Source organism: Triturus cristatus, chromosome 1_1 (assembly GCF_964204655.1).
Source record: "Triturus cristatus chromosome 1_1, aTriCri1.1, whole genome shotgun sequence".
In the NCBI taxonomy this organism is placed as follows: domain Eukaryota; kingdom Metazoa; phylum Chordata; class Amphibia; order Caudata; family Salamandridae; genus Triturus; species Triturus cristatus.
In genome coordinates, this window is record NC_140579.1 from 592762635 (window position 1) to 593339350 (window position 576716).

Sequence of the window (576716 nt, forward strand, 5' to 3'; positions counted from 1 at the left end):
GACTTAACACTTAACAAAGAGACTGATTTTGTTACAGGCTGATTAACTCTGTAACACCAACTAAACCTATTAGCAAAACAAACGCTTGGTTTGAAGCAGCAGAGATACACACCTTCACCTCCACACAAATAAAGTCCAAAGCTCAGCTGCAGAAAAAACTCACACAGAGCCCATACCATATTCGCTTCATTACCGCAGGTGGTGATGCGCGGTTCAGATCCTCAAGACTCGATATATTTATTTATTTAATGCGTTTTTATATAGCATGGACTTTACCCGAAGGTGTCAGAGCGCTTCACAATAGGAACAGTGATGATACATGAGGAGAAAAATTACAAGTGAGCATGTTACAAAAGCAAACGTTACGTTACATGAGGCAATAGTGACAATTGTGCAAGTATCAAGAGCAAACAAAATACAAGAGGTAGCTGACGATACGTTACAAAAGGAAAAAGTGACATGTGTGCAAGTTACAAAAGCATACAAAGTACACTTAAAGGTAAAAAACTGCAATAAATGGCAGACACTCAAAACACTAAAACAAACGTTACGTTACATGAGGCAATGGTGGCAATTGTGCATGTATCAAAAGCAAACAAAATACAAGAGGTAGCAAATGATACGTTACAAAAGGAAAGGTGACGTGTGCATGTTACAAAAGAGTACAAAGTACAAGTAGAAGGTATAATACTGCACTAAATGGCAGACACTCAAAACAGAAGAACACACTGGGAAGGCACTTCTATAGGGATGGAGAACAGAATTTCCTATAATGGAAGGACTCCTTCAGATAATAGAGGGCGTGAATTAAATTTGGAAGTGTCGTTGAAGGAGGAGAGCTTTGAGGTCAGTTTTGAAGGCCTGGGAAGAGGTGGTGGTCCGGAGCTGAGGCGGAAGTGAGTTCCAGATTCTCACCGCGTTGCCTGAAAAGGATTGGGCCATCGATCTTTCCTTCTTGAAAGTGGGAGGTTCAGGCAATACATTTTCTGCATTACGTGATGGTCTAGAGCCTCCAGAGAGTTTCAGTTTATTCGCCAGGTAGCGAGGGCAGGAGTGCAAGGCTTTGTGGGTGATACAGGCAGTCTTGTAGATAGATCTTGCCTCGATGGGAAGCCAACGGAGGGTGGATAAAATGGGTGTGATGTGGTCACTTCTTTTGGCCCCATATATGAAACGAGCTGCTGAACGGAGAACAGACTTCAGGGGGGACAGGTGGGATTTGGGGAGGCCAGTAAGAAGAGAATTACAATAGTCCAATCTGGAGAGAACCAGCAATTGGACCAGGGTTTTAAGATCGTGCTCCGAGAAGAAGCGACGAATCCCCCACAGAAGGCGCAGTTGGTATTGAGCAGACTTTGCAATGGAATCAATGTGGGAGAGTAGATTGAGTTTTTTGTCGAGTATGACACCAAGGGATTTTGCGCTGTCGACAATGATGGGGTTATTGTTAAGTAGATGGGGCTGGAAGTGGCTGGGCTGGGCTACCCCCCTTTCATTGCACCCACTATATCTGTGAGTCATCCACACTATTAGTGTTTGCAATCGCTTTGGTTAATTTGTGTTAGATGCATGGTTTCGGTGGTTAATGTTTATCTACCCCAGTGCCACTTATCCATCTAAGATTCTTTCATCATGGAGTTGCACCTTAGAAATGGGAGGAAGATTGCACCTAGCAGTTTGGGGGGGGGTCTGTTTCTGGAACCTTAGATCGGTTCATTACTAGAGCAGCCAATGTTCTTGAAAAAGAAATTCTATCAACAGAAAAAAGGTTGTCCTTAGAGTTGCTGTCTAAACGCTCCTCCCTGGGTACCATCATGACTGCAGTCACCCCAGAACAATCTCGGTCACTTGACGTTATCTGCTCAGGATCTTGTGTGGAGCGAGTAGGAGCGGTTGGGTCCATCATCACACAAATTAGCAACTCCTTCGTCTCAATCTTAGATACCATGTCTACACTTCCCAATAGTCCCATTGACTCCAACACTTTTGCTGACCTTACCCCGTCCCATTTAAATGCACCAAATCCTGCCCAACCAGGGAAAATCAAACAACCGCTAAATACTGCCGGCAAAAGAAAACGAGTGGGGGGACACAAAAAGGTAGAAGTGCTAAGCTAACTAAAACCACTACCGTAAACGCATCCCCCATCTCTAAAGCGCACCATAGATCTGTCACTATTGCCCCCGGCATAACATCACCTAAGCCAATACCTTGTTGTTCTGCTGATAATCAACCCCCTAATGTTATTCTAGAAATTTTAGAGCAACTTCTAAGATCAATGTTGCTTCCCCTATTTGAGAGGGTAAAACTCATAAACGATTCTATGGTAAAATTGGAAAGTGCTGCAGCGTCAAACTCTGCAACCCTTAATAAAACAGTGGAGCTCTTACAAGTTCCCGGGCTAAAACCAACCCGGAGTGTGACCACTGACTCCCAGTGTGCCAAATTAGGTACTTCTGTGGAGGCATTAACTAGCCCAAACACCCAATTACATCTCAAACCTTCCATAAACGCTACAACCCAAACCCCTTTCATCGGTTATAGCAGGGAGGGTGCATCTAGAGTAGTTGGAGAAGGTGGGAAAAAGTCAGCGCTCATAGCATGTGACGGTCGACCACTATCTAGAGAGAACCGTGAATCAGGGGTGGAGGTACAGCGAGCTAAGCATCCTTGTATCAACCTCCCCCCTGAATCTGCACCTTACACAGTTATTTTGGCTAATGTCCCTGAGATTCAACACGATAAAATTGAGACTCATGGGCAATTGAAGAACAAGGTGATTCATTGGCTAAATAAAAACCGTCCACTCCCACAAGGAATAAATGCGGAGATTTTGCACGTGAGAAGGGTGAGCTGGTTGGGTAGGAGATACAAGGACCTAAATGGCGATTGTATAATTGTCAACTTTAGGGATCCTAGAGTGGCTAGGCATATCTGTCAGGAATGGGAGACGCGGGGTAAAGTGGGAATTCTATATTTAAGCTTGAGCTATTTTTTCCAAAGCTTACAATATAGACACCTCCCCGCCATGCATATTGATGGGGATACAGCACCCAGATACCAACACACTGTTCCAATCCAGGATTTCTTCACCCCCTTGGCAAACCGTTTTGAGTCCCTCAGTGGCTTGGAGGGGGTTGATTGACTGGGCCTTAGAAATGAGAATGGTAGTGCAGGCTGGCAAAAGGTCAATGAGACTGTTACCCATGCAGCGTCATCAATTGATATTAGTAATAGTACTAATTGGGCAATCTTTGAGGATAGCAGCGTGGCTCCCCCCATAGCTCCTGCTCTGCACCCATGTCCCGATATAAGTAAGAACATCATACTTACCGTTGTCCCTAATGTGGGTCCCAATGTTTTAACTCCTCTTGATTTATCTTCATTATCCCCCGTGATAGGGGCATCTGCTCAGGCTGTGGAAAAACCCCGTGGAGTTTGTATGACTGAGGACATTAGTTATCCCAATTTAGGTTGTTGTAATTTGAATCCACCTGGTACTAATGTTTTTCAACCGACATTGCCACTCTCTTCTACCACCTTTGATGGCGACACCCACCTGCATTCCCTGGTATCCTGGAACATTGCTGGTCTTAAGAGTAAAATCCCCACCGTAGAGTGGACTGACCTTGTGGATAAATATGACATCTTGGCATTCCAGGAGACCTGGGCTACAGAACCAGTACATCACACGGGGTACCTTAATTTTTGCAAAGTCGCAGTCTGTGGGACAAGAGGCAGACCGTCAGGGGGTTTAACTATTTGGATTAAACAGTCTATGAACCACCAAATCAAAGAACTACAGGTTGACAGTTCAGACATTCTTGCTTTAATGCTACACCAGATAGATGGTCCAGAGCTCTATATTACCAATGTGTACAATAGAGTTAAACCAGGTGGGCGTGGCTCTGACACTTTTCCAGTATTGGACTCCTTTTTGGACTCCCTTAGGTCTGACAGCATTATAATAATCGTAGGTGATTTAAATTGCTCGTTCGAGCCTTTAAACTCGGATGGGGAATTGCTTACGACCGAGGAGGATGCCGTGTGGAGCATCCCCCAGTTAAACCTTGTACCCATTAAGAGATGGACAGAATCAGCTTTGCAGTGGATGGGTCTCTGCCTTGAGCGCGGCTTTAGGGCTGCTAATGGGCGGTCTGCATCTGACAAAATGGGTAGGACCACTTTTGACAATGGCCGCTATCAAAGCAGAATTGATTATGCCCTTATAAAAATTGAACATTGGTCCATATTAATTGACATGGAGATCTTGGACCGTCCAGAGAGTGACCATAATCCCCTCATAGTGGGCCTCCTGTTAAAAAATGGTGGCAAAACCAATTCTACAGCTAAGGTTGCCACCGCTGATGCACAGCTTACTAACAACCTACGCAGGGTGCGGTGGGACAAGATTGCCATTGATCCTGAGGTCTTGGATGAGATTTCTAATAGGCTAACTAAGACTCTGGGGGTCTTGCATTTACTTCCAACACAGGAAGACATAAACAGGGAGATAACCAACCTCCACGAAGATCTTTTTAGTGACCTTAGATTGTATTTTTTTTAAAGTGACATACTCAAGAAGACTCATGGTAACCCACCGTGTAAATCATGGTATAACAAGTTGTGTAAGGATTCCTATAGTAGATTGGCTCTTGCCATCAAAACTAAAATAATCCCCAATATTAGGATGGCAAGGCTTAACTACCATAAAGTCAAAAAGAAGGCTAAACGTGACTGGGATACCCAACACTGGCAGGACCTTTTAGAAGCCAGTAAACTAAGAAATCTAACAAAGTTCTAACACATAGTCAAATGGGGTAATGGCATTGTCTCACAGGTCCCTGCCAATCATGTACCGCGAGAAGTTTGGGTTGAGAATTTTGGGTCCCAGTTTTCTGGGGACAATTTGACTGATAACAGTCTGAATCCTATTTCTATCTCCAAGGATATTGTCCATGATCTGACATTTGTTAGCAGCGAAGTTGAGGCAGCACTTAAAAAGATCCCTAGCGGTATGGCACCAGGTATCGACTGTGTCCCTGCCGATCTCTTCAAGCATGACAGACAACTGGGTCCCCTAAATAGTCTTTCTGGGTAATGCAATAGTAAAGGGGGCCACAATTCCCGACTCTTGGCGTGGAGCTGAGATTCTCCCGATTTATAAGAAGGGGGACCGCTCCAGCCCGGGAAACTATCGTCCGATCAGCCTGATTGATGCCGTACAAAAAATCATCGCTAGGATGGTTTTGTTACGAATCCAGAGCTGGATCGAGCTGGAGGCTATATTATCACCCCTCCAGGCAGGGTACAGGTCCTGTATCAGTACAATTGAGCAGGTCTTTAGGTTTCAACTGCTCTACTGGAAAGTTGTTAGTTTAGGAGGAGGATCTATCTATGCAGCTTTCGTTGACCTAAAATCAGCGTTCGACTTAGTCCCCAGGGGCAAATTGTGGGGGGTGTTAAAGGCTCAGGGGATGCCCCCGGAGCTTTTGAACATGGTAATAAAGCTGCACGAAGCTAACTTTGCCCAAGTTCGTTGGGGTAAACAAGGGCAGGTCACTAGAAGATTTGCAGTGTCCAGGGGTGTTAGGCAGGGCTGCGTATTAGCCCCAACCCTGTTTTTGTTATTCATCAACGGGGTGGTGCAGTACTACTCAGCCTCTCTGACTGATGCCCCCTCCTTGGGCGGTATTAAGTTTCCGCTACTTATGTTTGCGGATGATACCCTCCTGCTATCGCAGACCCAGGTAGGCCTTCAAGCGGCACTGTCTATATTTGAGAAATTTTGCCATGACCATGACCTGCAGGTCAACATCTCGAAAACTAAATTTATGGTGTTTACCAAGGGCAGACCTGTGGTTGGCCATATCTCAATGAATAACATTATGTTAGAACAGACAAATAATATGACCTATCTCGGGATTGTTTTGGAGAGTAAAATGAGTTGGAAGCCCCAGATTGATGCCTCGTCACTCAAGTTTGCCCAGCTTACGGGGTGTTTGATAAAAGAACAGAGAAAATCTGAGACCAAGAGGATAGGCCCAGCTATGAAGATTTACAACGCTAAGATAGGTTCCGCGATTTTGTATGGTGCGGACCTCTGGGGTTTTGCCGACCTGTCTGCTTTGGTAAAAGCACAGAACAAATTTTTAAGAAAACTGACAGGTCTCCCCTGTTCTAGCCCCATGATTCCTCTATTAATGGATCTAGGCTGCCACGCATTCGATGATTTAGCGCACTTTAAACTATGGACCACCCCCGAATTAGCGGCTTATGCTAAAGCCACCATGGATGTAAGATCCATCCTGGGTTCGGGTAATATCCCCTGGTTCAAAAAACTCAAATTATTACTCGAGTCAATGGGATTGGGTAACCTGTGGTCAGATCCTGTTAATAACTTGTTTCCCCCAAAAAAAGTTTATAAAAACATCTACTGGGCAACAGTTTACCAGAAACATGTCAGCCAAATTCCATCCACATCTTTGTCAGGAATGTTTCTGGATCTTAAATCTACTCCCGCCCTAGAAGAATATTGGGATACAGTAACAAAGCACAGTGATAGAAAACTCTACCATGAGTTAAGGGTCGGCTGCCTTCCAACGAGACTGTTTACAAAAAAATGGAAAGGTCAGGAGTCTGATCGTTGCCGCAGTTGCCCAGACCGCAAGGAATCGATTGCTCATATATTCTTTGAATGCCCGGTCTATGCAGCTCCTCGGGCCAAATGGCTCAAACAAATTTGTCGCAACATGTCAATACGGGTTGGTTCCGTAGCCCTCACGGTACAGGGGGCCCCCAAGCTCCGAGGGGCCCCCTCTGGTTGGAGATCTCCTGATCGAGTCCGGAGGGGGCCCCTCCACATGCCTTGCAGAGGGGCCCCCTCAAGTTTCGTTACCCCAGTGCATGAAGGCTCAGCTTGTTTTTGGCTCGAAGTTCAAAGGGGACATTCAGCTGTGCCAGAGTCAGGCATCTGGACTGACGCAGACTTATGCCCTCAGGAAACCCAAATGGTTGTGTGTGATTTCATAGAAAAACAATTTCATGGAATCCCATTACTGAGAAACCATGCCATCTAAACTGTTTAATGGAAATTTTCAGAATGAATGCCATTTACCTTTTTGTAGAAACTAATTCATTGAATGTCTTTTTGATTGAAATTGGCTTTTGAATGCTTGTTTTTTTAGTGTAAATGTAACGGTTGCAGGTCTTACTTTCAGAAACAGTTTTGTCGGAAATATTTATCTGAGTGCTTTACTTCAGGGGACATTATTTCATATTGATATCTTTTACATTGTCAAACAATTTCATCTGATGCTTTTAATTCACTGATCCATCACCAGCCATATATACCATCCATTGCTGACCCATCACATCAAAACCCCTAAAAACCATCAATCTTTGCTCCCTAACAACCCTCACCACACCTAAGCAACACTCATCCCTGAAGCCTAAAAGCCCTTTCTACCCCCAAAAATCCACCATCCCTGAACCATAAAATCATCAATCAATACAACTAATTCCATCCCTTCCTGAATCTAAAAATCCCTTTCGATGCCTAAACCCCACCCATTCCATAGCCCTTAAAACCCATCAGCACACCCAAACACCACCCAGCCCTGAACCCTAAAAAACCCTCACCGTCCTTAAACATCAACCATCCATGATCCTCAAGAACTTCTCATCACTCTAAACTACCCAGCTGTGAACCCTAAAAGCTTTCTATATCTAAAGTCTACCCATCCCTGAATCATTAAAACCTTTCACCCCCCTAAACTCCACCCCACCCTGAACTATAAAACTCTTCACCACTGAGCCGCTACCCATAATTGAGCCATAACAAGCCTCACCAGCCCTAAACTCGACCCATCCTTGAAACCTAAAAGCACCTCACACACCTAAACACCACTCATCCGTGAGCCCTAAATTCCATCACCAATGTCACAGTCCACCCATTTCTGAACCCAGAGCTCCAATTATTCCTGACCCCTAAAAAACCTCTCATCTCCCTAAAATTTACCAATCCAGAACCCGAAAACGCTACAGTACTCATAAACTCCACCCAAGTTTAATGTAATTTTGGATATTTCTTTAAAATGATGTTTACTTTAATTTTCGATTTTTTGTATTTTCTTTAAATTGTTTTTCCTTAAAATTGGTTTACCATGATTTGGTTTCCTCCAATGTGGTTTCTCTGTTTTTGTTTTCAATTAATTCGCACACATCAACCCCAAACACCTTAATTTCCATCACCCCCCTATTTAGTAACCTCAAACATGAACCTGGCCATTAAGCTAAAGAAGATTCCTTCAGAATTCTGCAGCTTTCGCAAATGCAGGTGTGGATAAAGTTACAGGAGGAGAAAAGTAGAAGTTTTGTTCAGCAAGGTAAGCTAATAATTCAGTGTTATCTACCAGGGATGCACATAATGCATACCAACGAATGGTGTGGTCTCTTAGCGCTTGTGGGCTGACTTGGTGCACTAGTTCTAACTTCTGGGTTGTCTGGCGTGTGCAGAGGGAGTACACATGCAGCATGAGAGGGTTTACAGTAATTACTTCAGGCTGTGCCCGTTTCACAATAGTTGGTGAAGTTTAGGCAGGGTGATGTTTTAATGCAGAAGCTAAAAAGAAAAGCAGAGCACCCATCCGTGGTCAGAGCATTGAGACTGTTTCCTCCACATAGGTTAATGTCTTTATTCATTGTCATCCGTTCTTGAATTAATTAATTCACCTACTCCTTATCGATCCAGCTATTCATTCATTTATGCATTCATTGAGGCATGCAGCCATGTCTATTATCTCCACCCATTCATTCATTAATAGATTGGACAAGATTCTATTATGAAAAAAGTGTTGTCCAACTCACTATTTTTGCATTTTTCCCCAAACTTTCTTGGGTAGGGAACCTCCTAAATCCTCAATTACAGTTGTCAGGTTCACTTGCTGCGCTCACTTGCTACATATGCTGGTATAGGGGCTGGTCTAACAATATTTGCCATGGCTGCTTTTGGTTCCTGCTCCAGCCAGCCAGGTTTATCATGCCATCAAACAGTTAGAGTCCAGGCATGGTCGCAAAATCAATACAATCATGGAACACTTTTAGTTGTACTCTAGGAAACAGGAAATGGGAGAACGCATTGAGTACTATGGTGCAGCTCTTAGAGCTCGAGCTGTGAATTGTGAGCTTGAGAATATCAATTATTACCAGGTCCTAAGAGACCTGATATTGAGTAGGCCAGTAGGAAAATTGCAGGAGATATTGAGGGCCACTCCAAAATTTGCTCTCAGACCGAATCCTTGGCTAATTCCCACCAAGAGGGGGTGGCAATTAGATTAGATCACCGAGCTGACCCACTGCTCTATGCAACTGATTCTGGGAATGAAGAAACTGAAGTACAGGGAGAGAGTAACGAATATTTACTGTTTTTGCCGGGAAAATGTTAAAATGTCTTTACTGATGAGTTAGGAAGCTCCTCTAAATTAGGTGGGCAGACATACAGCCTAAATTCCATTGGCCATTACTCCGTTGGACATCGGAGGACTTTGACAATGGCAAAGACAGAGTACTCTCTGCCGTCTTCAAACTATGGTCCGCTCAAATCAAAATCGGGTTGTTGGATCATAGTGTTGGTGAGGAGGGCACACCATCGCTGTTGCAATGAATGTCCCTCTCCACCAGCATTTAAATCGGGACCTTTGTCAGTAGTCAGCATTCAAGAGGAATTGGCTTGGGTGAAGGGGATCCTCAGGAGAGGTGCAAAGGTGGTTCCACCATTTGATTTGAAGGGGAAGATAATAAACCATGGTCCTGAAGGACATGTTGGGATGCCTTCCACTAACAGGAGAGCTGAGAGTATTTTGGGTAGCCAGTCCTGGATGAGATGGCCAATAGGGCTGTAAGGCAGTGCGAGTTCGGTAGTATGAGTGAAAGTCATCTAATCTTATGTAACACAACCTGTTGCTGTAGAGCTTCCTGAAGGATCTTTGATGAAACTATGCGTAGTTATTTTAGGATGCATTCAAGTGTGCAGATATTTAAGTCCATTTACCAGGAGAGAAACATATGCCTTGGTGCTGATAAACTACTGCGCTAACTGGCCAGGATAAAGGAAGTTGAAAATGTCACAGCAGATTCAGTAAGAAATTTCTTTAAGGATATTTTCGATAGGGAGGTGCTTCCAGAGTGCCTGATCTCAAACAATTATCCTCAGTTCACTAGTTCTAAATTTTCAACTCATCTTAATATGTGTGGTGTTCCCTATTGCTGCATGTTAACCGTAGGCTATTGAGCAGGTGGAAAGATTTTAATTGTGTCATCAAGTAATTGTATCATCAAGTGCAACTAGCAGTCAGTGGGGGAATCCACTGGAGAAAAGCTTGGCAGCCCACCTTGTCTCCTCATAGAACCACACCTAATCCTGAGACAGATTATTCTCTGTCTCATTTGCTTAAGGGGCGGAAGCTGGCGTCAAGTGTAGTCCCTTGGTGGTTAAAGGAGAAACTTGGGGTTTCTGGTGACTTACGGAAACTGAGAAATTCTATGAAACAGGAAATACAACAAAGTGTTGTTAAGTATAAGCAGAAGATTGAGGTGGTTATGGCAAGTAAGTGTGTGGAGCTCTGAATGGGACAGTTTGATCAAAAGAACCCATTAGGCTGTGAGAAATTAGATTCACAGTGGTGAGATCCTACCAGAGTTGCTGAGACGTTGAATGGTGCCATGAGAGTGCAAAGTGACCCTGGATGGAATATGAACAGAAAATCAATTTGCAGTGATTTACATGAGCAGGGCCAGCATTCACTGCCAGAGAGCATATTTTTTTTATATGGAAACTCTTGACCAAATGGGAGATTTGAATTAGGGGTCTGTGGATGAAACAAGGAATTACAAAGATGAGAGTGCTACAGCTGAGTATGATAAGCTAGTAATATGTGTGCTACTACTGAGGAAGAGATGAGGTACGAGATGTAATAAGCGGAGTGCGAAATATGAGGAGTATATTTTATCATAATTGCGTTGTTTTCTACCTCTTAGTGTTTGTACTGTTGAGGAGTATTTTATGTTTTTTTTAATATTAAGTTGTTATTTGTTGGCTCTTTTGGGATTGTAACAGGGAAGGTGTGTGATGTAAATCTTAACGCAGGTGAATGGAATGTGGAATATGTAAAAAGAATTAAAATGTCGTGTATACAGAAAGGAACGGAATGTGAGGATTTTTTTAAGGGTTGGCATTTTTTGAGAGCTGGAGGAAGATGTATTGTTGTTGCCATGGTACTGTTTCTTGTTGCTCCTTTCTTCTTGAAAGGGTTTATGTTATATCTTGAATTAGGCATGATGCATTCTCTCCTGAGTTCTCTGCAGCCCGTCGCACAGCCAGAGTGTGTATGTGCGTGACGTAATAGTGTTAAAACTACCTGATACTGCACACCCATATTATTAACGCCCTATCTAATCTGCTCTGTCTGATAACATGTTCTCCTGTCTATAGAGTGCCTGAAAATAATTAGGTTAAGTAGTGTGTACTTTACAATCAAGATAAACATAAACATGTCAGGCCCATTCAATTGTCTACCTACTATGCATTTTGGTTTTAGGCTGTACAGAGTCTGTTCTGTCTGTTATGGTTGATCTCAGGGTTGATTTTGATGCAGGACATCTTTACCAGCCGTGGCCGCTACAGGTAAGAGCGGTGGGGCCAGGTGAGGGGGAATTTTGAGAGACGACCACAAGGGAAAACTAATTATTTATTTAATTTTCCCTTGTGGTTGTCTCTCGGAATCCCTCCTCACCTGGCCCCTCGGCTCCACCGCTCTTACCTGCAGCGGCCGCGGCTGATCTTTACGCTTTAGTTTTTCTGGAACTTTCCTCAGCTTTTGACATGGTTGACCATACCATCCTACTCGACTGTGTCTCTGCAACTGGTGTAGGTGGCCTCCCCTTAAGTGGTTTCCTTCCTTCTTATCCAACCGATCACAGGCTCCTTCCTCTGCCCAAAGTGTGCAGCCTCCTGTGGAGTGCCTCACTTATTTAACATCTATATAGATCCTTGAGCAAATGCCGTAAAGGAAAAAGATATTAGAGTGTATATATGCAAGATGACGTACAATTGTTGCTACGATTGGAGATTAAATATTTACTACGTGCCAAATTTCAGCACTCCACTTTGCCTAATTTTCATAAATGTATGGCTTTTTGGCTTCACTCATGGGTTTCACACCTGTTTCCACAATCAACTGCAAATAGGTTGAAACCACAAAAAATAGGAAAAATACAAAAGCTGGGATAAAAAAAAAAATCTTTCCAACTCTGCTTGTCCATTAAGGTAGGGAACATGGGGGTCTTAGCATGGTGAATCTTTTGTTGATTGAAATTTAAACAAAAAAAATATATCTTTCCCAGAAGTTTTTTCCATTTTTCCAACAAAGAATAAAATGTTGCCATTTTTTGCCTATATTATTGGTTTCCACAAACTCTGCATACCCATTGAGGCCAGTATTATCCTAATGAGGGAAGTGATTTATGGGGCCTCTCTTTTTTATGACCCAGTTTTCTATGTGTTTTTATAAGTTTTTACTTTACGTGATTTACCTGATTTAATGGGCTGTAATTGAATTGGAACTTCGCCACTAGCACTATCCAATTGGCAGAGGGTGTGAGCTGCCTTCTTGCACTTTTGGGTGGGAGAGCTTTACAGGACAGGAGCATTTTTGGGGCACATCTTTTCCATTCTTTTAGTGCAGCATCAGCACTTCCTGTGGGCCATTTTGGCTGGGCAGATGGTTGGAGAAGGCAGTGTTCTAGCTGTTGTGTCATTCTGCCTTCTTCCCGTCAATACTAGCATTAAAGGAAGTATCCTTCGATGAGCAACATGGTATCCTACTCTTCATCTGTAATGCTAATGTTGAGGCAAGTCATACACTTAGACTGTTTGCATTTTTGGTTCCCTGGGGAGAGAGTGTTTAAGTGAAGACAGTATGATTTCACGTCTGCCATATGTCTCCCTCCTGCACATGTGCCCTCTGTCCAGGATAAACATTGGTCACTGGTCAAATTGTGTGCTATCAACTGACACTCTCTGGTTAACCACCATGCTGAGGTATACGATCTTATTCAAGTTAATTCACCTGAAGTAGTATTTCTCTCTGAAACCTGCCTCAGCCTTAATATATCTGCTGAACCCCTTCTGGCACTGCCGTCGAGCTACAGCATCATCTTATGTGCTAGACCCGGGGGCAGAGGTGGTAAAGCAATTTTTCATAAATCCACAGGAAGCTGTAATCTGCTTCCTTGCTCTAGCCAAGGCTGTGAAAGCGCCTTATTCCAGGTAATTCTGAATAAAAAGTGCACCCTGTCAGGTCTTTTAATTTACAGACCCCATGGCCCTTCCAAAGCCTTTAGAATCACTCTGGTCAACCAGGTTGCACCTTTAGCTCTCAAACTTTTTAATGTTATTATCATTGGAGACCCAAAGCTTCACGTTGACGAACCTAATGATACTGGAACCCACAATCTGCTTGATGATGAGGCATCATTGCAGCTGGGTCAGCTAGTGGGAGGCTCTACACATATAGCAGATCATTTTTCAGATCTGGTCTTCTCAAATCTTCAAAATTCACTGGAGGCAGCGCGAGGCCTATGACCTGGACAGATAATTTTTTGATTCCTATGTCTCTACAAGTGAGCAGTCACAGACTCACGACAACTATCAATTCTACTGCTAAAAGGTCCTGGCATAAATTGAATTTGCCCCAATTCGGCAGTTACATCTCCACGAATATCCCCCATCTTCATTCCAGTGTGGACTGCACCGATTCTGAGATAAAGGTTTGGTGTACCTCAGCTCTTGACAATTTCATACCCTTTCGCCAGGTTCAGGTCTGAAGTAGGTCCTACACTCCCTGGTTCAATGAAATGCTGGTTGCAGATAAAAAGCGCTGCAAGGTGCTAGTGCAAACCTGCAGAAAGTTCTACGATATAGGGGAAAAGGCATACTATATGAACGCAGTTAGAGTGTATCATAAATTGATAATGAAAACTAGAGTGAAGTTCCTCTTTAATAACATTTTAAATAGAATCCTGCTAAATAAATCTTTGCTATCATTAACAGCTTAATGGAACAAGCTACTACAGAGGCTGTTTAGGTTTCTAATGACCACTGCAATAACATTGCTGAATTTTTTGTTGAAATTATTAATGTCATCTATGTCCAATTTCAGCACAAGACCATAGCTGATGCTGAGGTCTGCCCTGGATGGTCAGAGGAACCTCTACCAATGCCAGAACTCTATGAATTGGCTCTCCTTGATGTGCCCTCTTTATTGACCCTATGCTCTTTAGTGAAATGTGGTTCTCCTGACGACCCCCTCAACCTGACATGGTCATACAACTTCACAAGGTTATTCTTTCTTCTTTTTTAGAGGTCAACAGTCTTTCTTTATCCTCTGCCATTGTTCCTCGGGCCTGGAAGCAGGCAAAAGTGATTCTTCACCTGAAAAAAACTTTCTCTTGATCAAACCAGACCTGAAAACTATTGCCCCATTTCCCTGCTCCCTTTTTCTTAGCTAAGGTTGTGGAAAAACATGTCAATAATCTCCCAACAGAGCTTTTAGAGGCCAACCAGTTTCTGGACAAATCCCAAAATGGTTTTAGATCCTATCACAGGTCAGAGTTGGCTCTCCTGGCTGTGACGGAGACACTCCAAAGAGTGGTGGCTGAAGGCGGTTCCTCTACCCATATTCTTTTGGACCTGAGCACTGCCTTTGATACTATCTCACATAAGGTACTTTTACAGCGCCTTTGCAATATTGGCATCCGCGGTAAGGCTCTGTCTTAGTTCGTCTCCTTCCTCAGCCACTGATCATTTCAGGCTATTTCTACCCCGTTCTCATCCTCGCACAGAACCTTGGAAGATGGGTTCCCTCAGGGTTTCTCATTGAGCCCTACTCATTTTAACATATAGGCCAGACCTCGGCTGAGATTGAAAAGCCCTTTCGGGTCTCCATAATTTCATATGAGATGATATCCAACTTATAGTCTCCTTCTCTGCCAATGCTTCCAAAGACATTGTTAACTTTCAGAGCTGCATGTTGACAGGCCAGCTGGATGGAAGATAATTGTTTGAAACTCAACTCCAGTAAGACTGGGATCTAGTTTTTTGAAAAGCTCACCCAATCTTGAGGAGATCATTGGTGGCCAGAAAGCCTGGGGCCCTATCCCTCTCCTAAACCATAGTTAAAAAACCTGGGTATTTGGTTGGACGATTCCCTTAGCTTTGCGACCCAAGTGAGTACTCTTGCTGGCACCTGCTTTGGCCTTCTGAGAGGACTTAAACCCATTATCGATTTCGTTCAACTTTACATTTAACAGTTGATCAGTCAATCACTTATACTGTCGTGATTGACTATTGTAAAATCTTGTATCTATGCGGCAAGAAATTGATCTTAAAGAGGCTGCAGTTGGCCCACTATGCTGGGGCGAGAATATTGTTCTCCCTCCCTAAGTTCTGTCCCGCCTATGGGTTCCTTCAGAAGCTTCACTGGCTGCCTATTCTTTCAGGTCTTATGCAACCCTATCTTCCCAAGAGAGCGCTCTGCTCAGCCAAGTTAAACCTTGTGTTGATCCCTCGGTTTAAAAGGAAAAGATCAGGAGGTCGTTTTTTCCCTGTTTTAGTCCCAGCCCTTTGGAACACTTTGCCCCCTGAACTAAGAAACACGCAGAGGCATCTCTGCTTAGGAAAAAACTTAAGACCTGGTACTTTGCCACTTAGGTTTTCTAGTGCCCCTTCTGTCTCTCTTTGGTGTATGATGCTTTGCCTGCTGTGGGAAGCGCTGGGAAGCCCCGTTGCTGGGGCAACCAAGCGCTCTGCAAATTTTATTAACATGACATACCTTCAGAATCCCCCAGATGTAAGAAAAAAGGCTACACATTTGACTTTAATACATTTTGTGGAAAAATGGTTATGATGACCTAAGCTGAAGTGCCCTAAACATTAACAGATATTGACAAAGCCAATAGGTTTTGCTATGTGAGATCTATTGACTTTGTCAATTCTTGTTTTACTAGCGTTTTGGAGTATTTAGGGAATATTGACTTTCGGATTATGCGCTTAAGCGCTGTTCTATTATTTATGTGTGATTTTTCTGTTTGGAGATGAGGAGTGGGTATATAAACAGAGAGCAGGAGGAGGAGATGTTCTTAAAGCAGGGAGGGGCTTGTTAAAAGCAATGGCGGCGGGCGGGGGCTGGTCGGTTAAGACACCTAATGCATGTCAGTGCTGTTGACCTTGAACTGGGGAACCGGGTTCAAGTCTTGGCATCAGCTCAACATCCTTTGATCCTGGACAAATCACTTAATCCCCCGTGTGTAGTATAAAAATAAAAATAAAATGAAAGTGTCAAATGGTGCTCGTGTGAAGTACTCCAGTACCTTGGGGGACAAAGAGTGGGTGTGCGGGAGGCGGCTGAAGCTGGGGGGTGAAAGAGCAGGAAGGAGGACGTGGTGGGTTAAGAGCAGTAGGGGGAAGCGTTTACAGTGGTGACCGGCATGGATCCGGGGTGGCAGGAAAAGGGAACAGGGTGGGGTAAAGAAGGGGTGTACAAAATAAACGTACTTTATCACCACGTCTCTGCTCCATGTCTCCTCCGTGTCGGGCAGGAACAGGAAGCACCCAGGCTCCCTTAAGCCAATGAAGCGTTGTGATTAATCTGAGCGTCCTAGTTCGATGCTCAGACGGGCGAGCGTAGGACGGTTCTCCACTCAGGCTGTAATACAGCCTGGGTGGAGAACATGCAAAGTGCGCATGACTGTTTGGCCGAAGAATAAAATGATAATAACTTATTATTTTATTTTTCCTTTATTTACACTGCTGAAAATCAGTTGGGTGACGCTCCTCTGCCTTAGCGGAGGAGCTGTCACTAAGTGTCTATGTGTAATGTAAATGGTGCTCATCTAAAGCACTCCAATACCTTTGGATACACAGGTGAGAACGCGGGAGGCGTCTGAAGCAGGGAGATGGGTAAAACAATAGAGAGCAGGGAGAAGGACGTGGTGGGTTAAAAGCAGCTGGAGGGGGTTCGTTAAAAACAACAGCGGCGGTCAGGGGTGGTGGGTTAACATGCCGGGGAGGAGAGAAGACAACCTGCAAATCCATTCGCGCAGAGTGCTTGATAGCAAATATTGTAAAAAATATTTTCAAAGTGTGTAGCCACTGGAAGGACAATGGCCAGTGACCAGCGACGTTGAATTCAATGAATACTAAGTAAAGGTAAGTATTGGGCAGATTGTAAGCCCCTTTTAAGTTTATTTTTTATTTTTATTACAATAGATTTCCCAATCACAGCACAAGCACTGTGCAGGCAAAACCTTAAAAAGGGTTCTTGGCAATGGGTGGAAAAACCTCATTAGATAAGGGGTTAAACTAAAACAAAACACAAATATCAGCCAAATAAAAATCTTTGAATTTCTCCAGCTGCCAAATCTTTCGGTCGGTCGACTTTTTTGCATCAAACAACTCAGAATCTCCAGTCTTATACTCCTATTCCTTGCACACCCTGATACTCCTCATTCCATTGATTTTTTTTTTCTTTGATAGTTTCATCTGTGCAATATATATCACAGAAATGGTAAGACTATGTAACCTGACAACTCCATTGTAAAAGGTTTGGGAAATGGTTGACTAGCCTTTCGTAGGGAAAACAAGTTTCTCCGCTCTGCACTTTGATATCCTTCTTTTACAACACGACATACTCCGTATCATACCAGCTCTTCCCTTGGCCTACTGACGAGCAACATTCTTCATGGCTTGAAAATACAAATCAGGCCGCAAAGCATCCTTGTGATTTTTGGCCCCAAGGACTTCAGTCCGACACTGGTTGGCGTTTGTTAGGCAACTGTAGTGGAGAAAAAGCGGGATATATTTAGAAGACAAAATACTTTCTCTAAACTGTTGCCAAACGTCTGAATCTGAGGCTAAAGCCAATGCATACATCCACAATAACCATATTAAGCTTTCTACTAAGCCGTTCTTGTGCATATAAAGCTGTTCGGTTATGTTTAAGTTCGCCAATAAATGCTTGGTAAAGGAAGTAAATTGTACCCCATTATTGATCGTGAATGAAGTTGGAAACTCTTCCCTAAAAGCACAACTCTCACAAAAATATCTCTTGCAGCATCCGTAGTGGGAATAGCAGCACATTTTTAACTCAGCCCAATCCGTGACTTATCATTCAATCAAAGCTTCCCTCCCTTCTACCTTCTCTCTTCTTTCCCCTTTCACCTCAGAAGGGCCAAGAAAACCCAGAGCAAGATCTCCCATGGTCCCTGCCTGTGTTCCTTTCGATACAACTGACATTTAGGATTTTTTAAGGATTTATGCAAATGTATATATGGCATAGTTTTTTTTTAACATAAACCACAGTGCAATTGTCCAGATTCGGGCACCAACATGGCCCAGCGTTCTTCCCTCGTGTGAGCAGCAGGAGCCCCATTAATGACACCTTCTCTCGCTGACATTATCCTCCACAATCTTACAGAAATTTGAAAAACAGTCAAAACTTTATCATTTCATAGGCCATCCTCCCGGGCAACTTTTCTGATCTGCAAAACCATATAAATGCCATCAGTGACTGTGGCAACCACACACTTTTTAATCTACTCTGGCTCTATCCTGAACTGGCAAAACTAAATTCATATAAAATGTGCACCACTATCCATGGAGCTATTGCAGTAACATTATAATTATCAACAACGGGTTTTGGTCCTTGTGACTACAGATAGCCTTGAGCTACAAATACGTTCTGCATTGCACTGCACTGCATTTGTAAAGCGCGCTACATACCCGAGAGGGTCTCAAGGCGCTGGGGAGGGGGGGGGTGCTACTGGTCGAAAAGCCAGGTCTTGAGGAGTCTTCTGAAGGCCAGCAGGTCCTGGGTCTGTCGTAGGATGGTGGGGAGAGTGTTCCAGGTCTTGGCGGCGAGGTAGGAGAAGGATCTGCCGCCGGCGGTGGTTTTTCGGATGCGAGGGACTGTGGCGAGGGCGAGGTTGGCTGAGCGGAGGCTTCGGGTGGGGGTGTGGAAGCTGAGTCGGTTGTTGAGGTAGGTGGGTCCGGTGTTGTGCAGTGCTTTGTGTGCGTGGATCAGGAGCTTGAAGGTGATCCTTTTGTTGACGGGGAACCAGTGAGTCGGGCCGAGGCGTTCTGGATGCGTTGGAGTCGTCTCAGGAGCTTGTTTGTAGTTCCTGAGTAGAGGGCGTTCCCGTAGTCGAGTCTGTTGGTGATGAGGGCCGGGGTAACGGTTTTTCTCGTGTTGAGGGGGATCCATTTGAAGATCCTGCGGAGCATATGGAGGGTGTTGAAGCAGGACGCGGAGATGGCGTTGACTTGCCTGGTCATGGAGAGAGTGGAGTCGAGGATGACCCCCAGGTTGCGTGCGTGGTCCGTAGGTTGCGGGGCTGTGCCTAGTGACGTGGGCCACCAAGAGTCGTCCCAGGCTGATGGGGTGGGTCCGAGAATGAGGACCTCTGTCTTGTCTGAGTTCAGCTTCAGTCTGCTGTCCTTCATCCAGTCGGCTACGGCCTTCATTCCTCTGTGGAGGTTAGCTTTGGCGGTGTGGGGATCTTCGGTGAGGGATATGATCAGCTGGGTGTCGTTGGCGTAGGAGATGATGTTGAGGTGGTGTTGTCGTGCGACGTGGGCGAGGGGGGCCATGTAGATATTGAACAGCGTCGGGCTGAGGGAGGATCCCTGTGGGACGCCGCAGATGATCTCGGTGGTTTTGGAGCGGAAGGGTGGGAGGCGGACGCTCTGGGTTCAGCCGGAGAGGAAGGATGTGGTCCAGGCCAGGGCCTTCTCTTGGATACCGGCGTCATGGGGGTGTGCTGATAGGGTGCGGTGGCAGACCGTGTCAAAGGCTGCTGATAGGTCCAGGAGGATGAGGGCGGCTGTTTCTCCTTTGTCCATCAGGGTCCGGATGTCGTCAGTGGCGGCGATGAGGGTGGTCTCGGTGCTGTGGTTGCTGCGAAAACCGGATTGGGAAGGGTCCAGGATGTTGTTAACTTCGAGGTAGCGGGTCAGCTGTTTGTTGACAATCTTCTCGGTCACTTTTGCCGGGAAAGGGAGCAGGGAGATGGGCCGGAAGTTCTTGAGGTCCGCCTTGGGCTTCTTCAGAAGGGCGTTGATCTCGGCGTGCTTCCAGATTTCTGGGAAGGTTGCTGTCTCGAAGGAACAGTTGATTGTTTTCCGGAGGTGGGTCGCGATGGTTGCGCTGGCTTTGTTGAAGACGTGGTGAGGGCAGGGGTCCGATGGGGAGCCGGAGTGGATGGAGTTCATGGTTTTGATGGTGTCTTCGTCGCTGACGCTGGACCAGACGGTCAGGCGACTGGTGCGAGTGGTAGTCAAGGGGTGGTGGACTCGGTGGTGGGTGCGGGGGGGTCGGAGTTAAAGCTGTCGTGGATGTCGGTGATCTTGTGGTGGAAGAAGGTGGCCAGGGAGTCGCACAGGTCTTGAGATGGCGGGATGTCGTTGGTGTTGGAGCTGGGGTTGGAGAGTTCTTTCACGATGCTGAAGAGCTCTTTGGTGTTGTGTGCGTTGTTGTCTAGGCGGTCCTTGAAGGCGGTCTTGATGAGTTGGTGGTGTCTGCGGGTGGCGCTTTTGAGGGCTGTGTGGTTGTCTGCTGTTCGGTCGTGGAGCCATTTCTTCTCCAGCTTCCGACAGGTGTGCTTGGAGATCCGGAGGTCCTCGGTGAACCAGGCGGCTTTCTTGTTGGTGTGGTTGGTTGTAGAGGTCTTGAGAGGGGCGAGGGTGTTGGCGCAGTCGTTGATCTACTGTGTGAGGTTGGTCGCGGCGGTGTCTGGGTCGATGGGGTTGGTGGGTGGTCTCAGGGCGAGGGCGGTAGTCAGTTGGTCCTCGGTGACCTTGCCCCAGCAGCGGCGTGGTAGCTGTTGGGTGCGGTGGTGTGTGGTGGGTTTTCTGAAGGTGAAGTGGACGCATCTGTGGTCGGTCCAGTGTGGTTCGGTGGTGTGGTTGAAGGAGACGTGGGGGCTTGCGGAGAAGATGGGGTCGAGCGTGTGTCCAGCGGCGTGAGTAGGTGTCGTTACGAGCTGTTTGAGTCCGAGGTTGGCGAGGTTGTCGATCAGGGCGGTGGAGTTGGCGTCGTTGTTGTTCTCGAGGTGGAAGTTCAGGTCCCCAAGGAGGATGTAGTCCGTGGAAGCGAGGGCATGGGTGCTGATGAGGTCAGCGATGGTGTCACTGAACTGTGGGCGGGGTCCGGGAGGTCTGTAGATGAGAGTTCCTCTGAGGGTGGTGTTGGGGTCAGTGTGGATCTGGAAGTGCATGTGCTCGGCGGTGGTGAGGGTGTCATCGGTGTTCATTGAGATTTAGATGGAGTCTTTGTGGATGATGGCGATTCCTCCTCCCACTACGTTGGTGCGGTCTCTGCGGGAGATCTTGTAGCCCTGTGGGATGGATATGGCGATGTCTGGTGCTGAGGTGGCGTTCAGCCAGGTCTCCGTCAGTAAGGCGACGTTGGGGGCGGTGGAGTCTAGGAGGTCCCAGAGTTCGATGGCGTGCTTGCGAGCGGAGCCGGTGTTGAGGAGGATGCAGCGGAGGTGGTTGGGTTCTCTGGCTGGTGGTGTGGAGGGTTGGATGCTGGTGAATCTGCAGTTCCGGCAGTTGAAAGGCCCCTGGGTGCGTTTCGGGGTGGCCTGGTAGCAGAGGTGGTCTCGTCTGGTGTTGAGTGCATGGAGGGCGCTTGCGTCGTAGTGCAGTCTGGCGTTGCGGGGGGTGCGGGGTCCAGGGGTTCTGGTGCTGGGTGCGGTCCAGGCGCGGACGGGTGCAGACGGGCGCCTCCATTTGAGGGCAGAGGGAGGGAGGAGCAGCTGGGAGGTGGGAGTGGGGCGGCCAATGGGAGTGAAGGGGGCGGGGCCGCAGGGGCTCAGCGGCGGGGGAAAACCCGGGGAAAAAACGGCTGGAAAAGACGGCGGGAGAGGGACAACAGAGCACAGGGGTACAGAAAGCAAAACACAGGGGCACAGAATGAAAAAACAAAGTGGCACAGAAAGCCAAGCGCAGGGGTACAGAATAAAGAAGGGAGCGAGCAGTCAGGCGGCAAAAGCGGCAACGGAGGTTCAAGCCACAGGGGGCTGTGTGGCGGATGGGGGGAGCGACCTGCCTGGTGACAGGGTCAAAGGTCGCTCTGGCATACTCAAAACCCCTGGCCCATGCAACCCCTTCGTGTTCAATCGTAGAATACGTCATTTCAGCATCTGATGAAGTGTGGGCTGCAAAGATCACACTTCTGTCCTGACCTTCTCTCACCTAGGTAAAGACAGCACCCAGACTGTCACACTGGTATCCACCGTGAGTACGCTTTAGGCTTTCTGCAAAAACAGACTTAGCACAGAGGCCTTAACAACAGCTTTTCTCGGATACAAAATGTATTTAGACCATTGGAGAGCAGTGAGTGAAGTCTAGCTGGCTGAGCTAGGACCTGAGCCACTTCGAGGTGCTGTCGGTTGCGGACTGCGGTCTTGCATTAAACTGGACAGTATGTATCAGCGAGCTTCGGTGGGTGATCCTCATCCTCAGGATAAGGAACGAAGAGGCTATCGAAGGTTTTTTAAGATGCCCACTGTGCATCTCCATCGCATGTCTCTGAGCAGGCGGTGACTAATCATCAGGAACTGCAAGATGGTGAAGCTACATGGAATTAAGAATCTAGTAGTACTAAGAACTTCAAAGTGATCATGAAGCAAGACTATAAGGTGAAAGTGTAGGTTGACTGCAATGCAAAAAGACAAATACAGAGCATTAAATACATAGTTGTAAACTCCTCCTTTTTTGTTCAGCTCAGTTTCTGTTATTTTATCAGATCTGCTGTCGACTGCCAATCACATCCTTGTGTGTGTTTTATATTGTACTGGATGCAGCTGACGCCACTTCAGAGCACACATTCCATGATGCCTATTTCAGGCAGGAACATTGGTCCTTGAAAAAATGATGCACTCCTACAGTTATCGGTTTTTAAAAAATATTAATTTACAAAACCGTTGTTTGCTACTGCAAGCTTCACTCTTATCCCTTGCACACTACTTATCTAGGAGTGGATTGCCAAACTTTCTGCCTACAAATATTACACTCCTGTAGCTGTGGTTCCCTACTGTTGGTATCTTTCATAGATTCACATGCTTTGAATTGTTCCTCATTGAAAGGGTGGTAACACTAAATACATTTATCACAGGAACCTTTCCAATGAGGAGGATACCATCTTCAGCTTCCACAGCGCAGCTGTGTCCGTTAGTGCATTACCTCATAGATACACATGCTTGCAATACATCAACAACAAGCCTGTGCCCATGGGAGGCGGGTAGTAAGGCTCGCCTTACTGAAACAGGCGCTGCAGTACCATCTATACCACACTTGTCTCTACTCTGGATTAGATATCCAGACAGAAATAAATGGCATATAGTCACATTCAAGTTTCAAAAGCTTTATTCGACAGCATGTCATAAAAGCAATTAACATCCTAACAATATCATAAATACTATACTAAAATACAATATTAAAAATACATTAAATCATGATGCTGGCGAATAACTTTAAGAAAAAAAAACAACATCAATAATTAAAATCTATTTAAGAAATAAAATAATGATTTTTAAAATTGATTAAACATCATTTGGTATCAAGCATTCAATGACCAGCTTCAAGGGATTTTAGGGTACGAAGGCGTAATAGCTAAACAAGGAGTGCAATCAGATTCGAGTATTCTTAGTGCTTCCTTGTAACTACGTGTTCCCAAGTTTGAACATACTGGTTTTAACCACCTATGGCATGGAGCAATATACAGAGGACACACAAACAGCAAGTGTCCTGAGTCTTCAATCAGATCTAGACAATAGGGACATTTATCATCCTGGGTAGATGACCATCTATGGGTAAAAGCTTTTACAGGGAGAGACCCAATTCTAAACTGGAAATACAGTTTCCTGTCAATGGGCCTCTCTATAATATCCCAGAATGCCTCGCAAGATGGTATAGATTTAATGTCAAAAAAGCGACCAGTCAAGTTGGAATTTTGGCCAGAGCTAGAGGCTGATGTTAGGGTCATATCCCAGTACAATTTCTTGAGAATTGACTTTGATGGGAAACTTGAACCATTTAAGTCATTCCATAAATGCCCTAGTTCCAATGTTATAAGCAGATCTCTAATTTCTTTGAGCCATAGGATGGAATGGAAACGGTCAGCCCTAATAATGTCCTTCAGGGCTGTGGCATAATGTGCTAGTTCTGGAGTTGCCATGATCCGTCGCCAATAGAGGAGTGGGCGTAATCGTTCCAAATCCTCTACTTTTTTCCTGCCTAGGTCATATTTAAGCGGAATCATTGGGGTACTTTGGGGAACACCTGTTAGGCAGCGTAAAAACGTATTTTCAGCCAATCTTAATTGGTTCAGATTGGCAAAACCCCATAGTTCCGAACCATACAAGGAGGCACTAATAACTTTCATATTATAAATTTCCAGGGCGGGAGTAATGGGTTTAGTCAAAGAAGATTTATGTTTAGAAACAATTGCACCTGCTAATTGATGAAATTTTAAAACAGCCATATCAATATGGTTTGTCCATTTCATGTTATTCTGGAGGGATATTCCTAGGTATGTAAAAGCCTCGACCTGTTCCAGCGGGATGCCATTGAGTTTAATAACTCCTCTAAAATGTTGCAGCTGATTTAAACACATAAACTTAGTTTTGGAGGTATTTATCTCGAGGCCACGTTCTTGACAAAAATCGGCAAATACATTTAATGCTTTCTGTAGCCCACTTGGTGTTCGCGAAACTATCAGCGTATCGTCCGCGAACATGAGAACAGGCACTCGGGACCCTGCCAATACAGGGGCATCCGTAGGGGAACATCCAAGATGGTCAACTATGCCATTAATATACAGGGAGAACAACGTGGGCGCCAAGACACATCCCTGTCGAACACCACGCTCAACAGGAAATGGGTCAGTCACCTCCCCCTGGCTTCCCCATCTAATTCGTGCATAATTATTCTCATGCAAGCGGACAAGTAGCGTTAGTAGTTCTGGGGCCATTCCTGCATCATCGAGAACCCTCCAGAGTTTAGAGCGAGGCACTAGGTCAAAAGCTGACTTCAGATCTATAAAGACCGCATAAAGGGTCCCATTAGTCAGCTTCACATTCCTCCAGTAAAGAGCTAAAAAATAGAAAACCTGGTCAACAGAGCTGGTGCATGGTCTAAACCCAGCTTGGTACGGGGATAAAATGTGATTTTCTTCAACCCAAGATTGTAACTTATTTTGCACTAAACGACCTATCAGTTTTTGAGCTGAATCTATAAGACTAATAGGTCTATAGTTACTTGGTAGTGATTTATCCCCTTTTTTAAAAAACGGAATTATTTCCGCCCCTTTCCATGAAGGAGGAATAGGTGCACCCATGGCTACTGAATTAGCTAGCCATTGAAAATATTGACACCAAGTTGGTCTGTCGGTTAAAAACACATCCGCAGGTATCCCGTCCATTCCAGGAGTTCGGCCCCCAGTTACACTGTCTAAAGCTAGATTAACATCTTTGATCGAGAACACCTGCGTTTGAAAATAGATAGTAGAGGGGAGTGAGTGCTCTCCTTCAGATAAGACAGAAGCATACTGTGGTCTAATAAAATCTACCCATTGATTTTTTGCCACATTATTTTGGGGTGATGGTGCAATCCCACCTCTATCCCACTTTACTACGGCCCAAAATTGTTTTTGGTCTTTAGCCAGGCAGGCATGTTTCAAATCTTGCCACTGCTCCTCATCCCACTCTTTCTTGGCCACTAACTGCACTTGTCTATATAACTTCCTAGCTAATCTCACATCTTCCATATTTCTTGATCTAAGGGCTACACTCAAATTCTGGCGAGCTATTTTACAAGTTTTATTAAACTATCCCACCTCAGGTGGATAGCTCTTGTTAGCTTTACCAGCCTTAGAGGACTTCATAAAAAACCCTTGGAGTTTTGAGAAGAAGATGATGTGGGCCTCAAGCATGATTAGAGAGAAATTTTTATTAGTCAATTAGGAACTTAGATTGGCCACTTCGTCAATGGTCACTTTTTTAAGGTCCTCTAAATTTTCCGACTTCTCTATAAATCTATCCCATTTGACATGTCGCATATTGTTTGATACGACAATGTCCAGGGTAGTTTTCTCCCCTCCGATTTTGGGTTCTCTAGACCAATTAGGAGTTTGTAGTTCCAAACGTAGGGGATTATGATCACTTTCATCCCGTAGAATTATAATCGTGTCGTTCAGTCTGTACCAAACTCTAATATCCACCAGGAAGTAATCTATACGACTAGAGGACCTACCATTGTCGAATGTACTTGCACCCTGGCGATCTGACCGAGTGCGCCCATTAGCGGCTCTAAGCCCTCTCTCCAAACAGAGTGCTTTAAGTTGAATGGCTGCAGCTGACCATCTCTTGACTGGGGGAAGATCCAGCTGGGGAATACCCCACCTATTATCTTCTTCAGCAGCAAGGAACTGGTCCTCAGGGCCTAGGGGCTCAAATGTCGTGTTGAAATCTCCTCCTACGATCATTAACATCTCCGATGGAAGTGCTGAGAGGTGGTAATCCAGAGCAGTTGTCACATCAGACAGAGTTCCTCCAACCATCCCTCTTGCATAAATGTTGAAAATGGCCATTCCCTGGCCATTGGGCCAAATAAGATTTAATGACAAAATATCATTAGATGGGAGGCTCTGTTGGTTGATTTTACAACATAATGATTGGCGTATCCAAATTATTAAACCACCTGATGGACGACCTTTGGATTTTTTAGTAGCAGGTATATAGAAGTTAAGAAATCCAGGGCGGAAAACCGGGACCAGAGACCACGATTCCTGGAATAAGATAATGTCGAATTGGTCAACAAAGCTGCAACAAGCAATAGAATGCAGCTTGTTGGCTATTCCTGCAAGATTCCAGGATAGAAAAGTCAATCCTGATTCAGTTACAGGAAGACAAAGGAGTTCTTTGGTCGATGGGCCTTGTATCTCGCCAACTGTCCTATTCACGTGATCAACATTAATACATGGAAGGCCCAGTGAAACATTTACTAATACATTGGATCCTAAACTTACACTTTCAGGGATACTGGGGAATGTTAGTCCATGTGATTCGATTACATCAGTCTGAATATCTCTGAGGTTACCTACTACCCCGTTTTCTCGACTGCTAACGGAAGTTGTAAGGTCTGTCAAACTATCAGACAGTACTATATTCTTATTCACTGGACTAGTTTCCCCATCAAGCCAGTCACAGTCATTTAAGTCTGACAAAACCCCAAACCTATTTTCTAGGCTAATATTCCACTTACTAATGGAGTCACTCCTACCCCCTATGCTTGGGACCGGAGTCCTCCCTGGCCTCAATATCGCTCGATAGGCATCTCTGCTTCTCTTATAGTAAAAATATTTTAGAGTTAATGGGATGATAGCACCTTGCCTTCGTTGGGGGGGAAATATGTTATCCAGAACATTGGGAAGAACATCTGGATTAGAAAAGTTAAGAACCACACAGTCTCCTTCAAAAAATTTTGGGTTTTGCCCTAACCATGAGACTCTTCTTGCCATGATTATTTCCCCTGCTAGTTTTTGCTCGCCCCAAGGGGACATCCTCATATTATTTACCATCCAGTGCAAAGATTTGCTAATCAAAGAAGATGTAGACTCTGCTTTGTCAGCCGACAGGGTAGGAACATTAGCAAGAACCAATGTAAGGGGATGGGCCTCAATAATACATTGAAATTGATCGCTTACTGGAAGTGGGGCATTATGGCTAGCTTTAGTCACCTTCTGAAAATTTTTATTAAATGTAGGTTGCTGAAGTGGGACATTATCTATCTCTTTTGCTGTAGCACTTACTCCGCCGCTAGAGGGCATCATATTTGAAATAGATGTGCTTGGTGCCAAAGGTATTACTTCTTCCACTGGCCTATTTATTAGAGCACTCAATCTAACTACCTCTGCCATAAGGTGATCGATTTTAGCTACCAAAGGTGTAATAATACTTTCTATTTTGGTATCGATCATGTTTACAATTTTTGCAGACAGCTCATTCTCAGGGTCTTTGTTAACATGTGAGCCAGGTGCCTCTTCCTTATTCGTGCTTTTATTTACGGTAGTTGCCCTTTTCCTTCCTAAATGAGTCCCATTATTTTTGGTCTGGGATTTCCTGCATGCTCTAACTACCCTGGTTCTCAGAGGAAGGGCAGGAGACTGGGGATCTGCCACTTCAACATCCTCAACTAGATCTAAAACAGGATTGGATGACAAATTAAGGGCTGGGGGCACACTTGGTTCACAGTTATCACTATCTAAGATCACTAGGTCGGTGGGAGTACTACTAATAGCCTGTGAGGAAGAATTCATCAGTGAATCAGACAGGGGAATCGACAATGGGGAATTGGACAAACAATTTAACCCCAGTGACACCCTCCTATCATTATTAATTTTACTGACAATCTGTACCAAGTAATTGTCCATGGTGTTCGACATCAAAGAGTTTTTTTGTTTGGACATAATAACACAACCTGGCTTTGAGTCAAGTGTTAGTGGCGCAAATCGTCAATAATCTCAAACAACAGCAATACCTGTAAGGTCTCAGTCCCGATGGTAGTGACACAGAAATGCAGATGACAATAATGTGGCCCGTCCCGTCCTCGTGCGCCCTCGGACGGCCTCAGACGGCCCGCCCTTTGCCCGGGCTTAGCCCGGCGCGGTCCGCGCGGTCCCGCGACGCGGGGGGCGTTATTATTTTTAAAGCGCCTTCTGGCGCGAAACGCAGGGTGTCCGTCTCCGCCTCCGGAAGTTGCAGCACAGGAGCCTGGGTGCTGTAGTCCTGCAAGATCCGCACACAGCGGTCGCCGCAGAACACACAGCGACAGCGGGAGAAAAAGCACAGCAGGCAGGAGTTTACCAGCCCCCCAGAAAGCGCCACAGGTAGGGAGCACACCACCAGCAAATTCGTCATAGCAAACTAGCAGAGAAACCCGCTCTGCCGGGGGCGTTATTATTTTTAAAGCGCCTTCTGGCGCGAAACGCAGGGTGTCCGTCTCCGCTTCCGGAAGTTGCAGCACAGGAGCCTGGGTGCTGTAGTCCTGCAAGATCCCCACACAGCGGTCGCCGCAGAACACACAGCGACAGCGGGAGAAAAAGCACAGCAGGCAGGAGTTTAGCAGCCCCCCAGAAAGCGCCACAGGTAGGGAGCACACCACCAGCAAATTCGTCGTAGCAAACGAGCAGAGAAACCCGCTCTGCCGGGGGCATTATTATTTTTAAAGCGCCTTCTGGCGCGAAACGCAGGGTGTCCGTCTCCGCCTCCGGAAGTTGCAGCACAGGAGCCTGGGTGCTGTAGTCCTGCAAGATCCCCACACAGCGGTCGCCGCAGAACACACAGCGACAGCGGGAGAAAAAGCACAGCAGGCAGGAGTTTACCAGCCCCCCAGAAAGCGCCACAGGTAGGGAGCACACCACTAGCAAATTCTTCGTAGCAAACGAGCAGAGAAAGTCACATTCACAATCCTTTGAGAGAAATTGGATGTTGTTCATGTATTCTCGTGGTTTTGTTTTTTGCTAGTTCAATTGATACAAACCACAAAATTGAATCTTCCATCAAATAAACAACAAAATGATATTTGAGAATTATTCATGTTGCATTGTTATACAATTTATGAGTATGTGGTGAATACATTCACAGCTGTGCGGCCAGGCATCAAGTGAAGTGTCACTGGTCTAGGTTTCATATGCCACATTGTGCCTTACCGATGTCTTGCAACAACCATCCCGTATGAAAAGCCATAGTAGCTGTTGCTGCTGCACCGCTTGTTCTTCCATGTGCAGCTATTTTGGCCTTTCAATGCCAAAGTACAATATTGTCGGAAATCCACCTCGTTGGTCATTCCTTCAACCTCCTTGGCATGTGCTGCAGCCTTCAAAGGCCACAGCACAGTAGATCTATTTTGCAGATTCCGTAAGACGCCGAAAAGGACTTGCTTAGTGTCCAGCTTGTCGTGAGCTCTCGCTGCTAAAGGTACTTGATCTTCGAAGAAGATGGAGGAGAAAGTTTAATGTGCAACTCTAAAGGTACTTTCAAAATTAATGGTGGGTTTTACCGCAGCAGTACTGTGGCCTAGAAAAATTTAGTGAAAGTTACTTTGTTGTGATAACCGAAGCTGTTTTGCCTCTAATCGATGTAATGGGCAGGACAAAGGCTCTTTTCTAGGGAACAAACTTGATGTCTGCTTTGAAACGTTGCCCCATTAATTTTGATAGCCCTATTTTAATGTTATCTGGATTTTAGTTTTAACTCAGTGTGACCCATCGAAATAAAATCCGTCTCTACAGTTTGTTGTTAGGCTAGAACGCCACAAATAATAGCAAAAGCATAAAAAATAAGAAAGAATAATAAAACTTAGAGAACCTAGATGGTCAAGTATTAAAATTAAAGTTTGAACCTTTGTCATTTTTACAAAGTAACTATGGGAAGCCGTTAATGTCAAAATTACAGATACCCATATAAGCCACCTCCTGAAATGCATAGCATGCTACAAAATGAATAGGACACACACCAGAATAAATGTAATATGTGTCAAAATAATTATGATACCTAGCAGAGTGAATCTGACTTGAATCAAAACAAATATAAAACCTGGCAGAGTGAATATGCTACTTTGTGATTAATATGAATAACACACACTCCACATTAAATAAGAGATATACCTAAATATATATATCAATCATACTGAAATGAATATGACCCTCACAATAAACAATATAGCAATCACTGACACGAATACAATATGCTTCAAACAGAATGGGACATTTCTTGAAATGACTCACATATGCCAAGAGGTATATGACATACATTGAAATGAATATAACAGATTTAAATAAATATATTATATTCTGAAAAGAATGCAATGCACATTGAAAATATTATAACTTGCACTAAAATGAACATTAGACATGTTGCAATGAACATGAATTGCGTTGAAATTATTGTTACCCAGATTGCAATGAATATGAGAATTTCAGAAATGAATAGAAGTTGATTTAAAATGAATATGGCTTATGTTGACATTAATATAAGCTTCATTGAACTGAATTTGACATGTCTTAAAATAGGTATGACCAAAGCTGAAATTCTCACGACATTTGTCAAAATTAATATAGCATGCATTGAAATGAATATGATACATATTCAAATGAATATGATACATGTTAAAATAGATACGTTGCATCTTAAAATTAATAAGACTAGTATTAATATGAATATGACATCCATTGAAATAAATATAACATTGATTGAAAGGAATATATAATATGTAAAACGGAATATGACATGCATTGAAATGAATATGACATTTATCAAAGTGAATACGGGTTGCATTTAAAGTAATATGGTACACATTGACATGATTATGATAAGTGTTGAAATGGTTATGATTCATGTTAAAATGAATATAAGATGTGTTAATGTGAATGAGACATCTATTGAAAGGAATATGGCATGTACTAAGATGAATACGACATGCTTTGAAATGAATATGATACATATTCAAATGAATATGATACATGTTAAAATAGATACGTTGCATCTTAAAATCAATAAGACTAGTATTAATATGAATGACATCCATTGAAATAAATATAACATTGATTGAAAGGAATATATAATATGTAAAAAGGAATATGACATGCATTGAAATGAATATGACATTTATCAAAGTGAATACGGGTTGCATTTAAAGTAATATGATACACATTGACATGATTATGATACGTGTTGAAATGGTTATGATTCATGTTAAAATGAATATAAGATGTGTTAAGGTGAATGAGACATCTATTGAAATGAATATGGCATGTGCTAAGATGAATACGACATGCTTTGAAATGAATATGAACCACATTGTAATAATGCAACATGCCTTAAAATTAATATGACCAATGCTGAAATTAAAATGAAACTTGTCAAAATGAATGTTATGTTTTGAAATTAATTTGATACACATCAAAATGAATATTGCATGTATGGAAATGAATATAACCTATATTGAAACGAATATGACCCATGTCAAAATTATGACAGTTGTTAAGGTGAATAAGACATTATTGAAATGAATATGAAATTCATTGAAAGGAATATGACAAATAAGTGATGGAGAGTGAGTAAAAAAAGAGTGGGAGATAAAGAGATGGAATAAGGGATGAGGGATGTGGAGGGACAACTCAGGGGTGAGGGATGAAACATAAAAAGTCTATTGAGTGAGTGATGTGAAGTGATTATTGGAATTCAGAAGTTAGAGATGACTTGTATATGTGAAATAGAGGATGGCTGATGGATGGTGAGAAATGAGGAGTGAGGGTAGAGGAGGAAGTAGGACATTTAGGTCCTCCTTTATATTTTGTCGGTCGGCCCGTCCTCGACCAGAGTGACTGAGTAAATTACCACATCACCCTGATGGAGGTGCAGACCGCCACATTTTGAAATATCCATTGGCCTGATGGACATTTCAAGCATTGGCAGGTACCATAGTTCCATCTCCACCAAAAATTTAAAGTAGGCCCTAAGCGTGACAGAAGAGAAGGATAAATAATGGATCAGGACTGATCAATCAATCAATCAAGGCATTTGTATAGCGCGCTACTCTCCCGGGAGGGTCTCAAGGCGCTGGGGGAAGGGGTCCGTCACTGCTCGAACAGCCAGGTCTTGAGCTGCTTCCTGAAGGAGAGGTGGTCCTGGGTCAGCCGAAGGTGGATGGGGAGGGAGTTCCAAGTCTTGGCTGCCAGGTAGGAGAAGGATCTCCCTCCGGCGGTGGCTCGGCGGATGCGTGGTACGGAGGCGAGGGCGTGGCTGGTCGATCGTAGTTGGCGGGTGGGCGTGTAGAAGGTCAGGCGGTCGTTGAGGTACTTTGGGCCCAGGTCGTGGAGAGCCTTGTGTGCGTGGGTGAGGAGCCTGAATGTGATTCTCTTGCTGACGGGAAGCCAGTGCAGGTCTTTCAGGTGGCCGGAGATGTGGTTGTGTCGTGGGATGTCCAGAATGAGTCGTGCGGAGGCGTTCTGGATGCGTTGGAGTCTTTTTTGAAGTTTGGCTGTGGTTCCGGCGTAGAGGGTGTTCCCGTAGTCCAGTCGGCTGGTGACGAGTGCCTGGGTGACGGTCTTCCTGGTTTCGGTGGGGATCCATCGGAAGATCTTGCGGAGCATGCGCAGGGTGTTGAAGCATGAAGAGGAGACGGCGTTGACTTGTATGGTCATCGAGAGGGAGGAGTCCAGGATGAAGCAGAGGTTGCGTGCGTGGTCCGTTGGTTTGGGAGTGGTGCCCAGGGCAGGGGGCCACCAGGAATCATCCCAGGCGGAGGGCGATGATCCCAAGATGAGGACTTCCGTCTTGTCTGAGTTCAGTTTCAGGTGGCTGTTCTTCATCCACTCGGCGACGTCTTTCATCCCCTCGTGTAGACTGGCTCTGGTGGTGTCAGGGTCGTTGGTGAGGGAGAGGATCAGCTGGGTATCGTCGGTGTAGGAGATGATGTTGAGGTTGTGTTGGCGTGCGATGGCAGCGAGGGGGCTCATGTAGACGTTGAAGAGAGTAGGGCTGAGTGATGATCCTTGTGGTACGCCGCAGATGACTTCGGTGGCTTCGGATCTGAACAGGGGGAGGCGGACTCTCTGGATTCTTCCGTCGAGGAACGAGATGATCCACTCCAGTGCCTTCCCTTGGATTCCGATGTTGCTGAGGCGCTGCACTAGGGTGCGGTGGCAGACGGTGTTGAATGCTGCGGAGAGGTCCAGGAGGATGACGGCCGCTGTTTCCCCGTTGTCGAGCAGGGATCTGATGTCATCGGTGGCTGCGATCAGGGCGGTCTCGGTGCTGTGGTTGGCTCGGAAGCCGGACTGTGAGGGGTCGAGGGATCCGTTCGTCTCGAGGAAGGCGGCGAGCTGTCTGTTGACAGTCTTCTCGATTGAAATGAATATGGCATGTGCTAAGATGAATACGACATGCTTTGAAATGAATATGAGCCACATTGTAATAATGCAACATGCCTTAAAATTAATATGACCAATGCTGAAATTAAAATGAAACTTGTCAAAATGAATGTTATGTTTTGAAATTAATTTGATACACATCAAAATGAATATTGCATGTATGGAAATGAATATAACCTATATTGAAACGAATATGACCCATGTCAAAATTATGACAGTTGTTAAGGTGAAAAAGACATTATTGAAATGAATATGAAATTCATTGAAAGGAATATGACAAATAAGTGATGGAGAGTGAGTAAAAAAAGAGTGGGAGATAAAGAGATGGAATAAGGGATGAGGGATGTGGAGGGACAACTCAGGGGTGAGGGATGAAACATAAAAAGTCTATTGAGTGAGTGATGTGAAGTGATTATTGGAATTCAGAAGTTAGAGATGACTTGTATATGTGAAATAGAGGATGGCTGATGGATGGTGAGAAATGAGGAGTGAGGGTAGAGGAGGAAGTAGGACATTTAGGTCCTCCTTTATATTTTGTCGGTCGGCCCGTCCTCGACCAGAGTGACGGAGTAAATTACCACATCACCCTGATGGAGGTGCAGACCGCCACATTTTGAAATATCCATTGGCCTGATGGACATTTCAAGCATTGGCAGGTACCATAGTTCCATCTCCACCAAAAATTTAAAGTAGGCCCTAAGCGTGACAGAAGAGAAGGATAAATAATGGATCAGGACTGATCAATCAATCAAGGCATTTGTATAGCGCGCTACTCTCCCGGGAGGGTCTCAAGGCGCTGGGTGAAGGGGTCCGTCACTGCTCGAACAGCCAGGTCTTGAGCTGCTTCCTGAAGGAGAGGTGGTCCTGGGTCAGCCGAAGGTGGATGGGGAGGGAGTTCCAAGTCTTGGCTGCCAGGTAGGAGAAGGATCTCCCTCCGGCGGTGGCTCGGCGGATGCGTGGTACGGAGGCGAGGGCGTGGCTGGTCGATCGTAGTTGGCGGGTGGGCGTGTAGAAGGTCAGGCGGTCGTTGAGGTACTTTGGGCCCAGGTCGTGGAGAGCCTTGTGTGCGTGGGTGAGGAGCCTGAACGTGATTCTCTTGCTGACGGGAAGCCAGTGCAGGTCTTTCAGGTGGCCGGGGATGTGGTTGTGTCGTGGGATGTCCAGGATGAGTCGTGCGGAGGCGTTCTGGATGCGTTGGAGTATTTTTTGAAGTTTGGCTGTGGTTCCGGCGTAGAGGGTGTTCCCGTAGTCCAGTCGGCTGGTGACGAGTGCCTGGGTGACGGTCTTCCTGGTTTCGGTGGGGATCCATCGGAAGATCTTGCGGAGCATGCGCAGGGTGTTGAAGCATGAAGAGGAGACAGCGTTGACTTGTATGGTCATCGAGAGGGAGGAGTCCAGGATGAAGCAGAGGTTGCGTGCGTGGTCCGTTGGTTTGGGAGTGGTGCCCAGGGCAGGGGGCCACCAGGAATCATCCCAGGCGGAGGGCGATGATCCCAGGATGAGGACTTCCGTCTTGTCTGAGTTCAGTTTCAGGTGGCTGTTCTTCATCCACTCGGCGACGTCTTTCATCCCCTCGTGTAGACTGGCTCTGGTGGTGTCAGGGTCGTTGGTGAGGGAGAGGATCAGCTGGGTATCGTCGGTGTAGGAGATGATGTTGAGGTTGTGTTGGCGTGCGATGGCAGCGAGGGGGCTCATGTAGACGAAGAGAGTAGGGCTGAGTGATAATCCTTGTGGTACGCCGCAGATGACTTCGGTGGCTTCGGATCTGAACGGGGGGGAGGTGGACTCTCTGGATTCTTCCGTCGAGGAACGAGATGATCCACTCCAGTGCCTTCCCTTGGATTCCGATGTTGCTGAGGCGCTGCACTAGGGTGTGGTGGCAGACTGTGTTGAATGCTGCGGAGAGGTCCAGGAGGATGAGGGCCGCTGTTTCCCCGTTGTCGAGCAGGGATCTGATGTCATCGGTGGCTGCGATCAGGGCGGTCTCGGTGCTGTGGTTGGCTCGGAAGCCGGACTGTGAGGGGTCGAGGGATCCGTTCGTCTCGAGGAAGGCGGCGAGCTGTCTGTTGACGGTCTTCTCGATGACTTTGGCAGGAAAAGGGAGGAGCGAGATCGGGCGGAAGTTCTTGAGGTCGGTGGGGTCCGCTGTTGGTTTCTTCAGGAGGGCGCTAAGCTCGGCGTGCTTCCAGCTCTCCGGGAAGGTGGCGGTGTGGAAGGAGGCGTTGATGATGTCCAGGAGATGGGGTGCGATGATGGCGTCGGCCTTGTTGAAGACGTGGTGGGGGCAGGGGTCGGTAGGGGATCCGGAGTGGATGGTGTTCATCGTGCGGGTGGTGTCTTCGGTGCTGACCGGGGTCCAGTTGCAGAGGGTGGTGGTGGCGGGCGTTGGTTCGGTGGTTGTGTGCGTGGTCTGTGCACCGAAGCTGTTGTGAATGTCGGCGATCTTGCGGTGGAAGAAGGAGGCGAGTGAGTCGCAGAGGTCCATCCCAATTTTGCTCTATGCGGATGACGCGGTTCTGCTCTCCCAAACCCCTTTAGGGCTGCAAAAATTAATGAATAAATTTGCAGATTTTATCAAGGGGAGAAAATTAAAAATTAATAATTCAAAAACTTTTATAATGCCCTGTGGGAAGAAAATTAAGAACCTAAGGCCCTTTACAGTTATGGATCAAACTATAACAGTGGTGGACAAATTTTGTTATTTGGGTATCACTTTTAATAGTGGAGGGATGTGGACCTCTGAAATGATAAATGTTAGAGCCAAGATGGCTAAGTGCTCTTTTGGCCTATTTAGGTTTGCATCCAAACTAGGCTCTAGACGGATACTAGACATGTTATATTTATATCGTCATAAATGTGTTGCTCTGGCCCTATATGGTTCAGGAGTGTGGGGCCATTGTAACAATAACATGCTCCAGGTAGAGGAGAACAAATTTATCAAAAAACTTCTTTGTTTGCCATCTTCTTCCTCAACAAAGCTGATCCATCAAGAGTCTGGTCTGGAACATCTATCTGACCTGATTAGATTAAGACCCCTGTTAGTATGGAGATCCATTTGGTCGAAGGAACAGACTGGCTTTACAAGAAAGATAATCTCCGATTGTCTACACTTGGATAAATGTTCCCGTATCCCGTGGCTTAACTATATTATTCGAATATTTGATGATCTTTTTAATCTTAGGGTTTGTGATAACCCTTCTCGTGTTTTAGATATCACGAAGACTGAGATTAAACAAGAATTTTTGAGGGTTAGCAAGATGAAGCGTAATGCAGCTACTGTCCAGTTCTCCTCACATGTTTTTTATGACAAATATAATAAGGAAGAAATGGGGCCCCCAGGATACCTTAAATTGGTTAATATTCGTTCCCACCAATTTGTGTTGACAAGACTTCGGATGGGAACTGCTCATTTGCTGGTTGCGTATCCTGTAATGAAGACATATACTACTGCCCCTTGCCCGTGTGATGGGACTACTAAACAAAGTACGGAGCATTTTTTATTGTTATGCCCTCTCTATCTCCATCTTCGAAAAGTATACCTGAAACCACTCTTTAAAAAATATAAAGTTTTTAACATTGTTTCAGCCATGGGGCTTTTATTTGGACTTAATTCACAGGACATTTGTCATTTTACTGCTGTATATATTTTAAAATCGATATGTATGAGGAAAAGCTCTACTTTTATGATATGTGATTAATTTAAAATTTGCTGAATCCTCATGTTTTTATACTACTGTATGTATGTACTTTTATGATCATTATATATGATCGAATAAAGTTTTTGAAAATTGAGTCGCAGAGGTCTTGCGAGGGGGTGATGTCGAGTAGTAAGTTCCATTCCAGATGTGAGGAGAGTTGTTGGTTGATTTTTTTTTTTATACCTTGGCCACGAGCAGGGACATCAGTCAGTAGTTGTTGAGTTCGCTGGGGTCTGCCGATGGTTTCTTTAGTAGGACATTGACTTCTGCATGTTTTCAGTCCCCGGGCAAGGTGGCCATGGCAATTGAGGAGTTGATGAAGGTGGTGAGTATGTGGTGATGGCATGGGTCGGTTGTGGTCCTTAAGTGGACCGAGCTCATGATGGAGGTGATGTCCTGTGGGGCAAGCTGTCTCCATTCAGTTAGTCAGATGTCTGTGGTGGTAGCGGGGTCGTTGTGCTGCTTGAAGAAGTCTGTGTCCTTGGGCTCGGGTTTGAAGTTTCTGTAGCTGTTGGGGATCTTGTTGTGGAAGAAGCCTGCACTGTTGTCTCAGAGTTCCTGTGAGGGGGTAATGTTGTTTGTTGTGGCTGAGAGGTTGGAAATTCTTTGATAATGTTGAAGAGTTCTTTGCTGTTATTGGAGCTTGATTTGATGCTTGAGGCTAAGGACTTTTTCTTTGATTCTCTCAACTTTCTGTGGTAGAGGTTCAGGGCTGTCTTGAAGTTGGTTGTGTCCTAACTATTGCGCCATCTCCTTTCCAGATATTTACAGTGTCGTATAGTGGTTCTTAGGTTTTCAGTGTGCCAAGTAGCCTTCTTGCTGGACCTTCTGTGGGTATTGTTGCCGATGGGAGTGACACTGTCAGCGCAGTCGGTGATCTAATCGTTGAAGTTTCTGGCGTTCTGGTATAGGTTGTTGGAGGAGATGGGGTGGGTGGTGTTGATGGAGTTGATTAATTCGTCCAATGAGACTTAGATCCAGCTGCGGTGGGGGGCGTTGGGCAGACTGGGGGCAGAGGTTTGTGAGTTGGTGATGTTGAAGTGAATAATGGAGTTGTCATCCAGGTGAGTTCTGTGGTGAGGCTGTACCTGATGCAGTCGCTGGAGATATATGTGGGTTCTAGTGTGGGGTCTGTGGTGTTTGTGGGGCCATGGTCAAGTTGGGTGAGTTCGATGTTGTTCATGCTGTCGAGGAGGTTGGTAGTGATTGTCATTGTGGTCGTCGAGATGGAAGTTGAGGTCACCGAAGAAAATGTAGTTATTGGAGTCCATGGCGAGGGGGGCGATGAAGTTGCAGAAGGCTGGACGTGGTCCTGGAGGACGGTAACCTGGGAATGGATAACAAAATAATGCAATAATAATATGTGCTGCATTATGCTGCATAATTTGCCTTTCTTGACGCATAATTTAGTCAACCCTGCCATACAATTTGGCCTTCCTCTCTCTGCTGCATAATTCCATTGGCCCTGTGTATTATACATAAACAGTCCAGCAGTGTCGCCCTTGTCACAGAAATCTTTTCTGCACTTCAAGATGGCACCTATATAGTACAGTGGCATTAATCACAGCTAAAGTGGGGCTGCAAGAGTGCTTCAGGTGCCATGGCATTTGAAGCTGTTGTTAAGGAACTAGTCAGTATACACATTCCCATCATTCTCCCATCCCTCCCCCATTCTGCATGTTTAGCACAAGCTTTAAACGGTTGATGCAGTTTATATCATGAATCAACAGATATTCTTTCAAGGGACCCCAGATGTTCTTTGGCCACAGAACCTGGGAAATGGTGGAATAGTAGAGTTCCAGTTGGTCGTTGCAGTATATCATACAGCCAGGTCTTCACTGTAGGTATACAATCCGTGTTCCACACACAACACACGCCTCTCCACATCCTTTACTCCTCATGTATCCCTTCTCACTCATAAGCGCTCGCTCATCAGTCGACATCACCCCCTCGACTGATGTCCCTGCTCCTGGCCAAGGTATAAAAAAAAAAAGAAAATCAACCAACAACTCTCCTCACATCTGGAATGGAACTTACTACTCGACTCCTCTCAAACGGAATCTGCAGATACCACAGCACCAACACAACCCTTATCGCAGCTACCAAGCCCTACTTGACTGAGGAGGGACTGCAGCTCTGATCCTCCTAGACCTCTCAGCAGCCTTTGATATGCTCTCCCACACACATTCATAACAAGGCTGCACAACACAGGCATCCAAGGTGCCGCTCTCAGCGTGCCATGGCAAGCCTGTCTGTCCCTGGACTGTGCCCAGTGCAAGGAACCCTGGTCCTCCCCTTACCGACCATGTTCCTCAGCATGCTCAACCCCTATCCCCACTGACCGCACTGCTCCACACTCCACAAAGGGAGTCTTCACTTGCACCTCCCTCAAGCACCCATCCACTTTCACCGCTCCCGTACCCAGAACCCCACATGCAAACTAACCAACCACCAACCACACAGTAACCCACCCTCTCATGAATGGTCACTCAACCAAAACACGCCAGAGCCTTCTTTTCTCTTCCTGGATCCAGCAAGAATCTGAAAACCTTGCTTTTCTACTCACCATCCTGCCCTGTCTTGGCATGGCAAAGCACACTCATCAACTCAGTGCCAGGATGCCCTCCTGATAGTTTGCTTTACAAATACACATAACATAACAGGTGTACCCAAATGTTTGTGGTGTAGATTTGTATTGAAGACGGAGCAACATTACAGTCTATTAAACAAAAAACAAGTGCTTACTGGATAGCGTACATCCTGATTGCTCCGATTTGAAGGCTCTCTCAAATGCGATAATGAAGAAAAAGGAGTTTTGCATGGGATTACACAATTTTGTCAAGCAGGGAAGCCATGATTTCTTGTTTTGCACTATACAATTCAGCCACTAGCTATGTATCTTCTGTTCTCGTCTGTTTTACATCAAACGTTTTTCATCAAATGTTTGTCTTCATTTCTTGGTGCATGAGGTGGCAGCCTGAGTGGCTTGCAGCAAGTACCCACATGAAAGCTTGGTTAGATTTGGGCTCCAGGGACCAAAAGGACGTCGAGCTGAGCTAGAGCCATCATCTGCTTGAGCCTGGCTTGAGTTTTCAGTGGCTCACCTACCTCTAGTACAAAAAACTCATGTCTTATTTCGTAACCTAAAATGTTGCTCAAGCCATAATTAGAATCTAGTCCACATTACTCTATACTATATAGTCAGGACCACTGGAATTGTTTTAGAATAGCACCAAGTCAAGCAGCAGGGATGACTAAATTATGCAGCAAAAAAAGGCAAATAATGCTGCTTAATATGGCAAATTTTTTGATATTGTTACTTCACTGTTTTGTAACTTTTACACATGGTAATAATGTCTGGGCAAATATTTCACCTCAGTAGTAGCAGTTACACAACCAAATACATAAAGAAAATATCCAAAAGATGACCAGTTAAACTTTGCAAAGGGCCTTGCACTGCACATAAACCCACGTCGCCATATTTGTCATAACTTTTCATCCTTTTGAGCTAAAAACTATTTTGTTTGTTCAAATCTGCAGATTATACAGCAGGTGTTGGATTATGTGGCAAATCCATTAATATTTTTTTTAAAGCTGCAGCTGTTGAATCACATTATTCCAGTGGCCCTGTATATAGGGTATCCATAACTGACTTACCTTTAAGTTCACTGATAGTGTTGTCATGAGGTTTTTCAGTGTATGTTTAAAAACCCTTATTTTAAATACTTCTGTGATTTACTAAGGTATGAAGCTTCAGAGTATTAACGAAATCCACTTTTTCTTATTTTGAACATCTTATATTATAAAATATTTGTGGCATAATTTACGTGGCAGTTATTCTGAAGCCGCGGCTCGTGCATGGAATCTTTGAGCCAGACTCCACTCTTGACTGTGCACTACATGATAATTTGTTGTACATCGCATATGCTGAGCTTAAGTATTTCAAGGTGCTTCGTATGTACTAGTGAGATCACTAACACATGAGTGTCTTGAAATACGCTTGTTCAGGATGTGCGCTGTACAAATAGGGATTCCCTAACAAAATAGCCCACATGGGTCAATGACATTTGAGTACTAGCCTGTCAAATTAATTTCTGATTAAATCAATCGAGATTGCTTTGCATGTGCCATACACTATTCTAACCAGTCCTGTGAGAAAATGTTTCAGGAGCTCTTAGCCAGTCCCAGTCCTAACTACAACAGGGGGACTGCACCTCAGCAGCTAACATCAGTTGCCCCTCAGGATACAGGCATAAAGGCAGGGTTTGGTAAAGTGTGCTGTGGTCAGGTAGTTGCACGAAGGCTCACTCGTGGTTGCTCACAGTAATAAACGACCAAACTGCAGACATGAGGGAGAAACAGAGTACACACTTCTGCAGCCAGATAATATATTTAACACTGGTTGACTGGAGGGAGGGAGGCCTCGTGGTTACTGGAGGATTGAGACTGCCGCCTCCTTTCATTCGCTAACCTTATTATGGGTCAGCCAAGAAGAGGAAACTGCAGTCCCTTACTCGTCACAAAGTGGGATGTGGTCAGTAGGACTGCTAACTCCAACCCACCCACTCAGGGACGAGGCTTCACTGATGAACAGTCAGCCCTGGGCACTTCAGGGCATAAAACTGAAGCGCCTGTGTCTATATGCGAGGCAACCGCTCGTCATGAGGGGGAAGGGCCTCCAGTGCTTTGACGGGCTGAAGAGCTTACACCCACAAGGCTCTGAAACCTTTATCATGGCAAATTTAATCTCAGACAGCCAGGCACCTGTGCATTTAGCACATGTACAGCGCCTAGCTGCCTGACCTGAACATGAAGTGTGTCAGGCTGAATTTTGCTCAGCCTGACACACTTCATATGATGGAAAAAGTTGGTGGGGGGGTGGCGCCCTTAAGAACGGACCACACCAGTGCCAGAGATAGCCATGACAAGACTAAGACAGCACAGCATCTTAGTATCACTCACAGTTTGGCTGAAAAGGACATAATACAGTAATACACCTTCAAACTGTATTCAGCACCACGCATGACACTACAATGCATCTAGAATTACAACGTGGTAAGTTACAATATGCAAAACTGTGCCCAGGGCGGAATTTGCCACATCAGAGACTGCACACAAGGTAGACTGTGTTGCGGTCTACGCCCCAATCCCCATGTCTCATTCAACTCCAGAAACAGGTTCAGAGGCCAGCGTCTTCACTGGAATCCGTACACCTCTAAGCACTGCGGTGGAGGCCTCAGCTGCTACCTTCTGTGTCCTCTGCACAAATGTGGGAAAAAACTCCTGTCAGCATGTCACCTCTTGGAAGAGGAAGCAGCATGTAATGGCAAGTAACATGTGGCAGGGCTTTCTTTTTTGATGACGCATGCATGTTACTCGGTCATGTTTGTACGTGCTAGGCTTAGGGTCTAGAAAACAAATGGTTTGAATTGTGATAATACTTAACGGAGCGTGCAAGATGGTCATATCATTTTTTAAGCAGTTTGGCATTATTCACACCAACAAAAATAACAGCAATGCAGCAGAGGAAACGTCCATTCAGCTGTTCAGAGAGCTATGTGTAGGGTGCAGCATTACAAGGTCATCCAACCCAGGACAGTGCAAATGTGATAGCATATTTCGATACACTTGCTTACCATTCAGATATGCCTCTAACTGAGGCATTGCTTGTTCTGTGGTACAGATACTTGAGACTGAACTACAACTTTCCCACCCTTTTCTATAGAGAATTATTGAGGAGAAAGATATAAAGAGACTTATGAATTTGGGAGGGGAAGACAAGAGGACTGGTTGGTAGGGGGGAAATGCTAGTGACCAACTGCAAGCTTTTAAAGGTATTCAGTGGTACGATATGAATTGGAGTAAAATAGTTATGCACAATACTAATCATACACCAAAATAAAGATGCTAATATTATCCATATTGGCGCTAGGTATGACTTAAGCCAATTCATTATTAATAGTAGGGATGCGAAATATGAGATGATTTTTCCTAACTTTCTTTTTATTTTATAGTATGACTGCTGAAATTATTATAATATATATTCCCTTATTCTGATACACAAGGTTTGTGTGCCGATTGTACATATGACATAACTTAGGATCAGAAAACACCAATAATTGTGTATGTTGACTTCTTTCAGGGGCAGGTTGAGAGTTCACACACCTACACATAATCCTTGCAAATAAAAGCTTATCTGGTAGGACTGTTTGACTCTTAAAACTCTGGATCTAGACGGGACTAACTCATTGCAGAGAAGTATGAGAGACTCCTGCCTTTTTTACTGTTCTCTGAAGGTAGTGTAATAACTAAGACCCATGGAGCCAGATGAATATTTGTGGGTGTGCCCTGCAATTTGGAGGTTCACGACACGGTGCAGTAGGTCCCTGCTGACCACTCGTGGTGGGCTGAGCCAATTCCACTGTGATGGGCACGGTCACACAGGTCTGCTTGAGATAACTTCGTGCATTACCTATTTAAAAAGGTGATCAGCACCGGACTGGTTACTGGGCCTTTAGAGCTCAAATCCAGAAGAATGGAAACACCTAGAAGAGAAGGACTAGGACGCAAGGCACAGTAGCTCAGTAAAATAATTGTACCTATAGCTTGTTCTGTGAAACATTAAGTTTTAAATTTTTGTATAAAATTATTTTTCCTAAGCAAAGTAAAGCAATGTGTTGGACGATCAGTTACTGTGCTGCAGGCCAGTTGAGTTTGGAGTTTTCACACCTTCACACTTCCTCCCTGAGAAGCCTGTGACTGTTTGCTGTTGTTACAACTGAAGTCAAGTGTTAAAGAGATTGTACTTAGCCCAGTTTGCAGAGCCGTAGGCAACTGTACCCCTGTACACCAGAGGTAAATGACTGCAGGCCCAGTAGCCCTTGCTTGCCTTGTGGCCACCAAAACAGGGTCTGACACCGACACAAGAAACACAAAAAAGATGAAAACGAGAACTGTCAATCTGAAGAACATCTATTTATTGACAACCGATGTAGAATGTATTGGTATAGGTAGTTTAGGAAAAAACTTTATTGATTATACCAGCAACAAATATTGACAAAGTATCAGGAAAAATAAGTTTGTTCAGTAGTCTTTTCTAATATGCCATGATAAACGAGCGAGGAAGGGAAAGGAATGTGCTATTCTAAAGGCACAGAGCACTGCACCATGCTACTAGATGATTTTCCGGAAGCCTAAGGCCCTTGAATTTCACGAGCTTCCACAAGACTCCCACACCTTCCAAGACAGCAGCATGGTCAATCCTCTGTATCTATAACTACTTCATAATATATGCATGCATTCTACCCATCATCTAAATATGATGACTAGGCCTGTCCATATCCAGGTGAATCCAGTATCCCAAAGTAGTTTGTTTTAAATGCTTCATAGGATATTGAAAAGGGAGGGGCGGAACACATTTCCACAGGTGTTTGCCTCTGAAAACAGACATTTGGACGTGGCTATCGTATGCATGCAGAAACTCTTTTGATGGTTGATGATTAAAGCCAAATGGTGGAACTGTGCTCGTACCAGTCACAAAACACAATGTCTTTACCTTGCTTCACATGCAAGCTCTAAAAGAAGAAGAAAAAAATATTTGAGTCAAACGATTACTGCAACAATTGTGAATGTTTTTATTCCATCTGCTAAATGAATACAGTAATGACTGATCCATGAATAATGAAAACCCCTGATGATTTGCTATGCATCATTTCACAAAAAAAACACATCAAACTTAGATTATCTGCTGTTAATAACAGTGAACACTTCTAGACCTGGTGTGAAAGTATGTTACCATCACCGTTACCATCACCACTATACTGCTCGCCTTCCCACTGTTGAACATGGAGTAAGCATGACAGGTGTTGAAGAAAGCATGTCAGACGTTCGGGCATCATAGGTATACTCCAGAACCAGCCCAACGAGCAGAACGTGCTGTTGGGTGAGTGTTTAGGATAGAGTGTATATAAACTCCACCAGCTAGCACACCGGTCTACCTGAAGTATTGAAATATGCGTTATGGTAGAGAAACTGACCATAAAGTAGAAGTGCAATTGCAGGGAGCACGTGAGCAGAATGACAACATAGACAAAAGCAAATTACTTAACTAGAAATGCAGTGAGACTGGGGGAGTACCAACACGGCTACTCTGGACTGCATTCGCACAATCCACATGCGGTGGCTGTTTGCTTTTCACATTAGTGTGTTTGTTACTTTGGTCTGGGAAAAGAGGAGATTTGTGCTGTTCCCAAGAAGTGTGGCAGCTGTGAAGGTTCCCGTTTGGCTGGGAAATCTTGATTGGCTGAGGATGCTGCAACTCACTCTCTTACGCTCCTCCTTTTTCTTCCCTAGGGCCTCACTAGAGGTGAGGAGGTGCTGTGATGGGCACATATAACAGAAGATTCTGAGTGTCCTCACCTGAGCCAACTGAAATAGATTTTCAAAAGCTCAGGTTGGCTGCTGACAATGGCATCAGCGAAGCACCAAGTTTTCCATCTGCCTGTATTTCAACATGCTAGACATTTCATTTCATCTCCGTTTGTGTGTCACTTATCGCCCATAAGTAACACTTTATAGGGAGGAGATTGCATCAGTTATGCCTAAGTAATAAAATACATTACTATGTTTTGTGCAATCTAATGGTCTTAAAGCATGCAGTGATTTGAAAGATCTTAAGAAAGCTGTCATACATGCGAAGTTAAAACCATATATAGGTGGGACGTTTCCATGTTCCGCATGCGGATTATTCACTCTGACTGGCTCTGGTTTAGTGGCTGCCAAGAAGCACAAATGACAGGACTCAGTGCTATGGAGAAGATGTTAGCAGATTACAAATGCCATGCAAATGATGCAGTAAAACTGAAATTAGGTAATCTATTGTGACTTTGTATTGTGCAGGAGACGTTAGTGTTTGCTTTGCCACACATTAGAGACTATAGTATTGTTACCACTTTACCACTGTCACACAATTTCAAGGAATTGAGCTTTGCTTTTGGAAAAATTCAAGTTGCTTGCATCTTAGGCCTGGTGAGAACGCTCCCACTTTCGTGTGCCGGGAGGGTAGCGCTGTTGAAGATGGTGGCGTTGCCACGCCTCCTCTACTTCTTTCGCACCCTGCCTATATGGATACCTGCATCGTATTTCGCACGGCTCCGAGCACTGTCTACGGGCTTTATTTGGGGCTCGGGGAGGAGGCGGGTGGCTTTGACCACACTGCGGCGGCCGAGAGCGGAGGGAGGCCTGGCAGTCCCGGATTTTGAATGGTACTATCTGAAAGCCCAACTCCAATGGCTTACGCAGGCGGTGGCCAGGGAGTATAGAGGCCCAGAGGGCCCACAGGGCAGGTTGATTCCACGGCATGTGCTCGCCTTCATAGTCTTGCAGCAGCGGTTGGATCTTGCCCAGCTTACTCTGGAGGAGCGTACCCTCCGGCTGTGCTGGAACAGGTGCCAGAGGAGGGCCGCGATAACTCGCCCCTATGCCCCGGAGATCCCTTTGGGAATGTGTACGGCGTTCCCGCATGGGGGCGATTGGTCTGGGTTGGCCGTTTGGGAGGAGCTGGGCGTGCAGATGGTGGGCGATTTATACAGAGAGGGGGTGCTGCTGCCCTTCCAGGACTTGCAGGACTCTTACGGGCTTCCACGGGGGGATTTTTTACTCCACGCGGCCCTTGTAGCGAGCCTCCAGAGACATTGGAATATGGGGCTCTCGGAGCCGCCGATCGCTGCAGGTTGCCAATATGTAGTGATGGCGGCGGGGACGACCAAGGCCATTACTTGTCTCTACCGCAGACTATCGACGGAAGGCCTGCAGCCCCTTGCCACCTTGAGGGGTAAGTGGGAATTGGACCTTGAGAAATCGATCCCCGAGACTACAGGGACCACGCTGGTGCGGCAGGCCTGGAAGGGAACGCGCAATGCCCGGTTTCAGCTGGTTCAGTTTTTTACGTTGCACAGGGCGTATCTGACGCCGGTTAAGATATTGCAATATTTTGGGGGTGTGCACTCTCAATGCCCGCGGTGCGGGGGAGAGGGGGCTGATTTTCGTCACATGTTTTGGTCCTGCGCCCAGTTGGGTAACTATTGGGCAGAGGTTATGGATTGCCTGAATCAGGTGATGGACCGCATTATTGCCCCGGAACTGGGGGCCTGCTTGTTACTTTGGTTTCCCCACACCCGCCGGACGAAGGTTACTAGCAAGTTTTACGATTTAGGGTTGATTATGGCCAAGAGGGAACTGACTATGCACTGGAAGTCCCGAGCGGGGCCTAGCTTCTTGCGGTGGAGGGCGGTGTTTGCGCGATGGGCGGGGGCAGAGGGTACGCTCCGGTTGCAATTAGCCCTTCGGAGGGATGACGACAAGGCGCTGGCGACGGCCCGAGCGTGGGAGGCGCTGGTGGTGGAACATCAGGGGCTGATGTCTGACACCGGGGGAGCAGGGGACACATCTGACAGGCAGGAGGAGGCGTTGAACGGGGAGTAGGAGGGGAGCAGTGACGAGCACTGGAAGCATGAACGTAGCTAGGCATGAGGGAAAGCCTTGGTTCCCTAGAAGAGGTTCGGCACCCGTGCATGATTTATTGTAGGGGAGGGGCACATCAGGAGAGGAGAAGGCAGAGGGGGGCACACCGACATGGGGTGAGGAGGGAGGGGGGGGGACCCGCATGTGATGGATGACTATTCTCCTGGATGGCAACGATGTATGTAAAGTATTCCTTTTGAAGGGGGAGGTAGCGGGGATTGTATTGAGTTGATGCAATGAAAACAATAAAAAAATGTTTCAAAAATCTTAGGCCTGGTGAGAAAAGGGATTTTTTCCTTTTCTTTTTTGATTAAAAAAAATCTACTTGACTATGGTCCGATTTCAAATCAAGTTGGATTGTGTACCACTTACACTCCGTTTCCTTGATTTCATACATTGAACTTTCTTGCATACTAAGTCAACTAAGTATTTGGCCTCAGTCTGACTCAACATACCAAAGAATTCCCCACATTTAACTAATAACGTTAAGGTAATGTAAGTCACCAATTTAGTTTCTATTTTTATTTCACATGTTTTACTTAATCTTGCATTTCCTAATGGGGGAGTTAGCTATATCCAAGATCAATCAATCAATCAGGGGTTTGTAAAACGATAGCTACTTACCGCGAGCGGGTATCAGGGTGCTAAAGGAAGGGGGGTCCGCAGTTCATGGAGGTTCATTGAGTTCCATCAAAGAGCTAGGTCTTGAGATCCTTTAGGTACTTGGGAAGCATTGCCGTCTGTCAGAGGTGTAGAGGGAGGGAGTTCCAAGCCTTGGGCACGAGGAGGGAGAAGGAGCGCCCTCCTGTTCTGCTTTTCTTGATCCTAGGTACTGCTGCGAGGGAGTGCTGTGCCGAGCGGAGAGAGCGCCGGGGAGCATGAAACACGAGGCGGTGGTTCAGGTTGGAGGGCCTCGTGTGCGTGAGTGAGAAGCTTGAAGGCGATTCTTTTCTCAACAGGGAGCCAGTGTAGGGTCGGTAGGTGCTGGCTGATGTGGCAATGGCACGGTCGGTTAAGGACTAGTCTGGCGGCAGCGTTCTTGAGTTTGTGGGTGAGGCTTTTGCTGACCCCGGAGTAGAGTGCGTTGCCGTAGTCAAGTCTGCTACTGATGAGAGCTTGTTTGACGGTTTTCCTGTTTTGGGGGGGGTCCACTTGAAGGTCTTGCGGAGGAGGCGTAGGGTGTCGTGGCAGGAGGAGGTGATGGCTTTGACCTGGCGGTCCATTTTGAGTTTGGAGTCCAGAATTATTCTGAGGTTGTGTGTGTGGTCCGTGGGTGGTCCCCGAGGGCAGGGGTCCACCAGGTGTCGTTCCAGGCATCGGGGTGTGGGCTCATGTTGAGTATCTGTTTTGTACATGTTGAGTTGGCGGCAGCTGTTCTTCATCCATCTGGCGACGGCTTCCATTCCTTCTTGAAAGTTGTGTTTGAGGAGGGTGGGTTTGTTGAATAGGGAGAGGATGAGCAGGGTGGTATCTGCGTACGATGTGATGTTGAGTCCATGTGCTCTGACGACGGATGCGAGCGAGCCACATAGATGTTTTTCCCCGTAGCATTACACTTATACAGTGGATAATTCGAATTGAGTACTGTTAGACCTGTCAGCCCTTTGGGTGGTCCCTCCTCATCATTATTTATTTTGTCCCACTTTTGCCTCAAACCCTGTTTGAATTTTTCCTTTTTGGGAACCACCAGACTTTTTCGTGTTGCTACAGATTCAGGGAGCCATTTTAGCTAACCCTGAAACTTCTGTCTGAGGGCCTGGAGCACAAAATGGTGGCCACCTGTGACATCACCAGCATCCATTGGAACCTACCAGCACCTTCCAGAACATTCCAGAACTCTGTGACAGTTGGAGGCGGTTTAGAATGTTGGGAGGTTAAGACAGAGTGTTGGCAGTTGGAGCTGGCAGTTGGCACCTGACTGGTGAAGAGAGAGCAGCACAAGAGTGAAGGAGGAAGGAGTGAAGCAGCAGGGGTGGAAACTTGTGCCTGGAGTGGGGTCCATAAACCCACCCTTGATACTTGTCCCTACTGATGGATCCCAGCCTGTAGCCCTGTGTGGGAAGAAGCCAGAAAAACTCATCCTAAGGACCTGGACAGCAGGAACAGGCCTTAGAAACAGAAAGCAGCAAGATCCTGACCTGGAAACTGGTTTCCCTGGAGTCCGGCGTCGAGTAGCCTGAGACCTGGAGCCCGAGGTGGAGAAGCGGCGCTGACTGAGGTAGCAGACGTCGTACCCGGAGCTGCCTGAGGTCGTGAGAGGGCGCCGACGGAGGTCGTGAGGAATACCAGAGGTCGAGGAGGAAGTGAACCGAGGTCGAGCGAGCGGCGTCATCGGAGGAGTGAAGTCCGCCCTCCGGAGTCGTCGGAGACCGAGGTAGAGGAGCACCGGAGGTCGGGAGTGAGGATCGCACTCCGGAGTCGCCCGGAACCTGAGAGGAGGAGCACCGGAGGTCGGGGGTGAGGATCGCACCCCGGAGTCGCCGGAAGTTGACATCGAGGCCAGGCCGGCCGACGTCATCGGAGCCGAGAGCGCCATCGGACCGGAGCCGCTCGAAGTCGACATCGAGTAAGAGACTGCCGACGCCGTCGAATCGGAGGTCGAGATCGAACCGAGGCCACCGACATCGGACCGGAACCGCCTACCGGCGTCGTCAAAGAACGGACATTGTGCCGAGGCCGCCGAGACCGAACCGGAACCGCCTCACGGCGTCGACACGACTCCAGCGGCGTCGGAACATCAGAAAAAGGGCAGTAAGTGGAGTAGAGGGCGCCTAAGGCCCTGTGGAGACCTGAGAGACTGCTCTAAGGGGCTAGGGAGGTGCTGAAACCAACCTGACTGTGCCTGGGGTGAACTGGGACTAACCTAGAGAGGTTGTGTGGAGAGAGAAAGCCAGGGCACTGGTATTCCCCCCTTTGATCTACCTCAGTTTAGGCCTCAGCCTTGTCCCAGCCAGGGAGTAGCCCCCCCTCAAGCCTTCCACAACCCTACAAGCTGTGCCTGGGCCAAATCAGCCCTTAGAAATTGAAGTCATCTGATTACATGAGTGTTGCTGTATACTTTTAATAATTTATTGGGGGCACTGTATTTATTGAGTTTTTACCTATTTATTGCTTCACTATATTTATAGGTCCACAGGACTTGATGGTGTACAATATTTATTGGTACAGTATTTATTGCCTCAAAATATTTAATTGCCTGTATTACCTGCACTGATATTTATGTCCCTTGTATTTATGATCATCCCTATTTATTGAATTTTCAGATAATATTTATTTGACCTGCTCCATTTAAAATTTGTATATTGTGATTGACCTATTTATTTTCCCAATCAGCAACTAAGAGAAAAAGATAAAGAAACATATTTTCATAATTTTTACGGTGTAGAGTCGTTTTTGGAACGGATGCACGCATGATTATTGTAGGGGTATATTGTACGCTTAGCACGGTGCCTGATTCCTGACCACTCGAGCCAAGCTACCACAGTGTGTTCGGGGAGTCCACCACCACCCTGCGGAGTGGGAGTGGGCTGTTTCCAACATAAATTGGTGTTCAGTGGTGGGATCGAGCTGTGCCTACATATACTCAACAATAACTGTGGGTAGTCCATAGGCCTACACCGGGAGTTTTCTCAAAGCGGCCTTCCTAATTGTGGGATTTTGTTTTTTCCAAATTTACTCTGGTGGTGGGAGGAGGTATTATTAAAGGTACCCCCCTGCATTGTTACTGCACAAAACCTGTCCTCTAACCTGAGTGGGCGAGATGGAGTTTGTACTAGAAAATCTAGAAACGTACACTGTGGCCCAACTCAGGGAGTTTTGCCAGCGGGAGGGGGTGTACTGTCCCCCAGGAGCAAAGAAGGGTGCACTCCAAACCAGCTTAAGGGCTTGGGGGGAGGCACGCAGGGAAAGCAAGGCTGAGGAGGAAGACAGGGATGGAGAGCCTGACCCCGAGGGGGCTGAGATGTACCAACCTGAGGTGGGGAACCTGTCAGCAGGGCCCAGGACACTTTCTAGGAAGGGCAGCACTGTCTCTAGTGGGGGCTTATCCGAAGTGGAGTTAGCAGATCGGAGGGAGAAAAGACAGCTCACATGGGACTTAGCAAAGCTGGAGAAGGAGAAGGAGGAACAGAGGATGGCTCATGAGACGGAGAAACAGAAGATGGCTCATGAGATAAGACTGAAAGAGATAGAGCTTCAGATCCTAAGAATTGGGGCACCAACTGTTCCTAATGGTGGCAGCAAAGACCAAGAGATCACCAGGGAATCCAAACCCTACCTGCCAAAGGACATAGTAGCTAGCTACGGGTTGGGTGATGATATCGCCAAGTGGCTAGCAGCCTATGAGGTCTCGTTGAGGGCCCATGGGGTTCCAGTGAAGTATTGGGGAGGAGGATTGTATAAGTACATGCCTCCCGCTGGTAGGGATGCTTTATTGGCCCTCGAAGAGGATGAGCAGACCCACTACCCCACCATGAAACTGGCGCTCATCAGAAAGTTTGGACTAACACCTGAAAAGTACAGACAGAAGTTCAGGGGTAGTCACAAACTGGGCACACAGAATTGGGTGGACTTCCTGGACTATGCAAAGAAGGCACTGGAAGGTTGGATTCAGGGCAGTGAAGTAAGGAACTACGAGGAGTTGTTTGACCTAGTACTGAAGGAACACCTACTCGAGAAATGTTTCCCTGAACTGCGGCAACACCTGGTGGATAGCAAGCTGACCAGTCCCCGGAAGCTTGCTGAGGAGGCGGACATTTGGGCTAGTACCCGGGTGTCCACAAGGGGGACTGGAGGGGATACTCAAAAGGCCGGACAGGGCGCCCCCCAGAAGAAAGAGGGAGGGGAAAAGAAAAAGGAGTTCTCCAAAGGCCCCCAAAATAACTTCCAAGGGAAGGGAACAGGATTCACCTCTAAGGCTAACCCACCCAGAAACCCTAATCCTGGCCAGAGTCAGCAGCCAAGGGTTGTCCATTGCTACGAGTGCGGTGGCGTTGGACACTATAAAGGAGACCCGAAGTGTCAGAAACGATCACCCCCTCCCACTGGAGGAAAGACCCCCGGAGTAGCTAGTGTAGTTCTCGGGGAGGAGATGCCCTTAACTAAGGGAAGGGAGTGGGCGGGTGTCACTTTAGTGTCCCTGGGAGAACGGGAGATGGTTCCCAAGATCCAGGTGCCCGCAAATACCGCAAAGTATGGGCAGTGGATCACCATCAACGGCCAAAGAGGGGAGGCTCTGAGAGACACAGGAGCCAGTATGACTATGGTGCGTAGCCAGCTGGTGTCTCCAGAGCAGGTAATTCCCGATGTACTCCACCCAGCCGCGATGGCTGACGGCAGAACAGGCCACTATCCCGTGGCCGAGGTTCCCTTTGAATGGGGGGGGGTTGCAGGTTCACTTCGAGTTGCCGTAAGCCCTGCCGTGCCAGTCGATTGTCTGCTGGGGAATGACATGGAGCACAACGCTTGGAAGGAGGTGGAATACCGGACTCACACCGAGATGCTGGGTACACCTGACTGGGCCTGTGTTAGCACAAGGTCCGCGACTACCCGAAGAGGGAGTTCATTCCGGCTGGAGCCTGGAACAAAGGCCCAGCCAGCTGCCAGTCAAGGGAAGAACCGAGGACAGGAGGAGCCTGCCTCGGCGTCTCCACCCCGTAGGACGGATAGGCCACCGGAGGTGGTGGACCAGGAGTCTGCGGAGGGGGACGTTACCAACCTGGAGGACCTACCCATCCCGGCCGAGTGGCACGTGGAGGGAGGCCCGTCCAGGGAGGAATTCTGCCAGGGCCAGAGGGAGTGCCCTACCCTTGAGGGGCTGAGGCGACAGGCCGAAGCCCAGGCAGCAGGGAACGTTGAAGGGAACTACAGTGTTTACTGGGAGGATGGCCTCCTCTACAGTGAACCCAAGGCACCCCTACATGGATCGTCACGAGCCTTGGTAGTTCCTCAACGTTATCGAGCCTTCCTTCTGGAGTTGGCTCACGAGATACCATTGGCAGGACACCTGGGGCAAGACAAGACCTTCGCCCGTCTTGTCCCACACTTTTATTGGCCTCAGATGAAAGTGTCGTCCGATACCTACTGCCGGACATGTGTGTCTTGCCAAGCCAGTGGGAAAACAGGGGTGAAGCTGAAAGCTCCCCTGGAACCCCTTCCTGTCGTTAGCACCCCCTTTGAAAGGGTGGGCATCGACATTGTGGGTCCATTAGATCCACCAACTACAGCTGGTCACAGGTTCATCCTGGTTCTGGTGGATCATGCCACACGGTACCCAGAGGCAATACCTCTGAGGACCATAACAGCACCTGTTGTGGCTAGGGCCCTGATGGGAATCTTTACCCGAGTGGGTTTTCCCAAGGAAGTTGTGTCCGACAGGGGGACCACTTCATGTCAGCATATATGCGGGCAATGTGGAAGGAGTGTGGAGTGACCTACCGGTTCACAACTCCTTACCACCCCCAGACCAATGGTCTGGTGGAGAGGTTTAACAAAACCTTAAAAGGCATGATCAGAAGTCTGCCTGAAAGCCTGCGGAGGAAATGGGACGTCCTCCTACCCTGTTTACTCTTTTCTTACAGGGAAGTGCCACAGAAGGGAGTGGGCTTCAGCCCCTTCGAGCTTCTGTATGGGCACCCTGTACGTGGACCTCTTAACCTGGTGAGAGACGGATGGGAAAGAACTCCCAGAAAGCTCCCCCAGGATGTGGTGAGCTACATGCTGGCCTTCCGGAGCCAAATGGCTAAGTTGTGGAAGCAAGCTTCTGACAACTTGGAAGCCAGCCAAGCAGTGATGAAGGCGTGGTATGACCACAACGCTCACCCGGTGGAGTTGGAGCCTGGCCAGAAGGTGTGGGTGATCGAACCAGGAGAGCTTAGTGCCCTTCAGGATCGCTGGTCAGGACCCTTTGAGGTGTTGGAGAAGAAGGGTAAGGCTACCTACTTGGTGGACCTGAAGACCCCTCGTCAGCCCCTGCGGGTGCTGCATGCCAACCGCCTCAAACCCCACCACGAGAGGCCCGAAGTCATCTTGATGATGGTGACTGACGGAGGAGAGGACGTGGAAAGCGAGCCTCTCCCTGATCTGTTTGCGTCTCAAGAAAAGGATGGGTCGGTGGAGGGAGTGATTCTCTCCCCATCTCTAACTCCTGAACAGCAGGAGGACTGTCGCCAGGTCCTGGGGCAGTACTCTTCGTTGTTCTCCCTTGTCCCGGGTAGGACTCACCTGTGCGTCCATGACGTGGACACAGGAGACAGCCCACCTGTGAAGTCCAAGATCTACCGGATGTCAGACAAGGTGAAGGCCAGCATTCATAGTGAGGTCACTAAGATGCTGGAGCTAGGAGTGATTGAACCTTCTAGCAGCCCCTGGTCCAGTCCGGTGGTGTTAGTACCAAAAGCTGCACCACCGGGTGCCCAACCAGAACTGAGGTTCTGTGTGGACTACCGGGGACTGAATTCAGTGACAAAAACTGATGCTCATCCGATCCCTAGGGCGGATGAATTAATTGACCGGCTGGGAGCTGCCCAATATCTAAGTACCTTTGACCTTACTTCGGGGTACTGGCAGATCTCTTTGACTGATGGAGCAAGGGAAAGGTCAGCCTTCTCCACGCCCAATGGCCACTACCAGTTCTGTGTGATGCCCTTTGGGCTCAAGAACGCACCTGCCACGTTTCAGCGCCTGGTAAACCAGATCCTCACCGGGATGGAGAGTTTCTCTGCTGCTTATCTGGATGACATAGCCGTCTTCAGTAACAGCTGGGAGGATCACTTGCGTCACCTGCAAGCTGTTCTCCAGGCCCTGAGACAAGCTGGATTGACGATCAAGGCCAGCAAGTGCCAGATCGGGCAGGGGTCGGTAGTGTACCTTGGACACTTGGTGGGTAGGGGAACGGTGCAACCCCTCCAGGCGAAGATCGAGGCCATCATGGCCTGGGAACCCCCCAAGACACAGACTGAGGTCCGAGCATTTTTGGGCCTCACGGGATATTACCGCCGCTTCGTGAAGGGGTACGGTACCATCGTAGCCCCCCTCACGGAGCTCACGTCCAAGAAACAACCTCGACGGGTAGTCTGGACGGAGGCTTGTCAGCAAGCCTTTGAGAGATTGAAGAAAGCCATGTGCGAGGCCCCGGTCTTAAGGGCCCCAGACTTTTCCAAGAAGTTCATTGTCCAGACAGATGCATCAGAACATGGCATTGGGGCAGTGTTATCGCAACTCAACGAAGAGGGTCTGGATCAACCCGTGGTCTTCCTATCCCGGAGACTACTTCCCAGGGAACAGAAGTGGAGTGCAATAGAGCGTGAAGCCTTTGCAGTGGTATGGGCTCTGAAGAAGTTGCGGCCATACCTGTTTGGCTCGCACTTCCTGGTTCAGACCGACCACAGACCCCTTCGTTGGCTGATGCAGATGAAGGGGGAGAATCCCAAGTTGTTGAGGTGGTCTATTTCCCTACAGGGGATGGACTTTCAGGTGGAACATCGGCCTGGAGTGGACCACGCCAATGCAGACGGTCTCTCAAGGTATTTCCGCCTTAGTGATGAGAACTCCCAAGGGGTTGGGTAGCTCTCCCCACTTTCAGCTGGGGGGGACGCGTGTTAGACCTGTCAGCCCTTTGGGTGGTCCCTCCTCATCATTATTTATTTTGTCCCACTTTTGCTTCAAACCCTGTTTGAATTTTTCCTTTTTGGGAACCACCAGACTTTTTCGTGTTGCTACAGATTCAGGGAGCCATTTTAGCTAACCCTGAAACTTCTGTCTGAGGGCCTGGAGCACAAAATGGTGGCCACCTGTGACATCACCAGCATCCATTGGAACCTACCAGCACCTTCCAGAACATTCCAGAACTCTGTGACAGTTGGAGGCGGTTTAGAATGTTGGGAGGTTAAGACAGAGTGTTGGCAGTTGGAGCTGGCAGTTGGCACCTGACTGGTGAAGAGAGAGCAGCACAAGAGTGAAGGAGGAAGGAGTGAAGCAGCAGGGGTGGAAACTTGTGCCTGGAGTGGGGTCCATAAACCCACCCTTGATACTTGTCCCTACTGATGGATCCCAGCCTGTAGCCCTGTGTGGGAAGAAGCCAGAAAAACTCATCCTAAGGACCTGGACAGCAGGAACAGGCCTTAGAAACAGAAAGCAGCAAGATCCTGACCTGGAAACTGGTTTCCCTGGAGTCCGGCGTCGAGTAGCCTGAGACCTGGAGCCCGAGGTGGAGAAGCGGCGCTGACTGAGGTAGCAGACGTCGTACCCGGAGCTGCCTGAGGTCGTGAGAGGGCGCCGACGGAGGTCGTGAGGAATACCAGAGGTCGAGGAGGAAGTGAACCGAGGTCGAGCGAGCGGCGTCATCGGAGGAGTGAAGTCCGCCCTCCGGAGTCGTCGGAGACCGAGGTAGAGGAGCACCGGAGGTCGGGAGTGAGGATCGCACTCCGGAGTCGCCCGGAACCTGAGAGGAGGAGCACCGGAGGTCGGGGGTGAGGATCGCACCCCGGAGTCGCCGGAAGTTGACATCGAGGCCAGGCCGGCCGACGTCATCGGAGCCGAGAGCGCCATCGGACCGGAGCCGCTCGAAGTCGACATCGAGTAAGAGACTGCCGACGCCGTCGAATCGGAGGTCGAGATCGAACCGAGGCCACCGACATCGGACCGGAACCGCCTACCGGCGTCGTCAAAGAACGGACATTGTGCCGAGGCCGCCGAGACCGAACCGGAACCGCCTCACGGCGTCGACACGACTCCAGCGGCGTCGGAACATCAGAAAAAGGGCAGTAAGTGGAGTAGAGGGCGCCTAAGGCCCTGTGGAGACCTGAGAGACTGCTCTAAGGGGCTAGGGAGGTGCTGAAACCAACCTGACTGTGCCTGGGGTGAACTGGGACTAACCTAGAGAGGTTGTGTGGAGAGAGAAAGCCAGGGCACTGGTATTCCCCCCTTTGATCTACCTCAGTTTAGGCCTCAGCCTTGTCCCAGCCAGGGAGTAGCCCCCCCTCAAGCCTTCCACAACCCTACAAGCTGTGCCTGGGCCAAATCAGCCCTTAGAAATTGAAGTCATCTGATTACATGAGTGTTGCTGTATACTTTTAATAATTTATTGGGGGCACTGTATTTATTGAGTTTTTACCTATTTATTGCTTCACTATATTTATAGGTCCACAGGACTTGATGGTGTACAATATTTATTGGTACAGTATTTATTGCCTCAAAATATTTAATTGCCTGTATTACCTGCACTGATATTTATGTCCCTTGTATTTATGATCATCCCTATTTATTGAATTTTCAGATAATATTTATTTGACCTGCTCCATTTAAAATTTGTATATTGTGATTGACCTATTTATTTTCCCAATCAGCAACTAAGAGAAAAAGATAAAGAAACATATTTTCATAATTTTTACGGTGTAGAGTCGTTTTTGGAACGGATGCACGCATGATTATTGTAGGGGTATATTGTACGCTTAGCACGGTGCCTGATTCCTGACCACTCGAGCCAAGCTACCACAGTGTGTTCGGGGAGTCCACCACCACCCTGCGGAGTGGGAGTGGGCTGTTTCCAACAAGTACCCTCCGGATTTTTATTACTGGTCATGATTTAGAGCTCAGAAGTGCAAGTTTCTCACAGTGCCTGCCAGGGAGTCAAAACGGTGTTAAAGTACATGGTCATTTAAACCTATGTAGAGCGCACAGAGCAATGGGCATGTATTTCAGTTCCAATTGTGTTTCTGTGCAACTGTGTGAAGTGGGTATACAGTTGTCAAAATATTGACAAGATGAAAGTAAAGGAAAATGCAGTGTTACAGGTGAGTAGGTGTGTTGTGTTGGGAATGAAGTGAAGGAGATGCAAGTGCATTTCAGGAAACAATGAAAAGAGGATGCTGAAGAGGAAAGAGGAGGTGTGTGATATGCAGATGAAAAAAGATGTGTTGTAATTGTACCTAGATAGCGCTTACTACCCCTGCCAAGACAAAGTGCTTTTCAGCGAGTAGCACGCTGCTCCGGAACCCAAAGATGATTAGTGGTGGGTTAGTGTAGGAAAATATGTATTAATTTGAGTGGTGGACATGTCAGTCTGTTAGTTGGATTGAATAGGATAATGAAGAGATAGAAGAGGGGTGAGTCTAGAAAGTGTTATTTAGGATGTCATAGTTGTAAGAGGAGCCTTGGGATGAGTAAAAGGAGAGCTGGAGGAAGGAAGAGTCTCTAGAAAGGGATTAGAGAAATCATAGTAGTAAAATAAGGTTTTGGGTGAACCAAGCAGGGATAGAGGGGGGAAGAGTCTAGAAAGGTTTATTTTGGTGATCAAAGTAGTAGAATGAGGTTTGGGATGAGTCAGAGTGTGGAGGTAGAGGATATATTGAGAGAGGTATAGGGTGAGACAGTAGTGCATACGAAAGAGTCAAGGGTTGAATTTATTATTTTTATTTATATTTTAGTACTTTGTGCCTGGAAGCCGGGTTTTCAATCGGGAGCACTCTCAGCAACACCCTGGTGGGACCAAAGTCCTAGGGAGTACCGCCTGCCGCTGCCCGCACTCCGGATCACCAGGTCCACACCCTGGGGGACCACAAGTCCCAGGGTGCAACGGACTCCTTCTCCCGCCGCCGCTAACGAGGGGGAGGAGCTACCATTGCACTCAAAGCGCTGCTTCTCTACCCAGGGCGTGGGACGTGTACTTTGTGCCTGGAAGCCGGGTTTTCAATCGGGGGACTCTCAGCAACACCCTGGTGGGACCAAAGTCCCAGGGAGTACCGCCTGCCGCTGCCTGCCCTCCGGATCACCAGCTCCACACCCTGGGGGACCACAAGTCCCAGGGTGCAGTGGACTCCTTCTCCCGCTGCTGCTAACGAGGGAGAGGAGCTACCATCGCGCTCAAAGCGCTGCTTCTCTCCCCCCAGTGCGGGATGCACGCGGGCCTTGCCCGGGCCCGTCTTTGCCCGTCAGTGGCCGGAAGAGGCTGGGCTGGGCCACCCCTCTAAGCTTTCGAAGGGGAGATCGACCGATCCCTGGAGAGTGGACTCCACACAAGCCACTAACAAGGTCAGTGACTCTAGGCCCCAGGTGCAGAATATTATTGGGTATTATTCTGCCCCTCTTACAATCCTGGGGAGAAGAGCAGGGGTGGGGAAACCTAATGCGGCATCTGTGCAACCGGCCTCTTCTGTCCAACAAACTTCAATAGACCGGATGTTACAAAGAGCCATTGGTGTAGTGACAACCGAGAATGAACTTACTGAAAGACAATTGTCCATTACACCAGACCTAGCTGCTCCCCCTAGCCCCCTCAACTCAACAGGATCGCCTCCGTCCATGGATCAGGAACAAACAACCAGCAGCACAAGAAGCCATGCAGCGAGTAGGGTGGAAGAACCATACCCAGGGGATGCCCGACCAAAAAAAGGGATACCCAAATCCACTGCATCTATGGAGCTCAAACATAAAGCTTCATCCCTTGAGACACCGGGCACCGCAAGGGCGGATGGCCAAAGACTATCACCTAAAGAAGGCCCAGAACAGCCAGCCTGGGTCATGGATGTGGTGGTGGACATGCAGGTCCAAGTAAGGACAAATGTGAGGGACGAGCTAAAAAAATCTATGGGATCGGGTTGATAGCCTCGCCAAATTGGTAGAATGCTGGGTGGACAAGACTGAGGTGATTCTGAAGGAAAAGGAATCGGTCAACACAATGATCCACACAAGACCCAACCCCCGGCCCTTAAAAGATAATCTGCACCCCCCCCACCCCAGCAAGGTATTACAACCCGATCAGGAGAAAGAGGCAAAGCGGCTCAGCAGCCCCGAGGGGTTGGGTAAAGGAAATAGTATACATGGTCTGGAGCACAAGCAGGGGTAAGAGATGGGAAAAGGCAATGACCCAGTAAGGCCCACTGCGAGAACCCTACTGGGGGGTGGGCTAGGCAGAAGAGCGTGCCAAAGGAGGGACCCCACTAGGCAGGGACAGCCCTCCCATTTGCCAATCTCCCCCCGGCCTCAACCCCCTATGTAGTCATCCTAGCAGGAGTCCCGGAACTAAAAAAAAGGGACCAGGGAATCCTATTTTGATCTAAGGAATAAATGCCTACATTGGCTAGTTAATCACAATCACTTTTCCCATAGAGATATAAACAAAATTCTCATGATTCGCAGGGTGGGCTGGATAGGATGGAGACCGAAAGATATTACTGGCGACTGTGTGGTGATTAATGTTAGGAATATGGCGATTGTAGACTCCCTCCTAGATCACTGTTACTACAGGATAGGGGGGTCCATTAGCTCACTGCCTTTAGCCTATTTTTACCCACCTGGCCAGACTCTGCAAGAGCCCAGAGGTTATAACCATGTGAGGTGGGAAAGGCAACAGAATAACCAATTCTCCCCACTTTTGCAAGCACAACTGCCCCCATTACATTTTAATATCCCTGTAAACAATAGGTTTAGCCCTCTTGAGGCTGTGGATTGACTCTGGAAGGCAGAGCCCCTAATAGAAGATCGAATTCATTACAGAGTGCCTATCGTTCAGCCAAGGGGGACTGACCAATGGAGATACCCCCTGACACAGTCTGAGGCTATAATTCAGGTAAACAATGTAGGAAAAAGCAGTTTATCCGAGGGAAAACTGAAACCAGACATCACAGGCACACTAAAACCTGATACATCGTATAAGGATACGCAAATAACAAAATCAGCATTTGGGGTTGTAGTCCCTCCATCAGTAGCTAAAAGCACACATACCTTGAAACCCAGCTCCAGTTCTCCTGTTCTAAAGGAGTGCACTTATGCCAGTGATATCGCCGAACTCCCCTTGCACGTAAGCCTAGCGCACCCCTTAAGTGTAAAAATACTTTCCTGGAACATAGCAGGATTAGCGTCTTAATTGGATAGGCCGGACTGGGGACTCTTCATCGAACATCATGAGATCTGTATGTTCCAGGAAACATGGGCTAGGGACGAACCAAATAGATCGGGGTACGTGGCCTTCAGTATCCCAGCTATCCATGCGGGGAGAGGTAGACCCTCAGGGGGGTGTCCACTTGGGTAGGAGTCCATCTGGGTTGTGAGACAAAACAAACTGAGAGCTCCTCATGTGACATCCTTTGTGTCCTTCTAACTTTTCAATTAGGATTGAGTATCCTCCTAATACACCTATATTCACAACCAACACCTCGCGGGCAAGAGTCTACCACTGTTGACCAACTTAACATCCTTCTCCCGACTTTCCCTCCAAACTTGGGGGTAATTATTGGCTGCGATTTCAACTGCCAATTTGAGCTCCTGAACGGTTTGGTCGCAGGAATAACGGATGAGGAAGACCAACATTGTCAATCCCAGAGCCTAACATTCCCCCGATGAGGGCCTGGACACCGCTAGTACTACAGTTATGCACTTTAACACTAAACTTTTGAGAGCATGCAATGGACGCACCACACCTGATAGCCCGGGGAAACACTTCTGTGACGCAGCGGCGGCGTTAACCATGCGCCACGTTGTGCCCTATTTACAACGTGGCGCATCTAGGGAGATGTGTCACGTTGTAATGCCCTGCGCCACATGAAACCAGCGTCAGGTTTCATGTGGGTGTTCCGGCGTAGGGGGGGGGGGCGTTCCGTCGCAGGAACGCCTCGGAAAAGTGCCTGAGTGAAATCTACAAGATTTCACTCAGTCACTTTTCCGACGCCGCTGCATCAAAACCTTGCGCCTGCTTGAAGAAGGCGTAAGGCGTGACGCACCACGTTATGTATGGGCAGCCCACGAGCATTGCTGGAGTTGCGTCGCGCTTGCGACACGACTCCAGCAATGCACCAACCTTCCGACGGGAGATGCGTCACGCATTTGTTTATCCTTGCGTCACAATGCACGCATAGTAAATGCGGTGCATCTGTGGTGGCGCAAGGGTAAACTTGCATGACGCATCTTACCTGGCGCATCCCTGCTGATTTGCAGGGATGCGCCAGTCGTCATAAATCTGCTCCTAAGTCTTGGCATTGGGTGATAGATTTTAAAATCAGTCCCCGCCACGATAGCGACCATGATGCTCTCATCCTAGAAATAGCACTGCCATGTACCAGGAAGGTGTCGGATAAACTGCCCGCACAAGCCCAAAGTCTGATCAAGACTAATGGAGGAAGGAGAGTCCGCTGGGGTGAAATCTCCCAATCGCAAGATAAACTAGCCAAGCTCTACCACCAAGTAATTCGATACCTCTTTACCACAATTCAAGCAGTAGAGAGCAAGGGAGCACCCAAACCCCTCTTAAGGATTTCTAAAAATCACCCAGATTTGATTGCCTCTCTGGCCACCTTCTTCTATCAAAATAAAAAGCTTAGGGCGCCTAACAAGCCCAGGCACCAATGGTTTAATGCTAGCTGCCGAGCTGCCAAATCCGACCTTATCGCTGCCATTAAAAGTAGTGACAAGGCAACGATTAAAGAAGCAAGAGCTTCTTATAAGGGCGCCACGGCCTAAGCCAAAAAATGTTGGGTAGCCCAAAAATGGGAGGACGTCAGAAATGCACTAATGTCACACGACCTGAGGTCCTTCTGGAACACCATAAATTCCGGTTCCCAGGCTGGTAGACCGGCCATTGAACCCAATATAGACAAAGGAGTATGGAAGGCACATTATGAAACCCTCTATACAAAGGCCAAGTATGGGGAAGCAAGCGTAGTAGGAGAGCCACTGCACCCGGGTTTAACTCCTGACACGGTGCCACCAATCTCGGTGAGAGAAGTCACCGATGCCCTAGGAAAGATAACGCCTGCCAAAGCGGCAGGATTGGACAAGATCCCTCGCGACCTCTTCTGCTCGGAACCCACTATCTGGCCCCCCTACCTGGCCATTCTGTTTAATGCCATTTTACAAGGCATGTCAATCCCCACCACTTAGGCTGGGGCCGAAATAATACCAATCTATAAAAAGGGTTCTCCGTTCTTGCCTGTCAACTATATCCCGATTAGCCTCATAGATGTTGGCCAGAAAATATTTGCCCGAGTTCTATTGTGGCGGCTGGCCGGAAAATATTTGCCTGAGTTCTATTGGGGCGGCTTCAAGCCTGGTTGGAGGAACATAATATTCTTACCCCCCTACAAGCCGGGTTTAGAGCCAGACCATCAACGATTGATCGAATATTTAGGCCCCAGCTGATATACTGGAAATCTGTCTTCATTGAGGGTGGCAGCCTCTATCTTATCTTTGTAGATTTAAAATTAAGCCTGGGCAAAGCACTACGGTCCTCAACGTCAAGTTGGCGACCGCGAGCAAGCAAAATGACATCCCGGCGAGACTTTTTCCTCGTTCGCGATCAGCAACATCAAGTTGGCGATCGCGAGCGTGGAAAATAAATCTCCCGGCGAGATTCTCAACACGGGGAGGTCAGGGTTCTCATTGCGAGTGGTTGCGTATGCTTGCGACCGCTTGCGATGAGTAACTACCAGTCCGCGTTGAGAAAGCTGCCGCTCGAGTAAATATCTACTCAAGCGGCAGAAAACTACAGCTCGCACTGTGCAAGATGCCGTTTTCAATGATTGCACAGTGCCGGATGCTTGTCCGCACTGTGCAATCATTGAAAACGGCATCTTGCACAGTGCAAACAGGGTATTACACAGTTCGCGAAGTGCTACGCGTAGCTCGCATAGTGCGAAGTGCACTTTGCGTAGCTACGCGTAGCGCTACTTCGCGAACTACGCCCAGGGTTATTTAAAATCTGCCTTCGACCTGATACCGAGGGACAAATTATGGGATATTTTAACAGACATGGGAATACCAGAATACCTGTGCCAGCAGCTAAAACGTCTACATGAGGGTAATTTTGCCTGAATTAGATATGGCAAAAACGGCGAACTCGCTGCCCCTTTGCCCGTAGAGAGAGGGGTTCGCCAGGGTTGCGTGCTCGCACCAACACTCTTCTTCCTTTTTATGAATGGCCTAATAGACTCATTGATTGCAGGGAAGAACATTGATGCCCCTAGGCTGGTGCAGCGCAAAATCCCAGCTCTGATGTTTGCAGATAATACGCTCCTCCTCGCAAGATCCCCCATGGGAATCCAGAGGACCCTCGACAACTTCAGTGCCTTCTGCAAGCACCGGGGACTGGAGATTAACCTGCAAAAACAAAGTATATGGCCTTTAATGTAGGCAATTCCACCCGCCCCAATCCTTGCTTGGATGGTAGACCCCTGGAGAGGGTAACCACCTTTGAGTATTTAGGACTGAAGCTGGCAGAAAGAATGGATTGGGGTGCCCAAATTAACAAAGCAGGGCTGAGATTAACCCAAACAACAGGGGGCATTTTAAAACTATATAGGAGCTGCACTGAAAAATTGGTCTCCCCAGTAGTGGAAATCTATAAAGTCCAGGCTAGGAGCGCTGCTCTTTATGGAGCAGAACTTTGGGGACACTGTGCATCGGGCTCGCTAGACCGTACTGAGAATTATTCAGAAACCTCATGGGCCTTCCTAGTAGTACCCCCCTAACACCACTCTGCCTGGATCTTGGGGTTAGACCCATGGCAGATGAGGTTGCTCTCAGACCTCTTCTCTATTGGCGCCGTCTTTGGAGCACCCCAGAACTAGCAGCATATAGTAATGAATTGACTGATGTTATGGGCCTGCGAGGTTCAGGGCAGATTCCATGGCTGGTTTACATTAAGAGTATTTGGGTAGGGGTAATCTATGGAGAAATGAAGGAGAAACCTCCCAAACAACCTCTAGAAGGACCCTGGTAGAGAGCTATAGAGAGCATAAGCTCAGGGAGCTCAAAAGGAGGTCCACCATTGGCCGCCTGACGGTGGAATTCCTGACAGTAAAAAACAGATACAGCTTAGAACTGGTGCTGGACGATATCCAGCCACTCCTCGCCAAAAAACTTTACGTACAATTTAGAAATGGAGTACTCCCGTTGCGCTCTTTTACTAATAAATGGGAGGGTGCCACTAATGTGTCCGGCATGTAACATCACTGAGGAAACGGAACTCCACGTGCTATTTTTCTGTAAGGGTTACAGGAGGGCTAGGTCGCGCTGGTTACTCCAACTTTGTAGGAACCTGGGGTCTAGACACTGTAGCGAAGTATACAGGCTACTGAAATCTGACACACAAATGCATATTGTCTTCTCCATTTCACGGTTCCTATTCACCATTTTGTGCACCCATAGGGCCATCCTAAAAAAGATGGCCCATTAGAATGGCATTGTAGAAATTCTCCGATTGATCTCCACAATGTACCTCCTTGGACACAATTTGGGCTAATGAGCGAGTGGCTACACAATAAATTGGATACTGATTCTTTTTATGTCAAATTTTAACTGTGAAAATTTTATGAACCTAATGTATTATATTGGGTGATTTTAATGATGCTTTTATGGCCTTGTGTGCCGAAATAAAGTTTTTATGAAGTGAAGTATCTTTTTTCTTTGTCTAAAGTAGGAGTAAAGTAATACATCTATAGAGATACATAACTATATAGACAGGATATACATTTTTTTACTGTAGGAATTAAGTAATTAACATATAGACACATATACTAAATAGAAGGGGTATACAGTAAGGTAATTTCCACTCTTATCAAAGCCAACCAAGTTTGAAAATATAAGCAGACGGTCACCAAGCTTACAGTTTGTAGACTTTTTCTATTTGCGATGGCAAAAATGCACTGAATTGTGTTTGTAAGTTTACCTTTTGTGACAAACTGTTGCAAAAAGTCACATTCTTTACACAAATGTGTGGAAAGGATGCCTCTTAACTATAATGTGAAGTTGCAAAGTTTTAGATAGTCCTATCAACCATGACTTGCCTATTTTTGATAATACCTACATCATAATCTTTCTGCATGTTGTTTCATTCAGATACAATGATATGCTGAAGACAGGTCTGATAGCTCAATGCATTCGCTCCAAGAATTTGTGTTTGACTTCATGGTCACAGGTTTAAACTCCGCTGGACTGACTGCCATTCAGTTGCGTGATCATGTCTGCAATGTGTTGACCTGGATTTGTTTCTCTTTCGATTGCTTTGTTGGCCTGTTGCATTGTAATCTGTTTTTATAGAAAAATAAAGTACCCCAAGTACCAGTTCCTACATTTCCTGGCATTGCTTAGTCCCCATCGTCCTACTCAACCTAAGTGCCGCCTTCGACACTGTAATTCACGACATTCTACTCCACCGCCTTGGCATGATAGGAATCTCAGGAACAGCACTCACCTGGATGAGATCCTATCTCACAGACAGATCCTTCCAAGTATTTGAGAAGGATTTCACCTCCTCCAGTAAACCTCTTAATTGCGGAGTGCCTCAGGGCTCCTCCCTGAGTCCCACCCTTTTTAATGTTTATCTTAGCCCTCTAGCTGATGTCGTACGACCCTTCGTTGTGAAAATTGTCACCTATGCGGACGACACACAGCTAGTGGTTGCGCTGGACCCACCTCTCAACTCCCACCACAGCCTACACAATTGCTTGGAAGCAGTTGCCGCCTGGATGTCAGGCTCCTGTTTAAAACTAAACGGGGATAAAACAGAGGTAATTCTCCTTTGAAATAACATCATGAAATCCATTGATTCCATCTGGCCCCTCTGTTTAGGCAGCTCCCCACAACCCAAGGAACAAATCAAGAGTCTAGGCATCTGGCTGGACCAAACTCTTATTTTCAACCACCAAGCATCCAAGCTTGCCGCCACCTGCTTCAGGCTAATGAGACTACTTCGAAAAATCCTCCCTCTCCTTCCGTTTCACTCAAGACGGATCATGGTCCAAGGACTAATTCTATCCCGTCTCGACTGCGGTAACGCCCTATACCTTGGGGCCCCACAGTCCACACTCAACAAACTTCAAATCATTCAAAACTGCGCGGCAAGAATCCTTCTCGACATCCCTCGCCGAGTCTCAGTCAAAGCCAGATTGAAGGATCTCCACTGGCTCCCTGTGAGAGCTAGAATCGAATTCAAGCGCATGTGCATTGCACATCGCTCCTACTGGGGAACAGGCCCTTCCATCAATCACCCCTTGGTAAAAGCCTATCATCCCAATCGCCCCCTCAGATCCGCGACCTCCCACCACACCTCAGTACCACGCATCAGAAGAGCCAGATGTGGAGGCCGGTCGCTCCCCTACAATCTGGCCAAGATCTGGAACTCTCTCCCCCTCCCAATCAGATCAGAATCCAATCTACTCACTTTCCGAAAACTTCTTAAGACCTGGCTCTTTAATAAAACTACTACCTAAATCTTCCCTCAGCTCCACTAAATCCAGCATTTCCGGCTCAACCTACTCTCCTCTGCAGTTTTGGGACGCCCCTGGGTAGCCATCGCGCTATATAAATTCTCTTTCCATTCCATTCCATTCCCACACAACCACCAGTACCCCCTTTTTGCAGCTCAACTGTGCATTTTTCTTGCAATTACTGCTAGTGCCAGCTTCCTGCTCTGCCCATGTACTGCCAACAAATACCAGTTTGTCACGCACTCTTTACCCGTTCCAGCTTCTCACAAGGTTAACCAGTGCCAGCTTCCTCAATAACCATCAATGCCAGTTTCTTATACTGCCTACTAATGTCATTTTCACATACTGACCTTTAAGTGCTGAATCCTCATACTGCCCACTGGTGCTTACATCTTACAATGTTAAACAGTGTCAACTTTCCACACTGCCCATCAGTGTTGGCAACCTCCTACTGAATTCCAGTGCCAGCTTCTTACACTGGTTGCTAGGGTCTTCTGCTCATAGTGGCTATAAGCGCGCTGGGTGCTTGTACTGCCCACCGGTGCCAGCATCTAACACTTCTACTGCCCACTGCTCATGCTGATCCCACTGATAATTTGCTTCTGTGCTTCACATACAAATGTGCGAGGAACAGTCGAATCTATGTGAAATAAATGCAAAATTGGTCATTGACACCTGCGTGAAATCAGCACAGGTGGAAAGAGTTGCTTGGGGCACGCTTCCCGTTTTAATCTTGGACAGATCCTTAGATTGGGGCCAGACGTGACTTTCACAGAGATGCGATCAGGGAGAGCGAAAGCATCGATTTCACTAAAGTTTATGAAGTGCAGCTTTGCAACCAGCAGTTAACATAGAAACACCTCTGGACGGCGGGGTATGGGATAGGTGGTGAAGCAAGTTGTAGCCGTGATGGAACAACTGGTTCTCGTTTCTGCTGCTCACCACCCCCTTCACAACTCCTCAGTGGACAGAACAAAGAATTGCAGTCTGTGAATATGGCCTGCCTGCTCCTGTTGTGCTACCTGCCACACACATACAAACATTAAGCTTAGCACAGCAAGAGGTGGAAGAAAGAGGGGGTGCATGAGGAGAGGGTGGCTGCAAGAGTCTGTCATGCCGCTGACCTAGGGAGGGAGGGAGATGCAAGGCAGTGTAGAGTCACTGGTAATCTCAGGTTTGGACTAGGTAAGCACGAGGGCAGCACAACTGAATTCACCAGCAATGGAAACCGTATTACCTTGTCAGAGCCAAACCCATAATGTGCAAATCACACCAAAGATTAAGGATGTTTAACTCACTGAGACATCATTCCGGCATCTGAGACCACGCAGATGTGAGGCAACTGGTTACTGTAGCCGGAAGGAAGACAAAGTAGAGCATCATGTCCAGTACGACAGGTAACACTTGCAGTTCTGCGGCCACACCCGAGTACTGTGTGCTGTTCTGCTGGCCATAGCCAAGTTCAGAGTACTTGTCTAGTTCTGCAGGCTGTTGCAGTAGTATTGCGGCCTAAAGGCCACGCCGGAGCAGAGTCTGACTGGCCTATAGGTAAATCTTGCAGTGTTTAAAGAGCTGCTCTGAGAGGCCGGTCTGTGGGCCTGTTTTGCAGTCTTGTGGGCCAGGTTTAATGTTAACTCTCCTAATATCACAAATATTGCCTCCAGCAAGGACAAATGCATGCAGACCCCCATACTTTGCAAAACAGTTATACAATGTTTTTTATATGTTCAAAACGACCTAATTTGAAAATCTGGGTTACATTTTTAACTACCTGCTAAAGGGGCCACTTTTATTTTGGTGCCCGGGCCTCTTTTCTGTCCTAGTCGAACACTTTGCCTAAGATTTGAGTACTGTGTCCAGTTCAGCAAGATGCGCATTGTATTTAGCGCTGCAGGCCACTCCGGAGAATACTTGGGGCCAGTCTGGAGTATTGCATCCAGTCCTGAGGGCCAAAGCTGTGCCCAGTTGCTTGAGCATGCGTCTCCTCCCAAGTATTATGTCTAGTTCTGCAACTCGCACCCAAGTATAACGTCCATTTCTGTTGGCCACACCGGAGTACTGAGCCAGATCTGTAGGCCACGCCCACATAATTGTGTACAGTTCGGCAGGGCACCTTGTGAGTATTGTATCCTGTTCTAACATTCTACAGAATGTCGCCTAACTGTAAATGAACATCTACAATATGGCGACGATCATTGTGTCCAGTACTGCAGGCAGCATTGGGAGTAGGGCAGGGCTTTAAGTGGGCTGAACACATTTGGGGTCTCTTATAGGGGCGTCACTGATGTAATTAAGGGAGTGGCTTAAAACACTTAAGCTAAAAATCTGCACTTAGCATAGTGTGCTGCCAGACTGGTATTTTAATGCTTCTGTCCATTCATCCAGATATACAACACAAGAAGCAACATTACACCTAAAACAAGCCAGGACTATTGGCTTTGTCAATGGTTGTAAATTGCATAAAATAAATGAGCAACAATTATGACTTCGTTGTATATCATTTTGAAAATGTTTCAGTTCTTGTGCGCAAGGTTGTGGCGTAAGGCTAGAGCCGTCGACTTTCAAGCTGAGAAAGTAGTTTCGAGCTTGCGGTTGGCTCAACATCCTGTTATTCAACAAATTAATATGTTTTTATGTAATGTAACTGGTGCTCATGTAAAGCGTTGCATGTTTGTGCAGTATAAAACTAAAACACGAGTTTCTTTGAAGTTACATCAAAGGCAGTGACGGATGGTACTATTGCAACGTTTTTTCTCACCCCAAGTGTAACAAGCATTTGCAATGCAATAGGTCTCGCATTTGCTTGAGTTTGAGCTATTGGCATTGTAAATGCCAATGCCTTTTATTTATGTGCTAAGCAAACCCTAAAAGTACAGAGTGCGTGTTTACGCAGTGCTGCGTGCAGGTTTTTAAAACACATAAACAAAAGGCATTGTCATTTACAATGCCAATAGCTTTTTTTATGTATTATTGTTGGAGCTGCTTTATGAATGTTCATCTATTTACAGTTCATTAAGTGAAAAGTTATAGCATGTTTAGACACCAACTTCAGTCACACAAATATTGAAATTACAAAATTTGCTCAAGGCAAAGGTCGATTAACATCAGCAACAGCCATGAAATATTCCAACAATGTCAAAGTCTGCACTCGGCAGTCAGAAAAGCACAATTTTACCTTGTCACTGACTTTGCTCCTTCCCCTTTTCTCATTGAAAGATTCCTATGATTCCAAAGTGGTCCTGGCAGTACATGCGTTCTATGGGAGGGGGGGGGGGGGGGCTGTGCTAATTCTTCCAGCAATAAGAAGAGTGATGGTGCGGGGCCTCTAAGAAGGGGTGAAACAACAACAAAGCCCCGTTCACAAGTAAATGGTCTTTTAAAGACCTGTGAAGTACTTGGGGGCAGTTGCGATAAGACGGATGACAGGCCACACACAACAGCTCAAAAAGTATTTTGTAATGTTCAATGTGAGAGACAGGTCAGTAGTGTTTTTTTCCCCAAAATATACGTCAAACCTTTTTATTTTTACTAAGAAGATACTGGATCTTTGAGAACATGTCCCTCCTTTGACACCAGAAAAGATCTTTAGAGACCGTTCATTGCCAGACCACATATATATTCAACCACTTGTGACTCATTGCATGCACTGCTGCCCCAGTTAGTGTGGGCAGCGACAGGGGACCGCCCCATGTGGATGGACTAATGCCTACTAATTTGCTAAGTCACAGAACAATAGAACAAGAAGATCTTGTGTACTGCTCTAATTTTGCAGGAGTCTCTGAAGGTGAGGTAGCAGTCACATGTGCATTCAGGATTATCTGAATGGGTGGCGGCAGTAGGAATGGGAGGCGGCAGTTGGAATGGGTGGCGGCAGTAGGAATGGGTGGCGGCAGTAGGAATGGGTGGCGGCAGTTGGAATGGGTGGCGGCAGTTGGAATGGGCGGCGGCAGTTGGAATGGGTGGCGGCAGTTGGAATGGGTGGCGGCAGTTGGAATGGGAGATGGCATAAGTGGTGTTTAGAATGGGAGGCAGGACTAGAACAGGAGGCAGGACAGGACTGGGAGGCGGCGATGGGAACGAAAGGCGGCGGTTGGAACAGAAAGGAGAAGGTGGTTGGGATGGGAGGTGGCTATTGGGATGGAAGGGGGCAGATGGGGCGGGAGGCGGCAGTTGGGGTGGGAGGCGGCAGTTGGGGCGGGAGGCGGCAGTTGGGGCGGGAGGCGGCAGTTGGGGCGGGCGGCGGCAGTTGGGGCGGGAGGCGGCAGTTGGGGCGGGCGGCGGAGCGGTGGGCGGCAGTTGGGGCAGGAGGTGGCAGTTGTCATGGGAGGTAACCATTAAGTGCACATCCTGATGCGGACTTTAAATGCATTTAAAATTGACAAGCTGTGCTTGAGGGGTGTCTGAAGAACATTTCTGTCCCCCTGGACCATCCCGTGATGTTCCCTTATCTGGAAGACTTTGCTGGGGGTCTCGAGCAGTGAACGGCTCTTCTGTTATCCTCCCGTCATCAGACACCAGACAGAGGGATGGCCAAGCTCTGTGTGTCATGGACGCTGCAAAGAAACCAATGAGGATTCTTGTTCTTCTTGGGACCCAGAACAATATTCATTACAATGCATTGCATTGGCTATGTGTGACCTTTGACACCGCAGTGATGTGCTTCCAGGGGCCTCACAGCTAGAAAATGTTGAGCGGTAAATAAAGGACGGAAATAGACTATTCCAACAGCAGGTGAATCACAGGCCGTGGTTGAATATATTTGTAATATAAATATGTGCATGTCTCTGCAGAGATTGCTTGGAGCGGTGCAATGCAGCACAATTACATCACTGTAATGATCTGTTCCATAAACACTTGTATTGTAAGAGGTCCGTGGGGGGATATGCGTCTGCATTACAGATGCCCTACAAACAGATTGAGATGTGCCTACTTGCAGCTCTGGTGTAGCTGTGTTCTCGAGCCTCAAAGTTAAACGAATATTCATGCAAAGTAAAACAAACACAAAACACATTCTCCAAAGCCAGTGGCTCTGGCTGATATAAGGAAACGTGTCTTTACGGACGCTGTGTGTATGGTGTTGTACGTGTGAATAGGTGAATGCAAGAATGAGTCGACAGGTAGATGAATGAATGAATGGATGGATGGATGCATGAGTACCTGGAGGAGTATTCGAGTTTATAGGTGTTGAGTGACTGAGTGTGTGGATGGATGATGAATAACTGGACGGAGTCATATCAATTTACACGTTATCACTACCCCCCCCCAACTTGTCCCCGCCCCCACCACAGACTCGCGAATCAGTGAAAAGACGATTTCCACTGCTGTCTCGCCTCTCCTCCATGACCTTTGTACACATGTAAGTTGACTGTGTCTATACTAACAGGTTCCCTTTATTAACATTCCCTAAAACAATCATTGGCACAGCTAATACGTTTGGCTTTGATGCACGAACGTGTTCTGCATTCTGTAACCCAGAAGTTATTTTATTTATAAAACAGCGAGAACCACTGGCCATCTTTGAACTCTTTTTAAATACTTTGTTAGCATTTGGAAGCCTTTCTAACAGCAACATTGCAAAGACCTGTTGGAATTGCCAATGCTTGTTATATAGTGTTTCTGGAAGTGAAGGTGACTGTCGTATGTCGGAGTCACTCCCCCCCCCCCCCCGTGTCGAGGCAGTCCCACCCCGCCCCTCCCCCCCGCACCCTCCGTGGCAAGGCAGTCTGTAATAAGTCCATGTAGTCGAGGTGTTGTATAAAGATAAAGCATTCATCATTATACTAGTCACTAGTCATTCCCCCCCTCCCTGTTGAGGCTGGCCCGCTCATTGCTGCTGAGCTACGAATAGCGCTGTATCACAGACTCGCAGACCTTCAAAGCACTTCATCACTCAGGAGCACATTCCTGTGCGTGCGTGAGCCTCATTATGCACGAGACAAAGGTGCCGTGAGAAGGCCGAGTGACGCGTTTGGTAAAGGATACATGTTTTAATTATTTTAAATTATCGAACGCCTGTTGAGACGTCTACAGGATGCATTTATAAAAAAAAATGCATCCTGCACGCAAGTGACTGGGTGAGCCGCGAGTGACTGTGTGCGGGCGACTGAACGAGTGTCCGAAGGCATGTGCTTTTGGGCACTTAGCTGGAAAGGTGAGTAAGTGTCCGATTGTGAGTGAGTGAGCAAATGAATGTGATGCGTTTGGGTCAGTGAGTAGCACTGCGAATGAGTGAGTGTGAAAGGTTCCACTTGATGCAGAGCGGAAAAAAAAAGTTAAGTCGGATAATGACTCCTCCTTTTATCCTCTGAGGTCCAAAACATGAATAGCATTTGGAGGTCAGTACATTAGTAACATCTGTGAAATGCAGGGCTATACAATGCTGAAATCCGCTATAAGAAGCGCCATATGAAAACACACGATTTCTCATTTAAATTAAAAGGTTACATGCCCTCCAAGATACTACTGTATACCCGAACACATCTGGGAACAACTAAGAGGGACAGGCGTAGAAAACGAGCATTGGCAAAGCCAGCAGGTCTGGGTTTATTGTGCTAAAGCATGTAGCATAGACGCACGAAAGCCAGACACATGTAAGAAATGAAAGGTCGTCTATGTCCAAGGCTCCCTTGACTTCCGTACAGTCCTGCCATCACTGCTATGCTGAACAAGCATCGATCTCTTATCTTTATGGGGCCATGTGTTTGGCCCCATAAAGATAAGAAAGTGCTGCACGTCAGCCATGAAGCAGGCCAGCCAATCCGGCTCGGAGAGAAAGGGTGTTGACAGAAAACCCTCATTTCCAATGGCTGGCCACCGTTTAGCATAAACGGTGACGCCGGCCAATGGAAATGAGGGAAGGGGCTTAAAGTCCGCTTCTGAAATTCGCTCTTACAAAATCTCTCACGCGAGACCTAAACAGCATTGTCACGTGGGACTCTACACCAAAGGGCTTTCGAACATACAGAAACCAAGAGAGAAATCATTAAACATGCTTCTTGGGCTACATAGCAACAAAATTTAAAAGCTATATCAGTGAATAATGAAACTAATTTTCGAGGTCAATTAATCGCAAACTCGCCAATCTATGAGCAAATAACGTAGGTACTTGACCCAACATAGGGAGTGAACACATAAAAACATCCATGAACAAAGAAGGTTAAAGTAAAGAAACATTGTAGGTCAGTTGGGTAACGCCACTGCTGCCGAAGCTGCAGTGCAATATGGAGGCCACAACCGTGTCTAGACATCATTTTATCCCTAAGTTACTAAAACAAGGTCAGTGAAATTTGCCATGGACGCGTGTGATATAAGAACCAATTCAGAGTGCCATTAAGCGCTATACAACTGGTTAATACTAAAATAAAAGTACTATAAAAGGCATGGAGTCATTATTCAATATTAGGTGGCATTCCCTGAAAGTGGCAGCGTTCAAACAAGGGGGCAGGCCAGCGATATATCCACACTGACACTGCAAACCTGGCTGAGTTTATCCGAGCTTGCATGCTGAATGCCACCCTTCACGGGTAAGCTTCACTTGTTTCTTTCAAAGGTTTCCGATGTAATTATTGACAGAACACAGTGGAATGCCAGAACACTGCCATGTGTTGCTTTTATATTGGTGAGGGTATCGTCTGGGAATAACTATGCGAAAACCTTTTTTTTTCCCTTTAGCAAAAAGCTAGCAGGGCTAAATATTCTCTTAACGCAAAGCATGTATATAATTTCCCACAAAAATTCTCTGGCATTTCTCCAGGTGTAAATACAGTGGGATCATTAGATACAGCAATGTGTGTTTTTTTTTATTGGAAGCAAAATCAAATTATATTAATTGAGAACGAAAAATGTACGTGGAGTTCCTAACAAGTAACGAGGCAAACAAGCGCGCACTAAAGTTGACGAGGAGGGAGTGGGAGGGGGGAGTGGGGGCGGGCACAGTGCAAATGGTGTGCCCTTTGATGTCCTCAGTGGCCGCGCGGCTCACTGACGGACATCAAAGGGGCCGCGAAGTGATCAGGCAGTGCTTTTCAGGCTGCCAAATGGTGCGCACGCCCGGACGGGTCACATGCACTGTAGTTGGAGGCCTGCAAAGCCACTGTTTGCACTTCCAAAACGCGCTTACTATAAGTCTCGCCAGAGCAGCGCTAAAGCGCTGGTCAGGCGAGACCTAAAAATGGCCAGATAGGGACCTGTCTAGGTACCTGCTTTTAACAACTGCAGCTGCTGAGCACCGATAGGACCCAGCCACTTAAAGCCCTGGAGTAGGGAGTCCTGCAGTAATATCCTGAAGTATGGCATTCATCTAGCATATGGCGGTCAGTTATGGGCGACACATTAAAGCGCTGTGTGCAGTTCTGCAGACCCTATTGGGAGTATGGTGTCCTGCTCTAACATTCTATAGAGTATGGCTCCCAATTGCAAGTAAACATCTTGATTAGAATATTGGGCCAGTCATGGGTTCCACAGCTGGAAATCTGTACATTGTTCCGCAGGGCAGTATTTTGTCATTTTTTAACATTCTGGAGTATGGTGTCCTAACTTTAAGTGCTCATCTGGCATATGACGGTCAGTCGCGGCTGCCAGATTTAGATCATTGTGTCCTGCAGGCTGCATCAGGAGTATGATGGCCTGTTCTAATTCTGAAGCACGGAGACCAGCTTTAATTACACATTTGAAATATGGTGGCCATTTGTAGGGAGCAGAGACAGTATTTCGTGCACTTATGGAACAATGTTTGGACTTGTGTGGTCATGCCTTGAGCTCACATCTGGAGCACTTTGCTCCGTTCTGCAGACCATGTCTTTGGGAGCAGCAAAGCAGATTAGACTCAGTCTGTAACGGAGCTGTTGAGACGGGCATTTTGTTTAAGCAGCACACCAGGGAAACAATGAGGTTGGGACATGATAAAAGAGGGACATTTATATGTCTCGAGGGCATGCATGCATTCAGATGCGAGCATGTTCCAGGATCCTTTGGCGCACGTGGCTAACACATACACCTTGCCGACATGCACGTGAGGGGTGTTCAGAGCAGAAAATAAAACACAAAACAGGCTGGTACAAATATATTAAATGCAGGTACGTCAGTTCCCGTTCCGCTGAAAACAGTGCTAGAAAAAAATAAAACTGAATAGAGAGAGGTGGACAAACATAATTCGCCAGGGATGTAAGCATCAAAGAAAAGTTCACGTCAACCCGGTAGCAGCACAGGGGGTTAGATTAATTAAAGGCTGTCCAACTCTCACCTTCCGCCTGGGCTGAAAGGATTTCATTTCTTTCTACATTGACAGTAGAAGCATAACTGACAGAGGAAGGAAACGGTATGCAAAAATGTCTTCATTCTTAGGTTAAACGGGAAACTAAATTCCCTTCAGTTCCCCTCCCCTGCTGCGGGCGTATAGGAATCATGCGGCCTACCCTGCAGCCTCTTCCCCGTCCTTTCCCAGCCTCCCCAACCCGCATCCTGTCTGGCTTACCTCGCTAGTACTTGCGGAGCATGCCGCGCTCAGGGTGGGCGAGTGCTGCGGCATCACCAGTGCCATGGTGAGCTGAGCGCTGGCCATGGAATTACCTTTCAGAGGCCGGGGCCAGAAAGGGCCGCTTGGGGGCCTCCATCTGCAGAAGCTCACACCGGCGCGTGCTGCGGCTTCCTCACTCCCCTGTCCTGAGGGTTTGTGAGTTAATTCTCTACTTTCTGCCATCCCCCCCTCCTGCTTGGAGGTTGCCCACTGACCTAACAACTCACCTTTCACGATACTTTAGATGTGCGCCTTGGGACAGGACACAATACACAATGTTGTCAGAGGGAGGTGCGGGGCTTAGGAGTCAGGCTGGGTGTTCGGCTTGCTGACTTGAGTAGCTTTTCGGCACTGGCAGGCACCGACGTCCACCAAAAGCCTCTCAGGCACCCTTAGCGAGGACATATGGCTGGAAGTGCTTCACCAGGAGAGTGCTGACCGAGAAGGTATGGGCGGGGCCAGACCAACATACATGGCCGTCATTGGTAGGCTTTCAGCTCTATGAGATTGACGGCCTTGTGATCCAAACAGCACAGCAGGGAAGGGTGTGGCTGGACTCTGTGCTGCCTGTTTCTGCACGTGTTTTTCAATGTGTTCCTGTCCACAATCCCTCCTCTTCCTGAGCAGCCCCGTTCAGTGTCCGAGTGAGCTCTGCAACTTGCATTGAACTCCACTGTGATTGGCTGTCAGTGTCATGTGCTTTTCAGTATGTGTTATACACACAATTCACCATATCCAATTCATTCATATCCTTATCCAGTGCATTCAATATTCTATACAACACAATGTGATTTATATCCAATTTCAGTGGTGTCCCTATTCATTTCGAACAGTGTTATTTGCCTCACTGTTAGTTATATCAACTTCAAAATGTGTCTTATTGAAACCATCCTATTGGCTAGTCGTTCAAATGTATGTGTTCGTAGAAGCTTGCTTTTGTTTGGTTTATGATCTTTATTTGTCCCACATTTTACCTCTGTTTGCGCACTATTTTTTTTTTTTGCAGAGTACAGGATTTTGTAAAGAATATTCAATTTTGGTCTCTTTAGTTACATAACCCTGTGCGTCATGTATTGTATGCTAATACCACTGTTTTGACTTACATATACATAGTCTAGTATAGTGCGCACTTTTTGTAGATAAAATCCTTTTTATCCATGTTATTTAAAACAACTTTCACGCGGTAATTCAAAGCCTATTAGCCGATGACAAGCATTATTTGTTAACTTCACATTTTGTGAACGGGGCCACTGTTGCAGACTCCATTTTTGTTCTCGCAATGTTCCTTTATTTTTGGATTTGATTAAAATGTATGCAATACCCTTATTCCAGATGCAACATTTTACTTAGTTTAATTAGGTGAATTTATATTTTTTGCTTTCTGGTTGTGCCTCTTTTATTTATGTGCAGGCTTGACACATTTTTTACGGATGTTCCTTTAGGATGTGTAGTGATGTCACTGGGTTACTGTACGTGTTCACAAATGCTTTACACACTGCCTCTGAGATAAGCCTGTCTGCTCGTGCCTATCTACTAAGGGGGTGAGCAGGGGTTATTTTAGGAGTGTACCCCCTTACCCTGACTAGACACAAGGATCTCTATTTGGTCAAAGGTACCTACCTCTGCCAACTAGAGACCCCCAAATCTAACACTGCCCATATGGTTCAATCAGCTTTCATCAGGGCTTCTCTACTTTCCTGACTATGGGTAAGTATACAGGGTATACCAATAACATTGTTAACTGAATCCCTGTAACTGTCCAGAAAAAGGTCATCTACAAACTCTCACTTGGTTGACTGAGCATTAGGGTTAGGAAGGGAGGAAAAGAAAGAGCTGCAGTCTTCAAAGTTCCCAGGAGCGGGTTGTCATGAGAAGCATGCGGCATGGCCTAGAGTGGCGCTCCCCATCCCTCAACCCTCGGATCAGGCTGGGGAGCTTCTGTCTCAATATCAGTAGTCCTGGGACAAACATGGATGGAGGACATCAGGTGCAATTCTTAAGTGTCTGCCTCAATCAGAAGTTTCACAGTTTTTAGTGTACAGAAAGTATTTTAAACTTGTTAGCTCGTAGGGAAAATATTGGTTAGCTCAGTCTACGTTGCTTGAACCCTCCTCTGGGACAGGAGGCTCATGCGGTGACACAAACAGTCTTTTAGTTTTTGATGCATTTCTGCACAAAAGGTGCAGTGCTTTGGGAAGTAAGGAAAAGGTAGGGCCTGTTGCAATGCATGATCTTAAGTAGCACTGGATACAGCATTGCACAGTGTATTCCAGCTTGGCACAGTTTTCAGTTAATGTCAAACACCCACACCGGGCCACTTGGACTGTTAGTGTGAAATCCAGAAAGATGGAAAGAGTGATGTTCTCGTGTGTCAGAACGTCACTGTCTGCTTTTCTCAGGCCAGGCGGTGAACATTCTAGAGATAATTGAGCCCCATGTGAGAGGCTAGGACCCAGGGATCTGTAAGCCCTTTCCACAGCGAACAATGCGAAAAGCGGTCAGCTCCACAAAGGTATTTGAGAAGCCATATTGCCTGTGTTTGTTGCCTCAGGCATAACTATGACTCATAGGTTGTTGCATTATGATCTGGCTCCAAGTGCTCGCTCTTCACATTTATGACATTTAGTACTTAAATGATGTTTACTATTTATTTCATTGTAGTCAGCTGTGTTGCGCTACTTTCAGCTATAGTAATCCATTTTTCTTGCTTGCTGAGAGCAGTGGTTAGCGTGTCCACTCTGGAGTAAAGCATTTAAATCTTGTTATCTATAGATGTCAAGCTTTACTGGATATGTACTAGGTGCAAATTCATTTTGTCGTCATCCGTTTCCATGATGGGTCCCTGAGAGGATAATGCTTGTTCCGATGAGTGAGCTATGTCTGTCCTCTTGGTTTCAAAGTCCAATTTAGCTTGCATGGTGTCATCCTTCCCCATCATGCATACAAGGGTATAGGCAATTGGGCACTGCATGAAGCTCCCAGATGCACAGTAGAGGTAGGATATATGATCATTGGTGGATGCTGTGGCTGCTGGGGGAGCTCAGCTGTGAATAGAGGGCACACGCCCTACAGTACATATGCTGCAGATCTCAACATTCTCAATGCAGTCCACTTCTCTCCAGATCACCCCAACGTCGCTAGGGCGAGGGACTGGACACCCAACAGAATTTTACACAATGAAGGCATTGAAGTCTATGTCCACTTTTGCTCCTGGCACTGGAAATACAGCAGGGTACCCTCAAGGTTAGTCCCAGTAATGATACACAGCAGCCAATCAATTTGCTTTAGGGTTTCAAGGGGGCCAAATGCAATGCAAGAGCCCATCCCAGGCCAAGCAATTGCAGTGGGGCCAAGCTGTGCTGTGTAGCACCTGTACATACCACAGGGGTACTTTGAAAGGATATATGGGCCTCAGTGGTGGGCATCAGTAACATGCCGAGATGAGGGCGGTCCTGTCCTGACCCAAGACACCCCAAGGCCAAGCAGGCCCCTCTCGAACTCACAGGGTGCTCACCTGTCCCCATGGACCGGCTTCTATATACTCCTCAGTGCCTGCTGTCCGGACCACTGTCTGCCATCACTACAGAGGTGGCAAAGTGAGGCCACTGTAGGAGAGTAGGATCTGCTTACTATGGTTACCCCCACTTTTTGCTGGTGTTTCACTGTTTTTCGAATTTAGTCTGTCTGGGGTCCTGCTATCCAGGACCCCAGCCTAGCTGCTTCCTCTCTAAATTGATTTCATGTACTATAGGTACACTCCAGTTTGGTTACTGGGGTACCCTTGTGAGTCGCTAGTATATGGTACACTAGGTACTAAGGGCATAGGTACCCCAGAGGTCTACCAGGGGCTGCAGCACGTATTATGCCACCCCTGAGAAGCCTTCCAAAATGACGCCACAGGACTGCTACTGCAGCCTGGGTAAGGTGGTGCATGCACCCCTTACTAAGATATAGGTTACCTATATCTACCTTTAATCACTGCAAATATAAACCTATCAGTCACTTCTATGGTAGGCCTTATCAATCCTGAAGGCAGAGTGCTTGGTGTTGTGTGAGAGGGTGCCCATGCATGAGCTTGGTCCCCATTGCAGCTTTTGGAGCCTATTCTCTGAGGCTGTTTAGTGATGCAGCCAGACCATATACTCTTAAGTGTATTATAACCTCGCGGTTAATGCTAACTTTGGAATGGCTGCATGGAAACATGTAGTGTTTGGTGTCAAACACTTTGGAATCCTCCCCCCCCCCCCCACCAGTCCTGACAGCGGGGGTAGAATTCCACCCTTCTAGGGGGAGAGACATGTACACACTGGTCTCACCGGTAATAGTTTAAAAGAGCCCTGGCATCACAAAATTGATGCTGCAGCCACAGACACGAGTCTGGCCTCCTGCTGCTGACCAAACCTCTGGCAGGGGAGGCCTGGACAATAGGTTTCCTGTCACAGGGAGGTGTAACCACCTCCCGGACAGGCTTTAGTGTATTGGGGCTGGGTGGGTGCACTCTGAGAGTGCTTTGAAGCCAGCACTGGGGGCACATTTGGTGTCCCTGTGCATAGCCCAGTTTAAACCGGTTGCAGGGGCTACCAACCCCTGCTCTGGCTCAAAACTGGACAAAGGAAATGGGTGTAGCCACCCCTCTTTCTAGACCCTCCCATAGGTGGGTCCCCAGAGTATGTCCAACCCCTTTCTTAGTATAAGTAAGGAACCCCTGGCAACAGGACTTTAGATTACACCTGGACGAAACTGTGAAACTGAATTCTGGAACTTCGACGCTCTACTAAAGACTAGAGGATGGAAGAATCTCCCTTGGGGTCAAGGAGTGACTCCCCTGCTTGGCAGGCACCAATGAAGCATCATGCTGGTCTGCATTTCTGAAGCTCCCGCCGGACTCCGAAGTATTTGAAACACAGGAAGAGGATTTCCAGACTTCTCAGAGGCCAACACCGAGTTCCCAGCAAAGCTGAGACCCGCAGCTCTCGTGAGTGACGTGGAACCGGAACTACTGGACACCGTGCACATTTGCAAGTGCATTAACTTCTCGACGTTTCTTGAAGTTGTGCTTTAGGTTACTTGTAGCTTAAGCCCGAGCATTATCTGCACTGAAGACTGTGGGCCTACACTCCACGAGTGCTCCGTGAGCACGCTTCTTGCATTTCCGCTCAAGGCTCCTTCGCGATCCCTGGTCGGTCGACTGGTGGGTCCCTATGAAGGCAACTCTGATTTTCCTTGGACTTCCCTGGTTGCTCCAGACGTGCCCTAACTCCTCACTGAGTGGTGAGTCCCTCGAACCTTGCTGGTCCACACCGAAGCATTTCTTAGATTCCTGTGTGGGTTGCTGTTGCCAAGGCTTGTTGGGTCCAATCTGGACACCGACACTGCAGTACTCGACATCCTTTGTGTGGCAGCTCGATTCCAGATCCTGGTCATCGTTGACACTTCCTGGTCCTCGTGGCTGAAGAGTCAAGCTTCACCTCTTTCACCTGAAAGCACCCGACATCGGTGGGCATTCGACTATCTCGCCCCTGGTCACTGGCAAGTGACCCAGACTCTGTCCCCTCTGCTTTCAAGTTCTTCTCATCTTCGATCCAGGCTTGGATCACACCAGACACTTTCCACTTGGACGGCAGCGGCGCTTTGAAGCAGATCGCCATTGAAAACGACGACGATTCCCGACACCAAAAGACGCCTGTGCTCCCGTGGGTGTTGGCCCTAGAACCCCTTAAGTCTAAAGGGGTTTGCTCAAAGTCCTCTCCTAAGTGTCCTTTATCTTTAAATTTCCAACCGCGACTTTCCCCATAGAAGCTAATGGTGATTCGTGGCTGTGTTCTCACACTGCACGCATCCTCCGTGGGTCCCCTGTGTCACTACTTTGGGTGGTTCCTTGTGGCCCCAGCGATTCTACAGGCTCTAGGCCTTTTGTCTAGTCAAGTCGTGGTTCTTATACCACTTTCTTAATATATGGTTTGGTACGCCCCTAGGGCTCAGCGTATATTGTGCTAATTTACTGTGTGCTATTAAGTTTACCGTATGTACTTTTTCCTCTAGCCTCATAAAGAGACTAGTGGGATGTGTTTAGAATAAATACATATATTTTATATATACACCTGGTGTGGTTCTCCTTTCATTTGGTCATTCATGAGATTATAGACTGGTAAAACAAGCTGCTTTACATTCCTCCAAGACTACCACTAGGATAGCTTTCTATAAAGGTTGTCTTTAACCTACCATCAATAAGGGTCGTTTGGACTGGTGCAAGGTGCCCACTAGAATAGTAGACAGCATATGCCAGGCCAACTTCTCACAGCCACCCAGCCTTTTTACACTGAACCCCATGGAGAGGATGGGCCAGGGCAGGCCTCACCAACTGACATTGCAGTCACCGCACCACCGTCACCAGCGCTCCTCATTCAGGTTAGGGCGCTGATTTCAGAGCGTTTCAGGGTCCACCATCGTGGACCTAGTTAGGCTGGATGTCTATTCTATTATTTCTTACTCTTCAACCTAATGTTCTCATTCATCATCTTTTAATCCTCATCCTTTACTCCTCATTTCCCATGTCTCACTCCAGCTGTTATTCCTAATGCCTTACTAACCAGTCCTTGTCCCTCACTCCTCCTTCCTCCCTTATCATCCATCACCCCAATCACATACTCATCATCCCTCGCTTCTAATGTCTTCATTTATCATCCTTAAATTACTTCTCCATGACACAGTTTTCATACCTCATGTCCTTTCCCTCATTTTGCATCTCCCATTTCTTATTCCGCACTCCACAGCACACACTCCTCATTTTGAATTTCTCGCTACTCATCCTTTACTCCTCATTTTACTCCTTATCCTTCTTACTTCATTCCTTATCCCACACTCATCAGCTCTGGCTCCTGAGTATTCACCGCTCAATTCTCATCCTTCCCCCTCATTTATTACTTTCATGATTAACTCATGTCTCACCTTAGTTCTTATCCATCAGTCTTCATCCCTCATCTCTCCACATATTCTGCTCCTCATGTATCCCCTCTCACCCATCACTCCTTAACACTTGCCAGAGCACTGAGCTGATCTTACCATTTATCCTGCCATCAATCTTTTTGGTTGCCTGAGAGGTAAAGGAAAGTTAACATCAATCAAAAAAGTCAATTGCAGTGTAGGCCATTTGGCCACACAATGAGAACCGAGTATCAGTATGTATGGTTAAGTATGTTTTATTACAAATTAAGGGCCAAATTGATGTATATAAATCTCAAGAACCTGTTGTAAAGATACAGAATAACCACTGATAAACCAAAGTGTTGAATGAAACTAAGTCTTAATAGCATAAGACACAGAACAAATCCAGTTGCAGGAATACAGAAGATAAGGAATAGAATCTGATGATCAGTGTACAGGTTTCGATCCTACTATCGATTTATGAATAAATCTAAAGTCACCTACATTAATCCTAGACTAAAATTGAAAAAACAGGGAAACCCTAGTGAAATCAGGGAAAGCAGGAAGGTGTCAGTATTGTGGAGATTTCAATAAAAGTTCTCAAAATCAGGACAATGCATAGCATAAAGCCACACAACGCTAATATGAGCAGAGAGGTCTATACCCCTCAGAGTCTAAAGATAATCTGAATCTCCCAACCTACAGTGCAAGCCCTAATCAATCCACAGAACTTTTGAGACATCCACGTCATCAACGTCTGTAACTTTCTACCTTCTAACAGTAGGAATTGTCCATTACTTGATCCTCCTGTCCCACCATTTGAACATCGGGACTGTCTTGATTGTCTCTCGGCTTCTGATATGACATGACTAGGAGATTTCCCTTAGTTCGTTGTGCCACATATTCTTGCCAAAAATTCTCCTCCTGGACCTCATTGTCTCTAATACATAGTAGGCCTTTCACTAACTATGAGATCATATGAAAACCCCTGCAAAAGAAGAAACATTGCAGCACAAGCAAAACTTTCACATTGAAGGGTTAAACATTGAAGGCCAAATGCTTAAGGTCATTGAATTGGGCTAACTTTGTAAGACAGTCAATGTGCACTTCAAATGCATAATTATATGTACACATAAGATTACAAAATAAATGCAAACATTAATAAATGAAGACATGAGTACACAAGAAATGCAATTTCAGTAAAGCAGTATAATATGAAATAGACAAATATGTGTGAATGAGAACTACAATATGTGACATTACAATAAACATGAAAGCACACACTTATATAAATTCCTAATCTCCATAGTGAATACACTCCAGTAGTATGTTTGGTGCTTCACTTTACATTAATAAGGTTAAAGCACATAGCAAATATATTGTGCTAATACATGTAAATATAGCACTTCTGTGACATATAGGGGTAGAGCTTAAATTGTGCCTCTCAATTCTCCCTCACCAGTCCTTATCCATTACACATCCTACCTCACTCCTGACTTCTAATTCATCAGCCCTTCCCTTCTTCTTCACTCCTCATTCTCTGCTTCTTTTCTATTATGCTTAGGGTACAATTTAAATGTTGGCAGAGAGGGAACGGTGGTTCTTGTCAATGCTTGAAATGTCCATTGGCCGGTAGACATTTTAAAATTTGGCAGTCAGCGCCTCTGTCAGGGCAATGGAGTAATTTACTCCAAATATAAATAAGGCCAAAATGTCCTACGTAAGGTTATCACTTTTTATCCCCACTCCTCCCTCCTCTACCCTCACTGCTAATCTCTCATTAATCAGCCATCCTCCATTCCCCATACACAAGTCATCTCTCACCTTTCAACTCTTTCACATCCCTCACTCTGCATCACTCCAAATATTTTTAAATGTTTCATCCCTCACCCCTCATCCCGCAGTTGTCCCTCCACATCCCTCATCCCTTATTCCATCTCTTTATTTCCCACTCTTCCACTCACTCCTCATCACTTGTCACACCTTATTCCTCATCTCTGCTTAATTTTCCTCCCTCATTTCTCCTAGCTCATACCCCCACCTTAGAAATTAGTGAAATGGCCGAATGGTGATACCCTAAAATATATATCACACTGCCAGTTTTAGGACACGCTGATCACTTACATCTCATTCCTCACTTCTCTTTCCTCATTCCATACCCACTTGCCCTCACTCCTCATTCTTTGCTTCTCATAACTTTTTAATCACTATCATTCCTCATTAATATCCAGCAGTCCTCAATGCTCAACCCTGATATCTAACTCCTCATCCTTCATTTCTCATTTGTTAACTCTCATCCCTCACTTTTAATTACTCCTTCTTTCAGTCTAACTACTCATCTTTTATCTCATCCATCACTCGACTTGTCCTTCACCCTCACTCCTCATGACTCAGTCCTCATCTCTCACTCCTCTCACCTATTTTCTCACTAACTCACCAACTACCCTCACTCTTCATCCCTCATTAAACAATCTTGACCCTTGATTTCCTACTCTACAGCCCTCATCCATCAATGCTCACTCCTCCTCTCTTCAACAGTGACACAGGAACTGGACAAAAGATGTTTTCCCTAAAATGTCTACTACCCTGACTATTTTAGGATATCCTTATTCCTCCCTCCTCATGACACAGATCTCAATATTCACCCCATGTTTCACTGTTTTTGACAGAGTTAGGCCTACGTAGCAACGCAGCACATTCTCTTACATTGCCCTTTTTCTGCACAATAACAGTTCACTGTAACCTTTTGCACATATTTGCGTGCGTTACAATGTTGGATTTGTTTCGCTGAAACTGCTTTCCTTATACAATCTGCTTTGCGCAACATTATCATGATGTCTCAAACACCATGTACAAGGCCTTTCACACTGTCCAAATGTCATCCTATCTTCATACATGGGGCGACAGGGCTATCTGCAAACCCATTACTTCTAATCTGTATACACATCGCAAGGATGCTTTTTATCATAAATAAATAAACATTTCTGGGGGTTAGGCAGTGGAGACACTTCTGCTGACATCGGGAGGTCCCTGCATGCGGAGGCTTCACAAAGCAGCTACCTAAAATCTCCATGAGTGGTTTCCAGTTCTTGACCAAGACGTGATCCTACATTCTGTTCCGCCAGGTAAATGGGTTGGATCATCCCTCGGGAGGATTCTTGGCTATACACTTACATACACACTCCAGATGCTCATAGAGTAGGGATTGCATAGTAGAAGTACGCCTGATTACTATCTTGTTTTATATGTTTGAATACATTTAGCACCAATGATGGAACAGTACCTGCTATTTACTCTTTTGGTGCTCGTAATCACTTTCATATGCTTCTACTGATTATCGCAGCACATGTATTCTATACAAGAACAACGTTGGTTCAATAAATATATTGAAAAAAGTCCCATTGTATATTCTTTGTTTATTTCTCTGAGAACAAGAGTGCATGAGTGCTTGAGCGAGAGGGTTTTCTAGATCCGTTACCACGATCCCTGAGGGGTCAGGGTTGTGATGTTTAGTGGTTGCCAGAAAACATTTGCTCTCTGTTTGGGTTAGGGGGGCTTAGGGAGGCACTGTGACCTATCTGGTCTCTACGCCGACATATACTAAGGGGTGCATGGAATCTGTGTAGGCATCTTACCCAAAGTTTATGTTGCCCACAAACGCACAGATCCTATGGAATAGTCGGAACTGCATGACATCACACTCATCATGCCTCTCTGTTCCCTCATTCTTCATCTCTCACTGAAGCCTCACCAATCAGCCTTCAATCCTCAGCCCTCACACTTCATCTCTCATTCTTTACTTAGCATCTCTCAATCCTCATCCATCATTCCTCACTTGTCACTCTTCAAACGTGCCTTACCAAATCCCTCATTACTCACTCATGATCCCTCAGTCATCATCCCTCACGCTTCAGCTCTCATCCCAAAAACCTTATCTGTTATACATCACTCCTTACTCCTTGAGTCTCTTCTTCCACTCCCATTCCTTAAATTCCTTACCTCCAGTCCCTCACCCTTAGTAGTTACTCCTTATCGCTTCTGCCTCATCCTTCTTTCCTCACACTCCCTTTATTCTTCCTTACCTCTTACCCCTAATTGCTCATTCTGTGTCTCTTGGATTTCACCTTTTCTTGTTGCTTTACATGATAAATGAAATTGACAAACAATGTCCTAAAATGGTCAACAGCCTGTCTATTTTAGGACAATCTACTATCTCACACATCTGTTTTTATTCCTCATTCCTTATCACTCATCCCTATCTCCAATTTTCTTTGTCCTCAAGACTCAGTGATCACCCCTCATTCATCAAACCTCCCCCCTCATTCTCCACTTATGACCCCTCATTTCTTATTTATCAATTCTAATTCCTTACCCCTAATTATTTATCCCACACTCTTCTACTCTTACACTTATTACCTCACTCTTCATCTCTCATTCCTCATCTCTCACTCCACATTCTTTTAATTTTCAGCTCTTTATTGTTTATCCCTTACTTCAGATTTCCATCCCTCAATATTCATCTCCTATTCCTCAATTCTCATTCTGTCCTCATTGTTCTTAATTCCTTGCTTCCTGTTCCTAACCCCTCATTTCTAATTTTTCACTTCTCATTCTTCATCCCCATCTTTCCTTCCTTATACCTCATCGCTCACACCTCACTCCCTACTTTTCGTGCCAGATTCTTTATCCCTCACTCTTCAAATTTTTCACTGCTTGGGCCTCAACCCTTGGTCATCACCCCTCTCTTACCAACCCTCACACCTCATTATTTACCTCTCTTCTCTTGCTGCTTGTCCTTTAATTCTCCTCTCTTACTCTTCATCCTTTAATCCTCACTCATTATCCCTTGTCCCTCGATCACCTTTCACACATCTGTCTTACTCTCTCACTCACCATTTCTCACTCTGTAACTCTCATCCCTTACTCCTTATTCCTCATTCCTTTTCCCTCACCCTTCAACTTTGGTTTTGTATTTTTACTCTTAATAATAATAAATAATAACCTTGAATTTGTAAAGCGCACAGCTACCTCTGAAGTGGTTTACCGGCGCTGGGGGCCCTGGGGAAGATTAAGCAAGCTATTGTCCAGAGTCACATGGGGCTGGGCTGACCTGCTGCCGGCGCCGGCGATTGAACCGTGAACCCCATGGTCCGGAGTCAGGGACCCTGGCCCCTGCGCCACACCTCTTCCACTCTTCAGTCTTCATTTCTCAACCTTCACTCACTTCCCATCTTTAACTACTCATCTCTTGCTCCATATACCTCATGCAGCACTCCTCATCTCAGACTACTTACTCTTCATGCCTTAGTCTCAGTCCTTATTCACACCCATCACCTCTTCATTTCTGATTTCTGTCTATTATCCCTCATTTATCTTTCACTACTCTTCCCTAGCATTTCATGACCACAATGTGCATATAGGTTCCGTGATGAATTATTGAGTGTTGTATTCCTTTAAACATTTTTTATATGGTTGGATATTGTAATGCATGCAAATACAACACATGCCATTATCATCACACGTATAATACAACACACTGACCTTTAAACACAGTGTGTGGCATACATTATGGACCTCAGCCACACATTGTTGCAGCTTTTATATATGTGTGTGTGTGTATGTATATATAATAACTGTTTCACTGCTCACTGACTCTTGCACTTCAATTTTAATTAAAACCACTTGTACCATACCCGTGCAGTGTCATACCCATTCTTATGGGGAGTGGATTATTGGATTTGATGTTTTGGGCCAGTCTTGCTGGCATTAGCTACCGAAACGCCTTCTCGATTAGGAACAATGCATCAGCCGGCAAAAGTGGACGTTGTAGGAAAATACAAATGGGTTGCCCCCCGGCGGACAGAGTACTTTGGCAGAAACATCACCGCATTGGGGAGAGAGATGTTACTACTGAAAAGGGACTATATACGTGGATTGAACAACAAGAAAACCCATGAGCCAGCTGCAGAGGAGGTTGTGCAGTCCGCGGGCCAACAATGATAGGGGCACCATTGAGTGCACGGATGCCACATTACTTAATGGGCTTTCTCAGCGGACCACAGCAGACCGACGTAAATTGGCTGGGTGAGAGGCGGACGGTGTATCCTTTGGATGGGACACTGCATCTTTAAACATAAAGTAAGCTAGGACTGTGATCCATTTGCAGTAAGGACTGCCGTATTTAACTAATCCTCTGGTGTAATGACCCCCATTGTGAAACCGGCACTGAAGAAAGCTAATCACTGAAGCGCATCTGCGATGACGTTTCACAGCTCACTGACTCTTGCGCTTCAAATTTTATTAAAACCCCTTGTACCATACCCTTGAAGTGTCATACCCATTCTTATAGGGAGTAGAGTATTGGATTCGATGTTTTGGGCTAGTCTTGCTGGCACTGGTTACCGACACGCCCTCTCAATTAGGAGCAACGCGTCATCCAGCAAAAATGGACGTTGTAGGAAAATACAAATGCGTTGCCCCCTCGTCGGACAGAGTAGTTTGGCAGAAAAATCACCGCATTGGGGAGAGGAGTAGTATTTTACTACTGAAAGGGGACTATACTCGTGGATTGAACAACAAGAAAACCCGTGAGCCAGCTGCAGAGGAGGTTGTGCAGTCCGCGGGCCAACAATGATTGGGGCACCATTGTGTGCACGGATGCTGCATTACTTAATGGGCTTTCGCAGCGGACCACAGCAAACCAAAGTAATTTGGCTGGGTGAGAGGTGGACGATGTAGCCTGTGGATGGGACACTGCATCTTTAAACATAAAGGTGGGGCTAGGACTGTGCTCCAATGGGAGTAAGGACTGCCGTATTTAACTAATCCCCAGGTGTAATTACCCCCATTGTGAAACCGGCACTGAAAACTGAGGTACTGCTTTTTGGGACTGAAACCACCTTCTGGAACGCATCTTGGTGGCCCAAGGAGTTGGGGGATCTACCTAAGCCAGTTCTGAAAGCTAAAAATCTGGGAGTCATCTTCGACACCAAGCTATGCTTCAGTGCTCAGATTAATGCAGTGACCTCCGGGAGCTATTTTCTGTTACGGATTAAAAAAAAAATACTCCCGTTTATTCCAACAGAACTTCAGAAGACAGTAATGTTGGCCCTCGTTGGGTCGAAGCTAGACTACTGCAATGCACTTTATCTAGGTATCCCGAAATACTTGATTAAAAAATTACAGTCTCTTCAAAATGCGGTGGCCAGAACACTCTTGAACATCCCCAAGTTTAAACCGGTGTCGCATTTACTGCATGGCCTTCATTGGCTACCAGTGGAGAGGAGAAATTCTTTCAAAACATTGTGCCTAATTCACACAAAGTATTTCATGGTACCGGACCCCTCTATTTTCAAGAGCTATTCACATGGTATACACCCAGTAGAACGCTTAGATCCAGCACGGAGCATAAGGTTCAGATTCCTAGAATTAATCGAGTAAAATGGAGTGGGAGGACTTTGACATTCCACGGGGGAAAGTAATGGAATTCCCTCCCTCTGGCCCTCCGCTCCCAACACTGCCTGCAGCTGTTTAGAAAGCAGCTAAACTGTCTGTTTCCACCGACTGAGCGCTAGTGTTTGTTTCCTTGGTCTCTGCCCCTTTTTCGTCTTAGATCCACTCAGCACTAAGACACCTTCGGGTATTGCGCGCTTTACAAAATCAACTCATTCAATCATTCAACTCAAGAAAGCTAATCGCTGAAACGCATCTGCCATGGTGTTTCACAGCTCACTGACTCTTGCGCTTCAAATTTTATTAAAATCACTTGAACCATACCCGTGCAGTGTCATGCCCATGCTTATGGGGAGTGGAGTATTGGATTTGAGATATATATATATATATATATATATATATATATATATATATATCACAAAGTCCAAATATGAATAAGCACGCGCTCTCAGAAGTCCATAGAAGGATATTTATTTAGAGGTTCAGGTTACGCATTTCGGAAGCAATACTTCCTGTGATCAAGGAAGTATTGCTTTCGAAACGCGTAACCTGAACCTCTAAATAAATATCCTTCTATGGACTTCTGAGAGCGCGTGCTTATTCATATTTGGACTTTGCGATTTATGCCAGCTCTACGGGTAGAGTTCTCAGGAAGGACGCCTACACTACACATATATATATATATATATATATATGTATATATATATATATATATATATGTATATATATTATCTACTGGCGGTCGCCAGTAGATAGTTATAGTTAGGACCGAGTTCCCATAGGAAATTCTATTTTGAATAACTTTGGCGCCGGTTGACTTATCTTCATGACATTTTCAAAACTAATGGGGTGCTCCGCTCAGCTCCTATCCTGAAAGTCTCGGGGTGATTCGTCAAGCGGGGGCTGAGAAAAAAGGGGGGTCCCAAAACACGTTTTCCCCATGCATTTTCCCATAGGACCTTTAGTCGAAGGTACAGCCCGAACGGCTGAACAGAATTACTTGAAATTTGGGTAGTCCTCAGGTCAGGCATGTGCCTTTTGCTTAAATGGTGTAAATCTGTTCAGTAGTTCCTGAGAAAATCAAAAGTAAAATCACATATATATCTGGGCGGAGCCTAACCACACATCTCATTGTGAGATCTGATTGGCTGTCAGCACTTCATCCAAGAAGTTTTGGCAGCCATCTTGGGACCAATATACATGATAGCACCTCATTAAAAAGCATTGCAGTTAATAGAAGGTTTTAAGACTTTAGTTACATTATAAATCATTTGTTGATGGTACCATACTCATTTTAGGAATTGTGGTGTGTTCTAAGGTGATTTTACCATGTGAAAAAGCCTTCTGCTGTGATATCATGAATCATGTTTGAGAGAAAACTATTTTCTCATGCTTTTCCCACAGAGGTTTGGAAGGTGATCTATAAGCTAACTGAGAGCATATTTTCTGTAAATTCACATTATCTTTCTCAGTCATGTGAGAATGAAGTCTGACATTCTCAGTAAAACATGTACATCCAACAAGGGCAGAGACTGTCAGTTGATTCCTTTGTGTTCTACTGCAGCTTCCCAGAGTGTTCTAAAGAACAACTAGAGCGCTAACAGTCCTACTTATGACAAACGTATGGCACACCTGAAGCCATCTTGGTTGGAATAAAGTGGTAATTCTTAAAACATTTAATTTAAAAAGGAACAAAATGAGGGGGTTCATTTTGCCATAGAAAGTATGATTAGTGCTGCAGAAAGAAAAATTAGGGCACATTTTGAGTGACTTCTCAAATTCTCTTCTATTTCATTAAAAAATTCTGACATTCAGACTGAAACATGCACTTTCAATACCAGCAGCAGACTTCCCTGGTGAGCAGTAGCTTTACTACAGTGATCTAATGAGCAACTAGAGTGCTAACATTCAGAATTGATGGCAAATGTGTGACACATCTGAATGCCTTCTTGATGGAACCAAGTAAAAAACTGAAAGTATTTCCTACTGAGGAGACTGCAGTAAATGAGGAAATTAGGAAACTTCATAACAAATAAATCTCCCAAGATGGCCACCAGAGACAAAAGAGCCCAAATGTAGCCCAAATATCACCCAGATGTAGTCCAAGTATAGCCCAATGACAGAATGTCCCAGAGTGTTCTAACGAACAACTAGAGCGCTAACAGTCTTACTTATGACAAAAGTATGGCACACCTGTAGCCATCTTGATTGGAATAAAGTGGTAACACTTAAAACATTTAATTTACAAAGGAACAAAATGAAGGGGTTCATTTTGCCATAGAAATTATGATTAGTTCTGCAGAAAGAAAAATTAGGGCACATTTTGACTTCTCAAATCCTCTTCTATTTCATAAACAAATTCTGACATGCAGACTGAAACATGCACTTTGAATACCAGCAGCAGACTTCCCTTTTGAGCAGTAGTTTTACTACAGTGATCTAATGAGCAACTAGAGTGCTAACATTCAGAATTTATGGCAAATGTGTGACACATCTGAATGCCTTCTTGATGGAACCAAAATAAAAAACTGAAAGTATTCCCACTGAGGAGACTGCAGTAAATGAGGAAATTCGGAAACGTCATAACAAATAAATCTCCCAAGATGGCCACCAGAGACAAAAGAGCCCAAATGTAGCCCAAATATCACCCAGATGTAGCCCAAGTATAGCCTAATGACAGAATGTCCCAGAGTGTTCTTAAGAACAACTAGAGCGCTTACTGTCTTACTTATGACAAAAGTATGGCACACCTGAAGCCATCTTGATTGGAATAAACTGGTAACACTTAAAACATTTAATTTAAAAAGGAACACAATGAGGGGGTTCATTTTGCCATAGAAATTATGATTAGTGCTGAAGAAAGAAAAATGAGGGCACATTTCGAGTGACTTCTCAAATCGTCTTCTATTTCATTAAAAAATTCTGATATGCAGACTGAAACATGCACTTTTAATACCAGCAGCAGACTTCCGTGGTGAGCAGTAGCTTTACTACAGTGATCTAATGAGCAACTAGAGTGCTAACATTCAGAATTTATGCCAAATGTGTCACATATCTGAATACCTTCTTGATGGAATCAAAGTAAAAAACTGAAAGCATTTCCTACTGAGGAGCCTGCAGTAAATGAGGAAATTAGGAAACTTCATAACAAATAAATCTCCCAAGATGGCCACCAGACACAAAAGAGCCTAAATGCAGCACAAATATCACCCAGATGTAGCCCACATGTAGCCCAATGACAGAAGTGTGCAAAACACTTATTTTTTGTGTATTTGCAGTTTTATATAGTGCAGACTTGTCAGGTATTGGAATGCTTTACATGAGCATTGGTTACATCACACAAGATCAAATTCATTTTGGTTGTAGACATGGGGAGATTAAGTGATTTGACCACAATCACAGAATGTTGAGCTGAAGCAGAAACTCCAACCTGGTTCCCCAGTTGCAAAGTCTGCAGCTCTGGAAGTAACACCACATCCTCTCGCCAAGGTGCAACATTTAATCAAGTGGTCAACTAGATAAAAAAACATAAAGATTACAAATAATTTAAAAGTTCTTTGTCGCTATTTGAAAACTCAGAAAATATGTCCTCATTTTAGTTTTTTAGAGCACTAACCATCATTTTGATGCAAATAAGACCCTCTCATATATGTAATTTCTAAAGGAAATACTCTAGGTATTACAGTTTTGATTACATCAAGATGACGTCAGGCGTTCCACACTTTTGTAATAAATATAGAATGTTAGCAATCTAGTTGTTCATTGGGATACTGTTGAGAGGCAGAGGCTAGGGGCACGGCTCTGAAAATTGAAGGCAGGTAGGAGAGTGCAGAGGCAACAATTTGACCACACTGGGCAGGCAGGAAGGGCAGTGGCAGCACAACAGACTATGGAGGGCAGTGGAAAGGGGGGCAGGGGCAACAAACCAACAATACAGGACTGGCAAGAGAGGCTGTGGCAATATAATAGACCATTGTGGGCAGAAGGAAGAGGCAGTGGTAGTACAACCATACATGCCAACAGACCCGTTTCAGCCAGGAAACGTCCAATGTTTTTAAGCTCAAATGGGCTTTATTTGATCTGTCTCCTGTCTACAATCTCCTCTTTTTCAATGTAACTCAAAGGGGAAAATCAATACCACAGTTTTTTTTCAAAATCTCCCTCTTACCAAGTTCAAAATGTTCGCAAGTATGGTACATTGAATCATGGTAGGCAGGAGGAATTGGGGTAGGGACATGGACTCGGATAACAGAGGACAGGAGGGACATGGAGAGGTGCACCAAACTGACCCTACAGGGCAGGCATCAGGGTTTGCAGCAGCACAATACACCACACAGCGCATGCGGGACGGGAGTGCAGCACAACAATCCATAGAAAGCAATAGGGAGGGGACAGGACCATGCACATGGACAACAGAGAACAGATGGGAAAGAGGCAATGGTAGCTAGCTGACCATAATGGACAGACAGGAGAGAAAGCTGCAGCATAACAGACCATAAAGGGCAGGAGGGACGGATCAGGGGCATTACAATGGAACAGACAAGCCAGGAGGGAGGGAATAGGGGGTCTGCACATGGAAACAGAGGGCTGGGGGCAAGGTGGCAGGGCAGGAACAGCAAGATGACCATGGAGGTCAGGCAGGATGGGCACTAGAAACAAGACACACCATGGAGAGCAACAATGAGACTATGGTGGCATACACACAGACCATGGAGGGAAGGTGGGAGGGGGTCAGGGGCAGCTAGCTGACCACACAGGGAAGGTGGTAGGGGCCATGGCAGCACAGAAGACCATGCATGGCAAGCGGGAGGGTTAGTGGCAGCACAATGGCTATGATGGGCACGAAGGAGGGTGCAGGGGCATGCACAAAGGACCATGGAGGATAGAACGGAGGGTCAGGACCTGGGCACAGACAAGAGAGTTCAGGGGAAGGGGCCTCACAACAGACCGCGCGGGGCAGGCAGGAGGAGCAGTTGCAGCACAACAGATCAGGGAGGGCAGAAGGGTGTGGCAGTAAAATGGACCATGGAGGACAGGAGGAAGGGGATAGGGGCATGGGATGTGGACAGGCAGGGTGGAGGTGGCAGGGACAGGTTACAGTCATCTGACAATGCTAGGCAGGTGGGAGGGGAGTGGCAGCTCAACAGAACACTCAGAGTAGATAGGAGTGGCAGGTCTATGGAACATAGTGGGCAAAAAGGATGGAGCAGGGGCATGCACAAAGACATCGGAGGGCAGGGGGAAGGAGAATAGGGGCAGCAAGCTAAGCACAGAGGCTAAGCAGGATGTCAATGATGGGCCATAGAATTGGGCAATGGAGGGCAGGAGGAGTGGACTGGTACATCATGCTAAATGGAGGGCAGTGGCAGCACATCAGACCATGCATGGCAGGAGGGAGGAGGCTAGTCCATGGATTCAGACAACAGAGGATAGGGAGGAGGTGGATGGGGCAGCAAGCTAACTGTTCAGAGAAGTTGGGTATTAGGAACTTTATTGTTTTTAAAATGTGTGTCTGTGCGAACTACTTAAAATATGAACAAGTATGCAGCATAATCTCACTTTTATTCAGGAAGAAGAGGACGTTTGTGACTGTGAATCCGGGCTCACTTGGCAGAAACACCCCCTGACCCTCCACCCCCATCGCAAAATGTAATGCCTGTGAAAAGGGTAGGTGGACGCAGTGTTATATAGAACATAGTCCTGAGAGCACAATTGAAAATTAAAACTAGATGTAGTATATGGTATAAACTATACACCAAAAAGTGTGATATAAGATGAACCGGGGCGTGAAATATAATATGCAATACATTGTGCGCAATGACAGATTCATTGGAGAGCGCGAGATAGCACAGGCACTAGCGCGTGCTATGCGATATGCGCCTTGGAGTGTAATATGCACAGGGCAGTGTTGTGTAACATAACTAGTCTCTAAAGTTGTAATATAAAATATGTGCTGGGGAGTGTAACGTTGCATATGCACTGTGACAAAGGTATGGATCCCAAATTGTAATATTTATGGCATAGCGCTGTGCGTTATAACATACACATCGAGGAAGGCACGTTAGATGGGGCAATATAACCCGTGCAAAGGCAAGTGTGGCATGACATATTCACGGGGTGGTGTTACAGTGCACATGGGCTAGAGAGTGTCATAGCATACGCACTAGCTGGTGGAATACAACACAGAGGTGTGAGGCAATCGGCGGGCACTGGTGGGTGTAACACAGCCTTGGGCTCAGCCAGGGGCACGCTGTGACTCTCAAGTGAGGTTCGTCTCCTTTCCAGAGAGAAAATAAAAAGTATTACACATCCGGCGGTGGATGTGTTTTTTATTAACCGTGAGGGGGGTTTCTTGCATAGTTTGGTCGAATTTTTGTCGAATCCCCTTTGAATGGCTTGGTTTGCGTGTATATTAAATGTGCCCGTCAATAGCTACCCATGTTTGTACATTGTAGTTTCTATTTTTGAATGTGTGTATCAAAGGTTATATTAGGGGAAGAGGAGGTCTGCCACTCTATCACAAGGATGATGTCATCAGTGATGTCATTAGTGATGTCATTTGAGATGTCATCAGTGATGTCATGAGTGATGTCACTTACCATGTCATGAGTGATGTAATATGTGACGTCATCAGCAGTGCATTGCGGGCGCGCGAGTTATAGTTAGCTGAACTAACTATAACGGGGGAATTTCAATGGTTTTGTACGAGTGAAAAGTCCAGCTAACTATAACGCCCCTGAAACCTATGGTTTTTTCAGCGAATATATATATATATATATATATATATATATATATATATATATATATATACACATAGATATATATATCCAAGAAAGAAGTGACTCAAACAGATAGATTCACCAAAGAACAAAAATATATTTCCACTACAACGTTTCAGCTTCCGCCTTCCTCAGGTAGTACAAGATGGTTTGCTCTGTGGCTGCACGGATGACAGCTGAATTTTCAAAAAGCATCATGAGTGAAGATTCCATTTGGAATGTGGAATCAATGCAGTCCAGAGAGCTCTTGAGATATGCAGTAATCAGGTTGTGTTGTCAGTAATGTTCAGTCCATCTGGATGCAGTGATTTTAAACGGTACATCCAGAAGTTTTCCCTGGAGTCCAGTAGTTCTTCCTTTGAAACATGTTCCACGGGGAAAATCTTCAAATCTGACAGTGAATGATCCACAAGGTTAAAATGATTGGCTACAGGCTGGTCAATTTTCTTATTAATTATTGCAGATTTGTGGTTCCTGAATCCTGTACAGAGGTCATTCACTGTTTGGCCTACATATTGCTTTTTACAGCTTTGCCGTTGGCACTGAATCACATAAATAATGAATGTTGAGCGACATGTAAGATGCTGCTTTATTGCATAGGTCCTTCTCGTAACAGAACTAGTTGCAGATGATGTTTGTAAAAGATATTCACACGTGATGCACCTTTTAGAGTCACAGCAATGAACCCCTGCATTTGTTACAGCTTGCTTGAGTTCAGCTCTCACAATAAGAGATCGTAAATTTGGAGCTCTGCGGTAAGCAATGACTGGTGGTTTTGGAAAAACCTTTTGCAATTTTTCACAAGTGGACAGTAAGGGAAATGTTTTTTGCATTATATTTCTTTAGTTAGGAGCTGATGGATGATAGTCAACTACAAATGGAGTTCTGTACATAGATATATATATGTATGTACACATAGATATATATATATTACCTACTGGCGACCGCCAGTAGGTAGTTATAGTTAGGACCACGTTTCCATAGGAAAACCTCAACATTCTATTTTGAATAACTTTGGCGCCGGTCGACGAATCCTCGCGAATTTCTCAAAATAGGTGGGGCGCTACGCTCCGCTCCTACCCTGAAAGTCTCGGGGGGATCCGTCAAGCGGGGGCTGAGATAAAAGGGGGGTCCCAAAACGCGTTTTTCCCATGCATTTTTCCATAGGACCTTTAGAACGAGCTACAGCCCGAACGGCTGAACAGAATTACTCAAAATTTGGCAGAGAGGTAGTCCCTAGGTCAAGGAAGTGCCTTTTGTAGGTTTGGTGTAAATCTGTTCAGTAGATTCTGAGAAAATAGCCTTTAAATCAATATATATATCTGAGCCCGCTTACGGTACGCTTACCGTACGCTTACGGTAAGCGTACGGTGGCGTGCGCGAGCGCGATTCTGATTGGCTCTTAGATCTTAGTAAACATTCGAATCGGCCGAAACCAGGAAGCGGCGGCCGCCATTTTGTGTATTTCACTCTGAAAAAAAAGAGTGAAAACAAGGAAAGGGGGCAATGAGGAGAGTTACAGACCCCCTAACAATTGTAAGGGGGTCAAAGAAGGACAGAAAAGTACAAAAACAACATTTATTGATTTTAAAAAAAATCACGGGGTACGCGTACGGTAAGCTTACGGTAAGCGTACGGTAAAAAAATAAATAAATAAATAAATGAAAAGCAGATTTAAGAGTTTAGAAATTAGGGAGCTCTAAAAAGAGCTGTTGTGTTTATGGAGTCATTTTTTTAGTGGTACCTACAAGTAAGTACCGATGCAGAGTCTAAGGTTCAAGAGGAAGACTCTGTTCCCTTCATCATTGAAGTGCACACCATCTCCTCTATAAATGTCTTGCATGTCGTAACGCAAGTTGTTGTGGTAAATGGCACCCATACCATAGTCACGGAGGAAAGCAGAAACAGATTTGTTGACGTGCTTTCTTGCTTTGTCAATCTGAGGACAGAAATGATTGGACCAGTTCCATTTTTGCCTTTGGCATATGTTGGAAAACACAAAGGCAGTTTTAGGGAAAAGTGTAAACAGTTGTGCAAAGGTGTCCTTCATAAGCATTTCCAGACCTACCCCAGTCAAAGTGCCTAGGTCATTGCCACCACAGTGCACTATTATGAGGTCAGGGTGTTGGATTTGAATGAAGGATTTCACCAATGGCATCAATTGGTGCCACTTTAACCCTCTCTGACCAATCCATTTAATGTCTACATTTGGCAAAGCAAGGTCTCTCACCATATCTGTTTTCTCTGCAAACTTTTCACTCCAGAAGACATAGCTGTGCCCTACAATCCACACTGTGAACATCTTCAAAGGAGAACTGGATGCACTCAGGAGGTGTCTTTCAGTAGAATGGCAATATGAAAAGAAAGACAGTTTGGAAATGGAGGCATACATATTTTTTACAAAACAAAAAGAACTGATTGGCTGTTTCATACCATTCTAGAAAAAAAACTAGGCTGTATGTGAAAATTAAAAGAAGCATGTTTTGTATTGGTACAAAAAAATGTGTAACCAAAGAACAGTACTATGGATTTGCTGTTAGGTTTGAAAAGTCAAGCACTCTTGCTCTGTGGAATTGAAACATTGTGTGTCGAACTTCTGACCTAACTGCACACAGCAGTGTTCCATGAGCTGTTGCTATGGTAGCAGGCAGAAGTCAAGTTGGGGGAAGGGTACTAGGCAGAAGTCAAGTTGGGGGCAGGGTACTTTTGGAAAAGGGTTGGTTTTCAACCAATAGAAATGTGTCATTACATTTGAAAAAAAGGGGGAAGCACTGAGATTTGAAACTTACATGTATATGTGTGGAAAAATAGAGGGAAAGTTTGCCATTATCTGGTTCTGCTGAGAGGAGAGAGGTGTAGAGAACAGAGATCCTGGCTCTGATAATCTGCTGTTTGAGTGTCACATTTCTTTCACAACTAACTAATTTTAAAGGTGAGTTTACAGTTTGAGAGGGGATGTATGTGGTAACTTAAGAAATGAATAATAGAAATGGGAATTGTTTTTGTTGTAGTTACACATGGTGGTTTCATAATGTGTCAGTCTGTAAAAGTGATTTTCACTGGGCCCGAAAAAAAAAGAGCAGTAAGTGTGCTTTCAAATTGGCAAAGAAATTTCGTTTTGGCACTAATGTGAAAACATGACTCTGTGTGCATAGAAGAATTATAGGCAGAGATTTATTGCGTCTTGCTCTGGTGATTTCACAGTTGCAGTAGATGGAAAGGGGGAGCGAATTTTTGGGGGAAGAAGCAGAGGCTTAGCACACACCCATGTGCTTGCCATGTATAGTCATGCACAGTAATTAGAAGCGAGTGGGGTTTTCAGGTTTAAGTCTGTAATGCAAATACATTCAGCATCACTAAGGCTGGTTGCCCCTGCTGGAGTGTAGGCAGTCACAGAGAATACACACGGTGGTGGTCTGAAAAAAAAACAGCTTGGACATGTGCATTTAAATAAATTTAAAAAAAAGGTTTCAGAATGTGTCAGTCTGTAAAAGTGATTTCAAATTGTAAAAAGAGATTTTCACTTGGCCCGAAAAAAAAAGAGCAGTAAGTGTGCTTTCAAATTGGCAAAAAAATTTCGTTTTGGCACTAATGTGAAAACATGACTGTGTGCATAGAAGAATTATAGGCAGAGATTTATTGCGTCTTGCTCTGGTGATTTCACAGTTGCAGTAGATGGAAAAGAGGAGCGAATTTTTGGGGGAAGAAGCAGAGGCTTAGCACACACCCATGTGCTTGCCATGTATAGTCATGCACAGTAATTAGAAGCGAGTGGGGTTTTCAGGTTTAAGTCTGTAATGCAAATACATTCAGCATCACTAAGGCTGGTTGCCCCTGCTGGAGTGTAGGCAGTCACAGAGAATACACACGGTGGTGGTCTGAAAAAAAAACAGCTTGGACATGTGCATTTAAATAAATTTAAAAAAAAGGTTTCAGAATGTGTCAGTCTGTAAAAGTGATTTCAAATTGTAAAAAGAGATTTTCACTTGGCCCGAAAAAAAAAGAGCAGTAAGTGTGCTTTCAAATTGGCAAAGAAATTTCGTTTTGGCACTAATGTGAAAACATGACTCTGTGTGCATAGAAGAATTATAGGCAGAGATTTATTGCGTCTTGCTCTGGTGATTTCACATTTGCAGTAGATGGAAAGGGGGAGCGAATTTTTGGGGGAAGAAGCAGAGGCTTAGCACACACCCATGTGCTTGCCATGTATAGTCATGCACAGTAATTAGAAGCGAGTGGGGTTTTCAGGTTTAAGTCTGTAATGCAAATACATTCAGCATCACTAAGGCTGGTTGCCCCTGCTGGAGTGTAGGCAGTCACAGAGAATACACACGGTGGTGGTCTGAAAAAAAAACAGCTTGGACATGTGCATTTAAATAAATTTAAAAAAAAGGTTTCAGAATGTGTCAGTCTGTAAAAGTGATTTCAAATTGTAAAAAGAGATTTTCACTTGGCCCGAAAAAAAAAGAGCAGTAAGTGTGCTTTCAAATTGGCAAAGAAATTTCGTTTTGGCACTAATGTGAAAACATGACTCTGTGTGCATAGAAGAATTATAGGCAGAGATTTATTGCGTCTTGCTCTGGTGATTTCACAGTTGCAGTAGATGGAAAGGGGGAGCGAATTTTTGGGGGAAGAAGCAGAGGCTTAGCACACACCCATGTGCTTGCCATGTATAGTCATGCACAGTAATTAGAAGCGAGTGGGGTTTTCAGGTTTAAGTCTGTAATGCAAATACATTCAGCATCACTAAGGCTGGTTGCCCCTGCTGGAGTGTAGGCAGTCACAGAGAATACACACGGTGGTGGTCTGAAAAAAAAACAGCTTGGACATGTGCATTTAAATAAATTTTTAAAAAAAGGATTCAGAATGTGTCAGTCTGTAAAAGTGATTTCAAATTGTAAAAAGAGATTTTCACTTGGCCCGAAAAAAAAAGAGCAGTAAGTGTGCTTTCAAATTGGCAAAGAAATTTCGTTTTGGCACTAATGTGAAAACATGACTCTGTGTGCATAGAAGAATTATAGGCAGAGATTTATTGCGTCTTGCTCTGGTGATTTCACAGTTGCAGTAGATGGAAAAGAGGAGCGAATTTTTGGGGGAAGAAGCAGAGGCTTAGCACACACCCATGTGCTTGCCATGTATAGTCATGCACAGTAATTAGAAGCGAGTGGGGTTTTCAGGTTTAAGTCTGTAATGCAAATACATTCAGCATCACTAAGGCTGGTTGCCCCTGCTGGAGTGTAGGCAGTCACAGAGAATACACACGGTGGTGGTCTGAAAAAAAAACAGCTTGGACATGTGCATTTAAATAAATTTAAAAAAAAGGTTTCAGAATGTGTCAGTCTGTAAAAGTGATTTCAAATTGTAAAAAGAGATTTTCACTTGGCCCGAAAAAAAAAGAGCAGTAAGTGTGCTTTCAAATTGGCAAAGAAATTTCGTTTTGGCACTAATGTGAAAACATGACTCTGTGTGCATAGAAGAATTATAGGCAGAGATTTATTGCGTCTTGCTCTGGTGATTTCACATTTGCAGTAGATGGAAAGGGGGAGCGAATTTTTGGGGGAAGAAGCAGAGGCTTAGCACACACCCATGTGCTTGCCATGTATAGTCATGCACAGTAATTAGAAGCGAGTGGGGTTTTCAGGTTTAAGTCTGTAATGCAAATACATTCAGCATCACTAAGGCTGGTTGCCCCTGCTGGAGTGTAGGCAGTCACAGAGAATACACACGGTGGTGGTCTGAAAAAAAAACAGCTTGGACATGTGCATTTAAATAAATTTAAAAAAAAGGTTTCAGAATGTGTCAGTCTGTAAAAGTGATTTCAAATTGTAAAAAGAGATTTTCACTTGGCCCGAAAAAAAAAGAGCAGTAAGTGTGCTTTCAAATTGGCAAAGAAATTTCGTTTTGGCACTAATGTGAAAACATGACTCTGTGTGCATAGAAGAATTATAGGCAGAGATTTATTGCGTCTTGCTCTGGTGATTTCACAGTTGCAGTAGATGGAAAGGGGGAGCGAATTTTTGGGGGAAGAAGCAGAGGCTTAGCACACACCCATGTGCTTGCCATGTATAGTCATGCACAGTAATTAGAAGCGAGTGGGGTTTTCAGGTTTAAGTCTGTAATGCAAATACATTCAGCATCACTAAGGCTGGTTGCCCCTGCTGGAGTGTAGGCAGTCACAGAGAATACACACGGTGGTGGTCTGAAAAAAAAACAGCTTGGACATGTGCATTTAAATAAATTTTAAAAAAAAGGATTCAGAATGTGTCAGTCTGTAAAAGTGATTTCAAATTGTAAAACGAGATTTTCACTTGGCCCGAAAAAAAAAGAGCAGTAAGTGTGCTTTCAAATTGGCAAAGAAATTTCGTTTTGGCACTAATGTGAAAACATGACTCTGTGTGCATAGAAGAATTATAGGCAGAGATTTATTGCGTCTTGCTCTGGTGATTTCACAGTTGCAGTAGATGGAAAGGGGGAGCGAATTTTTGGGGGAAGAAGCAGAGGCTTAGCACACACCCATGTGCTTGCCATGTATAGTCATGCACAGTAATTAGAAGCGAGTGGGGTTTTCAGGTTTAAGTCTGTAATGCAAATACATTCAGCATCACTAAGGCTGGTTGCCCCTGCTGGAGTGTAGGCAGTCACAGAGAATACACACGGTGGTGGTCTGAAAAAAAAACAGCTTGGACATGTGCATTTAAATAAATTTAAAAAAAAGGTTTCAGAATGTGTCAGTCTGTAAAAGTGATTTCAAATTGTAAAAAGAGATTTTCACTTGGCCCGAAAAAAAAAGAGCAGTAAGTGTGCTTTCAAATTGGCAAAGAAATTTCGTTTTGGCACTAATGTGAAAACATGACTCTGTGTGCATAGAAGAATTATAGGCAGAGATTTATTGCTTCTTGCTCTGGTGATTTCACATTTGCAGTAGATGGAAAGGGGGAGCGAATTTTTGGGGGAAGAAGCAGAGGCTTAGCACACACCCATGTGCTTGCCATGTAAGTCATGCACAGTAATTAGAAGCGAGTGGGGTTTTCAGGTTTAAGTCTGTAATGCAAATACATTCAGCATCACTAAGGCTGGTTGCCCCTGCTGGAGTGTAGGCAGTCACAGAGAATACACACGGTGGTGGTCTGAAAAAAAAACAGCTTGGACATGTGCATTTAAATAAATTTAAAAAAAAGGTTTCAGAATGTGTCAGTCTGTAAAAGTGATTTCAAATTGTAAAAAGAGATTTTCACTTGGCCCGAAAAAAAAAGAGCAGTAAGTGTGCTTTCAAATTGGCAAAGAAATTTCGTTTTGGCACTAATGTGAAAACATGACTCTGTGTGCATAGAAGAATTATAGGCAGAGATTTATTGCGTCTTGCTCTGGTGATTTCACAGTTGCAGTAGATGGAAAAGAGGAGCGAATTTTTGAGGGAAGAAGCACAGGCTTAGCACACACCCATGTGCTTGCCATGTATAGTCATGCACAGTAATTAGAAGCGAGTGGGGTTTTCAGGTTTAAGTCTGTAATGCAAATACATTCAGCATCACTAAGGCTGGTTGCCCCTGCTGGAGTGTAGGCAGTCACAGAGAATACACACGGTGGTGGTCTGAAAAAAAAACAGCTTGGACATGTGCATTTAAATAAATTTAAAAAAAAGGTTTCAGAATGTGTCAGTCTGTAAAAGTGATTTCAAATTGTAAAAAGAGATTTTCACTTGGCCCGAAAAAAAAAGAGCAGTAAGTGTGCTTTCAAATTGGCAAAGAAATTTCGTTTTGGCACTAATGTGAAAACATGACTCTGTGTGCATAGAAGAATTATAGGCAGAGATTTATTGCGTCTTGCTCTGGTGATTTCACAGTTGCAGTAGATGGAAAAGAGGAGCGAATTTTTGGGGGAAGAAGCAGAGGCTTAGCACACACCCATGTGCTTGCCATGTATAGTCATGCACAGTAATTAGAAGCGAGTGGGGTTTTCAGGTTTAAGTCTGTAATGCAAATACATTCAGCATCACTAAGGCTGGTTGCCCCTGCTGGAGTGTAGGCAGTCACAGAGAATACACACGGTGGTGGTCTGAAAAAAAAACAGCTTGGACATGTGCATTTAAATAAATTTAAAAAAAAGGTTTCAGAATGTGTCAGTCTGTAAAAGTGATTTCAAATTGTAAAAAGAGATTTTCACTTGGCCCGAAAAAAAAAGAGCAGTAAGTGTGCTTTCAAATTGGCAAAGAAATTTCGTTTTGGCACTAATGTGAAAACATGACTCTGTGTGCATAGAAGAATTATAGGCAGAGATTTATTGCGTCTTGCTCTGGTGATTTCACAGTTGCAGTAGATGGAAAGGGGGAGCGATTTTTTGGGGGAAGAAGCAGAGGCTTAGCACACACCCATGTGCTTGCCATGTATAGTCATGCACAGTAATTAGAAGCGAGTGGGGTTTTCAGGTTTAAGTCTGTAATGCAAATACATTCAGCATCACTAAGGCTGGTTGCCCCTGCTGGAGTGTAGGCAGTCACAGAGAATACACACGGTGGTGGTCTGAAAAAAAAACAGCTTGGACATGTGCATTTAAATAAATTTAAAAAAAAGGTTTCAGAATGTGTCAGTCTGTAAAAGTGATTTCAAATTGTAAAAAGAGATTTTCACTTGGCCCGAAAAAAAAAGAGCAGTAAGTGTGCTTTCAAATTGGCAAAGAAATTTCGTTTTGGCACTAATGTGAAAACATGACTCTGTGTGCATAGAAGAATTATAGGCAGAGATTTATTGCGTCTTGCTCTGGTGATTTCACAGTTGCAGTAGATGGAAAGGGGGAGCGATTTTTTGGGGGAAGAAGCAGAGGCTTAGCACACACCCATGTGCTTGCCATGTATAGTCATGCACAGTAATTAGAAGCGAGTGGGGTTTTCAGGTTTAAGTCTGTAATGCAAATACATTCAGCATCACTAAGGCTGGTTGCCCCTGCTGGAGTGTAGGCAGTCACAGAGAATACACATGGTGGTGGTCTGAAAAAACAGCTTGGTTTCATAATGTGACAGTTTGTAAAAGAGATTTTCACTTGCCCAAAAAAAAGAGCAGTTTGTGTGCATTCAAATTGGCAAAGAAATTTCGTTTTGTGACTATTGTGAAAAGAAATGTAGTAATATATTTAAATACAATAAAGGATTTTTTTTTTAGTTTTTTTCAGGTATTACTGAAGAACAGTGAACAAAATTTAAGATGCCTACAAAATCTCGAGTTCAAAAAACGCTAAAAAAAAAACTATATTTGAAGACAACTGGAGGACCAAAGTTAGTAGAAGATGCTGATGTTGGGAAAAAGAAAAAATCTTCTGGTAAGCAAAAAAAACAATTTCTAAACAAAATATTCAAAACAAAGAAAAATGTACAAAATGTCTGTTCTCGGAAAAATGTAATAAAAAATAGAGAACAGCAAAAAATTGAGAATTTAGTTAATGCAAATATACCTTCTGCAATTGAAAAGTTTAACATAAACAGAAAAACAGCATTTAAAGAGATACGTAGAAAAATGTTTCAGAGAAGAGTTATGTCCAATTTGATAAAGGATATAAAGAAATATAAGCAAAAGGCTAAATATTACAAGAGAAAAAAAGAAATTGAAGCCATTGCAGCAAAAGCATTAGAATTAAAAAGGAAACTATTCATATTAATTTTGAATAGGATGCGTACATTAGATAAAATGGTTAATGTACTGAAATCACAAAGCAAAAGCAAAAGAGTAGTGAACAGAACAAACTTTTGTAAAGTGTTTTTAGGAAAGTGGATGCATAGTTCAAGTAGTGAACCTTTTTTTAATGAAGAGAGCTATTTTCAAAGTAATAGTTTGCTGCATGCAGTTGACACCAGAGGTCGTTCATACGAAGTAAAAAATGGTTGCATAATGGAGAAGGAGATAATGGTTCCAAGAGATGAGGTACAAGTGATGGCAGATGAGGCAATGGGGAGACGTCCTAAAGCCCCAGTGTACACTTGGAATTGTAGTAGTATTTGCACTGTGCGTCAGGAATCTATTGACAGATTTCGAGAGTTTCTAAGAGAATATAGTAAAAAAAGTGTAAAACAAAAGATTAAGGTGCTTCAAAGTCTGGATCCATGCAGAGTGAGAGAGAATACTGGTTTGCAGGGTCATTCTCTTGCTTGTCTATCTAGAAAAGTGTGCAATAGTGTTTTCCATCATTTTAGGATGCTGGCTGTTCATCATACTGAAATGAGAAAGTTTGTGAGACGGTTGTATTTTGCCAAAAGTCCAGCAATAAAGTTAAATGAATTGAATAGGGCTCTGTTCCGAGGAACGGTATCAGATGTAGAGAAGGTTGTTGATGAAATTCAGTTTTGTTACTTTGGTCCTGAACAAAACAGTGCAGAGAAGGACACAGTAAATGAGGCAGAAGTGGAAGAGAATGTAGAACCTTGTGTAAGTAAGACATTTAATGATCACATAACAAAATTTGCAATAATCTCTAATGAAAGACCAAATGTTACTTGTATTTGTTGCCGCAGAACTCATTATAGAAAACAAACTAGGAATGTTGATCTCTACAGAAAGAGTGAAAATGAAGATAATTATAAGTGGATGGATTTTGCCACATATATATTTCTTGAAAATTGTTTTGAATTGGGTGAAGATCAGCGTATTTGTAAGTACTGCTACAACAAGTTAGAGGAAAATAGAATGCCGACCAGAGCTGTACATAATAATTTAGAATTGGATGCTATTCCTGCTGAACTTTCTGAATTAAATACATATGAGTCTATACTCATTCAATGTGTTCATCCGTTCCAGACCATAGTACGTATGGAGCCCAAAACTGGTAAATTACCTCCTTCAGATTTACTGAGAGGTTTAAAAGGTAGAGTGGTGTATTTGCCCTTGGATTTGAAAAAAAATATGGAAACTATTGATGCGGATACTTTGGAAACTGAACCATTAATTATTCTGGTTAATGGTGTACCTACAAAGAATAAGAAGATTTGGCAGGAGCTGGTAGATGTGCGGAAAGTACAAAGAGCAAATTTGTATTTGAAAAAAAATAACAAATGGTATGAATCAATTTATATAGAAGAAGAAGAAGAAGAAGAAGAAGATTTACAAGGAGACACAGAAACACCAACTGGACAAATTGAAAAAGTGGACAAGTCAAAGGAAGAAGAAATTTATGAACATTTTAGCATACATCCTCTCCATTCGAAAGAAGTTATGGGAGACAATATTGATCTCTTTCAGATGAAGAAAGCAAAAGGAAATCCCGTGAGTGTATGGGAGGAGAGCTTGGAAGCTCGATGTTTTCCCCAGCTGTTTCCTAAAGGAAAAGGAGGACGATACGATGAACGTCCAGAACAGATTCCAGCTTCAGAGTATCGAACTACAAGACTATATGCTGAAGATCCCAGATTTCGACAAAGTATTCCTTATTTGTTCCATCTTTTATTTGAAAGCGACTTGTCTGCACTGTCTTATGCAGTAAATCACATTTTAAAAAGTGGAGTACATTTACAAAATGTGTCTGCTAAGGATTTTATGGAGAAAGTGCAGCACCGAGATGATCATTTGGAAACACAACTGATCAATCTGATGGCTTGTCAGCGTGGGACAAATGAATATTGGTACCGACGCCATGGTGAACTAAAATGCATGTTACGCAATTTAGGAACACCAACATGGTTCCTTACCCTAAGCTGTGCCGAGTACGCTTGGGATGATTTACTGGATTTTCTACGAGAGGCCAATTCAAACATTAAAAACATCGAATACAAGACAGCAGGAGAACTGTGCTCATTGGATCCGGTTAATGTTTGCAGATATTTCAATCATAGATTTGAGGCTATGATGTCCTTCATCTGCAATAAAAAAAATCCACCCCTTGGAGAAGTAGTGGATTTCTTTTGGAGAAAAGAGTACCAGGCAAGAGGTGCTCCTCATATTCATATGCTGCTGTGGATCAAGGATGCCCCAAAGTTTGGAACAGATACTGATGAAGCAGTGTTATCTTACATTGAAGAATATGCAACATGTGCTATACCTAAAAGCACAGAAGAGAACAAGTTAAAGGAGCAAGTTCTACGTTTCCAAAGTCATCGGTGTGGAAAATACTGTCGACGGAAATACAAGAGCAAAGAAAAATACTACACTAAATGTCGATTTGGATTTCCTAGACCTGTTCTTACAAATGGAAGAGTCAACAGTTTTATGTCAGCTGTGAGACATACTATCACAAGAAAATCACCTAAGAATCCCTACAACCTTAAAAGAAAAGAAGAATCAAAAAATATAAATGACTACAACCCAGTCATTTTATCCATGTGGAACGCTAACATGGATATACAGTATGTTGCTGACAATTCCATTGCTGTTGCTCGATATGTAACGTCTTACATTACGAAATCAGAAAAAACAGAATTGAAGGAAATGTGGGAAGAGATTTCTCACGAGAAGACTGTCAGTAAGAAGCTGTACAGTTTCAGTTTGAAGATGTTATCGCATCGAGAAATTGGATCCTACGAATGTTCAGATAGGTTATCTTCTGCAAGTCTCTACTCGAAGTCAAGAAGAATAATTTGGGCAAGTTTAGGCCTTGCAGCAATGAGAAATCGGGTACTGAAATCTGTTGGAGAAATTGAATATTTGGCTGAGAATGACCCAGAAAGTACAGACATATTGAAAACAAACATGTTGGACACATATTATCCCAAGAGAAGTCATCATCTGGAGAACATGTGTCTCTATGAAGTGTTACAGAACTACATTTATTCACGGAAAGCTGCAGAAGACATCAACAGTGGAAAATATAAAGTTGTTGGTGAAGAAGGATGTTTGGTGAAGCAAACCAAAGGAAGTTTGATAAATCACCGGAAGCTGAGTTGCGACACTACCGACAAGAAAGAATTTTACTACTTGGCTCTTTTACAGTTGTTTAAACCATGGCGTACAGAGGATGAACTACTGGGAGAATTCCAGAGCTATGAAGATTCTTTTAATGCTTGCAAAGACAGCATACAATGCAGTACATTCTCAACTTATCTGCAAATGTTAAATGAAGAAATTGAACAGGAAACTACAATTGCAGCAGAAATAGCTAGAGACAGTTCTCAGGACAGCCAAAGTTCAGGAACACACAGTCAAGATCCCCTAGGACAACCAATCGTTGAAAATGAAGCATCAATAGCCATGAATGAAGTGGAAACGGCTATGAATCAAGCTCAAGAAGAATTTATAGACTTAGAAAATTTGGAAAGACAACTGAATCAAGAGCAGCAACAAATTTATGAAGAGATCAAAAACAAAATTGATCACGGATTTCTACATATCAAAAAAGAGTGCTCATGCACATCATTTCATCCAATCAGGATGTATGTAAGCGGACAAGCTGGCACTGGAAAAAGTTTCCTAATTAAAGTCATCAGAAGCTACCTAAAGCAAAAAACGGATTCTACTTTGTCTTGTGTGGTTACTGCTCCAACTGGGTTAGCAGCATATAACATAAAAGGAATCACCTTACATCGTTTGCTAATGTTACCAGTGGAGCATGAGAACAAAATACAATTCAACAAGCTAACTGGAGAAGCATCCTTGGAAGTTTCACGAGTATTGAAGAAGATGCAAGTTCTCATTATTGATGAGGTGAGCATGGTATCAAACTTAATGCTTGCCTTTGTGCATTTAAGAATGCAGCAAATTTTGAAGACAGACTATGACGTGTTATTTGGTGGAAAACACGTCATAGTTTTTGGGGATCTTTTGCAACTTACTCCAGTTAAAGGACAACCAGTGTTTGATACTGTGACACATGAAGACACAAAGAAGTCATTGGGAAGCATTGGAAATACAAATATTTGGTCCTTCTTTGAGTACAAGGAACTTACAACTAATATGAGGCAAGCAAACGATGAAGAATATGGAAGTATTCTGAAAGATATCAGGATTGGACTACTCACAGATGTTGGGAAAAAAGCATTACAGAGTCGGCTGCTACATAATTTATTTCCAAAGGAAGAAATAGTTGCAGAGAAAATATACAAGAATATTGCAGAAAACAAAAGTGTCATCTGCTTAATGCCAACTCTACGTGAATGCTCAATATTTAATGAGGAGCTTTTGAAATTGGAAAAGGAAGACATCAGGAAATTGGAAGCAGTGGACAAAATTGAGGATGGAAGAATTACAGTCACAGTAACAGGCAAACTGAAAAATAAATTGGACTCACTAGAGAAGAACATCTCCAAAACAGCAGGATTAGAAAAAAATCTTTATGTTTGCATGAACTGTAGAGTGTTTTTAAGGAGAAATTTGGATGTTGAGAAAGGCTTAGTGAATGGAGCGATGGGAAGAGTTGTGGGTTTTATTAATTATCAGAAAAAAGAAGGAATTGAATGTTTACAGATAAAATTTGATCAGATAGAGGAAGTTAAAGACATTTGTCGTTGTTCAGTTCGTTTCATGCTTGTGAAAGACTTATATGTACGTAGGAAGCAGTTTCCGTTTTCACTAGCATATGCTGTAACTATCCACAAGTCTCAAGGATTGACTGTAGATTGTGCATTTGTGAACATTGGTTCAACTGTGTTCAAAGAAGGTATGGCATATGTAGCTTTGTCACGAGTCAAAACATTATCAGGTTTATTCATGATAGACTTTGATGACTCAAAAGTTAGTGCTGATACAAACTGTGTAAAGGAGTATAATAGATTAAGAAGAAGCTATGCTCCTCATTTAGGTCAGTATCCTGTGTTGGAGAAACGTGTAGTTTCTCGTAAAAGGAGAAATGAGAATATCTGTAATGAAGATGTAGAGAAGAGGAAAAAAAAGAGGAGTGATGTAATTGCAAGCAAAAAGAATAAGGAAAATGAAGAACAGGTTGTAGGATGTCATTTTGAAAATAGCTCTGGTGTCAACTGCTACGCTAATGTAGTGCTGAATGTTGCATTTTATCTGGAAAGTTTGCAAGAGCAGATAATAGTAAATCAGGGAAAAAGATTCTGTTCAGAGCTCAGTCTCCTTTTTCAAAAGCTGAGTAAAGATAAAACTCAAATAGAAAGTGCTACTGAAATTAGAAAACTTTTAGATGTATGTTCAGGACGAACACAGTTTTCTCAAAATGAACAGCAAGATGCACACGAATTTTTGATGTATTTTCTTCAGGTAGTGGAAGAAGAAGGAGTTCCCATTGACATTTTTTTTGGTCTCTCTTATAAATGGGAACATAGTTGTGATAATTGTTATAATATATGTGGCTCTATTGTTGATAATGAAAGGTTTATTTATTTGACATTGCCAGAGAGTAAAACAGTCACTTTTGCAAAATTAGTTAAAGATGCTAATCATAGCATGAAATGTGGTGAGTGTAATTCTGACATGTTTTCAACATTAATTTTAAGGGAATACGGACAGTATGTAATTTTAATGATGCAACGATGTAGAGCTGATGGATCAAAATTGGATACTTTAATAAAGAAGTTTACAGGACAGCAATTATCAATTTCAGGAAAAACTTTTGTAACTGTTGCAATAATTTTCCATGATGGACCTACTGTTACTTCTGGACATTACACAGTTTATCTAAAATGTGAAAAAGGCTGGACACTGTGTAATGATTCCCAATTGATTTTCAAACAACGTTTGCCTTTTGATTTAGCAAATTCCTATCTAATCTTCCTGAAACCTAAATTTTAGAGAGATTTGGCAAGATCTGGACAAAATAATTTTACCATTTTACTGGATTACCATTGCAATTTTGTAGAAAAAAGATTTTTAAAATTATCATTTGGCCTAAAGGAAAGATAACCAATTGTAATGTGGACTTTTTTAAATTTTAATGCAATTTTCAAAAACCAATAATTTAGAGATAATCGGTAACTTCTGCACATTTTAAATTATGGAATGCTATTGGACTGCCATTGGAAATTTTTTCAAAAATGATTTAAAAAATTACTATTTGGCCATGTGGAAAAGTAAGCAATTCTATTGTGGACTAAATAAATTATTCAAAAAATTTTCGTGAACCAAAATGTTACAGAGAATTGGTGAGATCTGGACAGATTAAACTTTAGAATTTTAATGGTTTTCCCTTGGAAATTTATTCCAGGAAAAAAAAAAAAAATACTATTTGGCCTAAAGGAAATAAAATCAGATGTATTTTGGAGTTATTTGAGATATAATATTGTGATTATACTTCTGAAACAAACATATCAGACGGTATTTTAAAGAAAAAAGTATTGTTTTTAGATGATATTTTTTTAGAATAATATGCATTTCTGTAATGATAAGTTTAAGTGAGAAGACATTCTGGGCTTTTTTAATACAATCTTTGTGATTGTTAATTTTTTTTGCCCGCTGTAAAATGATGAATGCAATTGCTTTCACAATTAATAGTGAAATGCAATATATTCTGAAAACAGCAAAAATAAGGCAAAAATATTTTTTTGTAAAAAATGTAAATATGTGTATTGTATTATAAAATGGATAAAAAATATTAATACTTTTTTCTTTATTTTCAGATCGATATAGAAAATTTTCGGAAACTACAACCATTTTAAAAACTATTTTTTAAAAAAACAAATGAATAAATATTTTTTTGAGTGAGTATGGTAAGTTAAAAATAAAAATTGTAGTCTCTCAAGGACTTTGTAATGAGATAAATGATTTTTAGTGTTTTTTTTTAAAAAATAAAAAAAAGGTACGCTTACCGTACGCGTACGGTAAAAAAAAAAAAAAAGTTTTTAAAAAAAAAGAAAAAAAAAGATGAAAGATAAGGTTGGCTCTTAAAAGAACCGTTGTGTTCATGCAGGGACAGAGGAAAGAAAGATTGGGAATATTAGACGGTACGACAAGTGTGCTGATCTATTTTACTGTTCACCAGGGAAACACTGGTCTCCCTATAAGTAATTAGATCGTGACAAGTGGCGCACCGTACTTCAACCCTCGCAAACCGAGGGTTAATTTCCAGAGGGCCAGCAAAAGGAGATTCTCCCCCCACAGATGAAGGGCTCACCTGACCTGCAGAAGAAGGAGTCTGCCCTGCAGATGATGGTCCAGGCTGAGCTGCTGTGGATGTACTGGCTCGTCTTTCTGAAGAGTTACCTCCAAAAAGATGACCATGTGTCCTTCTGTGTACTTCCTGGAGGTGTCTCTTCATGGTGTGATTCCCAAAGGAATACTTCCTGTTAGGATTACCTCTAGAAAGTACACGCTTACACAGCTTGCAAGTAACTAAGGGTGCATTCACCTTTTGCTGGCCTTCTGGAAAAGTAAAATAATCCCAAACATAAGAAGGCTTTACTTTCCTCGCTCTCTGCCTCAAGACAGTGCTGCTGGTGCTAGCCTCACTCTCAGAAGAGCTCTGCTGTTCTGCCATCGTATCCCAAAGACAAACCAGCTCCTTCTCCCAAGGGATCACAAGCAGAAATGAGGGGAATGGGTGTGGTGTAGGAGAGTTCTAGAACTGAAAGTAGTTTCAACCAATCAAAAGTTGTGTTTCAAGATCACATGACCTACCGTACGCTTACGGTACGCTTACGGTACGCTTACGGCAAAAAGTACGCGTGCGCGTAAAAAAGACACGCGCTTGCGCGCATGCGCATAACAGTCACTCCCCGGCACTTCCGCGTAACGTACGCGTGTTGCGTAAGCGCGCACGCGTCCCACGCGCAGTACGCGCGGCTACGCAAAGTACGTAACTATACGCAAGCAGCGTAGATAGATTACGGGCGTTGCGTAAACCGTACGCTTACCGTGAGCTTACGGTACGCGTACTATAAAAAAAAAAAAAAAAAAAAACTGGAAATAAATTTTACATGTTTATTTTAAAAAATATATATAAAAAAAATATTTAAGGATTTTAAAAATTTAAGCATAGTCTTTATAAAAGATAAGAAAATTAAATTAAAAATATGTTTGAAAAAAATGAAGAATAAAAAAAAAAATAGCATTTAAAAAACCTTGCAAATTCACTGAAAAAACCATGGGTTTCACACACGTTATAGTTAGGAATTAGCATTTAAAAAACCTTGCAAATTCACTGAAAAAACCATGGGTTTCACACACGTTATAGTTAGGAATTAGCATTTAAAAAACCTTAGAAATTCACTGAAAAAACCATAGGTTTCACACACGTTATAGTTAGGAATTAGCATTTAAAAAACCTTAGAAATTCAGTGAAAAAACCATAGGTTTCACACATGTTATAGTTAGCTGGACATTTTACTCGTAAAAAACCAATGAAATTGCCCCGTTATAGTTAGTTCAGCTAACTATAACTCGCGCGCCCGCAATGCACTGCTGATGACGTCACATATTACATCACTCATGACATGGTCAGTGACATCACTCATGACATCACTCATGACATCTCAAATGACATCACTGATGACATCACTGATGACATCATCCTTGTGATAGAGTGGCAGACCTCCTCTCACCTTAATATAAGCTTTGATACACACATTCAAAAATAGAGACTAAAAATTTCAAAACAATGGACATACCAATACCAGTTACAACAACCTCTTCAGTAATTCTAAGATCCACATACACATCCACTCATTCACCAACAGTCCTATACAGTCACTCATACATGTACTCACTCATCATATGTACTCATACATCTATACATCCTGTTACACAATGCCACTCATCCATAGAGTTACTCACACACATAGTCACTCATGCTAATAAAGAATAAAACATACATTTACTTGCATATACAGTAATACACACACCACCATACTTACTTCTACGGAAACTTACACATACTTAGTCTTTTAAACAATCACTTATAGAAACACATACTTATTCATACAGGAACTCTTTCAATCTCTCCCTCTCACATATACTCACATATATACACCAATAGTCACATATACTAGTTAAAAACATATGTAGTTACTCCTGAAGACACTATTGAGACAGTCATTCACTCACTAACACACCCATACACACACACTCATCCACCCATACAGTCCTGCACACATGCTGTCTTCAACACATACAAACAGTGAGTCACTCATTCATGCATCTATGCACTACGTAATACCCCCCACCGTACCATACAGACACTCAGACTGATACTCAAAAAAACAACTAATAACCTATATAGACACCCATGTAGCTACTCACCAACCCATGCAGCCACTTATACACAAAGTGAGAGATACACTTAATCAGTCAGTAACACAATCAATTTTTCAAAAACAAATCATCCATTTAGACACTTATATACCCATTTATTCTTCCATCGACCTTGAGATACACATATATAAAACATATTTAATTTTCAGAAAAACACACATTCACTGGATGATGTCATCAGTGATGTCATCAGTGATGTCATTTGAGATGTCATCAGTGATGTCATGAGTGATGTCACTGACCATGTCATGAGTGATGTAATATGTGACGTCATCAGCAGTGCATTGCGGGCGCGCGAGTTATAGTTAGCTGAACTAACTATAACGGGGCAATTTCATTGGTTTTTTACGAGTAAAATGTCCAGCTAACTATAACATGTGTGAAACCTATGGTTTTTTCACTGAATTTCTAAGGTTTTTTAAATGCTAATTCCTAACTATAACGTGTGTGAAACCTATGGTTTTTTCAGTGAATTTCTAAGGTTTTTTAAATGCTAATTCCTAACTATAACGTGTGTGAAACCCATGGTTTTTTCAGTGAATATATATATATATATATATATATATATATATATATATATATATATTACCTACTGGCGGTCGCCAGTAGGTAGTTATAGTTAGGACCCTGTTTCCATAGGAAATCCGCAACATTCTATTTTGAATAACTTTGGCGCCGGTCGACAAATCCTCGCGAATTTCTCAAAATAGGTGGGGCGCTACGCTCCGCTCCTACCCTGAAAGTCTCGGGGGGATTCGCCAAGCGGGGGCTGAGATAAAAGGGGGGTCCCAAAACGCGTTTTTCCCATGCATTTTTCCATAGGACCTTTAGACAGGGCTACAGCCCGAACGGCTGAACAGAATTACTAGAAATTTGGCAGAGAGGTAGTCCTCAGGTCAAGAAAGTGCCTTTTGTAGGTTTGGTGTAAATCTGTTCAGTAGATTCTGAGAAAATAGCCTTTAAATCAATATATATATCTGAGCCAGCTTACGGTACGCTTACCGTAAGCTTACCGTACGCGTACGGTGGCGTGCGCGAGCGCGATTCTGATTGGCTGTTAGATCTTAGTAAACATTCGAATCGGCCGAAACCAGGAAGCGGCGGCCGCCATTTTCTCTCTCGCACTCTGAGGGGGGGGCTGTAAACAAAGGCAAAAAACATATAAAGGGGCTGTTTAGACAGCGCCCATGCACATAGCCATGTTAGTTGAGTCCTCAAAGATCCCCCAAGGCCAAAAACGGTAAATTTTGATTTTTTGAAAATTTCGCCGATTACGCTTACCGTACGCGTACGGTGCGCTTACGCTAAAAATTTTAATAAAAAAAAAAAAACACTCTCTGTGCATGGCATATTATTGTCATCACTTACAAATTAAATTTAACAGATTACCTATCACAAGGAAGCGCATAATATGTCCTCCATGTGCGCACGGTGCGTAACGTGGGCACGCGGTGCGCGTAGCGCACTGCGTGCCCACCTTGCGTGTACGGCACTAACTGCGTAAAGTGGGCGCGCGGTGCGCAAAGCGCACCGCGTGCTCACTGTGCGTGCACGGTGCACGAAGCGCACCGTGCGCGCACGGAACGAACTGCGTTAAGTGGGCGTGCACGCCACGAATGGCGTAAAGTAACTTAGCATTTAAAAAACCGTACAAATTCACTGAAAAAACCATAGGTTTCACACACGTTATAGTTAGGAATTAGCATTTAAAAAACCTTGTTAATTCAATGAAAAAACCATAGGTTTCACACATGTTATAGTTAGCTGGAAATTTTACTGATAAAAAACCAATGAAATTCCCCTGTTATAGTTACTGTAGGCAACTATAACTCACGCGACCGTAATCCTCTGGTGATGACATATGTGTCTTTATGGAAAAAAAAAATTTGTAAAATATGTATAGCTAAAATTTAATGGAAGAAGACATGGGCAAATAAGTGTCTAAATACAGTATTAGCATCAGCAGAGGATTACGGTCGCGTGAGTTATAGTTGCCTACAGTAACTATAACGGGGGAATTTCATTGGTTTTTTATCAGTAAAATTTCCAGCTAACTATAACATGTGTGAAACCTATGGTTTTTTCATTGAATATATATATATGTACACATAGATATATATATGTATATACACATAGATATATATATATAGATATATAAATATGTGTGCATGTATATATATTTATTTATGTATGCATATATATATATGTGTTTGTGTGTGTGTGTGAGACATATACTGTGTGCTCCCTTTTGTCTGGACAAAGCTATACATCTCTGGAGTGCTATAATAAGATAGAAACATGTGCCAGGGGTTGCTTTTATTGATTCCAGGTTGCCTTGGATGATATGTTCCTAATTCAAAGCTGTGATACATTGCCTGGAGTGGTAAAAGGCTTTTGTTATTTTTTAGCTCAGCAAGGATGGCAGTAGCTAATACTATGTTTAAAGACTTTACTTTAAAAATGGGAAAACACTTAGGGCCCCCTTACGATGTCGGGCAGAAGGCCTTCCGACAGCACGTCGGTAGCGTTCCACTCAACATCTGAGGCATCAGTCCGACCGCCATATTAGGATACAGGCAGTCCAACTGATGCCTGCGGCAGGAATCCGCTCCACCTCCGACAGGCTCAAGGAGCCCGTTGGGGATGATGGCAGATCGTAATCTCCAAAATGGAGGAGGTGGGGATTACGATGCACATTTCTGACAGTCTTCCTATGGGGGTCCGACTGCCATAGAAAGGCTGTCGGAAATGGACTCTGGGGGCCCCTAGCAGGGCCCCCGTCCTTCCGCAGCCTTCGCAATGAGGGCTGGGGGGCACCTGTGGTGCCCCCTCAAACATAAATGCATCATGTGGCAGGCACCGCAGGGTGTGGATGTTTAAAAAGTGTAATTCTCCTATTGCGGCTTGTGCTGCAGCCCGCAGGACAAGCCGTAATAGGAAATATGCAATTTCCGTGAAGGCAGTCACCCGCTAATTAGGGAAGTGGGACCGCGACTCCTTCTCAGGCGGGCCCGTTTCCGACATGATGCCGGTCAGACACTCGTCCAACTGGCATCGTAAAGAGGCCCTTGTCACTTTCTAGCTTGGTGTGGATGGAACTGTACAAATCCTATGCTTAAAAACGTTGCTATTGGACAGAAGCCCTAGCCTCTCCACATGGGCGGCCATTGCAATGAGCCTTCGCCTCATCCAGTTTAAATATCTCCACAGGGTGTATTTTACTAGAGTCAGGCTGTGCAGGGCGGGTTTGGTGGCTTCCCCGGTGTGTCTTCGCTGCATTCATGAAGAGGGCACCCTGCTTCACACCATATGGGACTGTTCCGTGCTGGTGCAGTTCTGGCGGGGAGTAATGACCTGCCTGTCGGAGGTTCTGTGTTGGGATCTCCCCCGTTCACCTAAGCTGGTTCTCCTGCACATCATGGACGATATCGGGGGCAATGTTTACAAACGTCATCTTATGCTCTTGGGTTTTACCTTGGCCAAACGTGACATTGCTAGGGCCTGGAAGACTACAGTGGCGCCCTCTGTTTCTGTTTGGAAGAAAGGCCTAGACTTTTGTATGGGCTTAGAGGCTCCCATCTTTGTTACGAAGGGGTGCCCTCGTAAACACTACAAAATATAGAAACGCTGGGCGGACTATCAGGCCTGGAATTGGAGCCTGTTCCAGCCCAGTGCCCAGACCGGCTCTGGTTTCTCCCCTTTCCCCTGAGGTGTCCTGTGTATACACTTGGTGGGATAGACGCTTCTTGGTAGTGAACCGTAGTGAGCGTAGGATTGTGGCTTAGACTGTACATATTATTCTTGCATGGTCGACAATGCAATGGGGAAGGGGGGTAGGGGGATGTTGTATGTTTTTCCTTTTTGTTTTGATTTAACTGCAATTCCTTTTAACATTCTCTTATGTATACAAGAAAAGTGTCAAAGTCATAATAATGTATATTGATACTACAGAAGTCTCTGGGTCACAGAGCTCCGCTCTCTACGTGCTTTTGACAAATAAAATATGTTTTAAAAAAAAATAAACTTTGCTAGAAAAATGGACATTTGAGGTGAGCAGATTCGGTGGTCGGTGGTGTTGTAGAGTGTTCCATAGAAAGAGCTGCTCTCCACCTAAACTTGGGAACTACCCAGAGTTCCCTGCTTCCTTTTATGCATAATTTATGCAGCACTCTAATCCTGAAACGATAAAGATATATACATATTTGTGTGCACACACGGATGTATATGAATATATATATATATATATATACACACACACACACATATTATATATACATATATATATCCAAGGAAAATTCTCCAACCAAAGGGAGCCCCCATCCTGCAGGGCGGCTTCACAGAAAGGGGCATGGAGCATTCCATGATTTGGCACACCAAAGAAAAAGAGAAGTGAAGCCCAACTCGGTAAATCACTGGCTTTATTGTGTCTCAAGGGTGGCAGAGCATCAACCCTTACGCGTTTCGGTTGTTGGTCATGGCCTTGCTCACAGGTGAGGAAATTCTCATTGAATAAACTCGCACCATTTAAATCACAATGATCACGTGACCCGGTGCAATCCTACATTTCCCAAAATGCACGGGGTGTTATTGCAAACTGTGGTAGATGTACAATAATGCTGAATAGCATCTTGATGACACAGTCTGATTAAAATCATTGCCCAGTGCTTGGACTGTGATGTAATGTAGATCTTGCTGGATAGCGTCCCAAATCGCAGTTTAAAAGTCTGCGTGCAATGTAATGTTCAAAAAATGAAATGTCACATATAAATTGTGTAGCGTTTACCTTCCATGTTTAAAGTCCTCATGATGTACTGCCCATGGTATCACCATATCTTTGAACATAATGCCAGAGAGTCCAAGTTGGTAAGAGGAGACATAACTCCTCTAGTACTCCCTTTTGCACTGCCGTGCAAAAATACCTGGGAAATCCTTTTTGTCTGCATGTAGGCATACGGGACATATATTTATATATCTATGCATATATATATGTGTGTGTGTGTCTATTTTTTAATAGAGAACCCCCTTTTTTCATTCTTTACCTGCCTTTACCTCTACTCACTTCCTACAACCAAAAATTATCCTCACCTCCCTTTACTTCTAACCACCTTTAAACCCTAAAATCATCCTTACCTCCCTTTATCTCTGTGTGCACATAAAAAATTATCTCATTTACAAAAATACTTACCTGCCTGATAAATTGCTGTGTGACAAATGTAGAAATACTTAATTGTGTGGCAAATCGATGCATGTAATTGATGCGTGGTAAAGGCTGGTTCCTGTGGGTAATATTCATTTTAGTTACTTCATTTTTAGTCCTTATCATATCCTTTCAGAATATGTAATATTAATTTTAATATGTAATATTAATTTTACAGCTGCTCAACATAAGTTCAATGCAAGCCATATTCATTTAAACAGGGGTCATACTCATTTAAACATGGCTTGTGTTCATTTCGATATGTGGTTTATTCATTTCAAAGCATGCTACATTTATCTCACATAGTTTCATATTTATTTCAAAAGGTGTCATATTAATTTTAATAAATGTTCTGTTAATTTTGATGTGGGCCTTATTAATTTCACCAGGCGTCATATTCATTTCAAAGTGGTTCATATTCATTTTAGCATGTGTCCTATTCCTTTCAATGAATGTCATATTTATTTCAATGGATGTCATATTCTCCTTAACACCTGCCATAATAATTTCAACATGGGTCATATCCATTTCAACATGGTTGCTCCCCCTCCACTGCTGCTGCCTGACGCCTGCCTGCCTGCTACTACCGCTGACGCCACTTACCTCCTCCTCTCCACCGCTGACCTCTGCCCTGCCGCTTGCAAGTACCGCCCTCCGCTCGCTGCCTGCTCGCTCGCTGCCTGCTTTTGCTGCCCATTTCCTCGCCAGTTCACCGCCGCCGCTGCCCCGGTCACTCTCTTTCCTTTTTCCCGCTTCCCTGTTCCGGTTTCCCACCGCTGACCCCGCAGTCCCGCCTCCCCTTCCTGCCCATTGGCCACCCAGCCTCCCGCCTCCCAGCTGACCCTCCCTCCTGGCTCCCTACTTATGACGCCCCCAGAGAGACCGCGCAGCGGACGCGCGCAGCGGGAGCGCCGAAGGTGCGCCAAAGGTAAGCCCGTCTGCGCCCGTCCGCGCCTGGACCGCGCCCAGCGCCAGACCCCCGGCCCCCCGCATCCGCCACCCCCCGGCAAGACCTACGATGCCGCCACACTCAACGCACTCAACACCGACCGAGCCCCCGGATGCTACCGAGCATCCCCGCGACGCACCCATGGACCCTTCGTCTGCCGATCCTGCAACTTCTCCTGCCTCCGAACCGGCACCGCACCCATCAAGACGGACAACAGCAACCACCTCAAGTGCATCCTGATCAACACCCGCTCCGTCCACAGACACGCCGTGGAACTCTGGAACCTCCTCGACTCAACATCTCCAGACGTCGCCTTCCTCACGGAAACCTGGATGAACGCCTCCTCAGCACCCGACATCGCCATAGCCATCCCGGACGGCTACAAGATCATCAGGAAGGATCGCGTCAACCAGACCGGAGGGGGCATTGCCATCGTTCACAAAAGCACCATTCGCATCTCGACTGACTCCATCGACGCATTAAACGCCGCCGAATACCTGCACTTCCAGATCCACACCGACCCCAAGACTACCCTCAGAGGCACCCTCATCTACAGACCCCCGGGACCACGCGCACAGTTCTACGAAGACATCACGGACTTCATCAGCCCTCCCGCCCTCCCCTCCACTGACTACATCCTGCCCTTGGGGACCTCAACTTCCACCTGGAGAACAACAATGACCGCAACACCACCGCCCTGCTGGACAACCTCGCCAACCTCGGACTCAAGCAACTGGTCAACACCGCCACCCACTACGCCGGCCACACGCTCGACCCCCTCTTCTCATCCAGCAAGCACGTCACCTTCAGCCACTCCACCGGACTTCACTGGACTGACCACAGCTGCGTCCACTTCAGCTACAAAAAGAACACGGTCCACCACCACCCGAAGCAGGTTCCCCACAGAAACTGGAGCAAGATCACCGTCGACCAGCTCGCCACCTCCCTCAGCCAGAACCCACCTGTCAGGACAACGGACCCTGACACAGCAGCCCTCGACCTCACGCAGTGGCTGACCTCCTCTGCCGACGACCTCGCCCCACTGAGGAACCCACTCACCAGGCCCAGAAGCAAGAAGGCCCCCTGGTTCACCGACGAACTCAAGGACTCCAAGAAGGCCTGCCGCACCCTCGAGAAGGCCTGGCTCCTCGACAAAACCGCCGACAACATGACCACCGTCAAACTCGCCACCCGCAGACATCACCAGCTCATCCGCACCACCAAGAAGAAATCTCTGAAGGAACGACTGGACAAGAACGCCCATGACAGCAAGGAGCTCTTCAACATCGTCAAGGAGTTCTCCAACCCCAGCACCGGCAACAACGACATCACTCCCTCGCAGGACCTCTGCGAATCCCTCGCCTCGTACTTCCACCGAAAGATCGCCGACATCCACAACAGTTTCGGCGCTCCACCCCCGCACCCATCGGTCAAACCTACGCACCCCACCGCCATCCTCCAAACATGGACCGAGGTGACCCCCGAAGAAACGACACGCATGATGAACACCATCCACTCCGGATCCCCGACCGACCCGTGCCCCCACCATGTCTTCAACAAGGCCGCCTCTACCATCGCACCCCACCTCCGAGACATCATCAACACCTCCTTCGACACAGCAACCTTCCCGGAGAGCTGGAAGCATGCCGAGCTCAGCGCCCTGCTGAAGAAACCAACAGCGGACCCGACCGACCTCAAAAACTTCCGCCCCATCTCGCTCCTGCCTTACCCCGCCAAAGTCATCGAGAAGGTCATCAACAAGCAGCTGGCTGCCTTCCTCGAGACGAACGGATCCCTCGACCCATCGCAGTCCGGATTCAGAGCCAACCACAGCACCGAGACCGCCCTCATCGCAGCCACCGACGACATCCGAGCCCTGCTCGACAACGGTGAAACAGCGGCACTCATCCTCCTAGACCTCTCCGCAGCATTTGACACTGTCTGCCACCGCACCCTAGTCCAACGCCTCAACGACACCGGCATCCAAGGGAAGGCTCTGGACTGGATCATCTCATACCTCTCCGGCAGAACTCAGAGAGTACGCCTCCCTCCGTTCCGCTCTGAGGCAACCGAAGTCATCTGCGGAGTCCCGCAAGGATCGTCGCTCAGCCCCACTCTCTTCAACATCTACATGAAACCCCTCGCTGCCATCGCACGCCAACACAACCTCAACATCATTTCCTACGCCGATGACACCCAGCTGATTCTCTCACTCACCAAAGACCCCGACACCGCCAAAGCCAGCCTACACGGAGGGATGAGAGACGTCGCCGAATGGATGAACATCAGCCGCCTGAAATTGAACACGGACAAGACGGAAGTCCTCATCCTGGGACCGCCACCCTCCGCATGGGACGACTCCTGGTGGCCCCCGGCCCTAGGCACCGCACCCAAGCCAACGGACCACGCACGCATCTTGGGCGTCATCCTGGACTCCTCCCTATCGATGACCAGACAAGTCAAAGCCGTCTCCTCATCTTGCTTCCACACCCTCCGCATGCTCCGCAAGATCTTCCGATGGATCCCGACCGAGACCAGGAAGACGGTCACCCAGGCCCTCGTCACCAGCAGACTAGACTACGGAAACACCCTCTACGCCGATACAACAGCCAAGCTTCAGAAGAGACTTCAGCGTATCCAGAACGCCTCCGCCCGACTCATCCCGGACGTCCCACGACGCAGCCACATCTCAAGCCACCTGAGAGGCCTGCACTGGCTCCCAGTCAACAAGAGGATCACGTTCAGACTCCTCACCCACGCACACAAATCCCTCCACGACCTGGGCCCAAGGTACCTCAACGACCGCCTGACCTTCTACACGCCCACCCACCAGCTACGATCCGCGAATCTCGCCCTCGCCCCTCGCGTCCAGAGAGCCACCGCCAGAGGAAGATCCTTCTCCTACCTGGCGGCCAAGACATGGAACTCCCTGCCCGTCCACCTGCGGCTGACCCAGGACCACCTCGCCTTCAGGAAACAGCTCAAGACCTGGCTGTTCGAGCAGTAGCAGACCCCCTCCCCCAAGCGCCTTGAGACCCTTCCGGGTGAGTAGTGCGCGATATAAATTCCACAATTGATCGATTGATTGAGATTAATTTCAAAGCATTATATATTCATTTTGACAAGTTTTATTTTAATTTCAGCATTGGTCATACTCTTTTTAAGACATGTTGAATATATTTCAATGGGGCTCATATTAATTTCATTGCATGTCATAGTCATCTTAGCATGTATCATACTCCTTTCAATGGATGTCTCATTCATATTAACACATCTTATATTCATTCTAATATGAAACATATTCATTTCAACAGGTATCATAATCATGTTAATGTGCATCATATTACTTTCAATGTAACCCGTCTTCATTTTGATAAATACCATGTTCATTTTAACGTTATTTGTATTAATTTTAAAACATGTCAAATTAATTACAATGAAGCTCATATTCATTTCAACACATTTCGTATTCATTTTAGCATGTGTTCTATTCCTTTCAATCAATGTTATATTTATTTCAATGGATACCATATGCATATTAACGCTTGTCATATTAATTTTAGGATGCAACTTTTCCATTTTAGCCCATATCATATTCACTTCAATATGTGTCATATTCATTTCAGTGCAAGCCATATTCATTGTGACAAATGCCATGAGAATTTCAGCTTTGGTCATACTCTTTTTAAGGCATGTCAACTTCAATTCAACGGGGCTTATAATCATTTCAACACAAGCCAGATTCATTTCAAATCATCTTCTATTTATTTCTGTATAACTCATATTCATTGGAATCTGGGTAACATTCATTTCACCACAATTCATATTCATTGCAACATGTGTAATGCTTATTTCAGTTTATGTTATATTATTTTCAATGTGCATTATATTCTTTTCAGGATACAATATATTCATTTCAGTAACTTACATTCATTTCAATCTGTCATATTCATTTCAATGCATGTCGTATACCTCTTGGCATATGTCAGTCATTTCAAGAAATGTCCCATTCTGTCTGATGCATATTGTATACATTTCAGTGATAGCTATATTATTTACGGTGAGGGCCATATTTATTTTAGCATGATTGATATGTATTTCAGTACTGCTCTTATTCAGTTTGGACTGCGTTTTATTCATATCAATCACTAAGTAGCATATTCAATCTGCCAGGTTTCATATTTGTTTTGATTCAAGTCAGATTCACTCTGCCAGGTATCATAATTATTTTGACACATATTACATTCATTCTGGTGTGTGTCATATTCATTTTGCAACAGGCTATGGATTTCAGAAGGTGTCCTATATGGGGATCTGTAATTTTGACATGAACGGCTTCCCATAAGTAACAATACCACTTTCAGTCCCTGTGAAGTTTTTACGTAGAGGCCACTTACTAGGATGCCTTCCTTGTAGGTAGCCATTCTGGCCAAATATATGTTGATAGTAGAATAAATATATATATAGTTAGAGAATCCAACCTGTACAAATAGTTTCTGTTGCCACAGTCCTTGAACAAAGAGACCAAAGAGACAAACTATCTCCCGAGGAAGTTGGTCATTTTTGTACAAAAGGGCTTAAACTGCAATATAGTTTCAATTCTGTCCATCTCGCATGCACAGGCGCCATTACTGCTTTCCTTGTTGTGTCATCTAGCAGTATGCACTCACTGGAAGCGTTCAATAATGTATGACAATGTATGTGTAATCTCTAGGGAAATCCTGTTCAGGAAGGGTTCAAAACCAGCCTTTTACTTTATCAATAGACACTCGTTTATCAAGGGTCCACATTTGTTTCTTTGAAGTAATGTTCCTAGCTTTGCTTGCATGACGCATTCCTTCCATTTCAAAGTATTTTATTAATTTTATAAGCAAGTACATTGGCATTTCTGTTACGAGGTTTAGCCAAACTTAGTTGTGTTGCAGTAATTACAGGTACTTTGGTATACATGTTTAGCAAAACCCTTCTGCATTGACTTGATAGAAAGAGAGAGGATAGGAAAGGAAGGGTTAAGATAGGATCCAAGAAAGGTTCTATAGCGGTGAGCCTAATCTGAACCTATAGCCCTGTGTCAAAGCGATACTTGATGTTCCCCATGGTTGACATGTTTATACAGATTGAATCATCTCAGTATTCTCCAAAGAAGAATCCAGTTTTTACCAAAAAACTTAGATTTGTACTGCCTTTTTAGAGATTTGGTTCCCTCTGGAGCAAGCAAATATGATCTGCTATTCACAAGAAATCACTCCAGGTATCTCAAGATCTTTTACATTTAACTACTTTGGAAAGACATCTGTGGGTCCAATAGAAGGCTTGGTGCAAGAACATTAAAGGTAGAGTACAAAGATGTTAGCAGCTCATCTCATAGACCATCTGTGAAGGAATGAGGACTCTGGAAGTGCCTGTGGGTGAGGAACAGCAGTGATTGTGACTGGGCGTATGCCGCTTCGGTTCCCAGTCCGCATAGAGGTTGACGATGCATGGCCTCTCTCACAGCAACATTACGAAACTGAATGGGGATGTGAGAGCCCACCCTCCTCTGCTCATTCTAACATTGATGGGCTGCCGAGCAGTGGTTCCAGAGTGGAAGACCTGGGGTCCAGAGCTCTGACCTGAAACAAGGGGAGGAGGAGCTGAGGTCGAGAGAGTGTCTCAGGCACATGTGTGCTGGGGTATTAGGTAGTGCACATATGGACAGCACTCATTGATGGGGGTTCCTCAGTCACAGTCCCGCCTCCCTCTTCTGATCTTTGCTTTGCCAGGCCGTCTACCTGCACAGTTTGGAGGGTAGACTGAAAAGAATGCCATGGGGCCTGGTGCAAGCAAGGAAAAGGGCCCATATGACTGCTATTGGGGTAGTAAAAAACAGCAATCATCAAGGTTCAATGGGCCCTTCGTGGTGCCAGGCCCCGGTGCACTGCCCATGGTGCACCAATAGTAGCTACGCCCCTGAGTTTAGAGCGTGATCTCAAGGGCAACAACTGTCAGAAAGCATGAGGGGATGCAAGACCGCACTCCATGACACCTCTAAGAGGTCTGGTGAAAACCTACTGGGAAGAGAGGCTGAGGCTGTTTGTGCGTCGCAGGCTCTTGGCATCGAACCCTCAGGGAGGCTCGGAGTACACACAACCAGATGACACCAAGGCCTTTCATGTTGGTAGGAATGAGAGTAACTGAGTAAGTCTCAGGTAATGTTATTAAACAGGTTGTAAGCACTGTTGCGGTGCATGATGGAGGTCTAGATGAGTTCCTGCACTGAGACTGTCCTCTGCCAGGAGCAAGAACTACGACGAGGCATGGCAGCAGAATTGCACCTATGTCAAACAATTCCAAAATCAGTGGAGATATTTTACGCTGATGGCGCTAATACCATAGTAGCGACTATGGAACTTTTGACAGCCTTCTCTGCCTCATAGGACTTTTTGGTAAATTGATGGGACCTGCCTAGAGATCTACAGCAAAGTGACAAGTTCAACAACATTGCTGATTTTTATGATAAGGTCAGCAGTACTCTAAAATAATATCAGGATGACATCATTGCACACAGGCAATGCCACTTTGAAAAGTATCTTCATGACTAAGCACATGATACAGTATACACTTCTCATAAGAAATATTATCACCTTTGTAGAGATGAAAGATTGGTGGAACAGTCATTGGCTGCCAACCCTGATACTTAGCGCTCTTCTGGTGTAGATTCATCAGATAACAAAGAACAACCATCTATCTAAAACAAGACAACAGATTTTTTATTTTTTACATGAAATGTGTTTTAGGCTTGTAGTGGGGGTTAGATCGACAAGAAAAGAGTAAATCAAAAAGAAAAAAGAAAAAGGTAAGAGAAAAACAATACAGAAAGGTAGTAAATTCAAAAAGCATTCAGGAAACAAAGGTTTCAGATCAAAAGATATCCCAAGCGCAACATTCAATCTGATTGGCTTTTAGTGACCTTGGATGTATGCGCTCTGTCTACTTCCATTAACCATATGGATGGTATTAAGGCACTCAAATACATTCTAATAGATTGGATTCGTATTTGTGACATTCGAAGGTGCTGATTGAGTTGATCGGCTTCATTGTAGAAAATGTTTCTGTTCTGTTTCAAGGTGAGTATTACTTGCAAAGAAGGAGCACTACTGTGGTCACCACATTCACCTCTTCATATGATTATCTTCTTGAAGCAAACTTTTGCCTGGAGTACAGAAATGGAAGCATACCACAAAAACATCTGAATCAGATGCATAGGTGGCCTATTGATGGTCTGCAATGACTCATGGGATACATTAACGGATGATATCAATATTCTTAGCCATTGGAGGGCGCTAGAGTGCCGGGCCACAAGATAGTTGTGACTTTGTGAGGCTCTGCCAGCTGGAGGATTTTATCTGTAATTCATCCTATTTAATCAGAGGCTCAGCACTGCTTGCATGTCTGGACCATTGCTGTGATGAACTATCCACAAATTCTGTCTCGGCAGTGAGCAGAAGATGATCTTGTGATTGGGGCTGATTGCGGCCTGGGTCAGGCCCCAATTATAAGCGGTGGGCCCACATCCAGCTGCTGGTGCTGCTGTGTGGGCACGCGGCCAAACAAATTTCTTGCGGAAAACTGTGGCCCGGTGCCCAAGGAGAAAGAAGTACAGGAGTCTGACCACTGCCCTGCCGGGTCAATGAAACTGAGACAGCAAGCGTCCCGGCACCTAAAAGACCAACGCGTGGGAGGCTGTGGCTGCCTCACTTACTTTAATTGAGGCTGGATGGGCTGGCCTAGTGTGGCTGCATAACAGTGGTCTTGGAGGGCTACCCAATATTGCATCCAGTGGTGGTGGTAATGTGGGGGACCCCGGAGGTCACATGGCACATCGAGGAAAAGGGAATCCTAGAGACGGTGCCCTAAGGGAATGTATGAGGGGGGCTTGGATTGATCCTGTGAACCAGTGAATGCATATGCAGATTTGGATGAAGCATCTCCACACTTTGGGCTGACTGTAATGCAGCTACTCGATTATCAGACTCTCCTCCTGAGGCGAGGTGCTCATTTGGTATTATCTGGCCTGCTGGTGCCCCCCCCCCCCACACACACAGGAGAACTGGGTGTGGTGGGGCCTGGACTAGGGAAAGTGTGAGCTCCCTCCCTACAAGATGCAGAGGTGCACAGTGATCAGGTTGGCGGGGACTGACAATTGTACTCATGGTGGATAACTGAACTACATACTTGGCCCTTTGCAGGAAATGTGGTCTGTTTGTGCCCCACCTCCCCACTGCACTCCCTCAGAGGTGATGGGGGACCCTGATGGTTGTGGTGCCTGACTAAGATGCTAACAATTACTTCTTCCCATTTCCTGTCACTGCGGTCTACTTCACTACACCTGGTGCATGATGGGGAAAACCAAAGATAGGAAGACCAAGCTCTCCTTTGAAAATCACAGGAAGACTCATATAAACCTTCTGAAGTCAAGATGATGAAGCGGGCACGACTCTGGAAACAGACATCCACACTATGTTTCTAGACCTCAAGCAGAGCTTGACCGTTATTGATACTGAAATAGATCTCTTGACGGACAGGTTTGACCGCCGCAAAGAAAAAGTTGACAAGCACGATAACAGACTAGTCCAACTCGAATTTTGTACATCGGACATGGAGAATGGGCACCCCAAGGCTGGAGAGAAGCTGTTCCGGAAGGAAAAAGTGCTAGAGGTTCTATGCAACAAGAACGATCACGGAAAAGTAAAGTACGCATCGTCGGTGTGCTGGAATCGACTGTGATTGGTCCCATGGAAGACTTTCTCGAGGCGATGCTCCTAGCACTGTTTGAAGACCCACTGTGCAGCATGCTCATTGTTGAAAGGGCCCATCACTCGCTTGACCAATGTCCCCCTACGGATGTGTTGGCTTGCCTGATAATAGCCCGGATGTTAAACTATACAAATAGGGATATAACATTGTGCCTGGCAAGAGACCTGCGGCCACTCCATTACCAAGGGAATGAGATCGCCACCTTTCCAAATTTCACGGTTGCTGTGAGAGCTGCTAGAAGGGATGTTACCAGTCAAGTGCTTGCTATAACAAACGGATGTCAAGTACTCTTTGATTTACCCGGCCAAGCTGCGTGTCTACCACTCAGGAAAGTCTAACTACTTTACAGATTAAAAGGCGGTTGCAAAATCTGTCAAAAACATTCCTGTGACTGTAGGGGGATTCACTGTCGGTTTCATAGGATGCTGAACCAGGACATCTGACTGTCAATGACTGAGGAGCTGCATCCTCGGCGAGCACTGCATATGATTGTGCTGCCTGGTGGTTGATGGTGGGCCCTCCGCGGATGCTTTATCGCATCACAGACCAAGTTGTTGTCCTCAATATGTACTGTAAGTGCACAGGGCTTGGCTGGGCATCATGATACCTAGTGGTGCTAACTGGTGGAACGTTATGTAGCTGGCAGAAGACGCTGCCCATTTGCTGACCACCAAGGGCCCAACAGTCATGGCATAGTGATAATGCAGCATGACTCATGGTATTGATGGAAATTATATCTGCGTCCGATGGTGTGCCCGGGTGGGCCTTGAGTGCCCAACGTTGTACTGCTCTGCCACCCAGGTAACCGCAGGCTGGGAGAGAGTTGGAGCTCTGGTTCAACCCTGTGAGATGAGTCCCTGGTTGTTCCCTCTGATTGTTCATTGGGCGTCACATTAAGGATGGTTTGGGGTTATTTAGTCCCATTAGAGGGCCAAAGAGGAAAGCGGGTGTGATGTTGAAGCCATGTTGATTTTGACAATCTTTTGGCTGGAAAATGTAATGTCGATCTTTGCCACTCAGCGCAACGTTGTTGGCTCACACGCATGGTGACTAATACATGCGCGCCAGGAGCTCTCACACCTTATTATTACTTTTAATGCAGTTGATTAAATGCATGACCTGGGATGTACGGGGCATAATATTAGGCGCAATGCGCAACATATTCTTGCATACTTGAAGAGACTCAATGTGGACATCTGTATGCTGCAAGAGCTACATCTTATGGAGGTCAGTCAGGCATGCCTGTGGGCGTGGTGGATTGGAGACGACATATGGCATATTATTCCATCTGTGTCCAGGGAGTGAGGATTCTCCTTTGCGAACAGCAGGGTCGGTTTGTCCTGATCTCTTGTATACTGCAGGGCCACCCAGTCAGACTCCTTTACGTATATGGTCCCAATGTAGATGACCCCAGTTCTTCACAGAGGTTTGGAGACTGGGGTGCTTCCTTGGAGAGGGGACTTTAAAGTGGCCTGAGATCCTGAGGCTGACAGATTGAGTGAGTACTGCTGCTCACATCTGAAGGCAGCTGCGCAGTTACGCCTGCTAACGGATGACAATGAGCGCGCTTATCTTTGGCACTCTTGACATGCAAACAGTGCTGGAGCCACATGCATCGCAGTCACACACACCACATGGTCACGCATTGATTACTGGCTGGCAACGCGCAATATTGACACATGGACTTCTAATGTCACACACGTGTCCGCGGGGACACTGTTTGACCATTCTCTGGTTTTGTTGAAGATAGTCCCACCGGATGGTGGTGCGAATGCACACACATGGCATCTTCGGGCTGGGGCACTGCGAGACCAGGTATGTAGTGAGGGGGTTAGGTCAGCTATAGTGGAATACTTCGAGTACAATGAGAGATCAGTGTCATCTCAGTCTTTTCTATGGGAGGCCTTCAAAGTGGTAATTCGGGGAGTATGTATAGCGAAACAGGCTGGGGTGATGCATGCCTTGTGTGGAGAGCTTGCACGCTAGGAGGAGGATATCTGCGAGATGGAGCTTCAGTATTTTACAGACTGCAGTGCATCCATGTTGGTGTGCATCCGTGGCAAGCTTACGGAATACAAAGAAGTGCCACATAGGGAAACTCATTTTTTGGCTAAAGATGCCTCGCTTGGCGATACAGTGATGGCGGATAGAACACTGGTCAACATGCTGCAAATACTATTGACTCTAGTCTCAGTGTGGTTGTGTTGTTTTAGAAGCCACTAAGGCGTTTGAATAATTTCAATGGCCTTATCTCTTTGACCTATTATCGCATCTTGGAGTTAGCCCCAAGTACATCAGATTAATCAGACTCCTGTAAGTCCAACCAGCTGCCCACCTAAGGATCAATGGGACAATTACTTCCCCCTTTTCAATGTCAAGCGGTAGCAGATAGGGTTCCCTCTATTGCTTATACTATTTGCCATAGCCATGGATCCGTTTGCAGCTTGACTGCAGCAGCATTACTCCTATCGGGGCTCGGCGTTTACATCTTGCAGAATCAATGTATGCAGATGATGTCAAACTGTACGTGCGAGATCCACTGAACAATTTAGACCCACTGATTAGAGACTTCACCAGGTTTGGTGGTCTATTGGGTATCACTATAAACTGGGCCAAGTCGACCCTATTTACATTAACAGCTGTGACAGCGGAGTTTGCCTCGGAGTTCCCGCTGCAATGGGCAAGAGAACGGGTGAGATACCTGGGGATTTGGCTCAGTAGAGACTTAGATGATCTGTGGAAATCTGAATATGGATGCTTAATGACACGGTTAGAAGAGCATGTGGAGAGCTGGCATAAGCTTCCTCTATCCTTAACTGGGAGGCTTGCCATTGCAAAGATGGTGATCCTTCCCAAATGTCTTTATCTGTTCATCAACCTGCCATTTCCCTTACCATTGCATTTCCGCCAACAACTTAGATCATGACTGGTATCTATCACATGGGCAGATGGACAGCACCAAATAGTATGGGAGATTATGATGCTACCTTCTGAGCAGGGAGAACAGGGGGCTCCAGATATAGATGTGTATTACTATAGTGCTCAGGCACAGTTTGTACACTATTGGCTTTACCCCACACAGTTCCTGGCCCACACCGTACCCAAGCATGACTGTGCTGCACCATGCCCCCTTCCGATGGCACTGTACTCGTCCCCAGTGCCCGTGGAGGTGTGAATAGACACTGTGGCTTGCAATGAATTCCGACGGTGAGTACAACTGGGCTAGCTATTTGCCACCTCAATACCACTTATTGGACACCCCTCCTTCCCAATTACCCTTGACATTGGAACCCGTACCCGGCTGCACAATCGGTGGCTGACTTCTATGGGCATGGTGTACCCAGATGGAACCTTCATCGAGCCACAACAGGCCCTGCAGGCTCATGATGTGACTCTCCTAGACATGTTAACATATTATCAAATACATGCTGTCATTTGGGTGATTCACAACTCTTTCCCTGCGACCCCACCTACATTTCAGGATCTGGAGGCGACTTTAACAGATCGCACCATGCGCAGGATGGCCGCATGACTTTATATCGGGAGGCAGGAGACTGTGGTGATTCTTGTCCCTAGAGACCTTCAGGTGCGGGAAGCAATCCTGGCCACCTCCCTCACTGACGACCAGTGGCAGTTCTGTAGAACTCAATCCTGGGTGCTCTTCCTCAATTACAGACTGCAGTTAGTAAATTTCAAATATTTACATAGATTTTACCGCACCCTGAAAAAGATGTACAGAATGGGCCTGATTGAGGATGCACGCTGTATGAGCTGCACTGTGCCTGCACTGACTTTTTACCCCTGACATGAGACTGCCCTATAAATTCAGCACTTCTGGCTCACTGCCTTTGACGCACTTGAGGAAACCACTGGTAACACATCTGAACTGTCACTGTGTATAGCGCTATTGGGGTACGTGAAGGATGTCACACCAGACATATGCAAATTGACAGCAATCCTATTTTTACTAGTGAAGCACCGAGTGGTGATGTGTTGGGGTCGCTTGACTATGGGATAGGGATGCTGTGGCTCCCTGGGGCTGCAGAATGACTGTTGAGGCTTTAGGGGAGAGGGTGAGATCTGATGTCAGGATAGAAAAATCCTCACCCCATTATTTTATCAAAAAAAGAATCCTGGCACCCAGTGGACTTTCTCCCCCACGTGGGCAAACATCTGGTGTCATGTCTTTTAGGATAGTCCCATCGATGTATACCACGTTTTTACATATGTTGTCCCATCCACATGACAATAACTATTCTGAACAGGTGACCTTTTACCTAGTAGCTTGCTCCTGTCTACTCGACGACAGGCTCTAAGTATTCTATCATAATCCTTGTACCTGCCGTACATAAACATGTCCCCAGGTACGGCAGATTTATTCTGTATAAGGGTCACCACTTTCTTCATCCTTGGCCAACAGCCAGCTTTGCATGATCACACTTGTTCAGTAAAGCATTGGTGATTGTTTTCAAAACATTTATGATTGTTTTCAAAACATCCATGGCTGTTTTAAAAAACATATTGATTCTAGAAAAAACCCTAGAGTGGCCACTTTAGTATAAAAGACCCTCACTCCCCCCTACAAATTAGAGGAGAATTCCTTACAAGCTGAGACGGGAGTCCTGCATGCTGAATCTTTGACACACAGCGGTCTGACATCTCTTGTGGGCTGTCATCCTCAAAGCAGAGATGGGGTTCTTCATTCCCAACCATCAGGTGAGGGGGCAGGTTCATCCCTAGGGGTTTCTTGGCTACCGATACATATAGCTATACACATATACAACTACACATCCAGGTTTAGCTAGGTACATTTTAGCAAATTACTTATGGCACGCATTTATCTGAACTGTTTCTGTTCATCTTATTAGCACTATGGTGTAAATGTATCTACTATTCAGTATATTGGTACTAGCAATCTCTTTTGTATGCTTCTGTTTCCTGATTGTTGCAGCACATATGTTTTACACAAGGTTGTCGCTGGACCAATAAATGCTTATTAAAACATCCTAATCGCCATCCTGTGTGTTTTCTGAGAGATAGCAAGCACGAGCGTCTGAGCGAAGCGTATGGTACTGTTTTCCATGATCCCTGAGGAATCAGGGTTGTCATGTTCAGTGGTTGCCAGAGACTACCTACACCACTGTAGAATACATGGGGGTGGTAGTGGCACTTTAGAACTAGCTGGTCTAATGGCTTACATATCCTTTGGGGGTGTCCAGAAACGGTTGGGAAACCAAGCCCTCAGTTTAGGTCATCCAAAACGTGCATGTCCTGGGGGGACTCCTAGGAACTACACAACACTGGGGAGGAGGGGGCAGAAAGACTGTTTTTTCCCTTTAGGTGTGGGGGTTAGGCTGAATGGCCAATACCATGGTAGCATGCCCACATCCATTTTTTACCCCAAATGTGAAATCCATAGGGGCATATTATCAAGAGAAGTTTCGCCGCTTTTCCGGCACATATCGCCGGAAAAGCTGCAATTTTCCTATTGCACTATCAACAAGGACTCGCTAACATGCGTTAGTGCTTGTTTCCGTGCGATAGCAGCTGTTTTTTTTGCCGCTTTGCATGTCAGCGATATTTATCGCTAATGATATGCAAAGTAGGCGTTCCTCACTAAAACAAAATGGAAACAGTCGCAAACACAACTTCCCTCTATTACCAAAGCGGCCCCGGACCCGCGAAGCGATAATAAAAGTCACGCTAGCCGCAATTATCACTGGTATTTAATGCCTGATTAAAACCTGACTTAGCCATCTTGTCAATGGGAGGTGGATTGTCAGGCTGAGTCCACAACTGCCTATTAGCAAGCTTTACATTAGCGCAGTCAAAATATTGCTGGATTTCTTGCGCTATTGCTGGTTTTCACCGCTATCGCTGGATTTTACTTCGCCTCTGAGCAAAGCATTGCCAATACGCCGCTAACACGGCGATGTAATCCAGCAATAGCCGGCGATAGTAAAAGACGCGCTAAGCGCGCTTTTTGATAATTATCGCATTCCGTTGATTATATGCCCCATGGTGTCTAGAGGTCTTTCTACCTCTCCTCGGTGGCAGATTAAGGTCACCTTCCCAATTGGGAAAAACCTCTTATCTTCCCCCATAGGGGCAGAACGACACTATTGCCCATTCTGGGGTGGGGGATGACTTGATGCCAGGGTAGGTCACCTTCACCATATTGCAGGTGTGGGTACCATTCTGAAACCCCTGATTTCTTGTGGAAATTGTGAGCAACCCCCCTCCACTCCACCCGTGCGGGCAGAAGGACTTGTTTGTCCATTTTAGGTTGGAGGTATGGTCCAATGGCAGGGCAGAATACTTGCACCCCTTTTTTGGGCCCACATGTAAAATCCCTGGTGACTAGGGTGCATCACCATTGGTCAGAGCGGGTTGCCCCCACTTCTTTGTTTAAAATAGAAATCCCTGGTGTCTAGCGGGCTTTCTACCCCCCACATCCCACTGGTGCAGATTGGGGGCACAGTCTCCAATCTACCCACAGGAGAGCAGAAACACTGTTGTGCTCTTTTGTGGGTAAAGGGCGTGGTCTTGCCAGTGGTGGGCGACCACCACAACTTTGTTTTTTCAATTATTTCCTAGTATACAGTGGGATCTCTGCCCCCCGTGTTGTGCCTGTTCCCTTTTGGGGTTAGGGCCATGGCTTTGCACATGGCAGTCCAACTCACCACTTTGGTTTTTTATTGTTTTCCCTGGTGTTTAGTGGGCTTTGGGTCAGCCCTCTAGAGGGGAACAGAAAGACCATAGTGCTCTTTTGTGAGGTGGGGGCATTGCACTGCCAATGGTGGGCTGTCCCTACCCCTTCATTTTATTTTTCTAAAATGCCATATTGTCTAGTGGCCTAAGAAAAAATTCAGTGAGAAATGAAATAACAGTGCCAGGGGTAGGTTGAAATGTCCACTTAATAGCAACCCATTTGGAAAAGTAGTCAATGAGAACAAAAGCATAAACCTTACCTTGAGAAACCTTACCATAGGGCCCAGCAAATCCAAAACCAGCTTCTCCCAAGCCCTTTCAGGAAACTCTGTATGAAAGATATTAACCTTATTCGTAATAAGGGATTTGTCAGAATTAATACATATGGAACATTGCTTAACAAATACAGAAATTTAAGCATTCATGTATGCCCACCAAAATACCTTGGTGACCCTTTTTTAGGTCTCGCAGGCAGTGCATGCACTGCCTCTCCGACGCATCAAGTAATCAATATTAGTGGTGAAACTCCACCCATTGCGTTTCTATTTGTTTTGTCGCTTGCCATTGGTTAAATCTGGCATTGCTCTTCTTATCTCGCTCATTGATTGGCTGGTGGTCCGATACCTCACTTCCGTTTTGCTTCCGTTTTGCAGGAAGCAGCACCCACCAACTACAGTTTAGTTCCGCTGCTGGGATGTTATCATTTTATTTAGGGACTACTTCCTTGTTTTGTACTGCTGCTCTTCCCTGCACTAAAAGCCTATCTCGTGTGTTCGGTGACCCTGCTCATCAGCACCTAATCTCTCCGTGCACCGTCGCTGCTCCTATCCACGTGGCTGCAGCTGCGCGTCTTCGTCCCCTGTTTGTTCTTACCCCTTCTCCGTGTGGTGCACTCCACCACCATTTCCCGCCGCTGCGCCTATCCCCATCAGCTGTGCGCTGCACTCACTGCTGGTTTATATGGCTCCTTGTTTATCAAATTGATTTTCTCATCAAGAAATGTCACAGATGCCGTTGGCAAGTGCCCCGTTGTGGAGCAGAGCTGGGGAAAGAGACTGGGACCTTCAAGGTGAGAAACAGTTGCAGGCATAGGCTTCAAGGAGTTGTTTATGTGACGTTAGTGCTATCAATTAAGCAAGCGCTGTGTATGACGTCACCTGCACTAGTTTATTGTGGGGAGCGGCAGTAGAGGGGGTAGGTTATGTCACTGCTCTTATTCCGGTAATGGTGTGAGGACCCGGTGCTAGTATTTTGGGTGACGTCACTGCCCTGTTATCTATATGTGACTATGTGTGTGATGGGATTCAGTGCACTGATTTACACTGCTCTAAGGTTGTACGCGGAGACGTCAGCGTGTGCGGGTTTACTTTGGGTCTATGGTGATGTATTCCTTCACAACACAGGTTTATAGTGGAGGACGAGCATAACTATTATATTGCTGCTTTGATTAACTTTAGCGAGTTAAGCATGAACTCACGTTGTACTGACGCCCGTCTCTCCTGTATGATAGTGTTTCCCAGAAAGAGCAGCATGGTACATAGGGAGGGAGTAAGTCAAACTTCGTTTTATAACTTTTATTGGAAAAGCTCAGTGACACGTAGGGAGCTCAACTTCATGAACATCTCCCAAGGAGAAACTCTGCATTCCCAGGAGTTTCCGCGTTCCCTGGAAAGCCTGCATCTCTTTTCTGGGGCCAGTGGGCATTTTTTATCCCATACGAGTATGAGACCCCATTACGGGAGGCTCCTGTTAACAATAATTGGTCTGCGCTTTAGGATACTGCCGCCCCAGCTGTGCCTCCGATGCCTTTCAGCTGATGGGATGGGTCACTGTAACGAAATATCTGCAGCCCCTATCAGAGGTCTTCAAACATTTTTGCTCTGAGCCCCCCGAAGCAAAATGTTTTAATGTCAGGTCCCCCCCTTTAAAACTTTACAGCAAGAGTTTTTTTTTTTTATATAGCGAAACTTGACCCGAATCCAATCAGGTATCGGAGCGCTTTACATAGCACCAGTTACGTTACATTAGGACACACATTCATTCTTTGTTAGGCACGGGGAGATTAAGTGATTTGCCCAGAATCACAGGATGTTCAGCGTCATTACCGAGACTCGAACCCAGTTCCCCAGGTCCAAGGTCATGCGGCCTAGCCGTTAGGGGTGAGCGGGAGGGAAATGGCTGCGCGCAGGAGGCATGGCTCATGAGATCATTCCAGGAGTACTATTTCTATAGCTCATAAACCTCACTAAATATGAGACTTACAAAAACAGCAAATGAATCAAACAAAAACTCTTATTGAGCCAAAAATACTGCCCCCTATAATTGAGGTGTTGTGAGCCCCTCGCATTCCTGGTCCTCAACGCAACTACACTTGCTGCACAAATGGGGAGAGGAGTTGGCCTAACGGCTAGGGCGGTAAACCTTGAATCTGGGGAACTGGGTACGAGTCTCGGCAAGGACGCTCAACATCCTGTGAATCTGGGCAAATTACTTAATCTCCCCGTGCCTAACCCCAAAAAAATGAATGTGTCCTCATGTAACGCAACTGGTGCTATGTAAAGCTCTCTGATACCCGATACCTTCGGGTCAAGTTTGCGCTATATAAAACTAGGTAAAAAAAAGATAAGTACAGTCCTGAGTAGCAGGCTATCTCCTCTGCCACTTATACCCCTTCGTCACCATGCCGGACCATCACTATAATCTTGAAACAGGCCCTGTCAGAAAAGAAAGGGCTCCCACATGTTGTCTTCCTTTATCTGCAATAGCACCCTTGGTCCTAATGTTAGCAAATAAGCTCCCTTGTAACTTTTTTTTAATGTGGGACAGTCATAATTGTGATGCAGTGGGCCCTCTGACCCCTGGGCCCCAGTGCGGCTGAACCTGCTTCACTTATGTTAGCTACTGCCTTGCAAAGAGGGCAGTCTTCTCTGCCCTTTGATAAAAACAGGGACTCTCATCCAGCCACACACCCTTCTCTGCCATCTCTCTGAGGCCAAACAAAGGTATCTCCACTGCATTAATTTTCCCCCTACCATGGGCTATTGCTCTGAGGCCCAAATCAACACCAGCAAGTGTACAGTGGGCCCTAATGCTAAGAAGGAGGGATAGTAAACAGCCATAATTCAGGGTTAGCTGGCTCCTCATACCTCTGGTTTCTGGTGCCACTGTACCAGCAGTACTGGTGATTCTTTCTGCCCCTTTATGTTAAAAAGCAGCAATGGTAACCTGGGCTCTGATACAAGCAAGGAAAATGGGAACCCACTCCACTTCATGGTAAGACGGCCATAATTGAACAGCAGTGGGCACTTACACACCCAACAGCATTACCTCCTGCACTAATGGATGGACCTTTTTTATATATGTATATATAAAAAAGGCTCCCTTATATTGTCCCCTTCCTTCAAGTGTCTCTCTGAGGAACCCTGCTGACTTCCTCCCTGCGACCCCCTGGACTCACCTTTTACAAAAACAACTGCACTTGAATGATTAGTGCTGACTCTGAGGGGCCTCTGCTTGAAAGCAAGGGTAGGGAGGTAGTGCAAACAGTTAAAGAAGAAACAATGTTTTTTTTCTTTTGCATTTTTATATAGTGTGTACTTGACCCAAAGGTATCAGAGCACTTTCCATGAGCACCAGCTGCATTACAGATGGACACGTTAACTTTTATTCAGGTGCAGGGAGATTACATGATTTGACCAGAATCACAGGATGCTTGAGCCTCCCGTCAAGACTCGAACCTTGTTCCCCAGCTTCAAGGTCGGCCACTACGGCTGTTACACTACATCCTCTTACCAGCTGTTAATTGATTAGACACTTAAAGCCAGAGCCACTGGAATTATGAGTCTGAGGCAGAAGACTTTTCCGCAGTGATGGATTTACCGCATTTGCTACTTAATCCATAATCTGTTGAATAGTCTGCAGATTTTACCCAAAAAATGTGATTCTAGTTCAAATGGATCAAAACTTACATAAAACGTGGCCGGTGACGTGTTCCAGAGCAGTAGAAGGCCATTCATAAAGGTTGATTGGTCATCTTGCAGTTGCTTATTGATGTATTTAGGCATTAAATGACTAATGAGGTATGATATTTCACCTGACAGTGTTACCATGACTAAAAATGAAAAAGAAAATGAAATAAAGCTAACCACAAAATGTGTCAGATTATGCTGCATAATTTACATTTTCTTCTTGCATAATTTAATTAACCCTGTTGCATAATTTGGTCCTCTCTTACCACATAATTTCAGTGGCCCTGCTTAATGTGTCAAAGTGACAAAGATTTTTTCTAGAGGTAATGTAGGGGTGTTATTTTACAGTGCTTTCTGTCATGCGCTGGGACCTCGCAGCGCTATTAGTACAAAGGTCACTATTCCCCAATGTGTAAATTAGGGTTCAATCATGCGTTGCTCCGGTTTCAGACTCACAGACATCTGCAGTGATGGTATGTGTCAACTGAAGTTTCATATCATAAAAGAGTACATGTACTAAGGGTTAGTTTAACTTGAGTTTATTTTTCAATCAGTCTGTTTGCTCATTATTATATATGCAGTTAGCTGACAGCGAAAAAACAAAAAACTATTTAGTTATTTTCTTTTTAGCCACCTTTCTGACACTTAGTGACCTCCCTTCAAGGCAATCCGAATCACTGTCCCCAATCTTTTTAAACAACATTTCAAGGAGTGCGTGGAAATGAAAACAGCCTGGAAATGTGGCAAATGAATAAGGCTGCAGTTCCAGGCCATCTTCATTTACATGTAATTGCAGAGGCATTCGCGCCCCCCTTGGAAACCATCCACGGACCCCCAGGGGGGCGCGCCCCACAGTTTGAAGAACTAACCTCTGCAGTCAGCAATGCTGTGGTCCTAGTGCTGCATGGCTTTAGGGTGGGGTTCGGCGCAGTGTGGCTTTCATTCCTCATGCCTGAAAGGAAACAACTGCATTTTAAATTGTCCACCTATAAGCATAACATCACGTCTTTGGGGTGTTGTAAATGGGGCAGATTATAGACGGAAGGGAAGGGGCACTCTCGTAATGGGAACGGTTTTATTTTTAATTATTTGGATTTACAGCTGACGTTTTTCTTCAGTGAAATTGTGCAGGCTTGTTTGACTGGTCATTACCCCGAAGTATCTTGTGTGTAGGCCAGGCTGAGTTTATACCGTGCAAGAGAGAAAGATGTGAACCTTTTACCACAACCCGCGGGCGATTTAGCACTTTGTATTATGTGTAATCTAAGCTTTCCGGTTGTGTCACCAGGCAGGCCTTCAAGTACCATAGCGCAAAATTATATCCTCAAACGCTGGACCTGGTTCTATGCGTCATTATATTCGATAATACTAACCGCTGGTTCAGAACAGACATATAAAAAGACAAAGCTGTAGTGCTGCTCCCAATGCAGAGAAGCACAACGACAGGCACGCAGTCTTCTAACCATTATCTGTATCTCTGCACTCAATAAAGAGAGCGTCAAGGGTTTGATGTAACTTCTTCCTGTTCGTCCATGCATACAATAAAGAACATCTACACCACACATACCTCGCTCTTGTTTGTGCCTTGATTCTGGAGCGATGCGCAGCTGCCGAGGGTTTTCTTGATAAGTGTGACGCCTTCACTCTGTGCTGGCATTTTAGCCAACAGCAGCTTGCATTCTGGGACTTTGAGTTTCTTTTTTCATATTTCAAGTAGAGACCCAAACATGTCAGCACGTGAAGTGTAGGTGAAGGTAAAAGCACAAGTCAAGATAGAAAGAAGCACTTTAGAAGTAAGTGAGGGAACATGGGAGAAGGGTGTAAGGGATGGAATGCTCCTGTCCCTTTTGTGTTCGGGTTGGAGATTTCTGTGTCGTGATCTGTTTGTAGGGAAGGAGCACGCTCTTAAAGAAATACAAGCATCTGCAATTCAATAGGTCTCGCATTTACGCGAGTTTAAACTATTGACATTGTAAATGACAGTGCCTTTTATTTATGTTATAAAAATGAAAACAAAAATAAAAGGCATTGCCATTTGCACTGTCAATAGCTCAAACTTGTGTAAATGCGAGACCTATTGCATTGCAAATGCTTGTTTTGTAAGTGTTTAGCCCACATGTCCTGAATGAGCCAACTTAATAATGACGTGGCAAATATTTTAAGGAGGAATGATATAGTCTTCCTCAATCCTGACACTAACAAAGATAACATTGCTGACCTTCCAAAAAACTTGCATGACAGGAGGAAGTAATGTTTTCCTGAGCCCAACTTTTCCTGGAGAACTCTATAACTCTGAGCAGATCATCATCAGATTTAATACTCTCCATCCAACTTTCCTTAGAAAAATCATCATCACACATAGTTAAGATTTCATCTATGGACGCAAACACACATTCCTCTATCAATTGTGACTAAACCTTCAACTAACATCAGGTAACCCTGACAAAGTCTGCTATAAAATTGAAAGATCCTGGAATATAGTTAACACAAAATTATATTCATTCATTTTAGATACAATTCTCACTAAACTAGAGAGGCCTTGCCTGTCCCATTGCTATTGAGTAAAGCCAACAACGACTTATGATCAGTTTTAATAGTGACCACCTTTCCCCATAAATAGGTCTTAAAGGGTTCAACTGCCCAAGCAAATGCCAATGCTTCTCTTTCAATAGTCGAATATTATAGTTCTCCATATGAAAAAGGTCTTGAACCAAAAGCTATGCTTTTTTCACAATCTTCACGTTTCTGATTCAACATTGCTCCGAGATTTTCAGCACTTGCATCCATAATATAAGACACAATGACATTTGTGCTTAGAAGGAAACAGTCGGCAACCATTGATGATGGCTGCTATACGTGTTTCAAAGTCTAATTGATGTTTCTGAAAGACAAATGTCGTCAATGGTAATCCGAACGGCATCATAAATAATATATCTAAAAACCCTTTCTGGCATAACAAACACCATCAAGTGTCTGTAACCTTCTTCCAGTTCTATTTGGTGATATGCAGATAGTTAAAGAGATGTCAAAAATAATTGCCCCTTCCAGTTGTGCTAACAACTCATGGATTTTAGGAAGGGGCTGACCGTATACAATGATTTGTTTGTTGAGAGACCTTAAATCTGCACATAATCTCAAAGAGGACAGATCTTTTCTTTACTGAAACCATAGGGGAAACTCCTTTTGAGGGATTGACCGCTTCTGTAACCTTTCCAGTAGTCATTTCAGTAACAAACTGAGATCTTTTCTGTCACTTAAAGGTACACCTATACGCCTTTGCATAACTGGGAATGTACCAGCTTTAAGCTCAATTTGATGGGAAAACCCCTTAACTATAGCCCAATTCATTGCTAAATACATTTTTGAACTGAGAAATGATACTGTCAATACCTTGTTGTATGGTCATACAATATACAGGTAAATCAGCAGATGGATACACAACCAGTTCTACCTTCCCTTGATGTCTCCAACCTAGGATATGCTGACCATTTTTTTGCAATGTTAACCTTTACTAAAATACTGCAAGAAGAAAATGAGACGGAAGCCACAAAATAGCCCCGCATATTAATAGCTGATTTCCCATAACCATAAGCCTTAATGTGCTTAACTTCTAAATTTCTATCCTTCCAATGTTTCTCGAAGAATACATTATAAATAAATAAAAATGGTGAACCAGAGTCAACCAGGATCACAGTCTTGATTCCATCAATCATGATATTGTAATTGGGTGGTTTACATGGATCCATGTTGATAACAGACACATGTTTCTTGTTGCTTTTGTTGCAGGAATTCTGCTCAGCAACAGAACTTTTCTTGGGACCATAGAACATCAGTATGTAGGGAATGAGTCACCATACTATGTCAATACATACGGGCCCAAATTCGAATAGCTTATAGCGCCTCACTTGCCCTCCTAACGTTTCCAGAGAGACAAGTGATTTGGCACCCCAGAACACAACACTCTCGATCCTCTCAGGGATCGCTGTAGCAGGTCATCTCCTTTCGTTCTCTCACTCGTACTTGTCCACAATAAATCAAAAAGAGACACCAAGGATGCTTGCAATATTTATTAAAACTATTGTGCTTTAATATTCAATAACTGCGCCACATCTAGAAAACATAGGTAGGTCGGTAACAGTGGCGGCTGGTGACATTTGAAAGGGGCGGGGCGTAAACGTTGGGCATGACTTTTATATAGCGATAAATGTGAACAAGTTCAGTGGACAAACCTGGGGTCCAGGGTGAGTGAGTCCCTGTCCTGAGAAAGAAATGAAAAAAAGATTGGCAAATGGCGCGTTTTAAAGCAAATGAGTGTAGCGAAATAAGCTAGGCTTATAAAGCAGTGGGAACGTATAGTCTTGAAATATTAAACACATTAAAAACTGCTCCATATCTTCCTGCATTAATATGTTCAACAGTTACTGTAATGTGTAAATTGTACAGCATGACAACTTTAGCCCTTTAAAATGTATGATTGCCCAGTGTCTTGCAATGCATGCAGCAATACATTTGGAAAGATATGCTCCAACCAGACTTCGAGAAGCACCCATAGCTGCTGGCTGCAACCAGTCATATAGAAATATGTGCAGACAGGTCTTTAAGTGGGATGATAAAAGTGGGGGCTCTCTATAAAGGAACATGTCAAATAAATGTATGTGATTCCCATAGTGTGCCACCTGACCGGAATTTTGGTTTCTCTCGGTGATGTAATTATATCTAGATAAATGACACAAGTGACATACACTTAAAGCCTATTAGTATGATTGGCTTTGTCAATGGGCGTTAACTGTTTAAGATAAATGAGTAACAATGATTTGATAGAAATAATTAACATTGGAAATGTTTAAATTCTGAAATAGTGAGTCTGTGAATTAAAAAGCATTAAGGCCTGTGAAAGGAGTTTTGTCCTTCAGTTATGTGTACTTTATATTAGCTATGTATCCTCTTTTTCTCTGCATATCTTGTCCATCTGCACATTTTCAACCACCTCTCTTTCCTCTTCAGCATCCTCTTTTCACTCTTCCCTGAATGCACTTCATCGCATCTCTGTCACTTCACTGCTCCCAAACATGGACTGCACTCCCTCAAATGTCAGCACTTTAATTTCTCTTACTTTTGCCTTGCAAATATTTTGACATCTGTGTACCCCTTCACACACACACATATCCACAGAATTTCAGTTGCAAATGGAATACATAAACATTGTTCTGTATGCTCTGCAGAGATGCCAACCCACTGACAGTCACTTTGTTTGGCTTCAGCCTTAGCGCCTGCGCGCTCAATCAATGCTCCCCATAAACACCTGGTATGGCTCAAGCATCAAAGTATGCACAGAAAGAAAATACAGATAAAATACAACATTATAAAATAGCTAACTCTTGGGGAATGCAAGACTAAGTAAAGCATGTGAAATAAGAGAGGTACTAAATCGCTGAAAACGTTTTTAACATTCATTGTTTGCAAATCAATCCATGTTTTAGGCATCAGTTTTAACTTAGGGGCATGCGCCAGTTTTAATATCGTACATTAGAGAACTGTCCACTGTAAGCACATATTCCACAGTAAGCACACATCTCTTGCTTTTGGCTTGACTCGGATATTTGGATCAACTTTGCAAGGTAACAAGAACCCTGCTTGTTATTTGGATCCATGTCGCATGGGAACAAATACAGCAGCTCCACTTTAAAGTAGCAAGCGATCTGCAGAGGGCCAGGGGTGGAATAGGACACGTTACAACGCAAAGTTTTACAACGCATGCCTTTACAAAGCAGTTTTTACATCTCATCATCCATTACAACGCATGATTTTATGCCAACGCATTTCTAGAAACTACACTTACAACGCATTCCATTACAACGCATACCATTACAACGCATACCATTACAACGCATAATACCTTTAGGGCAACAGTAGTGTAAGTGTTGAATAGTGTAGGGGTAAAAATTACTATTCCCACTCCAGTGAGTGCAACAGTAGGGTAAGTGTTGGATGGTGTAGGGGTAAAAAATACTATTCCCATTCCAGTGAGTGCAACAGTAGGGTAAGTGTTGGATAGTGTAGGGGTAAAAATTGCTATTTCCCATTACTTACCTTATAATGCGTTGTAATGGCATGTGTTGTAGTGGCATGCTTTGTAATGCCATGCGTTGTAGTGGCATGCGTTGTAATGGCTGCGTTCTAATGGCATGCGATGTAAAGGATGTCTCGTTGTAATGACTGCCTTGTAAAGGTAGTGCGTTGTAATGACTGCGTTGTAATGGTTGTTTCCCCCAGGGGTGTCACAGTGGGGTTAGTGTGATGAGGGGGTCTCAGCACAATATACATAACACAGCATTAGCATACAAACACTTATCATTACTAAGAACAAGCCACCAGATCAGACATGCGTGCATCCACTCTCACGTATGACGAAAGAGTGGGATCTATGCTTTTGAATGACGGACATCTGAAATCACGCAGGGATAATGTCGTCGACGCTTGAAACCGTGACGCTCATTGAGTCACTGGCCTACAGAGGCATACACCCATAGACCACAATGTCAATGAAGGGCTTTAAAACAGAAAGCACTGCTTCGTGCATCACAGGTCAGAAAGTTGATTTACTACCTGCCTTTCGCCTCCTGCTTCAGAGCGAGGTGGGGCAGGCAGCCTGAACCAGACAGCCCAGACGTAACTACATCAGTTTATTTAGAGATATGATCGTATCTCTGAGTAAATCGATCTATTTAATATGTATTTATCTAAATGTGTAGGAATTTCACAGGGGCGCAGCCCCTGGGCTCTAATGGAGAAACCGTCCCTGGTCAGTAATGTCATTAGCATGATTAACAGACCATATACAATGAAAAGCCCTGTCATGTTAGCTGACAGATTTACCTAAATGCACCCCCACGATTGTATTGTAGATCTCTGAGAGTAATGGTGAACCCCATACCTTGACATACATATATGGCTATTCTACATATTGGCTTATGCAGCCCTTTCATCTCAGGACCTTTGCTTTGCCTGCAAATCTCCGCTGTGTGTTTTCAAAACTACACAACCCGGGTTCTATGACAAAGCATGTGTGTTTAAAAACAGCAGCTGGGTTTCTCTAGTATGTCTAGGTGCTAGTGTCCGACCACAGAGAATAACAAGGAGCAATGTTGTTTGACCTTGCATGGACTGTTCTTACTAAATCCCAGGAAAAGAACAAAATACAAAAACATGTGCTATGTGGGAAAAATACAGTGTGACACCAAAACAAGAGTGACATTCATTAACGTATGCAAAGCAAATACGGCCTACAATGTGCATAATTAGGCTAACATAGGGAAAATGGCAAAGGGCTATATAGGGAACACACAACACCCTCCCTTTGGTCAAGGCAACAGCACAACAAATAACTAAATAAAATGAATGTGATTATAAGATAAGCAAATTGAACTTGTCTACTGAGCATATTATAAAAAATATATAATTTTATTAAAAAACTAACGTCAATTTAGAAAAAATAATAAAATTACAGTGTGTTGGAGGTATCCATGATGTCTATTGCCAATTCAAAGGCCTGGAACTCCAAAAAGGAGTCTGTCTCCGCAGAAGATGATTGTTCGGCAGCCCAGGTCACAATTTCCAGAGAACAGACATGGTCCTCGGCTTCAACCAATGCTGAAATAGTTACTGGGCAACCTGCATAAGGACTCATCATCAGTTCCATGTCCATGGGAGCAGACATCTGCAAAGTCAGACAAATATTTAGTGCACATTCGAAGGGGAACCAGAGGCCGTGAAACCAGACAGGTCGGAATGTTAGCGACCAATCATGGTCTAATTCTTGAAGTAACAAGATTTCAAAGTATCAAAGCATACACTCAAAACACTGCTGGAGCGTTGGTAGTTCCAGGGGGCTTGCAAATGGAACATCCATTGCTGAGAAGCAAAAATAGGACCACAATGCCGCAAATGAGGAATAACAGCAGCGGGAATCCTCCGAACACACTACAAAAAAGGGAACGAATAAAAGCCAGTATTACTCCGAAGATAGTATGGAATGAACTGACCAGGCCGGAACCTATAATCTTAAAGAAATGCGTAAGACTGGCAGTGTTAGATGCATTAAAATATGATAAACTCATTTGCGAAAATGTAGTGGGAGATTTGGGTTTAACAAGGACTGTTAGACCTGGCACCATTGGCGTGAGTCTCCCTTCCATTTTTCGCTGTGTCTCCTTTGTTTTTGCTGGTTATAGATGCTCTGGGCACTGTGCCACTGCCATTCAGTGCCACAGCGCGAATGCTCCCTTTGTAAAGATGACCTGTGAATTGGTACATCCATGATTGGCTTATTTGGTTTACCTGTCAGTCCCCAGTAGCGTGGCCTGTGTGTGCCCGGGGCTGGTGAACCAAATGATGCTGGTGGGCCTGCAGCACCGGTTTGTGCCACCCACAGAAGCAGCTTGTAAAGTGTGTCTCAGACCTGCCACTGCAGTGTCTGCGTGCAGTCCAGAACTGCCATCTTGGCTGTGAAGTGCACCCACTTCCCAGCCTCTGAACCTTCCCTTGGCAACCTGTAAGCCACCCTTATGATAGGGTGCATTGTATGTGTAAGGTAGGACATGCTCTGATGTGTGTATTACACCCAATTTCGTTTTTCACTACTGTAAGGCTACCTGTTCTCCATAGGCCAGAATGGGAGGTTTGGGCTATTACATCCTATAGTCCTAACTGACCCACAGAACATGGTAGAAAAACGAATTTAGTATGCCTGAGCTCAGAATATTAAAATACATCTTTTAGTGAAGGTTATTTTTATACTCTGTGTTTGAAACTACCACTTTTAGAGTATAGGTACCTTCTTGCCTAAGCCTTCCAGTGTGCTCTGCTATTATGTGTATTGGCTGTCTGGTTTTGGAGGGACAGGGCAGGCTGAGTCAGACCTGGGTTGAATAGAGAGATCTGCCTTGGAGTGAGGGGAGGGGTAGCTCCTGCACTTGAATAGGGCTGTGCCTGGCAAGGTGAATGCTGGCTCCACCTCCCACTGTGCGTCTGAAGGCAGACCCCCTCTTTCTGAAAGGAAGGATGCAGCCTGATCAACAAAGTGCTCCAGGGCTGGGCAGAACTGGTTCTGGCTGGGTTCAGAGACTTGTGACTCCTAAGAACAAAGACTTTGGGGGTATACATATTTGTGCCCAAACCCCTACAATTTGTATTGCTCCTGGACAACAAGAAGAACCTCTGTCCGTGTGACTACAGGAATCTGCAGGAGAAGGACTGTCCTTGTGCTTGTGTGCTGTTTCTTGGACTGGCCTGCAGAGGAAAAGGACTTGGAAGGAACTTTGATTTTGTGGCTACAGCAATCACCCAAGGGCTAGAAGAGAGCTAGCCTCCTGCAGGAGTCTCAGGCACACCAGACTCCACCACCAGCCTCCTGTGTCCTCCCAGCGAGGATTTCTATCTGCAGGTGAGGCTCCTGTGAGTTCCAGGGCCTCTAGTTCTACTGCTGAGAAAAGAGTGCTGAAAATCGTCGCTAACCCCCATTAGCGAGCCGCTGCAGCTGGTGAGCGTAAGAAAAATCGTCGCTCTGCTGCCGCCGAGCGCTCGCTACCGGAGATCGTCGCTTCATCTGTCTGCGTGCCTGAGAACGCCCGCTATCCCGAAGATTATCGCTTCATCTGTCAGCGGGCCTGAAAACGCCCGCTATCCCGAAGATCGCCGCAGAGCTTGTCAGCGGGTCTGAAAACGCTCGCTAACCCCAGTTATTGAATCGCCTTACGGCGGGCCTGAAAACGCTCACTAGACCCAAGGATTGTCGCATTGTTTGTTAGCGTGCCCCAAAGCGCTCGCTAACTCCGAATTATCGCACCAAGCTCATCGCAGCGCGGACGCCGATTGTTCGCCATTTTCCCTGCATCGCATCAGGATCGGCGCTCCCTCGCGGAACGCCATTTTCTTCTATCGCAGCAAAGATCGCACACGCAACAGGCTCGGTGCATCATCCCCCCTTAGCGGCACGGATTTTATCGCATCACCGGCTTAGTGTGAAGAAGTTTGTCGCTTTGTCCTGCCCGCAACCCAGCGCATCATCCTCCCTTGCGGTAAGGATTCAACGCATCATACTGGCGTCGCGCCTCTTGGGCCATATGGCCGCCTTAGTCCACCCGGATCAGGCGGGCTTTATTCCTCGACGCAGCACCGCCACTTCCGTGAGAAGGTTACTGCGAGTGATGGAGCGGGACCGGGAGGTCTTCCCGGAGGCCTGCACGCTGTCGGTCGACATAGAAAAGGCCTTCGATAGTGTGGAATGGCCGTATTTGTATCGGGTGTTGCGGGAGTTCGGCTTGGGGGAGGACTTTGTGCGCTGGACCGCGTTGCTTTATAGCGAGGCCACGGCCCGGGTGAAGACCGGGGTCACTATATCGGACTCCTACCAGGTCCGGAGGGGGACGAGACAGGGGTGTTCCCTCTCCCCCCTATTGTTCGCGCTGGCCATTGAACCATTGGCGGCTCATGCCCGACGGGGGGGTGCGTATGTAGGGGTCACCTTGCGGGAGGATACGCATTATATCTCCCTCTACGCGGACGATCTACTGATGTTCTTGGAGGACGCGGCGGGTGCACTGGAGGGAGCGGTGGCCCTTTTGGAGGTGTTTGGTCGGCTGTCTGGGCTTAAGGTCAACTGGCGTAAAACGTGTTTGTTCCCGCTGTCGCGAGGGGGACAGCCCCCGCAGGCGCTGGGCCCTATCCGCTGGGAAGGCAGCTGCCTCCGTTATCTGGGGGTTAACATCTACCATGCCCAGGCTGATTTGCTGGAAGGGAATGTGGGTAGAGCGCTTCGAGGCCTAAGGAGCAGTATGGGATTTTGGAAAACGCTACCGCTCTCGTGTGCTGGGAGGGTGGCGCTGCTGAAAATGGTGGCGCTGCCGCGGCTTCTTTATTATTTTCACACCCTTCCAATATGGATCCCGGCTTCATTTTTTGCGAGGCTGCGGGTACTCACCACGAGCTTCATTTGGGGTTCGGGAAGACGTCGAGTGGCGCTGACCACCTTGCGGCGGCCGCGGGCGGAGGGGGGCTTGGCGGCCCCGGATTTCGAATGGTACTATCTGGCGGCCCAGCTCCAGTGGCTCACGCAGGCGGTGGCCAGGGAGTACAGGGGCCCGGAAGGCCCTCAGGGCAGACTAATCCCGCGCCACGTGCTGGCCTTTATAGTCCTTCACCAGAGGCTGGACCTAGCCCAACTCACCATGGAATAACGTACCCTCCGGTTATGCTGGAACAGATGTCAGAGAAAGGCCGCCATAGTTCACCCCTATGCCCCGGAGATCCCCCTGGGGATGTGTACGGCGTTCCCACATGGAGGCGATTGGTCGGGATTAGCGGTCTGGGAGGAGTTGGGGGTGCAGATGGTGGGGGACTTATTTCGAGAGGGAGCACTGCTGCCTTTTCAAGACTTGCAGGACTCTTATGGGCTTCCGCGGGGAGACTTCCTGCTTCATGCGGCCTTGGTGGCGAGCCTCCAGAGGCATTGGAACGTGGGGTTGTCGGAGCCCCCGACTGCCGCGGGTTGCCAATACGTGGTGATGGCGGCGGGGACGGCTAAGGCCATCACATGTCTTTATCGCCGGCTGTCGACGGAGAGCCTCCTCCCCTTGGGCACCTTGAGGGAAAAATTGGAGGCGGACCTGGGGAAAGAGATCCCGGAGTCCACATGGTCCACGCTGGTGCGGAGGGCATGGAAGGGGACGAGGAATGCCAGGTTCCAGTTAGTCCAGTTTTTTACACTACACAGAGCGTACCTGACACCGGCCAAGATCCTACAATATTTCGGGGGAGCGCACTCTCAGTGCCCGCGGTGCGGACTTTCGACACATGTTTTGGGCCTGTCGGCAATTGGGCGACTATTGGGAAGCGGTGGTAGATTGCTTGAACCAGGTCACGGATCGCTCCATTGATCCGGAGATGGGGACCTGCTTGCTGCTGTGGTTCCCCCACACTCGTCGCACGAAGGTCACGAGCAAATTTTATGATTTAGGGCTGATACTGGCTAAGAGGGAATTGACTCTGCACAGGAAATCCCGGTGGGGACCCAGCTTCCTGCGTTGGAGGGCAGCCTTGGCGCGTTGGGCGGGGGCTGAGGGCACGCTCAGGGTGCAACTGGCTCTCCGGCGAGAGGACGAGAAAGCGCGAGCGACAGCCCGGGCATGGGAGGCGTTGGTGGTAGAACTCCAGGGGTTGATGTCTGAGTCGGGGGAGGGAGGGAATGGGTCTGATGAGGAGGTGGTAGTGGGGAGTGGGGAGTAGTTGAGGTGGGATGGCGGGCCCTGACCGCCTATACTTTGGACTGGGCTAGTGGGAAGGTCCTGTTGATTTAGGGAGAGGTGAGGCCCCTGTCTTGCCTTGACCAGGGGGAGGGAATGCATCGAGAGTGGGAAAGGGGTAGTAGATGGGGGCACACTGACAGAGGGTGGGGGGGGGAAGGGATTGGGTGGGACGGTTGAGTGGAAATGCTGGTAAATGTGGGTATTTCCTGAATGGGTGGGGGGTGAGAATTGATTGCTGTATTGATGTGTTGGAAAAATAATAAAAAAATGTTTCAACAAAAAAGGATTCAACGCATCGCTGGTTAGCGTGAGGAAACTTATCGCTACAACTCCTTAGCGACATTTTTGTTGCTTTGCTACAGAATCCAGATACCTTGTGAGTAAAAGGGTCGCAGAGACCACTGCATTGAACTGAACATCATTTTGTGCACCTTGAACTATTTTTGCAGCATTTTTAAAGTAACCATATTTTTCTAGTATTGTGGATTTTTACTGTTATTGGTCTTGTGATTAAGTCTATATAAATATACCTATTTTTTATAACTACTTGAGTGGTGTCCCTTTGTAGTGTTCCTCATTGTATTACTGTGTATGGTCATAAATGCTTCACACACTGCCTCTGAGATAGGCCTAACTGCTCGTGCTACGTTACCACAGGGTTGAACAGGGGTTATCAAAGGATGTAGGCTGCTTACTCTGACTTAGGAAGAAGGGTCCCTACGTGGATAGTGGCCAGCCATTGCCAACTAGAGACCTCCATTTCTAACAAGGACTGTATCTTACTGGATGTCCTTGTCACCTGTAATCCAAAGGCTTTTAGGACAGATGTGAGAGCTACTTCATTTCGAAACCATAGTGCTTTGAGTCTGCTTCCCTTGTTAAAATCTGCCTTCAAAGTTGGAATGAAAGGCCACAACGGGCTATCGACATCTCCTTACATGGGGGAGACAGAACGTTATTACAACATGCAACGGTTTGGGAAACCGATAAAATGTATGGGGTCCCAGCTCACATTCCACAGCAGTCTTGATCGCTGAGCATGAAATAACTTCCATTTGAAAGGACAGTAATAAGTGGAAATATTTCAGAAACTGGTATTCCTTTTAGAAAACTGGTCAAATTTGCCATGAAAGCATTACAGGTGCCGTGGACTGTTACGTGTTTTCAAGCACGGGAGTGCCCAACAGAAGAGTCACATTCCTTTCCAGTTGGAAAACCTCTTTGCCGGCACGTTCACACTAACGTAGTAACCATAATTCATGAATGAAGCTTCCAACTAGGAGTTCATATCTACTGATGGGAACATTTTAAATGCAGGCTGTTAATTGAAATGTTGAAATGGGTAATGATATTACCCAATGTATGAACAAGACAGCTGAAGGTGTTTCGGCTGTTGTGAATGGGAGCTGTTCTAACTTTTCAAAATGCAACATTGTATAGATGGCATCTTTCTTTGCCACCAGTTGTTTGCATGTTAAATTGAAAGGCAATATTAAGCTACTAAAAAATGCAGAGAACGGCGTGGTACTTGCCCATTCTTAAAGGTTTGAAGTGTCCAGCTAAACTACATAATAGATCTAAGCTGTCTTTGACCATAATACAATGTTGACATGCCACTTTGTATAATATCAGTAACATATGACACAATGTTATTCAAATTATAAATATGAGAAGATAGCATATTAATACTATGATCAACAACAGCAAGCTCTTTATCCAAATTATCTTGATCAATTTGTCTGAAGCGTGCAGCAGCTTCCATTTGGGACAATTTCCAAATTTCATTCTCTGTAGCATAAATAAATCTTTTAGAACGTGAAGATTTATGGCCTAATAAAGTCCATGTCTTCGGACAGGAGAGAAAGATGTTGTTTCACTGCAGACAGTGTGGAATGTCACACCCATTATCGACACAATTTTCCCACTGAATAGGTGGTAACAGTACCTGAATGTTGTGAGTGGGAATATCGTGGGATGTTGCCTTGATTTAAACCCAGGTGTGGAATTAAGAAAACAACCATGACAACCATTTGTGTGTAGTAGCCATAATAACCAACGTCAGGAACTAGAAGTGTGGAATTAAATGTACCATTCTGCACCACACTATTGAGTTGCTTGTCAGTATAATTTGTCAGATGTTGCCAATTGTCGATGCAGGCAATGGAGATAATATCCAGGGCCTACATTTCTTTAATTTTTGCAGGTCTCAGACATGTAGTCTGCTGGATGGTGATATCATTTTGGTTGGGATTCAACATGCTCGAAACAAGGCTTCTGTCCCCTGAACATGCCAAGGGTTGGTTCTTCAAATCGATTTCAGTTCAATGGTGTCTTTCCAATAATAATATGCTTCAAGGGCCAACTGGGTAACAAATGAAGCTGTATATATTAGCTTAGTTTGGGTAAGCATATATTTATTTGGTGGTGTGGGAACTAATTTAAAAAGTATGATGTTGGATCTGAAGTGTTATGTCAGTAAAAAACTGTACATTTATCTTCGTATGTTTAGGAACTCCCTTGTGGGGGAGTTGGACAATGTTCCCATTGTGTGCAATTGAAAAGGGTATGCTGAACAGTGGCCCTGTGTAGAAAATGATGGCCATAATGGTGATAGCAACATATCAGCATAATTTGCAGAATTAAGGCACAAATCCTCTGATTCGAAAATAGTATGATTTTCTTGCTCCAAGATCACAGAATTTACAGTTTCAACATCCCAATCATCTGAATGTAATCCAGGTACTATTACATCCCCCATAGAAACGTTAAACACATATGGTATCTGTAGAATCTCTGTAGGACTGAATATGTTGAAAGGAACTTTATCTCAAACAATTCCATTGGTTACTAGAATGGCTGAAATGTTCACTAAGTACAAGTCTCTTTTAAGTTTATGGGAAGAAGAATGGGGGCCAACACCCTGTCGACCAGTTCTGTAGCAGAACATTCTGGGAGGTAGTGCCATTAATCAACAGGAAAAAAACAGTCACAAACCCAATCCACAGGAAAAGAAAAACCAAGGAAGGTGTAATCCGAAAATATCCAAGGCGGGACTATAAAAGTGTGTTTTAACCATGAAAAGAAAACACAAATCCATGCTGGAGGAGTGTCTAAAATTCAATAACTGTCTGAGGAAAAAGCTTCTTAATCCATATAATACACAGAAGCACTTAGTTGCAAAACAGGAGGGTCCAGTTCTATAACAGGACTCGAAAAATCCAAAAGCGGTGTATCCACAGCTGGTGGATGAGTATAAACGATGTCAGCTGTAGAAGACGCAGTACTAAGAATAGTACTCACTTCGGTGATGTTACTGGTTGCGGACTCATTTTCTCCCCCCACCCCCAGCCGGGGAGCAACAGCTTTGGTGATGCTCACTAGCTCCAGAGGATTGTCCTGTGTAGTAGCACGGACACCCCATGGCCTACTACTTAGAATCGACCACATGGTGTAATTTGACATGTTCAATGGAGGCAAAGCGTTTGTCTTTCGAACCAGGAAGCAGTGGCAGGATAACAGTCCTTGTGCCCTGGATGCCAAGGTCAGACACTGATGTTTGGTATGATGGCATAAATTCCTTTTTAATCTCCACTTTTTCTAGAACAAGATCTCCAATTTTTCCAATCCAGCCGGAAAGTTCTTGTTTCATGTCGGCACTCGAAGAGGGAGACATCTTTAATTACTCGCTCGAATGGGCGTTACAGAACTTTTGTAGATCCTATAAGACAGGACAGCGAATACCTAAGTCAAAGGGTACGGCAGCCTCCACAATGTCTGGGCAATCAATGTCTGGAACATACATTTTGATGCCAAAACATACTTTGTATGGATTCCGTCCACCCAGAGATCTTTTAGGGAGGTTATTTAGAGCCCTCTGAACCCTATATATGTGATGGATCCAGTTACGCCCAGTGCCTAATACTCAAGGATGGGTTTAAGTCAGGGTTCATCCTTTCCACAACAGAATTGCCCTCTGGCAGGCATGGAGAAGAATAATGCACCTGTACACGCAGGGATGCCATAGAATCCCGGTGCTCTTTCAATGCGAAAGCCGGGCCCTGGTCCAAGTGGAATTCACTGCATGCATGTGTCCCGACAAAGACTTCCATGTCTTTAATAACAATTTGACATCAGCTGAACGCTGTGGCCAAACCCAGAGGAATCTAGAGCAAGTATTAACCGCAACCAAAATAAATTTAAATGCAGTGTCTGAAGTCAGTGGACCACAGTGACCCAAGTAAATGCAGCTGAAAGGCTTGTTGGAGATCAACAGGTGTGTCTGCAGTGGACGAGCTATGGTGGAAGCTTTTATTTGTTAAGGAATGTCACAACACAGGACATATTTTTTTGCCTGTTGGTATAAGCCATGTCACCAATAACGTTGCTGTAGCAGCGAAATAAGGATCAGTGACTTAATATCGAAAGAGAAAATATCGACTACACACAATATCGACGACAAAATATCGTAAACCACAATATCGACCACCAATACTTAATTAAAAATGCACTAAAATATCGAACCCACTATATCGACTAAACAAAATATCGTTTCTAACATTATCGAAACACAAAACATCGATTATACAAATATCGAAAGCCATACAATTAACTAATAAATAACCATAATATCGAAAATCAAAATATAGACAGCCTACAATATCGAACCTTCAATAATATCGACTAATTATAAAACACATTATAACATATAAATGCATATAAAACTGACTTTTTTCCAACATAAACATACACAATACAATTAACTAATATAAATACATTTTACAAACACATAAAAACCAAAAAAAATACCTTTTACTAAAACCACTCATAAAATTATAAATATATATACTAAACAAAAAAACCACCAACATATAAAACATTACATTACTTATAAATAAAATTAAAACAATGAAATATAATTAAAATACATTACTACTACTTAATTAGCATCTTCCATATATGGAAACACCAAGAAAAAAAAATTAAAACTGAACACAACAACAAATCAGAATCGAAGAGTAACTAAACCAACCAATGAGACAAAGTAACTAATTAAGACAACAGCATAAAAAAAATTATTTACTATTTTCCACTTCAACACTACAAGAAAACAGAAGAAAAAACGCTACCAGGTTATTTCCTAACAACAAGATATACTGTAGAAACAAAACCTTAAACTGAAACAAGTAAGTAAATAATCTTTGGTAAAACTTTAATTGTACTAAAAATTTGTAAGAAATGCATAGAAATGATATTTAACTAAAATACACTTTCATTTACTTATATCTCCACTACAGATACTTGCAAGCACAAGAAAATTCCTCTACAAATAAAGAAAGACAGCTAATCAAAAAGTAAGTAATTTATCTTTTATAAAACATTAATAATGCAAAAAAAGTTGTAAGAAATACAATGAAATTAAAATAAACTACAAAATGCTTTCATTTATTTATATCTCCACTACAGACTCTTCCAGCAATCTCAAAAATTATCTACAATAACAGAGAAAATAAAGCTAATCAAAAAGTAGGTATATAAAAGAATTACTTTAAAGAAAATAGATATTATAGCTAATTAAAACAAACCCTTTCCCAATTCCCCTATCACCTACAACAAATACTGGAAAATGTATTAACATTATTTTTTATATATCAACAGATATACCAACTCCATACGAAAAATAACAGCCAACAAACACCAAAAGAAAAATCTTTTCCACATCTACATCAAAATTGTAAGTATATATCAACAAATATATATCTTTCTAACACATTATTTCATCACATTATATTAACTTTATTATATCTACATTTTCTTTAGAACTAAACACATCACCATGACTGAAGGCGCAGAATTCATCCTATCACAAAAAGGAAAAATGCTCCTATGTTACATGGGTTATGTCTATACGCAAGAAAAACAGAAAGATTTAATAGTCTTCTGGAAATGTAGCAAGTACTATGCTAACAAATGCTACAGAAGAGCCACAACTCAAGAAACAACTGTATTATCTGTCAATGAGCACAACCACCCCCCACATATTACTGAAATTGAAATTAGAGGAGCTTTAAAAAATATCAAAGAAGCAAGCACTAGCACAGAAAAACCCACTAGTGAAATATTAAAAGAACAGCTACTACAAATACCCCAACATGCATCTGGACAATTACCATCCATTGATGCATTACATTTTTTTATAATTAGACAAAAAAAGAAAACAACAACTCCCATACCTATCCCTAAAACTTTCCAAGAAGTAAACATCCCACAAGAACTAAGCATTACCCATAATAAAGAGCCATTTATTTTCTTTGACAATAAAAACAGTGAAAAACGTATAATAATGTTTGCCACTGCAAATAACTTAACAAAACTCCAACAATGCAACACCTGGATGATAGATGGCACATTTAAAATATGTCCTAAGCCTTTTTATCAACTGTACACAGTACATGCTATATACCAAAACACTAACATTCCCTTCATCTACTGCTTACTCCCAAATAAAACTCAAAGTACCTATCTAGAAATTCTCAACAAAATAAAAGCAGAAAATCCAAATTACTTCCCACATAAAATAATAATGGATTTTGAAATAGCCATGATTCCTGCTATTTTAAAAACATACCCCCATACATCTTTACAAGGATGCTACTATCATTTTAATCAATGCCTCTGGAGATTTCTCCAAAAGTCAACACTGAGGTGCCGATTCCGATCCGGTAAAACCCGGGTACAAATGGTCGTACAGAGCGTTTTCTCCGTCCGACTCGTACCCGGGAAAAACACCTTACAAACTCGCAAATACGATTCGTCCAGAAACACCATTTCCGTACGAGTCGTAAAAAACACCGACCGGCAAAATGATACATACAAATCTGAGTCTGGACGGCGCAGACGCGACGTCCGGACGAAGTCAGGCAGCGTTTTACGGACCAGCAAGTACGATTCGTGCCTACGTCACTCCGCACGTAGCATTTTTTACGGGAGCCAAAAACTGCTGGGAAATTGAGGACGACGCAAACAAGGAGCACCGGTACGCGACAGACAGCGATGGACCCCAACCTACGCGTCATCCCGGCCCTCATAGCCTACCACCTCGTGTACAGAAACCGCCGCAGACACCGCAGAAGGTCAGAACAACCCCCAGGGGCAAAGGGGGGGGTGGGGTGCAAGGGGCAGGAAACATATCCCACACCCCACAAAATACAAATACAACCTGCACAATAATTACCTCCATGGTCTGGTCACTTCGGGGGGCGTGTCCACCAATCCCACGTCCCACCACAACGGAAGTGGACGTGGACGCGTACCCGTCACCACCATAATGGTGTTACGGGACGTACCCACGCCCCCAGAGTGTGGGTACGGTCTGTACACGCGTACCCCTAAATCACCACTACACTGGTGGTACGGCCCGTACCCACGCCACCAGAGCGTGGGTACGGTCCGTACCACCATAGTAGTGGTGATGTAGGGGTACGCGTGTATGGACCGTACCACCATAGTAGTGGTGATGTAGGGGTACGCGTGTACGGACCGTACCCACGCCCCCAGAGCGTGGGTACAGTCCGTACACGCGTACCCCTACATCACCACTACTATGGTGATACAGACCGTACCCACGCCCCCAGAGCGTGGGTACGGTCCGTACCACCATAGTAGTGGTGATGTAGGGGTACGCGTGTACGGACCGTACCCACACCCCCAGAACATGGGTACGGTCCGTACCACCATAGTATTGGTGATGTAGGGGTACGCATGTACGGACCGTACCCACGCCCCCAGAGCGTGGGTACGGTCCGTACACGCGTACCCCTACAGCCCCATTACATGATGGACACAAGGCGTACACACGCAACGGATGCAGGCGTACGGCTTGGTGCAGCACATAAGCTGTAAATTGTGGGTGGTGTATGGCCAGGACAGCAGTGTACCACAGCAAGGGCGCAAGTGGGTGGGTGGGTGCCTATCACTCCCAGCAGTGCCCAGACATATGAGGGGTGGGTGCCTATCACTCCCAGCAGTGCCCAGACATATGAGGGGTGGGTGCATATCACTCCCAGCAGTGCCCAGACATATGAGGGGTGGGTGCCTATCACTCCCAGCAGTGCCCAGACATATGAGGGGTGGGTGGCTATCACTCCCAGCAGTGCCCAGACATATGAGGGGTGGGTGGCTATCACTCCCAGCAGTGGACAGACATATGAGGGGTGGGTGCCTATCACTCCCAGCAGTGGACAGACATATGAGGGGTGGGTGCCTGTCACTCCCAGCAGTGCCCAGACATATGAGGGGTGGGTGCAGAGGACTCCCAGCAGTGCCCAGACATATGAAGGGTGGGTGCAGAGGACTCCCAGCAGTGCCCAGACATATGAGGGGTGGGTGCCTATCACTCCCAGCAGTGGACAGACTTATGAGGGGTGGGTGCCTATCACTCCCAGCAGTGCCCAGACATATGAGGGGTGGGTGCCTATCACTCCCAGCAGTGCCCAGACATATGAGGGGTGGGTGCAGAGGACTCCCAGCAGTGCCCAGACATATGAGGGGTGGGTGCATATCACTCCCAGCAGTGCCCATACATATGAGGGGTGGGTGCCCATCACTCCCAGCAGTGCCCAGACATATGAGGGGTGGGTGGCTATCACTCCCAGCAGTGCCGAGACATATGAGGGGTGGGTGCAGAGGACTCCCAGCAGTGGACAGACATATGAGGGGTGGGTGCCTATCACTCCCAGCAGTGCCCAGACATATGAGGGGTGGGTGCAGAGGACTCCCAGAAGTGGACAGACATATTAGGGGTGGGTGCCTATCACTCCCAGCAGTGCCCAGACATATGAGGGGTGGGTGCCTATCACTCCCAGCAGTGCCCAGACATATGAGGGGTGGGTGCCTATCACTCCCAGCAGTGGACAGACATATGAGGGGTGGGTGCCTATCACTCCCATCAGTGCCCAGACATATGAGGGGTGGGTGCAGAGGACTCCCAGCAGTGCCCAGACATATGAGGGGTGGGTGCATATCACTCCCAGCAGTGCCCAGACATATGAGGGGTGGGTGCCTATCACTCCCAGCAGTGCCCAGACATATGAGGGGTGGGTGGCTATCAGTCCCAGCAGTACCCAGACATATGAGGGGTGGGTGCAGAGGACTCCCAGCAGTGGAAAGACATATGAGGGGTGGGTGCCTATCACTCCCAGCAGTGGACAGACTTATGAGGGGTGGGTGCCTATCACTCCCAGCAGTGCCCAGACATATGAGGGGTGGGTGCAGAGGACTCCCAGCAGTGCCCAGACATATGAAGGGTGGGTGCAGAGGGCTCCCAGCAGTGCCCAGACATATGAGGGGTGGGTGCAGAGGACTCCCAGCAGTGGACAGACATATGAGGGGTGGGTGCCTATCACTCCCAGCAGTGGACAGACTTATGAGGGGTGGGTGCCTATCACTCCCAGCAGTGCCCAGACATATGAGGGGTGGGTGCAGAGGACTCCCAGCAGTGCCCAGACATATGAGGGGTGGGTGCATATCACTCCCAGCAGTGCCCAGACATATGAGGGGCGGGTGCCTATCACTCCCAGCAGTGCCCAGACATATGAGGGGTGGGTGGCTATCACTCCCAGCAGTGCTGAGACATATGAGGGGTGGGTGCAGAGGACTCCCAGCAGTGCCCAGACATATGAGGGGTGGGTGCCTATCACTCCCAGCAGTGCCCAGACATATGAGGGGTGGGTGCCTATCACTCCCAGCAGTGCCCAGACATATGAGGGGTGGGTGCAGAGGACTCCCAGCAGTGCCCAGACATATGAGGGGTGGGTGCATATCACTCCCAGCAGTGCCCAGACATATGAGGGGCGGGTGCCTATCACTCCCAGCAGTGCCCAGACATATGAGAGGTGGGTGGCTATCACTCCCAGCAGTGCCCAGACATATGAAGGGTGGGTGCAGAGGACTCCCAGCAGTGGACAGACATTTGAGGGGTGGGTGCCTATCACTCCCAGCAGTGCCCAGACATATGAGGGGTGGGTGCCTATCACTCCCAGCAGTGCCCAGACATATGAGGGGTGGGTGCCTATCACTCCCAGCAGTGGACAGACATATGAGGGGTGGGTGCCTATCACTCCCAGCAGTGCCCAGACATATGAGGGGTGGGTGCAGAGGACTCCCAGCAGTGCCCAGACATATGAGGGGTGGGTGCATATCACTCCCAGCAGTGCCCAGACATATGAGGGGCGGGTGCCTATCACTCCCAGCAGTGCCCAGACATATGAGGGGTGGGTGGCTATCACTCCCAGCAGTGCCCAGACATATGAGGGGTGGGTGCAGAGGACTCCCAGCAGTGCCCAGACATATGAGGGGTGGGTGCATATCACTCCCAGCAGTGCCCAGACATATGAGGGGTGGGTGCCTATCACTCCCAGCAGTGCCCAGACATATGAGGGGTGGGTGGCTATCAGTCCCAGCAGTACCCAGACATATGAGGGGTGGGTGCAGAGGACTCCCAGCAGTGGAAAGACATATGAGGGGTGGGTGCCTATCACTCCCAGCAGTGGACAGACTTATGAGGGGTGGGTGCCTATCACTCCCAGCAGTGCCCAGACATATGAGGGGTGGGTGCAGAGGACTCCCAGCAGTGCCCAGACATATGAAGGGTGGGTGCAGAGGACTCCCAGCAGTGCCCAGACATATGAGGGGTGGGTGCCTATCACTCCCAGCAGTGGACAGACTTATGAGGGGTGGGTGCCTATCACTCCCAGCAGTGCCCAGACATATGAGGGGTGGGTGCCTATCACTCCCAGCAGTGCCCAGACATATGAGGGGTGGGTGCAGAGGACTCCCAGCAGTGCCCAGACATATGAGGGGTGGGTGCATATCACTCCCAGCAGTGCCCAGACATATGAGGGGCGGGTGCCTATCACTCCCAGCAGTGCCCAGACATATGAGGGGTGGGTGGCTATCACTCCCAGCAATGCTGAGACATATGAGGGGTGGGTGCAGAGGACTCCCAGCAGTGCCCAGACATATGAGGGGTGGGTGCCTATCACTCCCAGCAGTGCCCAGACATATGAGGGGTGGGTGCCTATCACTCCCAGCAGTGGACAGACTTATGAGGGGTGGGTGCCTATCACTCCCAGCAGTGCCCAGACATATGAGGGGTGGGTGCAGAGGACTCCCAGCAGTGCCCAGACATATGAGGGGCGGGTGCATATCACTCCCAGCAGTGCCCAGACATATGAGGGGCGGGTGCCTATCACTCCCAGCAGTGCCCAGACATATGAGAGGTGGGTGGCTATCACTCCCAGCAGTGCCGAGACATATGAGGGGTGGGTGCAGAGGACTCCCAGCAGTGGACAGACATATGAGGGGTTGGTGCCTATCACTCCCAGCAGTACCCAGACATATGAGGGGTGGGTGCAGAGGACTCCCAGCAGTGGACAGACATATGAGGGGTGGGTGCCTATCACTCCCAGCAGTGCCCAGACATATCAGGGGTGGGTGCAGAGGACTCCCAGCAGTGCCCAGACATATGAGAGGTGGGTGCATATCACTCCCAGCAGTGCCCAGACATATGAGGGGCGGGTGCCTATCACTCCCAGCAGTGCCCAGACATATGAGGGGTGGGTGGCTATCACTCCCAGCAGTGCCCAGACATATGAGGGGTGGGTGCAGAGGACTCCCAGCAGTGGACAGACATATGAGGGGTGGGTGCCTATCACTCCCAGCAGTGCCCAGACATATGAGGGGTGGGTGCCTATCACTCCCAGCAGTGGACAGACATATGAGGGGTGGGTGCCTATCACTCCCAGCAGTGCCCAGACATATGAGGGGTGGGTGCAGAGGACTCCCAGCAGTGCCCAGACATATGAGGGGTGGGTGCATATCACTCCCAGCAGTGCCCAGACATATGAGGGGCGGGTGCCTATCACTCCCAGCAGTGCCCAGACATATGAGGGGTGGGTGGCTATCACTCCCAGCAGTGCCCAGACATATGAGGGGTGGGTGCAGAGGACTCCCAGCAGTGGACAGACATATGAGGGGTGGGTGCCTATCACTCCCAGCAGTGCCCAGACATATGAGGGGTGGGTGCAGAGGACTTCCAGCAGTGCCCAGACATATGAGAGGTGGGTGCATAGCACTCCCAGCAGTGCCCAGACATATGAGGGGTGGGTGCCTATCACTCCCAGCAATGCCCAGACATATGAGGGGTGGGTGGCTATCACTCCCAGCAGTGCCCAGACATATGAGGGGTGGGTGCAGAGGACTCCCAGCAGTGGACAGACATATGAGGGGGGTGGGTGCCTATCACTCCCAGCAGTGCCCAGACATATGAGGGGTGGGTGCAGAGGACTCACAGCAGTGGACAGAGATATGGGGGGGTGTACATCATTATCAGATGACCACAGCTCCATGGGTCAATGTACGTATCCATAACTTAGGACAATGATGATAGTGCCATAGCAACACATCACTGACAGCAGTGTCCCACTCCCAGGAGGATGGATGTCATTCCCCCACTGCATGACACACCACATGTGGGTGTGAGGACAAATAACACATGCATAACCACCCCTGGCAGATGCAGCACAATACACACACTGAGATCATGCCACAAGACTGTATAGTCATGCCACTGCCTAATAAACTAAGAGAGCCAAAGAGAACACACACTGACACGCACATCCCAGGACTGATAGGAATGTTCAGGTGCTGGCCTAGCCACCAAGATGTTGTCTGTCACGGAAGGAATCGGGTGGAGTTCACAGACATATGAGGGGTGGGTGCAATTGTGAGTCAGGTGTTCAAATACCCAGCAGGACAAGTACCATATGTGTACTAGGCTGGGATTACACACATGCATTGTGCGGAAAAGGGAGAATGTCTCCGTGAAGGCATGGCAAAACACTCCATACATGAGTACAGTGAGTACCAAGGATGGCACAGACTATGCAGCCGGACACATTGCTGAGCAGGCATGGCCAAAGTTGAAGGGATCCATCACCAGCCAAGGATATGTAGACACAGGGCAACACAACAATTGTGCAACTCTCTGCAGGGGAGATGCCAGGTGACACAGAGGAAGGAACACCCCTTGGGACAATGTCTCCAAACAAAAAGAGCATACACGACAAATAATCTTTGCAGAGATCGCGTGATGGCACGCAGATACCAGGTTCCACCCCATGAGCAGCAGAGTACAACATGTCCCTGAAACATAACACATGCCCACGACCCCAACTCCTGTAGCATCAGCATCAACATCAATACCTGAAATGCAAGACTTTCTAAACGAAAAAGAAAAGGCTTTATTCAGCAGCAAAATAATAATGTGTAAACGAGACTATTCACAAAGGCCAATGGCCAGTCCATTACATCAGTCCTGGGGGGGGGGGGGGGCACATGGCCATGCGTCTCACCTAGCTCGCCTGCACATCACAAGACTGTGTCGTCGACTGGGGGGGGGGGGGGGCATCATGTGGGGAAGGACCAGGCACCGCAGGGACAGGAGGGGGAAGGGTAGGTGTGGTGGGTGCAGGGACGGACGACTCCACCACAGGGGGTGGGGCAGCGCCAAAGGTGGAGGCGAGCTCGGCGCTGCACACTTCTGCCAGTTCTTCAAGCGTCTTCCCTGCACCCGGAGAAACAACAGGCCCCAAGGAGGGTGGGGGGGGGGGTCGGAGGGATGAGTTGCAGCGCTACTGGGGGAGGTGGTGGAAAGGCTGGGGGACTTAACTCCCCTACCCGTGGAGTGCCTTGACCGTTTCTGCCCAGGTGAACTAGTGGGGCTGAGGCCCAGCCCAGCAAAGTAGGCCTCCTTCTCTGAATCTGGGGCAGGGGAGCCAAGGGGAGTGACATCGGAGGGACTGGGGAGTGAGTCATGTGGACGAGGACTGTGGCTGCGTGCCTGCCTGTGTGCCCCAGACCCAGTGGGTGTGCCTGTTTCCCCCTGAGTGTGCATGTCAGGAGGTGTGCGCTTGCCCTTATGTGGTGGTGTGCTGCTACTGTCTGGTGGGGTGCGTGTGTGTGGATGTCTTGGTGTGACTGGGACAGGCATGGTTGTGGGACTTGTGGATGGGGCAGGGGTGGGGGGGGACGCAGCGCTGCAGGTGATTTGCTACTGCCGTCAGTGATGAGTCCATGGACCTCAGCAACCTCCGTTGGTCAGACATCGCTGATGACATGCCCTCCATGTACGACACCATCTGTGTCAGCAGTCTGGTGTGGCCATGGAGGACAGTCAGGATCGATGTCTGCCCAACTTACAACTGCCGCTGAATGTCCACAGGCTCGGCAGCGAGGGCAGTAGGGGGGACAGGGGTAGGGGGTGCGGTGCCTGGCATGAAGGAGACATGTGGGCGCCTAGCACGGACAGAAGGGACCCGAGCAAGTGGGAGGGTGGTGATGGGAATGGAGGGGGCGGCGAGAGATGTACTGCTGCTTTCAGCTGTGGGAGCAGCCTCCGCCCCCTCTGGGAGCTCAGCCTCGGACCCGTCTGCCTCGTAGTCTGTGTTGGTACTGGGCAGGTCCTCCGCCTCACTCCCCTCGCCCTCCGTGCCACTGGATTCCACGACTCCTCAGCAGTGGTGGCACCACTGCTCGATCCCTCCTCAACGTCCGTGCCGGTGTCTCCCTCGCTGTCCTCAGATGATGCTGTGGGCAAGGTGAAGAGACAGGAAAAAATCAGTCACCTGTATACATCTGACACATGAGTCCAAACAAAATAGGCAACACTGCATATCAGGAAAGGCATTATGAGTAACATCTAGGATACTCCCCACATATGTAAGCCCTGCACTTCCCAGTTGGTTGACCCACCATGCCACTTGGATAAAAATAAAATTTGGACACAACAGCAAACAACTTGAAATCACAAGATCATGAGAAGCTAGTGTCTGGGATCAGTTGAGCACAGCGAGACTATGAAGGCATGCCACCTCTTGTTCACTGTGAAACAAACAGTATTGTTGCAACGAAGGCCAAAGACCACATGCCAATGGAGGAGGTGTCCCCACACTCAGAGACCTGTGAGTACTTTTGACACCCCAAAGCAATACATTGTGACTCCTGTAGATTCATAACCCTTTACATAATGGACATGTCTAGCATGTGTGAATGTGGCACTCTGTGAACACAACACACATGTGTCTGTATAGCAGAAGTCACACAAGGAGGTGCACACCAAACTACATGTACACAGTCATTGTCTGAGCTGCCAGACTCATTCAAATCAGCCACTGTTAGGAAGAAATGGCGTAGCAGTAAGTACATATACATGGCACCAGGGTGGCTGGATGACTTGACACTCGTAAGTTGGTATCAGCAACAACCAAGGACGAACCCAATTGCTAGCACACTGTGGGAAGATGTATATGTATGAACTCCAAACAAGTTTTGTTCAAACTGTGCCTTACTGTAAAATGTGCCAGCGTGTCCCTGGAAAGTGTAAAGGTGGTGTCTTGTGCACTTCCTTGGGAGACATCTGGCATGCAGGCACATCATTGTCCTTCACAAAAAAACAACAAGGTCACGCATATGAAACATTGAGACATGTTGACAGGTGTAGTGAGTGCCAATGGACATTTTCTCTGTGTAACAACTTGAATCATGTCATTTGTCACATGGCTATCCGTCATCTGATCACACAGTTGGCTACACATATGACCTACTGACTGTCATCTGGAGTGGCACACATGTCCACACCCAGGACAATGCATAAGCTAATGGGCCTGCAATTGTGTAGCAAAAAAGCCTAGCTGTACTGTGTGTTCCCCCTCATGGCAATCCAGAATGTACCCACAGATGTCAGCACACAAAGTCACAACTGTGTAGCATCTGAACTACACACAGGTGGCAAAAATGTACAACCAGGATACATGATTGTCAAAAACTGACACTGGCAATGACGCACGAACATTAAGCACTGGCCAACATCACGGGGGCACTGCACGATGACTGTCTGTACTACGACTCATCACACACAAGTCAGAACTGGCAATGAAACATCAGGGTTGAACATGTACGCCCCTCCCGCACACACCCACCCATACCTGAGTCAATGTGACTGATACCGATCAAGAAGTGACACCTCTTATTCAGGGTTACAATAACTGTGCTTGAAAACTAGCTTCATTAACACGACATCACCTTGTAGGGCTGTCAAAACATATTGGTCTGAAACAAACATCAACAGATTGTTGTGAATAGCCACACAGGCACTGCCCAGTGTGAGTATGCACAAGCAAACTGGTGTATCCCTGTCCAGTGGACAAATGTATCACACATGTGAAAAATACAACCTAGGCCAGGGAACAATGCCACAGAGGCAGAGCCATGATGTACCCACAGTGAATGTGCACAGTGTTGGATGACACACATGAGTAGGAGGGCAGGCTGTGTCAGGGGACTGTAGTGTGCACACTGCTCCATGGTCCTGGAATGAGCTGACTGTCGCAGGAGCAACCGTCCCGGCACTAAGCATATGTCCCACTCATGCACATCATGTCTGAGGCCACAACATTGATAATGCATGCTGCAAGTCTGTTCATTTGAACCCTCACACTCCTATGTTGAGACTCAGCATCAGTGCCAACTATTAAGCACCCCAAAATGACCAAACAGGACAGGGCACAGGCAGACCACCCCCACACATGATGCAGAAAGCAGTGTGCACCTTGATAAACTGGCAGCCTAGATGACCATGTGCAATAGTGATGGCACACAGACCAGGTAACACATGTCAAGGAGGGGAAGGGAGGAAGAACAGCACAGGTTGATTTTGGGGAACTGGATATGCACTGCACATATATAGCCTGGCAGTGTATCCAGGCGACTGAGCAGATCAAAAAGCTGGCGACACACAACAAACACACATGTACCTACCCCCTTCCTGCTGCTGTAACTCCCGTATCCGCCTATCCAGGTCAGGGAAGACCACCGCCAGGACACGCCGCATCTGGTGGGTCAGGTGCCGGCACCCGCCATGTTTGCGAGGAGGTGAGTCCTTCAGCATGACCCGGGCGATCCTCCGGGTCCAGCACCAGATGTCCTGCCATCTCTTCCTCACTTGTGGCAGGCGCCGCCTGCGACCCTCCACCGATTGCACGGCCTTGACGGCATCCTTCCAGATCTTCCCCTTGTGGTAGGTGGACACCTGTGTGGATGACAAAGTGGGACAACATCACTACACCTGCACCATGTCACAGAGACACACATTTGAACATCTTTGATCTGTTGAACAGGCATAGTATGCTGGCAAGTAATAGCACCTTAGTCATAGGGACTTTTTCCACTGTGGGCGCACCAATGCACAACATGGCATAGTAAGTGCACAGGTGGCATGAGGGGTGCGAAACAATCCCTGATCATGGCACACACTGTGCATCCCAAGCAACAGAAGGCTGATGGACAGCACTGAAAATCAGTCACATGCCCCAGGCCACTGACAAAACCTCAGCAGAGTACACAGACACACACAGGCACACATCAATCACCTGCCATTGCCAACTGCGGATGCACACCTCACTCTGCACATGTGCCACTTGCCAGGGGGGGGTCACAGGTGTGGGGCTACCTCAGCAAGTCAGACACACAGCACGGCTTACTTCACACATCATATGGATTGAGCAGTTGCCTCCTCCATGCAGCTGTGGTGCAACACTCCACATGGACACTCACCCACATGACAAGGAACATTCACACACATCAATGTCCAGGGGGCGTACACATCATTTGGACACTCTCACCACTCTCACCACAGCTCCACTCAACTCTCACACACATCTGTGGGTGCAGTCACCTGTCACACCGGGGTGACCACTGAATCACCGCAGGACAATAGAACAAGAATGCCCAAGAGGATTAGGCTGGCGGAATGTGCCATGCACTATGCAGTGAATGTCACAGTAAGCACAATGCAAGTGAGAAGTGCACACATGAACTACATCAAGCCCTGCATGAGAGACATAAGCCCCCCCCTCCCTGGGACCCACTCCAACCAACATTGCATGTCTGTCACACCTGGCCACAATGCCAGAAGTGACAGACACAAGAAAGGTGCACAGGCAAAGGTAGTGGAGTCAGCACTCACCTGCTCCCCTGGTCGACCATACAGCATGGGGTACTGTGGGAGGATCACATCCAGCAGGGCCTCGTTCTCCTCCTGGGTGAAAGGCTGGGCCCTCTCCACAGTCCTTGACATGGTGCCAGAGGGAGACAATACAGCAGCAGTGGTATCGACTGACATGTCGTGCAGGCAAGTGCCCTCTCAAGGGTTCTGGCTGCCTTATATCTGCCTTGCTGGCCTATTTCATTTACAGGAGGACAGAGTGATTGGTCAGACTCATTTGCATCCTACGTTTCCTCCAATCCCTTTAAACAGACACCAGTGACAGCCTTTGCATCTTTCGACTTTGCAGCATGATGTCAAGTCAACAACCACTTTGCAACATTGTTAAATGTGGCCAACTGATTTTCCAGACCACATGATGTTCAATTTTGAACGTGAAACTCGGTATCCATGACAACCTGCATGCATTTAGGCCCTAATACTTGTCCCTCATGTGTCCCCATTGTAATTCTTAACTCCCCACACAGGTATGGCGCGTTTCGCACGTACCCCTAGGGCACCATCACTACAGTGATACGGGCTGTACTCACGCGTGTACGGGCCGTACACGCGTGAGTACGTGCCTATCACTAGGACCTACGGTACCCCCAACTATAGTGATACGGGCCGTACTCACGCGTGTACGGGCCGTACACGCGTGAGTACGGCCCGTATCACTATAGTTGGGGGTCCCGTAGGTCCTAGTGATAGGCACGTACTCACGCGTGTACGGCCCGTACATGCGTGAGTACGGCCCGTATCACTATAGTTGGGGGTACCGTAGGTCCTAGTGATAGGCACGTATTCACGCGTGTACGGCCCGTACACGCGTGAGTATGGCCCGTATCACTATAGTTGGGGGTACCGTAGGTCCTAGTGATAGGCACGTACTCACGCGTGTACGGGCCGTACATGCGTGAGTACGGCCCGTATCACTATAGTTGGGGGTACCGTAGGTCCTAGTGATAGGCACGTACTCACGCGTGTACGGCCCATACACGCGTGAGTACGGCCCGTATCACTATAGTTGGGGGTACCGTAGGTCCTAGTGATAGGCACGTACTCACGCGTGTACGGCCCGTACACGCGTGAGTACGGCCTGTATCACTATAGTTGGGGGTACCGTAGGTCCCAGTGATAGGCACGTACTCACGCGTGTACGGCCCGTACACGCGTGAGTACGGCCCGTATCACTATAGTTGGGGGTACCGTAGGTCCTAGTGATAGGCATGTACTCACGCATGTACTGCCCGTACACGAGTGAGTACGGGCCCTACACACGCCCTCAGAGCGTGTGTACTGCCTTTCACAGCTTACACTGGTGATAGGAGGCGCACACGAAAGGAATGGAGGCGTCAGATTCGCACAAGGCTGTACATCAAGTCATTGTCAGTGCAGTCCTTCATGTGCAGGGACTAGGTGTGTCAGGCAGTGATGTGGCACATGTCTCCTCATGTTGTGGCACAATAGATGGGTGATGAGCTGTTTACACATGTCATGTGTGATGGGGCACTACGTGGCACACTCCCCATTCACACTTTGCACATGTGTGCATGTAGGACACACGTGTCAAGCACTGCATCACTGGTAAGGCACAGTCAGCAACACCCGCAACTGTCCCCTGATGCCAGGTACACAGATAATTACACCTCACATGTGACTCCCAACGTGCCACGATGTGACTATGTCAAGTGTGCGTCATGTGTTCCCATGAGCTTTCGGTTGGTGTTCCGTCAAATCCATCTGCTGTTGCAGCATCCAACATGTGTCTGTGTGCATATGTGCATGACACACATATATACGCACACCATGCCACATGTGGACTCACACGTTACATGTGTCATGATGGTTCGAAGATGACTCCCTGACATGAGGCAATATCTGCATTCTCTCAATGTCTGTGTCATCAGTTTTTGACATGTACCCCTTCATGATAATGTGTGTTGTCTGTCCTTTTCAAGATTACATGTGACCTGTGCGTCTAGACTCCCGCCAGCTGTCTGTATGAGATGACATCCTTCAAATGCAGATATGTGGATGTCTGTCACTCCTGTAATGCATTTGGCTTTTCACTTACACTGGCCCACAGCTAGTTTCATGGCATGTCGTGTTGACCTTGAGCACCCACGTGTGTAGCTGACTCTTGGTAGGAGTATCACCTGGCTGCTATACGTGGCCTGGATGCATTGCACAGAACAGACTCTGTATGTAGCATATGTGTATTAGCTGTTGGACATGTGCTCTGTTCATTGACATTTGTGTAGTGATGTACTCCATCTTCGTTATTCCTTCCAAATTTCTGCAGGGCACCGCCTCTCCCCCGACCAATGCCAGACTTGGCTGCCATGAGGGAACGTGACTGTATACGCCGCTACCACTTCTCACAACCGTTGATTGACAACTTGACCGCATGGCTGGCACCACACCTCCAACCGCTACACAGGTATCCTACTGCGCTGACACCCAAGATGAAGGTGATGGCAGCCCTACATTTCTTTGCCACGGGTACGTTTCAATTGACCATAGCTGATGTAGGTGGCATGTCCCAGACCATGTTCAGCCGTGTCCTGCATGGTTTGTTAGAGGCCATGTTGTTGCAGCTGGATTAATTTATACATTTTCCAACTTGTGAGCAGTTGACAGGTGTCAAGGGTGAGTTCTATGCCCACGGAGGGATGCCCCATGTCATTGGGGCCATTGATGGGACACATGTGGCTTTCTTACCACCACAGGCACAGGAGGTAGCCTTTCGTAACCGCAAGCATAACCACTCCATCAATGCCCTTGTGGTATGTCTTGCTAACATGCTGATATCCCATATCTGGGCCCGTTTTCCAGGATCAGCACACGATGCCTACATCATGAGGCGTAGCAGGGTGCCTGAAATGATGCTGCAGCTGCGCAACGAACGTGCATGTCTTGTTGGTGGGTATACTCTGTTAGTCCAGTGTTTTGCGGTATCTCAATATCTTACTGCTTCTCCTGACCCACTTCTGCCCATGATGTTTCCATGTAGGGGACTCTGGCTATCCCAACATGCCATGGCTGATGACGCCTCTCCGCAACCCCAGAACTGCCGCAGAACACCGGTACAACGACACCCATGGGCAGACGAGGCGCGTTATTGAGAGGACGTTTAGCCTCCTGAAGAGCAGAATCCGGTGCCTCCACAAGACCGGCGGTGCCCTCCCATATGCCCCGGTGAAGGTCTGCAAAATATTCCTTGTGTGCTGCATGCTGCACAACATGGCAGTGGAGAAGGCCGTGCCACTCATCCTGGATCTGGATGAGCAGGATAATCCACCCGTGGAGGATGAAGGGCTTGGGCACGGGGCAAGTGAGGATGAGGAGGAGGATGAGGATGAGGACATCCGGAGTCAGCTTATCCGCAACTTCTTCTCATGATGGTGAGTCCCTGTGTCTGAGTGTGCACGCTTAGAGCCTTGTGTGGCATGTGTTGCAATGTGTGTGTCGAGCTGACTGTGTGCTGAGTGACTTGGAGGTGTGTTCTGATGTGTCATTCAAGTGATGATGTCAATCCACACATTTTTGCAGGAACACAAAAAGCATTAATAGCATGGTGACGGCATCATTCCTGTAGAGTACATGTACATGTCTGCGGATTACTAGCTCTTAGCTGACTTGTTGTGTGTCTGTCCTCCAGAGGTTCCTGCGGCTGTCGTCTGCTCATGTCATCATTGCCGTCCTGCTATTCCTCATGAGTATTGCAATGTGTGCTGGATCAGAGTGACATGCACAGACATGGTGAACATTCATTTGGGGTAAGGAGTGCAGCAAGGCGTTTTGTGGGTGGTACGTGTTTGTGATTTGTGGGGACTGCTCCTGTGCATGTTGTGTTACCATGCATACATGTCGACTCACCATGGGCCACATGACGTGTTGCATGGCTCCCATGAATTGATAGTCACCCTTCCTGACAGTCATCTGTCATGGATTGTGGATTCTGATGAAGGCATCAATGTGTGTATAACGTCCCTCAGGAACATACGGGATGCTAATGGTGGACATGGTGTGGGACATCCCCATGACAGCCTCAATGGGGAATTGCACACTCTCCGTGTGCAGCAAGGGGTGTTAGGCTCAACCCCTTCACTTGTGTGCCAGCTCTGTAGGATTTACCACATCTGTGTGTTGAAGGGGGTGTCCAGTGTAGGTCGCACATGTTCAGCCAAATGACCTGTGAGTCTGTTCCAATGGTTGCATTTCCATTAGTGTGAGGCTGAGTAATAAAGATGTTCGTAACACTCCAAGGTGCCTCATCTGTCAATGCAGGTCTCTTGCCACTTAGCATGCGGCATATCTGGCATACTTGTTGTAGATAATGCATAGGAGTCCATGTATAGTTTAGCGACATGCATGCAGTTGCTCATGGATTAGGCTCCCGATTGGGCATGTAGTACATGGTCGTGTATGTTTCTTTTGCTAGGTCGACCACACAATGGGCCATCAAGAGCTGCTGAGGGTGTGACTCCTGTGCGGAGGTCGGACTTCAGTTTCCTGATCCGGTGTAATGGCTCTTTGGTGATTGTGCATGCATTGTTGCTGGGTGTGCCATGTGACACTGGACACTCCTTACTTTACACCCGCGCCTGTTGCAGTTGTCCTTCTGACATCCTAGTCTTTGTGTGCAAAATGTGGCATATTGAAGGGAGATGGCACCTGCTGCTGCGGGCCCTGCACAAGCACCCAGTGGCCACACACACAAGATGGTGTGCATCATGTTTGGCTCACTCACATATGCCATGCTAGTCCACAGCATCTGTACCTCTTGCTGCAACGCCCTCTGCATTATGCACTTGATCCACAGATGGATCCACTCCAAGTAAAGACAGACCATCCCCCAGGTCCATGGCAACATCCGTGTCAAATACTGCCCTGCCCTCTACGGAGCAAGTACATCCAAACTCCCAGGAAACTGGTCCACTTCCAGGGGGCATCTGCACACCTCAGCTTCAACACCCTGCGCCCCAGCCACCTCACCGTCCAGCATAGATAGCTGCAATGGATCACTGTCTGCTGCAGGATGACCTCCACACTCTCCACCCACACTCAGGAGGCAGTCCACAAACCCGACCCCACACCAACCTTGTACGTCTGTCATCCTAGATCCCGTTAGGCCATCTCCGTGCATCCAACCTTGCCCTGGGCACCGTTCTTCACATCCACCGTACTCCAGCATACAGGACATTGTTCTCCCACCTGGCCACACATACCTGGGACTCCCTCCCCGGGTACCTCCACATGAGCCATGACCCCTACGCCTTGATGATAATCTCCCAAATAGGTCTCTCCGCACAGTTTAGCAAGCACCCCCTCAGCAGCCAGAGGCCATCACAGGTGAATGTTGTGCTCCATGCCTACATTGTATGATACCTTGTGACCCATGTGTGTCCTGTACCAGACTCTGATCTCAGGGTATGGATGGCTGGAGTTACTTCAACACTCAGGCATAGTTCGACATTTCCACACACATATGTCGTTGAATAATGCCAAATGACAGCAACATCTCATGTGCAGAAAAATAAGATTTTATTTTTGTTGGGGTGAGTCTTTTGGTAGATGTGCTAAGGTGCACTACCGGGGGAATAGAATCCAAAGTTCACAGGGGGAGATGGCATCCTTGTCAGTTGGAGTCATCAGAGTCCAAACCACAGTGTTGGTCATCATTGGTCAGACTGTGACCAGCAAGTCCATGTGGCAGAGAATGTCATTGGGTGAGGTGCTGCTGTTGCGCCAGAGGGCCAGGTGCCAGGCCAGGTGACCTGGGAGATGGTGACCTGGGAGATGGGGATGGTCCGCTGACTCTCACGGTCTTTTACGTGGACGACCCACCTTCCTCCGGGGACCCTCAGATGCAGGCCTTGACGATGTTAGGGATGCTCCGTCAGACGAATCCTCCTCCTCCTCGTCCCTCCCTGTGTCTGGTGCAGGTCTACGCCTGGTGGTACAGGGAGGGTTTGCCAGGCTTTGGTCGATCTGACGGAGTGATTGGCTCACGTCCCTGTGCATCGCCAGGAGCTCAGCCAGTCTTGCCTCCATCCGTCCTTGGTGTTGTTGATGACTGGCATGATGCTCGACCTGCAGGTTCTTAATCTCATCGAGGGTCCCCTGCATCCCGGAAAGTCTGGACACGACCTGGTCGATGCCTCTGGTGTCACGCCGGTATGAGTCCAGGATGTTGCGTATGTGTGACATACCGGGGTCCTGAGCTGGCTGGTCAGGTTCGCGCCTCCGCCTGCCTCCACTCCCACCACCCCTGCCCACTTGAGCCTGGCCTGCCCTTGTGGGCACATCGGGTCTACGGGACCCCTGAGGGATGGCATTTGCAGGGTTGCCTGCCTCCTCCTGGGTGCCCGCAGAACCTTGTCCCTCCTGGTCAGACTGGCTCTGTTGTTCAGTGCGAGCAGGGCTCCTGGGTGTGTCCTGGGATGTGGCAGGAATGGGGGTGGTGGTTGGCACAGATGTACCTGCCGCAGGTGCTGCAGGTGCTTGGGCACCAGAGGGGCCAGGTTGGTCGGGGTCATCCACGGAGTGGTGAGAGTCATCGCTGCCGGTGGGATCGTCTTCACGCGGAGCCTGGGACAGTGATTCTTCCCCCTCAGTGTTGGGGGAGATCGACGACGTTGCCCTGTGTGTGAGAGAGAGACAATGTCAATGGTGTTTCCTGCCACATCTATGTTTCATACATATTCAAGTTGACACAGTTCCTCCAGGTAGTTGGTAGTCCCTAGCATTCCTCTCAATGTCCACTTGGGTATGGGTATGTTGCGGGGGACATATTGGGATGTTCTCCTAAGTGTTTGACCTGTAGATTGGTGGCTCTGATGCTTATTTGGCTCTGGATTGGTGTAGTTGTGTCACATGTCCATTGTGGGAGTGTGTATATCCGTTGCCTGCCCCGGGGGTGTGTGCTTGTGTTGGGGGGGGTGTGACCGGGCGTGCTGTCGTGTGTAGTGTGAGTTGTCATTGGGTCTCCCAGGTGATGTGTCTGTCCCCTCATGGTGCATGCTGGCATGACAGTGAGTGTGAGTTCCTGTGCTAGATACCTGTGCTTGTGGAGTTGGAGTTTGAGTGTACAGTGGTCCCAGGAGGGCCTTGTGCTGCATACAGCAGGGCCCAGTGTCAGCTACCTTGTCAGTAGTTTGCCCGTCCCTGTGCATTGTGCATGGGTATGTACATATGCCATATGGGCTGAGGGCATTGTTGTCTGCGTCTCATTTCCACAATGTGTTGTGTGGGGCCCACCCTCTCAGCCTCCCGGACATCCAGTCTTGTGTTTGTGTTTGTTGTAGCCTTGGACATGGCCTTGCCTTGATTTGTGAAGGGTGCATGGAGACGTTAGTGGCATGAGCGTGGTTTGTGAGTGTGGTTGTGTGCGGTGAGTGCTTGGGGGAAGTTGCGTGCATTTGGTGTATATGTTGTGTGGACCCCATTGCCCCCATGTTACGTAAGTTGTTTGTGTACTCACCAGGCTCTGCGACTCCTTCCACTCCGTGTACTCCCACCGGCGGTAGCAGGGCCATCACCTTCTCCTCCCAGGGATGGTAGTGTACGGGTCTGCGGGGCGGCCCACCTCCAGTGATGTTAGTCTGGGCATATTCTTCATTCATTTTCCTCTTGACCGCCCGGCGCAGATCGTACCACCTGGCTTGGCATTCATGCCTGGTCCTTCGGACGGGCGCAACCGCATTCACCTTGTCGACAATCCTCTGCCACATGGCAGATTTTGCAGATATGCTGGTCTGTCTGACCAATGTTCCAAACAGCTGTGGCTCGACTCTGATGACTTCGTTGACAAGGAGCTCCAGCTCCGCCGTAGTGAACTTTGGATTCTTGTCTGTGGGCATGGTGTGGGGTATGGGTGTGGGTGTGGATGGTTGTGGGTGTGTGTGTGTGTATGTGAGTGTGTGTGTGTGAATGTGAAGAGGGGGATGTTTGTGGTGGAGGTTGTGTGAAGGTGTGTGAGTGAAGGTGTAGTGAAGGTATGAGTGATGTGGAGTTGTTTGTGTGTGGGGTCTGGCAGCAGTAGGTCTGTTGCAAAGGCTCATGGGTTGTGTGTGTGGGCCCTTTTTATTGGTCCATTTTTGGGTGTGGCTGTGTTTGAATTTTGGTGGGTGTGTTATAAGAGGTGGTTGTGATTTGGGGCCTCTGTTTGGCTGTTTGGATGTGCCAGGTCAGTCATTGAGATGTATTTTGTCGTGTGGATGTGTTTGGTGGTGTTGTGCGAGTCGAATTGACCCTCCTTGTTTTACACTGTCCTGGTACTGTATGAGTCTTTTTCACGTAGGTGCGATCCATACATACGCGATGCTGGGTGTGGGTGCTGGGGTACGGTGTTGGAGTGCAGCGCGTACATGCGGTGGGGGTACGGTGCGTGCATGCGGAGGTACTGCGCGTACAGGGGGGGGATGGTGCGTACATGGCGGGGTGCGGTGCGTACATGCGGTGGGGGTACGGTGCGTACATGCGGTGGGAGAGGCAGGGGGTAAGGTGCGTACAGGCGGTGCTGGGGTACAGTGCGTACATGCGGTGCTGGGGTACGGTGCATACATGCGGTGAGGGGCAGGGGGTACGATGCGTACATGCAGTGCTGGGGTACGGTGCATACATGCGGTGCTGGGGTACGGTGCGTACATGCGGTGAGGGGCAGGGGGTACGGTGCGTACATGCGGTGGGGGCAGGGGGTACGGTGCGTACATGCGGTGGGAGGGCGGGGGTTCGGTGCGTACATGCGGTGCTGGTGTACGGTCTGTACATGCGGTGCTGGGGTACGGTGCGTACATGCGGTGCTGGGGAACGGTGCGTACATGCGGTGAGGGGCAGGGGGTATGATGCGTACATGCGGTGGGGGGCAGGGGGTACGGTGCGTACATGCGGAGGTACGGGGGTGATGCGCGTACAGGGGGGACGGCGCGTACAGTTGCGGGGCTGGGGTACAGTGCGGACAGGGTGGTGTACGGTGCTGACAGAATTGGGGGTGGGGGGGCTGTATGGCTCGTACACGGGCATAGGTTTACCCGTGTACATGTGTGCTACTGCATTAGCTCCGTACGGGCCTTTTTACGTGCGATTGTGTATTCGGACGGACGGTCGGGATCGTACTTGTGCGTTCGGACTTGTGTTTTACGATTTGCACGTACAAATGTCCGGCTCACTCTCGTACACTTTTCCCGACGATATTCGTAGATATTTTTCGCGTACGGATCGTACTTGGCCGTTTGTACGGTACTTGTACGACTCGTACGTAAAAATATACAGATACGAGTCGTACGGTATTTTTTTTTACCGGATCGGAATTGCCACCTGAGTGTAGAATACATAACAGATAGCACCTTAGCAAACCATATAAAAAAACTGATAGCCCTAGCCTATGTCCCTGTGACTGACGTACCAGAACACTATAACCTATTAATAGAGAGTCCATTCTACAAAAGAAATGAAGAAAAGTTAAGTCCACTACTGGATTACTTTGAGGACACATGGGTAGGGAGACTACACCGATCAGGCCACAGAAGATTACCAAAGTTCCACATACCATGGTGGAACGTGTACCTCAGTACCCTAAACAAGGAAGCCAAAAGTAACAACGCTGTTGAAGGATGGCATAACGCCTTCCAGGCAACAACAGGGAGAGGTACACCCACACTTCAAAAACTACTGCAAAGTATTCAAAAGGAGCAAAGCTACCAAGAACTAAGGATACAACAATCCATTACACTAATTAAACCAAAAGTAACTAAGCAAACAAATAAAATGTATGAACTTCTACAAAGCCAAGTTACACTCTATCCTACAACTAGAGGCTTAGAATACTTATGCCTAATTGCAAAAACCATCCTTTAATTCCAATGTAAACATTAATGAAAACATTCTCATATAAAGCACAACATATGCATCAATAAAATACTTCCATTTTTTGATGAAACATTATTAATTTGTCAAATATATACAATTGATAAAATATTAAAAATATATTGACAAAAAAAATATTTTACAAAATAAAATACATAGCAAAACAGAAATAAATTACATTTCCCTCCCACATACCATTAAAACAATTACTTACAGTTGTTGTAGCACCAAATCCAATGAAAGAGAACCTCCAAGTCCATCCAGGTGTCGATGTATCCCAAAGAACGTTAAATAAGCCCAAAAAAAAATGCAAAAATGCAAACATGTCCAAAAACAATTCCTCTAATCGATAAATCCAACTTTAAATGGCATAAAAAATCCAAAAAAATATAAAATGTATAAAACGCTCCAGGAAAATGCCAAAAATAAAGAGTGTGTTAAATAAAGATTAGCTTACAAAACGAATACACACCTCGTACAAAAAAAGAGCAACTTATCCAAAAACAATTCCTTTTGCGATAAATCCAATTGGCAAACTCTTCAAAAACCCGAAAAAGCTTACAAAGTAAAAAACCCTCCATGAAAACGCGAAAAATTAAGAGTGTGTTAAATAAACATTAGTTCACAAAACTAATACACACCTCTTAAAAAAAAAAAAACGGCAACATTCTCCAAAAAGCGACGTTGTCAAAGGAAAACCTGTAAAACAAAAAAATACATTACCACCCACACAAACATACATAAACACAACTTCAAAAAACGTTTATTAACAATTAATAACAATACACATAAAAATATCTACAAATACTACTGCCGAAACACGAGGCCTAAAACACGGAACCTACTCGAAAATTCACACAACGTAACACACACCTAAATTACACCAAAAACTCAACTACCAAACTCTAAATACACTACAAACCACCTAACTACATCCAAATTAACTTTAAACCTAATTTAAACAAAAATAAATAACTCTTACCTGCCTCCAAGCGACACAGCTCCCAACCGCGATCTCATCCCGGCGAAATAACCCAAAACGACACTAAGGGGCCGATTCCGATCCTGGAAAAACCTGGTACGAATCGTCGGACGGAGCGTTTTCTCCGTCCGACTCGTACCCGGGAAAAATACCTTACAAACATTGAAGTACGATTCGTACGGAAACACCATTTCCGTACGAATCGCAAAAACCACTGACCGACAAAAAGTCCGATCCGGGACACCGCGGACGTGACGTCCGGACGGAGTCAGGCAGCGTTTCACGAACCAGCAAGTACGATCCGTGCCACGTCACTCCGCACGGATTATATTTTACGGCAGCCAAAAACTGCCAGGAAATCAGGACGACGCGCAGAAGGAGCACCTGTACACGATGGACAGCCATGGACCCCAACCTACGTGTCATCCCAGCCCTCATAGCAGTCCACCTGGTGTACAGGAACCGCCGCAGACGCCGCAGAAGGTCAGAACAACACCCAGGGGCAAAGGGGGGGCAGGGGCAGGAAACATAACCCCCACCCAAGTTAAAAATCATACATGCCCTGTACATACCTGACCCCCAGGGCATGGTCACTTTGGGGGGCGGGGGCGTCTCCACCAAGGCCTGCGTCCGCCACAACGGAAGTCGACATGGATGCGAACCGGCAACACAACAATTGTGGTACGCACCGTACCCACGCCTTAAGAGCGTGGGTACGAGTCGTACCACGCCCACCCCTACGTCACCCCAACAATGGCGGTACGGCCCGTACCCATGCCTTTGGGACGTGGGTACGGGCCGTACCGCCATTGTTGGGGTGCCGTAGGGGAAGGTTATGTTATGTTATTGAAATTTGTATAGCGCGGCAATTACCCGGAGGTGTCCTGGCGCTGTCTAGAAAATCCTGAGGGTCCTCAAACAAGGGGCAATAGTTGGAAGTATGACCGGGATTATTAATTACGGAACAGCCAGGTCTTAAGTTCCCTTCTGAATGACAGAAGATCCGTCTCGGTCCTAAGATAAGGAGGAAGGTCATTCCAAGCTTTGGCAGCCCCGTAGATAAAGCTCCTGCCTCCCCAGCGAGCTTTCCTAATGCGTGGGACCTGAGCCAGATTTGCTTCTTTTGATCGTAGGCTTCTACCAGGCACATACCAATGTATTCTGTCCTTTAGAAATTCTGGGCCTAAGCCGTGCAGTGCCTTGAAGGTCATGGTCAAAGCCTTGAACCGAATTCGCTCTTCTTCCCAAGGACGCCGAAGCAAATCTAGAAGTGCCCGTAAGAAGACGGACTGCAGCAGACTGCAGCATTCTGCAGAATCTGAAGTTTACTCAGTGCTCTGCAATGTGCGTTTAAAAACAGTCCATTGCAGTAATCCAATCTAGCAAGTACCAACCCCCTGACCACCATATGTCTGGTATCCTGGGGCAGCAGGGGTAGTACTTTCCTCAGCATCCTAATGGTGTACATGGTTTTGGATGTCAACTCCTTGATGTGATGATCTAAGGTCAATCTATCATCCAGGATTATGCCGAGGTTTTTGGCTTTTACAACCGGAACTGGAAGCGTGCCCATAGAATCAGGCCAGCAGGCCGGGGTCCAGAAATTAGTGGTATTTCCGAACAGACTGACCTCTGTTTTGTCTGAATTCAATTTAAGGCAGTTCTTAGCCATCCAGCTCCCTACTGCTAACATACACTCCCGCAGACGCTCTTCCGTGTCAATCTCCCCCCCTGGAGTCAGAGAGACCACGATTTGAGTATCGTCTGCATAAGAAGTGATACCAAATCCATATGCGCTGATAACAGGTGCCAGTGCGCTCACATAAATATTAAAAAGGGTGGGGCTAAGTGATGACCCCTGAGGGACACCACAAGGTGTGGAGAAAGATTTAGACTGGAATTCCCCCAGGGTCACCACTTGTTTTCTGTCTGTGAGAAAGGATCTAATGAGGTCCCAGGCTTTTCCGCCAATACCACACATTTTTAGGCGTTTCAGAAGTATAGAGTGGTGGACCGTATCAAATGCTGCAGACAGGTCGAGTAGGATCAGCGCCGCCTTCCCTCCCTGATCCACTGCCTCTCTGATTTCTTCCGTAGCTTTAAACAAGGCAGACTCAGTACTATGACCTGGCCTAAAACCATATTGCGTGGGGTCAAATGCTTGGGTATCTACTAAGAAGAGACTAAGTTGCCTATTCATGAATTTTTCGACCAGCTTAGCCGGAAGGGGAAGTCTAGCAATCGGGCGAAAGCTGTTAGGATCATTTGTTGGCAGGTTGGATTTTTTTAGAAGTGGTAAAATCGAAGCAAGTTTCCACTGCCTAGGAAAAAGGCCGGTTTCGAACATAAGATTAAATATGCTCGTAAGCCTTGTTCCTATCGGGCCCGAAGCCAGTTTAGCCACCCTGCTGGGACAGGGATCAAAAGGGGAGCCTGAGTTAATTTCCATCAAGCCTTTTTGTGTGTCTAAAATAGAGATTGTCCGGAATTTGTCAAAGGTTGGGCCAATGGCATCCTCTGGCCTTGGGCCTTCCTTCCAGACATCCAGAGAGCCAGTACATCCCTCACTAAAGACCTCAAAAATGCATTCAACCTTAGCCAAAAAGAATTTGGCCAGGTCTTCACAAAGTTGTTGACTTGGTTGAACCGGACTTGGCTTCGGCGAAGCCAACATCGCTACTGTCTTGAACAATTCTTTTGCCGTATTTTTGGATTCTGAAATCTGAGCTGCAAAATATGTTTGTTTTGCTGACGCAATTACGTGTTTATAAGTTTGTAAGCTGATTTTATACGCTTTTCGCTCAGCCTCATTGTAATTGCTCCTCCAATCGCGTTCAAGTTTCTTACAGTTGAGCTTCTGGGTTCTAAGTTCCTGCGAGTACCATGGGGCGGATGGCTGTGCTCTCTTAGGCCGTAGTACTTTGGTCGGAGCTAGACTGTCACAGGCCTGTTGCAGCCAGCCCGTATTGTGGTAAATAATTTAATTACCGGAACTTAATTTGATGCGGAAAATCTATAACAATAGCTCAGTAAAATAAGAGGCAGAATCCGTGGTATTAGAGGTTCGGAACGGGCTTTATTCCATAATCAATTTAAATCGATGAGCTCCAGATTCCATCACCACGAAGGTTCAGGAAGTGAAGACCCTACTTTATTGATAGGTAATCATTTTTATACAATAGGCATTACAGTGAAACAAATGGAGGAGGCGTAACAATTGATAGTAAAGATAAAACATACATGCGTAGCAAAAGTGGGTGTAACTGGGCGTAACTTAAAGAACGTCATCAGGTATGATGTCATAATAGGGTGGTTCCATGAAAGAATTTCGCAATGTCAGCAGAAATACTTGGCAGAAATGCGCGCGCAGCAGCATGACGTGTGATTGACGTGCAACTAGGGGGTGAAGGGGACTTGACATTTACCTCTACATGTGGCGACAGAAGTCTGGAGGGTCAAGTCAACCTAATCCCAAATCATATCTAACATCCTATGTTTAAAGAACTGTGTTATCCAAAAGAGAGGCCTTCTTGGAGTAGAATCTTATTCTATACTGACTATACTGACTGTGAGTGCGTGTACAAGCGTCTAAGTGTCTACACTAGATGCGAGGGCAGGAATCTTCCATAGTAACAGGGCTATGAATTACTTGCATAATGACAGAGAAGCCGGGCCTTTTGCTCGGTAGCTGGAAGAATGTTTACTTAAACTACTAGACAGGAATGCATTGGGTAGGGAGCGGAGCAGATAATTTCGAAGGTGAAATACAGTTTTTGGCAGGCAACAGGCTGATGTCAGGCACCGTTAGCTGCGCAGAGAATGAGGACAAAGTTCATGGATACAGATGCGAGCTCAGACTGAAGCTTTCAGAGGCAGAAGGCAGGAAAAGCTTGATGGCAGAATCAGGGCCTACTTGCCTGGACTGTAAAATGGCATAAGTGAACCATATAAAGGCGGTGGCCTTTCATACTTAGGAATGGAATATCCAGCCCATTCATGGCGGATCTGAAAGAGGACATGTTGGCGGTGGACACACATGTGTTTGCGTCTTCATAACTGGAACTGGAGGGATCATACATGTACTTGTGATTTATACATGAAACCGTTGGGGTCCAAGATAGGGGACATAACTGACCAGAAAAATCCATATTTCCACATTCCCTCCTTGTCCCCTACTTGCCCGTCAAGAGATATCAATCTTCATTAATCCATCGATCTGTTCATATAGCATCATTTGTTCTTCTTTCTTCTTCCGTGATGAATGAAATCTTGGTGGTGGAATACACGATGTGGCACACAGACCACAGATCGCTGGTCCACATTGTAGACATAGACAGCAACTGAATAATATGAGGAAGCCAATACCTAGGAAGGATAGGACCTTCCATCCAAAGGTAGATAATACACTCCAAAACCAACCGGACCAAGTCCAGGTGCCTGGACTCTGGTGTATCTGGCTTACAATCTTATGAAGGCGAGTTATGGCTTTATATACAGATGGCGAATTTTCTGGTATGAAAATGCAACAACTTGATCCGATGACCCTACAAGCTCCGCCCCTATCGGCCAGGATGACGTCAAGGACAAGACGATTTTGAAGCACAACAATCCGCATAGCAGACTGCTCTTCTGTTAAATTGCCTAAGGCGGAAATAGTTTCATTCACTACTGCTTCAAGTGTTCTGGTTAATCTACGTATCAGCTTACTATTGGTAACTGTACCTATATAGGGAAAGAGACCTTTATTGAAATCTGTGTATTTTTCCCATGCTGTCTCAGTGTAATCGACTATTGGGAGATCTCTCCTTTCTCTATTGTGTACTAAATGAGTATTTCTGTGATAATCAGGAGGAGCTAGGAAAACAGGTGGCAAAAGGAATCCGATGTAGCAGGTACCATCCCAATCTAGTGGCAAACGTATGTATGCTGTCTGACCACATATGAAGTAGGAATGGCGGGAAGCTCTAAATGTAGACTTGCCTTGATCACTAAATTCTATTACAGTGATGCATCTACTATGGCCCATATGTATGGAACCATTCTTTCTTACACATAATTCACCTTTAACTGGAAATACTGACATGGCGGGCAAAATTGGAGTAGCTTCGGATTCGACATTCAAGATCATGAGATTGAGCGTAAAATTACCTAATCCATATACTTCATTTTCTAGATCAGTTCCTGTTCTTTTGGGAAGTCCCTCCTTGTTGGGGTGGCAGACTTTGAGTAAAACTAAGTTCAGATTTCCCCATACCCAGTTGTCCTGGTAAACTGCAGAATTCGAATCTAGGGAATTAATTAAACTAAACCATGCTCCACAGGAGCCGTTGTGTGTGAACGGGTATGGAAAGAGAGGTAGAATTCCTTTATAGTTCTGATAGGGAGGGAGTCGACCACATATCCAACAATTTGTAGCATTGCTAACCTGATGGGAATGATGTAACATACTAATAAAAGTGTTATTGCGCAGCGCAAATCTATAGGACAATTCATGCGGAGGTAATTCACTAAAAGAATGTTCAGCAGTAACATTGTAAACATGTCTAGAAATAGGATAATATGTGTGCAACAATATACTTGCAGTAATTACTAAAAGACTTAAGAAAAACAGAATTAATAACGTCACTGTGCAATGACTACGCAGTGATTTACAGTACGCATGTCGTTTCAGCTTTATCCTTTTGTTTCTTTCTCTGTACAGGTCTAAGGGATACATGTCAGAGACAAATTCGACCGCTTCACCTTGGAGAGGACTTAAACAATCAAATTGCCTGACTGGTTAGACCTGAGTTTTAGTCTGTATAGTTCATGGCTATTCAATTCAACCAAAGGAAGTTTAGAGTCACTCGGGGAAGACACGCAAGGTGTGTCGTTTACGTCTGACGGGAGTCCATGAAATTTCTTGATATGACTTGAATGTATCCAGCCTTTCCGTCCTTCGATCTTTACGGCTGTCCTCGTTGTTAGCAGTACGAGCTGAGGCGACTTCCACCTAGGATCCAGCTGAGACTTCCGATCAAAGTTCCTCACTAGAACTAAATCCCCTGGGAGTACGTCATGGGGTTTCACCTCGGTGTTGTCGGGAAAGGCTGCAGCTACCTGTGAACGACAAGATTGTAGTGCAGACATCAAGGAAGCCAAGTAATCTGTCAGCATATTACAGTCAATATCAGTTATTTTGCGTGGTATAGGCGTCCCCCACATATTTGGTGGTCTACCGAAGATCACCTCATACGGGGATAGCCCTGTTCGAGAGTGTGCTACCATTCTCATGTAAAAGAGTGCAACGGGTAAGGCTACTACCCAGTCGACACCCTTCTCTCTGCATATTTTGGACAATCTAATTTTCAGGGTCTGGTTATGTCTTTCCACGAGACCTGCTGCCTCGGGGTGTCGGACACAGTGAAACTTCCACTGATAGCCTAACAAAAGTGAAACGTGTTTCATTAATTCGGATGAGAACGGCTGGCCGTTATCTGAGTAGACAACACGTGGTAAACCGTACCGTGGTAAGAATTCTCGAACTAACTGTTTGGCAGTAGTCGGGGCAGTGTAATCTGAAACCGGGTATGCCTCTGTCCAACGGGAAAGAGCACAGACAACTACGAGAACATATTTGAATCCTCGACATCGTTCCATCTGGATATAATCCATCTGGAGGACTTCAAAAGGGTGATCAGGAGGCTGAAATCCACCCTGTTCTACGGGAATGCTTTTACCTGGGTTAAACTGACAACAGATCATACAGGTACGGACTTTTTGTTTAGCTGCTGCTCGTAAATGTTTGTTGAACCAAATGTGTTTAATGCTGTCTAGCATAGCTTTTTCTCCTAGATGTGCTGGACTATGTACAGTGTTAATAACGACTTGGACCATTGAATCAGGAAGGAACCACACAGATTTTTCCTTCGTCATCCATCCTTGATCCGTTTGGATCCCTCCTAATTCAGTCCATTTCTTTATTTCGTCTGGTGTAGCATGTGTCTGTATGTCAATTACGTCAAGAGCGGGATCCTTAACCATCATGCAATGTGTTGGTGTCGGGACTATTGTCTTTGTCATGTCGGATGTTTGAGTTTGAGCAGTCTGTTTAGCTGTTCTGTCAGCTAGATCATTGCCTTGAGAAATGATATCAGTAACTTTCGTATGAGCTTTACATTTCATAATTGATATTGCAGTGGGTAGATGTATTGCATCTAATAAGGCATGAATAAGGGGTCCGTGCTGAATGTGGGCACCGTGAGAAGTTAAATAACCTCTCTCTCGCCACAGCACGCCGAAGTCATGTACAACTCCGAATGCATAACGTGAATCAGTGTATATGTTGACTTTTTTATTTGTGGCTTGAATACAGGCTTGTGTCAGAGCGATGAGCTCTGCTGCTTGAGCGGACAAGGTATTTATGCAATTTGTTTCAATGATTTCAGTGTCTGTTGTGACTGCGTAAGCGGCCACTAGCTCTCCTGTACCTGTTCTCATACATGAACCATCTACATACAACGTCAGGTCTGGGTCTGACAATGGGACGTCTGTCAAATCTTGTCTGGGTTTCGTCGTGATAGTGATAACTTCGATACAATCATGTGCAAGTGGGTCTGTTCCATTTATAGGTAACAGTGTGGCAGGATTCAATGTACTACAACGTCTGATTTCTATATGTGGCTGAAACAATGTTAATTCGTAACCAGTAAGTCGTGCTATAGTCAAGTGTTGTGTTTGTGTGCGGTTCAGGAGAACCTCGACTGCATGTGGTACTTGTACTGTCAATGGATGTCCTAATACTATAGCATCGCTTTGTCTGATTGCTAAAGCTGTTGCTGCCACTGATTTCAGGCACGCAGGCAAAGCCTGAGCTACGGGATCTAATGTACTAGAAAAATAAGCACATGGTTTGTGTGATCCTGCTTGTTCCTGTGTGAGTACTGACAAGGCAGTACCTTCGCGTTCTGTAACGAAGAGTGTAAACTGTTTATTGTAACATGGTGTTGCTAAAACAGGTGCTTGGCATAAGGCTTTCTTTAGGCTTTCAAAAGCTTGTGTATGTTCCTGAGTCCAAGGGAGAACAGTCGATGTGGCTGCCTCCTGTGTTGTCAATTGAATGAGGGGTTTTGCTAGAAATGCATACTGAGGGATCCACTGCCTACAATATGAAGTGAGGCCTATGAAAGCCCGCACCTCCTTTTGTGTCTTGGGTATCGGCATATTAGCAATTAGCTGGATGCGATCTGGTGTAAGCTGCCTTCCCTCCTTGGACAGCGAGTGACCAAGGTAAACAACTCGCTGGACACAGAATTGCAGCTTGGAAGGGGACACCTTGTGCCCCTTTTCGGCCAAAAATTGTAATACCGTCAGTGAGGCTTTCTCACATTCAGGTTCGCTTCTAGCGGTGATCAGCAGATCATCGACATATTGAAGCAGGGCAGTGTTGACTGGCATGTGGATACTGTCGAGTTCTCGTTTCAGTGCTTGGCTATAAATGCTGGGGCTTTCTGTAAATCCTTGAGGTGCGCGTGTGAATTTAAAGCTTCGTCCATTTAAACTAAATCCGAACAAGTATTGGCTTTCCGGATCTATTGGGACGCTGAAAAAGGCATTCTTGAGATCAATTACAGTAAAGAATGTTGCTTCGGAATCAATAGCTGTCAGTAATGAAGAAATGTCTGGGACTACGGGGTATTGTGGTACTATGCATTTATTTAATTCGCGCAGATCAATAACCAATCGATATACTGGCGGGGCTGTCGGATCTGTTCGTTTAAGAATCGGAATTATCGGTGAATTACATACATTGGAGTCAGTTTCCACAACCACTCCTTGGGTAATAAGCTCGTCAATGATTTGTAGTAAAGCCACTACAGCATCTGGGGGTAACTTGTATTGTCGCATTCGTGGAAGTACCACTCCTGCCTTTAGTGTGACTCGATATGGTGTAATGTTCATGCAACCAACATCTGTAGGGCCTTGCGCCCATAAATGTGTCGGTAAAGTCTGTAGTCGGTGATCCATGTCTCGGGACACGTAGTGCCCTTTGAAATCACGTAAAAATAATCTTACTCCTTCTGGAGAACAACATATAATAGCTCCTAGAGCTTTCAAAGTTTTTATGCCTAACAAGTTTTCTGGACATGATTTAGTAAGTAATAAATCTGTAGTTCGTGTCAAGGGACCAATCGTAAGTGGAAGAGGCTGTGTTACTTCGTTAATGATAGGTTTTCCTGAAAAACCAAGGGAAACATTCTGTGCGCCTGAGAGGGGTGCCCCTGGAACTTCACTACGTTTTATTGTTGTTCGACTTGCCCCTGTATCAAGTAAGAATTTTCTATCTTGACCTAACAGTTCACTGTGTACATAAGGTCCTTCTTGATCTACAGGGACCTCGATAAGGGGTAAGCCAACTTCCCTCTCTAGGCTGTTTCATGAGTACCGTTGATAATCAGGATAGTCATACTGTGCGGTCTGATACATCTGTCGGGTCGTTGTTTGTGTGGCAGCAATAGGCTGCGGTGGTGGAGCTGGCATAGACTGTTGCGGAGCTGGCATGGACTGTGCATGCTGCGGGGCTCCTTGTTGGTTCTGATCCTGTCTAATTGGTCGTGGTCTTTCTTTTGCGTTACCTATGGCAATATTATGTTTTAAAACGGGACAATCGTGTACATAATGACCTGGCTGTTTACAATAGTTGCACGTCCCTTTCACAGGACCTGTTGAAACACTGGACTGTGTTATACCCTTCTTATGACCGTCAGCTGGCACTGTCTGGGAAACTAGCATTTTCATTTTCGTGTCTTTCATGCGTCTATGTTCATGTTCTTGTTATTCTCTAATTCTATTGTGATGGTACTGTAGCATTTGTAACATTTGTGACGGAGTGTTACCTTGCCAGGTACTCTCGAATTTCAATACTCTATTCTTAACTTGGGGCAAGGCATTTTCAACTAACTTTGTCACAAACAGATGTGGATACGACTCGCTACTTGCTTTTATTCCACTATTTATACCAAAACATTTCTCAAATCGGGAATAGAAATCACTAGTGTCTTCCTCTGGTTTTTGTTTACAGGCTGAGATTGCACCCCAGTCTTCCTTTTTCGTAGTTAATAAACGTGGCAGTACCTGTACTAGTAGACCTGGTAGTGCTTTGATCTTGTCCCCGAGCCCTGAACCTGGACCTCGAGCTTTTTCTTCGTTTTCTAATGCTGTCCAATCTATCTTCTGGTCTCCCACCTCCCAATCCTTTTCCTTGAGTTTTTCGTAAATGCCCGCAGGCATTAATACCTTCAATATTGTCATAATGTCGGGGTAGGTATATTCTCCCATGAGTAACATATCTTTAATTTCACGATGGAAACCTGCTGGGTCTTTATCATGACTGGGTACCACTTTCTTCATTTCTAATAGTTCTATTTTAGATATGGGTGTGTATACAAACACACGTTTAAACTCATTGTCATCACCCTTTATCGGGTGCACTTCGCGTAAGGGATTCTGTCTATCCATGTAATACGTCGTTCTTTCCTTGATGGGCAGTGAGACATGTTCAGGACATACAAAAAGAATATACTGTCTTCTATATTCTAGTATTTCTCTAATTAACTTAGTACCGGAACCTCTCCATTTATTCGTGAGTAATTCAGTCAATATATCAGGTAAGGGACCAGGATCGGAGTGTTGGCTTTTATACAATATAAGGAGTTGTTGAATCATATAGATACCAGCTAAACGCTGTTCATCTGGGGCGAGGTTCAAAAACGTATGTACTAGTGTATCATCACCATATTTTCCAGGACTATCAACCCAGTGAACGGCTGACCTGGCTAATTCTTGTTCGTCCATAGAATCGAGTATATGATAACCCCTTCGTTCTCGGAGTAATTTGTCAGCGGCTTGGAATGAATGTTCGGGGGACCTTATATTTATTATAGGAGTTTGGAATTTTCTGTTATTATCTGGACGTATCGGACATATCGGATCAGTAAAGCATCTAGTATTATTGCAAGATCTTCCTCTACCTACATATGCCATTGTTTCTAACTGTCCTGTGGGCAGTTCTAATTCTTCCTCGTCCTCGATTTGTTCTGGTTCGTCTACTGCTAATCTTTCCTCGTGTATTCGTTCTATTTCTTTGCGGATCTTTCGGCTCATAGCTACTATGCATGATCGTTTATCGTGTCTCCCCTCTGATATATTCTTACCCCACGTGGTAAGAATTTGCATTTCTTCCGTATTTACCCCTGGTTGATCTTGATTTCTGATCACACAGTTTATGAGGAAACGTAACAGTTCCCCCTGTATTTCCACCTTTTGATACTCCATGGCTCTGTTAATACTCTCAGGGTCTCGCCCTGATTGAACAAAATGATATATATTTTCTAAATGTGCAGTCATTCCTGGTAGCTTCCCTAAATATATTGCAGCTCGTCGGATACGTAATGATGCCAGCATCATTTCGTCCCCTTTTCCGGGCACAGGGTCATATCTACAATCTATTAGAAGTTCCTTGAGCGTGCTGGGAGTTACTAGTTTGGGCGTACGTTGGTGGGCTAATTCTTGAAAGGAAAGTTTATTTGTTCTGGGTGGCGTAGAAAAAATGCTTGATGTACCTCCGGTAGCACCACCTGGGGTGCTGGATGTGAAAGGATTCGTTGAACGTGATATAGCAACCATAGGTGTGGATGCAGATGTAGAAACAGATGTGCTTGCCGGAACTTGTGTCGGAGTTTGCTGTTGCAGAGGTACAGACGAAGGAGGGTCTCGGCGTTGAACCCCCTCGGCAGGCGGTCTATGTGGCGCAGCATTAGCATACTCGGGAGCTGCGTCGTCTAAATAAGAGGAAAGAAAAACATCTTCTGCGGTTCTGGGATGCCCTTTGGGATGTGCTTTTATCGGAAACAATGGGGGTGGCAAGTCTCTTGGTATCTCCGGGGTAGCCTTAGGTAGTCCTTCGGCCAGAAGAGGATACATACCATTCACAAGGGCATTTCTTTGTCTGTCTGTTTGTTCTGATTTTACTCGAGTACCTTCTTCAATTAATACACTTTCTCGAACTTTATTTGAATTCTCCTTACTCTTCTCTTCCTGTCTACGTGCTTTTTCTGTACGTCTATACGATTCTTTACGCCATAATTCAATGGCGTCTTTCTGTGACTGTCTAGCTTTCTTTTTCCATAATTCTTCCTCTACTTTCACAATGCAATCTGCATCCCAGGTCCCAGCTGCGGGCCACCTCTGACTTTCTGGTAATTCCTTGGTGTAGTCTACCCATAAATCAAGAAATAATATGGCGTCTAGGCCATGTTTATGATACATGAAGTACCCTGGAGTGTCCCTAGGAGGAATGGGAACAGCTTCTTCGAGTACCCCTTTTCTAGTTGTGATCTGTCTTAATTTCGAAAAGAGCGGCATATTTGAGAACTGATCTGATACCTAATTTTGAACACGTTTAATACCATAAAACACAATAATGAACAGTCATTCACACCACAATATACAGAACGTATTTAAAACATTTTAACATTTAACATTTAAACAAAATAGACAATGATGGCCAATTAGGGAACTAGTCCCTAAGCATAATACTCGATACTAACTAGGTAATTCTGAATTATATACTAGACATACTTGATATACTGCTAAACAGTACAGATACACTGCTGAAACAGTGCAGACCGGATTTGTGTACCCAAACCCGTCTTGACCGGCACAACCTATGTGCACGTCAGAACGCCTCCCCGATAATGGTACTCACCGGGTAGCTCGGAACGGAAGGCCTCGGAACGGAATTGAACTTGAACCGGACTGGACTCGACTCGGAACTTCGGAAACTTCGGAAACTGGCGGGCCTCTGTATACCTCGGATCTTGCTCTCTCAGCTAGGCTCTGGTCGGGATACTTCGCACTTCTCACCGCCTCGTCTGGGTGTTGATCGCAGCCTAAGTTACCCCCGCTCGGCAGGAGGGAGATACAGGAAGTCCTGTGGGTACGCGTTGTTGTCCGTCCAGCTGTGACAGGAGACCGGGCCTGCAACGCACCGCCGGCGCGTGAGATGAGAAAGTGTCCCTGTTCGGGCGCCATTCATGTGGTAAATAATTTAATTACCGGAACTTAATTTGATGCGGAAAATCTATAACAATAGCTCAGTAAAATAAGAGGCAGAATCCGTGGTATTAGAGGTTCGGAACGGGCTTTATTCCATAATCAATTTAAATCGATGAGCTCCAGATTCCATCACCACGAAGGTTCAGGAAGTGAAGACCCTACTTTATTGATAGGTAATCATTTTTATACAATAGGCATTACAGTGAAACAAATGGAGGAGGCGTAACAATTGATAGTAAAGATAAAACATACATGCGTAGCAAAAGTGGGTGTAACTGGGCGTAACTTAAAGAATGTCATCAGGTATGATGTCATAATAGGGTGGTTCCATGAAAGAATTTCGCAATGTCAGCAGAAATACTTGGCAGAAATGCGCGCGCAGCAGCATGACGTGTGATTGACGTGCAACTAGGGGGTGAAGGGGACTTGACATTTAGCTCTACATGTGGCGACAGAAGTCTGGAGGGTCAAGTCAACCTAATCCCAAATCATATCTAACATCCTATGTTTAAAGAACTGTGTTATCCAAAAGAGAGGCCTTCTTGGAGTAGAATCTTATTCTATACTGACTATACTGACTGGGAGTGCGTGTACAAGCGTCTAAGTGTCTACACTAGATGCGAGGGCAGGAATCTTCCATAGTAACAGGGCTATGAATTACTTGCATAATGACAGAGAAGCCGGGCCTTTTGCTCGGTAGCTGGAAGAATGTTTACTTAAACTACTAGACAGGAATGCATTGGGTAGGGAGCGGAGCAGATAATTTCGAAGGTGAAATACAGTTTTTGGCAGGCAACAGGCTGATGTCAGGCACCGTTAGCTGCGCAGAGAATGAGGACAAAGTTCATGGATACAGATGCGAGCTCAGACTGAAGCTTTCAGAGGCAGAAGGCAGGAAAAGCTTGATGGCAGAATCAGGGCCTACTTGCCTGGACTGTAAAATGGCATAAGTGAACCATATAAAGGCGGTGGCCTTTCATACTTAGGAATGGAATATCCAGCCCATTCATGGCGGATCTGAAATAGGACATGTTGGCGGTGGACACACATGTGTTTGCGTCTTCATAACTGGAACTGGAGGGATCATACATGTACTTGTGATTTATACATGAAACCGTTGGGGTCCAAGATAGGGGACATAACTGACCAGAAAAATCCATATTTCCACATTATAATGTTGGCAAGCGCTTTCCACGTCATCCAGCATACAGTCTGCTGGAGAAGATAGCATCTTGTTAAGGGACACTTCCTCCACCTTATTCCAGGCTCGGATTTTTATATTATTTTTTCGACTAGCGATTTCCTTACCAAGAATGTCTAGCCGTATCTCAAACTGAACAGCAGCGTGATCGGACCAGGCCAGTGGGAGAAGGCCCTGGAAAAAAAGATTACTAAGGTTGGAAAAAATCCCATCCAGGGTATGCCCTCCCCTGTGCGTAGGTCCTTCAACCCGTTGCCTGAGATCTGCTGACATCATAAGGTCGTGCAAAGCAATGGTGTCCCCATCTTCTCTTGCTTCAAGGTGGAAATTAAAATCTCCCAGAACTGTGAAGGCTCGGGAGAGTAACCCCTCCTCCAGTAACGTTCCAATGGAGGCCAGGAAAGAGTTCCGGATCCCCGGTGGTCTGTACCATAGGAATGGGTTGGAAGGATGCTTTGATGGAATGGTGATATATCACCGCCAAACCTCCACCTCTCCTTAAAGGCCTATCCATATTGTAGGAGAGGAAGTCCGAAGGGGTGGCCTTCACCATGTCAGGGCCTGCAGATGGATCGGTCCATGATTTCGTTATGAAGGCTACTTTAATCTCCAGTTCCTCCAGAAGTCTAGCACACTCAATACTGTGCTTGACTAGTGACCTAGCATTTAACAAAATGCACGCTAAAGAGCAATCCTTCTTAGTCTTGGCTTCTCCCATCTCCCCATTTTTAATGTGGATGGGAGTGTTGAGAATCTTTGGAATACGAGTGGCACAACCTGAACAGTAATTAGGAGGAGATAAGGGCAGCTCCTTCGGTGCCAAACAATGACAGGTAGGGGTGGCGGTACGGCCCGTACCCACGTCCCAAAGGCATGGGTACGGGTCGTACCACGCCCACCCCTACGTCACCCCAACAATGGCGGTACGGCCCGTACCCATGTCCCAAAGGCATGGGTACGGGTCGTACCACGCCCACCCCTATGTCACCCCAACAATGGCGGTACGGCCCGTACCCATGCCTTTGGGACGTGGGTACGGGCCGTACCGCCATTGTTGGGGTGACGTAGGGGTACGGCCCATACCCATCCCTTAAGGACGTGGGTACGGGTCGTACCACGCCAGTGGACAGACACATAGGGGTGTGTGGCCATCAGCCCCAGCAGTGCCCAGACACAGGAGGGGTGGTTGCAGAGTCCTCCCAGCAGTGCCCAGACATAGGAGGGGTGCGGGCAGAGTCCTCCCAGCAGTGCCCAGACATAGGAGGGGTGGGTGCAGAGTCCTCCCAGCAGTGCCCAGACATAGGAGGGGTGGGTGCCTATCACTCCCAGCAGTCCCCAGACACAGGAGGGGTGGGTGCCTATCACTCCCAGCAGTGCCCAGACACAGGAGGGGTGGGTGCCTATCACTCCCAGCAGTGGCCAGACATAGGAGGGGTGGGTGCCTATCACTCCCAGCAGTGCCCAGACACAGGAGGGGTGGGTGCAGAGTCCTCCCAGCAGTGCCCAGACATAGGAGGGGTGGGTGCAGAGTCCTCCCAGCAGTGCCAAGACATAGGAGGGGTGGGTGCCTATCAGTCCCAGCAGTGGCCAGACATAGGAGGGGTGGGTGCCTATCACTCCCAGCAGTGCCCAGACACAGGAGGGGTGGGTGCCTATCACTCCCAGCAGTGCCCAGACACAGGAGGGGTGGGTGCAGAGTCCTCCCAGCAGTGCCCAGACATAGGAGGGGTGGGGGCAGAGTCCTCCCAGCAGTGCCCAGACATAGGAGGGGTGGGTGCCTATCACTCCCAGCAGTGGCCAGACATAGGAGGGGTGGGTGCAGAGTCCTCCCAGCAGTGCCCAGACATAGGAGGGGTGGGTGCAGAGTCCTCTCAGCAGTGCCCAGACATAGGAGGGGTGGGTGCCTATCACTCCCAGCAGTGCCCAGACACAGGAGGGGTGGGTGCAGAGTCCTCCCAGCAGTGCCCAGACATAGGAGGGGTGGGTGCAGAGTCCTCTCAGCAGTACCCAGACATAGGAGGGGTGGGTGCAGAGTCCTCCCAGCAGTGCCCAGACATAGGAGGGGTGGATGCCTATCACTCCCAGCAGTGCCCAGACATAGGAGGGGTGGATGCCTATCACTCCCAGCAGTGCCCAGACACAGGAGGGGTAGGTGCCTATCACTCCCAGCAGTGCCCAGACACAGGAGGGGTGGGTGCCTATCACTCCCAGCAGTGTCCAGACATAGGAGTGGTGGGTGCCTATCACTCCCAGCAGTGCCCATACACAGGAGGGGTGGGTGCAGAGTCCTCCCAGCAGTGCCCAGACATAGGAGGGGTGGGTGCAGAGTCCTCCCAGCAGTCCCCAGACATAGGAGGGGTGGGTGCCTATCACTCCCAGCAGTGTGCAGACACAGGAGGGGTGGGTGCCTATCACTCCCAGCAGTGCCCAGACACAGGAGGGGTGGGTGCCTATCACTCCCAGCAGTGCCCAGACACAGGAGGGGTGGGGGCAGAGTCCTCCCAGCAGTGCCCAGACATAAGAGGGGTGGGGGCAGAGTCCTCCCAGCAGTGCCCAGACATAGGAGGGGTGGGTGCCTATCACTCCCAGCAGTGCCCAGACATAGGAGGGGTGGGTGCAGAGTCCTCCCAGCAGTGCCCAGACATAGGAGGGGTGGGTGCAGAGTCCTCCCAGCAGTGCCCAGACATAGGAGGGGTGGGTGCAGAGTTCTCCCAGCAGTGCCCAGATATAGGAGGGGGGGGGTGCCTATCACTCCCAGCAGTGCCCAGACACAGGAGGGGTAGGTGCCTATCACTCCCAGCAGTGCCCAGACACAGGAGGGGTGGGTGCCTATCACTCCCAGCAGTGCCCAGACACAGGAGGGGTGGGTGCCTATCACTCCCAGCAGTGCCCAGACACAGGAGGGGTGGGTGCAGAGTCCTCCCAGCAGTGCCCAGACATAGGAGGGGTGGGTGCAGAGTCCTCCCAGCAGTGCCCAGACATAGGAGGGGTGGTTGCCTATCACTCCAAGCAGTGCCCAGACACAGGAGGGGTGGGTGCAGAGTCCTCCCAGCAGTGCCCAGACATAGGAGGGTTGGGGGCAGAGTCCTCCCAGCAGTGCCCGGACATAGGAGGGGTGGGTGCCTATCACTCCCAGACATAGGAGGGGTGGGTTCCTATCACTCCCAGCAGTGCCCAGACACAGGAGGGGTGGGTGCAGAGTCCTCCCAGCAGTGCCCAGACATAGGAGGGGTGGGTGCAGAGTCCTCCCAGCAGTGCCCAGACATAGGAGGGGTGGGTGCAGAGTCCTCTCAGCAGTGCCCAGACATAGGAGGGGTGGGTGCCTATCACTCCCAGCAGTGCCCAGACACAGGAGGGGTGGGTGCAGAGTCCTCCCAGCAGTGCCCAGACATAGGAGGGGTGGGTGCAGAGTCCTCCCAGCAGTGCCCAGACATAGGAGGGGTGGGTGCAGAGTCCTCTCAGCAGTGCCCAGACATAGGAGGGGTGGGTGCAGAGTCCTCCCAGCAGTGCCCAGACATAGGAGGGGTGGATGCCTATCACTCCCAGCAGTGCCCAGACACAGGAGGGGTAGGTGCCTATCACTCCCAGCAGTGCCCAGACACAGGAGGGGTGGGTGCCTATCACTCCCAGCAGTGTCCAGACATAGGAGTGGTGGGTGCCTATCACTCCCAGCAGTGCCCATACACAGGAGGGGTGGGTGCAGAGTCCTCCCAGCAGTGCCCAGACATAGGAGGGGTGGGTGCAGAGTCCTCCCAGCAGTCCCCAGACATAGGAGGGGTGGGTGCCTATCACTCCCAGCAGTGTGCAGACACAGGAGGGGTGGGTGCCTATCACTCCCAGCAGTGCCCAGACACAGGAGGGGTGGGTGCCTATCACTCCCAGCAGTGCCCAGACACAGGAGGGGTGGGGGCAGAGTCCTCCCAGCAGTGCCCAGACATAAGAGGGGTGGGGGCAGAGTCCTCCCAGCAGTGCCCAGACATAGGAGGGGTGGGTGCCTATCACTCCCAGCAGTGCCCAGACACTGGAGGGGTGGGTGCAGAGTCCTCTCAGCAGTGCCCAGACATAGGAGGGGTGGGTGCAGAGTCCTCCCAGCAGTGCCCAGACATAGGAGGGGTGGGTGCAGAGTCCTCCCAGCAGTGCCCAGACATAGGAGGGGTGGGTGCAGAGTTCTCCCAGCAGTGCCCAGACACAGGAGGGGTAGGTGCCTATCACTCCCAGCAGTGCCCAGACACAGGGGGGGTGGGTGCCTGTCACTCCCAGCAGTGCCCAGACATAGATGGGGTGGGTGCCTATCACTCCCAGCAGTGCCCAGACACAGGAGGGGTGGGTGCAGAGTCCTCCCAGCAGTGCCCAGACATAGGAGGGGTGGGTGCAGAGTCCTCCCAGCAGTGCCCAGACATAGGAGGGGGGGGTGCAGAGTCCTCCCAGCAGTGCCCAGACATAGGAGGGGTGGTTGCCTATCACTCCAAGCAGTGCCCAGACACAGGAGGGTTGGGGGCAGAGTCCTCCCAGCAGTGCCCGGACATAGGAGGGGTGGGTGCCTATCACTCCCAGACATGGGAGGGGTGGGTTCCTATCACTCCCAGCAGTGCCCAGACACAGGAGGGGTGGGTGCAGAGTCCTCCCAGCAGTGCCCAGACATAGGAGGGGTAGGTGCAGAGTCCTCCCAGCAGTGCCCAGACATAGGAGGGGTGGGGCAGAGTCCTCCCAGCAGTGGACAGAGACATGGTGGTGTGTACACCATCCTACAATTAGCAAAACTCCATGGGTGCATGAAGGCATACACAAAGTGCGACTATATTGAGAGTGGCATGCCAACACATCACTGACAGCAGTGTCCTAATCCCATGAGGGTGGCTGTCCATCCCCCACTGCATGACACACCACATGTGGGTGTGATGACAAATGACACATGCTTACCCACCCCTGGCAGCACAATACACACACTGAGAGCATGCAACAAGACTGTATATTCATGTGCCACCCTACTAAACTAAGAGACCCAAAGGGAACACACACTGTCACGCACATTCCAGGACTGATAGAAATGTACAGGTGCTGGGGCAGCCAACAAGTTGTTGCCTCCCATGGAAGGAAAAGGGTGGAGTACCCACAGATACAATGCCCACAATTGTCAGACAGGTGCCCAAAGACCCTGCAGAACACGTAACACATGTGTGCGAGGCTGGGAGTACACACATGCATAGTGCGTAAAAGGGAACATGTCCACATGAAGTCATGTCAATATACTGCATACACAAGTACAGTGACCACCAGGGATGCCACAAATGATGCAGGTGGAGACATTGCTGAGCATGCATGGCCAAAGTTGAAGGGATCCGTCACACACCCAGGAAATGTAGACAGAGCTCAGCACAACAATTGGGAAACACCCTGCAGGGAAGATGTCAGGGTCCACAGAGGAAGGAACACACCTTGGGACAATGTCACCATACAGTAAGAGCTTACATGACCAAAGATTATTTGCAGATACCTTGTGATGGCACACAGATACCAGGGTCCACCCCATGAGCAGCACACTACAACATTTCCCAGACACCTAACACATTATCACCACCCCAAATCATGGAGCAGCACCACCAACAGCAAGACCAGAAAAGCATTTGTGTGCAAATGAAAACCAAAATGCTTTATTCAGCATAAAAAATTATAGCAAAAGAAATGTCCACTATATACAGGGCCCATAGACCAGGCCATGTGCGAAGTCCTGGTGGGGGACACTTTGGGACACGTCTCCCCTAGCTTGCCTGCACAGTTCACTCTTCCATATCATCCACAGAAGGGGGGCATCATGTGGGGGGGGAAAGGACCAGGCACCACAGGGACAGGAGGGGCAAGGGTAGGTGTTGTGGGTGCAGGGACAGACGACTCCACCACAGGGGGTGGGGCAGCGCCAAAGGTGGTGGTTAGCAGGGCGCTGCACACGGTTGCAAGCTCTTCCAGCATCTCCCCTGCACCCGAATGAACCACAGGCCCCAAGGAGGGGGGGGGGGTCGGAGGGATGGGTTGCAGCGCTACTGGGGGAGGGTGTGGACAGGGGGAGGACTCAACTACCCTGGCCGGGCACTGCCTCCACCGCTTGCGGGGTGGTGCCACACTGGGGCTGAGGGACACACTGGCAGTGAATGACTCTTTGTCCGACTGTTGGGCAGGAGAGCTAAGGGGAGTGGTTTTGGAGGAAGTGGGTCGTGAGGACTGCGGACTCCCACTGTGGCTGCGTGTCTGCCGTTTGCCCCCCGACCCAGTGGGTGTGCCTACTTCCCCCTGTGTGTGCGTGACAGGAGGTGTGCGCTTGCCCTTCCCTGGTGGTGTGCTGCCTGTGTCTGGTGGGGTGCGTGCATGGGGACGTCTGGGTGTGCTTGGGACAGGCATGGGAGTGGGAAGTGTGGATGGTGCAGGGGTAGGGGGGGACGGAGTGCTGCAGGAGACCCACTGCTGCAGTCATTGACGAGTCTATGGACCTCAGCAACCTCCGTTGGTCAGACATCGCTGCTGACATGCCCTCCATGTACGACACCATCTGTGTCAGCAGACTGGTGTGGCCATGGAGGACATTAAGCTGCGATGTCTGACCAACCTGCAACTGCCGCAGAATGTCCACAGACTAGGCATTGACGGCAGCAGGGGAGACAGGGGCAGGGGGTGCGGTGCCTGGCAGGAAGGAGACATGTTGGCGCCTAGCACGAACGGAAGGGACCCGAGCAAGTGGGGGGCCGGTGATGGGAATGGAGGGAGCGGCGAGAGATGGAGTGCTGCTTTCAGCTCTGGGAGCAGCCTCCGCCCCCTCTGGGAGCTCAGCCTCGGACCCGTCAGCGTCATAGTCGGTGGTGGGACTGGACAGGTCCTCCGCCTCACTCCCCTCGGCCTCCGTGCCACTCGCTGCGCCAGACTCGCCAGCACTGGTGGCACCGGTGCTGGATCCCTCCTCAAGGTCCGTGCCAGTGTCTCCCTCGGTTTCCCCCAACGATGCTGTGGGCAAGGTGAAGAGACAGGAAAAATCAGACACCTGTATACATATGACCCATGATTCAAAACTACATAGGTCACAGTGCATAGCATGAAAAACAACATGAGTAACATCTACAATACTACACACATATGTAGGCCCTGCACCACACAGTTGGTTGACCCACCATGCCACTGGGAAACAATGGAGAGCATGACACAACAGCAAATAACTTGATATCAAATTAGACAGAGGAGCCAGTCTCTGGGGACAGTCTAGCACAGCATCTGGACCACACACCGTTGCCAAAAAAAGGATGATCAGGAACCATGCCCAACATGACTGGGTCACTGCATGTTGAGTGTATGTTCAGACAATCATCACACACAGGCCACACCTGGCAAGGAGACATAAGGTTTGGACATGTAGGCCTTTCCTGCACAACCCCCCCCTACCTGAGACAATGTGATTGAGACAGAGGAAGTACTTACACCTCCTACTCGGGGATTACAAACATGCCCTTCAATAAATCCTGAGTGTACACAAAGTACCCCTCGTGCGCCTGTCCACACATATAATTGACAAACAACCATCATCAGATAGTTGTACCAAGACACACAGGCACTGGCCACTGTGAGTATGCACAAGCCAAATTGGGTCACCCTGTACAGTGGACACATGTAGCACACTTTACGTAAATACAAATAAGGCCAGGGTACAATGCCACAGAGCCCAACCTATGTTGAAGACACAGAGAATGTCCACATTGTTGGATGACACCTATGATACCTAGGAAAAGGTGCCCCAGGCGACTGTAGTGGCCACACTCCTCCATGCTCCTGTATGGATATGACAGCAACAGAAGCGACCGTCCCTGCACTATGCACATCTCCCACTCATGCACATCATGTCTGAGGGCACAACATTGGTCATGCATGCTGTAAGGCAGTACACTTGTAAGACACACTCCTATGTCGGGACTCAGCATCAGTGGCAACTAACATGGACCCCACAATGACTGAACTGGCCAGGGCACAGGCAAGGTCCCAACACATGTCACACACCACCCCCACACATGATGCTGCAAGCATTGGGCACTTGGATTAACTGGCAGCCTAGATAACCTTGTGCAAGAGTGACTACACGCAGACCAGGGTACACATGTCAAGGAGGGGAAGGGAGGAAGAACAGCACGGGTTGACTTGGGGGAACAGGATTTGCACTGCACATATAAACCCTGGTAGTGTATCCATGCGACTGGGCACTTCCAAAAGCTGGTGACACACAACAAACACACATGTACCTACCCCCTTCCTGCTGCTGCTTCTCCAGTAAGCGCCTATCCATCTCTGGGAAGACCACCGCCAGGACACGCCTCATTATGTGGGTGAGGCGGCAGCGCCCACGGTTCTTATGACCTTCTGCTGAGTCCCCCAGCAGGACCCGGGCGATCCTCCTGGTCTAGCACCGGATATCCTGCCAGCGTTTCCTCACCTGGGCCAGGCGCCGCTTTCGTCCCTCCACCGACCTCACGGCCCTGACGGCCTCCTTCCAGATCTCCCCCTTGGCATAGGCGCCTACCTGTGAGGATGACAAAGTGAGACAACATCAATACACCTGCTACATGTCACAGAGACACACATTTGAACAATTTGGCTGGTGTGAACAGGGCGTAGTATGCAGCCAACTCATTGCACCTTTGTCATGGGGACATTATCCTCTGGGGAAGGCCAAATGCACTACGTGGCATTGAAAGTACACAGGTGGAATGAGGGGTGCCACACAATCAATGATCCTGGCTCACAATGTGCATCACAAGCTACACCAGGATTATGTGCAGCACCTCAAAGCAGTCACATGCCCCAGGCCACTGACGCAACCTCAGCAGAGTACACAGACACACACAGGCACAGGACAATCACCTGCCATTGGCAACTGCGGGTACAAACCTCACTCTGCACATGTGCCACTTGACTGGGGGGTGTCACAGGAGTTGGGCTAGCCCAGCACGTCAGACGCACAGCACTGCTCTCTGCTCACATCAGATGGGTAGGGTATATGCATCCCTCATGCATCTGGGCTGCAACACTCCACATAGACACTCACCCACATGACAGGGGACTTACACACACACCAATGTCCAGGGGACGAACACATCATTTGGACACTCTCACCACAGGTACACTCAACTCACACACATCTGTGGGTACAGTCACCTGTCACACTGGGGGGAACACAGAATCACATCAGGACTGTAGAAACAACATTTCCAAGAGGATTAGCCAGGCTGAATGTGGCATGCACCATGCAGTGATTGTCACAGTAAGCACTATGCAAGTGAGGAGTGCAGACATGCACTACAGCATGCTCTGCATGGGAGACATGAGCCATTCCCCCCCCGGGACCCACTCTAAAGAACATTGCATGTCTGTCACACCTGGACACAACGCCAGAAGTGACAGTCACAAAAAAGGGGCACAGTCTCAGCTAGTGGAGTCAGCACTCACCTGCTCCCCTGGTCTCCCATACAGGCTGGGGTACTGTGGGAGGATGACATCCAGCAATGCCACATTCTCCTCCAGGGTGAATGGCTGGGCCCTCTCCACAGACCTGGACATGGTGCCAGAGGAATCACGAGCAGCAGCAGTGGTGTGGAATGAAAGGTTGTGCAGGCAAGTGCTCTCTCATGGGTCCTGGCTGCCTTATATTTGCCTTGCTGGCCTGTTTCATTTACAGGAGTACAGAGTGATTGGTCAGTCTCATTTGCATCCTACGTTTCCTCCAATCCCTTTAAACCTTCCCCAGTGAGGGCCTTTGCATGATTCAAAAATTGAGCATGATGTCAAGTCAACAACCACTTGGCAACATTGTATATTGTCCCCAACCGACTTTTGCTGGCCACCTGATGAATTATTTGAACTGGAAACTCGGTCTCCATGACAACCAGCATGCATTTAGGCCCTTAAACTTGTCCCTCATGTGTCCCCTATGTAATTTCACTATACACACACAGGTACGGTGCGTTCCACGCCCCTAGGGCACCACTACTCCAGTGATACGGTCCGTACACGCGTGTGTAGGGTCCGTATCACTATGGTAATGTTGCCGTAGGCGTACGCCATAGGGATACGGGCCGTACACGCGTGTATAGGGTCCGTATCACTATGGTAGTGTTGCCGTATACGGACCCTACACACGCATGTACGGACCGTATCACCATGGCGTACGCGTACGGCTACACTACCATAGTGATACGGACCCTACACACGCGTGTACGGACCGTATCACTATGGCGTACGCGTACGGCTACACTACCATAGTGATACGGACCCTACACACGTGTGTACGGACCGTATCACCATGGCGTACGTGTACGGCTACATTACCAAAGTGATACAGACCCTACACATGCGTGTACGGACCGTATCCCTATGGCGTATGCTTACGGCAACACTACCATAGTAATACGGACCCTACACACGCGTGTACGGACCGTATTCCTATTGCGTACGCCTACGGCAACACTACCATAATGATACGGACCCTACACACGCGTGTACGGACCATATCCCTAATGGTGTACGCCTACGGCAATAATACCATAGTGATACGGACCCTACACACGCCCTCAGAGCGTGTGTACGGTGCGTTTCACAGCTTACACTGCGGCACACAGAAAGGAATTGAGCTGTCATACTTGGCCAAGGCTGGACATCAAGTCATTGTCAGTGCAGTCCTACATGTCTCGGGACTAGGTGTGTCAGGCTGTGATGTGGACATATCGCCTCATGTTTGAACCCAATAGATGTGTGATGAGATGTGTACACATGTCATGTGTGATGGTGCACTATGTGCCACACATCCCCTACACACCTTTGACATGTGTGCATGTAGCACAGACTTGTTGAGCAATGCATCACTGGCATGGCACAGTCACCAACACCCGCAACTGTCCTCTGATGCCAGGTACACGGATAATTACACCTGACATGTAACTACCGGCGTGGCACGATGTGACTATGTCATGTGTGTGTCATGTGTTCCCATAAGCTTGCTGTTGGTGTTCCGTCAAATGCATCTGCAGTTGCTGCATCCAAGATGTGTCTGTGTGTAGATGGGCATGGCACACCATTACGCACACCAGGACACATGTGGAATCAGACGTAACGTGTGTATGTATGCATCGAACATGGACTTGCGTGACAAGGACATATCTGTGTAGTATCAATGTATGTGTGATCGGTCTAGACATGTACCCCTTCATGGCAAGGTGTGTGGTCTGTCCTTTTTTCAGGGACATGTGACCTGTGCCTCTAGTGTTCCACAACCTGTCTGTATGATAAACATCCTTCTTCTGCACATATGTGGATGTCTGTCACTCCTGTAATGCGTCTGCCTGTTCACTTACACTGGCCCAAAGCTAGTCTCATGCCATGTCATGTTGAGCTTGAGAATCCACGTTTGTAGCTGGCTCTTGGTAGGAGTGTCACCTGCCTGGCATACGTGTCCAGGATATATTGCACAGAACAGACTCTGTATGTAGCATATGTGTATTGGCTGTTTAACATGTGCTCAGTACATTGACATTGTTGTTGTACTGTACTCACCCTTCGTTGTCCCTTCCAAATTACTGCAGGGCTCCGCCTCTCCCCCGATCAATGCCAGACTTGGCTGCCCTGAGGGAACGTGACTGTATACGCCGCTACCGCTTCACCCAACGGTTGATTGTGAACTTGACTGCAAGGCTGGCACCACACCCCCAACCGCTACACAGGTATCGTACAGCACTGACACCCATGATGAAGGTGATGGCAGCCCTACATTTCTTTGCCACGGGTACGTTTCATTATACCATAGCTCATGTTGGTGGCATGTCCCAGACCATGTTCAGCCGTCTACTGCATGATTTTTTAGAGGCCATGTTGGTTCACCTGGATGAGTTTATTCATTTCCCAACTCCTGAGCAGTTGACAGGTGTCAAGGGTGACTTCTATGCCCTGGGAGGGATGCCCCATGTCATTGGGTCTATTGATGGGACACATGTGGCTTTGAAACCACCACAGGCACAGGAGGTAGCCTATAGAAACAGAAAACATTACCACTCCATTAATGCCCTTGTGGTGTGTCTTGCTAACATGGTGATTTCCCATGTCTGTGCTCGTTTTCCAGGATCAGCACACGATGCCTACATCATGAGGCGTAGCAGGGTGCCTGAAATGATGCTGCAGCTGCGCAACGAACGAGCATGTCTTGTTGGTGGGTATACTCTGTTACTCCTGTATTTAGCGTCATCTTTCTGTCTTACTGCTTCTCCTGACCCACTTCTGTCCATGATGTTTCCATGTAGGGGACTCTGGCTATCCCAACATGCCATGGCTGATCACGCCTCTCCGCAACCCCAGAACGGCTGGCGATCACCGGTACAACAACGCCCATGGGCAGACCAGGCGAGTGATAGAGAGGACCTTTGGCCTCCTGAAGAGCCGATTCCGGTGCCTCCACAAGACCAGCGGCGCACTCCCATATGCACCGGTGAATTTCTGCAAAATCTTCCTCGTGTGCTGCATGCTGCACAACATGGCAGTGGAGAAAGCTGTGCCACTCATCCTGGATCCGGATGAGCAGGAACATCCACCCGTGGAGGATGAGGGGCTTGGTGACGAGGCAAGTGATGTTGAGGAGGAGGAGGAAGAGGACATCCGGAGTCGGCTCATACGCAACTTCTTTGCTTAGTGGTGAGTTGCAGTGTCTGAGTGTGCATGCATTGAGCCTTGTGTGGCATGTGTTGCAATGTGTGGGTCCATCTGCATGTATGGCAAGTGAGTCAGTGGTGTGTTTGGATGTGTCACTCGAGTGATGGTGTAATAAAAGAATGTCTTTCCTGAGACACTATTTTCACCTAGCATGTTGACAACCTTATACGTGTCGAGTACATGTCCTTGCATGCAGATGTGCTTCTTTTGGATCACTTCTTGTGTGTCTCTCATCCCCAGGTATTTGCGCATGCTGTCTGCTGGTGGCATTGTTGTGCTCCTGCTATTCCTCATGAATACAGCAACGTGTGCTGAATCAGCGTAACATGCACGGACATGTCGAAAATTCTCCTTAGGGTAAGGGATGCAGCACGGCTTTTTGGGTGTGCTATTTGTTTTGAATGTGTGTGCACTGCTCCTGTTCATATTTGGTTACTTTGCATACATGTAGAATCACCATGGGGCACATGACATGGAGCTGGATTCACCTGAATTGATAGTCACACTTGGTGACAGTCATCTGTAATGTGATTGTGGATTGTGATGAAGGCATCAATGTGTGTAACACTGCCCTCAGAAACATACGGGATGCACCGGGTTGACATAGTGTGGGACATCCCCATTAGAGGCTCAATGGTGAATAGCAGCCTCTCCGTGAGCAGCAAGGGGTGTATGCCTCAAACCCGTCACTTGTGTGCCAGTTCTATGGATTTCCTGCATCTGTGGTGCAAAGGGAGGTGCCAGTGTAGGTCCCACATGTTCATCCACATGACCTGTGCATCTGTTAATATAGATGCATTTGCCTTCCGGCAAACATGACTAATAAAGGTGTCCCTCAGCCTCCAAGGTGCCTCATCTCTGTCAATGCAGGTCTCTTGCCACTGTGCATGCGGCATGTCTGGCATAGTTATCACAGATTGTGCATATGAATCTATGTGTAGAGTAGCAAGATGCAAGCTGTTTGTCAGGGATTATGATATGTATTGTGCATGATGTACATGGCTGTGTAGGTATTTTGGCATCTCAGTCCCCACAACGGCCACTTTGCTGCATGTGCATCCATTGTCTGTGTGTGTGCCATGTTGTACCAGACACTCCTTCCTTATCATACACCTTTTGCAGTAGTCCTTTCTGACATGGCTTGTGTTTGTGTGCAACTTGTGGCATGGTTTTCAGGACATGGCGCCTGCTGCTGCAGGCCCTGCAGCAAGGGCACACAGAGTTTCTATATTTGCCCTCACACACACGCCTCTAAGACGCACCCCGCTTCCTCCCTCCACCCATTCATTTTGGTGTAATCTGCTTGCGTGTGACACAGTTGCGGTGGCAAAGGCTGGACCGTCTGCACATGCTACGGGCACATTGCACGTGCCTCATGTCCTTGCATGTGCCACATCACGCTCACCATGATGTTGAGGCCACCCACCAAGCAATGTCCATCCAATACATCTGTTGCATGCACTCAGGCATGCACTCATCGCCCACACAACACCTTTGCTTAATGAGTGTGCAACTCCAACTGCCTACACAGCGCTGGCACGCCTTCCAGGCCCTGTCACACCAACCAGGTCATGTCCCTCCTACTCCCCACCGGCTCTGTACCCCAACAAGGCCATGGGAGTGGTACTCCAGGCCTCTGCATGTAGTATGGTGTCGTTGTGGGACACATTGAACAGGTATCATGTCTCAGCGTGTCAGTCTACAATGTGTCCAGGATCACCCTCTACACCATGACATGCGCACTGCATCTCATCATCATCTGGTGTCCCATTGCCATCAGGTGCTCCTCACCCTCCCCAAAGACGCAGTCCTTGCCAGTTCTCATATTGAATAATGCATGGTATCCATTGGCAGATGGCTGAACATCGGCCACCTGATGCTGGACGTGTACACGACTGAGGTGTTCATCTGCAGATTGTCCCCTTACAGCTGGGTCAACTGCTTGTGTCCCACCCGCAAGGGCCCTGCACAGGCACACAGTGTCCACGCACATGAGCTGGTGTGCATCATGGATTGCTTGCACACATGTGCTATGCTGATCACCAGCATCTGTACCTCAGGCTTCAGCACACTCTGCATTATGCACAAGATCCACAGTTCGATCCACCTCAAGGCAAGACAGACCATCCCCCAGGTCAACTACAACATCCGTGTCTAATCCTACCCTGCACTCTATGGAGAAGTACGTTACAACTCCCATGATACTTGTCCACATCCAGGGTGCATCTGCACAGCTCTGCTTCAACATCCGGCAACCCTGCCACATCACCGTCCAACAGAGATAGCTGCAATGGATCACTGTCAGATGCAGGATGACCTTCACAATCCACGCCCACACTCAGGATGCAGCCCATGACCACGACCCCAACACAACCTTGTGGCACTGTCATCCAAGACCCCATTGTGCCATCTCCATGCATCCAACCTTGGCCTGGCCACCATTCTCCACATCCACCTGACTCCAGCATGCAGGACATAGTTCTCCCACCTGGCTACACATACCTGGGAATCCCACCCCAGGACACTCCACATGATCCCTGACCTCTGCGCATGACTGTTGCTCTTCGACATAGGTCTGTCCGCACAGTTGTGCAGGCACCCCCTCAGCTGGTTGGGCCCATCACGGGTGAGTATGGTGCTCCATGTCTGTATTGGATGATACATTGTGACCCATGTGTGTCCTGTGCCAGACTCAGACCCAGGGTATGCATGGTTGGAGTTCCTTCAAAACTCAGGCATGGTTTGACTTTCCAACACACACATGTTATGGAATAATGCACAATGACGGCATCATCTCGTTATTTTTATGACGTTTATTAGTGGTGGGGTACGTGTTTGGGGGGATGTAAAGAGGTGCTCACCGGGTGTCTGTAATCCAAAGTTCACAGGGGGAGTTGGGATCCTTGCCATTGGAAGTCATCAGAGTCCATGCCACAGTCTTTGTCAACATTGGTCAGACAGTCACCAGCAAGTCCATGTGGCAGAGAATGTCATTGGATGAGGTGCTGCTGTTGCGCCAGAGGGCCAGGTGCCAGGCCAGGTGACCTGGGAGATGGTGATGGTCCGCTGACTCTCACTGTCTTTTGCGTGGACGACCCACCTTCCTCCGGGGACCCTCAGAAGCAGGCCGTGACGATGTCTGTGATGCTCCATCGGACGAATCCTCCTCCTCCTGATCCCTCCCTGTGGCTGGTGGTGATCTTCGCCTGGTGGCACAGGGAGGGTTGCCCATGTTTTCGGCAATCCGACGGAGTGCACGGGTCATGTCCGTTTGCACCGCCACGAGCTCAGCCAGTCTTGCCTCCATCCGTCCTTGGTGTTGCTATTGACTGGCATATTGCTCGGCCTGCAGGTTCTTAATCTCATTGAGGGTCTCCACTACCTGGCTGATGCACCTGGTGTCACGCCGGTATGTGTCCAGGATGTTGCGGACGTGTGACATAACGGGTTCCTCAGCTGTCTGGTCAGGTTCGCGCATCCGCCGTCCTCCACTCCCACCACTTGAGCCTGGCCTGCCGTTGTGGGCACATCGGGTCTCCGGGACCCCTGAGGGATGGCATTTGCGGGGTCGCCTGCCTCCTCCTGGGTGCCCGGAGTACCTTGTCCCTCCTGGTCAGACTGGCTGCGTTGTTGTGTGCGAGCAGGGCTCCTGTGTGTATCCTGGGATGTGGCAGGAATGGGGGTGGTGGTTGGCACAGTTGTACCTGACACAGGTGCTGCAGGTGCTTGGGCACCAGAGGGGCCAGGTTGGTCGGGGTCATCCACGGAGTGGTGAGAGTCGTCGGTGCCGGGGGGGATCATTGTCACGCCGAGCCTGGTCCTGTTACTCTTCCCCCCCAGTGTTGGGGGGAGATCGACGATGTTGCCCTGAGTGTGAGAGGGAGACAATGTTAATGGTGTTTCATGCGACATCCATGTTTCATACATATTCAAGTTGGCACAGTTCCTCTGGGTAGTTGGATATGTCTAGCATTCCTCTCACAGTGCACTGTGGATGGGTGTGTTGCGGGGGACAGATTGATATGTACTCCTGGTTATTTGGCCTGTCTAATGAGTGTTGGGATGCTTATTTGGCTATGGATTGGTCTTGTTGTGTCACATATCCATTGTGGGAGTGCCAATTTGCGTTGGCTGCCCCGGGGGTGTGTGCTTGTGTAAGGGGGGGGGGGGTGTGACCGGGCATGCTGTTGGGTGTGGTGTGATTTGTCATTGGGTCTACCAGGTGATGTGTCTATCCCCTCATGGTGCATGCTGGCATGACAGTGAATGTGAGTTCCTGTGGTAGGTAGGTGGCATGTGGAGTTGGTGTTTGAGTGTACAGTGGTCACAGGATTGCCTTGTGCTGTCTACAGCAGGGCCAAGTGTCATCTACCTTGTCTGTACTTGGCAAGTCCCTGTGCATTGTGCATGGTGCATGGGTATGTTCCTTGGCCACAGCTTTCAACACTTTTCCTATGTGTGACATACTCTTTGTTGTTGCATCATGTTTGAACGCAGTGAGCAGTGTAGCGAGCGTGCATAGCGAGCGATGCAGAACCGGCTTACGTGTTGCACTGTACGTGGCCAAATGGTGCTTTTTCATATCTATTGGAGAATGCAGGTTGGTAACTTATGCATTTGTGACTGGGTTCTAACAAACACAGTGAGTAGGTATACTGGGTGTAAGGTTAGGTTTGTGCCTCCAGCAATGATCTACTCGTGCACAGTTTGACACATGGCCCAGTGATTTCCAAACGTAAAAGGGGTATTTCACGCACTGCCAGACCTTGTCAACATGCACACAGTCCACCTGCTGACGAGCGGACATGCCCACACCACCCAAGGGTGATTTTGTCTCCCTCTGTCTCCCTCTCTCCCTCCCTCTGTCACCCTCCTCCCTCTGTCTGTCTCCCTCTGTTGCCCTCTGTCGCCCTCTGTCTCCCTCCCTCTCTCTCCCTCTCCCTCCGTCTGTCTGTCACCCTCTGTCACCTCAGCCCAGCTTCCTGGGCACACACACTTTGCAGGTCTTTCAAAGGCCATTGGCTTGTTCATGTGGCTTTGTTTAGAATCTCCCGGCCCCCATTGGACAGAGTGTCTCTGAGTCTGCGCTGCTGCGGCGGTGTGTGCTGACACTCTTTCACAGTGATGCCTCTTCATTAGCTGCTATTATGTGCAAATTGGGCCTTCATACCCATGTCATCCTGCGACGCGGCCACCATTTGCAGGCGACACAGTACAGTGTCGGGACACACTGTTTGTATAGCTCTGCCCTAGGCCATATGGGCTGAGGGCATTGGTGTCTGCTTCTGAGTTGCACAATGTTTTTTTGGAGGCCCACCCTCCCGGCATCACGGACATCCTGTCTTGTGTTGGTGTTTTGTGTGGCCTGTGATTTGGCATGGCCTTGCTTGGTCCATGGGGCATGGAGCCGCTAGTGGCATGTGCGTGTTTTTGGAGTGTGGTTGTGTCCGGTGATGGCTTTGGGGTAGTTGCGTGCATTATTGGAAGTTGGGTTGTTGATGCGGTTCCCCCCATGTGAGGTGAGTTGTTTGTGTACTCACCAGGTTCGGCGACTCCTACTCCGTGTACTCCCACTGGCGGCAGCGTGCGCATCACCTTCTCCTCCCAGGGATGGTGGTGTACCGGTCTGCGGGGCGGGCCACCTCCAGTGATGTTCCCCTGGTTATATTCGGCAGTCATTTTGCGGCGGACCGTCCTCCGCAGATCGTACCACCTGGCTTGGCATTCATGCCTGGTCCTTCTGATGAGCGCAACAGCATTCACCCTCTCGACGATCCTCTGCCACATGGCTGATTTTGCTGCCACACTGGTCTGTCTGACCAATGTTCCAAAGAGCTGTGGCTCGACTCTGATGATTTTGTTGACAAGGATCTCCAGCTTCGCTGTTGTGAACTTTGGATTCTTCTCTGTGGGCATGGTGTGGGGTGTGGGTGTGGTTGTGAAGGTGTGTGTGTGAATGTGATGAGGGGGTGTTTGTGAAGGTGGTTGTGTGAAGGTGTGCAAGTATAACGTGTTGTCAAGGTTCAAGTATGGTGCTGTGGGTTGTCTGTGGGGTCTGGCAGCAGTGGGTCTGTTGCAAAGGCTCATGGTTTGTGTGTGTGGGCCCTTTTTATTGGTCCATTTGTGGGTGTGGCTGTGTTTGAACTTTGGGTGGGTTTGTTGGGTTTTGGGCCTCTGTTTACCTGTTTGGCTGTTGCAGGTCAGTGTATTGGATGTATTTGGGCTTGTTGGATGTGTTTTGTGGTGTTGTGCGATTCGAATTGACTCTCCTTGTGGTGTTTTGCAGTGTCCTGGATCAGTACGTGTGTTTTTCGTATCTGTAAGGTGCGTACATCGGCCATGTTGTTGTACAGTGCTCACATTTGCTATGGCTTGGTACGACTCGTACATGCGGAATGCTGGGTGAGGGTGCTGGTGTAGGGGCCTGGGGTAGGGTGCGTACAGGCACGGGCAGGGTGTAGGGGCCTGGGGGTACATGTCGTACATAGGGAATCGAGGGTACGGCGCGTACATACGGGGGGGCTGGGGGTACGGCGCGTACATACGGGGTGCTGGGGGTACGGTGTGTACCCCCACCCCCGTATGGACGGTGCGTACCCCCACCTCCGTATGGACGGTGCGTACCCCCAGCCCCCGTATATAAGCACCGTCCCCCAGCACATACCCCTAGCCCCCGTATGTACGCGCAGTACCCCCAGCCCCCCGTATGTACGCGCCGTACACCCAGCCCCCCGTATGTACGCGCCGTACCCCCAGCCCCCCGTATGGACGGTGCGTACCCCCACCCCCTCTATGGACGGTGCGTACCCCCCCATGGACGGTGCGTACCCCCACCCCGTAGGTATGGAGTGTACCCCCACCCCCGTAGGTATGGTGCGGACCCCCAGCGCTATGCGCTGGGGGTCCGCACTGTATATACGGGGGTGGGGGTACGCTCCGTACCTAGGGGGGCTACGCTCCGTACCTACGGGGGTGGGGGTACGCTCCATACCTACACGGGGTGGGGGTACGCTCCGCACCTACGGGGTGGGGGTACGCTCCGTGCCTACGGGGGTGGGGTGGGGGTACAGCGCGTACATGGGGGGGCTGGGGTTACGGGGCGTATGCGGGCACATGTTTGGACGTCTCCATGGTTTCTATGGGAGTTCGCTCCGTACGGTGTTTTTTCCATACGGTTGTGCATTCGGACGGATGGGACGGATCGTACTTGCGCGCTCGGACTTCAGTTTACTGTCCGGGGACGTGTCGGACACTTTTTCCGACCCGAGGACGTGTCGGGGAATTTTCCCAATGCGACTCGTATGGAGTTTTTAACATACGAATCATACTTGCCAGTTTGTACGGGACTTGTACGATTCGTACGGAAAAAAATCCGGATACGATTCGTACGGGGAATATTTTTAACGGATCGGAATCGGCACCTAAGCGGTTACAAAAATAGTCCCCTTCAACAAAAAGAATTGAATAAATAAAAATGTTAAACTTAAATATAATAAAACATACAGTAAACTTACCCAAACTTTTACCAATTTTTTTTCTAAAAGGATAAAAAACTTTATTAATTTCACAAAATTTAGTAAAACTAGTACAACATTAATAATAAATAATATAACACATATATTAATTATTATTGTAAAAAATAATTAGGATTATTAACTGAACATTTCAAACACATGAACCAAAAATATCAAAATATAAAATAAATACATTACTTTACACCAAAATACAAAAAACTTAAATAATGTAAATATTAATATTATTAAAAAATTTATATTAATAATATTAATAAAACATGTCTACTATATATAAAAAATATACTATTAAAGTTATATTATGTTTTGTTAAATGCAATTACATTAAAATGCAATAGTCCTTTTACAACAATAATGAAAATATAACCAATGTAGTTATTAATACTATTAATTATACACATATTAATAATATTAATACTCTATTAATTGTGTATATATTTAAAAATGTTATGTGAAAATATGATTGTTCTCTTAAGTACAATATTAAAATGCAATATTGTATTAACCAATACTAGTATGTTAAATGAAAAATGTGAATGATAGAAAAATTAACTGTTAATTAATATTTTTTTGTTGAAACGTTTTTTATTGTTTTCCAAATCAACAACTCAACAAACATCCCCCTGCCTCCACCCGTCCAGGAAGTACCACATATTTATCATCAAGACCAATTATCCAGGAGAAGGAACAACCTCCCACCCAGTCCCCTACCCCCCCCCTCCCCCACCCCATGTCAGTGTGCCCCCGTCCCCTACCCCTCTTCCGATGAACTGTTAATTAATATACCAATATTATTTTGCATTAAACGTATATTTCTCACAAACATAGAAAAAGCAAATGTATGTTAACAATTATCAACACATGTATTACTGAACATAACAATGTATTAATATATATTAATACAAATATATAGGTGCCGATCACGATCCTGTAAAAACCGGGTACGAACCGTCGGACGGAGCATATTCTCCGTCCGACGCGTACCCGGTCGTCAAAATATACAAACATGGAATTACAATTCGCACGGAAACACCATTTCCGTACGAATCGTACAAAACCCCGACCGACGAAAATAAACATACAAATGCGATCCGGGAAAGCGCCGACGTGACGTCGGGACGCACGCAGTCTGCCATTCACGAACCAGGAATCACGATTCGCACCGACGTCATCCCGCACGGTGAATATTTTCCGGCTGCCAAAAACTGCCGGGAAATCAGGACGACGCGAACAAGGAGTACCTGTACGCGACGGACAGACATGGACCCGAACCTACGTGTCATCCCGGCCCTCATAGCAGTCGACCTCCTCTACAGGTTCGGACGCAGACGCCGCAGAAGGTCAGAACAACAAAGGGAGGGAGGAAAGGGGGGGGGGCAGGACCAGGGGCAGGCCACAAAACCCCCACCAAAGTCACACAGCACACATGCCCTGGACATACCTGACCCCCAGGCCCTGGTCACTACGAGGGGGTGGGGGCGTGTCCAGCAAAGCCAGCGACCGCCACAACGGAAGTGCTTGACGACGCGAACCGGCAACACAACAATATAGGTACGTCCCGTACCCACGCCTTAAGAGCGTGGGTACGAGTCGTACCCCGCCCACACCTACGTCATCCCAACAATGGTGGGACGGCTGTACCCACGTGGAAAAGGCCTGGGTACGGCCCGCACAAGCATCACATAGCGTGGGGACGCATATGTACGGACCGTACCCCCACCCCCGTATGCATGGAGCGTACCCCCCACCCCAACAGTGTAAGTACGACCCGTACCCTCACCCGCGTACGTATGGAGCGTACCCCCACCCCAACAGTGTAAGTACGACCCGTACCCTCACCCGCGTACGTATGGAGCGTACCCCCACCCCAACAGTGTAAGTACGACCCGTACCCTCACCCGCGGACGTATGGAGCGTACCCCCACCCCAACAGTGTATGTACAACCCGTACCCTCACCCACGTACGTATGGAGCGTACCCCCACCCCAACAGTGTAAGTACGACCTGTACCCTCACCCGCGTACGTATGGAGCGTACCCCCACCCCAACAGTGTAAGTACGACCCGTACCCTCACCCGCGGACGTATGGAGCGTACCCCCACCCCAACAGTGTATGTACGACCTGTACCCTCACCCGCGGACGTATGGAGCGTACCCCCACCCCAACAGTGTAAGTACGACCCGTACCCTCACCCACGTACGTATGGAGCGTACCACCACCCCAACAGTGTAAGTACGACCGTACCCCCACCCCCGTATGCATGGAGCGTACCCCCCACCCCAACAGTGTAAGTACGACCCGTACCCTCACCCGCTTATGTATGGAGCGTACCCCCACCCCAACAGTGTAAGTACGACCTGTACCCTCACCCGCGTACGTATGGAGCGTACCCCCACCCCAACAGTGTAAGTACGACCCGTACCCTCACCCACGTATGTATGGAGCATACCCCCACCCCAACAGTGTAAGTACGACCTGTACCCTCACCCGCGGACGTATGGAGCGTACCCCCACCCCAACAGTGTATGTACGACCCGTACCCTCACCCACGTATGTATGGAGCGTACCCCCACCCCAACAGTGTAAGTATGACCCGTATCCTCATCCACGTACGTATGGAGCGTACCCCCACCCCAACAGTGTAAGTACGACCCGTACCCTCACCCGCGTACGTATGGAGCGTACCCCCACCCCAACAGTGTAAGTACGACCCGTACCCTCACCCGCGAACGTATGGAGCGTACCCCCACCCCAACAGTGTATGTACGACCCGTACCCTCACCCACGTACGTATGGAGCGTACCCCCACCCCAACAGTGTAAGTACGACCCGTACCCTCACCCGCTTACGTATGGAGCGTACCCCCACCCCAACAGTGTAAGTACGACCTGTACCCTCACCCGCGTACGTATGGAGCGTACCCCCACCCCAACAGTGTAAGTACGACCCGTACCCTCACCCACGTACGTATGGAGCGTACCCCCACCCAAACAGTGTAAGTACGACCTGTACCCTCACCCGCGGACGTATGGAGCGTACCCCCACCCCAACAGTGTATGTACGACCCGTACCCTCACCCACGTACGTATGGAGCGTACCCCCACCCCAACAGTGTAAGTACGACCCGTACCCTCACCCACGTACGTATGGAGCGTACCCCCACCCCAACAGTGTAAGTATGACCCGTACCCTCACCCGCGTACGTATGGAGCGTACCCCCACCCCAACAGTGTAAGTACGACCCGTACCCTCACCCGCGGACATATGGCTCGTACCCCCACCCCAACAGTGTATGTACGACCCGTACCCTCACCCACGTACGTATGGAGCGTACCCCCACCCCAACAGTGTAAGTACGACCCGTACCCTCACCCGCGTACGTATGGAGCGTACCCCCACCCCAACAGTGTAAGTATGACCCGTACCCTCACCCGCGTACGTATGGAGCGTACCCCCACCCCAACAGTGTAAGTATGACCCGTACCCTCACCCGCGGACGTATGGAGTGTACCCCCACCCCAACAGTGTATGTACGACCCGTACCCTCACCCACGTACGTATGGAGCGTACCCCCACCCCAACAGTGTAAGTACAACCTGTACCCTCACCCGCGTACGTATGGAGCGTACCCCCACCCCAACAGTGTAAGTACGACCCGTACCCTCACCCGCAGACGTATGGAGCGTACCCCCACCCCAACAGTGTATGTACGACCTGTACCCTCACCCGCGGATGTATGGAGCGTACCCCTACCCCAACAGTGTAAGTACGACCCGTACCCTCACCCACGTACGTATGGAGCGTACCCCCACCCCAACAGTGTAAGTACGACCGTACCCCCACCCCCGTATGCATTGAGCGTACCCCCCACCCCAACAGTGTAAGTACGACCCGTACCCTCACCCGCGTACGTATGGAGCGTACCCCCACCCCAACAGTGTAAGTACGACCTGTACCCTCACCAGCGTACGTATGGAGCGTACCCCCACCCCAACAGTGTAAGTACGACCCGTACCCTCACCCACGTACGTATGGAGCGTACCCCCACCCCAACAGTGTAAGTACGACCTGTACCCTCACCCGCGGACATATGGAGCGTACCCCCACCCCAACAGTGTATGTACGACCCTCACCCACGTACGTATGGAGCGTACCCCCACCCCAACAGTGTAAGTACGACCCGTACCCTCACCCACGTACGTATGGAGCGTACCCCCACCCCAACAGTGTAAGTACGACCCGTACCCTCACCCGCGTACGTATGGAGCGTACCCCCACCCCAACAGTGTAGGTACGACCCGTACCTCACCCGCGGACGTATGGAGCGTACCCCCACCCCAACAGTGTTTGTATGACCCGTACCCTCACCCACGTACGTATGGAGCGTACCCCCACCCCAACCGTGTATGTACGACATGTACCCCCACCTCGTATGCATGGAGCGAACCCACACACGTGTATGTTCTAAGCGTACATATCGTGAAATAGGAGGGGTGGGTGCAGAGTCCTCCCAGCAGTGCCCAGAGACAGGAGGGGTGGGTGCAGAGTCCTCCCAGCAGTGCCCAGAGACAGGAGGGGTGTGTGCCTATCACTCCCAGCAGTGCCCAGACACAGGAGGGGTGTGTGCAGAGTCCTCCCAGCAGTGCCCAGAGACAGGAGGGGTGGGTGCAGAGTCCTCCCAGCAGTGCCCAGAGACAGGAGGGGTGTGTGCAGAGTCCTCCCAGCAGTGCCCAGAGACAGGAGGGGTGGGTGCAGAGTCCTCCCAGCAGTGCCCAGAGACAGGAGGGGTGTGTGCCTATCACTCCCAGCAGTGCCCAGACACAGGAGGGGTGTGTGTAGAGTCCTCCCAGCAGTGCCCAGAGACAGGAGGGGTGTGTGCCTATCACTCCCAGCAGTGCCCAGACATGGGAGGGGTGTGTGCAGAGTCCTCCCAGCAGTGCCCAGACACAGGAGGGGTGTGTGCAGAGTCCTCCCAGCAGTGCCCAGAGACAGGAGGGGTGGGTGCAAAGTCCTCCCAGCAGTGCCCAGACACAGGAGGGGTGTGTGCCTATCATTCCCAGCAGTGCCCAGACATAGGAGGGGTGTGTGCAGAGTCCTCCCAGCAGTGCCCAGACATAGGAGGGGTGTGTGCAGAGTCCTCCCAGTAGTGCCCAGACACAGGAGGGGTGTGTGCAGAGTCCTCCCAGCAGTGCCCAGACACAGGAGGGGTGGGTGCAGAGTCCTCCCAGCAGTGCCCAGTCACAGGAGGGGTGTGTGCACAGTCCTCCCAGCAGTGCCCAGTCACAGGAGGGGTGTGTGCAGAGTCCTCCCAGCAGTGCCCAGACACAGGAGGGGTGTGTGCCTATCACTCCCAGCAGTGCCCAGACATAGGAGGGGTGTGTGCAGAGTCCTCCCAGCAGTGCACAGACACAGGAGGGGTGTGTGCAGAGTCCTCCCAGCAGTGCCCAGACACAGGAGGGGTGTGTGCCTATCACTCCCAGCAGTGCCCAGACATAGGAGGGGTGTGTGTAGAGTCCTCCCAGCAGTGCCCAGACACAGGAGGGGTGTGTGCAGAGTCCTCCCAGCAGTGCCCAGAAACAGGAGGGGTGGGTGCAGAATCCTCCCAGCAGTGCCCAGACACAGGAGGGGTGTGTGCCTATCATTCCCAGCAGTGCCCAGACATAGGAGGGGTGTGTGCAGAGTCCTCCCAGCAGTGCCCAGACACAGGAGGGGTGGGTGCAGAGTCCTCCCAGCAGTGCCCAGAGACAGGAGGGGTGGGTGCAGAGTCCTCCCAGCAGTGCCCAGAGACAGGAGGGGTGTGTGCCTATCACTCCCAGCAGTGCCCAGACACAGGAGGGGTGTGTGCAGAGTCCTCCCAGCAGTGCCCAGACACAGGAGGGGTGTGTGCCTATCACTCCCAGCAGTGCCCAGACACAGGAGGGGTGGGTGCAGAGGCCCCCAGCATTGCCCATGGAAAAAAATAAGGGTGGAGTACCCACAGATCCAATTGCCACAATTGTCAGTCAGGTGCACAAAGACCCTGCAGTACATGTAACACATGTGTGCGAGGCTGGGAGTACACACATGCATACAGCCTAAAAGGGAACATGTCCACATGAAGTCATGTCAACAGACTACATACACAAGTACAGTGATCACCAAGGATGCCACGAATGATGCAGGTGGAGACATCGCTCTGCATGCATGGCCAAAGTTGAAGGGGTCCGTCACACACCCAGCTAATGTACACACAGCTCACCGCTAAATATTGGGAACACCCTGCAGGGAAGATGTCAGGGTACACAGAGGTAGGAATACACCTTGGGACAATTTCACCATGCAGTAACTGCTTACATGAACAGAGAAACCTAGCTAACACCTTGTGATGGCACACAGATACCAGGGTCCCCCCTATGACCAGCACACTACTACATTTCCCACACACCCAACACATGATCACCACCCAAAATCACGTAGCAGCCCCACCAACAGCAACACCACAAAAGCAGTAGTGTTCTAAGGAAAAAAAAGGCTTTATTCAGCATTTCCAAATAATATGTGTGTGGATCAAGTTCAATATTTACAAAGCCCATAGGGCAGTCCATGAGTCACAGCTGGATGGGGGACACAGTGGGACGCGTGTCCCCTAGCTTGCCTGCACAGTCAGACTCCTTCGTCTTCCACAGCGGGGAGGGCATCATGTGGAGGGGAAGGACCAGGCACCGCAGGGACATGAGGGCGAAGGGTAGGCGTCGTGGGTGCAGGGATGGAGGACTCCACCACAGGGGGTGGGGCAGGGCCAAAGGCGGAGGCCAGGATGTCGCTGCACACCTTAGCAAGGTCCTCCAGCGTCTCCCCTGCACCCGAAGGAACCACAAGCCCCAAGGAGGGGGAGGGCGGAGGGATGGGTCGCAGCGCCACTGGGGGAGGGTGCGGACAGGGGGGGGGACTCAACCACCCTGACCGGGGACTCCCTTGACCGCTTGCGGGGTGGTGTCACAGTGGGGTTCAGGGACAGAGCGGCCATGAAGGAGTCCTTGCCGGATATGTGGCCAGGAGAGCTGAGGGGAGGGGATTTGGGGGGAGTGGATTGGGTGGAATGCGGACTCCCACTCTGGCTGCATGACTTACGTTTGCCCCCCGACCCAGTGGGTGTGCCTACTTCACCCTGTGTGTGCGTGCCAGGAGGTGTGCGTATGACCTTCCCTGCTGGTGTGGTGCCTGTGTTTGTTGTGGTGGGTGCATGCTGAAGTCTGGGTGTACGTGGGACAGGCATGGGAGTGGGAAGTGTGGATGGGGCAGGGGTAGGGGGTGGGACGTAGCGCTGCAGGAGACCCACTGCTGCAGTCAGTGTCGAGTCGATGGACCTCAGCAACTGGCGTTGGTCAGCCTGCGATGAAAAAATGCCCTCCAAGTATGCCTCCATGTTGTGCAGCACTTGGCTGTGGCAATGGAGGACATTAAGGATCGCAGCCTGACTAACCTGCAACTGCCGCTGGATGTCCACAGACTCGGCATTGGCGGCAGCAGTGGAGACAGGGGCAGGGGGTGCGGTGCCTGGCAGGAAGGAGACATGTGATGACCGGGCACGCTGGGAAGGGACACGAGCAAGTGGGAGGCGGCTGATGGCAATGGAGGGGGCGGGGTGTGATGTTGTGCCGCTGTCAGCTGGTGGTGCAGCCTCCGCCCACTCGGAGAGATCATCCTCGGACCCGTCAGCTTCATATTCTGTCGTGCCAGTGGACAGGTCCTCGGCCTCACTCTCCTCCGCCTCAGTTCCACTCAATGTGCCAGCCACGATGTCAATGCTGGCACTGGTGCTCGGTCCCTCCGCTCCGTCTGTGCTCATGTCTCCCTCCGTGTCCCCCGACGATGCTGTGGGCAAGGTGAAGAGACAGCAATTAATCACACACCTGTATACATATGTCACATGAGTCCAATCTACATAGGTTACAGTGCATAGCCTGCAAAGAAAGATCAGTAACATCTACAAAACAAGGTACAGATGTAGGGCATGCAACACACAGTTGGTTGACCCACCATGCCAAAGACAATCCATGGAGAACATGACACAATAGCAAATGACATGAAATGGAGTTTGACATAGGAGCCAGGCCCTGGGGACAATCCAGCACTGCATCTGCACCACACAGCGTTGCCGAAAATAGGGATGAGGAGGGACCATATCCATGAACTTGAGGCAGATGCTGCATAGGTAATACTGAAAACATGCCCACCATGACTGGCTCACTGCACCTTGAGTGTATGTCCAGACAAACATCACACACTGGCCAGACCTAGCAAGGAGAATTCTGGTTTTGACATGTAGGCTTGGCCCGCACCAACCACCCCCTACATGAGACAATTTGTTGAGACACAGGTGGCACTTACATCTCTGGGTGAAATACACAGGGGCTGCATAAATGCAAGATTGGACGCCAAATTCCCAAGGTGCGCCTGTCCAAATAATCATGTACAAATGGTCATCATCAGATGATTGTAACAAGACACACAGGCACTGGCCACTGTGACTATGAACAATGAAAATCAGGTCAGGCTGTACAGTGGACACTTGTACTACATTTCACGTCAATATACATGGTGCCAGGGGACAATGGCACAGAGCACAACCTATGCTGTAGACACATGACACCTATGAACATATGCCCCAGGGGACAGCAGTGGCCACACAACTCCATGGTCCTGAATGGGAAAGACTGCAACACACGCCACCATCCCTGCACTATGCGTATCGCACACTCATGCACATCATGTCACAGGCCACAACATAGGACATGCGCGCTGTAAGGCATGACACTTGAGAGACTAACTCCCATGTCTGGACTCAGCATCAGTGCCAACTGACATGGAACCCACATGTACTGAACTGGACAGGGCACAGGCAAGGTCCCCAAACCTGTTACACACCACCCCCACACATGATGCTACAGGCATAGTTCACGTGCAGAAAGCGCCAGCCTACATTACCTTGTGAAGGAGTGACTACACACAGACCAGGGAACACATTGCAAGGAGGGGAAGGGAGGCAGGAGAGCACAGCTATACTGTGGGTAACTGGATCTGCACAGCACCTTTAAACCCTGGCAGTGTATCCATGCAACTGTGCACTTACAAATGCTGGTGACACACAACAAACACACATGTACCTACCCCCTTCCTGCTGCTGCTTCTCCTGTAAGCGCCTCTCCAAGTCTGGAAATACCACCGCCAGCACACGCTTGTGGATGTGGGTCAGACGGCGGCGCCCCCGGTTCTTATGGGTCTCAGCTGAGTCCCCCAGCAGGACCCTTGCGATCCTCCGCGTCCAGCACCGGATATCCTGCCAGCGTTTCCTCACCTGGGCCAGGCGCCGCTTGCGACCATCCGCACTCCTCACGGCACTGACGGCGGTCAGCCATATCTGCTTCTTGGCAGACGCGCCTACCTGTGAGGAGGAACAAGTGACACTACATCAATACACCAGGCACATGTCACAGAGAGACATATTGGAACAAATGTGCTGTTTACAACAAGGCATAGTATGCATCCAACGCATTGCACCTTTGTCATAGGGACATGATCCTCTGGGGAAGGGCAAACGCAGTACGTGCCATTGAAAGTACACAGGTGGAATGAGGGCAACTACACAATCAATGATCCAGGCTCACACTGTGCATCACAAGCTACACCAGGATAATGTGCAGCACCTCTAAGCAGGCACATGCCACAGGCCACTGACGCTACCGCAGCAGAGTACACAGACACACACAGGCACAGGACATTCACCTGCCATTGCCAAATGCTGCGACAAAACTCACTCTGCACATGTGCCACTAGACGGGGGGGGGGGCTCACAGGTGTGGGGCTGGCTCTGCACGTCAGACACACAGCACTGCTCCCTGCTCACATCACATGGGCAGGGTATATCCATCCCTCATGCAGCCCGGGTGCTACACTCCACATATGCACCCACCCACATGACAGGGGACTTACACACACACCGATGTCCAGGGTATGAACACATCATGTGGACACTCTTAGCACAGGTACACAGAACTAACACACATCTGTGGGTACAGTCACCTGTCACACGGGGCTGACCACATAATCACATGAGGACTGTAGAGGCTACATTCCCAGGAGGACAAGACAGGCAGAATGTGGCATGCACCATGCAGTGATTGTCACAGTAAACACAATGCAAGTGAGGACGGCAGACATGCACCACAGCATGCACTGGCTGGGAGACATCAGGCATTCCCCCCCCTGGGACCCCCCCTACAGTACATAGTATGTGTGCCACACCTGGACACAATGCCAGAAGTCACAGTCACAAACAAGGGACACAGTCTGTGCTGGTGGACTCTGCACTCACCTGATACCCTGGTCGCCCATACAGCATGGGGTACTGTGGGAGGATCACATCCAGCAAAGCCAGGTTCTCCTCCAGGGTGAAAGGCTGTGACCTCTCCACAGACCTTGACATGGTTCCAGGGAATCAGTAGCAGCAGCTGGGTCGTGGAATACAAAGATGTGCAGGCAAGTGCTCCCTCATGGGACCTGGCTGCCTTATATCTGCCTTGCTGGCCTGTTTCATGCACAGGAGTACAGAGTGATTGGTCACTCACATTTGCATCCTATGTTTCCTCCAATCCCTTCAAACCTAGCACAGTCAGTGGGTTCTTATTGTGGTTTTTTTCTTCAGCATGATGTCAACTCCAGAAGCACATTGCAACAAAGTAGATTCATTCAAACTGACTACTGCTGTGCACCTGCTTCAAAATATTCAAACTTTAAACTTGGTCTCCATGACAACCAGCATGCATGTAGGCCTTTATACTTGTCCCTCATGTGTCCCCTATGTAATTTGGAGCTTCACACACAGGTACGGTGCGTTCCGGGGCCCTAGGGCACCCCAAATGCATAGCAACGGCCCGCACAGGCGTGTGTACGGTCCGTCTCACTATGGGTGTTCTCGCATATGCGTACTCATAGTGGTACGGACCGTACACACGCCTGTACGCTCACTATCACTATGACTACGCATACGCGAGAACACCCATAGTGATAGTGAGCGTACAGGCGTGTGTACGGTCCGTCTCACTATGGGTGTTCTCGCGTATGCGTACTCATAGTGATAGTGAGCGTACAGGCGTGTGTACGGTCCGTACCACTATGAGTACGCATACGCGAGAACACCCATAGTGATAGTGAGCGTACAGGCGTGTGTACGGTCCGTACCACTATGAGTACGCATACGCAAGAACACCCATAGTGATAGTGAGCGTACAGGCGTGTGTACGGTCCGTACCACTATGAGTACGCATACGCGAGAACCCCCATAGTGATAGTGAGCGTACAGGCGTGTGGGTCCATACCACTATGGGTGTTCTCGCGTATGCGTACTCATAGTCGTGCGGACCGTACACACGCCTGTACGCTCACTATCACCATGAGTACGCATACGCGAGAACACCCATAGTGAGACGGACCGTACACGCGTGCGTACGCTCACTATCACTATGGGTACACATACGGCAGCACTCCCATAGTGATAGGGAACGTACACAGGCCCTCTTAGCAAAAGTACGGTGCCTTTCACACATCACAGTGGTGACAGGCAGCACACAGGAAGGAATAGGGCTGACATACTTGTCCATGGATGGACATCAAGGCATTGTCTGGGCAGTACTACATGTGTGGGGCACAGGTGTGAAAGGCTGTGATGTGGCACATTACTCCTGAGTGGAGAAGGCACCAGATGTATGATGAGATGTGTACAGATGTTATGTGTGACGGTGCAATGTGTGCCAGGCATGCCCTTGACTCCTTTGACATGTGTGCATGTCGTACTGCACACTTGGGATGAGCGTCACTGGCATGGCACGGTCAACAACACACGCAAGTGTCCCCTGATGCCCGCTACAGGGGTTACCACACCAGACAGGTCACTACCCACGGTGCACCATGTGACTATGTCATGTATGTGTGGGGGGTTCCCATTAGGTTGATGTTGGAGCTCCCTCAAAAGCATCAGCTGTTGCAGCAACCAACATGTGTCTGTGTGTAGATTGACATGGCACACTGTTCCGCACACCAGGCCACATGTGGTATTGGATGTGAGGTGCGTATGTATGCATGGGACACAGAGTAGCGTAACAAGGATATGTCTGCATCCTCTCTATGAATGTGTGGTGAGTCATCACATGTACACCTTCATGGCAAGGTGTGTGCGCTGTCCTAGTGTAATGTCATGTGACCTGTGGCTCTAGTGTTCCGCTACCAGTCTCTGCAATCGACATCCTACTTCTGCTGATGTGTGGATGTATGTCACTCCTGTCTTGCGTCTGGCTGTTCACTTACACTGGGACACAGCTAATCCCATGCCATGGCATGTGGAGGTTCACAATCTCTGTGTGTAGCTGGGTCTTGGTAGGAGTGTCACCTGCCAGCCATACGTGTCCAGGGCATGTGGCACATACCTGACTCTGTATGTCGCATATGTGTATTGACAGATTAACATGTGCTCAGTACATATAAATTGTTGTTGTAGTGCACTCACTCTTCCTTGTCACTTCCAAATTACTGCAGAGCGCCGCCTCTTCCGGACTTGGCTGCCATGCGGGAGAATGACTGTATCCGGTGCTACCGCTTCCCCCAACTGTTGATTCTGGAGTTGACGGCGAGACTGGCACCACACCTGCAACCGCTGCACAGGTATCCTACGGCACTGACACCCAAGCTGAAGGTAATGGCAGCCCTACATTTTCTTGCCACGGGTACCTTTCAAAATACCATAGCTCATGTTGGTGGCATGTCCCAGAGCATGTTCTGCCGTGTGCTGCATGATTTCTTAGAGGCCATGTTGCTTCACCTGGATGAGTTCATCCATTTCCCAACCCCTGAAATGTTGACTGGGAGGGATGCCCCATGTCATTGGGTCCATAGATGGGACACATGTGGCTTTGGTACCACCACAGGCACAGGAGGTAGCGTACAGGAATCGCAAGCACTACCACTCCATCAATGCCCTTGTGGTGTGTCTGTCCAACATGGTGATTTCACATGTCTGTGCTCGTTTTCCAGGATCAGCACACGATGCCTACATCATGAGGCGTAGCAGGGTGCCTGAAATGATGACGCAGCTGCGCAACGAACGAGCATGTGTTGTTGGTGGGTACACTCTGTCTGTCCTGTATTTTGCGTAGACTTCCAGCACGACCGCTTCTCCTGTCCTACTTATGTCCATGTGCTTTCCATGTAGGGGACGCTGGCTATCCCAACATGCCATGGCTGATCACACCTCTCCGCAACCCCATCACGCCGGCCCAGCTCCGCTACAACACCGCCCATGGCCGGACAAGGCGAGTGATAGAGAGGACATTTGGCCTCCTGAAGAGCCGATTCCGATGCCTCCACAAGACCGGCGGCGCCCTCCCATATGCCCCGGCGAAGGTCTGCAAAATCTTCATGGTCTGCTGCATGCTGCACAACATGGCAGTTGAGAAAGCTGTGCCACTCATCCTGGATCAAGATGATCAGGACCATCCACCCGTGGAGGACGAAGGGCTTGGCAATGGGGCTAGTGATGTGGAGGATGTGGTTCCGCAAGAGGACATCCGGACTCAGCTCATACGCGACTTCTTTGCTTAGTGGTGAGTACCAGTGTCTGTGTGTGCACGCATTGGTCCCCGTGTGGCATGTGTTGCGATGTGTGTGTCCATCTGCATGTATGCCACGTGAGTCAGAGGTGTGTGTGGATGTGTCACTGGAGTGATGGTGGCAGTGATGTGTATTTCCCCAGTCATAATTGTGACCTGGCATGTTGTCATCCTTACATGTGCCAAGTACATGCACATGCAAGTGGCTGTGCTTTTTGTGGCTGACTTCTTGTGTGTCTCTCATCCCCAGGTACTTGCGCATGCCGTCTGCTGGTTGCATTGTTGTGGCACTGCTATTCCTCATGGACACGTCATCGTGTGCTGACTCAGCGTTACATGCACGGACAAGTTTGGAAGTCTCCTTAGGGTAAGGGATGCATCAGGGGTGTATTGGGTGTGGCAGTTGTTTACGATGTATGCACACTGCCCCTGTCGATGTTTGGTTCCTCTGCAGACATGTTGCATCACCATGGTACACATTACATGCAGCTGGGTACACCTGAATAGATGGTCAGACTTGTTGACAGTCATCAGTGATGGGATTGTGGAATGTGATGATGGCATCAATGTGTGTTACACTGCCCTCGGACACATACGGTTTGTATTGGCTTGACATGGTGTGGGACTTCCACATCAGCGGATCAATGGTGTATGGCAGTCTCTCCGTGAGCAGCAGGGGGTGTTTAGCTGTTAGCCGACACTTGTGTGCCAGTTCCATGGCTATCACGCATTTGTGCTGCAGAAGGGGGGTGCCAGTGTTGGACCCACATGTTACTCCACATGACCCGTTCATGTGTACTCCGAGTTGCCTCTGCAATCCCAAATACATGACTAATAAAGGTGTCCCTATGCCTCCAAGGTGCCTCTTCTCAGTCAATGCTGGTGTGTTGCCACGGTGCATCCGGCATGTCTGGCATGGTTTTCCGTGATAGTGGCTATGTGTCTATGTGTCGAGTAGCAAGATGCAAGCTGTTTGTGTGGGATTAGACTGTGTATTGTGCATGATGTCCATGACTGTGTGGGTATTGTGACATGTGCCATCCCCATGCATCCAACATTGGCCAGGCCACCATTCTCTGCATCCACCTGACTCAAGCTTGCAGGACATGGTTCTGCCACCTGTCTACACATACCTGGGTGCCCCCCAGGACACTCCACATGATCCCTGACCTCTGTGCATGGCTGTCGCTGTACTCAATATGTCTGTCGGCACGGTTGTGCAGCCACCCCCTCAGCTGGTTGGGCCCATCACGGGTGTGTATGGTGCTCCATGTCTGTCTTGCCTAATACAATGTGACCCATGTGTGTCCTGTGCCAGACTCAGGCCCCAGGGTGTGGATGGTTGAAGTCAAATGAGAACTCAGGCATAGTTAGACTTTACAAGACACATGTAAGGTAATAATGCAATCAGTAGGCATCTTCTCTTTATGGTGTGACTTTTTATTTTGGTTGGGGTGGGGGGGGGGGTTTGACACGAGGGGCTTTCCGGGTGTGTGGAATCCAAAGTTCACTAGGGGAGTTGGTGTCCTTGCCATTTGAAATCCTCAGAGTCCATGCCACAGTCTTTGTCAACATTGGTCAGACAGTGACCAGCAAGTCCATGTGGCAGAGAATGTCTTTTGCTGCTGTGCTGCTGTTGGTCCAGTGGGCCAGGTGCCAGGGCAGGTGTCCTGGGAGATGGTGCTGTTGCGCCGACCCTCACGGTCTTTTCCGTGGACGACCCGCCCTCCTGCGGGGACCCTCAGAAGCAGGCCGTGACGATGTTTGGGATGCTCCGTCGGATGTCTCCTCCTCCTCCTCCTGATCCCTCCCTGTGGGTGGTGATGTTCTACGCCTGATGGCACAGGGAGGGTTGCCCATGTTGTCGGCCATCCGACGGAGTGTACTGTGAATTCCTGTGAACACCGTCACGAGCTCAGCCTGTCTGTCCTCCATCCGCCGTTGGTGTCGCAGTAGACAGGCATGTTGCTCCGCATGTTGCTGGGCCTGCTGGGTCTTGATCTCATCGAGGGTCCCCTTCATCTCGTTGAGGGTGGACACAACCTGGGCCATGCCCGTGGTGTCCTGCCGGTATGTGTCCAGGATGTTTCGGACATGGGAATATACCGGTTCCCCAGCCAACCGGTCAGGCTCGCGCCTCCGCCGTCCTCCACTCCCACCACCCCTGCCCACTTGCACCTGGCCTGCCCTTGTGGGCACATCGGGTCTCCGGGACCCCTGAGGGGTGGCATTGGCGTTGTCGCCTGCCTCCTCCTGGGTGCCCGGGACACCGTGTCCCTCCTGGCCAGCCTGGCTGCATTGTGGTGGTGGGGCAGGGATCCTGGGTGTCTCCTGGGATGTGGCAGGAGTGGGGGTGGTGGTTGGCCCAGTTGTACCTGACGCAGGTGCTGCAGGTCGTTGGAAACCAGAGGGGCCAGGTTGGTCGGGGTCGGGTTCGTCCACAGAGTGGTGAGAGTCGTTGCTGCCGGTGGCTCCGTCATCCCGCCGAGCCGGGTCCTGTGAGTCATCCCCTCCAGTGTTGGGGGGTGATCCACGACGTTGACCTGTGTGTGAGAGAGACTATGTTAATTTTGTTCCATGCAACATCCATGTTTCATTGTTTTCAAAGTTGGCACATTTCCTCTGGGAATTTGGATATGTCTTGCATTCCACTCACAGTGCACTTGTGCATGGGTATGTCCCTTGGCCACAGCTTTTGCGACTTTACCTATGTGTGGCACAGTCTTACTTGCTGCGTCAATTGTGACTGCAGTCAGCAGTGGAGTGGACAGGTGTGGCGAGCCATGCATTGGCGCCTTCCGTGTAGCACTGTACGTGTGCACATGGAGTGGTTCCACACACTTAGATAATGCAGGTAGCTGGCGTTGTGCTCGTGCACAGGTTGTGACATGGCCCTGTGTTTTGCCATGGAGAAGAGGGGGGGTTCTGGCACTGGCCACCCTTGTCTAAATGCACGCAGTCCACCTGCTGACGAGCAGACATTCCCACACACCACAAGGCTGATTTGCTCTCCCTGTGTGTCCCTTTCTAGCTCCCTCTCTGTCCCCCTCTCCCTCCCTCTGTGTGTCAGCCTCCTCCCTCTGTCCGTCTCCCTGTGTCTCCCTCCCTCTCTGTCCCTCTCTCCCTCCCTCTGTGTGTCAGCCTCCTCCCTCTGTCCGTCTCCCTGTGTCTCCCTCCCTCTCTGTCCCCCTCTCCCTCCCTCTGTGTGTCAGCCTCCTCCCTCTGTCCGTCTCCCTGTGTCTCCCTCCCTCTCTGTCCCCCTCTCCCTCCCTCTGTGTGTCAGCCTCCTCCCTCTGTCTGTCTCCCTGTGTCTCCCTCCCTCTCTGTCCCCCTCCCTCTGTGTGTCACCCTCTGTCACCTCAGCCCAGCTTCCTGGGCACACACTGTTAGCAGATCTTTGAATGGCCCTTGGATTGTTGATGTGAGTTTGTTTCTGATCTCCAGGCACCCATTGGGTGTAGTGTCTGTGTCTGCACTGCTGCTGTGGTGGTGTGTGCTGCCACTCTTTCACAGTGTTGGCTGTTCATTAGCTGCTGTCATGTGCAAGAACGTGCCGTCACCCCCATGTGTTGATGCAAGGCGTCCGCCATTTGCTGGCGAGTCTTTCCTGTGTGGGGACACACTGTTTGTCTGGCTGTGACCTAGGCCATATGGGCAGGGGGCATTGTTGTCTGCTTCTGATTTGCACTATGTGATTTTTGGGGCCCACACTCCCGCCATCTGGCTTACTGTGTCATGTGTTGGTGTTTTCTGTGGCCTGTGACTTGACATTGTCCAGCTGGGTGCATGGGGCATGGTGGCGCCAGTGGCATGTGCGTGTTCATGGAGTGTGGTTGAGTCATGCAATAGCTTGGGGTGGTTGCGTGCCTGTTTGTGAGTTTGGTTGTGGATGACGTTCCCCCCATGTGAGGTGAGTTGTTTGTGTACTCACCTGGGTCTCGGAGTCCGTCTAATTTATTTATTTATTTATTTATTTAAGCAATTTATTGAGCGCGCAACTACCCGGAGGTGTCTCGGCGCTATAGGACAGCTTAAACAGACAGTCGGGAGAGACGGAGAGTATTATTGGAATAGCCATGTTTTTATATTCTTCCGAAAAGATAAAAGAGTAGGGGCATTCTTGATATGTAACGGGAGTTTGTTCCAGAGTTTGGCTGTTGCCACGATAAATCTCTTATCGCCCCAGGTGGCTTTCTTGGTTCTAGGAACCCTTAGCAGCTGATTAGAGCTAGAACGTAAGTTCCTGCTAGGTCTGTACAGGCAAAAGCTTTTCTTAAGGAATTCGGGGCCTGAGCCGTGGATTGATTTATAGGCTATACATAATGCCTTAAATTTAGTCCTGCTTTTGATAGGTAGCCAATGGAGCTGTCGTATGACTCCTGAGATAGGTTTGAATTTAGGAGTGCCTGAGAGAATCCTAGCCGCGGCATTCTGTACCATTTGTAATTTTTTCAGGACTTTTTCTTGTGCATTTATAAATAATCCATTGCAATAGTCTATTCTAGACATGACAAGGGTACTAACAAGAGTTTTTCCTGCGCTAGGAGGAAGAAAGGGTAGAAGCTTCTTTATCATTCTGATGGTGTAGAATGAGGATGAGGTGATATAATTAGCGTGTGGCATGAATGATAATTTATCACCAAATAAAACTCCAAGGTTTTTGACTCTAGTGACCGGGACCGGGGGGGAGCCTAGTTCCTCAGGCCACCAAGAGGTCGACCAGCTGGGGTGTGGCTTTCCAAAGATCATCACCTCCGTTTTGTCGGAGTTTAGCTTCAGACAATTTTTTGACATCCAAGTGCAGATGGTGGACATTCCTTTTTTAAAATTGTTTGCAATAGAGTTTCCATTTTCGTATATTTCTATGACAATCTGGGTGTCGTCAGCATAAGATGAAAGTCGCAGGTCGTGCGATTTTATGATTCTAGCAAGGTCTGCAACATAAAGATTAAACAACGTAGGGCTTAATGACGAGCCCTGGGGGATACCACATGGTTGGGAAAAGGGAGGAGAGAGAAAGCTGCCCAATTTTACTTGTTGTGATCGATTGGCTAGAAAGGATGCTAATAAGGCCTTGGCTCTGTCTTTGATCCCTATGGCTGAGATACGGTTAATGAGGATTGAGTGGTCCACCGTATCAAATGCTGCTGAAAGATCCAGCAGCACCAAGATTGCAGCTCCACCCTTATCCATAGTTGTTCGTATTTCATCAGCTGTTTTAATGAGCGCTGTCTCTGTTCCATGTCCTTTCCTGAATCCAAATTGGGTTTCATCTAAGCAGTTGTTAGTTTCGATGTATTCGGCCAGCTGAGTGTTCATCACCTTTTCTATAATTTTTGCTGGAAGAGGGAGACCTGCAATGGGTCTGTAGTTGCAACAGTCAGAAGGGTTGAGGTTGGGTTTTTTTAGGAGAGGTCTGATTATTGTTTCTTTCCAGATGGAGGGGTATATTCCTGTTTCAAACATAGAGTTGCAAATTTTAGTCAATTCTGGGGCTATAGTTTCTGGAATGATTTTTATTATGTTGGGTGGGCAAGGGTCATTGGGAGATCCAGATTTGGATTTAGAGATAAGGTCAGTTATGTGTTCGTTTGTAATTTTTTTAAATTCTGAGAAGGAGGGAGAGACGTCCTGGTTATTGTTTTGAGATGTTGGACTATTGGATAAGGAAAGGTCAGTATTGGACATAGTGGTTTGTGCAGAAAAACTGGAATAAATGTCCATTACTTTATTCTGAAAAAAACTAGCAAGATTATTGCAGAGGATTTGCGTTGGTACTACTGACGTGGGTGTGTCTAAACCTGATAATTTGGTAACAACTTTGTAAAGTTGTTTCGTGGAGTCTTGAGAGGATTCGATTTGATTAATGTAAAATTTACTTTTTTCCGTTATTAATAGTTTTTTGTAGTTGTACTGAGTTTTAGTTATGTTGTCGTAATTTCTGCGCCAATGGCGCTCTAGGTTACGGCATTTCTGTCTATCTAACCTTAGTTTCTCTGAAAACCAGGGGGCGGAAGGAGTTTTCCTATTTTTGGAAGTGTTTTTTGTTGGGACAAGTGTGTCAAAAGCTGAACGAAACCATTGTGTGTAGAGCATGGCTGCGTGTTCAGGATTGTCTGGGAGGTCTTGATGCGTAGCTTTCAGATGTGTTTTAATGTTATCTGAGGAGATGCTGTTCCAAGCTTTAAAGTTGGCAGGCGAGAAAGTGGAGGTCTGATTATGTGGTTTATGTACAGTATTAATATTGAAAAGAATTGCAAAATGGTCAGTCCATGTTAAAGGCAGGATGTTTCCTAGAGAAATGTGTTTATTGTTAGTGAAAAGTCCATCAAGAGTATGGCCAGCTGTGTGAGTCGGTTTATTTATCAGTTGGGAGAATTCAATAGAGTCGAATTCAGAGAGTAGGGCAGATGTATTTTCATCATTATTGGATTCAAGGTGAAAGTTAAAATCGCCTAAGATAGTGAAATTAGCTTCTCCTGCGGAAGGCTCTATTAGGGACGATAGAGACGAGAGGAAGTCTGTTCGAGATCCAGGAGGGCGGTATAATAATATACCTTTGAATGTGAATGCTTTGGTGAGTGATATGGCAAAGGAGAAAGCTTCATAGCCATTCATGCGTATTGGATCTATTTTGATATTATAAGTGTCACGATGTATCAGAGCTATACCTCCGCCTCTTTTGTTAACTCTGTCTAGTCTTTTGACAGAAAAATCGTTTGGAGTTACAACAGCAAAGTCAGGCCCTGATGATGGGTCGGCCCAGGTCTCGGTTAGAAATAGGAGATCCAGATTGTGGTTCTCGAGAAAAGCAAGTATTTCATATTTATGCTTAGGTAAAGAGCGGACATTAATGAGTGCAGCTGTGACCATATGATTATTTATAGGGATGGTAGAGGGATTTATAGAGGTGGATAGTGGTAAGCTAGAGCTGGGTGTGCAATTATTGCATGGCGTTAGCACTTGAGGTGGTATAATGGTGTTAAAAGGACACGTCTGTGAGTTCTTGGAGATGGTCCTGATGTTTAGCAGCTGTCTTCTGGTATAAAGTAAAGAAGTGGGTAGCTGAGCTGGCTTGGGTGGAACAGGGGGGGGGGGCGCTAGGCGCGGTCCAGGCGCGGACGGGCTTGCCTTTGGCGCGCCTTTGGCGCGCCGGCGGCGCGCCCGCTGCGCGCGTCCGCTGCGCGTTGCGCTTTGCATCTGGCTTTGTGTTATTTTTGCCAGCAGCTGATTGGATGGCTGACCGGAAGTGCCGGGCCCTTCCTGTTGCACGTGATCCCTCCACTCAATCCGAGTTATCGGTGGTGGACCGGGGATAATCCGTCCACTGCCACCACCGGCAGTATGGCCATCACCCTCTCCTCCCAGGGATGGTATTCTACGCGTCTGCGGGGCGGCCCTCCTCCAGTGACGTTGGCCTGGTTGTGTTCGTCCGTCATTTTGGCTCGGACCCTCCTCCGCAGATCGTACCACCTGGCTTGGCATTCATGCCTGGTCCTTCTGGTGTCCGCAACAGCATTCACAGCATCGACGATCGTCTGCCACATGGATGTTTTTTCTGAAATGCTGGTCTGTGTGACCAATGTTCCAAAGAGGTGTGGCTCAACTCTGAGGATTTCATCGACAAGGACCTCCAACTCTCGGCTAGTGAACTTTGGATTCTTGTTAGTGGGCATGGTGAGGGGTGTGGGTGTGGATGGTGGGGGGGTGGATGGTTGTGGGTGTGTGGGTGTGGTTGTGCAGGTGTGTGTGTGAATGTGATGAGGGGGTGTTTGTGAAGGTGTGTGTGTGAAGGTGTGCAAGTGTAAGGTGTGGTAAAGCTTCTAGTATGGTGCTGTAGGTTGTCTGTGGGGTCTGGCAGCAGTGAGTCTGTTGCAAAGGCTCATGGTTTGTGTGTGTGGGGCCTTTTTATTGGTCCATTGGTGGGTGTGGCTGTGTTTGAACTTTGGGTGGGTGTGTTATAAGGAGTGGTTGTGTTTTGGGCCTCTGTTTGGGATTTTGGCAGTTGCAGGTCAGTGAATGTGTTGTTTTTGTGGTTGTTGGACATGTTTTGTGGCTTTGTGCCATTCGAATGGTGTATTCTTGTGTTGTTTTGCCTTGTCCTGGTTGTGCACGTGCGTTTTTAGCGTGTGTACGGTGTGTACATGGGCCATTTTGTTGTACAGTGCTGTCCTTGTGTCTGGCTTGGTACGACTCGTACATGCGCGATGTTGTGTGAAGGTGGTGATGTTGGGGCCTGGGGTACGCTCCATACGTATGCGGGTGAGGGTACGGGTCGTACATACACGGGTGGGGGTACGACTCGAACGTACACGGGTGTACATACACGGGTGGGGGTACGACTCGAACGTACACGGGTGTACATACACCGGGGGGTACGACACGTACACGGGTGTACATGCACGGGTGGGGATACGACTCGAACGTACACGGGTGTACATGCACGGGGGGTATGACACGTACACGGGTGTACATACACGGGTGGGGGTACGACTCGAACGCACATGGGTGTACATCCACGGGGGTGCGACACATACACGGGTGTACATACACGTGTGGGGGTACGACTCGAACGTACACGGGTGTACATACATGGGGGGGTGCGACACGTACACGGGTGTACATACACGGGTGGGGGTACGACTCGAACGTACACGGTTGTACATGCACGAGGGGTACGACACGTACACGGGTGTACATACACGAGTGGGGGTACGACTCGAACGTACACGGGTGTACATACACGGGGGGTGCGACACGTACACGGGTGTACATACACGGGTGGGGGTACGACTTGAACGTACACGGGTGTACATGCACGGGGGGTACGACACGTACACGGGTGTACATGCACGGGTGGGGGTACGACTCGAACGTACACGGGTGTACATACCCCGGGGGGTGCGACACGTACACGGGTGTACATACACGGGTGGGGGTATGACTCGAACGTACATGGGTGTACATACACCGGGGGTGCGACACGTACACGGGTGTACATACACGGGTGGGGGTACGACTCGAACGTACATGGGTGTACATGCACGGGGGGGTACGACACGTACACGAGTGTACATACACGGGTGGGGGTACGACTCGAACGTACACGGGTGTACATGCACGGGGGTACGACTCGTACACGGGTGTACATACACGGGTGGGGGTACGACTCGAATGTACACGGGTGTACATACACGGGTGGGGGGTACGACTCGAACGTACACGGGTGTACATACACAGGGGGTGCGACTCGTACACGGGTGTACATACACGGGTGGGGTACGACTCGAACGTACATGGGTGTACATACACGGGGGGTACAACTCGAACATACGGGGGCTGGGGGGGTGTTCGGCGCGTATGCGGGCACATGTCTCCATGGTTGCTATGGGTGTTCGGTGCGGACGGTGTTTTTTGCATACGGTTGTAACATCGGACGCACGGGATGGATCGTGATTCCGTGGTCGGACTTCACTTTTCACATTTGTACGGTAAATCGTCCGGGGACGTGTCGGACACAATTTCCGACCCGAGGACGTGTGGGGAATTATTCCCAATGCGATTCGTATGGTCTTTTTCCCATGCGAATCGTAATTGGCAGTTTGTACGGCACTTGTACGATTCGTACGGTAAAAAGACCGGATACGAGTCGTACGGGCTATTTTTTTACCGGATCGTAATCGGCACCATAATGTAAATATTGTAATATATATCACAAAGTTAATGCAAAATAATAAATGCTATACAAATATTCAACATATGTATTCAAGATTATATGATGTACCCAATAAAAAATAACAAATCCAACTAACTATATTCTAATAAAAATAAAAACTTCATTCAACAAATGTCAGTCTGATTATTTCACAAAATTTCCATTTTAATAAACTTCATAAAAACACAACCATTTAAAAAAATACTATTACACAAGAATAAAAAATACCCCACAAAACTATCATTTATGCAAAAAAACATATAATATAAAAATAATTTACTACTCCCACTCCAATTACTATGAAATCAGTGAAGCTACTGGATAGTAAAAAAATGTAATTTACTATTCCAACTCCAATCAGTATTACATCAGGAAAGATGCTGGATAGTAAATAAATATAATTTACTATTCCAACTCCAGTCAGTAGTAAATCAAGGAAGGTGCTGGATAGTAAATATAATTTACTATTCCAACTCCAATCAATATTAAATCAGGGAAGGTGCTGGATAGTAAATAAATATAATTTACTATTCCAACTACAGTAAATATTAAACCAGGGAAGGTGCTGGATAGTGAATAAATATAATTTACTATTCCAACTCCAGTCAGTATTAATTTAGGGAAGGTGCTGGATAGTAAATAAATATAATTTACTATTCCAACTCCAGTCAGTATTAAATCAGGGAAGGTGCTGGATAGTAAATAAATATAATTTACTATTCCAACTCCAATCAATATTAAATCAGGGAAGGTGCTGGATAGTAAATAAATATAATTTACTATTCCAACTCCAATCAATATTAAATCAGGGAAGGTGCTGGATAGTAAATAAGTATAATTTACTATTCCAACTCCAGTCAGTATTAATTTAGGGAAGGTGCTGGGTAGTAAATAAATATAATTTACTATTCCAACTCCAGTCAGTATTAAATCAGGGAAGGTGCTGGATAGTAAATAAATATCATTTACTAATCCAACTCCAGTCAGTATTAAATAAGGGAAGGTGCTGGATAGTAAATAAATATAATTTACTATTCCAACTCCAGTCAATATTAAACCAGGGAAGGTGCTGGATAGTAAATAAATATAATTTACTATTCCAACTCCAGTCAGTATTAATTTAGGGAAGGTGCTGGATAGTAAATAAATATAATTTACTATTCCAACTCCACTCAGTATTAAATCTGGGAAGGTGCTGGATAGTAAATAAATATAATTTACTATTCCAACTCCAATCAATATTAAATCAGGGAAGGTGCTGGATAGTAAATAAGTATAATTTACTATTCCAACTCCAGTCAGTATTAATTTAGGGAAGGTGCTGGGTAGTAAATAAATATAATTTACTATTCCAACTCTAGTCAGTATTAAATCAGGGAAGGTGCTGGATAGTAAATAAATATAATTTACTATTCCAACTCCAGTCAGTATTAAAGCAGGAAAGATGCTGGATAGTAAATAAATATAATTTACTATTCCAACTCCAGTCACTTTTAAATTACAAAATATTCTGTATATTTTAAAAACATATGTCTGTATTATTTTAATTAAAATATTAGTAAATAATTTATATATCAATTCCCACTACATTCTAATATAACAAATTAGTATCAAATATTCTAACATATCAAATATCAAAATCTTTTATTAAATTAATTTACATATAGAAACTGAAAAGTTATAAATTTCCATTATTAGTTACTTTATCTAAATCGACATTTATTATATTTCTAAAACTTTTAATTAGTTCACCAGTCAGTTATTTAATTTTTAAATGTATCTTTTAATCTCAAAATATTTAATTATTATTAAATAAATTACAAATGTTTCTATAATTTAACCATGCCCACCTTTATACCTTTACAACACAACAAACCACTACAAAATTAGATATAACAATATTAATCATAGAACATTTATGTAAAACACCACAACACAAACAACCAATAAATATAAAAATAAAATACAAATTTAACAAATTGTATATAAATTGTGACATTTTTAAATATTCTAAAATATAAATATAGTAAAAAAAATTATTAACATTTAATTATCTTTTATAAACTCTCAACAAATATTACTTATTTCTAACATATTAGAAATTTCTACGTTTTGAAAACACTCCACACCCTTACCCACTAATAACACAACATCCCACTCCTAAAATTTCCATAACTCATAATATATTTATATTTTAAAAATATAATTTTCTCATAAATATATATTTACTCTCAACAAAAAATATTTTACATTAACATATTATTAAATTGTATATTTTTAAAAAACTCCCCACCCTTATCCCCTAATAACCCAACATCCCGCTCCTAACATTGATAAAACAATTAATTTACATATAAATTTGACTAATTATTTATATCTCATAAAAAATGTACTCTCATAATTTTTTTTAAAATTAACATATTATAAAATGTTTTCTTTTAAAAAACTCCCCACCCTTATTCCCTAATAACCCAACATCCCACTCCTATAATTTATATTAGAAATAACCTTTCTAAACAAATAATACATTATTATTATCTCCTAAAAATATAGTTACTCTCAACAATTACAAAATATTATTTACATATTATTTATATATATATTTTTAAAACACTCCCCACCCTTATCCCCTAATAACCCAACATCCCGCTCCTAAAATTTATACAACAAATAAATTTTTTAATAATTTTAAACAATTATTATATATACTATTTTTACATTATTATTATAACATTCATAAAATGTTAATATTTAAAAAATTAGATTCTTTTAATAATTCGACATTATCATTTTCGATATTACTTACCTTAACAAAATAACTATATTTTGTCCTTTCGATATTTTATACTCGATATTTTAACATTCGATATTTAAAATAAAAAAAAAAAAGATATTTTGGCATTCGATATACTGACAAACGATATTTTGGTACATTCGGGTGCCGATTCCGATCCGGTAAAAAAAATTACCGTACGACTCGTATCCGTATTTTTTTACGTACGAGTCGCACAAGTACCATACAAACTGCCAAGTACGATTGGTACGTGAAAAATAACTACGAATAGTGTTGGGAAAAGTCTACGAGAGTGCGTCGGAAAGTGTCCACGTCCGAATATCGGCGGGAAAAGTGTACGAAAGTGAGCCGGACAGTTTCACTTACAAATCGTAAAACACAAGTCCGAGCGCGCAAGTACGATCCCGACCGCCCGTCCGAATACCCAATCGCACGGAAAAAGGCCCGTACGGAGCCAACGCAGTAGCACACATGTACACGGGTAAACTCATGCCCGTGTACGAGCCGTACAGCCCCTCACACCCAAATATGTCACACCGTACAACACCCTGTCCGCACTGCACCCCAGGCCCGCAACTGTACGCGCCGTACCCCCCATGTACGCGCAGCACCCCCTCATGTACGCGCCGTACCACCGCATGTACGCACCGTACCCCTGCACCGCATGTACGCACGGTACCCCCAGCCCCCCACCGCATGTACGCAACGTACCCCTGCATTGCATGTACGCACTGTACCCCCAGCCCCCACAGCATGTACGCACCGTACCCCTGCACCGCATGTACGCACTGTACCCCCAGCCCCCCACCGCATGTACGCACCGTACCCCTGCACCGCATGTACGCACTGTACCCCCAGCCCCCACCGCATGTACGCACCGTACCCCTGCACCGCATGTACGCACTGAACCCCCAGCCCCCCACCGCATGTACGCACCGTACCCCTGCACCGCATGTATGCACTGAACCCCCAGCCCCCCCACCGCATGTACGCACTGTACCCCTGCACCGCATGTACGCGCCGCACACCAACACCGTACCCCAGCCCCCTCACCCAGCATCGCGTATGTACGGATCGTACCTACGCGAAAAATACTCTTACAGAACCAGGACACTGTCAAAACAGCACAAGGAGGGTCAATCCGACTCGCACAACACCACAAAACACGTCGACATGACAAAATACATCTCAAAGACTGACCTGGCACATCCAAACAGGCAAACAGAGGCCCCAAATCACAACCACCACTTATAACACACCCACCAAAATTCAAACACAGCCACACCCAAAAATGGACCAATGAAAAGGGCCCACACACACAACCCATGAGCCCTTGCAACAGACCCACTGATGCCAGACCCCACTGACAAACAACCCCATACAACTCATACCTTCGCTACACCTTCACTCACACACCTTCACACAACCACCTCCACAAACATCCCCCTCTTCACATTCACACCCACACACCCACAACCATCCACACCCACACCCACACCCCACACCATGCCCACAGACAAGAATCCAAAGTTCACCACGGCGGAGCTGGAGCTCCTTGTCAACGAAGCCATCAGAGTCGAGCCACAGCTGTTTGGAACATTGGTCAGACAGACCAGCATAGCTGCAAAATATGCCATGTGGCAGAGGATTGTCGACAAGGTGAATGCTGTTGCGCCCGTCCGAAGGACCAGGCATGAATGCCAAGCCAGGTGGTATGATCTGCGCAGGGCGGTCAAGAGGAAAATGAATGAAGAACATGCCCAGACCAACATCACTGGAGGTGGGCCGCCCCGCAGACCCGTACACTACCATCCCTGGGAGGAGAAGGTGATGGCCATGCTACCGCCGGTGGGACTACACGGAGTCGAAGGAGTCGCAGAGCCTGGTGAGTACACAAACAACTCACGTAACTTGGGGGGAATGGCATCCACACCCCAACCACAACAAATGCACGCACCTACCCCCAAGCACTCACCGCACACAACCACACCCAAAAACCAACCCCATGCCACTAACGTCACCATTCACCCTTCACAAATCAAGGCAAGGCCATGTCCAAGGCTACAACAACCACAAACACAAGACTGGATGTCCGGGAGGGTGGGCCCCGCACAACACATTGTGAAAATGAGACGCAGACAACAATGTCCTCAGCCCATATGGCATAGGTACATACCCATGCACAATGCACAGGGACTGGCAAAGTACTGACAAGGTAGCTGACACTGGGCCCTGCTGTATGCAGCACAATGCCCTCCTGGGACCACTGTACACTCAAACACCAACTCCACAAGCACAGGTATCTAGCACAGGAACTCACACACACTGTCATGCCAGCATGCACCATGAGGGGACACACACATCACCTGGGAGACCCAATGACAACTCACACTACACACAACAGCACGTCCAGTCACACCCCCCCCTAACACAAGCACACCCCCCCCCCCGGGGCAGGCAATGGATTCACACACTCCCACAATGGACATGTGACACAACAAGACCAATCCAGAGCCAAGTAAGCATCAGAGCCAACTATCTACAGGTCACACACTCAGGAGAACATCCCAATCTGTCCCCCGCAACATGCCCATCCCCAAGTGGACAGTGAGAGGAATGCTAGGGACATCCAACTACCTGGGTGAACTGTGTCAACTTGAATATGTATGAAACATGGATGTGGCATGAAACAGCATTAACATTGTCTCTCTCTCACACACAGGGCAACGTCGACGATCCCCCCAACACTGGGGGGGAAGAATCACAGTCCCAGGCACCGCGTGAAGACGATCCCACCGGCAGCGGCGACTCTCACCACTCCGTGGATGACCCCGACCAACCTGGCCCCTCTGGTGTACAAGCCCCTGCAGCACCTGCGTCAGGTACATCTGTGCCAACCCCCACCCCCATTCCTGCCACATCCCAGGAGACACCCAGGAGCCCTGCTCGCAGTGAACAACACAGCCAGTCTAACCAGGAGGGACAAGGTTCTCAGGGCACCGAGGAGGAGGCAGGCAACCCTGCAAATGCCATCCCACAGGGGTCCCGTAGAACCGATGTGCCCACAACGGCAGGCCAGGCTCGTGTGGGCAGGGGTGGTGGGAAGGGAGGCAGGCGGAGGCGCGAACCTGACCAGCCAGCTCAGGACCCCGGTATGTCACACATACGCAACATCCTGGACTCATACCGGCGTGACACCAGCGGCATGGACCAGGTCGTGTCCAGACTTTCCGGGATGCAGGGGACCCTCGATGAGATAAAGAACCTGCAGGTCGAGCATCATGCCAGTCATCAACAACACCAAGGACGGATGGAGGCAAGACTGGCTGAGCTCCTGGCGGTGCACAGGGACGTGAGCCAATCACTCCGTCAGATCGCCCAAAGTCTGGCAAACCCTCCCTGTGCCACCAGGCGTAGACCTGCACCAGACACAGGGAGGGTGGAGGAGGAGGAGGATTCATCTGACGGAGCATCCCTAGCATCGTCAAGGCCTGCATCTGAGGGTCCCCGGAGGAAGGTGGGTCGTCCACGGAAAAGACCGTGAGAGTCAGCGGACCATCCCCATCTCCCAGGTCACCTGGCCTGGCACCTGGCCCTCTGGCGCAACAGCAGCACCTCACCCAATGACATTCTCTGTCACATGGACTTGCTGGTCACAGTCTGACCAATGATGAACAACACTGTGGTCTGGACTCTGATGACTCCAACTGACAAGGATTTCCATCTCCCCTGTGAACTTTGGATTCTATTCCCCCGGTAGTGCACCTTAGCACATCTACTAAAAGACTCACCCCACCAAAAATAAATTCATATTGTTCTGCACATGAGATGTTGCTGTCATTTTGCATTATTCAACGACATATGTGTGTGGAAATGTCTAACTATGCCTGAGTGTTGAACTAACTCCAGCCATCCATACCCTGGGATCAGAGTCTGGTACAGGACACACATGGGTCACAAGGTATCATTCAATGTAGGCATGGAGCACAACACTCACCTGTGATGGCCTCTGGCTGCTGAGGGGGGGCTTGCTAAACTGTGCGGACAGACCTATTTGGGAGATCATCATCAAGGCGTAGAGGTCATGGCCCATGTGGAGGTACCCCGGGGAGGGAGTCCCAGGTATGTGTGGCCAGGTGGGAGAACAATGTCCAGTAAGGTGGAGTACGGTGGATGTGAAGAACGGTGGCCAGGGCAAGGTTGGATGCACGGAGATGGCCCAACGGGAGCTAGGATGACAGACGTACAAGGTTGGTTTGGGGTCGGGGTTGTGGACTGCCTCTTGAGTGTGGGTGGGGAGTGTGGAGGTCATCCTGCAGCAGACAGTGATCCATTGCAGCTATCTATGGTGGACGGTGAGGTGGCTGGGGCGCAGGGTGTAGAAGCTGAGGTGTGCAGATGCCCCCTGGAAGTGGACCAGTTTCCTGGGAGTTTGGATGTACCTGCTCCGTAGAGGGCAGGGCAGTATATGAGACGGATGTTGTCATGGACCTGGGGGATGGTCTGTCGTAACTTGGAGTGGATCTATCTGTGGATCATGTGCATAATGCAGAGGGCGTTGCAGCATGAGGTACATATGCTGTGGACTAGCATGGCATATGTGAGTGAGCCAAACATGATGCACACCATCTTGTGTGTGTGGCCACTGGGTGCTTGTGTAGGGCCCACAGCAGCAGGCGCCATCTCCCTGAAAAATGCCCCATTTTGCACACAAAGACTAGGATGTCAGAAGGACAACTGCAACAGGCGCGTGTGTAAAGTAAGGAGTGTCCAGTGTCACATAGCACACCCAGAGACAATGCATGCACAATCACCAAAGAGCCATTACACCGGATCAGGAAACTGAAGGGCGACCTGCGCACAGGAGACACACCCTCAGCAGCTGGTGATGGCCCATTGTGTGGTCGACCTTGCTAAAAAACATACACGACCATGTACTTCATGCCCACTAGAGAGCCTAATCCAGTGGTTCCCAAACTTTTTCGACCTGTGGCTCCCTTGACCTAATTGGCAGTTGGCCATGGCTCCCCTCCATTTTTTTATCGGTGGGGGAATGTAAACCCGACCTCGGGAGTACTTCCAGTTGTCTCCCTGAAATGTATTGAGATGCGATGAAAGTATTATAATCATATTTGTAACAAAATAAAAATATAGCAGTTGTTTAATAAAAGCTGTAATAATTACGGACCTGGATTCAGTGAAATATGCTTTATCAAGTGTACCATGATTAGACAGATTGAAGCATTCCTGCCATCACCTTCTGTGAGTATGACACCTCTGAGCAGTCCAGGCATTTTAGCTAAAAGCTCTCGCTTGCCATGAGTTGCGAGATAATACTCAGCATAATAATGTAAAAAAGGCAAACTACAAGCCCAAGAATGCACTACTAAAAGCTAAAAAAAGAGCAGCTATATGTGTGCCTGTTCGGTGCTTTAAGGAAGCTTGCATTGTTGCAGCCTCTGCTGTATCTGTTGTTGGTCAATTAATGACGCTTTGTGAAACTTTCAATTATGAAAAAGCCTGCTAAAGCGTCTTCTATTCCCTCATCCCTCTTGTTGCTGCCTTTGTTCTTCAACATTCTTTTTCTCCCCTCTCTCTGCCTTTATGTCCTGCTTTCCTTCTCTTCCCCTTTGGTTCTTTCACACTTTGTTTTACCCCCGTGTATTCCTTCTTCCACCTGCTGCTTGCCCTTGTTTTCTCAGACTGAAAGTTTTGGTGTCACTTTTAGTTACCTGTATTTCCCATCCCTCTGCCGCACTCCTCTTCACAGAAATAAAACATACATGCCCCAGTCTGGGTTGATTTAACAGCCTCTCCGATGCCCAGGTTGCTGCAGTCTGAGCTGAACTTGCATATCACTGCGATGTCTCGTCCAAGGTAAGCGCTAGGCTAGTAGTGTAAGAGAAATAGGGAGGGGCGGTACCAGTTCCAGAAAAGGCTTTATACTTATTTAATTTGGGAGGTCTCTTATGTTGTCACTAACATAGGGAAATATACAGAGGGAACAATGATGAACTGCTTTCACTGAGGCTGAAAGGGAAACAGGTTATTTCAGTTACATGCTTCCTGCCTGGCCTTAGCTGAGGGTCAGACTGGGGTCCGGAAATTAATCCTGGCTGCAATGCGGCCTATTTCCAAAGTGAACTTGCCCACTGGAATTCCTGGTTTATAAAGTCCGGCGCAGTGTTTCTTCAAGTTCACACAAACAAAGTGCGGGAACAGCAGCCAGCATCTAAATACACGGGCTGTGTGAAGTTGTAGAAATATTTGAATTCTTTATCTTGACTTGAGTGAAAATGTCACGAGTCTGTTTTTCCCCCCTACATAACTCTTGTTCCCCAGGAAGCTTTACTGCACCATAAATTTCATTCATATGCACCTGTTTGCTTAATTTGTTCTGCGAGGAGCCTACGTGTTCATTAAGATGCACTCCTGTTTTCCGACGAGACTGTGGGCCACTGCACATTTATTTAACTTGTCCCTTTCAAACTCGACTTGTCAAATTAAAATCGTCAATGAGCAAGCAGTGATTCAGCCCTCTTACCTACTTGTTACTTGTGAAGAGGGTCGTCCAAGGCACGGCAGAACACGGCGGGCAGTCATTGCTGCGTATGCGGTGGTTACGTCTGTGAAAGCACGTACGCACGTATGGCGGCATTGCGCTCTTGGGCCAAACCAAGTTCCCGGGTTATGCAGGTGGCATTTGTAATTCCCCCGTGAGTTGCGCTGCGGCTGGAATAAGCTTCACCTGCTGCATTTAGGTAGGCGTCAAAAGACTCATATTATTTTACTGCCCACATTCACACAACATGATTATAAGCTTGCTCAGCCCACAGCCACACGCTATCTTTCCCAAATCTGAGCGGCGCCCCTGGCTACTCCTAACGGCGCACCGGGGTGCCGCGGCGCACAGTTTGGGAACCACTGGCCTAATCCATGAGCAACTGCATGCATGTCGCTAAACTACACATGGACTCCTATGCATTATCGACAGCAAGTATGCCAGAGATGCCGCATGCCAAGTGGCAAGAGACCTGCATTGACAGAGACGAGGTACCTTGGAGTGTGACGAACACCTTTATTACTCAGCCTCACACTAATGGAATTGGATCCATTGGAACAGAATCACAGGTCATTCGGCTGACCATGTGTGACCTACACTGGACACCCCCTGCAACACACAGATGTGGTAAATCCTACTGAGCTGGCACACAAGTGAAGGGGTTGAGCCTCACACCCCTTACTGCACACAGAGAGTGTACAATTCCCCATTGAGCCTCATATGGGGATGTCCCACACCATGTCCACCATTAGCATCCCGTATGTTCCTGAGGGACGTTATACACACATTGATGCCTTCATCAGAATCCACAATCCATGACAGATGACTGTCAGGAAGGGTGACTATCAATTCATGGGAGCCATGCAACACGTCAGGTGGCCCATGGTGAGTCGACATGTATGCATGATAACACAACATGCACAGGAGCAGTCCCCACATATCACAAACACGTACCACCCACAAAACGCCTTGCTGCACTCCTTACCCAAAATGACTTTTCACCATGTCTGTGCATGTAACTCTGATCCAGCAAACGTTGCAATACTCATGAGGAATAGCAGGAGTGCAATGATGACATGAGCAGACGACAGCCGCAGGAACCTGGGGAGGACAGAGACACAACAAGTCAGCGAAGAGCTAGTAATCCGCAGACATGTACATGCACTCTACAGGATTTATGTTGTCACCATGCTAATAATGAATTTTGTGTACCCGCTAAAATTTGGGGAATGACATCATCACTTGAATGACACATCAGAACACACCTCCAAGTCACTTAGCACACAGTCAGCTCGACACACACATTGCAACACATGCCACACAAGGCTTTAAGCGTGCACACTCAGACACAGGGACTCACCATCATGAGAAGAAGTTGCGGATAAGCTGACTCCGGATGTCCTCATCCTCATCCTCATCCTCACTTGCCCCGTGGCCGAGCCCTTCATCCTCCACGGGTGGATTATCCTGCTCATCCAGATCCAGGATGAGTGGCACAGCCTTCTCCACTGCCATGTAGTGCAGCATGCAGCACACAAGGAAGATTTTGCAGACCTTCACCGGGGCATATGGGGGTGCGCCGCCGGTCTTGTGGAGGCACCGGAATCGGCTCTTCAGGAGGCCAAACGTCCTCTCAATCACGCGCCTCGTATGCCCATGGGTGTCGTTGTACCGGTGTTCTGCGGCTGTTCTGGGGTTGTGGAGAGGCGTCATCAGCCATGGCATGTTGGGATAGCCAGCGTCCCCTACATGGAAACAGCATGGACAGAAGTGGGTCAGGAGAAGCAGTAAGATATTAAGATACCGCTAAATACAGGACTAACAGAGTATACCCACCAACAAGACATGCACGTTCGTTGCGCAGCTGCAGCATCATTTCAGGCACCCTGCTACGCCTCATGATGTAGGCATCGTGTGCAGATCCTGGAAAACGGGCACAGACATGGGATATTATCATGTTAGCAAGACATACCACAAGGGCATTGATGGAGTGGTAATGTTTGCGGTTACGGAAGGCTACCTCCTGTGCTTGTGGTGGTACCAAAGCCACATGTGTCCCATCAATGGACCCAATGACATGGAGCATCCCTCCCAGGGCATAGAACTCACCCTTGACACCTGTCAACTGCTCACGAGTTGGAAAATGTATGAATTCATCCAGGTGTAACAACATGGCCTCTAACACATCATGCAGGACACGGCTGAACATGGTCTGGGACATGCCGCCCACATCAGCTATGGTCAATTGAAACGTACCCGTGGCAAAGAAATGTAGGGCTGCCATCACCTTCATCTTGGCTGTGAGTGCAGTAGGATACCTGTGTAGCAGTTGGAGGTGTGGCTCCAGCCTTGTGGTCAAGTTGTCAATCAACGGTTGGGAGAAGCGGTAGCGGCGTATACAGTCACGTTCCCTCATGGCAGCCAAGTCTGGCATTGGTCGGGGGAGAGGCGGTGCCCTGCAGAATTTTGGAAGGAATAACGAAGATTGAGTACAGCACTACATCACTGTCAATGAACTGAGCACATGTTCAACAGCTAATACACATATGCTACATACAGAGTCTGTACTGTGCAATGCATCCAGGACACGTTTGCCAGCCAGGTGACACCCCTACCAACAGTCAGCTACACACGTGGGTGCTCAAGGTCAACATGACATGCCATGGAACTAGCTGTGGGCCAGTGTAAGTGAACAGGCAGACGCATTGCAGGAGTGACAGACAACCACATATGTGCATAAGAAGGATGTTTCATCATACAAACCGGTTGCGGAACACTAGAGGCACAGGTCACATGTCCTTGATATAGGACAGTCCACACACCTTGCCATGAAGGGGTACATGTCAGGAATGATCACACATACATTGAGACTACGCAGATATGTCCTTGTCTCGCAAGTCCATGTGCGATGCATACATACACCCATTACGTCTGATTCCACATGTGGCCCGGTGTGCGTAATAGTGTGCCATGCCCATCGACATGCACACACATGTTGGATGCAGCAACTGAAGATGCATGTCACGGAACAACTACAGCAAGCTCATGGGAACACATGACACACACATGACATAGTCACATCGTGCAACGCCGGTAGTTACATGTCAGGTGTCATTATCCGTGTCCCTGGCATCAGGGGACAGTTGCGGGTGTAGGTGACTGTGCCATGCCAGTGATGCAGTGCTCGACTGTCCCCAGAGAGTAGCTCCTCTGTATCAATTGATATCAAGTAATTTTCTGTTGTGTCATGCTCCCCATTGTTTCCCAGTGGCATGGTGGGTAAACCAACTGTGTGGTGCAGGGCCTACATATGTTTGTAGTATTGTAGATGTCACTCATGTTGCTGTTCATGCTATGCGCTGTGTCCTATGTAGTTTGGACTCATGTGTCCTATGTATACAGGTGTCTGATCATTTCCTGTCTCTTCACCTTGCCCACAGCATCGTCAGGGGAAACCGAGGGAGACACTGGTACGGACGTGGGGGAGGGATCCAGCACCGGGGCCACCAGTGCTGGGGAGTCTGGCGCAGCAAGTGGCACGGAGGCCGAGGGGAGTCAGGCGGAGGACCTGTCCAGTCCCATCACCGCCCTCCCACTAGCTCGGGTCCCTTGTGTCCGTGCTAGGCGACAACAGGTGCGTGAGAGACGGCAAGGAGGTGTATTTAAAAGGTGAAGGGTGCACTTCCACTCCGGATCATTCTGTGGTGTGTAGGCACATTCAATTGCATGGTGCCGGTCATATGCACGCTCATGATTTAGCTTGTATTCTGAAAGGGATTCGTGTGCCAGTTATGACCCCGTCTTGTACGCTGCTTGCTAACGTTAATTATGTGCTGTTCAATGATGAAGCTTGCTGTGGGATGCTTCCGGGAATTCCTCACATCGTGACTGTATCACTACGAGTGGTTTTCTGTCATTACGTCCTTTTCCCACCCCCGTATGGCCGGCTGGATGTATCCATCTGGCCTTCCATTCCAACCTTGAAAGCAGAGTTCAACAAGATGAGCAGAATAAGGGCTCTATTGTCTCAAAAACAAGTCGTGTTGACTTAATCCCGAAAAACATTTGTCCTTCACGTAGCTCACACGCACACAGAGGTGCAAGCGCTTTTGGACACTGATCTCCCACTACATATTTGGGACTCGGATTCAGACTATCTTTCATGCCTCGTCAACAAGTGGCCTGGATGTTTTTTTCTAAATTGTGGGATCCGGCCTCGTGACCTCCTTCCATTCTCTGTTTGGTGTGATCCCCGCATTTCATCATTCGATTTTTTCTAGCGTCTTCGGAGGTCTCCCTTTGCTTCTCGCACTCGTGGCTGGGATGCTATTATTGATCTGCGTACTACGCTGTGGCTTCACAACTTGCGTTACAAGACAGCATGCACCGGCTGCTCCATCTTCGGAAACAGATGCTTGAATTCTACGGCACTCTGCCGCTGGCGACCTTAAGCAGTGCCTATGGATTGTCCTTCCGGTTTCCCTTCTTACCTGCGTGCAACCTGTCTTTCATTGCCTAGATTGTCCATTCGAATGGGCTCTGGATTTGTGCCTGTCTAACTCGGTGTCTCCTGACCCGGATTATGATCGACTGATGAGCCCCTTAGTGGCTCATGAGTTGGACTGTTCTGGCGTCAGGATTATGGCCTGTGCTGCAGCACATGGAGTCCTAGGGAATTGGGACATCGGAACGGCTGCAACTGAATTCTTATCCAGGAGTTATCTTGATGTCCCCACCTGTTGTCCACAAATGGTGCTGGATGCCACGATTGTTGAGCAACACGTGTGTTCTTTCCCCCTGCTGAACTGGATGGCAGATAATTTTGCGGAACGTTCTAATGATTTCCTCTTGGAAGCTGTTGCAACTTATTGTGCTTATACCTTGATGGATTGACTTTAGCCCTGCTCATTTCATGGTGCATCCATCGATGTTATGTTTTTTCCCCTTTTACATGGTTCATTTCCCTGCAACATCGTTCATAATTGACATTTCTTTTCTGACTTTTTCGCTTCCCTTCTATGGACTTCCAGTTCATGCCCTTGGTTCCGTTCTATCAAACTTGAACTCTGCGTTCTCGATTTTGCGCCCCTAGTGGTTAGTGGTACGAACAAGGGGGGGTGTAGTGATGATTCCTATCTCACTATGTACAATGCTAAGTTGGCAGCACCGCGTTAGTTGTTAGTGAGACATCTTGCCAATTTTGCTGCTTTTGCACGCGACACTGTAGTTGCGTGTTATTAATTTTAAAATGCCTACTCGAGTTTGCTTAACATGAGGACTGTCTGTTGTTTGACATCCTTCACAGTGAGCAGCGAGCTTGTACTGTACATTGTGTACACAAACAGTCTGGGTGACTAGACGGTGCATGTTGTTGTGTGCAGGTTGATCGGCCCACTATTTAGCCATTACATGCACGCAGCTGCAGATACCTGATAGACGAATGCTTGCCATATTGCAGTGCAGCACGTTTTAGTTTCATTGTGATGGGGAACTTTCGCAGGAGAAGAGACTAGATGATCCTGTGATGTGATACCACTGAGCTGATCTGTACAGTGGGGGGTCCCCCGTTCAAGCCTAGAGACCTTCTATTAGTCGAATGATACTACTATTGGTTTACTGGCGACAGGAAGGTTGCTGTTTCCACTGTAATTTTCTCATGATTGCTCCTTTCATTGTCTATGATATTGCAACAATGCTTATGCTTCTGAACTTAACCATTTGTCTGCTTATGTTAGCCACAGTAATGCATCTTAGGACGCGAGGTTCATTGAATGAACTCTTTCAACTTTACCGTGTCTGTGTCTATTCTGTTGTGGACTGATCTGAGAATAATGACGAACAGGTATGTCTGATTCCCACCATTCCTGAGAATATTGTCATGCGCTTGTTCTGGGTTGTCTATACATTGGGACCGCCGAGCTCAACCTCGGCTAACGAATGGGACACTAAGCTAGTCGGATAAGGGGTTCTGGGTTCTGAGGGGAGTTTGTGGTACACCAAACATGTCTCCTTCGTGCCAGGCACCGCACCCCCTGCCCCTGTCTCCCCTGCTGCCGTCAATGCAGAGTCTGTGGACATTCAGCGCCAGTTGCAGGTTGGTCAGACATCGCTGCTGCGTGTCCTCCATGGCCACACCAGACTGCTGACACGGATGGTGTCGTACATGGGGGGCATGTCATCAGCGATGTCTGACCAACGGATGTTGCTGAGGTCCATTGACTCGTCACTGATGGCAGCAGTGGGTCTCCTGCAGCGCTCCGTCCCCCCCCCTATCCCGGCACCATCTGCACTTCCCACTCCCATGCCTGTCCCATACACACCCAGACGTCCCCATGCACGCACCCCACCAGACACAGGCAGCACACCACCAGGGAAGGCCAAGCGCACACCTCCTGTCACGCACACACAGGGGGGAGAAGGCACAGGCACTGGGTCAGGGGGAAAACAGCAGCCACGCTGTCACAGTAGGAGTCCGCAGTCCTCACGACCCACTACCTCCAAAACCATTCCCCTTGGCTCTCCTGCCCAACAGTCGGACAGAGAGTCCTTCATGGCTAGTCCGTCCCTCAGCCCCAGTGTGACACCACCCCGCAAGCGTTTGAGTGATTCCCCGGGCAGGGTAGTTGATCCCCCCCCCTGCCAACACCCTCCCCCAGTTGCGCTGCGACCCATCCCTCTGAACCCCCCCCCCTCCTTGGGGCCTGTGGTTCCTTCGGGTGCAGGGGAGACACTGGAAGAGCTTGCTGCCGTGTGCAGCGCCATACAGACCTCCTCCTTTGGCGCTGCCCCACCCCCTGTGGTGGAGTCGTCCGTCCCTGCACCCCCGACACCTATCCGTGCCCCTCCTGTCCCTGCGGTGCCTGGTTCTCCCCCTCCACATGATGCCCCCCATTCTGTGGATGATATGGTACAGTGCACTGTGCAGGCAAGCTAGGGGAGACGCGTCCCAACGTGTCCCCCCCCCAGGACTTCGCATCTGGCGTGGCCCATGGGCTTGGTGAATAGTGTACTGTAGCTACTTTTCTTCGAAATGCTGAATGTGGTTTTTTGTTTTTCCTTTGCACACTATGGCTTTTCTGGTATTGCTGTTGGTGCTGCTGCTCCCTGAGTTGGGGTGGTGATGATGTGTTGTGTGTCTGGGAAATGTTGTTGTGCTGCTCATGGGGTGGACCCTGGTATCTGCATGCCGTCACAAGGTGTCTGCATGTATTCTTAGGTCATGTTAGCTCTTACTGCATGGTGACATTGTCCCAAGGTGTGTTCCTTCCTCTGTGGCACCTGCCATCTTCCCTGCAGGGTGTTTCCCAATTGTTGTGCTGAGCTGTGTCAACATTTCCTCGGTGTGTGACACATCCCTTCGACTTTGGCCATGCATGCTCTGCTATGTCTCCACCTGCATTGTTTGTGGCATCCTTGCTGGACACTGTACTTGTGTATGGAGTATATTGACATGACTTCATGTGGACATTTTCCCTTTTCCGCACTATGCATGTGTGTACTCCCTGCCTCACACACATGTGTTACGTGTTCTGCAGGGTATTTGGGCACCTGACTGACAATTGTGGGCATTGTATCTGTGTGTACTCCACCCTTTTCCTTCCATGGGAGGCTACAACTTGTTGGCTGCCCCGGCACCTGTACATTCCTATCATTCCTGGAATGTGGGTGACAGTGTGTGTTCCCTTAGGCTCTCTTAGTTTAGTGGTGTTTGACATGAGGTTACAGTCTTGTTGCATGATCTCAGTGTGTGTATTGTGCAGCCTCCGCCAGGGGTGGGTATGCATGTGTAATTTGTCATCACACCCACATGTGGTGTGTCATGCAGTGGGGGAAGGACATCCATCCTCATGGGAGTGGGACACTGCAGTCAGTGATGTGTTGTCATGGCACTCTCAACATTGTCGCACATTGTGTATGCCTTCATGCACCCATGGAGTTTTGCTCATCGGAGGGTGATGTACACACCCCCATGTCTCTGTCCACTGCTGGGGGTCCTCTACACCCACCCCTCATATGTCTGGGCACTGCTGGGAGTGATAGGCACCCACCCCTCATATGTCTGGCCACTGCTGGGAGTGATATGCACCCACCCCTCATATGTCTGGACACTGCTGGGAGTCATGGGCACCCACCCCTCATATGTCTGGGCACTGCTGGGAGTGATAGGCACCCACCCCTCATATGTCTGGGCACTGCTGAAAGTGAAAGGCACACACCCCTATGTATGTGTCCACTGTCGTGGTACGAGCCGTACCCACACGCTGATGGCCTGGGTACGGCCCGTACCCCTATGGCACCCCAACTTTGGGGGTGCGGCCCGTACCCATGCCTTTGGGACGTGGGTACAGGCCGTACCGCCATTGTTGGTGTGACGTAGGGGTAGGCGTGGTATGTGCCGTACCCACGCGCTGATGGCCTGGGTACGGCCCGTACCCCTACGGCACCCCAACTTTGGGGGTGCGGCCCGTACCCATGCCTTTGGGACGTGGGTACGGGCCGTACAGCCATTGTTGGTGTGACGTAGGGGTAGGCGTGGTATGTGCTGTACCCACGCGCTGATGGCCTGGGTACGGCCCGTACCCCTACGGCACCCCAACTTTGGGGGTGCGGGCCGTATCCATGCCTTTGGGACGTGGGTATGGGCCGTACAGCCATTGTTGGTGTGTCGTAGGGGTAGGCGTGGTACGGTCCGTACCCACGCTCTGGGGGGCGTGGGTATGTCCCGTACCACCATTGTGGTGGTGACGGGTACGCGTCCACGTCCACTTCCGTTGTGGCGGGACGTGGGATTGGTGGACACGCCCCCCGAAGTGACCAGACCATGGAGGTAATTAATGTGCATGATGTTTTAGTAATTTGTGGGGTGTGGGTTATGTTTCCTGCCCCTTGCACACACACACACACCCCTTTGCCCCTGGGGGTTGTTCTGACCTTCTGCGGCGTCTGCGGCGGTTTCTGTACACGAGGTGGTAGGCTATGAGGGCCGGGATGACGCGTAGGTTGGGGTCCATCGCTGTCCGTCGCGTACCGGGGCTCCTTGTTCGCGTCGTCCTCAATTTCCCAGCAGTTTTTGGCTCCCGTAAAAACTGCTGCGTGCGGAGTGACGTCGGCACGAATCGTACTTGCTGGTCCGTAGAACGCTGCCTGACTCCGTCCGGACGTCGCTTATGCGCTGTCCAGAATCAGATTTGTATGTATTTTTTTGCCGGTCGGTGTTTTTTACGACTCGTACGGAAATGGTATTTCTGTGCGAATCGTATTTGCGAGTTTGTAAGGTGTTTTTCCAGGGTACGAGTCGGACGGAAAAAACGCTCCGTACGACCATTCGTACCCGGGTTTTACAGGATCGGAATCGACACCTAGATATTACAAATTCGATATTATGTCTTCTCGATATTTTAAATTCGATATTATGTCCATTCACCGCGAAATAATGGCCACCACACCTACATGCACAGAAGCAACACCTTTAACTGTGGTGATAGATGCACACAGTCTGTGATCTTGGTAAGGAATCAAACTATCACCAACTCCCAGAATAGTTACAAAAGGAATGTGTTGTTCATTTGAGTGGTAGGAATATTTGGATGAAAATCCCTTAGGTTAATGGGTGCTGTCTTTATTTGCCTTAACCCCTTCGCTGCTAGGCCTTTTCCCCTCCTGTGCTAAGCCCTTTTTGGGCTATTTGAGGTAGTGCGCGCTTAGGCCCCTGTAACTTTTTGACCACATTAGGTATCCACGCCAAATTTGCGTCCTTTTCTTCCAACATCTTGGGGATTCTAAAGGTACCCAGGGTTTGTGGATTCTCCTAGAGGGGTCACAGAAATTAGTCAAAATACAGCAATTTTTTTTTTTTTTTTGTGAAAAATGTGAAAAACGGGCTGCAAATGAAAGCTTCTGGGTTTTTCTCTGCAAATGGTATCAAAAAAGGGTTTGTGGGGCTGAAATCACAATTTCTCCAGCTTTTAGGGAATGACAGACTTTTGTTAGAAAACCAACATTTTTTACACAGTTTTGGCATTTTTCTGGGACATACCCTATTTTTGCTATTTTTTGTGCTTTCAACCTCCTTCCAGTTAACGGTAGAAAAGGGTAACAAAACCATAATGGATCCTGGAAAGCTATACATTTTTGAAAAGTAGACAAAATTCTGAATTCAGCAAGGGGTCATTTGCGTAGATCCATCAAGGTTTCTTTATAGAAATTTACAGGCAAATATAGGAGAAATTAAAAATTTGTTGAAAAAAGCAGCCTCTTGAGTCAACGTTTTTACCTGTAACTTCTTCGAATTATGACATCTCTTTGAAAGCAATGTACCGTTACATCCGGTAGACCTTCCTGGTTGTGGGGACATATAGGACTTGTAGGTTCATCAAGAGCCCAACGAACCCAGAGTAGAAAAATGAGCAGCATTTTGTAATGTTTTTTTTTTTTGGTCCGGGTATATAGCAATTATTGTGGGAAAATGTATACTTGGAAAAATCGGTATGAAAGTCACCTATGTATTTCTGAAATGGGAACAAATTACAGAGTTCAGAAACAGTGCATATTTGCACATTTTCGAAATTGGGAATACTCATATTTGCATGACAATTATTGGTCATTTTTCAAAATGACTTTTTTTTTACACAATGTCTTTCATTTGGAAGGGAGAAATGCATCAAAAATCAACAGGTAATAACAGTTGCTTTACAAATTTGAACTACCCTAAGTCTCCCGAGAAAAATGGTACCTCACTTGTGTGGGTAGGCATAGTGCCCACGACAGGAAGTGGCTCAAAACCTAAGGTGAACACACCACATTTTCACACTGAAAATTTACACTTTTTTTGCAAAGAGTCTAGCTGTAGTTTTTGAACCCTAGCCCTGCCGGCACCTAGGGAAACCTAGCAAACCTATACATTTTTGAAAACTAGACACCCAGGGGAATCCAGGATGGGGTGACTTGACTGCCTCCCACCATGGTCTGTTACCCAGAATCCCTTGCAAACGTAAAAAATTGAAAAAAAAACCACATTTTCCCCACATTTCTGTGATGGAAAGTTCTGGAATCTGCGTGGATCCACAAATTTCCACCCACCCCGCGTTCCCCAAAGTCCTACGAGAAAAATGGTACCTCACTTGTGCGGGTCGGCCTAGTGCCCGCGACAGGAAACGGCGCAAAACGCAACGTGGTTTTGGAGTGAAAAATGACCCTTTTTTTGGCAAAGTGACTAGCTGTAGATTTTGTACCCTAGCCCTGCCGGCACCTAGGGAAACCTAGCAAACCTATACATTTCTGAAAACTAGACACCCAGGGGAATCCAGGATGGGGTGACTTGACTGCCTCCCACCATGGTCTGTTACCCAGAAACCCTAGCAAACGTAAAAAATTGACAAAAAAAACACATTTTCCCCACATTTCTGTGATGGAAAGTTCTGGAATCTGCGTGGATCCACAAATTTCCACCCACCCCGCGTTCCCCAAAGTCCTACGAGAAAAATGGTACCTCACTTGTGCGGGTCGGCCTAGTGCCCGCGACAGGAAACGGCGCAAAACGCAACGTGGTTTTGGAGTGAAAAATGACCCTTTTTTTGGCAAAGTGACTAGCTGTAGATTTTGTACCCTAGCCCTGCCGGCACCTAGGGAAACCTAGCAAACCTATACATTTTTGAAAACTAGACACCCAGGGGAATCCAGGATGGGGTGACTTGACTGCCTCCCACCATGGTCTGTTACCCAGAATCCCTTGCAAACGTAAAAAATTGAAAAAAAAACCACATTTTCCCCACATTTCTGTGATGGAAAGTTCTGGAATCTGCGTGGATCCACAAATTTCCACCCACCCCGCGTTCCCCAAAGTCCTACGAGAAAAATGGTACCTCACTTGTGCGGGTCGGCCTAGTGCCCGCGACAGGAAACGGCGCAAAACGCAACGTGGTTTTGGAGTGAAAAATGACCCTTTTTTTGGCAAAGTGACTAGCTGTAGATTTTGTACCCTAGGCCTGCCGGCACCTAGGGAAACCTAGCAAACCTATACATTTCTGAAAACTAGACACCCAGGGGAATCCAGGATGGGGTGACTTGACTGCCTCCCACCATGGTCTGTTACCCAGAATCCCTTGCAAACGTAAAAAATTGACAAAAAAAACACATTTTCCCCACATTTCTGTGATGGAAAGTTCTGGAATCTGCGTGGATCCACAAATTTCCACCCACCCCGCGTTCCCCAAAGTCCTACGAGAAAAATGGTACCTCACTTGTGCGGGTTGGCCTAGTGCCCGCGACAGGAAACGGCGCAAAACGCAACGTGGTTTTGGAGTGAAAAATGACCCTTTTTTTGGCAAAGTGACTAGCTGTAGATTTTGTACCCTAGCCCTGCCGGCACCTAGGGAAACCTAGCAAACCTATACATTTCTGAAAACTAGACACCCAGGGGAATCCAGGATGGGGTGACTTGACTGCCTCCCACCATGGTCTGTTACCCAGAATCCCTTGCAAACGTAAAAAATTGAAAAAAAAAACACATTTTCCCCACATTTCTGTGATGGAAAGTTCTGGAATCTGCGTGGATCCACAAATTTCCACCCACCCCGCGTTCCCCAAAGTCATACGAGAAAAATGGTACCTCACTTGTGCGGGTCGGCCTAGTGCCCGCGACAGGAAACGGCGCAAAACGCAACGTGGTTTTGGAGTGAAAAATGACCCTTTTTTTGGCAAAGTGACTAGCTGTAGATTTTGTACCCTAGCCCTGCCGGCACCTAGGGAAACCTAGCAAACCTATACATTTCTGAAAACTAGACACCCAGGGGAATCCAGGATGGGGTGACTTGACTGCCTCCCACCATGGTCTGTTACCCAGAATCCCTTGCAAACGTAAAAAATTGAAAAAAAAACCACATTTTCCCCACATTTCTGTGATGGAAAGTTCTGGAATCTGCGTGGATCCACAAATTTCCACCCACCCCGCGTTCCCCAAAGTCCTACGAGAAAAATGGTACCTCACTTGTGCGGGTCGGCCTAGTGCCCACGACAGGAAACGGCGCAAAACGCAGCGTGGTTTTGGAGTGAAAAATGACCCTTTTTTTGGCAAAGTGACTAGCTGTAGATTTTGTACCCTAGCCCTGCCGGCACCTAGGGAAACCTAGCAAACCTATACATTTTTGAAAACTAGACACCCAGGGGAATCCAGGATGGGGTGACTTGACTGCCTCCCACCATGGTCTGTTACCCAGAATCCCTTGCAAAAGTAAAAAATTGAAAAAAAAACCACATTTTCCCCACATTTCTGTGATGGAAAGTTCTGGAATCTGCGTGGATCCACAAATTTCCACCCACCCCGCGTTCCCCAAAGTCCTACGAGAAAAATGGTACCTCACTTGTGCGGGTCGGCCTAGTGCCCGCAACAGGAAACGGCGCAAAACGCAACATGGTTTTGGAGTGAAAAATGACCCTTTTTTTGGCAAAGTGACTAGCTGTAGATTTTGTACCCTAGCCCTGCCGGCACCTAGGGAAACCTAGCAAACCTATACATTTCTGAAAACTAGACACCCAGGGGAATCCAGGATGGGGTGACTTGACTGCCTCCCACCATGGTCTGTTACCCAGAATCCCTTGCAAACGTAAAAAATTGACAAAAAAAACACATTTTCCCCACATTTCTGTGATGGAAAGTTCTGGAATCTGCGTGGATCCACAAATTTCCACCCACCCCGCGTTCCCCAAAGTCCTACAAGAAAAATGGTACCTCACTTGTGCGGGTCGGCCTAGTGCCCGCGACAGGAAACGGCGCAAAACGCAACGTGGTTTTGGAGTGAAAAATGACCCTTTTTTTGGCAAAGTGACTAGCTGTAGATTTTGTACCCTAGCCCTGCCGGCACCTAGGGAAACCTAGCAAACCTATACATTTTTGAAAACTAGACACCCAGGGGAATCCAGGATGGGGTGACTTGACTGCCTCCCACCATGGTCTGTTACCCAGAATCCCTTGCAAACGTAAAAAATTGAAAAAAAAAAACACATTTTCCCCACATTTCTGTGATGGAAAGTTCTGGAATCTGCGTGGATCCACAAATTTCCACCCACCCCGCGTTCCCCAAAGTCCTACGAGAAAAATGGTACCTCACTTGTGCGGGTCGACCTAGTGCCCGCGACAGGAAACGGCGCAAAACGCAACGTGGTTTTGGAGTGAAAAATGACCCTTTTTTTGGCAAAGTGACTAGCTGTAGATTTTGTACCCTAGCCCTGCCGGCACCTAGGGAAACCTAGCAAACCTATACATTTCTGAAAACTAGACACCCAGGGGAATCCAGGATGGGGTGACTTGACTGCCTCCCACCATGGTCTGTTACCCAGAATCCCTAGCAAACGTAAAAAATTGACAAAAAAAACACATTTTCCCCACATTTCTGTGATGGAAAGTTCTGGAATCTGCGTGGATCCACAAATTTCCACCCACCCCGCGTCCCCCAAAGTCCTACGAGAAAAATGGTACCTCACTTGTGCGGGTTGGCCTAGTGCCCGCGACAGGAAACGGCGCAAAACGCAACGTGGTTTTGGAGTGAAAAATGACCCTTTTTTTGGCAAAGTGACTAGCTGTAGATTTTGTACCCTAGCCCTGCCGGCACCTAGGGAAACCTAGCAAACCTATACATTTCTGAAAACTAGACACCCAGGGGAATCCAGGATGGGGTGACTTGACTGCCTCCCACCATGGTCTGTTACCCAGAATCCCTTGCAAACGTAAAAAATTGACAAAAAAAACACATTTTCCCCACATTTCTGTGATGTAAAGTTCTGGAATCTGCGTGGATCCACAAATTTCCACCCACCCCGCGTTCCCCAAAGTCCTACGAGAAAAATGGTACCTCACTTGTGCGGGTCGGCCTAGTGCCCGCGACAGGAAACGGCGCAAAACGCAACGTGGTTTTGGAGTGAAAAATGACCCTTTTTTTGGCAAAGTGACTAGCTGTAGATTTTGTACCCTAGCCCTGCCGGCACCTAGGGAAACCTAGCAAACCTATACATTTCTGAAAACTAGACACCCAGGGGAATCCAGGATGGGGTGACTTGACTGCCTCCCACCATGGTCTGTTACCCAGAATCCCTTGCAAACGTAAAAAATTGACAAAAAAAACACATTTTCCCCACATTTCTGTGATGGAAAGTTCTGGAATCTGCGTGGATCCACAAATTTCCACCCACCCCGCGTTCCCCAAAGTCCTACGAGAAAAATGGTACCTCACTTGTGCGGGTCGGCCTAGTGCCCGCGACAGGAAACGGCGCAAAACGCAACGTGGTTTTGGAGTGAAAAATGACCCTTTTTTTGGCAAAGTGACTAGCTGTAGATTTTGTACCCTAGCCCTGCCGGCACCTAGGGAAACCTAGCAAACCTATACATTTTTGAAAACTAGACACCCAGGGGAATCCAGGATGGGGTGACTTGACTGCCTCCCACCATGGTCTGTTACCCAGAATCCCTAGCAAACGTAAAAAATTGACAAAAAAAACACATTTTCCCCACATTTCTGTGATGGAAAGTTCTGGAATCTGCGTGGATCCACAAATTTCCACCCACCCCGCGTTCCCCAAAGTCCTACAAGAAAAATGGTACCTCACTTGCACAGGTCGCCCTAGTGACCGCGACAGGAAACGGCGTAAAACGCAACGTGGTTTTGGAGTGAAAAATGACCCTTTTTTTGGCAAAGTGACTAGCTGTAGATTTTGTACCCTAGCCCTGCCGGCACCTAGGGAAACCTAGCAAACCTATACATTTTTGAAAACTAGACACCCAGGGGAATCCAGGATGGGGTGACTTGACTGCCTCCCACCATGGTCTGTTACCCAGAATCCCTTGCAAACGTAAAAAATTGAAAAAAAAACCACATTTTCCCCACATTTCTGTGATGGAAAGTTCTGGAATCTGCGTGGATCCACAAATTTCCACCCACCCCGCGTTCCCCAAAGTCCTACGAGAAAAATGGTACCTCACTTGTGCGGGTCGGCCTAGTGCCCGCGACAGGAAACGGCGCAAAACGCAACGTGGTTTTGGAGTGAAAAATGACCCTTTTTTTGGCAAAGTGACTAGCTGTAGATTTTGTACCCTAGCCCTGCCGGCACCTAGGGAAACCTAGCAAACCTATACATTTCTGAAAACTAGACACCCAGGGGAATCCAGGATGGGGTGACTTGACTGCCTCCCACCATGGTCTGTTACCCAGAATCCCTTGCAAACGTAAAAAATTGACAAAAAAAACACATTTTCCCCACATTTCTGTGATGGAAAGTTCTGTAATCTGCGTGGATCCACAAATTTCCACCCACCCCGCGTTCCCCAAAGTCCTACGAGAAAAATGGTACCTCACTTGTGCGGGTCGGCCTAGTGCCCGCGACAGGAAACGGCGCAAAACGCAACGTCGTTTTGGAGTGAAAAATGACCCTTTTTTTGGCAAAGTGACTAGCTGTAGATTTTGTACCCTAGCCCTGCCGGCACCTAGGGAAACCTAGCAAACCTATACATTTCTGAAAACTAGACACCCGGCGGTTTCCAGGGAGGTATGGCTTGCGTGGATCCCCCAACGTTTCCTTACCCAGAATCCCCTGCAAACCTCAATTTTTGCCCAAAAAATCACTTTTTTCACACATTTTGGGGTGGGAAAGTAGTGGCATCACCGGGCTCACACAAATTTACCACCACCCAGCGTTCCCCCAGGTCTCCCGGTAAAAATGGTGCCTCACTTGTGTGGGAGGCCCAAGTACCCGCGGCAGGCAAGGGCCCCAAAGGTAGTGAGGCCACCTCAAGATGGCCTATCGCCAAACCACCTGGTTTTGCAAGGGGGGTCACTTTGGTTTTTGGCCCGGTGCGCGGCGGCCATCTAGGGAAACCTACCAAACCCAGGCATTTTTGAAACCTAGACACCCGGCGGCTTCCAGGGAGGTATGGCTTGCGTGGATCCCCCAACGTTTCCTTACCCAGAATCCCCTGCAAACCTCAATTTTTGCCCAAAAAATCACTTTTTTCACACATTTTGGGGTGGGAAAGTAGTGGCATCACCGGGCTCACACAAATTTACCACCACCCAGCGTTCCCCCAGGTCTCCCGGTAAAAATGGTGCCTCACTTGTGTGGGAGGCCCAAGTACCCGCGGCAGGCAAGGGCCCCAAAGGTAGTGAGGCCACCTCAAGATGGCCTATCGCCAAACCACCTGGTTTTGCAAGGGGGGTCACTTTGGTTTTTGGCCCGGTGCACGGCGGCCATCTAGGGAAACCTACCAAACCCAGGCATTTTTGAAAACTAGACACCCGGCGGCTTCCAGGGAGGTATGGCTTGCGTGGATCCCCCAACGTTTCCTTACCCAGAATCCCCTGCAAACCTCAATTTTTGCTCAAAAAATCACTTTTTTCACACATTTTGGGGTGGGAAAGTAGTGGCATCACCGGGCTCACACAAATTTACCACCACCCAGCGTTCCCCCAGGTCTCCCGGTAAAAATGGTGCCTCACTTGTGTGGGAGGCCCAAGTACCCGCGGCAGGCAAGGGCCCCAAAGGTAGTGAGGCCACCTCAAGATGGCCTATCGCCAAACCACCTGGTTTTGCAAGGGGGGTCACTTTGGTTTTTGGCCCGGTGCGCGGCGGCCATCTAGGGAAACCTACCAAACCCAGGCATTTTTGAAACCTAGACACCCGGCGGCTTCCAGGGAGGTATGGCTTGCGTGGATCCCCCAACGTTTCCTTACCCAGAATCCCCTGCAAACCTCAATTTTTGCCCAAAAAATCACTTTTTTCACACATTTTGGGGTGGGAAAGTAGTGGCATCACCGGGCTCACACAAATTTACCACCACCCAGCGTTCCCCCAGGTCTCCCGGTAAAAATGGTGCCTCACTTGTGTGGGAGGCCCAAGTACCCGCGGCAGGCAAGGGCCCCAAAGGTAGTGAGGCCACCTCAAGATGGCCTATCGCCAAACCACCTGGTTTTGCAAGGGGGGTCACTTTGGTTTTTGGCCCGGTGCACGGCGGCCATCTAGGGAAACCTACCAAACCCAGGCATTTTTGAAAACTAGACACCCGGCGGCTTCCAGGGAGGTATGGCTTGCGTGGATCCCCCAACGTTTCCTTACCCAGAATCCCCTGCAAACCTCAATTTTTGCTCAAAAAATCACTTTTTTCACACATTTTGGGGTGGGAAAGTAGTGGCATCACCGGGCTCACACAAATTTACCACCACCCAGCGTTCCCCCAGGTCTCCCGGTAAAAATGGTGCCTCACTTGTGTGGGAGGCCCAAGTACCCACTACTTTCCCACCCCAAAATGTGTGAAAAAAGTGATTTTTTGAGCAAAAATTGAGGTTTGCAGGGGATTCTGGGTAAGGAAACGTTGGGGGATCCACGCAAGCCATACCTCCCTGGAAGCCGCCGGGTGTCTAGTTTTCAAAAATGCCTGGGTTTGGTAGGTTTCCCTAGATGGCCGCCGCGCACCGGGCCAAAAACCAAAGTGACCCCCCTTGCAAAACCAGGTGGTTTGGCGATAGGCCATCTTGAGGTGGCCTCACTACCTTTGGGGCCCTTGCCTGCCGCGGGTACTTGGGCCTCCCACACAAGTGAGGCACCATTTTTACCGGGAGACCTGGGGGAACGCTGGGTGGTGGTAAATTTGTGTGAGCCCGGTGATGCCACTACTTTCCCACCCCAAAATGTGTGAAAAAAGTGATTTTTTGGGCAAAAATTGAGGTTTGCAGGGGATTCTGGGTAAGGAAACGTTGGGGGATCCACGCAAGCCATACCTCCCTGGAAGCCGCCGGGTGTCTAGTTTTCAAAAATGCCTGGGTTTGGTAGGTTTCCCTAGATGGCCGCCGCGCACCGGGCCAAAAACCAAAGTGACCCCCCTTGCAAAACCAGGTGGTTTGGCGATAGGCCATCTTGAGGTGGCCTCACTACCTTTGGGGCCCTTGCCTGCCGCGGGTACTTGGGCCTCCCACACAAGTGAGGCACCATTTTTACCGGGAGACCTGGGGGAACGCTGGGTGGTGGTAAATTTGTGTGAGCCCGGTGATGCCACTACTTTCCCACCCCAAAATGTGTGAAAAAAGTGATTTTTTGAGCAAAAATTGAGGTTTGCAGGGGATTCTGGGTAAGGAAACGTTGGGGGATCCACGCAAGCCATACCTCCCTGGAAGCCGCCGGGTGTCTAGTTTTCAAAAATGCCTGGGTTTGGTAGGTTTCCCTAGATGGCCGCCGCGCACCGGGCCAAAAACCAAAGTGACCCCCCTTGCAAAACCAGGTGGTTTGGCGATAGGCCATCTTGAGGTGGCCTCACTACCTTTGGGGCCCTTGCCTGCCGCGGGTACTTGGGCCTCCCACACAAGTGAGGCACCATTTTTACCGGGAGACCTGGGGGAACGCTGGGTGGTGGTAAATTTGTGTGAGCCCGGTGATGCCACTACTTTCCCACCCCAAAATGTGTGAAAAAAGTGATTTTTTTGGGCAAAAATTGAGGTTTGCAGGGGATTCTGGGTAAGGAAACGTTGGGGGATCCACGCAAGCCATACCTCCCTGGAAGCCGCCGGGTGTCTAGTTTTCAAAAATGCCTGGGTTTGGTAGGTTTCCCTAGATGGCCGCCGCGCACCGGGCCAAAAACCAAAGTGACCCCCCTTGCAAAACCAGGTGGTTTGGCGATAGGCCATCTTGAGGTGGCCTCACTACCTTTGGGGCCCTTGCCTGCCGCGGGTACTTGGGCCTCCCACACAAGTGAGGCACCATTTTTACCGGGAGACCTGGGGGAACGCTGGGTGGTGGTAAATTTGTGTGAGCCCGGTGATGCCACTACTTTCCCACCCCAAAATGTGTGAAAAAAGTGATTTTTTGGGCAAAAATTGAGGTTTGCAGGGGATTCTGGGTAAGGAAACGTTGGGGGATCCACGCAAGCCATACCTCCCTGGAAGCCGCCGGGTGTCTACTTTTCAGAAATGCGTGGGTTGGAAAGGTTTCCCTAGATGGCCGCCGAGCCCTGGGCAAAAAACAAAAGTAACCCCCCTTGCATAACCAGATTACCTATTGTTACTACAGCGTGAGAATTTAGGAATAATACTGCAAAGAAAATGTGGCAGACAATTTGAGGTTTACAGGACAATGGGGATAAAAAATATTTTTCAAATCACTAGAGAGACATCACCATGAACTCCCAAAGGTTTTCGACAATATCTACAGTTGGTGGGTTATTCTTACATGGAAAGTGTACCTTGGCAGAGAAACAAAAAACAAAGTTTCCTGCACAACCATCTATTCCTCAAACACACACACATACTGGTTGGATTTGGCACGAGGGCAAGTCATGGTTCAGTGTATTAAATTTTATTAACAAGAGATTTCACAAATATGAAATGCACTGTCAATAATTAAATTCACAAAAAACCAAACCAATGACTTGCAGCTCGTGAGCTGTAAAGCCACGTCAAGGCACCAACCGCTTTACAGGCCATTCACACACCTTTCATACGTGATACAAACAAGACCATTCGCACCACCAGGTACAAAAGCAACACAGTACAAAAATCACCAAAAAGGGACAAGGTACACCCTGCTTCAAAAAAACAAATATTACTGCACAGTCATCTAACCCGCAAGCACACGCACATACTGGTTGGATTTGGCACGAGGGTGAGTGATGGTTCAGTAGATAAAATTGTATTACCAAGTGATTTCACAAAAAATGAAATGCACTGGTAATAATTGAAAGGGCAAGAAACTGAACCATTGACTCACAGCTCGTGAGCTGTAAAGCCACGACAAGGCACCAACCTCTTTACAGGCCATTCATACACCTTTCATACGTGTGAGACATACAAAACCATTCACACCGCCAGCCGCGGGCCCATCACATAACAAAACTCACACCGGCACACAGCGCCATTCAAGGGCCCATCACTTTCACACGCCCACAATCCAGACACAGCAACTACACAGGCAGAAGGATTGCGTGGAGTGGCACTCAGCTAGCAGTGTGTGTAGTGACCAGCAGAAAGTCACTACTCACACACAGCCAGCCAAGCACCGGTCGACACACACCGCTAGCCAAACGCCAGTCCACGCACACCGCTAGCCAAGCGCCAGTCCAGGCACACCGCCATCCAATCGCCAGTCCAGGCACACCGGCAGCCAATCGCCAATCCACCTACACCGCCAGCCAAGCTCCAGTCCACGGACACCACCAGACAAGCACCATTCCACGCACACCGCCAGCCAAGCTCCAGTCCACACACACCACCAGACAAGCTCCAGTCCACGGACACCACCAGCCAAGCTCCAGTCCACGGACACCACCAGCCAAACACCAGTCCGCACACACCACCAGTCCACACACACTGCCAGCCAAGTACCAGTCCACGCACAGCGCCAGCCAAGCACCATTCCACGCACACCACCAGCCAAGCACCATTCCACGCACACCGCCAGCCAAGCACCATTCCACGCACACCACCAGCCACGCACACCGCCAGCCAAGCACCATTCCACGCACACCACCAGCCACGCACCAGTCCACGCACACCGCCAGTCCATGCACACCGCCAGTCCACGCACACCGTCAGCCAAGCACCATTCCACGCACACCACCAACCAAGTGCCAGTCCACACACACCAACAGCCAAGCGCAAGCCTACACACACCGCCATCACATTTTGGATTTTTTTAGAAAAAAATAAAAACACAAACAAATTGCAAATAGATACAAATCTTCTAACAGAAAATCAGCAACTAAATACATTGCACTAACACCAACATTGAAACAGAATCAAATTATCCAAAGAATACAGACCAGCCAGTTCACTTTACCACTCAAGAATCCTCCCAAAAATTTTTTCGCGTGTGGTACGCTCTAAAACAAGCAGAGAGACACAGTGCAGGATGAGAGGGACAATCGGGGCAGTACATACGACACTCCTTCCGCAAACCTCTTCGCCAACAGACTCTACATCTCCTACTGGGAAAATCTTTTGCGGGTGTGGGAGGAATGTGATCTGGAAAGTGGCGTTCTTTCAATCTAGCAACATCCTCCACCAGTCCAACTCTAGGAACACTTGCCTGTTCCACTACAACAAGGCTGCCTATTACAGACTCCTGAAACTTAACAAAAGTCATCTTTGACTCAGGGCAAGAATCCTGGAACACAACAAAAGCATTAAACATTGCCAAGTGGAAAAGATGGATAGCCAACTTCTTGTACCAAATGTAAGCCTTACGAAGAGCAGTGTAAGGTTCCAACCTCTGATCTACTCTGTCAACACCACCCATGTACCTATTATAGTCTAAAACACATACAGGTTTGCGCGCTTCAGCGACCTGACCCCAAACAGTCACAGGTGCAGTGCTTTCATCATGGATGGAAGTCAGCATGTAGACATCTCTCCTGTCTGTAAACTTCACAGCAAGAAGCTCCTGGCAACGCAACGCACTGCACTGTCCCCGCACAAGCTTTTGACAAACAAGTTCTTTCGGAAAACCTTTACGGTTACAGCGGACTGTGCCACAAGCAAAAGTGTCAACTTTGGCCAATTCCCTGAACAACCGTACACCAGTGTAGAAGTTATCTACATATAAATGGTGGCCTTTGTTAAAAAATCCTCTTCCAAGTTCCCAAACAATTTTCTCAGTCACTCCAAAAGTGGACGGACAACCAGGGAGGTTAAACCTAGATTCCTTACCGGTGTACACCCTGAAATTAGAGACATATCCAGTCCTACTGTCACACAGCATATACAGCTTTATTCCATAGCGTGCCCTCTTACTAGGAATGTATTGCCTAAAAACCAAGCGGCCCTTGAACAACACCAAAGACTCATCCACTGCAATTTCTCTACCAGGGGCATAAATCTCAGAAAATCGATCAACAAAGTGATCAAGGACAGGCCTAATCTTAAAAAGACGGTCACAATCAGGGTGATCTCGTGGCAACGCTAAACCATTATCTACAAAGTGCATCATCCGAAGCAGAAGCAAATACCTGTCACGACTCATGACTGCCGGAAAAATAGACGTTGCCATCAAGGGACTGCTAGACCAATATGAAGCCAATGATGGCTTCCTTAGCAAGCCCATCAAAAAAGTTAAACCCAAGAACTTCTTCATCTCTTCAACATTTGTGGGAGTCCACCGGGTAGCTCTAGAGTGTGGCTTAAGACTGGCACTGTTGTCCCTCAAAAACTGTTCGGCATACAAATTAGTCTGCTCAACAATCTCTGCCAAAAACACATCGTCCATAAACAACTGAAAAAAATTTACAGGCAAAAAGTTCTCGGTATTCACTCTAGACCCTGGAACACCAGTAAACTCAGGAAATTCCGGCTGCACCATGCCAGGGGCAACCCAGAGGTCATCACTTTCAACGGGAAGACTTGCAGCCCCAGCCTGCAGCCCAGATGTCTCTTGCCGCACTACACCAACGGAAAGGCTTGCAGCCCCAGCCTGCAGCCCAGATGCCTCTTGCCGCACTACACCAACGGGAAGCCTTGCAGTCCCAGCCTGCAGCCCAGATGTCTCTTGCCGCACTACACCAACGGGAAGCCTTGCAGCCGCAGGCTGCAGCCCAGATGCCTCTTGCCGCACTATCGGCACATCAGTCTCCTCCTCTAACACAGGCACTTCATCCGCGCTAAGAGTATCTTCATCATCCGATGACCCCATACGGAGAGAAAACTCACTGCCAGAATCGTCCCCTGCCCCCTCTCCCTCAGAAGCAGAGTCAGTCTCTGACCCAATATCAGAGGAAGACTCAAACAGCAAACCAACAACCTGCTGAGCAGTCATCCTGCGGCTAGCCATTATACCTACTAAGATGGAAGACTGCACAAACAAGTCAACAACAACCAACAATGTGCAAACCAAGTAAGTAAAGAAATGTGTACCTTATATCAATAAGATCAATGTACTCAAAAACTATACAATCCAAAATCAAAAGAGACAGCTACACTCACCAGAAACAAACTCTGCAGTGACACAGCAAAGACCAACGATATCAAACTAGAAAGAAGAAAAAAAAAAAATTACTCACAAGACAACAAAATACACATCATGCACCAATGCAAAAAGTTTTTGAAACTCAAAAACCAAACATACTGCTATTATTACACCATTTGCAAAAAAAAACAGGCAGAGAAATCAAACACATTTGCATTGTACAAAAAAACAGTCTCTTACCAAACAACACAAACAGCAAAACCACCAGAACCAAAATGTCACCGTGAACAGAAGAAAAGCCTTCACCTAGAACAAAACAGTAAACAAAAAAAACATTACAATTGGAAATCACAAAACATATAACAATAAACATTATAACATGCCATGTCACTACCCAAATGGTCAATCGGTTTGTGTGCCAGGTCAGGCAGAAAACAGCAGGAAAAAAAAGGCTATTCAGTCCCGGGGCAGGTGAGCCAAATACATATAACAAATTGCACCCTGGAAGCGAGGGGTCACTTCTATTTCTAATTGAACTAATTCCCTGGTGTCTAGTGGACTTTTCTGCCTCCAATGGGAGCAGAAACGGCAAAAAAATAAAACCGATCTGCCCACAGAGGGGGCAGAAAATTCTTCAAAACTTTTAGGGGCCCAAGGAAGCGACCCTTGCCCAAGGGGTCGCTTCCTACAATAATATTTATATCCCTGGTGTCTAGTGGGCTTTTCTGCCCCCCCCCCAAAGAGCAGAAACGGACAGAAAGACGACCAATCTGCCCCCAGGGGGGGCAGAAAAGTATTCTAAAAAATTAGGCCGCAAAGGAAGCGACCCTTGCCCAAGGGGTCGCTTCCTACATAAAGAAAAAGACATCCCTGGTGTCTAGTGGGCTTTTCTGCCCCCCCTGGGGGCAGAAACGGGCAGAAAGACGACCGATCTGCCCCCAGGGGGGGCAGAAAAGTCTCCTAATCACTTTACCACCCTAGGAAGCGACCCTTGCCCAAGGGGTTGCTTCCTACATAACGAAATAGACATCCCTGGTGTCTAGTGGGCTTTTCTGCCCCCCCCTAGGGGGAGAAACGGGCAGAAAGAAGACCGATCTGCCCCCAGGGGGGGCAGAAAAGTCTTCAAATTATTTGGCCCCCCAAGGAAGCGACCCTTGCCTAAGGGGTCGCTTCCTACATAGCATAAACAATATCCCTGGTGTCTAGTGGGCTTTTCTGCCCCCCCCTGGGGGCAGAAACGCGCAGAAAGCGGACCGATCTGCCCCCAGGGGGGGCAGAAAAGACTTCCACAAAATTTGCCCCCAAGGAAGCGACCCTTGCCCAAGGGGTCGCTTCCTACATAGTAAAAACAGCATCCCTGGTGACTAGTGGGCTTTTCTGCCCCCCCTGGGGGCAGAAACGCGCATAAAGCGGGCCGATCTGCCCCCAGGGGGGGCAGAAAAGACTTTGCCAAAGAATCGTGCCCAAGGAAGCGACCCTTGCCTAAGGGGTCGCTTCCCAAACTCCAAATACAAAATCCCTGGTGTCTAGTGGGGCATCCCTACTCCACGATCGCGACGCTGTGCGCGATCGTGGAGCAGGAATGCCCTGTATTGAGAGATCGGGGGAGAGGAAATACTCTTTCCTCTCCCCCGATGCCTCAATACTAGAGATTTCACCGCCGCGGCCCCCACCAGACGCCAAACACCTACCTCTGCTCCCCTCGGACGCGCTGGAAGAAATGGATTCCAGCGCGTCCAACGCTTCCTGATGACGCCGGCGCGCGCTGTGCGCGCTGACGTCATCAGAAAGCGTGGGGGGGCTCGGGGGGGGTCGGGGGTGGCAGCGGAAGCTCTTCCGCTGCCACCCCCGTAAAGGGGGGCAAGATCGAGGCAAAAGGGGGGGGAGCGCCAGCGCTTCCCCCGGGGGCTGTCCTCATGACGGAACGGTTCCGTCATGAGCACAGCCCAACCGATGCTCATGACGGAACCGTTCCGTCATGAGCATCGAAGGGGTTAAAAGCAGCCAAGATATCACTATCTATCCTTGTTTTAGAACGAGTAATTGCAGCAACCGTAGCTGTGGCAATTGCAGATTTGGCTGCTTTATCAGCCAAGTAATTCCTTCAACGTGTGCTCCCATACGCTGATGACTCAACATATGCGTTACATGAGTCCATGGCAACCTGTCTTTGAAGTCTGCAACTTTAACCCAAAGCGTCTTATGCTTTATTGTGTGCCTTTAGAATCATTAAATCTGTTCTTCTGCCAATAATGTAAATGATTATTAAAGGACTGTACACAGTAATACAAACCACACACTAGGGTGTTGATTCCGATCCGTTAAGACCCAAGTACGAACCGTCGGACGGAGCGTTTTCTCCGTCCGACTCGTACCCTGGAAAAACACCATACAAACATGCAAGTACGATTCGTACGGAAACACCATTTCCATACGATTCGTAAAAACCACCGACCGACAAAAAAATACCCACAATTCTGATCTGGGACACCGCAGACGTAACGTCCGGACGGAGTCAGGCAGCGTTTCACGAACCAGCAAGTACGATTCGTGCCCACGTCACTCCGCACGGACAATATTTTACGGCAGCCAAAAACTGCCGGGAAATCAGGACGACGCGCAGAAGGAGCACCTGTACGCGACGGACAGCCATGGACCCCAACCTACGTGTCATCCCGGCCCTCATAGCAGTCCACCTGGTGTACAGGAACCGACGCAGATGCCGCAGAAGGTCAGAACAACACCCAGGGGCAAAGGGGGGGCAGGAAACATAACCCCCACCCAAGTTCAAAATCATACATGCCCTGTACATACCTGACCCCCAGGGCCTGGTCACTTCGGGGGTGGGGGCGTGTCCACCAAGGCCTGCGTCCGCCACAACGGAAGTTGACATGGATGCGAACCGTCAACACAACAATTGTGGTACGCACCGTACCCACGCCTTAAGAGCGTGGGTACGGCTCGTACCACACCCACCCCTACGTCACCCCAACAATGGCGTTACGGCCCGTACCCAGGCCTTTGGGACGTGGGTACGGGCTGTACCCCCATTGTTGTGGTGACGTAGGGGTACGTACCGTACCCATGCCATTAGGACGTGGGTACGGGTCGTACCACGCCTACCACTACGGCATCCCAACAATGGCGGTACAACCCGTACCCACGTCCCAAAGGCATTGTTATGGTATGTACCCCTACGGCACCCGTACCCATGTCCCAAAGGCATGGGTACGGGCCGTACCCCTACGGCACCCCAACAATGTGGGTATGGCCCGTACCCATGCCTATAGGACGTGGGTACGAGTCGTACCACGCCTACCCCTACGTCACCCCAACAATGGCGGTACGGCCCGTACCCATGTCTTTGGGATGTGGGTATGGGCCGTAGCCCCATTGTTGGGGTGCCGTAGGGGTACGTACCGTACCAATGCCTTTGGGACGTGGGTACGGGCCGTACATCGCCAGTGGAGTGTGTGGCCATCAGCCCCAGCAGTGCCCAGACATAGGAGGGGTGGGTGCCTAACACTCCCAGCAGTGCCCAGACATAGGAGGGGTGGGTGCCTATCACTCCCAGCAGTGCCCAGACATAGGAGGGGTGGGTGCCTATCACTCCCAGCAGTGCCCAGACATAGATGGGGTGGGTGCCTAACACTACCAGCAGTGCCCAGACATAGGAGGGGTGGGTGCCTATCACTCCCAGCAGTGCCCAGACATAGGAGGGGTGGGTGCAGAGTCCTCCCAGCAGTGCCCAGACATAGGAGAGGTGGGTGCAGAGTTCTCCCAGCAGTGCCCAGACATAGGAGGGGTGGGTGCCTAACACTCCCAGCAGTGCCCAGACATAGAAGGGGTGGGTGCCTAACACTCCCAGCAGTGCCTAGACATAGGAGGGGTGGGTGCCTATCACTCCCAGCAGTGCCCAGACATAGGAGGGGTGGGTGCAGAGTCCTCCCAGCAGTGCCCAGACATAGGAGGGGTGGGTGCAGAGTCCTCCCAGCAGTGCCCAGACATAGGAGGGGTGGGTGCCTAACACTCCCAGCAGTGCCCAGACATTGGAGGGGTGGGTGCAGAGTCCTCCCGGCAGTGGACAGAGACATGGTGGTGTGAACACCATCCTACAATTAGCAAAACTCCATGGGTGCATGAAGGCATACACAAAGTGCGACTATATTGAGAGTGGCATGCCAACACATCACTGACAGCAGTGTCCTACTCCCATGAGGGTGGATGTCCATCCCCCACTGCATGACACACCACATGTGGGTGTGATGACAAATGACACATGCATACCCACCCCTGGCGCTGGCAGCACAATACACACACTGAGAGCATGCAACAAGACTGTATATTCATGTGCCACCCTACTAAACTAAGAGACCCAAAGGGAACACACACTGTCACGCACCTTCCAGGACTGATAGGAATGTACAGGTGCTGGGGCAGCCAACAAGTTGTTGCCTCCCATGGAAGGAAAAGGGTGGAGTACGCACAGATACAATGCCCACAATTGTCAGTCAGGTGACCAAATACCCTGCAGAACACGTAACACATGTGTGCGAGGCTGGGAGTACACACATACATAGTGCGGAAAAGGGAACATGTCCACATGAAGTCAGGTCAATATACTCCATACACAAGTACAGTGACCACCAAGGATGCCACAAATGATGCAGGTGGAGACATTGCTGAGCATGCATGGCCAAAGTTGAAGGGATCCGTCACACACCCAGGAAATGTAAACACAGCTCAGCACAACAATTGGGAAACACCCTGCAGGCAAGATGTCAGGGTCCACAGAGGAAGGGACACACCTTGGGACAATGTCACCATACAGAAGGAGCTTACATGACCAAAGATTATTTGCAGAGACCTTGTGATGGCACGCAGATACCAGGGTCCACCCCATGAGCAGCACACTACAACATTTCCCAGACACCTAACACATTATCACCACCCCAAATCATGGAGCAGCACCACCAACAGCAAGACCAGAAAAGCATTAGTGTGCACATGGAATATAAAATGCTTTATTCAGCATAAAACATTATTGCAAAATAAATGTCCACTATATACAGGGCCCATAGGCCAGGCCATGTGCGAAGTCCTGGTGGGGGACACTTTGGGACGCGTATCCCCTAGCTTGCCTGCACAGTTCACTGTTCCATATCATCCACAGAAGGGGGGGCATTGTGTGGGGGGGAAGGACCAGGCACCGCAGGGACAGGAGGGGCAAGGGTAGGTGTTGTGGGTGCAGGGACGGACGACTCCACCACAGGGGGTGGGGCAGCGCTAAAGGTGGTGGTTAGGATGGCGCTGCACACGGTCGCAAGCTCTCCCAGCGTCTCCCCTGCACACGAAGGAACCACAGGCCCCAAGGAGGGGGGGGGTCAGAGGGATGGGTTGCAGCGCTACTGGGGGAGGGTGTGGACAGGGGGGGGACTCAACTACCCTGGCCGGGTGCTGCCTCCACCGCTTGCGGGGTGGTGTCACACTGGGGCTGAGGGACACACTGGCAGTGAATGACTCTTTGTCCGACTGTTGGGCAGGAGAGCTAAGGGGAGTGGTTTTGGAGGAAGTGGGTCGTGAGGACTGCGGACTCCCACTGTGGCTGCGTGTCTGCCGTTTGCCCCCCGGCCCAGTGGGTGTGCCTACTTCCCCCTGTGTGTGCGTGACAGGAGGTGTGCGCTTGCCCTTCCCTGGTGGTGTGCTGCCTGTGTCTGGTGGGGTGCGTGCATGGGGACGTCTGGGTGTGCTTGGGACAGGCATGGGAGTGGGAAGTGTGGATGGTGCAGGGGTAGTGGGGGGGACGGAGCGCTGCAGGAGACCCACTGCTGCAGTCAGTGACGAGTCTATGGACCTCAGCAACCTCCGTTGGTCAGACATCGCTGCTGACATGCCCTCCATGTACGACACCATCTGTGTCAGCAGTCTGGTGTGGCCATGGAGGACATTAAGCTGTGATGTCTGACCAACCTGCAACTGCAGCAGAATGTCCAAAGACTCCGCATTGACGGCAGCAGGGGAGACAGGGGCAGGGGGTGCGGTGCCTGGCACGAAGGAGACATGTTGGCGCCTAGCACGAACGGAAGGGACCCGAGCAAGTGGGAGGCCGGTGATGGTAATGGAGGGGGCGGCGAGAGATGGAGTGCTGCTTTCAGGTCTGGCAGCAGCCTCCGCCCCCTCTGGGAGCTCAGCCTCGGACCTCTCAGCGTCATAGTCGGTCGTGGGACTGGATAGGTCTTCCGCCTCACTCCCCTCGGCCTCCATGCCACTCGCTGCGCCAGACTCCCCAGCACTGGTGGCACCGGTGCTGGATCCCTCCTCAAGGTCCGTGCCAGTGTCTCCCTTGGTTTCCCCCGACGATGCTGTGGGCAAGGTGAAGAGACAGGAAAAATCAGACACCTGTATACATATGACACATGATTCAAAACTACATAGGTCACAGTGCATAGCATGAAAAACAACATGAGTAACATCTACAATACTAGGCACATATGTAGGCCCTGCACCACACAGTTGGTTGACCCACCATGCCACTGGGAAACAATGGAGAGCATGACACAACAGCAAATAACTTGATATCAAATTAGACAGAGGAGCCAGTCTCTGGGGACAGTCGAGCACAGCATCTGGACCACACACCGTTGCCAAAAAAGGGATGAGCAGGAACCATGTCTCCTAACTTTTGGCACATGCTGCTTAGCAAATACATTAAACCATGCCCAACATGACTGGGTCACTGCATGTTGAGTGTATGTTCAGACAATCATCACACACAGGCCAGACCTGGCAAGGAGACATAAGGTTTGGACATGAAGGCCTTTCCTGCACAACCCCCCCCCCTACCTGAGACAGTGTGATTGAGACAGAGGAAGTACTTACACCTCCTACTCGGGGATTACAAACATGCCCTTCAATAAACCCTGAGTGTACACAAAGTACCCCTTGTGAGCCTGTCCACACATATAATTGACAAACAACCATCATCAGATAGTTGTACCAAGACACACAGGCACTGGCCACTGTGAGTATGCACAAGCCAAATTGGGTCACCCTGTACAGTAGACACATGTAGCACACTTTTCGTAAATACAAATTAGGCCAGGGTACAATGCCACAGAGCCCAACCTATGCTGAAGACACAGAGAATGTCCACATTGTTGGATGACACACATGATACCTAGGAAAAGGTGCCCCAGGGGACTGTAGTGGCCACAGTCCTCTATGGTCCTGTATGGATATGACAGCAACAGAAGCGACCGTCCCTGCACTATGCACATCCCCCACTCATGCACATCATGTCTGAGGGCACAACATTGGTCATGCATGCTGTAAGGCAGTACACTTGTAAGACACACTCCTATGTCGGGACTCAGCATCAGTGGCAACTAACATGGACCCCACAATGACTGAACTGGCCAGGCCACAGGCAAGGTCCCAACACATGTCACACACCACCTCCACACATGATGCTGCAAGCATTGGGCACTTGGATTAACTGGCAGCCTAGATAACCTTGTGCAAGAGTGACTACACACAGACCAGGGTACAAATGTCAAGGAGGGGAAGGGAGGAAGAACAGCACGGGTTGACTTGGGGGAACAGGATATGCACTGCACATATAAACCCTGGCTGTGTATCCATGCGACTGGGCACTTCCAAAAGCTGGTGACACACAACAAACACACATGTACCTACCCCCTTCCTGCTACTGCTTCTCCCATAAGCGCCTATCCATCTCTGGGAAGACCACCGCCAGGACACGCTTCATTATGTGGGTGAGGCGGCGGCGCCCACGGTTCTTATGACCTTCTGGTGAGTCCCCCAGCAGGACCCGGGCGATCCTCCTGGTCCAGCACCGGATATCCTGCCAGCGTTTCCTCACCTGGGCCAGGCGCCGCTTTCGTCCCTCCACCGACCTCACGGCCCTGACGGCCTCCTTCCAGATCTTCCCCTTGGCATAGGCGCCTACCTGTGAGGATGACAAAGTGAGACAACATCAATACACCTGCTACATGTCACAGAGACACACATTTGAACAATTTGGCTGGTGTGAACAGGGCATAGTATGCAGCCAACTCATTGCACCTTTGTCATAGGGGCATTATCCTCTGGGGAAGGCCAAATGCACTACGTGGCATTGAAAGTACACAGGTGGAATGAGGGGTGCCACACAATCAATGATCCTGGCTCACACTGTGCATCACAAGCTACACCAGGATTATGGGCAGCACCTCAAAGCAGTCACATGCCCCAGGTCACTGACGCAACCTCAGCAGAGTACACAGACACACACAGGCACAGGACAATCACCTGCCATTGGCAACTGCGGGTACAAACCTTACTCTGCACATGTGCCACTTGACTAGGGGGTGTCACAGGTATTGGGCTAGCCCAGCACGTCAGACACACAGCACTGCTCCCTGCTCACATCAGATGGGTAGGGTATATGCATCCCTCATGCATCTGGGCTGCAACACTCCACATAGACACTCACCCACATGACAGGGGACTTACACACACACCAATGTCCAGGGAACGAACACATCATTTGGACACTCTCACCACAGGTACACTCAACTCACACACATCTGTGGGTACAGTCACCTGTCACACTGGGGGGAACACAGAATCACATCAGGAATGTAGAAACAACATTCACAAGAGGATTAGCCAGGCTAAATGTGGCATGCACCATGGAGTGATTGTCACAGTAAGCACTATGCAAGTGAGGAGTGCAGACATGCACTACAGCATGCTCTGCATGGGAGACATGAGCCATTCCCCCCCCCCTGGGACCCACTCTAAAGAACATTGCATGTCTGTCACCCCTGGACACAATGCCAGAAGTGACAGTCACAAAAAAGGGGCACAGTCTAAGCTAGTGGAGTCAGCACTCACCTGCTCCCCTGGTCTCCCATACAGGCTGGGGTACTGTGGGAGGATGACATCCAGTAATGCCACCTTCTCCTCCAGGGTGAATGGCTGGGCCCTCTCCACAGACCTGGACATGGTGCCAGAGGAATCACAAGTAGCAGCAGTGGTGTGGAATGAAAGGTTGTGCAGGCAAGTGCTCTCGCATGGGACCTGGCTGCCTTATATTGGCCTTGCTGGCCTCTTTCATTTACAGGAGTACAGAGTGATTGGTCAGTCTCATTTGCATCCTACGTTTCCTCCTATCCCTTTAAACCTTCCCCAGTGAGGGCCTTTGCATGATTCAAAAATTGAGCATGATGTCAAGTCAACAACCACTTGGCAACATTGTATATTACGCGTACGGCTACACTACCATAGTGATACGGACCCTACACACGCGTGTACGGACCGTATCACTATGGCGTACGCGTACGGCTACACTACCATAGTGATACGGATCCTACACACGCGTGTACGGACCGTATCACCATGGCGTACACGTACGGCTACACTACCATAGTGATACGGACCCTACACACGCGTGTACGAACCGTATCACCATGGCGTACGCGTACGGCTACACTACCATAGTGATACGGACCCTACACACGCGTGTACGGACCGTATCCCTATGGCGTACGCGTACGGCTACACTACCATAGTGATACGGACCCTACACACGTGTGTACGGACCGTATCACAATGGCGTACGCGTACGGCTACACTACCATAGTGATACGGACCCTACACACGCGTGTACGGACCGTATCCCTATGGCGTACGCCTACGGCAACACTACCATAGTGATACGGACCCTACACACGCCCTCAGAGCGTGTGTACGGTGCGTTTCACAGCTTACACTGGTGACAGGCGGCACACAGAAAGGAATTGAGCTGTCATACTTGGCCAAGGCTGGACATCAAGTCATTGTCAGTGCAGTCCTACATGTCTCGGGACTAGGTGTGTCAGGCTGTGATGTGGCACATATCGCCTCATGTTTGAACCCAATAGATGTGTGATGAGCTGTGTACACATGTCATGTGTGATGGTGCACTATGTGCCACACATCCCCTACACACCTTTGACATGTGTGCATGTAGTTCAGACTTGTTGAGCAATGCATCACTGGCATGGCACAGTCACCAACACCCACAACTGTCCCCTGATGCCAGGTACACGGATAATTACACCTGACATGTAACTACCGGCGGGGCACGATGTGACTATGTCATGTGTGTGTCATGTGTTCCCATAAGCTTGCTGTTGGTGTTCCGTCAAATGCATCTGCAGTTGCTGCATCCAAGATGTTTCTGTGTGTAGATGGGCATGGCACACCATTATGCACACCAGGACACATGTGGAATCAGACGTAACGTGTGTATGTATGCATCGAACATGGACTTGCGAGACAAGGACATATCTGCGTAGTCTCAATGTATGTGTGATCTGTCTTGACATGTACCCCTTCATGGCAAGGTGTGTGGTCTGTCCTTTTTTCAAGGACATGTGACCTGTGCCTCTAGTGTTCCGCAACCTGTCTGTATGATAAACATCATTATTCTGCACATATGCGGATGTCTGTCACTCCTGTAATGCGTCTGCCTGTTCACTTACACTGGCCCACAGCTAGTTTCATGCCATGTCATGTTGACCTTGAGAATCCACGTTTGTAGCTGGCTCTTGGTAGGAGTGTCACCTGCCTGGCATACGTGTCCAGGATATATTGCAAAGACCTGACTCTGTATGTAGCATATGTGTATTGGCTGTTGAACATGTGCTCAGTACATTGACATTGTTGTTGTACTGTACTCACTCTTCGTTATCCCTTCCAAAGTACTGCAGGGCTCCGCCTCTCCCCCGACCAATGCCAGACTTGGCTGCCCTGAGGGAACGTGACTGTATACGCCGCTACCGCTTCTCCCAACCGTTGACTGAGAACTTGACCGCAAGGCTGGCACCACACCTCCAACCGCTACACAGGTATCCTACTGCACTGACACCCAAGATGAAAGTGATGGCAGCCCTACATTTCTTTGCCACGGGTACGTTTCAATTGACCATAGCTGATGTTGGTGGCATGTCCCAGACCATGTTCAGCCGTGTCCTGCATGATGTTTTAGAAGCCATGTTGGTTCACCTGGATGAGTTTATTCATTTCCCAACTCGTGAGCAGTTGACAGGTGTCAAGGGTGAGTTCTATGCCCTGGGAGGGATGCCCCATGTCATTGGGTCTATTGATGGGACACATGTGGCTTTGGTACCACCACAGGCACAGGAGGTAGCCTATCGCAACTGTAAACATTACCACTCCATTAATGCCCTTGTGGTGTGTCTTGCTAACATGGTGATTTCCCATGTCTGTGCTCGTTTTCCAGGATCAGCACACGATGCCTACATCATGAGGCGTAGCAGGGTGCCTGAAATGATGCTGCAGCTGCGCAACGAACGAGCATGTCTTGTTGGTGGGTATACTCTGTTAGTCCTGTATTTCGCGTCAACTTCATGTCTTACTGCTTCTCCTGACCCACTTCTGTCCATGATGTTTCCATGTAGGGGACTCTGGCTATCCCAACATGCCATGGCTGATCACGCCTCTCCGCAACCCCAGAACGGCTGCCGATCACCGGTACAACAACGCCCATGGGCAGACCAGGCAAGTGATAGAGAGGACTTTTGGCCTCCTGAAGAGCCGATTCCGGTGCCTCCACAAGACCGGTGGGTCCCTCCCATATGCACCGGTGAAGGTCTGCAAAATCTTCCTCGTGTGCTGCATGCTGCACAACATGGCAGTGGAGAAAGCTGTGCCACTCATCCTGGATCCGGATGAGCAGGAACATCCACCCGTGGAGGATGAAGGGCTTGGTGACGAGGCAAGTGATGTGGAGGAGGAGGAGGAGGAAGAGGACATTTGGAGTCGGCTCATACGCAACTTCTTTGCTTAGTGGTGAGTTCCAGTGTCTGAGTGTGCACGCATTGAGCCTTGTGTGGCATGTGTTGCAATGTGTGGGTCCATCTGCATGTATGCTAAGTGACTCAGAGGTGTGTTTGGATGTGTCACTGGAGTGATGGTGTAATAAAATAATGTTTTTCCTGAGACACTATTTTGACCTAGCATGTTGACACCCTTATTCGTGTCAAGTACATGCCCATGCATGCGGATGTGCTTCTTTTGGCTGACTTCTTGTGTGTCTCTCATCCCCAGGTATTTGCGCATGCTGTCTGCTGGTGGCATCGTTGTGCTCCTGCTATTCCTCATGAAAACAGCAACGTGTGCTGAATCAGCGTTACATGCACGGACATGTTGTAAATTCTCCTTAGGGTAAGGGATGCAGCACGGCTTTTTGGGTGTGGTATTTGTTTTGAATGTGTGTGCACTGCTCCTGTTTATGTTTGGTTACTTTGCATACATGTGGAATCACCATGGGGCACATGACATGGAGCTGGATTCACATGAATTGATAGTCACACTTGGTGACAGTCATCTGTAATGGGATTGTGGATTGTGATGAAGGCATCAATGTGTGTAACACTGCCCTCGGAAACATACGGGATGCACCGGGTTGACATAGTGTGGGACATCCCCATTAGAGGCTCAATGGTGAATAGCAGCCTCTCCGTGAGCAGCATGGGGTGTTTGCCTCAAACCCGTCACTTGTGTGCCCGTTCTATGGATTTCCTGCATCTGTGGTGCAAAGGGGGGTGCCAGTGTAGGTCCCACATGTTCATCCACATGACCTGTGCATCTGTTAATATAGATGCATTTGCCTTCCGGCAAACATGACTAATAAAGGTGTCCCTCAGCCTCCAAGGTGCCTCATCTCGGTCAATGCAGGTCTCTTGCCACTGTGCATGCGGCATGTCTGGCATAGTTATCACAGATTGTGCATATGAGTCTATGTGTAGAGTAGCAAGATGCAAGCTGTTTGTCAGGGATTATGATATGTATTGTGCATGATGTACATGGCTGTGTAGGTATTTTGGCATCTCAGTCCCCACAACGGCCACTTTGCTGCATGTGCATCCATTGTCTGTGTGTGTGCCATGTTGAACCAGACACTCCTTCCTTATCATACACCTTTTGCAGTAGTCCTTTCTGACATGCTTGTGTTTGTGTGCAACTTGTGGCATGGTTTTCAGGACATGGCACCTGCTGCTGCAGGCCCTGCAGCAAGGGCACACAGAGTTTCTATATTTGCCCTTACACACACACCTCTAAGACGCACCCCCCTTCCTCCCTCCCCCCATTCATTTTGGTGTAATCTGCTTGCGTGTGACACTGTTGCGGTGGCAAAGGCTGGACCGTCTGCACATGCTACGTGCACATTGCACGTGCCTCATGTCCTTGCATGTGCCACATCACGCTACACCATGATGTTGAGGCCACCCACCAAGCAATGTCCATCCAATACATCTGTTGCATGCACTCAGGCATGCACTCATCGCCCACACAACACCTTTGCATAATGAGTGTGCAACTCCAACTGCCTACACAGCGCTGGCACGCCTTCCAGGCCCTGTCACACCAACCAGGTCATGTCCCTCCTACTCCCCACCGGCTCTGTACCCCAACAAGGCCATGGGAGTGGCACTCCAGGCCTCTGCATGTAGTATGGTGTCGTTGTGGGACACATGGCACAGGTATCATGTCTCAGCGTGTCAGTCTACAATGTGTCCAGGATCCCCCTCTACAGCATGACATGCGCACTGCATCTCATCATCATCTGTTGTCCCATTGCCAGCCAGGTGCTCCTCACCCTCCCCAAAGACGCAGTCCTTGCCAGTTCTCACATTGAATAATGCATGGTATCCATTGGCAGATGGCTGAAAATCGGCCACCTGATGCTGGACTTGTACACGACTGAGGTGTTCATCTGCGGATTGTCCCCTTACAGCTGGGTCAACTGCTTGTGTCCCACCCGCAAGGGCCCTGAACAGGCACAGTGTCCACGCACACGAGCTGGTGTGCATCATGGATTGCTTGTTCACATGTGCTATGCTGATCACCAGCATCTGTACCTCAGGCTTCAGCACACTCTGCATTATGCACAAGATCCACAGTTCGATCCACCTCAAGGCAAGACAGACCATTCCCCAGGTCAACTACAACATCCATGTCTAATCCTACCCTGCACTCTACGGAGAAGTACGTTACAACTCCCATGATACTTGTCCACATCCAGGGTGCATCTGCACAGCTCTGCTTCAACATCCGGCGACCCAGCCACATCACCGTCCAACAGAGATAGCTGCAATGGATCACTGTCAGCTGCAGGATGACCTTCACAATCCACGCCCACACTCAGGATGCAGCCCACGACCACGACCCCAACACAACCTTGTGGCACTGTCATCCAAGACCCCATTGTGCCATCTCCATGCATCCAACCTTGGCCTGGCCACCATTCTCCACATCCACCTGACTCCAGCATGCAGGACATAGTTCTCCCACCTGGCTACACATACCTGGGACTCCCACCCCAGGACACTCCACATGATCACTGACCTCTGCGCATGACTGTTGCTCTTCGAAATAGGTCTGTCCTCACAGTTGTGCAGGCACCCCCTCAGCTGGTTGGGCCCATCACGGGTGAGTATGGTGCTCCATGTCTGTATTGGATGATACATTGTAACCCATGTGTGTCCTGTGCCAGACTCAGACCCCAGGGTATGCATGGTTGGAGTTACTTCAAAACTCAGGCATGGTTTGACTTTCCAACACACACATGTTATGGAATAATGCAAAATGACGGCATCATCTCGTGATTTTTATGATTTTTATTAGTGGTGGGGTACGTGTTTGGGGGGATGTAAAGAGGTGCTCGCCGGGTGTCTGTAATCCAAAGTTCACAGGGGGAGTTGGGATCCTTGCCATTGGAAGTCATCAGAGTCCATGCCACAGTCTTTGTCAACATTGGTCAGACAGTGACCAGCAAGTCCATGTGGCAGAGAATGTCATTGGATGAGGTGCTGCTGTTGCGCCAGAGGGCCAGGTGCCAGGCCAGGTGACCTGGGAGATGGTGATGGTCCGCTGACTCTCACGGTCTTTTACGTGGACGAACCACCTTCCTCCGGGGACCCTCAGAAGCAGGCCGTGACGATGTCTGTGATGCTCCATCAGACGAATCCTCCTCCTCCTGATCCCTCCCTGTGACTGGTGGTGATCTTCGCCTGGTGGCACAGGGAGGGTTGCCCATGTTTTCGGCAATCCGACGGAGTGAACGGCTCATGTCCGTTTGCACTGCCACGAGCTCATCCAGTCTTGCCTCCATCCGTCCTTGGTGTTGCTGTTGACTGGCATATTGCTCGGCCTGCAGGTTCTTAATCTCATTGAGGGTCTCCACTACCTGGCTGATGCCCCTGGTGTCACGCCGGTATGTGTCCAGGATGTTGCGGACATGTGACATAACGGGTTCCTCAGCTGTCTGGTCAGGTTCGCGCCTCCGCCGTCCTCCACTCCCACCACCCCTGCCCACTTGAGCCTGGCCTGCCGTTGTGGGCACATCGTGTCTCCGGGACCCCTGAGGGATGGCATTTGCGGGGTCGCCTGCCTCCTCCTGGGTGCCCGGAGTACCTTGTCCCTCCTGGTCGGACTGGCTGCGTTGTTGTGTGCAAGCAGGGCTCCTGTGTGTATCCTGGGATGTGGCAGGAATGGGGGTGGTGGTTGGCACAGTTGTACCTGACGCAGGTGCTGCAGGTGCTTGGGCACCAGAGGGGCCAGGTTGGTCGGGGTCATCCACGGAGTGGTGAGAGTCGTCGGTGCCGGTGGGATCATCGTCAAGCCGAGCCTGGTCCTGTGACTCTTCCCCCCCACTGTTGGGGGGAGATCGACAACGTTGCCCTGTGTGTGAGAGAGAGACAATGTTAATGGTGTTTCATGCGACATCCATGTTTCATACATATTCAAGTTGGCACAGTTCCTCTGGGTAGTTGGATATGTCTAGCATTCCTCTCACAGTGCACTTGTGGATGGGTATGTTGCGGGGGACAGATTGATATGTACTCCTGGTTATTTGGCCTGTCTAATGAGTGTTGGGATGCTTATTTGGCTATGGATTGGTCTTGTTGTGTCACATATCCATTGTGGGAGTGCCAATTTGCGTTGGCTGCCCCGGGGGTGTGTGCTTGTGTAAGGGGGGGGGGGGGTGTGTGTGACCGGGCATGCTGTTGGGTGTGGTGTGATTTGTCATTGGGTCTACCAGGTGATGTGTCTATCCCCTCATGGTGCATGCTGGCATGACAGTGAATGTGAGTTCCTGTGGTAGGTAGGTGGCATGTGGAGTTGGTGTTTGAGTGTACAGTGGTCACAGGATTGCCTTGTGCTGTCTACAGCAGGGCCAAGTGTCATCTACCTTGTCTGTACTTGGCAAGTCCCTGTGCATTGTGCATGGTGCATGGGTATGTCCCTTGGCCACAGCTTTCAACACTTTTCCTATGTGTGACACTCTTTGTTGTTGCATCATTTTTCAACGCAGTGAGCAGTGTAGCGAGCGTGCGTAGCGAGCGATGCAGAACTGGCTTACGTGTTGCACTGTACGTGGCCAAATGGTGCTTTTTCATATCTATTGGAGAATGCAGGTAGGTAACTTATGCATTTGTGACTGGGTTCTAACAAACACAGTGAGTGGGTATACTGGGTGTAAGGTTAGGTTTGTGCCTGCAGCAAAGATCTACTCATGCACAGTTTGACACATGGCTCAGTGATTTCCAAACGTAAAAGGGGTGTTTCACGCACTGCCAGACCTTGTCAACATGCACACAGTCCACCTGCTGACGAGCGGACATGCCCACACCACCCAAGGGTGAATTTGTCTCCCTCTGTCTCCCTCTCTCCCTCCCTCTGTCACCCTCCTCCCTCTGTCTGTCTCCCTCTGTCGCCCTCTGTCTCCCTCCCTCTCTCTCCCTCTCCCTCCGTCTGTCTGTCACCCTCTGTCACCTCAGCCCAGCTTCCTGGGCACACACACTTTGCAGGTCTTTCAAAGGCCATTGGCTTGTTCATGTGGCTTTGTTTAGAATCTCCCGGCCCCCATTGGGCAGAGTGTCTCTGAGTCTGCGCAGCTGCGGCGGTGTGTGCTGACACTCTTTCACAGTGATGCCTCTTCATTAGCTGCTGTTATGTGCAAATTGGGCCTTCATACCCATGTCATCCTGCGACGCGGCCACCATTTGCAGGAGACACAGTACAGTGTCGGGACACACTGTTTGTATAGCTCTGCCCTAGGCCATATGGGCTGAGGGCATTGGTGTCTGCTTCTGATTTGCACAATGTTTTTTTGGAGGCCCACCCTCCCGGCATCCCGGACATCCTGTCTTGTGTTGGTGTTTTGTGTGGCCTGTGACTTGGCATGGCTTTGCTTGGTGCATGGGGCATGGAGCCGCTAGTGGCATGTGCGTGTTTTTGTAGTGTGGTTGTGTCCGGTGATGGCTTTGGGGTAGTTGCGTGCATTATTGGGAGTTGGGTTGTTGATGCGGTTTCCCCCATGTGAGGTGAGTTGTTTGTGTACTCACCAGGCTCGGCGACTCCTTCTACTCCGTGTACTCCCACCGGCGGCAGCGTGCGCATCACCTTCTCCTCCCAGGGATGGTAGTGTACCGGTCTGCGGGGCGGGCCACCTTCAGTGATGTTCCTCTGGTTATATTCGTCAGTCATTTTGCGGCGGACCGTCCTCCGCAGATCGTACCACCTGGCTTGGCATTCATGCCTGGTCCTTCTGATGGGCGCAACAGCATTCACCCTCTCGACGATCCTCTGCCACATGGCTGATTTTGCTGCTACGCTGGTCTGTCTGACCAATGTTCCAAAGAGCTGTGGCTCAACTCTGATGATTTCGTTGACAAGGATCTCCAGCTCCGCTGTTGTGAACTTTGGATTCTTGTCTGTGGGCATGGTGTGGGGTGTGGGTGTGGATGGTTGTGGGTGTGTGTGTGTGGTTGTGAAGGTGTGTGTGTGAATGTGATGAGGGGGTGTTTGTGAAGGTGGTTGTGTGAAGGTGTGCAAGTGTAAGGTGTAGTCAAGGTTCAAGTATGGTGCTGTGGGTTGTCTGTGGGGTCTGGCAGCAGTGGGTCTGTTGCAAAGGCTCATGGTTTGTGTGTGTGGGCCCTTTTTATTGGTCCATTTGTGGGTGTGGCTGTGTTTGAACTTTGGGTGGGTGTGTTATAAGGAGTGGTTGTGTTTTGGGCCTCCGTTTACCTGTTTGGCTGTTGCAGGTCAGTGTATTGGATGTATTTGGGCTTGTTGGACGTGTTTTGCGGTGTTGTGCGATTCGAATTGAATCTCCTTGTGGTGTTTTGCAGTGTCCTGGTTCAGTACGTGTGTTTTTCGCGTCTGTAAGGTGCGTACATCGGCCATGTTGTTGTACAGTGCTCACATTTGCTAAGGCTTGGTACGACTCGTACATGCGCAATGCTGGGTGAGGGTGCTGGTGTAGGGGCCTGGGGTAGGGTGCGTACAGGCACGGGCAGGGTGTAGGGGCCTGGGGGTACATGCCGTACATACGGGAACCAAGGGTACGGCGCGTACATACGGGGGGTTGGGGGTACGGCGCGTACATACGGGGTGCTGGGGGTACGGTGTGTACCCCCACCCCCGTATGGACGGTGCGTACCCCCACCCCCCCTATGGACGGTGCGTAGCCCCACCCCGTAGGTATGGAGCGTACCCCCACCCCCGTAGCTATGGTGCGGACCCCCAGCGCTACACGCTGGGGGTCCGCACTGTACATACGGGGGTGGGGGTACGCTCCGTACCTACGGGGGGGTACGCTCCGTACCGGTGGGGTGGGGATATGCTCCGTACCTACGGGGGTGGGGGTACGCTCCGTACCTACAGGGGGTGGGGGTACGCTCCGTACCTACGGGGTTGGGTGGGGGTACACTCCGTACCTACGGGGGAGGGGGTACGCTCCGTACCTACACGGGGTGGGGTACGCTCCGTACCTACACGGGGTGGGGGTACGCTTCGTACCTACGGGGTGGGGTTACGCTCCATGCCTACGGGGGTGGGGTGGGGGTACGGCGCGTGCATGGGGGGGCTGGGGGTATGGCGCGTACTTGGGGGGGTGGGCTGGGGGGGTGTTCGGCGCGTATGCGGGCACATGTTTGGACGTCTCCATGGTTGCTATGGGAGTTCGCTCCGTACGGTGTTTTTTCCATACGGTTGTGCATTCGGACGGACGGGACGGATCGAACTTGCGCGCTCGGACTTCAGTTTACCGTTTCGTACGTAAAACTGTCCGGGGACGTGTCGGACACTTTTTCTGACCCGAGGACGTGTCGGGGAATTTTCCCAATGCGATTCGTATGGATTTTTTAACATACGAATCGTACTTGCCAGTTTGTACGGGACTTGTATGAGTCATACGTAAAAAAAATCCGGATACGATTCATACGGGGAATATTTTTAACGGATCGGAATCGGCACCTGAATGTGTGGGGCATTCAGGATCCGTATGTTCAAGTGAAAAAAGCAAAGCTTTCAGTTCAGCCAACTGCACAGTGGAGCCGTCTAAAGACTGTATGCGAGTTTTTTGAGGTTGAAATTCGCCATCTAACATAACACCAATAGCAGTAGCCAATGCCGCTAAATACTGCTGCTTAGAACCTATAGCAGGTTCAGCTGAACCATCAGTGCAAATAATATATTTATACTGATCAAGAGGTAAAATAGAAGAGAACAGGGGATAAACATGCTCATACTGTAGAAATTCTTGTCTCTGTTGAGACAGGTCAAGGATGAAGCCTACATCAAAAGCTTGTATCCATCTAGGATGCAGGGCTTTAGCGTCTGGAACACCAGCTTTTGTGACAGCCTCTAAGGCTGGCATGGGCGTAACAACAATAATGCATTTCCCTTGTGCAAGCGTCCGTTCTTCAAGGATGGCCATCTGCACTGCCTTTAGTAATCTTTCAGAGGAAGGGAAATGCGTTTCCGCATTTTAATATAAATACGATTTATAATTAGCACTGTTTCACCTTAATTAAAAGTGATGTAGGTAAATCCAATTGCACCCTGTAAAATCTGGATGACTATGTTTGTGGTATTCACACGTGTATGAAAGTCATGTAGCAAGTGAATCAGATTGTGGTGAACTGAGTATATTTGTGTGTTCTGATGTCCAGCGTGTAGCGGACAATTAGGCTAAATTAATTCATAAAGAAAAATGCAATGTGCATAATCCGGTATGAATCTCCTGCCAAAATTTAGAAATCCTAGCAGGGATTGTAATTTCTTCAATGTATTTGGAGGTTGCAACTGTGTACATTTCTCCCAAAAATGAGGTGCAAGACTCTCATTTGTAAGTTTGTATCCTAGGAAATGGACACTGAGAAAAGCTACATTAGATTTCTTGAAGTTCAATTTATAGTCAAATTCAGCAAATCCTAAAATTCATGTGTCAATTTAATTCATCATCCATGAGGTAGATATTTACATGGGACAATGCATATGGGTCAATATCGTGTAGAATTTGCATTATGCTTGCACCAAAAAGACCTGGGCTATTGGGAGTCATTCAAATCGCATTTGAAAACCAAGGACGGTGCCGCTAACGCCGGTCCACTCTCAGCTTTCAGGCACTAGACTGTGGCTGAAAAAATATTTGGAAATGCAAAACGTGGATTTGTATTTTTTACGGACAACAATATTGATTAGTGCCGTACTATATGTGTTTTGCACTCAAATGTGCATGTATGGCTGTTTAAATGTCTGTAGTCAACAACGATGCGATAGGAATGATCCAGTTTCAAAATAGGGAAAGGGGGATTATTTGTTTGAGAGACACAGGGTTCAATTACTCCCTAGTACTCCAATTGGGAGAATATTTCTGTAACAGGTGTTTTGCATCACGTTTAATTGAGTATTGTGGCTACACTTGCGGGCTGGACATTCAATCAATCAATCAATCATGGGTTTTGTAAAGCGCAAGCTACTTACCCGGGAATGGGTCTCAAGGCACTGAGGGATGGAGTGGTAGGGGGGGGGTCAGCAGATCTTGGAGGGTCACTGAGTTCCGTCAAAGAGCCAGGTCTTGAGGTCCTTCAGGAACTTAGGGAGTGATGTAGTCTGTCGGAGGTGGAGAGGGAGTTAACAGCATAACGTGATAAGGAGAATCTTTATCCCAGCCACCATGATTGCGATAGAGTGCAGGGGCTGGTGCAAGAGCCAACTCTGCTGTGTAAGCTTGTTTGACTTGTTCAGAGACAATCGACCTCTGACAGCAGGATATCATGTGACAAAGACAAATGTTCCCAGAATATTTCTTTAATGGTGACTTGCACGTCACCTTACATTTGAATACCTTAATGATGCAACCTATCTGGACGGGGCACATGTCTATCCGCGGTCTGAACTGTAGCAAAGGTATCAGCTGCTTTCATTACCAGAAGCTGCTGGAGATTGCGGCACACTATGCTGACTTTTGCTGCGCTGTTGAGGAGAGTCTCCACCCAACTCCTGTTCAGGAGGCAGGTTCTCAATGACTGTGGCATATTTAGTGGTTAAAGCTGCAACTTTCTTTTTCTGAAAAATGGCTTTATATTGAGAAGGTTTTGCTTCCTTCTTTATCTTCATGTCAGACAAGCGGGGTGTCTCCCTTTTTGGTTTCACATACTTTTCATGTCTGCGTTCAGATTGCCCTCCTCTGTCTTACTGCTGGTCAGATGATTCCTGAAAAGAACAAGGAGAATGTGTATCAGGAGCATGATACCTGTCTGGAGTCTTTATTTTAGTGCAATCCCGAAAATCATATTGCCTCTCAGAGGACACCGGGGGTTGAGAACCTCTGCGATGTTTACCTTTCTGTTTTTGTTTAGATTTATCCCATGGTTTTTAACAAACTCATGGGCCAGCTTGGCTTCCATGTCTGTACTAGGTTTGCCAAGATGTGGTTTGGTAGGTCTGGTTTCCAACTTATTGCGCTCTAAAGATGTATACACATCAGCAATATTTATAGGCAACTCACTTTCACGATCGTCGTGTGCAACCACTGCGAGCCTCTGGTGTATAGCAGAGGAGCTGCTTCACCTTTAACATTAGTCAGAATCATTGCGGACATTTGGAGAAAATTCCCCATTAGTTTCATCCCCAAATCTAGGACAGCAGCTGCCCCATGTTCATTCAGTATATGTTTGAGTATGTCTGTTAAGATGGACATTAAGGGAGTGCCATGGCAGATAGTATAGACAGTTTCAAAAACTGTCCCCAAGGAGTTACAGTCTCCAATACCAGAAACCATCCCACTGGATAAGCACATAGTCAAAATTCGGTGCTTGTCTTGTGGTCCCGGGAGTGGACTCACAGCTTTAATTTGGTTGAGTTTTTGGGTGATCCAAAATGGAATTTCCTCACAATTAGTGGGTCTTTTGCCCATAACTGAATGAACAATTGCAGGACATCTGGGAGGCACTGGAGACAAACGGGCTTGCTCTTGCCAAGCCAATCCTAGCCAACAATGTGTGAAACAAATTGAGTTAAATGTCTGTATAAGGTCACTAGGCCAGTGTATAAAGCTTGTGACTGTACAAGATTTTGATTATCACAGGATATGGTGCATATCTAGCTAATGCTGGCCAAGTTGCCCCCTCATTACTTAGGGGACCCAAGCGTATGGGTGTAGCTACATGTGGGTGGGTGCCAATGAACCAATCTTGGTGTTCCCAGTAGGTGAGAAGAATCTCAATAAGCGCATAAGGTCTATATAGATTAGGCACTGCTGGTACAGTGTACGTATGGAATGTGTTAGTGTTCCCAACCACAGCTGGAAATGTGACCCAAGAATAAAAAACTTCAAAGCGCTATGCTGCATCTGCTTCTACTACAAAAATAATAGGACCACCTGCATTAGGAAGTCCATGTTGCGCTAAACGTGCATAAACTACTTGTCTGCAATTAATCAGAATGGCTACAGGCTGCGCAGCCATCAGAAAAACAGAAATGGATTAAAAGTGGTACACAAAATAGGTTCTAACCTTTTAATATTCAAGCTTGAAAAACCAACAGAGTTAGGTGCTTCCTAAACACTGCAGAGGATTAATTGCTACACCACGGACTTCTCCAGTAAAAGGTGCAAGGGTATTGTGGACAAGCACAAGCACTACTCAGGAGAACCGTTAATAAGTACCAAATCAAGCGTTGGCGGCGCCATGTTGCAGGGATTCTGATCAGGAACAGAACTATGCTTGGGACCATAGAATATCAGTATATAGAGACTGAGTCACCATACACGTCAGTACCAGTGGGCCCGAATCCGACTAACCTATAGTGCCTCACTTGCCCTTCTAACCTTCCCACAGAAACAAGTGACTTGGCACCCCAGAACACAACAATGTCGACCCTTTCAAGGATTGCAGTAGCAGGTCTTGTTCTCTCACTCATACTTGTGCACAATAAATCAAACAGAGACACAAAGGAAGCTTACAATAGGTATTGAAACTATTGTGCTCTATCATACAATAACAGCGCCACAACTAGAAAACATGCAGGTCCCACCCCCTCTATTGAAACAATGTATTATATCTGGGAACAGTGGCGAACCCCATGTCGGCTGACGCAGCCCTTTCATCTCACGACCTTTGCTCTGCCTGTAATTCTCTGCTCTGTGTGTTTTCAAAACGACACGTCCGAAGTTATATGACAAAACATGTGTGCTCAAAAACAGCATCTGGGTTTCTCTATTATGTCTAGGTGCTAGTGTCCAGCCATTTAGAATAACAAGGAGCAATGTTGTTTGACCGTGCATGGGCTGTTCCGATTGTGAAAAATACAAAGTGGCACAAAAACAAGCATGACATTTAATAATGTATGCAAAGCAAATGCGGCCTACAATGTGCAAAATTAGGCTAACATAGGAAAAATGACAATGAGCTACATAGGGAACACACAACACTTTCAACCACCAGAACTATGTGCTCTTACTTTAACTCTTTACTCTGAGAATCATCCATGCTCTCATGAATAGTATTTATGTTTTGTTGAGATTTGCACACAATATCCTACTTTTCCACACTTGAAACATTCCCTACATGTAGCAGGACACACTGCTTTATCACAATGTGATCCTGAACCACATCTGGAACATTTTCCCTTGTTGCCATTAAAAGATTTTTAGTCTTACTGAGCTTATTTTTGCTATAATTGCGGACAGTCACAACTTGAAATTAATTCTCCTTTTCCTCATCTAAAGTTGTAAATGATCCAACGAGTCTCTCAATCCCTTTTGCCACTTCAACAACTTCCAAAAGAGATGGATTTTTATATCTGAGAAGCTGTTCTTGAATTTTTTTACTATAGCAATGCATTAAAACTTGGCCATGAATATATTGCTCTGTAATGTTGGCAAACTCACAAGTAGCTGCTAAAATGCGTAGGGCTGCTACATAACTGTCAATTGACTCAGCTGACCATTGATGCTTAGAATAAAAATTAAACCACCCCATGAGTATGTTGGTTTCTACATTGCAGTGTAGCTTGAGTCTGTCCAATGCTTCCTGAAATTGATCATAATCCTCAACACTCTGAGGAGGTTGTAACTCCAGTAAGTGATCAAATATTTCTTACACTTCAGCACCAATAGTATGTAACAAAACCCCCTTTTTCTATCACGGGTAAACACATTAGCAACAATAGCTACCATAAAATTGTTAGATAAGCCAAGCCATTTGCTCCACTTCATGGGTTGATCGCCAGGATTTTGCTATAAGGGTGGAGTTAGAGTACAACATTGCTGCATGGTAAAAATGAAATGAGCACAAAATAAACTGATAAAAACCAGGACAGTAGCTGCAGGTAAAGGAAAGCAGGGCAATGCAATTATAGAAGTAATACAGCAAAGGAGAGAAATATTATGAAGTAAACTTGTTCTCCAACAATATGGAAAGAGGTGGCTGGAAATATGTCTGGAAACAGTGTTTTTTTTTAAATGACAGCACCTAATTTATGCTGTGTCTGTGTGGTGCACATCTGCATGATGCTCCAGTAAATTAGTCGAGAGAAGTGTAGCAGAAAATGGTGGTATGCACACTTTGGTAGGTGCCGGAAGGTTCATGGTTGGGAGATACTTCAGACAAATGCCGTGAGGTGTGCAGAAGAAAAATGGCAGCACGTACACTTACCTGGAAGCAGGAAAGATTACAGCTTGAAAATGCATAAGGGATTGCTCATGACGTGCACACAGCAGGAGCAGGTTGACGTCACGGCAAGCAAGCTTGGAGGATGCCTGAGGTGGCAATTCAAAATTTGCAAACATTTGTGACAAACATTTTCAGGAGGATTATGCTTCTCTTTACTACTTTTTAACAGCAGCCAATCACAATAAACCTTGGTAAAATACTACATTTCCCATGATACTATAGTATCACATGATCAACCATAGAGCCACTGCCCTATATAACATCTCAACCACGTCATAGTATCCTCTGTCTTTGTACAGCTCTCAGGAGAAACAGTTAATGCAGTTCGAAACCAGACAACGCGAGAAAAACATCAGAAATCAGGATCTTGCAATGACGGAGTATCCCCTGTCAGGAACAGCAAACTTGAGACCCAACCTGGGTCAGCCTCGTAACTCCATCCAGCGGGAATCGACAAACATCTGGAGCGTTCTGAACTTCCCCATGGGGGATTAATTCTTCAGCGATCCAGGGATCTAAGAGTCCAGTAACTTCTGCCACTCCAGCGATCATTTGCCATCAGAACCTGATATAAAGCAAAACTGAAGCCGTAAAACTGACCTCACCACACATGTCAAAATGCAAGGACATTCAAAATAGGGAGGGAACAGTAGGAAACAGATCTATTACATAAATGAAGTGCACAACATATGTAGCATGGGTGGGATAATCCTCACCTCCTTGTCCAATAGACTTTAAAACTCTTGTCATAAATGTTTGCAAAATTTGAATTCTATGTGAGGACCAGAGGGTCCGATGATGCTTATTTAAAGAGTAGCCACCACAACAGAAGCAACATTAACAATGGTATTACAATAGAATGCCATGAATGTAAACTCTGCCTACCAGTTGGCTGCTTTCAGAATGTCAGAGAGGCTAGCGCCTAAGGCAAATGATTTAGAAGCCATCACGCTGTGCACTGAATGGGCCCCAAACATTGACACATCAATGCCTGCTTCACACATAAGCCAATGCACCCATCTCGCAAACGTGGCCGGGGTCACTGGGCGAAAGGGTTTCTGCAAGACAATCAACAATTACCCCCTCATGTCAGTACGAAACTCTGCAGCATTCACCTCATACGTCTTCAAACACTGCACCACACACAGTTTGGGATTATCCGTAAAGGAAGGATAAGAAACTGAAGAAGTATTGCATTTGGGGTGCCTAGAAATGGAGAAGGTAACCCCTTCAGGGGAGAAAGTGGGGCCCGCCAAATCCAAAGCACGGACGTCAGACAATCTTTTACATGAAACGAGACAGAGTAGCATAGTAAGCTTGGCTGACAGCTACTTCTGAGACAGCTACTTATTGTCCAGCCACGCATCTAAAAACCATAGGACAATAGACCTATCCCACAACAGTGAGAACTTAGGAAAAGGTGGACAGACTATACAGATGCCCCACAAAAGCTTGCACACTATGGGATGCTCCCCTACCGGTTTACCATCAACCGGAACATGACCCTCTACAATGGCAGACCTAAAGTTATTAACCGTTCTGTATGCCATACATGCAGAGGCAAGGGAAGACAGAAAATTAATCCGCAAAGAGTTATCTACTCCAACGGGATCAGCACCCCATTCATGGCACAAGCCACACCAACGTTTCCAAACAGAAGAATATCGATTGTGGGTGCTGGCAGACCAGGCCTGACTGATGACTTTGTTAGCCTCTCGAGAAAGCCCTGGGACACTCCATCTGTCCCAGACACCCTCCAACCCATTAGAGAGAGGTGTTGTGCTAAGATCAACAAATGAGGGGAGCCCTCCGGATCCAGAAGGAGATTCCAACAAAATGGAAGCAGGATCGGACAGGCACAAGTCAACTCCAGGAAAACTGGGAACCATGCATGCACTCTCCAAAAAGGCATCACCAACACCAATTCTTCTCGTTGCAGTGTCAGCACCCTGGGAATCATCAAGAACAGAGTAAACGCATAACACAGACTGAGAGTCCAGTCCTGACTAAAAGCATCCATGGCCTGGGCTTCTGGATCTGGGGACCAACTGAAAAAGTTTGGAATCTGATGACTGAGATGCAATGCAAACAGGTCTATTATGCAAGGGCCTCAGAGACGATTCAGCACATGGAATACTCTGGGATGGAGCCTCCAGTCACTGAAATCCCAAAGATGTTGGGACTGCCAATCCGCAACCGTGTTGCCCTGGCCCGGGAGATATTCTACCACTACTGAGATTCGGTGCGTTAGGCAAAATTGCTAAAAATCCTTGGTAATCTCGGCCAGAATGCGAGATTTCGTCCCGCCCAGATTGTTCACATAGCAAACCACTGAGACATTGTCCTTATGAAGCAATATGCAGCAATGTGTCTTCACCGGCGAGAGACTGTGAATCGCAAAGGAACCCGCCAGGACCTCCAAGCAATTGATGTGGAAGGAGAGTTCCTCCTGAGACAAGCTACCCCTTGTGGAAACTGGGATGCATCTAGCTCCCCAACTCCAATGGCTGGCATCTGACTTAATCACAATTTCCGGAGTTGAGCCGAAGATAGCCGTGCCATTCCAGGCCTCCATGTGATCCAACCACCATGACATCTCCAACCTCGCTTACTCTAAGAGGAGAATCTGCTCGGCAAAGCTGAGGCCTTTCTGAAGATGTGAATTTTGAGTCTCTGCAGGGCACGATAATGCAGGGGGCCAGGAAAATGGCCTGTACGATGAGGCTAGCAAACCCACTACTCGAGCAATCAACCGCAAGGATACAGTCTGCCTGTTCAGAATCAATATTAACTCCTTGTAACGGGGTGTCAGGGACAGGCGGGACACAACGGTGTTTTAAACTGGGTTTTATTGATAAGTATCTCTTTCTCTTTCCCCGGTCAGCCAGAGTTCTAGGTCTGTTACAGTTCCAGAGGCTTCCGAAAAGGTGGTCCCCCAGCCGGAAGAAACAAAGAGAAAGGCGATGTCAGGTGACCGTTTTACTATAGTCTCTCCCTAATTCCAGGACCGGGTGTGAGGAAGTTATAACACCAGTGCTCTGACCCCTTAGTGCTCCCCACGTCATGCCTAGCCAAGTGTCTACTAAAGGAAGGGAACACAGGGAAAACCTCTCCTACACAGGCGGTCTGCCTTCTCTGCCTAACCAGCCCGCTACTCGGTCACGTACCTGACCGAGCCACGCTCCTCCCCGGGGAACGTGGCTGGGCGATGCACGGGATCCCGGGCCTCCTGGCCGTTCGAAGTCCGTCTCGCCTCCTCCTCCTTCGATCCGCTCCTCTCCTCGTCCTCGTTCTCCTTCACTCTGCTCCACACCAACACTCCTCCGGGAAACGCCGTCCGACGATATGCGAGGTTCTTCCTGTTTGGCTGCTCCCACTCGGTGACGTCAGGGGAGGGCGGGCTCAGTGTCTCGTAGCCGCTCCAGTTAAAGGGACCAGTTCCTCCTGGGCCTGACCCGTGCTTCTGGTCCACGAAGGGGAACCATTCCTCCTGCTGTGGGGTTACAAGAGGGGGTGAGACGGGTATCGGAGTCCACCACTCGGTACAGTCATAGGCCTCCACATGTCCCGCACCGTCACACTCCTTCTTGATATTCTTGACATTCTAGAGTGGGAAAATCAGTTGGCAGGAGAGAGAATCAATCTTACACCACAGAAACTCTATGCTTTGGGAAAGGATCTGAATTGATTTCTGTGAGTTAACAGTGAATCCCAACTCCTGGAAAAGGGTGGTCGACCATTCCAAGTGAGTGACAACCAGACGAGGACAGCGTGCCATGATAACGATGTTGTCTAGGTAAACAATCAGACGGACACCCGGAGGCCTCAAGGACTCTACCACCAGCCGCAGGAGCTTTGTGAAGCACCACAAAGCGCAGGAAAGGATGCGTAACAGACATCTTGCTACATGACTTGCAGAAAGCGTAGGTGGCGTGAAAAAATGGGAACGGAAAGATACACGTCCTTCAAATCCAGTCAGACCATCCAATCTCCCTCTCGGAGAAGATCTTGCAACAGATAGAGGTCTTCCATCGTGAAGGGATGGTATACAACCCAGCTATTGAAGTCTTTGAGATTTAGTATGAGTCAAGAGCCGCCAAATTTCCTCTTCACCAAGAAACCCGAGAGAGTGAGGATCCATGATCACCAAGGCCCCTTTCTGCAGAAGGGTGTCAACCTCAGAGGAGATAAAATCTTGCTCTTGATGGGAAAAAACATTACGGGGAGGGAAGAGCAGCATGGGGGAGCCATAAAGTTCTAGTTTGTAGCCCTGCACTGTCTCTACAACCCAAGCATCTTGTGTGAATGGTTGCCAATCATGCAGGAATGTAGTGTTGTTCGTATATCCCTGACAGGCTCTGCGCATTGGAATAACATACACTATAGATTTGACATGGGACTAAGGTCTGTATGTCTCTAGCAAGTATATTACACTTAATTACTTGTGTGTGCCAGCCAACTCAGAGGTCACTAGAAACTTCTCGAATATACAAGAAGGGATTAGTCTCTGACAACCGCATAAACATGACAACTTTGTTTTCTTTCAGAATCAGAACAGTCTCAGAATCATGGAAACAATAGATAACAGTTTCACTCAGTCAATCGTGCATGCTTCGTTTCTACAGAGTTGCACAGAAATAGAGAGACGGGCGTTTCAATAAAAGGGTTTATTGAACAGTCTTATTTCTCATGCAAGAGATATGAATTGCTAAAATCATAAGACTGCAAAGTACAATATGTACGAGGTTAGCAGTAAGATAAAATAATACTGCAATAGCATGGTTTGTATATATGACATATATTAATCAAAATACATACATAAATAACATAAGCTAAAATGTGATACTCATCTGAAGCTTCTAAATTGTTCTACCCCAGTGTACCTAACCTAAGTGCAGTACGAGGTTTGAAGTAGGTGCCATTTCTAAAGTATTGCTAGCTACATTTTACTTTAGCCAAGAGTTGCCAAAAGGTTCTCTAAGTTCTAGTCAGCTCCATACCTTAGAATGAGAGAGGTTGGAATCTCTTTTCTGGACTCGATAGTCTAACCCCCTGCAAGGGATGTCAGAGACCACTGGAGCTGGATTCTCTGAAAGGAGGATGGCAGCATCAGGTCAGTGCATCAGGCTGGAACTCGATCTCCTTGCGAACTTGCCGTGACGAACCGCGTCGTCTGGGTTGGATCAAATCCTCCGGGAACCGCAATTTGCCAGGGCAAGTGCTAGTATATTTATACCTTGAAGGTGTCTAGGAATGCCAGTATTGACGTAAAGTTCGGGCAGAGGAACGTCATGCATGAACCCCTAAGGAATAGATGTTCATGTATACTGAATGAGTTCTTGGAGAAATCAATATTCAAGCTGGGGGAAATTCCTTAAGGCTTAAGGGTCTGGTTTTCCAAGAATTCATTGTGACGTGGATGGAGGAATGTAGGTGGCCAGGCCTGTATTTGGTTTGTACGGACAATGTCTAAATAAGGGCCGGATTTCTATGTCCAAATAAGGGCAATGTGAAAAGTACTTATATAAGGGCATAAATCGGGAAACCTATATACGGAATCTAAAACTGCACACAACACCCACTCCAGTTTCGTATGAATGACGTTACAAAATCCTAAACGTTCTAAACATATCTTAAAACAGAGTATCGCATAGGTTTGCTAAAATAAGCTAAAAACATATCTAAAACATATGTTCTAAAAATACATTACAAAATCATTGCTATGCATAAAGTGTTGTACATCTTAAAGGCAGTGTTCCATTCTAAGCATATGTTCACATTGGAATGCTAAATGAATGGACCAAAATATATACATGTGATGAAATGGCTCGTAAATACAGAAGAAAAAGGGCCAAAACCATTTCATATCAGGTTACACAAGTCAATTTGTTATTCATGACAAGGTGGCATAATGTCCCTGGAAGTGTTTTCAAAGAATTATGTTCTCTATGAATAGTTCTACTATAAGCAGAATACTTTGCCGATAAATGAAAAATACAATTTTGGGACGGGAAGAAAAAAAATATAATCATAGAAAAAGTTCCAAAGTCAGTATTACGTTTGAAAAAGAATGAAGGCCAAATTCATAGTCTCTCCGGAACACTGTGTTCTTGAATCAAAAGTCAGTGTGTGCGGATGGAGAAAACATAACATTTTCTAATCCTGTTGACAACAAGTCATCTACCGTTGTGGGTGAGAGTTGGAATTCCTTGTGTAGAAGATCAACAGCACATAGATGCGAACTATCGCCTTCAGCATGAGAAGCATCAGCAATGTCTGGATTGGATGTTACCTGCGCGCCTGGTGTTTCCTCTCGTGCCTCAACAGTAGCATGTTACGTCTGTGAGATCTCAATGAATGCCGCCATCAGGATTGGTAGTCGCTGGGGACAACACATAGCATGGGCCGTTATCGGGTCCAGCAGAGTATCGATTTTCGTAGTCATGACTGATGGGTGTGTCAGACAAGCACGCATTCTTCACCGCATAGCAGGCAGCGTAGAACAGGTAAGATGCAATCTTGCCAGATTGGTCTGAATGACAGAAACCAAGTGGTGTTTAATTCTCGTAGACTAGGTAAACCCAGAATTTGGACGATGCGTTCACGACACTTCATCTCCAATAGAGTTCTTAAATGGTGAACTGGGTGTCGCTGGTGATTTGGCTTGCCATATCGTAACAATAGGAGCAAAAATAATATCCCTGCAACGAGTGCTAAAAGGAGCGTCAGTCCGCCAAACACAGAGTGCAGGAAGTTTGGAAAAATTCCGAGGACTGCTTGAAAAGGTGCTAACAGTCCTGCACACACGTTCTTAAATACATGTACAATACCGCTCGTATCAGACATGTTTAAGATACGACCTAACATTTTTGAGAAATGCACAGGGCAGTTTGTATACAAAAGGGTATGTATCTCTGCAGAAGTCCTTGCGACTTGGAGATCATAGGTTTCCTTGGCAGAGGTCAAAGGCACAGTTTTTTGTAAAAGAATGGCTTTCATCCTGCTTAGAGTATCAATTCGTATAGAAGAGATATTCAGTGAAGGCCATAAAGGCGACTCCCTGACTATGTCTATTTGGGGAAACAAGACTTGCATACAGCAAGTGACCCTGGATGTAACCGTTACTAGATATGGCATGACCTGGCAGCATGCCACAGCAGCTGTGATCATTCAACATAATGTAACTCCCATTAGAAAGTTGACCAAAGATTGGATTAATCACTGCTGCCGGTGAACCATGCAGGTGGCAGGATAAGTTTGCAGTGGAACCATCACAGGCCCGGTGTAAGTTAATACCCTGACAAAAGAGAGAACCGCTTAGTGCGTGTTCACAGTTTTCACCGCTAAGAAACATTTCACGTCCCCCACTCCAACATCTATGTGTGTAAGGTAAATCCCAGGATGTCTTGATGTATCCTTTACCCAACCTTTCATATTTGCCTGCTGGTATATTTTTTAGGCAATACTGAAAATGGAAAGTCGTAACAGGCAGAGTAATCTTACCATGTATGATCCACTCATTAGCTGGTTTTTCTGCCACTATGAATGGTAATTTGTCCAGTTTTACAATGCTCAGCACCGTATAGTCTGCTCCCCTTTGTGCCAGTTTGATCTGTCTATCAGTGAGATTGAATTCTGCAAACAGTGACGTAGTATTGATTAAACGCCAAGGCACATAGCCAGAATGCAGGTTTTGAAGCGTCCAGCCTAATAGCATGATAGAACGTAGCTGTGACTGACCATGTTGCAAAGTCTTGTTCCATGATGTCTATGACAGATGATACAATGCTGTCCAAAGAATATATCCTGGACGACAGAGTCGTTAACCCATTGTCTACTACAGAGAGAGATTTCTCTCAATTAATACGATCAATTTTTCGTATTTGTTCTGTAGTCTCTGCTTGGGTGACCTTTCATGTTTGATTATAAGCAGCGTAGATACCGGCATATATGAAACATTTTTGACGCGGTTTACTTGGTCCTAGCAAGAATTCCCTAAGGTCTGCGCCTTCTTGAAGTAAAGTTAAGTGTTCTTTTACATCCTGTAGTGTCGCTTTCTGTAGCCAATCAAGGCAAAGTTTCCCTACACTGTAAGTTGTTACTACCCCGGATGCTGTCTTTGGACATAACGTGGGTCTGGCCTATGGAAGGTAAAACCTTGTGTTTTGTTCAGAAATCTATCTTGACAGTTGTTTGTGTCTAAGGGCCAGAGCAACCATCACGGACCGTACCCTCACCTGCGTATGTATGGAGCGTACCCCCACCCCAACAGTGTATGTACGGACCGTACCCCCACCCGCGTATGTATGGAGCGTACCTCCACCCCAACAGTGTATGTATGGAGCGTACCCCCACCCCAACAGTGTATATACGGACCGTACCCACACCCGCGTATGTATGGAGCATACCCCCACCCCAACAGTGTATGTACGGACCGTACCCCCACCCGTGTATGTACAGTGTATGTACGGACCATACCCACACCCGCGTATGTATGGAGCGTACCCCCACCCCAACAGTGTATGTACGGACCGTACCCCCACCCGTGTATGTACACCAGTGTATGTACGGACCGTACCCCCACCCGCGTATGTATGGAGCGTACCCCCACCCCAACAGTGTATGTACGGACCGTACCCCCACCCGTGTATGTACACCAGTGTATGTACGGACCGTACCCCCACCCGCGTATGTATGGAGCGTACCCCCACCCCAACAGTGTATGTACGGACCGTACCCCCACCCGTGTATGTACACCAGTGTATGTACGGACTGTACCCCCACCCGCGTATGTATGGAGCGTACCCCCACCCCAACAGTGTATGTACGGACCGTACCCCCACCCGTGTGTGTACACCAGTGTATGTACGGACCGTACCCCCACCCGCGTATGTATGGAGCGTACCCCCACCCCAACAGTGTATGTACGGACCGTACACCCACCCGTGTATGTACGGAGCGAACACACACCCCACCAGTCTAAGTACGGAGTGCACCCCAGGCCCCAACACCAGCACCCTCACCCAACATCGCGCTTGTACGAGTCGTACAAGCCAGAGACAAGCACAGCACTGTACAACAAAATGGTCGATGTACGCACCGTACAGACGCTAAAAACACACATACACAACCAGGACAAAGCAAAACAACACAAGAAGACTCCATTCGAATCGCACAAAGCCACAAAACATGTCCAACAAGCACAAATACAACCTATTCACTGACCTGCAACTGCCAAACTCCCAAACAGAGGCCCAAAACACAACCACTCCTTATAACACACCCACCCAAAGTTCAAACACAGCCACACCCACCAATGGACCAATAAAAAGGCCCAACACACACAAACCATGATCCTTTGCAACAGCCCCACTGCTGCCAGACCACACAGAGAAACAACTGCACCATACTACAACCTCCACTACACCTTACACCTGCACACCTTCACACAACCACCTTCACAAACACCCCCTCATCACATTCACACACACACCTGCACAACCACACCCACACACCCACAACCATCCACACCCACACCCCCCACAACCATCCACACCCACACCCCTCACCATGCCCACTAACAAGAATCCAAAGTTCACTAGCCGAGAGTTGGAGGTCCTTGTCGACGAAATCATCAGAGTCGAGCCACACCTCTTTGGAACATTGGTCAGACAGACCAGCATTTCCGCAAAAACAGCCATGTGGCAGACGATTGTCGATGCTGTGAATGCTGTTGCGTCCACCAGAAGGACCAGGCATGAATGCCAAGCCAGGTGGTACGATCTGCGGAGGACGGTCCGCCGCAAAATGACCGACGACCACAACCAGGCCAACATCACTGGAGGAGGGCCGCCCCGCAGACCGGTACACTACCATCCCTGGGAGGAGAAGGTGATGGCCATGCTGCCGCTGGTGGGAGTGGAGGGAGTAGAAGGACTCCGAGAGCCTGGTGAGTACACAAACAACTCAACTCACATGGGGGGAACGTCATCCACAACCAAACTCACAATCATGCACGCAACCACCCCAAAGCTATCGCATGACTCAACCCCACTCCATAAACCCGCACATGCCACTAGCGCCACCATGCCCTATGCCCCCAGCTAGACAATGCCAAGTCACAGGCCACAGAAAACACCAACACAAGACACGGTAACCCGGATGGCGGGAGTGTGGGCCTCAAAAATCACATAGTGCAACTCAGAAGCAGACAACAATGCCCTCAGCCCATATGGCCTAGGTCACAGCCAGACAACCAGTGTGTCCCCACACAGGAAAGACTTGCCTGCAAATGGCGGACGCCTTGCATGAAGACATGGGGGTGAAGGCACTTATTGCACATGACTGCAGCTAATGAACAGCCAACACTGTGAAAGAGTGGCAGCACACACCACCACAGCAGCAGCGCAGACACAGACACTACACCCAATGGGTGCCTGGAGATCAGAAACAAACTCACATGAACAAGCCAAGGGCAATTCAAAGATCTGCAAACAGTGTGTGCCTAGGAAGCTGGGCTGAGGTGACAGAGGGTGACACATAGAGGGAGGGAGAGGGGGAGAGAGAGGGAGGGAGACACAGGGAGACGGACAGAGGGAGGAGGCTGACACAGGGAGGGAGGGAGAGGGGGACAGAGAGGGAGTGAGAAAGGGAGACACAGGGAGACCAATTCAGCCTTGGGTGGTGTGGGAATGTCTGCTCGTCAGCAGGTGGACTGCGTGCATGTAGACAAGGGTGGCCAGTGCCTGAATCCCCCTCTCTTCTCCATGGCAAAACACTGGGCCATGTGTCAACCTGTGCACGAGCACAACGCCAGCTACCTGCATTATATAAGTGTGGAACAACTCCATTTGCCCACGTACAGTGCAACACGGAAGGCGCCAATGCATGGCTCGCCACACCTGCACACTCCACTGCTGACTGCAGTCACAATTGACGCAGCAAGTAAGACTGTGTCACACATAGCTAAAGTCTCAAAAGCTGCACTGTGAGTGGAATGCAAGACATATCCAAATACCCAGAGGAAATGTGCCAACTTTGAAACGAATGAAACATGGATGTTGCATGGAACAAAAATAACATTGTCTCTCTCACACACAGGTCAACGTCGTGGATCACCCCCCAACACTGGGGGGGGGAAGACTCACAGGACCTGTCTCTGCGGGATGACGATCCCACCGGCAGCGACGACTCTCACCACTCTGTGGACGACCCCGACCAACCTGGCCCCTCTGGTGTCCAACCACCTGCAGCACCTGCGTCAGGTACAACTGGGCCAACCACCACCCCCACTCCTTCCACATCCCAGGAGACACCCAGGATCCCTGCCCCACCCCCACAACGCAGCCAGGCTGACCAGGAGGGACACGGTGTACCGGGCACCCAGGAGGAGGCAGGCGACAACGCAAATGCCACCCCTCAGGGGTCCCGGAGACCCGATGTGCCCACAAGGGCAGGCCAGGCGCAAGTGGGCAGGGGTGGTGGGAGTGGAGGACGGCGGAGGCGCGAGCCTGACCAGTTGGCTGCGGAACCGGTATATTCCCATGTAAGAAACATCCTGGACACATACCGGCAGGACACCACGGGCATGAGCCAGGTTGTGTCCACCTTCAACGAGATGAAGGCGACCCTCGAGGAGATCAAGACCCAGCAGGCCCAGCAACATGCGGAGCAACATGCCTGTCAACAGCGACACCAAGGACGGATGGAGGACAGACAGGCTGAGCTCGTGACGGTGCTCACGAGAATTTACCGACAACATGGGCAACCCTCCCTGTGCCACCAGGCGAAGAACATCACCACCCACAGGGAGGGATCAGGAGGAGGAGTATACATCCGACGGAGCATCCCAAGCATCGTCACGGCCTGCTTCTGAGGGTTCCCGCAGGAGGGCGGGTCGTCCACGGAAAAGACCGTGAGGGTCGGCGCAACAGCACCATCTCCCAGGACACCTGGCCTGGCACCTGGCCCACTGGCCCAACAGCAGCACATCAGCAAATGACATTCTCTGCCACATGGACTTGCTGGTCACTGTCTGACCAATGTTGACAAAGACTGTGGCATGGACTCTGATGATTTCCAATGGCAAGGATACCAACTCCCCCAGTGAACTTTGGATTCCACACACCCGGAAAGCCCCTCTTGTTATACCCCCCCCCCCCCCCAACACGTACCCCAACACAAATAAAAACTTACACGATCAAGAGATGATGCCTACATTTTGCATTATTACGTTACATGTGTCTTGTAAAGTCTAACCATGCCTGAGTTCTCATGTGACTTCAACCATCCATGCCCTGGGGCCTGAGTCTGGCACAGGACACACATGGGTCACAATGTATTAGGCAAGACAGGCATGGAGCACCATACACACCCGTGATGGGCCCAACCAGCTGATGGGGTGGCCGCACAACCGTGCCGACAGACATATTGAGTACCGCTACAGTCATGCGCAGAGGTCAGGGATCATGTGGAGTGTCCTGGGGGGCACCCAGGTATGTGTAGACAAGTGGAAGAACCATGTCCTGCAAGCTTGAGTCAGGTGGATGCAGAGAATGGTGGCCTGGCCAACGTTGGATGCATGGGGATGGCACATGTCACAATACCCACACAGTCTACTCTACACATAGACACATAGCCACTATCACTGAGAACCATGCCAGACATGCCGTATGCACCATGGCAACACACCAGCATTGACTGAGAAGAGGCACCTTGGATGCATAGGGACACCTTTATTAGTCATGTATTCCGGAATGCAGAGGCAACTCGGAGTACACATACACAGGTCATGTGGAGTAACATGTTGGTCCAACACTGGCACCCCCCTTCTGCACCACAAATGCTTGATATCCATGGAACTGGCACACAAGTGTCGGGTAACAGCTAAACACCCCCTGCTGCTCACGGAGAGGCTGCCATACACCATTGATCCTCTGATGGGGAAGTCCCACACCATGTCAAGCCAATGCAAACCGTATGTGTCCGAGGGCAGTGTTACACACATTGATGCCTTCATCACAATCCACTATCCCATTACAGATGACTGTCAACAAGTCTGACCATCTATTCAGGTGAATCCAGCTACATGTCATGTGTCCCATGGTGATGCGACATGTCTGCAGAGGAACCAAACATCGACAGGGGCAGTGTGCACACATCGTAAACAACTGCCACACCCAACACACCCCTGATGCATCCCTTACCCTAAGGAGACTTCCAAACTTGTCCGTGCGTGTAACGCCGAGTCAGCACACGATGACGTGTCCATGAGGAATAGCAGTGCCACAACAATGCAACCAGCAGACGGCATGCGCAAGTACCTGGGGATGGGAGACACACAAGAAGTCAGCTACAAAAAGCTCATCCACTTGCATGTGCATGTACTCGACACATATAAGGATGGCAACATGCTAGGTCACAATTATGACTGTGGAAATACACTCATCACTGGCACCATCACTCGAGTGACACATCCACACACACCTCTGACTCACGTGACATGCACATGCCACACAAGGACCAATGCGTGCACACTCAGACACTGGTACTCACCACTAAGCAAAGAAGTCGCGTATCAGCCGACCCCGGATGTCCTCTTGCGGCTCCACATCCTCCACATCACTAGCCCCATTGCCAAGCCCTTCGTCCTCTACGGGTGGATGGTCCTGATCATCTTGATCCAGGATGAGTGGCACAGCTTTCTCAACTGCCATGTTGTGCAGCATGCAGCAGACCATGAAGATTTTGCAGACCTTCACCGGGGCATATGGGAGGGCGCCGCCGGTCTTGTGTAGGCACCTGAATCGGCTCTTCAGGAGGCCAAATGTCCTCTCTATCACTCGCCTTGTCTGGCCATGGGCGGTGTTGTAGCGGAGCTGGGCCGGCGTGCTGGGGTTGCGGAGAGGTGTGATCAGCCATGGCATGTTGGGATAGCCAGCGTCCCCTACATGGAAACCACATGGACATAAGTAGGACAGGAGAAGCAGTCGGGCAGGAAGTCTACGCAAAATACTGGACAGACAGAGTGTACCCACCAACAACACATGCTCGTTCGTTGCGCAGCTGCGTCATCATTTCAGGCACCCTGCTACGCCTCATGATGTAGGCATCGTGTGCTGATCCTGGAAAACAAGCACAGAGATGTGAAATCACCATGTTGGACAGACACACCACAAGTGCATTGATGGAGTGGTAGTGCTTGCGATTCCTGTACGCTACCTCCTGTGCCTGTGGTGGTACCAAAGCCACATGTGTCCCATCTATGGACCCAATGACATGGGGCATCCCTCCCAGGGCATAGAATCCACGCTTGACACCTGTCAACTGTTCAGGAGTTGGGAAATGGATGAACTCATCCAGGTGAAGCAACATGGCCTCTAAAAAATCATGCATCACACGTCTGAACATGGTCTGGGACATGCCACCAACATGAGCTATGGTATATTGAAAGGTACCTGTGGCAAAAAAATGTAGGGCTGCCATTACCTTCAGCTTGGGTGTCAGTGCCGTAGGATACCTGTGCAGCGGTTGCAGGTGTGGTGCCAGCCTTGCCGTCAACTCCTCAATCAACGGTTGGGGGAAGCGGTAGCAGCGTATACAGTCACTCTCCTGCATGTCAGCCAAGTCCGGAATTGGTCGGGGAAGAGGCGGCGCTCTGCAGTAATTTGGAAGTGACAAGGAAGAGTGAGTGCACTACAACAACAATTCATATGTACTGAGCACATGTTAATCTGTCAATACACATATGCTACATACGGAGTCAGGTATGTGCTACATGCCCTGGACACGTATGGCTGCCAGGTGACACTCCTACCAAGACCCAGCTACACACGGGGATTGTGAACCTCCACATCCCATGGCATGGGACTAGCTGTGTCCCAGTGTAAGTGAACAGCCAGACCCAATGCAGGAGTCACATACATCAACATATCAGCAGATGTAGGATGTTGATTGCAGAGACAGGTAGCGGAACACTAGAGCCACAGGTCACATGATATAACACTAGGACAGCCCACACACCTTGCCATGAAGGTGTACATGTCATGACTGATCACACATACATTGAGAGTATGCAGACAGGTCCTTGTTACGCTACTCCGTGTCCCATGCATACATACACACCTTACATCCGATAGCACATGTGGCCTGGTGTGCGTAACAGTGTGCCATGGCCATCTACACACAGACACATGTTGGTTGCAGCAACTGCAGATGCATTTGAGGGAACACCAACATCAAGCTAATGGGAACAGACCACACATACCAGGCATAGTCACATCGTGCAACGTGGGTAGTCACATGTCAGGTGTGGTAACCCCTGTAGCGGGCATCAGGGGACACTTGTGTGTGTTGTTGACTGTGCCATGCCAGTGACGCTCATCCCAAGTGTGCAGTACGACATGCACACATGTCAAAGGAGTTAAGGGCATGTCTGGCACATATTGCACCGTCACACATAACATCTGTACACATCTCATCATACATCTATTGCCTTCACAACTCAGGAGTAATGTGCCACATCACAGCCTTTCACACCTGTGCCCCACACATGTAGTACTGCACAGACAATGCCTTGATGTCCATCCATGGACAAGTATGTCAGCTCTATTCCTTTCTGTGTGCTGCCTGTCAACCCTGTTATGTGTGAAAGGCACCGTACATTCGCTCTGAGGGCGTGTGTACGTTCCCTATCACTATGGGAGTGCTGCCGTAGGCCTACCCATAGTGATAGTGAGCGTACAGGCGTGTGTACGGTCCGTATTACGATGGGTACGCATACGCGAGCACACCCATAGTGATAGTGAGCGTACAGGCGTGTGTACGGTCCGTATCACTATGGGTACGCATACGCGAGCACACCCATAGTGATAGTGAGCGTACACGCGTGTGTACGGTCCGTATCAATATGGGTACGCATGCGCGAGCACACCCATAGTGATAGTGAGCGTACAGGCATGTGTACGGTCCGTATCACGATGGGTACGCATACACGAGCACACCCATAGTGATAGTGAGCGTACAGGCGTGTGTACGGTCCGTATCACTATGGGTACGCATACGAGAGCACACCCATAGTGATAGTGAGCGTACACGCGTGTGTACGGTCCGTATCACTATGGGTTTGCTCGCGTATGCGTACCCATAGTGATACGGACCGTACACACGCCTGTACGGCCCGTAGCTATGCATTTGGGGTGCCCTAGGGCCTCGGAACGCACCGTACCTGTGTGTGAATCTCCAAATTACATAGGGGACACATAAGGGACAAGTATGAAGCCAGAGATGCATGCTGATTGCCATGGAGACCGAGTTTAAACTTTGAATTTGCTGAATGAGGTGGCCTGCAAAAGTCGGTTTGGAATAATCTACTTTGTTGCAAAGTTGTTGTTGAAATGACATCATGCTGAATTCTGAAAAAATCTAACCCCCTCACAGGGGTAGGTTTAAATGGATTGGAGGAAACATAGGATGCAAATGTGAGTGACCAATCACTCTGTACTCCTGTGCATGAAACAGGCCAGCAAGGCAGATATAAGGCAGCCAGGTCCCATGAGAGAGCACTTGCCTGCACATCTTTTGATTCTACAACACTGCTGCTGCTCGTGATTCCCTGGCACCATGTCAACGTCTGTGGAGAGAGCCCAGCCTTTCACCCTGGAGGAGAATCTGGCATTGCTGGATGTGATCCTCCCACAGTACCCCATGCTGTATGGGCGACCAGGGTTTCAGGTGAGTGCAGAGTCCACTAGCACAGACTGTGTCCCTTTTTTGTGACTGGGACTTCTGGCATTGTGTCCAGGTGTGACACACATGCATTGTACTGTAGAGTGGGTCCCGGGGGGGGGAATGCCTGATGTCTCCCAGCCAGAGCATGCTGTTGTGCATATCTGCCGTCCTCACTTGCATTGTGTTTACTGTGACAATCACTGCATGGTGCATGCCACATTCTGCCTGTCTAATCCTCCTGGGAATGTTGCTTCTACAGTCCTCATGTGATTCTGTGGTCACCCCAGTGTGACAGGTGACTGTACCCACAGATGTGTGTTTGTTCAGTGTACCTGTGCTGAGAGTGTCCACATGATGTGTTCGTACCCTGGACATCGGTGTGTGTGTAAGTTCCCTGTCATGTGGGTGGGTGCATATGTGGAGTGTAGCACCCCAGCTGCATGAGGGATGGATATACCCTGCCCATCTGATGCGACCAGGGAGCAGTGTTGTGTGTCTGACGTGCAGAGCCAGCCCCACACCTGTGAGCCCCCCCAGTCTAGTAGCACATGTGCAGAGTGAGGTTTGTAGCTGCATTTGGCAATGGCAGGTGAATGTCCTGTGCCTGTGTGTGTCTGTGTACTCTGCTGAGGTAGCGTCAGTGGCCTGTGGCATGTGACTGCTTTGAGGTGCTGCACATAATCCTGGTGTACCTTCTGATGCACAGTGTGAGTATGGATCATTTATTGTGTCGTACCCCTCATGCCACCTGTGTACTTTCAATGGCACGTGGTGCATTTGCCCTTACACAGAGAAAAATGTCCCTATGACAAAGGTGCAATGCTTTGGCTGCATACTATGCCTTGTTGAAACCAGCAAAATTGTTCTAATGTGTGTCTCTGTGACATGTGGCAGGTGTATTGATGTAGTCTCACTTTTTCATCCCCACAGGTAGGCGCCTCTGCCAAGGAGCAGATCTGGAGGGACGCTGTCAGTGCCGTGAGGAGGACGGAGGGTCGCAAGCGGCGCCTGGCCCAGGTGAGAAAACGCTGGCAGGATATCCGGTGCTGGACGCGGAGGATCGCACGGGTCCTGCTGGGGGACTCACCTGTGGGCCCTAAGAACCATGGGCGTCGCCGTCTGACCCACATCCACAAGCGTGTGCTGGCGGTGGTCTTTCCAGACATGGACTGGCGCTTACGGGAGAAGCAGCAGCAGGAAGGGGGTAGGTACATGTGTGTTTGTTGTGTGTCACCAGCATTTGTAAGAGCGCAGTTGCATGGATACACTGCCAGTGTTTAAATGTGCGGTGCAGGTCCTGGCACCCACAGTATAGCGGTGCTGTCCTTCCTCCCTTCCCCTCCTTGCCATGTGTTCCCCGGTCTGTGTAATCACTCTTTCACAAGGTCATCTGGGCTGGCAGTTTATCCACGTGACCAATGCTTGCAGCATCATGTGTGGGGGTGGTGTGTAACAGGTTTTTGGACCTTGCCTGTGCCCTGTCCAGTTCAGTACTTGTGGGGTCCATGTCAATTTGCACTGATGCTGAGTCCAGACATAGGAGTATGTCTCTGAAGTGTAATGCCTTACTTCAAGCATGTCCTATGTTGTGGCCTGTGACATGATGTGCATGAGTGTGCGATACGCAGAGTGCAGGGATGGTGGCCTGTGTTGCAGTCATTACCATTCAGGACCATGGAATATTGTGGCCACTACTGTTCCCTGGGGCATATTTTGCTAGGTATCATGTGTGTCATCACAATATGTGGACACTCTCAGTGTCTACAGCATAGAATGTGCTCTGTGCCATTGTCCCCTGGCACCATGTATATTTACGTAACGTGTTCTACAAGTGTCCACTGTACAGCCTGACCTAATTTTCCTCGTTCATACTCACGGTGGCCAGTGCCTGTGTGTCTTGTTACAATTATCTGATGATGGCCATTTGTAAATGAGATCGTTGTACAGGAGCACATGGGGTATTTTGGGTCCAATATGGGTTTCTGGCAGCCCATGTGTATTTCTCCCAGACTAAGAGATGCAAGTGCTTTCTGTGTCTCATCAAATTGTCTCATGTAGGGGGTGGTTGGTGCGGGCAAGGCCTACATGTCGACACCTGAAATCTCATTGCTCGGTCTGGCCAGTGTGTGATGTTTGTCTGGACATACACTCAAGGTGCAGTGTCCCATTCATGTTGGGCATGTCTTTAAGTATTACCTTTGCAGCATGTGCCTCAAGTTCATGGAGATGGTCCCTGCTCATCCCTAGTTACGGCAACGCTGTGTGGTGCAGATGCAGTGCTGGATTGTCCCCAGAGCCTGGCTCCTCTGTCCAAATCCATATCATGTCATTTGCAAATGTGTCATGCTCTCCATAGTCTCTCAGTGGCATGGTGGGTGAACCAACTGTGTGTTGCAGGGCCTATATATGTACCTTGTATTGTAGATGTTACTCATCTTTCATTTCAGGCTATGCACTGTAACCTATGTAGATTTGACTCATGTGACATATGTATACAGGTGTCTGATTAATTCCTGTTTATTCACCTTGCCCACAGCATCGTCGGGGGACACATATGGAGACACCGGCACGGACCGTGCGGAGGGACCGGGCGCCAGTGCCAGCAGTGACATCTTAGCTGGCACATCGAGTGGAACTGAGGCCGAGGGGAGTGAGCCGGAGGACCTGTCCACTGCCACCACAGAATATGAAGCTGACGGGTCCGAGGCTGAGCTCTCCGAGGGGGCGGAAGCTGCTCCAACAGCTGACAGCAGCACAACATCTCTCCCCGCCCCCTCCATTGCCATCACCGGCCTCCCACTTGCTAGTGTCCCTTCCTGGCATGCTAGGTCACCACGTGTCTCCTTCCTGCCAGGCACCGCACCCCCTGCCCCTGTCTCCACTGCTGCCGCCAATGCCAAGTCTGTGGACATCCTGCGGCAGTTGCAGGTTGGTCAGGCTGCGATGCTTAATGTCCTCCATGGCCACAGCCAAGTGCTCAACAACATGGAGGCATACTTGGAGGGCATTTCAGCATCGCAGGCTGACCAACGCAACTTGCTGCGGTCTATTGACTCGACACTGACTGCAGCAGTGGGTCTCCTGCAGCACTTCGTCCCACCCCCTACCCATGCCCCATCCACACTTCCCACTCCCATGCCTGTCCCACGTTCACCCAGACGTCAGCATGCACACACCCCACCAGACACAGGCACCACACCAGCAGGGAAGGCAAAGCGCACACCTCCTGGCACGCACACACAGGGTGAAGTAGGCACACCCACTGGGTCGGGGGGGAAACGGAAGACACGCAGCCAGAGTGGGAGTCCACATTCCTCACGACCACCACCCTCCAAATCCACTCCCCTCAGCTCTCCTGGCCAAGAGTCGGACACAGGGTCAGTCCTGCCCAGTCTGTCCATCAGCCCCAGTGTGGCACCACCCCGCAAGCGGTGGAGGAAGGACACCGGCAGGGGAGTTGAGTCCCCCCCCGTCCACACCCCCCCAGTAGCGCTGCGACCCATCCCTCCAACCCCCCCCCTCCTTGGGGCCTGTGGTTCCTTCGGGTGCAGGGGAGACGCTGGGCGACCTGGCAGTAGTGTGCAGCGCCGTGCTCGAATCCAGCTTTGGCGCTGCCCCACCCCCTGTGTTGGAGTCGTCCGTCCCTGCACCCACAACACCTCCCCTTGCCCCTCCTGTCCCTGGTCCTTCCCCCCCAACATGATGTCCCCCCCCCCCCCTGTGGAAGACAAAGGAGTCTGACTGTGCAGGCAAGCTAGGGGACACACGTACCACTGTGTCCCCCATCCGGATTGGAGTCATGGACTGCCCTATGGGCCTTGTATATATTGACATTTATGATGATTATTACTTACATCCTGCTGAATAAAGCAATTTGTTTTTTCCTTGGAACACTACTGTTTATCTGGTATTGCTGTTGGTGGACCTGCTCCATGATTTTGGGTGGTGATAATGTGTTGGGTGTGTGGGAAATGTAGTCTTGTGCTGGTCATAGGGTGGACCCTGGTATCTGTGTGCCATCACAAGCTGTTGGCTAAATTACTTTGTTCATGTAAGCAGTTACTGCATGGTGACATCGTCCCAAGGTGTGTTCCTTCCTCTGAGTAACCTGACATCTTCCCTGCAGGGTGTTTCACTATGTGGTGCTGAGCTGTGTCTACATCAGCTGGGGGTGTGACGGACTCCTTCAACTTTGCACATGCATGCTGAGCGATGTCTCCACCTGCATCATTCGTGGCATCCTTGGTGGTCACTGTACTTGTGTATGTAGACTGTTGACATGACTTCATGTGGACATGTTCTCTTTTAGGCGCTATGCATGTGTGTACTCCCAGCCTCGCACACATGTGCTACATGTACTGCAGGGTCTTTGTGCACCTGACTGACATTTGTGGGCATTGTATCTGTGGCTACTCCACCCTTTGCGTTCCATGGGCACTGCTGGGAGGACTCTACACCCACCCCTCCTGCGTCTGGGCACTGCTGGGAGTGATAGGCACCCACCCCTCCTGTGTCTGGGCACTGCTGGGAGGACTCTGCACCCACCCCTCCTGTGTCTGGGCACTGCTGGGAGGACTCTGCACCCACCCCTCCTGCGTCTGGGCACTGCTGGGAGTGATAGGCACCCACCCCTCCTGTGTCTGGGCACTGCTGGGAGGACTCTGCACCCACCCCTCCTGCGTCTGGGCACTGCTGGGAGTGATAGGCACCCACCCCTCCTGTGTCTGGGCACTGCTGGGAGGACTCTGCACCCACCCCTCCTGTGTCTGGGCACTGCTGGGAGGACTCTGCACCCACCCCTCCTGCGTCTGGGCACTGCTGGGAGTGATAGGCACCCACCCCTCCTGTGTCTGGGCACTGCTGGGAGGACTCTGCACCCAGCCCTCCTGTGTCTGGGCACTGCTGGGAGGACTCTGCACCCACCCCTCCTGCGTCTGGGCACTGCTGGGAGTGATAGGCACCCACCCCTCCTGTGTCTGGGCAGTGCTGGGAGGACTCTACACCCACCCCTCCTGCGTCTGGGCACTGCTGGGAGGACTCTACACCCACCCCTCCTGTGTCTGGGCACTGCTGGGAGGACTCTGCACCCACCCCTCCTGTGTCTGGGCACTGCTGGGAGGACTCTGCACCCACCCCTCCTGCGTCTGGGCACTGCTGGGAGTGATAGGCACCCACCCCTCCTGTGTCTGGGCACTGCTGGGAGGACTCTGCACCCACCCCTCCTGTGTCTGGGCACTGCTGGGAGGACTCTGCACCCACCCCTCCTGTGTCTGGGCACTGCTGGGAGGACTCTGCACCCACCCCTCCTGCGTCTGGGCATGTACGCTCCATACATACACTGTTGGGGTGGGGGTACGCTCCATACATACGCGGGTGGGGGTACGGTCCGTACATACACTGTTGGGGCGGGGGTACGCTCCATACATACGCGGGTGAGGGTACGGTCCGTACGTACCCGTGCCCACACTGTGGAATGTTTGTGCGGCCCGTACCCAGGCCTTTGGCACATGGGTACGGGCCGTACCGCCATTGTTGGGGTGACGTGGGTGTGGGCGTGGTACGACTCGTACCCACGCTCTTAAGGCGTGGGTACGGTATGTACCTGTATTGTTGTGTTGCCGGTTCGCGTCATCGCCCACTTCCGTTGTGGCGGACGCTGGCGTTGCTGGACACGCCCCCACCCCCTCGAAGTGACCAGGGCCTGGAGGTCAGGTATGTTCAGGGCATGTGTGCTGTGTGACTTGGGTGGGGGTTTTGTGTCCTGCCCCTGCCCCCCCCCCTTTGCCCCTGGGTGTTTTTCTGACCTTCTGCGGCGTCTGCTTCGGTACCTGTAGAGGAGGTCGACTGCTATGAGGGCCAGGATGACATGTAGGTTCGGGTCCATGTCTGTCCGTCGCGTACAGGTGCTCCTTGTGCGCGTCGTCCTGATTTCCCGGCAGTTTTTGGCTGCCGGAAAATATTCTCCGCGCGGGATGACGTCGGTACGAATCGTACTTCCTGGTTCGTGGAACGCAGGCTGCATACGTCCCGACGCCACGTCGGCGCTTTTCTGGATCTCATTTGTATGTTTATTTTCCTCGGTTGGTGTTTTGTACGAATCGTACGGAAATAGTGTTTCCGTGCGAATCGTACTTGCATGTTTGTAAAGTTTTGCAACCGGGTACGAGTCGGACGGAGAAAACCCTCCGTCCGACGGTTCGTACCCGGTTTCTCCAGGATCGGAATCGGCACCTTAGTGTTTCTGGGATTGCATTCGTCCAAGAGGACGCCTGCACGTAGATAGTCTAATGCTGTCTAATAATGGTGTCTGAACTGGGCTGGCTATGTTGTAGTCAGGTATCTGGTGGCGTCCTGTACTGCGATCTCTATTGCAGTTTATGCAGTTATTGATGAAGATGTGAATGAAAGTATTCATCCCTGGCTACCAGTACATCTCTTTTAACTCTAAAATTGTCTTGGAAATCCCCTGATGTATCAGACCCTCTCCCAGATGCGCTTCGTAAATCAAAGCTGCTCTACGTTCCCTGTTTGGAATTACTCTATCCCCCACTCCAGGGATTCCAGCAAACGGAACGTCATTCGCATTAATTATATATGAGTATTTGAGTGGAAACTTTTTAGGTAATGCCGCACCGCTGCTTTTGCTTGATGCATTGACAGCCAGCATTATTTCGCTGTCTATTTTCGTTTTTGAACGAGTGATTGCAGCTACGGAAGCCGTTTGCACAGCCCCTTTCACAGCTTCATCAGCCAATGAATTCCCTTCAACGTGAACTCCATCACGTTGGTGACTCAGCGTGTGTATCACGTGAGTGTTCTGTAGTCCGTTTCACAACTGAACTACTTGTTCCCAAAGCAATTTGTGCTTGATTGTGCCACCTTTTGCATCTTTGAAACCATTTTGAATCCAATTCTGTAAATATTAATTTTAGGATTGAACACAGTAAAAAGAATCGCACACTATCAGTGTGAGGAATTCGCGATCTGTATTTTCAAGTGCCATCTTAAATGCTTGTAGTTCAGCTCACTGAGCTGTACAATCTCCTAGAGATTGCCTTTTTGTAACCATTGGTCTGAATTTGCCATCTCACATGCGACCTTTAACGATAGCACACGCTGCACTGTAAGCTTGTTTACTTTCCGTAGCGGGTTGTGCAGATCCATCAGTATGAATTATAAATTCGTACTGGGCAAGAGGGAGAATTTCAGTAGGCAGAGGACATTCGTGTTCATATTGCAGGAATGCTTGTGTTTTTAAATATGGATCAAAAACGTATTCAACATCAGTTGCAGCAAGAGAATTAACCCATTGTATCCATCTCGGATGTAAAGCTTTTGCATTTGGAATGCTAGCCTTTGTAACTGCCTCTAGGGCTGGTACAGGAGTCACAACCATAATGCATTTCCCCTGTGCTAGGGCTCTTTCTTTTGCTACAGCGGTTTGAACTGCTGTCAGAATTTTTTCTGTAGAAGTGAATTTCATTTCTGCTTGTGTATACAAGTGGGATTTGTATGCAATTGGTATTTTTTCACCTTCGTTAAAAGCTAAGTAGGTGAATCCGCATTGACATGGAATTATTTGGATCGCTAAGTTGCGTACGTTTATGCGTGTTTGCAAGTATTTCGTTGCTAACGTGTCTGTTTGGAGTGAACGCAAAATTTCTGTGTGTTTTTGTGTCCAATGTGTGATTTTAAAATCAGGTTTGATTAATTTGTAGAGAGGTTTAACCCTTTCTGCGTAATTTAAAATGTAAGTTCTTCCAAAAATCAGGAAACCTAGAATCAACTGTAAATTTTTTAGCGTTTTTGGCGGTTGGAGCAGCGCACACTTTTCTAAAAGGTTGGCTGCCAGGCTTTTGCCTTCACTTGATAGTTCATATCCTAGGAAGAGGATGTTGAGGTGGGCAATTCTTGACTTTTTAAAGTTGAATTTGTAACCCTCTGAGACGAAGCCCAATATTATGGTTCTCACCCTGTTCAAGTGCCTATCCAGGTCATCGTCTGTCAGATATATATCATCGACATATGACAATGCCTCATCATCATACGTTTGTAGTAACTCTGTTACCCTTGCTGAGAATAACCCCGGGCTGTTTTGAATCCCTGGGGCAGTCAAAAAAATTGACGCTGCGTCCACATTATTGAGAAAGCGGTCAAATATCTGCTTTCTGGTGCAATATTTTGACAAAAGAAACCATTTGAAATGTATAATGTGGTTTTATATTTTTTTACGCACGTTATTCATTAATGCTGTACTGTGTGCATTTTGCACTGCAAATGTTTTGCAACAAGAATTTAAGTGTCTGTAATCCAAAACTAGACGATATGTATTGTCTGGTTTGGAGACAGGAAACAAAGGATTGTTCATTGATGAGGTGCATGTTTCAATCACCCCTTGATATTCAAGTTGATCTAAAATCTCCCTGACCTGTTTTTTAGCTTCTTGCTTAACTGGGTACTGCCTTTGTGCAGTCGGTTGATTTTTTAACTGGATTTTATGGTGAGGTGAGTTCTCATCCCATCCTACATGATTTTTATACAGTGCTGGGGCTTGGGCTACGATTTCCTGGCTAATGTTTATTTTAAATGAACTGGAATATGGTTGGAGAAGGCAGGCATAATGATGGCCTTGCCATGTGGGCACTCCCTGACAAATTCTGGTGGCCAGTCCTGTCTGCTAGAAGTATATCATAACCCTTTGAAAGATGCTCCCAAAAGAGTGCTTTCACTTTTCTTGGTATGTCTCCCTCCATCCGGAGTGTTATTTCGTATAACCTATGTGGAGAACTAACCCTGGTGTCTACAGTCTCAACTTGTATGTCTTCATTCAAGTCCACTGTCTCCAGAAGTCCCTTTAGGTTCTGGCGAGCTATTGTAACTTCTGCTGCACTGTCCAGCATGGTCTGGGCCCATTCTCCGTTCCTGAGTTGGGTTCTCAGTATTCTCGGCATGTCTGATCTTCAGACATGCTACCTTTTTCTTGGAGAATTTAGGTTTTGCTTTATTTTTCTGAACGTGTTGATCATCTTTGGACTTCACGCGTTCTTCCTTGTTTTCTGACCGTCCTCTTCTTTCGGATGTATGTGACGATATCCGAAAGGTACGAGAGGAACGTGTATCAGTATCTTGATATCTGTCAGGTTTTCTCAAACTATCCCTCTTCCTGAGGTTGTACCTCCTTTCAGAGGTCTCCTTTTGAGGAGACCTGCCTCGGGAATGAGAATGCTTCTCTTTGGAATGCTGTTTGCTATTTTCCCACTTCTTTTTAGAAGCGGTAGGAGTGTTTTAAGGAAAGACCTTAATAGGACTTTCAGACAGTTGTGGTTTTACTGGTTTCCCTCCCAGACTGTCTCTGCCTAATTCCTCATAGGATTTTTCAATTATTCTGGCTAGTTCTTGAGGTTGTTCTTTTACATCAAATTCCCTTAGTTTCTGGCGGATCGCCACTGATGCTGCTTCTCCTTTAATATTAGATAGTATTATTGCTGACACCTGGTCGAAATTTTTAAGTAACTTCATATCTAAATTCAAAGCAGGCTCTGCCCCGTACTCGTTTTGAATCTGCTTGAGGACATCAGGTATTACCCCCATTGACGGAACACCATGTGCTTTTGTGTAGATAGCATTAAAGACTGTGCCATAAGAGGTGCAGTCTTCCAGATGTGGAGTGATCCCCATCGGTAAACAAATTGTTAAAATTCTGTGTTTTTCAAAAGGGGTAGTATTAGGAAATACTGCTTCGATTTGAGCATTTTTTGAGCTAACCAAAATGGAATTTGTTTGCGTTTTGCGGGTAATTTACCCATGACTGAGTGTAAAGTCTGTGGAGTAATTTTTAATGTATTCCCCTGATGAGGGGCTAGATTTTGAATGGTTAATGGTGGTTGGACTGTGAAAGTCCTCATGACATATTGAACCAATTGTCTATATATCTTGATTAACTCCTTGAGTTGAGCAAGTAAATCTTCGTCTGACATAGTTTCAATGTCAGGATAAGGTGTATAGCTGGCTAAAATCGGCCATGTTGCTCCTGGTCTACCTAGTGGACCGAGCCTGGTAATGTGATTGTAATGTTTTAGGGTGCCTTTAAATCAGTGCTCATGCTCCTGGTATGTGAGTGGAATTTCAATATCCTCGAAAGGAATATATTCCTCAGGTGGTTCATCTTCTTTGTAGAAGTGAAACACATGTGCTACTGGATTTGATTCTGGGAATACTATCCATGAATAGGATACCTCTGTCTGGTGAGATTCATGTGCCTCTATCACAAAAACTGCTCTACCACCTCTTGGTGTCAGACCATGATTTATAAGTTTTAGAGTGATGGCTCTCTTCAAATTTGGTGGGATGTGTATAACATCCACCTCGTCTTCATTAAGACCTGTAAGATCAGCCGCAGCTGTACCATTGTCGATGACAACATCTCCATGGTCGGACATTGTTTACTGAAAAATTTCAGAGCAAGTTTCAAGGAAACAAAGATAAGGTGCACAATATTTTGGAACACTGTATCCTTCAATGTTCAGCAAAACCAAACAGCTAATACGCAGGACTTTCGTCCTACTCAGCTATGGTGGATATTATCCCTACCCACTCCAGACGTATTATGGAGTTTTATGAGTAGAGGGTCTCTGAGAAAAGCACGACTGAGTTACTTCTGTATCTAGCGTTAAATTAGTGCCTTACTAAACCATTGGGCTCCATGTAGTGTAGTTCCTATATCCCTGATAGGCTCTGCGCATTGGAATAACATACACTATAGATTTGACATAGGACTAAGGTCAGTATGTCTCTATCGAGTATATTAAACTTAATTACTTGTGTGTGCCAGCTAACTCAGAGGTCACTAGAAACTTCTCAAATATACAAGAAGGGATTAGTCTCTGACAACCGCATAAGCATGACAACTTTGCTTCCTTTTAGAATCGGAACAGTCTCAGAATCGTGGAAACAATGAATAACAGTTGCACAGAAATAGAGAGATGGCCGTTTCAATAAAAGGGTTTTTTGAACAGTCTTATTTCTCATGCAAGAGATATGAATTTGCTACAATCGTATGACAGACTGCAAAGTACAATATTTACAAGGTTAGCAGTAAGATAAAATATTAGTGCAATAGCATGGTATGTAGCTATGACATATATTAATCAAAATACATACATAAATAAAATAAGCTAAAATGTGATACTCATCCGAAGCTTCTAAATTGTTCTTCCCCAGTGTACCTAACCTAAGTGCAGTACGAGGCTTGAAGTAGGTGCCATTTCTAAAGTATAGGTAGCTACATTTTAGTTTAGCCAAGAGTTGCCAAAAGTTTCTCTAAGTTCTAGTCAGCTCCATACCTTAGAATGAGAGAGGCTGGAATCTCTTTTCTGGACTCGATAGTCTAACCCCCTGCAAGGGAAGTCAGAGAGCACTGGAGCTGGATTCTCTGCAAGGAGGATGGCACCGTGAGGTCAGTGTATCAGGCTGGAACTCGATCTCCTTGCGAACTTGCCGTGGCGAACCACGTAGTCTGGGTTGGATCGAATCCTCCGGGAACCGCAATTTGCCTGGGCAAGTGCTGGTATATTTATACCTTGAAGGTGTCTAGGAATGCCAGTATTGACGTAAAAGTCGGGCAGAGGAACGTCATGAATGAACCCCTGAGGAATAGATATTCATGCATACTTAATGAGTTCATGGAGAAATCAATATTCAAGCTGGGGGAAATTCCTTATGTCTTAAGGGTCTGGTTTTCCAAGAATTCATTGTGACGTGGATAGACAGATGTAGTTGGCCATGCCTGTATTTGGTTTGTATGGACAATGTCTAAATAAGGGCCGGATTTCTATGTCCAAATAAGGGCAATGTGAAATGTACCTATATAAGGGCATAAATCGAGAAACCTATATACGGAATCTAAAACTGCACACAACACCCACTCCAGTTTCGTATGAACGATGTTTCTAAATCATAAACATTCTAAACATATCTTAAAACAGAGTATCGCATAGGTTTGCTAAAATAAGCTAAAAACATATCTAAAACATATGTTCTAAAAATATATTACAAAATCATTGCTATGCATAAAGTGTTGTACATATTAAAGGCAATTTTCCATTCTAAGCATATGATCACATTGGAATGCTAAATGAATGAACCAAAATATATACATGTGATGAAATGGCTCGTAAATACAGGAGAAAAAGGGCCGAAACCATTTCATATCAGGTTACACAAGTCAATTTGTTATTCATGACAAGGTGGCATACTGTCCCTGGAAGTGTTATCAAAGAATTATGTTCTCTATGAATAGTTCTACTATAAGCAGAATACTGTGCCAATAAATTAAAAATACAATTTTGGGATGGGGAAGAAAAAAAAATATAATCATAGAAAAAGGTCGAAAGTCAGTATTACGTTTAAAAACGAATGAAGGCCAAATTCAGAGTCTCTGCAGAACACTGTGTTCTTGAATCAAAAGTCAGTGTGTGGGGATGGAGAAAACATAAAATGTTCTAATCTTGTAGACAACAAATCATCTACCGTTGTGGGTGAGAGTTGGAATACCTCGTGTAGAAGATCAACAGCACATAGATGCGAACTATCGCCTTCAGCATGGGAAGCATCAGCAATGTCCGGATTGGATGTTACCTGTGCGCCTGGTGTTTCCTCTCGTGCCTCAACAGTAGCATGTTACGTCTGTGAGATCTCAATGAATGCCGCCATCAGGATTGGTAGACGCTGGGGACAACACATAGCATGTGCCGTTATTGGGTCCAGCAGAGTATCGATATCCGTAGTCATGACTGATGGGTGTGTCAGACAAATGTCCAGCACGCATTCTTCACCGCATAGCAGGCAGCGTAGAACAGGTAAGATGCAATCTTGCCAGATTGGTCTGAATGACAGAAACCAAGTGGTGTTTAATTCTCGTAGACGAGGTAAACCCAGAATTTGGACGATGCGCTCACAACAATTCATCTCCAATAGAGTTCTTTCCATGGTGAACTGGGTGTCGCTGGTGATTCGGCTTGCCATATCGTAACAATAGGAGCAAAAATAGTATCCCTGCAATGAGTGCTAAAAGGAGCGTCAGTCTGCCATACACAGAGTGCAAGAAGTTTGGAAAAATTCCGAGGACTGCTTGAAAAGGTGCTAACAGTCCTGCACACACGTTCTTAAATACATGTACAATACCGCTCGTATCAGACCTAAAATTTCTGAGAAATGCACAGGGCAGTTTGTATACAAAAGGGTATGTATCTCTGAAGAAGTCCTTGTGACTTGGAGATCATAGGTTTCTTCGGCAGAGGTCAAAGGCACAGTTTTTTGTAAAAGAATGGCTTTCATCCTGCTTAGAGTATCAATTCGTATAGAAGAGATATTCAGTGAAGGCCATAAAGGTGACTCCCTGACTATGTCTATTTGGGGAAACAAGACTTGCATACAGCAAGTGACCCTGGATGTAACCGTTACTAGATATGGCATACCTGGCAGCATGCCACAGCAGCTGTGATCATTCAACATAATGTAACTCCCATTTGAAAGTTTACCAAAGATTGGATTAATCACTGCTGCCGGTGAACCGTGCAGGTGGCAGGATAAGTTTGTAGTGGAACCATCACAGGCCCCGTGTATGTTAATACCCTGACAAAGGAGAAAACCGCTTAGTGCGTGTTCACAGTTTTCACCGCTAAGAAACACTTCACATCCCCCACTCCAACATCTATGTGTGTAAGATAAATCCCAGGATGTCTTGATGTAGCCTTTACCCAACCTTTCATATTTGCCTGCTGGTATATTTTTTAGGCAATACTGAAAATGGAAAGTCGTAACAGGCAGAGTAATCTTACCATGTATGATCCACTCAATGGCTGGTTTTTCTGCCACTATGAATGGTAATTTCTCCAGCTTTACAATGCTCAGCACCGTATAGTCTGCTCCCCTTTGTGCCAGTTTGATCTGTATATCAGTGAGATTGAATTCTGCAAACAGTGACGTAGTATTGATTAAACGCCAAGGCACATAGCCAGAATGCAGGTTTTGAAGCGTCCAGCCTAATAGCATGATAGAACGTAGCTGTGACTGACCATGTTGCAACATGTCCAAGTCTTGTTCCATGATGTCTATGACAGAGGATACAATGCTGTCCAAAGAATATATCCTGGACAACAGAGTTGTTAACCCATTGTCTACTACAGTGAGAGATTTCCCTCAATTAATACGATCAATTTCTTGTATTTGTTCTGCAGTCTCTGCTTGGGTGACCTTCCATGCTTGATTATAAGCAGCGTAGATACCGGCATATATGAAACGTTTTTGACGCGGTTTTCTTGGTCCTAGCAAGAATTCCCTAAGGTCTGCGCCTTCTTGAAGTAAAGTTAAGTGTTGTTTTACATCCTCTAGTGTAGCTTTCTGTAGCCAATCAAGGCAAAGTTTCCCTACACTGTAAGTTGTTACTACCCCCGGATGCTGTCCTTGGACATAACGTGGGTCTGGCCTATGGAAGGTAAAACCTTGTGTTTTGTTCAGGAATCTATCTTGACAGTTGTTTGTGTCTAAGGGCCAGAGCAACCATTTTTTCCATTCAGGATCTGATCTGTTGTGATGCAAAATATTATGTACGTCGATCTCCCCCTGTGTAGTGCTTTCACTTGTAGGTGCAGGTATAGCGGAGTGTTCATGTCTTTTATCTTGGCTATTCCAAGGGATGATGTTTGTTGGACAGTGTCGTTCAAAAACATAATTTGCTCAGGGATGATACAGGCTCTAAACAAAGCTTCTATTCCCTGTACTTGCCAATCTTTAGTACCTCAGACAGTTTTTGTCTCAATGTTGTCTTTCCAAAGGTCGTAACCCTGTCTAGACAGTTGGGCAATAAAGTCTGTAGAATAAATCTGTTTGGTATTTGTTAACATATTTTTCGTTCCGGTCTTGTTGACATTCTTAAAGTAAAATGTCTCTGCATTTGAGATATTAAACCCTGAGAAATATGGAAATTTCATTGCAAATGTTTTCGAGCTACCCTTTGGTGGCGTAGGACAATGATCCCATTGGTTATACATAAATGCATTTGTAGGTGTTGCAGATTTATGCAAGAAATGATGACCATAGTGGTTATAACAATACAGTTGTTCATAGTCTGATGAACCTTGTAAAATATTCATTACTAGTAAATGCAGTTGACATCTCTAAATCAGACATCATATTATTAACAGTCTCGAAGTCCCAATCATCAGAAAAGGTACTGGAGGTAATAAAATGACTTAAAGACATTTTAAATAAATGTGGAATCTTCAAAAGCTCCGACAGGCCAAAAATGTCATATTCGGTTTTGTCCCAAACTATACCATCAGGTATAGGAGTTATTACCAGAGCTAACCAAAGTAGAAAGAAGAATATTCCCAAAACAATCCATATTTCAATCCATGGTGAAACCAGATAAGTTTTTTCCAGCAGTTGAAAAAAGTCTGTTGCTTGTTGTTCTTTGTACTGGCGTTGTTTCAGGCTCGCTGGGATCCTCAGAAAAGTATCAAAGTTCATGAAATAGCCAGAAGCAGTTCTGTCAATGGTTGGAATTGCATCCGTATTTGATGAAATTGCTGGAACCAGTTGATCACTTGCTACTTCGTTGTAAACAGGTGTATCTGGATGAACTGTTATTTGGGTCTCAAGAGGTACAAGGTCCATAGCATTGTTGCTTAGTCCTCTATTTCTTACTGTCGAATCTTCAAAAATGATGAGTCTCTCAGTTTGAACCTCTTGGATTGTAGCTAGAGGAGTGCTTCTGCTACATTGGCGGAGTCCACTTGGCCTACTGTTCAGTATCGGCCACATAGTGTGGTTTGATCAGGTCGATGGACACAAATCTTTTCTCCTTTTTACCAGCAAGGGGCAGCAAAAGTGCTGTTTTTGATCCGTGGATTGCTAGGACAGGTACTGGTTGTCTGTAAGAAGGCCCATATTCCTTCTTGTCCGCGATCTTTCTCTGACTAGATCCCCAAGATTTGGGATCCAGACAGGCCTTGCTGGGACGGCTGGATTTTTCTCAGTGGTGGTTGGCTTCAGGACCACGTTGCTTTGTTGCGTTCTAAGTTCATTTAAGTCCTGTAAAACAGCCAAACGATCTTTGATATCAAAATGTTTGTTTTCCACCACTGTGCCTTTCATATCCAAGTGTGGAACCAACATTCTAGTCCCAAACAGGACCTCATATGGAGTGACACCCCCTAGAGAACTTCTTGGCAAGTTATTTATTGCGCGCTGGACCCCATATAAATGTTTGACCCACCCATCACCCGAACCTAATACCCTAGCTGTTATGGACTGCTTTATGTCCTGGTTTTTTCTTTCCACAACAGAATTTCCCTCAGAATGGAATGCAGAAGAATACCGCAAAGCTACGCCCAGACTGGCCATGGCTTCTTTGTAAGCCCTAGAGCTAAACGCAGGACCCTGGTCAGAATGTAGTGTGCCTATTGCCTATGTGCCGATAAAGACTCGCAAATCTTATATAACAGTTCGAGCGTCAGCCAAGCGCTGAGGCCACATCCATAGGAACCTAGACTTAGTGTTTCTGGGATTGCATTCGTCCAAGAGGACGCCTGCACGTAGATAGTCTAATGCTGTCTAATAATGGTGTCTGAACTGGGCTGGCTATGTTGTAGTCAGGTATCTGGTGGCGTTCTGTACTTCGATCTCTATTGCTGTTTATGCAGTTACTGATGAAGATGTGAATGAAAGTATTCATCCCTGGCCACCAGTACATCTCTTTTAACTCTAAAATTGTCTTGGAGATCCCCTGATGTATCAGACCCTCTCCCAAATGTGCTTCGTAAATCAAAGCTACTCTACGTTCCCTGTTTGGAATTACTCTATCCCCCACTCCAGGGATTCGAGCAAACGGAACGCCATTCGCATCAATTATATATGAGTATTTGAGTGGAAACTTTTTAGGTAATGCCGCACCACTGCCTTTGCTTGATGCATTGACAGCCAGCATTATTTCGCGATCTGTATTTTCAAGTGCTATCTTAAATGCTTGTAGTTCAGCTCACGGAGCAGTACAATCTCCTAGAGATTGCGGTTTTGTGACCATTGGTCTGAATTTGCCATCTCGCATGCGACCTTTAACTATAGCACACGCTGCGCTGTAAGCTTGTTTACTCTCCGTAGCGGGTTGTGCAGATCCGTCAGTATAAATTAGAAATTTGTACTGGTCAAGAGGGAGAATTTCAGTAGGCAGAGGACATTCGTGTTTATATTGCAGGAATGCTTGTGTTTTTAAATATGGATCAAAAACGTATTCAACATCAGTTGCAGCAGGATAATTAACCCATTGTATCCATCTCGGATGTAAAGCTTTTGCATTTTGGAATGCTAGCCTTTGTAACTGCCTCTAGGGCTGGTACAGGAGTCACAACCATAATGCATTTCCCCTGTGCAAGGGCTCTTTCTTTTGCTACAGCAGTTTGAACTGCTGTCAGAATTTTTTCTGTAGAAGTGAATTTCATTTCTGATTGTGTATACAAGTGGGATTTGTATGCAATTGGTATTTTTTCACCTTCGTTAAAAGTTAAGTAGGTGAATCCGCATTGACCCGGAATCACTAAGTTGCGTACGTTTACGCGTGTTTGCAAGTATTTCATTGCTAACACATCTGTTTGGCATGAACGCAAAATTTCTGTGTGTTTTTGTGTCCAATGTGTGATTTTAAAATCAGGTTTGATTAATTCGTAGAGAGGTTTAACCCTTTCTGAGTAATTTAAAATGTAAGTTCTTCCAAAATCCAGGAAACCTAGAATCAACTGTAAATTATTTTGCGTTTTTGGCGGTTGGAGCAGCGCACACTTTTCTAAAAGGTTGGCTGCCAGGCTTTTGCCTTCACTTGATAGTTCATATCCTAAGAGGACGTTGAGGTGGGCAATTCTTGACTTTTTAAAGTTGAATTTGTAACCCTCTGAGGCGAAGCCCAATATTATGCTGCTCACCCTGTTCAAGTGCCTATCCAGGTCATCGTCTGTCAGATATATATCATCGACAAATGACAATGCCTCATCTTCATACGTTTGTAGTAACTCTGTCACCCTTGCTGAGAATACCCCCGGGCTGTTTTTGAATCCCTGGCGCAGTCGACTAAATTGACTTTGTAACTTCTGCTGCACTGTCCAGCATGGTCTGGGCCCATTCTCCATTCCTGTGTTGGGTTCTCAGTATTCTCGGCATGTCTGATCTTCAGACCTGCTACCTTTTTAATGGAGAACTGAGGTTTTGCTTTATTTTTCTGAACGTGTTGCTCGTCTTTGGACTTCACGCGTTCTTCCTTGTTTTCTGACCGTCCTCTTCTTTCGGATGTCTGTGAAGATATCTGAAAGGTACGAGAGGAACGTGTATCAGTATCTTCATATCTGTCAGGTTTTCTCAAACTATCCCTATTCCTGAGGTTGTACCTCCTTTCAGAGGGCTCCTTTTGAGGAGACATGCCTCGGGAATGAGAATGGTTCTCTTTGGAATGCGGTTTGCTATTTTCCCACTTTTTTTTAGAAGAGGTAGGAGTGTTTTTAGGAAAGACCTTATCAGGACTTTCAGACAGTAGTGGTTTTACTGGTTTCCCTCCCAGACGGTCTCTGCCTAATAGGATTTTTCAATTATTCTGGCTAGTTCTGTAGTGAAGGCAGCGTTTTAGATACATACATTGCTATGTTAGCATAAGCGCCTTAGACGTTAGAAACGCCATCTTGCCACTTTTTGCTGCTTCTGCACATGACACTGCAGATACATGTTATTCTTTGAAAACTACTTGCTTGCCTTTTCTTCACATGAGAACTGTCTGTTGTTCACATTCCTAGACTTGCACTGCGACCTTGGTCTGAACATTGTGTGCAGAAACAGTCTGAGCCACCAAACAATGTATGTTTTTGAGTTCAGGTTGATCGGCCCACGCTCTAGCCATAACACGCACACAGCTGCAAATATCTGAAAGTCGAGAGCCTTTAATATTGCATTTTGCATGCATTAGACACACATTCTGGAGAAGAACTTTTCCAGACGCAGAGCAAAGCTGATCCTGTGATGTGATTCACCTAAGCTGATATTTACGGTATGGGGTTCCCCATTCAAGCCTAGAGACCTTCTATTAGTATAATAATACTAGCTCACTAGTGAAGGAAGGGTGGTTGTATTCTACGGTCATTTGTAATATGATTTCTCCCTTCACTTTCTATGGTATTGTAACAATGCTGATGGTTTTAATCTTAATCATTTGTCTGCTTATGTTAGCCAAAGTACTGCATCTTAGGACACGTAGTTTATAAAATAAACATTTTAACTTTACCGTGCCTCTGATTACTCTTGTTGTGGACTGATATGAGAATAATAACGAACGGGAATTTCTTATTCCCACCATTCCTGAGAGTACTCTAAGTCGCTTGTTCTGGGTTGTCTATACATTGGGACCTCCGAGAGAATACGGATAACGAATGGGACACTGATGCTAGTCGGATTGGGGTTCTGGGTACTGAGGTGAGTTTTTGGTATAACCACAATTAAATGAGGTCCTGGTTTCCTGCGCATAGTTCTGTGCATGAGCAGAATCCCTGCAACATGGCGCACCTAACCTTTGGTCTTTTGATTTGAAACGCCTTAGTAGTGCTTATATTAGTCCATGACACCCTCACTCTTGTTTCCAGATAGTGGGAGTGACGGTCTTAGCCTACCTGTTTGTACAATAGTTTCCCTCAAGCTTGTTAATTAAAAAGGTTTTAATATTTCTGAACCCTTGTGCTTCTGTGAAATCCATTGTTGTTCTTCTCTGTGTCCTTATGGCGGTCGATATTGCAGCGCATAGCCGTACACCTCTGCGGCGTCATTTGACGCAGTTTGGGGTGCCGGACGATGGGATGGCTGGTATTTTTGTGGTGAGTGTCGATCCGTCCTACCCCTATGAGTTGTTTTACTCTTGGGTGACGATGCCGGCAGTAAATGCGGATGATGATACGTTTCACTCCTATACTCCCACGCGGCTCCCAGCAAACTATACGCCATATAGGATGCAAGAAATTCCTATTTCGGCTTGGCAGCATCGTATTTGGTTTAATGGCACCCTTCCCCATTCGGTTACACCGGTTAGAAAGGGCCCTTTGTCAATTCCAGGGGCCACTTGGCCGGTGCTGGCCGGATTTACGCCTCATCTTCGTTATTTGAATGTTGCGGTGGATGAGTTACGTGTCCTCCATACAGCCCTGATTACTGTATATAGGGCTTTAGTGCAATACGTTTCACGTAACGTGCAGGTGGGAGCACCTGCTGTTGCGGGACAGCCAGCTGGCCAGGCAGGGGTTGTTATTAGTCCCGTCATGGTTAATTCGGTTATGGGCAAGCGCCCCCAAAATAAGGACGATTTGCCTTATTGGCTTGCTGAGAAATTTGATCAGCTGGAAGCAGTATTTCCGCACTCTACTCCTGTGGCGAAACACAGGATCCTCACCATTAGTTTGCAGAAAGACTTAGTTCCGGAGGTGTCCGATTGTGACAACTGGGGTAAGGTTTTTGCAGCGGTCTACTCGAAGTTCTTCGGCACCCTGTCTATGGCCGTGCTTCCCTCCGTCATCAAACGTGTTCAAGATCAACACGGTCCAGAGGCGACAGTCGAGTTGGGAATGCGGCTTGTCGGTGTATTCGACTTACTTGCCACTCTCGTCCTTGGTAACCTCAAGGGAGATGCGGTACAATTTCAAGTGGCTAATGGCTTAGCCCGCGTCGATGAGCTCGATAAGCCCAGAGAGTTGCCTAAAATTATTGCGGAAGCTTATAGAACTATTGGCCGCAGTAGTTTAGGGATTAAGCCAACTATTGTCATTCCAGACTTGATACAGCAAACTAAGGTGAGTTCGTCTGTCAAAGACGATCGTCCAACTTTTCCTAAACAAAATTGGCGAACAAAGAAGCAGGGAAAGCAGCAACAGAAACAGGGGTCTCCAGTACAGGCGACTGGTGAACGCACATACGATTTGCGCGATCGCACTAGTATTAGGTCACCTGATAGATTTCAGGTTACTGAACAACGTTCTCCTCGTTCTTCACAGGAAACATCGGTCTCACAGTCCGGTGGCGGAGAACGTGGCAAAGGTCGGGTGCCCAACAAGGACGTGAGCAACCCAGTCAGCCTGACGGTAAGGGCAAGCAGGACGAGTTTGCACATCAACGTCCCCCGTTCCAGAAGAAGAAAGTTGCTGCATTAGCAGCGAGGTATGCCACAGATAGTGCGGACGCAGCTTCGGAACCTGACATGGCCACTAACGCTGCTCGACAGCGCAGCAGAGGTTACAGTAGTGCGGCAAGCACTGCGTCCATATCTGGAGGCGACAGCAACTGAAACGTTCATTACTGTAGAAACTGCTGACACTAGAGTGGCTCCCCCTGACAGACTATATGAAACAGTCCTTTTAATTGAAGGTGACATACAACTTACAATACAAGGGATTTTTTGGGATAAACTGACCTCTTCCTATGATATTCTCTTAGCGGAGGCGGACTGGCCCCCGGCTTTCATTTTGGATGCTCCTAGAGGGGAGGAGGTAATCTACCCGTCCTTTTTGCACACAGTGCCGAAGGAGCACGCTGAAAGGTTTGCCGAAGACTGGGCTCAAGTGCTCGCTTCGGCTTTGTACCGTACTCAGGTTGGGTGGGATAAATTGTCTCCAAGCCATGAGATTCCTTTACGGTCTATGCCCCAGCCACAGCCCCAATATCCCATGCGCCGCGAAGCAGAAATCCTTGAGCAATTGGAATATCAGGATGTTATTGAAACCTGTGTGTCACCAATGAATAATCCTTTATTCACCGTAACAAAGCCTGATGGGTCGTACCGCCTAGTTTTGGATTACCGGCATTTGAACTCTCATTGTCGGACGTGTGCTGTACAGAATAAAGCAAAACCAAAGGGAATGATGGACGGAGTGTTGAAAATTGCAAGCACTCACCCCCAGTCAACTGATCTGGGTTTAATCCATCACCGTTCTTTAGCCCACTCTTCCACCCCAGTTAAGACATGGCCATATGCCAATCAGTCTGACCCTGTGCCTTATGGGAACAGTCCAGCTCGAACTGCCAAGCCATGTCTTCCCTGGACCGGAAACAAGCTTCCTAGGACCGGTTTCTGGCATTTCAGCCGTCTTCAGCCAGGCTTGCTTGAATCCAGTGGCAAAGTGAGCAAGGGACTCACGTCTGTACAGAATACCCACAGTTCTGCCCTTGTTGATAGTCTCGTGAGAAAAAGGTTTAAGACCACACTTGACATATCCAACGGCTTTTATAACCATAACCTGTCCTCTATTAGTAGTTAGTGGACAGCGTTTACTTCTGGCGGCAAAAAAAAAAACAGTTTAGAAGATTAGCCATGGGCTATAAAAACAGCCCTAGCGTCTTTGCCGCAAGTGTTGTCTCTCTGTTAGAGAGCATTGACCCTGATGCATACTCGTATGTTGATGATATCTATCTCACGGACGACGAGTTGTGGCCGCATCTGTGTCGCGTTGATCGCATCATTGTTATGTTTGCAGACTTCGGTTACAAATTCAACTTTGCGAAGTCTCACATTGCAGAGTATACAGTGTTGTTTTTGGGCTACGAGCTCAACAATGAAGGTCGTGGGTTAGCTCCCCACTTTCTGGAGAAGTGCGCATGCTTGCGTGCTCCTACAACACTGAAAAAATTGCAGTCTTTGCTGGGCTTTCTGAATTTCGGTCGAACTTACATTCCCGTTTATGCCCAGCGTATCAAGCCTCTATATGCCTTGACACAACCTACTTTTTCCAAATCGAGCTGGCGGCCAGAGCATTCAGCGATTTTGCAATCTTTGCAAGCTGATCTTCTTGCTTCGAAATACTTACTGACACGTGATAACCACACTAACCTGGTAATAAGAATGTTGCCGGGTGCAGTGGGTTTCACGTACTTAACGTTCAATGAGGGCGACACCGTCCCCATGGCCTACAAATCACACCTGTACACTTCGGCTGAACTGCGCTTTTCCACAGTCAAAAACGTTTTGACTGCAGTACAGATGGCGATTCTTAAAGAACGAGCGCTGTCGCAAGGAAAACGCATGTTGGTGGTTACACCATATCCTGCTCTAGAGGCAGTGACGAAAGCCAGTGTACCTAATTCTAAAGCTTTGAATCCACGTTGGATACAATGAACAACTTCCTTGACATCGCCAGATGTCACCTATATCTTTGATGCCTCCTTACAGACTCAGGAGTACTTGCAGTATGAATTCGTTCATCCAGACCCTCTGTCTCTGCGCCCGCTTGAGGATTACCATTGTATCATTTACACTGACGGTTCGGCGCAACCGGCGACGGAGTCGAAGCATGCCTATTCATCCGCCTGCGCAATTGTGGCAGGTACTTTCGTGAATGGAGAATTCAAGTCTGATGTCGTGCATACGCAGTCATTGGGTGATTGTACCGCACAGTTGGCAGAGCTCCGAGCTCTGGTGCTTGCACTGGAGTTTGCTGATCCTCGGGTTACTACTCTTATAGTGAGTGACTCGTTTTACTGTGTTCAGTCTTTTAACGACAATCTAGCCTTTTGGTCTCAGAATGAATATCGCGATTCCAAAGTTAGCACAATTAAGCATAAAATGCTTTGGGTTCAAGTGGCAGAACTTAAACAGAATCTGCCTCTTGTGAATGTAATTCACACTCTTGGTCACCAACGATTTGGTGTCCACGCTGTCAGCAACAGCTTCGCTGACGAAGCAGCGAAAACAGCAGTGGCGACATATCTAGTAGCAGCGGTTACAAGATCCAAAAGTAAGATTGATGATGACATCTTGGCAGCTATTGCTACTACAGAGAAGGGAAGTAATTACCCGAGAGTTTTCCCTTCTCTGTACCATTATCACTTAAGTCCTGATAACGTCCCGTATGTGAGAATTAACGATGTTGGTGACAGATTGATTCCCAACGCGGACTGCAGACCGTCTTTGATAACAGCGGCTCACAAGGGTATGGCCTCTGCCCATGCCGGCGTGTCAGCTACTGTTACTCAATTACAACAGCGTTACTGGTGGCGCGGGTTGTATAAACAAACTCGCACTTATGTTCTTGATTGTGACATTTGCCAGCAGATTAAACCTTCAACTGCTGCGCGCCCTCCACAAACTCAGTTGTACATATCTAATAAACCACTTGGGTGCGTTTATTTAGATCACTGCGGTCCTTTCTCCTCTGACACTGCGTACAAGTACATCTTAGTTGCAGTGGATTCGTGCACACGTTTTCTTTGGGTGTGGCCGCAAAGGAGTGTTGATGCTCGTACTGTCATAAGGGATTTGCGCGTCTTTGTGGGAATTTTTGCGTGTGGTACCTTCCATTCTGATCAGGGCCCTTGCGCTCGCCTCTAAGGCGTACAAAGAAGCCATGAAATCTTTGGGGGTCCAAGTCAAATTTTCGTTTCCATACCGACCTGAGGGTAATAGTGTCGTGGAGCGAATTAACTGTGACTTAAAGCAATCCTTGACAGCCAGGGTTTTAGACACTGGCCGGGACTGGTTAGCCCATCTGTATAACGTACAACGTGTACTTAATAATCTCCCTAGAAGGTCTCTGGGTGGGCGGACCCATACATGATGCTCTTTGGAATAAAAATGTTTGTCCCGGACCTTGATGGTCTAGACATGGCGGTGTCAGCCGCACCCTATGACGTAGATCACTGTAATGTATTGCAGAATCTACAAGAGACCAGAGGCAGTCTCGCAAAAGAACACTTGCCCTGCACATCTGATGCTGCGCTTCAGATTCCGGTAGTTGGCTGGCTACCTCGAGTTGGAGACCTGGTCCGTGAGAAGGTGGAGAACAATAAGGAGTTCGGCCCCTCTTATCGTGCTCCGGTTCCAGTGCTTGGCGTGCAGGGTACAAGAACAGTCATTTTACCTCCACTTCCTGGTCGCAAGGATAACAGGTACATCTCCATTGACAATGTCAAAACTATAGCGAGTGGCCGATTCTTCTTAGTATGACTCCAGCGGTTTCTTGCCCTGCGATGCTGAGAAATTCTGTTTTGGCTCCGGCTCCTACCACCTTGCCTGATGTTGCCATCGAGATGCATACAGTTGCTGATCCATTGTTTACACCACCGGCTGGTGGTCCACCTGAAGATACTGAGTATGCTTATCCCACAGAGGTTACATTGCCCGTTTTACAATCTACCGCAGTTGACCAGTCAAATTCCTCCTTTGACACTGATTCTATGACTTCCAGTACTCCACCAAAAATTTCTATTTTTTCTGTTCGGTTTAAAAGACATTTTTTAATTCCCCCTTGGACTTACATTTGGCTGGTGCTCACATGTATTTTTTTGTTTATGTCCATTGGATTTGTGGTGGTATTATTCCGTCTTGTAAATGGACACTACCTGAAGGAAAGATCTACAATTAGACTAATTGATGGAACTTTGGCCCCTCACTCCTCATCACACATCATGAAGAGGGACCAGACTTTTGTGAATATCACTGCCTGGCCTGTGTTAGATGGGATTGTGTGGGATGCTGTTAAATTTCAAATTCATGGACCCACTGAGGTTATTAATGTTCCAAATGTTCTTCGTGTTTCTATGGGGGATGTAGTGAAACAAAACATCAGCTCTGATGATTGGGACGTTCAGGCCATAGAAGCACAGTTTTCTGATTTGAAATATTATGCCGCATTTGATGCTGAAGACTTGTATTTAGACACTGCTAATTATGGGGAACTGTTTTGCTATCAGCATTTTGGCAATTATTTCCTACATAAGGCCAATACATTTCAAAATTTTGTAAATTATACGCAATGGGAACATTGTCCGACGCCAATGCAAGGCAGCTCCAACACACTGGTGAACAAATTTGCATATTTTACTGATTTCAGTGTTTCAAAACCTGCCACTTTTTATTTTAAAGTAGCAGCGGAGTCTGCCTCAAAGGTTAGGCTGACACACACTAAATTATTGTATTCCATATCCTTTATGGATGATTTGGCGGTCAGGGGTTATGATCTGTGGAAAGCTACAATTGATCTTAAATCTGTTTAGGGTTCTAAAACGTGGCAGGTACAAGGAACAGAAGCTTTGCATCGTGCCTGCCTCATCCCAAACCACATTTTTTAATTCAACTGTTTTTCAGACCACCTGCTTTGGATTGGCTACCTCTAAAAAATTTAATTCTCCCTCTATTCCGGATCTGGGTGCTTTTCCAAATTGGGATAATCATGCAGATCTGTCCCTTGATGCGTTGCAGTCATACATCACTAATACATCCTTCAATATTTCCAAATTAGATCCAGCAGGATGGTTAACGTGGCAGACGAGCTCAGATTTCTGTCAGCATCGTTTTCTGGGTCTGAAACCGGGGTATACGCAGGTTCGCATAGACCCCCGCTTTGAATCTTCCCACTCAGTTACTACCTACTCTGTAGGGAAGTTATGTCAGAACTGGCTGCAAAATTCCACCTTGGCATCTGTTAAACTTCATTTTTCTAAATTAAATGACAAAATAGATTTGAATGATTTTGTTAAGGGTCCTGTGGGTGGCAGGTCCAAAAGATGGGTGTATGCTGTTTATAACGAAGTTTGGAAATTATCTCAAATTGAAGCGGCTTCGAGATTGAGAGCCATTAATCAAGCCAATTTGGAAAAAGTACTAGCTGTTATCAATAATAGCATTAACACCCTTTCTTCCAGAATTTACACATTAGATAATATTGTTTCATCTGTTGTTGATATTGTACAGGATGATATGTCTATTTTGTATCATGGTCAGAATCAATTACGTTCTATAATGCAGTTTGCATGGACTTTGCATCTTTATTCCTTCCCTTTAATCTAACTGCAAAACAACAATTCATGTCCATGAAAGATGCAACATACTCATTACTGCATATTGAAAAGTTAGAACCTTTGCCTTTCTCTGTGGCCGAATTGAACTCGGCTGTTTGGTTATCCATGGTTTAATCACGTTACTATTTCCTTTGTTTAAATTCAGTTCCTGCATGAAACATTATGCCCTAGGCAGATATGAACCGTTGGGTACTGCTTTCCTGCATGAAGTTTGGTCAAATAACCAGGCTTGCTGCGGGATGCTAGTGGGAATTCCCTACATTGTGACCGTTTCACAGAGAGTAGTTTGCTGTAAAAATGTCCTTTTCCCACACCCGCATGGGCGGCAGTATGTATCCATCTGGGCTATCCATTCCAACCTTGAAAGCAGAGTTCAACAAGATGAGCAGAATAAGGCCTCTATTGTCTCAAAAAGAAGTTGCCCTGACTTCCTCCCGTGAAACATTTGTCCTTCACGTAGCAAACACCCGCGCAGAGGTGCATGCGCTTTTAAATACTGATCTCCCACTGCATTTCGGTGCCCTGATTCAAACTATATTTAATGCCTCGTGCACAACTGGCTTGGCGCATTTTTTCAAAATTGTGGGCTCCGGCCTCGTGACCTCCTTCCAAACTATTTTTGGTGTAATACCGGCATTTTTTTATTCTATTTTTTTGGCGGGCTCCTGTTGATTCTCGCCCTCACGGCAGGTGTGCTGCTGTTGATCTGCTTACTGCGCAATGGCTGCACAATTTGTGCCACAAGACAGCCTGTCCCGGCTGCTCCATCTTCGTAACCGGATGCTTGAATATTATGGAACATTACCACTGGCTACCCTGAGCATAGCCTATGGATTGTCTTTCCGGTTTTCCTACTTTACTTGCGTACAACCTGTTTTTCATTGCCTAGAATGTCCATTCGAATGGGCTCTGGATTTGTGCTTGTCCAACTTGGTGTCTCCTGCACCGGATTATGATCGACTGATGAGTTACTTAGTGGCTCATGAGTTGGACTGTTCTGGTGTTAGGATTATGGCCTGTGGGGCGGCACATGGAGTCCTAGGGAATTAGGACATCTGTACGGCAGCGTATGACTTCCTGGCAAGAAGTTATCTTGAAGAACACGCCAGTTGTCCTCTGATTGTGCTAGAGGGCCCAGTTGTCGAGGAACATGTATGTTCGTTTACCTTGTTAGACTGGATGGCGGGAACTTTTGGAGACCATTCCTCTTGGAGGCTGTCGCAACTTACTGTGCTTACACGTTGATGGATTAACTTGGATGTCATCCAACTTTCCTTGTAAGAACTACACATTTTTTTTCCCCTCCAATTTCCATCATTTTTTTACGCGTTTTTTTTTCTTTTTTATTCATCTTTTTTCTTCGAACTTTCACTCCCCTTTTATATGGATTTCCAATACATGCACTTGGTTCCGCTCTGTCGAACTTGAACTCTGCGTTCTTTTAATTGTATCCCTAATAGTTCGTGGTCCGATCAAGGGAGGGTGTAGTGAAGGCAGCGTTTTAGATACTTACATTGCTATGTTAGCATAAGCGCCTTAGACGGTAGAAACGCCATCTTGCCACTTTTTGCTGCTTCTGCACACAACACTGCAGATACATGTTATTGTTTGTCCACTACGATTAGGGGTACCCCAATTTAAATATAGGGAGAGCAGTAGGGGACAAAGCCAATAACTCGAACAAAAATGATGCTCTACCTGTTTAAATAAAGATAGATCGAATAGATCTCACTGATAACTCACCCAAAAGGGGTCGCCTACGGCCACACCATTAGGAAGAGAGCACACAAACAACTATAAATTGTGATTGAAAATTATTTTTTTTCTTTATTTTCTTTTTGTTCAATAATTTTTTTGATAAATATACAAAAAAACATGTGCTCAAAATAAGCAAAGGGTAGATTTTTTTGAAAGGATATATGCAAAAAACCAAACTAGGCCCCCACAGGGGGGTTAGAGGAGTGTATAAACGGTTAAATCACATTCATGCTCATCAAGCAACCCATACAATCTTACACAATCAACCCATACATTAGACATACATTTGCTCTACATTTAAAATATTTTTATATACACAAAAGAACAATCTCCTCACAGTCTTGGAGTGTCTAATTTGATGGACACCACTAGATCGTACAAAAAGACACGCCAGATCGTACAAAAAGACACGCCGACGCGCGTTTCGGTGCAATCACCCAACCATCAGGGTGCCACCTTCATCAGGGCGTTTTCTGTAATCACAGGGGGCCTAAGTTCAAATCCTAAGGAACATCAAATAAGATAGAGAAGCGATCACAGGGAGGGATGTAAGAGGAACCACTACTATAAGTGTTCTTGCAAGTTGTGCGGAAAAGGCTCAGATCGGGAAAGCTTCAAGATCAGTAAAAACCCCTTGTTCTGTTCGTTCAGGTGGTTGATTCCTTTAAATGATTACAGGCTTAAGATCCATAACACGATGATAGGAGGCCAACTGGTCACGTCACGGTATCACAAGGTACTTAGGTACAATATATCCCGGGAGCAACCGCTCATATGAAAATATTGGTTATAACGAGGCAATGAAGTTGAACTCATAAGTAGGTTCCTGATGTCTCAAGCCGATGCGTGGCAAGGATAGCGTGATTCCGAATGAGTGGTTACCGCTGCAAGTAACCGCGCCTAGGTAGAGCATCATTTTTGTACATGTTATTGTTTGAAAACTGCTTGCTTGCCTTTTCTTCACATGAGAACTGTCTGTTGTTCACATCCCTAGACGTGCACTGCGACCTTGGTCTGAACATTGTGTGCAGAAACAGTCTGAGCCACCAAACAATGTATGTTTTTGAGTTCAGGTTGATCGGCCCACGCTCTAGCCATAACACGCACACAGCTGCAAATATCTGAAAATCGAGAGCCTTTAATATTGCAGTTTGCATGCAATAGACACACATTCTGGAGAAGAACTTTTCCAGACGCAGAGCAAAGCTGATCCTGTGATGTGATTCACCTAAGCTGATATTTATGGTATGGGGTTCCCCATTCAAGCCTAGAGACCTTCTATTAGTATAATAATACTAGCTCACTAGTGAAGGAAGGGTGGTTGTATTCCACGGTCATTTGTAATATGATTTCTCCCTTCATTTTCTATGGTATTGTAACAATGTTGATGGTTTTAATCTTAATCATTTGTCTGCTTATGTTAGCCAAAGTACTGCATCTTAGGACACGTAGTTTATAAAATAAACATTTTAAACTTTACCATGCCTCTGATTACTCTTGTTGTGGACTGATATGAGAATAATAACGAACAGGTATTTCTGATTCCCACCATTCCTGAGAGTACTCTAAGTCGCTTGTTCTGGGTTGTCTATACATTGGGACCTCCGAGAGAATACGGATAACGAATGGGACACTGATGCTAGTCGGATTGGGGTTCTGGGTACTGAGGTGAGTTTTTGGTACACCACAATTCACTGAGGTCCTGGTTTCCTGCACACAGTTCTGTGCATGAGCAGAATTCCTGCAACAGTTTTTGAGATTGTTCTTTTACATCAAATTCCCTTAGTTTCGGCCGGATCGCCACTGATGCTGTTTCTCCTTTAATATTAGATAATATTATTGCTGACACCTGGTTGAAATTTTTAAGTAACTTCATACCTAAATTCAGAGCAGGCTCTGCCCCGTACTCGTTTTGAATCTGTTTCAGGACATCAGGTATTACCCCCATTGACGGACCACCATGTGTTTTTGTGTAGATAGCAGCAAAGACTGTGCCACAAGAGGGAGGTGCAGTCTTCCAGATGTGGTGTGATCCCCATTGGTAAACAAATTGTTAAAATTCTGTGTTTTTTGGCGCGCAACCAAGATGGCCGCGTAGGTGCGAAGCTCCCGAGGACCTCCGCAACCACCTACGTTTATCCTGCCTTCATCCTGAATCGGTTGAGGGGACTGTGTCGGTGAGCCTGAGCCGAGGTGGTACCCGTTTTCCGTTTTTGAATCGGACCCCGGGTGCCGGGGTGAGCACCGACCGAAGTTTGCGGCCTACTTCCCTCCTGACCCCGGATTCGAGTTTGGGGGTAACCCAGTGGCGAAGTGAACAACAACGGCGGGCTGGGCCTGGCGAGTCGCGTACCCCGCACTTTCACTTTCGCTTTTGACTCCCCCTGCCCTCATCGCAAGTGGGATTACGGCGCTTCTTTGTGTTGGGGTGGCCTCGCTGGGAGACCCTGCCTGCCTGTCTGCGGTGGCCCGCTCTGCCGTCCTGGGGTGACCCCCGGGGCTCTCGGCCTTGATTGCTTGCTCTCCACTGCGTAGCTGGTGAGGGCGCGAGCCACACGACGATGGCCACGAAGCAGGATGGGGATCGGTTGAAGGCCAAGTTTACCCGGCGTGGCACCGCGCATCAGGCCAACATTATGGACCGCTACACCCTCCCGAAGGGGTCTCCCGGCGGATCGCACAAGTCCTCCGAGTGCCCCTCGGATGCCCCGGATTTGCCTGCGGATCTGACTTTGCAGGATGTTATGGGCGCCATTGCTGAGATGAAGACCTCAGTGGGCCAGCAATTCGACACCTTGGCACATAAACTCGACGCGGTCCTCATCGATGTCAACCTTGTTAGAGCCGATCTCTCTAAGACCAATGACCGGGTCGACTCTTTGGCCCACACCGCGTCGGGCCTCACGACTGAGGTAGCGGCCCTTCAGACGGAGGTGCATCGGCTCCGTCAGGCAAGTGCGCTCCTGGATCGGCGCCTGGAGGACTCCGAGAGCAGGGCCCGGAGGAATAATATCCGCATTATTGGAGTGCCCGAGGGACGGGAGGAGTCGGTGGCGGATCTCTTTGTGGAGGACCTGGTCTCTACCCATCTCCAGCCTAAGGGGCTGAGCAAATTCTTTGCGGTGGAGAGGGCCCATAGAGTTCCCGGAGGCAGGCCGAAGGTCGGAGCCCCTCCGCGGCCTCTTATTGCCCGTATTTTTAACTTTCGGGACAGGGATGCTATTCTGCAAGCTTCCAGACTGCAAGGGCCGATTAAGCTGGAAAACATGGAGGTGAACTTTTATCCTGACTTCACGCAGGCGGTCCAGAAGCAGAGATTGAGTTTCCTGGGTGTGAAGCGGCGGCTTCGGGACATGAACCTAAAATATGCCGTGCTCTTCCCAGCCAGGCTGCGGGTGGAGGCGGATGGTCGCACTCACTTTTTTGACCGTCCTGACATGGCCGGGGACTGGTTGGACACTTTGACTGGGGGACATGGTCGGGATGGAGGGGGGGCGACGGGAGGTGAGCGCTCACCGGACCGGGTCTGAGGTACTGACGCCGTGGCTCACCCCGGATGATGCCACTTTTGGCCATGCTTAGGGTCTTTTGCCTATTGTGCCTTGTTTCCCCTCTATGGGAGGTTGTGCTGGGTCTCGAGGGGGTTCTCCCTCCTCCTCTAGGGGGTCTTAGTAGTTTCATTTATATAGGGGCGACAGGCACACTGCAAGTTGGGGGGGCTGTTTGGGCTCATGCAGGGGTGCAGGGAGGGGGGAGTTTTGTTGGGGCTGTTGGGTTGGGTATTGTTTATTTGTACCACAAGGCAGATGTATTGTTGTGCTACTTCTACAGTGCTCCCTGGGGGGAGATGGCTCGACTTCGGCTATGATGGGGGGTAGGGGACTGAGTCTTTTGTCCTGGAATGTGAATTGACTGGGGGACAGGATAAAACGGGGTGTGGTCCTGCAGTTTTTAAAACGTATTTCTCCCGATATAGTATTTCTGCAGGAAACACACCTCATTGGAAACTCCTTTCGTGCCATGAACAGACGGGGCTATCGCCTTGCAGCCCACTCGGGCTTCACCTCTGGTTCGAGGGGCGTGGGAATCAAGGTTAAAACTTCGCTCCCGTTGGAAATGGATGAGGTGTTCCACGATGACAGGGGACGATACACGGCTCTGGTGGGTAGATTGGAGGGTAGAGTGATTGTTTTAGTTTCTGTTTATGTCCCGCCAGGGTTGCAAACAACTACTTTCGCTGATCTGGGACGCCTCCTCCTTGGCCTTCCGGAGGGGATTCTAGAGGTTGGGGGAGATTTTAACGCTGTAGTCTCCGGTACTGAGGATCGTCACCCTCCTAGGGATCTCCCCCGTGCCCAAGCGTGGTTGTCCGGCCTCTTGGATACATTGGGGCTGGTGGATTGTTGGCGGCTGAAACACCCTATGCAGATACAGTACACCTTTCATTCCGGGGCTCATGGCAGTCTTTCAAGGCTTGATTATGTTCTGATGCCAGCGGCACAGGCGGGGAGGGTTGGGGAGGTACGACATTTGGCGCGGGGTATTTCGGACCACTCCCCGCTCCTGCTGCACTTCGACGTTGTCCCGAGGGGGGAGGGGAGGGTGGTCCCGGTCAATCACTGGTACCTGCGTGACCCCACAATTCGCGCAGATTTGGTTAAATCTCTTGAGCAGTATTTTGAAGATCATGTGGGGTCTGTATCGTCTGCGGTCTCTCTGTGGGAGGCGTTTAAGACGGTAATCCGGGGGGAGGCCCTGTCCCTTATTTCCCATTCCCGGTGGCGCGGGCGGGAGGAGGTGACCCGTATTGAAACTGAGATAACTGAGTTGGAGGGTGATCTGGAATGTGGGGTGACGGACGACAAATTACATGCTCTCCGACTCAAGCAGGCGGACTATAAGGCCCTCGTCACGGAGGCAGCCAGGGGCCTCAGTAGAGAGCAGCATGGGAGACTGTATGATGTGGGTGATAAGGCTGGTAAATTGATTGCGTGGCTGGATAAAAAGGAGAGAGCGAGTCGAGTTGTCCCGTTGATTGAGAAATTGGATGGTGTGTGTGTCACTGATCCGGGTGAAATTGTTGATTGCTTCGCAGAATATTTCCGTGGGGTGTACTCCCCGGTATCTTCCCGCTCGGAAGAGGATTCCCATGCTCTGCTCAGGGACATTGCGCTGCCTTCCCTTTCGGAAGAGGATAAAGTGTCGTTGGACGCCGCCCCTACATCTGAGGAGATTGCCCTCGCCATACATTCGGTCGCTTCCGGCAAGGCCATGGGTCCTAATGGCCTTCCCATCGAATTGTACAAGCTGCGACCGGATACGCTGGCGCCACATCTCCGTGCTATGTTCCTCGCGGCCCGTTCGGCGGGTTCCCTCCCGCTGGACCAGCGTCTGGCCACTATCGTGGTTATTCATAAGGAGGGGAGGCCGCGGGATCGGGTCACGTCTTACAGGCCCATTTCTCTGTTGAATGCGGAGCCCAAAATTCTCGCCAAGGTGCTGGCTAATCGGCTGGTTAGCGTGGTGTGCGATCTGATTCACCAGGACCAGTCCGGCTTTATCCCTCATCGCAACACCGCGCTTAATCTGCGGCGTTTGCATGGGGTGCTCGCGCGGGTCCCGTTCATGCGAGAGCCGGCCATTTTGGCGTCCTTGGACGCCACTATGGCGTTCGACACGCTTGAGTGGCCATATATTTGGGCGATGCTGGCGAAGTTTGGTTTTGGCCCGGGATTCATTGGTTGGGTGAAACTGTTATACTCTGGACCTCTGGCGCAGGTGGTGGTGAACGGTAGAGTGTCGGCTCCGTTTGAGCTGGGCAGGGGTACGCGGCAGGGCTGCCCGCTGTCGCCGCTCCTCTTCGCGCTTGCCTTGGAGCCCCTGGCGGAGTGGCTGCGGTGGGAACCTTCCATTCGTGGTCTCCGTTGGACCCCTGAGTATGAGGATCGCGTGTCCCTTTACGCAGATGATATCCTTTTATACCTTGCTTCCCCGCGTAAATCGCTGATTGTATTAGTGGATGTTTTGCATTCCTTTGGCCGCAATTCTGGCCTAGTCATCAACTGGGCTAAATCCTGTGTGTATGTCCTCTCCGGGGAGACTCCTATCCTACCGCGGGGCTGCCCTATCCAGGTCGCTCAGCAGGGATTTAAGTACCTGGGTATCTTTATCACCCTGGACGCTGAGGCCCGATATAAACAAAATTTGCTCCCCCCCCTCCAGCGCCTGAAGGAGGACGTGGCACGTTGGAGGCACTTGCCGCTCTCATCGCTTGGCCGTGCGGCATTGTTTAAGATGATGTCGCTGCCACGTTTCCTATATGCTTTACGGAACACGATGGACGTTGTCCCGGCGCGCTACTTTCGCGAGGTGGAGAGTCTGCAGCGCCACCTATTCTGGGATGGGAGGCCGCGTATCGCCCTTACCAAGCTGACACTCCCGTGGTATGACGGGGGGGGGTCGCCCTCCCAGACATCAAACGGTACTACTGGGCCTCCCAGCTGGGCGCGATAAACCACGGCCTTTACGGGCCCGCTCTAAACCCGGCCTTTGAGATGGATAAACTATTACTGCCGGGTGGTGACTATAATCGGGCGCTTTATTCTCGATCGCTCGTCTGACGGGCCCTACGCGGATCATGGTACGGGTGTGGCACGCGGCAAACTTGGCGATGGGGTGGAAGGATCGATTGACCCGGGCGACGCCACTGTATGCCTCTGAGCGGCTGGGCTCCCTGTGGACCTCGAAGGGCTTTGAGAAGTGGGACATGATAGGCATCAGCAGGGTGGGCGATCTCTGGACGAGGGGGGGATTCAAAACGTTCGATGTGCTGCAGACGGAATTCCAGTTGCAGGACAGGGAGTACTTTCGATATCTACAGGTCCGTCACGCGCTGGTCTCCGTATTCCCGGATGTTGCCTCCATCCCGGAGTACTCCCCTCTGGAAGATAGAGTGCTAGATGGGCATGTGCCGGACGGAACGATTTCCTTGATTTACAAAAAGCTCATCAACGATCGCTCGGGACTGTTGACTAGCCTTCGTGAGGCGTGGGTCGCCGATGGAGTGGAGCTGGACGACGAGGACTGGGTGTCTGCGGTGGCCTCCCCGAAAGAGGTGGCCATACCGGCCCGCCTTCGCTTCGTCCAGCTCAAAATACTCCATAGGGTCTATGTTACGGGGCCGGGTCTGATGCGTATGGGATATTCCGTGGATGGGTTGTGTAAGCGTGGGTGTGGTTCATTAGGGACCTTCGTCCACATTTTGTGGGAATGTCCGGAGGTGGCGCGATTCTGGCGTGGTGTGCATGCGGTGTTGTAGGCGGTCACACATGTGCCGCTGCTTCCTGAGGCGAGGAGGTGTCTGCTAAATGTGTGGGAGCCAACTGATTACTCAGTGCCGCAGACGTGGTGGGTGACTTTGGGCTATATGGTGGCCAAGCGTGATATAGCGCAATTGTGGGGCTCCCAGAGGTCGCCAACGATCTCGGCATGGAAGGACAACATGGATTGGTGTATGTTTCGGGAAAAAGTGGTGTATGTCGCGAGAGGTAAGCCTGGGAAATGGGTGAAAGTGTGGGGCCCCTGGAACTCCTACCGTGGCGGAATTTGTACCCCGCCGCTGACGCCTGATCTGGCACTGGCCCCGTCTCCCTAGTCTCCTTGTCTCCTTGGTTCTGGGTACTGAGTCCACTTTGTCTCCGCTCCGGCCTGTCCCCCCCCGCTTTTCCTGTGGATCGGTAGGGTCCTCCCCAGGGGAGCTCATACTGCTGCTTCGACTTCTTGCGGCCTTGTGGATTTGTTTGTTATTTCTTACATAAAAATGGAACCGCCATCTGGGGGGTCCGGACGGTGTGGCCGCCAACGTTTTTTCTTTCCAACTCCTGTGATCTCTCTCACGCTGCAGCGTGTGTTTCCCACTTGTATTCTATGCTCTTATTGTTTGCTAGCGGCCGGCCCGAAGGTTGTAGGCCCATTTTTGTATCTCTTTTGACTTCTGTAATAAAGGTTTAAAAAAAAAAAATTAAAAAAAATAATAATTCTGTGTTTTTCAAAAGGGGTAGTGTAGTATTAGGAAATACTGCTTCGATTTGAGTAATTTTTTGAGCTAACCAGAATGGAATTTGTTCGCGTTTTGCGGGTAATTTACCCATGACTGAGTGTAAAGTCTGTGGAGTAAATTTTAATGTATTCCCCTGATGAGGGGCTGGATTTTGAATGGTTAATGGTGGTTGGACTGTGAAAGTCCTCATGACATATTGAACCAATTGTCTATACATCTTGATTAACTCCTTGCATTGAGCAAGTAAATCTACGTCTGACATAGTTTCAATGTCAGGATGAGGTGTATAGCCGGCTGTTGCTTCTGGTCTACCTAGTGGACCGAGCCTGGTAATGTGATTGTAATGTTTTAGGGTGCCTTTAAACCAGAGCTCATGCTCCTGGTATGTGAGTGGAATTTTAATATCCTCGAAAGGAATATATTCCTCAGGTGGTTCATCTTCTTTGCAGAAGTGAAACACATGTGTTACTGGATTTGATTCTGGGAATACTATCCATGAATAGGATACCTCTGTCTGGTGAGATTCATGTGCCTCTATCACGAAAACTGCTCTACCACCTCTTGGTGTCAGGCCATGTTTTATACGTTTTAGAGGGATGGCTCTCTTTAAATTTGGTGGGATGTGTATAACATCCACCTCGTCTTCATCAAGACCTGTAAGATCAGCCGCAGATGTACCATTGTCGACGACAACATCTCCATGGTCGGACATTGTTTAATGAAAAATTGCAGAGCAAGGGAAGGAAACAAAGATAAGGTGCACAATATTTTGGAACACTGTATCCTTCAATGTTGAACAAAACCAAACAGCTAATACATAGGACTTTTGTCTTACTCAGCAACGGTTGATATTATCCCTACCCACTCCAGACGTATTATGGAGTTTTATGAGTAGAGGGTCTCTGAGAAAAGCACGACTGAGTTACTTCAGTATCTAGCGTTAAATTAGTGCCTTACTAAACTGTTGGGCGCCATGTAGTGTAGTTCCTATATCCCTGATAGGCTCTGCGCATTGGAATAACATACACTATAGATTTGACATAGGCCTAAGGTCAGTATGTCTCTATCGAGTATATTAAACTTAATTACTTGTGTGTGCCAGCTAACTCAGAGGTCACTAGAAACTTCTCAAATATACAAGAAGGGATTAGTCTCTGACAACCGCATAAGCATGACAACTTTGCTTCCTTTTAGAATCGGAACAGTCTCAGAATCGTGGAAACAATGAATAACAGTTTCACTCAGTCAATCGTGCATGCTTCGTTTCTACAGAGTTGCACAGAAATAGAGAGACGGGCGTTTCAATAAAAGGGTTTATTGAACAGTCTTATTTCTCATGCAAGAGATATGAATTGCTACAATCGTAAGACAGACTGTAAAGTACAATATGTACGAGGTTAGCAGTAAGATAAAATAATACTGCAATAGCATGGTTTGTAGCTATGACATATATTAATCAAAATATATACATAAATTACATATGCTAAAATGTGATACTCATCTGATGCTTCTAAATTGTTCTACCCCAGTGTACCTAACCTAAGTGCAGTACGAGGTTTGAAGTAGGTGCCATTTCTAAAGTATAGGTAGCTACATTTTAGTTTAGCCAAGAGTTGCCAAAAGTTTCTCTAAGTACTAGTCAGCTCCATACCTTAGAATGAGAGAGGTTGGAATCTCTTTTCTGGACCCGATAGTTTAAGCCCCTGCAAGGGAAGTCAGAGAGCACTGGAGCTGGATTCTCTGCAAGGAGGATGGCACCGTGAGGTCAGTGTATCAGGCTGGAACTCTATCTCCTTCCGAACTTGCCGTGGCGAACCGCGTAGTCTGGGTTGGATCGAATCCTCCGGGAACCGCAATTTGCAAGAGCAAGTGCTGGTATATTTATACCTTGAAGGTGTCTAGGAATGCCAGTATTGACGTAAAAGTCGGGCAGAGGAACGTCATGAATGAACCCCTAAAGAATAGATGTTCATGCATACTTAATGAGTTCTTGGAGAAATCAATATTCAAGCTGGAGGAAATTCCTAAAGGCTTAAGGGTCTGGTTTTCCAAAAATTCGTTGTGACGTGGATGGACGGATGTAGGTGGCCATGCCTGTATTTGGTTTGTACAGACAATGTCTAAATAAAGGCCGGATTTCTATGTCCAAATAAGGGCAATGTGAAATGTACCTATGTAAGGGCATAAATCGGGAACCTATATACGGAATCTAAAACTGCACACAACAGGAAAGTCTGAATCCTGCCCCCAAAACCACTTTTAAAAACAGAATAAGTCTCACCTCTGGTCCCTGAATCCTGAGAGAATATTTGGGGTCTTCCATAATGGCCCTTTCTGAAATTATTTCGATTGGAACTTTGTGACGGGTAGAAGCTGGGGTTGTTAGGGTCTTGATATCTCCCACATTGTTGCTGGTAGTAACCCCTCTGAGTGCCTTGCTGGTAACCAAGGCCAAACGAAAGCCCTCAAAATCATCCAGTCCTGCCAAAAACCAATCTGAAGACCTCACAAAGGTTTCCCTGAGCTTTGTCCAGGTTGCTGAAGGTAGCAATGAACCTAGAGAGCTCTTTTAAGAACAGTTGGCCAAACAGCAACCCCATCTGGCCTGACTCTGAAGATGCCAATTTGGTAAGTTTGGGGTCTAGTTTCAGGAGAATAGACTTCCGCTTTCGTTAGACATAGAACAATTAACATTACCCAATTGGCAGACAGCACATTGTACCCATCCTATCAGCTCATCAGAGTCAATGGCCATGGCCGATTCCTTGGCTCAGAACCACAGCTTCACGATTTTTTGTCAGAGGCCCGGATATATCCAATATTTTGTCCTGGCAGGATAGCCAGGCCCAGTCAATTCCCTTTCTGGGATACTTCGAAATCTTTTAAGGTATGTGGCAAGAGTAGGATCCACTTCGCGCGTCTCTGCAACTTTCCCCAGTAAATCAGACCTGGGACATTCGGAGCAGAGTCTCGCACGCACCTCTTTTTCGAAGGCTTTGAGTAAATAGGACTGCACGTAGTCTGCCACTTCCTGAGGCGGGAGCCAGGCCACTGACGTAGGGTGGACAATGTCGGTGGGCTCAAACACAAGCAGTTTTGGTTAAGGGCAGAATCAGCATAGCACGCTTTGCGTCTTCGCTTTCTGGGTCCAGGGGCCTCTGTCTGGTCAGAGCTCTGGTGAGATAAGGAGGTAGCATCATACTCCTGAAAGGGATCAGATAAAGGCAGCTCACCACAAGTACTATAAGCATGATCCGAGTTAAGATATTCAGCCAGTTTTGCCAAGTCAGCAGCTTGGGGGGCCTAGGGGGACTTCCCAATGGACTTGGCTCGCACCTGGGAGGCCATCAACCAACTTTGTTGCCCTGCATAGCCACAAAGATGGTTTTTTAGAGGTTTGATGGCCCCCGACAAGGGCCTTGTTAACCGAGTGTTTTACCCCCACATCTAATGCCTCAACCAGGTCTTGCTCCAGAGGCCCAGCAGGGTCATCGTAGTAACATTCTTCCTAATAATATTCTGCCATTGTGTGAAGGGAGTGCCTTCCTACACCACTCTAGACAAAGCTTCTGCACAATTTTCCAACCCTGAGGAAGATCAAGCCACAGGGCATCAATAGGGAGCAACACCAGGGTCCAGAATAATCTTTATGCGCTCCCAGTACCGGAGGCATTCAAGATGGCCGCCTCGCATGCGCGGGACTGCTGACCGTGAGAAACAATGAAAGAGGATCACGGTTCAGGCAGATGTGCGGCCTGCTCCCAAAACTCCTGCTCCACAATCAGGCGAGGGCTGCAAGCGCCCTGCTGGGAGGATAAACGGTCTTTCACCCAGTAACAGGGCGAGGCCGCACGGCACCAAAAACTAATAATTGCGGAAAGCTCCCACAAACAGAAGGCACAAACAATAGCAAGTTTATCATCAACAGTACACACGGTATAAACCTATACAGCAGTAATACAGATGTATACACAGAGTAATCAGAATACCACTTAACTGGCTGTGAAGCAGCAAAGAAAGATATTATTATGACGTGGTTGAGTTGTTATATAGGGCAGTGGCTCTATGCTTGGTCACGTGACAATATCATGGGAAATGTAGTATTTTATAATAGTTTATTGTCATTGGCTGCTGTCAAAATGTAATAAAGAAAAGAGAAGCATAATTGGAACCTCCGGTCCTGACATAGAATTCACTACAAAATCGCCATACACTGATCGGCGTCATTCCAACAGATCGAAGATCAGCAACTTCGACACAGCATGGTAAGGAGTGGAAGATGAAGAGAAATGTCAACGTCAGAGGTCTTCCTAGGATACAAGGAAAAAACAAAATTGCTTTCTGTGGTGAACAGCACAGCTGGAGACCAGTCAATCATCGCCAAAATGAAAAAGGCACTGGGAGTGCACAGAGAAGAGGAAAACAACTTTATTGGTAGCTAAGGCCCCCAGCAGCGGAAAGTGAACTGCACCAACCGAACAAGGAAAGTTAACTGACAAGGTAAAAAATAATAACAGTTTTGAAAAACAGGCTCCGCAAGGACGCACAAAAACATAGCAACACATTTCGGAAACAATACATTACAAGATAACCGCAATACAAAAGTAAACCAGATTACGAATCACATCAGCAGGGGTATGGTATGGTTATAGATTATCGTCAGTGGTAAAGGCAGCAGGGTTACAAGAATTAGTGAGAAGGCAGGCTATGAGTACTAAGGTATAGGTGGGATCAGAGATACTATTGTAGAGGCAGGTGGAGGAAGATGGATGAGAGAAAATGGGGGCTTCTTGGGTATGGTTCGCTCACCACAAACCAAAGAAAGGCTAGAAAGGAAGGAGGATGGAGAAGGGGATGAATACAGTTAGCAGGGGAAAGCAGGAAACAAGAGCTGAGAAAGAGCTACGAGGACATGAAGGATATTCACTTCAATGCATTTGGATCCTGGGAATGTCATTCATTTGGAAACATTTGAGAAAATGGGTTTGAGGAAATTAGTATGTGGAGAAACTTTCTCCAGAACAGGTTTTCTTAACTTTGTTTTGCTTCACGTCCATATACAACTGAGACAAAGGATTTCATTACTGAGACATTTCTTAAATGTTGCCAGAAAGGCTGCTTGGTCTGATCACATTATCTTCAGAGGGATGATAGCAAGTGCTATATCCCTTTATGCTTCCTTAGGATCAAAACTGGACAGTCTTATAACCCTCCCTGGTGACACTAGATTCTCATCCAATAAATCATCACTCACAAAAATACTGAGTTTGTTAAAAGAAAAACAAGGTAAGAATCACTAGGTCACTTTTCAGGTGCAGTTTCACTATCAGATCAATTATTCTTGACCATGAATGCAGTTCAACAAAGATGTGATCTACCTGTGATTGTCCAGTCCCCTTGGAAATAAACCTGTCCTAGAGAGTCAGAGGGTGTATGACCATTAAGTGTCCCACCACTAACAGACTCAAAGGTTATGTTTAACATTATGAATCATAAAAGGGAGGTAGAAGTGGAAGAGGGGTTCACTCAAATCCCAAATATCATACTACACAATTCAAAAAAAGAGTGAACCACACCGGTCTTGATACCAGAGTTTCACAAGGATGGTCTCAGGAATCCTCGACCACTAATTACAACCAGCGGTGTATATAATCTACCGGTGTATATAATCTACACTGGAGTGGTATAGTAGGCAGCGTCATCATCGGGTTTCACGCTGTGGTAGCAAATTCTCCCAGTGAGTAACTCCTCCACCAGGATGGAGATTGTCTGAAGGAAATAATGGTAGGATCAGTGTAAAAGGATAAAATTGCCTCACATACCTGTAAAAGTGATTTTAATGTGAAAAGTGGGATAGGGGTAAGATTAAAAAATAAAAAAAAGAGATGTTGTTCGATGTATTACCAATCCTTAGCATCTAATAAACAGGTCTACATGTTTTGGCCATATTTTCCCCTGTGGGTCTATTGGCCTTCATCAGGACCTTGTGAATCAGATCCCGGTTATTGATATTTTGATGGGATACTCAGGTAAGTACATTAACTTACGGTTGTTCGCTATATGAGTGATTGTTGCCTATAACTGGTCTTCATTACAAGCGTGATTGTTGCCTATAACATGAAGGAAATGAGTGGAGATCAGTACAAGGAAATGCTTATGCATGGTCTTATTTCACCTGTAACTACCTCCTTCTTAGTCCGATGTGCGATTTAATTTAAACGTAACTACTTTGCGTCAGTGCAAGTTGTGTTAACTGTATTTAATGGTCCTATTTTTCTCTTATTAAATGCTTTAGGCAAACTCTTATTTAGAGATTGTACAGTGTAATAGCAGGAAAACTGTGGTGTTTTTTGCAAACAAAAAACATTTTGGTGTGTTTAAAAACAGATAACCCCTTTTTTCTAATAAAAAGTGGAATGCTCAGCCAGAGCTGTTTATGTTCCCTCTTCTGGCATATATGGCAGAAGTGTGGCTAGAAACAGCATCTTATCGCCTTGACAGCATTTGTCATATACCATCATGTGATGCACATGGTTACTTCTCTTGTTGTCTTGCGAGTGTTATATCTTAAAGCCACAGCGGTGATTGTTAGCAGGGGCTTGTTATCTCATGTCGAGAACGAACTAGGAGACTGTGATGGGCAATAGGTAGCTGACAACAGCGTGACCCAGTTTTCTTCATCTTGTGCCCGAAAAGAGGTTCCATTATCTGAACCTTAAATCATCTTTTATATACTTCAAAAAGTGAAACGTGTTACAATGAGGTTATTTTTAAAAAGATGTTTGGGGCAATTAGTGATCGACTAGTGTGAAAATACAGTTTATGAATATAGATGTTGGGTACCTCTGAGCAGGTTCAGAACTGCCGCTTAGGATGCAGGTAGAGGCAGAGAGTCTCGACTTAACCTACTGATAGATCACGCAGAATTAAAAGCGTAGATAGCTCAACATGGTTACTGCAAAGTATTTGTGATATTTGCAGCGAACAACATATTACAAGTTTCAACCACATTTCCTCTATGGCCCCCCACTTGCTTTGTCTCATGAGACTCTCTGGTGTATGTGCCTTCAGCATCCTCCCGTCCGGAGTGTTAGTTACAGCCCAGTGTGGCCCAGTATAAGATGGTGGATGCTAAGTGTTTTGACGAAAATAGGTTGCAGGTGGTCGCAACAGTCCGTGTTTTGACAAAAGGGAGGCTAGTATAGTGTTATGAAAAGCTGGCCTGGTATATGATGTCCACTAATGAAAGTGGGCACCTTGCACCAGTCCAGACAAACCTTAGTGATTTAGGAGGTCTTAGACAACCATAGAAAGCTCTCCAAGTGGTGGTTGTGGAAAGCAGAGGCTGAGTCCAGAAGGAGTGTAAAGCAGCTTGTTTTACCAGAATGCAATCTTATAGTATAGAATAAGTAAAAAAGAACCACACAAGGTATTTATAAAAATATGTATTTATTATATAATACTCTCTAACACATAGAAATATCTCCTACCTGGTGATATGCACAATGCACACAATACTTGAGCGAACAAACACAGTAAATAGCACAAAATACACAGTGGACCCCAGGGGGGACCAAACCATATACTAAGAAAGTGGTATAAGAACCACGACTGGAATCAAGACAGGGTCGAGAGGATGAAGAAGTGCTGGGAAGTCAAGAAAGGAGAAAGTGTCCGGTGGAATCCGAAGGAGGATTCTAGATGACATGTACCTGCAAGCAGAGGGGACAGACTATTTCACTCAGGAGTGACCAGGAGACTTGGAAGACTAATGCGTTCTGATGGTGGGTGTTACAGGATGGGTGACGATGACCTTGACTCTGCAGCTGTGAGGACCAGGCGACGCTGAGAATGACCAGGTGCCATGCACGAGCTGTCCCATAAAGGATGTTGAGTGCTGAGGGGTTGGTGTCCGGTGGGAGCACCAAGAAGACTTGGCAAATTCAACCAATGCAGGAATTGAAGGAGCAACGTTGGGACCAACAAGGTCCAGGGGACTCACCAGCAGCAGGGGAGTCAGGGCAGGCCCGAGCAATTAGGGGAGCCCAAAAGAAGCAAAGGTGACCCTCACATGGACCCACTGGACGGAGGCACTGGAGTTGCAAGAGGACCGCAAGCAGCTCACCAAAAGATGCAGATCACGATGTACACGAAGCGGTGTGGCTGAAGATTCTGGTCACTGGAGGTGCTCGAGGTTGGGGCTACTTGGAGCCTGAAGATCTTCTTGGAAAGAAGTCAACAAGTCTTTGCAACTGAAGTGCACAGGGGTTTGGTTATTGCAACCCCCACAAGGGATACTGGCCTCAAACTTGGTGAGAGGGCAGGGCAGGCCTCTGGAGCTGTGGAAAACCATCACCTGCATTGCAGAGCCTTTGGAGTCCGGAGGAGCTCAGATCAGCAGACCGAATGACTTCGTTGTGGTGCCTGTGAAGGCAAGGGAGTGACTCCTTCACTTCAAGGGACATTACTTCAAGTGTCTTTGATGCTTCACAGGCCTTGTAAGGTTCCTGTATGATGCACAGGCACAGATGATGTAGCAGAATGGAAGGGAGACGAAATCAGGCCCAAAGAAGTCCAGCGAAGTCCAGAGTGCTCAGACGGTAGAAGAAGTGGTGTCTGATCTGAATCTTATCCCACGATGAATCTAGGGACCTACACCCAGATAAGTCCTTAAGTACCCTAGGGAAAGGGTTGGGAAGATTTACGGGATTATCCCAGGGGAGGGTCTGGACAGGGGGGAGGTAACTCATGTCAGTTTTCCAGTTTTGCACCAGAGCGGGAGCCAACGGCTCCCAGGACTTGTTTGAAATGGTCCATGCACAGGGACACCAAATGTGCCCCTCATGCAGACTGAATGGCGCTGGCAAGCGCACCCACCCCACCCCAATCCTTTGGACCTATATCCTGATGCAAACTCTAACATGGTCAGGTTGCCTGTAGATTTTATTATTGACAGGTAGACTATCAGCTGTGTCTACTTCATGGGTAAACCAGGTGGTTTGACTGGGAGTCAGAGAGAACATATGCCTGTATTGATTGAGGACCTTCCTGCAATCAATCTGCTGTTGATCAGTGAGGCTGCCTGCCAAGGCTACTTCATCAACTGACCCATTATCAGGGTTTTGTGAGAGGAGATCATAGAGAGGGTCACTCTCTTCCTCCTGTCCCTCACCAGTTGCCATGAGCAAGCCCATGTCAACCCTGTCAACAAATGGGTTTAGCCTGTTCACATGAAGTACCCTATGGGGACTTCTGGGAGTGCCAAGGTCTACCAAATAGGTGACCTCACGCTTTTGTTCAAGTATGGTGTGGGGTCCAGCCCACCTGTCATGGAGAGCTGCTGGGGCCACAGGCTCTAACACCCACACCTTCTGACCTGGCTGATAAACATTCAGGGCAGCCTTTTGGTCATGCCAAGCTTTTTGGAGTTCTTGGCTTGCCTCCAGGTTTTTGCTGGCCTTCTTCATGTACTCAGCCATGTGGGAGCACAGACCAAGTACATAGTCCATTATGTCCTGTTTGGGAGATTTGAGAGGTAACTCCCATCCCTCCTTCACCAGACACAAGGGACCCCTAACTGGATGCCCAAACAGAAGTTCAAAAGGGCTGTAGCCAAACCCCTTCTGAGGAACCTCTCTGTAGGCAAAGAGAAGGCAGGGCAGAAAGACATCCCATTTTCACCTAAGCTTTTCTGGGAGGCCCATGATCATACCCTTTAGAGTTTTGTTGAATCTTTCATCTAACTCATTGCATTGAGGATGGTAGGGTGTAGTGAATTTGAAATTAACTCCACACTCTTTCAACATTGCAGTTATAGAACTTGACTTGAATGTTGTACCTCTGTCAGTTAAGACCTCCTTACTGAAGCCCACTCTAGAAACAATTCCTAAGAGGGCCCTTGCCACCACAGGAGCTGTAGCGGTCCTAGGGGGAATATCTTCTGGGTACCAAGTGGCTTGGCCCACCACCACTAGAATATAACTGCCAGAATGCAGTTGGAGGGTTCATGGGACCAATAATGTCAATCCCAACCCGCTCAAAGAAAACCCCAAACACTGGAAGTGGAATTAGGGAGGCCTTTGTGATGCCACCTGACTTGCCACTGGCTTGGCAGGTGACACGGGAGCAACAAAACTCCTTAGTTTCCTCAGCCACATGGGGCCAGTGACAGTGAGGGACAAGCCTGTCCCAAGTCCTACTTTGCCCTAAGTGTCCTGCCAAGGGAATGTCATGTGCAAGGCGGAGCAGGAAACCTCTAAACATCGGGGGTATAACCAACCTGCTGGTGGCACAAGGCTTGGGGTCTCAACCCTCTGAGTACAGAAGTCCTTCATCCCAGTAGATCCTGTAGGACCCAATGGCACTCCCAGCAGCCTCAGCAGCAGCTTGCTGTCTGTGGGGTTCAAGAGAGGGGCAGTTCTGCTGCTCCAAACTCAAATCTGCCCTGGAACGCCCCCCTGCCCCCAAGAACTCAACCGTATCAGGTTCCTGTTCATCTGGGGCAGTTCCTTCACAGAGGCTCAGATCTATTCTCTCAAGAGACTGATCCTCACTCTGAGTCTGGGGGGGAAGGCACAGACTTACCCTTTGTTCGTCGTCTTTGGAAGGCACCTGGTCCATTGTTCCAGGATCCAGAGCCTGTTCAGTGGAAAGCTGTTTGGTTTGCGACTTGGTCACAGCAAACACACTTGCAGAGATGCCCAACATTTCTGCATGAGTCCTGAACTCTACCTCAGCCCAGGCTGAAGTTCCAAATCATCGCCCAACAAGCAATCTACAGGCAGGTCTGAAGATACCACAACCTTTTTAGGTCCAGTTACCCCTCCCCAGCTGAAATTAACAACTGCCAAGGAATGGTCAGTCCTGTCATTGTTTGCATTGGTCATTTGGTACATTTGTCCAAGTATGATTTGGTCAGGAGACACAAGTTTCAAGATCACCATAGTGACACTGACCCCTGTGTCCCTGTAGGCCATACCCTCTTTTCCATTAATCAAAGGCTGATGTCTGTCCTTGCCCAGGTTACTGGGACTGACAAGTAAGATGGCAAGATCTGTGCAACCATCACAGACCAAAACAGCCGGAGCTGGAGTTCTGACTAAGTCATAACCCACCTCAGAACCCTAGGTTAACCCCACTAATCCCTTGTGTCCTGTACAACCACTCGTACTTGTGCTAGGGGGAGCAGTTGCCATAGTGGCAGTGGTAGTAGGAGTGTTCTACTTTGCTTTTGCACAATCAGCATCTATTGTCCAATGGGTTTTCACCTTACAAACGTAACACCAAGGTTTCTTCTTGCCTTTCTTGAAGATTGTGACTCCCCCAGATGCAGGTTTTTGGGGCCCTTGAGAAGATTCTCTCTTGTTTTTGCCCTGGTCTCCACCCTTATCCTGGAATTTGAAAGAATCCTGTTTCTTCTGGTCACCACTATTGCTCTGATCTTTCTGCTTAACCCTAGTTCTGACCCATTTATCTGCCTTCTTTCCCAATTCTTGGGGAGAAGTCAGCTCTGAGTCCACCAGGTAGTAATGCAAAAACTGGTTCTGACAATTATTAAGGATCTGCTCCCTCATAATCAAACTATACAATCCTAGGTAGTCATGCAGTTTTCTGCCAAGCAACCAACCTTCAAGAGCCTTAATAGCAGTATCCTCAAAATCTACACAGTCCTGGGTTTGTGTTTTCTGGGTGTCTTTGAACTTAATCCTGTATTGTTCAGTAGTTAAGCCAAACCCATCATTGAGAGAACTTTTCAAAACTGTGTACTTTCGCTACCTTTGTCAGCAAAGGAGAGCCACAAGGTAGCTGGCCGCTGCTCTTGAGGGACCCTCTGAACTTTACACTCCCTCTCTAAAATGGGTATCCATTTGTGGATGTCATGTCCAACATGGTAGGGGGGGGCCATCTTGTTCAGGTTCCTATGTTCAAAGGAATGTTCCTTAACTCTAGGGACCATGTTGCTGCCAACATGGGACTCTAGATCCAGTTTCTTCCTTGCTCTCTGAACTTTCAGGGACTCTCTGTCAAGGGCCAACTACTCTTGCCTGAGCCTAAGTCTAGCTTTCTCAACCTCAAGAAGTTTGTACTCCCTATGCAAATAGTCCCCCCTCTTACTAGAAATAGAGGTCCCTACTGAATGTCCTGTGGCATTGAATTCTGCAGAGGAGGATCTAGACCCCCTGGTCTACTCTGCACTTCCCTAGGAGGATTAAAGGGGTCATCCTCTAAGCCACCTGCCTTCTCCTCTGGGAGGTCTGAATTGTCTAGGTGGGAGTCATCAGGCTCCGCCTGGTCAGGGTTATATTCTAGGTCAAAGAGGGGCTGCCCTTCTGGCACACCTTCATTCCCTGCTCCAGCCCCTCCTTCCTGTTCATCTGACCCACTAGTTTTCCTGCGGTCATCTAACAGTAACACCTCTAAGAGGCGTTGTGTTGGCTCCTTTCCCTGTCTTCTACTTTCTAGAGGGACACAGTGCTTTCACTTCTTGTATCTAGTAGTCATAGAGCCACTGGCATCTCCTTTGGAAGACATGCTAAGTGTGGTGTGGTGTTGCACCTACCTAACCTAGTGGGAACTAAACTCTGAGGTTGAGAAAGGGTGTGCTATACCCTTAACTACCCAACACTAAGTTCAGTAGAACTTACTTATTCTAAGCTTATATTATCTGTGCCTAGTATTAGTGATGGTTTGTCAATCAATCAACACAAAGATTTAGCTGGTAAAACAATGCAGGCTTGAATCTCAACCACTGCCACCAATGTGAACATCTGGCCTGGTATATGATGTCCACTTATGTAAGTGGGCACCTTGCCCCAGTCCAGACAACTCGTGGTGATTTAAGAGGTCTTAAACAATCTTAGAAAGCTCTCTAAGTGGTAGCTGTGGGAAGCAGCCTTCAGGCTTAGGCAGCTTGTTTTACCAGAATGCAATCTCATAGTATAGATTAAGTGAAAAAGAACCATACAAAATATTTAGAAAGATATGTATTTATTATATAATACTCTAACACTTAGAAATATCTCCTACCCGGAGATATGCACAATGCACACAATACTTTAGCAAAGAGACACAGTAAATAGCAAAAAATACACAGTGCACCCCAGGGGAGGACCAAACCATATACTAAGAAAGTGGTATAAGAACTATGAGTCGAGACAATGTCAAGAGGACATAGAAGTGCTGAGTAGATAGGGTTGCCACGGAGAGTGTGTGCAGTGTGGGAACACGACGGCGTGCTCCGTACAACTCTACATGTTAGTCGCGGTTGGATTTTTAAAGATTAAGGACCCTTTCTAGTGGACCCTGAAGAAACCCCGTGGAATACAGAAGGTTGGAGAGCCACCCCACCCGCGGATACTCAATTATCCATGTTACCTACACCAGGGAACCTGGGTGCATGTGTGAAGTAGTGTCAGAAACAGCTGTCGAACCCAATGGAGGACTTCAGGAAAGTGCCACTGCTGATGATGGTCTGGTAGAATCTGAAGGTGGATTCTAGATGAGAGGTACCTGCAAGCAGAGGGGCCAGAGTCTATGTCATTCAGTAGTGACCAAGAGACTTGGAAGACGAATGCCCTCCGATGTCGGGTTTGCAGGATGGGTGACCATGACCTTGACTTTGCAGCTGTGAGGACCAGGCAATGCTGAGGAGAACCAGGAGCCAAACACGAGCTGTCCCACAAAGGATGTTGAGTGCTGAGGGGTCGGTGTCTGGAAGAAGCACCAACAAGCCTTAGCAAATGCAACCAATACAGGAATTGAAGGAGCAACGTCGGGACCAGCAAGGTCCAAGGGACTCACCAAGAGCAGGGGAGTCAGAGCAGGCCCTGAGCAATCAGGGACACCCAAAAGAAACAAGTGTGACCCTCAAATGGACCCGCAGGCTGGAGGCACTGGAGTCGCGAGAGGACCTCGAGTAACTCACCAAAAGATGCACGCCACAGTGCACACAATGTGATGTGGCTGAAGATTCTGGTCACTTGCGGTGCTTGAAGTTGGGCTACTTGGAGCCTGAAGATCTTCTTGGAAGAAAGCCAACAATCTTTACAAATGCAAGTTGACGCTATGCACAGGGTTTTGGTTGTTGCAACCCCCACAAGGGATACTGACTTCAAACTTAGTGAGAGGGCAGAGCAGGCCTCAGGAGCTGTGGAAACCACCAACTTCATTTGAGGAGCTCAGGATCAGCAGACCGGTCGACTTAGTTGCGGTGCCTGAGAAAGCAGGGGAGTAACTCCTTCACTCCAAGGGAGATTCCTTCAGGTGTCTTTGATGCCCACACCGATTGGAAGGTTCCTGTATGGTGCACAGGCACAGACGATGCAGCAGACTGGAAGGGAGAAAACGTTGAGCCCAAACGAAGTCCAGCAAAGTTCAGAGTGCCCAGATGGTAAAAGAAGAGGTGGTGTCTGATCTGAATCTTCTACACGACGAATCTAGGGACCTACACCCAGGTAAGCCCTTAAGTACCCTAGGGAAAGGGTTGGGATGATTCAGGGGACCCTTCCATGGGAGGGTGTGACAGGGAGGAGGTTACTACCATGTCCTTTGCCCAGTTTCGCGCCAGAGTTTGAACTGGACTATGCACGGGGACACCAAATGTGCCCCTCATGCAGACTTAGTGGCACTGGCAAGCGCACCCACCCAGTCCCAATACACTAAATCCTAAATCCTGTCTTGGAGGTGGTCACACCTTCCTGTGACAAGATGCCTATTGTTCTGCCTTTCCCTGCTTGAGCTTGGCTCAGCAGAAGGAGGGCAAAAATGTGTCTGGTCTGCAGCAACCATTTTGTGCTGTCCGGGTCTAGATGGTTGGCACCGGGAACGCTAAGAGCCTAAAGGAGGGCTCTTCCAGTGCTTGGAATCATACCTCCCACGCCGTTTATAGTGTGGGGGTATGATTCCAATATGTTTGATACTAAACAACAGGGGTGACTTATAGGTTAAGTGCAGTGACCCTAGATATTGGAAACCAATATCTTTAGCAAGCACCAAATAACACATGCTGCAATGGCAGGCCTGTAGTTCCATTTTGAATGGTCTCTCATTGGTGGCATAATACATGCTTCAGCCCATGGGAGACCTCTGGAGCACCTATGCCCTGGATACATGGGTACCATATACTAGGGACTTATAGGGGTACTCCAGTATCCAATCTGCGGTGTACCTAATTACTGAACATAACAATTTAGGGAGAAAGCAGATAGACTGGGGTCCTGATTAGCAGGATCCCAGTCAGACTAGTCAAATACAGCTTGGCGGCAGTCAAAATGTGGGGGTAACCATAGAAGCCGATCCTACTTTCCAACAAGTGTGAAAAAGGTCTCTTATGAAGGTGTAACATGGCTAGTGTCTGTACTCGAGGCACTCGGGACCCCTTCCCATTTGCGAATGGTTTACCAACTACTTGTAGTAGGTGGTAAACTGCAAGTGTTTTGCGTCCACAAATGCGGTCGCAAAACAATGGTACATACCATTTCGACTCGCTATTAGGAAGGAACGCCCTTGGCAAGCCCCTTCCTAATAGTGTGTCCCAAAAAAGCATTGGTACATACCACAACCGTTTTTTGCGGTTGCAAAAGGGTGCGACCACAAAAAACTGTTGTACATCTGGCCCCTAGTTCCTTATTCTGGATGGATAGTTGGTCTTCCGTTAGGGATATGTCGGTCAGGTTGGACACTAGCTATTGCTGGTGCGGGTGCCTGGTGTGTGATCCTTTGCCCGACGTTAGTCTGGTGAGACGTAAATCAGCATAGGGTAATCCTCGCTCTTCTGAGCATTCAAATACATTCCCACAACTAAGACCCCATTTTATTCTTAAATTATTTGCTCTCGTTTTCCTCCCCCTCTGAATTATCTTATCCACCCACATGCCTGCAAAGTCAGACGTAAAGGAATAGGTTTTCTTACTCTCCTTTGTCGTGACGTAGTATAAGCAGATCTTGGCCATTGCCTGTAAGATGGCTTTATGAGATGGCACTGGTTTCTGACATCTGATGTGATGTGATGTTAGATGTTCGAATCCCGGAAAGACCACCGCAGCATGTCATTCTTGTGAGGTCAGTAAACTGAGTATCATTCAAGCGGGTAATAGCAACACTTGTAATACACAGCTCTTAAGCATACTATTATTGCACCCACTGAGATATTAATACTGATACTACTACTCTTATATAGTTTAAAGAAAGAAAGCCCTAAAATAAACCTTCATCAAGCTTTGATTATTCCCCTATACGTTTTAAAAATTCAGCTGCTGGGCTTTTCTATAGCTTTACCACAGGGGAACATGTAAACATGCTTAAAAATGCACCCTACTGGTGGCCAACTCAAGTAAGAATGCAAGTCTAAATCATGTGTCTGGTGTACAAACATGGTCCAAACCGTGCTTAATTCAAGCCATTGCTTGCAGTTGCAGGTGGGGCCCACCAGTACTCATTTTTAGTGGCCACCACCTTTTCTTGTCAGAATTTGAACCAGAGCATGAGGACGAGTGAAATACAAAAAGTGGAAGAAGATAAAGATGGAAACACAGTGACATAGGGAGAAAGCAGGGAGGAAAATACCTGAAAGAATGAAATAAAAGGAGAGGCGGTGTCTGGTGGTGGAAAAAAAGAGACATGAAGTGGAATCCAGACTGTGCAGCCTTGGTACTCAGCAATCCCAACATTAATCAGCACCAGATGCGGGTTGTGGAGAAAAACTTTGGACACCAGCGCTTCTTATTTTACAGATTAAGCACTGAGCCAAAGCATCTCATAGTTTATTAGACCTATGCCCTTACAAGGCCATTAATACCCCGGGGGCACTGCCCATTTCTTTGTATTTGGTCTATATCCTGATGCTCTAAGAAAGATGGAGGTCGACCTGCAGTTCCTGGTTTTCTTTCATGAGCCTATATGGGTTAAATTCCATACAGGTTTGCTTACCTTGGTGTTTGCGTCTCTGCAAGACTGGTTACTCACTTGTTGGTGTTGCACTCTACCATCTCCTGTGTATGAGTGGAACACACTAAAAATGATCCACCATTAGACTGTAGCTCCAAATAAATGGGGGACTCCATAGAAAGATTCGCCAACCCTGGGCAAAGCGTCTAGCTCTTAGCCCTGCAGGGTTTCTGTGTTGTGTTACAGAACAAGATTGTTCAGCTCTGTCCTGGCATAACATTGCAGCAGTGTTCTACTTAAACAAACAGAGGAACAAAATTCCCTTAATTCTGTGAGAGAATCCTTCCTCCTCTGGAACAGAGCCCGTGCTCTCCATGCCACTGGAGCAAAGATATTCTGGCTGATGAGGGGTGAAACCAGTTTCCAGTTCAGGGAGGACCTGGCCTGGCAGTTTGGGTTGGACTGTTCCCATTGGGCACAGGGTCAAGACTGATTTGCATATGGCTGGAATGGCATGGTGAGCAAAAAAAGATGGATTTAGGCCCAGATCTCTATGCTGGGGTGAATGTATGACATTGCTCTGCATTCTGTCCATCAATTGTTGTTTTTGCACCTGAAGCAGGCGTCAAGCATGTTCCTCCAAGGACATCTTTGAAGCAGTCCAAGTTCTTCCCTGGCTCTTGCTGCATTAGACGGCAGTTGGGCGGTAAATTCCGTTCCGCTCGCGGAATTTGGGTAATTTTGTGTTCCGTGGAGAACGCGGAATTGCCAAAAATTCTGCGATCCGCGGCTTCGCAGAATTTTTTGCTTGTTCACGCTATCAAAATGCGTGTTCGCGAGATATTTCTCCCCGAGCATGCAAACAGCGTTCGCGAACAGGAAAAAAAGCATCGCAAATGGGCGGACCAAGCAATTCTGCGTGTTCGCGGAACTTTTGCGTGCTTGGAGATTTTTTACCGTTTCGCAGAGCATTGCGTAGCGCAACTACGCAAATTCCGCCCACCGCTACCACAGCTTTCAACCTTCACAGCCAGGCTTCTGCACGGTCCAACAACCATATTTTTCTAACACTCCATCCTAATCCGTTCTACATCTTGCTGAAAATCTGAATCTGCTATTATTCAATGATATTATTTGCAGTTAATTTCTACTATATAGCGCTTTTTCACTCTTGTAAGGTTTAACAGCGCTATTTAAAAAACTGCTCAATCAATGGGAACCCTTCCATTCTTACATTTCTATCTCACTCTACTTTTTCAGTCCTTGTATGCAAGCATGAAGCTTGCCTTTCGACCCACTCTGCAGGCACTTGGAAAGGGCGCAAATTAAGCACAGTTGTGAGTTCTTCGAAAGACCCACCTGAAGAGCAGGCACAATTGGCCATACCACAGGTTCTACAGAGAAGGGCCTGCAGGCACTCTAACCTTGCCCTTCCAGGGAAAATTCCACATGGAGAAGCACGGAAGAAAATGGGAACTTTTAGCATCTCTTTTTCACATTTACTTACAATGATGGGCCAGATGTATGTACTTTCCGTCAGCAAATACTGTTCGCAATTTGTAAACAGTTTTTTAGTGACTAGGACATTTTCTGCAACCAGGCCTACATACGAATAGGTCAATTCGCAAAAAAGGGATTTTGAGTGGGTGGCAATCTGACCTACCTCATTAATATTTATGAGGAAGGCTGCAAACTGTGAATCTGTGATTGTCGGCCAGGCAGGACAGGGATGGTGGGCTGTTAGGTTCAGGCGATCACCATGTCTGTGATTAAATAAAAGGAACCTTTTTTTAAAAAAAAAAAAATGCAGCATGTTTTCCATCAGGAAAACGGGTCTATGTTATAAAAAATAATAAAGCTTTTGCTTTTTAAAAAATGTTTGTCTAAGAATTGGCAAACTTTAAAAAGTCGAAGAACCATTCCTCCTTTTGGAACTGTATCGCTATCGGGAGGCAGTCATTTTTCAATGTTTTTCTACCGGATTATAGTCACAAAACAGTGATACACCTCGTACCGACTCACAATTTGGGAGTGGCACCAGGGCTGGAGTGGCCGTATCGGGCATCAGGCGTTATAGGGAGGCTGTTAGGGTGGGGGCTGTTTTTGGAGCATTACGGTCGGGTTTGCAGTAGGGCAGCAATGTTGACCCCAAGTAACAAAAGCAGCAGTACTGGGGGTGGTTTAGTTAAGCAGGAGTGCGACCCAACACCCATCCCCTGCCTCTACCCCCCCTCCCCACCCCAGGGCCGTGGCCGATAAAATTGCCAGGGCTGCCGGCGTCCTTAGTCCAAAAAGAACTATTGATGGACAGAATGCAGAACAATGTCATACATTCACCCCAGTACAGAGATCTGTGCCCAAATCCATCAGTTTTTTTCTCACCATACCATTCCAGTTTGAACCCAGCCATATGCAAATCAGTCTTGACCCTGTGCCTCATGGGAACAGTCCAGACCGAACTACCAAGCCAGGTCCTCCTGTTGCAGCGCAGAACGTCAAATTCCCCCTTCGGCACAGACCAACTACCTCGGCATCCAATTCACTCACATATATTCATTGGTGGGGCCCATAACAGCAATATACTTACTCTCGGTTGACCTGTTTTCTGAGGGAAAATACGTTTCACAACGCTGACATGAGAGGAATACCATCGCCCTACCCTAAATACACTGACATTAAACCCAAGATATCCCTCCCATAAGGGGATGAATCATTTAGTTGTTTTACTTGGTTTTAATGAATAATGCTAGTCTATCTATACATTACTTCCTTACCACATTTCTTTTATTCAAATAACTGACACAACACATTTGTCAATTAATCAAATACTCTTTATCTAAATTTTGCAAGGAAATTTAGTAATCAGCATCAGCATTTCAGAGCATTATATTTATCTATTCTTGCTAAAGTCGTCCTCTAAGTCAATCAGTCAAAGAAGACTTTATTCAAAGTTTAGGCCGCAATTCAGTCTCATAGATTCAGGATAACAGCTGTCCAGCAGTGTCACTGTCCTCTCCATCAGCACAACGTCAGGAAATAGAGTGTCAAAGAAGAGCGAGCCGGTCGTAGCGTAGCGATGCGATGCGACCCTAATTCCCTACCTACTTTTAGAATGAAAATACTGACAAATATGTATCAAGATTGGATTTAGAGAGTTCTGATTGGTCAATTTCGACTGGCGATAGCGGTTCTCAGGGTGTCGTAGCTGAAGTCATCGAACTTGCTTGTTCCGGCTTTTAAATTTGGCATTGTCTTAGTCTTGGATGAGTTCCCGGAATGACCTTGGAGGGTACATGTTCACCCGGGGTCAGGTCCAGGCCACTGTTGCTGGCGGTGACGCATGCGCACTTCACCCAGAACCTCGTGTTGTCAAGGCAGTCACGTTTACCGTCCTGTTCAGCCATCTTGTATAGGCCGAAATGGTCAACTTAAGCAAAAGAAACACAAAAACGTAATTAAAATATGGAAATGACTAATAAAATGTTATTCCCTTACTAATACCCATATGTGTGTGTATTTATCTAGCAGAAGCAACACTCAGAGCAGTTTATACTCACTGAATAAAGCACAAATCACAAATACATCACTTAAAGCAACATATAACATAATATTCTAATTTTCTACTATTAATATGCGTACACAAGTTAATTCACAATTTATAGCCATGCAAAGTGCAATTCCCACGTATATTTCTTTTGTTAATATAGTTGGTGAGTTAATCACTTCAAACAGATTAATATTACAATTAATTTACTATTCGGATTAATATAACCGTGCAGAATGGGGTATACAAAATGTTGTACTACCCGCTCCAGCACTCCATACACTGGAAACAAGCATCCTAGGACCGGTTTCCGGGTTTCACCCCTCTTCAGCCAGGATAGCTTGATTCCAGTGGCAGGGAGAGCACAGGACCCACGTCTGGGCATACCAGTCTCACTCTGGGTGACAAATGCAAAAACTTCAGTTGATGGACAGAATGCGGAACAATGTCATACATTCACCCCAGTACAGAGATCTGGGCCTAAATCCAGTTTTTTTGCTCACCATGCCATTCCAGTTTGAACCCAGCCATATGCAAATCAGTCTTGACCCTGTGCCCAATGGGAACAGTCCAGCCCGAACTGCGTCCTTAGTCCGGCCCTGAGTGACATCTACAACACCCCCTTCCAAATTACGGATTGGTTCCATTCACAATCTCATTTTAGGAGTCAGGAAAAGTTCACCAACAAAAAAACGGATTAGTTCCAAGTAAAAATCTGCGATCTCAAATAGGTGTGACCATCAGGTCCTTACTGTGCGGTGTTAGTTCAATGTAAGGTAGATAGTGAACAGCTACAGTCAGACAAGCCGTGAAACGTGAATAGCCCTAACACAGAACCTGAACTATGGGATCTGGAAGTCGAAGGGCTGGATATTAACGCTGGCTCATTTTTGGTGTATGAATGGTTTGCTCTAGTACTGGGTGAAGGACGTCTCGTCAGAGGGGCGGGGCAGCTCTGGAAGCAGAGCCAGAAAAATGACACGCAACATTTCCATGAAACAGGTACATGTCCCTCCTGCCCGCCCTCCCCTCCATGCACCACCACCCATTCTGCACGGTTTACCTTTCCTGACACATGAGTCAGACAGAATGTAAAGGCACCTGAGCAAACGCCATGGGCTGTGTCTGACATTTACACAGAAGGATTGCGGTCGGAGAGCGCGCTCGCACCTGGGAGAAAGCTGGGCTAGGTGCTTTCACACATCCTCACAGCCGCCACCCTCTTGGAGAGAGCTTGGTTCTGCAAACTGGAAGGCCTGCCTCACCTTCCCCACCAGCGGAGGGAAAGCACAGCCCCAGACTCAGCAGAACGTTCTGTTCTTTCGGGAGCAGCTTTTGGGCTCAGGCGCCGCGAGGATTTACGTGCATGCCTGCACTGCGATGCCCGGCCACGGCCCTGTGAGCCAGGCGGGCACACAAGTGTACCTTGTATCAGTGCAGTTATTCAAGTGTCTACTCCTGATAAGGCTATCGTACTAGCTGCAAGAGATATAGATCTCTAGCTGCTAACTGCTGGACCCCACCTGCTCGGTCAAGTTTGCAGTTTGAAAATGTACTGGCTGCACTATCAAGCTATTCTATCAAAATTGTGCGCGGGCACGGTGCAGCTCTTACTTTCACCCCTCCACAAACCTTCAAAACTCCTGAGATCGCCGAATTCCAAAAACTGTATCTCAGCCGCTCCCATACAACACGGAATGTCAGCCTTCAACCAAAAACAGACTTCAACTACTCTGAAAATGCAGGAGCTAAACCACTCCCCAAAACAAACCTCAACCACTCATGAAATGTAACCCTTTAATTGAAAAAGTAAACCTTAACTGTAGTTCTTCTACACTCTCCAGAACAAAGATCCTGACAGTTACAAATCCACTGAACCTCAAATACCTAACAAAAAGAAGCATCTTAAACACTTGCCAAACCCCAGAACGCACCCCTAAACCTCAAACACTCACCAGTGGCCCTAATCCACACCACTATAATACAATGATCCTGCCCAAATCTCCAAAAACGTTAAATTACAAACTCTCAGAAAAATATAACATTGAATATCAGCTATTTCCAGCACCATGACCTTCAAGAACCAGTTCAGTGCCAGAAAGGGGCGCTGGTTTCTCAGAAGCATGGTGTGATTGAACACGAGCCAAACCCCCTTGGTTGGCTACGAGTTCACTGGAGGCTCAAATGCTGCCCATGCCTGATCCATAAACATGTCCTTCATCCCCCTTGGTCCCCAGAGGCACCAGAGGAGTAAGTCTGGTCATCTTCCTCTGTAGTCTCAGCATCACAAATCCACTCTCAAGCATAAAACACTTTGAAGCCTTAAAAGGCCTGCCGACCTATCGCAGAGCATCTTTCTGTGGAAACAGGGAAGGTCTTTCACATTTTTTGGTGTGAGGCCTTGGTAGGACAAGAATGACCTTCTACAGCTTTGAAAGCTTTGATACTGGAAAGCCCCCCTCTATTCCTAGTTCCATCTTTGGCTCAAAGTCTTTCCTTCTTATGTTGTTCCTACTGGAGTTAAAACCATCTCCTTGGGTAATAAATACTGTGTTGGTTGTGAGCCATGGGCTAGAGACCGGAGTTCTTTCCTGGACACTCCTGGAGGTGTTTTTGTTGGAGCAGAGTATGATGTGGACTCACGTATCTACAGCTTGAACCTGACTATGAAGCAACACCGGGCTGTACAACAGTGTGGTGGCAGAAAGTGACAGGTCAGCAGAAACACAATAAGGTGATTAGGACTGCACTCAAAACAAAGAAGGGTGAACTTAATCGGAGGGTCCGGAGTGGGCAGAGCAGAGAAGCAGTGCGAGTGAGTGCTGAGGGGAAGTTCTACAGGGGAGTCAGAACTCATGCTGAGTGGTGGGTGGGTTTTTTGTTTCTGGGAGACAGTCAATCTTGAGGCCTAGTGACCAGGCACCTGGTAATAAACGCAGCCCAAATAAATTGGTGTTTTGTCTTTCTTTCTCTATTTGGTTACCCGCTGTTGATCCTATGCAGGAAAGTAAAAAATGTTGCTCTATGTGGGGGCCTGTGGCCCTCACCAGAAATACCTTACATGACATAATACACCTTCCATCCTCACACTCTGTGTTAAAGGTCATCTTCTAAGAGCCGCACACAGAAATGAATGTTCTTTGCAAGCATCCAACATAACAATTCATGCCTAACCATTTGACAACCCTTCCTCAGGCGGTAACACATCAATCAGTATGTTTCCTGACCGTGCTTCCCCACCTCATGTTTCCTGTGTGTTGCAAATATATGACTTCCCCCGAATGGTGCTGGTCACCTGTTACAGAGAATCTCAAAACATGCTTAATAGGCACTCTTCCAATAGAATAAGGCTTTTTTTGGCGTGTTGCTGAATATACCTTTCCACAAGACAACATTGTATGTGGAGGGCCTGGTGATGGAACATGCTGTGCATATTTGGACTTGGCTCTAATCTGAGCTCTTTAAGCAAAATCCTTGGACAATAAGCACTGATTTAAAAAGGATTGGGTGTATTGTTATGAGGCCACCAGCCAGAACTGCCAGTGCTGTGAAGTTGGACCACAGTAAATGGACTCTTTTCATGTTCTCAACCTTGATGCTATAGAAAGCTGAGCTTACAATGAAAAGGTTGGGGGCCTACCCTCTGGCAGGTCATAATGTATTTAAGAAATTGGATATACATGCAGGCCTGACCAACGAGCAAGAATGATACAAGACCATGCCGGATGGAGTGGTGAGAAGACTACAGAAAAGCTCTTCATGACAACAGACCTCCAGGCCATCAAAGGTCAGAGATATGTCTATTTTAATCTCATACTCTGGCAGGCTTGTTTATGTGTCTCCTTCAGGCTAGAGGTGACCTAGTTTAGGCCATCCACTTTTTATACGAAAACTCCCTTTTGCTTTTCCTCTGTTTGGGGAGCAAAGCTATACAGGAATGGAAAACCTTCAGACAAGTTATACATGTTTTTTCTTGAACATCATGGGATTTTATTGTTCTGGTCAGGTCTTCCCATCCTATAACACCATACAGTCCTTGTTGCTGAAGCCCATCTCTGGTCTCTTTGCTCATCCGCAAAAATATGATTACTCAGCAATCAATGCTGGATTAGTGAGGAATAGTGTCTGATTCTGGACTAAACAGCAATTATTGAGCCTGATCCTTGCAGATGTGTAGAAATGTGCTGCTTCGGTTCTGTGCAACGTGCTGATACCAGGACACATTCAGCAGCATTGGCACTGTGTGCTTTTGCTTTCAGAATAGCAACCAGCAAGGGGCAAGGGGGGTCTCTTACTTTCAATTCCAGGTGAGACCAACACAAGTGCCTTCCTTAAAGGACCATCAGCACTCATTTTCTTAATTTTTCAACTTGAATGGGAGCTAGCTGGTGACTAACATCTTGATGCCAGTGCCATTGAGAAAACAAAGACCTCTCCGATTGTTATCACTTCCAAGTGCTTAAGAGATGAACTATAGGTTATAGGGAGATGTTGGTCTTCTCCAATCTCTGTACGTAAGAGATATGCATTCACTGCAAGAATGTCAGCTGTTTTTTTCTATATGACTACTTACTTAAATAACCAGTGACATAGGGCATATTAATAAATGTTTATTACTGTGCAATGGAACCTTTTTTAATAACTATATAAAAACACAAGATTGAGAAAAAAACAGCAAGGTTCTAATCTCACACTTTGCAGATTACATGCAGTTACTTAATGCTAGTTCATAGCAAACTAATCTCCCTGAGCTTTGTTGGAAGGATTGTAATTTGCATCCTTCAGGCAACACGAGGATTTGTGCAACAAAAGCAGTAATCCACAGAGCTATCTACCTGAAATGCAATTCTGTGACCTGCCTGTTACACTGTGTGCTTTGCACCAGGAATATTACCCTGTATGCTACTTAACGACGAGTCTAACCTCGACTAGAGAGCAGGCAGATCTCTCCAGAAAGTGAATTACTCTCCAGAGTGGTTTTGCCACTTTTATAATCTGGAATTTTCTGGCTACACAAAGGTATCTGCGGCAAGAATCTTCAAGCCCTAAGATATTTTGAAAATGTGCTATGTGTGTGAGCAGTTAAATAAGTCAAAATAGATGTGCGGTTTAGCAGGGCGACCTGCCTCCAGCCTCCCCCGACTGACACTGTTCGACACGCGCTGCTCACGGGGCGGGCGAGAGCCTGGAAGGCAGCGCGAGCAGGACTTCCCCCTGAGCGGTTCTGTGTGTGGCGCCTGCCGCTTTGAAGAGGTGCAACCGGCGGGGAGTGCTGTCGGGGCCCCACACACCAAGGGATGGTGCAGAGCTCACGCGCTCTCTTCACAGCTGGGACCTGCTCCCCACAGCAGGACCGACACTTACCTGTCAGTCCGCCGTGAGGGGAACGGCCAGCGAAGTAACTCCATCTCCCAGCAGCCCCGTGCTCAGCCCAGGCGCCTGCCATCGGAGTCATCAGGCAGCGCCGGGGCTGCTCTTAAGCGCTGCTGGTGCCCCGCAGCGCAGGACGCGCGCGGGCAGCGCCCGAGCCAAGCCCGGGTCAAGGGTGGGCCCGTCCTTGCCTGTCATCGCCAGGAGGAGGCAGGGCAGGGCCATCCCTCTTTCGTTTTGGGCAACAGACCATTGGGGACTAAAGGTACTGTAATTGAAAATCAGCAGCGATAGGGGGACACGGAGCTAATCTGGATCCCATGGTGACTGTGTAAATTGAGCAGTTTACTTATTTCAAAGTGTTGTATCTGTTCATATAACTGTGACCAATGGGGAAAAGGAAATCACTGGAAGGAGGGGGCTTAGTATCATTGCTCCCTAATAAGAAAGGGAAAAAAGCAAAGAAAGTAGGCTCCTCCGCTAGCAATTGTGTGCTTACAAGAATAGAAGCAATAGTCGAAGAATGCGAAGAGGTCTTGGGAGCCAACAATATCAATTATTCTGATGCCCACATAAACCCCTTAGAGGAGGCTCTAGTATGTAGGGGAAAAAAAAAAAAGTGTGATTCCAACAATGTTTACTAAACAAATTCAAAGCCCCATACTGGTACATCTCTGCCTCCCACTGCTGAGAATATTATTTTGAGGGATCATGCTGCTATTCCAAATTTAAGTCCTAGTCCCACCACTCCAAAGGCACTGCACCACTGTGAAGGCAGCAAACATCTCGTATGTTCTAACAGGTTTGCTATCTTGGATCATACGGATGATAGTATGCTGCCATTATTAGGTAATGATTCACCTTTTGTAGCCTCTGTTATAGAGCCAAAAAACGGGTTGTAAATGCGCTATTTCATTTGAACAGTTGTTACCGAAGGTTTATTTCCTCCAAACTGAGGTAACATCTCTCAAAGCATTAGTGAAAGATCTATTATGTAGAACTGAGCAGCAACGATCCACTCCTGTCCCTCTCACCTTAACTACTCCTACTATGTCAGCATTAGGAGTTTCATCTAGACATATTCGGGGGGAGGTGGTGAGTTCGAGCCTAGTCCCGGGAACTCAATCCCAGGGCTCTTCTATTGTTGTCATGGCCACTTTACCTAGATCTATTGGATCATACGCTGAATCCCTTAAAGTACATAAACCTTCGGATCAAAATAGAAATCACGTAATTTTCAATAGGCCACTTTTCTATAATAAAGATCTTATTAGATCAAATTTGCAAAGAAGTGCTGTCCGTGAAGGGACCAACTTACCAACAATTTACTTGACCAAGATCCCCAAATCTAAACATAATTGTACTCACGAAAGTAGTGAATCCCTCTACAATAAAACTATTCATTGGCTAAGACACGTGAGGGGGTGCGGGTCAATTATACGGGATGATATGCTGGCAGTAAGGAGGATCACAATGGCAAATTCCCAGACTGACTGTATAGAGATGAAAGTGACTACTGTTGAATTAGCTGAGAATTTATTGGCTTTGGAATATCGCACCTCTGCCCCAGGGCACTCTGCAATCCAGATAAGATCCTCCCCTGTATGGTCATTGGCAAGCTCGGTGGGGTTGATCGAACAGGGCAAGGTGGGAATTGAGTCCGGGCTTAATGCCATAGACTGACTTGAAAAGGGTACCCAGCAAACAAAGTTCAATATAGGGTCAGATGTCAGTTGGGGTGTTTTGGGTTCCCATTCAAAAAGCCTAGATGTGAATAGAATGGAGATGGCTATACGAACTGTTGAGCCGACGGACGGGGTGGTCGAGGCTAAAGAGAAGGGGACTAATACACACCTCAAGGGTGACCCATGTTCTCTCGTGGAACATAGCAGGCCTTCAGTCCAAATAAGCTCTTCCTGAGTGGAATGAACTTATCGGGAAGTACGATGTCTGCATGCTCCAGGAGACCTGGAGCACGGTTCCCTTATACAAATCTGGGTATACTACATTTTTTCTTCCAGCTTCCTGGTCAGGGAAAGGCCGTCCATCAGGGAGCCTTCTCATATGGATTAATATTTCTGTGAATTGGTCAATTGCCAAGGGTAATCTTGATTCAGCAGACTTATTACATTTATCGATTAAAGGTTCAACCACAAATAAAAAAAAGAATGGAGCTTTTTAATATCTATGCTTGAGGGTCTCCTGGGGCCCAAGTATCCTCAACCCTTGCTGCTCTAGATCGAGAGTTATCACTTCTTTATCCTCTTACTAATATTATTGTAGCGGGAGATTTTAACTGCACCTTCGAACCATTGAGTAGTGAGGACCTCTGGGCACGAATGAGGCAGATAACAAATGGGATATTCCAACTCTTAATATAGCTCCTATTAAGAAGTGGTCCCAAAGGGCTATTCAAATGAACGCCTTAACGCTCGAATATGACCTAAGAGCAGTAAATGGCCAGACACCCTCAGATCAGCATGGGGCTAATACTTTTAATAGAATCAGTTCACCATCACGCATAGATTAAATCCCGATTAGCGGCCTTCTATGGGGTGATCTCATAGATATGGCAGTAAAAGACACTCTGGATAGCGACCATAATCCACTCTGTATGCAAATAAAAAATAAATGGGGACCCAATGATTCTAAAGCGAAGGAGCCCCTTAGATTGGTAACAAAAGAGTATGAGCCCTCTAATTGTAACCGTCGGCTTAAATGGCGAAAGGTTGCAAATCAGGATGACAAGCTTTTCAGCATAACTGAATTGTTAAACCACAAGATCAAGGAGCTCGACTCGATAGGTGACAATTTAGAAATAACTCATGACTCCTGTTTTCCTGATTTTTACCAAAATGTAATTATAAGGCTGGGACAGTTTCTTACCATCAAGGTCAGTAAAACAGGGAAGGGAAACCGGATATCGCCCAAGAATCCTTGGTATTCGGTTGCATGAAGGGATAAGAGGCAGGCGCTATCTATAGCCCTTAGAGGGAAAGACGTGGGCTTAATTAGAATGGCTAGGAAGGACTATGCTAGATCCCAAGTGGCAGCAAAGCGCGAGTGGGAAGAGGCCCACTGGCAGGAGCTTAAGTCAGCCTCACGATAGAAAGATCCAATGCTATTCTGGGAGATAATCAATAAGGGGACTCGTAAAGGATCTGAGCCGGTACCCAACCATATTACGGGGCAACAATGGTATGATCATTTCCATGACCTATACTCTGGTAAGGTGGATGTTTCATATATAGAAGATGAACATCACCCCTATACACTGGGAGATTCCTTACCGGTAGAACTTTGACCTACAGGAGGTAGCCCAGGCAATAGGAAATATAGCCCCCGGCAAAGCAGCAGGTCAGGATGGCATACCTGGCGATCTCCTTTTGTATGACCAAAAATCTTGGTCACAGTTCATTTTACGGCTGATGAACCTTATAGTTAGAGGCCATGCAGTCCCTGAATCCTGGAAGGGGGCGGAGGTGGTTGTGATTTATAAAAAGGGGGATAGGGAGGACCCTGCCAACTATAGGCCGATCAGTCTAATAGATGTGATACAAAAGGTGGTTGGCAGGGTGCTTCTTATGAGGTTAAGGCTGTGGATGGAGGAAGGTGATATTTTGTCGCACTTCCAGGCTGGTTTTAGGGGGCGAGTGGGTACGATGGATCAGGTCTTTAGATTCTTTATGATCTATTGGAAGACCATGGTCATAGGGAAAGGCAGTTTGTATTTGGTCTTCATTGATCTGAAGACTGCTTTTGACCTGGTCCCCCCCCCACCCCAGGCTTTGGCAGGTGTTGCGTGAGTTGGATACCCCCCCCCATGGTTCTGGATTTTATTAGACGCCTCCATGAGGGCAACTATGCCAGGATTAGGTGGGGGGCTCAGGGACAGCTAACAGAGGATCGAGGTGGATACGGGGGTACACCAGGGCTGTGTATTGGCGCCGACCTTGTTCTCCCTCTTTGTGAATGGGGTGGTAGACCATTTGAGGGAGTTTCCGGCCGACGCACCAGTCCTGGCGGGCGAAAAAATCCCAACCCTCCTGTACGCCGACGATACCCTCCTGCTGTCAAAAAGCCCAAGTGGTCTCCAGAGGCTGTTAGATAGATTTGGCCTGTTTTGTTCTGGGCGAGGCCTAATCATTAATACTGCTAAAACAAAACTGTTGACTATATCCCCCTTGAATCGGTTTAGAAATAACATCACCCTTGAAGGAAAACCATTAGACCTAGTTGAGTCTTTTGACTATTTGGGTATACGGGTCACTAGTGATATGAAGTGGAGTTCCCATCTGACAAAAATGCTTCTAAACCACAAGCGGGTATCCGGGGCGATTTTAAGAGAACAACAACTCTCTGCAAGCAAACCAATATCCCCGGCGCTTGTGGTATATGAAGGTAAAGCCCTCCCCTCAGCCCTGTATGGTGCCGAACTCTGGGGTTTTGAGAACACCACTGACCTAGTGAGATCGGAGAACAAGTTTTTTAGAGGTCTGGTTTCCCTTCCAATCTCCACTCCACTAAAACCCCTGTATTTAGATCTGGGCAGACGTTCAATCAAAGATAATGCACGCCTCCGCCCTCTACTTTTTTGGGCCCGTGTTAGATCGACCCCAGAGCTGTCCTTTTATGCAGCAGCCTTTAGCGATATTATCCAAGCGGACATAGGCCAGAGGGTCAAATGGATCTCCAATTTGAGGTGTCTATTATCTGACATAGGTCTAGGGGAGGCTTGGGTTAGCCAGACCCCGCCTCCCAAACAGGTTATAAAAAAAGCTTATTGGAATTGGGTGGAGGGGGTTCAAGAGACCAATGCGGACAGGGGAACCCTCACTGAGCGGTTCATGGAATACAAGCCTGTTCGGAAGTTGGAAGCATATCTAGATTTTATCCAAACTCCTAGAGATAGGTCCCTATATATGAAACTGAGATTCGGAACTCTCCCTATTAATGATTTAATAGCGAGCTGGAGGGGGATCGATTGATTGGCATTAGTAACAGCAGCAGCTCCATGCCCAGGATGGGATGTATGACATTACAACGCGTGTCATTACAACGCGTGCAGTTACATCGCATGCGTTACAACGCATGCGATGTTACAACGCTATGCCATTACAACGCAAGTCTTTACATCGACTTGCACTAGATGGCGTGCTAACATTAGAAAAGTATAATTTACTATTCCAACTCCAGTCCACGTAACAGTAGGGAAGGTGTTGGGATAGTAAACTACACTATTTGTAATGTTAGCACGCCATCTAGCGCAAGTCGATGTAAAGACTTGCGTTGTAATGGCATTGCGTTGTAACATCGCATGCGTTGTAACGCATGCGATGTAAAAGCTGCGCGTGGTAAAAACCGCGTTGTAATGGCTGTTCCCCCCCCCCTCCCCCCCCCCCCCCCCTCCCAGGATGTGATGCTCGTATCGAGTCCATTGCCCACTATGTTTGCTTGCCCAATTTACGGACACATCAGAAGCAAGTGTCTAAGACCTGTTTGTATATTGCTGGGCTCAAGAAATTATCTGTCTGTTTTACGTGTTCTCAGGACAGATACTACCTCCCTCACTGTGATCTGCGGGGTGGCGAAATACCTGGGATGTGCATGGGTGCTACGTTCAAAGTTTTTGACACAAAAAAATACGGATTAGGCCTATCCGAACTGTTTTGCACTATACTGATGTATATTCCTGAATTATATATACCTAAATTTTAGGGGTTTTTCCCCATTTCTTTTATTTTTCGTTTTTATATAAAATGGATTTTATCTTTTAATTATCATTTTGTAAATGAATTGTTATTGCTAGTTCTATACCAAATTACTTCCATGAATTGTATAAGGATTGATTCTGCTTTTATGATATATTTTGTATCGAATAAAGCTATCTAAGATGTTTCATCATATTTTTGTCCATGTAGCCAATTTCTTTGGTGGCAGAGTAAAAACAAAATGTATAAATTGACAGTCAGAATATGTTCCTCATGACTGTGCCCTTCCTCAATGGCGCCCTAGCAGCATACTATATATACCCTTGATCCCCAATTAATTTTATCCCGACAGTAAGCTGAAACACATCACTACCTCTTCCATCAAGACAAAGGAGCCTGCTCAATGAAAGCGCAGGTTGAAGGGGAGGGAACCACACTCTCCACATCAGATGGATTGGGAAAAGAAGGGCAATGAGAAAGCATGGGAAGGGGCGAGCTGGAGATCATTGTGTTCGCTGTGCAGAGAGATTACATTTCTTTCTGCACTGCTGTCCCCACCTCCCACCGGCTACATTTTAAGGCGCATCGGGGAGCAGGTTGGGTGCATTTAAGTTTGTAAGGTGGGTAGGTTTGTTGTGAAGGAGCGAAAGGTCCAATAGCTCAAAGTAGGAGACTGGTGTGAAGCTAAAGTGAAAGATAGGTTTCGATAAGGGGAGAGAATAGAAAAGGTGAACTATTTCATAATCCTGGACCTGGTGTGGGCAGGCAAGAAAAGGGTATGTGATACAGAGGTAAGAAGAGTTAAGAGCCTGAATCCAATTACATTTTTTGAGAACACGTTCTATTGATTGTGGTAAGGGCAGTGCTACTGGAATAATGTGATTCTTCAGCCACACCTTTTTTTCCCGCATAATTGAGGAATTTCACATTTGCCAAATAATCCATCATTTTCTGCATAATCTGCAGATTGAAACAAAAAAAATGTGTTTCTAGCTAAGTAGGATAAAAAGTTACTAAAAACGTGGTGGCATTTGTTTGCATAGGTTGAGTGGTCACCTTTCAGTTGCTTATTTCTGCATTTGGTCGCTAAATTGGTACCAATGAGGTGAAATCTTTCCCCATCGATAGCAAAAGGGTTTGGAATATTCTTGATTAAAGGTAGAAGTGTTACAGTTTCTTGTTCGTAACCCAACAGGACATTTTAGTTTGTGCAGCTAACCCCAACGTTGTAAATGTAAGCTCACCTTACTCCGGAATAAATAATCCTTTTTACATACACAAGTGAGTCAGTGGTTCTTTCGCCTCCCAAGTAGTCAAGAAAATAATCTTAACTTCAGCACTGATAAGGTTGAAAAGGAATTTCAAAAGTTTAATTGTGATCTCACATTAACTAAATCCCTCTGGTACCTTTTACCCTAAAGCAAGGCTCCACACTTGGTTTGTCCCACTCTTTACCACTTGCTTGCAGGGGCCCCAGAGCATCTTGAAAAATTCGAGAGATGCAGAGGGATTTCTGTATCCTTGTTAGTCTTTCCTTGCTGTAGTGTCTGGTGAGAAATGCAGGAAGGCAGACGAGGAATCAGTTAAAATAACCCTTACCTGTGAGTCCAGCATTCATCATCTCACCATTTACCATCGCCCTTTCACTGGCCGAGGCCTTTCAACTGACTTGCTGCTGTAAGGGGCCTAAACTGTATGGACATCGGGGCAAGGATGTATGCTTAAATAGTCGTACATGTGCACAGGATGACCCACACAGCTTTGATTTTTAACAACTTTACTCCCTTCACCTGACGGCGCCAGGGTCCTGGAGTTGGCAATGGTAGATAGCCAAGGATTATGAGTTTGGTAGCCCCCACCCTAATGGCACGCAACTGTAGTAGAGAATTGTATACGAGCCAGGGTCACAAAATATTGGTGGGGCCCGGGTCACATGACCCAATTTTGAATATAAATTGAGAAGAATTGTTGGTAGGACAGGAGTGAAGCAAATTTTATATTATTTTTAGATAGACTAATGTGCCTTTATTTTTATGACCACATTTCTGCTCAGGTCCCCCTAGCTCATTTAATGTCCTCTCTTCCCATGTCCCCTCTGCTCACCAGTAGTAGCTGGTGATTTTTTGAAGTGATGGGACGTAATACTTGATACTTATTTCTCACATTGTGAAATACTCACACACACACTGCGACTTTTTGAATTCGCTTGCGGAGTGAAATTGGAGCAACAAAAACCACCTAAATCCACTCTGCAGGTCAACCAGAGGTATAGCAGATATCAGGCAGTTTGTGTATGTCATGTGGATCTTGCTGGTCAGCAAAACATGATCCACAGTGGCGTAGCGGTAGCCCCCACAGTGCACCCCCCGAGTTCCAGGGGGCACCCTCTGGCACTGTTTAAGGGGCCCCTGGCCTACGAGCTCCTGACTGGGTCCTGAGCGTGGTGGGCCTCCTCCATGTACTTTGCAGGGGGGCCCACTTCAAGTTTCGCTCCGCCACTGATGATCCATAGAGAGCTGCATGTACCGCAAAACTACCCAAACTGCTGATAAAAACGGGCATCCGACTGGTTTCTTTGCCTTCCTCCTTGCTTTTCATCCATGGTAAGCAAAAGTGGATTCACAGCCCTTTCTACATAGCATGGAATGAAAACAAAATTCTCTCAACTCCAGCAACCTGTACCTATTCTTCATTTGCAGTTATGCTGCCTTCGTTCTGTCTCCTGTGTTAGCGAAGCTTGGTAAAACATTTTTAAAATTCACCATGCAAAAATCAAACCAAACCAAATGAGATTGTTAATGTTTGTTTTCATACACTTCTAAAATGAAATGGTGCACTTCCATCAACTATGAAAACTGAATTTTTTTATTTAAGCGTGTGTTAGTATGGAAATCGATGCATTCATCGATGAAAATTAAATTTTGTCATTATTATTATTATTATTTTGCATTATGTCCCGGCACACATTTATAGTATTTGCAACAAGTAAACAACTTGACTATGAGTATGAATACATGAAAAAGAATAATTTTAATGCATTTCTTGTTGAGACTCCAGCCAACACGTGTTTCGTCGCTCGGGACAAGACACACGTGACTTCCTCAAGGCTTCCAAGAGGTGCAAACGTCTATGCGCCTTCTGACTGGTTATTATTCCGTCCCAGCCTAATTATGGCCGGGCAAAGCAAGAAATCTCATGAAATGTTCCAAATTGTCGCAAATATCCAAGTCGCACGAGACAAAGTAAACTGTTCATTCGAACTGTTTGATGCAAATATTGTAAAAGTTGAGCTCCTTTTACATAATTGATAAGAGTGCACCACGTACAATTGCCCCTACGATTAGACAAAACTACAAAATGTAAGTTGAGTTGTATTTATCCAAATTACAAAAATTGCCATGGATACCCCATTGAATCACATGGGAACTAGGAACCCCAAACAGATAACGTTGACAATAGTGGCATTTACACACATTTCCCTGGCCTACGGAGGGAACATTTGACAAAATAGAATTGAACATACTGAAACACATAAAGATTAAATATAAAGGACAAAAGAAAGACAAAAGAGAGTCAATGTTAGAATAATGGGCCATCTTTGAAGAAGCTAAAACTGATAGCACACAATGCCGCTAGCGTGCAAGGTGTCTGCATCTCCACCACCATATGCAGAGATGGATGTACTCACATCAGCTCCCCCTGCATTAGGATATACAAATCCAACAATAGTAGAAGCCGACAAGCCCCTACAAAGATAAAGACAGTTAGGTCTAAGCCTGAGAAAACCAAAAATAAGTGAGCTCAGATGCCTCCATCAGAGCCCAAGTCCTTAGAGAAGGTTCCCAAAAGCTTGACTCTCCGCCCACCATGCTCAACACATGACACCGCAAAGGCAAGTAAAACACACAATCCCATTGGTTCAAGCAAGCGTAAACGAGTGTTAGGAAAGTTTGTGGCGGTCCTCAATAGTGACTCAGCGAGCTCGGGAAAGGAATGGAGCTCCTGTCCCCGGGAACAATTGATGAGGATGGAGCTACAGGGATTTCCCCGGTAGCCAAAGAAAAACAAGCATTGGCATAGCCAATAGGTCTCACCTTTGGGACCTTATGTGTTTAGCCAGAACTTTTAGCTATGTTGTAGAGCATTGTGGCTGCTGTGCATTATGTTGAAAAGTTATATTAAAAAGTGTGAAGCATTTTTGTTACCGTTATACAAATGAAGACGACATTATATACAACTGAAAAACCTGATTAAAAAAAGATTTTAACATAAAAAATGTCTTTTTTTGTACTTGCACTGCTGGCAACTTCTTCCTGCACTGAGTGGTATTGTGTGGAGTGTATGTTGCATTCAGTAGAGTGTAATTATGTGGCATGTAATTATGTGGCACTGAGTGGTATTATTTGGAGTGTATGTTGCATTGAGTGCAGTGTAATTATGCAGCATATAATTATGTGACACTGAGTGGTATTGTGTGGAGTGTATGTTGCATTCAGTAGAGTAATTATGTGGTGTGTAATTATGTGACACTGAGTGGTAGTAGGAGTGTATGTTGCATTGAGTGCAATGTAACGAGTTAGTTGTCTTTCCTTTTCCCATGGTGGAAAAGTGGAGTGGACACCTCCACATTGAATGATCGTGTGGGGTAAGAGGTTTCATCAAAGTGAAAATAATTTCTTTGTGGAGGAGGTGGGAAAAGTGATCTAAACATATGCACATCGCGACATGACGTACTCAGGGGTACATTTTGAGAAGCGGGAATATCCCGGAAATCTTCAACTGTTGAAAATTTTCAAGGCTACTCCTGGGATTTTTGGGGGATCTCCCAAAATGTCTCCAAACAAAGGAATCTTACAGGAGTACATTTCCGATTTTGAAAGTTTTGGTGTGTGAATCAGGCCGAAAGTGATTTCCCCACAAGGAAAGCTAACATTACACCCCAGATCTTTCATTTAACGATAATTTTCTTAATATATAGAGATTCACTCTACCTTTTCATTGCTTTGAAGTGCAGTAATTATGAGGTGTGTTATTAAGTAATAACTGAGTAATAACTCAGTTTAATGGTAGTCTATTTTGCAACCTCGGAAGGATGGCGGTTGAGTGGGTCCCTGCCAAGATTCGAACTCCTGCCCTGCAGATCACCTCTCAGAGGTGAGCGTTTAACTCCCGGAGCAATCCCAGTCAGTATGTGAATTAACAGTCAATAATATAGTCTTTGGACCATGTAATGTTCCCTGGCTCCAGCTGCGATATCGGTGGGCCTGGGACTGCCGGGGGAGTCCCGACTAGGATCTATGGCCTTGACACAAGACAGGAGGCTGGCGATGGTTTTAATGGGTCCGCCGTCGTAGCCCTAGTGGCGTACGTAAGTGCGCGACCACCTTTTATTTAAGAGTGTCACGTGACTTACGCTTACGCTCGGGGCATACCGCATCACAGTCACGACATTACATTCCTCCCCAACAAACATCAAAACATTGCTGCTAGGCTCTCTGGGTTGACTCCCAGCCCAGCACCAACCAATAACGGAATGTTCGAACCCCCAAACAATGTAAAATAAAACAGTCTTACGTGAGGTAGTCTTTCAGCCGACAGGATGGCTCAGGATTGCCTCTCAGGCTGTACTGCGACATACCACGGCCTTGGGAGTCTCCGCTCTTGCCATCCGGCAGACCAGCAGGGGTCAGAGTCCCTTGAGACTGGGAGCCAGTGTTCACCGCTACACTAGCCGGGTCTCTATGCGGAGGTGACCTTGGGATCTCGGACTCTCCGGTGTCCTCCATGACCGGCTCCATATCTCCTCTACCAGGCCGGATGTCTTCCACCCGTCTCGTGTTGAGGCTGTCCTCCGCTTGGTTGGGGGACGGCCCGGATCTTTCAGGGTGGTATTTCTTGAAATGCGAAATATTCCTGGTTATTCTCTCTCCCTCTCGAGTGGCAACGACGCAGGTCCCTCTAACGGACACCACCGTCCATGGTTCTTTTTCGAAATTCAGACGAAATTTGCCTCCGTTGATTCGGTTCTGGAGCAGTACATTCCCTCAGTGGATGTGTGGCGTGGTGGCTCTCCACCGGAGACTGACATGAGCATGTGCTTTCTGTCGCCGGGCATCAATGAGGCTATCCTTGGGGGTTTCCGGCTGCCACTCCGGGTGATGAGGGATTGAGTCAGTGACTACCCGTCCCATCAGCAAATGAGCGGGAGCTATGCCAGTAGTCGTGTGAGGCGTTTGACGATCGCTCCGGAGAAAGGTGAATATAGCCAGCTCTAAGGACTGGGCCTTGTCATGTGCAATTCGGATTACTTTATTAAGTGTTTGCATAAATCTTTCAGCCTCCCCGTTCGCCTGGGGCCACCATGGGGTGATTCGGCGATGGTGAATGCCTAAAGCCTGCAGGTACGAGGCAAACTCTTGGCTTTGGAAAGGGGATCCATTATCCGTTCTCAGTTCTTGCATGAGTCCATGTGCGGCCATGATTTTCTCAAGGTTTGGTATGACCTCTGTGGCACTGAGTGCTGATAGTATCTCAACTTCGGGGTATTTGGAGTGGTCATCGATGGCTACCAGGGTACGGCGGCCATCTTGGAGACTGCCAAAATCTAAACTCACTCGGGACCATGGAACTCTCGGCCGAGGTTCCACAATGACAGGGGCAGGTCGGGGTGTCTCCCCTGTGACCTGGCACGCCGTGCAGGCCCAGGCCGTGGCCTCTACGAGGTCGTCCATCAGCGGGAACCACACCTTGGTGCGAAGCCGCAACTTTGTTTTGACCATACCTTGATGCCCAACATGTGCAAGGTCCACCACTCGGTGAAGGATGTCGAGATCACCAGCCGGTGTCCCCTCAGTAGGCACCCGTGTCATCCTCAGTGAGCTCCTCTCGGACATGGTGCAGGCTGTCCACGATCCGTTGTGCAGTGACCGTCAGACTCCTCCATTCCTCCTTGGCACTGTGCCAGTTACCATTCCGTAAAGCTCCCTTCGCACGTTGCAGACATTCATCTTGGCTGGTTGCTTCCCGTAGGCTCTCCATGGAGATTGGTATGGGGCAGGACCGCGCGGTGACGCACCGGATGTATTCTTCTGTGTCTGCCGCATCTTCCATTTCCTGCTCCGTGGCATACCGGGGATGGCGGGATAGGTAGTCAGCCGGATTCCTGGAACCGGGTTGGTACTCTACTTTGCAATTGTTGTTCTGGAGCTGTAGCATCCACTTCTCGATCCTTGGTGGTGGTTTGGTCGAGGTTCCGGAGAAGAGGGCTACCAGCAGCTTGTGGTCCGTCGCCACTACGAATGGTTTCCCGTAGACATACAAGTGAAAGTGGCGACACCCTCCGTGAATAGCGATGAATTCCTTTTCGATTTGGGAGTATCATTGTTCTGTTTCGTTGAGGGATCTGCTGGCGAATGCCACGGGAGCCCAGTCTTCATTCGGGTTCTGTCTTTGTAGGAGCACCGCCCCCAAACCTACCGGACCAGCATCCACTGCGACTAGGGTTAGCTTCCTGGGGTCAAAGAATGCCAGTGTGGTGGCTTCTGAGAGGGCCTCCTTGATTTTCTCAAATGCCTGTGCTTGCTCGGGGCCCCACTTCCAGGTGGTGGATTCTTTGGTGAGTTCCTTCAGCGGTAGTGTTAGGTTGGCCAGGTCCCGGATGACCCTCCCGCAGCAGTTCACCATGCCGAGGAAACTGCGGACCTCGGTTATGTTGGTGGGGGCGACAGCCTCTTTAATGTCCCGAATTTTTTCTGGGTCTGGGTTGACCCCCTCCGTGGAAAACGTGTAGCCGAAGAATTCCAATTTTTGGCGTAAGAATTCACATCTCTGTGAAGGGTGAGGCCTGCATCCCTCAGGCGGCGTAGTACTTGAAGGAGGCGTTCGTTGTGTTCTTGGACAGTTTTGGCATGTATCATAATGTCACTGACATTGATGACACCTGGGATGTCCGCAATTAATTCCTGTTTAATGTTCTGGAATACCTCCGCGGCACTGGATACCCCAAAACTCAGCCTTGTGTACTTCCGAAGCCCCACGTGCATTGAAAATGTGGTGATGTTGTGGGAAGCCTCATCCAACACCAGCTGGTGGTATCCAGACCTCAGATCCAATTTGGAGAACCAGCAGGCTCCTGTAATTTCCCCAATGAGGTCGTCTATCATGGGGGTAATGTGACGTTCCCGCTTGATCGCGACGTTGGGCAGCCTCATGTCAACGCAAGTCCTCACTGCGCCTGGCTTTTGGGCTTCCGAGTGACAACTATCAGGGACAACCACGGGGTGGGACCGGACAACTTCTCAATTATCCCGGCGGCCTCCAGTTTCTTGAGTTCCTCCTCTACCAAGGGCCTCAGGTGGAACGCTATCCGCCGGTGTCGTAACGCGACCGGCTGGACCGTAGGATCAATGTGGAGGTGGATCTCTTTTCCTCTGAACCTCCCGATCCCCTGGAAGACTTCCGCAAATTCGGCCAGGAGGTGCTGAAGGGATTCCTGGTACACCCCGAAGGCAAATGTTATGACTCCAAAGTCCTCAGCCGCTTGGCACCCTAGAAGCATCCCCTGGCCATCTTCAGTGATGTAGACGTTGGTGGTGACAGATTGTGTGCCGTGGGATAGGGTCGTTCGGAACCGTCCTCGTATCTTCAAAGGAGCGTCTTGGCCATATGCAAACACAGATATGGTCGAAGGGTGTAGTGCTGGCCTCGGGCTCATGGTGCTATGTAGGGCTGAGGCCATGATGTTGATGGTGGCCCCGGTATCTAAAACTGCGGTTACCTCCTGGGATCCTACGCGGATGCTGCATTGTGGTAGGCGTCTGGCATTGCGGGTGGTGGTGCCAATCATGTGGATCTTGTGCACTACCCTCTCTTCCTCCTCATCATCATCGTCGTCCATATCGCTGGGTCCTGGATCCTCTTCCTTGAGTATTCGCCACTTGTCGGGGCTTGCGATACTTCTTTGACCGGCACACTTTTTCAAAGTGACTGAACCGTCCGCACCCCTAACACCTTTTGCCTTTCGCAGGTCACTCGGCCGCTGGGTGTGGTGATCCTCCGCAGTACCCGCACGATTTGGCTTGTCCTTGGGAGGATGTTCCCGTTCCTTTCTTGCCCCACCTCTGTGGGGGTTTGGTCGATATCGCATTTACCGGTTCGGTTTTCACCGGTGCTTGGAGAGCCGCCTCCATGTGCGCCGCGCGCGCCTTTGACAACTCTTTGGTCCGACCCATGGTTAGAATTTCCGCCAGGGGTTTCCCGGACTCTTCCAGTATTCGCTCTCGCAGCTTGGCCGACGCGCAGCCCTGGATGATCTGTCCCCTGATTTCTTCTGTTTCATCACGGAACCCACACGTGGACGCTAAGTTCTTCAGGCGGGCGTGATACATGTCTAGCGATTCTTCCAGAAGCTGGCGTGCTTGTCGGAATATGAACCTCTCATAGTCTTGGTTGGCCATCGGTTCGAAGTGTTCATTGAGGGCATTTATCAGTGTGTGGTGGGTCTTGGGAGTGGCCTCTACTAGCGTTTTGACAATGTTGTGAATGTATTTTCCACCCAAATGTATTAGCATTGCCCTTTTCTGGTCCCTGTGGACCTTGGTGTCCTCAAAGAAGATACGCAGGCGGTCCTCCCAGTCCTTCCATTTGGCCGCCAGCAAAGAAGGCGACCCCTCCACTACGAATGGCTCTATTGGTGGTATAGTGGCCATCTCCGCTGCCCAGCCTTATGTTCGGGCCCTTCCTGACCTCCCGGTTTCTTTAGGATGTCTGTGGTGCTCCAACCCATGTGGGTCTTCCCCCTTTCTGAGGCTCTCACCGCCTGCGGCGTCACAATGCTCCCCTTTCAGGCTGGGGATGGTTGTTGCAGGGTGTTGTAGGTGGGCTCCCCCTCACACCATGCCCCCCACTCCGGTGCAATGTCACTCAGGGCCATCCCTCATCACTATGGTACTGCTCTTCCCTTTTCTTGCTCACAACCAGGGAAGGAGGGGTACTCACAGGGTGTGCAGGAGCAGTTCCTGCTCTGAAGGCGAATCCAGCAGTTGACAGCAGGGACCAGTTGCAGGGGGCGTTTCAACCGGCACCAGAGAGGCCCGGACCACGTGACCGGCGGGGCAACGTGCATCGCGTCTTGTGCCTTGCTCTGCAGTGCTCCAGCTGGGCAGCGCTACCGCACCGCTCCTCAGGCGCTCCAAGTGGTGCATGAAGAAACGCACCGCACGCCACGCGCTGGGGCACGAGCGCCGCAAGCCAAAGGCAGCGCTCGCGGCCGCCACACCAGCGTTCCGCACGTCGGCAAGGGCACGCCCACCCTCGTCGCCAATTTGTAATGTTCCCCGGCTCCCGCTGTGATATTGGCGGGCCTGGGACTGCCGGGGGAGTCCCGACTAGGAGCTATGGCCTGGACACAAGACAGGAGGCTGGCGCATCACAGTCACGACATTACAGACCACAGCTTCATCGACGATCACACCTGCCCGCAGGGAGAACGCAAGTCCTCAAACTAATAGGTGGGTGAGTACAAAGCAAAGGCACTAGAGAACGGCTTCAGGGAGCGGCAAGTGACCCTGTAATGGCTCCTTTGGAGAGGGCCCACCGAGGCTGCTGAAACGGCAGAACAGTGACTCTGCAATACTTCGTAAAGAGTGGGAAACTAAGAGCCCCTTTGCAAGCTTGTACAGCCAGCTTCCTATTGATAAAACGGAATGACCATTTCCGTGCTTAGACTTCCTTCAGCGAAGAGAAAGAAACGGAGGAAGTATTCTCCTCTCAGAAAGGCAGAAAGTTCACCACATTTACAATGCCAAGCACGCCAAAAGCTGCAGGAACTCACAGCAGTTTACGTTGGAATTTGAACAACATTTTTCAGTTTTGAAAAAACGCTGACACGTTCCTTTAACGATGGTCAAATATGTAGTCTCACTTTAAAATTATAAATGTGCAGGGTTTTACATAGCGTTCGAGGAAGACGGTAAAACCACTCACCCAGCATCTTACAATGCCACCATGCAGGGAATACAGGAGCTGTCGGGCCTGATCGAGTCAGAATCCTAAACTCCAGATGAAATCTCCCATTCTGCTCAGCAAAATCAAAAATGCCCATCTTAAGGGCCACTGTACGGAATGCGATATGGGTATTCATTATGCGATTCATAAATCCGTCACGATTTTACAAGTGTTTGATGCATCTGTTGCCATGGTTACGGTATTGCAGTGCAACACTGGGTGATGCATAGATTGGCTTACAATACACCTGGCAGGAAGGCGCCCGCCTACTCCTGTGTTTATGAATGTGAACCACTCGCACACACTTCTCCCAAGTTTATGAATGAAACGCTGAATTAATTGATACTGCGCAAAAGGCTGCTAGCCCCAGAGCCTGGTGGCTCACCCTTCGCCAAATGATTTTTCATCTCCCGGTTAAGAGTATTGTTCTTCGGACGTAAACAAGTCACTTAGCTGCTTTTTGCAGCTAAGCTGCATTTGGTAATTAGACAGAAGCCTTCGGTCACGGTACTGCAAGTCGGTATTTTGCTGCTTAAGAGCGGTTCCTTGCTTAGAGAGAATGCGTCAGGCACTCACAGCCACACCAGAATTCGATCACACCTATCAAACAAACTGAAAAATGATGCCGACTTCTTACTATGATTCAGCATCCACAGCACAAACCTAAAAGGCCCAGACAAAAATGTAACCTGTGATTTATACGTCGAGCTAGAGGTAACAAGGTGTTTATCAAGTTAAACAGATGTTCTGGCATACTCAGTATTGCCAATCAAATGAGCACTTTTGATTTGTAAAACCTACATCAAGAGCCCCTTAACGAGAAACGTAAGACTCTAGTTTCAATAAAAGAAAACAAGCGGGGCAGCGCGGCGACCGCGAACTCGCTAATTGGTAACAGATGCGCACTGCAAACAATTTAAGGAATGCAGCGGGGCCACTGCTCGCTCCCGAGAAGGCTAAGCCAGGGCACAGAGAAGGCGGCACATGCACCTGCCTTGGACCAATTGCGTGCTGTCTCTTAGAAAGATGCATGCAAAGGCCAATTGCGGGTGCTAAAAAAAAAAAAAAAAGCACACGCATGAGCGTGTGTTTAGCGTGAAAAAGCCCTTACTAAAAGCCTCGCCTAGCAGCGCATGCGCGCTGGCTCAGGCAAGACCTAAAAACGGAGAGTGAATTTTAAGGTGAAGCCAGGCCAATGAAAGCAGCGCATAGCTCAGAGCAAAAGAGACAGGCAAGACGGCGCGAGGTAGAGAGGCGTGAGCGGATGCTTGAGAGAGAAAAGACACGTAGCCAGGAGTGAGAGCAAGAGTATAGGACAGTACGCTCTTTACATGAGGGAAGAGGGGCCAGGTACAGATCGCATGCTGGGAAGAATCGGAATTAGATGAAAGAATCCTACCAGGGCTCAAAGCTACACCATCCGTTCGACATAGAAGAGGGGCTGCCAAAGAAATAAGGAAACAAGGCAACCTGGTACTTTCCCATCTGTGACACAGGAAAAAGAAAATGGCACCTTTGTGTACACACAAGGGAAGCAGCAATGAGGATATGCGCTGCTCCGCATGGGTGCATGACAAAGATAAACTAACCCCAAGGGAGAAAATAGTCAAAAAGGAAGGCAAGACTTTTGCATACCTGTTTTGCGACCTATTAGCAGATTGGACTGAAGAAAGGGACCAATATGACAGATCTTGGCCAAGGGAGGGATCGTTTTAGCCAGAGAACATTGCAATAGTGGAGGATAGCATTAGGCATAAAGTATAATGGGCAGAGTTTGCGGAGTTGCACTATGCGAAATTCCCCGGAGTTGCATAAAAACAGTGGAATTCAGCGGAGCTCCGCTCTACCCTGCTAATGAGTCATGACCCCATGTCCTTCTCTCCCCAGGTGTGCGTGATGAGAGCCCTCCTGCCCTTCACCCTGCTGGGACTCCTGCTGTCCCCCTGGCATACCTCAGCCCATCTTCACTTCCAGCACCTGGACACAGCCTTTAACCACTTGGCACTGCCGCGCTAGACCAAGAGATGGGTTTACTGTTTGTCGGTGCTGTGAACTGCCTCTTCCAGCTCTTTCCTGACCTGGAGCTGGGGCCTGAGGACAGGACTGGTTTCATGGGGGACTTCGGCCACGCCTACTTCCTATTCTTCCAGTGCAAGCCCAAGACACAGCTGGAGTACTCCATTTACGTGCTGAGGGTGTGCGTGCAACTGAAGTCACCAAGGGTAGCCTCCGTGAACTGAAGGCAGAGGCTTGAGATGAACACTAGAGGTCACTGTGACCAACAAGCTCTGCTCGATACATCTGTCTTATGCAGGATGCCTTATGTTGTTTAGGGTCTACAGAAAGTAGGAAGTGTTTTATTTAGGAAAGGGACAGCAGAAAAGAGCTGGTATGTAAGTGCATCCATGCGTTTTTATCATTTGTGTCTTTGTTTGATAGTCCGGTATTCGATTTCCAGTCTAATATCTATTATTGTTTTCTATCATGTGACTTCATATAAAACTACGTAAATATGGGTTCCCTCAGGGATTAAGCAAATTTATGTCACACTGTATTAGATCGCCATAGTATTTAACCAGCAACATGCTTCACCTTGGTACACCATTGTCTGAGACCAGCAAATGGTAATCAGACCTGCTACGATTCGAATCCCTGACTTAATGGGTACACCAAGGTTTGAGCTAGATATACGACTTCAGAGAGCGATTGTCAGCTATAGTAGCAATAGTACCCATACGTTTTCCATTCACATTTGTGAATGCCCATCTAATAACCTTTACTATATCTGGGGGAAAGAAGTATTCAAAATTGTTTGTGATAATTGAGCCCAGTGTATGCCATTTGCAGAGAATTTACAAGAACGATTATCTGTGAATGATATTTAGTCAATCTGACAACACCCCAGATAATTGCAGGTTTGCTGCATACTTCTATTTTCCAGCTTTGGTAATATTTTCCACTTGAACTAGTCCAGATTAAGCACAGCATTTCACTCCTTCCATGATTAAAAGGTTTCAGGCTCTAGGCATAACTATACAGAAGAACTAATGCAAATATTGGCAAAATAATGGAAGATTTGAAGGCTTTGCAGTATTGGGGTGGAAGGCGGGGCAAACTTCGCCACACGGCAGAAACGTAGATTTTTGCCAAACTCTGCGCTCCCAACAGAGCGCGGAGTTGGAAAAACTCTGCAAACTTTGCTGGTGAAGTGGAGTTCACCCCCCACCCATAGCATAAAGGAGGAAACCCCAGTTGGAACTTTCTCTACATGCAGCAATGCCATGCAAGATGGAAGAGCTATGTTGAAGACAAACCCGTAGAGTCACTTAGAATGAGAATGTACATGTTACTGCAGAAGTGCGAGGCGGGGATTATATATGTGCCATGGGCACAGATGCACAAAAAGGGGTTGAGAACAAATTTACTATTATTGCTGGATGGGGCAGGGAAATGGATTACATATTTGAGAAAACCACTACAGGTATCAACCTAGCAATAGGTGACATTAAGAGCCTGCTGAGCAGACTAATTGGGGAGCAACCAAACATGGTGTTCACCCATGCTTGCATTCAAGCAATCATGCTAACAAATACCCAGCATGACGGGCCGCATTTAGTACGCACAGTCACCGAATATGGACTGCCCTGAGACAAATATTCCCCGGACCGCCCACATGTAGGAGAGCTAATTGCAGAGATTATGAAGCCAAAGGAAAGCATAAATGATTTCCTAAATAGAATGAGGGAAAGATGAGGATAGGAAACAAAGACAGCCGTGGGCAACACGGGCCCACAAGTCACATTGTTCTATAATATGTTGAAAGGGTCACCCACCGAGATAGAGCGGGCTGGACAGCATAGTTGGTTTAGATACCAAAACCTGGAAGGAAATACAAGCTCATATTCTTCACTATCATAAGAAAAAGCAAGAAAAAGAGAGAGAAGCAGGAGCAGACCCAAAGAGACATCAAAAATTAATTAGTACAGCATTAGTTGAAAGAGACTGCCCTCGAGGGAGCAGCAATGGACGCAGCCATGTAGATGGCACCAGTCACAATGGGGACCCTGCCGCAAAACTTTAGAGGCTTCCAAACAGGTAGTCCATGAACATGAACAGGTTATGGTAGTAGAGGCCAGGGATGCTGGCCGCAACCAGATATTAGAAAGTCCTTTTATTGCTGTAGGTGGGATCACCGGGTAGAGTCATGCTGGACAAAGCATACCATAAGCAGCAGAGGTTAGAGAATAAGGGCCAGCTGCCACAAGACCCCATGTGGTAAAACCCTCCTCAGTACCACGTACAGGGTAATCAGAACATATCATACACTCAGTCGCAGGGAGGTCTGCCGTTCACCACACAAATGTATCAAGGATCAAGTAACTAGGCAAGCACGTGGCAGCAGCAACCACCGGGACCGAAACCACAACCCCAGCAAGGAGAGGTGACAGTGTGGGTAGGTAGTGCCTTCACACAACCCTAGAGCCAAAATTCACAGTAAACTAGATGCCCCACTAAATGAAAACAGGTAATAATAATCCCAAGGACTTAACCCCCAGTAGTTCACCTCTGATGACTAAGACAACCAACAACCCCTTAACCCTTTACCCTAAAAATTGTATCAGATCAGAAAGAACTAACAGACAGCATTGGAGGTCCAAAAATGTTACTTTAATCTAGGAATTGAGGGTTGCTGGGAGATGTGTCGCTCGGGCGTCCACCCTTACGACATAGCCATCCAACAGGAGCGCAGATTAGTCAGGTTGCCTAGGTGCCTACGGAAAAGAGGCCCCACTCTGCTGCTGATCCCCAGGGTGGAGTTCACCAGCCAAACCCCAGAGGCTGGCCTGTCTGGCTAGGGGGTAGGACAGCATCTAGAAAACTGTTCAAAAAGCAGTCACCCAGGTCCCGCAGACAAAGTCTAATGTTTCCTTCATGGCATGTAGTTCCAATAACGCCCCAAATGCTCTAGTAGCCTTCAAATCAATGGAGGCTTCTGTTTCAGTTATAAAAGAAGTCATTATCGGTGTTGGGAACAATGTTCTTCTTGCGCCGGAGATAAGACCCTAAAACTCCACAGCGCCCACACGCGAGAGTCAATAAGTTAAGTGGCCTCAGTGTGATCATGACTTCGAGACTCCAGTTGGGGGTTAACTCAACCTTTCACTCTTCTGCATATTGACAAAATAAGCACCAATTTTGTTAGGCAATAAACAACTGTATCTAATCTGAGGAGCTCAAGAGACCCCAGGCAAAAGCTAGGGACAGCGGTCAAACCAGAAACACTGTTGTAAAGTGGGATGTGTTACGAGGGAGAGGGGTGTGCCAGGGACGGAGACTTCCAAGCCTCTACCCCTGCTCCAGATAAACGTATGGTACCAGGGGCACCCCTTCCAGGCTCACCTCAATTCCAAGCACAGTCCACTCGCTTTGCTCCAAACTTGCAGGTACAATCCAAGAAAACAGTTGGCCCCGACTTCAGACCCCACAGTGGATACAGGGGGGGAACGGGGCCACAGAGCAGCCTCCGACCCTCTCCCAGTGGGGCAAGGTAAACAATGAATGAGAGACTCAAAGAAACACCCAAACTAAAAGAAAAATCACCCAAAATTAGCCCAAAAAGAAGATTCCAGATATAAAGGCGGGGTTGAGATCAGCCAAAGCCAGGTGTATGATGCCTAAAGGGAGGGCCACATAGCACAGCACATGCTGGGAACAGGGAAATGAACAAATATAGAAACACATTCCCAGGGCACGTTGCAAGGACTAGCAACACCAAATGGCAACACAACCCCCTTCCTACATTACCACGCACATGTTGTGAACATACAAAGTCTGAAAAACACAACAGAAAGCACAACTGGGGGTAATAGCAAAACAGGTAGACCCGAGCACGAAAATAGTCTTGGGAAGGGGCCACACAGCAACCGCCCTCTTATGCAACCACCGTGTGAGGCGTTTTTGGTAAAACTAGTGAAGCCCATAGAACCCCTGATAAAGCCACAATCCTATCCCTCCCTAAACTCATAAGACCACCCCACAACATACCTAACACTAATCTGATCTCCCAGAGCCAAAATGTCAGAAAAGGTCCAAAAACACCTTAGTAGGATATGGGCAGGGGACTCAACAGCTTATAAAAATAAGATCTGTCTCGTTAATATTTATGTAATCACCCCTTAGCCACTTAAAGACGTATCTAACAGGGGTCACCTTCCAATACCTCACCAGATTGCGACTAGTATGTTGAAGGGATCACACCCCTGTGGTAAAATATAGGTTCTCCAAAACCGATGAGAACTGTGCATTTGTAACTAAGCTGAATTAACAGTCAATAAAGTTCTTATTCAAAAACAGGTAGTCGCAATGACAATAAAGTGCACCAACTCCGACTTGTCATCAACCCCCACGACCCAAGGAAAAACTCGCGCAAATGGAAGGAGGAAAAAACAGCAAGGGGTCTGCTTAACACCCACGGCCCTCAAAGAGGGGTAATGTGTGTGGGTGCGCAGCTCCAAAGTGCAGTTGAGCCCTTCCATGGCGATATTACCCTAGAACTTAAAACTGCAAACTTTCATGAACTGGTGAGAAGGAACACAGCCACCCAGGGAATAAAGATGACTCCCAGAGGACCCATACCTAGAACTGCAGTGCCGCAACAAAAGTTATATATATATTTATATGGTTCTGTACGATCTGCCTACTATAGATAGTCCCACACTTGAGTACTACTGAGCCGCTGCTGAGAAAAAAAAAAGTTCACAAAAAGGGAACTACAACACCTTCATAGGGGTCTCATAATTTACCTACAATTACTCAAAATAGAACACCAGCAGAACACATTCACTGCACAGAACCCTTTTCAATAACACATGGTAACAGCACATGACCACAGGTGGCGCCCAAGCATCATCCAGGTCATGTTATGTCTGTTCATTAATCCCACATGTGGTAGGTGCAGACAGGCTTTACTTGTCCTGAGAAGTAGCCCCCGAGAAAGCAAAATGCCTTATGCACCTCTACCTATGTAGAATAAGGGCCAAGATCCAACCCAACAAGATAGACCCACACATGGTAGTTGTAAACCTAACCTGATATGACACCAACTCAACAGCTCTATACACCCCAAACGAACCCACTGATATCCAAAACCACCTGGACAGTATGAGTGAGAAGGGCCACATAGGATGAAGATATCACATGGCCTGAGATTTCCCGGAGAAAAGATTTTGGAGGTGGCAAAACCCCTAACTCCGTGCACAAACACGCCTGTCCCATTGTCCATCTGTGGCTCTTAGTGTAACCGGGCGGTCTTCTTAAACAATAAATGGTCTCCCAACATGGAATTCTTATGTAGGGCCATCCAGATCGTGGAAAAAAAGAGGAAAGGGTCACATGGGGGAGGGTTGAATGAAAGTATGACCACCCCATGTCAGGAAAAATGAGACACCGAGGTGAGTGATTACACTTGGTGAGAAGGGAAAGGATAACCCCTGATTGTACAGAAACTAACACTGCATTCCTTATGTTTCAGAGGAAAAGGAACACTTCCAATGGGCACGAATGCTAACTACGGAGTGATATTATATATTTGGGATATGCACCTACACGCTGATGGACTACTTCTGGCAGTGCGATGAGTGCGCCTACACTCAGCTTGTTCCCAAATGGAGAGGACTGTGCTCCCTGGTCACCATGCACACTCTGACCCTGGTCATTCCTGAAGAGCTTTCAGACTTGTACCAGCAACCATTAAGAACACAGACAACTTTGCTGCACCACGCTTGTGAAAGGAGAGCTGTGGACTGTTTCGGCCGGGCACAATTCAAAGAGATTCCAGAAGAATTTAGATTGTTCACGGAATCACAGCGGGGGCAGGGGGGCTTATATCCTTCATTCTGCAAACAAAAACTAATGCCCGCTGATTACAATGAACCCAGATCAGTTGACTGGGGGTGAGTGCTTGCAATGTTCAACACTCCGTCCATCATATCCTTTGGTTTTTGCTTTGTTCGCCATAAGTTGGCAGGGTATGCTCAGACGTGAGGCCCTTGCTCACTTTGCCACTGGATTCAAGCAAGCCTGGCTGAAGACGGCTGAAATGCCAGAAACCGGTCCTAGGAAGCTTGTTTCCGGTCCAGGGAAGACTTGGCTTGGCAGTTCGGGCTGGACTGTTCCCATGAGGCACAGGGTCAGACTGATTTGCATATGGCCATGTCTGAACTGGGGTGGCAGAGTGGGCTAAAGAACGGTGATGGATTAAACCCAGATCAGTTGACTGGGGGTGAGTGCTTGCAATGTTCAACACTTCGTCCATCATATCCTTTGGTTTTTGCCAAAATGATAAACAGCACTGAACTTGGCCTCAATTCTATCAAAGACAGCACCGATATGTACTGACTTAATGACAGCGATGAAGGGAGTGGACTGTGCCAATAGAAGAGAAGCTTGTTGTACGTTCATCCCCGGGAATGAAATTGGACAATGGACACTGCTGCTTGCCATTCAAGCACAGCACAATCTACAAAGAAACATGCACAAAGAGGGAGGTGCCCCTAAGCAGAAATTGTTTTTAAATTGGTTCTCCTGGCTCCGAACGATGGATATCCAGTTTCAGTAAATCCCTGTTGCAAAGTTATCATTATGTCGCTATTGGTATGTGGGGTTATACAATTGGGGATCTCCTGCTGTAAAAAGACAGTCCTCAAACCGGAATGAATGCAGGTAAAAAGGAAGGTAGTTAGTGTCAAAATCCAGCATAAGGAACAGGCCCCAAATAAAGTAAATGCCAAAATTCATTTTAGTGAGGTTGAATCATCAGCTAGAGGTGGAAATGTTAAGCTGGAAATCGATTCATTCATTAATGAAATCGGAGGGTGGGCTGGGTAGGGCATTCTGAAAAAAGAATTGTGGGGGACTGTATTGTGATTAATTTATGCAGACCAATTCTTGCCCGTAATATGTTAATCCGCCAGGAAGACATCCGGGCCCCCAACGCTAACATCCGTTGCCTTTTTTTTTTTTTTTTTTTTAGTCCCCATTGTGCAAAACCGGGTTTGAGATTTTTCAGGGATCTCTTGACATTTGGATAGCTCTCTTTCGTGACTCCCATTATAGAGAGTTGTCAAGGATGCTGCATCTCTTTGACCCTTTTACGGAAGGTGTGTGGAGCTAGCCATTCAGGCTACTCTAGTCGTCAAGACTTCAGGTGTATTGTTATTGCATAATCATTGGACCCATGTTTAACTAGTCGAGACATTTTGCTGTTCCCAAATTTCCCAGAATTTAAATCTTTTATTGGCCCTCCCACTCCTATCTAGTCTTGAAATCCTATGTACAGTATTTACCCACCCCATGTGTGAGGGGGTGTCAGATCTTAACCAATTCACACATATTTCCCTCCTGGCAAGAAGAATTAAGGTAAAGAGCAGATTTTCTTGCTCTTTCGTTAATTTAACAAGTTTTACCCCTTCTTCTCTAATCCCAAATATAACCAGATGGGTACTTCCATCAACTGGATATTTAAATACCTTCTCCAAGGTTTTGGACACCTCTCTCCAAAAGACATCAATCTGGGGGCACTGCCGAAACATATGCAAGTCGTCTGCTTCAACTTCATCACATTTCGGACATTTTTTCGCAATTGAATTTTTGAATTTCGAAAGCTTTTTCGGCGTCCAATACGCTCTATGAAGAGTGAACAGAGGATTTCTTCTTAGGGCAGCAGATTTTATAACACCCTAGCATTTCCCCATAGATACTTGTCATAGGTTTTCGATGTCATTTGTCGGCAGTGCATTACTCCAGAGCTTCTCTAATGTCTTGAGGTTGTCTTCTCCTGTTTCTATAAGCATCCAATACCATAAGGAGACTTCTTTCTTATGAGTTCCGATATTAAACATTTTAAGCTCCATTTCTCGGTCTCCTTCATAGGGTTCCGTCAGGGTCTTGATCCAGCTGGATAGTTGATAAAACTTGAATTTAGATAGAGAACCTCCCATGATGTTATTTAGGAGGGACCAGCTTATGATGTGATCCTGTTTTATCAGTAGCCCCCCCATCTAGTAACCCCATTTAGTAAGAGGAGTTGAAAGACTATCTTGGAGGCATTCTGGCGTGCCAGGGGACTCCCATATCGGGGCGTATTCACTGTAGTAAGGGATTTTAGTTTATTTTCTTATTTGTGTCCACAGTTTGACTGCGGATAGGAGGACCTTTAGTTTTATTTTTTGTAAAATTTTGGGTGGCCAAATTTGTATAAAACATTTCCCACAGGTCTCGTTATGGCTTGCAAGTGAGGTGAATAAGATTCATAATCATTTAATAAGATTCTTGCATATTTAAACTGGAAGGCCCGACAGTATTGCAATAGGTCTGGACTAGCTATACCCCCTTGATCTTTCTTCTTTCCAAGTTTATTCCATGCAATTCGGGGGAATTTATTGGCCCATATAAAGGAGTTTAGCTCTCCCTGCAGTTTCTTTATTGATGTTCTATCAAACTCTAACGGGATCGTGCTAAAGATATAAGTACATTTCGGTAGTATCATTTTTATGATGTTTGACCTTCCCATAAAAGTTAACGACAAACCACTCCAGGTTTTTAGAAGCTTTCTAGTTTCACTAAGGAGCCTTTTAAAATTTACTTCCGCAAATGTATTTATATCAGTAATTATGTCTAGCCCTAGATATATTATTTTTGTTTTCATCAAGGGGTGATTATTGGTGCAGTTCCACACCATAATTTCAGATTTTGCTTGGTTGACCGTATATCCAGAAAGTGCTCCAAACTGATTGATAGAAGCCTCAATGTCAGGAAGAGATGTTAAGAAATTCAGTAAAGATAATCAAGTCCTCTGCAAAAAGGGCAACTTTTTTCGTCCCTCCATTATAAGCGAACGGGGATATATTAGAGTTGTTCATTAATTTTGTTGCTAAGGGTTCTATATACAGATTGAAAAGACGGGGCGACAGAGGGCAGCCCTGTCTAGTTCCTCTCGTAATTTGTATCTTAGAGAGGCTATTGTTGACTAGGACTCTAGCTGAGGGGTTTTTATATATTAATTTAATTGAATCTTGAAAATTGTCTCAGAGTTTATATCTACTCAAAACCGCGTTCAAATATGCCCAGTTAACCCTTTCAAACGCCTTAGCTGCGTCCAAGGTGATGATAGCTAGTGAAAGTTTTTCATGAGTTGCTATGTATATGGCTGCAGTGAGTTCCTGAGTTAGTTCTTGAATTTGTCTGCCCTTCATAAAACCCTTCTGGTTGTTGTCAATTAGGGGATTGACTACTTTAGTCAGTCTTGTTGTTAAGATTTGGGTATAAATTTTGTAGTCACAGTTTAGAAGGGATATGGGCCTATATGATTCACACTGGTCTGGGTTTTTTCCGGGTTTCAAGATAATACTAATCGCTTCATTCCATGAAGTCGGGAGATTCTTTTTATTGATGAAAATGTCATTCATTAATTCAGGGAGATGTGGAGTTAGGGCTTTGCTTAGTGACTGATAGAATTCATTTGGTAAGGCGTCTGGCCCGGGTGCTTTTCCCCTTTTAAGATTCCTAATAGCTTCTATGACCTCTTCTTCATCTATTTTCTTGTTTATTTCTATCCTCTCTTGCTCGCTGATAGAGGGAAGGTCTATAGAGTCTAAATAGTCTTGGGTTTGGGCCTCAGTCGCATAGCAGTCCTCTTTATAAAGACTACTGAAGAAATTTTGGAATTCTTCTCCGATTTCATCGTCTTCTATTGTTAATATTCCCGATTGGCCCTTAAATATCTTGAGTATCTTGTTTCTAGTTTGTTCAGTTTTTAGTTTCCATGCTAGCAATTTCCCGCATCCTTCCCCATACTCGTGTTGTGAAAGTTTGCTCATCTCCCATTTCTCTTTTAATTTAATCTCTATGTGGTCAGCTAGATTTATCTTTTTTTGGTTCCTTTCCATTATCAATTGCGCTCTATTTGAGACTGATGCTTCTACTGCCAATTTGGTATCAATAGTTTGTAATTCATCCTCCATAAGTTTGATCTTGGATTTGCTAGTTTTGGTTTTCCAGGCTGCAATGTTTAAAATGTTTCCTCTCATAACTGCTTTATAAGTGTCCCAGACTATTTGTGGCGACATCTCCATTTTATTGATCTTAAAAAATTGTTGTTTCGGTCATGAGATGATCTATGCTCCGGTTATCCAAAAAGATTGTACGATCTACTGTCCAGCGCACTGGAACGCTGTTTTTTTTCACCTGTAAGTCCAGGGGTATTGCTGAATGGTCGGATAAATGTGCCGGAATATGATCTACTCGAGCAATATTTGGCCCTACACTGGAATCAAGAAGGAAATCGATTCGGGAGGAGTGGCCCAGTCTTTTGTTGTGGAAAGTAGATCCTTTTTTCCGTTTTTTTTTTCTCTCCAGATATCCACTAAACCAAGATCTTTTATGCTCAATGATAACCATTGTCTCATGTTTGGTAGGTTTAGTTCTTTCCTTGAAGGATGCCTGTCGAGATTTGGATCTAAAATGATGTTAAAGTCCCCCCCCCAAATTATGGGGGCTGTTGATGATAGCCGAGTATAGAGATTTTGCAGCGGTTCAGAGTCATCACAATTGGGACCATAGTATCCAACTATTGTAAATGGATTACCTTGTAGTTTTATGTTAGCTACAGCCCATCTCCCTTGTTTGTCAACTATACTCGCTGTGACAGCTACTTTAGCAGCTGTTTTAAATAAAATAATAACTCCCTTTGTATTACAATTCTGGTCCGTGCAAACGTATGAATCTATCCATCTAAGGTCTTTTATAGTGTCTGCCCATTCTTCCTTCAGCAGATGAGTTTCTTGAAGGATCAAAGTATTACACTCGGACAATTTTTTTTTTTTTGAAACCGTTTATTGCAGTTTGTAAAAGTTACAGGTATGGGCCTACAACCACCCGGCCGCTAGAGTGACAAAAGCATATTGCATACATACAGTAAGAGTCTCTTGGCAGTGCAGAGTAGCGAAACAGGAGAAATCAATGTTGCAGGCCGCATAACTCCATGCCCACAGTACGGTTCCCTTTTCTCAAAACAAAACACGAAAAACCACACCCGCAAGGCAACCCGCGATCCAAAGTGACAGCACGTGCTCCATAAGTGGGGGATCCAAACCAGCAGCAGAACTCTGAAGAGGGGAATGGGAGTAGATCAGGGACTGGGGGACCGCGTGCCCACGGCCGAGGGAGGGGGGCCATCTAGGGAGACGGAGCAGGCGAGGCAGCCGGTAGCAGTGGCGGCTCACAAATACCCCCGCGGTAAGCGTTCCAGGGGCCCCAGATTTTCACCCACGCCCCAGGCTTACCCCTCGCCACATACACCACCTTTTCACGAAACATACACCAATCCATATGTTCTTTCCAGGCCAACACCGCAGGGGGCCTCTGGGATCCCCACAATTGAGCAATATCACGCTTAGCTATCATGTATCCCAGAGTCACCCACCGCGTCTGCGGGACCGAATAGTCATTTGGTTCCCACACATTCAGCAGGCATCTCCTCGCTTCAGGCAACAGCGCGACACGCGTAACCACACGCAGGACCTCATGCACACCACGCCAGAATCGCTCCACCTTTGGGCACTCCCACAGTATATGCATGAAAGTTGCCAACGCACCACAGCCACGCTTACACATTCCGTCACCAGCAAAGCCCATACGTAGAAGCCTTGGCCCCGTCACGTAAACCCGGTGAAGGATCTTAAGCTGGACGAAACGAAGGCGAGCCGGGATGGCCACCTCTTTTGGAGAGGCCACCGCGAAAATCCAATCCTCGTCGTCCAGCTCTAACCCGTCGGCGACCCAGGCCTCGCGGAGACTAGTCAGCAGGCACGATCTGTCATTGATCAGTTTTTTATATATGAGGGAGATCGTGCTGTCTGGGACATGGCCATCCAGCACTCTGTCCTCCAGGGGGGAAGACTCCGGAATGGACGCGACATCCGGGAAGACGGAGCCCAGCGCATGGCGGACTTGTAGGTACCGAAAGTACTCACTGCCCTGCAGCTGAAACTCCGTCTGCAGCGCCGCAAAAGTCTTGAATCCCCCCCTCGTCCAGAGATCTCCCACCGTGCTGATTCCGATCGTGTCCCACTTCTCGAAGCCCTTCGACGTCCACAGGGAGCCCAACCTCTCAGACGCGTACAGCGGTGACGCTCGGGTCAAACGGTCCTTCCACCCCATGGCTGCATTAGCCGCGTGCCAGACACGCACCATGACACGCGTCGGTCCCGTCAGACGGGAGTCGGGCGCGGCAGAGTAGAGCGCTCGATTGTAGTCGCCACCGGGCAGGAGCATCTTGTCCATCTCAAACGCCGGGTTCAAGGCGGGCCCGTAAAGGCCATGATTAATTGCAGCCAGTTGGGAGGCCCAGTAATACCGTTTAATGTCCGGGAGGGCGACCCCCCCATCGTACCACGGGAGCGTCAGTTTAGCTAGAGCAATGCGCGGCCTCCCGTCCCAGAACAGGCGCCGCTGGAGGCCCTCCACCTCACGGAAATAGCGTGCCGGAACCAAGTCCATAGTATTCTGGAGGGCGTAGAGGAAGCGCGGCAAGGACATCATTTTAAACAAGGCCGCTCGGCCGAGCGGCGAAAGCGGCAGACGCCGCCAGCGCACCACGTCCTCCTTCAAGCGCTGGAGGGGGGGCAGCAAATTCCGCTCATAGCGGGCCTCCGGGTCAAGAGTGATATTTATACCCAGGTACCGAAACCCCTGGGAGGCAATCTGGATCGGACAGTCCCGTGGCAGGACCGGAGCCTCCCCGGAAAGCACGTATACACAGGATTTCGCCCAGTTGATGACAAGTCCTGAGTTGCGACCGAATGAGCGCAAAACATCAACCAGGACGATCAGTGATTTACGCGGGGAGGCGAGATACAGGAGGATATCATCAGCATAGAGGGACACACGGTCCTCATGCTCGGGGGTCCAGCGGAGACCACGGATGGAAGGGTGCCACCGCAGCCACTCCGCCAGGGGCTCCAGGGCCAGTGCAAACAGGAGAGGTGACAAGGGGCAACCCTGTCGCGTGCCCCGCCCCAGCGCGAATGGGACCGAGACTCGCCCATTCACCACCACCTGCGCCAATGGGCCCGAGTACAACAATTTGACCCAGCTGATAAAGCCCGGTCCAAATCCAAATTTCGCCAGCATCGCCCAGATGTATGGCCACTCCAGCGTGTCAAACGCCATGGTGGCGTCCAAGGACGCCAAGATGGCCGGCTCCCGCACAAATGGGACACGCGCGAGCACCCCGTGCAAGCGCCGCAGATTGAGCGCCGTGTTGCGGTGTGGTATAAAGCCAGATTGGTCTTGGTGGACCAAATCGCCCACCACGCCAACCAACCGGTTGGCCAACACCTTGGCGAGGATTTTGGGCTCCGCGTTCAAGAGCGAGATCGGCCTATAGGATGTGACCCGTTCACGGGGCTTCCCCTCCTTGTGGATCACCACAATTGTGGCCAGACGCTGGTCCGGCGGGAGGGAACCCTGCGAGTGGGCCGCCAGGAACATCGCGCGCAGGTGGGGCGCCAACACGTCCGGGCGTAGCTTGTATAGCTCAATGGGAATACCATTGGGGCCCATGGCCTTGCCGGATGCAACCGAGCGAATAGCCAAGGCAATTTCGTCCGAGGTGGGAGGAGCGTCCAGCGAATCCCTGTCCTCCACCGTAAGGGAGGGCAGTGCGATGTCCCGAAGCAGGGCATGGGAATCTTCCTCCGAGCAGGGGGAAACCGGGGAGTAGACTTCGCGGAAATAATCCGCAAAGCAGGAGACAATGGCTTCCGGCTCGGTGACACACGCACCATCCACACTCTCAATCAAAGGAACCACGCGGCTCGCTCTCTCCCTCTTATCCAACCACGCAATCAATTTGCCAGCCTTATCACCCACATCATACAATCGCCCCTGGCCGCCTCCGTGACGAGGGCCCGATAGGCCGCCTGCTTTAGGTGTAGAACATGCAGCTTGGCGTCTGTTACCCCGCTCCCCAGGTCACCCTCCAGTTCTGCAATCTCGGCCTCTACCCGGGTCACCTCCTCCCGCTCGCGCCGCCGGGCATGGGAGATAAAGGAGAGGGCCTCCCCTCTAAGAACTACCTTGAAAGCCTCCCACAGGGAGATGGCCGAAGGGACCGACCCCACATTCTCGTCGAAATATCGCTGTAAGGATTTGATCAAATCGGCACGAATGGTGGGGTCGCGCAAATACCATGCATTGATTGGAGCCACCCTGCCATCCCCCCTCGGGAAGACATCGAAATGTAACAGCAATGGGGAGTGGTCTGAGATACCCCGCGCCAGATGGCGCACCTCCCCCACCCTCCCTGCATGGGCCGCCGGGACAAGGATGTAATCAAGCCGCGAGAGGCTACCATGGGCACCCGAGTGGAAAGTGTACTGCCGCTGTGCGGGATGCTTTAATCGCCAGCAATCCACCAGGCCCAGCGTGTCTAAAAGGCCGGGCAGCCACGCCTGTGCCCGGGGGAGGTCCCTAGGGGGATGGCGATCCATAAACCCAGAAGCTACCGCATTAAAGTCCCCTCCAACCACCAGCAGGCCACTCGGAAGGTCCAGAAGGAGGTGCCCCAGATCCGCAAATGTGGTGGCTTGTAACCCAGGCGGGACGTACACTGATATAAAAATAAACACTCTACCCTCCATTCTTCCCACCAGAACAGTGTAGCGTCCCCTCTCATCATGGCGCACCTCATCAATCTCCAACGGGAGCGAGTTCTTGATCATAATGTCCACCCCCCGCGAGCCCGAAGTGAAGCCAGAATGGGCCGCCAAACGATATCCCCGCCGATTCATTGCAGGAAGACAACATCTGGTGAAATACGTTTTAAGTACTGCAGGACCACACCACGCTTAATCCTATCCCCCAGGCCGTTAACATTCCATGACAACACAGTCAAATCCCTACCCCCCATCATACGTCGAAACAATCGGTCGTCCCCCACCGAGCATCTTAAAAACAACAACACAGTAGCGGGTTTGCCTTGCGGTGCAAACAAACACACCCCCCCCAACCCCCCCATCCCAACAGAACTCCCCCCTCCCTGCACCCCTGCATGAGCCCAGACAGCCCCCCCAAAGTGCAGTGTGCCTGTCGCCCCATAGCTAAAAACTAACTAGTCCCCCAGAGGAGGAGGGAAGCCCCCAACAGACCGCGCACGACCTCCATAGGAGGGGAACATATGCAATCAATAAATGGTGAAGGAACATCGTCCAGAGCAAGGCCTATTCAGTCACCCCTCAATTCTGATCCGGCGGGCCCTCCTCGCCAGCCGCGCCCCCCCCGCCCCCCCGGCCCCGATCTCCAGGCAGAGTGTCCAACCAGTCCCCAGCCGCCTCGGGCCGGTCGAAGAAGTGCGTGCGACCATCCACCTCCACCCTCAGCTTAGCTGGAAAAAGCATTGAGTACTTGAGGTTCAGGTCCCGTAGGCGACGTTTAACACCAAGAAAACTCTGTCTCTGCTTCTGAACCGCCGGAGTAAAGTCTGGGTAAAAATGCACATCCATGTTGTCAAGCTTGACCGGTCCCTGTTGCCTGGAGGTCTGGAGGATAGCATCTGTCCCGAAAATTAAAAATCCGGGCAATGAGAGGCCGCGGCGGGGCACCGGTCTTAGGTCTGCCCCCAGGGACCCGGTGAGCACGCTCCACCGCAAAAAGCTTACTCAGCCCCCGGGGCTGGAGATGGGTCAGGATCAATTCTTCCACAAAAAGATCCGCCGCCTCCGCCTCTCGTCCCTCCGGCACCCCCACAATACGGACATTATTCCTCCGGGCCCGACCCTCGGAATCCTCCAGTCGCCGGTCCATCAGGGCGCTCGCCTGGCCAAGCCGGCGCACCTCCTTCTGGAGGGCCACCACGTCCGTCGTGAGGCTCGTTGTGGTGTGGGCCAGGGAATCGACCCGGTCGTTCGTTTTGGACAAGTCTGCCCTCACAAGGCTCACATCCACCAGGACCGAGTCTATTTTTTGCGCTAGGGTGTCGAAACGCTGGTCCACCGAGGCCTTCATCTCTGCAATGGCGCCCATGACGTCCCGGAGGGTCAGATCCACCGGATGAGCAGATGCCTCCGTCGGGCCCACCGGGGATGCGCGCGATGTCTCCGGAGAACCCTTCTGGAGCGTGTAGCGGTCCATACTGTTAGCTTGGTGCGCCGTGCCACGGCGGGTTGTCTTCACCTTCGCCCGGTCGCCATCTTGTTTGGTGGACATGCTTGCTCTCCCACCGTCGTGCCAATCTCCTCGAACGGGCCGCTATACCAATTCACGGGCTCCGGGGGGGGGGGGGGGGCAGGGGCGACCACCGAACCGCAGGTCAACCCACCGCCGGCGGGTCAGCCGGGCTCCTGGACAAGACCACACCACCGCACCCGGCTCCGCAACCCAACCTCGCTTGAGTGCAAGGAGGGCGCAAAAGCGAAAGTGAAAGTGCGGGGTACGCGAGTCGCCCAGCCCTGCCCGCCGCTGTTGTTCACTGTGTCCCCGGATCGCCCCACTACTCCAATCCGGGGGGCCGGCGAGGAGAAGGCCGCAACCTTCGATCGGTGCTCCCACCGGTGTCCGGGGTCCGATTCGAGCCCGAAAAACGGGTGGCGCCTCAGCTCGGGTTCCCCGACAGTCCCCTCAACAAGGACAGGATATCGCCAGGATTAATTCAGGAGGTCGCGGAGGTCCTCGGGAGCCTCGCACCTACGCGGCCATCTTGGTTGCGCGCTAGGCTCCTCCACCCACTCGGACAATTTTAAATATTCTAGTATCACCCTTCTTCGATTTTTACTCCTAAGGCCATTAACATTCCAGGATAAAATTTTTACAGTCAAAGAATCATCCATGAGCTACTTTTTTCTTTTGTGCTGGGCGAAATTTCTATTGCACTTAGATCCCCTTCCATCTTCTTGATTGTATTTTGAGGACTTTTTTAAAAATGTTTTCCCTGATTTGCTCCCCACCCTTTGTGCATTTTTTTTTTTACTTGTTTGAATTACAATGTCTCTAGAGACCCACCCTGAGGAAGCCTCCCTTATTTCCATTGGCAAATTAATTTGCCGTTTTGAGCTCTTTGTCTACCAGTCCATAACTTTACTTATTGTTGTTCCTTTATTTGTATTAGTAGTTCAACCTCTCTAGGATCTCTAATATTGTGCATTTTGTTTCTCCACATGATTTTTAAAGAGGCAGGGAATTTCATCTGCACAGTCGCCCCAAGAGATTTTAATTCTGACATAAATTGTCCAAGTTGCCATCGTCTGTCTTGCGTGACCTTGGCGACATCAGATCTAATTCTAAAGGACCAGTCGTCCTTGTTGTAAATCCCTTTTTTTAAAGCTTCACCCAGTATTCTTTCTTTGAGAGAGTAGGATTTGAAATTGACAAGAAATTCTCGGGTTTTTCTTAAGATTATCTTTCCCAAATGGGTCTCGATGTGCTCTTTGTATATCTTCAGCTAACACTACTAGATCTGCCCAAGGGAAGTATTCTTTAAGTAAGCCCGTAACAAAGCCTTTCATATCTCCACCCTCACGACCTTCTGGAATATTAAGAAGTTTTATGTTATTCCTTCTGGATTGGTTCTCAAGCGACTCCAGTTTATTGCGAAGGGCGGTCTCATTAGATTTCAAAATGCTGATTTCCTTTTGCGAAGATGCTACCTCCTTACTCAGAAATTCCACTGTGGTTTCTACTATTTTAACTCTTTCTCCCAGAGCATTCAACTTAGTATCAAAAGCTTCGCAGGTCTCTTGAATTTTTTGTTGGTTTTTCTCTGAGATTGCAAAATTGTTCCTAATCTCTGCCAAAACAGTTTCAAGTAGGCTACTTGAGGAGGCTGTTGTTATCTGATGGTCAACCATGTTGGAATCGAGTGACACACCTTCGGGTGAATCGGCCTGGGAGAAATCGTTAACTACAGTGGGTATACATATTGGACTCAACTCCCCCCTGGTCTTTGATGCCGATCTTGGGTCGGAACTAGGTTCAATCATGGCCGCTGTTTCTGTCTCACTCGAGCTGCTCCTGACATTGGGTCGGATCCCTACCGAGTTCATGGCAGTAACGTTAGTTTCTGCCAACACGTTATCTTGGTCTACACTGGCTCGCAGGGTGGTTACCACGTTTTGGCTACTCAGTTTTTGACCACTCAGCTGTTTTTCCTCTTGGGTCTGGATTTTAAAGAAAGAGACAAGCCTTAAACCTAAAATTACACCTTCTCTTAGATCTAAGAGGGAGTGGTTTGCCTTGTCCTGCTTATTTTTATTTTTTAAATAAGAGGTTGACGATAATGATGGTCGCAGTGCCTCTCTTTCTACCCTTAGACTTCTTGGTGCTGGTAGGGGTAATCTGGGAGTTTGAGTTAGGGCTAGTCGAAGGGCATTCAGCCAGAAATTGCTTATTTTAGACAGTAGCTGATTCCTCTATTCAATTCTCCAGAGTCACTGTTGGCCTCATCTGTATTCTCCAAGGTCGAGTTATCGGCTATTGATGTTACTGGTATTACTGACGAAGACGGAATTAGAACTGTATTATCCTTAGAAGTTTTATCTCTCGTTTCCTTTTCAGCTACAGGAGGGGGTTTGATGATAGAAGCCTTTACAGGCGGGATTCCCTCAAATCTCTTTACCCTCTTCATGCAGCCCCCTGCCCTTACCTTGTACGCCGAATTTTCGCTAGCTACGTCGGTTTCATTACAGCTAGCACCGACAATCAGGGTCTGAAATCTTTGTAATCTTTGAAGTCCCGGAATCCGCTCCTGTGTCAGTTTCAGAGATGCTGGCGGTGTTGATTCAAGCGCCGCTGCTCTGCCTTGACCGACCCGGAAGGAGAAACCAGCCACCGCTCGGCAAAAACCCGATCTTGCCTCCGCCCAGACGCCAAGCGAGGAACCGCAGCCTGAACCTGAACGCAGCGTCCGCGGAACCCCTGACGCTCTCAACCCCGTGTCGACGATCTGTACACGTAGGTCGCTTTTCATGTTTCAGGCATAGGCATAGGGACAGCTTGAGGTTTTTAACAATAGTTAGAGATCACTAAAAAAGGGACATTAAGTAATGGACTTAGCATTTTTCACGGACTGGTGACGAGGAGCTCCCGACCGGTAACGTTAACCGGCCGCCATCTTCCTTTTTGCCTCCACTTGGCTTTTTTATAAGTCAACGCTGGTAAGGCCTATTATCCCATCAACACCCCCATTATATTGGAAAATAGATTTGCCATACTAGAGGGTTTGGATGGGATGGACTGACTGTAAACCCCTCCCACAGACAGAGTCGACTCAATTACCACCGTGCTCGTTACAGACCCCTCCGGCCCTGTATAATTGAAAGCCCTAAAAACAACGCTTTGAAAATTCCGAGTTGGAACATAGCCGGACTGCATTCTAAAATTTCATGCCCAGAGTGGATCTCATTCATTACTCAATATGATAATTTGATATTGCAAGAAACCAGGTCCGTAAAAGAAGTGTATATTAATGGATTGTTGGCTTTCACAATCCAGCATTCCCATCAAGCTCTGACCACACGATCGGGGGTCTGGCTACTTGGGTCAACATTAAAGCAGGAGGAAGCATGAAGGTTGTTAAAACAGATAATGTTAACATTATAACAATAAGATATAAAAGTGGAGGCACACTATACTTAATTAATTGTTATAATGTTTTTACTAATGTGCCGAACATCAACTTAACTTCTTTATCTAACCATATTTCTTCTCTCCAAAACACTATTTTAAATAGTGGGCAACCAATGGGAATATACATAGGAGGTGATTTTAATATAAGACTTAATTCGGCAGCCACATATAATCCACATGTAAAAACCCTGCATTCCAATTCCATAAAGGTCACTGTCACTGACAACAATCTTGATGGCAGGGGACACAAGTTGATTTCCCTGCTGGCAGCTCACGATTTAATCAATTTCATGGAAGTCACACACACAGAGACCGATATTCCTTCCACTTTTTAAAGGACAAGGCCATAGCTCCACTATTGATTATATTTTCATATCTTTTCTTATAGATTTTTTATCATATGGTAATCTGACCCCCTCTAGTTTTAGCGATCAGAACCCTATTGAAGCACACCTAGCATTGGCCCACAGGCCAAAGTAGAACAAGGAGATTAGGGCGTGACATCTTGATCCCTCCACAGATGGCCTAAGGCTGAAATGAAGATCCGTAGCACCTGACCGCCTATTCCAGAAGATAATTATTGAAAATTATTCTTTAGTACAGGCATGCCTCACTGAGTCTGATTCTGCAATCGCTGCACTCATCCCTTTTATACATTTCTGTGACGCAATAAAAAAAAAGAGCTCATGGTCCCAAATTCTGAACCTATTAGTAGACCACGGTGGTTCAACCATGACTGTTCCCGTACTAATAGCCATTTGCAATGTACCCTTAAGACCATACCAAAGAACCCTACAGCTGTACCTGAAGTCCAAGCGGACACTACTTTTCAGAAAAGCTGTATTAGTGACATAATGGGAATCACTTATCATAGCGGTAAATGGGAAGAATGGCAATCTCTTTTAGTCAGCAGTAAAAAAAGATGAAACTATCTAATTCTACAGACCCAAAGATTGATTGCCATATTTGTAGCCAGGACTGGGAGAATAATTTTTCTAAAATTTATGTCCATGTTAACTTAGACATGGACATCTTGCCGGATCCTGATTTTAGCTTAATCCATTTGACCCTGGAGGAGGTAGAGGAGGCATTACAACAGAGTGTTGTGGGAAAAGCACCTAGTCCTGACAGAGTGCCTATGGATCTTTTAAAATATAACCCGATATTGTGGGCCCCTTTACTATTAAATGTCTTTAATAGCCTCGCCACCGCTCCCATTCCCGAATCTTGGTCGACCTCGATCAGAGTGCCTATTTTTAAAAAAGGGGATCGCTCACAGCTAAGCCTGGGCAAAGCACTACGCTACGCTCGCGTAGTTTGCGAAGTTTGCGCTACTTCGCACTACGCGAACTGCACGTAGCACAGTGCAAACACGCGTAGCGGAGCATAGTGCAGCTGTCATTTTTTGCTTGTTCGCGGTCCTCAACGTCAAGTTGGTGACCGCAAGCAAGCAAAATGACATACCGGCGAGAATTTTTCCTCGTTAGCGATCAGCAACATCAAGTTGCCGATCGCGAGCAAGGAAAATAAACCTCTCGACGAGCTTCTCAACACGGGGAGGTCAGGTTTCTCATTGCGAGTGGTCACGTATGCTCGCGACCGCTCGCGATGAGAAACTACCAGTCCGCGTTGAGAAAGCTGCCGCTAGAGTAGAAATCTACTCGAATGGCAGAAAACGACCGCTTACACTGTGCAAGATGCAGTTTGCACTGATTGCACAGTGCGGACAAGCATCTGGCACTGTGCAATCAGTGCGAACAGCATCTTGCACAGTGCACTACGCAGTTTGCGAAGCTACGTGTAGCTCATGTAGTGCGAAGTGCACTTCGCGTAGCTACGCGTAGCGCTACTTCGCAAACTACACCCAGGGTTACTCACAGCCCGCTGGTATAGACCCATTTCTTTAATAGATACTACTTTAAAAATACTGGGTAGAGTTTAACACAATTGTATAAATGACTGGGCACAAGAAAAAGCAATATTACATCCCAGCCAGTATGGCTTAAGACCTAAAGTGTGTACTATGGAGCAGTGCCTCAATCTTAAATTAATCATAGGAAAGTATAAGTTAGCAAGAAGTTCCCCCTGTGTATCCAGCTTTTATGGACCTATCAACATTGTTTGATTGTGTTAATTGGTCCAAGCTATGATCTATTTTAATCTCTCATGGCCTGGAAGAAGCTTTAGTGCACTTCTTAGCTTATCTGCACAGAATGAAAGCTAGAATAAGGATTAATACTAATGGTGAAGTCTCAGATGATGTTAATATTATGAGTGGCGTGAGACAAGGTTGTGTTTACCCCGCTTCTATTCATCCTGTATATTAACGATCTCCACTCATTTTTAACTACTATTACTACTGATGTCCCCAAGATAGGAAGTTCCCCGTTACCTGCATTACTGTATGCCGATGATGCAGTGTTGATGGTTTGCACACCGAAGGCCCTCTTTATCTTAGTGAAAAACTTTGTTAAATTTATGGCATCACTAGACCTGCAAACAAATTTTAATAAGTTCTTCATCATGTCCTGCAGCCCTAAGAAATATAACAGGACATCCCTGAAATTAGGTGAACATATTTTATTTAGCACTAGCACTTTCACCTACTTAGGTATGAACTTTAATGACAGTGGCTCTTGGAAAGCAAACATAGCAAACAGTGGGAACAAATTGTCTGGAGATGTAGGTTCGCTAATCAGCTTGCCTCGCCCTAAGAAAGGGAACGTCTTGGTTCCCTCACTAAAGATCTATAGGTCACCGTGCCTTCTATCTGCGACCCATATAGCTGAGGTCTGGGGAACTGAGAACTGCCATCAAGTGCAATTAGAGTAAAACAGATTCTGTAGGAAAATGCTGAGAATGCCGATTTCTACCTCTAATTTTATCTGTCATAACGAGCTGGGTCTCCCCTTTATTGAAGACTATATTAGCATACGACCGCTGCTTTTCTGGTACGCAATTTAGCAAAATACAGAGAGAGCACTCACAAAAACATCATAAAAGATTGCCTTGCATGCGATAATGGTAGAAACATCCCTTGGATAAAGTATGTCGCATCCCGTCTGCGCATGATTGGTTTTTACCAGCTATTTGAAAACCCAGAGGGCCCATGTACCATCAACAAGAAACAGTTGCAGGCGTGTTGGTACTAACCCGTGCAGACACAGAATAAACAGGGAGTCAGCAAAATCAAGAGTATCGACAGTAAAATACTCATTGAACTTCCCATTAGGCTTTCAAGTTAACCTAGGTAACCATCCATGCCCCTGTGATGGGAACTCTGCTGTATTTTTTACTCTTTTGTAATTTGTATTTTATATACACCAAAACCATTTTACTTCCTGTGAGTAAGAAGTTAAACATTAGTGATTTTAGAGAAGCTAACAATGCACTACTCCAATTGGATGATGAAGTCATTATTTACTGCGTTACTTTGTTTCGGAATGTTGCTGTGCTAGCGCGCAAGTCAATGTCTGCACTCAAATTTTTGCTTGCTTTTAGAGTATCGGCAAACTGTGCTTAAAATTGCTGTCCTATATATTATATGAATTCTCATTTTATTAACTTTTCTTATGGCGATGGTAGCCTTGCTTTTAAAGCAAATTGTGTATATTGTTTGATTCTATCATGGAGTTTTATTATGTACTTTATTATGTACTTTCATGGTTCGAAATTGTTTAAACCGAATAAAGAATTGAATTGTTGCTATTGGTATGTGGGGTTATACAATTGGGGATCTCCTGCTGTAAAAATGCAGTTCTCAAACTGGGAAGGATGCAGGTACATAGGAAGGTAGTTGCTGTCAAAGCCAGCATAAGGAACATCAGGCCTCAAATAAAGTAACTGTCAAAATGCATGGTGGTGTAGTTGAAACAGCTAGAGGGGGAATTGTTAAAATGAAAATCGGGAAATCGATGCATTCATTATTGAAAATTAAATCTCGTTCTTATTAACAAAATCGCCCATTATTAACTTCACATCAACCTCGACCCGGGATTGCTGATTGATAGGTCACGTTTAAGGGATTTCAAACTGGATTACAATAAATTAACATTTGTCACTCGAGCTTGAAATCCTTTAAATAACAGAAGACAAGAGGTGTTTGGCAAAACAAGAACAGTTTGTTTCATTAAACATTATGGCTGGGAAAACAGTAACAGGCATAGGTCTGAGGACTGTCTCAATTCACAATCAGTATGTGTACCTTTTATACAAAACATGGATTATAAAAGATTCCAGCATTCCATATATGTTGGACTGTTGGTTGCTGCCTTTGGAGTAGTACATTAATTGTCTAATGGTTATCACAGGTGGGTCTTGACCTCCTGTGGACACAATGTGGCCAGTGGATAACGTGTCCAAATGTCCAGCATGGGGAGCGTGTGATCACTGCGTGTGCTAGATCCTGATTGGTTATGTGTTCCTGACTCATGTAGCTTCTGACTTTTATGGTGCTTTAGGAGCCTCGCATCCCCCCACCCCGTGTGCTTTATTGGGGCAATCTCCCTTGACCCTTGTAATGTTGCTGTGCCTATCAGTGGAATTGATCAAGAGTTTCCTGCCCGAGCATTTGCCTGCCAGCTACGCACCCTTCAACCTGTGACCAGGCCTTCGTTTCAGGGCCTGCCTGACGACATATTTGTGAATCGACGTTGATGTGGAGTTTACAACGGGCGATTCTGTTAATAAGGATGAGATTTCATTTTCATTGATGAATGCATCGATTTCCATATTAACATGTGCATCAAGCAGTACCCATATCTGAAATATACAAGGTCACTTTGTAAAATTGAAAACTGCATAGCTTCCAAGTTACCTTATGCCATGCATGACTTTTTCAGGCAGTCCTGAGTTTTTAACCAGCAATCCATTTCATGTTAGGATTTATAGCCTCCAGTACAGTGTTAAAGCCCAATACTGAATCATTCTGGTGCCTGAAAAGTTGTAAATGGCTGAAATTGTCATATATGATAATAGGCCACTTAGAAACAATGTAAAACGTTTTCAAAAATCAACTTGCAAACTGAGTTTTGCCCTTTATTTTTCAAATAAATCAAAGGTTAATCAGCGAAAAGGGCGGAGACTTAATTGTGTGTGTGAGCGGTAAATCCCCATTGCTAATGGGCAAACATTCACTCTCCTGAGGGCCCACATTGAGTGTGGGGCCTGTGTCTTCATACCACCTACAACTCCACCCACTTTTTGTTGTTTTTATTTGCATTTCGTACAAAAAATATTAAACAATAACACAATATTGCAGTACATTACATAGTTATCAGGACATCCGGCCACCCAGGGAGACAGAACATACACAGTATAACATTGGAGTACATCCACAGTTCAAGAGATAGAATACAGTCCCGTGGTGCGCTCCCTTACACTTTGACATACAGTTCATATCATTATCGCATTTCGGCCCCGACAATCAACATGCTTCTACCCTGTGCGGACCGAGGGCCAATCTCCAGTGCATATTATGTCAGGGGTCATTCGCAGCGGCAGAACCCAGCCAACTTGTAAACGGGCCCCAGATGTCCTCTGGGGCGGGATTGTGTCGGTAATAATTCCCAATAGCAAGACAATTGGTCTCTACAGCATGTGACATCCTTGATCCATTCTCATGGTCAGGGAGGAAGTGGCGCCCCAGTGCAAGGCCACTTGTCTCTTTGACAGCGGCAGTAGCATTGCTATGAGCCGCCTCAACTATGGTGGAACATCTTGAACAACCCCCAGCAGCGCCACCAGTGGTGTGCTAGGCAGCTTCTGCCCAGTTATGTTCATGATATGATGCAGTATTTCCAGCCAGAAGTTGGCTATAGACCTACACTGCCAAGCTAGGTGGATGTAGGTCGTTTGGTGGGCCCCGCACCGCCAGCAGTTATTATCTGGCCGCAGCCCCATGTGATGTAGCTGTGTCGGAGTGCGGTAAAGGCGGGCTATATATTTGAAGTGGATGAGGCTTAGGCGGTAGATGGGAGACAAATGCTCCAACTGTCTACAACAGAAGTCCCTCCTCGTCTGTTATGTCCACCCCTAGGTCCTCCTCCCATGCTCTATGTGATGTTGGCACGACTATGGGAAAATCTCTGTGTGATGCTGTAAATACAAGATACTAGTTTTCCCCCCCGATTCTACAGTTAATATATTTTCTAGTGCCGGCAGCTCAGGAGGTGGATTTGGAAATGTGCTGAATCTGCCCCGACATGAGGCACGTAATTGATAATATAATAGCGTGTTCAACGCTAATTGAGATGCAGAACCGCACATTTGTTGTAGCATTAAGAAATTATCCCCTGGGTATAGGTCCTGGCCTGTGTGAATGTTGTGTGAGTGCGCGTGAGCCTGCGCCCTACCATCCATGAGTGGTGGGAACAGTGGTTATTCGCCAACAGCACTGAGGGAGCGTATAATGTGTCAGTGTTTGCCTTTTACAGAGACCGCCCCAGGCCCAACACAAGGTTTGTTGTGTCGACTTCGTGGCGTGGGCGTTTATATTTTTGGTAGAGTGCTGTGCGGAAGGGAAGTGGTGCTACCCTGTCTATCTCAACTGCCACATGTGGCTGAAATGGTATGGGGTGTACCGAGAAGTTTAAAAATTGTGCCTGGGCGCTGTAAGCATAGCGTGCGAAGTATGTAGCTGCCAGCCCCCCCGGGCCAGCGGCAGAGTTAGTATCTCCCAGGATACCCTAGACTGTCCCCCACCCACACCAGCTCAATCATGTGTGATCTGAGGCGGTTGAAAAATTGACCGTAATAGGTACTGGAATGTTAACAAATAAATACAGTAGTTTTGTCAGGATGATCATTTTTGTTCTGGCAATGCGGCTCGCCAGAGAAAGGGGGAGTGCCTTTCACCTCCGCACCTGGTCCTCCATCCAGTCCATCGCCCTACTGTAGTTGACCGTCCAGATTTCCTGTATGTTACTACTGATCCAGACGCCCAAGTACCGCGTCGGACCGTCCGCCATGCTATCGGGTATTCAGTGTCAAAGGCCAGAGTCCCTGTTGTCAGCGGGATGATGGATTTGCGTCAGGAGTCCAGTAAATGGTGATTGGACATTAGTGCTTTTATGGCAGCAGCCGCCTGCGGACGATGCGTTCGTAAGGGTCCTGCTCTGTCGGCTGTGAGCGACGGTACAACATTAAAGTCACCGCCCCACAGTATCGCGGCGTCACCCAAAGACTGCATTTTGTGCCACACATGGTAAAAGAATGCAGGATCGTCAGTGTTAGGGCCGTATGTATTGGTGAGGATGACCTGCTGGTCGAAAAGTCTACCCCGTATTTTTATGTAGAGGCCTTCAGGGTCCTTGATCTCTTGCTGCATTTGCCAGGGCATACCGCGCCTAATCAGGATCGCCACCCCCGTGAATAGCTGGAGTATTTAGACGTATATACCTCACACCATCTATTGGAGGTTAATCTAGAGCAGGCGGCATCTTTCAGATGTGTCTCCTGCAGGAGCCTTATATCTGCTGCATGTTTAGTAAGATATGACTGTACCAGTCTGGATTTCCTATGGTCATTCAGACCGCACACGTTCAAAGTGATGCATTTTAGTGTTGACATCTACGTGCGTTGGGCGCCAGAGTAGGTGTCTGAATGAGTGAATCTGACCCGGTAAACCCCAGCGACTAGTATTGGATGCTTCACGACTATTGGAGCTCCCACGTGACTCTTGATGAAGGGGTGTGGATTGTGTAGACTTCTCCCCAGATTTAGGGCTGGCGTGGTCATTTATAATGCATACTGCGGTGAACAACAAATAACATTAACTTTCCCTGCTCTTCCCCCCCACTCACACCAACCCCCCAAACAGGTTGTGTTTCCCCATTTAACAACCCCAACAGCAACATACGCCCTGGAGTCTTAAGGCTAGTGGGAATTATCCCAGGGGGAACTTGGGGTTGCCGGCATTCTGCCCTGTCGCAAAGCAGCAGGGTGGCCGAGCGCTCGTTTTACTACCAAGTACACTTATCATAGAACAATATTTTGAGAGAGAGAAAGAGAACACAGAAAAATGTATCCCAGCCCAAGGCTGGCAGTAGTACATGGTAACATACTAAGGTGTAACAAGTGCTGCGCACCCCGGCAGCTCTCATTGACCCTCCCCTGATCTTGTTACCTTTGAGGGAGGTGGTGATAACCTGAGTTGGAATCGGTAGGTCCTTCATGTTTAGTCATTGTCACTTAGCTAACCGCACGTTGATTTATCGTTCACACCCTCCTGGCTGTGTTGCTTCTGTGCGGTCTGTTTGGCAAACTTCAATGCTGCACTTGCGGCCGTGAAGATCATAGGCCTGCTACCAGTCTGCACCCGGAGCTTAGCAGGATAAAGCATTGCATATTTGGTGCCTGCCTTTTGGAACAATTTTGTGGCTGAAATGAACTCCCTCCGTGCCGCCTGGACCGCCTGGGTAAAGTTCGAAATTAAAGCAATGGTATTGCCCTGGTATTCTAGTGATTCTAGATCGCGGCCATCCTTAAAACAGTGTGTAGGACTTGGCCCTTTTTCCCTCCTTTGTTTTCGTTTTTGTAGTATTGATGCAGATTCAGGGAGCCATTTTATCTACCCCTGAAACTTCTGTCTGAGGGCCTGGAGCACAAAATGGTGGCCACCTGTGACATCACCAGCATCCACTGGAACCTGCCAGCACCTTCCAGAACATTCCAGAACCCTGTGACAGTTGGAGGCGGTTTAGAATGTTGGGAAGCTAAGACAGAGAGTTGGCAGTTGGAGCTGGCAGTTGGCACCTGACTGGTGAAGAGAGAGCAGCACAAGAGTGAAGGAGGAAGGAGTGAAGCAGCAGGGGTGGAAACTTGTGCCTGGAGTGGGGTCCATAAACCCACCCTTGATACTAGTCCCTACTGACTGAGCCCAGCCTGGAGCCCTGTGTGGGAAGAAGCCAGAAAAACCATCCTAAGGACCTGGACAGCAGGAACAAGCCTTAGAAACAGAGAACAGCAAGATCCTGACCTGGAAACTGGTTTCCCTGGAGTCCGACGTCGAGTAGCCTGAGACCGGGAGCCCGAGGTGGAGAAGCGGCGCCGACTGGAAAGCGGACGTCGTACCCGGAGCCGCCAGAGGTCGAGAGAGGGCGCCGTCAGAGGTCGTGAGGAATACCAGAGGTCGAGGAGGAAGTCACCCGAGGTCGAGTGAGCGGCGTCATCGGAGGAGTGAAGTCCGCCCTCCGGAGTCGCCGGAGACCGAGGTGAAGCGTGCCGGAGGTCGGGAGTGGAGATCGCACTCCGGAGTCGCCGGAACCTGAGAGAATCGTGCCGGAGGTCGGGAGTGGAGGTCGCACTCCGGAGTCGCCGGAAACCTAAGGAGAGGAGCACCGGAGGTCGGGAGTGAGGATCGCACTCCGGAGCCGCCGGAAGTCGACATCGAGTCAAGGCCGGCCGACGTCATCGAATCCGAGGTCGCCATCGGACCGGAGCCGCCCGAAGTCGACATCGAGTAAAGACTGCCCGACGCCATCGAATCGGAGATCGAGCCGAGGCCGCCGACATCGAACCGGAACCGCCTCACGGCGTCGACACTACTCCAGCGGTGTCGGAGCATCAGAAAAAGGGCAGTAAGTGGAGTAGAGGGCGCCTAAGGCCCTGTGGAGACCTGAGAGACTGCTCTAAGGGGCTAAGGAGGTGCTGGAACCAACCTGACTGTGCCAGGGGTGAGCTGGGACTAATCTAGAGAGGTTGTGTGGAGGGAGAGAGCCAGGTCTCTGGTATTCCCCCCTTGATCTACCTCAGTTTAGGCCTCAGCCTTGTCCAAGCCAGGGAGTAGACACCCTCAAGCCTTCCACATCCCCACAAGCTGTGCCTGGGCCAAATCAGCCCTTAGGAATCAAAAGTGATCTGATTCCATGAGTGTCACTGTCAGCTTTTAAGTATTTATTAGGGGCACTGTATTTATTGTATTTAACCTATTTATTGTTCCACTGTATTTATTGGTCCACAGTATTTATTGATGCACAATATTTATTGGTTACAGTATTTATTGCCTCAGAATATTTAATTGCCTGTCTGTATTGCACTTGTATTTATGCCTTCAGTATTTATGATCACCCCTATTTATTGAATCATTAAGCCAGTATTTAATTGACCTGCACTTTCAAAAAGTTTGTATATTGTGATTGTTATTTATTTTATCCAATCAGCAACTAAGAGAAAAAGAAGATAAAGAAAGATATTTTTCATAATTTTTACGGTGTAGAGTCGTTTTTGGAACGGATGCACGCATGGTTATTGTATGGGTATGTCGTATGCTTAGCACGGTGCCTGATTCCTGACCACTCGAGCCAAGCTACCACAGTGTGTCCGGAAGACCACCACCACCCATCCAGTGTGGGAGTGGTTTTCCAACACAGTGTCTCAGTAATTTAAGAGGCGAGCTATTATCGGACAGGGTTGAGCGCCAGGGGGAGGCCTGGGACCCAGCGTGCGGTGGGCATTCTCCACCAAAAATGGTGCACAGTCTAAATATCGACTTTTAAATATCGATTTGCAAATATTGTAGGGACAGAATATCAAAATCAAGAATATCGATGACCAGAATATCGACCTGAAGGTAAGAAATATCGTTTGTTAATATCGAAGTTAGTAATATCGATCGCAAAAAAAAAAATAATAATAAATGTTACTAATATCAATATTTATATTAGTGTTATGTATTTTATTATATATTTTATAATTATTATTTTTAAGTATTGTCATTGTTTTTAAATGTATGTATAACATTTTTAGAAGTTAATGTTGATTTGTATTTTTTATTTTTTTTATAAATCTTTTTATCAACATAGCTTATAGTACCGTAAAACGATAGACAATGTCCCAAAAGCAGATTAGGAAATAGCGTTGTGGTGAACAAAGATGAGCACATTAGTACACAAGTGGGATATCCAATTACATAATTACTCCCTGGACTCCCTCCCCGACCCTCTATACTTCTGCCATGGTCCCCAGATTGTCTTCCATTTCTTAATGCAGCCCCTGCTCTTGTATATGGTTTCCTCAGCTCTTTGGCACCAATTGAGCTCCCTCCTCCACTGTTCCCATTGCGGGGCACCCATTGCGGGGGCATCTGGGAACACCACCCCCTGGCGATGTTTCTTTTCGCTACCCCCGTGGCCAATGCCAGCCAGAGTTCAACATGCCTCGACCAGTCTGTCTCCCCTAATCAATAACAGCCACTTGGGCTCTATCGAAACCTTGTCACCAACAACCGCAGACAGTGTCCATGACCTTGGTCCAGAAAGGAACTATTTCAGGGCACTCCCATAGTATGTGGTAGAAGGTGCCTTCTGTCTGGCAACCCCTCACGCAGAGGGCCGATGGACTTCTGCCCCACGCGTATAGATGTGTGCGAGGGTAATATATACGATGTAGGATTTTCAATTGGACCAGCCTAAACCTGGGACGGATTGCTATTTCACGCAGCTCTGTATGCCGTCTTGCCAATCATCGTCATCTAGGGTACAAATATCACGGGCCCATGCCTCTCGAAGCCTCACCCAGGGGTCTGGCATATTGTTTATGAGTTTGATAAATGGTGGAGTTGGGCTTCTCCAATATGGGGTGAAATGAAATGAAATGGGGTTTTGTAAAGCGCGGCTGCTGCCCTTGGGCGTCCAAGCGCTGAGAGGGAGGATAGTGCCTTGAGGGAGGGCCACTTGGAGATTAATTAATTGCTGAAAAGGAATGTTTTCAGCTGTTTGCGGAAGGATGATAAATTGGGGTTAGATCTTAGGTGGAAGGGGAGGGAGTTCCACAGCTTAGTGGCGTTAAGCGTAAAGGACCTTCCTCCTGCAATGGACCTTTTAATCCGGGGGACTGCAGCAAAAAATGCATGGGTGGAGCAGAGTTGTTTGGCGGGATAGTAGGGGGTAAGCAATGAGTGATTAATCTTGGGGCCAGATCTCCAAAAGGCTTGATGGGATACGCACATGGCTTTGAATTTAATTCTCACCCTAACAGGGAGCCAGTGAAGGGCCCTAATCCCAGATTCTACTGAAGCTCTACGTGGAATCTGAAGTAGCATACGTGCAGCGCAGTTCTGAGTCCGCTGGAGTTTTTGCAGCACGTATTCGGATGCCCCTAGATAAAGGGCATTGTTGAAGTCAAGTCGGGATTGGATTAAACCTAGAATGACAGACTACTTGCTTGGCTTCAAAAGGAAGGAGTGGTAGGATCTTCTTCAGCATCCGGATAATCCCAAAGCCGGTTGCCGATGTTTTTATTGCTTGAGTGTTAAGAGTTAGGTATTTGTCCAACCAGACCCCCAATCTTTTAATATTATCTTTCGGAGTAGGGGGTGAGCCCAGGCTGGTGGGCCATAGGTGGTCAATGGTGGATAGAGCTGGGGGGCCGAGTAGCATGATCTCGGTTTTGTCACCGTTGAGTTTAAGAGAGGATGCCATCATCCATCTCCCAACCTCTTCCATACAAGCAGTCAGGTTGACTTGTGACGGCTCACTGCTCTTCTGTGCAAGAGAGACCACTAGCTGAGTGTCACAGCATATGTGATGATCTTAACGCCATATGAACAGACGACCTCGGCCAGTGGTCTCATGTACACATTGAACAGTGTGGGGCTTAATGAGGAGCCCTGCGGTACCCCGCAATCCAGAGGTTTGCTTGCAGAAACAGTCACCGTCAAAAACCTGAAAGGTCCTTCCACTCAAGAAGGAACCCAGCCAGACTAAGGCGTCACCGGATACTCCTAGATCGAAAAGCCGACACAGCAGAGTTCGATGGCAGACCGTGTCAAATGCGGTACTCAGATCGAGGAGGATGACTGCCACTGATCTCCCCCCCCCCCCGATCCAAGATCCTCCTGGATTCTTCAGTCACAGCTAGCAAAGCTGTTTCTGTCCAGTGTTTGGGGCGGAACCCGGTATGTGAAACTTCGAGTAGAAGGTTCGATTCGAGAAACCTTGTAAGATGGAGATTAATGTGTCTCTCCAAGATCTTGCTCACCCAGAGCAGCAGGGAAATGGGGCGGTAGTTTGAGATTGTTGGGATCCAGATTGGGCCTTTTCAAAAGCGCTTTTACCATTGCCTGCTTCCAAGAAGGTGGCACACTTCCCTTTAACAGGGAGCTGTTAAGCAGCTCCATGAGCGTAGGGAGTATGACTTGACTAGCAGCGATCATCGTACGGGGTGGGGCTGGGTCATATGGAGAGCCGGATTTTACCTGTTGTGTCAAGGGTTCAAGTGAGTCTAGATCTAAAAGAGGGAAATTGTCAAGAATTATTCGTGGAGGATGTTCCTCTACTGTAGGGAGCTGAGATTCATCGGTATTGAGATCTGAGGCTGGGGCTGCAAATGATAGATATTGTTTATTTTCTGGTAAAAGAAATCCGCTAGATCATTGCAGCGAGCCAAGGGGTTGTCAGTTGGAGCTATAGATGGAGGTAGCTTGGTAAGGCTTTTAACTATTTGGTAGATCTCTTGGCTTAGATCTGGCCATCATAATTTTCTCTTTATAGTAGGTGGATTGTGCAGTATTTATTTCGAGTTTGTAGGCTCTGACAACTTCCCTGTACAGGGCTTGGTCTGTAGTGGCATATCCCAGACGCCACTTCCTTTCAAGCTTCCTACAGTATTGTTTCTTTTCTCTAAGCTCCTCTGAATACCAAGGAGCTGTTTCTCGTGGTCTTTTTAAGACAGTTTTCCGAGCGGGAAGGGTGGAGTCAATAGACTTCCGAATCCAGTTGTCGAATTCCCTGCGATCGGGAAGAGGGTGCTGGGAAAAATTGGGTCTTGAGGCTGCCAGGACACTGGTCCACTGTTCTAGTGGGAGCCTGGACCAATTTCTCATTTTTCGCGAGGTAGGGGTACAGCGGCCAAATTTATAGGTGGACTAGATGAGGGGTATTAGGAAGTGGTCAGACCATGGGAGATGTATGATGGGCCTACCGTGAGATTGGTGGTATTACTGAAAACAGGGTCCAGCAGGTGTCCTTTGTTATGTGTAGGGGCTCGGACTAATTGCTCCAGCTGGACTGCGGCAAGGCTTGCAGTTAGCTCATTTGCTGTGTTATCTGAGCTATCGTCAAAATGAATGTTAAGGTCACCCAGCAGTGGGAAGTTGGAGGGGGACATAGCTAATTCAGCTGCTAAGGAGGGTAATGTGGTGTGGAATTGATTCAATGGGCCTGGTGGACGGTAGACAAGTGTTCCTGTGAAGCTGTCATTGGGAGTGAATTGGCGGGAAAAAGATAGGCTTTCGCAGCCAGGGATAGGGTCCGGGGTGCAATGGCACTGATATAGGGTTTTGTAGATGATTGCGAGTCCTCCACCTTTCCCCTGAGTACGGTCCCTGCGTGAAATCTGGTAACCAGGGGGGAGTGGTTGTATCAGGTCCGGTTCGGAATCTGGGGTTAACCAGGTTTCGGTAAAAAAGACTGCGTCTGGTGTTAGCTCATCTATTAACAAGGAAAATTCCGTGCTATGTTTTGGCAGAGATCTGCAGTTAAGAAGGAGCATAGTGTAGTTCTGCCGATCCGTTTTTTGCTGGGCAGAATTGAGCCAGGTATTACAGTGTAGGCAGAGAGCGGGTAGATCGAGGGGGTGGTGAGGGTGGTGGCAGCTGGTTCCCATGGGGGGGGGGTCTTAAATTGTTGAGGGAATCTGAGCTGTAATGAATCCTAGATGTTTTGGAGATGCCAGGGGGTATGGCCCCTGTCCCCGGTCGGACGCGGACGGGCGCAGACGGGCTTGCCTTTGGCGCGCAGGCGGCGCGTCCGCTGCGCGGCCGGCTGAGACACATTGCTTAAGGGAGGGGTGGGGGGGGGGGTGAGGCCGAGCGGCAGTGGGCGTGTCCAGGAGCAGGGGCTTTCCTGGAATGGCGGCAATCACTGCAGCAGCGCCTAGGTCAGCTGCGCGAAGCGAAGTCCCGAAGGTAGGAGTGATCGGGGGGGGGGGGGGGGGGGGGGGTTGTAGAACACAGAATATTACAGTTAAATGGATTAAAAACAAGTTAAAAACACAACTCTCCCGGCTTTCCGCCTCAGGAGCACAGATCCACACTAAGACGTGCTGGAGCACTGGCACGGTTTAAATAGTGTTTGGGGGGCGTGGCCGAGCGGCAGTGGGAGTGTCCAGGAGCGAGGGCTTCCCTGGAATGGCGGCAATCACTGCGGCAGCGCCTAGGTCGGCTGCGCGAAGCGAAGTCCCGAAGGTAGGAGTGATCGGGGGAATTGTAGAACACAATATTAGTTAAATGGATTAAAAACAAGTTATAACAACTCTCCCGGCTTTCCGCCTCAGGAGCACAGATCCACACTATCACTAACACAGGGTCCACTAGTAACCTATTTTCCAAGGGGGAATATTCCGGGCTAGAGGAATCTCTTCTAATATGTGAACGTAAGGCGTGTGTGAGATGTATGTAGTGGTATTGTTGTGAGTCGTGAAGGTCATATTCCTTCTTGAGGTAGGCAAAGGTGCGGGGGGCAGATCCCTTCCAAACGTCACCTAAGTAGTCAATGCCAATCAGCCTCCACCCCCTAAAACCGGTCAAACGCATCACCTCTCTGTTGATCTCCAATCCATAAGAGGGTTCTTGTGTGTACGGGCCACTCTTCGCGGCCTCCCGGCATAAAGCAGGTGCTCACTGTTCCCCCCCCTGGCATGACAAACCTGTCTACTCTGTAGGCCGGTTCGGAGTTCTGTATATACCCAGTCATTAACTACCTGGAGCTGCGAGGCCCAGTAATATAATCTGACATCAGGGAGCGCCAGGCCCCCGTCATATTCCCCTCTAGTGAGCTTGTGGAGTGCTATTCTAGGAGTCCCACCATTCCAAAGCAGCGTCCGCACCGCCTGCGAAATGCGTGTAAATACCCCCGGGGGGACAGGATACAGTGTATAGTAGCCTCGGTAGAGCGAGCATCTTAAATATTACCGCCCGGTCCATGAGGGAAAGAGGTAATAATGGGCAGTGACTTACGTCTGCCCCGAGGTGAGCCAACTGAGGCTCAAGGTTCCAAACGAAAAATTCCTCTTTATCTCGCGTGATATAGACCCCAAGTACTTGAACCCGTCAGTGGCTACGGTGCCTGGGCATCTAGTGGGGATCCGCGGGGGGCCCGACAAAGGAAAGATCACTGACTTCCCTCAATTGATAGTGTAGCCGGAGTAGCTGCAGAATAACTCGAAGAGGTGCAACGCCTGCGCAATCGAGTGATATGGCCGCGCCATGTACAGCACAATATCGTCGGCGTATAGTGAGATATGCTCTCGCTATTCGTCCGTCAGCGCCAGGCCCCAGAAAGATCCGTCTCTCCTGACCCAATGAGCCAGCGGCTCCAGGGCCAGGGCAAAAAGGAGGGGAGATAGGAGAGATACCAGGCAGGGCTGCCCCTAAGGGGGAACACCCTGGACATAGCACCGTTCACCCTGACCCGAGCCACAATAAATATGGCCATTCAATACTATCGAATGCCATTGATGCGTCTAACGCTATCAACGCCGTCTGTGCGTCCCCAACATCCTCTGTCATGTATAGTACGCAGTACAAGCGTCGCAGGCTATAGCGGGTGCTCCTACGGGGCATAAATCCAGACTGGTCGACATGCACCAAATCAGGAAGAACAGATACCAGCCTATCTGCTAGCGCCTTGGCCAGAACCTTGGCCTCTACGTTGATAAGTGAAATGGGGCGGTACGAGGAACATTGATCCTCTGGCTTCCCGGCTTTATGAATGACCACAATCGTGGCTTTGCGTTGATCGGGGGGGGAGCCTACCCACCTCCCGCGCCTCCGAATATATCTGAAGGGTGTTGATAATGATGTTCGCCTGGCTCTTATAAATCTCTACTGGAAGCCTGTTGGGTAGAGACCCTTTCCCGGACTGGAGCGAGTAAAGGGCCTTCCCAATTTCCTTCCCCGTGAGATCCGCGTCCAGGCGGTCACTCTGTTCATGGGACAATTGGGGCAGCGCAAAATCCTGCAGGAATTCAGCGCACTCGCCTTTAGTCCTGGTGCACACAGGGGAATATACCCTTTCAAAATGAGATGTGAACGCCTCCGCTACTTCCAAACTGTTGGATACTAGGGACCCCGACACGTATATCACCTCAGCCACCCAGGAGCGCTCCCTGTTGCACCGCTCGAGCCAAGCAAGCAACTTTAGGGACTAATCCCCAACCTCATACAGCCGGTGTTTTGTGGCAAGCGCGTATGCCCGTGCCTCCCCCTCAGCTAATGCTCAAAGTTCCCTCTGTTTGAGTGTCAGTCTATGACGGAGGTCAACCGAAGAGGCCATACTGGGGTCCCGCTCCATCTGTTCTATTTTATTTTCAAGTTGACTGATTTGTAGGGACTCCTCTTTCTTCTGGGCCACAATCAGTGCCTGGGCCTGCCCTCTCAGCACCGTTTTATATGCTTCCCACATTGTGACATGAGAGGCTGCCGAGCCCCGGTTTTCCTCAAAGTAGAGCCGAGAACCCTCCTGGAGTTTGTCCCTAATAGTCTGATCCCGGAGGCGCCACAGGTCTATCCTCTGAAAGGACGCCTTGTTAATCACAGGGCCCAGAAGTGTGACACCGACCGGCGAGTGGTCGGAGATCCCACGGGCCATAATACGGGGGTCGGCAAAATGCCCATCTGGTCGGAGCAGGTAAAAAGGTAGTCAAGTCGTGAAGAGGTCCCATGTCGAGCTGAGTAGAATGTGTACTGTGTTTGTGAAGGGTGATCTGTGCGCCACAGGTCACTAAGGCCCATTGCCGTGACCAAGCCCTCCAAGCCCCGTTCCCCCTGCATCCCAACCCATCCCTGGAGTGGTCAAGGTCCGCATTCATAACCACATTAGTGTCACTCCCTAACAGGAGGAGCCCCTGGGGAAGATCTGCCAGGAAAGAGCCCAGTTGTGGAAAAACTGAGGAATGTAGGCCTGGTGGGACATAGCAGGAGCAAAAGACTATGGTATGGCCCTCCCATTTTACCGCCGCGGCGGCGAAACAACCCGCATCGTCAGACCATGTGCCCGACGAGACTGCGGGCAGGGCAGGGCATTGTGGATCAGGATGCCCACCCCCTGTGATCCTGATGTGAACCCCGAGTGGGCAACCATTTTATAGCCAAAACGATCCAGGGCCTTTCACCTATTCCCACGCAGGTGTGTCTCCTGAATAAGAAGTACATCAGGAGAGTGTTTGAGGTACTGTAGTACTAGAGTCCTCTTAATCTTATTGCCCAGCCCATTCATGTTCCACGTCCATATTGTAAACTTAGCTTGAGTACCCATTGTAGTCAGAGAGGCTTGTCGTTATCGGGTAGGTGCTGTGTCATCAGGCAGGTTACCACACGCAACAGGACTAAACTGGTCTAGAGCAAAACTTACCAACCCCTGAAACAAACCCTCCCCCCTACCAACACCCCCCTCCCTGCCTCCCTGCTTGATGGGTCCCCAACCTCCCACCGTTCAAACATGCTGAGTGCCTGTCGCCCCATTTTTCCCACACTCAACATGTGCAAGAAAACATGAACTTGCAATCAGCTAGAAGAGTTATACGGAACTAACGAATGTCCCTCCCACATTAAAGCTATATTAGGGCAGTTCAATGCACCGTCACTTAGTCCCGCCCCCTCCCAAATTTGATCCAGGTAAATTCAATACAGCCCTACGTGCCCGAAACAACACAGAGCATTGCAAGGAAGTTCAATGTCCATACTGTACGGAGCTCCTCATAACAGAACTTCCCCCCCCCCCATAAAGCGAAGCTTAAGTGATCTTCGAGGTACCAAGAAAGGGAAAAGGGAAAAAAACAGTTCAATTCAATTGCCCACCCTTCAACAGGTCACTTTATTACTCTATTCATGGCCCTGGCTGCCAGGCAAGGGTCTCTCGTCACTCCCAGTGTCCTGTCCGTTAAGTCGCTGATCCGGTCTGTGCTGGCCTCCTTTCCTTCCCACTGTTCGCCAACCTTCCAACCAGTCGCTGGCCTCCTCCGGTGATTCAAAGAAATAAGCCCTGCCACCATCCAGGATCTTAAGGCGGGTGGGGAAGAGCATCAGGGCTCTTCACCCCCTCAAAGGACCGACGCTGGCGCTGGACATGAAGGGTGAAGTCTGGAAAGAACCGGATCGTGGCGTTTTCAAGAAGGTCTACTGTGGTCCGTGCCACCTGCAGGATGGCATTCCCGTCTCTAAAGTTTAGAATGCGGGCAATGACGGTACGCGGGGGCCCCGGGCTTAGGCTTTCCCCCAAATGCATGGTGGGCCCGCTCGACTGAGAAGTTGAACAGACGTTTGGGTTTCAGGTGGTTCAGTACTAGATCTTCTATGAACCAGTCCGCGGAGGGCCCCTCCATTCCCTCAGGAACCCCCACTACACGCATGTTGTTTCGCCTGGCCCGCCCCTCCTTGGCCTCGACCCTGGCGTAGATGTCAGTTTGATTTTTGGTGAGGGCAGCAACCTGTTCCTCAAGTCTTTGTCTTTGATTCGGAGACTCCCGATGCCCGTTCCGCCACTGCTACCTTATCAGACATCTTCCTGAAGTGCACCCGTAGTAGGTTGACCTCCTCTGTCACCGAGTCTAGTTTGGGTTCCAGGGTTCCCCAGAGTTCCCGAATAGCTGCCATTATGTCCCTCAAGGAGGGGTCTGGACCATTAGCTACAGGATCTTCCTGCTGGCTCCCTCCTGAAGCCCCGTCTTCTTTCCCCATGGCCACTGTGTATTTGTCAATCTGGTTTGACTGGCCCGGGCCTGGTGGTCTGTTGCGGCCCACGTCCCAGGGTGTGCCACCTGTATCGAGGTCCAGACAAGATGCGATGGGGGGGTTGGCCCCCCTCGAAGACCACGTTACTCTCGGGGGGAAGCCGGGCGCCCTACAAACACCTAGGGCACGCTAAGGCGCAAAAGGCAGCGCGCAAAGGGCAGTCAGGCACAGCCCATCTCCACAAGGTCTGGCTTCTCTCCACTACAGGCCCCCCTCTAATGGCGTTCAGTGCGGGCGGTAGCCCAGACACGAAGGCCCGGGGGCCGCCGTGTCTCCACACACCGCCCACTCCCGTGATCAATTTTGGGCTCTCTCCACTGTCCAGCGCAGCGCTTCTTTCCTCTCCAGGGGGGGAACCACGCTCCGACCTCCAGGACAGTACAGTGCACACGCGCGGTGGGCCCTCAGCCCCACCGATAGTCCGGATGATCACACTGGTGGGCGCTAACACTGTGGCAGGCCTCGCTGCCCCCACCTCCCTCAGCGCTCCGAGTTTCGCCTGCGGCCTCGCCACGTCCGGCTCACACTCACCGGCTGCCAGATGAAGGGCGCCTTACCCGGCCAAAGGCTCAGCCCCGCTGCCTCAACCAGCTGCTCCAGGCGCTCTGGCTTCCACCGCGGGCTATGCCGCCTCGGCTTCTCACCACGATCCTGCTTCAGACACGCGTCTGAGCCCCCGTCCGCAGCCGCTGTCCCCCAGCTGTAGTCACCGCCGTCTCAGGGCCAGGAAGGCGCCATTTTAGGTGCATCGGGGAGAATTGCGAAGGTCGCTGTTTTACGGGCAGTAATGCTTATTGGCGGCAGCTTCAACTTCGCTCAGCCTGCCGCCGTGTTCCAGCGTGACAGAGCCCCGAAAATCGCCACTGATTGCCCTCGGATAATGCCGTCTAGTGGGTTTCGTTGCTGACCGCTAGCGGAGCTCTATCAGCAAGCGGCCATCTTCCGCGGCTGCAAGCCATGCTCCCCCCAGTAATGTTTTTCTAAGTAAATTATGCATTTTAGTACTGTACCGGGTTGTGGGTTTATAGGGGAATAGGGTGGGAAGTAATTTCATTATAGTAAATTAATTAATTTTTGGTAATTAATTTTAATTACATTTTGCGTTTTAGTTCTGTAGCGGGTTGTGGGTTTATAGGGGATTAGGGTGGGAAGTAATTTAATTGTAATTAATTTTATTTATTTATTGGTATTGATAATTAATTTATTGTTAATTAATTGCCAATTAATTTGTATTAATTGGTAATTATTTTTTATTAATTGGTGTAATGACAAACCTTAGATCTCCCCTGGACCTAGGAATGTACCGTCACTTTCCCAGGGAGAGAATATCAGTTCCAAACTTATGGAATATAACATATACACAGCACTTCCTAAGGCGGGCAAACTTTCAACACTCCCCCAAAGGCAAGGCAAGAAAACAATTTGCGCATCACTTGTGAGGAGTAGCGCCAACTTCCTATAACACAATTACCTGCTAGAAGGGAATTCACCCATCCTTCTACAACAGAATACTTGGCCAAGAAGAGTCCACACCTCCTGCTACAAGGAAAAGACGAATTGGTATATCTGGGATGTATTTTTTAGTAAATAGCATCACACAGTAAGCCAAATGCACCTAACATAGCAGACTAACATATCAATAATATGATTGAAACTCAATCAAGACAAATATATATTTAGAAATATAGATATATATATTTAAGAATCAGAAAATAAGAAGGAAAGGAAAGAATTCAGAGACAGTTAGTAGCAGAAAACCTCACCTCATCATTTCACCCCACTTTGCTCAAGGGGAGTCCATTGCTTGAACCGAGTGAAAGCTCAGAGGTGACCCCACTTTCCGTGACCACACGTCTGCTTCACGGATGAACTTCCACAGAGCCAGTGTAGACTCCCCTTTTTAATACACATTCAAAACACAGCGAAGCTTCTAGCAAGCCACGCCCCCTAGTTCTCATGAGAACCAGTACCAGCCTGCTTCAAGGTCAGACCAAGGGTTGATCAGGCCCCTGTTATGACTAAAAGTCAAACCATGTACATTCCTCTGATAAGAACCAGTTCTCTCTAGTCAGTAAAATGCGAAAAACAGCAGGAAAGCAAAACATGCCCTCTTCGTCACAGAAAATGGCTTCAGAGTTAGTTAAGCCATGCACACAAAGGCCCAAAGCAAGATGGAATCAAAAAAGCAAGGAGCACCTATAATTCTCATCCACACAACTTACAAGCACCACTGTGCACACAGAAAAGTTTGAAGCAAGGTAAAGTCAGAAGGCAGAATGACATTAGACCACGTCAAAGCCAATAGGTCAAAGTCATAATTCACCTAACCCAAATAACATACGCTAAATCCCTCAGTATACAACACTGAGCACATGTGTGCACCACCACCCACAAGACTGCACCTCAACATACCATACCTTCTATTCTTGGAAAGACTATTCCACTAAAAGGCAGAACACACTTAAGTCAGTACAGAATGGTGGTGGTTGAGGGTCATCATAGGGTGTCAGACCACAAAAGTGGCTGATTCACTACAATTGGTAACTACTGTATTTATTGATTAATTATATTAAGTGTATTAATTTATTATTGGAGCGGGTTGTGAGTTTATAGGGGAATAGGGTGGAATTCTAATTAAGCAATTATTAATTTTATTTGTGTATTGATAATTAATTTATTTTTTATTAATTATGGATTGGAAATAATTTTATAATTAATATTTTTGGTATTGAAAAGTAATTTTATTTTTATTATTTATTAATTGGTAATTACTTTTTAATAAATATTTTTTTGGTATTGAAAATTAATTTATATAGTTGATTAATTTTATTTGGCAATTAATTTTTAAAAGTTATTTATTGGTGTTTCATACATTTTTTGTTAATTACATTGCGGACAGATCTGTTCCGAATAAGGGGCCGAATAGGATGGCGGCGGATGTCACCTAGTGGTGCTGCGACCAGCCGCCAGTGGTGCGGTGGTACCGCACTGGCAATTATGATGCCACTGCCACCGTGGCGGTGGCGTCCTCTATTCCCAGCATTGTGGTGAGCGGTGCTCACAGCACCGCCCACCACAATGCTGTGGCTGCACTGAGTGTGCGGTGCCTGCCACGTCGTCCATGCAAATGCGTACCCCCCCAGGTGCCCCCCCCCCATCCCACCCAACATCCAGGGGGCCTGCAATGGGCCCTCAACTCAGGAATCCGCATGCCTTTCTGTGGCGGCAACGCCGCCAAGGAAAGGGTGCTTCACGCTGGCATCCTAATATGGCTGGCGGTGTCCAGCAGACACCGCCACCATATGCAACCCTTTCCCGCCCGGTCGACCCGTCAACCGGGCGGAAAAGCGGCGGACGGTCTCTCCGTCCGCCGCGGTCACCCCGCCATCATAATATGGCGGGGAAATGGGAGGCAGGCGGGGTATGATGTAGGGCGGATCGCTACCACCATTGCGGGCGGTGGGGATCTGCCCTACATCATAATAGACCCAAGTCTTTTAAGAGCCCTTCTATGTATTTTTCCATGTTCGTTATGTTTGTGGTCTCTGGAATTCCCGTCATGCGAACGTTATTTCTCCGTGATCTTGCTTCGAGGTCTTCATTCTATGCCCTTATTACGTCAAGTACCTTGTCCATGCAGAGAAGTGGTTCCTGCGCTTCTGCTTGACGGTCGTCGGAGTCCGACACTCTGGATTCAAGTGCGTCAATCCTGTTTTAATGCTTCTCTACCTTTTGCGATACCTTATCCATTCGTGCCGCGAGAGAGTCCAGTTTTGAGCCTATCACACGCAGACTGACCTTGACCTTGCGCAACATGGCTTTGATATCATCTTCTTGGTCGGAGTCCATTTGCGTTTCTGGCACTATTGTTGGAGGCGCCGATTCAGTGACCTGTTCTCTAGTGGAGCATTTATCAAAGCACAGCTTGGCCTGTTTGTTATCTGTTTTCCCCATGGTTGGCCCCCTTCTGGTATTGTGCCTTCCAGTAAGCATATCTGGGGGGCCCAGTTACAACCGGAACACCCGGGTCGTATTTGGAGTATGCTGGGTGTTCACTTCTATGACAAGTCCCGGTATTGCGGCCTTTTGCCATGCAGATGTGTCTACAGACGGCAACTGTGATGTCCCCTGGGGGGGGGGGGGCTTTACAACTCTGCCCCCACACTACCTCTTGCACGAACTCATCTGGCCAACTGGCCGCTCCTTCCTTGGAGGCCCTTGTGTACTCAAGATGGCAGCGGCACTTAATTCCTGTTCGTATGGACCTCCGTGTGCTGCAGTCAACGCGTCCCTCCTGATCTACGCAGCCTATTATACAGAGGCCAGCCACAGGAGCTAGTCCAGCACGGACCGCTGCTGCAGGTAGGTTGTTTCCCCCTGAATGCCAAGGGGTACTCGCAGCCAGGCACTCTATGCTCCCAAAGGGCCGTAGTGCACAACAGTCTCTCCCGCACCGGGGGTCACAGCAGAGGCAGCACCCGCTCCGCGTGATGCCACCCGCTCTGCTATCAGTGGTCACAGCAGCCTCCGCCCGCCGCCCAGGAGTAAATGTGGACTCAGCAGCAGGCACGCCACTCACCAGTCCGCTTGTCGGCGGGGCCCACCGGGCAGTCACAGCTCCTCGCACGCTCCCCAGGCGCATCGGGATCGTGTCTGTGCAGACTTCAGCTGCCCCTTCAGTCACTGCACGGATTTGCAGCAGCTCTGTGGCCGACCCCAGTGCAGCCCGCCAGGAATCCCAAGTGGGCCACGATTGCAGTCGCGCTGTTGTCTCCCCGCTGTAGCGCGCTCCCCGGGCTGAGGATAGGCCGTGTGACCGCGAGGCTGGTTACTGCGCAAATCTTTGGCGCTGCGCTATTTCAATCGCACCAGTGTGTGCCCCGTATTGGTCTGGGATTGTTGTAAATCGCCTGATAAGTGACGGATGTTGTGCTCGGCCGGCAGAGCCTCTTTACCAAGTGGCCATTTTGCAGCTCGGCTCAGCCACGCCCCACAACTCCACCCTCTTAATCACTCCACCTAGCAGCAGCAGCAAAGTCAGGTGACTAAGTGAACAAGCTGAAAATAAAGTCTCTCTTGTCAATTCTGTTCTTTTCAGGCTAGGTGTGCTTATGCAAACCCCTCAGATTAAATATTTCTGGCAATCAAGCCCAAGAGCACCACAGTATTTAGCACATGTGGACCATTCTATGTGCATGCAGCAGTTTTACGTAATAACTTCCCTTTCCTCTAAGATCTGAAACAAAACTCATGGTCTTTCTCAAGCTTCTTAAAACGTGGCTAGTCTCCAGTAACCTATTAGCACAGGGATCCTCTCCAGGTTACTATTCACAGTTTGTGGAATTTTTGATCACATGTGAAATATAGGTTTGCTTAACTAACACAGTAACATGCCAGCTGTGCAAAGGAGTTTATCTCTAATGGGTGTGAGTGGCCTCAGAGTGCTTTCTACTGGCTTCAGTTTGTTTAATTGCGAATACATTTTTAGTTTGAGCCTATTAGACAGTAAATGCACTGTCTATTGTGGGACATATTGTGGACTCACCAAGAACATGCAAGGGCTAAGAGCCCATCCACAGTTTACCATTAGTTGGCTTTCCTTTCACTCTCATTTGCTTGCTTCTTATTCAGTGACTTACCTTGGCCATCTTGTGTCTGTCCTGTAACAGGAGCACTCACACTTTACTTGTGTCCTTCCACTGCTTATTTTAGGGACCTACTTTTTAGGTCAAGCCTAAGGGACACGCGCATGCGCTGCTCGCTCTGCAAGGCATGCTGTATTAGGGTATGCACTGGACGTCCCTCCCACTCTCCGCCCATATTTGTCATTGGCTTGTGTCATTGTCCTTTGTAAATGCTGGTTTCTTATTCATAAGTAGGCTTGTTAGTCCCTCCTTGATACCGCCTTGTCTGCATTTGTTACCTCCCATAACGACTGGACCTTTTACTTGGCTTGTTACACGGTCTGCATTATAAGTGGGTAAGCACTATTTTGTTTATTCACTAATGGGGACAATGGTGGCTGCTTTTTTTGTATCTGCAGCGTACCTACACAGGACAATGTCGGCCGATTTTCGTATAGAGCGCTATGCTTCTCTAACTTTAAAAGTGGCTGCCCCCTACCACCACAGCACTTACGGTACAATGGCTATGTTCTTTCACTTTTTTTTAAATATAAATTTGCATGCTGAGTGCGGTGCCTGCTTTAGGGATACTGGGCTCAGTTTCATTTTTTTTTAAACTATAATATGGAGTGCTGCGGCCGCTTCAGAGACACCGTGCTGTTTATTTTTTACTTTATTGGTGAACGCGATGCCCGATTCATGGACACTGTGCTCTACAATGCAACAGGTCTTACTTTTGCCAAAGTTTGAACTATTGGTATTGTAAATGAAAATGCCTTAATATTTTAAAAGGCAGTGCCATTTACATTGCCAATAGCTCAAAATCTCACAAATGCGAGACCTATTGCATTGGTAAATGCTTGTTTCTTTTGTCTTAAGCACTCCACGAGAGTGTATGTGTTTCCTCCTGGCTCCCTAGTGTGCTTCTCTTTCCCATAGTACTCCATGTTGCACTCTTACCCATTTACTTTTCCCCCACCACTCCACTTTGCTCTCTTGCTTGTTGTTTTCCCTCCACCCCTGTGTTGCTTGCCCCACCTACACTCCTCTTGCTGTTATTTCTCCTCTGGACCCCCATACTTCCCCGTTGCTTGCTCACCCCTGTGCTTCTCCACCTGCTCTACTTTGTGTTTGCTCCCATTGCTTCTCCTCCAATTCTCCATTTTGCTTCCCACCACCCGTGGTCTTCTCCTCTCTCACCTGTTGCTTCTACTCCCCACCTGCCCTCTGTTGCTTCCGTTTCATCCTGTGTTGTTTCTCACCACCTACCTCTGGCATGTAGTTTCCTCCTCACACCTTGGGCCTCCATGTTGCTCGCCCCCAAGGGGGCTTCCATTACAAAAAAAGGAATTTGCATCATTTTGTAGGCATGCAGCTACAAAATGATGCAATGACGCCTAATAACGTTTATTTAACTTGTATTTCCTTTAGCCATGGCTAAATCCAATTTGCAAAGCCAATAGCTCCTAAAGGTGTGACGTATTGGCTTTGCCAATGCTTGTTTTTTTTATGAGTGCCTGCCTTGATCTGTGTTTATTCTTTGACAAGGAATGATGGGGTAGGTTGGTAGGGTTGCGGTGTAGCAGAGTAAAGGGTAAGTCTAGAAGAGAGAAAATGAGAGAGAAGGGAGGAAGGATTGAGAAAGGAAGGGGAAACAGGGAAGTGCAGTAGAGGAAATGAGAAAAGTTATGAAAAACAAACGTAAGTGAATTAAAAAAAAGACAGGATGGGAGAAACAGGAAAGCGATAGGAAGGAGAAAGAGCGTGGGGAGAGTGAGGGTAGAGAGAGGAAGGGAGGGCACAAATAAAGAAAGAAGGGAAATAATGCTATCAATTTAGGTAGGAGATAGGGGAATCAGTAGACAATGGTGTTGAAGATAAGGAAGAAATGCAGAATACAGAGGACAAGGAGGAAAATGGAGTAGGTGAAAAGTAACAGGAGAGGAAAAGTGAGAGAATAGGGCAGAAATAAGGGGCAGAGAGAGAAATGAGATATGAACAAGGAAAGGGGTGTATGGAAGAGAAAGATAGATGCTCAAATGAGGGATATCATTCGAGGAAGAAGCGTGAGAAAGAGTGAGAGGAGAAAAGACACGATTTAGAAATGAAAGTGAAGGGGGGCGTGGCCAGGCACCCAACAAGCATGGCCGTGTTTTTGTGAGGCTCTCCATACCGAAGCTGCCCGAAGGAATGCCTTCATGAAGGTGTACACAAGGATGTGTTATCGCCCGAAGCTCCTCACAATAACAGAACGGTTTATTTAAAGGTAAAACGTTCCTAAGTGAAATCGCGGCATCGCTGCAGCCATTTTGGTTATGTGGATCGCGCTGCAAACGTCTCTCCTCCTCACAGCGGCGAAAATGAATTATTTCCACGAGTGCCCTAGCCTCTGGCATAAAATAACTCTAATGCTCCCTTCTAGCGGAAACTCATTGCGATACAGTAACCCAGCATAACCTCACTACTTCATAGTTGCTGAGAAGATGAGGCTGCGACTGCCATTTTGAGGAATATTTATATGTGTAATATGGTGAACTCAAGTATTTATTTGGATTGTACATTTTTATGCATTTTCTCTTACACAACCCTCTCAATAAGGGGCTATTTTTGCATTTTCCACTCCCCTGCTTTATGTATTAGTTTCTATGACGTATATTAAGAGGAGGGAAAAGGCATATCAAGGAGTATTAAGGCTCTCACTGCAACAGTGGTCATAGTGGTCCTCTACGTTTAAAGGATGCAATTAATTCACGGTCCATAGTATGTTACAATACTCACCATGACTGCATAGTTTTTACTTAAGGTGCTGCATCTTCCAGACTGAATCTGCTTCTCCATTTCTTAACTCCTTTACTAATACTCTCTGAATCCGCTTTCAAGATTCTCTGCTTTACCTACCTCTCAAGTTGATGGGTAAAACGAAGGGATCTTTTCATAACGCTTCAAAACTACAACACGCTTTTATCAAAAATTCAACACTCTTTTCAGAACTCTCCAAACTGGAGGACTCAGGATTACTTGTGACAGAGCATTAGCACAATAATGGATCCCTCACAAGCAATACCAGGAAAGTCCAATGTGAAACGCCTGAAAAAAGACCGCCCCCCCCTCGCCACCTAAACCAGCTTCTCCAGTTTCAATGGAGTTATTACAGGAAATAAGAGCCCTCAGACCCTTTGTGGAGGAGACCAACTCCAAATTACAAGTTCTTTCAGACAATTGGTCACAACTTGACTTACAGTATTAGAGCAAAATGTCTCCTCCTTCAATGATACCACCAAGAGTGTTACTTTCCTACATACTCAAGTCTCAACACTTCAAAAGCAGGTCGAGGACCTTGAAAATCCTAATAGAAGAAACATGCGTATATATGGTTTGGTGGAGGGGGCCGAAGGTACGGACTCTTACATTCTTTAAATCATTCCTCCCTAAGATCCTTCATATGCCAGAAGACACTGCACTGAACATACAACGCGCCCATAGATTGGGTCGAGTTTCCACTAACACTTCCCCTTCACAACGACCCAAGAGGAGTCATCCTTTATTTTCTAGAGTACACTGACTTGCTGAAAGTACTGGCAGCCGCTAAAGCTATTCAACGGATTTCGTGGTCTGGCTCCACACTGTTCTTTGTACAAGATTATTCTAAGGTTACAGCAGCCAGACGTAAAGCCTTCCTAAATAGGAGACCAGACCTTCGTTCAATGGGAGCTAGATACGGTCTTTTTCACCCATGTCTTTTTAAGGTTACTTACAACAACAGAACATATGAAGATCCAGTACGTTTGCAAAGTTTCATCAATTCGCACAAGACGGATCATATGGATTCTTCAGGATCTTCACCTTCACATATTACATGACTTTCCTGAACGGTATATATGAGGTCCCACCATTCTTTTGATTGCAGATTTTATGATGTTAGTCTCATATATATGCTGGTAGTTTTTCCTCAATAGCATTACAGTTTGTCGCTTTTGTAAATCTTAGTTCATGTTACTGTGTTTCACTATTCCATGTTCATCCTATAAATTATTGTTAAGTATGTTATTCTTCGCTTCACAGTTACGTCTCAGTTATGGCATGGTCCTCCCCCGGTCTAGTCGAGTCGTCCCTAGACTTTCGTCTGCTCCATGTTCCACCCACCCCTGCATCCACGTTTCCTTTGTGTAGGTAGGTTATTTGTTTTTTGTTATTTGTTCTGTCGTGCACTTCCTTACTCTCTTCTCTTTTGGTGTCTCTAATATTTCCACTTCTTTCTACACACTTATGTTTATTAATATATTTGTCATTACATATCTAAACCTTCCTATATTTACATTCTTATACTACTTGTCTATTATACTTATCTTCCTCTGTATTGCCATCTCTAATTTTCATTCCTGACTCAGGTCATCTGATTCTTCTCTCTTCCTTTGTCTGGTGATTGAACTGACAATTTATCTCTATCTTTTCTCTTTCCATATCCTCTACTGTCGCCTTAATGAATTGGACGTTTGTATCATGCTCCTTTTTTTTATTCTTTTTCTGAAACTATGTCTTTAAAACTGATTTTGTGGAAAGTTAGGGGATTACATTCTCCCATCAAAAGACAAAGAGTATTAACTCATCTAGCTAAATTGGGCGCTGACATAGTTTTTCTACAAGAAACATCTCACGGATGTCGAATCTTTAAAACTAAGAAAAAGTTGGGTGGGAGAAGTTTTCTATTCTCAAGGGGATGTTAAACGTAATGGAGTCATGATACTATGTCGTAAATCACTTCCAGTTGGAAGTTTTATCGCAGGACTCGGACGCTGATGGCAGATGGTTGAATGTCAAATTGTCTCTTAAGGGTGTTCCAGTCTCTTTCCTTAATGTCTATGCCCCTACTGGAGGTGATACTTCTTTTTGGCACACATTGGCTAAGCAAATTACTCACTGCACTGAAGATAATTTTATATTAGCTGGCGATTGTAATCAGATTTATGACCCGTTTATAGACAGATATTCCAAAGTTTCTTTTGTCCCCAATAAGCCTCAAATCTTTTGTTCACACTATCACTCAGCATAAGCTCCTTGATGCATGGCGTTTGTGTAATCCGACTACCAGAGAATACACTTTATTCCCCAGCCCATCAAATTCAGTCACTAATAGATTATATATTCGTCTCTCAATATTTCGCAAGCCCTCACGAATGCAGAAATTGGTCCTATTCCATTGTCAGATCATGCCCCTGTCTCAATTGGCCTTGATATAGCCTAAAGTTAATGCTCCTAGAAGATAGCGAATTAACAATGCTCTTCTTTTAGATCCAGTGTTTACAGCTTCCTTCACCACCTTCTTTAACGAGTACTTTGTGATAAACCAAAGTGAGTCCATGTTATTTTCAACTATTTGGGATGCTTTTAAAGCTTCAGCAAGAGATTATTATTGGCTTTGTTGCCAAAAAACAAAAAATTGCACGCAAACTTACAAATGATCTCCTTCATGACATTAAGAGACTGGAGCACTCATACTACACGTCCCACTCGAAAGAATGTTTAACAGCTCTTATCAATGCCAAATTGCAATGTAATAAGAAATCTACAGATAATGCCTCATTATACCTGTTAAAATCTAGTGCAAAATTATATGGAGGCAAAAACAAGGCAGCAAAAATATCGGCTAATTATTTAAAAATTAGGCACAACAAATTAAATATCGAATCTATCTATGATGAACATTCTGCTTTAAAATTTAAAGATGTTGAGATATTGAATGAATTTTCTCTTTTATAAATTATATACATCCGAAACACAATCTACAGACCAATCATGGTCATATTTTTTTTCTAATATCCAAAAACCCCAACGCATCCGTCCTGATTTATCTTCATTGGAATTGGACCTAACACAGCAAGAACTCCTCAAAGCTCTCCAACACCTCAAAAACAGATAAAGCGCCAGGTCAGATGGTTTTACCGTTGAATTTTATCTTCACTTTTGCAAACTTTTATTGCCCAGATTGTACTCCCTGATAAACTCTTTTCGTTCTTTAAACCGCTCCTCTGGCTCTTTTTCTGAAGCACACATCTGCCTCATTCCCAAAGAGGGAAAAGATTCTAAGTACTGTTAAAACTATAGGCCTATCTCCCTGGTTAACATTGACTATAACATTTTTTCCAAAGCGCTAGCTTTACGCTTAGATTCCTATTTACCAAATTTGTTGGGCAAAGAACAATCTGGCTTTAAGGGACGACTCATAACAGACAACACGCGACTTTTCTTTAACGTTTTATCTAAATCATCCCACCTAAAACAGCCCCTTGCAGCAATAGCATTAGACGCAGAAAAAGCGTTCGATGGAGTTGAGTGGACTTACTTGTTTTATACTCTTAAGTGGTTTGGTTTTGGCCCTAAATTTGTATCTTTAATATCTCCTTTATTCTAATCCTCATGCTGCAGTCTACGCTAATTGCCTGATTTCCCCATTCTTTGATTTAGGTAGGGGAGTACGCCAAGGTTGCCCTCTCTCTCCCTTTCTTTTCAATTTAGCTTTGGACCCATTTCTCTGTAAATTGCGTCAAAATCCAAACTTACATGGTTTCCAAACGTTAAATTCCCATATTAAACTTGCAGCTTATGCTGACGATATTTTGCTTGTGTGTCAAGACCAGAGGACTCAGTTCCTGCTTTTTTAGCGGAAGTAAAGTCATACTCCCTTATTTCTGGATACAAATTGAACGATAAATATGAGATTCTGCCCTTAACCAAGTACACTTTTAAATCAGACTTTAGCACTTCTAGTTTCACATGGAGTCCTAAACATATTAAGTATTTAGGATTACACTTAACTTCTTCAGTTTCGGACACAGTAGTACTATGCATGAATAAATGTATTCAAAAGATCTGAGTTAACCACTAAATGGCATCCTCTCTACTTATCCTGGTGGGGTCGTTTAGACACTATAAAGATGATGCTGTCACCCATAGTCTTATATACTATTTCCAACATCCCAGTTCCTATTTCCGCTAACTATTGAAGAAAGTTAACTCCATCCTTTCCTCCTTCCTGTGGAGCAATAAGAAGTCCCGAATGTCTTTATTAAAATTAACTCGCCCTAAACCAGAAGGTGGAGTTAGTTTTCCAGACTTTCCGGCATATCAGAAATCATTCCTTTTATGTCAAGCCTCTTTTTGGTTGCTTGATTCCACAGAAGACTGCCCTCTTTGGACCTCACTTGAACGTCTATTTTTATATCCCTTTTCCTTTTGTGAGTATCTTTCCTTCTCCCGCAAACCTCAGTCCCTCTCTACTCCCATAATCAAACTCACCTCCAAACTTCTTGAATCAACTTCTCCTCCACCTCATAGTACTCCAGACTCCTTCCTCAACTCACCAATTTGGCACAACAAAATCCTGCTTATTCGGAATAAACCCTTCTACTGGAAGACCTGGAGACAAAGAGGACTATTATGGGTCCATCAACTATTCTCACGATCTGATTTACCCTTTTCTTCACTTAGCAAATCATTCAATTTGCCTGCCTCATTTAATCATAAATATAACTTACTTAAGAAAGCTGTGATGGATACATATATCCAACGTTCTACTGTATCTGATACTTCTATTGTCCACAACTTCACACTTTGTTACAAACCATGCCCAAAGCTTCCACTATCTATCACTACTTACAAGGTACCGACATTGTCAGACAGAAGTCTAAAACAGAAGAGGCGTGGGAACGTGATTTTATGACATCCTGGCCGTTGTCACTCTGGAAGAACATATGGACCAAGATACGTAGATCTTCCAGAGCAGCCAACACAACAAAAACATTGTTTTTGTATACAATAGACTCTTACTAACACCGACTACTATAAGTAAAAGTTTTTCGACTGTATCGGATACTTGTTGGACAAGTTCATCCTCAAATGCTGATTTATTTCATATGTTATTCTATTGTCCATGTGTATATACTTTCTGAAAACAAGTATGGACCCAAATTACCCTAATTTGTTACTAAATTTACTTTTTCCTTTATCCATATTTTTTTAGGAAGTCTCTCACATATTTGGGAAAATGTTACGCTGAATGTCAAAATTATTGATTTGTTAATAGCGGTTGCTTTTCAGCAAATTACCACAAATTGGAAACATTTTACAAAAATTTCTTATAAAGCTTGGTGGTATGCTGTTTGCCATAATCATAGATTGGACACTTCTTTTGTTTATCCTATACACATGGCAACGAAACGTTTAAAATTGTGGTCACCCATCACAATATTCATTGACGCAAGCGCCAAACGATGTTCCCTGCTACAACCATCTCAGCAGGAAGTCCTTAATCCACCTTGACTTCCTAAATTGTTCCTAAAAATTATTTATATTCTAATGTTATTCATGTTTCACGTATATCGCTTTGCTTTTTCTATTCTTATTAATAAGTCCAATTCATGTAATTTTATTGTAGCAGACTTGTAGTGTAATGACGTGAGTTCAATATTCTGTACTGTATGTAGACACCTTTATTCTTTCCAATAATAAAAATTCTTGAACCTAAAAGAAATGAAAGTGAAAGGGAGGAAATGGAGAGGAAGAAGTGGGCGAGACAGGAAAGTGTGACAGACAAATAAAGGGGATCAAGCAGTTGAGAAGAAAACGTGGAAAATGCAGGAAAGAGAAGGATGAGTGAGAGTCTGTGAAGAGTGAAAGGTAAGAAGGAAATAGGAGGAGGGGATCATGGAGATATGGAGGAGAAAGAGTGAGAGGTGAGCAATGGAAAGGTGGGTGGAAAGGACTCAAATGTGTAAGCAGTGGCATAGCTATCATTAGTTCAGTAGGTGTAGTGACACCAATGCCCAGAAGTTCAAGGTGCCTATTCCAAGTGACAGGGTCGGATTGGGCTCAGCATTCAGCCTGAGCACCCCCAAAAAGTTGGCCCACCTTCCTAGATCAATGAAACAGCATTCGGCTAGTCTAATTAGGCTCATTTTAAGAGAAATGTTGAATAAATGATATATTTTAAAGCTCATAGATCCAGAAACATTGGTGAAAACTAGAAGCGCTACATTTTGGCTGGGTGGGCGAGGTGAAATAAACTTGCTCAAAGGCCACAACTCCTGATGTGGCTATGTTTGCCACCTGCCTGTTTTTTTAACCGACATTACTGGTATTTGAATGTGCTGGCTGATACGAAAAGGAAGAAAATCTAATAAAGCTGGTATTTTTTCCTCCAATCAATATGTACTTTAAATAGTTCCCATAAGGAGAACACAGTTTAAAATATGCTCTAAAGCTGCTTTAATGATCCGTGACAGATAGTTAAAACGAAAAAAGGGAGAAAAAACATGTTTTTATTATTGGATAAAGAATCCTCTTTCATTATTATATTCAAGCCTTTGCAGACTCTAAAACATGAGTAAACAGGTTATATTTTATTGTAGTTTTATATAGTGTGAACACGCCCAAGGGCAGTGATTATATGAGCACCAGCCACTTTCCAGATGATCAAATTCATTTTTATTTTAGGCCTTGGGCAATTATGTCATTTGCCCAGAATCACAGAATCTTGAGCTGAGACTGGGACTCCAACCTATTTCCATAGTTCCAAATTAGGCAGCTCTGACCAGAACATCCTGTCAAATTTACTCTGGGAAAGGTGCCTCACAGCGAAGGCTTGTGCAAAAATTCACCCCTCTCTATCAACGTCTGAAAGACTCTGGATCCGAGGTGCCAACAACAGGCCCTCAGTAAGACAGCTTTACTTACTCTCCACAGCCATCTAAAGTTTGCAGACTAGAAAATACTGCCCATAATGATCAGTGCTTGAAATTTTAATAGAATAGCAGAGTACCTGCTTGATTCTGAGAAGTGCCGGTACTCTCAAATAAAAAGTATTACTTGCTCTTGAGAAGTGCTGGTACTTCCCCTCTCAAAATAAAAAAGTGCCGGTACTCCGTACCGGGCAGTACCGGCCCATTTAAAGCACTGCTGGCCCCACATTACAGTGGCCTGGCAGGGAACAGACAGTAAGGGTCTGTGGGCCGGTTGATAGAACTCCTAACAAAAACCGGCCCCCAGGTGACCCCTTAGGCACCGGCCCAATGCCCGACAGTCCGCCATCCCAATCCGATGCTGCAATGGCCTCGAGAGGAGAGCCGACCCGACCAGGAATACGCTGAGAGAACTGCTTTTAGCAGGAGGGTCTTTATCTAAAACAAAAATGTGCAGCTAGCGTACATATTGAAATCGTGCAAATACTGTGTTAGAGGGAGCAGTCTGAGTATAGCGCGAGGCACCTTTTCTCTGGCCTGACTCATCTCAGGGTTTCGTCAGTGAGGTATAGTTAGGTGGTTCTGAATGTGCAGACACTCCCCGACGCCCTCTGCTGGTACAATCTTCGCCCTGGTGAAATTCGCACTAACATGAGTCTGCATGCGCGTGACTTGCCGCGGCTCCCCCGGGCTCGAGCTGACACAGGTCGAGCACCTCACAGGTGCAGGACGGCCGTTCCTGTAAAACGTTTGATAGTGATAATAAACTGTCTTTATCTAATCTTCGGGTGGATTGTCTCCCTCCCCCTCATTCGTAGCCTCCTCATCCCCTTGACGCTTGTTTGCCATTTTCACAATACAGCCAACAGCTGTGGAGGGGCCATGACGCATGGCGACGGCGTATGAGTGCTTAATGGCCCCCGACAGGAAAATTCTGTTCTAAATATACATAGGCCTATAAATTGCTGGCCAAGAAACCCTCTTCGTGTAGGCGCACACCTCACAGGGATTGTGGGGTAATGCAGAGAGAATGCAAAGCTCTGGGGAGGTTTACGAAGCAGGTGCTTGCAGTGCAGGACTGGCATCTGCGCAAAATGTGGGGAAGAACCCAGAAATTTAGACAAGAGGTATTGGGACAGAAATGTTCCCTGCGGAAGGCTACCCCTGCTCTGAGTGACCTGTCTGCATGTGAGACTGGCATCCTGGCTTTTTGTTGGTCAAGCGAGAACACTAATCCAGCATGTGCTTGATGGAGCGGGTAAAATGTTTTCTTTTTATATACCCAATCCATTTATATATGTTTATATTAAAATGATTAAGGATTAATTATAATAATTAATAGTTTGATGTGAAAGAACTAAACCAACCTTATTAACAGAAAGAATACACGTGGGAATGCATTTGCATGGCTAAAATACTAGGTGAACTAAGTTGGTATGCATATTAAAACGATAAATGTTGCTTGAGTAATGTTATTGTGATTTGCGCTTAAATAAACCAGCATTAACGGCTTTGGATGATGCATAGGGCTAGATAAATGCATACACATAAGGGTATTAGCAAGGGAATAACACTGTTTAATCATTTCCATGTATTAATTACAATTTTTTGTGTTTCCTTTGCTTAAGTTGACTATTCTGGCCTACCAAAAGATGGCCGCTGACTGAAACCTAACTAAAGTACAATACTTCATCATTTGAACAATGGAGAAAGGCGCCTGCACGGACTTCGTTCGTGTCCCTTGTGTGACCTGTCAGACCATGCCCATGAAGACTACCCTGGGCGAGGTGCCAATGCCCCTGAACGTGAAGAAATTGTTGCAATTGAGAATATGAACTGTCGAACCCGACCTGTTACCAACGAACTGATACATTTAGGACCACGGATTATTCTTTCCCATACATTTGCTTTGAGACTTTTCCCACATGGGAAAATTTGAAAAGGTTTCCTGATGCGCTGAGATGTATTTGAATTCTGCCAATCATATTTCTGTGAAATGAGAAAATGTAACTTTGATATGTAAATTTTAGTATAAATATTAGTAGACTAGAGAGGGCAAACACAGCTACTGACGGAGAACCGATGATCAGAGATCCTTATGCTGACGGAGAGGACGGTGACTTTATATAATAAACAAGAACTCTGATGAATTTACTGAGGACCAGTTCTGACTTAAAAAACGACAATTAGCCAGAATAGGTAAATATGACAAAAGATGATATTGCATTATTAAGATTTAACCTGCATTTAAATTAGATAAAAGAAAATCTTTATTTGAATTAATGTGTCGGGTGATTATTTCATTGAAATGTTTATCGATTAGTTTTGAGAGTTAAAGTATCAATGAACTAAATAACATCTAAATGATTCGATCGACCTATTGATGGAGGAATTGTTAGGGTGATTCAGGAGAAGTGGTTTTCCTCTATCAAAGAAAGCAGTTTGGTTCGGAACTAATGTCCCTTTGTAGGCACGGATAGCTTGAGAATGAATGTTGGTGTTATGGGCCCCACCAGCGTATGATGTGTGTATGTGCGTGTGACTGAGAAATCATTCTGTCTGTGGAAGTAAGGGGAAATTGAGTAACACAAACTGCACCAGTATTTCTGGTAGCTAGAGATGGTTATTGGTTTTGGTTTAATGATTTTGCATGTATATAGCTTATCGATTATTGATTGGTATTGAAATATGTACTAACACTATATGTTGAAGTTGTAGAGTTTTATGTTGCCTGTACGGCTTCTGGGATGTAGGAAGTCAGGAATTGATAACAGTTCCATAGCTGAGCAGAGGTAAGTGCTGCTCTCGGGAAAGACGGGATTGTGGTTGCCCGTAGGTACACGGGAGAAGCGTGTGACAATTGAAGTTGCACGGCGCATTGTCTGGGTTCGATTCGGTAGCATCGCTGAGTGTTACCATTGGTGATACTTTGTGTGAGAAAAGTGTGTATGATAGCAAAGGGTTACCTGTGAAATTTTGGTCTTAGGTACCAGGAAACCAATTGGCATACCGATAACGCTTATAACTAAAAAGGTAGCAGGTGTTCTCTGAGCTTGTTAGAAGGACAAAGTAGAGGTAAGCGCTGCTTTGTTAACGTATGTCAAAATTCTGTAGTAGGACAGACTGTTCGCTGTTCTCGGAAAAGACAGGATTCTGTGTGAATGAACTACATTTCTTGTGTGAAAGTGCGTGAATGAATTAGCATTCAGGTTAATTGCGAAACTCTGGATTTATTTCTCAGGAGCATTGCGTTTCCAACTATGTTTCTTAATTCTGGAGAAAACAGTTAATTGATGCTTGGTAGAAGGGTGAAGTAGAGGGATGTGCTACTTTGCCAACAGACGTAAAGATTCTGTAGTAGGGCAGAGGTAAGCGCTGCTCTCGGGGAAAACAGGATTCTCGTGGGAAAGGTCTTTTGCTATTCTGTGGTTAGCGAAGCAGACAATGGAGATGTTTATACGTTGTAACTAACAGTATTGTAAAATTGAAACAAAGTCTACCGAGTAGTTTTGTAAAGGAGGGGTAGACTGAAGACAGGAGTCAGGAGCAGGAGCTGCTGCAGCGACTGCGGACGTCAGAAAGACCGCGCTGGGATTGGACGGCTAGTCAGAGGTGTAAAACGCTCTGGATTGGTACGTCAGTATAAAACCGCGCTAGGATTGGAGATTGTGACAGTGACGTAGACGCTCCAGGATTGGTGCGCAAGTAAGAATCGCGTTGCTATTGGGCTAAAAACCGTACAGTCGAAGATAAGACTAAAAGGTTTACGAGAGAAAGGAAGATGTATTATCATTCACCCGAGAAAAAGAAGAAATCCTTGGTTAGTAAAATAAAAGGATGGTTTGTGAAAGACAAAGATTGTGACTAGGGAAGGACAGTTACTTCCTCCGACGAAAACACCCGCATCCTTCATGGTTGCGAAATATGGGTACCATACTTGCATTTGGTTAGACAATTGGGAAAAGTATACAAAGGAAGACGGAGTTTTAGCGTTTCCCGAAAATCGTTCCTTTAATTTGGCAATTTTAAGGAATTTACGGGAGAGGATGATGAGCTTAGATCCACGACCTAGACCTATGCAGTAGGAGGCTTTGACAGAGTGGGAAGACGAGATACATGAGCGAGAAAAACAGAGAAATGGCAGTAGATATAGATATATGTTCGGACGGCCAAATGATCGTGAAACTCATCGTGATCGAATGAGAAGGTGGCGAGACGCAAGTATGACTGAAGGACTGTTTCCCGTAAGAACTGCAGGGGAAAATGAAGGAAGAAAATGCATAGAGAAAAAACATAATGTAGAACCTAGAAGATATGGAGCAAATGAGATAGAAGATGATGTCCTAGATGATGTTTTACAAAAGCCCACCTCCGTACAGGCAGGAATCAGAAACGCCAACCGCAGGTACACCAGTGAGGGAAACTGCGAATCATTAAGACAGAAGTTACGACTCCGGAGGCAAAAAGAAGGAATTCTCTTGGGGAAAGAGATGGAAAATAAGGTTGAGAGTGAAAATTAGAGGGAATTAGCAAAAACCATGTTAAAACTGACAGTGAAAATAAGAGAATTGACTAAAAATCTAGAAGCAGTTACAGTCCCTGTAACCATAGGTCTAGTTATGCCCATTTCTGAGAAGCAGAAAGAAAGTGAGCATGGTCTAACAGTTCCGTATGTGAGCAATAGACAGGCGGAACAACCCCCAATGAGAGCAAAAGAGAACCCTTGGAGACACCATGAGTGAAGGTGAACTACCTGTGTCAAATAACCCATTTTATAATCCTGATACTGTAGAAAGAAGCAGAATGGTAGGGGGACCAATATTAGAACCACCGAGAATGACAGAACCAGGGAATGTAGAAAAATCAGTAAATATAACTACAGACGAATTGAGCGAATGGCTGAAGGGCTTGCAAGGCAAAGAGAAGGAATCCCAGACTATTGATGTGGCAAAATTACGCATGGTATTAGAAGAATTAATAGTAGGGACTATCCCCACAGAAAAGCTGAAAAATTACCAGGATGAGGAATGGTTATTCCTATGTAAAAGTATCACTTGGAGAGCCGAGAATTTACATGACAGGCTAGCAGAAATAGCAAGTGAAATGGGAATTGACATGGACAAGGTAAAAGCTTTACAGAAGCCTTACCGAGTGGATTTCACGGAAAAGGATATTGAAAATCTGAGCACTGCAGGACGAATAGGGCAGATTAAGGACATAATCACAGTGTTGAGGAAGTGGGGAGATGTGGACAAATGGAAAAGCAGGTGGTATAGGAAACGGGATGATACCTCAGACAAAACTTTCCCAGCATTTCCTGTGACAGAAAAGGAAAAGGTAGTGACAGAATTTCCCATGAGAGATTCCAGGAGGGGGATATGTGCATGTCCCAAGGACATGACAGGACATTGTCATTTACCAATGACTTCCCTCGATTGCGAGAAAAGCCCGTCGAGTGGTACAGACAGGTAGACAGATTTGTTAAGTTGTCAAAAGTACTGTGGATTGATCTGAATAGCCTATTTTATATAAAGTGCCAGCAGACTTATGGGCAGAATGCAAGATAGTCATAGATTAGCCAACTAAAGAATACCCGAGAGATCCCAAAACAGGAGCACCAGACCCTGAGGTAATGAAAAAATATGAACAAGTTATGGTATTTTTGAAAAACAAAGTGCCTCCCAAAGAAACAGATTGGGTTAAAATAGATCGAACCCATCAGGAAGCGAAAGAATCAGTTCACGCTTACTATGAAAGGCTAATATTAGTTTTCAAACAGTTTAGTGGAGATGACAACCTGGGAGAAAAGGATCTAAGTCATTTTGTGTACAGATGTGTATGGTTTGCGTCCCGAAATTGGGGAAATGATCAAGCAGCACACCGTAGACTGGCAAAGCAAGAAAATAGATGAGTTCCTTAGACATGCTAAATACTTAAGTGATGAGATTGAGGCAAAGCAGCGAAAACTAAAAGAAAAGGCAATGTGGGTTCAAGTGAAAGTTGCAGAAAGACAGGAAGCTCAGCTGGTCGAACAAGCCAATAACCCAGGCATCAAACCGAGATTTGGCCCAGGAAAAGGGAAGGGTAATATAGAAGCTAAAAAGAAGTTTCCATGCCACAATTGCGGAAGGTTAGGGCATTGGAAATCCGAGTGTAAATATCCACCAAGTACTAATAATGAAAATCCATCAATGAATCCACAGGTGCAGTGTGAGGTGAGTCGCCCACTGCAGCAACAGCAGAAGGCTGTTAATCCACAGAATCAGGTGCCAAAACAGCCATTACCGCAAAGCAGGAACACCCAAAGATATAGCAAAGAAGTGGGATTCTACAATGAAGAACAGGTAAACAAACCGCAACGCGCGAGCGCTGTGTCACAATATTGGCTGCGAAATGACGAGTGAGTCAGAGGAGAATTATTGACGGTGCCGAAGAGAGGAAGAAGGGTGCGTACTTGGCGGAACTCTAGAAATAGATCAGACAGGACCATTTGTGGATGGGAAAGTTAATGATGAAAACATTACTTTTCTAGTAGACACTGGAGCTACGCGATCTACTGTCAGGTCAGCAGATGTGAAAAATCTTTCACTCTCGGATGAAACAATCCAAGTAGTTGGTGTCAAACACCCAGATTAGAACCTACCTTACCGAACCGGTAAAGGTTAAAATAGGGAAGTTCACAGACATGCACCGATTTGTGGTGTGTGATACTAGTCCTGTGAATCTGTTAGGAAGGGATCTTCTGTGCAAAATGAATTGCACCATATTCTGTACTCCAGACGGAATAGCATTTGAGACCAGATGAGGATGTACTGTATAAAATGACAATAGCTAACCAAGAAAATGGAATTACAGGAACTTGTGCAGTATTTAACCCAGATGAATTACCCAAAGAATTGAAGCAGTCAGTGAAGGCAGGAGTCTGGGATTTTACTGGTCCTGACGAAAACCTAAGTAATACCATCACATAGGTTGAAACATGTAGACCTTCATTTCACTTTTAGATACCAGTGGTCAATTTAACCAATCAAGGTATCTCATTAACATTTTTAACATTGACCAGTTGCTCCAGAATAAAACATTTTTAGTGAGTACATCTGGCCCATTTTTAAATTCATTATTCACTCACTTGCACTATGAAAAACTACCAGCTCCACTGTAATCAGGTGTTGTAGCACACCCGGACGGCATTCGGCTGTTCGGGTGGGACCCCTATGATGAAGCATGTCACCAACTAGGTTGGTGAGTGAGGGGTCTTTTAAAGAAAAGAATTTTTCGTAATGTGTGTGTTTCCCAGTATTTCGGAGACTCTGACCAGTCTTCTGGTTTTACTCCTTTTTGTGTTTCTCAATACATTGATGACCTATTGGTGGCGTCAAAAACACGTGAAGCTTGTGAAACGGACACAATAGCTTTGCTGAATCATTTGGCAGAGGACTAAAAGTATCTCCGACAAAATTGCAATACTGTAAAAAAGTACAATATTTGGGTCATACCATTGAAAAAGGGCTGAGAAAAGTAACCATAGACAGAATCAGAATTATTAGAGGAATGAGAGCCCCAATGACTCAAAGGGAGGTGAGAATGTTCCTAGGGATGGTTGGCTACTGTCGTCAGTGGATAAGTAACTTTTCCCCGATTGCCAAACCATTGGTAAAATTGACAAAAAGTGAGGTTAAAGACCGCCTTGAATTGAACAAAGAAGAATTGGCAGCATTCAGACAGTTAAAAAACAGCCTTTGCGAAGCCCCAGCTCTGGGGATGCCAGACTACGAGAAAGAATTTGAATTGTACTGCAGTGAGAGAAATGGATGTGCACTCAGTGTTAATACAGAAACATGGAAGACAAAGGAGACAGTTGCATATTTTTCGTCAATGTTAGATCCAGTGGCGGTAGGTTTGCCAGGATGTCTGAAAGCAGTAACTGCTACCTGCCGAAGCCTAGAGCAGAGTGAAAGCATCGTGATGGGATATCCAGTAAGAGTGTTTGTACCTCATAATGTGGCGATCCTTTTAACAAGGAGCCGAACACAGTTCATGTCACATAGTCGGCTGACTAAGTATGAGAAAGTCATTCTAGGTGCAACCAATGTGAGTCTGGAAAGATGTGTGAATGTGAATCCAGCTACACTTTTGCCTGATGCAGAGAGAGTGGAGGTAAGAGATGAGGTTTATCATGATTGTTTGGATGTGCTTGACTTTTGCACGAAACCTCGACCAGACATAAAAGATTTACCATTGCCAGAAAGTGATTATGTGTTGTTTGTGGATGGGTCATGCTTGAGAACAGACGAAGGATTGTTGAGTGCGGCCTATGCTATATGCACAGTTGCTGCAGTCATAGAAGCATCACACTTGAAAGGAGTTAAATCCGCTCAAGTAGCAGAACTAGTGGCATTGACAAGGGCATGCAAAATTGGGAAGAATGTGACTGTGATAACAGACAGCCAGTATGGCTTTGGAGTTGTCCACGATTTTGGCCAACTTTGGCTGCAGAGAGGTTTCCTGACCTCAAGTGGAACTCCTATAAAGAATGCAGAAGTGGTGGGAAAATTGCTTGAAGCAATACAGTTGCCAAAGGAACTGTCAGTGGTAAAATGTGCTGCTCATAGTCAAGGTAGTGATTATATCACTACTGGGAATCGATCTGCCAATGACATGGCTCAGTACTGTGCCCGAAATCAGTATTCAATCAATAGGGCAAAGGAGGAGATGTTTTTTTGCTCCATAATGTTTACTAACGTTGTGGGAACATGGGAAGAAGTAAGGCAGTTGCAGGATGAAGCAGGAGATGAAGAAATGAAGCAGTGGGTAAAAGCAGGTTGTGCACCAAGGGAGAAAGATCATGTGTGGGTCTATCGGGATGGAAGACCAGTAATGCCTGATAGCATGATGTCAACCATGGCACGGATGTATCATGGCCAAGGACATCTGGGAAGAGATGCCATGATAAGGGCTTTTAAGCAGACCTGGTACAATGCAAAATTCAGGTTGATAGCAGAGAGTGTCAAAGATGCCTAATATGTCAGCAGTACAATCCTGGAAGGAAAACAGTGGTGAGCTTAGGCACAATAGGCCGAGAGGGGGGACCTTTCACCAGAATGCAAATAGATTTCATTGAAATGCCCCCTTATAACAAGTTCAGGTATGTTCTGGTGGTAGTTTGTCTGTTCTCCAGATGGGTGGAGGCATATCCAACAAGAAGAAATGATGGAATCGCAGTGGCCAAGCTCTTGTTGAGGGAATTCATCCCAAGATTCGGGTTCCCAGTGACCATAGAATCAGACAGAGGAAGACACTTTTACAATGAGATCATGGCATTGATTTGTGAAGCATTGGGTGTACAACAAAAACTACATTGTGCCTATCGACCAGAGGCTTCTGGTGTGGTTGAACAAATGAATGGTACGATCAAAAACAGAATAGGGAAAATGTGTTTAGCCACAGGAATGAAATGGCCTGATGTCTTGCCTCTAGTCTTGATGACAATCAGATCTACTCCAGACAGAACTACAGGTTTGAGTCACCACGAAATCATCATGGGACGAGCCATGAGACACGTATTTGTTCCAGTCAACAAATTGATGACAATAACTGATGACATGATTTTGGATTACTGTAAAGGCCTGGCTGACGCAGTCCATTCTGTGTTTCACAAGGTTGGAGCGGACGCCACCACCCTTGAGAGAAAACCAGCCCATGACCTGAGCCCAGGTGACTGGGTGAGAATAAAAGTCCACAGAAGAAGGAATTGCTTGGTTCCAAGGTGGGGAAGGCCAAGGCAAGTTATCTTGACCACAACAACTGCTGTGAAGTGTGCTGGACTGAAAAATTGGATACATGCAAGTCACACTTTGAGAGTTCCAAATCCAACAGATAGCATTGGAAAGGAATATTTCGATGATTCCGAATCAAGTGATGACTCAGGCAACGAGAATACAAAGACAAAAGAAAATCCTGAAAATCCTGAAAGGGGGGAAAGGAGCAAAGACTAGTTCCAACTCCAAGAGAAGAAATTCTGAGGAAGAGATTGCAGATTTCAGATTCGGGAGACGAGCAAAACGTCAGTGGCGAGCACAGAAAGAAGAAGAGAAAAGAAAAGAATGTCCCGTCAGAAGTAACATTTACACCAGACGAAAGAGTAGAAGAAGTTCCACCTGAGAAAATTCTTTAAGGAGAAGGAGAGACAGAAATAGAGAGAGAGGGACAGATTTCTGCGGAAGACCCCCGAGGAGGTGTAGGGACATCCAACACTGAGATAGGTGAAGGGACAATCAGCAAACAGAAAGATTGCGTGTCGGAGACCCGAGGAGGGACAGAAGTAGGGCCAACACAAGAGGTGGAGAAGGAAGCTGGTAGAAAAGAAAAGTTAAATGAGACAAAATTTGAAGATAGTGAACCAGAGGGTCAAGTTCTGAGGAAGAACTTGGATCGAGGAAAGAAACAGTAAAGACGGCAAAACAAGAAGGAATGCTAAAGGAGACCTTTGGCCAAACAAAATAAAGAGACTGAGATATCGATTGACACGAGTCAAACCCTCAGAAGCTGAACAAGTGAACGAAGTAACAAATCAGCACAAAGAAAAAGAGGGAGAGACAGAAGTGTCCGAAGGAAACAAACGATCGAGAAAACCAAACCAGAAGTCACTTGAATGGACGTACGTGGCACTGCCTGAACAAGGAGAAGAGGTAGATAGTCAAGGAAATCCAGAGGAGACTTTACTGAAAGTGGTGAAGGAAGAAGAAACAGCGGAAATCCTTAGAGTTATCCTATCCGATATCGGAGAAGAAGCGGAAGATCAGGAAATTCTGTATGTAGATGAGAAGGAAGTGAAAAACGATGAGAGGCCAAGCTGAGTGATTTTAAGAAAGTCCTTGTAGAAAATATAAAGGATTGAATAAGAAATTGAAGAATTTGGATAACCTGATAAGGGCCTTGCTCTTGCAGGAAAAATACAAGAAGCGGAGTAGAAGAGGCTAAGTCAAAAAACACGGTCAATTTTAACAAGATGGCTAACAGATGATAACAAGAGTAGATGTACCTTTATGAGGAGATGGTGCAAGACATGTTGTTGTTGTACAGGACTATTAATGCTTCTTTGAAGCGTACTCGCTCTTTTGATCTCTTTCAAAGTAGCTTAGATACACTAGAAGGGCATACAGAGAATATGACTAACATAGTGAAGAGTTCACAAAAGGTAGTTCCATTTAAAACAAGCACTGAGCATATGCACAAGGATAGGTCTATAACTGATTTTTCTAGCAATGTTTTTTCAAAATTATTGTATGAATATGTAAGAACAATGGACGTAAGGGATTGCTACGTATGTATGCAATTACCTGCCTCTGTTTCAGAAGGGGTGACTTATCATCACCTTCCAGCAACTTATGGAACATGTAGCGTCTTAACCAGAATATTTAATCAAGTAGGGAAATTAGAATATAATCTAATATAGATAACATTCTTGGACAAACTCCCATGAATAATGAATTGAATCCAGCTAAAACCGCTAATGTACTAGGTGAAATTTTTAGAGAGACTAAAGAACTAACTTTAGAATATATTTTTACGAACAATTTAACTTGTAGTTTGAAGACAGAAGAGAAAACATTTCTAGATATGGTCGAAGAAAGGAGATTGAAAATACACAAAAATGCAGAAGGACATAAAGAGGGGGAAAACATATGGGAAATAGATGGGAAAAAGGAGACAAAGGGTGATGCTAGACCAACAATAGCTATAGATTCACCACAGAAAGGCAAATTATGCATTATGAGGGAAAGGTCCCAATATGATTATATAGGGACAAGTGAGTGTCATGATACATATTTTATTGCATCTGGATGGGGATTTAGAGGCGGAGAAGATCCAGTTTTCCCTGGACTGTACTATATTTGTGGGAACAAGGCTTATTACAGGTTGCCCGGCCATTGGTATGGCACATGTTTTGTTGGCCTGGTCTTTCCAAAAATCTTTCACTTGGATAGAGTAGAAAATAGTGGACCACATAACCTACTAATGCGCAGAAGAGAAACTTGGTTAGAAATTGTAGGTGATACTTTCGGAGCCTTGATACAAGCAGTGGGAATATCTTTGAATGCAAATAATATTCGGAAATTGTCAACCATAGTGGGTCGCTTGTCAAAAAGCACCGCTGGAGGATTTCTTTTGGTAAATACTGAAATGGTTGCTATGCGTGCTATGATTATGCAAAATAGACTTGCCCTTGATATCCTATTGGCAAAAGAGGGTGGAGTCTGTGGAATGCTGAAAGTTCAACATTGTTGCACTTACATTCCTGATGAAAGCAAAGATCTAAAAGTATATATTAAAAATATTACAGAACTGCATGATGAAATTGTACCACTGGAGGTTGAAAGTATCTGGACTAGAATTAGTAATAAGATGGCTGCTATTAAGACTTTTAGGTAAATTAGGTAGTACTATATTAGGGAAAACATTATTTCCATTAACGTGTGTGATTTTCATATTATTAATGCTTAGATTAGGATGTATGTGTTGCAGACATAGAAGAAATAAAAAGAAAATTAGACGAGAAATTATCAAAAAGAAGGAAAAGAAACAAGAAAGATTTTAACAAGATAGAATTGGAAGAATGGAAGGAGAGTATGTATGACAAAACAAAAAGGGAAGATGAAGGAGAAACAGAATTTTAATTGAGCAAGAAAACATTTCGAATCTCCATAAAAGGGGAAAATAGATTGTTTTTTGTGGGTTTTGTTTGTGGTGATAAAATCACCAAAGGGGGGATTGATGGAGCGGGTAAAATGTTTTTTTTATATACCCAATCCATTTATATATGTTTATATTAAAATGATTAATTATAATTAATAGTTTGATGTGAAAGAACTAAAACAACCTTATTAACAGAAAGAATACACGTGGGAATGCATTTGCATGGCTAAAATACTAGGTGAACTAAGTTGGTATGCATATTAAAACGATAAATGTTGCTTGAGTAATGTTATTGTGATTTGCGCTTAAATAAACCAGCATTAACGGCTTTGGATGATGCATAGGGCTAGATAAATGCATACACATAAGGGTATTAGCAAGGGAATAACACTGTTTAATCATTTCCATGTATTAATTACAATTTTTTGTGTTTCCTTTGCTTAAGTTGACTATTCTGGCCTACCAAAAGATGGCCGCTGACTGAAACCTAACTAAAGTACAATACTTCATCATTTGAACAATGGAGAAAGGCGCCTGCACGGACTTCGTTCGTGTCCCTTGTGTGACCTGTCAGACCATGCCCATGAAGACTACCCTGGGCGAGGTGCCAATGCCCCTGAACGTGAAGAAATTGTTGCAATTGAGAATATGAACTGTCGAACCAGACCTGTTACCAACGAACTGATACATTTAGGACCACGGATTATTCTTTCCCATACATTTGCTTTGAGACTTTTCCCGCATGGGAAAATTTGAAAATGTTTCCTGATGCGCTGAGATGTATTTGAATTCAGCAAATCATATTTCTGTGAAATGAGAAAATGTAACTTGGATATGTAAATTTTAGTATAAATATAAGTAGACTAGAGAGGGCAAACACAGCTACTGACGGAGAACCGATGATCAGAGATCCTTATGCTGACGGAGAGGACGGTGACTTTATATGATAAACAAGAACTCTGATGAATTTACTGAGGACCAGTTCTGACTTAGAAGACGACAATTAGCCAGAATAGGTAAATATGACAAAAGATGATATTGCATTATTAAGATTTAACCTGCATTTAAATTAGATAAAAGAAAATCTTTATTTGAATTAATGTGTCGGGTGATTATTTCATTGAAATGTTTATCGATTAGTTTTGAGAGTTAAAGTATCATTGAACTAAATAACTAAATGATTTGATCGACCTATTGATGGAGGAATTGTTAGGGTGATTCAGGAGAAGTGGTTTCCCTCTATCAAAGAAAGCAGTTAGGTTCGGAACTGATGTCCCTTTGTAGGCACGGATAGCTTGAGAGAATGAATGTTGGTGTTATGGGCCCCACCAGCGTATGATGTGTGTATGTGCGTGTGACTGAGAAATCATTCTGTCCGTGGAAGTAAGGGGAAATTAAGTAACACGAACTGCACCATGCTCTGAGGCCTAGGTCTGTCTATGGTAAAGCTAAGGTGCAAAATCTGTTTGGTGACCTGAAGCGGCCAACCAAGCATAGCCTCTTTGTTCACATAGGGCTGTGATCATTGTTCTTGTTCACATTGTTATGTTCACATAAGGGGAGAGGATGAAGCCTTAAGGCTAGAGCGGTTGAAGCTGGGGAACCAGGTTCGATTCTCGACAGCGACGCTCAACATCCTGTGATTCTGGGAAGATCAATTAATCTCCCTGTGCCTAACAAAAACAAACAAAAAAATGAATGCGTCTATCTGTAACCAAACTGGTGCTCATGTAAAGCGCTCTGATATCTTTGTGTCTAGTTTGCGCTATATAAAACTCTAAAAAACAAATTGTAAAAAAAGCAGTGGTGGCAGGGTATTCATTTTTACAGAATAGTCTGAGCAAAGCCTTTTTCTTTTCTGAGGGAGTGTGGCCTACCGGCTCCACTCATCTAATTGCATTGAAGTATAACACCCAGACCCTTGTGTTGACATTCCCTCTGCGTTTCGAGCACATATATCCTTGGTTTGGTAGCAACGCTCTGTGTGTGGTAAGTGTCTGAGGGCTGGAACCAGTTCGATCCATTTTGGATGGCCCCTGGTTTAGAATGGCACAAGATGGAGGGGATACAGCTTCCCCAGACAGTGAACATGCATTGCTTTTATTCCCAAAGCCAGATGGTGGAGACCCTGACACTTAAGTGAGTGAGGATAGAGACAGGGCTGCCCTCAGGAATTGTATGAGGACCATTTAGAATGGAATTGATTAGTTGTTCCTAAGCACTGCCATATGGTGGATGATAATGGAGAGGGGGAAGTCAGTAGATTCTATTGTGACAGTTGAGGAACTTTCCAAGAAGGGTCTTCCCCTTTTTCTAGGTCTCTGATTGATACTTCAGGAAGACTGATGACAGCCAGGACATTGGCCATGTTTGGTTACTCCTGCTTGGAGCCAGCATCATTACTACCTGCTATAAAAGGCATCACCTTGACAAAAGCTGTGTCTTCACTACTCCCAGAATATGACATTTGAAGCAGGCCAAGCTACCCAAACTGGTTTCAGGATTTTAGACGGTGGATCCACATCCCATGTCGAGAAAAAGTAGAAACCATCCAACTTCGTTCCAGTTCTAAGCTGCTTCACCTAGCAAGGAAAGGAGTGTTCTCAAAATTATTCGAAGAGCTGCTATGAGACGAGGGCCCGTGTCTACGTGACAGTCAGTCTCCAGAGGTGAGAACACATCATCTGAAGTCTGCACAACTTTCTGGAAAAGCTGTGGGTGTGTCTAGTGCCTAGAAGCTTGCCTGCCTGCTCAAAGAGGGAAGAAATATCTGGCCCTGAAGGATGGGATTGTCCAGGAAGAGACGCCCAGCTGTGTTCCGTAGTTTGTTGAGTACCCAGTAGAACAAACTGGCAATGGTAGCACACCCAGCACTGATGAAGTGAGAGGTCATCCTCTCTCTCTGCATCGATCATGTGATGAACTATATGAAGAAATCTGCAAATCTGAGTAAGAGCATCCTATCTTGCACCATCACAGAGGATCCGGATGGACTTGTGCTACCCCAGCCTCGTGTGTGGCAGATCGTGTGAAGATCGCTATTGCCACTGGTGGAGCAGGTCAAGAAAAAATTTGTATGCCTTCTCTATTTTGCATGAAAACACTAATTACGTAATCATTTTAATTATTAACCTGTACTAATTGTTTGCAGTGGTATTATTACAAACAATTGATGGACGGAATGCTGACAATGCAGACATTCTCCCCCAGTCCAGCCCGAACTGCCAAGCCATGTCTTCACTGGACCGGAATCAAGCATCCTAGGACCGGTTTCTGGCTATCAGCCGTCATCAGCCAGGATAGCTTGACTCCAGTGGCGTAGTGAGCACGGGTCCCACGTCTGGGAATACCCATCCCACTTAGGGCGAAAAGCGTTACAACAAACAATTGATGGACGGAATGCTGACAATGCAGACATTCTCCCCCAGTCAAGAGATCTGGGTTAAATCCATTGTTCTTTTGCCCACTACACCACCCCAGTTTAGACATGGCCATATGCAAATCAGTCTTGAACCTGTGCCTCATGGGAACAGTCCAGCCCGAACTGCCAAGCCATGTCTTCACTGGACCGGAATCAAGCATCCTAGGACCGGTTTCTGGCTTACACCTTAATAAACACGAATTACACGCGAGACTAAGTTGCAAATTGCATGGCTAATAATTTTAATAAATAACTGTGGTACGCCAAGTAATCGTAGAATGTGTTGGTATAGAAATCGCATGATTTATGTTGCTTTTGTGATGGTTTGTGCTCCTGGTAGGGCGGAAAGGTGAGTATTGCTTTAAATGTTGCTATGGCTAGGAAAATACTAATATATAATGGGATTAGTGTGGGTTTAACATTAGAAGCTTCATTTCCATATATTAATTATTTTTAGGTTTATCTTTGCTTAAGTTGGCATTCGGGCCTACTAGGCCGCAGTATTCAAAATGCAGTTCGGAAGTGGCCACCATCTCTTGAGCGCGATGTCTACTGCGCAGACTCGGATGGCTCTGAAGATCTCCAGGCGACCTCCGAAGCAGGCACTGTGTCAAGGATAGGAATGTGGAGGATTGCCAGAATTCGGCTAGTGTGAATGACGGGAAAAACAATAAGGGACCTGTATCCAGAGGTCTACATGTTGATACTTCGGAACTTGTTGCATGAGAACTGTACAAACTAAAAGATGACATTTGATTCCCTGAGAACCAAGAAAACCTGGGAACAGCGTCCAATATTTCAATTTTAGGAGCTTAGCCAATCAGGACATTTGATTTTTAGAAAATGTTGCAGGTTATCCTAGAATTTACTATAAAAAGGGGAACTTAGAAGAGGGTAGTGTGTGTCTAAGCGAGTGCATTCCAGAAGTGCGTTCTAAATTTCCCGTTGGTGACTGCTGATCGATTTGCTTGCACAATGGCTTGGTCCTTTTGATACCTTTGGGACTGTCGTGCCGAGCGAAATAACTTTTCCTGGACTTAGTTGAGTCTTATCCTGCAATTGCTTGGACGATTTTACCAGAAGGGATTGATTTATGCAGGACTGATGGTTTTCCGGGAAATGGTCACCTGTATCCGAATTTAGGTAAATATGATGGTTATGCAAATTCGGGACGAAATATACATTGAAATTCTGATTTGATTAAAGCGGATTATGCCAATGAAAGTGAATTAGATAAAATAAGCATTTATTAACAAAATGAGTTTGTGATTCTTTTAATAAGATATTGATTAATCAATCAAAGGTTCGAAGCTTTAATGTGTTTTAGCTGGTTCTAAATCACCATCAACCAGTCCAACTAATTGGTTCGACAAGTGGTGGAGTGCCTTGATGTTTAAAGTTCGGATTCTATAGGTGCAGATGTACATGGTGTAAATAATGTAAAGAATTTCTTCCTATAGGTAATAAGGTACCCCCACATGTCCAGTGCTTCATTCCTCCTGTGCGCAGACTCGAAGTGAGATGTATGAGTGTTGGTGTTATGGGCCCCACCAATGAATGCGTGTGTGAATGAGTTAGCGTGCTGACGGGTCTGTGACACAAGGAGGATATGTAAATTTGCCCTTACCCACTGGAGCAGTTTTCTTTTAGCAGATTGATAGTTTTATTGCATTGGTTTGGTGATTATTGATGATTGATTATTGATTTATGTACTAACATTCTATGTTGAGTCACGTCGCGTTTTATGTTTTGAAGACTTCCGGGATGTAGGAAGTTGGATGTCCTGTAGGTACACGGGGAAAACGTGTGGCAAGTGAAGTCGCACAGTGTATTGTCTTGTTGTCCTGTAGGTACACGGGGAAAACGTGTGGCGATTGGAGTCACACGACGCATTGTCTGGGTTCGAATTGGTAACATCGTGTGTTATCGTTAGGGACATTTCTGTGTGAAAGTGCGTGAGTGCAATAGCAACAGGTTCTCTCGTGAAGCTCTGGCCTTAATTCTCAGGAGCAGTGTAGTCTCCACATGTGTCTTAGCCCCAGAGAAACGGTTAGCCTTCTTGCTTGTTAGAAGGGTAAGGTAGAGGGAAGTGCTACTTTATCGGCGAAACGGAATAATTCTGTGGTAGGGTAGAGGTAAGCGCTGCCTTCGGGAAATACAGAATTCTTGTGTAAATGAGCAAAACCATCTCTTTGGATTAGCGAAACAGGCAATGGTGGTGTTTTTATGTCGTGATTAACAGATGTTTGATTGCAGAGAACGTAAGGGAAATGTTGCTGATACATTTTGTAAGGGGGGGTTAGCAAAAGCAGGAGTAGCGAGACAAGCTGACAGAAAGACCGCACTGGGATTGGCCAGCCATAGAGAGACTAGGTCTTCACGGATTGGTGCGCTGGTGTAGGCCGCGCTAGGAGTGGAGAATTCTAGTGTGACGTAGACGCTCAGGATTGGTGCGTCAGTATAAACCGCGCTGGCACTGAAGAATTACAGAGTGACGTAGACGCTCCGGATTGGTGCGTTAGTGTGAGTCGCGCTGGGATTGGACAGCAAATAGAATAGTCGTAGAGAAGCGATTCGGGAAATCTAGTGATTTCGAATTAAAAGACAATGATGTATTACGATCCACCAGAGAAGGAGAAAAAGTCATGGTTTGGGAAGATTAAAAGCCTATTTAAAAAGGATAAGCCAATTGTGACTAGGGAAGGACAGCTACTTCTTCCACCAAAGTCGCCCGCATCCTTTATGGTAGCGAAATATGGGCAAAGTATACAAAAGAAGATGGTTTTAGTATTTCCAGAAAGTGGTTCGTTCAGTTTAGCTGTATTACGGAACCTAAGAGAAAGAATGATTAGGTTAGAACTGAGACCTAGACCTACTTAGTTTGAAGCTTTAACGGAATGGGAAGAAGAGATGTATGAAAGAGAACGGCAGCGGAGTGGCGGAAGGTATAATTACATGTTTAGTTGACCGTGTGGACGGGAAGGTCATGATGACAGAATGAGGAGATGGCGGAGTGCAAACATGACCGATGGGATGTTTCCATTGAGAAATACTGAAGAGACTAGTGGTAGAAAATGTACAGAAAAGAGAAATAATACAGGGTCAGAAGGTTACAAGTATGGTGTGAATGAATCGAAGGATGATGTGCTAGAGGACATGTTTTATAAAAATCCTCCCCCGTATCAACCAAACTCCACGTTGCTGACGCCGAGAGTGCCAGTGAAAGAAATACCACGAAATAAAACTTTTGAGCAAATGCCACTTGATTTAGGGAAAAATAATCCATTTCGAGACTCTGAAATAGCACAACCTGACAGGATGGTAAATGAAAATTCAGCTGAACTGGCTAGAACTACCCTGGAATTAACTGAGAAAATTAGGGAATTAACCAAAAATATGGAAGCTGTTCCTGTGACTATAGGAGCAGTGATGCCTGTCTTTGACAAACAGAAAGATAGTGAGCATTGTTTAACAGCTCCTTACAATAGTAATAAACAAATCGAGACGGGAAAAAGAGATTCAGAAGAAAATCCATGGGGAAAATTAGTAGGTACCTCAGGGTTAAGTACTCCAAAAAATCTGACAATTAATCAAAGTCCAGCAAGTAAGACGCTGATGACAACAGAATCAGCATCAGAGACCCCAGAAAGAAGCATGGAACGGATAAGGAATGAAACAATTCCTGTAGGTCCCACTTCTGATGAATTAAGCAATTGGTTAAGGAATTTACATTGAAAAGATTCAGAACCTCAACCTTTAGATGTGACAAAGTTAAAAACAACGTTGGAGGAATTAATAGTAGGGACTATTCCAACTGAAAAATTAAAAGCATATCAGGGTGAAGAGCTAATGTTTCTTTGTAAAAGTATAAGTTGGAGAGCGAGGAGTTTGCATTAGAAACTGGAAGAAGGGGCGAGTGAAATGGGCATTGATTTTGAGAAAATAAGGGCATTACAGAAGCCATATAGAGTAGATTTCTCTGAAAAAGATATCGAAAATCTTAATACTGCAGGAAGGTTGACTGAAATTAAAGAACTGATTGCCTTGATAAGAAAATGGGGTGATGTGGATAGATGGAAAAGCAGGTGGTTTTGAAAAAGATGATGCAACTGATCAGACCTTTTCAGCGTTCCCGGTGAGAGAAAAGGAAACCGTGGTAACAGAATGTCCCATGAGGGAGATTCCTGGAGGAGGTTATGTGCATGTTCCATGGACTAGACAAGACATTTTATCATTTACAACTGATTTCCACAGGCTCCGGGAGAAGCCTGTGGAGTGGTATCAACAGGTAGAAAACTTTGTTAAATTATCAAAAGTATTGTGGATAGATTTGAACGGTATTTTTTATATAATTGGGCCAGCAGATCTGTGGTCAGAATGTAAAATTACATTAGGTTGGCCTACTCAAGAGTATCCAAGGGATCCTAAAACAGGTGCCCCTGATCCAGAAGTAATGAGAAAGTATGAACAGGTAATTACTTTTTTGAAAAATAAAGTGCCTCCAAAGGAAACTGATTGGGTAAAAATTGATAGAACCCACCAGGAAGTTAAAGAATCTGTCCATGCCTATTATGAAAGGTTGCTGTTGGCTTTTAAGCAATACAGTGGTGATGAGAAATTAAGTGAGAAAGATTTAAGTCACTTTGTATATCGATTTGTGTATGGGTTAAGACCTGAAGTAAGCGAAATGATTAAACAGCATACGGTAGATTGGCAAAATAAAAAGATAGATGAAGTACTGAGACATGCGAAATATTTTAGCGACGAAATTGAAGCAAAGCAGCGCAAACTGAAAGAAAAAGCCATGTGGGCTCAGGTTAAGGTAGCAGAAAGGCAAGAAGCCCAGCTGATGAAACAAGCAAATGGTATGGGCCATGTGAGACAAAAACCTAATATTGGAAAAGGAAAGGGACAGATTAGTTTAGATGAAGCGAAAAAGTGGCCATGTCAACTGCGGAAAATTAGGGCATTGGAAATCCGAGTGTAAATTGCCACCGAGTGCTAATGGTGATAATGCATCATTGAATTCACAGGTGCAGAATGAGGTGAGTTGTCAACCGCCGTGACAGCAGCAGGTTGTTGCCCAACAGTGTCAGGTGCCAAAGCCACCTTTTCCACAGAGTGTAAACCCTCAGAGATACAGTAATGAGACAGCATTCTACACTGAGGAACAGGTAACAAAGCTAGGGCGCGCTAGTGCCGTTTCGCAGTATTGGCTGCAGCGTGATGAGTGAGTCAGAAGAGAGTTATTGATGGTACCGAGGAGAGGAAGAAGAGTGCGTACTTGGCGCAACTCTAGAGGTAGACCGGACAGGCCCTTTTGTGGATGGAAAGGTAAATGATTACTTTCCTGATAGATACTGGTGCTACTCGTTCAACTGTTAGATCGGCTGACGTCAAAAATCTTACTCTCTGATGACACAATCCAAGTAGTTGGAGTCTCCAATAGACAAATAAAAACGTATCTTACTGAGCCTGTTAAAATTAAAATAGGAAAATTTACTGACATGCACCGTTTTGTCGTATACGATACCAGCCCTGTAAATTTGTTGGAGAGGGATTTGCTGTGTTAAATGAACTGCATGATTTTCTGTACTCCGGGTGGCATAGCTTTTGAGAGTCCTGATAAGGATGTACTGTATAGAAGGACAATGGCTAATTTGGAACCCTAAATCACTGAGGCATTTGCTGTATTTGATCCAGAAGAATTGCCTCAGGAATTAAAGAAAACAGTGAGACCTGAAGTGTGGGATTTCACAGGAGAAGATATGGGATTGATGAAAAGGGCAGACCCTGTGAAGATAACTGTAAAGGAAGGAATAAGTTACCCGAATATTCCCCAATATAAATTGAAACCAGAAATAATTGCAGGAGTCATTCCTATAATAGACAAAATGATTGAACAAGGAATCTTGAGAGAAATAATGAGCAGTCCATGTAATTCACCGATTATGGGTTTGAAGAAGCCTAACGGGACTTTCAGGATAGTGCAAGATTTGAGAAAAGTGAATAAAATTGTTGTACCTTGTTGTCCCATCGTATCAAACCCTTAAGTGGTTCTATATCAGATTTCCCATTATGCAGAATGGTACACGGTCATTGACCTGTGTCACGCTTTCTTTTCTATCCCATTGCACCCTGACAGCCAACAGATTTTTGCGTTCCGGTTTGGCAATGTACTTTGGCATGGTGCCGAATCCCACAAGGGTATACAGAAAGTCCATTGATATTTAATCAGATTCTAAAGAAATCCCTGGAAGATTTAAAAATGCCTGACAGCTCAGTACTGGTTCAATATATCGATGACCTATTGGTGGCATCGAGAACACGAGAAGCTTGTGTGGTAGATACAGTTGCATTACTGAATCATTTGGCGGATGGAGGACTTAAAGTATTCCCATCGAAATTACAATTTTGCAAAAAGGAAGTACAATACTTAGGTCATAAGATCGAGAAAGGCCTGAGAAAAGTGACTGCAGATAGGATCACAATAATAAAGGGAATGAGAGCACCAATGACTCAAAGAGAAGTGAGAATGTTCCTTGGAATGGTTGGATACTGTCGTCAGTGGATCAGCAACTTTTCACTGATTGCAAAACCTCTGGTACGCTTGACGAAGAGTGATGTGAAAGACCCCCTTGAATTGAACAAAGAGGAAATGAAGGCTTTTAAACAATTGAGAGACAGCCTGTGTGAAGCACCAGCTCTTGGAATGCCCGACTATGAGAAAGAGTTTGAGCTCTATTGCAGTGAGAGATATGGATGTGCACTCTGTGTTAGTAAAGAAGCATGGGAAATTAAGACGACCAATTGCATATTTCTCAGCTGTATTAGGTCCTGTAGCTGTAGCGTTGCCTGGTTGTTTGAAAGCAGTGGCTGCTACCTGTAAGAGTTTGGAACAGAGTGAAGGAATTGTGATGGGATACCCTGTGAGAGTGTTTGTACCCCATGCCGTTGCGATCCTTTTAACAAGGAGCCGCACTCAATTTATGACGCATAGTCGTCTAAATAAATATGAGTCATTTTGGGTGCTACGAATGTTAGCCTTGTGAGGTGTCTCAATGTGAACCCCTCAACATTGCTGCCTGATGCTATAAATGTGGAAGTGAAGGATGACGTGGACCACGATTGTTTGGAAGTGCTTGACTTTTGCACTAAGCCACGTCCGGACATAAAAGATGTACCTTTGAAAGAAAGTGACTTTGTGATGTTTGTGGATGGGTCATGCCTGAGAACTGAAGAAGGAATTTTGAGTGCAGCGTACGCAGTATGTACTGTAGCGGCTGTATTGGAAGTGTCATGTTTGAAAGGAGTGAGATCAGCTCAGGTTGCTGAATTGTTTGCATTAACAAGAGCATGCAAGTTGGGAAAGAATCTGCGGATAACTGTGATTACTGATAGTCCGTATGGATTTGGAGTTGTGCATGATTTTGGGCAGATTTGGTCCCAAAGAGGATTCTTGACATCGAGTGGAACTCCTATAAGGAATGCAGAAGTTGGTAAGTTGCTTGAGGCACTACAGCTGCTTAAGCAATTAGCGGTAGTAAAATGCGCAGCCCATACGAAGAGTGCTGATTGTGTGTCAGCGGGTAATGGATTCGCAAATGACATAGCGCAATATTGTGCGCGCAACCAAAATTCAGCCAATCGAAACCGGGAAAAGGAAATGAACTCATGTCCCTTACTTTTTACTAACACTGAGTACTTGGGAGGAAGTGAGGCAATTACAGGAAGAGGCAGGAGAAGAAGAAAAGAAACCGTGGATAAAATCAGGATGTGTACCTCGAGAGGCAGACAGAGTTTGAGTTTATCGGGATGGAAGACCAGTAATGCCCGATAGCATGATCTCTGCCATGGCACGGATGTACCATGGACAAGCACATGTAGGTAGGGATGCCATGATCAGACTTTTCAAACAGACCTGTTATAATGCAAAATTCCGGCTAGTAGCTGAGAGCCTTTGTCAGAGATGCCTAATATGTCAGCAATACAATCCAGGAAGGAAAACAGTGGTGAGTTTAGGAACGATAGGACGGGAGGGAGGTCCTTTCACCAGAATGCAGATGGAGTTCATTGAAATGCCCCCATGTAATCGACTCAGGTATGTTCTGGTAGTTGTCTGTTTTCACGCTGGGTGGAAGCGTATCCAACAAGAAAGATTGATGGAGTTACCGTAGCGAAACTCCTGTTGAGAGAGTTCATTCCTAGGTTTGGTTTCCCGGTTACGATTGAGTCAGATAGAGGAAAGCATTTTGAGAATGAAATCATAAAATTGATTTGTGGAGCATTGAATGTACAACAAACTGCATTGTGCCTACCGTCCAGAGGGTTCTGGAGTAGTGGAACAAATGAATGGCACCATTAAAAACAGATTTGGAAAAATGTGTTTGGCCACAGGATTAAAATGGCCTGATGTCTTGCCTCTAGTGCTCATGACTATTCGATCGATTCTGGATAGGAATACTGGACTGAGTCCCCATGAGATTGTTATAGGTAGAGCGATGAGACATGTTTTCATTCCTGTCAACAAACTACTGCCTATATCTGATGACTTTGTGTTGGATTAATTCAAAGGGTTGGCTGATTCAGTTCATTCTGTGTTTCATCAGGTTGGATCGGATGCCACCACCCTTGAAAAGAAGCCAGCTCATGATTTGAGTCCAGGAGACGGAGTAAGGATCAAAGTGCATAGAAGGAGAAATTGTCTGGTCCCACGTTGGGGGAAACCATGTCAAGTGATTTTGACCACGACGACGGCTGTGAAATGCGCAACAGTAAAGAACTGGATACATGCGATTCATACTCTCCGGATCCCTAGTCCTGCAAATAGACCTGAAGAAGAATATCTGTCGGATACCAGTTCTGAGTCAGAATCAGAAGAAACCAATCAATCAATCATAGCATTTGTATAGCGCGCTACTCACCCGGAAGGGTCTCAAGACGCTGGGGAAGAGGGGTCCGTCACTGCTCGAAGAGCCAGGTCTTGAGTTGCCTCCTGAAGGAGAGATGGCCCTGGGTCAGCCAAAGGTGGATGGGGAGGGAGTTCCAAGTCTTGGCTGCCAGGTAGGAGAAGGATCTTCCTCCGGCGGTGGCTCTGCGGATGCGTGGTACGGCGGCGAGGGCGAGGCTGGACGATCGTAGCTGGCGGGTGGGCGTGTAGAAGGTCAGGCGGTTGTTGAGGTACTTGGGGCCCAGGTCGTGTAGAGCCTTGTGTGCATGGGTGAGGAGCCTGAACGTGATCCTCTTGCTGACGGGGAGCCAGTGCAGGTCTCAGGTGGCCAGAGATGTGGCTGTGTCGGGAGAGGTCCAGGACGAGTCGTGCGGAGGCGTTCTGGATGCGTTGGAGTCTTTTCTGAAGTTTGGCTGTGGTTCCGGCGTAGAGGGTGTTCCCGTAGTCCAGTCGGCTGGTGACGAGTGCCTGGGTGACCGTCTTCCTGGTTTCGGTGGGGATCCATCGGAAGATCTTACGGAGCATGCGCAGGGTGTTGAAGCATGATGAGACGGCGTTGACTTGTCTGGTCATCGAGACGGAGGAGTCCAGGATGAAGCCCAGGTTGCGCGAGTGGTCCGTTGGCTTGGGAGTGGCACCCAGGGCAGGGGGCCACCAGGAGGGCGGTGATCCCAGGATGAGGACTTCCGTTTTGTCTGAGTTCAGTTTCAGGCGGCTGTTCTTCATCCATTCGGCGACGTCTTTCATCCCTTCCTGGAGGCTGGCTCTGGCGGTGGCAGAGTCGTTGGTGAGGGAGAGGATCAGCTGGGTGTCGTCGGCGTAGGAGATGTTGAGATTGTGTTGGCGTGCGATGGCTGCGAGGGGGCTCATGTAGACGTTGAAGAGGGTTGGGCTGAGTGATGATCCTTGTGGTACGCCGCAGATGACTTCGGTGGCCTTGGATCTGAACGGGGGAGGCGGACTCAGTTCTTCCGGCGAGGAACGAGATAATCCACTTCATTACCTTCTCTTGGATCCGATGTTGCCGAGGCGCTGTACTAGGGTGCGGTGGCAGACAGTGTCGAACACTGCAGAGAGGTCCAGGAGGATGAGGGCCGCTGTTTCCCCGTTGTCGAGCAATGATCTGATGTCATCGGTGGCTGCGATCAGTGCGGTCTCGGTGCAGCGAGGGGTCGAGGGATCCGTTAGTCTCGAGGAAGGCGGCGAGCTGTCTGTTGACGGTCTTCTCGATGACTTTGGCAGGAAAAGGGAGGAGCGAGATGGGGCGGAAGTTCTTGAGGTCGGTGGGGTCCGCTGTTCGTTTCTTCAGGAGGGCGCTGAGCTCGGCGTGCTTCCAGCTCTCCGGGAAGGTGGCGGTGTGGAAGGAGGTGTTGATGATGTCCCGGAGTTGGGGTGCGATGATGGAGTCGGCCTTGTTGAAGACGTGGTGGGGGCAGGGGTCGGTTGGTGATCCGGAGTGGATGGTGTTCATCGTGCGGGTGGTGTCTTCTGTGCTGACCGGGGTCCAGGCACAGAGGGTGGTGGTGGGGGGGCGTTGGTTCGGCGGTTGGGTGCGTGGTTGGTGCGCTGAAGCTGTTGTGTATGTCGGGGGGCACTAGGTGGCGCACGGCGGAATGGCTGCCTCTGGGTGAAGCTCCCGCTGCCCAGCGCTGAAATCCTGAAATAATCCTCCCTGAACGTCGCAAATCCTGTCATAACGGGTCTCGGTGGATGCACTGCTGTCTCTGCCACCGATTACGACCCTCGTGGATCTGGGCGACCCGGCGTCTGCTAGGTGTAAGGCTGCTGTCGCTGCCGCCGGCTGGCGTGAGACCCTCGCTGGTGCCGGAGCCGGGTGGTGACCGCTACGCGAGGCCGGTGCTGCACACGTGGGCGGAGAGGCCCGGCTGCGTCCTCTGGGTCCCGGATAATCGGACCTGCATCGGAGGCGCTGAGGGTCCGCGGAACCCTTCCTGAAGCCTGTACCCGGGGAAACCACAGGCGCTGTGACACTGGGCGAGCTGACTACACACTGCAGACATCGAAGGTGAGGACGCGAGTTTCCTGCCCGGGGACGGAGAACGGCGCGAAGCGGCCCTCCCTGACCCGCCCCGTTGTGACCGGCTGTTTCCTGCTGGCCCTGGCGGCCTGCCTGTCCGGCCAGAGGCCGAGTGCTGGTGCCTAAGGGAGGAGGCTGAAGCTGCGCTGCCCCTGTCTGGAGGACGTTAGTGCTGGGTCCGAGGGGCCCGTGTCAGCGCCCGCGAGGGAGTCCTGCCTGGACTGAGGCGGTTGCTGCTTGCCTGGGGGCACTGGTCGGAGGGTCGCGCTCCTCCCTTGCTGGGTCCGGACGGTACCGCGGCGGAGGTAGGAGGCCTGCCGTGTGATCTTGGGAGCCCGGACTTGTGTCGCCCTGATCCTGCCTCCCCCTTTTTTGATGCCGGCGGCTGTGGGTGCGGAGATCATACTCGCTCCCAATATCCTGATGGCGGATGGCCTGCTGACGAAGTGCGTGGTCTGACCGAGCGATTGGGGCTGATTCCAGGCGCAGGGACCGGTGACGAACGTCGCCCTAGCGATACCGCGGAGAAGATCCGATTGCCCTGTGGTGGAGCTCATTGGGGTGAGGGCGGACTGCCTCATATTTCTGCGCCCCGGATACACTAGGTCGGGTGTTTCCGACTTCGCGCCTGCAGTGGTCTACCTGTAAGGACTGACATGGGGAAGCCGGACAGCCGCCAGCCTCGCCTCACCTTTGAGGCAAAAAAGTCCACTAAATCCCAGCCCAGGGAGGACGCGGGAGGGTCGGCCCAATCAGCCGCTCCGCCGGTAGACGATGTCAAATCTATCCTACTGGATATGAGGCAGAGTCTGGCGACTATCGTGGACAAAATGGACTCTATGCAGTCACGTATGGACTCCATAGTCCACAAGGTGGATAGCCATGGTGAACGCCTCACAGAGACGGAGCGGCGTATTTCGGATTCAGAAGACCGAACACAATTATCGGCTACGGTGACACGTATGGATAAAGTCCTCCGAGTAATAGCAGCCAAGAACGAGGAGTTGGAGGCGCGTAGTCGCAGAAATAACATACGCATCATTGGCGTACCGGAATCAACCCACACGGGTAAGATGGAGGTCTATGTGGAAGGCTTGCTGCGAGCAGTGGTGGGCACGGATTCCCTCTCTCCTCAGTTCATTGTCGAGAGGGCGCATAGATCGCTGGCTTCGAGGCCGCCGCCGGGGGCTCCTCCCCGCCCCATCATCGCTCGCCTGCTGAACTTTCGAGACCGCGACGCAGCCCTTCGGACGGCGAGGGAACTGAGGACCCTATCCTACGATGGTAACTCCTTCACTATATTCCCGGACTTCACCCCCGTGGTCCAAGAAGAACGAAAGAAGTTCATTGTAGTCAAGCAAAAACTGCGTGCTGCACAAATTGACTATGCGCTATTATACCCAGCCCGCTTGCGCATCACACATCAGGGGAAACAAACCTTCTGCACGAGTCCTCAACAAGCAGAGGAATTCCTGAAACGTGTCAAGAAGCGCGAACTGGAGCGCCCCTCCACGCCGACCTCGGACTGATGGTGCTGAGCCACCATTGTGCAACGCCGGGACCGGATGCTCAGTGACTGGTAGGTTGGTGCGAGTGAACGCTGATGCGAAACTTGATATGATGGCCTGCGAGCCTGCCTGAACTGTATTGGGGGGCAGTCATCGGAGTCCTGCTCCTACTCCCGGCGCGTCAGACTTTCAGGACATTACGCTTTGCTGGGCACCCTCTGTCCATGGAGAGGACTCGGTTATCTACTGGGTATGCTCTAATGGCTCAGGGGGATACAGTGTCTCCACCTAGATTGCGCCCTCAAGGGTATCACCCCATTGTTCTTTCACGGTTATATGTTGATCCCTTATGGTACTTGCTATGGGGGAGTTTTGTGGGGGGGTGGGGGGCAGGGGGTTGATCCAGATGGCATGATTGGGATGCTGCTGTGGGTGGGGGGGGAGGAGGGGGGTGTTGGGGATTTAAGGTGTCTTATGGTTCTGACTGGCAGGAGGTGGCGTTTGCATTGTTCTCTTTGCATCATTCAGGGGGCGGCGGGCGCATTGTGTTGTGCTATTTGAATATGGCGATTTATAATGAGTGATCCGCCAACAGGTGGGGACTGAACTAGTCAGCTCACTTTCCTCACGTGGAATGTGAGGGGTTTGGGAAACCCTAGAAAGCGTAGGCAAATTCTGGCATACCTAGATAGACATCACATTGGGGTAGCGTTCCTTCAGGAGACACACCTCGACCCCTCCAGGCCCTCGCTGTTTGCATCGCGTTGGGCCGGTCATCGTGCTTTTTCCTCATATTCCACCTACTCACGAGGTGTTGCAATCCTTATTCGGAAGCATGCCCCCTTTGCGTACATAGGAGAGCGCACCGACAGAGGGCAGGTACTGTGTCATTTGGGGACGTCTGGGTATGGATACGCTAACTTTAGCTTGTTATTATGACCCCAACTCGGATGATCCGCATTGCCTCCAGGCGCTTTGGACTGAGATTCTGAGCATTGGCTCCACGTATCTAGTGTGGGGGGGAGACTTCAACACAGTTGCTGACCCCACACAGGACAGAGCGAACCCTGGCCCTCAGCACTACTCCCGCTCCCAGGCGTATGTCCATGGCCTCCTCACTGATCGCCATCTGATAGACGCGTGGCGCCATAGACACCCTGCGACCCTTGAGGGTACACATTGGTCAGCTGCACATTCCACTTGGGCACGATTGGATTACATCCTGGTTTCTCCTGGGCTTGCTCCCAGGCTCTGTTGGGTAAAACACCTAGCTCGCACTTACTCCGATCATGCCCCTGTCTCAATGGGTATGAACTTAGTAGACCTGGTTGGCTCTCCAATGGCGTGGAGATTGCAGCCTAATGTCCTGCTAGACGACGTCTTCCGGTCTGAACTAGCGCAGGAAATTGAGAGCTTCTTCCAACGCAATGGTGGGACGGTGGATAGTGTGGCGGTAGTTTGGGAGGCCTTTAAGGTCACCATTCGGGGGATGTGCATTTCCAAGGGGGGGGGCATACTCAGAGACCTACGTAACACTCTTCGTAAATTGGAATCCGACCTTAGAGATCTGGAATCCCGCCCCACGTTCGCCAGTAATGCTGAAGCGCAAGCCAAATTCCGAGACCTGCTGTCTGACTACACGGCAACTGCTGACAGAGGTTCGATTCAGGGGGAAATACTTTCAGGCCCGACGGTATGGGGAGGGTGAACGGCCAGGTAAATTCTTAGCTTGGGCGACGCGGCCGCCTCGCTTTAATAATCACGTCCTCGAACTACGGGGACACTCGGGAGACCTTCACAGAGATACCCGGTCCATAATGCATGCGTTTGTTACTCACTATGCTGACTTATATTCCTCCGCTCACACACGCCCACCGGAGCTGGACCGCTACTTGGGAGAGATCACACTGGGATGGCTCTCTGACGCGCAGAGAAAGTTCCTTATGGCTCCGCTAGGCCTTGACGAAATCCGGGAGACTATAATGCAAATGGCCTCGGGAAAGGCCCCCGGCCTTGATGGCTTCCCGATAGAATTCTATAAAACTTATATTGATATTCTTGCGCCGATATTGAAGGTGGTGTTTGATGAGGCCCATACGCTGGGAGTGCTTCCGCCTTCCATGAGAGAGGCACTGATCACCTCCCTCTTAAAGCCGGGTAAACCGGCAACCTCCCCGGACTCTTATCGCCCATTGTCCCTCCTTAATTGCGACGCGAAGATCCTTTCTAAAACTTTGGCTAATCGTTTGACGCTCCTTATGGAGGGACTGGTTCTCCCGGACCAAATCGGGATTTATACCTGGCAGGGCGACGTCGCACAACTTGCGCACGCTATTCGCCACTTTACAGAATGTGGATCCCGATTTACAGATGGTGGCGGTCTTTTTGGACGCCACAAAAGCATTTGACTCCTTGGAATGGGATTACCTGGTGGCTGCGCTGTCCCACATGGGCTTTCCTTTGGTATTCCTGGGGTGGATAGCTATCCTTTATGGTAGCCCGTGCGCTAGGGTCTTAGTCAATGGCAGAGTGTCGGAGTCCTTCGGATCGCCAGAGGGACCAGACAGGGGTGCCCTCTCTCCCCACTTTTATTCGCACTGGCGATTGAGCCACTTGCCTCGAGGCTGCGGCAGCACCATCAGAACAGGGCGCTGTTCTGCGAGCAGCGACAGATTTTGCTGTCGCTGTATGCAGATGACATTACCCTATATGTTCGGGACCCTCAGAATAATCTGAACCCTCTGCTTCGGGAATTTTTAGTCTTCGGGGAGGTGTCGGGCGTACGGATTAACTGGTCTAAGTCTCAGATTTTCCATCTGACAGACGGTTCCCGGAAATTCTCGCTTGACTACCCCATAGAATGGAGCGATTCCGAAGTCAAGTATCTTGGCATTAAGGTCTCTCGAGATAGGGAGGAGCTGATGCGATTAAACTATGGTACGACGCTGCTGCATGTCGCCTCTTGCGTTGACCGCTGGCTTACGCTCCCATTATCGATGGCTGGACGTGCCGCTCTGATCAAGATGGTGGTGCTTCCCAAGCTCCTATATTTGTTCCTGAATATTCCTTTTCCTCCAGGGAGACACTTCTTTTCCCGGTTACGTTCAGAATTGATACGGCTGGTGTGGGGGGGGGGAGGAGACCTAGATTGAAATGGGCTGTGATGACCTCCCCTTACTCCCGTGGGGGCTTTGATATTCCAGATTTGGAACTATACTATTACTGTGCCCAGGCGCATTATGCGTATTACTGGTTCCGTCCCATTGCCTTCATGCCCCAACTTGCTGCTGAGGACTGGCTTGCGGCACCTTTACCCCTGCCTGGCTTATTGCATAGTGTGCTCCCACATACCAACGCTAACTACAACGCCCTCCAGGGTACGGTGGATGCATGGTTGGAGATATCAAAGCGAGTGGGGAGCTCGTTTCTGTACTCGCCTCTCCTCCCCATTGCTTACCACCCTCAGCTCCCCCTTTTACAGGAGAAGCTGTTTCAAAACTTGATTCGCAAATTGGGGATTCTGACTTGGGGTGATCTGTTTACAGGCGGGCAGTTTCGTGACAGGGATCACTTCTTTGTAGGCTACGCACCCACCCCTCTGGAGCTTTTCACTTACTTTAGACTGAGACATGGCATGAAGGCCCTACTGCAAACGTTCCCGGCTGAGCCCAAGATTCTCGCTCCCCTACATAGGCTCCTACAGGCAACCTCACCCTCCCATTTGGTCTCGATATTATACCATGCGGTTCACTCGGACGCGCCTGTTTCTGTTTCGAGGGCTCGTGGGGAGTGGGAGCGGGAGTTGGGGCTGGAGCTCGGTGAGGACAGGTGGGCCTACTGTTGCTTGCAGACGGAGCAAATCTCGGCGAGTAGTAGGCATCGGATCATACATTTTACATTTCTGAACCGCCTCTACTGCACTCCGGTAACCAAGCACAAATTTCGACTGCAGGATTCTGATAATTGCGAGAGATGTCACGCCCCTCAGGCAGACTTCCTACACCTCTCCTGGACATGCCCTGCTATTCAGAGCTACTGGGGACAGGTGTACTCTGCTATTGCGCACATGATAGAACTTCCTCTTGCGCCTGAGCCGGTACAGGCGTTACTAGGATATACCAAACAGATTCCGCGCTCATGACGTCGATTTGTCACGATGGCGCTTTTATTAGCGAAACGGCGTATTGCTTGCCGCTGGGGACGGGGACGGGCCCCGAAATTCAAGGAGTGGCTCAAAGTTCTTATATATTGTCAAGAGCAAGTACTGATATACTCCGAGCTGCTTCCCGCCCGGTCCCGCCCTGCCGACATCTGGGGGCCATTGCAGAGTTATCTGTTGCAGTATCCGGAGGTTCTGGCGGAAGGCGCCCTCCTATGGCTGCCGATGACCCTACTTCCAATACCCAAGGTTGGCATCCTGCATAGGGAGGGAGGTGTACTGCTAGGGCACTATAGGTGCACCTGCTTTGTTTCTCCTGCTCCCCTGTGTGTGGCCTTGGGAGTGATGAGATTCTGATATTCTGTTCCATGTAGCTTGTTTCTTGTTTCTGTGATGAAGGTGCGAGATTTCTGGGAGGGGGCCATGCCTTGGAGGGGATCGAAAAGACTGACACGATCGGCTTGGGGGCTCCCAGGCCGATTCTGGATAAATACAATATACATTATTCCCCTACCTGATGTCCCCATTATTTGGGTAAGCCGCTGGCCATACGCACGACTGTGTAACGGGACTCGTTCGCCCCCTGGGGAAGAGGTACATATGATGCTCATGTGACGATTAATCCACATTGCCATTTGAACCTGCCATTTGAACCTGCGTATGTTTTTTCTTTCTGTATGTATGTGAAATTGAACCATAAAATCTCAATAAACAAAGTTTAAAAAAAAAAGAAGCTGTTGTGTATGTCGTGATCTTGCGGTGGAAGAACGAGGCGAGTGAGTCGCAGAGGTCTTGTGAAGGAGTGATGTCGTTTCCGGCGCTGGGGTTGGAGAGCTCTTTGACGATGTTGAAGAGTTCCTTGCTGTTGTGGGCGTTGTTGTCCAGTCGTTCCTTGAATGCTGTCTTCTTGGTGGTGCGGATCAGCTGTTGGTGCTTGCGGGTGGCGTGCTTGAGGGCGGTCATGTTGTCTGTGGTCTGGTCGTGGCGCCAGGCTTTCTCGAGGGTGCGGCAGTTCTTCTTGAAGTCCTTGAGTTAGTCAGTGAACCAGGGGGCTTTCTTGTTGCCGGGTCTGCTTGGAGGGTTCTTCAGTGGTGCGAGGTCGTCGGCGCAGGCGGTCAGCCACTGTCTGAGGTTGCTGGCTGCCTCGTTGGGGTCCGTTGTGCTGGCGGGGGTGTTCTGGCTGAGGGAGGTGGTGAGCTGCTCGGCGGTGATCTTGCTCCAGCTCCGTCGAGGAACCTGTTGCGGGTGGTGATGGGTCGTGGTTCTTCTGAAGTTGAAGTGGACGCAGCTCTGGTCAGTCCAATGAAGAACGGTGGTGGCGCTGAAGGAGATGTGCTTGCTGGATGAGAAGACGGGGGTCAAGCGTGTGGCCGGCATAGTGGGTGGGGGTGTTCACCAGTTGCTTGAGTCCGAGGTTGGCGAGGCTGTCCAGCAGGGTGGTGGTGTTGCAGTCCTTGTTGTTCTCCAGGTGGAAGTTGAGATCCCCTAGGAGGATGTAGTCAGCGGAGGGGAGGGCGTGCGGGCTGATGAAGTCTGCGATGTCTTCGCTGAATTGTGTGCGTGGTCCCGGGGGTCTGTAGATGAGGGTGCCTCCGAGGGTCGTCTTGGGGTCGGTGTGTATCTGGAAGTGGAGGTGTTCGGCGGCGGTGAAGGTGTCGGAGTTGGTCGTGATGCGGATGGTGTTCTTGTGTATGATGGACAAGCCAAGCTCCGAGAAGGGGAGAGTTGGAACCAAGTCAAGTTCCAGAACAAGAGAATTTGCCATTAAGGAGACTGGAAATTTCGGATACTAGCTCCGAATCAGATAGGTGAGAGAACAGGAAAAAGTCAAGGAGAATATTGAGGAAACCGACAAGGAAATACTTGATAAAGAAGCCCCACATTCAAGTACGAGAGAAATTCCACCTGAGGTCGTAGAGCTAGAAGGTGAGGAATTAGATACAGAGTGAGGGTAAGATTGTTGCGGAAGACCCCCGAGGAGATGTAGGGAATACACACATCCAGGTAGAAGGGATAGTAAGTCAGCAGGAAGATGGCGTGGAAGAAACACGAGGAGAGACAATTGTAGATAGGGGACAGGAGGTCGTGAAGGAAAAATCCAAAGGTAAAGGTCAAACCGAGACCGAATCTGAAGAAAGTGAAGGAGAAGCACAAGGAGGATGAGTATTGCGGAAGAGGGCTTGGAAAACTGAGCGAGGTGAGAAGGGAACTGGATTGAAAAGGCCATCAAAAGAAGAGATTTGGCCAAACAGAATAAAAAGATTGAGGTATCGGTTGACAAGAGTGAAATCATCTAAAGAAGAACAAGTAAACGAAGTGTCCAGTCAAGAGAGCAGAAGACCCTGATCAGGCACTCTTGAAGAAGGAAAGGCGAATTAAGAAACCCAACCAGAAGTATAAGTCACCAGAATGGACGTATGTGGCCCTTCCTGAAGTACAAGAGGAAGCAGACAGCCAAGAGAGTCAAGGTGTGACTGTACCAGAAGTGGTTGAAGAAGAAGATTCGGAAATCCTGAGTTATCTTGTCTGATATCGGATAAGAGACGGATGTTCAGGAAATTCTGAATCAAGATTGTGAAAACAAGGTAAAGGACGATCAAATGCCATACTGAAGCGACGAGAGGAAGTTGTAGAGATTGAATTACCGGATAAGACATATAATCGAAAAAGAACCAAGTAGGCGCTTAGAGCCTTGGGTTTAGACAAAGGTTAGTTGTGAATAAAAGAGGCTAAGTCAAAAGACACTGATCATTTCCGAAATGGCAAACACAGAAGGTAGAAAACCTACATGTGGGTTCCTTCGAAAATGGTGCAAGGTGTGTTGTTGTACAGGATTACTAATGCTTCTTTGGAGTGTATTAGCTATAGTAATTTCGTTTAGAGTAACTTTCGAGAAGCCAGAAAATCACACTGAAAACAAGACTAATATAGAAAAGGTTTATGATACTCGTGCAACTAGAGTGGTAGATAGAACTGACTTACATAAGGATAGGTCTATAACTGATTTTTCTAACAACGTTTTTTCAAAGTTATTTTATGAGTATGTAAAGACTATGGATGTTAAGAGATTGTTATGTTTGTATGCAGTTACCTGCATCAGTATCAGAGGGTATTACCCATCACCACCTTCCTGTGACATATGGGATAACATGTAGTGTATTAGCGAGTTTGTTTTATAAAACAGGGAAATTAGTTTATTATTCTGATGTAGATAATATTTTCTCACAAGTACCAGTAGTTTCTGAATTAAATAAAATAAAACCTGGTAAAGTTTTAGGTGAATATTTCTTAGAAACTAGAGATTTAACTTTAGAATAAGTGTTTAAGAATAATCTTACTTGTAGTCTAAGAAAAGAAGAGAAGACCTTCTTGGACATGGTTGAAGAGAGGAGAATTAAGATGCAAAGAAAGATACCTGAGGGAAAAGGAGAGACGACAGTTTGAGATGTGGAAAAGGAAAAACATTTGAAGGGAGAAACCAGTCCGGCTATGGCTTTAGATTGGTCTCAGAGAGGGAAATTGTGTATTATACGAAATGAAACTGTTTACGATAATTATTTTATAGGTGCGAGTAAATGCCATGATACCTATAGAATCATGGGAGGATGGGGATTTAAAAGAGGAAACGATCCGGTATTCCCTGGATTATATTTCATCCATGGGAACAAAGTTTATTATCGGTTACCGGACCATTGGTATGGCACATGTTACCTAGGCCTGGTCTTCCCAAAGATATTTCATGTGGAAAGGGGAAAAGATGGTGTTCACGAGATAGGTAGGCAACTAACATGTAGAAGGAGAGAAAGTTGGTCAGAAATTGTAGGGGATATTTTTGGAGCACTGATACCAGCAGTTGAAATATCTCTGAATGCGCACAAAATTAGAAAATTGTCTACAGTAGTGGATCGCTTATCGACAAGCACTGCTGGAGGATTCTTACTTGTAAATACCGAAATGGTGGCCATGAGAGCCATGGTGATGCAAAATCGACTTGCCCTTGATATTATTTTGGCAAAAGAGGGAGGAGTCTGTGGAATGCTGAAAGTGCAACATTGTTGTACTTACATTTCTGACGAGAGTCAAAATTTAAAGAAATATATTAAGAACATAACAGATTTGCATGAGGAAATTGTTCCACTGGAGGTTGAAAGTGTTTGGGAAAGGATTGGTAAAGGGTTTTCTACTATAAACAAGCATTTGCAATGCAATAGGTCTCGCATTTACGCGAGTTTAAGCTATTGGCATTTCTTACATCAGCTAATTAAACACACGGCCACTAGAATTAAGTGGCAGTGAAGAATAGGGTTGACATAATTATGCAGCAAGGAAAGTCGAATATGCAACATAATGTGGCACAATATGTAGCAGTAATATTTCAGTTTTTTGATAGTTTAACAACTACTAATAGAGTATGAGCAAAGCCGCACCTCATTAGTACCAGTTTAACACCTGAATGCAGCAATCGTCAACTGAAAGCGGACCAGTTAACCCTTGCAGAGGGTTTGCCACTTCGCCGAACCCAATATGACCCTTTTTGTTTAGAAAGTGTCTACACTTGTCTATGAATACCCTTGTTTACACTGTGTGCTACAAAGTGTGAAGGGTACAATGGGAACGGTACACAACACAGAAGGCGTACCTAATGAAGGCAAGAGCCATGGGTTAGAGGGAGCCAAATCTTGCAAACCTTTAATGCAGTTTTGAGCTTAGCAACAGTTTCTGAAAGGAAGATTCTAGAGTCCTCACTGTGAGTAATGCCGAGCGCGGACTTCGGAGACACGATCAGTGTTTATTTATTCAACGGTAGCTGCCTTTCATTCAAAAGACTGATTGTGACGGATTGTGCATAGTTTGTACATTACAGTACGTGTCAAGTGTGTGCATGGTGTGCACACTACAGAATGTGTCAACAGTGCGCCTATGACTACCGATGTTGAAGACACGTTGTAGTTGTGGAACAGCTGCAGGCTTGCATTCAAAACAGAATTATTGTATTTTTGGGTGGTCGGTGCCCCTCCTCACATGCCTGACATACTCAGATTGCTACCGATCACAGCTGTGAGGAAAGGAGGCACCCTCCCTTGTTCACCTCACAGCACTGCGCCTGCTCCTGTAGCATACGACAGAGCCAAGAGGAGTAAAGAGGAGCTAGACATCCAGGGGAGTTTCAGTACGCTGAGAAAGCGTGTGGCCGGGGACAGAGGAGAGGTACACATAGGAATAGGTGTGTGGCTCTGGAGGTGTACAGAGTCGGAGGCTGCAAGTGAGTGTTACAAAGTTCGGAGGGTGCGCGTCGAAGCACTGCCCTCTGTGAGGTCTGCATGTGAAACAGCTGGGAGACACGATCAGTGTTTATTTATTCAACGGTAGCTGCCTTTCATTCAGAAGACTGAGCATGACGGATTGTGTGTAGTTTGTACATTACAGTACATGTGAAGTGTGCCTCTCGGGTTTAAGCAAGCATTCTCATACAAATAGAAAATGGTGACCAGTACGGGGTTGTATGCTCTCCCCCACGCCCCAGTGACACTCAGGAGTGACACCCTCAGTAATGACACCCAGTAGTGATACATACAGGAGTGATGACCTCAGGAGAGACACACAGGACTGACAAACTTAAGAGTGACAAATCACAAACAGCAAAAACGCTTTACACACATTGACCTGCCGTTCAGCATAAGCGCTGGTGCCCAAAGCTCTGCATACAAACAGCGAGCGTTGGTGACCATAGAGCTTGCTAGGAGCAGGAAGCAGGAAACGAAATAAGCAGCATGCGCTGCCCACCCCTCGCGCACACCGGCTCCTTGCGCATGCGCCGCTGCCATGTTTAGGTCAGGCAGCGATGCGCAAGACAAAGAAAAAGTCCGAACAGTGCGGACAAAAACTGTAGTTGGTGGCCGCTGCTTCCGGACTACATGGAAGTCAGTTGGGCCACTGAAAAACAAGGTAAGAAACACTAAGCCAATGGCAAGCAGCTGGAGAAACTACTGGCTGCTTGCCAACATAGAGATTACTTTAGGTCTCGCTGAGACAGCGCATGCGCTGCCAAGGCGAGACCTAAAAACGTCTTAATCAAAATAGGTAGTTCATTTGTAGGTAAGATTCTAATGCCAGTGACCTGTGTGGTAATATTAATATTGATTTTAAGATTAGGATGTGTATGTATAAAAAGAAGAAAGTTGAGCGCGATGTCTACTGTGCAGACTCGGATGGCTCTGAAGATCTAAAGGCGACCTCCGAAGCAGGCACTGTGTTCCTTGTCAAGGATAGGAACGTGGAGGATTGCCAGAATTCGGCTAGTGTGAATGACGGGAAAAACAATAAGGGACCTGTATCCAGAGGTCTACATGTGGGTGCTTTGGAACTTGTCACATGAGAACTGTACAAACTAAAATATGACATTCGATTCCCTGAGAACCAAGAAAATCTGGGAACAGCGCCCAATATTTCAATTTTAGGAGCTTAGCCAATCAGGACATTTGATTTTTAGAAAATGTTGCAGGTTATCCTAGAATTTACTATAAAAAGGGGAACTTAGAAGGTAGTGTGTGTGTAAGCGAGTGCGTTCCAAATTTCCCGTTGGTGACTGCTGATCGATTTGCATGCACGATTGCTTTGTCCTTTTGATACCTTTGGGACTGTGTCGTGCCGAGCGAAAGAACTTTTCCCCGACTTAGTTGAGTCTTATCCTGCAATTGCTTGGATGATTTTACCAGAAGGGATTGATTTATGCAGGACTGACGGGTTTCCGGGAAATGGTCACCTGTATCAGAATTTAGATAAATATGATGGTTATGCAAATTTGTGACGAAATATACATTGAAATTCTGATTTGATTAAAGCTGATTATGCCAATGAAAGAATTACATATATAAAATAAGCATTTATTAATAAAATGAGTTTGTGATTCTTTTAATAAGATATTGATTAATGAAAGGTTTCGAAGCTTTACTGTGTTTTAGCTGGTTCTAAATCACCATCAACCAGTGCAACTAATTGGTTCATCGACCAAGTGGTCGAGTGCCTTGATGTTTAAAGTTCGGATTCTACAAGTGCAGATGTACATGGTGTAAATAATGTAAAGAATTTCTTCCTATAGGTAATAAGGTACCCCCACATGTCCAGCGCTTCATTCCTCCTGTGCGCAGACTCGAAGTGTGACGTATGAGTGTTGGTGTTATGGGCCCCACCAATTAATGCGTGTGTGAATGAGTTAGCGTGCTGACGGGTCTGTGACGCAAGGAGGATATGTAAATTTGCCCTTGCCCGCTGGAGCACCACCATTGTGGAAAACCTGCTCCATGGCCCAGAGGATGCAGCTACAGAAGACAAGCACTCTTCAGCCAGGCCTGCCGCACTGAGTCATCCATACAGGACAAGTAAAGAGTGGGCCCATACTCCTGCGCCAATCTTGAAGCAAACTCAAAAAGCATGCCATCAGGTGCTGCACTGAGCTGCGTCTCCCTGGAACAAGTAACAAGTCCTGGAGTTGAAAGACAATCTTGAACTGTAAAGATAAGCCTGCTGTTGTGGCAGTAATGTTCCTAGTGTGAACTCTTTTTCCTGAAGATCGAACTGACCTATGGGCTGCCTAACATGGTGGTCGCCTAGTGCACCTTTGCTTGTTGTTGCCTATGACATGTTATTCCTCCTACATACTATAGATTCTGGTGGGACATTTGGCTAGAATCGTAGATTGGATCAAATACTATGCTGAACTTCAATTAGTATGTAAAATATTGCATTTTGCTGTGACATTAAAGTACTTCTCTTTTTATAAAGGCAAGCACTGAGCTGAAAAGTGAAATGCTGTGTCTGCTTTTGACTGAATCCCTTTGCCCCCCACAATACCTCCCTGAGAGGTGCTTGACTTTTTCCCTCACTACCCTTAGAGTCAAGTGAGGAAAGGGCGTACTTGGCCCAGTTTGGAAAGCCATAGTAAGATGGACCCCAGGATACCAGAGGCAAACTACCCAACTATTACAGTTGTGGCAGAGTAGCCCCTGCCTGCTGGTGATTTCGTCCCCCACACCCTTCGTACTGAAACTGACAATTAGAGGCTGTATCTCATTTTCAAGTTTTGCCATGCTAAACCAGTAGACATCCAAAAAGGATCCCATTAGTCCCAGCACTTAGACTCTCACCATTCATGGAGTGTTACTCCAATACATGTGCCACACCTCCAACACGCATACACACTGTCCACAAGTACACAGACTTCAGTTCAAGGGTCTGGGTGCTACATTTCAGTGAAACTTTAAATGTGTGTGGCTGGTAGGCCACACTCTCCATAGAACAGACAAAAGATCTGCTCAGTACCAATAATCTAGAAAAATGGGTACACTGCCACCACCGCTTTATGTCAACAATCCAGGCATGGACGGTTGTCCTAGGTCATTAAAGTAATGCTTGGTGCGTCTCTCCAGGCCACAAGCAGGTTCCAGACACAAACACATACAGAACTACGGGTACACATGATAGGACACTTATTAAGGTGTCAGACATCTGTCGTGGGATTTCCCAATTATCATAATGTTGCTACTGGATCATGATGGATGTTCATGTCATATTAGCCTACTCTAATATAGAGCCCTGACGAAGTTCCACAAGTGTATCTTGGGAATGAAATGCGTTGGCTGGTTGTTCATCTATTGCGCATGAATTTGGAATAAAGAATCTCTTCAAGAATTATACTGGACTCAATCTACTTTCTTGGTGCACTTCCTTGCTTTCATCAGGTTCTAGACCCCAGCTTTATCATAAACAGGCCTAGGCCTCAGCACGCATGCTAGATTAGCGTGTTATGTTGTCCAACAAAAATCAGGATGTCAGTTTTGCATGCAGTGCGGTCACTCAGGTTTGGGATACATGTGTGTATACCATACAGGTAGGCCTGGGCAAAGTTTAATTTGCACCAGAGTAATTGGAGTAATTTTGGTAATTCTACATTACTTTTTGACAGATTTACGGATAGTTAAGCAATTAATCTTGCCTGTATAATTTGGGGAACAAATCCTACTTCAAGAGTAAATTTAGCGAGCGGCCATCCGCTTGCTTTTGCTATTCGTGTTCTGCTTCATTTAGTGAGATTTCTTAACGTAAAAATGCATCCTTGTTTTCCATTTTGGATGCAAGAGCGAATTTTGCGCTAAGAAAATAACAAATGCTGGGAGTAAATTGGAGAAAAATCTTACTTCCAAAGCACATTTTATCTGCGTGAGATGCTGCTTGCTCTAGCCATTAGTGTTCTGGGGCACATAGCACTATTTCTTAACGCAAAATGCATCCTCGCTTCCATTTTGGACGTGAGGGGGGATTTTTCCGCTAATAGCTCTAGACACAGGATTACTCTTCTCGAGTTTTTCTGCATAATCTTGTGGGATTCTTAGGTAATTCTGCATGATTAAGCCATACAGAGTAACGCAGGTTACGCCTACCGCTACATACAAGGGACATTCCTGTCCCAACAGCAGGCCTCTCCTTAACAGACCACTTCCTGCTTCTCTGTGATTACTATGTCTTAATGACTTAAACAAGCTCCTCACTGTTGACGTATGTGGTGTGCTGCAGCTCACTAGTTCAGTCCTATCAAGGCAATCCATTCTTCTGTGGTCAGCAAACTGAGTACCATCCAAGTGGGTAATAGTAAAATCCATCACTCACAATGCTTCTCCTAACTCAGTGCTCTCTCTCTCACTGGTATAATTCTACTAATTTCCCGCCCTATTCCCACTCACGTAAGAAACGCTAAGGTCGGAAACCTTCAAGTGGTAGGGAGTGGCTTGGTTATGGCCGGTGAGTTGTGGTACTTAGTGTGTGAGCTGTGGCGTTGGCTCTATCAGGAAGGAGAAATCTTGTGTGTGGGCTTGAACAGTGGGATGAGAAGTGTGCCCTTGGTGTGTACTTTGCCGAAAGCGAACTTGCTTGGTTTGGTAAATTTAGCTGCCACAATTATGCTGCACTCACCCACACGGGCTCTCACTCCATACCCTTTTGTTCTTCGAAACTGCTTTTGTGCATCAAGTTTGGGAAAGCGAAGAAGGAGTGTGCCGTTCATGATTGGAGGAACATTGGCAGAATCAGTGTGGTTTACTGACGAAAATGTAATATATTTGTCTGCATGTATTGTCAAAAGACGTGTACGGACGGAGCTGCCTGCGCGCTCCGCTGCTGGAGACCAGGAAAGGCGCAGGATAGCACCGACTGCACTAGCAGAGATCGCTGTGAAGGGGCGTGTCTTGAGGCACAGGGGGTCTTTTTTTCCACCCCCCTCCCATTTTTCAGCGAAGATACAGTGGTCAGGTAGGTGCGGAATTGTTTATAAATTTTAGGTTTCTGGGAACTGGGAGAAAGCAGGTCTGTGAGCGCCTCCGGGCAGGGTGGCCTTTTAACATGTGTATATCAGACATGCCAACCCTCCCGATTCAGGCGGGAGACTACCGATTTCAATGCTAGTCTCCCGATTCAAGCATTCAGAAACCCGATTCCTCGGGGGTTTCAGCTGACAGGGCTTGGTGTTGTGTAACGTGCTAATTCTTCCAACAGTCAGAGTGGCGATGCAGGGGCTCTAGACGGGGTGAAAATCCAACAAAGCCCCATTAACAAGCGAATGGTAATTTAACAAGCATTTACAATGCAACGGTCTCGGCATTGTTAAAGTTAGAGCTATTGGCATTGCTCATGACAATGCCGTTTCTTTAAATGTTTTAAAAACAAAAACATAAACAAAAATAATGTCATGAGCAATGCCAATAGCTCTAACTTTAACAATGCCGAGACCGTTGCATTGTAAATGCTTGTTATAACTGACGGAGCCGGTATTCCTTCGAACTTGGAATGCCTCGAAGCTGCTTGAAAAAACAACACAATATTAGTGCTGCACCGATCGTCCCTTACACGTCTTCACCTCCCAGCACCGGCGTGTGCATGCTAGCTAGAGGATGCTGGGGGAAGCCATGGGCCCGAGAGAGCCACGAGAAGGGCTTTTAGTCGCTAAAGGGTGCTGGGGGAAACCAGGGGCCCGAGAGTGCCACGAGAAGGGCTTTTAGTCGCTAAAGGGTGCTGGGGGAAACCAGGGGCCCGAGAGTGCCACGAGAAGGGCTTTTAGTCGCTAAAGGGTGCTGGGGGAAACCAGGGGCCCGAGAGTGCCACGAGAAGGGCTTTTAGTCGCTAAAGGGTGCTGGGGGAAACCAGGGGCCCGAGAGTGCCACGAGAAGGGCTTTTAGTCGCTAAAGGGTGCTGGGGGAATCCAGGGGCCCGAGAGTGCCACGAGAAGGGCTTTTAGTCGCTAAAGGGTGCTGGGGGAAACCAGGGGCCCGACAGTGCCACGAGAAGTGCTTTTATTCGCTAGAGATGTTGCATGCAGTACTTGAGTGCCGCGAGAAGAGCTTTTAGTCGGTGGAGATGTCTGGAGTAAAGCGCTTCACCGCCTCATCCGGAGTAGTAAGCGCTATACAAATACAATGACAGTCCCTTCAGCCGGAAAGATTTCACCCCGCAGACCCCGATGCAGGGGCATTAACTTGCTTCATTAAATGTAACGAGGATATTTTATTCCCCAGAACAGTACCTGCGGGTTGAAAACAACCCGGTACCGCCTCAGTGGAGTGTCCCCCGCCCTCCGGTGATGTCTGACCTTTAAGACCAGAGCCTTTCTGCAGACGTTTACATGGATGTGGCCAGAGCAGGCTGAGGCTGGGAGTCCCCCGAGCGGCCATCGAGGCACCATGCCAACACATCTCTCAGTCACCCCTCCACTCTCAAGAACGGACTAACGCCAGGGTAAAAACCAGAACGAACACAAAGGGAGGCGTGCATCTGCTCACTGGGCCCACAGTCACACCTCCCCACTGCCCCCGGTTTTCACTGGATTCTAAATGTTTTAGTCTCAAAGAGCCCCACGGACGTCCGCGTGTCACGTAAAGCGTTGCCTCTGTGCAGAATTTGATGAGGGGGTTGCGTGGAATTACCACAGGCATATACAAAGAGACTGGCCAGGCAGACCCCTTAGTGTTAGTGAGAGGGGGTGGGGAGTTCTCCAGAGGCCTCCAACGTTATCGGACTAGGTTCCCAGGGGCCTAGCTATCAGTAGTACATCAGGTGCTGTGGCACCATTAGGCTAGCCCCATGGGTCTGAGGGGTGTGCACTGCATCCCAATTCTAGCTGTTGTCACGGACTAAATTAGAGTATGGTAATTTCTCGCATGTATTAAGGCCCTTGACACAGCTGCTAGCTTCCCTACCTGATCTGCCCCTTTTCCACTCAGCTGCCACTGTTGATTTCTGAGGCAGCATGGGCAGGGGGCGTGGGGCACGTGTAAGCCTTCCTTCCGACTCCACTTAGCACAGATCCCCCTCTCCCCGGAGAGCGCCACGGCTCGGGTCACGTGACCGCAGCGCTGACATCATGCCAGAAAGTCTGGAGCGCATTTGCACTCGGCAGGGAAATATGCTCCAGAGCAGATGCCGTCAAAGGAAGTTTTTCTAATGGGTCGAAACCCAAAAAAAGGCGTCCGGCGGAGAGGCTCGTTTTTCTGTGTGGCTTTTCTACTGAAAGGAAGATGGGATGAAGGGTACGCTAAGTAAACAAGACAAGCGAGCGTGGCTGGATGGGGTGGAGGAGAGAGGGCAGAGAGCCCAGGCTCCGATTACAGTAGATCGATGTTTGCCTTCGTTGAGCTGCAGAGGAGACACTGCTCCTCGTCCCAGCAGAGGTTCCTGAGGCCCAGCTGATGCCTACAAGCCGAGGGCACCGGAAGACACCACCGCCTTTCTCCGAGGCAGAGCAGAAATGCCTCGGAGAAACGCAGCGTCCTTTTCGGATTCGGGGGCGTGTTTTACTGTTATCTCCTCCAGCCATTGGCTGGAGGAGATAACAGACTTTCTGCAAAAAACACGCCCCCCGATCCGAAAAGGACAGGGCCTGATCGGAGTGACGGGACCTCTTCTCCAATGGCTGGCCAGCATTGAAGAGGCCAGCCAATGGAGAACAGGGGAGAAGAGGGCCGGGTTCAAGCCCCTCTTCTCCAAGTCATTAAATCTCTCGACTTCCGGTTCTGCCTTCGGCAGACCGGATGGTCCCGAGACCTAAAAACCCTGTGAAGTACTCGGGGCGGCTGTGTGTGTAGCCTGGGAAGCTGTTTCAGCCTGGGCTGCCACACAGAGGGGGAGGGGGGTGTATGCACTGCCAGCAACCTGCCAGGCCAGTGCACAACACTTGCATCACCCTCTCTCTGCATGCCATTGCGCTCCATGCTTCTGAAAGGTAAGACAAAAACGCATACATGCCAACATTTCAGAAGAGCAAAGTGGGAGATTCTTTACAAAAAAAAAAAAAAAAAAAAAAAAAAAAAATCGGGAGAATGGGGCCTTGAATCGGGTTACTGTCATGTATGGGCCTTGGAAGTGTGCTGCTGCAGGATCGGACATTTGAAACACAAATGCACTTTTTAGGTCTCGCCTGACCCAGCGCATGCGCTGGTCTGGCGAGACTTATTGAGAGGGCTCCAAAAAGTGCTACCAGGCCAGCCTAGAGCTACAGTGCATGTGGGCGGGCGCGCGCGCCGCGTTTTACCGCAATTACTTTCACTTTCGCGGACGCAAGGCCGCATTGATGTTGATCACGATCGCAATCGCGATCACTTTCACTTTCGCGGCCGCAAGGCCGCTTGGCATAGCCAATAGGTCTCGCTTTTGAGACCTTATAAGTATTTAGTTACGCAACTGTTGCATGGCTAAACACTTATAAGGTCCCAAAGGCGAGACCTATTGGCTATGCCAATGCTTGTTTTTCTTACCTTTCAGAAGCATGGAGCGCAATGGCAGGCAGAGAGAGGGTTTTATTTATTTATTTTTATTTAGTGCATTTTTATAAAGCGCGGATATTTCCCAAAGGTGTCAGAGCACTGTACAATAGAGCTAGTTACGTTACAAGAGAAAAGTGGTACAGAATATAACATTACACAGACTAAAAATGAAGGGTACACAAACACAAAATCCAACACAGCACACAGGGGTGAGGAATGTACAGGAAAAAATACAAATTTACAACGAAGAGCAAACTTCCAAGAGGGGCCTGAGAATAAAGGGTACACAAACACAAAATCCAACAGCACGCAGGGGTGAGGGATGCACAGGAAAAAATACAAATTTACAATGAAGAGCGAATTTCCAAGAGGGGCCGGAGTATGAAAGTATTAGTTCTGAAAGTGTCTTTGGAAGAGAAGAGTTTTGAGTTCAGCTTTGAAGATCCGGGTAGAGGAGGTGGCACGGAGCAATGGGGGAAGTGAATTCCATATTCTCACCGCATTGCCTGAGAAGGATTGCGCCATTGATCTTTCCCTTTTGAAGACGGGGGGGCTCAAGCAGAAGCTTTTCCGCATTACGAGAGGGTCGAGAACCTCCGGACAATTTCAATTTATTTGCCAGGTAACGAGGGGAGGACATGTGCAAGGCTTTGTGTGTGATGCAGGCAGTTTTGTAAATAGATCTTGCCTTAATCGGAAGCCATCGAAGAGGACAGGATAGGAGTAATGTGGTCGCTTCGTTTAGACCCTGAAATGAAGCGAGGTGCTGAATGGAGGATGGATTTGAGGTGGGAGAGGTGGGATTTGGGTAGGCCCGTCAGAAGAGAATTGCAATAATCCAGTCGAGAGAACCAGCGATTGTACCAAGGTTTTTAAGTCATTCTCTGGGAAGAGCCGACGGATCCCCCATATAAGGCGCAACTGGTACCGTGCGTTCTTGGCAATAGAGTTGATGTGGGAGATTAAGTTGAGTCTTTTGTCAAGAATGACACCTAGAGATTTAGCACTGTCGACAATGATGGGTTTGTTGTTGAGCAGGTTCAGCTGATCCATCCACGATTGAACAGGAGGAGGTGAGAGAGGTCAAAAGGAGGAGGAATTCAGTTTTGGCGGGATTTAGAATGAGTTGGTGAGCTAACATCCAGTTGTGGATGGAGTTGAGAGTAGAGTCGAGTAAAGAGAGATCATGTGCAGAAGACACCTTGAGGTAGATTTGAGTGTCATCCGCATAAAGATGGTAATGGATCCCAGATTTGCTTAGGAGGTTCCCTAATGGTGCCAGGTAGAGATTAAACAGAGTGGGTGCCAGGATAGAGCCTTGAGGGACACCTTGACCTACAGCCAATGGAGATGAAAGACTGTTCGCTATCTTAATCATTTGGGATCTGTCTGAGACGAAAGAGGCAAACCATTTAAGCACTGTGCCATCCAATCCCATTCTCTGTTGAAGAGTGTTGAGGAGGGTGCTATGATTAACAGTGGCTGCAGAGAGGTCTAGAAGAATCAGAAGACACGATTCCCCGGAGTCTAGTATATGCAACGCATCATCAATCACTTGCAGCAGGGCTGTTTCAGTGCTGCAATTTTGGAAGAAGCCAGATTGGAAAACAACGAGGAGATTATTGTCGATAATATGTAGGGAAAGTTGTTTCGCAACACATTCAGTGATTTTCGAAAGAAAAGGGAGGTTGGTGATAGGCCGGAAGTTGTTGAGATCGGTTGCATCAGCAGAGGTTTTTTTTTATTTTTTTAGAAGAGGGGTAACCTGTCCTGATTTAAGGGCAACAGGGAGGAAGCCTTGACTGAGGAAGAGATTAACTAGCCCGGTCCAGTAAGAGAGTATGGGTGTAGAAATCGATGGCGATGATGCTAGGGATGGGGTCAGAGGAGTGGTTGGATGGTTTGGTTTCAAGGATGCATTTGAGGAGGTCATCTTCCGAGATGACGTCAAAGTATTGCCAGGTGACTAAGGATTTCCGCTCCTCAAAGGGGATGGGGTGGGCGACTTGATCCACCAGTGCGTTGACCTTTTCATCAAAGAAAATGGCAAAGTTGGCTGCTTTCTTTGTGGAGTCCTCGGGCTTAGTGGTTATGCAAGTGTTTTGCACTCACTGGCCTGGCAGGTTGCTGGCAGTGCATATACCAACGGCCCACCCTCCCCCCCACCACATGTGGCAGCCCAGGCACACACACAGCCGCCCCGAGTACTTCACAGGTCTTTAAAAGACCATTCGCTTGTTAATGGGGCTTTGTTGGTTTTTCAACCCTTCTAGAGCCCCTGCATCGCCACTCTGACTATTGCTGGAAGAATTAGCACGTTACACAATACCAAGCCCTGTCTGCTGAAACCCGAGGAATCGGGTTTTTGCTTGCAGGATTCGGGAGGCGGGAGACTAGCCTTGAAATCGGTAGTCTCCCACCTGAATCAGGAGGGTTGGCATGTATGAAAACGTGCATTTGCGTTTCAAATGTCCGAACCTGCAGCAGTACACTTCCAAAGCCCATACGTGACAGTAACCCGATTCAAGGCCCCATTCTCCCGATTTTTTCTAAAAAAATCTCCCACTTTGCTCTTCTGAAATGTTGGCATGTATGTATATATATATAAATAATGACAAAGCAAACATGCTCTGAACGTGCCAGGGGAATGTGACAGCAAGCAACGGAGGCTCCTAGTGGAACGAACCACCAGACTTGTGAGGGACACGGCTCTGCGTCACTAATCGCCAAACTGAGCATGGACGAGACGCGAGGCGCCGGCTCACCAAATCCCACGTTTTTGTGGGAAGGGAAAACGCCGTGCCACCCCCAGCTGAACCCCTCTCTATGATCTATGAACGCCCAAGCCACCCCCTACCAAATCACGCTTTGTATCACCTATTGGCAAAGCAGTGTGTGTGAAGGACGTTGGCAAAGTTGTGCCCCACCCACTCCTAAAGTGTTCTGTGTGGGGAACAAGTCTGCAGTAAACCAAAACACCAATGTGATATTTGTAAAGAAGAAGAAAACATCCCCTCAACGCAAACTGCCAAACCCATGCGTGAGGCCCATGCGTGAGGGGCAGAGGCGCAACTAGAGCCAAATTTCGGGGGGGGCCAACATTTCGGGGGGGGGCAGGCTGAATCTTTAAGCAATAGGCAGAGTGGAGCTGCAGGGGCTCTTAGAAGGGGTGAAACAGCGAGGCCTCATTAATATGCAAATGGTCTTTTAAAGACCTGTGAAGTGCTCGGGTGCGGCTGTGTGTGTGCGCCGGGGAAGCTGTCTCATCCCGGGCTGCCACACATGACGGGGGGGGGGGGGGGGCTGAAGCCCTTTGAGTCCAATGGGTGTTACGCACCTGGTGAGGGGTTAAGCTCTGCGCCACCCACTGCCATGGGACACAGCAAGGCGAGAATCTCTGCACCACGACTGCCAAAGTTTGTGCGAAAGATGAGACTGCAAGACCCCCAACGCCAAGCCGCTCTGAAAAGAGCAATCTTTTAATCACGCACCGTGGCTGCAGCTCTGTAACACTGTCTCAAGGTTGGATGATTGTGTGAAGTAGATTGAAGGTTTAAATCTGAAACTACTGGTTTCATTTACTGGCCCAGAATCCTAGATACTGTGGTTTGCAAAGTTCAGGCAAGATGTTTTGATGTCTTTAACTCTTCTGTGGTAGCTGTGGGTGCACAGCCAAGCCCCACGCAAAGGAGGACGCGTAGAGCGTGTTTTAGGCACTGCGTAACACATCGGTGTTTTCACTCAAGAAGGGAGATAGCTAGTCCAGGGTATTTACATTTAAAAAACAATATGTATTTAATGTACAGCTGCAACCTTTGACGTGAGGAAAAACCATTTGTGCTTTTAGAGATACAACCCCTCATAGATCTTACAAACTGCAGTGTAATGTCAAACACAATTGCAGTTTTTGCCTGCATCTCGCATGGATCCAATGTTCTCTCTGTGGGGCAAGCTTCGATGCCTCTCATAAGCACTCAGGATTTTGTCAATCCCTTACAAACACCCAGACAGTCGATGCAAGTATCCGATATGTCTGAGTGCCTGATAGGTCTAGCATGGCAGTCTCTTGCTGTCTGTCTGGAAGGAATCAAAAGTAGTTTAGTAGGTTTTGGCACTTCTCAAGTCATTTAGGTCAAATGTACATTAAAAGCCTAATAACGTGGATGACATGTAGATAGTTTGCTCCCAGCTACTTTCCACTGGGAGTTACAAGTACCTGCCAGCCTGATTTAGAGTGTGGTGGACAGGTTACAATCAAGTTGCTCTGGTGCCGCTTCCATTGGAGGGTCAGGGTCCATATTTTGTAACAAGACAGTCAATAATTTTTCAATGGCGTCTTAGGAGCCCCAAGGAGGAAGTTAGCATTAACACCCTTGACTGTGGTAGATTGTGTAACTTTTCGAGTGAGGAATCAAGAAGAGGTTTCTATGTACATACAGTGTAAATATTTAGAGCCTGGTGAATATTGTGTCCAGGTTTGTAATCTGCATTTTCATTTGTATGCATCTAGCAATCTCATTAAACTTCCCTATTTTCTCCTTCTGTGTTAGGTGGTGTTATACTTTCTGCTGCTTCTCATTTGCATCACTTTATAGACTTGATTTATTGGTCAATCGCAGTTCTCTTTTTCGTGTCTGTAACTACATAGTCTTAATTGCCATTGTTTACATTTGTTACAAGATTGCGACTTTTATGCAGTATATTAGGCAATTTCATTTTATACCAGTTTAAAAAAATGAAACCTAAACTGCTATTACAAAAGGGATTCGGACACGCGAGAGTCCAGATCACTTTAGCGGGCTGCTGCTTGGAGATCAGGAACAATATCTTACCCAAGATAATGAGTTCAATCGGGAAAATCAATCTGAGAAACAAACCTCAGCCCATGTTAATGCAAATATTTTTATGTACAGTAAGGCCTGTCCTTCCAATCCTTCCTCTACCAGCGTTCAAGTAATTACTTCTCCACTAGTATATTGCCTCGTGGAACACGTTGCTGAAAAGTGTGTGGAGTGCCACAGTAGACATGACCCAAAAAATCACGAGTGGACAGTATATGTAGTCACTCTGGCCAAATGCAGACCTGTTAAAGTTACAAAAAATTACTCAACCACTACAAACGCTACCAAAACTGTGCACCTATTCAAGGGGATGCTTATACCCGTTTGTTGGAAGGCAAAGGACATTCCCCACATACATAACATAACCTGCTATAACTACGGGTGCCATCCTGTAATGGTTAGAGCATTAGGAACCAATAGATAGATTCCCTAATGACAACCTCCTTACTCACCCAGAAAAAGATCAAAGCGAAAAATATTCAAACACTGCTCATGCGCAGTGCTTGAATCTGGTCTGTACAGGATCTATCTTTGCGGAAGCAAGCTTGCTGATCTCGCAAATTAGCATTAACTCTTTCCTTCATTCTGTTCAGGATGACTCTGTTGAATACTTTGCCTGGTATTGATAGAAGAGTTATCCCTCTGTACTTTGAGCAGTTACTAAGGTCACTTTTCTTGGGGATCTTGATGAGATATCCCCTTTCCAATCTGATGGCAACTTTTCCGCTTCTCAGATCCTTCCCAACATGGGGTAGAGCATGTCTTCTGATGTTCAATTGTCTGTCTTCAGTGCCTCTGCAGGAATGCTGTCAGGGTCCTGCTTCCTTCCCATTTCTCAGATGTTGGATGGCTTGCTGTATTTCTTACTTAGTTGGATGGTCTGCTGCAGTTGATTGGCAAGTCCTTGTCAGCTGGCTCTGTGTCTGGTGGAGACTGCAGCACATGCTGGTTCAGCAGTTCTTTAAAGTGCTCCACCCATCTTTGTTGTTGGCCTTTGTTACCTTTGATTTTTTTCCCAGCTTTGTCTTTAACAGGTCTCTCTGGCTTGCTGTATCTGCCGGACAGTTTCCTTGTTATGATGTAGAGTTCTTTCAACCTTCCATGGCGTGCTGCTTCCAGGGCTTCTGTGGCAAGATCATAGATGAATCATCACTTGTCTGCTCTTAAGCTTCTCTTTGCTTCCTTGTTGATTTGGGGTATTCGCCTTGAGCTTTTTCTTTTTCTGCTCTTGTTCAGCTAGTGTTGACTGCAGCTTTCTTTTCCTTTCTGTCTTGGATTTTGCGGAGAGGCTCGGTGAAGATCCATTCTTTATGCTGGTGTTTCTTGGGACCCAGGACCTCTTGGCAGGTTGATGTCACTTTCTTTGATCTTATCCCTCTGATTTCCTACTGGGTCTTTGTAATGCTCTAGTTCTTGTAGGACTTGCAATGGGTTGCTCAGGGTGACTGTGTATTCACTCCATTTATGTCCTTCTTGGAGTAGTGAAATACGAGAATTTTTCACCACCAGGACATGAAAAACTTTAAAGTAAATGTCCAGCTTTATGAATACACTGGACCCTGCCCTATGTGCTGGTTACAGCCTACCCTGAGGGTGACTTATATTATTAAAAATTATGTTTTAGCCCTGGCAAAAGTTTAATTTGCCAGATCGAAAAGGCAGTTTTAAAACTGGACACGCAGGCAGCAATGGAAGACATGAGACATGTTGGACAGGCTACTTAAGTGGGTGGCACAGTCAGTGCTGCAGGCCCACCAGTACATTTCGTACCTGTAGTGTCCCTTTATTAGGAACTCATAAGTAAATTAAATGTGCCAATTGGGTGTAAGCCGATTTGACCATGTTTTAGTGAGTGAGCAAACATTTTAGCACTGCTTAGCAGTAGTAAAATGCACAGTCTTACATTCAACAAAAACCACATCAACAAAAAGTGGAGGAGTACGGCAAAAAGTTTAGGGGAAGACCACCCTAAGGCTGACAGGTATAATAGTGGACATCTACTTTACTAAGTCATATTTCTCTCCTACCGGACCTTTTGCTTCTGCCACTAGGAACCCAGAAATGTCAAGCGCCATGCCCCCTGCAGCTTAGGCCTCTCGAACCTTCAGATACTTGTCAGACGCAGTAGCCTTGTGGTTCCAGTGTCTCTGCGGGCAGTGCGTAGGTTCTTATAAACCTAGAACAGGCAATGACAGGTGTTCCAGGGCACCTTGATCATGACATCAAGGCATTTCTATAGCTCTGTTGAAACAATCACTTCTCCCACTGAGTTCTGAAGGACAAATGCACTTAGCAGATTGTCTTTAATAAGTTAAGTCCCATATTTTTGGATTTCAACACTTTTAGTTCATGGAGGTATGAAAACCCTGCAAACATGTTGTGGGGTATAGCTTGTTATTTTACTCCTGTTAGTTTTCTTTTGTAACCTCGCCTTATGGTCCACACTGTTTACAGTTTATCAGCTGGACACCAAAGCAAAGTGTTTTCCAATTCATATGCTTCCTCTTCTGTGTTACTTTTAATCTCTCTATTCTGTTACCATGTTTATTGTTTCAGCTGCCAGCCTTACAATAGCTAAAACTACAATTTAAGGATCGTATACATACAAAGCTTGTTTCTTAAAAACATGTTCAGTGCAATAAGCTGGGTTACATAATAACATTCAAGCACACCATTCTATTCCAATGGATCAGTCATGCAAAGAAACATTAAAAGGAATACAGTACACTCAAGCCATTTACCCAAAAAGCATATACAGTACTATCTGCTGAGTTTCATAAAACAGTTACACTAAAATCCGTCCCAATAAAAGTGATCAACCACATTTCCAGATGTAAAAATGTGCAAGTGCATAGGAGCAATTGTAGCGCAAGCAATTTAAACAATTTGAACAAGAGCTAGCAGCCCTAATGTGTGATGGAAAGTGTGCAGAACCTCTTAAGTTATCTATCTGGAGTGAAACCTAACATAGTAGACAGTTCACTCAGGCGAGGCCACGTAACCCATAGGAATGACACTGCAGAATTAACCACATCAGTCATTGGACCTAGTGCATAGCGCCAGTGCCGATTTGTTTTTATTTTTTATTTTTATTTATGAGGTTTTCAACAAACAGAAAAAACCAAGGTCATATGTAATATCAAGTCCATCTTGCATTACACATCATTCAGGCAATAGTTACATATAGCACAGCCCTTACCAATATGCAGGAGAGCAATGATACATCATAGTAATGACACATACTAGTTATATATACAGCAATTATGCATCAGCTTGAAAGAGGTCTGGGTGTTAATGTAAGTAGTTAGTAAGAGGTTCCCAGAAGTTAGAAGGTTTGGCAGCATATAGTAGAACATTGTCTTTACAATAGATGGAATCTAATATCCGCGAGTTACGGTAGGTACGTTCCTGCTGCCCCAATGTATGGCTACTCTTAATTTTGCCAGGAGTAGCATTATGGCGGTTAGCTTTTTCTTGGCTGATTTCAAATGCGTTAAATGACCCAACAAACATAATTGTGGTGTACAGTCTAGTTGACAATTCAGAATCGCACTTAGTAGCTGGACCACCCGCTCCCAGTAGAGTTTCACTTAATCACATTGCCACGCTAGGTGTATAAATTCGGCCTGGTCTGTCCTACAGCGTTTACATTTTGCATTCTCACGCAATCCGTGTTTGTGTAAATGAAATGGAGTGTGGTAAGTTTGGTGCAAGCATTTGTAATGTATTATACGTACATTTCCGTTGGGTGTGAGGAGTTCAGTAAGTGCACAGCAGGCCTGACAGTCCTCCGCAGTTAGAGGTGTATCTAGTATCAGGTTCCATTTGTCATGTGCTTTTTGCGTGTCCTCTCCAATTTCCCTCTGCAGGGTCCTATAGAGTTTTGCCATTATGTGGGTATTGTTTGGGGCAGTTATTAATAACTGTAGCGTCTTCAAGGTGGGGGGGGTTCATCTGGAAATGTGGGGTAGAGTTCCTGAATTGCTGCACATAGTCTGTGGTAAGCAAATTTGAATAAGAGTGTTTGATTGCTTACAAATGTCAGGTCAGACGGTGTTAGAAATGTTCAGTTCAGATACATGTCACCCATTACCGTAATGCCAATCTTTTCCAGCAGTCCCATACTACCCCTCCTGTGTAATCGATAAGGCGGGGTGTTGCGCTAGGGGTAGATTCGGTGCATACAGTGGAGTTTGGTCTGTAATCTGGCTAATACGTTTACATGCCCAGTATGTGGTGCGCACTGTGGTAATTTCATGTTTAGTCAAATGGGGTCATTGATGCGGTAAAATGTGTGCCAATTTAATGGGGTGAGCATCCCAATCTTCTGCAAGATGTGGCATATACCGCACTGGATGAAACCAATAATAGGCATATTGCGCTTGGGCGCATAAATAATATAGATAGAGATCAGGGACCGTGAAGCCACCAGAGGCGTACGGTAGGGTAATCGTGTGCAGACTGATCCTTGCTTGCCGGCCCATATTAGTTTATTCAGATTAGTGCGTAAACAGTTGAAGATGGGGGTCGGTGGAGGTATGGGAATGTTGGTGAAAAGATATAGTAGTTTGGGTAGGATCACCAAGAGATATCCCATCCGCTAGGGATAGAGGTAAAGTAATCCACCGATCTATTTGTGTTTCTATCTTGTCAATCACAGTACCATACAATATCACACAAAGGTAGTGATGGTTTAGAACAGTCGCACATCACATTCTATATTCTGTATGTTTTTTGTTATTTATTACTGCATCATATGTTTCAATTATGGTGCCCTTCGAGGTGACTTGGACATCCCACTACCAAGGATGTGAGGATAAACAAGAATTCCTAAGAAACCCGTTATTACATGTATTTTAAAAACAGTTGTCCCTCGGCACTCCAACAGTCAGTGTAATGTACTTTTATAAAAAAATAAGTAAATATAGCAGAATGGCCTGTTCAGATGATTCTACGTTGGGGATTTCCTTATTTTATCTCCTAGGCTAAAGCAAAAGGAAGGAATACACTTTTTTTTAAAGAAGAGAACATCAATTGAAGTACTTTTATATGGGATTTACTACTATTTCACCCAAATTTATTTTTCTTTCTTGGAAACACTATGTGCCATTCACAGTACAATGCTGATAAGTTTCAACACAACAAAGTATATATTGTATAATTTCTGCAAGACATAAGGCACAGTATATGCAATATCAGATGCGGTACAAAGTTTCAATGTTACATTAGCCAATTTTTCACTGAGAACATTGGAAAAAAGTGTATGAGCTAGGAAGGCACTCCTAATCCTAGAGCCTTCCAGATGTTGATGGTCGCAAACAGTCAAAGAGATTCCAGTATGGAAATAGTCAGAAGCAGCCAGAAGTAGCCAAAAACTGCCGACACACGTTTTGTTACTTTACGTAACTTTATCAAGGCTGTAAACAAAGTGGTAAGAAAATAACACTAATAATGTATTATGTTTGATGTACATATCCCAATGAAAAAATATTCCACAATTCTTGTGTAATTAGTATGTGTTTCAAGAAAAATTAATAAAATTATGTTCTCATTCCATTGATGTATCAGACGGTGATTGGTCTGTCTTTTGCTATAAAAGCCAGTAGGACAAGCAAGAAGGCTTAAAGAACCATGTTAGTTGAAATGATGATAGAAGGAAAAAGAAGGAACCAAAGAAAAGTGACTGAAGACAGAGGGAGTAATCTATTGATTTTCACAATGTTGGCAGAGGCAGCCATTCCCAAGATAGTGGTGGCCCAAAAGTGGTAGAATTCACAAAAGGGAAAGATAAGGCGCCAATTACCTTTTAATAGGTATTGTTAATCTGTCACAATGAGAAAGAGGGGGGATTTCAAGTTCTAGATTCCCACGTGTTGTGACGGCATTGAAATATTTCTGACAAATAAATAAATACATAAATAAATGAAACATAATTTGTGGCAGCATTTTCGTGTGAATGTTTCGTCATTAAAAATCTGTGGTCTGTAAAATATGACCCCTTAAAGTACACTACAAGTACCTTGATCCGTATCAAATGTAAAGTATCTAATCTATCTCGAAAGAGTAATTTTCAAATTATGATCTGGTGTCACGTATTCCAAGTAGTACGGACCTGTTGAAAGAGTCCGAAAAGAAGGACAGAGCAATTATGAGTCTCCTGAACTGAATAGTCTTATATTTTGTTTATTTGAAAAAAATCAAGAGATCGCTACGAAAAAAAGAGTTCAAATGATATTCAAAGATAAAATCAAGGTTCCTGCGCCTTAAAATCGAAATATAGCGTTAGGGCAACTAATTTCCGGAGACTGACAGAAGTTTTGTACCCGTGACAATGGAATCAAATGTAATGAGTACTCCATATCAATGGTGATACTCATAATGGCAGTGAGTAAAGCAGTTTGGTAACATACTTCTCCCCTTCATAATGTTCTAAATCAATTCATACGAAATTCAATTCATCCATATGCAAATAAGTCATGGATGAACATGTGAAAGGAATCTCTGTGAACGAGATAGAAAATGAATAGTTTCTATTAAACCGAACATGTTAAGGGCACAAAATATAAGCCAAATTCTAAAAATGTCCCATTGCGTCAATTGGAAAATATGCGTTTGAAAGCAACAAGTTTAAAAGCAAACGCTGGCCATTTCGGTTGCAAAATAGAAAGTTGGCATTCGTAAAGCACAGCTGTTAGAACGAAAATGATCGTTTGTCTTACTGAATATGCAAAAACATAGTATATAACTTACTAGGAATCAGTAAACTATGCTGCCAAGGGCTTTGATATGTCCCTATAATGCAAACAAATGTGAGGAAACAATTAAAAGAGGACATGTCCTAAAAATTACAATGTAGTTAGTACACCACGCATTTCAATGTTTGGCACTTACTTCTAATGAGGTGGCGTGGTCGGGAGATTCAGAGTCATCCGGTCAAATGCGTGAAAAGAGCCATTTTCCATTCCTTCCTGTTTTAAAATATCAGGGCCATGGAAATCGAAAGAGGGCAACCTGTTTCTTAATGTAGTCCTACCTCGTTGTAAAAACAGAGAAAGGACTACGACTCTTGGAGTTCTTGTTATCCGCCATATTTGAGAGGTGAATTAATACAGATTCAAAAATGGAATCGGATGCAAAACATTCGGCATATGTCCCAAACAGTTAACATAGAGAAGAGTTTGGGGTTATAAGACTTTATAATGGTATTATGGGGACGTGTCAAGATGCATGAAGCATGGCATTCGACCTCTTGATTAGAATATATTTATTGACACCTACTTGTTGATACATATTGTGGAGACGTGTTAAAATGCATGAAGCATGGCTTTCGTCCTCTTGACTAATCTATATGTGTTGACACGTGCTTTACGTCAAAGAAACCAATAATGGGTCCCGCAAAGGTTTAAATCTTTGCAATAAGCAAAGTTGTATGCATTCAAGTATAATCTTGGCTAGTATTGGTATCTTTTTAGTGAAACATCCTCAAAGGTTAGACAATTGAAGGGGTATTTTTGATGTCCAAATCTTATCGATTAAAAAGAGTCCTCAGTGTAAGAGATAAAGAGAAAAGATTGGTGGACAAGTTATGAAAGAGAAGTTGTTTCAACAATAGGTGTGTTTGAAAACCCCATAGATGGAAAGACAAAGAATGTTAGTTAATGTGGAGAGGCATGTTAGTTTAGTGACACAAAAGCAGAACAGTATATTCAATTGCATGTTTATATAAATGTACCTAACATGCTGTGGTTGGAAATACAAAATTTCATCAAAATCACCACCCGGGAAATGACACTTGGTTTCTAGAAATGTACATGCAAGGCAAATTACAGTTCTTTTTCAAAGCTCACTGCATTTGGTATGGTATGGAGTAAAAACCAAACATATGACATGTCTTGAGAATACATTTGGCATGTTCAGACTTTGAGAATTGGTGCAAAGGCAGGGACATACCAGCGATGTTAGTCATTTAGAAATACATGTAGTTCTCTATCAAAATGTATGCCCTGGTCTGGAGTAACGTTAGTACCTGAGACAGTAGGTTCTGGTTCTGTTGTGGTGCTGGTTTCGCTTCGAATGCTAGATAAATCAGAATCACTGGTAGATACAATACTTGTAGCGAGAGTTGTCACCGCGTTTTTTGCCTGTCGTGGTCTCTCTTCATCGAATTTCTTGGCAAAAGTGACATTTTTAGAACTTGGGCTTATATTTTGTGCCCTTAACAACATGTTCGGTTTAATAGAAGCTATTCGTTTTCTATCTCGTTCACAGAGATTCCTTTCACATGTTCATCCGTGACTTATTTGCATATGGATGAATTGAATTTCGTATGAATTGATTTAGAACATTATGAAGGGGAGAAGTATGTTACCAAACTGCTTTACTTACTGCCATTATGAGTATCACCATTGATATGGAGTACTCATTACATTTGATTCCATTGTCACGGGTACAAAACTTCTGTCAGTCTCCGGAAATTAGGTGCCCTAACGCTATATTTCGATTTTAAGGCGCAGAAACCTTGATTTTATCTTTGAATATAATTTGAACTCTTTTTTTTCTTAGCGATCTCTTGATTTTTTCAAATAAACAAAATATAAGACTATTCAGTTCAGGAGACTCATAATTGCTCTGTCCTTCTTTTCGGACTCTTTCAACAGGTCCGTACTACTTGGAATACGTGACACCAGATCATAATTTGAAAATTACTCTTTCGAGATAGATTAGATACTTTACATTTGATACGGATCAAGGTACTTGTAGTGTACTTTAAGGGGTCATATTTTACAGACCACAGATTTTTTATGACGAAACATTCACACGAAAATGCTGCCACAAATTATGTTTCATTTATTTATTTATTTTCAGAAATATTTCAACGCCGTCACAAAACGCGTGGGAATCTAGAACTTGAAATCCCCCCTCTTTCTCATTGTGACAGATTAACAATACCTATTAAAAGGTACTTGTCGCCTTATCTTTCCCTTTTGTGAATTCTACCACTTTTGGGCCACCACTATCTTGGAAATGGCTGTCTCTGCCAACATTGTGAAAATCAATAGATGACTCCCTCTGTCTTCAGTCACTTTTCTTTGGTTCCTTCTTTTTCCTTCTATCATAATTTCAACTAACATGGTTCTTTAAGCCTTCTTGCTTGTCCTACTGGCTTTTATAGCAAAAGACGGACCAATCACCGTCTGATACATTAATGGAATGAGAACATCATTTTATTAATTTTTCTTGAAACACATACTAATTACACAACAATTGTGGAATATTTTTTCATTGGGATATGTACATCAAACATAATACATTATGAGTGTTATTTTCTTACCACTTTGTTTACAGCCTTGATAAAGTTACGTAAAGTAACGAAACACGTGTCGGTTGTTTTTGGCTACTTCTGGCTGTTTCGGACTATTTCCATACTGGACTCTCTTTGACTGTTTTCGACCATCAACATCTGGAAGGCTCTAGGATTAGGAGTGCCTTCCTAGCTCATACACTTTTTCTGCAATGTTCTCAGTGAAAAATTGGCTAATGTAACATCGAAACTTTGTACCACATCTGATATTACATATACTGTGCCTTTTATGTCTTGCAGAAATTATACAATATACACTTTGTTGTGTTGAAACTTATCAGCATTGTACTGTGAATGGCACATAGTGTTTCCAATAAAGAAAAATAAATTTGGGTGAAATAATAATAAATCCCATATAAAAGTACTTCAATTGATGATCTCTTCTTTAAAAAAAGAAGTGTATTCCTTCCTTTTGCTTTAGCCTATGAGATAAAATAAGGAAATCCCCCAACGTAGAATAATCTGAACAGGCCATTCTGCTATATTTACTCATCTTTTTTATAAACTTGCAATACACTGACTGTTGGAGTGCCGAGGGACAACTGTTTTTGAAATCACAGTACCATAGTTACTCTGAAGCACTAGCTCAGAGTCACGGTGAATTCATATACCGAGATATTTTATAGGTTCCTCCTGTCAAACTAGTGGAAAGTCCATTTGCAGTGATTTCGTATTTGCTGTCTTTAGTACCACTGCCGACTTGGACCAATGTATTTGCAGACTGGATTGTCGTCTGAATTTTATGTATTCCCTAATTATTGGTGATGGGTTGACGTGGGGATCTCTAATATACAGTACCCGATCATCAGCATATAATGATATGCCAATAGGGTGTAAGTTAAATTGCAAAGCTGTATGTGCATATTTCTAGCGTATTTTACAAGCTAGGGGTTCTAAAGCAATCGCAAACAGCAGAGGGGACAGCGGGCAACCCTGCCGCGATCCCCTCTGTATTTGTATTGCACTCGATATGTCTATTGACTTTTATTCGAGCAGCGGGCTCCGTGTAAAGGAGTTTGATACAATTTATTAAAATGGGTGGGAGACCTATTCGCTGAAGAATGGTAAATAGGTAGACCCATTCAACTGAGTTGAAGGCTTTGGCTGCGTCTAGAAGCACCACCACAGCTTTCAACTCCAGGTTTAGTTGATGTAATAGAGCGAATATCGTACGCAGATTATACGTTGTGGATCGGGATGGTATAAATCCAGATTGATCCGGTAATATTATGGCTGTCAGGAACGGTTGTAGTCTGGGCGCAATGATCTTGGCCAGTATTTTTGCATCTGTGTTAATTAAGTATAGAGGTCTATAAGTCTCGGCTACTTCTGGGTGTTTGTCCGGTTTTAGCAATGCAACTATCAGTGCTTCGCGTAATGTTGGGGGAAGAATGTTAGTATTATATGGTTCGTCATACATTTCCAATAAATATGAGCGAAGTAATTCAGAGTATGCTTTGTAAAATTTCCCTGTGTAGCCATCGGGCCCTGGTGTTTTGCCGTTTTGCAGTGTCTTTCTAGCTTCTTGCACTTCTTCTAGAGTGATCGGTTGTGTCAGGAATTTACGCTGACTGTCCGACAACCATGCTAGGGCAATATCCTCCAAATCTAATATCGCCTGTGTGTGTGCCTGTGTCTCGTGCTTTATACAATGCGCCATAATTATCCATAAATGTTTGCAGGATGTTGGCTGTGTCATTGTGCTCTGTGTTGGTGTCATCTACCATTCGTAGAACGGTATGTTTGTGTTCTATGCGTATTTTCTGTGCAAGTATGCGGCCCGGTCTACCTCCTTCACCCATGCTGTGTGGCGTTTTGCTATGCATTTCACTTCATCATCTGCTAGTGCATTGTAGGTGCTTATTTCGTCTCTGATGGCACCTAGAGTATTTGCACTGTGGGTGTCGTCATACTCTGCTTTTAATCTTTTGATGCGTTGTTCGCATTGCACAAGTTGGGCGCGGATATCTTTAAGGATTCCAGCCGTTGTGCTGATACATATGCCTCGCAATGTCGCCTTAAAGGCTTCCCACAGGGTGCCCGCGCTCTCTACCGACTGTTTGTTGGTGGCAAAGTAGTCTTCTATTGCTGTGTGAATCGTTTCAGCGTAGAGTGGGTCTAATAGTGCTGTTGCATTAAAGCGCCACATGAAGGGCGGTGGGGTGTATGTCGGGGTTTGCAGAGTCAATAGGACAGGTTTATGGTCCGACAGCATTTTCGGAAGGTGTTGAACATCCAGGGCCCAAGTGCATGCCTGTTCCATAATAAGCCAATAATCAATCCTGGACCAACTATTATGTGCAGTTGAGGAGTGAGTGCTGTCATGTGCGTGTGGGTTACGCATTCGCCATATATCTCGTATTCGAAATTCTTGCATGCCATGCACAATAGCTGCTGCAGCTCGCTGGTGATGTTCGGTCGTGGATTGTGATCTGTCACATCTACTGTACTGTCCAATGCTACATTCATGTCTCTCCCCCCCCCCCCCCCCATATGAGTTCCATGTCTGGGAGGTCCCGTGTTGCGGCGTATATCTTCCTAAAGTAGTCTGGATTGTCCACATTCAGACCGTATGTGTTAATGAAGCCCACTCTTGTGCCCCGTAGTATACCCGTGATTATGGCATATCGTCCTTGCGTGTTGGTTAGTATTTGCTCTGATATGAATTGTGTACCTTTTCGTACCAGAGTTATTACACTGTGTGCATATGTAGAATAGGGGGATGTGACCACTAATTCTGCCCATCTTTTCCCGAGTCCGTCTGCTTTGCATTTGGGTAAGTGTTTTTCTTGAAGCATGGCTATGTCAACGCCATGCCTGTCTAGGTAAGCAAAAACCTGTCTAATTTGCCTGGGGTTATTAAGACCTCTTACATTCCAGGTAGTCAGTTTTAAGGGCGTGGGGGTAGCACTAGTGCGTATCGACATTTCTCCAAGCATGTTGCAGGATGATTATGTGTACCACTTTCATTGCCTCCTGGCTTTGATATTAGAGTTCTGAAACAATATATGGTGCTTGTTCGTGAGATGATAATGGACAACAAAATTTGTCTAGTGACATGATACGACAACTTAAAAATATCTAAATTCCCCCAACCCATTCCTCCCTCCCGACCCTCCCACTCGTCAAGCCAATTATGGCGAAGACAGTCCCGACCATAAAACATACTCCTCTCCAACCCACCTGGCCCATTGAAAAAAGAAAGAAACTTTGTTGTGGTATACACAGAGGGGCGAAAGCTGCCAGCCGGAGATCCTGATGATGAATGCCATCTAGGGGGTCACTACACCATCATATAGCGACAGTCCTGACACCAGAAGTCACCAACTTAGAAGTGGTTAGCTGGTTATTAGTTGAGGCTGGGGCAGCAAGGAGTCACCCAATATGACAGTCATGCAATATATTAGGTTATATGATCTGTTTGCATTAGAAATTGGTGATCGTAATATATCGACCGACACTTATCTGTAACATGTTGCAAGTTCAATCATACAATGCGCCGTTCACAGTTCTGTCTAGGGGGCTATTCAGCACAGTTTTCACAGTTATTCAATATCTGAGGTCTCAGGTTACTCTTCCGGTGCACCTCTGGGTGACTTACGGCGCATAGATTGAGTTCCTTTCTGTTGTAAGTATTTGAGTACATCTTTTGGGTCATTGCAAAGAACAGGTTTTCCACCATCAGATATTTTCAATCTAGCCGGATAGATCATTGCGTACGGAATGTTTTGCTCTCTAAGTTTCTTTTTGACGGTTACACATTTTTTTCCTTGCTTCCTGGACCTGCTGAGTAAAATCGGGGTAGATGGATATGGCCATACCTTGGTGTTTTAAGCTGCCTAGTTACCGTGCCTTGCGGAGTGTCGCATCTCGGTTTCTGTAATCTAGAATTTTTGCAAAGATCGGACATGGTCTGGCCCCAGTTGGTGGTGCCGGGCCTAGCGATCTGTGGGCTCTTTCTACAATGAAAACATCTGAGAAGGTGTCTCTGCCCAATAGTGTTAGAAGTAATTGTTCAACATAGGTTTCCATGGGGCCTGTATTGGTCGTTTCCGCTATTCCCATAAGGCGAATATTGCATCGGCAGGAGCGCACTTCAAGATCTTCGGCCTTCACCATCAACCCTAGCATGGTTTTGTCTGTGTTTTGTTTGGTTTACAGTCGGTATTGAGAATCTTCCGCATCTGATATACGCCGCTCAGCCATGTCAAGCCGCTCAGTGTGTCTGTCCAAGCGTTCGGACATGCAATCTGCTCGATAAGTTAGATTGTCTATCTTGCCGTCTATGTTAGAGAGGGTATTTTGTATCGAGGAGAAAATGGCCTGCACTTCTCCAGCAGCAATCCCACCTGCAGGAGTTGTGGCCTGCTGCGCAGCATTACGCCCTTCTGTGTCATTGTCAGTTGGTTTCTTTTGCTGGTCGAATGTTAGTTTGGGTTGATTTCTGTCTGGCTTACCCATGTTGCAGCGATATAGCGCAGTCTGATCGTTATAATGCCTGTTCCGCAACTTGACAGAGGCACAATGGAGCGGGCAATTATCCAGTGGATTTGGTCGCCAACAGTGCTTTGAGGCAATGCTACCAGTAGCGAGGGCACTCACATAGGGCTGCGTGCACTCCTCAATTGTTGCAGGCTTCTGTTACACGGTTAGTAACGGCTCCACAATATGGGGGAAGGAGGTATTGTGTCTCAAGTGTCGTAGGTGCCTGGGTATGAGCACCGCGCAAAACATCGGGGCAGGTAAGTATTTTCAGTGTGGTGTCCTTCGCTCGGCAGCACGGCGCAGTGTCTTTAGATTGGAACAGATCCCGTGCTCTACACTGGACCAGGCCTGTCCCTTGCGTCACAGAATGTTATGGCGACGTGCGAGCCGCGGAGCAAACTGTTTCCAGGCTCTGTGCAGTCTACACATGGAGAACAGAGAGGTAAATTATGCCTCCTTCCCCCCCCCCCCCCCCCCCCCTTCCAATTCCGGGTGGTATACCCTCCAGACATTTTGGAGTGACTCGTGGTAGGCCCATCCGCAGTACAGTTCAGGGCAGCGCGGAGCTCCATGGCGGCGCCCCTTGGTGTTTCACACTGCTTAGCCGAGCGCGAGATTGTGCTCCTGCGGTGTGCAGACATGCCAAAGTATGCGGAGGGTTAGAAAGGCGTGCTACATGTAGATCGTCGATCGGGGTTCCAGGCTGCAGTATGGCAATCGCCGCTTGCGTTGCTCAGCCTCTGCTACCAGCCTCCAGATTTGGATCGCAAGTTGCGTAGTAAGTAACGCTTACCTCTGGTCGCTAAGGCGGGCTCAGAGGATGCGGTCTGCACCGGCCGTTGCACCTTCCAGGTTCGTGCACCGACCTCCGTTCACTCCGTGTGAAACATCGGCTGCAAACCCCGCTATTGCATCAGGCGTGCTCTCGCCCTCACAAGCCCAGCGCGGCTCGCCTCTTCGCGGGGCAGGGTCTCGTTTGCCTACGCTGCTCAGGCCGCGTTGCGGCCGAGTTCACTGCAGAATCGTTTTCTCCGGCTGCAGGTCACGTCAGGATGTGAGAGTTGACTTAACAGGATTGCCAAGCGTTCCGATTCTGTATTATCGCAGATTTACCACTTTGGCAGGATCATGGTGCAGGATAAATTTAGGATAATTTGAGCGACCGAAGGAGCACACTTAGAAAGTGGCCATCTTTAGGCGTGGCTAGCTCCGCCCAGCGCCAGTGGCGATTTAACGTATCTAATCCCATATAATTTAAAATTGGGGAGGAGCCAGCGCCACCCAGCAAAGTCATATTTGTTGCAGAACAAGATAACATTTGTCAAATTGATGGTGCAAATGCAAAGAAACATTAGAAGGAGTACAGTACAATCAAAGGCGAATTACGTAAAAAGCATATGGGGCCTCATGTAGGTAAATAAATTTTACCGGTTCTTAAATACCGAGCCGTACCGAATCGGTAAATTAGAATCGGTAAGTTACATGTAGGTAAAAATTCGGTAACAGTTACCGATTCGGTAACAGTCGGTAAATACGAATCGGAATTCACCGATTCGGTAAATACCGAGGTGATAATTACCGAATCGGAAAATACCGAGGTGGTATCTACCGATTCGGAAAATACCGAGGTGGTATCTACCGAATCGGAAAATACCGAATCGGTACGTACGGATTCGGTAAATAACATCACATGACTTGACGAAACAGCTAATCCTGTGCAACGACAGCCCACCCAACCAGGAACTGCCCACACCCAGGCAGGTGTACACAATTAGCCGAAGTGGCCACACCCAGGCAGGTGTACATAATTAGCCGACCCTGGAGAGGCTCGGAGTGCAGAGGAGAGGCAGGGAGCAGTTGCATGTGCGAGCGGGAAACGAACAGCATGTCCAGCCAGAGCACACAGAAAGACGGAGGGGAAAGGAGGAGGAAGCTCAAATTCAGCCCCAAGGAACTCCAGGTGCTGGTGGAGGAGGTGGTGAAGCAGCACCAGAAGCTGTTTGGGAGGCAATCCCTGCAAGTGCCTGAGGCCGAAAAGCGCAACATATGGCTGGCCATCCAGGCGCAGGTCAATGCTGTGGGAGTGACCCACAGGGAAATTGAGGTCCTCAAAAAGCGCTGGTATGACCTGAGGATTGTGACCAAGAGGAAGATGGGCGACATCCAGAAGGAGGCCAGCCAGACCGGAGGTGGAACCAACAGGGCACCTGCCCTCACCGAACTGGAGGAGCTGGTGGCGGCCACACTCGAGCAAGAGAGCGTCGTGGGTCTTGGGGACGCCGACAGCTCTGCCAGAGCCGCAACACACCAAGGTAAGACGAAAGCACAGCAATGTAGCCGCCCCTACCCCTATCCCACATCCCCCATTGTGACACGAGAATCACACTGCAGTCCACACGTGTCAGTGCAGACAGGCAATGCATTCCGGGAGATGTAGTCAGGGCAACACTAACCATGACGTAAATGTCACAGGGCAACAAGGCATGTCACGCACTCGAGGCACAAGGAGACAGAGGACAGATTGGAAAGTGAAATGATTTATTGTGACGCTTGCAATGCAGCCCTTCGGGGACACTGAGCCAATGTTGTTTTTCTGTCCACAGATGTGACATCATGCAGTACAGGGCATGCTGCAGGGGAGACGGCACACCGGCCACAAAAATCACCTCTAGCCAGCACGAGTGCAGACCAGGGAGCAGGCCCACTTGCAGCCGCACCACCTACGCAGCCAGCATCGCCGCACACAGAGCCAGCATCACCTCACCGAGAGCCAGCATCACCACCACCAGAGCCAGCATCGCCACTCATGTTCGATTCACCGGCCACATCTCCGCTTGCAGGTGTGAGAATGAGGAGGCGTCCAGCAGCCAGGCTACGAGCCTTAGACACCTCGTCAGACGACAGCATGGGCCCAGAAGACCGCACCGGGCCCCAGGAAGGGAGCCATCCCACTGTGCCCCAAACATCACAGGCAGCACAGACGGGAGCAAGAGGGCGCCGCAGGTCGCGTGTCCAGAGTCCACCAGCACCCACTGACGGCCATGGTGTCTTCTTGGGGCTCGAGGGCCAAATGTTGAAGCAACAGCGCCTGCAATCAAAGGCAGTAATGTCAGTCCAGAGGCACATGCGGGTGATGAGGACAAGCTTAGTCAACATGGACACAAACATTGGCGGCATGGCTGCGGGCATTCGGGACATGTCCCAGTCAATCCAGCAGTTGTGCAGCAAATTAGATGCTGACATCGAAGCACGGCGCCGGGAACGCCAGAGAAGGGACACTACCAGCAGGGCACTCAACCGTCTGGCAACTGCGACTTCCCTACTTTGCCGGCGCTCTGTGACGATGCAGGAGGGCCTAACACAGTGCTGCAGCGACCTGTCACGGGGGATGGTGCAGGTGACAAGTGCACTAGGGGTGCTATTGACAAGTCAGGCGTCGACAACTGCTGCAGGGGATGCTGCGGAGAGCATCGACACCAGCAGCAGCATCACACCCCCCGTCCCCGAAGCACGCAGGAGCAGCAGGCGGCTTGGGGTTGGCTCTAGTGAGGATGCACAGGCCGTGCAATCCACCACTGCAGCGCGTATGCGCAAACATTGATGTGGCCCTGCTTATCCACTTGCCATTGGGTGACGTAACCCTGGACATACTCATTGTATAGATGGCATATTGCCAGATTGGCCTGTTCATGTGTTCATGGCGTGGTGCCACATTAAACTACGTCATGACTTCTCACGACTCGCTGTGTCCCCTCACTTACTCAGAAATAGTTGCATGTGATCTCTGCCCGTCTCTCTCTCCCATCGATTGCAGTTGGCACTCTAGCTGCGCTGCCCTCTGGCTGGCCTGACTCATCCTCGTTGTCCTCAAAATATGTTAGTTCCACATCTGTACCTTTTTTCGTGGCAAGGTTGTGCAGCATTGCACAAGTGGCAATTATCTTGCAGCAGGTGATGGGTTTGTACTGGCGTGCGCCTCCGCTCTTGTGGAGGCAGCGGAACCTGCTCTTCAGCAGTCCAAACGTGCGCTCCACCACATTGCGTGTAGATTTGTGTGCCACGTTGTATCGTCTCTCACTCTGGGTTGCTGGGTGTAGGTAGGGAGTGAGGATGAATGAACGGCATGCATATGCACTGTCGCCTGGATGAGTAAAAGGGAACCATCAGTTACATGCCTCTATACACTCTGATTTGCAGGTTTCAAGGGGCGTCACTGTTACTTACCCAGCAGGTAACCCTCTCCGAATTCTCCGGCTCTCAGTCGTGTGTAGATCCCACTATTCTGGAAGATGTAAGAGTCGTGGGTGCTCCCAGGAAACTTTGCAACAATATCTGTAATGATGTTCCCTGCATCACAGATCACCTGCACATTGATGGAGTGGGTGGACTTCCTGTTCCTGTAGATGTGCTCTGTGTCAGCTGGAGGACAGATTGGGATGTGTGTACCATCAATACAGCCGATGACATGGGGGAACTGTGCCATGTGATAAAAGTCTGTTTTTGTTTTCTGCAGTGCAGCCTGTGTGTTTGGGAAGCTGATGTAGTGGTGCATTCTCTGCATCATGGCATCCAGGAACTTCCTGAAGAAACGTGACAGGCAACTCTGGGATACCCCACCCACCGCAGCTATCACCACCTGATAACTGCCGGATGCCAACAGATGTAGGCTGCAGAGCACCTGCACATGTGGGGGTATGGCGTGCGCCCTTCTTATTGGCTGGTCCAGGAGTGGGTGAAGGTCCCTGATTAAGTCCATGATGGTTTCGGGGTGTAGCCTGTACCTCTCATGTATCTCTGCATCAGTCAGCTGGAATAGTGTGATGCGCTGTCTGTAGATTTGTTCCTCCCGTCGCCACACCCTCAGTCCTGCTGCCTGTAGACGTAGGCGCCTTGCAATGACGTACATGGCGGCCATGTTGTCCACGCTGTTGCATTTTGGGATTGCTTATATGCATTGTTGATGGTTACCACCTGCTTTCCATCCGTGTTAATTACCGACTCTTATTTACCGATTTTCCTGGATTTCTTAATTACCGACTGCTCCTACATGTCATTTTCAATTTTTACCACTTCATATTTACCACTTCATATTTACCGATTCGTTAATAATGTATTCGGTAAATATGAATCGGTATTTTAGAATTAGGTAAATATGAATCGGTATCTACCGCCTCATATTTACCGAAAAGTGGTTTTTGGACTCCTACATCTCACTTGTCTGAATACCGGTCGGTAACGGCATATTTACCGAAAATCGGCCGTTACCGACCGGTATTTGGCTACCTACATGAGGCCCATAGAGTTCTATCGGCTGAGTTTCTTAAAACAGTTAGACACTAAATTCTGTCCCAATAAAAGCGATCAACAACCTTACCAGAAGTACAGAAGTAAAAAGTGCAAGTGTATACGAGCAACAGGAGCGCAAGCAATTTAAACAATTTGAATGAAAGCTAGCAGCCCTATTGTGTGATGGAAAGTGTGCAGAACCTCTTAGCTTATCTAGCTGGAGTGAAACCTAACATAATAGACGCTCAATCAGGCGAGGCCACGTAACCCATAGGAATGACGCTACAGAATTAACCACACCGGTGTCATCGGACCTAATAAACAGCGACAGTGCCGATTTAACGTATCTAATCCCATATATTTAAAAAAAAGGGGGAGGAGCCAGGGCCGCCCAGCAAAGTCATATTTGCTACAGTTCAAGATAAAATGGGTCAAATTATCTATCCCCCCCCCCCCCAAAGCTACAATCACATTGGTCAAAATAAGCAGAGAGCCTATGAATTCGGATTAGATACCCAACTCTTCAGTTCAGGATATAACGCATCCAAGTACTTAGTGCAAGTGAAGCCATAAGAATTACTAAAATAATTACACGCAATAGAACCTGGCCGCAACGCCAGGCTCTTCATAGTCTGAATATGTGCGTTGTACAGTTCATTAATCAAATCTGCAGTATCCTCTTTAATTCTGCAGGGGGCTGCCCAATAGAGATTCCAACTGCAGCTTTTTTAGAATGTTCTGTACATGAGATGACCATGTGCACTGCCCACGGTCATTACAATTTGTAACTTCTAGAGTTTTCAAATAGTTTGCTGCCTTTGGATGTCATATCAGTCTAACCCAGTAATGTACTGTCCTGAGAGCTGCAGTTTCTGATATTGGGGTAAAAATGTAGCTCTGCATAACGTGCAGCTAAAGACGTCCCTGGTTCCAACCTCAGTCGAGTTTTTAGAAAGTTGTTCTCGGCTACTTGGAGTGCTCTCACATTGTCCTGCCCACAAAGCTCCGCCTCATAAAGAGCAGCTGCCACTGCCCTTTACTTATATATTTGCATGATGACACTAATGTTTCTCGCACTGGCTTTATGTCTAAACTTCAATTCCGAGCCTGCCATTTTTCTCAGGACTAAAGTTGCCTTCTTTATGTGATTGCCCCAGAGTAGATTCCCTGAGAAGTGGATACCCAAATAGTCAAACAGCGTAACAATTTTTAGGGGACACTTTCAACCGTAGGGTTTCTCTTGAAGTTGGGAGATGGCCTCAGTACCATGCTCTTTGTTTTGCTACCAGCGATGGATAGAGACTTCTTTTGGCAGTATCTCTCCAAGCGCTTTAGCAGCCTATGGGTGGCATTTTCTGTTAGTGCCATGAGTACTGCATCGTCTGTATATAATAACGAGACCCTTTTCCCAGCTATAATATGGTTGTCTAGGAGATGTATACTTGTGAATCCACCAGTGAACTCCACAGCTTCTCCTTATTAACTAAATCGAAAGCTACTTTCAGATGTATGAATGTTAGAGTGATGACTTCCTAACTACCGTAAATTTATAAGCAATCATATATAATCTGAAGGTCTGGTTGATTGTCCTTATTCCTAACCGAAAGCAGCTTGCGCTTCTGTCGAGATGTTATGGGTATCAACCCATCCCTGGAGGTAATTGAGCAGGGCTTTCCTTAACATTTTGCCCACCCCAACCAGAAGGGAGATCCGGCGATAGTTGGATGAACTATCCCAAGCGCCCTTCCTTTAGATCGGCACAATAATGGCAGAACAGCATGAGGGCAACACATCATTTCCTGTGAGCACCATACTGACCATTTTGGTAAAAATATTAGGCTATAGATGGGGCTCCTCATGGTAACTATCAATAGGCACCGAGTCTCTTCATTTCCTTCAGTGCTCTCTCCACCTTAGGAACTAGGATGGCAATTGGCCGAAGCCCAAAACAAGGGCTCTCGTGTGCTGGCTCATCACCAGGCAGACCTGCAAGGTTGATGCATATAAAGCCCTGAAATGCCAAGTCCACACAGATGGACCAATATGGGTTTCTATAGTGTTCACTAGCCCCGTCTCTATCTGTGCTACCAGCTCCCAGAACCTACTAGTATTTTACCCGTATGAGGCTCCCCTTAGCTCCTCCCATAAAGCCAATTGGTGTAGTGATTTCTTAGTTTTTAGAAGAGTTTATACTTGCCCCCGCTCTCTCAGAATAACAATTCACTCCCTGGACTGGAGTGCCGTAGGACTAAGGAAGATGAGACAGCTTTCTTCATATTGAGGTATTTTTCGTCATACCAAGTAACCTCAAAATCCCCCACCACGCAGCCCCACAGCCCCACCACTGTTACCTGCACGGACCGCAGCTGTGTTAGAGCACAAAACAAACAGTAGAGCTAGATCTAGTGTGGTCCTAACTTCAATATGGCCTGAAAATTCTGAATCATGACCGGCTCCCGGTTTTATGGTATATATTTTTTAACATTTCCATCTGTATTCATCCATATATTTATTTTTTGGCTATTTTATCTGTATTTATCCATATTTATTTTGTGTTTTGCGTATAAATGAAGGTGTAAAACTGCACATGTCCATATTTATTTAACTGATAGACGCGCACTCATACTTTAATGTCTGTTGTGTTTTCGCTTTTTAAGCTGCCAAATTTTACATAACAATACATCCACTGGGAATAGTACATTTTACCCTTCCACAATCCAACAATCTCCCTACAGTTGCACTGACTGGAGTGGGAATAGTACATTTTATCCCTCCGCAATCCAACACTTTCCCTACTGTTGAACTGGCGGGAGTAGGAATAGTAAATTTTACTCCTCCGCAATCCAACATTTTCCTTACTGTTGCATTTACTGGAGCGGGAAATAGTAAATTTTACCGCTCTGTAATCCAATACTTTCTCTACTGTTGCACTTATTCGAGCTGGAATAGTACATTTTACCCTTCTGCAATCCTACACTTTCCTTACTGTTGCACTGACTGGAGTGGGAATAGTAAATTTTACCCCTCCTCAATCCACCACTTTCCCTACTGTTGCATTGACTGGAGTGATGATATTACATTTTACCCCTCCACCATCCAACACTTTCTCTACTTTTGCACTGACTTGAGTGAGAATAGTAAATTTTACCACGCCACAATGCAACCCTTTCCCTACTGTTGCACTGACTGGAGTGGGAATAGTAAATTTTACCCCTCTGCCATCCAACACTTTGCTTACTGTTGCACTGAAAGGAGTGGGAATAGTACATTTTTCCCTTCCACAATCCAACACTCCCCCTACAGTTGCAATGACTGGAGTGGGAATAGTACATTTTACCCCTCTGCCATCCAACACTTTCCGTACTGTTGCACTGACTAGAGTGGGAATAGTAAATTTCACCCCTCGGCAATCAAACATTTTCCTTACTGTTGCACTGACCGGAGTGGGAAATAGTAAATGTTACTGCTCTGTGATCCAATAATTTCTCTACTGTTGCACTTATTCGAGTGGAAACAGTAAATTTTACCCCTCTACAATCCTACACTTCCCCTACTGTTGCAATGACTGGAGTGGGAATGGTAAATTTTACCCCTGTGCAATTCAACGGTTTCCCTACGGTTGCATTTATTGTAGTGGGAATAGTAATTTGTAGTTTTCCTGGCTTACATTTTTTTTGTACTGTTTTATAAATTGGAGTGGTTATACTATGGGCCTAATTATGATGTCAGTTGGAGTTGCCTGCCTCCGACTGACACCATTTCAGGGAAGGAACCGCCTGACCTTAAGTCGGCAATTGAGACAGCCCCATTAGGATATGACAACACATGGTGCGGGCGGCGGTCCGACCGCCCGAATTTATGATGATGCCCTTAGTTCACATGTTCCTGATGTTCAGAATAGGTTTTAGTAAGTAAATATCATCCAGATAAAGTAGTGCAAAATGATTCAAGATATCAGAAAAGATAATCCATAAGGCTGAAAATGGCAGGAGAATTGCTCAATTTGAATGGCATTACATGACATTCAGAACATCCAATGGGTGTCCAAAATGCCATTTTCCACTCTTCTCTCCCTTTAATTCCCAGGAGATTATAAGCACCTTGCAAATCAACTTAAATGCTCCTTGAAATTATTCCAGAATATCTTTACTGAGAGGCAGACAATATTGATCCTTGATTGTAACTTAATTGAATTCTCTATAGTCAATGCAGGGTCTAAGATCTCAATCTTTCTGTGGAACCAAAACATATAGGTGCTCCTGTTGTAGAGGAAGAGCACAGAACAAATTTGTTTTCCAAATTCTCTTGCAAATATGCATTATTTACCTCTTTCTCACTTTCTGACAGAACAGATGTGTCCGAAAGGTACATTAGCATCAGGCTCAATTGGTATAGTGCAATCATATTCCCTATGGGAGGGGGGCAAGCAAGTCTCAGGCTTGTCAAGAGTTGTATAGTATGCATGGTACTTAAACGGCATAGAAGACAAATACGTCATAGTTGAATCTGAAGTAGTTATAGTATCTTTCATCTCTTCAAATGGTGATCAGTAACTTCCAGAAAGATAAAAATGGTCATAACAAATCTGTGATGATAGTGATAGTGTTCTGTTAGACCATTTGACATATGGATTGTGCCTCTTCAGCCAGAGTTCCAAAAATCACAGCATAATTAGTAGAGGCTATTACATCAAAAGAGAGCACTTCAGCATGGCCTTCAAAAGAGACCTGTAGTAGTATAGATGTCTCCTTTATTGGACCGGAAGCCTATGTTATGTTATGTTAATGGACTTATGGAGCGCATGGCTGTCCCAGTAATGGGGCGTCTCAGCGCTATGTCTAGCAGAGTGGGTATCCAGGAGGCTACTGATTGGAGAATAACCACTTCTTGACCATTTTCCTAAAGATCCAGTGGTCGGATGTGCAGTGTGCGGCGAGGGGAATGGAGTTCCACAAGGCTGGTGCCATTGCCCTAAATGAACGGCCACCTGCTCTTGCCCTGCGTACCCAAGGTATTAGGGCCAGGTGCAAATCCGCAGAGCGCAAGGCCCTTGCAGGAGCGTACCGAAAGCACATATCACTTAAGATGTGAGGGCAAAGGTCATAGAGGATCTTATGGGTAGTGAGAGGGCTTTAAAGTAGACTCTCTTCTCTTTAGGTAGCCAGTGGAGTCGGCAAAGAAGGTCCGAGACATGGCAATATTTTGGAATTGCGAAGAGAGCACTGGCGGCCTCATGGCAAACCATCAACAATTCGAACTATTTACAACATCTTAGCTCTTTTAGGAATTTTATTTTCAAGAGCCCAAGCATGATCAATAAATATTCCCCATGCTCTGCTATCTAACAATGATGAAGCATTAATAGTCCTTTCTTCTTCAGTACTTAAAGTTACTGACAAAAGGAACAATTGACAGTTTGAAGCACTTACGGAAAACCCAAAACAAGAAAGGCATTATACACTGCTCTCTTTTCTTTCTCAGAGTGCTAATTTTTACCTCAATCCTTTTGAGGATCTAAATGATAGGAATGGGGATTATATGTCATAAAACACTGCCATAGAGACACAGCCCAGTCTTCGTCCTTGTTCAGCTTTCTTTGCATTTCCTTTCTACACAAAGGACAGAAAAAACCCATGCCAATCTGGATAGTTCTTGATTGAAGAAGATAAATATACAGGAGTTAATAAGCCAGGCTCTAAAACCACCCCAGATCAATAGATGAGAAAGGGTTGAACATAGGTCTTCCCGATATATAATTCAAGCAACAATCTAGCTGAAAAGTAGAGTAAAAATATGGGACAAAGACTAATACGTTGGTTTAAACGTGTTAAAAAATATGGTAACAATTGAGATACTACGCATCCATCTCACGCCCCCGCCTCCTTAGGTATGGTCAAAGCATGAGATATCATCTCCATCTTGGTTTGGGAAATGCAGACAACAAGCACTAGGAAGGCAACCATCTTGGATAGGAGTAAACTTAATGATAGCCACACCCTTTTCTTTTGAGGAACGTCATATTTCATGTATGTGAAGAAGGACTCTGTTTGACATCCTTCTTTTGATCTTTGCATTCTTCCACTGCACAACACCTTCCGGGGCTGACACTCGGCGCAGGCCGCAGAACTCGCCTCCAGACGAACACAAGTGTGGAAAGGCCAACCCTAATAAAATATAGTGGATCAAGATGTCTCACTGCACTGAGCATGAAGGCCAGAGACAAGCTACTATCTGTTACAGGAATACAAAGTCACTCACACGTGTCTGTATCCAGTAAGTCTCCTCTTCGTATGTGACAGTTTCCCTACAGCTCCATATAAAACTCATAATCTGAATTTTCTCCTTCCTGACAGGCCCCAGTCAGTCATTCATCCTCGGTCCCTTTACTTTGGACGCTGTCAACTGCATTAGCAGTGTTCCACAAGGATCCTGACACACACAGCCCCGCCCTGATCAACACCTACATGACCCTACTTCCCACCATAAACCCACAAAATCAACATCATATCTTATGCTAATGACACCCAGCTCAAAGTTTCCCTTTTCAACAAGATGCCAAATAACCCAGACCAAGTTCTGCGCCTGCATGACCGAAGTCTCCTCGTGGATGAAAACCAACTGCTCACAGCTTAACACAGACAAGACAGAATTAGAAATATTCAGCAAAGACACCCCACTTTGGGACTTCCCCTGGTGGCCTGCCAAACTCGGACCCACATTCCTCCCTGCAACCCATGTAATGAACCTCGGAATAGTAATCGACAGCCAACTCACGATGACCGGCCATGTGAATGCAGTCTCCTGCTTCCCTCACTCAGGATGCTCATAAAGATCTTCAAATGTCTCCTCACCAACACTTGCAGAACCTTCACCCAAGCTCTTTTCACCAGAAAGCTGGACTATGGCATGAAGTCTATGGTGAAATCAACACTTAACTCACCAGAAGACTCTAGACCATACAAAACTCCGCTGCCAGGCTCACCCTCAACTTCCACTGACATCACCCCACACCTCAAAGAGCGCCAGTGGCTCCCAACCCACAAACTACCACTCTTGCACACATACAAAGACTTGCACAACATTGGCCTCACATACCTCCACAGCCGCATAAATATCCACAAACCTACCAGATGTCTTCGCTCAGCCAGACTCCTTCTGGCACACAACCCTGCATACGCAGAACCAGACTTCTCCTACCTCGCTCCTAAAGCCTGGAACAACCTACCCTTGTTGAGTTTTGCAAGAAACGATACACCTGGCTCTTTACCCAGCCGTGACCCTGGCTCAGCTCATACAGCTCCTGCTTCCACACCAGGATACCCCCTCGGGTGAGTTGTGCGCTATACAAATGCACATAACATATTTTCCTTGCAGTCTTGACAGTGAACAGAACTGGTTTGGGCACTTTTTGAATGTTTACACACATGCAAGTTATGGCTTTTACAGAGGACAAATGAGATTATTTTGTCAAAAAGAAACGATGGCCTTCTGAGTAATCAGAGAGCTAATAAGAAAGATGCGCTCTGTAGCTCACATGATCCCAGGATGATGTTTGTGAAGCATCTGCCCTGTAATGCAGCAGGACATCATTGCTGCACAATGGGGACTGGTTTGCACACAATTGAGGTCTGTGTGACTCACTGTGTGTGCTGGAACAGTCTCATCATATCAGAGTCTACAAGTTATCAGCAGGGCAGGCGGAGTGTGGTGTACAAGTTGTAAGAGACAGGTAGGGCTAGGTCAGGCTATTGTATGTATTATTGTTGGTATAGGGAGGAGACAAAGAGCGTTTGCTTTCACATGAAGATACCACAATCCTGGCCATGTAGCAATTTAAGAAATTGTTAGTCAAAACCTTAAAGATAGGGTTTGATGGCAATTAGGCCTGTACCAGCTGTCTCCTCCACTAAATTACATGGAAATGCAGGCTACTAGAAGCTAGTACATATCCCCTCATTCATAGCTAGGAAACATATGTGGGTTGTAGAGGTGTGTGCAGGTTTCAGGGGCAAACAGGAGTCTTGGCACACTGCCCTCCTGGGGATGAATTGGGCCTGGCAGGGGATAGGCATCCAGAGTCTAGGAGAACGCAACAGATAGAATAATGCCACCAGATGAGTTTGTGCAGGGAGCCTCACAAGATATGTCCTCATTGAAAGATAGACAAGCTCAGGTCAAAAGAATCATCGTGTGCCAGAGGACACACCTGTGGAACAAACCAATGCATAACACAAACCAAATAGAGAATGTGTGTGTGGAACAAGTTGTATTACTTTCGTCTGTGGGGAGGCATAGAATAGGGCAACATAGCTGTAAACTCTAGACAAGGTCTGTACAGGGCCCCAAATACTCAGTTCCGTCCCGTGGACTGCTCACACTTTCTCGTTGTTTGCCCACATTGGTGATGACTGTTAGAATCCTCTAGAAAGTATACTGCTTGGGACTTCCAAAAATAGCTGAGCCGTAGAAGGCAGAAGTGGGCAAAAGAAGCAAGAAAGAAGGAGCACCCCCGGGCAAGCTGGAGGAAGGGGCAACCAAAGATGCTGCAGATGGCAGACAAGGCAACACATAATGAAGATATGAGGAAAGGTTCAAGTGCAGACCCCAGAAGCGGATGAAGGGCTTTGATGGTGTTTGGGTGGAGCAGCGGATTTTACTTCCAAGTATGAGACGAAAACAGAACAGTCTGGCTTCCCCAGTAGGGTATAGCAGCATGCCTCTGTCGAGGCAGAGCAGGGTCCAAGAGTGTGGATGGAACACTGTAAGTGGGAGTTCAGTAGTTTCTGGGTTCCCAACTCTGGGAAGTGCAAGTGAATACATATGCTGCTCCGAGAATCAGTGTTCATAGGGACAGGGTGCCAGATCAGTGAGATGATATTGATCCAGCGATCCAGCGACAACAGATACTCTACTACCATATACTCACTTGGGCCCATAAACACAGACACGTTGAGTAGACCGCTGGGTTGTCAAGTTTATGTTTTAACAAATGTGTAGGATTAGTCTAAATACCTCAATTCTCTTTTAAACTAACCTTCACAGATCAAAGTTCTTTCCTCTGGTCGATGGACCATTAGTTGAACTAGTTGATGGTGAAAGTGACATAAAACGAACTTACTTATCCATTTTAATTCTAATGAAATAACCAGACTCCTTTAGTATTTAAATTTTTTATCTAAATCTGAGCATGTGAACCACTTCTAAAATACGATACATTCGCTTTCATTCGTTGGAGAGAAAATTCAATCAATTAGACACCATACATTTACTACGGATTCAAGCAATTATCAATGCACAAAGTGAGAGGGCAGAGAGAAAAGATCATTCAAATAACGAGAAAAATACTTTACCAAGAATGGTGTGAAATACCAACCCCCTGGCCAAAGGGCTGGTGAGGGCCCCCTGAGATAGATTCAGGAAACAAAGTGTTTAGGACAGGATAGTTACCTCTCTAGAATGCCAACGATTGCGCCGCACCCCTCTCTGACACTCTCTTCCTCCTCAATTCTTCCGCAAGTTTTCTTTTAACCCAATTAAAATTAGGATAGTAAGCTCTGCTTCAGATTCTGCATTCGATTCTTCATCAGCATCTCTCCCAGCCTCAGCATCAACCGCTACACCGACAGCATCTCGTGCTTTCCAGCATTCAGCAAACATCTCTCCATGAGCTCTTGTGCTTGGACTCAGCATTTGTGCTAATCTAACTAACTAAAGCTACTTTAATTATACCTTTCGTTCTGGTTATTCCACCCACTAATGTTTCAATATCGTAAAAATACGAACTATGATTGGTCAGGCAAGGGGGGAAGCTCTATCACCCCATGCTTACATGTCATCAATATCTATTGAGTTATTGTTCGCAAACCCATACCCTTCATATTTATTCAAAGGTTTTATTTCCCACCCGCATTCACATTTCATTTGCAACATTTGTTAAAACTTCAACATGTACATCATTCTGTTGAACTTTTAAACCGTCCAGTTCTCAGGCCTGGACACTCCGCGACCTTGGCCCTTGTTCAAACTCTTCATCATTCTTCCAGATTCACTTTCAACTGTCATGCGCAGTAGTCACATGGTTGAGCTTACTTCGGTTATACACGAGAGGCCCAAATGCGCACTAGTGATAAAAGTCAAAAGACAAATATTAGTTTTAAGAATAAAGTGGTCACACTGTATACCTCTCACCTCTACTCTATCCCATTCTATTTATTAACACTTTTCCCCGCATTAGCGTTAGTATAATAGCTTGTTTTCGTTCCAGCAAAGTAGATGCCATGCACGTGAGTCTTCAAGCGGCCATGTTAGTGCCTTCTGCTCATGCGCAAGAGTTTCCCTCCAAGTGACAGCTCGTCATACTACGTAGATGCAGTTGACGCATGCGCAATAAAGATTCCCTGTTTAAAGCATTTTTAGTCTTTCATTTATGCCAATTATGTTAGTAAACGCATAATCAAGCTTCACTAACCCGTGGGTTATAAAAACATAAACATAAAAAAATTCGCTACTCTGCCTGTTCCACTAAACAAAGGATAGATTTCAACTTATTCTTGAGTTTCAGAATTCCTCCTTTTTACTGCGAGTAAAAACCTCTGTTTACCCTTCATTCAAGCTCGGAAGAACCTGCTACTCCTTCAGTGTTACCCTTACTAGGAAATAAGACCAAAGTTTCACCAGCAAACTCTCTGCTATCAATCGCACTCTACTTTTACACTATAGTCCCTAGTTCAATACTGCCAGCCCTACCTAGCTTCTCAGTGTAATTCCAACAGCCGAGTAACCTCACTGCAGTATGGTTTCTGTCACCATCCGCTATTCATTTCCCAGGAATTCTGAACCACATAAAACAAGACGCTACTCTTTCTGTTAAACATAAATCATAAGTCAATGCTTATCACCAAACTAGTCAATAATAACCATCCTCTGCTATCAGAAAACTGATCCAGCGATCCAGCTACAACAGATATTCTATTACCATATACTCACCTGGGCCCACAAAGACACACGTTGAGTAGACCGCTGGGTTATCAAATTTATATGTTTTCACAAATGTGTAGGATTAGTCTAAATACCTCCATTCTCTTTTAAACTAACCTTCAAGGATCAAAAAGTTCTTTCCTCTGGTTGATGGACCATTAGTTGAACTAGTTGAAGGTGTAAATGACATAAAACTAACTTACTTATAACTTTTAATTATATTGAAATCACTACAGACTCCTTTAGTATTTTTAAATGTTATCTAAATCTTTGAGCATGAGAACCACTTCAAAAATACAATACATTCGCTTTCATTCGTTGGAGAGAAAATTCAATCAATTAGACACTATAAATTTACCACTAATTCAAGCAATGATCAATGCACAGAAAGGGAGAGGACAGAGAAAAGATCATTTAAATAACGAGAATTACTTTACCTAGAATGGTGTGGAATACAAACGCCCTGGCCAAAGGGCTGGTGAGGGTCCCCTGAGATAAATTCAGGAAACAAATTGTTTAGGACAGGAATCAGGACAGGATAGCTACCTCTCTAGAATACTGACGATTGCGCCGTACCCTTCTCTGACACTCTCTTCCTCCTCGCGATTCTTCCGCAAGTCTTCTTTTAACCCAATTAAAATTAGGATAGTAAGTTCTGCTTCAAATTCTGCATTCAATTCTTCATCAGCATCTCACAGCATCTCTCCCAGCATTAGCATCACCCGCTACACCGACAGCATCTCGTGCTTTACAGCACTCAGCAAAAATCTCTCCATGAGCTCTTGTGCTTGGACTCCGCATTTGTGCTAATCTAACTAACTAAAGGTATCCTAATTATACCTTTCGTTTGGGTTATTCCACCCATTAATGTTTCAATATCGTAAAAATACGAACTATGATTGGTCAGGCAAGGGGGGAAGCTCTATCACACCATGCTTACATGTCATCAATATCTATTGAGTTATTGTTCGCAAACCCATACCCTTAATTTTTATTCAAAAATTTTATATCCCACCCACATTCACATTTCATTTGCAACATTTGTTAAAACTCCAACATGTACATCATTCTGTTGAACTTTTAAACCGTCCGGTTCTCAGGCCAGGCCGCTTCGCTACCTTGGCTCTTGTTCAAACTCTTCATCATTCTTCCGGATTCTCTTTCTACTGTCATGCGCAGTGGTCACATGGTTTAGCTTACTTCGGTTATACACGAGAGGCCCAAATGCGCAATAGTGATAAAAGTCAAAAGACCAATATTAGTTTTAAGAATAAAGTGGTCACACTGTATACCACCCACCTCTACTCTATCCCATTCTATTTATTAACACTTTTCCCCGCATTAGCGTTAGTATAATAGCTTTTTTTCATTCCAGCAAAGCAGATGCCATGCACGTGAGTCTTCAAGCGGCCATGTTAGTGCCTTCTGCCAATGCTCAAGAGTTTCCCTCCAAACGACAGCTCGTCCTACTGCGTAGATGCAGTTGACGCATGCACAATAAAGATTCCCCGTTTAAAGTGTTTTTAGTCTTTCATTTATGTCAATTACGTTAGTAAACACATAAGCAAGCTTCACTAACCCGTGTGTTCGTGTGGTGCGTAGTAGTTTTCGACGTAATGACATTAGTAATTTGTTAATAAGTTAAACGAGCGGATTGCGTACAAGCAAGTCTCTTTTCTACAAGTCCTTGCTCCATCAATCCCCTCTCTGATGGCATTGTAAAGCCATCACAAAATTACCCATCCCAAACCGGATACAAACTTTAGCATCTCTCAGCATTTTCTTCTTCTTTCTTATTCTCATCTTTGTTTTTTAAATCTTTCTCTTGTAAATTCTCTTTTATTTCCTCCATCTGTATCTCCTCATACTCCCTCTTTCTTTTCCTTCCTTTACCATTCACTTCATATTTTCTTACTCTTCCTTTGTATTCTGCAACATTTACACCACATCATTATTGTCAAAACTATTATGATTATTCCTACTGCTGGAAGAATTATTTGGCCTAAAATACTTTTCCCTAAATCAGAAAACCAAGTACCTCTTGAAGAGATACTTTTTGTTAGTCTTTCCCATACACTGTCAACTTTCTGTAGTGTGAAATCTTCATGTAATCTTGTAATATTCTTAATATACCCTCTAATTTCCTTACTCTTATCAGGAATGTAAGTACAACAATGTTGCACTTTCAACATTCTACAGACTCCGCTCTCTTTTGCTAATAGGATATCAAGCGCAAGTCGATTTTGTAAAGCCATAGACCTAATCGCAACCATCTGTGTATTAATCATCAAGAAACCACCAGCAGGATCAGTAGAAAGACGATCAACTACTGTCGACAATTTACAAATTCTGGTGAATCCAGAATGACTCACTGACTGTATCAATGCACCAAATATATCACTTATTATTTCTGAAAATCTATCTTTCTCCGTGTTAGTCCATTAGTGTTTTCATTGCTTCCAGTTATTCTTTTTACATGATAAATTTTCGGAAATACTATCCCAAAGCAGCAGCTTCCATACCACCGTGCAGGTAACTTATAGTAAGCATTATTCCCACACACTGCCTGTAGTAACCGCTCATAGTATGTATGTAAAGACTCATTTATCTCTTGAGTTGTTCTGTCTATCTTTACCCAATCTGTTTCTTTAGGAGGAATTTTCCGTTTCAGAAAAGTAATCACTTGGTGATATTTCTTCATCACGTCATCTGAGGGTGCACCTGTTTTCAAATCTCTTGATACTCCTTACTTGGCCAATCAATTGTAATCTTACATTCTGTCCACAAATCAGCAGGTACCACAATATCAAACAGACCATCCAGATCCTTCAACAGAACTTTCAAAACTTTCACAAATCTTCCCATCTGTTTCTACCACTCAACTGGTTTTTCTCTTAACCTAGGGAAATCATTGGTAAATTACAAAATATCCTGTATGCTCCATGGAACATGCACATGTCCACCTCCAGGAACTTCTCTCATCGGACACAATCTTTCTGCCTTTTCTGATACATTTAGTAAGAACTCAGATGATGCTTCCTTTGCTTGTGCTTCCTCCTTTTCCTTATCCATCTAGTTATCCACCTGTCTGTCTCTCCACTTCTGTAAAATGGTCATAAACTCTTTTCTCTGTAGTTTTCTACCGGACACATTCATATTCTCAATCTTTATCAGTAAAATCCACTCTGTATGATTTCTGCAATAACTTTGATCTCCCTATATCCACTCAATCTCTGAAGCCTTCTCTGTCAATCTCTCATGAAACAACCTTGCATTTCTGGTTATACTCCTACATATGAACAATTCTTCCTCACTGTAATGGCTCGATATGTCTATTCCCACATTGCCAGCTATCATCTCTTCCAACTCTACTTTCAATTTGTAAATATCTAAAGTCTTTGGTACTGAACTTCGTCTTTCTATTTCCCATGCCCACCTTTCCAAATCTTTTGGAGTGACCACTGTCGAACTTCTAGTTCCTAAAGGAATCATGGACTTTCTTTCGAATTTCCAGGTGTGACTCTTCTTGGAGATTCAATTATAGGCTCCCTTATAGGAAGGTCCATGAATGAAATAACTGAATCGCACTCACTAGTTTGATCCTCAGATATTACTGTCTCTTTTCTGGGATTGCTCAAAGGAATGGTTACAGTTTGAGGTTTTGGGCAACTCATTTTATCTCCATATAATGGAATGACCGGACCTATAGTCACTGGTACTGTCAAAGCTTCAGCACCTAAATTCAACTGATTTATTTTGTGTATTAATTCATCCCTATTTTTATTCAATGTCTTTCCTTCTCATGAAGCACCCTATTGACTGATGTATCATGTAAAATTTGAGGAGCTAAGGGTGTTCCTAATACTGGTGCACTTGTGGTGACTCTACTGGGTCCTTCTTGGTGCGGGGGAAGATTTGTAGTTAACATATCCTCTAACAACTGATCATCTGACTCACCATATCCTGTCACATTCAGGTGTTTCGTTTTCTCCTTACACTCACTTCCAGACTGTTACTCAGCCATTAACACTTGATATAACTCCTCTGATACCATAGCTCTTCTCCATTGCATCATCTGACCTTCATGTGACTCATGCAAATATCTGGGAAAAAATCCTCTATCTCCCACTTCTGCATTTCTCTCATTCATATGCCTCAGTTTCCCATTCTTCCAAAGCCTCATACTGAGTTAACCTAGGTCTCGGTTCCAAGTCATTCATTCTCATTCTCAAATTCTGAAGAATTCTTCCATTAAACGTATCCTGTTCAGGAAAAGCTAGCACTACATCTTTCGTATATTCTATCCAATTTTCCAACCACACACAAGTAAAATATCCTCTTTTCATCATCATAAAAGAAGCAGGTTTTTTCATAGGCGGAATAGGAATTCCCTTCTAATCAACGCAGGCTTATCTTTCTTAAAGAAATTCTTAATTCTCTTTATTAACAACATTTTTCTCTTTTCTCCATACATTCTGGATGAATGATATATAAAATTGTATTCCGCAAACCCTGAAAATCTTCTATCTGCGCGACTCACACCAGCAGTCAAATCAGAATTCAACATACAATTTTTCTTTCGACCAATCCTAATGCTGCTTCTATCTTTTCCACCAATCAGAATCAGGCTCACGCTGTTAGTTTAACCAATACTAGCGCGGCCTTTTTGTGACGTCAGTATTACTCCTCACTACTGACCCCTCCTTTACAAAGCTGCTTCTGTCTCAAGCCCGCTGTTTCAACCTATCCCAGGACAGCTCTCTGTGACGTCAGTACAACTCCAGCGACTGACCCTCCCTTCACAAGGTAATACGAAAACTTATTTTCTTAATACTTTTCATTAACTTCTTCGTTAATAACAACATAAAAACATTTGCTGCTCTGCCTGTTCCACTAAACAAAGGATAGATTTCAACTTATTCTTGAGTTTCAGAATTCCTCCTTTTTACTGCAAGTAAAAACCTCTGTTTACCCTTCATTTAAGCTCGGAAGAACCTGCTACTCCTTCAGTGTTACCCTTACTAGGAAATAAGACCAAATTTTCACCAGCGAACTTTCTGCTATCAATCGCACTCTACTTTTACACGATATAGTCCCTAGTTTAATACTGCCAGCCCTACCTAGCTTCTCAGTGTAATTCCAACCGCCGAGTAACCTCACAGTAGTATGGTTTCTGTCGCCATCCGCTACTCATTTCCTGGGAATTCTGGACCACATAAAACAAGATGCTAACTTTTTTTGTTAAACATAAATCATAAGTCAATATTTATCACCAAATTTGTGAATAACCATCCTCTGCTACCAGAAAACTGATGCAGCGATCCAGCAACGACAGATACTCTACTACCATATACTCACGTAGGCCCATGAACACACACGTTGAGTAGACCGCTGGGTTGTCAAGTTTATATGTTTTCACAAATGTGTAGGATTAGTCTAATTACCTCGATTCTCTTTTAAACTAACCTTCACGAATCAAAAAGTTCTTTCCTCTGGTTGATAGACCATTAGTTGAACTAGTTGATAGTGAAAATGACATAAAACTAACTTACTTGTAACTTTTAATTATAATGAAATAACCAGACTCCTTTAGTATTTTAAAATGTTATCTAAATCTTTGAGCATGTGAACCACTTCAAAAATACAATACATTCGCTTTCATTCGTTGGAGAGAAAATTCAATCAATTAGACACCATACATTTACCATGGATTCAAGCAATGATCGATGCACAGAAAGAGAGGACAGAGAGAAAAGATCATTCAAATAACGAGAAAAATACTTTACCAAGAATGGTGTGAAAGACCAATCCCCTGGCCAAAGAGCTGGTGAGGGTCCCCTGAGATAGATTCAGGAAACAAAGTCTTTAGGAGAGGAATCAGGACAGGATAGTAACCTCTCTAGAATACCGACTATTGCGCCTCATCCCTCTCTGACACTCTTCCTCCTCGAGATTCTTCCGCAAGTCTTCTAACTCAATTAAACTTAGGATAGTAAGTTCTGCTTCAGATTCTGCATTCGATTCTTCATCAGCATTTTATTTGAGTTTTATATAGCGCTGGCTAGACCCGGAGGTATCAGAGCACTTTACGTGAGGAAGAAATATTGTTTCAGAACATGGTTACAAAGTTGCATCAGTTACTGGAGCGTAGTTACAGGAATTACGAGAGCACAAAAGCATAGCATAAACATGAGGAAAAAATAGGCAAGGAGAGAGAAGATGAGGGGAGAGAGGGAAGGAATAGGGGAGGTAGACGGAGAATAATGGACGGAAGAAGAGGGGGAGGGTGTAGGAAGCACAATGGGGAGACGAGGAAAAATAGTCCGACGTCCGGCTGGGTAGGTGACGACCGAGGCGTGAACCAGAGCCAAACTCCTCTATAGCTGCGTGGGACAGCTCCACCTGTCATCGGCCAAAGGTTGCTCAGGCACCGCAGTACATACAGGAAGGTTATAGTTTCCGCCTAGGGGGGACATAGTCAAAAGTTCCATCGAGCACACCGGTCACGGTGTACGGTGCTGTGCTCCCAGCGGTAATGGGATAAAAAACCCAGGCCTCCGCTGTGTGAGACTCCCTTATCGCTGTGGACTCTCTCAGAGGGGTCCCTGAGACCCCAGGTCATAAATGCTGAATCCCTTCCCAACAAGGGTAGAAGGAGTGCTTTGGAAAGGGGCCCACTCACGGTGGCCATTATTAGAAAATTGGTGTCAGATGTCCCCAGAGGCGGCCATCTTAAGGTCAGGCTCCCACGCGCAAGTCAGGGCTCTGTGTTCTACTGGCTTGATCCCTGGGGCCCTGTACCCTGGGAGGGGGATCTCTCCTCTGTTTTGTATATTGGTCACTGGTATCGGCGAGCTCTGGGCCCTCTCTTCGACTTCATCAGCGCTGCATGTGTCACTGGTTAACTGCTATATGTTCTTCTTGCAGCTGGGTGCTGGCCCTTTCGTCTCCTTCCATCCACTTAAGGCCCCCCAATGCGTGGTTTCCTCCGTTACTTGCCTGTATCTCGACCCTTGCGCCCCGCGGCCTGGTGCCGATCCCTCTGGCACTTGAGTGTGGCAGTGGATGGGGCGGTAGGGTGAATCGGGTTCCTTGGCAGCCTCTGACAATCTTTTGCCATCTGTTCAGTGTCGGAGGGTTTCTCCTTTTTATTTTGGCTTTACTTTTTTCCCCCTTTTTTGTCCTTTAACCCCCGGCCTGATACGGGCTCCCGCTGGGTATGTTTCCTTCAGTGTGCCCCCACTTTGGGTCGATTGGCTGCCCTGTGTTCTTTTATACCCCCCCCTCATTCCAGCATCTCACAGCATCTCTCCCAACATCAGCATCACCCGCTACACCGACAGCATCTCATGCTCCACAGCATTCAGCAAAAGTCTCTCCATGAGCTCTTGTGCTTGGACTCAGCATTTGTGCTAATCTAACTAACTAAAGCTACCTTAATTATACTTTTCGTTCTGGTTGTTCCACCCATTAATGTTTCAAAATCGTAAAAATGCAAACTATGATTGGTCAGGCAAGGGGGAAAGCTCCATCACACCATGCTTACATGTCCTCAATATCTATTGAGTTATTGTTCGCAAACCCATCCCCTTAATTGTTATTCAAAGGTTTTATTTCCCACCCGCATTCACATTTCATTTGCAACATTTGGTAAAACTCCATGTCCAAAATACAGGGAAAAACAACCCAGGTGACAAGACAACCTCTTAAAGGACCACAGAAAATGAACAGTGAATGATTCTCTATTTTTGTTTTATTTATAAAAATATATATATATATTATTGCTATTCAAGTCCTTTTTTAGAATAAATCTTTTCATTTTTTTGTAAAATATTCATACATCACTAGCTATAATTCAAACTAAAGTGAACGAAGCAATACAATCAACGAAGGACATATATAAAAAATGACAAAATTACAACATAATCATGAACAATTATGAGCAATACAAAAACCATATGAACATACATTTGTGCCAATAGATACACAATTACGCCGACGCGCGTTTCGGAATCTTCCTTCTTCAGGGCGGTATAAGTGTAAAAAGGCAGAAAGATGAAAAATAATATACTACACTAAATCAACACTAATAAAGAAATAACATGGATTGATTTTAAGCCTCGTCACAAAAATGTTTTTCTGTAGGAAAAAAGGATAACGAGGTTATCAATTGTCATATATGCGAAAAATATACATTTATCGAGCACAAAATGCTTCAACATTGCTAGAATATGTGGAGAGGTTAAAAATATAAGATAGCCAAATATACATAGGTAAAAAGACAAGAAATGACGATATACGTCCCTAGGTGAAGAAGTAATTTAGAACCCATTGTGAATGAGAGGGAAAGGGAAGATTTGGAAAAAGAATATTAAACAGAGAAATACTAATTCAAAAAAGAGAGAATAATAATGACAGATCACCGAAAAGTGCTTTGGGGGCTCCTCAGTAATTCCCTTTTTATTCTGGTTACTCCGTTTTAAGAGGGCGACAGATGATATATATTGTATGGGCCACGTTTTTCGAACCTCCCCTACTAGTCCTAATATTCTCCGACTAAACCATAACAATTGCGGGTCTTTGAATGATCTGAATCAAAGGTTATTTTCTTCATCCTTTTCCAAGATGGCGCCCGTTATCACAGGCTGTAACAGTGGTAGGCTCCACATCTGGATTAGTTCTATCTCTTTTTATTGATACTCTCCCATCTTTATTATCCATTTCAAATAATCTCATATAAATGGATTTGTTTGTTGATAACTATGATACAGGTTTATTCTGGCAGCTTTAAATCTTATCGATTTTTCCTCTTCCAAGATGGCGTATATATTTTTGTATGAGCACAGACCACAAGTTGGAGTGACTCCCCTTCCTCCAATTGCTCCCTTTCAAAGATGGCGCCCGTTATCTCAGGTTGTAATAGGCTGAATACCCTTACTCGCTTTATTTATTTTACGACGCTTTTTTTATTTTTATTTTTCGTATCTATTCTTTAAAAATTCTTTGATAAATATATATTCTTGTGGTCAATCTGGACACTGACCTCTTTTGGTGGTCTTAGACTTACTACCGTGTTCTTTTTCCTTCATTCATGCCCCTCTCCCAAGATGGCGGCCGTTATTACACGCGGCATTAACGTTTGAATTCTAGACTCCCCGAGTCACTTAATCGTCTTCAGGTGTGACCTGTACTATTTAAACCTTGATTCAATCTGTGATCCATCTACGTGGCGGTGGGGTAAAAGAGGAATTCTTTATTTGGCGTTCTAATTCTGTTCCGAGCAAAGTAAGTACTTGTTGCTGTGACTCTTTCTTGCAGTGGTTGTTTAGTTAAGCTTAATTCTAATCCGAATGTTAGCTTGTGCTCCGTTTTATTAATGCCAGACATCAATGGTCCATGTATCTTTAAATATCATGTTTTCGCCCTCATGGACAGACTATATTGAACATAGACAAATTGCTGGTCTTAATTACAGCTTGACTGTTGGGGCTATTGCCGCACCAGTATGGTTAATTTTAGCTTGTGATTGTTATGTAAACCGGACACTTTTGGGTCCCCATTTCTTTACATCTCGTTTCTTTGTCTTTTTATTAGTCTAGATTGAATCTAGACCGACTGTTGGTCTGAATTACAACGAGGTTGTCGGAGCTTTGGACATATAAATTTGTATACTCGCAACCTATTCTCGATAGCGCCATCAGAAGGATATCAACTTATATCCTGTAAGTTTGAAGCAGTTGGTCTCCTATATCTATTGATCACAACTCTTAGGAGCCACCTAGATACTAAGAATTCTTGTCTTTTTTCAGAATATTATTACTTGTTGACATAAGACAGGATAAGCGATTTGGCATTTCCTGCATGAATTCTGACTTTGAGTCCATGTCCATATCCCTATCCAGACTACTCCTGATCATCTTGTAAGTGTGGTGTAATTATCTTTACATTAGTACTTACTCTAGCATTAAGAGACCTGTGTGTCCTAACTCTGGACCTCTTTACATTCATCTGCTCTATATATATTTTTCTTACCAGACTCATTATCGTACTGCGAATTATATCTGGTATTCCTATACCTGACACCTGACTGCGTCTCCAGTTTTGGGAAGGTCCCTACATTTTATCTTCCCCTGGCTTCATTGGATTGTGAGCTACATTATCAAGATAACAAGTGTGTAGTATGTTTTTCTTATTTGTGCTATTTCAGGGTTTGCACTTTTCGGTGATCTGTCATTATTATTCTCTCTTTTTTGAACTAGTATTTCTCTAACTGTTTAATATTCTTTTTCCAAATCTTCCCTTTCCCTCTCATTCACAATGGGTTCTAAATTACTTCTTCACCTAGGGACGTATATCGTCATTTCTTGTCTTTTTACCTATGTATATTTGGCTATCTTATATTTTTATTTTTCACCTCTCCACATATTCTAGCAATGTTGAAGCATTTTGTGCTCTAAATGTATATTTTTCGCATATATGACAATTGATAACCTCGTTATCCTTTTTTCCCACAGAAAAACATTTTTTTGTGACGAGGCTTAAAATCAATCCATGTTTGTTATTTCTTTATTAGTGTTGATTTAGTGTAGTATATTTTTCATCTTTCTGCCTTTTTACACTTGTACCGCCCTGAAGAAGGAAGATTCCGAAACGCGCGTCGGCGTAATTGTGTATCTATTGGCACAAATGTATGTTCATATGGTTTTTGAATTGTATTGCTCATTGTTCATGATTATGTTGTAATTTGTAATTTTGTCATTTTTTTATATATGTCCTTCGTTGATTGTATTGCTTCATTCACTTTAGTTTGAATTATAGCTAGTGATGTATGAATTTTTTACAAAAAAATGAAAAGATTTATTCTAAAAAAGGACTTGAATAGCAATAATATATATATATTTTTATAAATAAAACAAAAACAGAGAATCATTCACTGTTCATTTTCTGTGATCCTTTAAGAGGTTGTCTTGTCACCTGGGTTGTTTTTCCCTGTATTTTGAATTGTTTATTCCCTGCTATTGTATTTATTAGTTCAGGGACCCTCTTATGTTCTTATTGTTAAAACTCCAACATGTACATCATTCTGTTGAAATTTTAAATCATCCGGTTCTCAGACAGGACACTTCGCGACCTTGGCCCTTGTTCAAACTCTACATCATTCTTCCGGATTCTCTTTCAACTGTCATGCGCAGTGGTCACATGGTTTAGCTTACTTCAGTTATACATGAGAGGTCCAAATGCGCACTAGTGATAAAAGTCAAAAGACAAATATTCTTTTTAAGAATAAAGTGGTCACACTATATACCTCTCACCTCTACTCTATCCCATTCTATTTATTAACACTTTTCCCCGCATTAGCGTTAGTATAATAGCTTGTTTTCGTTCCAGCAAAGCAGATGCCATGCACGTGAGTCTTCAAGCGGCCATGTTAGTGCCTTCTGCTCATGCCGAGAGTTTCCCTCCAAGCGACAGCTCGTCATACTACGCAGATGCAGTTAACGTATGCGCAATAAGGATTCGCCGTTTAAAGCGTTTTTAGTCTTTCATTTATGTCAATTACGTTAGTAAACACATAATCAAGCTTCACTAACCTGTGTGTTCGTGTGGTGCGTATTAGTTTTCAACGTAATGACATTAGTAATTTGTTAATAAGTTAAACGAGCGGATTGCGTACAAGCAAGTCTCTTTTCTACGAGTCCCTGCTCCATCAATATGTGCGGCGATCTGGGCCACTGCGGTTGGTGGAACCTATACAGTCATTTCAGGCACAGCTATAGCTGTTTGTTCCCTTGCGGCCTTTACTCAAGCTGCACCAGAAGTAAAGGACAGAAAAACCCAACAACAGGGTTCTCAGATAACCTTCTCTCCCTTGGATTGACTGTTGGCGGACACAGCAAATCCAGGGAAAACTAGGCTTTTCAGTCCAAGGGTAGATTATACAGAGCGAAATTGTGAACAAAGAAGGAATGTGATAGACACACCAGACGTGACCAAGCACATATATGAAAGTAAAATAAATAGTAAATAGATGGCAGACACGAGTATATGAGTTAACACAATTATGTTCTTTAGTTTATTTGTGTAATATACGAATAACTATGTTGTGCAAATATTTATAAGCAACTGTGTAATTTATGATTTATAGAGGTTTAAACAAGCAAATATATGCATGCAGCAGAAACTATAGGTAAATAACGGCTGGTGTAGTCATGAGACTCATGCTTTTAGAAAAAGTTCTGAATGAAGGATACTACCAGGTACGTTGCTGTTAGATGTTAAATATTTTGTGGCCAAGCAGCACAGGGCAACTTTTAGGCTGTAAAAGACGATACACTGTTTTAACGTGAAACAAGTGACCACTTTATTGTGTTTTAAATACAAGCATACCTCTCACCCTGTGTAGTCTTCAGTGAAGGGTGAAGACGTCTTTGTGGCAGGTAATTCTATGGGAGAAAATCCTTTTTGGAGGGCGAGGAAGAGTTTGCAGGTGGCTGTGTCCATTGAGGTGGATGAGTAGCATTTGTTGGGAGGGAGTGAGGGATGTAAACGATCCTTAGGATGGTAAAACTCTCCCCAGGAGGCGTAGCTAAGACATATACAAATGGCTAATTGTTGGACTTGGCCCTCTCTAGAAGGTCAACACCAAACATTTTGCCTTCACACCTCCAGTTTTTCTGAATTCGTTTTTGTTGGCTTTAGGATACTGTGCACATTACCACAGCTAGCCAGTTCTAGAGTGCTTGTGCTCTCTGCTTTAAACATGGTAATATTGGCGTACACCTAATTGGTACATTTAATTTTCTTATCTCCCTGGTAAAGGGGTACAACAGGTACCCAGGGCCTGTAAACTAAAGTTACACTTATTGTACCACCCACTTAAGTAGCCTTCTTAAACATGTCATAGGTCTGCCATTGCAGCTTGGGTGGAGTTTTTAACTGCCATTTCGACCAGGCAAAACAAACCTTTTGCCAAGCCTAAATCTTTCTTTTTTGTTAACAACCAAATTTTTATTAGTTTTAGTACCAGCAGCATCCACCAACAATCGATTAACATAAGACTTGTAGTTGTAAACATCAAGATAATTACTCCAGTAGTTCATGATGTGGCCCCCATATGTTATCATGTTTTCGAGGACATCGCCTTGCCCTATAGATCGGCCTTTCCTGATGTGCACATTAGTCCACCCCTTTCCTCCACATGTCCAATGAGGTGGGCTCTGGCAGTTTCCAGGTGCGGACAATATCCTTTCAGGCACAGGTGAGGAAACTCCAATGATTGCCTTTTCCTGTCTCGCCCCAAACAACAAATAAGGCTGGGCATGACCAGACCATTAAAAAAAAATCAGCTGCAGGTAGGGCACACCTCGCACATGATACCTGAGCAGCATGGCTCGTCTGTTGCATTCGCTGGTGGGGGGGGACAGATACGTCACGTAAAAGTAGTTAAGTAGGACCATTCAGAAGCACGAGGAAATTGTCAACATATGCATGCCTCCTGCCAATTATAGTAGTCCAGCTCTCCCATTGTCGTCACAGGACCAGGAAGAGATCCGGCGCATTAATCATCAAGGAGCGGTAGAGCGTGGAAATGGCTGTCCTGCCCAATCTTCCAATCAGTAGTTTAGCTTATATGGGGGCTGTATTCAGGCACCTGAATGTCTATTGGGACATGAACGAGTAGGGTGTGGCGTAATTGGAGGTAGTGATGGAATTGCGTGTGGGAAAGCTGGTAAAAGTCCCTTAACTCCTGAAAAGACATCACTCTCCCCCTCAGCGAACCTCATCCAAATAAGTAATACCAATTCTGTCCCAATCTATAAACCCCTGATGCCTGACACCTGCTTGAGCCATGTACCCTGCCACAATGACATCATGCCCATAAGTCTGCAATCGCAGTGGATAAGACGTAGGGCTGCTCTACAACAGAGTATTGTCACCCAGGTGCAATCCAGAAGAGTGTGTGGTGTCATATGCCGTAGATGATGCCCTCCCACTTAGAAGAAAGTGGTAATCCTCAGTGTGTGTTTAGAACCATTTCTGGGGATTGGGAGGGGAATGTTTGCCAGGACTTAAAGGAAGCGAGGAAGGCACATTATCTGAAATAAAGCTGTACACCACATAGGGTTCAGAGGCAAGGGTGCCCACTTCCACAAATCCATATTTAAGGCCATCATTATGGGTTGAAAATTAAGAGTCGACGCCAGCTCTGGGAGGCATGAGATATAGATAGATTCAAAGGTATCGGAAGTAGAGATGCCGTATTGGCACCTCAGGGCACCAGGCGTGGCCGCCTGCATCGTCCTCAACCAGCACCAGTAGTGACTTATTCATATTAATCCGCAGGCTTCTCCATACAGTTGGAAGATTTCAAGGCATCTGGGGCCCGAAGTCTGTGGGTCTCCCCGAAATAAGAGAATATCATTGACATAGAGAGCTATGCGCTTCTCAGTGCCCTTCCCAATGCCATTCCCTAATCTGAGCATCGAATCTGATCATGCGTAGGCTCTATAACTAGGGCAAACAAACAGACAGGGGGCAGCCCTGAAGGGTACCCCTGCAGATCAGGACGAGCTGGGATAGGACTGTTCTCTTGCACCCGGGCTGTAGGGGTGTTATACAGCAGACCCACCAGTCTACAAAAGTATGATCCAAAGGCACCCCACTGCAGTACGGCCTCTTAAAAGGTCCACGCGACCGTGTCAGAGGCCTTATGGAAGTCTATAAGGAGAAAGGCCGGGGAACCCTCCAGGTGGCACGGCTGAGAGGGCCAGTTGCACTTCCATATGCAATGACAGGTGCTCCTGCCAGGCATGAAGCCTCATTGTTCCAGATGAATCAGATAGCTCAATGCCTTACACAATCTGGTCATGAGGACCTTCACAAACATCTTAATGTTGACATTAATGAGGGAGAATGGCCTGTACAAGAAGCAGCAGTACGTAGGCTGATCTCTCTTAGGTAGCACCACAATGTTGGCATTATCCGGGTTCGGGGGTAGGACCAACACTTAGTCTCCTCAGCATACAGGGCCTCTTATCGGGAAATCTGTTGCAGCTTAGTTCTTGACAGTGTCACATGACGTTTAGTGTCTCCAGCGTCCCCATTGATCAGACCCCTCAAGGTGGGTTTGCTCACCGCCCACAGGGTCCCTTGCAGAGGACACTGAATCACAATTGAGTTTGAAGAAGGCCTGAAGTTCCTCCTACACAAATTTGGCGAAGTCTTGGTCCATTAAATGCCATGCAATAGGGCGCAATATTGGCCTATGTGAACCCAAACGGGGTCTCAAGTCTAAAATAAGGGGGTGCAATATCAGAAATGCTACATGGCAGGGTCTGTATGAAATGCAATGCTAGGAGATCACTTGCCAGGAGCCAGATCAGGTCTATTCTAGACTCAATTTTGTGTGCTGCAGAAGCATGGGTATAGGACCTCAGTGAGAGGTTCCACAATCATCACGTCATGCAGGCCCATGGAGTCCGCCCATGCAGTTAGCTGGTGGGAACACAGCATCCGGCCTGGCCGCAGGGCCTAGGAAGTGTCTTGTTTTGGGTCTGGGGCTGTGTTAAAATCTCCACATATCAGTGTAGTCCTCAGGGGTAGGGCCACCATGAGAGTTCAAAGTGCCTGTAGTGTCAGGAGTAACATCTGCTGGGGGACATGAGATGAAATTAAATTGTAATGTTTGGCTTCCAGATGACCCTCAATTCCTAAGAATCTTCTCTGTGGGTCATAGGTGGGAAGAGGACACTGCCAATGGAAATGCCGTGTGCAGCCGAATTACCTCCCCTAGTCTGTATAGGGCAATGTCTGTGGTGAATAAAGGTCGTGGTGAGTGTCTAAAAACAAAACCCAGAACAACAAACTAAAACAAAACAATAACCCCTCCCTCCAACTACACCCCACACCATACTTCCAACCCTGAAGCATCTGTTACCCAATAAGGATACATAGATCAACTAGTAGGGGGTTTGAAAAACGATCAAGAGTCCCAGTTGGGATACTGATGCCGGACAGCAAAATCCGAGGAGTGCAAAGAACCAACATAAAAGCATACAAGCTCCAGAAAAACACCCTGTGTGCCCCGTCCCTCCCACCTCGCAAATAAAACATTTGTAAATACAGGACCACCATTGAGAAGTATGTCCGTAATAGATGTCAGCTCACCATGACCAGTAGATTGTGCATCATCACGGCCACGGTTTCACCATCCGGAGGCTGGAAGAGAGTCAGGGTATCAGAGAGCGACATCACAGGGTCCAGGATCTCCAGCGCGCTCCCCACATAAGATGGGCTTTGTGACCCCTGTCTTCTATGCTGGTTTGGTCGGTCTCTCTGAGAGTGGGTCACCCAAACAATTTGTGGATGAGTTGAAGATTACCTTCAGGCGAGTTGGGAAGAGAGGTACTGCTTACCGTCTTCGAACGAGCGGCATTGCTGTTGGACTGACTAAGTATAGTCCGGGAAAATCAAGATCTTGGTATTGAGGTAGTGTAGCTCCTGGTGAACTTGGGCCTCCTGGAGGATGACGTTCCTACTGTGATTGTTTAGGATACAATCTCTCACTAGGCGGAGAGGAGCCCCTGTGGGAGGTCTTTAAGTTAGGGCAAGTCCGGGTCGGTGGCAGACCGCGGTCAGCCCTGCGGATACGAGACTGCCATCTTGTATCCAGCTCCTCGCCTGCAAAGTCTGCGCTGTGGGGTCTTGGAACCCTCATCAGCATTGCCACCGTCCAGGGCAAATCCCCAGGACGTGCCTGGTATGTAGGGCTCGGGGGGGGGGGGGGCACACAAGGGGTGCTGTCAGGCATGATAGTTAAGGCTCTCAAAACGGGCAACGGTCGCTGGTCTAAAGCTCGACCGCCATCTTGCCTGCCTTGACCACACTCCCTAACTTTTCTTTTTAATACATATGTCACCCCTAAAGTAGGCCTTAAACATCCCACAGGGTGGGGTGCAGTGTATTTAAAATGTTGGACATGTACTTTTGAGTATTACATGTCCTGGTAGTGGAAAACTCACAAATCCGCTTTTCACTACTGAGATATACTGCTCCCATAGGGTTATATTGACTTGCCTTTTTACATATAATAAGTGACAACTTTTGATTTGGAACATGTAGAAATCTCATGTTTACCCTCAAATGAATGGTAATTTAAAACCCTCTTTAATTGTAAGACCAGATTTTAAGTCACAATTCTGAAAATGCCACTTTTATAAGTTGCCATTTTCGTGTACTCACCATTTGGTGCCTGCATTCTGTTCCTGGATCACATGACTGGATGTAGTTGGCAGTTGCCCATTGTTTGTTCCTCCGAGACAGCCACACAATCGAGGGTGTTGGCAGGGTGAACCATCCTGACTTGATAGGAGGGGCAGAGCTATCACCTGTCACACTTGCACTTCAAAGACCCTGCCTAGGGAGTCAGTAAATTCCAGAACCAGATGTGGGCGGAAGTCTGGAAGTTTCTCTCACTTCAAAGTTAACACCAGGTACACATATTGGACCCTCAGACCAACTCTAAAGATAACTTCTGGACCTGTGGAAGACTCAGAAGAAGGACTACTCTGCAGTCCTGTTGCTAGAAGGACTGCCCCATTGCTCTGCTGCAAGAAGTACTGCCCTGCTGCTCTGCTACCTGAGGAAGGACAACTGGACCTGCTCCTTGAACCCAGAACCACCAGAGTGACTCCAAGGGCTCCTGTTCTGAGCTGCAGGGACACAGCAAGCTCTTGGGAACTGCTGTACATCTGCCCAGATTCAACTGGACCTACCTGTGTTCTGTTTCTGGCCTCTGCTGCAGTGAGTCCTGACCCTTGGTTGGCATCAGTGTAATCCTCATGGCCCACATGTTTTTTTCTTCTCAGAACCGACGCATCGGGACGAAGGACCTTGCATCACAGCACCTCACAGCTCCTTATCGGCTGACTCACTGGAACCAATGCAGGACCTCGTATTGTGGCCCACACAGCTCCTCATCAGAACTGACGCAGCATGACGCTAATGCTCCACATCAAGGATGTAAAATACAATTCTCAGTGGGACTAACCTGGTCCCTGTATCCGGTTTATACTCGATCGTGGTCACCCTGACCTTGCAACGGACAGTCCAGCGTGACCAGAAAACCCCAGTTGGCCCTTTGTACTTTTACGGTACATCTTTGAAATTGCATATCTCCAGTCCTTCTGAGTGGACTTTTGTCGTTTAGGTGTCAAATAATTTATTAAATTTTACTTTTTCTAAATTTGAGTCGATTTTTCTTGTGTGGTGTTTTCACTATATATATATATTTTTTTTATTAGAAACCGTAGGTACATGATAAAATACAGACAAGGGCCTACAACCACCAGGGCCGGCCGCTATAGAGCCTGAGGGCCCGCAGTGCAACGCCACACATTCAAATGAACCAGAGGCAAAGCTCCCGGCAGTTCGTGAGCACATGTAACAGGCTGTGGCCATAGGCCAGGAGCAATCGGAAAAAACAGTTTCATTTTCTATTAAATATAAAACACACTCAAGGCAATGAGAGTCCGAAATAGCAGCGTGCCCTTCCCAGGACGGGGAGCAACGTACAGTGTCCAAAGCAGTTCTTGTCTGGAAGCGGTAATGGGGGGCAACGGGAAGACCAAGCATGGAACACACCTCACACCGTCCCGCAGAATGCGTGGCTAGGGGGACAAAGCAATATCGACCTCTAATGGCAGAGGCGGGGTGCAGATACGTCCACGATATAAATTCCATGGACCCCATACCTTAGTCCACTTCCCTGGCTTGCCTCTCGCCACATACACCGTCTTTTCCCTAAACATACACCAGTCCATATTCTCCTTCCATACCTCGATCGTGGGCGGCCTCGGGGAGCCCCATAGCTGTGCAATGTTACGCTTAGCCACCATGTACCCCAGAGTCACCCACTGCGTCTGTGCCGCATTATCATTCGGTTCCCAGACATTCAACAAACACCTCCTAGCCTCTGGCAACAGAGCGACGTGCGTAACCTCCTCCATTACGGTGTGGATACCATTCCAGAATCGCACAACCTCCGAACACTCCCATAAGATATGAAGAAAGGTACCCGGCAGGCCACATCCACACTTACACAGTCCATCCATCGAGTAACCCATACGCAGCAGACCGGGCCCCGTGACATACACTCTATGAAGGATCTTCAGCTGTACGAATCGTAAGCGGGCCGGGATCGCCACCTCTTTCGGGGAGGCCACCGCCGAAACCCAGTCCTCATCGTCCAGTTCCAAGCCATCGCCCGTCCATGCCTCCAGCAGACGGAGCAGCAAGTCCGCGCGATCATTAATGAGTTTCTTATAAATCAGAGAAATAGTGCTGTCGGGCACGTAGCCATCCAACACTCTATCCTCCAGTGGGGAATACTCGGGGATAGCAGCAACGTCCGGAAAAACCGAACACAGCGCATGGTAAACTTGCGCATACCGGAAGTACTCTCTATCGTTTAATTTATATTCAGTTTTAAGCATTTCAAACGTTTTGAAAGACCCCTTCGCCCAAAGATCACCCACCTTACATATACCAATCGTATCCCATTTCTCAAAGCCTTTCGATCTCCACAAACAGCCCAGCCGCCCGGAGGCATACAACGGCGTCGCCCGAGTCAAGTGATCCCTCCACCCCATTGCAGCATTCGCCGCGTGCCACACACGTACCGCAACCTGCGTGGGTCCTGTCAACCGCGTGTCCGGGGTCACCGAGTACAGCGCCCTATTATAATCCCCACCCGGGAGCAGAAATGTATCCATCTCGAAGGCCGGATTCAAGGCAGGACCGTATATCCCGTGGTTCACCGCCGCCAACTGAGACGCCCAATAGTATCGTTTAATATCGGGGAGGGCGACCCCCCCCATCGTACCAAGGGAGCGTCAACTTGGCGAGAGCAATCCGCGGCCGCCCGTCCCAAAACAGTTGGCGCTGAAGACCCTCCACCTCCCGGAAATAACGGGCCGGCACGACATCTAGAGTATTTTGCAAAGCATACAAAAAGCGAGGTAGCGACATCATTTTAAACAATGCCGCCCGTCCGAGCGGCGAGAGCGGAAGTCGTCGCCACCTCGCGACTTCGGCCTTTAATCGCTGGAGGGGAGGGAGGAGGTTTCGCTCATAGCGGACCGCGGGATCCAGAGAGATAAAGATTCCCAAATATTTGAACCCCAGTGTAGCAATTTGGATGGGGCAATCCCGTGGCAGGAGGGGGGCCTCGCCCGAGAGGACGTAAACACATGACTTGGCCCAGTTAATGACCAGGCCAGAGTTGCGACCAAAGGAATTCAGTACGTCCACCAATACAATTAGCGACTGTCGGGGAGAGGTGAGATACAGAAGGATGTCATCCGCGTAAAGGGAGACACGGTCTTCAAACTCCGGCGTCCATCTAATGCCTCGCAGCGACGGCTCCCAACGCAACCAGGCGGCGAGAGGCTCCAAAGAAAGTGCAAAGAGAAGGGGTGACAACGGACATCCCTGCCGCATACTTCTCCCCAGTGCGAAGGGAGCAGACACCCTACCATTCACCACCACCTGAGCCAGTGGGTCAGCATATAATAATTTTACCCAACCAATAAACTCAGGGCCGAACCCAAATTTCGCCAACACGGCCCAAATATACGTCCACTCCAAAGTGTCAAACGCCATAGTGGCATCTAAAGATGCCAAGATGGCCGGCTCACGTATAAACTCCGCTCTAGCAAGCACGCCGTGCAACCGCCTCAAATTCAGAGCGGTATTCCGATGGGGTATGAAACCGGACTGATCCTGATGAATCAAGTCGCCCACGACCCGAACCAGTCGATTAGCCAATACCTTAGCCAGAATTTTGGGTTCTGCGTTCAACAGCGAAATGGGCCGATAGGAGGCGCAGCGATCTCGCGGCTTCCCCTCTTTGTGTATCACAACTATGTTGGCGAGGCGTTGGTCAGGGGGGAGGAAGCCCGCCGCACGTGCCGCAAAAAACATGTCCCGAAGATACGGCGCTATCTTATCGGGACGCAACTTATATAGTTCGATGGGAAGACCATTAGGACCCACAGCCTTACCCGATGCGATCGAGCGAGTGGCCAGAGCGATCTCATCTGACGACAACGTCGCCTCCATCAATACTGCATCAGCCTCCGATAGGGTTGGCAATGCAATATCTCTAAGCAACTGATGAGAATCCTCCTCCGAACGCACAGAAACCGGAGAGTATACCCCGCGGAAATATTCCGCGAAGCAGTCAACGATCTCCACCGGGTCAGTCACACGCACTCCATCCATTCTCTCCACAACGGGCACTACCCTGCTCGCTCTCTCCTTTTTATCCAACCAAGCAATCAACTTTCCGGCCTTATCCCCCACATCATACAATCGTCCTTGCTGCTCTCTACTCATCCCTTTAGCGGCTTCCGTGACTAGCGCTCTATAATCTGATTGTTTGAGGCTGTAAACGTGCAATTTCTCATCAGTAACTCCCCGTTCCAAGTCCTCCTCCATTTCAGCTATTTCAGTTTCCAGGCGAACCACCTCTGCTCTCTCGCACCTCTTAGCATGGGAGATAAGGGACAAGGCCTGCCCCCTGATCACCACTTTATAAGCCTCCCATAGGGAGACGGCCGACGACACAGACCCCACATTATCATTAAAATAGTGATCAGTGGACTTGACCAGTTCCACGCGGATCTTAGGGTTACGTATATACCAAGGGCTAACGGGTGCTACTCTCCCCTCTGCCCCAGGGACAACCTTCAGTTGCAACCATATAGGGGAATGGTCAGAAATACCACGGGCTAAATGACGCACCTCCCCAATCATACCAGCTTGGATCGCCGGCATAAGCATATAATCAAGTCTCGAGACTCCCATGGGCCCCCGAGTGAAAGGTATATTGCGCCTGTCCCAGGTGCATCAATCTCCAGCAATCTACAAGTCCCAAGTTGTCCAAAAAGCCACCCAACCAGGCCTGAGCCCTAGGGAGATCCCTGGGGGGTGACAGTCCTCCAACCCAGAGACAACAGCATTAAAGTCACCCCCCAACACCAGAACCCCCCCAGGGAGTCCCAGGACCAAACGCCCCAGATCAGCAAATGTAGCCGTCTGTAACCCCGGAGGCACATACACCAACGAGCGAAACAGTCCTACCCTCCCATCTCCCCACCAGTGCCACATAGCGCCCCCTATCATTGTGATGCACCTCGTCCACCTCCAATGGGAGAGAGGCCCTAACCAAAATGCCCACTCCCCTTGAGCCAGAAGTGAAACCAGAGTGAGCGGCAAGGCGATAGCCCCTCCTATTTAGGGCATGGAAGGAGTTCCCAATCAAATGTGTCTCCTGCAGGAAAACCATGTCGGGCGAAGTCCGTTTCAAAAACTGCAACACCACCCCACGCTTGATCCTGTCCCCCAGTCCATTTACATTCCACGAAAGGATTCTCAATCCCCTACCCCCCCATCCCACTCCCGTGCATGATACCCACATCCCGGAAAGCACAAACCGGATAAGTCAGCAGAGAACTTCACATTGCCTTGCGAAACAAACAATCCCCAACAACCCCCCTCCCCCACAATCCCCAAACCACAACTCCCCCCTCCCTGCACCCCTGCTTGAGCCCAAACAGCCCCCCAACTCGCAGTGTGCCTGTCGCCCTAACATATACCACAAAAAGAACCCCAGAAGGAGGAAAGGACCCCAATAAGCTCCCCACAACCCCCAGGCATTTGGAGGGCATATTGTGCCAAACTAGGGTCCAGTTGAGCCAAGGTACAAAACGTCACCAGTCCAGTCCATCACCAGGAACCAAGTTCTAGGCCTGCTCCACCAAATCCTGTCTGCGCTCTGCCGTCCGACTGTCTCGATCCTGTCCCTGAGGCAGGGCATCCAACCAGTCTCCAACCGCCTCCGGACGGTCAAAAGTGTGAGCGACCCCGGAACTCAACCCGCAGCCTAGCCGGGAATAACATCGCATACTTCAGCTCCATGTCCCTCAGGCGCCGTTTGACGCCCAAAAATCCCAGCCGTTGTTTTTGGACCGCTTGCGTGAAGTCCGGGTAAAAGCTAACATTAGAGTTCTCAAACTTCAGCGGCCCAGCCACCCTCGACGCCTGAAGGATAGCATCCCTATCCCGAAAGTTAAAGAGTCAGGCGATTATAGGCCGCGGGGGAGCACCCACTTTGGGCGCACCACCCGGCATCCTGTGGGCCCGCTCCACCGCAAAGAACTTGCTCAGTCCCTTGGGCGCGAGACGATTGATAACCAGATCCTCCACAAAAAGATCCGCAGCAGAATCCTCCGACCTTTCCGGCACTCCAATGATACGAACATTGTTCCGTCTAGCCCTGCTCTCGGAGTCCTCAAGTCGACGGTCCGTCAGATCACTGGCTAGCCGCAACCTACGGACCTCTGTCTGCAGGGCGGCCACGTCAACAGTTAGACTCGCCGCCGCTTGACTCAAGGAGTCGACCCGCTCGTTAGTTTTGGACAGGTCTGCCCTGACCAAATTCACATCGATCAGGACCGCGTCCAATTTAAGAGCCAAGGTATCAAACTGCTGACCCACAGCGGTTTATCTCCTCAATGGCGCCCATGACGTCCAGCAAAGTCAATTCTGACGATGGGTCTGAGACCTCTTTAGACCTCTCAGGCGATTTATGCGAGCTACCAGGGGATCCCTTTGCCTGCGCATATCAATCCATATTATTGACCTGGGTATAGGCACCCCTCCGAGTTGACTTGGGTTTCGACTTGTCTCCGTCTAGTCTCGCCGCAATCGTCCGGAGGCCACCAAGGTTGGCACCCGCCCGCACCAGGAAAAAGAGACCGGGTAGCTAATTCAATTGAACACAGCCGTCGCCGACAGTAAGCCCATGTATAATCCGAGAGTCAGGCTAGACACTCCGCCGTCCGCGCCCCTCTGAAACACCAAAGTCTCTCAGCCGATATCAGAAAACGAGCTTGAAAACGAAAGTGAAAGTGCGGGGTCCGTGACAGGTCGAGCCCAACCAGCCGCTGTTCACTTCGTACCCGGGCACTTCACCAGCTCGAGATCGGGACCAAGGCGAGAGCAGGCCGCAAACTTCGGAGTGCAACCATTCCGGTTCCCGATCCGGATTTGGAAAACTGGTGGCACCTCAGCGCAAGTTCATCTGCAAACGCCCGTCGAATAAACCAGGATTAAGTCAGGATAGACGTGGGAGGTTGCGGGGGCCCTCGAGAGCCGTAAGCCTACGCGGCCATCTTGGTTGCGCGCTAGGCTCCTCCTCCTGTTTTCACTATATTGCTGTTTGTGGGCTGCATAAATACTTTACACACTGTCTCTAAATTAAGCCTGACTGCTTTTGTGCCAAGCTCCCCAAGGGTTATGCACAGGTTAATTTAGTGATGGTCTTTGGTTTTCTCTGACAAGGATTGTGGCTGTTTCTTGAGGAGGACTCAAACCCCCCTCCACCAACAACCCAATTTCTCTCACTGATCTACAGATTATGACAATCATTTTTGGCAGTGCTACCATATAGGTGCACTACTTTCTCTTTTAAGGCAGATACATGTAAGTTAAAAGTGCTGAGAGCATTATTTCTTTGCCTTGGAAAACATGTACATATTTATAACCTACCAGAAGCATTGCCTCCTCCAATCTCAATTTGTATTTTTATGGCATTTTTGGTCAGAGCTGGCAGACTTGAAATGTGCTATGTTCCCAAGAGCACATAACTTGAATCTATTGCACAGCCTTAGTCTAGCTAACCTCACAACCTGTCTGGTTGAAGACAGAATAGAGTGGCAGGCGGGGTTCTACCTCTTGCTCTTTCAATACGTATGGGGATTCTGACAGCCATCACCAGTGAAGCATCAGAGTATGAGCTTTGGACCAGCAGGATCAGGGTGCATCCAGGTTAGACAATGTGCACACTTTATTCAGGAAAGATGTTACAAGGAACAGCATCTGTCCTGTTAAGGGTCACCTATAGCTGGATCTTGTGTGATCCTTCTGCCACCCAGGCAACCTCTATGCAACTGAAATGATCCAGGGGTGCTAATCCCAACAGTCATTCCATGAAAAACCTATGGTTAACTATTTGTAGCTCTTAGTGGGGAACAGCCATTACAACGCGGTTTTTACCACGCGCAGCTTTTAAATCGCATGTGTTACAACGCATGCGATGTTACAACGCAATGCCATTACAACGCAAGTCTTTACATCGACTTGTGCTAGATGGCGTGCTAACATTACAAATAGTGTAGTTTACTATCCCAACACCTTCCCTACTGTTACGTGGACTGGAGTTGGAATAGTAAATTACACTTTTCTAATGTTAGCACGCCATGTAGTGCAAGTCGATGTAAAGACTTGCGTTGTAATGGCATAGCGTTGTAACATCGCATGCGTTGTAACGCATGCGATGTAACTGCTCGTGTTGTAATGACACGCGTTGTAATGTCATACATCCCTCTCAGTTCTGCATGTTCTCCTAAAACACCTGCATCTATTGCCCAATATCTTGGTCTTCGGTACACTTTCCAGTGGCACGATTGGCCTTTAGAAAACACTGATCATGGGTTAACATCCAGAGCAGTGCTTAATTTGTGAAAAAATAAGTGTGGGGGACCCTTGTCAGGAGACCACCGCAGCTTGCACCACTCATTGCCCTGCCAGCACTCCCAATGACAGTACCAGCACAACTACTAAGCATCACACTCCTCCGAGTGTGACAATTCAGCTTTTTCCGGGCCCTCGAATCTATAAGAAAGGCTTGGGAGTAAGGTATTACTCGTTTTTAAGGTACATTGAAGTAACAAACAACTGTTAAGTGCCGGTGCTGAGCACTGGAAACCACCGGCTACAATTAAGCACTGATGCAGAGTGAGGACGCAATGCAAAAGACAGAATCAATTCATTTTGTACTATTCCATTGTCCCCATGTGGATTGGGTATATGCTAAACTGTTTGAATATTATTATGAAAGCCGGTAAGTAAAATAGGGCGAGGCTAACAATCTGCTTAATTGCAGAAGATTTAACCAGGGCCTTTTCAAACTTTAAGGTGATGTCTACGGACAGTCAGGGCAGTTCTCAGGGGCATAGGAACTGTATGTATGCATGTATGTGATATTTATGTAGCACAGACCTCGCTGACAGGCAGCAGAGTATTATAAAAGCAGAGTGTAGGAGAGTAGGGTCTGCTTTCTATGTTCACCCCCACTTTTTGCTTTTGCTTTACTGGTTTTCGACTTAGAGGTGGCTGTGGGCCTGCTAATCAGACCCACAGCCCTGCTGTTCTCTCTCTAAATTAATACTATGTACTTTAGGTGCATAACCCATTTGGATAGGATCACCTTATTGGCCCCTGTACAGTGTACCCTAGGTACCCAGGGCATAGGTGTACCCTAGGCCTACCAGGGGCTGCAGCATGTATTATGCCACCCCTGGCCTGGCCTTCCATTCTGACACAACTGGCTGATCACTCAGCTGGGGCAAGGTCGTGTAATCACCCCTTGCTTAGGTGTAGTATTCCTATACCTAACTTACATATAGACACATGTGTACCTATCAGTCACTCCTATGGCAGGCCTTGACAATCCTGGAGGCAGAGTGCTTGGTAACATGTGAGATGGTGCTCTAGCATGAGCTGAGCCTGTCTGCAGCTTTCGGAACCTTGTCCTTATAGCTGTTCTATGATATAGCCTACCATATACTCTTAAAGTGCCTTATAATCTTAGACGGTTATGGTAACTATGGTTTGGCTTTATCGAAACATGTCGTGTAAGGTGTCTAACACTGTGGAATAATACCCCCATGCCATTTCTGGACATGAGAATATTATTCCCCCTTCTAGAGGGAAAGACATGTTAACATCATACTTCAACTGTTAGCCTCTGACCAAAGCCTCAGCATCACAAAATGGATGCTGCTGCCACGACACAAGTCTGACCTCCTGCAGCTGGGAGTGATCCCAGCCAGGGAGGCCTGGACAATAGGTTTCCTGCTTGGGGAGGTGCTAGCACCTCCCCAGACAGCCTTTAGTGTATTGGGGCAGGGTGGGCTGAAAGGAATGAGACATGCCTGGGGCACACAAGGTGTTCCTTGCATAGTCCAGTTCAAACCGGCGCTGGGGCACTCCAGCCCCAGCTCTGGCGCGAAACTGGACAAAGGGAAGTGGGTGTAACCACCCCCTCCCAGGTCCCACCCATAAGGCGTGACCTAGCAGGTATCCCAGCCCCCCAGATTAGTATAAGAGTGGGAGTTGGGCCTCAAGACTTTAGATTATCCTGAACCTGCAAAACTGAACAGAAACTCTGGACCTTCGACATTCGACGAAAGAAGAAGACTGAAGAATCTCCCTTGTAGCCAAGGAGTGGCTACCCTGTGCAAACAGACACCATCAAGAGACTACCCTTTGCTTTGCCCACGTTCTACGAGGAACCGACTGCAGAGCCCGACCAGAGCCTTGACTTCCAGACTTCTCTGACCCTGATCCACATCCACAGCAAAGCTGAGATCCATGGAGGCGACGAGCGACGTGGGACCGGCTACCTGGAAAAAGTGGCTAGTAACTTAAAGCGCAGCTTCTGAGGTACCCTCGAAGTTGTGCACCGGGGATTGAGAAGCCCCAACCCCAAGCACCATCTGCACCGAAGATCAGCCCCCCACACTCCACGAGTCCTGCGTGGGGCCCTTCTGCATTTTCCTGCTTGCCGCGTCTGTCCGGTTGCTTGCCCGCTGGCTAGTGGCCTTTGTGACGACGCACCCTGAAATCTTCTGCGCTGGTTTGGCTCCTCCAGACTGGCTCCCGCTTCTCTGCAAAGAAGCACCCCAGACCTTCCTGGTCTGCACCAGAAGCAAGTCCTCCGTTCTTCGTGGGTTCCGCTTGCCAAGGCTTGGTGAGTCCTAGTCCAACTTCGACGCCGCCGACAGCAAGAGCCTTCGTGGGACAGCTCGCCTCCTGGTCCTGGTCGTCCTCGACGCTTCCTGGTCCTCCTGGCTGCAGCGACAAGCTTCACCTTCACCTGCAATCTTCACGACATCGCCTGGTTCCTTCCTGGTTCCACGTGGTCACTGGCTAGTGACCTTGACTCTGTCCCTTCTGCTTGCAGGTTTCCTTTCTTCTTGATCCCAGCCTTGGGATCCACCGGACACTCTTCACTGACTGCCTGTCAGCATCTTTCTTCAGGCATCCATAGGAGTCGACGACGAAAACGACGCATCTTCACCCCTATGCACCCGCAGCCTGTGGGCTAGGTAACTTGGGTACTCCGGTGTTCATCAGGATAGTGACTATCCTAGTGTCTAGTTTTCAAGTCTTAACTTCCTAGCTACTCCGGAAGTGTCCTAAATCTACCGTTTTCTAAACTGTACTATTGCTATTGACTTTTACGCATTACGCGTGAGTGTTTCCACTCTGCACACGAATCCCGTGGGCCTCCCACTTCCTAACTAACGCTAGTGTAGTGTAGCCCCAGCGATTCCCTAGGCCTATTCTATTTCCGTGACAGTGGTTCTTATACCACTTACTTAGTATATGGTTTGCGTGGCCCCTAGGGCCTAACTGTATTACTTACCTGTGTGACTTAATGTATGCTTAAATAAGACTGTGTTGTACTTACCTCTAATCTCATAAAGAGTGCTGAGGGTTTGACTAGAATAAATACACTTTATTTTATATATATATCTGTTGTGGTGTCCTTTCATTTGGTATTCAAGGGATTATATATGGTATCACAGCTGGCTTCACATGCCATTCAGAGTTTAGCCTAAGACTGCTCTTGTCCATGCTACCACTAGGATAGCTGGTCTATAAGGTTGACTTTACAACCAATCACCATAAGGGTATTTGGACTGATATAAGGTGTACACTAGAACTAGTGACATCATACATCAGGCCAACTTCTCACACAGAGTCAAGGTCAATGTATGATTATTGGGGTAACTGCTTTTTAAGAGCGGAAGTGGGCTGTTACTGCATCATGATGTAGTGTTCTTTTGTCTATGTTCCCACTAAAACATTCCAAAAGCTGGAGCAATTCATTTGAGGCTTAATCTGGAACACAGGCTGCCACAGAATAGCTCTAGGAAAATTATATGCGCCACCCCGCAGGGGAGGACTAGCGGTCCCCAATATGGAATTATATTATCTAGCTGCACAGCTGCAGTGGGTTACGAAATGGCTTGCCAGGCATAATTTGCTGACACAGCCCACCGTGGTCTCAATCCCAGACTTACCATTTGTTTCATCCGATAGCCCGCCCCCTCAATCCATCGCCGACCTGCCTACCCTTAGCCTATCATTGCTACAAACGCAACCTCTACCTCACTAGGAACACAATCCTGTATGCTCCAGTGTTAACACTCCTGGGGACACCGAGAAACAAAACGGGCACTCTTAATAATGCAGTTACACACTGGCATGCTGCCAAGAGGCACACGCTAGGTAACCTATACACTGACGGTACCTTGATCCCTTTCGACAGATAGTCAGACGAGAATTACCTGCTGGCAGGTCAGTTCCTGTTATACAACTAGATTACACGATCACTTGCAACGGCTTGGGGAGACATCAACACTGAACCAGAGATGAATCTCCTGATACAATACCTGCATGTAATGAGCAATGGGTTCCATATAGTGCATTGGCTGATGGAGGCACTGCAAACTCACACAGCCCATGACAGCATTGCGTACACGGTGGGAGGAAGACAGGGGAAATCCATGGATGGATCATGAATGGTATATGATCCTGGCCAGCCCCACATAAATACCAAGGAACGCCAAGTTTAGACTCATACAAACATACATGACTCACAGGGCATATCTGTCTCCGGAAAAGTTGAACAAGTACTTACGGCTAGTGGATTCAGCCTGCCCTCGTTGCTCGCAGATAGGCGCAAATGTTCTACATATGATGTGGTTTTGCCCCTCCCTGCAAATATACTGTCAGGAAGTAATGGCGGCATTAGCAATTTACACTGGCATTTATGTTAAATGCGCATTATATTATCTTATTCAATGTAGGTCATGGGTTTGAGTAAAAGTCAAAATAAACAAAATGGGCACTGTTGGACTTGGCCCTTTTGGCAGGTTCATCCCTAAACCTTTTGCCTTCTCCTAGCCTTTTCTGTGACCTGGTGTTGGTGGTTTTTGGCCTCTGAGCACTTTAGCACTGCTGTCCAGTGTAAAGTGCGTGCGCTCTGTGTTACATTTGGTAAAGTTGGCCTGCCCTCCCATAGGAATGCATTGGGGATTCCCTGATCAGTGTATCAGTGGTAATTCCTGATATGGGAGGAGCAGCGAGGTCGAGTTTAGTGTGTATGGAATTCTAATAATAAATGCTGCATTATGGTGTGCACAGATTTATTATGACTATTTGAGAAATGCCACTTTTAGAAGTTTGCTCCGACGAAACCCGGGTTGAAGAAATTAGACGCGTTGCCTTTTCCTTGCCTGAATTCTAAACGGCCATACCACGGATTGAACTGTCAGCACTTTCAAAATAAAGAGTTCTTCATCCATGAAGTTTAACTTTGGATGCAACAATCTATTAAATTTCCAAATTTGCTTTTGGTCATTTATTCAACTTTGACCATCCATTATAGGGTCTTTCTCATGCAATCAAATTGTACGCCCTGATGATGGTCTGACGGATTTATATCATCACAGACCGAAACATCGACTTTCCATCTATTTCCTGACGATCTGATGAAATAGTAACTGTTCTATGTATGCCTAGATATGTTACTTATAAAACAAAGGAATAGATGTACATGTACATGAATTGTAGGTTGATTTGTACATTCCTCCATTCATGTTGCTGTTGCTACACCAACTTTTGTGACCAGTACCCTTTGGCTTTTATCCTTATAAAATTGATTTACTTTTTTGAGAAAAAGATATTCCCGTGTTTTTATATTTGCCTTTGACATGAGTCATAATAATGGAGTCTGATATCCATATGATGAACATATGTTTTGACTACATTCAGGTTTTGTGTTATCTGAACTAATTGATTTGTTTGTACTTTGATACATTTGATAATTCAGTTGAGAAAAATGAAATCCCTTGTAGGCACCTTTTTACTTACCATATAATTGCCCAAGCCTCCAAGGGTGTATTGGGCTTTCAACGTTCTTTCACTACTTTTAGAAGTTGGGATTTGTGTGCTACGTGTCTGCCTGCTTGATGTGAATTGCTTGTCTGGCTTTTGAGTGACAGGGGCTGGGAGGTGTGTGTGGCTCCAGGAGGGTCAGGGTGAGGCAGCGCTAGGCTGAATGGGACATCTGCAGTGGGAGTAGTGGGAGGAGTAATCCCCTGACCCTGAATAGGACTGTGCCCAGCCTGTACAATGCTGGCTCCAACCCCTGTGGTGTGTCTGATCACCTAGCCCCCACCTGACAAAGGGGAAGAGGAGCTTGGAAAACAAAGTGCTCTAAATCCCCGCTGAACCAGTTGTGGTTCCCCCAAAACCCTACACTGCAGACAAAGGAGGGAAGTGGTGTAAATGTAGGGGCTGTAACCCCATATTTTTGTTCTGTGCTGGTGTGCTGTTCCTGAACCTGCTGGGTTGTGCTGCTGCTGGGGCCCAGGAGGAACCACCATGAGGGCTTGCCTCCCTGGGCCCTGCATTGCCCCCTTGATCTCCATGGACTTGTTGGGACCTCTAGCGCCTCGTGAGCGCAGTGCTTTATTTTCTTTATTTTCCCCAAGACAGGGGAGAGCATGGGCTGCGCAGCGCTGAGCAACAGCCCTTTGAGAGGGAATCCCCATCGTAGGGATTCCCTGTGATGCTGGAAGTCGCGGTGCCCACTCCGCATCGACTATGTTATTGTGGAGAGCGGGTGCCCACAACGCTTATGCTGCTCCTTTTTATTGCAGGTGCCCACCCCACATTGTTTGCCTTCTATTGTAAATCACTGCCGCGGCCCGGGAAAAACAGGACGGATGGCCTGGACGCCAGGCAAACTGCCTGACTGGAGGCGGGGCCGTCCGCGTATAGCCCGGAAGTCGCATGTGGAGGCGGGAGTTGCGGATCCTAGCGGGAGCCCCGGCGACAGAGGGAGAAGGTGTAGGCAGACGGGAGCCCACCCCGCCTGCGTGGATGAGGCAGGATTTGAGGCGGGGCTCCAGTGAGCAGAGAGCCCAGCATTCTGCCGCAGCCGCCACCGAGTCCCAGATGCAGACCGATGTAGCGCCTGCAGACCCGGTGAGTGGGGCAGCCGCCTGATTGTTGTCGGTGCTGTCGAGGCACATTGCCAGTGCGTGGGGTGTTCTGAGCAGACCCGCCAGCAAGCGGCCGCTCCAACGCGAGCCACAGTGTTCCTAGGGCCTCCGTAGGGGTCTAGAGGGCCCAGGGGTGCCCATGCCTCCCCACATGGCTATTTTTGTACAACTGCCCCGCTTGCAAGAGGGCAGCTGCATAAATGGGGCACTTTCATTTTCTAAGAGTCCCGGAGTGGGGTTCAAACGGCACGTGTAGTGCCTGTGCCATGTCTGCACCAATGGGGGCCATTTGATTTAGAGAGGCCCAGTGGGGCTGAAGAGGCACAGATGTGCCAGGGCCCTTTTACTTTGTTTATTCACAGCTGTACCACACCAGCAGCTGCCACGTTTTGCGCATTTTTGTTTTAGAGTCCCAGTGGGGACCCACCAAAGGGCACAGTGAGTGCCCAGGCCCACGTTCTGCTTCACAGCTGAACAGTAATTACAGTCAGCTGCAATGTTTAGGCCAACAGTTCTTTGGGGGCATTTTTTTTAATGAGATAGGAGTGAGATACACCCCTCTGCCCCAGTGCAATTGCGCACTTGTGGACTCTGCTGCATTGGCAGACGCCCTGACATTTGGGACATAGGGCATTTGAGCCCCTTTGAAAAGGCCAGTTGGCCAGGGGGACTGTTAGGTCGGTAGGGCGCCAGGCCCTAATGTGATTTATGTGGTGCGCAGGAAATGTGATTCATGTACTGTGATTTATGTACCGTGATTTATGCCTCTAAATGTGGCTAATGTATGAGGTTATTTGCATACTGTGGTTTATGCTTGTGAGGGTATCCTCTACTGTGATTTATGCCCCTAATGTGATTTATACTTGGGAGGTTATAGTCCAATATGTTTCAACTTATGAAGTTGGCACATAATGTATTTTACGCCTGAGGTGATACTGTAAATGTAAATGTAGTTGAGCTTATATAGCGCACAGCTACCCGCTGTGGGTTTCCCGGCGCTTGCTTAGGGAACCCGTCCTGGTATTCCCCTGTGAGATAGCAGGGTATCCACAAGGTGAAAGTCAGGCATCCCGCCGCGAGGGGCGGTTGTGGAGATTAAGCAAGCTATTGCCCAGAGTCGCAGAGTGTGGAACCCGTGAGTCGAGGAGGCACCGGGGCGAGAATTATCGAGTCCGTGGAATTTTTAGCCCAAGACCCGCCGAGGCGGGGAATTGAACCCTGGTCCAGGACCGATCTCCGCTTCCGGGTCTGCCGCCTCTAACCCCTGAGCCACTGTGCATAATATGGTTTGTGTTACAGGATTATGCTGAGTACAGTGTTTACCAGTAATTACTGGTTGTGTTCTACGCTTATTATATGTTCTACCTTTACTGTGTTCACTTTGTGATGGTTCTGACAGTGGTCCAATTGGCCCTGTCATGTGTATATAATCCCCTGTAAATATTGCCTAGTGCCAGTTGGCACAGTGTATATTGTGTGGTTATTATTCTAATGTGTTTATGATAATACAAAGGCTATTTTTGATATAATCTTGTGTGGAGTTCCTTTTGTGGTGTGCCTAGTGTGTTGTTGCTGGGTGTGTGTTGCGCAAACGCTTTACACCTTGCCTCCGGGATAAGCCTGACTGCTCATGCCAAGCTACCAAGGGGGTGAGCAGGGGTTATCTTCGGTGTGTAATTCCCTTGCCCTGACTAGAGTGGTGGATTCTGCCTGGCTTTCGCGCAAGCCTTAGCCAACCAGAAATCCCATTTCTAACAGGCACACTAGTCTACTGGGAAATAGTAAACATCAGGTGCAAGAGACAAATGTTATCATATATGTTGGACTTAAATTGCGCTGGAGCCAATATGCAATATTTGAGTACTAAGGTATTTCCTTAACCAGCTACAAATGATTGAGTTGTCCTGCTTTAACACACACCTATAATGTGCCCACAAATGCAATCAAATACTCGCCAACATGTATACTGTATTTCACCCAATATGTAAAGTATAACTGTTAAATGAAAATGCATATAAAGAAATAAAACAAATTAAAAAAAATGATGTGGTTCTCTGTTAATGTATGTTGTAGGCAGAATGAGAATCCGCAGAGTACTCCACAGGATGGTCGTGGGACAGGATCTTTTGAAGTTCCACTTTATTGTATTCTGTACAATACAATGTAAAAGGTTCAAGGCAACCTGTATTTTGTCAGAATTTTCCCCACACAAGCTCACTAAGAAAAAACAACGTTCACATTGTTGCTAGTCTTGTCTTGCAGCATAAGAAACCCTGGGAGGAGGTTTGCCCCCGTGTCACTCAAATGATCTCTTTATCCAGGACAATGTACACGGTTTGTCCTGTATATTCTGGTTAATTATTACTTGCTTATACAAATGCACAACGTCATTCAAGGTATCACAGTGCTCATAGACTGAGTAATCAATTTCTGGTATCGGACAATAGCTATGTATCTGATTCAAGATTTATTCAAGAAGAAGTCTTGAAGTGAAGCATTCAACACAATTCACAATGACATAGGAAAGCTTAAGAATCTTGAGCATGGTTTGCATCACGTACATTTTTCCTGCAGCCCTGTGCCCATAGATAAAAATTGAAGGAAAGATGTGATGTTGATGCTCCCTGAAGATAGTGAGCAGGGAGGACACCTGCGCCTTGTGACATATATCCGCCATCCCCATTCGTAATTCAGCCTTGAAATATCATCGTTTGGGAAATGCCATGGCTCTTATGTGCCTTGCACAGGACAGATGTGTTCAGCATTTTCCTTAATTGGAGATGAGTTGGGGCAGATGTATATAGAGATGTTCCAGATTCTGGGTGGACAGATTGTCCTTACCTTCAGTTCAACTATGTGCTGTCTCTGTATGTAGTGTGAGCCTGCCAGCTATTTAGGCAGGGGTGCCTGTTGTAATGGCTTTGTAGGTGTGACAGCTGGTCTTGAAGATGGTGAGCCAGGCAGGGGAAGCCAGTGGAGGTTAATCAGTGTGGAGGTTATGTAATCATAATTCTTGAGACCCTTTGAGGCTGTGGACAGGGGCATTGCCGACACCCTGATACGAGAGTACGAGGGCTTGAACCACGTTCTTACACACCTTTCATGTGGAATATTTCACCTTTTTTTATGCAGTGAGGGCTGGTATTAGGCTGCCTTGGTGATGTATTCCTTAAGGGTAAGATCAGTGTCCTTGTGAATAAGAGTGATTTGACATTTGCTGAAGGCTGGGGTTTGGATCCATCCAGGTTAATGTTATTGAGCTAAGTGTGTAGTAGACTTTCTAGTCTCTCCTTGGCTCTATTTCTCTATGATGTCACTGCCGTGGTGATGGAATGTGTATGTTCGAATACTGGGGGGCAGTTATTGTGTTACCTGGAAGCTGTTGAGATGAACAGACATTAAATCTAGTGCTTCCACACTTACCTGCCTCAGTGTGATCACTACAAAATTGGAAACGAGTTGGTATGTTCCTCTTTCCACCCACGTGTGCTGCAGTCTTGTTTGACGTGTTCCTGTTTCCTCTGTCCCTAGCTGTTGTCTTCAGGTTCTTCGTTTCCAAGTTCACCACCTATGGTCTTCTAAGCGGTGTGCAACTGTTTCTACTGCGCTGCCTTGAAGCAGACTACCTAAAGGGTCCTCTGGACACTCATCATCTGGTTTCCTCTATGTGATTCAGCCTTCCTGTTATGAGCAGAACATTTGTCTCTCGCACTCGCACTGGTGGTCCAAACAGTGAGGTATTGTTTTCAACTCCTTCCCCCTGCGAGTCTCCTGTGGCTGCGCTGTGCCTGTGAGTCTCCTGTGGCTGCGTGTGCCTGTGAGACTCCTGCGGCTGTGTTGCCTGTTCTGGCATTGGGAGCTCCGTTCAGCAGCTGTGCCAATCGGACTTTGATGACGTAATAGAGTGCTCCACCTGTACTGACAATTGCATAGAGCGTACAAGTGTTGGTCATGCCGCTCGGAAGCTTGCGTCTTGGGTCTCGTCATTCTGGGAATTTCAGCTGTTTTTCCCAAGCTGCGGCCCTCTGTGAAACTTTCTATGACTAAGCGTTTAAGCTAGCTACGCTCAAGTGGTCACAGCTTTCCTTTGACTGGTTGCTGCCTAAGCCTGGCAATTTATGGACCTCCGTCATCACGTTCTGGGAAGGTCACGGTCTTCAACCGATGCACTCAAGTGGGTTCGCTTTGTTTCCGTGACAACCGTTCATCTTTAGGTCGTGGCAAGGAAAGTACCTTGCTTGAGTTTCACTTCCTCCTAGTTTATAGCATGCCGGTTTGACAACATTAAAGGGAAGGATTCAAGAAGAAATTGCCCTTTTGACAACATTTTTCGTCCTAAGGGAAAAACTTACTGTAATTCATCAGTGTTTATCCTTCTGTCGGATTCTACGCTTCATCAACTCTTCAAGTGTGGACTGGTTTTAATCGCTTTCTTACTGAAGTGTTTTTTTGTTGTTGTTTTTTTCTGTATCCTGATTCTACATTTCTGTGTCTCATAGCCTGCATGTTCTTCTGGTTCCGGGGGAGCAGTGCTAAAGGTGTTTACAGTGGCAAAGCGTTGTTTTGCTTGTGTAATTCAGTGGATGATTTCTCTTTGCTTTTCTGTGTATTTTAACTGGTTTTTTTTCAACAGGTACTAGCTTCTCATCTGAAGAGATTTTTATTTATCTCCAGAATTCTAATTTACTTTCCAATTGTTTTTCTATCTTTAAGAAGGAGAAGATGAGTTAAATGAATTTGATCAAGTGGTGAAAATGTTGGAGAAACAGTTTGACGTCGAAGACAGTTTGGTTGTAGCTAGACATACGTTTTTCTCAAAAGAGCAAGACACTGATGTGAGTATTGTGTCTTATTTTGCAGCTTTACATATTTTAGCCTCAGAATGTGAATATGAACGTTTTACTTCTCAGTTGATCAGAGGTCAGATTGTTATTCACTGTAGAAACAAAAAAGTTCAAGAAAAACCTTTGAATCTGAAAAACCCGTCTTTGCAAGAAACTATTACCATTGTAAAAAGTATTGAACTTTTCCAAAAGGCTTCAAGAGAGCTTAATGTCGTTGGTGTTGTCAATGAGGGCAAAGATCAGGGCTCCAAGCGACAAGGGGAAAAATACAAGTCATTTGTTGAACCTAAGAGTACTAGTCACCCGGTCAAATATGAAAAAAAAAAAATCCTTCAAATAAGAATGTATGTGCTGAGTGTGGGTTTCTTTCCCATTTTCCAAATTCTCGGATTTGTCCGGCTAAGAATGCCTCATGCTGGAAGTGTGGCAAGCAAGGGCACTTTGCTAAAATGTGTGTTATCCGAGGGAATGTTAATGTTGTCTATTCTTAGGAGGATAAGAGTGACTCAGTGACTGAAGTTGTGTGTTCCTTGACGGATGTCATTGTGGTAGTCAACATCTTTGACAATCCTGTAGAGGATGTAATTGTTGATGGTAAGTGTGTTCAACTTTTGGTGGATTCGGGAACACACATGACGATGGTCACTGAAGAACTGTTTGAGAGTAAATGGGCGAACAAACCGTTCCAACCACCAGATTGGAGTCCCGTTTCGTATGAAGGCAGGAATATTGAATTGAGAGGATTTTATGAGACTAATCTTATATTCAAGGATAGATCTATTTAGGGAAAGGTTTATGTCGCAAGAAAAGGTCTCAATATTTTGGGATGGTACCACCAAGGTCTGTTTAGAATGATTCTTAGGCCTAGGACGTCTGTACTAGTGTTGGTGGTGGGTGATTCTGTCCAAAGTGAAAGTTTATCTACTTGTTCCCACAAAATTGAGAATGGGTTTGCTGATAATTTGGGATGCATCAAAGTGTTCAAGCATTTAATCAAAGTAAAGGAACTGTCAAGCACAAGCTTAGGAATGTGCCATTTAGTGTCAGGGAGGATTTGTCTGCAGAGCTGAAAAGGATGTGTGAAGCTGGTGTCATTGAACCCATTGAGTCATCTCTTTGGTTGTCTGCATTGGTGGTTGCACATAAGAAGGATGTAAAATTGAGAGTATACATTGACTTCGCAGTCTGAACAAAGAGATTTGGATTGACTTACACCCCCTTCCCTGTATTGATGAGATTCTTTCTAAGTTCTCTGGTGCCAAGTTTTTTTCTAAAATTGATCTTGCATCTGCTTACCACCAGGTGGAGTTGGATCCCTCATGCAAACATCTTACCGCTTCTGTTTCTCCTGTGGGTACCTTTCGATTTAAAAAAATGCCTTTTGGGTTGGCTTCGGCAGCCTCTGTCTTTCAACGTGTAATGGAAAAAGTGTTGGAAGGTGTGAAGAACACAGTTGATTTTCAAGACGACATCTTGGTTGCTGGTAAATGTAGAATGACACATGACAAAAATCTTAGTGAAGTTTTAAATTGATTGCATGAAAAAGGGATTGTGGCCAACAAACTTAAGTGTGTTTTCGAGTTGAGTCTATTGAATATTTGGGGCATCGCATTTCTGGTGATGGTATTGAACCAAGAGATGGTCTCATTGAGGCCATTGTAAATGCTCCATGTCCTGCCAACAAGGATCAAGTCTCCTCATTTTTGAGTGTGTGTGAATTTTACACCAAATTTATTTCTAATTTTGCTGCCAAAACTGCGCATTTAAGGGGTTTACTCAAGAGGAAGGTCACTTTTGTTTGGGATCAATTGTGCCAAGACGAATATTTGCGCAAAAAACAAGAACTTGGTTCTTGTAGGATTCTCACCCGTTTTGATCCTCATATACAGTGTATTGTCTGTTGATGCTAGTTATGATAATTTGGGTGGTATGATCGCTCAGTTCAAGCAGGACAGGGAATGTACTGTTAGATTTGCCTCTCGTGCTTTACGAGAGAGTGAGAAATTATTCTGTCATTGAGAGGGTGTTGTTGGCGTGTTGTTGGGCCGTGGAGAGGTTTAAGTGTTTTTTGTGGGGGAAGACTTATAAATTGCTTACTGATCACAAGCCTCTCATTGTCAATGGGAATATTGTCAAGGATCACACGCCTAGAATCGAGAGATTAGGCTCGCAGTTGCTACAGTACAATTTGTAAGTGGCACACATCTGGTGGAAAGAACACAAGAACAGATTTCCTTTCAAGATCACATTTGCCTCTGGATAAGCATGATCTTTCTGGTCCAGATGAGGACAAAGAATGTTTGATTGCTGTGGTTGATGCTTGTTCTAAGGAACATGAGTGGTTTGGTGCCATGGAGTCTTATTCTGTTTTTAGGAAGGTGAAGATTCACATTGTCTCAGGTTGACCTAAAGAAACACCTGGACGGGGACTTGCAACCTTTCTTTAAGATTGCTGATAAGATTACGTTGGAGGGTGGTGAGATGATTATGAGTGGAGATAATTTTGTGCCCCCTTTTGCCTTGATCTCGCATAATTGATTATGTGCATGAAGGTCATCTTGGACAAACCAATACCAAAAGGAGGATTTGTAGTGTGTACTGGTGGCCTTCTATGGATCGTCAAGTGAATGATGTTGGGGGGTGTGTAACGTGTTGTACCAGCGATAAAGTCATTAAGATTGGCAAACCTCCTGTACATAATGTAGAGTTGCCTGATGGCCCATGGATAAAATTAGCTGTTGACTTCGTGGGTCCCTTTAATGTTCTTCCAAACAAGTACAAAGTTGCCTTGGTTGTAGCTGATTATTTCAGCAAGTGGTGGGAGGTTCATTTCATGACTGGATCCCAATACTCAAGAAGTTATTACATTTTTTCAAGGTCTTTTTGCTAGGGAAGGTTTCCTCAAGGAGACAGTATCATACAATGGTGTACAAGTTACTTCTAAGGAGATGTCTGATTTTTTTTTATCTCAATCTGGTATTTTACATCGACGTATGGCTTTATATCAGCCACAGGCCAATGGTTTCATTGAGCACACTAACCGGAGTTAAGTGTGTTCAGTGGGCTGCCTCTTCCAAGATTGAGATTAAAGAAGCTGTTCAAAGCATGTTGTGGGTGCATCGTACCACTCCTAATCCTGTGACGGGTTCCACGCCTTTTGAGCTGCTTTGTGGGAGGGTTGCCACCTTTCACATATGCCTTGCTTGGATGAAGAGATGGGGTTTACGATCTAAGAGCGATGTTCCTCAAACTGGTGTGGAAGCACTTAGCAAGTCGCCTGTCTCTGATGTGGATGGGTTTGTTCCAAGGGTCAAAATAGAGTTAAGTCACCCCACAATGTGGCTAAGGGTCTTTCCAAATTTGGTCCTCCAGTTAGATTGGGTGCTACTTCATGTTTAGCTGTGCGGGTCAATGGGAGGAGTTGGTGGAATCTTTCTAGGATCTACAAAGTTCCCAGAAGAGTTGGGGCTTGAGTCTGGAGATTTTGCTCAAGTTCTCCAACAATCGCATGGGGGGAGTTCTCAGCAGTCTCAGAAAAGTAGTTTTCCATCGTCTTCTCATCCTCGCAGTTTGGCTCTGGAGTATGTTTCTCCTCGCAGGAGAATTATTGTATCCAAGCATTTAGACCTTTGATCATTTTGTTTTGTATTTGCTATTATTATGTAATATTCACATATTTTGTGCTTTGTCCTTATCTGGTTCTTGTTCTCCCTGTTTAACCTCTTCCTTTCTGTTTTAGGTTTTAACTTCAAGATTTCTTTGTACTTTCTTATTTACTGCTTTTCCTTATTTTGTGGAGAAAAAGGAGATGTTGTAGTAGTCTTTCTAGTCTCTCCTTGGCATTGGTTCTATGTCTCTATTATGTCCCTGCCATGGTGATGGAATGTGTATGTTTGATTACTGGGGGGGCAGTTATTGTGTTCCCTGGAAGCTGTGGAGATGAACAGACATTAGACCTAGTGTTTGAACACTTACCTGCCTCAGTGTGATCACTACAGTGTGGACTAGTTGTTGCTTGTTATTGTTGGTGAATCACTAGAATTCTGGATGGTGAGGTTAAGCTTTAGGTAGGTGCTGAACATCAGATCTGGATGAGGTACAAG

At 47.0% G+C, this 576716-nt stretch overlaps 2 long non-coding RNA genes and 1 pseudogene across 3 annotated transcripts; 1 reads left to right on the forward strand and 2 right to left on the reverse strand.

Moving 5' to 3' along the window:
- Positions 1–44761: 44761 nt before the first annotated feature.
- Positions 44762–140400, reverse strand: LOC146870677 (uncharacterized). 2 transcript variants are annotated; one of them, XR_014959431.1, is made up of 3 exons: positions 140350–140400; positions 140167–140253; positions 44762–45324 (listed from the first exon to the last, which is right to left on the reverse strand). It is a non-coding gene; the product is annotated as an uncharacterized LOC146870677 (long non-coding RNA). The 2 variants fall into 2 exon arrangements; XR_014959430.1 differs by lacking the exons at positions 140167–140253; positions 140350–140400 and adding an exon at positions 78208–78495.
- Positions 140401–140557: 157 nt separating this feature from the next.
- Positions 140558–456312, forward strand: LOC146870678 (uncharacterized). The gene is made up of 3 exons (XR_014979017.1): positions 140558–140975; positions 448364–448471; positions 455664–456312. It is a non-coding gene; the product is annotated as an uncharacterized LOC146870678 (long non-coding RNA).
- A 113514-nt stretch (positions 456313–569826) lies between these two features.
- LOC146870679 (origin recognition complex subunit 5 pseudogene) lies at positions 569827–570446 on the reverse strand (annotated as a pseudogene).
- Positions 570447–576716: the final 6270 nt, after the last annotated feature.